Here is a 576,716-nt window from a genome sequence, read left to right on the forward strand (position 1 = left end):
GCATGTATCCCAAGGTACTCAAAAACTCTTACCTAGAAAACCAATAGTGGAACTATGTGAATTGGAATATTTATTTTACCCAAATGGGTATCCAAAAATGAAAACATATTAAATAGAAACTAATACTAAGCATATTTTTGGGTGATACAGGATTTCCCTTACACCACTAGATGCTCTTGCATCAAAACCCTTCTTAAATAGATAATTGGATAAGGTTCTAGATCAAGATCAACGATCCAAAATCCTCCCCTTTTCCACTTAATCCTTCTAATTTTCTAATTGATTTCTCTTCCTATCTAGGGATTGATGTCCTCTATAAAAAAAAATGTAATTATCTCCTTATTTATCTCTACAATCCATAAATATGACATAGAAGTCAGGTAAAATGATTTACATAAGTGTTTATGGCATTATAAACACATATGGAAAAATTGGTTTAGTTAGCACTTGAAGATCATGATGCTTGGTCATAATTGATATTCATGTTGTCCCTAAGCTTTTATGCTCAATATCTACTCACTCACTCAACATAAACTATCTTCACATTGTTTGACTTTTATTGTCCTTTACTTGACATATATTTTGACTTAGTCTATATTGGGGTGCTAAAAAACCTTAGACTTTATTTTCATGTAATGAAAATATTAAAAAGTCCATATCATTAGGTGACTCGGTCACAATGATTACTAACCAACACTACCTATAAATTGACTAAGTGTTGGAAACTAATAGGCAATAAGGCTTAGAGATCAACAACATGTTCTTCTAATCAATTAAAACTTAGGATAAGGTGGTCAAACAATAGGATAAAACTAAAAAATAATTACATGATGGTGTACTCAAATATTAATGATTAAATAATTATGAAAAATTGATTAAGTACATAATTGTGGTCCAACAAAAAAGATTTAAAATGTTTAAAATGGGGCTTAAATTTTACTAGACCACTTTTGGGTGATTACATTTCCCATCTGAGTCAATGTGCAAGTGATCTAAGTACACACATTGAGTCAAAGGATTAATATTTCAAGCTAATTGATAAGATATCTAACTCTGAACTAGCAGTGAATGAAGTGTAGTGAGACAAATAACCCTGAACTAGTAGTGAACAAAGGTTAGCAAGACAATTCCAATGCATGGTTTAAAATGAAAATTGAACACTAAAACAAAGATTAATAGATAAGAAAATATCATAATAGATATGATGTGATGAGAACTGATACATCCAAGAGCAAGTAGATTAGATCAAGTGTCTACCCCAAGAAAAGAAGATAGTATATCATAATTGATTTGTAGCATTGAAAACTAGGGTCTTCCTAGCCCCTTAGGATTGAAATAAAAATTATATGGAGGAGATGCATAAATAAGACATATTTGATTAAATCATGCAAAGATAAGGTCCATGATGATAGATAAGTGACTTCAAAAGAATAGAACCAAGTTTGACTATTAGGTGATGAGAATGTGCCCCGATTTGATTCGGTTTGACCAGAAAGATGTCACATTAAAATTAGATCAAAGAAAGAATACATCATGAAGACAAGAAGATGAAGAAGGATGAAATTAAAAATAAATGATGAAATCAAGCTTGACTTGAAATATGTGAATATTTTTCCCCAAACAGGTCAATCAACTACACAAAAAAGAAAAAAGGTTTTAAATCATGATTTAACTAGCAAGATGAATTTGGATTTCAATTTTGATCTTGAAAATTAATCCATGACATCAAGATTAGATTAAGGTACAATTTATCATTAAAATCTAAAAAAACAAAAAAATAAGGTCAAAATGCTATATAAGGGGTCGAAAAGGATAGATAGATGTGATGATAAGACTAACCCCTTGATTGTGGGATAAAGGAGAAATTAATAATGAGAAAAGGATCAAGAAATGATGAATACATGATCAAGAAGAGAAGATGAAGAATGGATAAGATGAGTGAGTGCAACTAACAACAAAATGATCAAGATGTGTCTGATAATGATGAAGAAGACTCCCTCCTCACCTAAAGTAGAATTCAAAGCCTTAAAATGCAATCTAGGATGAAAATGCAAAGTGCAGTTTGTAAGAGTAATTAAGTAGGTCCTTTTTATCATCAAGCCTTGTTAAGGGACATGGAATGACCATACAACTACAACTAGGGAAAACTATGAAGATATGAATTTTATCTATACTAGATAGAATGTATAAATGCAACATAAGAATCAAAGACATAGAGGTCAAAATGAGTCACTTTTAGATTCCCAATTAATGTAGAAAGATTATGCTCACATCAAGACAATAAATATCAAGATGGCCATAAGAACAATCTTGTAGAACAAACATAGTGTAATATTTAAAGATAGTTTTAAATTTCTTAAGTGACCAAGGGATCAAAGTAAGAGATGTGTGTAAGACACCTAAGATCAACAAAAATACATGTGTTATAGAAGATAAAGAAAATATGTTCATTCCCCAAGTCCTCTAGTTAAATGACATCATGGAGTAACTAAGGAGGGAACAAAAAAAGTTTTAAATAACAAGAAACACAAAGAAAATCATTAAGCATGTCTTAGTCATTTTTTTTAAGCATGGTATGAAAATGGAAGGATAGACAATCACTAAATTTCTAGGATTTATGGTTGCAATTGGGAATATATCACACAACTTGACTGATGGAAAGGTGAGACTACCTAGTAAGTGTTAGGAAACACTCAATGTTAAGGAGAAATAGTTGAGAAACATTTTTTGTGGTGTTACTAAACACTAGCACATCCTAGAGACCAAATATGACATAATGCATCCACCCTACACCCAAACAAATATCAATTCCAAATTAAGGAGACAAGTGTGAGATGAAGTGAAATAGTAAAGTCTCAAGGCTACGAGCTAATAGATAGAAGCACATAGGTCTCAAATAGTATGAAACAATTTTTTTATATTTGATTTTCTTGATGATACATAAAAGTGCATATTGTTAGGTTTTCACCACTGCAAATTGTTAGTTTGAATCTTCTCTGTAGTGCTCTAGAAAAGGGGAAGGGAAATTAAACAATAATTAAGGCAACATGTTAAAGATTTTAAAATGCATTATAATACACATCAGAATTTATAATAATAAAAAATCCCATAAATGAGCATGAAATGCCATAAAAAATTCATTGATGAGGAGAGAACATGATGACACAATTGTAGGCCAAAACATTCATATATTTTTGTGAGAAGCACCAAATAAGGCTCCTAAAAAATGTTCTTCTAAGTATTCTTGTATATAGAAAACAAAAGAATTCTCAAACATAATCCTAGATCTAACCAAAATCTCTTATTACAATATGTCTATAAACCTATATAGAAAATATCCTTGAACTAAATCTCAAAATGAAACTATAGTATGGCTCTAAAGTTATTCCATGTGGAATATCTCATCATGGCAGTTGTTGCAACCATGTTAGGCATATTGATTTTTGCATCATTTTCTCCTTTCACATGCACAACATGGGTAAGACCTATACCTTTTAAAACTATATTTCCATCTTGAGGGGATAAACTCTTGTTGTGGTCTCACAACACATGCCCCATTCCTCACTAGGAATGGGGACCCCCTACTTTTTTTTTCTGACTCCCAAACTCACAATTCAAGAATTGAGAGAAAATATTTAAGAGTCAAGAGTGTTAGAGTCAAAAAATTCATAAAAAATTAATAAATTGGAAAAACACAAAAAAATAGAAAATTAGAAAAATACAAAAAATCAAGAAATTGAAAAAATATATAAAAATTATTAAAAAAAAAAAAAATTTAAATCACCTGTGCAAGCATGCATGTGCAGGTGAGATGCATGTTGCACACCTCACCTAACGTGGGGGGTTATAAAACCCTACACCTCCTTCACTAACACTCATCATGGGCTTACCCACAGTAGGTCATCTCAGCACCTTTATGGTCAACTTCATTGAGACTATCAAATAGGCAAAGATACTATTGGACTGGGCCACCACACTGAGTGAAAACTTGTGTGAGCAACTGAGGATGGTGAAGGAGAAGAAGAAGTTTTACATGAATTCTTACATGGTATACCTACTTGCTTAGCTGGAGCTAATCAAGTCCAGGATGAACCTCAATTGCCTCCCATCATGTCTAGTCAACTGAAAGAGGGTGAGATTCCATAAGCTTCCATTCCTCTTGTGCAAGAAGAGCTAGCTTCTCCTTCTACCTCCAAGAAACAAAAGAAGAGGATTAAGATATGGATGAAAAAGAGGCAAAGGATCAACATAAGATTGGTGCCTTCCCCATATGTTCCTAAAAGTATTTTGAAGGGAGACGAAGAGAAGGAAGAAGAAGAATTAGATGAGGATGAGGAAAAATTGCCCCTACAAGGAAGAACTTGGCTAGCAAGAGCCACAGAGCTTCAAAGGAGAAACAGTGCCATGGGTACCTCGTCATCCACCCAAGTAGAACCCTTAGAACTCTCTTCCTTTGAAAATGAAGTAGAGTAGTGGGTGGATAAGCAAAGTAAAGAGGGTAATGATGTTTTCTCAATGTTAGGTTTTAATTTCATGCCCATAGGTATAGAGTTAATTGGGGATAAGATCAGGGACACCCCTATAGGTGAACCTCAATAGGAAGACTAGATGCAAATGCTACCAGATACACAGGGCTCTGATCTTACTCCTCCATCTCCACCATAAGTTACCTTGATAGAACAAGGCTCAGTGACTCCACCACCTTAGAGTTCAGAGGAAGAGTAGGTTCAAAAGGAACCATCATTAGAGGAGCGACTAGAAAAAATGACATTTGATGAAGTGTTGAAGGAGGGACAAATAGTGCAATATTCTCAATTTCCTTCCCAAGATACAAAGGTTCAGGCTATAGGGTCTATTGAGACTAAAGCTATAGAAGAGGAGCCCTCCCAATAGGAGACAACTCCAAGAAAGAGCGACAAAGGGAAGGAAGTTGTAGAACATACCCCTTCATCATCAAAAGCTAGGTCCTATGTAGGACACATTCCTAGATAGATCCAAAAGGAGATAATGAGGAGTACTAAGCCTCAATTTCATGCTTTAGAAGAAAAAATTTGTGACATTGCACAGATTATGAATAAACCTGAGTCTCCATCACATGAGGCAATGTCATTTGCATTTGTCACCAACACATGGAACCATGAATTGTTTGCACAAGTTGCTCTCCCTCCTAAACACATAGATGTAGAAGGCCTTAGCCTCAAAGATTATGAATTGAAAGATGTTATGTTGGGAAGGCCTACATAGGATTCAACCCAATTAATGATGACCTTGGGAGTCAAAGAGGTCCTCAAGCACATGGAACAGGATGAGGCTGAACTTCAAGCACTACGAAGGAAGGTCAAGATCCTAAAGGGATATCTAGCCAAGGTAGTTGGTCCTTTAGATCTTGAGCACCCTAAGCAGACTTTGAATACTATTCTCAAAGAAGGGGGAGTGGTATACATTGATCTATTGTTGCAACACTATCAGCAGTGGTAGGAAAGTTTTGAGGAGAAAGATCACAAGGAATTTGAAGTTACTACATGCTACGTAGGAGAATGTGAACAAAATCATAGCAATTTTGAGGTAGGACTTTAGTATTATGAATAAAGTACAAGCTTGGAGTAAGTATTTGCAAACTCTACAAGTCATAAAAGGCCAAAGATACCAAGTTTTGATTGATGTATATATCAAAGAAGAATTGGATATGATCGATAATTGGATAGAGAAGATAGCATATAGCAATAAGGTAATGGGAACATTACATGAGGAGATCCATCAGCTCAAGGACCAAGGCCAAGATAAAATTTTGGAAGTAGAGAGACATTACAGTGATGCATGCTTGGATATTTTTGAAGATGAGGAATGAGAAAAGTTGTTGCCTATAGAGAAAGTAGTGGAGAATTTCAGGAAGATTTTTATGGAGGTTTTTGATGATGAGAACATCTGACAAGCCTTCAAGACAGAAGAAGCCTTGTTAGAATTGGATACTGAACTTAGGGATTTTGCAGATACCCAAATTGAGGTAGACAATTATAGATAGAAGGACAAGGATAAATATGAGGCCTTAGATCTTCTAGATGCAACTAAAATTACTGAGATGATAGATACATTCAAGGGCAAACAAACAAACATAGCTTTGGGATAAATAAGAACAAAACCCAAATGCCAAAATTTCAATTTTGACACTCAGTAAAATTTTGAAATTCCAACCCTATTGAGGTTTGCAGGTCCATAGGTGTGTAGCTCCGTGATTTAGAGGTGCGCTGATAGTTAACTTCTTGTTCAAAAAATAGCACTTTCCATGCATTGAAAATGCATTTTGACGGTAGTTTAACTTTGACACATGCCTAGTAAAGGACCAACTTCTATTTTTGGCACCTCCAGATGCTCCTACTTCGACTAAAGGCTTCCTCCTATTTCTTCTCTCATATTTTCTTTTTTTTTTTGACATGTAAAGGGCTCGTGCATCCAATTAATGAACAAAATATGGATGGAGTCCCTCTAAGCACCAGATTAACTTTGAGATTGTATATATTTAGATTTTTTTAATGTTTTAAAAGCATTTTATTGCATGAAGAATATCTCTCTATCAACATAAATTGAGGAGATGATTTCTTATAAATACCCCATTGTAATATGTAACAAGGGCCACCATTATTATGCAATAAAATTATGCTTTTGGTGCTCGTATTTGGAGTGTAGTGATTCTTACCTGAATGTGTCATTGTTTTGTGAATTTTGTTCATGAGATTGTGATTGAGCCAAAGGTTTATTGCATTGTTTTTGGTTGTGTGATCTTTTAGTTTTGGTGTTCACTACAAATTTATGAATTTTGTTCATGTAACAAGCTAGAGAAGAAATCATCAAATTGTGTCTACATAGCTTTTCATCTTGCATGTGGGCACTTTCTATTGCCTTTTGATTTGATGAAAGGTGAAATATCATATGATTGTTAAAGTTTCTCATCGATGATTGCATCAGTGGATTCTAAGAAGCATTGCTCCTGTTTTCATTAGTTTCCTACCGATTTATTTGAAAGCTTAACTCACAACATGTTTTTTTCTATAGCTTATATCTGTTAGGTTTTCAATTTCATGTTATTTCAATTTTATATTATTTTCTTTTAGTTTCATTATTTTCTTTGCTAACCCCTTTTTAGAATAGGAACTCATATTAGTTGCACTATTAGATTGCATTCATTTAAAAATAGAAAATACAAAAACATAGTTCTTTTGTGTGTTATTTTGAGATAATAGATAGATTTTACTTCATTTTGAGATAAAAAATAGAACCAACAAAGGCCTCCTCATGAACAATCACATTTATCTTCAACTGAGTAAATTCTAGTACATCGCAAGACAAATATAAAACCTTGGAGTTGATCCCAAAAGATTAGCTTTTCAAGAGAGGAATTGCGTGAAGGATTCCTACCGTTGGCCTCATGCAGAATGAATGCCCAAAAAAAATGGCACTAGAAGGAGGGCCACACTTTTAGATCTTGGAGAAAAGTGGGAAATTTGCCAAAGTCTCAAAATTCTGCACTTTGTATAAAAATCTATGCTTCACACAAGTTCATAAATTTTTTTGATTTTTTGAGAAATTCAAGTCCATAGCTCCACAGGTACGCAAGTCCACAAATCCATAGGTATGTAGGTCTATAGATCTACAACTTCTCAGGTGTTCAGGTGCACAAAACTCTGTGATACAAAAAATTCAGAGAGGTTAGAAAGTGTACTTCTGCAAAGGTGCACTTTTTTCTAGAATTGATGCAAACTAGAGGATATTGATCCAAAATCCCCATTTCAGTTAGCATTAAGGTCTGTGCCAAGTGCACAGAAGTTTCTTGAGCTTACCCACTTCCACAAACCATGTAGTAACAAGGGAATACCCTAAATTCAACCACTTCCATTCAGACTTTCATCATCTTCCTCAACTCCACCTCCACTCCAAGCACCTAGTGGACCACCACATATTCCAATAGCTACTCCTCAACAACCACCATTAGGTCCGCCAAACCCACCAATGACCTTTTTCACAAAAGCCATAGACTCACCAATAAACTTAAGAGGTGCACTCCTTGACCTCCCCAAGAATCCCGAGAAGTTTTGCAAAAGATTCATCTATGGTGAGACATGAACTGCCAAAAATCATGTCAAGGTATTCAAGGAAATTTTCAACCGCAAGTAGGTTGCTAATGAGGATGTGGTTCTTCATTTATTCCCCTACTCTTTGGGGGAAGTCACCTTTAATTGGTACATTAATTTTCCACCTAGATGCATTGGAGATTGGGACAATTTTGAAAAATTGTTCTTGGAACAATTCAAAACATTCATTAACCCAATTGTGATACATCAACAATTCATATTAATCAAAAGGGACCTAGCTAAGACAGTTTCCCACTTCAACCATCACTTTCATATGGCATATCACAAGCTAGAGATTTGATACTAGTTGAAGCCGCCATTCAGATTTATCTATATGCTATGGACCATCTTACTGCAATTTTTCTAAGAAGACTTCTTGCAAAAAATATTGACACATTGGATAAAGTCTTGGCATAGGAAATTACCTTTACTAAGCAAGCTAATCCTAACGGAGGAGGATTAATGCTTCTAGCTCCAGCTATCATAGGAATGCCAACATACCCTACCAAAGTACCCATGATGCCTAGTTAGTTCATACCTATGAATTCAGTTCCATTGTAATAGGCACCTACTCCACAAAATCTTGCTCTAACATACCTAGGGTTTGAACCTCTGAAAGATGCTTTCTTTGAGAAAAAGGCAATAGCACCAACTGAAGCAAACAATGGTTTTGTTACTGAATTTGGTTAGATGAAAAAGACTATGTCCCAAATGAATAATGAATTGACTTGTCTTAGGTTGTCTCAACGACAAAAAAAAAACTTCCAAAGAACAATGTTGGCCCTTACAACAACAATTATGGCCAAAATTATAATAGGAACTTCAGTGGGAACAACAACAATAATGTAGGAAACAAGAATGGGGGAAACAACTTCAATCCTCCTGATTGTAATAATGGCTTCCAAAGAGAGCACTAATAGTGGAACACTCATCCAAATAATGGAAGTATTCCTACTAACAACAACAATAACAATGTTCAGTATGTAGACATCAATTAGTATGATGATGGTCAAAATGCACCCAATAATGATGGTTCGTACTACAATGGAAATCAAGAGATGACTCAAATTTCACAAGTAAATGATAATGTTCCTCCTATGAAGTTTAACACTATGTTACTAGAATCCTATGATTCTACATAGAATGTGCAAGTAGAACAACCCACTAGCAAAGAGTTCTCTTTCCCATTTAGTCAAGAACTCGATCTTCAACATGATGAGATGTTTGCTTTTCGCAATGATAAATGAAATACATATAATATGAGAAATAGAAAGGAACCTTTGACAGATGGGATTCCTCTAGGTTTATAACCAACTCCACCCAATCTGAGAGCGAGTAACAATCTGGCACCAGTTAGGCCACCATATGGAGGAAAAAAAAATCAGAATCAAGCAAACATACCAACAATATTGAAGAATCCTACTTGGTCAATTGAGAAGTATAGTGTTGTCAAAGACTTGAAAAGAGCCAAAGAAAATATGTCTATGTTTGACATGTTGCAAAATTATCCACAATAGAGAGAAGCACTCATGAAGACCTTGGTTCACACAAAGGTACCCCATAACATGAATACAGTTTGTCAAAGATAGTATCTCAACAAGTCAATGTTGCAGAAGCAATGCCTACTATGTTTAAAGACAAGGTTGAAGTACCCCCATTTTTGCTCAGCATTAGGATATATGGAAAGAATCTCCAAAATTTCTTAATTGATTCAAGAGCCTCATGTAATGCCATTCCACTATCAATAGCACAAAGGTTAGGGGTAAGTCCTCAACCTTCCAATCGAATAGTGATACAATTAGACAAGACTGAGGTGAAAGTCATTGATGTATTGAAAGATGTTCAGATATAGTTGACAATCAATCCTCAGATTCAAGATGTCATTGATATACATGTGGTAGATGTTCCAAAGACATATGGGTTACTCCTAATTAGAGAATGGACACAATGCCTAAGAGGATGGTTTTCTACATATTTCACTCAGTTATGGTTACCATGGAAAGGATTAAATAATCAAATCAAGATAGATGCAGAACCCAAATTGAAAATGATGATTATAGATTACAATGCCCTAAATGAGATAGTGTTCCTACAATTAGATTTGGGTTCATACAAGATGATGGTATTGGATACAACTCCAACAATTGCATCTCAAGATCAAGATAAAGAACCGAAAGTGCCAGTACCCAAAAGCGAAACTGTGACACAATTCATAGATAGTATGGTGACTAATTTACAATGTTTAGGAGAGGAAGCTGATCCTAGTATCCTCCTTCTCCCAGGATTTTTCCAATTACACAAAGTTAGTCACTTATAATTTGAATTCTCATCATGTGAAGAAGCAGTAGCCTACTAACACACATAATGGAAAACAAGGATAAAAGGACCTCAATAGATGAACTCACAGAAAGTCAAAATCTGGTGAACTCATCCAACCTTGTTGAAAAGATTGAAGAGGTTCAAATGAAGATCTAAATGCATCATACAGTGATCCCTCTTCAGACGGTGGAGGTTTTTCTTCTCCATCCCCTAAGATGGTTAAATTTCAAAGGAGAAGACAATATGTGAAAGGTAAAGGATGGACTTCAGTAGTCATCCATCTTGAACCTAAGGTTAAGGAAATCAAAGAACTAATATGGGAAATTCAAGATAAATAAGAAAAATACATACTTCCTCTATCCACCAATTACAAAGGGGAATCATCGAGTCCTACACAAGGAAAATTACAATGGATTCCTAAGAAATAGTCATTCAAGGTTCAGGTGAAAGAGAAGTTAAGGATGAATAAGCATAAAGTTAGAAAACCCAAAGAGAATTCAATTTGGACACTCTAATTCAATGGTTTTAGGTGCAAGTTGGGAGCTAGTACAGGTATCAAATTGGTCAACCCAAAAGGTAGGTCTTTCTATGCTACATATTTATTACAATTTAGATGTACTAACAATGTTTTAGAATACGAGGCATTAATTCAAGGACTTCTCTTTGCATTGGAGAAAGGAGTCACAGCTCTCATAATCCAAGGGGATTCTCAATTGATCATATGAAAAGTAAAATCGATATACTCTCTTAACAATAAGAGGTTACTGGCTTATAGAAAAATGGTATGGGATATATTGGATTACTTTAAAGCTTTGAACATAAGATCCATTTCAAGAAGTAAAAACATGGTAATAGATGCTCTCACCATTTCAGCAAGTGCTTTGCAACCAGTTGAAAGAACCAAGTTGAAAAGATTCTAAGTAGAATTGGTTGTTGTGCTGTCCATTCCTGATAATATCACCAATTTTTAGGTCTTTCAGGATGATCAACATATACTTGAGTTTATCATGTGCAGCCACGATTTTGACGGATAAGAGATTAATGATACACCAGATAACAAACCTAAAGATGATGAACTTAAGGATGAAGATGTGATTCTTAATCTAAAAACCAACACTTTTCCAAAAGGAATGGTTGAACTAGAACACATCTTTGATTGTGATGAATCAACACTCAATAGAAGGGTAACCCAAGAAAAGAGAATAGAAGAATGTGACTTGTACAATTTGGGTATTGATGAAGAACCAAGAATGGTAGATATAGGAAAAGCATCCAACTCATAGGAAAGGGAAGACATGCTCAAATTACTCATCAAGTATAAGGATGTCATTGCTTGGAGCTATGAAGAGCTAAAGACTTATGATTCTAAGATTATCACACATGACATCCCACTGAAACCAAACACCAAACCATTCTAACAAAGAAAAAGATTGGTAAATCCTATCATTGAACCATTGATCATGAAAGAAGTAAAGAACTTGCTGGATGAAAAGATCATATTTCCCATTTGCCATTCTACATGGGTGGCTAATTTGGTCCCCGTTTGAAAGAAGACTAGAGAGATTCATCTCTATGTTGATTTCTGTAACTTAAATATAGCATCCTAGAAAGAAAATTATCCTTTTCCCTCACGAGATGAGGTCTTGCAAATTGTAAATGGTTCAAAAATGATGTCTTTCTTGGATGGTTACTTAAGGTACAATCAAGTGATGGTCGATGAAGAAGATATGCTAAAATTGGCCTTCACAACAAAGTGGGGAACTTTTTCCTACAAAAGAATGCCCTTTGGAATAATTGACATGGGAGCTACATTTCAACGAGTGATGTATGAAGCTTTCAAAGGATTGATTAGCAAATGTATAGTCATCTACATGGATGACTTGATTTTCTTTTCAAAAGATTGAAGTACCCACATTGCTGAGTTGAGACAAGTATTCAATAGATGTCATAAATATGGCATATCTCTTAATCCCAAGAAATCTTCATTTGGCATTACTAAAGGAAAGCTAAAGGGACATGTCATTTTTGAAGCCAGAATCTCCATTGATCTTGATAGAGTTGAAGCTATTTTGAAATTATCACCTCTACACAGTCGAAAGGAATTGAAGTCTTTCTTCAAGAAGATAAATTTTGTACAAAAATTCATAAGTGAATTTGTAGAGATAGTTCATCCCCTTGTTGATTTACTTAAAAAGGGGGCTAATATAGAATGGGTTCCAGAAATAGAAAAAGTGATTTGAAGATATCAAGGTGGCCATTTCTACAGCCCCAATTTCGGTGAGTTCAGATTACGAGTTGCATTTTAAGATCTATTCCTTTGCTTCTGAACATTCATGTGTAGGGATCTTGACATAGAAGAAGGAAAAGGAGGATGAAAGACCAATTTCTTTTATGAGTTGCCCCTTGAAGAACATAGAGTTGAATTATTCAAACCTTGATAAACAATCCTTTGCATTAATCAAGGCAATAAAGAAGTTTTGTTACTACATACTAAGAAGTAAGGTGTATGTAGTTGTACCTGATTTGGCAGTAAAGAGTCTTTTGATGCAAAATGAACTTGGTGAAAGGAGAGGAAAGTGGATGGCCATACTTTAAGAATTTGATCTTGAAATTCAATCTATGAGATTAGTTAGAGGTCAAGGCTATCAAAAATGATAGCTGATAACCAAGATGGAAATGAAAAGGAATTCAAGTTTGATAATGAAACAAATGAAGATAATCAAAAGAAGATGGTCGTATCACAAGTTGACATTAATTAGGGAGTGGTGATAGACATTTGGTATCAAGATATTGTTTACTATCTCTGACATGACCAATGTCCTAGTTGGATGAATAGTTTTCAATGTAGGGGACTTAAAATGAAATCTGAGTCCTACATGTTATGTGACAATAAGTTGTATGAAAGGAACTATGAAGGGATTTATCTAAAATGTTTAGGATGAGAAGAATACAAGGAAGTCTTAGAACATTTCCATGACAAGTATGGTATAGGACATGGTTTAGCAAAAGCAACAACTCACATGATTTTAAGATTGGGTTATTTTTGGCCCTCGATATTCAAAGACACTTTCGAACATGTACGCTCTTTCCATATCTATCAAATTGGTGCTAATAAAGAGAGGCACCCAAAAATGCCATTACAACTAGTGTACAAGGTGCACCCCTTCACAAAGTCGGGGCTAGATCTTATTGGTCTAGTCAACCCACCATCATCAACTAGACATGCATTTATTCTTACAGGTACAAATTATTGCACACGATGGACGGAAGTAGAAACATTCAAAAATTGCACTGCTATGGTGGTAATAGTCTTCTTGGAAGAACACATTGTTACTAGGTTTGGAATGTCATTCACCCTTGTGTGTGATAATGGGTTTTCTTTTGCATCATCATTCCTAACCTAGTGGGCATTTGAAAGTCAAGTCATTATCAAGTTCTCTTCGAATTACTACCCACAAGGAAATCAAGTAACAAAATCTATAAATAAGAACTTGATCATAGTAATAAGATGACTGTTGAAGGAGAACCCTAGGGATTGGCATACGTAGCTCAAATATGCCTTATGGATAGATTGAGTGAGACTCAAAAACACTTTGGGGGCTTCTTTGTATTTTCTTGTCTATGGACAAGAACCAATGTTCCTGCTTAATCTCAAAACTCCTATTTTGAAATTCATGAGTGGGTATGTTGAGGATGTTGACAACGTACAAATCAGATTGATGAATCTTTTACAGATGGATGAGAAGTAGATAGTTGTGTTGGAGCACATGGCTAAACATCAAGCTGTTGTGAAAAGATGGTTCAACAAGAGAGCCATGATAAAGTCATTTAAGATTTTTGACCTTGTTCTACTCTAGGATAAGGCAAAGAAAATTCGGGCAGCCATACCCAGTTTTAATGCTTGTGGAAGGGTCCTTATTAGATCGCAATTTTTTTTGGAGAAAACACTTTTAGGCTCAGTTCCTTACAAGGGGAATTTCTTCCCTTACCCATAAATGGGCAATTTTTGAAGAATTATTTTGAAACCTAGAAGACACACAAAAAGAAAAAAAGTTAAATTTCATTTTTGCATTTAGCTTAGATTTTTATTCCTACAAGTGTGTTTTCTTTCATGTTGCGTGTTTTCTTTCAATCATGTGCTTCCTTTTAAAGTTGTGGCAGTCCTGGGGGGTAAGGTGTACTTGATATTTTTCTCAAGATTTTACTAACCACTCTTTGGTTCCAATTTTAGGAAGAGGTATTTCTTTGTCAAAATAGTTGGACAATTGTTTGTCTTATACCAACTGAGTGACTGACATTTCTTGTGCAAATAGGGGACTTTCAATCTAGAAATCAAAAGTCTAGACCTACAAACTCTCAACACTTTGCAAATTTAAAATTTGATTGTTTTATTTGATGTTGAATTGAAGCCAAAGATGGTGATGGAAGATCAATACTTTTACTAGTTCAAATAGGAGGGGTCTCCTTGAAAGGTTGCGAAGATCATTGTTTGGCGTGAGAGTTTCTAAAAATTTCTAAAAGAGGAACGCAAGGGGTGTTCATAAGAGATCAAATCCAAGAAACAACACTAATGTCCTAACTACATATTCTAAGCATAGTCAGGATACAGGAAAAAAAAGGAAAAAGAAAAAAAGAAAAAGAAGATAAAGAAAAATATAGTGTTAAGACTGAAGGATTATAAAGATCTGAAATGGCAAAAGATACATTTTCAAACAAAGTATTTAGTATCCAAAATATTGCTTCATCAAAAGTAACATTTTGAATGACATGGAGTGACTATTCAAATTTGTCAAAAAATTAAAAGAATGTGGCACCCCACAAAGAGCCCTCGAACTGATTCTCTCATCTGGTCAAGTAATTGATTGATAAATAGCCTTCACAGATATTCTGAATGAATGAGTTGGGCAGAGTGGAAGATTGTTTCGAGTTCTCATAAAAATTTAATAGACTGCATCCTGAGACATCAAAGAGAATGAATAGACAAATCACAAACTGAGCTTGAAGGTTTTGAATTTTGGGATTTTGATTGCAAAGTCATCTAAAAGACGCTTGAGATGTTCAAAGATCAATTGGTGTTTGACAAGCATTGAAAGAATGTTTGCTGATGAAGAAATGCCTTAGTCATTACTTCCTCTTTTCGGGGCTATTTGTTGTGGTCTCACAACACACGCCCCATTCCTCACTAGGAATGGGGACCCCCTATTTTTTAATTCTAACTCTTGAACTCACAGTTTGAGAGTCGAGAGAAAATATTTAAGAGTCAAGAGTGTTAGAGTCAAAAAACACAAAAAAATCAATAAATTAGAAAAACACAAAAAAAATAGAAAATTAGAAAAATACAAGAAACCAAGAAATTGAGAAAATATATAAAAATTATAAAAAGTCAAAAATTAATAAAAAATTAATTAATTAATTAATTTTAAATCACCTACGCAAGCATGCGTGAGGGCGAGATGTGCACCGCGAACCCATGTGCCCACACAGGGGCTCGTCGCACACCTTGCTTGGAACAGGGAGTTATAAAACCCCCCACCCCTCTTCACTAACACTCATCATTTTTTCATTCTCATTTTGTTGGGGTGTTTCACAAACATGCAAAGGTAAACCCTCCATGCAACGGCACTGAAACTTGTGCTCACACCGACGCTAAACCATGTGTGATTGCGCTGAAACTTGGACCCACACTGGTGCTAAACCCTCCATGGTGATGCCTGGTACTTTCCACCTACATGACACTCTATACCCATGACACCACCATAAACATTGGCCCTGTGAGGTGCCCGCACGACGTTCATTCGGTGCACCCTGTGCTATGCCCCCAATGTACACCACGTGACGCAACCCACACCCCCCCTTTTTTGCTTCACACTTAACACTTTTTTTTTGGGGGGGCTTCAAGTGCACAAGGTATGCACATCAAACACCTATGGTGCCAAACATAACCCTAACACTACCTGTGGTGCCTCCCACACACTCATTTTTTAAAATAAAATAATATATATAAGATTTTTTTAAAAAATTAAAATTTAAAAATATATATTATTATTTTTTAAATAAATTAATTAATTAATTAAAAAATAATAATAAATAAATAAAATGCCCAAATTGGGCATTTTATTTTCCTATCTATTTATTTAAATTTAGAGCTTTTATGTTTTATTATTTTGAACTAATAAACATTTTCTCTCATAATGTGTAGGTGATCAAATGGCATCTACATCTGTAGTAGCACTCAAACCCGTCATTTCAAATTCCAAGGCATTCCCTCAAAGTCAAGATTCTATGATGATTATGTAGAAATCAGAGATACTGACCTGGGACACACAGATCTAGGGGAATTCCTAAGAATCTATAATAAGCCCATAGAGAGATCAGCTCTCGTATCTTCACAAATTTGTTTTAGGTTGGTGAACGCAGCTTCGCATCCTATGTCAATACAATCAACTGAACTAATCATGGCCCTGGCAGATCATTTCATCCGTGAAGAGAGAGTGGTTAAGAGTGTCACTGGAGAGGTTGTGTTGGACCTACAACCCAACAATATTGAGAGGGTCTTCCATCTTCTGAGATCAGACCAATTTATTAGGCTCCCATATGAAATAGCTAAGAGATAGTACAGGGAGCACCAATAGGAGGCAGTTGACATCATACAATCCTCCTATCTCATCAAAAAGCCTCCTCATGAAAGGATAATGGGCAAAGTGGATATGACTCAAGGATACATAAAGGAAGACATTGGATGCTCTATCATTCTCTTGAGCAGAGTCATGGGCTTACTCGTAGTAGGTCACCTCAACACCTTTATGGTCAACTTCATTGAGACTATCAAATAGGCAAAGATACCATTAGACTGGCCCACCACACTAAGTGAAAAATTGTGTAAGCAACTAAGGATGGGGAAGGACAAGAAGAAGTTTTACATGACTTCTTACATGGTATACCTGCTTGCAGCAAGGGTGACAAACTACCCTAGTTTTTATAGAAGGGGCAGTATGTAGGATCCCAATGCTTGGCCATACATAGTCTACCCTCAGTTGGTGAAGAAGAACCTCTAAGCACAGAGAAAGAAGTAGAAAATCATCAATGATGTGTTCATTTTTGTAATCATTCGATTCACTGAGGGAGATTATGGAAAAAGGTTACCCAATGAAGAAAAATCACAAATAACAGCTCTCGAAGCCTACTTCATCCAGTTCAAGATGTTCACATATCTTTATGTAGTTGATGCCTCCATCAATCCTAAGAAGCTCCTAAGATATCCTAGTGACAAACTGGTGCTATTGGAGATTTTCCAGTGAATTGAGTCAGCATAAGAGAAAATAAAGAGACAATGGAGACCTTGTTGGGCATGGGCATTGGTCATTGGACCATATCATGTGAAGAGGAAGCAAGACATTCCATCCTTTGAGTGGGAATGGGAGAATTATCCTCTTAAAGAGTACAAATCTCCCTAGCCCTATTTTGACAATGTTGGGAGAGTGGAGAGTCTGATAAGAAAGGACTTCCATCATGAGGATGTTGTTTAAGATCACTAGATGAATGCCACAAATGACTATGATGTCTACATTAGGGACTATTGTAGGATGACTTTGTATCTAGCAGAAAAGGCTCTCCAGTTGAAAATCCTAGAGGAGATAAAGCAACAAGATTCTAAGGAGTTACTGGACCCCCTATTCAACGTAGACAAAATTGGTGAAAGACCCATTATGAATGTTGAGGTTGATAAGGAAGAGGCCGATGATATTAATCATCGAGTAAGGCATGTCATCAGAATGACGAAGGATTGGATCAAGAAACCTTTTCCACTTGATCCAATACCTGATATAGTGATCTTTCACACACATGCCCACCCAAAAAGAGGTAGAGGGAAGAAAGTAACAATTCCTACCTTTGTGGCCTAGTCTCCTGTTAGGCTAGAGACGGTATACCAACTTGATTGCCCAATTGGATACTATTACCCTCTAGAGAGGAAGGGAAAGAATAAAAGAAAGAGGACCTCCCCTTAGAGGATTCAAATAGAACAAGCCAAAGAACAAGAACCTCCTGAATAGCAAGAACAAAGTGCAAAATGGTCTAAGGATGCTGGAACTACTCAAGTCCAGGATGAACCTCAATTTCATCTCGTTGTGTCTATTCAACTAGAAGAGGGTGAGATTCCATAGGCCTCCATTTGTCCTATGTAAGAAGAGCCAGCTTCTCCTTCTACCTCCAAGAAACAAAAGAAGAGGATTAAGATTCGGATGAAAAAGAGGCAAAGGATCAATAGAAGATTGGTGTCTTCCCCATCTATTCCTAAAATTATTTTGGAGGGAGATGAAGAGGAGGAAGAAGAAGAATTAGAAGAGGAAGAGGAACAAGTGCCCCTACAATGAAGAACTCAGCTAGCAAGAGCCACATAGCTACAAAGGAGAAAGAGTGTCATGGGTAACTCACCATCCACCCAAGCAGAACCCTTAGAACTCTCATCCTCAAAATATGAAATAAAATAGTGGGTGGATGAGCAAAGTGAAAAGGGCGATAATGTTTTCTCAATGTTAGATTTTGATTTCATGCTCATAAGTACAAAGTTAATTGGGGATAAGATCAAGGACACCCCTATAGGTGAACCTCAATAGGAAGATTAGATGCAAATGCCACCAAATACATAGGGTCCTAATCTTACTCCTCCATCTCCACCACAAGTTATAGTGGTAGAATAGGGCATGGTGACTCCTCCACCTCAGAGTTCAAAGGAAGAGTAGGTTTAGAAGGAACCATCATCAGAGGAGCAACTAGAAAAAATGATGACTGAGGAAGTGTTGAAGGATGGACAAATAGTGCAATATTCTCAATTCAGCTTCCCAAGATATTGAGGTTTAGGCTACAAGGTCTACTTAGACTAAAGCTATAGAAGCGGAGCCCTCCCAACAGGAGACAACTCCAAGTAAGAGTGAAAAAGAAAAGGAAGTTGTAGAACATACCCCTTCATCATCAAAAGCTAGGTCCTTAGTAGGACACATTCCTAGATGGATCCTAAAGGAGATAATGAGGAGTACTAAGCCTCAATTTTGTGCTTCAAAAGAAGAAATTTGTGACATTGTAGATATTTTTAATAAACTTGAGTCTCCATCACACGAGGCAACATTGTTGGCATTTGTCACCAACACATGGAATCATGAATTGTTTGCACAAGTGGCTCTCCCTCCTAAAGACACAGATGCGGAAGGCCTTGGCCTCAAAGATTATGAATTGAAGGAGTTTATGTTGGGAAGGCCTACATGGGATTTAGCCTGATTAATGATGAACCTGGGATTCAAAGAGGTCCTCAAGCACATGGAATAGGATGAGGTTGAATTTCAAGAACTTCAAAGGTAGGTCAAGATCCAAAGGGATATCCAACCGAGTTAGTTGGTCCTCTAGATCCTGAGCACCTTGTGTGCACTTTGAATATTATTCTTATAGAAGGGGGAGTGGTGCACATTGATCCATTTTTGAAAGCCTGTCAACAGTGGAAAGAAATTTTTGAGGAGAAAGGCATTACGATCATCATAGGGAATTTGAAGTTATTGCATGCTACATAGGAGAATGTGAATAAAATTGTAGCAATTTTGAGGTAGGACTTTAGTATTATGAATGAAGTACAGGTTTGTAGTAAGGATTTGCAAACTCTACATGCCATAAAAGGCCAAAGATATCAAGTTTTGATTGATGTATATACCAGAGAAGAATTGGATATGATCAATGATTAGATAGAGAAGATAGCAGATAGTAATAAGATAACTGGAACATTACATGAGGAGATCCATCGGCTCAAGCACCAAGCCCAAGAGTGAATTTTTGAAGTAGAGAGACATTACAGTGATGCATGCTTGGATATTTTTGAAGATGAGGAACGAGAAAAGTTGTTACCTATAGAGACAATAGTGGATAATTTCAAGAAGATTTTTGTGGAGGTTATTGATGATGAGGACATCTGAAAAGCCTTCAGGACAGAAGAAGCCTTGTTAGAATTGGATACCAAACTTGGGGATTTTGTAGATACCTGAATTGAGGTAGACAATTATAGACAAAAGGTCAAGGATAAATATGAGGCCTTAGATCTTTTAGATGTAGCTAAAATTACTAAGATGATAGAGAAATTCAATGGCAAACATCCCAACATAGCTTTGGGATAAAGAAGAACAAAACCCATATGCCAAAATTTCAATGTTGACACTCGGTAAAATGTTGAGATTTTGACCCTATCAAGGTCTACAGCTCCATAGCTACATAGTTCCATAGACATGCAGGTTCACATCTCTACAATTTAGAGGTGCACCAATAGTTAATTGCTTGTTCCAAAAATAACACTTTCCATGCATTAGAAATGCATTTTGATGACAGTTTAACTTTGACACATGTCTACTAAAGGACCAGCTTCTATTTTTGGCACCTCTAGATGCTCCTACTTTGACTAAAGGCTTCCTCCTATTTATTCTCTCATATTTTCTTTTTTCTTGACATGTAAAGTACTCATGCATCCAATTAATGAATAAAATATGGATGGAGTCCTTCTAAGCACCAGATTAACTGTTAGATTGTAAATATTTAGATTGTTTTAATGTTTTAAAAGTATTTTATTGCATGAAGAATATCTTTGACTCTCAACACAAATTAAGGAGAAAATTTCTTATAAATACCCCATTGTAATACATAACAAGGGCCACCATTATTATGTAATAAAATTATGCTTTTGGTGCTCACATTTGGAGTGTAGTGACTCTTGCCTGAATGTGTCATTGTTTTGTGAATTTTTTTCATGAGCTAAAGGTTTATTGTATTGTTTCTAGTTGTGTGATCTTTTAGTTCTGGTGTTTGCTACAGATTTATGAATTCCACTGATGTAACGAGCTTGAGAAGAAATCATCAAATTGTGTCTACATAGCTTTTCATCTCACATGAGTGCACTTGTCATGGCCTTGTGATATGATGAAAGGTGAAATATCATATGATTGTTAAAGCTTCTCACCGAAGATTGCATTAGTGGATTCTAGGAAGTGTCGCTCCTATTTTCATTGGTTTCCTACTGATTTATTCAAAAGCTTAACTCTTAGTGTGTTATTTTCTGTAGCTCATGTCCATTAGGTTTTCAATTTCATGTTATTTTCTTTTAGTTTCATTATTTTCTTTGCTAACCCCTTTTTAGAATAGGAACTCATATTAGTTGCACTGTTAGATTGCATTCTTTTAAAAATAGAAAATACAAAAACACAGTTCTTTTTTGTGTTATTTTGAGATAGCAGACAATTTTTTCTTCATTCTGAGATCAAAAATAGAACCAGCAAAGGCCTCCTCATGAACAATCACATTTATCTTCAACTAAGTGAATTTTGGTACGTTGCAAGACAAATATGGAACCTTGGAGTTGATCCCAAAATATTAGCTTTTCAAGAGAGTAATTGCGCAAAGGATTCCTATCGTTGGCCTCGTGTAGAATGACTGCCCAACAACTTTCAACTCCACTCATAATGGTTTCTCATTTGTTGTGCATAGGGACAATCTCAGTTTTGGATCAAATCTTCCTTGGGATTTCTCATTAACTAAAAAGTGGCCCTTTTCTCTAAAGGATGGGAGTCTCACTACCTTTTAAATGTTGTGACCTTGGGCTAGACATATGACACTCTAGGAAACTTAAATAGGGGAAAGCCTATGTGGAGGCATTTGAAACTCCATGTTACAAATAAATGGTGCCCTAGTGGGCTTTCTTTAGAATATTCTTCCCATTTTCCCTTCAAAAACTTTATGGCTCTAGTACTTGGTGTTCTTTGCAGTGAGTGCACTTTGGAAGATGATGTATTTGAAGGAAAGAGGCTTATGAGCCTAGTAAAAATTGTCCCATTTTGGAATTTTTTTATTCTATCTTTGTAATGTCATAAATGTTCACACATTGCTCATAATCCATAATGGCACACATCATTTAAAATATTTTCAAGAGGTCTAATTTTAATCCCTTGGCATCACGCATCCAAAAAAATGTGCCAAGGGAGTATATGTTGATTCCAACCTCAAATTCCACTATGAAGGCATCCAAAATGCACTATCATGTAACATAGAAAAATATTGAAAAACTACATTTGGGATTTTTCTCAATTCTTCTCAATCCACCAATTTTGCACTACCAAAAATGTATAAGTTTCCTTAAGAATGTTTTGGATGAACATTGTGGTAGATAAAATTTATCCTCATGTCACCAAAGCTCCAAGGAATTGTATACATGAGAACATCTAAGTGATTCATTGATACTTTTTAACTCTTCTAATTTTGAAAGAAACATATTAACTTCAAATGGTGTCTTCCCTAAAAGACCGATAAACTCAAACCTTACCCAAGTTTTAAAATGATCAATATTGTGTGGAAATAAATAAAAAATACATACAAGAGCTTTTTTTTTCTTCAGGAGTAATAGAAACTTCATAGTTCTCTAATTAATAATCTTTTTCATCTTTTAATAAATGCTTTCTTTTGCAATTCTCAAAAATGCTATACATGTTGAGTCTATTTTTACATCTTGTTTGCATATATCCCATGCTTGTGGTATTTAGTGAGACCACACAATAATGCACATGCCTCAATTATTCTTTCATAGTTTGTAAGAATAGTATTTCTACAATTTCATGTTTATTGCATCCTATGTGTGCCAATCTAATATTATGAAGGGTTTTAGTAATGGTAGTTGTATTTATTATTTCGTATATAAAAAAAATGAATTACTTCAAAAGTTTATGAAGCTTAGTTAACAAATTATTTTATGCATATCTTTAATCACATCATTAAATGGTATTGGAATATTCTTAAATCATTTCCCCAAAATAGTTTTCTTTCCTTAACTATGCCTCCATATTTTGTATGCTTTTCTTGTTAACAACTATAGATACACAATTTGACAAAATAACTCGCCTTTGATGGATTATCATAGGTTGTTCTAAAAATTCCCTTTTTAACACATAAATATATATTCTAAAACTATTAAAGGCTTTTTTTTTTGGGATGGAGTATTCCCTTGAAGATGGTGTAATTTAGACTACACTTGCAAATGACAAGTGATCAACTCTTCAACAAGTTTTGTGAAAATGTTAGAATTATTGCTTCATTTGATAACATTTATTTTAGTGATATTTTCTTTAGATATATTGTTTCCTTTTAATGTAGTTGTGGCTCAACATCTAATCAAATTTTATAAACTATTTCATAGTATGAGCCATGAGGAAGTTGGTAACTACCACGATCTTTAGAAAATCTTTTCTATTAACCCATTTTCTACATATATCATAATCATCACTTTAAGATTGTGTTGTGAGAGAAGTTATAGGACTCTATTTGTATTTTGATGGATTCTCTTATGATTCAACATTTGAGACCCCTATTTTATAGGATCATCCATTTTGACCTTGTTGAGTAGGTCAATTGTACCTTGTCTTATGTCACTATGTTTTAGACATTTTTTACACATAATTTTTGTAATTTTCTTGATATTCTGATTCTATGATAATAATTTTATGTTATTTTTTTATTTGGAGAATTTTATAACAATGTTGTATTTTATGATGATATTTTTTAATAAGAATAAAATGCATATGGCCTATTTAAATATAATGATATAAAAGGGAAATTACATAAATAATTAATGAGGAAAAATATGGCTCTAACCCAATCATATATTCTATGTTGTGTAATAACAAAATTGCTAATATAAATGAACAACATCATTACATTTTGCACCAGCTAAATGGGCATAAGACTCCTCCAAATTTGGCATAAGAGGCTAATCTTCCTAGATAAAACTTTCTAAAAATAGTACAAGCTAAAAAGTACTAGATGAGGGCAACTATCTTGACCTATTCCTAAGACTAAGTCATCTAGATTAACCTCATCCTCCCAAAAATTAGTGAAACTCTTAAGATAGTCAGCTATAGGTCCAAAACTATTGGATATGATGTTACAACCAATTCTAAGATTCCACCTGTCAAAAATTCAAACCCAAAGTGAAATTTTCCATATGCTTTTCAAAGTGCATTGGTCTCTATTTTATTGTATTTACTTTCATAGATCAGATTTTTCATTCACATTTACATATTAATGATCAATCTATCCTTAGAATCAACCAAATGCCACCCAACAAAACAAAGATTTCGTGTCAACATCCTTTTCTTAGTTGTGCTTACTATATCCATCTTGTAGGTTAGGTTTACCATTTTATAATATAGATTTTGTTTTACCTCCCTCATCTAAATATATTCTATGCAAAACAATGGCACCCTAGGTGAACAAGTAATTATCCCTTTGATAAAATAAATAAATTCTTTCCATTTATAAAATAATTAATCTTCATCATGCCTCATCACTTTTTTTATGTAATAATTCAAACATTTTTATCAAATGTTTATCAATATTCATATTCAAGCATGATCCAACCATCTTGCTATGTTTAATATAATATCTCTATTTAAATGGAAATAACATTTCCATCAATTTTCTTATTTCACCATTATGTAAAAAAAAAAAAAAAAATAGTAAAAATACTTGCACAATCTTTACAAATTTTACCAATTGTGAAAAATTCATTAATTTTGATTTTGTAATTTGTAATGCCCCACCAAGGGATCCAAAGAATTAACCTAAAATTTCACTAAGTTTGCCAAACAATTTTTTTTTTACACATGAAAGTAAAATCATTCATAACATTCGCGGAAGCAATAATAACAATTCAAATAAACATAACATACATAACAAGCTACATTCTTTAAAGATCCCTTAACATTGAATCACATCTAATCATAACTTATTCATCTAACATCACATCCTTATGAAATAACAATGATACATCCAACATTCATAAATTGCATTTTCAATTGCTCAATCATCCATTGCACATGTCACAAGGTATGAAAGGCTTAAAAGAATATACATCCATGTAAATAAAATACATCATCATACTAACTCTAATCCATGATGAAATAACATAATGAAACCATAAAAAATACATGATACATCATCATCATAAAGATATAAATATCCTTCATAAAAGATAACCATATATCACAAACATAAATAACTAAGTGCATAGTTCCTCCCAATCGTAAATAGCATCATTAGACCATCATGGATCCTAGCCATCCCTCCGTGCGTAACATTCCAAATCACCAAAGAGATCATTGGTATTAACATAGTAGGAATGTGACTCCTAAAACATCCTACATCAAATACAGAAAGTAGTCTAACATGCAAAGTAAAGCATAATATATCATCATATAACATATGCAAATCATCAATGCAAGAAGCATACCAGTAAGTACATCCATCATAGGGTATATCATCTATCATAATATTCAAGGAACATAATGAAGATAAATACCAACCAAGGATGCTCTAGCCATGGTGTCTCAGACAGATCTCAAATAATAAGAGTGGATAAACAGTACCACCCGACCGCATGGAACCTAAGTGGTCCACTCCCACTGTGCTGAGGAGATAATCTCAAGTCCCAAATAGGCTATCAAAACCACAAAGTATAAATACTCTCTAAGTCTAGGAATCCTAAAAGTATACTAACTCAAAGGCTCCAATCACAAAATTGACATTTAATTCCCAGAGGCACAACAACGACATGTAGGAACGTACTATGCAAGCGGGAATGTGTCATCGCATATATCATGTACAAGTTACCCTGGCAGTTAGTTAAACTCCACGGGTCCATACTGATCCTCATGCGGCCACTAGTATCATCTCATACTGACGAGGCATACTATATTGCTCCTTTTTAGAATATTTAGGAGATCAATTTCAGTAGTTCTTAAAAAGAATGATTGTTGGATCAATGTGGTTTTCGATTTACCATTAAACTAGAATCGTATTTCTCTAAGTGTATTGCAATATCCTCAGTGGAATCATGTTTCCCTATAGGGGAAAGGGTTCAATAGGACCCACATAGTGAGTATCTTAGCTTTTCATTCTTGTAGGCTTCCAGGAGTAAGCCTAATTCTAGGTGGGGTGGATGTAGTGCCTGCCCCTAGGTCGCATTTTTGCTATCATTGTCGAGCTCTTTTAGGGCTAGTGTTATGTTGACAGTTAGCAGCATTGTTTTGAGACTATCGGATATTGTGCTATGGATTCAGTTGATATGTGATGAGATTACTTGGTACTTTACATTTCATGTATGCATGATGATTATTTTTAGTGTTTGCAATTATTAATGATGATTAGTAAGATGGTTTATCATCATATGTGTTTTCTTATGGATACTTACCCCATACTTGCATGTGTATGGTGTGCGTGTTTGTTCTTATATATGGTGTGTCTGATGTGGTTAATGAAGGGAGTCATAGTCACCTGCTAGTCGGGATCTACATGATGCACCACTTCATGCCATTTCCTATTTAGCTTAGAATACATATATTGTATGTACATGCATGGTTTTTATGCAGGTTGCAGGTACCGGGTATCGACTTTCCTGAATTGCCAAGATGAGCGTACCCTATCGCATTATCTCAATGATAAGAGAGGGGAGATAAATTCTCAAGTCCAAATCCCAACCCTTTAAGCCATTTTTCCTAATTGGAAATTAGGACAAGTATTTGAGTTGAGTACCCTCTGAATACTTCAGATAACGTAATTCGTGATATTAACCCTTGGTTTGATTTTGTATGTATTTTGGCTATGATGGGTTTTCGTATTTTATTTTATGAGTTCTTGATGTATTTTCTATTAATTAAGCATAATTAAAAGATTTAATTAATGGTTTAATTTAATGGAAAATTAATATGATATTTTAATATTTATTTTATTTAATTAATTGAAAAATTAATATGGTATTTTAATATTTATTTTATTCAATTAATTGGGGAATTAATTAAAATAAAATAATTAAATTTGAAGATAAAAGTTATAATTTTAAAAAAATTGGAATGTGATAATATTTATTTAATTTAATAAATATTTTAGCAATTAAGTTTTGAAAATGAATGTAAAAGTGAAAAATATATTTAAAATTATTAAAAGATTCTAGATTTCATGTGCTTAAAATATAAATATATTAAGATAAAAACAAGTGGAATTATTAAAGTTAGTGCATGAGATTTAATAAATAAATAAATAAAATTTGAAAGAGTAAATTAAATATTATATTAATTAATATGCATTATTTTAATATTTTCTCACATAGGAGTTTGTGAATTCTCAGGAGTTGTCATGTAGACAACACAAGAGTTTGCACTCTAAGAATGCACAAGTTGTCTACACTTAGGAGTTAGCATATTATTTGAGCACATGGTGTCTACAACCTTATGACTCATCTAGAAGGTTGGAGAAGACTCATGCTTAGTTGTCATGCTTATCTTCTAGTTGTTTCTAGAGACATTCTAGATGCATCTTAGAGGCCTTTAAATAGAGGCTTTCCTAGTGTGTTTGGACAAGCTTCAAGCTTACATGCATTTGAGAAGCTCATATGCTTCTACATGCTCATGTGCTTCTACATGCTCATATGTTTCTACATGCTCCTATGCTTCTTCAAGCACTTCTAGTCACGTGGGAATTTTGGTTGGCTTGGATCTTGGAGGAATTGCGAATGTTGGAGAAAGAAGGGATTTTTCTATGGACTTCTGAGGCATGGCAAATTAGCATCAATGTCCAAGTGCACTTGTGGTAATCACTTATTCTATTTGCACTCTTTCTCTTCCTATCTTCATTGTGTCTGTTATATGTGTCTGATTATATCCCATGAATGAATCTTGAATTTTGAAATTGGAATCTAGATATTTTATTTGGTTGAGAAGAAAACAATAGAAAACCCTAGATCCAATTAAGGAATAAATTAGATCTAAATCGGGTTTGGGTTCAAGTTAGAATCGAATTGTTAATAGATTTGAAAAGGGTTTCAAAATCTACAGTCAAACCTATTAGAAAAATTAATGGATAATTTATAGAACAATTACCTTTAAAAGAGAAAATTCTTAGTTCACCAAATTAAAAGACCTTTTTGGTTTAAACATTATGAATATGTTCTCTTTGAAAATACTAATTTGTATATATGTGTGTGTGTGTGTGTGTGTGAATGTTTATAATAAAACACTAAGATGCTTATTTACAACCTACGTATATTATATATACATATATACATATATATACACATATATATATATATATACATACGTATACATATATATATATACATATACATATATATACATATATATATATATATATATGTATATATGTATACATATATATATATATATATATATATGTATATATATATATATATATGTATACGTATGTATATATATATATATGTATACGTATGTATATATATATATATGTATACGTATGTATATATATATATATGTATACGTATGTATATATATATATGTATACGTATGTATATGTATATATATGTATACGTATGTATATATATATATATATGTATACATATGTATATACATATGTATACATATACATATGTATATATATATATATATACATATGTATATACATATGTATACATATACATATGTATATACATATATATATATATACACATATGTATACATATATATATATATATATACATATGTATACATATGTATATATATATATACATATGTATACATATGTATATATATATATACATATATATATATGTAAATGTATTAGCTTGATGGAATTATCGATATTAAAAAACGTGATGGAAAAACTTTTATTTAAAAATAAATCGAATTGCATAGTTGATCAATTTGAAAGGAAATATATATTATATTAGTGGAGGTGGGTGGGTGGGGGGGGGAATCGTGTGCCTCACCCTACATACCCTAGGGTCTGTGAGATCGCAAAGTACCTGCAGCCCGCAGTGTACCTGCAATCTGCTTTTATTAATGGCCAGCACAATTTTATAAATCGTCTTTTTTGTTGTTTTGTTATAAAGTTTGTTATAAAACGTTTTATGAAATCCACTTTTTATAATTCAATTTTCATAAATAATAATATTTTTTATTAGTAAACTATAATATTAAATAGTATATATATTATTAATAATTAATAATTATTATATTATAAATTATAATTATGTTATATAAATTGTTATGAAGTTTTAAAATTATTGTTTATTACTATTGTTTGGTGACTAAGTTTTATATTGTTATTTTAATATCTAGTAATGGTATTTTAATAATATATATAGTTATCAATGATAATTATGTATATAAAGTCATGACTTAACATTAATATTTGTTAAGTTACAAATATTAAATGTTAAGGTCAAAGTGTTACTTTGGCTAATATTATAATTACAATAATGTTAAAGATGGATTGATTGGAAAAGATAAATGATTTAAAAGTATTAATAATAATTTGTGAATTATTAATATAGTTCTATATAGTTGACTTTTAATATTAATTTTATTTCCATAGTATGTCTTGTCAGTATGAGAGGATACTAGTGGCCACATGAGGATCAGTATGGACCCGTGGAGTTTAGCTAACTGCCAGGGTAACTTGTACATGATATATGTGATGACACTTTCCTGCTTGCATAGTAAGTTCCTACATGTCATTGTTGTGCCTCTAGGAATTAGATGTCAGTTTTGTGATTGGAACCTTTGAGTTAGTATACTTTTAGGATTCCTGGACTTAGAGAGTATTTATACTTTGTGGTTTTGATAGCCTGTTTAGGACTTGAGATTATCTCCTCAGCACAGTGGGAGTGGACCACTTAGGTTCCATGCAGTCGGGTGGTAGTGTTTATCCACTCTTATCATTTGAGATCCATCCGAGACACCGTGGCTGGAGCATCCTTTGTTGGTATTTATCTTCATTATGTTCTTGGAGCATTATGATAGATGATATACCCTATGATGGATGTATTTACTGGTATGCTTCTTGCATTGATGATTTGCATATGTTAGATGATGATATATTATGCTTTACTTTGCATGTTAGATTACTTTCTGTATTTGATGTAGGATTTTTTAGGAGTCACATTCCTACTATGTTAATACCAATGATCTCTTCAGTGATTTGGAATGTTACGCACAAAGGGATGGCTAGGATCCATGATGGTCTAATGATGTTATTTACAGTTGGGAGGAACCATGCACTTAGTTATTTATGTTTGTGATATATGGTTATCTTTTATGAAGGATATTTATATCTTTATGATGATGATGTATCATGTATTGTTTATGGTTTCATTATGTTATTTCATCATGGATTAGAGTTAGTATGATGATGTATTTTATTTACACGGATGTATATTCTTTTAAGCCTTTCATACCTTGTGACATGTGCAATGAATGATTGAGCAATTGAAAATGCAATTTATGAATGTTGGATGTATCATTGTTATTTCATAAGGATGTGATGTTAGATGAATAAGTTATGATTAGATGTGATTCAATGTTAAGGGATCTTTAAAGAATGTAGCTTGTTATGTATGTTATGTTTATTTGAATTGTTACTATTGCTTCCGCGAATGTTATGAATGATTTTACTTTCATGTGTAAAAAAAAATTTGTTTGGCAAACTTAGTGAAATTTTAGGTTAATTCTTTTGATCCCTTGGCGGGGCATTACATAATTTTATTCATCCTTTAGTAGTGCTAACATCATCCATGAAAAATTTTCCCATACCATAATGGATTTAATATTTACAACAATATGTTTCTTGGCATTAACAAAATATCTTTACATACTTATTGAACCCATGTTGCCTTCTATTTTTTTTTCATGTTAATTTTTCAACAACATTGTGGTTTTCTCCATATGGTAATCAAATATTTCAAACTAATGATTTTTTTTTAGATTCATAATACTTTTCCTAGCACAATATTTTATTTTATTTTGACATCCATGTGAGAAATTTTTCACCGTTCATTTTTTCAATCACTGCATTTTTATTATATGTCTACAATCTTTTTTTTCCTCCATTCATGTTAAAGGTTTTGAGATTTTTCTAATTAATCAAGTTAATACCAAAATAGCCAATTCATGAGATAAAATTGTAGTCAATTAAGTATAAATGGTGTACATTCAAATTTCAAATATGATACATGCAAAGGCGAGGATGGTGCTAATGATGAATACTTGACAAAACATATGAACATTGTCAATGACTAACATTTTAGTAGAAAATAATGTTAATGACCAAGATTTCTAAATTTTAAAAATGATTTGCAATCCATGTTTAAAAAATTATGATTTCTATGGCCTAAACTATAAAAGATTCAACAATATATTTGTGTCAACAAAAATTATCTATTTCAATATCCTTAAATTTTTCAACCTTTGGTATCAATTGTTGCCAAAAAAAATAGCATTACTTAGATGCTCCTTCTGTTCATTTTGTATGAGAATAGGTCGATCAAGACACACAAGTTAATGAAATATTAATGCATGCAACTCACAATTATTTAAACAAGAAACTTTGTTAAATAAACATTGTGATTACATACTAATGTCGCTAAAAATTTTCTTTAATAAACTAAATACTAGAAATTACTCTAAAGTTCTAACCCCTTGAGAAAGTGTATCTCAACATTGTTTATAGAAAGAAAAATCCAAACAAATCCTAACTAACAAAAAGTAAACACCCAAGATAATAGGAGGATAAAATTTACTACAACATAAGAAAAGGAGGGGGAGTTATGCTTTGAATAATAATAAATCAAACTATTATTTCTACAAAGGAAATCTAGCATAACTAACCCCCCTAGAGATAATGTACTCCAAGAATGAAAATTAAATTTGCATTATTGCACTTCATGAGTTGTAGTTAGTTGGTTAATGCATCTTTCAAGGTTCATCTTGGTGGAATTTTTCTCCAATAGGTTATCTTTTATGAACTTCCTCATTGAAAAGACTTTTACCCTCACAATTTATTCCACCATTATGACATTAGGGTGTACAAAACATAGGCATGACCATTTAACTTTAGGATAGCCATTTATCTAACAACAATAGTCATTTGACTACCATTTAGTTCTAAATATGCATTCTTTCAATAAAAATATTTATATGAATAATTCAAATGTAAAAAGTCACGCCATCTTTCGTTATTTAGCCAAAAAGGATGTATACATTAAAGTTCATAACCACTTAAACAAGTTTAGGAAGACAACACAAAGTCCAACATATGCATTTCACTTTGGATTAACCATTTATGTAACTACATGTAATATTTATATGAATAGCTCATATAGAAAAGATCATATTTTTTTCATTATTTAGCCAAAAAGGAAGTATGAGGATAAGTTCATAATAACTTGACAAGTTAGGAAGAGAACAAATGTTAACATAGAAACATCATAAACAAGATCTTTAAACCTTATAGTATCTTAAAACCCATGATAAAGCTAGTAAAAGCATGAAAGACATACAAAATAGTATCTTTGGGGAACAGGGGCCATTGACGATGAAAGTGTACACCTTACACTTCACCACCTCATGCCATGTATTGCATTTATTTCAATAAGAAATCATTTCATCTTTTGATATATTTATCATACTCTTGATCAAGAACATCTATGTTTGACTTGTTGAATCTTATAATTAAATAATATAGCTCATAAAATATGTTTAACTCACCAAAAAAAATTATTTGTATATTATCCACATTGTGGATGGATTTATCAAGTACTAGAAACATAATAAAACTATCCAAGTTTTCCTTCCATTCTTCCTCTAACTTTTCTTCACCATTATCCTTAATAAAAAGAGGGGGATTTAAATTCCTAATGTGATGTTGCAATAAGAATTCACCTATCTTGAGGATTTTGTCATTAGCCTCCTTGAAGAGCTCAACCCATTGATCATTGCCTAGATGATTTTCAGTAGTAGGTTGTGTCACTACTATATTTGGCCCTATTTTTTGATGAAAATTTCCAATGAAGTGGTCACATTTTGTAAAATTGGTGTTTTTTTTCCAATTGACCCCAACAACGTCAAAATTTCAATTACCTATTTTGAGACCATCATGATTTTGATGGCCACAAACAATACATAAAAAAGAAGACAAACACCAAATCATTTTCATGATAAACTACACATGAAATAAATGATTCTAGTGTGAGGTTTGAGCATGAAACTCCCATGCAACTAACTCAATGGTTTAAGCCAACATATCATTGACATTACCTGGGTAAGGACATGTACTGCTTCAATTTTATGTGATTTGAAAATGAAATTGATTGAAACTTAATTTATGTGATTTCAAAATGAAATTTTGTAGTTTTAAAATTGATTTTATTTAAAAATTAAAATTCTTGAAACCACAACAAATCTATGCAAAAACACCATCAATCGTGCCCTAAGAACATTGTAACCCTTATCACTTATGAGTGACACAATTTAAGCAACCAATCTTTTTAGAATGAATTCTCCTTAGCACTAAGTTGAAACACAAATGTAACCGTTTCGCTCAACTCTACAACACACCCATTCTCATGGCACTAATATTTTCATTTAGTATATCTGTATGCTGAATACATTTGTGAGTTGACCTTGAGTCACATACATGCCATGTAAATATGTACATGCACAATGCATATATACAAGAAAAACACATATACATACCCTAACCTATAGCCCTTTTTTGTACATAGTTTTGATGTGGTCAACTGACCACATGCTCTTCACTATCTCCTTATTACATACACAAAAATAAATGATAAAGAGAAACCAGGGAGCTACACAATGGAAGCTTTTTTTGAGTTGGGGGAATGGAAGGGAAACTAAAATTTATTAACTTTTGATTGATTGTGTTATATCTTATGCCCCTCGTTTAGCTTTTCCATTCATTCATCCATTCATTTAAGATTCAAGAGTGAATATATATTTTGTCTCTTGTTGTGCCCTTGCAATTTATGTCTCTACAATGATATTTTTAGTGGAGAAGGAAGAAATGGAAAAGGAAAAGGAAGGATCTTGTATACATAGTGTTGTACAAGTGGCTTACTCACAATCACTTTAGTGGCTAGTAGGAGCAACGTGATACCCAACAAAACCAAAACCTCCCCTCCCCCTCCTTTAATGATGTAAATATATAAAAATACTCTTTCAACATAAGGAAATCCTATATATGGCTATTTATTTCTTACACAAGTATACAATAGGGTAAGGGAATCCATTTAAGACTAGCAATAAGATTCATTTGTATTCATCTTTGATTTGTGCCTCTACACATCCCATCCCATCCCATTTTTCCAGCTCTCCTAGAACCCATATAAGAAATCAACACAACATCTCCCCACAACCCACATATCATATTTTGCAAAAGGATAAGTGGACATCTAAAAAATTGGGCAGGATTGCCTTAGCCACTATAGTGGAGGACAATTGAAAAAATCTATTTATTTTCTTCTATTTTTGTGAGTGGATTGGGAAGATAATTCAATAATGGAGGCTCTTAAATTTGGTTACAGTCATGATAAGGATGGTGCACAATTGTCTCCTATAATTAGTTCCATTCCACTGATGAAGGACTCATATCACATTATCTCATGAGAAAGGTTTTAGACAATAGTTTCATAGGAGGGGCCATTGTTTTTTATTAGATAAATAGGTTTTACAGGGACCCTAAAACCCAAGAGTTAAAACATTAACAAGGCTCATAATAAGTTTGAAAAGCCTAGCCAAAAGAGTTCAAGTTCAAAGGCTGATAATAAGCCCAAGGCCCAGCCGAAAAACAAAGATCATAGAAAAGACCAGGAATAGATACAACAAGAAATGACAAAGGCAAAAGCCCTGACAAAAAGACAAAAAAATAGATTGAGACAAAAGAACAGGTAGTGGATTAGTCCTCATTCTTTCTCTCCAGGTCTCGCATGGCCTAAGTAGCCTCATAGGCCATCTGGTTCTCCTCAACCTCTTGTTGGTGCGCCCTTTGATCCTCTTGGTCCTAGGAGGGACCATTGTTGAATTGTTATTATCATTGCATTATAAGATGTCTAAATATATTTTTAGTATCAATAATACTTGGCCTTTTATTGAGAATGTGTAATTCCCATGTGAGAAAAATCTTATCGTTGGGGTTAAATTGTGACCCTATGTAAATTTTCCAACCTATGGGTTTAGTATCTTTATTATTGATAGAATTATAAAAAACAAAGGTTGAACTAATAGTGTACCACATGAATATCATTATTGTTGCCTCTTGCATCAATGTCTTCCTCTTTTTAAAATTATTGTGCTTATTTCTTGATGTAGTGCAAGGTTGAGTGAACCCCTAGTGGAGATGACCAAGCCCCTAACAAACAACCAAACAATAGAATTACAAAAGAAAGGTACAAGATTTGATAGAAAATCCAACTCTTTATTCATCATAAAATTTATTACATGTATTCTTTCGGGTTGTAAGGCCTTCCCAGTTGTGACCAAATACAAAGAAATTACAGTAATAGTTCTATAAGACCTCACAAGATCAAAATAACTCCTAGCTAGCCCAGATTTATAACACTACAAAAAATTGGTAGAAACACCAAGCAAGATCTAAACTTGTGCTCACAAGCCACCAAAAAGCCTTCTTGTTTTCTAAGCTCACACTCGTCTACTTGCTTTTCTCATAATTCAAAACTCTAAATTCCTTCCTCAATCCTTGTTTCTCCATGAATTGACTCCACTTCCTAAAATACTACCCATACTCCTTTGTTATACTTGTATAACTACAAGTCAACCTATTACAAATAGAAACATCTAGAACCCAAATAAAAAGAATACATCATAATTGGCTTACAAAAATCATTAAATGTACATAGGATTAAGAATCAAGACTAAAAATAGGTCCTCACATATCCTAAAATTAATCCACATCATGATCATGTGCTACGCATATTAAATGCACCAATTTCATCAATCAAATTTCCAAGAACAACTAGTTAGTGGGCTGAACCACTGAGCATCAACAATAACGACCAAGCACATCGACTAAGCCCCCACAAGAAACATTGAAATCAAGTTCCACCCAGAATATCATCAATCGAGAACCACAAGCATCACTGAGTGCCTTCATTCACTGAGCTTGTTGTGGAAAACCATACCCAAGAACTACCCTAGTAATGATTAAGCATGACCTCCTTCAATCAATTCCACCAAATCCAAGGTCAAATCCACGCAAACATACAATATTTACAACTACCCTAGGATGCTCCTACATTAGACACCCCAAGAGAGAAAATACCATCTTAGTAACAAGAAGCACACCTTCTAGGACTATACACATAAACCTCGAACATGATCCTCTCATACATCTCAACTTGTACATTCTTTCCTTTGTTCCACTTATGCAAATCCTTTTCATCATCCAATAAAAACTTACTCTTCTTATTATCATCCTTCCTCAATGTGCCACAAATCTATTTCCCACATTGGTCTCTAACCCCTTAAGAATCCTTCAACTCCACTCACCCACTAAAACTTAGGTTTCTCCTAGGGAGTTATATATTCTAAAATGAAATTAGGGAAAAATTCATGTCACCCTTCTCAATAGTAAATACATTCTTGACACAATCATGCACTACCATGAAATCATATTCCCAAGGCCTACCAAGTACTATGTGAAAACTACTCATGTCCACAATATTACACATCACTTGATCCACATACTATCAAATATGAAAATTGAGAAGACACTATTCATTTTCCTCTAAACCATGTTCATCTTACAACAAAATGATCCTTTGCGGATAATGATGTCTCACTCTCTTCAAACGAAGTTTCCAAACCATCTCCTTAGCAACTAGTTATCAATACTACCAATATCAACAATCACATTCCAACAATTACCTCCAAAATTTCATCGAGTTCTAAAAAAAAATCTTCTTTGACAAAGTTCCAACATATTCTTACCAAACAACACTTTCCAAGCCAACAAGTTGTCTTCCACCTTAGGCTCATTCTCATTCACCACAACAACTCTTACATCATGTACATTCCTATCAACATTGAGACATTCAAAATATCTATATCCTTTACCACATATGAACCATGTACCTTTAAATGCACCTCTGTCCATTCTTCTCCTCTATTCAATAGGTTTTGGTTCATCTTAAGTAATCATTTTATCCTTCACTAAGAGATCCTATTTCTCCTTCCCTTGGGATTTACCTTGATTTCTTTTCTTCAACTTATCTTCTTCTTTCAAAGCATATTGATAAGTATCCTCAAATGAATCAATCTTCAACATACCAATCTTATCTTGAATATTGAATCTCAAACCATAATATACCTAGCCACCTTTTCTTTAGAAATTTCTCTATGTCTAGACTGAATAGTCAACTTGTAAAACTCCTTGGTATAATCCTTTACAGTCATATCCTTCTATTTTAGATTATGTAATCTCTTAACAAATCGATTTTACAATCAATAGGAATGAACTTACCCTTTAATTTTGTCACCATCAATCTCCACCTAGTGATTTTTATTTCACCTTCCTCTTCTCTATCTCTCTAAAATTCTTTCCACCATAAAGCAACATGTCCTTTCAACTTAGTCTATGCCAACCTCAATCTGATAGGCTCACCAATATTCTCTAACTCAAAGTAATATTTTAATTCACCAATCTAATCAATCAGGTCTTTAGGATTCAAAGTACATAAGAAAATAGAAACATTTATATAATGTTCTAGCTTTAATCGAGTACCAGATCTATGTAAATGAAAAGTTCTATCTTCAAAAAATATCCACATGCAATTGATTCTATTTTCTCACCTAGATCCAATAACCTCTAAGTTTTTAGTAGATTCCTCATAACCATCTTTTGAACCCATGTTCCTTGGTACACTAGCTATAGCTATCATCATCTCACTGACTATATCATTCTTCATCAACTCCACCTTAGATTTGGAATCTGATCTAACCTTCTCTAAAATCTTAGTCTCTACCACATCACACAGATCTACAATCACCCTAGGGTCCAATCTTCTTAGAGGCATCCTTTAGGATCTTTGAAAAAAAAAAAAAAAAATCACCTACCAAATCCAACCATCACTCTGATACCACTTAGTGCAACACAAGGTCATGTGAACCCCTAGTAGAGGTGACCAAGCCCCAAAAACAACCACACAACACAAGATACATGATCTGATAGAAAATACAACTCTTTATGTTAGAGTAATAAAGTATTTTCTAATTAATTAATTCATATTGATTTAATTATTAAGTCACTTATTATCTCTAGTTTACTTAAGCTAAAATTTGGGCATATAATAATTAATTCTTTTATTAATTATTATCATGCAACCTAGGTTAGATTCATATTGGGTTTTGATCTCCTCTTTTAAGGATTGATCTCTTTTTAATTTATTCATTCACTTTTGATAATAGCAATTTCTTTTTTTGGTCATCTAGTATGTTTCCTCTTCTGTGGATCTATGAATTCAAGCCTCCATAGATTTTGTCCTCTCTTTCTGTGACATGTGTTTGCACACAAGTGATTCTTAGTAGTTGTGGGGTTGAGCTTTCATCAACCTCAATATGGTATCAAGACTCCAAATCTTCATGCCCCTATTCTGTTTATGAGAATTTTGGCTTGGCTTTTAGATCTATATTTTTTCTTTCAGAGGGTTTCATTTTTTAGAGCTTTTTTGCATTGGATCTATGGGGTCACTAATTTTTAGGTCACATTGAGCCAAAATTTATTTGATTTGGACATATGTGAAATTTGAGACAAAAAAGCATTGCACCCAGATTAGGCACATTTTTGAAGGCAATTATTTTATGGTTCTGGCATAAAAATCAAGATTTTTGGTATGGAAATCAAGATTAATCAATACAAAAATTGAGTTTTTTAAGTACACAAATCGAGATTTTTTTGGGCATGGAAATCAAGATTTTTATAGTTCGCATATCGAGATTTTTTAGCAAGAAAATTGAGAATTTTTGACAAGTAAATTGATATTTTTTTGGCATTCATCCTGAGATTTTTTGGCTATAAGAATTGAGGTTTTTTGTACGTAAATTGAAATAGTTATGTACAAAACTAGCATACTTCCTAAGGTATTTTCTGGTGCTTGTGGGCACACTTTTTGATGTTTTTTGTCATAGATCCAGAGGCAATAAATTTTTTTGGGCCCTTCCCTCTCTATTTTGACACACATGTGGTTTTTTGGCCCTAACTTGTTCATCCAGACTCTATTTTTCAAAAATGAAATATCATCGAAAAGTTGGTTCCAAGCCCATTGTGATGATGCAATTTATTTGGACTTTTGATGTTGTTTGGTTGCCAATTTATGCAGTCAAAGTCAAAAGTTCAATTTTGCACTTCAGGAGACATATCTTGAGACATTCTATTTTTCAAATTCTGCTCTAGGCACATTTCATTGAGCTTTTTTCTTTTTTTGCATTCTAATGGATATCTTGGTTGTTTCAGGTCTAGGGATCGATTTTGTTTCTTTAGATGATTTTTCATGGGTTGTATTGTCTCTTGTATTAGCCTTATGTCTCTTTTGATCTCTATTGACATCCTTTTGTAGTATTTTTGCAATGCATTGAGATTAAGTGCAACTCTATTACATGCCAGGATCTTGCACATCTTTTTGTTTTATTGTACTCACACTATATTATAAAGTTCCTTGGTGGGTTTCATGTTGGCCATATTTTCCATCTTCCTTTCTCAAGTGAGTGTTCCTTTCATGACATTAGCCTCATGATGTTTTGATGACACATGTCATTATAGGTGTTTGTACTTCTTTTGCACTTTTGATGCTCCTAGTTCTTCTTTCTGCAAGAGATATTGCATTCAATTTCATTTTTCATGTCTTACCTCTCAGCATTATAGTGGGGTTATGTTGGTTCTATTTCTTTCTTGGTCTAATGGAGTGAGCTATGTATTCAATATTTGATCCTATGTACTAGGTGATTACAATAGCTAGATACCTATGCATTTTGGTGAGATGGATCATTTACCATATAAACATTCTTTCATTCCTATTTTTGGAGGCCATGAAGATACCTTCCATTTTCAATTGATAAACTCTTTAGACTTATTCTTCTTTACCTAGTCATGTTCTATACAGTGGAGGTTCTTCAGATCAACAGTTTGATAGTGTTTGCAGCTTCATGCTTTAGTGGTGTTCTTCATGATCATCTTTTATTCCTATCTTCTATGACATTCCCTAGTTTGGAGGATTCTTAAGTTCTTAACTAGTTCTTTCAACATTCTTTCCATCTCTTTTTGGAGTAGGATTTTTCCCATATGATTTTCTCTATTTCTCCTATTTTCAGAGATTTGGTTGTGCTTGGGTACCTCATTAGGCCTTATTGTTGGGACCCAAATTTACTTATAGTAGTAGTTTCTAGGTATTTGCTACTCCCTAAGTTTATCTTAAGGAGAATTTTTGGAGTAATAAAGTATTTTCTTATTAATTAAATCATATTAATTTTTATTAAGTCACTTATTATCTCTAGTTTACTTAAGTTAAACTTTGGACATATAATAATTAATTTTTTATTAATTATTATCATGCAACCTAGGTTAGATTCTTGTTAGGGTTTTGATCTCCTTTTATAAGAATTGATCTCTTTGTAATTTATTCAGTCACTTTAGATAATAACAATTTCTCTTTCTTCTCATCAAGAATGTTTCCTCTTCTATGGATCTATGAATTCAAGCCTCCATATATTTTCTCCTCTCTTTCTGTGGTAGGTAGTACTTGCATACAAGTGATTCTTAGTAGCTGTGGGGTTGATATTTCATCAACTTAAACACTTTATCCATTAAATAACTAATTACATGCAATGTTTTGGGTTGTAAGGCCTTCTTGGTTGTAGCCAAATACAAAGCAATTATAGTGAAAATTATGCAAGACCTCACAAGATCAAAATAACTCCTACCTAGACTAGATTTGTAAAATCATAAAAATATAGTAGAAACTCCAAGAAAGATCTAAATTTTTGCTTAGAAGTTGACAAGAAACTTTCTTGTTTCCTAATCCTACACTTAGCTACTAGATTTGCTCAGAATTTACAACTCTATATTCCTTCTAGAATCTCTACTTCTCCATGCATTGACTCTACTACCTAAAATACTACCCTTATCCCTATTTTATACTTGCATGGACACAAGTTAGATTGTTACAAATGGAAACATTTAGAACCCAAATAAATAGAATATGCCATAGTTGGCTTACAACAATCATATATGCACATAGGATAAAGTATCAAGACTCTGAATAGGTCCTCGCATATCCCATGATTGATCCACATTAGGATCACACATTACACATATTAAATACACCAAGTTGACTAATCAAATCTCTAAGAATACCCAATCGATGAGCCAAACCTTTAAGCATTAGAAATAACCATCGAGCATGCCAAGTGTCGCCAAGCACATTGAGAAAGAACATCCAACAAGTCCCCACAAGCATCACCAAGCACACATTCTATCAAGAAGATCATCAACTGAGCACTATTACAAAAAAAGGTTAATTTAATTTCATTTATTAAATTACCTTTTCTCCCTTCTTCAGATTTCACTTTATGCACCTTTTGCTTTCTCATTTAATAATTAATTAGAAATTATTAAATAGCATTTACCTTTTAGGTTACCCTTTTTGGATTTCAATCTCCATCTATAAGGATAGATCATTTGTAATTATCTCCAAGGTATATTTTAGTGGCCAATATTATAAAATTGGCTAACTTTAGAATTTTTTGGCTAGTAATTTGGCTAATAACTTAAGATTTGCTAAACTTAAATCGCCATAGTTATATAAATTGTAGTTCAATAATATTTAAAATCACTCAATAATTAATTTTATTAAAAAATTTTAATTCAAATATTCACCACAACATTTGTTACATGATTAGATTTGAGTCACCTGAATTGTATGTGCAAGATCATAGTGTGTCAAAAAGTGGCGATGTGAAAAAAATAGAGTTTGAAATTTTCTAAAAGCATTTCAAAATCCACTCTGACTTTCTTCCACCCATCCTAATACCAAAGCTAAAAAGTTAGCACCAAGCCTAATTAGGTATTCAATATGAATTTAGATACCCAAAACCTGTAACATTGATTTAGGAAAAAAAATCTAAGAGCTCTTTTTACATTACATTTTTTTTTTGTTTGAGAATTGACCTCTATTCACATATCGAATTTTAGAACAGGTATACAATAAGGGTAATTTTTTTAGTTTTTTAATATTTTGAATGAATATTATTATAAATTAGTTATTTTTAATTGAATTTGTTAAAAATTAGGTTTTTTTAATATAAATTGTTGAAATTTAGGTTATTTTTAATAGAAATTATGTTTTGCAAATTAATAGGTATAGCTGACCCAAATGATGATACTGCGGCAAGAATCAATGTTCCTCGTAACCATCCATCAAACAATCTAGTACCCCCTCAAAATTATCCACCAAACGATCCCCTACCTGTAGGATTTGAGCAAAAGCACATAACAAATCCACAAAGCCCAAGAAAACATGCATGCAAAAAACCTGTCACAGAGAAAAAAAAAAAGAAGAGGCAAGGGTTTGATATGAAAAACTAAGACAAAGAAGAGAAATATTATTCAACAGATTCTTGATAAAAAAATACAAAGAGATCAATCCTTATAAAAGGAGATTGAAACCTGAAAAGGGTTACCTAAAAGCCTAAAAAAGCTAGGTTGCACAATATAATTAATAAAATATTAATTATATGTACCTATGACATAGCTTAAGCAAACTAGAGCAATAGGCAACTTAATTAATTAAATCAAAGTGATTTAATAAATAAGTGAAAACAACTAATTACTCTAACACCACCCCTTAAGCGAAGCTCAGGAGGAAAGCTAACCTATCATAGCTATGAAAGCAAAAAAGTTGGTCCCGGCAACAAGGCCTAATCAGGTACCCAATACAAAGAAATCTCTATAAACCAGAGAAATGGAGAAAACCACATGGGAAAAACCCTACTCCAAAAAGAGATAGAAAAGAATGTTCTAGAAGAAGGAACAAAGAGAGATCATGAAGAGAACCACTGAAGCATGAAAAACCACAAAACTCTGTCAAAAGGTGTTGATCTAAAGAACCTCCATGGAAATAGAAGGCACAAACTGAGCCTATCTAAATGGTAGATGATCCATCTCACCGAAATGCATAGGTAGCCAGCTACTGGAATCACCTAGTATGTAGGATCAGGTACTAAATACATAGCTCACACTAAGGAACCATCGAACCAAGGAAGCATTAGAACCAAAAATATAACCCCTCCTTAATACAGATAGGGTGAGGTGATAGGCAACTGAAAAGATGGGCCAAAAATCTCCTACAACACAAGAACCAAACACATCAAGAGTGAGGTATAGATACCTATAAAAGCACATGTCATCAACACATCATGGGGCTAATGTCATGGAAGGGACACTCACTTGACAAAGGAAGAGGGCCTAAATGACAATCAACTATCCCCCCCATGGCACTTTATAAAATAGTGTGAGTACAACAAATCACAATGATGAAAAAGATCTCGAAACACAAGAAGTGGCACTTTATCTCAATGTGTTTGCACAAAGATTCTTACAATGAATATCAACAATGATCAGAAAAAATATAAGACTGATACAATAGAAAGTATAGTCCAAAATGAAGCATATGAAGTACCAAAATCAATCCCCTGACCTGAAATAGCTAGGATATCCACCAGAATTCAAAAATGCATAATACTAAATAAAAATTTCTTGGAGCATAATCTAGAACAACAACTAGCATCACTACAAAGATCACAAAAATAGCTTTCCAATGATATAAAGAAGTCCAAAATTGGAGATCAGATGCTCAAGATATGCCTCTCGGAGTGCAAAATAGAACATTCAGCTTTGACTGCCAAAATAGGCAACCAAACTACATCAAAACTCAAAAAAACCTACAAAAATATCTCCATCTCAGAACCAACTTTCTGGCGCATTTATTGGATCGAAAAAATACGTCTGTATGCTCAAGTTACAGAGAAAAAATTGACAAAGCACCTAAAATGCATGAATTTTCTTTTTTTAATAAAAAATAGTTTAAAAAATCAAAGTCAATATAAACACTCCACTGCCAGCAGAGCGGCGACCTAGTAGTGGGTTGGTGGAGTGCCACCACCACAGTGGAGGTGGAGTGCAAAAGGGCGACTGAGCTGCTAGCAGTCTGCGGGACCACTGGCAGTAACAGCCGGCAGTTTACCGTAGCTGCTAGTGGTTTTGGTGATCACCAGTGGTTTTCCTAACCGCCGCAGCCAAAAACCACATTTTTTTCAATTTTTTTTGCAGTTTTTTAATATTTTCTACTTCAAACTGCATGGCAGGGGTCGTACGGGCCTGCCAGGCAAACAAATTTTGCCTCCCAGATCAATGTTGTCCAAATTAGACAAATTTTATATCAAAATGGGGGTTTTGATGCCTTCTAAATCCATCCGTGATGTCCGTTTGGCCTCAAACTACTCTAAAAATTGGTGACCCCCCTATTTTCTAAATTTTTTTTGAAAAAACACCAGATCTGATCCACCAAACCCTTGCTCTCCCTTTTTCTTGAAACATCGAACAAGCTATAGCAGATCTGGCTCTAATACCATGTAGGATTTGAGCAAAAGTGCATAAAAAATCCATGAAGCCCAAGAAAACCTACATGCAAAAAACCTATCATGGAGAAGGAAAAAACAAGAAGAGGCAAGGGTTTGATCTAAAAAACTCATACGAAGAAGAAAAATATTATTCAATGAATTCTTGATAAAAAATACAAAGAGATCAATCCTTATAAAAGGAGATCAAAACTTAAAAAGGGTTACCTAAAAGCCTAAAAAAGCTAGGTTGCACAATATAATTAATAAAATATTAATTATATGTACCTATGAGATAGCTTAAGAAAACTAGAGTAATAGGCAACTTAATTAATTAAATCAAAGTGATTTAATTAATAAGTGAAAAAAACTAATTACTCTAACACTACCCACTCAAAACCCTTCTCAAATTTAAGATTTGATATTTGAAAATCTTGTTGAATTAAGGGTTTTGTGAACCACATATAATACTATACTCACATTGGCTCCCATGTTATCCATGTTAAACACCATAGTGGATAATATTGAGTCATTTACCAATGAACAAAATACTATTCTTCGCTAGCATGACCAAATGCATGCCATGTTTGATGATGGGTTGGACTATGATGAGGTTACGACCCTAGATATAACTAAAGATGATATGGTTATCCTTTTTGCAAACCCAAAAACCAATAAACAAGTAAAACACACAAAACCCAAACTATGAATTAAATGGTGCACAAATAAGGCTATGCATGTGAACTTTTGGGATCGTTGGTGGATGGTTTTTAACATCCCTCCACACAAAAATTTATAGGTGCCATTTTATTTCATTAAAAATATGTATGCTGAATTTGTGTTGGGCCTCAAGGTGAACTATTGGAGCATGAAGCCCAACATGGGTGTAGGAGGAGGAGCTCCTCAGCATAGACCGTTTTCCCAGCAAAAGAAAGTTGAAACTTTTGTCCCCCATACTAATTTCTCCCCCCTCCTCAAGTGTAGCACATTGATATCATTATAAAGGCTAGCTCTCAGACTATTAGAGCCATCCATATATTGAGTAGCCTATAGATATCCTAGGCCAGGTTAGTGTTACCTCCCCGTGTTGATGATGTTGGCGTGAGTTCATCATTCGCGAGCTCATCACATGTTTGTGTGCCCCATACTTGCATAATGTGGAAGAATATTTGTCTAGGTCCCATAGGTGATCTTTCTAAGTAACAATTTATATTTGAGGAGAATACACCAAACGTGCATATAGAGGCTACACACCCTGATGTGAGAGAGGAGGGGCATGCAAAGGCATGGAGTCCTTCTATGTCAGTACATGTATACATTTTTTTGTTATGACATATGCAATTTAAAGTTAATCTTTATAATAGAGTAATTTTAATTTTTAATCCATATTGACTTATACATGTATGTGATCTTCATTCATGTTTAGTTGATGACTGAGGAGGAGCTTAGATAGGTTGATAATGTCATGCTATCGGCTATTTCATTTTGCCTTGAGACATCTACAGTACATTATGTTGTGTTCTCATTATTTTTTCTATTTGATATTGGAGCATATATGGTTTCTAATCTTTCTTTTCTCTTGCAAGTATCACTTGTCAATGGGAGGTAGACTATGAGGGATGAGACATGACCCATTGACAAGAGAAAGGTAATTAGGTTCTTTTAAAGTGATTAAATATCAATACATTCTTATAAAATGTTTGTGGTAATGAAATTTAAATACATTCTTTATTGCATAGGCATAGCTATTGGTGAGGACTCTAAGAAGATTCCACATCGTAGACCCTCTGGAATTTCCTTTTGCAATGAGTGCCCCATAATATGTATAAGTATCATTTATTTTTTATTTTCCTTATTTTCATAAATAAATTCAAAACCAATTTCTATGATATTAACAACCAATATTTTGTATCTCATAGGAAACACCTAGTGCATAGGAGGTTGGATGGTAGATTTTTGTATCTTTGCTAACACAACCATTATATCCAGAGGAGAAGTTGACATAGGTAAGTTGTAGTTTGAATTCTTGATTATATGTTATAAATTTAGCATGCTATGAATTATAATGTTATTATTTAAGTTGTAGATTCATCTAACAAACATACTTGAACATATATAGGTCACAATCAATGACATTCAAGCATTGCCAAGGACATATGAGAGGACTCCTGACTGGCATAGGAGGTCAAAAAGAGAGGTATTTATGATGAAAGTTTAATACTATAAATCTTCGTTAACAAAAGGATCATTATGCATTTGAGTAATTCAATGTTAGATAAATAGAATCATATAAATTTAGTAGTCTAACTTTGGGTTTTTCTTTTTTGTTTATGTAGGAGGCATCCAATCCACCTAGTATAGCGAAGAGGCTACATTTTGATCATCCACCAGAACCCTATAGTTGTCATGGGATGTATTATAAGACATTTTGATATGGCATATGCCACATTGTATATAGAAACATTGATATTATACACATTCTGATGGCATGATCAGCCACATTTTGTATATGGATATATGTATTTTGATATATATTTGCATAATTTGTCTATGGATACATGAACTTTGATATATATATATATTTGTGTAATTTGCCTATGGATACATGTTTTTTGATATATATTTTTTTCATTTCTGTGCACAATGACATACATGTTAATCTAGTATAGTATTGTTCAATTTATTGTGGATCATGTGCATTGTTCATGTTTATGGAATATCATTCATTTTGATCATGTTTTTTTATATTCGATTCAAATGCAATAATTTTTTAATAACATATTAACAACCTTTATTATCAAATTTTGATTTAATTTTTAATTTGAAATGCCACCATATATGTTTAATTTGAAATAATCTCTACAATCCCTTGAGATGTCACTATGGTTCACCCACCCAAACACACTTAGAGCACCTTGGAAATGAGATACATTATTTTAGGCCTCAACATGAACATCATTTGACATTTCATCGATAGCCCCCATGAGCTCTATGTTACAACCCTTGGAAGATCGACCTCGAGATGCACTTAAAGAACCTTGGAGACTCTTTGGTACAAGGTGGCCACGAATGATGGAGGATCTCCATGGCTAGAACAAGGGTGTCACTAGGGTTCACCCACCCATCCATTGCTAATGGCACTAACAATTTGATGCCAAGATCAATATTTCAAAGTTATGCTGTAGTGCACCTATGAACTAAGGCACACTACGAGTTTTGGCATCGAGTGAGATCACTATGCTGAATCCAAACAAAATGTGATCTCTCAAAAATGAGATAGATTATTGTAGGCCTTGACATGACCGTCCTGTAGCATTCAACATTTCATTGATAACCCCCATGAACTCCAAGTTATTTCCCTCAAAAGATCAACCTCAAGACACACTTAGAGCACCTTGAAGACTCTTCAGTATAGGGTGTGATGTACTACAAGGATTTTTCACACTGACTAATCCTTCTTAGGACTTCCAAAGGTCAAATTCAAGACTTTTCTATTTTTTTCTTGCTTCTTCCACTTTGGATCCAACTAAGATCCACCTCCTCCACCTTGGTACATCAACTTTAAAAAGAAAAATGAGAACAAGTGTTATTATGAGGCTTTACTACACATTTGACTTACCAAGCCCACATGATATTTTGGTAATGCAAGAAAGATTCAAGGCTTCCATCAATATCATGACATTGATATGTATGAGTTTGGATTAACCAAAAACTCTAAAATAACTAAAAATCAATATCTCAAACAAATTTCAACTAGTTTCTGCTTTTAGCACATTATAATGATAGTCATAGCAAGGTCATTTCACACCTAGTTTTTTCCCAAACTCAAGAACAAGTTCCAAATGAAGTTCTTACTAGTTTTTTTCCAACCTCTATCATTAATGTTGTTGCAAGTGCATTTTAAGAATGTCAAAACAAGAAATTTAGCATGCCACGACTCCTACAAAGGCATAGTTAATCTTTCAACTATCTAAACATGTCCAAAATTTCATGATTCAACTTGAAACAATCCACCAAAGAACATTCTTGGAACCAAATGCACTAATTTTGTAAAGTGTTGCTGCTACAAACTAAGAAAAGAGGGTTTTAACTTTTGGAGATGTGTGTTTCTCACAAAAACCACATAAAATGCCTAAAAAAATTAGGGATATGAATACCCTTTTCAAATATACTAAACACCCAAAGCACAAAAAGGCTAAAAACCAAAGCTAGAAGGGGGTATTAAACCCGATTTTGCAAAATCTTGCATAACTTTCTTCTAGAGCACACAATCACCTCCAATTGCACCAAGACTACTATAGGAACATTTCCTACCACTTCCCATACTTTGTTTCATGTTTTTAATCACCCAACACATGGTATATTGTTGGTTACAGCTATATTTCGACTAGCCAAGACACTTTTCTTGCCTAGGGCATCACCATAAAAATGGTTGCCTTCATTTTCTTGAGCCCTACTTTTGGAAAAATAATTTATAGTGAGTAACCTCCAATTTTTCATGTTTTCAAGCCATTTCTATGGTGGAAATAGGAGGAAAACTCCAAGAAACAAAAATGCTACAATTTTTTACAAGAAACTAGTCTAAAACAAGAAATTTATGTACAGAACTTAGAAAAATTAAAAAAACCATGATTGAAGACTTAAAAAACAAGAAGAAATATTAAATTAACTACTCAAAGAAAAATATCTATGTTCTCAATCCAAAACAACACCAAAAACTTTCATTTACATAGTGGCTCCGGTGCATTTCAATGCCCAACCCATACACTGTATGACCCAAATACTTCCATCCCCTGAAACTGATCAAGAATGCACTTATATAGGTGCTTCCAACCTTTTTTGATCATGCTCAAACCCCTAACTAACTCTTTGTACTCATTTTCAATTTTGCAAGAAAAAGTTGCAAAATTGCAATTTTGTAACTTTTACAATTTTGAGCAATTTTTGCTATAACTTAAAATTCTTAAATAGATGGATTAACCAAACTTGGTAAGGGATCCTATTAGGTTTATTTATACATTCCAATATGGTTTTTGACCCTTGGTCAACTTTTCTACCACTTTGGTCAACTTAGCCCCTGTTGAGCAACTTATAGGCATAATAGCAACTTAGGGGCAAAAGCCCACTTAGCAACTAAGTTAACCTTACCTAAAGACCTAATAGGTCTTATTAAACCACTAGTGATGTGGCTAGCATCACTACAAGCCAAAATGACAAGAAAGAAGCACTAGGTACAAACTAGCCTACCTAGGTGCTCCTACACCAAGGTGGCCATAAACAATAGAGGCTCTCCATGGCCAGAACAAGGGTGTCACTAGGGTTCACCTGCCCATCTAGAGTTAATAGCATTGATGATTTGATGCCAAGATTAGCTATTTCAAAGTTGCATTATGATGCACCTATGAACTGGGGCACATTGTGAGCTCTTACATCAAGCGAGAACACTATGCTAAATCTAAACAAAATATGATCTCTCAAAATTGAGATAGATTATTTTATGCCTCAACATTACCATCATGTATCATTCAACATTTTATCAATATCCCTCACGAGCTATGAGTTACAACCCTCATAAGATTGACCTCGACATGCACTTAGAGCACCTTGGAGACTCTTTAGTACAGGGTAGTCGAAAGAAGGGTGTCACTATGGTTCACCCACCCATCTGGAGCTAATGGAACTGAAAATTTGATGTCAAGATCAGAAATTTCAAAGTTATGCTATGATGCACCTATGAACTAAGGCACACTATGAGTTTTGGCATCAAGTGAGATTGTTGTGCCAAATCCAAATGGAATGTGTTCTCTCAAAAATGAGATAGGTTATTTTAGGCATCGGCATGACAATCTTTAAGCATTCAATGTTTCATCGATAGCCCTCACAAGCTCTAAGTTATGACCCTCAAAAGATCGACCTCGACACACACTTAGAGCACCTTGGAGACTCTTTGGTACAAGATGGCCAAGAATGATGGAGGCTCTCCACGACTAGAACAAGGGTGTCACTAGGATTCACTTGCCTAATGACACTAACAATTTGATGACAAGATCAACGGTTTCAAACTTACATTGTGATGCACCTATGAACTGAGGTACACTGCAAGTTTTGGCATCAAGTGAGATCGTTGTACTGAATCCAAATAGAATGTGATCTCTCAAAAATGAGATAGGTTATTTTAGGCCTTGGCATGACCATCTTATAGAATTCAACATTTCATCCATAGCCCTCATGAGCTCTAAGTTATGACCCTTGAAAGATCAACCTTCACATGCACTTAGAGCACCTTGGAAACTCTTCAATACAGAGTGGACGTGAATGATGGTGGCTCTCCGCAACTAGAACAAGGGTGTCACTAGTGTTAGTATTAAGTAAAAACATAATTTTTTACCTCTCTTAGATTTTTGGGATTGGGTACAGTGCAAGTTTGGTGTTAGTATGTATTAAAATCATCATTTTTTAGGTCCCTGACATTAATTACATTAAGTAAAATTATCTTTGTTTCTTACATTAAAGCAACAAGTTTACATTTACAATATCTCAAGCATTTCATCATTATTACATCAATACACAACTACCAAAAATTGTAGTGTCAAAAATCGCAATGTCAAAAAAAGTAGTGTCAAAAATAGAATAGATTTTTTTTCATTTTGCTCCTTATTTAGTTTTTAATCTTCATGCATGGCTATTCTTCATGATGTGCCTACATTCCAATATCATAAAAAAAATTAGTAACTTATTGTATGAAACAAGATAATCATAAGTTCACCAAATCATTATGAACAAAATAACATAAGAAGTAAATATACCTAGTCGAGTATTCCAATAGGGTCCTCTCTCTATTTTAGGGTCTCCAATAGGGCTTCATGATCAGCATTAGTAATAGTAAAAAGTTCTTTTACTTTTGGTCTTCCTTGATGCTTCAACAACTTTATATTTGTTGCTATAATAAGATGTGAATATATGAGAATGTTTTTGTGCTTGACTTTCATTCCTTCTAAGCATGTATGTCTACAACCATGTTCTAGCAACAACTACTGAACCAGTAGGATATGTGAATCCATCATCATCTGTGATTGGTTGTACAAGCTTTCAACATGCTAACCAATAATTTCATTTCTCATCACTCCCATGTGGTGCAACTAATGCAAAGACATGTCCTAGCTAACAAAGATTTGATAGACGGTTATGCTCACATAAACTTTCCATGTCATCATTTCTAATAGAGGGCATGATAAACAATGGAGTAAGATAATGTGGAGCCCATGTGTCCACCCACTCACTCAACTCATAGTAATCCCAATCACACTAAAAACAACTAGGACAAAAGAAAGCTAGTTGTCGTGTCCAAATGGTCCATGTACTAGAATTAGAGCTCCAGAATGAATGCATTTTTTATGAGTCTCTTACTGTATCACAATCTAATCTATCACCTATGGACCCTTCCTCAACCAACCAAAAGAACTTGCATACTACTGAATCAAGAATCCCCCTAGTGATAATTTTGAACTACACCAATCAACAATGCTATGAGCATCAAGAAGCTCTACTCCTAAAATCTTCAATTGCTCCTTAACTAGAGCTCTCTTCACACATGCCCCTGCTCTATCATGTTCCCCTTTCCCATGGCCGAACTTTAAAAAATCCTGAATATGAGGTACCCCCCTCTCTACATGCATCCTAAACAACCAATAAAACATGCGAGCATTTTTGAATTGACCTATGCAATTATCTAACTAAATGATATGTCTACCCATAGCAATTGCATGCTCCTGTAAGAAATCAAAAAAATTCTTGAAACAATGTTGCACAAACTTGTGAGAGTGAGATCTATCAACACTCATATAAAAAATGGTACTCTCAATAATTTTTTGATTATCTTCCACACTATTAGGGGCATGTCTATATGTTATGTAGACAAAAATAGCAATATGAATGGAGTTGTAATAATGAGATTGGCTACGATGTGTAGTTCTAAGAAAAGTTAGCAACTGATATAATAGTGTCAATGAGAAAAGTCTCTTTACACATTCTAAATTTTTGATCCAACCACTGAGACCTATGACTATGTCTTGCATACTTGTAGAAAAGTTTTGTCTTGAAATCTAAAATAAAACTATCCACACTGATTTTTTTTAAACCAATTCTAGAGCCCTCACCCCCCACTCTTTAATGTTTATTTCACCATTTCATATACCATTTTTTTTTATTGTCTTCCCAAGATCTTGTTTGCACCCATCATGGAAACATGTGACAGACTTGGATAAGCCACCACATTTTGAACACTTCTCATTTAAGCAAGCATTTCTATAAAATAAACAACCATCAACTCTATGACATAAAAATTGATCTAGCAAGTCTCTTGATGATTTTGGAAGACCACTAGCACCATAATTATCCAACATATATTTACTATGCAAAGTAGAATGGATGAAGCATAATAGTTCATGGTGCATAGAAAACTTGACATGATATTTACAACAACATGTATTTTGAATTTTAAGTGGCACACAATAAAATGGCTTCAAATTTTTAAAAGCCCTTTGTGATATATGAAATCTTGGATGACTCTCTCTAAATTGTTTGAACAACATAATTTGACTTATCTCCAAATAATGTTTAGGATGTGTTGTGCAATTTTTGATCTCAATCCTCAACTTTAATGCATCTTTAACATTGGGTGATACTCTTGAGCTAGAGTGTCAAAACTGTGTAATTTCTTCATTCACATCATTGGATAGCTTCTTATCAAAACATGGAAGTCTTCCACCAAAAGCCCATGTTTCATTTTGAAGAGGATCATCAATTCTCTCTTGTCTACTAAGTGCTCTTCTCAAAGTAGTATGATTTAGGTTCAATTCAATATAAGTTTGTCTCATATATCTACCCTTTCTCAAATGATGACTTACCAAAGAAGTTTTAATAATCCCTCGAGCAGTTCTCTTATCCTTCTCCTTGCTATTTTTTCCAATGCTATTGAGAGCACTGAAAAGATTCTTCACAATAATGGCATTTCTTTCCAATTTTTTATTGAGACAAATCTTCAATTTGGAAAGCAGAGGTCTCATCTTTTGCATCTTTAATAAGTGCATAAAAAGTTGACATTGCTCCACCACTGTCTTGTTGTCGAAAAACATCTTATATAGTCTTGAAGCCCATAACCAAATGGTTCTTTTTGATTTTTTCCTTTCCAAATTGGTAATAATCATTTCTTCAATTTCAATTATCCATTTTGGTGTTCTATAACCTTCATGTCAATTATAATTAGGAGATATGTAACGTTCTTGTGCATTATCATTTTCAACATGGTCAATCATGCAATTTACATTATGAACTAGTAAAAATTTTCATTCCCCAAATTTTCATTCCCAACATTATTATTATCAACTGGTACATTTTTATTTCCCAACTACACATATTCATTATCTAACTCTATGATTTCACCTTCAATCAATACATCATCAACTTGACTCACATTTAACATACCTCATCTCGACCTTCAATGATTTACCTTGTCCCTTTCCCTATATGTTGCAATGTCTTCATTCAATACCTTCCTTTTGTGTTTAGCCTTTTGATGACTACTACTCCCCATTTAGAAAACAATATCGAACACCTAATCATACATTATAGAACCTTTTTCGATCCTATGGGCCCCAAAAAATTAGTTTTTTCCAAATCCATGAAAATGGCCCACAAAAATCATGATTGTCGGGTCTACAGTGATAGGGAATATGTTGGAAAAAGCTTGCAAGTATTTTGGGTTCCCAATCCCATATCGGGTATCCAATCCCATATTAGACACCCAATTTAATATTGAGTACCTAAAATGGATGACCACATTTTGGAGGGAAACCAAAATTTGAAAAATGTGGGCAATGTGAACAAATTTGATTATTATATATGATTATTATATTATATTATTATGATTTTTACTATTATTATAAAATATAATATAATAATAATAATATATTATTATTATTATTATTATTATTATGACCTATCAATACAATATATATATATATATATATATATATATATGATTACTATATTATATTATTATGATTTTTACTATTATTATTATGAACTATACATATAATATATTAATATATATATATATATATATATATATGAGATTATTATATTATATTATTATGATTTTTACTATAATTATTAAATATAGTATAGTAATATATATTATTGTTATTATTATTATGACCTATAAATATTATATATATATATATATATAATTATGATTTTTACTATTATTATTAAATATAATATAGTAATCTATATTATTATTGTTATTATTATTATGACCTATAAATATAATATATTAATATATAGGGACCCATTTGGTTGGTTCGAATGTGTCAAAACTTTCAACGCATTTCATGACAACATATGTCCCTAGGGAATCTAGGACCCTTAGGGACTCATTTGTTTGGTTCAAATGCATTGAAAAGGGTCATTGGTTAACCTATGACCCCTTTCGATGCATTTCATGACAACATATGTCTCTAGGGGCCCTAGGACCCCTAGTGACCCATTTGGTTGGTTTGAATGTGTTTCGACACATTTAATGGCAACATTTGTCCTTAGGGGCCCTAGGACCCCTAGGGACCCATTTGGTAAGTTCAAATGCCTCAAAAGGGGTCATAGGTTAACCTATCATCTCTTTCAATGCATTTCATGACAACATATGTCCCTAGGGGCCCTAAATCCCCTAAGGACATCAAAAGAGGTCATAGGTTAACCTATGACTACTCTCAATGCATTTCATGACAACATATGTCCCCAAGGGCCCTAAGACCCCTAGGGACCTATTTGGTTTGTTCAAAGGTGTCAAAAGGGGTCATAGGTTAACCTATGACCCCTTTCAATGCATTTCATGACAACATATGTCCCTAGGGGCCCTAGGACACTTAGGGACCTATTTGGTTGGTTCCAATACATCAAATGGGATCATAGGTTAACCTATGACCCCTTTTGATGTATTTCATGACAATATATGTCTCTAGGAGCCTCAAAACCCCTAGGGACCTATTTGGTTGGTTTGAATGCATCAAAAGGGGTCATAGGTTAACCTATGACCTCTTTTGACATATTTCATCATAACATATGTCCCTAGGGACCCATTTGGTTGGTTCAAATGCATCAAAAGAGGTCATAGGTTAACCTATGACCCCTTTTGATGCATTTAATGACAACATATATATCTAGGGGCCCTAGGACCCCTAGGAACCTATTTGGTTGGTTCCAATGCGTCAAAAGGGGTCATAGGTTTAACCTATGACCCCTTTCAATGTATTTCATGATAACATATGTCCCTAAGGGCCCTAGGACTCCTAGGGACATACTAAAATATAATATATTATTGGAGAAATTAAATTGAACTAGCCAATAATTATCATAATTATTAATTACTTTAGGGATATATCACTAATATTTAGTTTTCACTATTGATTTAAAGTATATGTAATGATCCTCCTAATATTCCACGAGGTAAAAAAATGTTCAATTTTGATTTGTAATATTCTACAGTGATTAATGAACTTCCTATTATTATTGAGATTCATCAATATTTTAAACAAAAAAATATGTGATTAAAAATAATTGCCAATATTAATCATATTTAGAATAAAAATTTGAGAATTATTCGCTAATAGAAATAATTTTATTTTTTCAAATTAATGAAAGATTCACCAATATTTTATATCATTTTTTTGAGGCAACTTTCTTAAAGTTGACCCTAATTATCTCATATCTTTTTCATTTCTAAGAATAGAATTTTGTTATTTTCAAAGTAAAACCCTTGCCTCCTGTTGTTTTTTTCTTCTCTATGATAAGTTTTTACATGCAAGTATTCTTCGAGCTTTGTGGATTTGTATTGATCAAATCCTTCATGGTATCAGAGCCAAATTTGTTGTAACTTGTTTAATATTTGGAGAAAAAGGAGAACAAGGGTTTGATAGAACAGATCTGACATTTTTTGAGCATTTTTGGAGGTACAAAAGCGGTGATTAAGAAACAATAATTATAGAGGTGATTTTCAAACAACGATATATCACTCATATAGACTCCTTTTTTTGAATAGTTTTTCTTTGTTTTGGGGTGGAATTTCATGATCTACACATTAGTGTAGGTTGTTTGTGATCTCTGTTTCTAAAAATAACAAATCTCAATTTTTGCAACTTCAAAGGCTTCATTTAGACTCATATGGACACATTCAGGTGCTATTTTTTTTAAAAAGTGCACGATTTATTATCTACTTTCCAGATCTAGTATCAGTTTGGAGTAATACTGAGTGGATATGGCACTTTCAGCATTTGGTCATTTTTTGGCCTACAAAAAATAGGTATTTGTGATTCATATCTAAAGCTTTTGTTCTCTTATCTCATTTATGCATTCCTACTAGTAGCTGGGGTTCAATTTTTTACATTATGGGGGCTATTTTGTCATATTGTTAATGTCATTTACTTATGTAAACTAGAACTACATTCAAAAAAAATTCAACACCTTCTAAAATATTGGATGAGACCTCTTCTTGTCTAGAACTTTTGTCCCCTCATAATTATCACACATGGAAGACCTTGATGACATAGCCTCTCCAGTAAAAAGGGTTGTGGTCTTGTTTAGATGCAATGCAACCAATTTTATAGAGGCCTATTAAGGTCACACAACAAAAGAATGAGATGGATGAGGCAATAGGATTGATTTCCTCATAGGTCTCCAATAGTCTACACTTTCATCTTGATGGGTGCAATACCCCTCTAGCTATGTGGACCAAGCTTGAAGTCTTGTTTGGTACAATGAATGAGTTCAGTGCACTTCAGATTGAGGTAAAGCTTACCTCTCTTGTACCAGACTCTTTTCCTTCCACTAAGGACTTCTTCATGAAGTTCAATCAATAGAGATCCTTATTGCAGGGTTTTGGGAAGACCAAGACTGTCACTAAGTGTATCTACCTGATTCTTTCTAAGCTTCATGGAAACTTTCAAATTTTTTCTTCTACCTTCTATTCCACCAAGATACTTTGAGTAATAGATTTTCCATGCCATCCTTTGAGGTCTTTTGTGATCGTTTGACTTGAGAGCAAGCCAAGCTCTCTCAATTTGATTCTCTCATAGGCTTTCAGACTCGCGCATTGGTAGCTCAACCATTTTCAAGAATGAAAGAGAATACTCAAAAATCTCATTCTATAGAGTCTTAGATTGATTCTAGCACTTACAATTCATTAGGGCCACCTCCTCCTAAAGGGAGTAAATCAAAGCCAGAAAGACCAAAATATGCTTATTATAATAAGCCTAATAATGATGAGTCATGCTACTAAGAGAAGAGGTTAGATGGCTATGCCAAACAGGTTTCACATTTGAAAACTCTCCTTTAGAAGAGCAACATTAATATTCCTTCTACTTCTCATAGAGCTTGTTCATCATCATCATTCCAGTCTAATGGTAAAGACATAGGAAAGGGTCATGCACTATGTGCAACTACTATTCCTCATTCTTCTAGATGGTTACTAGATTTAGGTACTTCACACCATATGTCATCTTCTCAAGATTTGTTCTCCTACTCCACACATTTTGGTAGAGAAAAACATTGTTATGACTATATGTGGGAAAGGTTTTATTGACATTGATAATGGTATATTTCATGATGTACTTTTTGTTCCATCTTTGTCCTCTATACTTCTCTCTATTTATCATATTACACACAGTGGGACATGGAAGATAGTTGAGCTTATACAAGATTCAATGCACATCAGAGATAGTGAGATAGACAATATTATTACTATACGGATTTTTGATCATTCTTCCTACCTATATTCCTTCTCACATTTTGGTCAACTATCTCCACTATTGAACACTCGCTCTCTTTTTTCACGAGAATCTACTAAAGTAAAGTCAGGTTGCTTGAACTTATGTGTTGTTCCTAAGACTAGTGTTGTGACTTCTACACCTCCACCTCCTATTTAGATTTCAACTCTTGCATAGGATTACTCTTTAGAATTGCCTACTATTGTAGCTCCTATCATTAAGCCATCTACTATAGTTTTTAAGGATATATTAGAGGACACATGACATCTCCTCTCAAATGAAAGATTCAACACACCTATTATTCCACCTCTATTGGAGATTTCATTTCACGATTCTCATTATTTCTCCTTTCAATATCAACTAGGACTTCGAGCCACACATTACATACATGGGTTTTATCATCCTTTCCCACTACCTATGTTTCCTTCGGATTGGAGACACATTGGTATGTTCATTGACACAAGATTTTTTCCATTTTGGGGGGCTATGGAGTCTCAAGCTTCTATCATGGAGGCTATCATTGTACTTATGGTCTTGAGAGATTTCATTTGTGCATTTGTTTTTAGCTCCTTTTGGAGTAGATATTTTCCCACTAGGTTTTCTCTATTTATTTATTTCACAGACATTTGATTGTTATTGGGTACCTCATCAAGCCTTGTTGTCAGGAACCAAGTTTTCTTTCTGTATTGCATTATAGTTTCCTTTCTCTTTCTGCATCGTTGCTTATCTTAAGGGGGGTGTTAGAGAAAAAGGTTAATTTCATTTCATTTATTAAATTACCTTTTCTCCCTTCTTAATATTTCACTTTATGCACCTTTTGCATTGTCATTTAATAATTAATTCATAATTATTAAATAGCATTTTTCTTTTAGGTTACCCTTTTTGGGTTTCAGTCTCCTTCTATAATGATAGATCATTTGTAATTATCTCATCTCTTTTTCATTTTTGAGAATATAATTTGCATATTTTTAGAGAAAAACCCTTGCCTCCTCTTGTCTTTTTCTTCTTTGTGAAAGGTTTTACATGCAAGTATTCTTTAGGTTTTATGGATTTGTATTGATCAAATGCTTCAAGTATGAAAAGCATCATTGAGTTCCTCCAATCACCAAGCTAGTTGAGAAAAATCCCACAAGTGAGCTAGCATCACCTCCTTCAATTGATTCCACCAACTCCAAGGTTAAAACCACTCCAAGATACATGATTGCCAACTACCCCAGGATGCTTCTGTATCATTTCCATATCAACATCCTTTTTAAGATATTATAGAAATTGTGTCACATTGGCCAATGTGATCTCTCTAAGTGTACTTATAAGTTGTTTTCATTAATGTTTATGCAAAAAGACCCTAAATTCTAATATTTTTCACAAAAACATAATCTCAAATAAAAAAATTGCAAGCAACATCTGTTGCATCATCACTTATGTTGTCTAATGGTTGGCCTATTATTATCATTATTTATAGTGTGGTATAGTATAACCTAAATTATAGTTAAGGTATTTGATTAGTTTGAACATTGAAAAGACCATCTTCATCATGTATAATAGATTCTTCTATAGAGAAACTAGCACTTAATGAGGGTTGGGGGGAAATGTGGTGAATAGGGTTGAAGGGTATGTATTAACTAATTTGATGTTTGAAAAGGTTCCCAATGGTTTGTAAAGAAGATAATTAGTAGAATCCTTCTAGATTGTATAATAAATGATTTCATAAATAGATCAAACTCTAATCACAAGTATTTTAGATAGGTAGTAGATTGTTATTAAATTGAAATCAAAATCCTTCTCTTGATATTTGTTCAATACTTGAACAATCCTATAGTGTATATAGTTACATGTGAAAAAATGGAGGGGAATAAGGATGTCAATGGGTTTTGGACATGGATGTATTTTGATCTGGGAGCTTTACTAGAATCTAGCCTTCCTATGTTAAAATGGGAACTTTGAAAAAGGTTATAGACATCCATCAAGTATTAAGTACAGAGTAATTTTTTGAGACGTTCTAGTTGCAAATGCTCATGTAAACAAATGATGCAAATTATGGAAGCATAGACAAGACATATAAATAACTTGAGGCACACACTCACATGTACAAAAATATACATATCAAACTAAAGCCAAATTGTAGATGAAAATATATTTTTTACATACATGCTTTTGGATATATATGCACATGTATTTATAAGGGAAAACAAAGCACTTGCATAAAATACAAATATTTAGGATAATGAAATAAATAATAAATAAATAAAATTTTTTATAGGGTAATTAAATAATAAATCATTTAATAAATAACTAAAATTGATATACAAACTTTGAATTAATACTAAATTAATTGTAGAACGTATACAGACACCTAATCTCTAGCTCATTTTAATTTGTGTTTGCATGTATCAATGCATGTATGTATGGGAAAATATACCTATTTTAGAAATATGTTAGGTCTATCATAATTAAATATATAATATTTATTAAATAAATCCCCTTCGAAAAATGAGCAATGAATGTATTATTCACAAAATGAGATTTTTATTGCTTGTTTAGAATTTCTTAGAGCCTTTTGAATGACTAAAATTTTCTTGAGTTCACCTACATGAGGGCATAACAAATCTCATCAAAGTGTGAAAATGAAAATGATGTATTAATTTGAACTTGAAGCTATAATAGGGATAATTTAGATATTTTTGAGATCCTTTAAACTGGTCAAACTTTTTTGAAATTCACCTACATGATCTCGTAATTGATCTTCATAATTGTGAAACTGAATTTGATGCATTGATATGAATTGTATGTCACAAGAATGATTTGACATAAAATTGACTACTAGAATTTGATCACTTTTATCATTTTATGTTCTATAGTAAGGAAAATGAGTGTTTACAATCACATTTGGAGCATTTAATTTATGCAGAGTAATCTTAGGGCTTGCTAAGTTTCAATGACAAAATTGCATAAAGTAGTGTGATATCGCTAGTATTCTCAATACAATCTCAAGGCTTACATAGCTTGAATCAAATAGCCAACCTTCTCATTGTCTTATAGGGATTTTAAGGGACTTAACTAAACTACCCTAACCCAATTGAATAGGTAACAAAGTCTCAAGTGCCTATCTCCAAGGAAAACACAACTAATTCTTCTTACTAGGTCTATTAACCAATTAGGTCTATAGTATGTGAATGCAATTATTTTATCAAAATTTCCCCATGGATTTTTTAAAAAAAAAATACATATCCTAATACCCATTTAGATCTTCTTTGACATACTAAAAGGTTTTTACTTGGTATTTTGGACCAAACTCCACAACTAAATAGTTGTGCCTATTTTTGGCCTAAAATGAGGGTGCATTTGCAAATGAAACCCTCTTGAATCTTATCCCCAAAACTTACCACTTTGGAAAAAATGTTAAATAGTATTCAGTTCCATGATTCTCCAATCAATTTGTCTCTATGATCTAGCTAGAGGCAAAAGCCCCAAATTGCTCCTTAGAACCCTACAAAACTAGGGCCTAGTCAAGGTAGGCCTTCCATTCTCAATCCTGACCAAAAAAAACTTTTTTCTCCATCCTCTTAGCATTTACTAATGGTTTCAAACATAATATGGTTCCCTCCAATGGCTAAAGTATCTTCTGCTATATCTTAGCCATGAATTAATGTTCCTTTAAGCATGTAAATAATGATCACCAATAACTTCTCCACTTTATCTATATATTAGATGGTTAGTTTACCATTTTATAGGTTAGGAGATAATAATCTCATAGGAATTAGAGTCTTACATCCATGAGATGGTCATATTACTTGTGAAAAGAGGCAAAACTAATTAGAAATCAAGCAATTTCCCAAGCCCTGTCAACACTTTTTGTGTGAATACAAAAAAATGAATTTAGGACATCCAAAAATGATTCAAAAAGGATTATTATATGTTCCTAGATCATTAAAGAAATAAAAGGAATAGGAGACAATCAAAAGTTCATAAGAAATTAGTTTAAAAAAAAACTTCTATTGTTTTTCCTAGAACAATTTATACCATATGTTGTCTAATCCACACTCCTTGCAACCCCTATGCCTTGACTAGGCCATATAGGGTGGAAAAAAGCTTCCCACAACCATTCCAAGTTGGTTGGAAGATATTAAAAACATCTTTAAGGGTCTAACTCAACTTTCCCTTCAAAAACCTACTAATTGTTAGAGTTCAAAAAATTAAATTTTTAACTTACACTTCTTTGCTTTAATGGATTTTAAAGTTATTCAAATTTCTTCCAAATATACCTTGAGGCTAATATACCCTATCTAAATACCCTTACAACTTATATTCTCATGTGAGCACTATTGGCCCCCCTTACATTTATTTGATCCTAAGGTTCTTGTCAAGACCTTTAGGATTCATATACATTTCCTTAGTTCAACCGTTACAATAGGCCATGATGGGACTTAAGACATTCTAATCAATATTTATTGATTCCTTTGGACCTCCTTGCATGCTTGGTGTCCTCATGTGACCAATTTCTTCCTTGTGTATCGTTGCACCACTAATAAATCATGAAGGTCATGTTCTCCTAAATTATCCCCCTAGTTAGATTGCTTCAATGCCTTTGAAATAATGCATTAGGACAAGAAAAAAGTGTGCACTCAATGATGTAGGCTGATTTCATGATCTATTAATTATTTATGATAAATTTTCTTCAAATGTTCTTAAATGATTCCTAGGTGCCAAGTGAAAACAAGTCTTGGAGAAGTGACAAGTTTGACTCATTGACATGGTGCAAGAAAGGAAAATCCTTAAAGGAGATGCCCTAACCCTCAAAAAATGAAGAAACAATGGAATATATTAAAAAAATAGCACAAATATTTAGATCTAGACAAAACCAATTATCATAATAAAATCATCAAATTTAGATCCAACATGCCTGACTATAAGGCCTTCCAGGTTATGGCCAAATATATCAACAACCACAATATTAGTTCTACAAGACCTTGCAAGATCCAAGCCCTAGCTAGTCTAGATGCACAATCTAGTAGAAAACCCAAAGAATAATCTAAAATTGTGCTCATAAACCACAAAAAAAACCCTCTTATTTGCTTAGCCCACACTTAGCTACTAGCTCTTCTCATCTTCACTCCTCTTAGCTACTCCATGTCGAACTCCATCATGACCTTAGACAAGACAAGACCCTCTACTTATACTAAACTGAGCCATAGGTTGGCCTAACAAGTTACATTAAACAAACCCTTACATCAAATAAAGCCTCAAGCCTCAATTCTGTTTACAATAGACATTAAATACATGAAAGAACTAAATACTTAGGGCAAGCCCCAAGTTTACAATGAATACTTAAACCATAAGACTAAATAAGAGTACATGTGCTAAAACATAGGTCCACATGCCATCCAAATATCTAAATCCAAGAGCATATAAGACAACACCCATAGATCGAAGCTCGTGGATAAAATCTCCAAGGTTTTCTAGTAAATCAAGGACACGTGACCAACAACCACTAAAACAGTTGTAACTTCAAGATGATTAATCTAATCATTATGTGCACTTAGGCCAAGGTTCCCCAATATGCCTTGAACACATGCCCTATTGCGTGAACCATAAGTCTATAAATTAGAGCTTAATGCTCCCTCATATAAGATTGCTAACTACCCTAGGATGCTCTTGCATCAAACACCCAAGGTGCAAAGAAAAGATGGTCTCAATAGCTGGAAGAACATCTTTTATGATTCAACACATAAAACCTGGATTAGTTCTCCACATACATTTCTTCCACAACATCAACTTGCACTCTCCTGCCCTTGTTCCACTTCCAAAAATCCTTTCCTACAACTATCATCTTCACAAATGTCTCTAGTGTACAACATGTTTTTTTGCCATGTTGATCTCTAACCTTTTTGGAATACTTCAACTCAACTCAGCTACCAAAATCTATGTTCCTCTTAACTAGTTTTGCATCCTACAAATGAATCAAGGACTTCTTGCCACCCTTCTCAACCATAAACATATTCTTCACACAATCATGCATAATCTTATAATCATACTGGCAAGATCTACCAAGTAATATTTAACAACTAATCATGTCCACAATATCACATAACACTTGATCAACATACCATCCAATCTAAAAATTAACAAGACACTACTCCTGCACTTCCAAAGCATTCTCATCTTGAAACAACCAATCCTATAAGGACAAGGATGCCTCACTCTCTTTAAACCAAGTTTTTGAACCATCTCATCAAAAACTAGGTTATCAGTACAACAATCATCCATAATCACATTCTAGCATTTACCTCCAAACTTGCAATGAGTCTTGAACAATTTCCTCCTTTAACAAGGTTTCAATACCTTCTTACAACACAATAGTTGTTGAATCAAAAAACTATCTCCATCTACCTCAGGCTCATTCATTGAGTGATCAACCTTGTTCACCACAACAACTCTTCTATCTTCAACCTTTCCATCAGCATTGAGACATTCAAAAGATCTATGTCATTCTTCTTCACATTTGTAGCACATACCTTTAAATGCAACCTTACCTATCCTTTTCTTTTTCTCAAAAAAATTTAATCCTCAAAAATCTATTTATCCTTCTTAAAGTGTTCCTTCTTCTCTTTCCCTCAAGAATTACCTTGATGTATTCTCTTCAACTTCTCCCCTACCTTGAGATCATACATACAAGCATCCTCAACTGAATCAATCTTCAACATTCCAATCTCATATTGAATATTGAATCTCAAAATGTTAATATATTTAGCCACTTTTTTCTTCGAAAATTCTCTATGCTTGAACTGAATAGCCAATTTCTAAAACTCCTTAGTATAATCCTTCATAGTCATATCCTTCTATTTCAAATCCTGAAACTTCTTAAACAACTCAAGTTTGTAATCAAGAGGAATGAACTTAGCCTTTAATTTAGTTACCATCAATCTCCATCTTGCGATCTTCATTTCACCTTCTTCTTTTCTTTATCTTTACAATTCTTTCCACTATAAGGAAACATTTCCTTTCAACTTAGTTTTTATGAACCTCACTTTAAGTGAATCTCCAATATCATTTAACTCAAAATAGTCTTCTAGCTCACCAATCCAGTCAATCAGTTCTTCAGGATTCAAAGTGCCTAAGAAACTAGAAATATTGATCTTATGCTTCATCTTTAAGTGAGTGCCAGATCTATCCAACTGACCAATTTTGTCTTCCATAGGTCTCTCCATCCAATCAACTCTCTTGACCACTAGATCTAATAACTTCAAAGTCTTCAACAACTTCCTCATAACCATCTTTTGTACCCACATTCCTAGGTATAGTAGCTATAGCTCTCATGATCTCAACTGTTGGCATTATGATACATTTTTGTCATTAGTTACAACACTTATTGGATTCTAAATGCTTACCGAGCTCTCACCGGACATTCCTTTGTAAGCCAAGCTTTACCTAGTTCTCAGTATTTACCGAGTGATCGAGGTGAACAAAGCAGCCAATGTTTACCGAGTGTTCGAGGTAAAGAAAGGAATCATTTTTGACCAAGTGAAGATGTACTTAGTATTGACCGAAAACTTCGTGATAACCGAGCTCCTGAGGTTATCAAGGAAATTAATTTTGCTGAGCTCAGACGGTTATCAAGGAAACTAACTATCACCGAGTCACAAGGTTCTATCGAGTGTTTCCTTTGATCACTGAGCTACAGTTCAGATAGAAGTGTTCACCGAGTGACATCTCTTCTACCGAGTCTCCAGTGGTTACCGAGTTCAGAACTACTAGAAGTGTTTAGTATGGACCGTGCCTTCACTTCTACCGAGTGCACGACGATGCTGAGTAACGCAGTGGACGTCGAGTATTAGAAGGACACCGAGTCAGTTCAGTGAACCCGAGTTTTTAGCTTGGGCCGACTTTGTATAGAGATTTGCACTTGTTGTTTTGGCCGACCTTGCATGTATTGTTTATTTGGATGGTATATATATGCAATGTATTGTATCATTCAAATGTAATGGTAATATATGAAAATGTGAAAGTGTGAAAGAAATACATGTGTGCGAAAGTATGTGTGCTGAGTTGTGAAGGTATTCAGCAAGGTCAAGTTTTGGAGCAAAAAAGTTTTATCTATCACATCAAGGTGAATCAGAGCATAGCGGATCTTATCAGCAATCAGTTGTAATCAGATCCACTGTTTCATTCTAACAGGTGAATAAGTTTTTGTAAATCCTTTAACAAGGTAGACTTAACAGTCTTTTGTAAATCTCCTAACAGAGTGCATACTTTATTGTATGTTTGTAAATCCTCTAACAAGGTGGATCTAGCAATCCTTTGTGCTCCTAACAGAGCAGATCACCAGAAGTGGTCATTGTAAGCCTTAACCGGCCAACTTCATACTGTAGTAACAAAGCTTTGTGGGTTTCATCCCCACCCCAGTTTTACTTTCTATTTGGAAGGTTTCTGGGTCACCAAATCTGTGTGTTCAAGTGTTGCAAATGATTTTGTTTCATGCTTACAGTAGGTTACTTGGATGAATGGTGAATATATCAGTATGCAGTTTTATTGTTTGAAATTTTAAAAGTTACTGATTCACCCCTCCCCTCTCAGTAACTTGTCATATCTTGAATATTTCCAACAATTGGTATCAGAGCAATAAGGTTCTCAAGATAAAAGTTTCACAGCTTGAGCAAAGATCAAGGACAATGGAGATATTTAGACTTGACAAATCTATTGAGAATGAAAAGCTAGATCTGAAAATGGCCATGGCTCAACTCAATGAAGCAAAAGAGCATCTTTCACAATCCTTGAAAAGAAGAAAAGAACTTGCAAGGCAAATGAATGACCATCAGTCTGTTGAAGAAAAAATTGAAGATCTCTCACCATCAAGTAGTTCAGATGAAGCTGACAAAGCAATCAAAGAACTTTTAGAAAAGAATGGATCTCTGCAGGAAGAAGTAAGAAAGCTCAAAAGGGAACAAGAAATCCAGTTCATCAGGCTATATGAAATCTTGGAACAAAGGAACAAGGCAGCTGAAGACTTAGAGGTAAGGAATAATCAATCCTCTCAGCTTGAAAATCTTGTAACTCAATTATCTAATGCAAATGAAGAAATTATGAATCTAAGATCTGAGAATGAGAATTTGAGAAATGACTTAATTACTGAAAGGCAAATCAATGCAAGCTTACAAAGTGATCTAATCTCTGAAAAACAAGTCAATGAGAGAATGGTAAAATCTCAAAAGGACATGGATCAATTGAATCTGCAAAATGAAGAAAACTTTCATAAACAAAATGATAAAGCAGGCCTTGGATACAAGGAAGAAGGTGAATCCTCCAAACAGGGTACTCAAAAGAATCAAAGACCTACTTGCAGCCACTGTGGTAAGTTAGGTCATACATCTAACAGATGTTGGAGCAATGGAAAAGGAAAATTTAATGGAAAGTGCTACAATTGCAATCAGCATGGACACAAAGCCAATGAATGCAAAGAGAAACCGAAATTTGAAGGTAAATGTCACAAATGCCAAAAGCAAGGTCATAAGGCATCACAATGCAAATCCAAATCATTTAATCCAGCTAAACAACTTGTCAAAGCAATATTTGGTTGGGACTACAACACTTGGTGCAGATGTCATTATTGTGGAGAATATGGTCATACTGGCATAAACTGTGCAAGGCATCACCTAAGAAAAAGGGATACCACTGTAAGATGTTATACATGTACAGAACTTGGTCATATATCTAAAAATTGCATGAACATAAAGAAAGTCGAGGATGAGAAGAAAATCAAAGTAGACAATATTCGGAAGCAAATGAAGCAGCAATGGATTCCTAAGTCTACCGAGCCAGATAATTCAAGTAATGGAATGGTCACTCAAGAAGTGAGTGACTCTACCATTTCCAATTAAGACTCATCAAGATAAGACCAGGACTGTATCTACAAAGCAATATCCTAAGCAGTCCTAGAATGAAAATATGATCAAATCAGTATTTCAGATACATCAGGATCATGGTCGGTACATGACCTTACCGAGCTCAGTCGGGTGCAATAAGGCTTCTTTCACCAAGTTGCACTTACCGAGCATGGTTGGTTCTTCTCTTACTGAGTTAAGGTCGGTTTAACCTATTTTCTTTTGGTCATCGAATTGCGAAGTTTAAGCCGAGCTAGTGGATGACAGTCTGTCGATCACAGCTACCTCCGTACTGAACATTAATGGCAAATTTTTCATCAAAAGGGCAGATTTCGACCTCATTTTTCACCGCGAATTCGAGATTTACACAGAAAAAAAAAAAGGCTTTCAAGCGAGTTCAAGCGATTTGAAGAGATTTTCCAGCAAAGTATTCTTACGAAACCTTTTCACTCACCGAGCAGCAATGGCATCCGCAAGCACCAGCAGCAGCAAGGCAAAGAAGAAAGGCAAGGTAATCATTACCAAGCCCAAGAAGCAGCCTACTGCAGTATTTACTCGGAGGACAAGAAAAGGTATTCAGGAACCTGTATTGGTCAAGCCTACACCTACATTCGAGAAAAGGATCAAATCATTGGAAGAAGGAGCTGGCATCACAAATTTCAAGGCATTGAAATTTGAGACAAGGACTGATGCAAAGAAAATGCAGATTGAGGAACTGGTACTTAACAAAATGGGAAAATGGAAATACTCCCCGGACCAGATTGCTCCTCATATCTCTAAAGAACTACTGGAGAGAGTACAGTCAAGATGGGAGTTAGCCACCAAGACGGTAAAAGATATATATGAGCAATCGCTGAAGAATCTTCGGCCTAGTCTCACTGGAGCAGAGGTAAAATCTGAATTGAAAACCTATGAAGGTAAAATGATGATCATATTCCACACTTGTTTGATTTTGATCAAAGATATAGAGCATGTTGTAAATGATGCTACAAACATGTGAAAAAACATCTATCATCTACATAAGCCCAGTGTAGACCCAGTAGAAATAAAGGATGATGACAGCAGCAACAGCAGTGATGAATCAGATAGCGCTCCATCCATCACAGTTACACCAGGAGAGTTGCATGCAATGATGGAAGAGAAAGAGGAAGAAGCTGAAGAGGAAGATAAGGATGATGATCCGGTAAAAATTGCAGCAGCAGTTATTGCATCCCTTCCTCACTCCCCAGCTAAACCTGTGACATCATCAAGGTTGGAGTCAGCTTCAGCAGGTTCACCTACACCAGATTTACCATCTACACCTGCCATATCTCAGCTCCAGGTATCATCAGTGGAAGTGACTACCACTTCATCTACCGAGCTGCACCCCTCTTCATCTACCGAGTTGGCCTCCTCGACTCCATCATCATCAGTTGGTATTGCTGTGAGTTCTCCAATTTTGACTACTCCAATTTGTTCTACAATTTTGTCACCATCTACTTCAGGCACAGTGAGCTCAGATACTATATTACCGAGTGTATCACCATTTTTGGCCAGTACTCAAATTTTTGACCCTGTACATACTCCTATTGACACTCAACCCTCAAGCATCCCAGTTTTTACTGCTAGTCCTTCTGTCTCTACTATTGTGTCTATTCCAAAGGTCAAACCAGTCATCTCAGAAGTCAAACAAAAGCAGCCATTAAGACTTATGATCACTGGAAAGGAAATTCCTGAAGACATTGACTTGGACACAGAGATAGTAATTCCAAAGATTGACTTTGATAATACTACCATTGAAGAAATGAGGTATGCTAATCAACTTATTGACAAAAAGGCTACTCAGATGCAGTTAAGATCGGAAAGGGATAAGGAATACAGGATAATTGAGGATGCCCGAAACATAATTACTGAGGCTATAGGTGTTGATGTTGATACTTCTCAACACATTTTGATTCAATTGGAAGAGGCAGTTAATAAATTCAATGAAGGTGCCTCCGAACAAGAAAAGCTGATTGAGCGTGCAGCAAAGAAATTTGATAATAAGGTGTTGGGGCACATTGCCCAGAACATTGCAATAAATCAGGTTGCATTAACCTCATTTTTGGCAAATATGGAAAATTCTTTTAATAATGTAACATCTCTTTTTGCTAAGCTTTGTGATGTTACCGAGTACACTAAGGGAATAAGAGAGAAACTAAATAAAATTGATGAGGATCTGAAGGTGAGCGCACAGAACTTGAAGCTTGACCCCAGTTCAAGCTCATCTCATCACCTCAGGATCAAATTTTTGTTAGAGAAGCAAGCAGAGCTGTTGAGAGAAGAGGCAAGGATCCGATCTACATTGATAGATATCCAAAACATGATCCTTCCCATCATGGATTCAATGCAGAAGCACATTGCACATTCAAAGACATTAATCCATGATAATAACTTCTCCATTGCAGACCATGTGATTGAACTTTCGGCTGAAGTTCAAGTAGCTCTTTCCACCTGCAAAATTTTGCAAGAGAATTGGGATAAGATTCTCCAGCTTATTCTTCATGTACATTCAGAGTTCATCTCTCATTTTGGTGTTTCTATATAAGTATATATATTCTTTTATTCTTTGGCATTATTGTCAAAAAGGGGGAGATTATTGTTGGATATGTATACTATGGGTGAATAAGTGTTTTCGAAAAAATTGTACAAAGGAAGAGATATACAGCTCATGTAAATACTGTATGTACATTCTATGGGGGAGTTGTATATAACGAAGCTATGTATATTCAGAATCAGTCATCAACATGTCAGATAAATTTTGTCTCATAAGTGTTTTTGTCACTAATGCCAAAGGGGGAGATTGTTGGCATTATGATACATTTTTGTCATTAGTTACAACACTTATTGGATTCTGAATGCTTACCAAGCTCTCACCGGACATTCCTTTGTAAGCCAAGCTTCACCTAGTTCTCAGTATTTATCGAGTGATCGAGGTGAACAAAGCAGCCAGTGTTTACCGAGTGTTTGAGGTAAAGAAAGGAATTAGTTTTGACCGAGTGAAGATGTAATTAGTATTGACCGAGAACTTCGTGATAACCGAGCTCCTGAGGTTATCAAGGAAATTAATTTTACCGAGCTCAGACGGTTATCAAGGAAACTAACTATCACCGAGTCACAAGGTTCTATCGAGTGTTTCCTTTGATCACTGAGCTACAGTTCAGATAGAAGTGTTCACCGAGTGACATCTCTTCTACCGAGTCTCCAGTGGTTACCGAGTTCAGAACTACTCAAAGTGTTTAGTATGGACCGTGCCTTCACTTCTACCGAGTGCATGACGATGCCGAGTAACGCAGTGGACGCCGAGTATTAGAAGGACACCGAGTCAGTTCAGTGAACCCGAGTTTTTACCTTGGGCCGACTTTGTATAGAGATTTGCACTTGTTGTTTTGGCCGACCTTGCATGTATTGTTTATTTGGATGGTATATATATGCAATGTATTGTATCATTCAAATGTAATGGTAATGAATGAAAATGTGAAAGTGTGAAAGAAATACATGTGTGCGAAAGTATGTGTGCTGAGTTGTGAAGGTATTCAGCAAGGTCAAGTTTCGGAGCAGAAAAGTTTTATCTATCACATCAAGGTGAATCAGAGCATAGCGGATCTTATCAGCAATCAGTTGTAATCAGATCCACTGTTTCATTCTAACAGGTGAATCAGTTTTTGTAAATCCTTTAACAAGGTAGACTTAGCAGTCTTTTGTAAATCTCCTAACAGAGTGCATACTTTATTGTATGTTTGTAAATCCTCTAACAAGGTGGATCTAGCAATCCTTTATGCTCCTAACAGGGCAGATCACCAGAAGTGGTCATTGTAAGCCTTAACCGGCCAACTTCATACTGCAGTAACGAAGCTTTGTGGGTTTCATCCCCACCCCAGTTTTACTTTCTATTTGGAAGGTTTCTGGGTCACCAAATTTGTGTGTTCAAGTGTTGCAAATGATTTTGTTTCATGCTTACAGTAGGTTACTTGGATGAATGGTGAATATATCAGTATGCAATTTTATTGTTTGAAATTTTAAAATTTACTGATTCACCCCTCCCCTCTCAGTAACTTGTCATATCTTGAATATTTTCAACACTCAACGACCATCACATTCTTCATCAACTCCGTCTCAAATCTGAAATCCACTTTAACCCTCTCTGTAATGTTAGTCTCCATAGCATCATAGAGATTTTCATTTTCCCTAGGATCCAATCTTCTTGGAGGCATCTTCCAATATCTTCACAAACCCAAAGTAAATAATCCACAAGATCAACCATCTCTATAAGATCAACTTCACTTTGATACAACTTGATGCAGTGCAAGGAAGGATAAACCCCAAAGGAGATGTCCTAGCCCCTAAAAAATAACCACACAATGAAATATATAACAATAATACAAAGATTTAGATGCAAACAACACAAATTATCATAATAGAATCATCATATTTACATCCAACATGATTGGTTGTAAGGTCTTCTAGGTTATGGCCAAATACATCAGTAATTACAATAACAGTTATGCAAGACCTCACAAGATCCAACCTCTAGCTAGTCCAAACCCACAATCTGGTAGAAAATTTGAAGAATAATCTAAACTTGTGCTCACAAGCCATCAAATGACACTCTTGTTTCCCAAGCCCACACTAACTACTAGCTCTACTCAACTTTTCTCCTCTTAGCTACTCCATGCTAAAATCCATCATGACTCTAGACAAGACAAGATCCTCTACTTATACTTAACTAATCCCAAGTTTTTCCTAGCAAGTTACATTAAATAATCCCTTAAATTAAATAAACCCTCAAGTTGTAAGTCAGCTTGCAAAAGATACTAAATACATGAAATAACTAAATAGGTAGGAAAAATCCCAAGTTTACGATGCATAAACTAACTCATAAGACCTAATAAGAGTAAGATGGTATTCTTTCTTGGGGAGTCAAGAGGGATCACCAAGTACTCTAGAAGTTATCTACTATAAAAAGCCTTAAACCAAATTTAAAGCTAAGGAATAGGTATACCCACCTAGGTCCTATAGGGGAATATGATGTTTTTAAATCATTCTTGTCAATTGGCCAAATTGAGTTGGAAGATGCCAACATTGAGTAAAAAAGCTCATAGGATTTCCAAATAGTCAAATTGGGCACCAACAAATTGGAGGCTTTGTTAGGGAGAATCGTCACAATCAATATTGTGAAGTTACCCAAAGATTCTTATTTTGTAAGTCAAAATCATAAGATATTTGTATTAATTTTTTTGAAATCAAAACACACTTTGCTAGAGGGAAGAGCCCAAAAGACCTAGAAAAAAATATTTTCCTTGAAAGAGGTAGCAACTTTATTTAGATAATGATAAGTGACTCTACTAAGGGAGGAAACTCATAAAGAGATGATAATTTTCCTTTTATGTAAAGGGAGATTACTTTATTTTAGGATGTCTTAGCTATTTCAAAGAAAACCTTTTATTCAATATGGTATCAAGCCATTGGATCTTAGAAGATTTGATTCTATACCTAATAGGTTGTTCCCAAAGCTTTCAAAGCTTGTATAGAGAATGAGATGAATCCACACTTTAACTTTTGGTTGCATTTTATAAGTTTATAAATGACTATGATATTTTTACAAAAGATTATGTGATGAAACATTTTGTTAGGACATTAAAAGATTATGGAAGAGAAGAAAATGAAATGTTACATATAGAAGTATCTCAACATGCAGACAATTTGACAATGGCTCCTTGACATATTTCAATACGCATACAATGAAGAGGAAAATATGTGCTATTAATCAAAAGTAGATCAAGAAGATACCATGGGAGTAGAATCTTATACGTCTCCTTTGGATAAGCTTATGGATGTAAAAAGATGAGAAGACAAATCTCCAATTCAGTTTTTCATGAGGATATGTAACATTTATCAAGAGATACCATTAGAGGTCAAGCCTCCATTCTACGAAGTATGCAATTGATTGTATGGATTAGGGATTTATCATGGCTCTCAGGTGTGCTAGCTAATCAAATAATTGCAGCAGAAAATGAATGCATAGTGAAATCCAAAGAAGAGCCTAATGAAATTCAATCAAGAAGACAATTTGGATAAGAATAAAGAAGAATCCATTCAAGGTAAAATTGTGCAAAAATGGCCATCACTGAAGATCATGATCAAGAAGAAAATCTTCTCAATTTAGAAGAAATTTCAGATTTATTGGATATTGAATATCAGAGAAATGTTTTTAAAATGGTCATAATTTTTTCACAAACTTCTAGAGTAAATGATCAAATCACATACAGACATTATTTGATGAAAAGGGAAATAAAGTTGAAGACCATGGAATATTTGATTATGTTGAAGGAAATATGCTTCAAAATAATTTTGAGATTCTTTCATATGGTTTGGACAAGACCATTCTTTAAAACTATGAAAAATATCTTCTAGACCATTTCTTAATCCATGTTGTGAGATGAATGCAATCCATCTAGATCATAAGGAGGAAATAGAAATACCTACAATGTACCAACAAGAGAAAATATTAAGGGATAACCTTGATGAAGATATCGACCTTGTTGATGAATCATATGATTTTTCTTAGAAGGATGAATTTAGTAAAGTTATGTAATTTTCTGATATCATACGTAGTGGAACACTTGAGGAGCTACCTGAAGTCTCTCATGGAGGTATGTATAAATTTCCTATATTTTTTAATTCATTATTTGAAGAGGAAGAAAAAGGAAAGTATATTTGAAAATGAACTAATTCTTTCAAAAATATTATATGATGGGATCTTAGAAGAAAATGAAAAACATATGAGGAGGTGGATAAAATATGTTTACAAAATACTTTAGGAGAAAGCCTTGTGATGCATTCAAACGTACTATGTGGATAAAGTTCAATATTTACAAAACAAAAGGAGATAAAAAATATGATATTTTTGAATTCACCAAAGATAAGGAGATACTTGGTCTGCTTCTCCAAAGATAATCGGGATCTTTCTATGCTCACAGGGAGCATACGTCCCCCAAAAGAGTCATGGATGGGACCTTAAATTTTTTTAAATTAAAAGTTTGAGATTAGATCATTTTGAAGATCAAGAATACTTAAAATCGAGAAGTTACACATTTGATGACTTATGACTCTTTTTTGAATATGGCTAAGATAGAGGATTTAAAGGACTTGTGAATATGTATGCTGAATTGATTTCTCTCGCCAAGATATAGGAAGAAGCCTTGATGAAGATTATTAATTTCAAAGCAATTGTAAAAGAATAATATGAGAAGACTCCTATTATTTTTTACTGTGATGAGGCAAAAAAAAATTATATTCAAGTGACTATATACAAGATAGAACACATTTATAAAAATGATTATAGATAGGATTGTAAGAAGCCTAAGCATAATCATAATGAGATCATTTGACTTAAGAAAATGAGAATAAGTGGTCTAAAGGTTTTTAATAAGAAAACAATATATTTTGATATATCGTGTAGAACATTATTTCTAACATTATTTCTTCAATAATTTTTTTAGATAAAGCTAGTAAGATTATAGGAGGCTCCTATCAATTACAATGTGAATGTTCAATTTAGGATAACTTGAATTTGAGCAGAGAGAAGTTTTGCAAAATTAGACTCTTTTTGATCTTAAAGAAATTGTATGAAGGCATTAGTGCAATGAAAAAGGTGACAACATAGTACTTATTTGTTAAAAGTATGGTAAATTGAGACTCTTCTTTTCTTCACTTTGAACTTTAATATTTGTAGCAACTTGACATGGTTTGAAAAAATTGTTATTAAGGATATTAATGATTGGTGTCATGATAGGCTTTTGTCCTCCTCTTTGATGTAGGAACTTTTAGTGGCTTTGTGAGAAGGAGCTTCTAGTAGTTTTTTTTTAAAGCTTTTAATGATTTTCTTAGTTTTTAGAAAGTTGATTTTTATTAATAACCTTGAAATATTACTTCCAATTTTGAATGTTAGTTGGTAGTTCATCTTATCTCAATTTTAGGAAGCTTCACGAAAAAAAAGCCTTTTATGAATTGTTTTAAAAATTACAAAAAATGGCAAAAAAAAAAATTATTAAAAAACTACCAAAATGGTAATTTTAGATTTATATTTAAAATTGTAATTTATCTCATTGTAGGAGAAGGATTTGGAAGAATAATAAAGAAGAATTTGCAATTCTAATATTTATTTTTGTGTTCTTTCTCTCTTATGTTTATGTTAAGTATTTGAGGAATTTTGGGTGCATCATCTAGTATCACATCACAAAAGTTCTGGGAAAAGGAGATTCTTGTGGTTGTGTAGTTTTGAGTTTATGTTTATGCAGGCTGAGGAGAGGAACTAGTTTCCTAAAGACTAGGTAGAGAAGATAAAATACCTAGGTTGAGACAAAGGCAAAACAAAAGCAAATTTAATGGACTCATTTGAAGAACTAGAATTATTAATGAAATATTTGCATAAGAGAAAAGAAGAAAATAAAATAAAAGAGAAAGAGAGGAAGAGGAAGGAGAAAGAGATGAGGTGATTAGAGTTGAAAGAAATGTTTTAAAAATTACAAGAAAGTTGACAACAATTAAAAAAAACTAATGGAATTAGAAATGCAAAAATGGTACCTACCAATCAATAAGAAGATAACTAGCCTATTCAGAAGATTATTCAAAAGAAGAAAAGGAAAGAAGAGACGCAAAAAATGAAATGGTGAGTATACCAATGAATGTTTTGACATCAAGAATTGAAGAAGTCAAGATAAACATAGCCACAAAAGAGTCTTTTTGTCATTTTCAGCATTATGTTTAGAATGAGAAAACATAAATGGTTGTTTATAATGAGATTTCTAATGAAGATGATTCATATTTTTTAATGAGGTATATGAATGTTCCCAAAGGTATTATGTTAATTGTGGTCATGGTGAATATGTTGATATATTATTTGTTGAAGACATAAATGATTATGGTACAGAGGTTTATACAAAAGAAATGGAATTTTGAATTTTAAAGGCTGAGAAGATGTTGAGTAGAATATGGGTTAAGAAAAAAAGAGGAATAGGGCTCCAGTGATAGTTGCAAAGATGAATGATAACATGTTAAAAAATTGGAAGACTAGGAAGAAGGAACAAATTTGCAATCCTTTGAGTCAATAAAATCAATGTTTGATACAATGGAAGAAAAAGTTCTAGAAAAGAAACTATACACATTCAAAACCCAACTTGCAGGAGCTGTGTTCTTTCAACCAGAGGAGAATGATGCAAGAGAATTTAGTGTCTTTCTAAGAAGGAGCTTTTAGTAGTTTTTTTTAGAGCTTTTAATGATTTTCTTAGTTTTTAGAAAGTTGATTTTTATTAATAACCTCGAAATATTACTTCAATTTTGAATATTAGTTGACAGTTCATCTTATCTCAGTTTTAGGAAGCTTCACAAAAAAAATCATCTTTTTTCGAGTTGTTTTAAAAATTACCAAAAATGACAAAAAAATAGTTTTATTTAAAAACTGCCAAAAATGGTAATTTTGGATTTGTATTTAAAATTTTAATTTATCTCATTGTAGTAGGAGGAGGATTTGTAAGAATAATAAAGAAGAATTTGGAGTTCTATTATTTATTTTTGTGTTCTTTCTCTCTTATGTTTATGTTAATTATTTGAGGATTTTTGGCTACATCACTCTTTAAAACTTATTAGGCATGATGGTATTTTAATGAAACTTTGAAATTCAAATAAGGTAGATAAGGAAGAAGTGGAGTAGATGACATTGATGACCATGGACCGCTAAAGTATGAGAAAGCAGGATAATTATCAAAATCTTGTTCTTGGCAATTTGGTTTTGAAATTTGAAATTGATAATTGGATATTGAGAATGTTTGTATGAAATGTGCTTCTTCATTAATGATAGTCAGAGCATTAATTGTAGAGAGTAAGGAGTAAAAGATATGCAACAAAATAAATAGAATAGCTATTTATTTTTTTAAATAGAGGTGCAAGGACAATATTGATTAAACTAGCTTACAAACTTAAGGAATAATGGAGTGATTGTAACATCAAATAGATGATATCCTAAATCTTTAAAGGTAAGTTATTGAAACTACTCTATCTTTATCAACCAATGATAAAGCAAGAGGAATGAGGAAAAATTTCAAGAGAAGGTGGTAGTGTATTGCTAAGAGCTATTTATTGCCACAATAAGTTTTTTTGAGAATAATGAAAGTTGACATAACAAAGGTTATACATGAAAATAGAAAAAGACCATTTTGGCAAGTTCCTAACATTTCATCCCCATCCAAATTTAGAGGAAGAGACAGGAATAGGAAAAAAGGGGAGAATCTTGAAAAAACAACTACAAGCCATAGGAAATGATGGCTATTGGCATTAATTGCCACTTTTTTATAGGAAAATTTGTTTTAATATTTCATTTTTGCTTCCTAACTTTATCTCACTTCAGCATTGAAAGCATCATCCAAGTTTGAATCCTCTTCGTTAACCTATAGCAAGTTAAACTGTGGATTTGCTTGGTTTTTTTGAAGGCATAACAAAAAGGCTAATATTTTTTTGTAGATTCAATGCTATGTCAATGGAATCTCCATTACTTCTCAAGGTTAAAAAACTTACAAGGTAAATGATTTTCTTGGGAGATATCACAAAGCACCGTATGCAAGAGGTTTTGGAAAATTCACACATACTTTTGGTAAGAAGAATCTTTGGGATTCTTGGAGATGAATTCATTAGAGAAGATCATAGGTGTAGAGAAAAAAATGAAACATACTATTCACTTTGTTGCCACTCTAGTGCATTGGGAATAAAAAAGATTATAGTTGAGAAGCTTTGTAGGAAAAATATAGAAAGGAATTCCTTAAAGATTTAACAGTGGTGTTGGGACCTATACACAATAATTTGACCATCCTAGAAATTACAAAGTGGCCATTATTAATCGACCACCACCCAAAAGTGCAAAGCCCCCACTATTAGGGTTAGTTCAGGACTATAATGACTATACAAAAATTGGTTCATAAAAAAATTGATAAAATTGAAATAATTAACATTCATAATGAAAGTTCTCCATCAAGTCATACTTGGATTATTTCATAAAATTCACAACAAATGCCCTCCACCAAGTCATAGTTGAATTATTCTATGACATTCATATTGAATGCCCTCCAGCAAGTGCACTTTGGATCATAATACAACATTCATAATGAATGTCCTCCACCAAGTTATACTTGGATCATTTTATGATATTCACTATAAATGTTGTACACCAAGACGTTCTTAGACCATATATTTATTGATTATTCTCTTTGAGTTCAATTCATAAATAATTATTTAGAATACACACACACACACACACACACACACACACACACACACACACACACACACACACACACACACACACACACACTTAATAATGTAGAGGGAGTTTGCATAATATAGTACTTTAGTTAATATTATGAGTGTGGTCCCAAATTTATACCTCCTATTGGAGTCTTGGTCCACATTGATGATCTTAGCCTTCACAGATCTTTTACTATTCAAATATTATAGTGCTCCATACTTCGTACATGTTATGTTGCTACCTCGATGGGCAAATTAGTATCAAATGTGTCTTGTATCATTTACTACCACATGCACCAATTGTTGCGTCACTGGCGTCTCTATTGCTTTTGATGGGTATGTCCCTTCCTTAGTTTACATGTCAACCTCTTCAAATGGTGTTTCAATTTTCCCATCTCAATCTCTATGTGTCTTTTTTATAATATCTCTTGTAAGCTTTTTGTTTTGTCCACCTAGGGTGACACTTTTATTTTGATGTCCCTCCTCTACTTTATAAGCTTAATTCATGGTCATGGGATCATGACACTTGACTCATTATTATGAGTAAGTAACTTATAAGTGTGGAAATCAAATAATTACTATAGTAATTATGTAACATGATTATTATTTTCTTGTTATATTACATACATTTGTTATTATAAGTATGCCACTATTATCAAGTATTGACACTAATTCAATACAATATCATATTGTAAATACTTGACAATATAATTATTAATGGGTCACACTAATTTATATAGAATGAATTGAATATATTTATATTTAAAATAGTATCTATATTATTGTTAATTTCTAGGATCGTTTTAGCAAATGTAGAAGCATAGCCTTTGTTATTGATGATGTCCAATGTAGATTTGGATCTTATATAAATATGAGAGGAGGCATGTCTATGGTGTAATCATCATTTAAATAATATTATATTAACATGAATAATAATGTATAACAATATATATATATATATATATATATATATATATATATATATATATATATATATATATATATATATATATATATATATATAACATGGATAAGTATATATAAGAAATGATGATTACCAATAACAATAATGTATATCAGATCAAATTAATCTGAAGAAGCTACAACTTTAACACTCTGTCTTAGGGAGGATTGATATAAAACACATTATGCTCTCAAGTATATGAAAAGATATCATTCACCTTTTATAACACACAATTGAAATAAATTTCATAACTTTAACATAAGCTTAAACACCACCTTAAGTGTGGTCTATAATAGTAACTATGTCATGGTGTTCGATGGTCCAAAGAACCATAACAAGTTGGTTATTATGGCATCCGACAAAATCCAACCCAAAGAACCATGATGAGTTGGTTATCATACTGTTCAAAAAAATCTAGTCCAAAGAACCATGATAACAAGTCTACCATTTATAAGATCACCACCTTACAATGGTTACCTTTTGTCTATTTGTTATCATGACTTCCAACATTCTGGGATAACAATTTAATGAAGTCTGTCATGATAAAAATTCTACCATTTATGGGTGAAGAAAGATCCCTCTAAGGGGGTGGAGGCAGATGCAGTTGAATCTGCTCCCCCAAAGGACCATTCTAAGTGCTTTGAAGGTAATATGGTGAATAGCATCCCGGTGGCAGATTCTAGTGCTCCTGATCTTGGTGTAGTTTCACCTTTGGAGAAGGAGACTGGTGTTCCCACCTCTATTGTTTCACCATTGGTGAGGGAATCTAGTGAACCCACCCCTACCCAAGTCCTTTTGGAGAATCCTATCATTGCAACAGGCAGAGCAATCAGGAAGATATGGCGACCATATCAAAGGAGGGAAGAGCTTCTGGTGAAGCTGAACCTCAAAAGGTGATGGACTTGCCTTTACCTTTGGTTCCAAAATCCATGGATCCTATGTCAAAGGAAGGTAACTTTGTGAGTGGTGTGGTTGAGGACATTCTCACTATATCTCATGTTGAGGAAGCAATTTGGGTAGAGGAAAGTTCTAAGGCTAACTGAATTGCAGCTGGGAGACAATCTAAAGGTAGGAGGAAAGGTAATAAAAAAGACGAGGACTTTGTTCCTATGAAAAATATCAAGAAAGGATCGAAAGTTGATTCCAAAAATGGGGTTTCTAAACCTGTTAAGGGTAATCATGGTTCTTCATCTAAGAATGGTGGAGCTTCTTTTAAGAATGGTGATGTAGGATCTCCTCCATCTTCGACTGGAAGACCCTCCGATCTACACAAAAGAATACCTGAGGCTAATAGGAGCATTGTTGATGGTAGTCAGAGGACCATCCTTGAATCTAAACATTTCATTAAATTATGAAAATTATTTCATGGAATATTCGAGGGTTAAATATTCCTCATAAACATGATATTTTGAATGATATGATAGGGATAATAGGCCAGACATTTTTGTTATTCAAGAAACTAAGATGTTAAAGGATAAGGTGGAATGTCTTTCTATTTTTAAGGGAGGAAAGATTATTGGTAGCGATTTTGAAGGAGCTTTAGGTGGTATGGCAGTTTTTTGGACTAACAAATGGATTCAGTGGGAACTTTTGTATTAGAGCAGAAATATGATGAATGTTCATTTTGTTAATACAAAAGACAATTTTAGTTGGGTCCTTACTAATGTTTATGCCCCCAATACCAAATGAGGGAGGAAGGCTTTGTGGGAGGAAATTTCAAATTAGAGGAAACTTTTTGTTGAGGATAATTGGTTGGTTATAGGGAACTTCAATGCCCCTTTGAAGGAATCTAAAAAATGGGGAGGCAATCTGACCAACCTGGATAATAGATTAGATCTTATGAACTTTATTGATATTCATCTTCTCCATGATCTTGATTTACATGGGATTGAGTATACTTGGACGAACAAAAGAGCTGGTAAGGATCTTATTCAAGTTAGGTTGGACCATGCTCTTATTATTAATGAGTGGATTTTGAATTATAAATGTTCACTCAATGCTCAAGTCAAGTTGGGATCTGATCACTACCCTATCTTCTTTGCTATTGACAAAATTAACTTTCATAAGAATTTTCCTTTTAGATTTGAAAAAATGTGGACTCTTCATCCAAATTTTGAAAGCCTCATAAAGGAGTGGTGGAACATTAGAGTTGAGGGTATAGCTATGTTTAGAGTGGCTACTAAACTAAAAAATATCAAGAAGAATATAAAAATTTGGAATAAAAATACCTTTGGCAACATTTTTTAGAAAAAAAAAAAGTTGTGGAGGAGCTTAAAGACATTCAAGACAGGATTTAGGCTGAAGGTTATGAGATGGTCTCTAGGGAAGAGGAGAGTAACAAATTAGTTGAACTTCATGATATTATTACTAAGGAGGAAATGTTTTAGAGACAACACTCCTGAAAGGTCTTTTTGAAGGAAGGAGATAGGAACACCAAGTTCTTTCATTTGACTACCATGAAACATAGGGTGGCTAACAAAATTTCCAAACTCAACACAGAGGAAGGTTTGATTGGTAATGAAGAGATTTTTAAAAGGGAGGCTATGGAGTTCTTTGGTAGCTTGTTGCAATGTGACCCAGATTTGAATTTAGACAAGCAACAAATGTTCCTAGAGAGCATTCCTTCTTGCATCTCAGAGGCCCAGAATTTATCCCTTACCTCCATTCCTTCTATGGATGAGATTTCTAAGGCTATTCTCTCTTTCGAGGGTGATAAAGCCCCTGGTCCTGATGGGTTTCCTCTTTTGTTCTTTCATAAATATTGGAATATCATTGGGGCCAATGTTTGTAATGGTGTGAAGGAATTTTTTGGTACTAGAAACCTTCTCAAAGAATTAAATGGGACCTTTATTGCCCTTATTCTTAAGAAGTCGAGCACTAATAGCATGGATCAGTTTAGGCCTATCAGTTTGCATAATTCTTTTTATAAGATCATTTCTAAAGTTCTCACTCTTAGAATTCTTTCCCTTCTTCCGGTTATCATTTCTAGGCAGCAAAATGGTTTTGTTTTGGGTAGACAGATCTTGGACTCCATCATATCTATTCATGAAAATATGCATTCTCTTGTGGTGTCTAAGAAGGAAGGGTTTCTTCTCAAGCTTGATCTTTCTAAAGCCGATGACAGAGTGGATTGGAACTTCCTTCTTAGGGGGTTGGAAGCATTTGGCTTTAATAAAAGATTCAAGAATCTTATACTTATGTTAATTTCTTCAACTTCTTTCTCAATGCTTGTTAATGGTTCACCTACCCCCTTTAAGGCTTCAAGGGGCCTAAGACAGGGAGACCCGATCTCTCCAATTCTTTTTATTATCTTGGCTGAATGCCTATGAAGATTTGTGAATAATATGGTGATTAAGGGGGATTTTGTGGGTCTCAACACTTCTTCCTCTACTCTTGCGTGCTCGCACCAACAATTTGTGGATGACTCTATTGTCATGGGGGAGGCTTTAGTGTGAAATGTTAGGAACATTAATAAGGCGTTGATTGATTATGGTGAAGCAACTGGTCAAAACATCAATTGGAGTAAAAGTGTGATTTACTTTATCAATGTTAGTGAGGTAAGACAATTAAAGATTCAAAGGATTATTGGTTGTGAGAGTGGCTCTTTGCCAGGAACCTATTTGGGGTTACCATTGGGATTAACACCTCTTGACAATTTTTGGAATTCTTTGATAGATAAAATACACTTGAAACTTGTTGGTTGGAAGGGATCTCTCCTTAGTCAGGCTGGGAAGGTTATTGTTTTGAAATATATCCTTCAAAGTGTCTGCTTTATGCTTTTAGTGTTTTTAAAATTATGAGAAAGTTTGCACTTGCTATTGAGAAAATAGAGAGGACTTTCTTGTGGACTGGTATGGAGACTAAAAAGAGACTTCCTCTTATTGCTTGGGAGAATGTACGTATTCCCAGGGGGAAGGGTGGGCTTGGCCTGCAAAGGATTTCTCCTATGAATGAACTCTTACTAGCTAAACTACTTTGGAGATGGCACAAGGAAGAGGAGGAATGGAGGAACAACTGGGCTGATAAATATAATAGGGATCACTTTGATTTTCAACATTTACTTTATTCTGATGTTGATCAAGGGGGTTCTCTGATCTAGAAGAATGCTCAGAATTTTAAACATATCTTAAGGAGAGGGATAAAATGAAAGGTGGGAAATGGAACAAGAGTCCCTTTTTGGGAAGATATATGGATCTTGGATCACCCCCTTTGTGATGACCCAAGGTGGAATGGGTATATGGAACAATGCAAGAATCAATTTGGTACTTTGGTTATTAGAAGGATAATTTGTGGGTAATCTTCTTAGGGTGGACCTAAATTTGGCAGAGCTTGTTAAATGCTTGAATGCTTGTTGTCTGAAAAATGAAGAGGATGCTCTAATTTGGAAAGCTGATCCCAATGGTATGTACTCTATTGCTTCAGCCTTTGCTAATTCTTTTGAGGATCATAATGAACCTTGCTGGGCTAAGGCTTGGGTGAAAGGTATGATTCCCAAAGTTAATATCTTCTTTTGGATTCTTTTGCAAAATAAAATATTAACTCTTGACAATCTTAAGAAGAGAGGTTTCATCATTGTTAATCGATGTGTTCTCTGCAAGAATGACAGGGAATTGGTGGATCATATTATGCTACATTGCCCCTTTACAAAAAAGGTTTGGGATAAAATTTGGAGTTTAATGAATGTGGATTGGGTTTCCCATGCTACCATCTAGCTATTCTTTTCTAGTTGGAAGGCTCCTTCCAAGAATTCTTTGATTATCAAATTGTGGGATTTTATTCTTCCTTATCTGTGTTGGGGCATATGGAAGGAACGTAATGACAAGATCTTTAGAGGGGTAGAATCCAATCCTGCTCAGATTTTCCATAAAGCCAACGTCCTTTTGATTGAAAACATTAAAATTTGTGGTACTGGACAACAACCTTGTAATGAGTGGGAAGTTGGGGTACTTAACAATTGGAATATAAGGAGTTTGAATATGAATACAAAGGATCCTAACCCAAGGGATAATGCAAGATGGGATTGTCCTCCGATAAATTGGTTTAAGATGAACTTTGATGGGGCCTTGAAAGGGAACTTGGGTACTGCTAGATGTGGAGTTGTGATTAGAAATTCTAATGGTGACTTTATTGGTGGTATGGCCATACCATTAGGGAGCCAAACTAATCACATTGTTGAAGGCTCTACTGCTCTTCACAATCTTATTCACGCCAAAGGTTTGAATTTGAAGAATATATGGATTGAAGGTGATTCCCTCAACATCAATAATTGTTTAAATAAAATCAATCCACCTTCATGGACTATTAGCAATATTATATCTAAGTCTTTTAACATTATTAATTCGTTCCAAAATTGCATAATATCCCATAGCTATAGGGAAGCCAATGGTTTTGCAGATTGGGCTTCGAAGGTGGTGTGTTGTAATGATCATAAAATCATATGGGAGTCATATGATACATTACCTCCAGATGGCCACGACCATGTTAAGCATGATAAATGGAGATCTTAGCAAAATTCCTTTAATTACGATGTTGTCAGTGAATTATGAGATTAACTCCTTTGGAGTGAGGTGGGTTATAATTTTTAAGAATGTGGGCAATTCACACAAATTCTGGGTTGTTTCTTCCTCTCCTCGTTTCAGTAGTGGTGTTCACAGAGTGATTTGGGGTTTTCAGAGGAAGCAAACCAATGTATTAGACATAGAGATTATGGGGAGAAAGAGGTAACAAGTGGAACCGCCTAGCTGTGTAGAGTGGAAGAATAAGCCGGAGGTGTGGGACATTCTTAGGCGTGGCAATTTCACTGGTTATATGGAGAGACTCAGAGGAAATAACCCTGCAATTACACACCAATTTGTTAAATCATGGAAGGATGACTCAGTGTTGGTCAGGAACCAGCGGACAAATGTCATAGAAGAGGTCATTGCGAAGGCTATAGGGCTGGATATGGATGGGATAAAATTTTATAGAGAGAGGAAGCTCTCAGATAAGGTGATTGATGACTTTGTGGAGACAAAACAGGAGAGAAATTGTTTGGTTAAAATAGGTAACTCTTATTATAACCCGACCTTTGTTTCTCATCCTTGGCATTTTGTGCTCTTTGTGATTATGGAATACTTGACTCTGGATGGAAGATTTACAAAATTGTATGGATACCACTTTATGTTGGCAAACCATTTTCGACATGGTGTTAGGGTAGATTTTCCTTTCTATCTTTTGCAATCTCTTACCATATCTACCCAGGCCATCCAGAAAGACCCGACTGGCGAGCATGCCTGCCATGAGGGTCTCATGGTTTTGATTATGAACTTGCTGAAATCCAAAAAAAAACTGAAACCTAGAACCTTGAAAGGGGTTGATTAGGATACAGAAGGGAGTATTCAGGATAAGGGCTATGACTCTGAGACGCAAGATGAAGCTGAAGGGGGTAGGTTAGTTTGAAAAAAAAGGCTCGAGTGGCAGCTTAAAAAAGAAGAAAAAGAATGTTGTGGAGGAAGATTCTGATCGGGATTGGGAAAGCAACTTTGTGGAGGAAATTGTTAGAGATCATTATAAAAAGAGGAGTGGAAGCAAAGGAAAGGGTAAAGGATATTAAGATTGGTGAGTCTCTCCTCCTTCTGATGATGAGCCTCTGGCTCAACAGTTGAAGAAGAAAAAATATTCCTTGCAGCGATATAAGGATAAGTATGATACTAAGAAAAGTGGGAAATCTGGCTATGGAGATGATGGTGAACAGGGGTCCATGTTAGATTTGGGTGATAAAGTCGAAGGTGGGCGAGGGTCTTCTAAGGGCATATTTGGCAACCCTAGCTCTATTCAAAAGGAGATGGGTATCCTCAAGCATAAAATGTTGTTGCTGAGCAAGGAAATGGAACAACTTAGTAAAACATCCAGAGGGGAAAGAACTCTAGGACAACACATTGATAAGCTTTCGAAAGTCATAGGGAATGCTGAAGAAGTGAAAAATCTCATGCATAAGATTCTAGTGATGGAAGCTAAACAAATGGGTCATGGATAAGGATATCAGTAGCATTTAGGGAAAGGTGTCCAAACTTGAAACTATGATGGGTAATATGGATAAACAGGTTAAACAATTGGTGGACAATGTGAGTAATTTCTTGAAGAAGAATGAGGTGTTAAGAGCCAGGATTCCCCTTCGGGTGCTGATACTCAGGGACCAAGTAAACATACCTGTACCCACTCAAAGAAGATTGAGGAAACTAGTAAGAAAGACGAGGTGAAGGCTATTGTTGAAACCATGCACACTCTGGTGGATCAAGTTGTTGACCTGATAAATACGTCTTAGCTGGTCGATTGTTGTTCATTTGTTGTTCTTTTGCTGTCTTTTCTAGCTTTGTCTTGTATGACCTCTTGTTTTTTTTTGGGGTCTGTTTCATGTTGTTTTTGGAATCTTTTCTCCGTTGTTCTTCTCTTATGTTTATCTCTAGAACTTTGTTGATGTAAAGGTTTTGAGTCCTTTAAAACCTATTTTTACTTAATCAAAACAATTCTACCATTTATAAGATCATCATCTTACAATGATTACCTTCTATTTATATATGTCAATGAAAGATCGTCACCTTTCATTACATATCATATGTGAAATAGTAACCACCATGAACCTAGTCAGAGGGTGGTGCAAAGGCTTACACCTTAATTTTCTCTCAAAGAGAAGAATGCATTACAAGGAGTTTCACTTAGAATTTCCTCATAGAGAAGATATCATTCACAAAGGATTACACCTAAAAAAATTCCCCCTCTAAACAATGATCTTGGGAAGTCAAGCCCAGTAGTTACTCTCTTCCCCAAGGATTCTTGTTAGACTCACTCTGAATAGATATATAATTTTCTAGTGATAAGTCATTACTTCCTCATGATATACATAGGAGTGGGCCCATCAAAATCATGCAGTTACACACGTGTATTTCTAGACTCCCTCTGAGTATCAATCTTCTAAGCTCTTGCATTGCCTTAGAAGAAGTGTCATACTCCCTCTTAATGTAGAAGAATATCATAATCTCAATAACCAAAGATGTTTTCTTCCTGAGCCTCACTTTATCCATCTTGATCATCAGGGTCTTTGGAGCTACTATCATTAGATTGAGTCTGCGCAATATTTGGTAGCATATGTAAACTACCAACCTTATTTTCTTGTAAGAATATCCTCAAACATAAAGGAAAAGATTAAGGAAAATAACCCTTATAATATGTATAGAAATACAAATAAGAGAGAGAAAGAGTAGATAAATGTAAAAGATAAAAATACTTATATGCACAATAGGATTCAAAATTTGTCTTCTCAAGTTATTTGAGAATGTAACACCTCCCCTCTAAATAAGGTTCAAGTGGGAATGGAACATTGACTATTATTCCCCCCACAATGTAAAATTTTCACTCATTCTTATATTGTTGAACATTTTTTAATGAAATATGAAAACTCCTTTCTAAGTTCCAATTTGCTCTTTTCATACATTGAAGGTCTAAACATTTATTTAGTTTAACAGTAGAAGCGAACATGTCCTTCCATTTTATCAAACTCGTCCATAATATACCAATATCTTGATTAAGTATGATTGTACCACATGAATGACTCTACAACTCATACATCAAGTTTCATTCATCAAGGAGAGACTCATAGATGGTTCAATTGAATTCTTAAATTTCATTAATGTCTCACAACAACTCAAATTTCCTTATAGTAACTTCTGCAAATACAAGTGACATCATTTATAAGTCATCACTTCCTCATGATGTATATAGGGGTTAAGCCCATTAAAATCCATATGGTGACGATGTATGAATGATAGTCCTCTTGACAACGACAATTTATTGATCATTAGAAAAATCTGTCTCAACATTGTTTGCTCCCTCTTAATCAATAAGACTGAGATCACTGAAGGTTGATTGAATCATTTCCTCTATCTATTCCCTCTCTTTCAAAGATGCCTGTAATGAAATGTCACTCCTTTTTTTTCTTTTTACAAGAACATTCTCAAATGAAAAAAATATCAAAGCACGACTCTTATAGTATATATAAAATACAAATAAGATAGAGACTTCATTGATTAAACAAAATAATCAAGGATAATAAATAATTCTATAATTTATATAAGACCAATACAATGCAATATAGATAAATAGATAAATATCTAATTTAAAGATATACTTTAATCTATATTCACTTATATTCATAAGAGATTATATTACTAGCCTATTGCACATTGAAAATCATGTAGCTTCGATCTGACAATGACTATGATCATATCTATATATACATATGTATATATGTATACCAATATGATGTACATACATATATTATTTGAGATCACATCTTAACCATGATCGAAACTTTTTTTGATTCCTTTGATTTAAAGATCATTATCGATCTATATAAATATCGGGCTACATAAGGATTGAGTTCATTATGATCAATTATACATGTTTAAGACTTGTGTTAAGTCTAACTATAATCGGGTATGATAAATAAACATTGAACTGGTGTGACGGTGAATGGTTGTCTCCATTCGGAGACATGCCCATTCACCCTTAGAGCCCTTTGTGTAATATGTATACTTGATCTGTCTGACATAACAAGGCATCAAAATCAATTAATGCAAGTATATCAAAGGATCAATAACATCTCAAGTTAAAGAACATCTTTATTATAAATTCTAGGGCAATTCAAATTCATTGGCATCAGTGCTTAAATCTGCAATCAAAACTATGCATCAGTTAGCCTCACATCAAAATTTGTAAGAAACTTTACATGGTATCAAAGCCTTATTAATGAGAGATCTCATTAAGTTTAAGAGATCATCTTTCACATTAAGTTGCAGTCTCTTATTACTTTTCAAGATGAAAAACATGTAAGATTCGAACACCACCTTACAAGTGTTGATAACTTCATATAATAATGCTATTAAAAGAGAACAAATTAGATTCCTTTGTAAAAGAAGAAAATGAAGAATGTAAAGATGATCTAGAGAAAACTCTATGGATCGAGAATAATGAGAAGCCCATGAAGATAATCGTGGATGTCGTTCAAGATCACATAGTGCCTATAGTGGCAAAACATGCAACAACATATCACATGTTTAAAGCTCTTGGAAATGCATTCATAGTAAATAACATTGGTAGAAAATTTTCTTAAAAGACAAATGAATAATATCAACATGAATAAAGGAGAAATAGTAAGTGTCTTCTTTATGAGAATCACAGAATTGAGAGACCAATTATCTGCAGTCAGTTATGAGATTGACAACCAAGAATTATCCCTAATAGTGATAGGAGGACTACCAAATTCTTGGGAGTCCTTTGTACAAGGTATAAGTGCAAGATCTAAAATCCCAAAACTAAATCGATTAATATATGATTGTCTTCAAGAAGAGTCAAGATTAACGATTAGAGGAAAACATAAAACCTTAGATGAAGACATTCACGTTCTTAACACCAACTCTCATAAGGTTAAGAAGAAGAATACCAATAGGAAAAGAAACTTTCATGGAAAAGGAGAGTCAAAATAGAAGAAAGACTTGTCTAAAATTCAATGTTTTAGATGTGATCAATATGGACATTATGTTCTAAATTGTCCTGATCGATCAAAACTTCAAGTATCATTTGCTAAAACTGATAAATCAATCGAAGGTCAAGATTATAAGAAATATACCTTCTACTCAGCCTTGTCTAGTCAAATATCAACCAAGTCCAACACTTGGATAATTGACAATGGATCTTCAAGACACATCATTGGATATCAAGACAACCTAGAACACATGCAAATAGAAACAAATGAAGAAGTTACAATTGGGGATGATTTTGCACATTTTGTAAAAGGAGTTGGGACCTGCACCATCAAATTAAAATCCAGAAAATCTATTCAGCTTTCTGGAGTTCTATATGTACTAGGTATTAAAAGGAATTTAATATCTATATCAGCACTTGAAGATGATGGTTATCGAATTACTTTCATGGAAGGCAAAGTGCTAGCATGGGCTAAGAATTCAACTATCAAGAAGATTGAAACAATAAGTGCTTGACAAAGACTATCATATGAGCTTTGCACTAAGACAAATCTTGCACTTGTTCATGAGACTTGAGATTCAAATGAAATCTGGCATAGAACATAAGGTCATATTAACTTTCGTACTCTAACATCTAAGGAGAAGTTGGTAGTTGGAATCCCTGAATTAAGTCAAATTCATAGTGAATCCTGCAAAGGTTATGCCTTGGGGAAAAACACTAAAACACCATTTCCTCGTAGTTTGAGTAAAACTAAAGATGTGTCAGAACTAGTACACTTTGACCTATGTGGACCCATGTCTAGACCATCCATAGGAGGGTTCTCATACTATGTGATATATGTTGATGATTTTTCAAGGAAGACATGGATATACTTCCTTAAGCGCAAAGAATCTGAAGAGATTCTTTCTAAATTTAAAGAATTCAAAACTATAACTGAAAACTCCTCAAAAAAGGAAATTAAAGTTCTAAGAACAAATAATGGAAAGAATACACTTCTAAAATATTTAAAGAATTCTGCAAACTTGCTGTGATTAAGAGGGAGTTTATCTTTCCCTACAATCCTCAACAAAATGGAGTTGCTGAAAGGAAAAATAGAACCATTGTAGAAGCTGCTAAGGCTATGCTATATGATCAAAACTTGAGCATGTCATTTTGGGTCGAAACATCTCATACAATAGTCTATTTTTAGAATAGATGTCCTCACTCGCATTTGGGCAATAAAACTCCCCATGAAGCATTTTCAGGAATGAAACCAGACATTAGCCATTTAAGGATATGTAGATGTCCTATGTATGTTCATGTACCTAAGGAGAAAAGAACAAAGTTAGAACCTACTGAAAGAAAAGGAATTCTTATTGGTTTTAGAGAAACAATAAAAGGGTACATAATCTACATACCTAGATAGAAACATATAGAACTCAATAGAGATGTCATCCTTGAAGAAGATATTGCTTCCAAAAGAGCCAAAACAGATGAACTAGCTATAGATGACTTCTCTTGTTCCCTAGAAGAGGCTCTTGCTCCTGAGATTCAAAGGGAGTACCCTAAAGAGACTTCAAATGAAAATGAGATCCTTCCAAAGACTCAAGAAGAGAGTCTTGATAATAATTCTAAAAGGCCACTTTGGCAAGGAAAATTATAGAGGAAGGAGATGAATTTGCAACACCTTCAAGGACATTCAAAGAAAGCAAAAGACCTCAAAAATTAACATATAATACATTCATATGTAAGATTCCAAACTTTGAACCTTCTAATGCTTTAGAAGAACTTAAACATAAAGTTTGGAAAGATGCAATAGTGGAAGATTATCAATCTATACTAAAAAATGATGTTTGAGATATAGTTCCTAGACCTAAAGGAAAATATGTTGTTTCATCCAAATGACTCTTCAAAGTTAAGTATGTTTTAGATAGTAGCATTGAAAAACATAAAGCTCATTTTGTGGCTAGAGGATTCTCTCAAAAGGAAGGAATCAACTTTGAAGAAACTTTTGCACCAGTTGCCAAGTATACCTTAGTTTGAGCTGTAATAGCCATTGCAACAACTAAAGGTTGGAAAATTCATCAAATGGATGTAAAAATTGCTTTTTTAAATTGAACAATTGAGGAAGAAGTATACTTGGAACAACCAAAAGGATTTGTGACTCATGATGTTGCCTCCTATGTATGTAAATTGAAAAGGGCTCTATATGGACTCAAATAGGCTCCCCGAGCTTGGTATGAAAGGATTGATAAATATCTTGTAAGTCTTGGATTCACCAAGAACGATGTTGATCCAAATCTTTACTTTAAAGTAACTAAAAGTGATATGTTGATTCTAATATTTTATGTTGATGACCTTCTGATTACAGGAGAAGACCATGTCATTAATCAGTGTAAAAAAGATTTGACTTCTAAATTTGACATGAAGTACTTAGGGATTCTTCATTAATTACTTGGATTGGAAGTTCAACACAAGTTTGGGAATACCTTCCTACATCAAAAGAAGTATGTTGTCGATATTCTAAAAAGATTTGGAATGTGGAACTATCAACCTGTGTCAAGACCTATGGAAACCAACTTACACAAGCTAAAGGAAGCAAGTGTTGAATCCAAACTAGTTGATCCCACTTTATACAGACAAATAATTTGGTCACTAATGTAACTTGTGAATACTTGACCTAATATCTGCTATGTTGTGAATGCATTAAGTCAATTCATGTGCAAATCTTGTCAAATACATCTCTTTGCTTTGAAGCATATATTAAGGTACCTTCACGACACCATTGGGTATTAACTTAAATATGAGAATACCAGCTTGGAGTTACATGGATATACTGATTCTGATTGGGCTAAAAGTGTAAAAGACCGAAAGAGCACATCAGGATATTGTTTTAGCTTAGGATCATCTCTGATCTCATGGATCTGCAAGAAGCAAGCTCTAGTTGCTTAGAGTTCTACTGAGGCAAAGTATATTGCAACAACTATGGGAGCTACAGAAGTAGTGTGGCTTTGAAAATTGCTTTCTAGCTTATTCTATGAGCCTTTGAAACCTAACACTATTCACTGTGACAACCAAAGTTGCATTAAGTTATCCATGAATCTGATATTTCATGATAGATCCAAGCATATAGAAATTCCTTACCATTACATAAGAGACATGGTGGAAAGAAGAGCTATTCAATTGGAATATATTAATACAGGTGATCAAACAACTAAGATTCTCACCAAGGCTCTTCCTAAAGTAAAGGTTGATCATTTCAAAAAGAAACTTGGTATGGTTAAAATGTAAGTTTATGAGATTAAGTCTCAACTTCGTAAATTTGTATTATTTTTAATAAAGATGTTTAAAGTGTAAACTCTTTTGTCATATGTGTGACTCTATGACTTATGAGTTTACCTCTGTACATTATTAAAAGGTGACAATCTTTAATAAAGAAATGTTGACTCTAATATTATAAGGTGACGACTTTATAATTATTAGATTACTATCATGATGAATATCACGCGACTTGATATTCATTGACAAGTCATGATAGTTAAACGAACATGTTGATAGATATCATGTGATGTGATATTTGTAGAAGATCAATATCTTGATTTTTATCATGGTGGATATTATGTGACATAATATCTATGGATATACCATGATCTCTTATGGTAGATATCACGAGACTTGATATCTGTGTACACAACATAGCTAGAAAGAATATTATGAGACTTGATTTTGTATATCACCATCTAGGTGATATTACTTTTCAAATAAGGAGAACTTATATATATGCACTTTGTCTTCCCTAGCTAAGAGGTAGTGTTAAAGCATGTAGCTTCAGTCTAACAATGATTGTGATTGTGATTAGCTCTATATATACATATGTATACTAGTATGATGTACATATTGTTATATATACATACATATATATAATGGCAGTATATGTAATTCTACATATGATCGATACAATTGAACCGATGAACATATATATTATTTGAGATCACATCTCAACCATGATTGAAACTTATTATGATTCTTTTGATTTAAAGATGATTATCGATCTATATAAATATCAAGCTCCATATGAATTGAGTTCATTATGATCAATTATACATGTTTAAGACTTGTGTTAAGTCTAACTATAATTGGGTATGATAAAAAAAGATTGAACTAGTATGATAGTGAATGGTCATGTCTCCATTTAGAGACATGCCCATTCACCCTCATGCCCCTCCATGTAATTTGTATACCCGATCTGCCCGACATAATAAGGCATCAAAATCAATTAATGCAAGTATATCAAAGGATCAATATCATTTCAAGTTAAAGAACATCTTTGTTATCTTTTTTATTTCTGTACTAACTTATACAAATTTTGGAGCAATTCAAATTCATTGACATCAGAGTTCAAATCTGTTATGAAAATTGTGCATCAATCAGCCTCACATTGAAATATGGTAAGAAACTTTACACACATCAACTAATCGTCCTACATTTAATAATGTCAAATTATTAAATTAAAGGATTTTATAATTTTTAATATTTTCATTTATTGAAATAAGATAACATAATACATCTTACATAATAACTTAGAAAACTTAGAAAACTAGAGTCCCAAGATGCCTCCCGCTACTGCTTCTCCTGCTCCCACTTTTGTCTCTAACAGCATGTCCTTGTTGGGTTTGAACAACAGTCTTCTCCTGCCCATTCTCTAGCGGTCAATGGGGTAAGACATGGTGGTGAATGACCCCTCTGCTGCATTTAGAGGTGGGGCTTCTACTCCTGTGGCTCCTGTTGGGGTTGCACTCTAATCTCCTGATGCTCTTCCTCGAGGTGTTGTGGGAAGATCCACCATCTCTTACGTTGATGTGGCTACCTATGAGGCAAGTATTGGAGGTCAAGTTGTGTGTTTGGGGCTTTGTGTTGTTGTGCCTATTATTGTAAGTAACCCGATTATGATTGATCTAGAGTTTGATATTGTTGATGAGATTTGCACATATGTGGAGGACTTCTCTTCTACAACTGCTATTTTTCGTTTTAGGGGATTTTGGCCCTCCCTGTCGAATCTACATGCTTGGATATCCAAATATTGAGAACTTATCATTTTAGATTTAGTTCAAATTTACCCTATGGCAAGGGGCTTTTTTATTGTGAAATTTGCTACCATTGGAGATAGAAATGCCATCCTACACCATGGTTTCTCTTGCAGGGAGAGGTTCCCCTTGGTGGCTAAACCTTGATATAAGGATTTTGACCCATCGACCAAATCCTTTAATAAGATCCCTCTGTGGGTAAGGTTGTCAAATTTTCCCCTTCGCTTATGGTTGGATTATGTCTTGGAGGCTGTGGGGGAGGCCCTCAGAGACTTCTTGTTGGTTGATACCACGTCTTCCAATGAGTTTCAAATGACGTATGCTTGCATTCTTGTGGAGATCGATGTCTTCAAGGGGCTCCTTGAAATGATTAAGTTGACCTCTCCTAATGGCTCTTGGATTCAACTTCTTGATTATGACAGTATTCCCTTTAAATGCAAGAAATGCTATAAGACCGACCACCTCACTGTGAATAATCCTCTGAAAAGGTTAGATCGAAGAAGTCACCTTCTTGGTGGATAGGGGTTTTAGATGATCACTGCATGGATCAAAAAGTTTCCTCTATTGGGGATAAGTTGGTTGACTTTTCTCAAGATTCTTTAGTGGCGAATTTTGTTGTTGTCTCTAATGGTTTAAATGTTGCCCCTACGATGGTGACCAATACAGTTGTCCCTCCTTTGAATGCTGTAACTATTGATTTGATTGTTGCCCCTCTTACGGCTCTATCTCAGGAGGGTGCTACTATCCTTTCTACTGCTGTGGTCCAGAATTCGTGTGGTGGTGGTTTTTCTTCTCTTGCCACAAGGTGTTGGGGGTTGGTTGTGGTGTTGTTGACTTTGCATGGCAGAAGGCTGCTGGGAAGGTGGAGGATGGATGGACAATAGTAAAAAGAAAAAAGGTTAAGCCCTCCAATCCTTCGTTTGATATGTCTTTACGTTCTCAAAAGACAGGACCAAAATGTAAATCTTGAGGCTTATTTTTCATAACCTGTTGCTCGCTTGTTCTTTTTGACGCTGTCCCTTTTTGTTTGGATCTTCTGGCCCTTTTGGCCTATTGTTTCTTTGTAATTTGGCATGGTTCAGGACTAATTGTCTATTTCTTTTGTAACCATGGGGTTTTAAGCTCCCATTCAAAAACTGTTTTGGTGGTAAAAGTGTATTGTGTTATCTGTGAGGCCACCCTGGTCACCTTGTTTTGGTTGGTGACTTGTTTCACCCTTAGGCTATTGTATTTTTTGTTCGAGCTTCATTGAAAATATTTTGTTTTCTAAAGGGTTTCAGGCACCTTTCAAAACTTGTTTTCCTTAATAAAAAACACAATACATCTTACCATTCGTACTCTCATAATGAATCTCTTTATATTTGTCAAATTATTAAATATCATTTTTGAATGAATATGTATACATCCATGAGTCCTTATTATAATATCTCTCCCAAACTTTTTCTTTTGTCCACCGAGGGTGATGCTTTTAATTCAATGCCCCTCATTTACTTTATTATTATAAGTAAATAGTTTATAAGTGAAAATTAAATGATTACTATAATAATTATGTAACGTTTTTAATTAGTTTCTTGTTATATTAAATATATTTGTTATTATGTCTCTATTATCAAGTATCTATAGCTATTCAATACAATATCATATTGTGTAAATAGTTGACACTAAAATTATTAATGGGTCACACTAATTTATTTAGAACGAATTGAATATATTTATTTTTAAAATGAATTCTGTATTCACATTAGCCACATGTCATTATGGATCCGTGACAAAAAGATGCCCTATTCTAGTCATAGCAGAAAATCAAATCTTCAAAGCAAAGAGTTTTTTCGTTAGGGAGAAAGTTGATTTTCCCACGAAATTATATAGATCGCAGAAGAATGAGGGATTGTTTTGGGGTAGAAACTTTCTAAGAGCAGAGAATCTGGTGACTAAGGAACAAGGGGAGGCTATTATGATTAAGATAGTATATGATCTAGTTAGAACCATGGTCAAGCAGGGAGCACAACTGCTAAACATTGAATAATAACTCGGGGGCAGGAGAAATGACTCTTTGTTGAGTTGCAGAGATGAGGAGAGTAAGTGTTCAGGACATCCATGCTGCTCAACAGATTAGAGGACAATCGTCAACCCAAGGGAGCCTGGAAGCTAAGCCTTCCACTAGGCTATAGCGTTATCTTCCTTACCAGTTTTGGATCGGGTTCTTCTAGGTTCAATGAAGCCCCATTGCTTTTTTAATAGTTGATTTATAACATTATTGGCATTTCTGTTGGATAGTTGGAGCAGCTTTTGTGATAAGAAACCTTTCTGTTTTTAGCAGTCATAAACTGATCGATAGTAGTGAATGTTTTTTTGGCTGAATGGCTAGTAGGTTTGCTTCTGAAGGATTTAGCTAACAAGATATAATGGTGGATATTTTAAGATTGTAATGAAGTTTTCTGAGCATCTTTTTGGGGCTATACGGTGCTCCTGTAGCTATGGATGAAATAGGCATTGGACACTATAATGACGGTAGATCTGTTCTATTCCTAGATTTGTTCTTCGTTTTGATGGACTTGATTACAGGTCTGAATGTAATTATTCTTTATTATTAAAATATCTCTTATCAGCTAAGGCATTTTATTGATCAAAAAAAAAAAAATCGGAATACCCCCCATGAGGTCCCTTTCTTATTTGAAGTTGACAGTAGTCACCCATGCACTCTGACATGATGCCAAATTTGGCAGGAATAAAGACGTGTTTGTAATGCACAGGCAATGTACTTCCTAATTCAATCATTTTCCTAATTTTCTCAATGATGATGAAACTACAGCGACCAATCCTAAAGTGAATGTTTGATTAGACAGTGTTTTGACAATGCTTTTTCTTTTTGAATCCTTGATTTATAGTTGAACTTTGTTTTCCAGTGTGAGTGAAACTAATTATATATTTAAAAGATAGGTGCTAGCCATCTCTAAGAATGTTATTTTCTGTAAGTTCAATCTTTGGGCTTAATAAATAATACAAACGTTACAAATACACTACAAATGGAAGTTTGTCTTGACTGAAAATAAATTGATTGGAATATTTTGATTATTTTCATGTGCTTGTTCACAACCCTGACTATATACAAGTCTAATAAAATCTAATGCAGAAACTTCTTTTTATACAGGAGTGCTGAACATAAGTGGTGGTAAGCATGAATCAAGAAAATCATGAGAAATTTTCATGTATTTGCAAAAATAGAGCAGCCAGAAAACAGCTTTAGAAACCTGAAAATATAACAGAAAAGAAATCAATTTCATCATTATATATAGAATAAGCATAAATTTATCTACTTGATGCATTTGTATTCAATTCCTATTAGATAAAACACTGTTAAGTTCCTGTTTTACTACAGACCTCTGATGTTGCATCTGTTCCATTTTTTGCGAGTTGAGTGAAATTGGTTGAGGCTGTTGTGCTCTCAATTTTTGTTCGCACATATTGGCTCATATACTGCAAGGATGAATATTAGGTCAATGCATTTTAATATAGAAAGGAATCTTCCAAAATATAATGCATACCTGTATGTAGAGAGTTGTTTGTGAAGGATGAAACTGCTTTAGAAATGTACCAATGCCTATAACCTGAGACAGTGCAACGAGTCATTAGCCCACATGACAAAAAGACGCTGAATATAATGACAAAAGTCAGCAACTACAATGTAATTCATTTCAAAAGTACCCAGTACTATCTTTACTGAGAGAAGTTTGAAAAATATGATAGCACTTTTTAAAAAAAAGAATTTGGACCTTTTGGTGCAGGAGCACCTATTCATTGGATGTATCATGGAAAAATTCATATTTTTCATTGTCTTTAATATGGGTTAAATGTTATGTAAGGACCTAAATACCATTTGGAGTTCATTCAAATTATTTTGTAAGGTTATAAAAGCCATTTAAAGCATAGTGACTATAAGGCCTTGGAAAATACTGTGATAAAACCAATCAAATGTATCAAAATAGAGTGGAAATATCTTAATTGGAGTCTTAAAATCATATATATACAGTGTAACACGGAGACTCGCACCCACCTCCAAAACCTTGAAGTACCTATCCCTGAGATGTCCCCACACTGTGTACTTGCACACCCAAGTACCCCCACCTCCGTCATTCAATAACCATGCTTCCACTGGAATGGACACTTGGATTTCTATTTGAATTTTGTTTTTCAAATGTTACTATTGGGTATGTAATATGTTACTATGTTGAATGTTCAATTGTTCTAGTTCATGTTGTAATTTTGATATGTTCAAGTGTTTTAATTTGGTATCTTTTATTGAAACATCATTTCATAACAAGCATTTCAAATTCTATATGTATACTATACAACACCCCTCCCTACCCTGTCCTCCCCTTGCCACTGTCCCCTGGCCGTCCCCCTGCCGTCCTGAAAATGAGACCCATTTTCTTCCCATCTTGAAAACTCGTCCCAACGTCCCCTCATCTCGACATACCCTAGTACTAGGGTTACATTGTATATATAATATTTAAGGGTTTACGGAAAGTTTGATGTCATTTGGATAATAATTGTAAAAGTTGTTCAAAAGTTGACAAAATTATAATGAAAACTTTTACAACTTGGTGACAACTTTTTAAAAGTAATGCGTAGTTGTAGGTTGGTTGGAGAGTTTAATGTGATTCCAAATAATATATATTTGGTCTCCAAATCACGAAATTGTAAGTGGGGTAAGTTGGAGAAGTTAGAGGAAGGATTTGGAATGGAAGAAAACTTATTTTGATGTAGTAAATTTTAGTAATCTGGTTTTTTTTTCCTGCAATTTCTCTGATGTTTTGGTTGATGCGAACTCATTGTGAATGATACAGACCTGAAATTTATATTTTCAGAAGGGTAAATGAGTTAGCTTTGATTTGGTTTTGGTTTGCATAATTACATTTGGAAGAAGTTATGACCGTTTTGGTCAACACTAGTCAGATTCTGTCATAATATGAACAATCTTGGGGAAATTGCAATAACTTTTATTTCCTTGCTTGGATTTGGCTATAACTTGGAGAAAATGTTTTTAAATCACTGTTATTGAATATCACACATAGCATTTGTTTAATTCTTTCATTTATGCAAGTTTTTAATGACTGATTGAGGGTTCTAAATTCTGCACTTGTTTAGAAATTGTTCTTAAAAGTTGCAACATTCTTGTATTCATTTGAATGGATGGAAATAATTATAGATGTGAAACCCTACCTAAGAATTAAGTTGAATAATATATTTGAAGTTTTGGATTGATTCTATGTACCCATTCCTTGGTACTTGCTCTGTAATCCAAGCCTAATTAGGCTTAATAGGTCTATGAACATAGTAAGGGTTAAGGACTATTGGAGTAAAGTTGGTTCTATAACTTTGAATTTTTGTGGAAGGCCCATAAACCACACTTTTGTTGTGCTCTCTGTATCACCTTTCAAGGTCATGTTTGAGGTTGTTCCTAGGTGGAGTTGGCTAGGTTCAATCCACTCTAAGTGGTTTGATTTTCTTGCTTTAGGTTGTTTGTCTTTTGAGTTAGGGGTTGTGGGTCTTATGCCCTAGCAACCTAAGAAAGGTGTGGTTTTTAGTTATGTTGTCCTCTATGATGTTTCTACATCCTTGTGTATAGGTTGGAGACTAGACCTTGTCATTTGGCAAAAGTTGAGAAAAGATGTCAAATGTGGAAATGTTGTCAAATAGGCAAAAAAGGTCTAAATCATGTGAATTGATGTTCTAAAGGCTAAATCATGCCTAGACATCATAAGTAAGTCATAATGGACAAATTTGGAAGTTCGCAAACGAAGGAAATCAAAGTTGCTCAAAAATGCAAAAAGTTGTGAAAATTGTCAACAATTTTGAAAAGTTGCTTGACAACTTTTTGACAGGAAAGTTGCATAACACAAGAAAGAGGTTGATGGTTATCCTAACTATCTTCTGGTCTAGCTGTGATAGTTTTTACAAATATGGTTCCTCCATGAGTTCCTACCATGGGTTCATCATGGCCTTAAGGAGAATGGAGTGGGAGCTAGTCTACATTATGTATATAGATGCTTGGGCCCTTGAGAGTTGGTTAGCCATTTTTAATATGATGCCCTAGACAAGTCACAGTCACTTGGTTAGGCAATCACAAAGTTAGCAAGAAGGTTTTGGAGGTTTGGATGCGATAGATATTTCAAACCATGACATGCAGAATGGAGAGGTGGTAGTAATGTTGCTATTTACAAGAGGAAGAAGTTTCAAATCATGTTTTGATAAGACTTTGATTAGACCCTAGTCAATACTATCATTCATAATTTGAAACCCTTGATTATAGGCATAAAAGTTGCTTTCAGATGTACGGATGGCTTGGGAACTTCATACCCACTTTCCAAAAGGGTACTCGAATCCGTGATTTGTTTGCCACCTTGTTCAGAGTAATTTGAGGTTATAGTCCAAAAACCCAATGAGGGCTAATTCAATTAGGCCTATTTTTTTATAGTTTTGGAGTAAATGCAAAGAAATTGAGGAAAGCTTGTAGGATTTGAGTTCACCAGCATAGGTGAGGTCTAACACCTCATATATGAGCCCATCACTCAATGTAGTTGAGGAAATTAACAAGATGGGTCATGGAATTGTAGTTGGCAAGTTAGCTTGTAGAGGCATTTGGTGTATGAAAAAGCTAAAATCCTTGGTGTACCTAGGTAGTGAGAAGTTGGAGGTTAGGATAAAGATCCTCTAGAGATTAGGGTACTAAACTAAACCCTAATAGGCTAAGAGAAAGCCTGAACAAGTCTTGGAGAAGATAAGGACTAAGCAAGCAAACTACCTAGTCTTACATTAGATTGGTGTCAGAGCCACAAAGATTGGGCTTGTGGTTAAATGCTTCAAACTACAAAATCAATAGGTGAATCAAGAATGGTGATTAATGCAGAGCCAGCTAAGGAAATGGGTAAGCAAAAGGAGAGAAACAAAATCCTTAAAGAAGCCCTAGAATAAATGAAAACAAAATTAGAAGAAGTTGCAGAGGCAACTAAAAAGAAAGACCAAGAAGGTGAAAGAAGCAGTAAGGGTAAAGAGAAGATTGAAGAAGATCTTATCCTTGATCCAAACGCTCCAATAAATGAAGAGCCATTCCTAAAGGCCATTAAGGCACTACGTGGAAAGCCCTAGAAGGGATTCCCTTATTTAGTGGGAAGATAGACACTGAACTTTTGTAAAATGAATTGTGGGGATGGAAAATATCTTTGAGTGTAAAGACGTGACAGAAGCACAAAAGGTTAAAGTGGGCAAATCTAGGCTAAGAGGATCAGCCCTGAAATGGTGGAAGTACCTCCAAGAAGAGGGAGAAAGTGGGAAAGAAGCCGATTGCAACTTGAAAAGCCATGGTAATAAACGTGAAAGAGAAATACTTACCAGAAGACTTTGAAATTCAATTACACAAGAAGAGGCAAAGTTTAAAACAAAAAGACATGGATGTGGCAACCTACACTGAAGAGTTTTAGAAGTTGTGTTTGCGGTCAAGAGTACAAGAAGATGAAACTATCAAAGTGACTAGGGATCTAGGAGGCCTGAAGTGGAACACACGAGAAGAGATCAACCTATGGACTCCTAAAACAATCCATAAATGCTTCTAACTTGCTCTGAAAGTGGAAGAGAAGAACAAGCAGAGGGAAGACACAAACTTTAGAGGTAGAGGTAGAGGTAGAGATGGAAGAGGTCAGAGAGGCTATGATGGAAGAGGATTAGATTCTAGGCCACAAGGAGACAACAGGTTGACTGAACAACAAGAAGGAAGTTTAGGAAGAGGAAGTTTCAACAAAGGTAAGAGGTTCTAACACTAGTTGGAGAGGAAGGAGCAGCAACTAGGGGAGAGGATCCTACTTTGCCACCATGAAGTGCTACCATTGCAATCAGTTAGGACACGCTACATATAGGTTCCTTGAAAAAGGCTCAACCTCTCAAGGAAGCACAAAAAGAGTCAAATATGTGTAAGAAGAGTCTGACAACAGAAGCAAACAATCTGAAGTACCTTTAGAATCAGAGGAAGGGGAAAACTCGATGACAAGGAGAACATTGATCAAGGAGTCAATCAAAGAAGAACCAAGTCAAAGAAGGGCACTCTTTAGAATCAGATGCAAAATCATGGGGAAGGTGTGTAGAGTCATCATTGATTCCAACTTAATAGATAACATAATCAATGAAGAGACAGTTAGCAAGCTGAAGCTAAAAAGAATTCCACATGCCAACCCATATAAGGTCATTGGCTCAACAAAGGACAACATATTCTTGTGGGAGAGCAAGCGCGGGTAGAGTTCACCATAGGAGATACAAGGATAGAGTGCTCTATGAAATTCTTCCTATGGATGCATGCCACCTTCTACTTGGAAGGCCATGGCAATTTGATAACCAAGCCATACATGATGGAACCAAAAATGCCTACTCATTTAAGAAGGATGGTGTGACTTTCAAGATTCAGTCCTTGATAGAAGGAAAGATGAAGACCTCTGTTAGATTGTGGTGATTGATCAGGAAGGTACTGTACATACTTCATAAATTCATAAAAAAAATTTGGGCCATGGCCGGCGTTGTAGCGGACATATGGCCGACATGTTGTAACCCTAAAACGACATAAAATACTTGTATAAAAGGGCTTAGGGTTAGGTATTTTTCATTATGTTGTGATACAAAATTAGTTCTTGTGGCGGTATTGAGCTGTAAGGGATTACGGATTGTAATCAGGTTGTATTCACTGGATCGTAATAATATTGGACTGGCTATTTGGTGGACGTAGCCCAGGGATTGGGTGAACCGCATTAAATCTTGGTGCCTTGTGTTCTTTTTCTGTGTGATCTATTATTTTCTGTTATTGGTTCTATTTGCATGTAGTTTTTATTTCTGTCTGTGGTTTTATCCTAAAAACCTCAAGTCCAAGTGTGCTCATGGTTAACGAGAAAGAGTTCTTAAAGACCCTTGAGGAAGGAGATGGAGTTGGGTTTGAATTAGTTTTGAAATCCAAAGATGAAGCTGCTGCCAAGAAAGCAGAGATACGAAATGAAGTACAAGAATTACTCAAACAATATCATGAAATTGTTAGTGATGGACAACCTACCACCCTACCTCCTAAGAGACTTGTTAGCCACCAAATAGACTTTCTTCCAGGAGCTACCCTTCCCAACAAAGCTGCCTATAAGATGACCCCTCAACAAAATGAGGAAATTGCCAAACAAATTCAAGAGCTCCTAGACCAAGGCCTAATTAGGAAAAACATTAGCCCATGTGCAGTCCCTACTGTTTTAGAACCCAAGAAAGGAGGAACTTGGAGTCTTTGTACTGATTCTAGAGCCATTAATAGGATCACCATTAGGTATAGGTTTCCATACCTAGAATTGAAGACCTAATGGACTGTTTAGGGGAAGCAAAATATTTCACCAAGATAAACCTAAAGAGTGGCTACCATCAAATCAGAATAAATGAAGGAAATGAATGGAAGACAACCTTCAAAACTACAAAAGATTTGTATGAATGGCTTGTAATGCCATTTGGTTTGTCTAATGCTCCATCTACTTTTATGAGGCTTATGAATGAGGTATTGGCAGATTATATTGGTAAGTTTGTTGTTGTCTATTTAAACATCTTAATTTTTAGCAAAACTAAAGAGGAGTGTATCAAGCAATTACAAATTGTTTTTAAGAAATTACATGAAGAAAAGCTAATGATTAACTTGGACAAGTGAGACTTCATGAAACAGGAGCTAGTTTATCTTGGCTTTGTTTTGTCTCAAGGTAATCTCAAAATGGATCAAGACAAGGTGGATGCCATTCTAAGTTGGCCTACTCCAAAGACTGCCAGTGTCAAAATTTCCATGGTTTGGCCCAATATTATAGGAAGTTTATTAAGCATTTCAATGGCATATGTGCTCCTATGTTGGATATAAAACAAAGGAGTGAAGAAAAAGTTTCACTGAACCCCACAAGCTGATCATTGTTTTGAAACACTAAAGAAGAAGATAGCAGAACTGCCTACTCTAGTGCTTCCTAGTTTTGAGAAACTTTTCCAAGTGGAATGTGATGCCAATAATGTGGCTATTGGGGCTGTTCTAAGCCAAGAAGGAAGGCTAGTGGCTTTTCATAGTGAGAAGCTCAATGATGCAAAGAGGAAGCACTCTTCCTATGACCTAGAGTTGTATGTTGTAGTCCAAGCTCTAAGGAAATGGAGGCACTATTTGCTTCCAAAAGAATTTGATGTATACTCGGACAACCAAGCCCTTAGTTTCCTTAACTCCCAAGATAAGCTCAACAACAAGCATATGAAATGGGTGGAGTACCTACAAGCCCACACATTTACCATAAAACATAAGAAGGGGGTGCAGAATAAAGTAGCTGACGCATTGAGTAGAAGACTCCTCATAGTCTAAGAGATTCAACTACAAAGCATAGGCATTGAAAGCTTCGACGACCTATATGCTGATGATGAAGATTTTGCCCAATCTACAAGGTATGCAAGGAGTTCCAAAAAAGATTTCATGGTGAGTTTTTTGATTATAAATTGTAGAATGATTTGTTGTTTAGAGGGAGTCAACTTTGTGTTCCTAAAGGATCCATGAGGGAGAATATGATCCAAGAAAAGCATAATGGGGCACTTAGTGGACATTTTGGGGTGAACAAGACTCAAGAGTTGGTTACTAGGTTCTATTTTTGGCCTAAGATAAATAGAGATATTAGGCAATATGTGGAAAGTTGTATAACGTGTCAAAAGGCAAAGGGCACATCCACCAATGCTGGTCTTTATCAACCACTTCCAATTCCTAGCAGGCCATGTGAGTGCCTAAGTATGGATTTTGTAGTTGGCTTACCAAAGACAAGGCAAGGTTATGATAGCATTTATGTGATTGTGGATAGATTTTGTAAGATGGCCCATTTTGTACCTTGCAAGCCCATACATGATGCTTGTCAGATTGCTCACTTGTTTTTCAAAGAGATAGTTAGGATCCATGGGCTACCTATGAACATTGTTATAGGCAGGGACACCAAATTCATGAGTGACTTTTGGAAGACACTATGGAAAATGCTTGGAACTAACTTGTCCTTTGGATCTGTCTATCACCCACAGACAGATGGCCAAACAGAGGTGATTAATAGGAGTCTTGGCAACTTGCTGAGGTGTCTCACAAAGGAGTATGGTCAGACTTGGGACCAACCCATTGGGCAAGCTGAATATGCATATAATGACTCAGTGAATAGATCAACCGGTAAGAGTCCTTTTGAAAGAGTTTATGATTTGCATCCTAGGAGGGGTCTCTGAGTTAAGGGAGTTAAAGGATGGAGCACAAGGTAGTGGCTATGGTAAGGACTTTGCCCAATCCATGAGGGAAGTCCATGAAACTGTAAGGAAGACACTGAAAATACTGACAAACTGAAGCAAAAGGTGGATGTATCAAAAATGTATGTTTAGTTTCAAGCAGGGGATCTTGTGATGGTGTATTTGAGCAAAGCAAGGCTGCTAAAGGGGGTGCCACACATGCTACATATGCAAAGATTGGGTTCTTACAAAATACTTGCAAAATATGTTAACAATGCTTATAAGGTTTAGCTACTTGAAGACCTAGGGTTGTCACCAATCTTCAATATTGTAGATCTGAGTTCATACAAAGGACCTATTCAGGATGTTGACCCGAATCTTCAAGAGGTCACCCAAGATGTAGCAGACCTACACTTAACTCCCACTCCTCTGCCAATAGCTAAGATACTAGATTCAAGGGTCTACAAGAAGACTAGGAAGGACTACATGGAACACCTTGTCAAATGGGTTGGCAAGGATGATGTCGATGCTACATGGATTAGAGAAACAAACTTCAAGAGGTTAGGTATTGACTCCACCTTACTTAATCTAAGGATTGATTAACGTTTTTTTGTTTGGAGGAGTATGGTGCAAGAGCACCTAGTCAAAGCTCCTTGTTTTGATTTCTAGTTTTGACTTTGGCATGTACTGACTCCAGTCAGGAGTGTGAGTTTGGACCTTTCAAAGTCATGGTTGAGTTTGTTGCTAGGTGGAGTTGGTTAGGTTCAATCCACTCTAGCTGATTTGGTTTTCTTGCTTTAGGTTGTTTGTCTTTTGAGTTAGAGGTTGCTTGAGAAAGGTGTGGTTTTGAGTTATGTTGTCTTCTATAATGTTTCTACATCCTTGTGCATATTTTGGAGACTAGACCTCATCATTTGGCAAAAGTTGAGGAAAGATGTCAAATGTGGAAAAATTGTAAAATAGGCAAAAATGGTCTATATCATGTGAATTGATGTTCTAAAGGCTAAATCATACCTAGACATCATAAGTAAGTCATAATGGACAAATTTGGAAGTTCCCAACTGAAGGAAATCAAAGTTGCTCAAAAATGCAAAAAGTTGTTAAAATTGTCAACAATTTTGAAAAGTTGCATAATGCAAGAAAGAGGTTGATGGTTATCCTAATTGTCTGCAACCTCTTGAGGAGCTTATAAAAACCACAAAATGACCCATTCCAAGGGTTGGGCATTGTAGGAAGGAAGTTTTGTTATTGAAAACCACAAATTCTGCCCCAGTTTTCAGAGTTTTCCGGTTTTGGATTGCATGTTCACAATAATGGATTGAAGCTTGAAGTTTTGCATTGGATTATTGAAGTTCATGCTTGTACAATTCTTTTTGTTTCAGATCACTAGTTTGTAGGGTTTCATTTGCATGTGTTTTGAAAATCCTTTGTATATACTCTATGTACTGGTCCAATTGTGACAGTTTTTACAAACATGGCTTCTCCATGAGTTCATACTGTGGGTTCATCACAGCCTTAAGGAGAATGGAGTGGGAGCTAGTGTACATTATGTATATAGATGCTCGTGCCTTGGAGAGTTGGTTAGCCATTTTTAATGTGATGCCGTAGGCAAGTCATAGTCACTTGGTTAGGCAATCATAGCATTAGCAACAAGGTTTTGGAGGTTTGAACTTTGAATGTGATAGATACTTCAAACCAAGAGATGCAGAATGGAAAGGGGTTAGTAATGTTGCTATTTACAAAAGGAAGAGTTTCCAACCATGTTGTGATAAGACTTTAATTAAACCCTAGTCAATATTGTCATTCATTATTTGAAACCATTGATTATAGGCATAAAAGTTGCTTTTACTGGCTTGGGAACCTGAGACCCACAAAATCCTTTAGGTTTTCCAAAAGGGTATTCGAATCTATGATTTCTTTGCCACCTTGTTTAGAGTAATTTGAGGTTAATAGTCCAAAAACCCAAGTAGGAGGACTAATTCAATTAGGCCTGTTTTTGACAGATTTGGAGTAAATGCAAAGAATTTGAGGAAAACTTGTGGGATTTGAGTCCAGAAGCCTAGGTGAGGTCTAAGACCTCATATATGAGCCCCTCACTCCATGTAGTTGAGGAAATGAACAAGATGGGTCATGGAATTGTAGTAGGCAAGTTAGCTTGTAGAGGAATTTAGTGTATGAAGAAGCTAAAATCCTTGGTGTAGCTAGGTAGTGAGAAGTTGGAGGATAGGATAAAGATCCTCTAGAGGTCAAGTTACTAGGGTAAACCCTAATAGGCTAAGAGAAAGCCTAAACAACTCCTGGGAAAGATAAGGACTAAGCAAGCAAACTACCTAGTCTTACATCAAAGACACACCACAGGAAGGTAATTTTGGCTTTCCCAAGAATGAGCATGAATCACAAAAGATAAGTTGCAAGTCTTTAACCATAACTACAGGTTGGTAAATGTAAACGCAGGCCCAAAATGAATATTCCAGAACCTCATAGGATGTTTGCAGATATAAAAGAAAACCAATCACTGCCACAAGATGAGACGGCAGCCACGTAGATGTCCAATAGATTCATCATAACAAAACACTGGTCTCGTAGTTGCTCAATAAATCCCCTCCAAACTCAGCTAATTATCACTAGTGTTAATCCACCTCTCAGGCACAGTAATGACAGTCAAGATGTGATGAACAAAAGTTCACAACTGCAAGAATGATCTCTATACTTCCAAGATTGATTGCAAACAGTTTCATAGCACCAGATAACAAAGAGCATACATAATTCCAAAATTCTCAGCTACAAAGATATCTCCCAGCCACAAACAAATTCAGAATTAAACCACTATAGCTCAGCAATGATTCAAATGCCTCTCAGCTTCAAACCCTTATATTTCAGCAATGGCATAAAATCAACCCTAGGAAAAAATGTCACAAAGACAACAAGAGCAATAATCAATAAGCTAATCGGATATTTTTTCTTCATAATGAGTTCATATCTATAATCTCCAAAGGACCTTTTGTTTCCAAAATCAACTTCACTTACAAAGCTTCTCCAACATATAATCACTTTATAACATTTCATAATAATGAAGTGTCATTATAATAAAGTAAACTTTTAATAACTAATTAATAAATATGAGCTCACGCAATAAATAGCCCCATCCACTGCAAGTGATGACCAATTGCTAGTGCTACCATTTGCACTGCCAAATATGACAACTACCTGAATTGGATTTACTAAAAATAGTAAAATCCACCACTAGGATCCTCAAACCACCCTGTTAGCTCACAAGGGTCACTATGATGAATTGACTCAATCAATCGTAAAGACTTAACAAAAATGGGGACATCAGAGTCCTCCCTCTCCAAGATTGTGTGTCCTCAAGCAATCTCGGCAACACACCGAACACCAACCTTTGCCTGGATCCCAAATGAAGAAGTACGTAACATCCTTATCAACACTAAACCAAATGCACACTACTAGCATCATTAGGACCAACAATATAGCTTGCAACGAAGCACTGAGAACCTGTGCTAATGATGTAGAAGTTAGGATATCACTAGAAGACAACTCCATAGGAGTTCTAAAAATACTCTTTTTCCCTATATCCACCCACATAATATATACTGGACTACAATCTTGATCATTACGAACACTTCATACAAAAGACGTAGCTATAGGATACCCTGGTGCAACATGTGATTCTCTACAAATGTCAGTGAAGGTGCTCATACCAACAACACCCGTAACTGCAATTGGTGTAGCTATGTCATAATTTATAGATATAAGAACATCACTGTATAGGATAAAATATGGTTGATGAACAAGCTTTAAAATAATGCACATGAAAGAGATTTACACATACATATGAATTGTTATGATATGGAAAGTAAATCTAGATGACTAATATTGAAATGAAGAAATGAAGGTATTCACCTCTGAAAAAGAATTGGCTAAAAACCCTATCAAACGATCTCAAAAATTGTCGATTTCCACACCCCTGAACTGAAACTACCAGTTCTACAAAACCTAGAAATCTCTTTCTTTTGTGAGGGTAGGTCGACCTTGACCCAAATAATGGGACACAATTGTACCCAAGTTGACCTTGACTTGCACTGCTCCGGCAAAATTTTTGTTCATGGATCCTGCAAGTTCAACGAAAAGGGTATCCAAATCTGCACCGATATTTGCTATTCCACACTTGTACCTGCAAGAAAAATGGTTTTGTTTTTTGGATGGGAGGTTTGCCTTGGTCAAACCCAAGTTTGGAATCAACTTTGAAATGTAATTGAAATTGCAAAATTTATAAACAAAGTAAATGGAATTATTCACCTTATGTAGAAATCCTTGAATCCACATGTATGGATGCTCTAAATGGATGTAGAAATGAATGTAAGATGTCTCAAATCAATGGCATTAGATCTTTAACACCAATCTTGAATGGATTTTGGATTAGGAAGAGGCTTGAATGGAAATGGATGAATTTTCAACAAGAGGGGTCCATAGAACTTGAATCCTTTAATGGCTACTAATAGATCTCCATGATGAATTGAATGCTTGAAGATGGATGCTTGCTTGAACTTGATAATGTTTGAATGCTTGATCATGAAAGAATATAACTTCATCTCATCTCCTTATGCTTTTGTTATGGTTTGCAACATATGTTCTTGTCTTAGACAAAATGAGAGGAGGCTTCCTTGTATAGAGATCTAGGGCACAACCTTCTAGAAAAGGCCGACATGGGAGCATTAAATCCCAATTAACCTTAACCCCTTAGAAATGGACTTAGATTAAATGTAATTTAAGAGTGCACCATTCTGAAACCCGAAACAACCGACCCAGAAGTGGGAAAATAACTCTTTCTGAAACTCGACATCTGAAAATCATGGAACCTTGAAATTTGAACCTTGGGTCAAGGTCGAGGTCAACCTTGACCTAGGTCGAGGTCGACTTGATCGTCCCTGACCCTCAGGTCATACTTGACCCAAAAGTCAAGAACCTCAGGATTTCAGTCCAAAATGCCAGAAAAGTGTAGAAAGAAAGTGGAAATGGGGGCAAAATAGGGGAAAAAGCCAAATCCAAGTAAAAGACCCATTCAAGGTGCTTGATATGACCCCAAACCACTTACTTGGAGGTCTCAACACTCTTAACATGAAATTCCTTCCATTTTAAGACGATACAATCACTAACTGCAGCCATAGGACTCTGAACTGTATCTGCAGATGGTGAGAACTGAGTCCAACTCCACTCAGGGGATTGATCAACGTCAACCTCAAACAACTCATTGGCATATGACAATGTTGCATCCATGTCAATCATAGGGTTGTCCACAAAGTGAATCTCACCATTGTGCTGATCTTAATTATAATATCACTATGCCTATACATCACTTACCTTATCATCAATGGCATGCATACTATCATCAAATTACACATCTAGAACCACTTTTTATACTGCTTCCTCAATAGATGGCTCAACTAGCACAAAAGTAGTTGCTGATATGACAATATTATCACATGCTTTGTTATGTCCCCTTTTTGGAGGTAATTTGATTTCACTAATTTAATTAATTAAGTTCTCCAAAATAATGAATATTTTATGAGGATGACTAATTAATTATTTTAATTAAATAAATAAGTGGTATTAAGTTAATTATTTATAAAGTTCTCAAATAAACAAATATTAAAAGGTAACTTTATATTTAATTAATTTATTAAAGTGACTTGAATTATAAAATATTTTATAAAGTCACTTAATAAATAAAATAATGTTCTAAAAGTTTCTAGAGAAAGTGGAGAAAAAAAGAATAAATAGGCATCCTAGGTTTCATTCTCGGAAGGAGATTTGTTGTTGTTGATGTTGATGTTTGATGGTTGTAGAGCCTAGGGTTTCTGCAGTAGTCACAATTGGCCATTGAGAACGAAAATTCTCAATTGGTAGACAATTTTGAGGGTGTGAAATATCACTCGAATTATTGCAGCTGGGGAGAAAGTTACTTCAGACTTTCACTTGTACTTCATTGGTTAAAACTTTGGGGCCTTTGGCCAAGTTTTGTATGATATTGATTGGTGTTTGCTTTGGAGACTTTTTTGGAGTTCATAGTCTTCAACGAATTTGCATTGAGGAGGTGAGTTGCAGCATCTACAATTTATTTAGAAGTCTGATATACTGCTGCTGGGGCATCATTGGAAACATATTTTTGTTCATATCTTCTCTTAGAGGTATCCGATGGTTCTGGGTATTGTTGTATTCAATTGCTATCATCGAGACAATCATTTCAAGGACAAATTCGAGGAGCTTAGACGCTGCATTTATTTTTCTAAAGTATTGCCAGGCAAGAACAGGGGCAGCTGGGTGAAAGCATCGATTAGGCCTAAGAGAAGTTCATTTTGCTTGAAACTTGATTCTTTCATCAGCTCTTTTCTAAGACATCATCATTTCTCCAGGTTGCTTTGTTTATCATTCATGTTAGCATTGCATTTTAGATGTTATAAGTTTCAGCTGTAGGTGTGCATTATACCAATATTATCATATTTTGTAATCCATGTAAATGCCAAGAGTCTTGGCCCTATTTCATGAGCATTGTATTAGAAAATTTCATTGCAAATAAAGAGATAATAGTTGCTGGTGTCATTTAAGCAATTCAATATCATTTATTATCAGCTAGTTAGTTTGCATACCAACTGTTTGTAAAAATGCAAGTTGGCTATAGGTGTTCATTTCTCATGCTTAGATCATATATATGCATTGAATATTGCCAAAATTAGTTGCACATTCATGTTAGGTCATTGTTTAGAAAATCTGGAGTCTTCTTGCAAGCATTCTTATTGATGCAAATTGAAGAAAAGAGTCTAGCAAACTGAAAAGTTATATCAGTCATATGACCCTTGTATGCAAAGTGTTTGACAAAATTTCTTGAGCCTTCAATCAGAAGTTTTCAATCAGATTTGAGCAGGGTCATTACAGTGGTATAAGAGCTATTGACTTGCCATGTTGTTGGGTAGATTGGACATTGAATCAGTTAGTTAATCAAGTTTACTTCAAGTACCCAGAAGCAGTGGGACAAGGATATGAAGAAGCTTACACAAAATTTGAAAAAGTTGGATGAAAGTCAGAAAAGGATGAATGAATTGATGGTTTCCATGTTTAAGAGGACTACATCACAGAACAAAGAGAGAGGAACAAGAGGTCTCTACAAGTGAGGTATCTAGAAACCTCTACAAAGAGTTTGCAGCAGTTGGTGACCAACATATAGCCGAATCTAGGGAGGACAAAAATCAGACCAGCTTGGAGGAAGATGTTGGGCACACAATACTTCAAGAGGACTTCAAGGATGAAGCTAGAGATACTCCGCATGGTTTACACAGTTTGAGGAACCAACTAAGGATAAAGGAGGATGAGGTAGAGTTTGAGTGGCAGGAGTTTGTTTCAACCAGGGCTACCTTGTCAGTTGAGGGAGTTACTTTGTCAGTGACCCCTGATGATATTTGTCAGAATCTGGACTCTTAGTTAGTTGCAGAGGACGAGGGATTTGGAGATTGTGATGATGAGATAGTTTTAGCAGTAGCTTCTTCAGAGTTAGATGAGGATGAGTTCGATGCTTACGTTCAGAGTGTGGAGGTGTACTCAGATATAAGTACACTGAGCATTGGTGATCTTGAGGGGAGTTCGTTTGATTAAGCTTTCTCTCATAGTGTGGACAGCATATTCGAGACAGTTAATAGGAGGCCCGTAGTGCAGAGTTACCATGTGACCGGCCAGTTGAGAGTTGACAAGAGAGATATCACTACTGCTCTTTTGCATTTTGATTCCGCTCATCAGTTGTTGGCCGTTATTGGTTGGGGTGCTTCTATGACAGATGAGTCCAGCGGTGGTTACCTTTCTTTGGTAGAGGTCCATGCCTTGCATGAAGCTGACAAGGTTTTGAGATAGGATTACTTATAGTTGGTAGCCGACCATGATCACCTGGTTGAGTGGGGGAGAATAGCCTATGAGGCACTCTTGGATCGTGAGGAGGTGAGTGAGCTTACCCAAGAGCTCACAACGACTACTAAGGCTTTGGAGGTCACACAGCGAGATCTATAAGAGTCGCAGTTTCAGTCAGAGGAGGTGACCGTGGAGTTGGAGCATTTGCGGTCTACACTAGCCCCAGACCCAATTCACTTGTATATTGAGGTGGTTGATGGTGAGTACGCTCCTGCAATTGTTACTGAGGAACATGATGTTGGGCTGACACACATGTTCAGGATTTGGGAGTACCTGGTCCTGATGAATTTGGAATACCAGTGGAGTCGAGTCTCCAGATTGATTCTTCTCACACAGATGGCAATGTGGTACAGTTGGCCATGCCAACTTTACAGAGGGATCAGTTGTAGTGTGCAGGGGAGTATGTTGATGCTTCCTTGTATAATTTTTACTGCACTAAACCGTTCATGAAGTATTTGCTGGATAGTGCAGGTGTTCGTCTGGACTCGCATAAAGTGTTAGAAGGTGTTCTCATTTGAGGTACTAGTGCTATTCGCAAATTGGTTGAGGAGATTATAGTGATCCTTTCTACTATGCTACCTCACAGGGATTTTGAGGTGGGGTTTGTTGAGCTGATTGCACAGGGTCCTATCCAGCCTACAACCACTCGGAGTCAGAGATTAGGACCATCTGTTGATTCCTAGTTTAGTGATGGTGAGCTAGTAGCGGAGTTTAGGGGTTCCTACCGGCATTATACGGTGGGGTATGCTCATCATTTTTCTTTTGACCCAGAGATAGAAGATTTGATTTTACGCAGGTGTAGATCGGCTCTAGTTTCTTATCATCCATTATGGGATGGATTGGCACCATCTTTTGCAAATGGAATTGGCAGTTGCAAGTTACACAGCCTACAATATCGACACACCCAGGACAGTTTATCAAAAATTGGATTTGGTGGCAGTGACTCAGGTACCTATGGCTATTGTCATATCCATAGTGCAGTTGGGTGCAAGTGTCAGTTAGACAGGGACTTGAGTTTTGACAGAGTCGATGTTTCAGTTGGCTTGAGTTTCACAGAGTGGTTTCTTCTATCGGCATCTACAGTTGGTCTTCAGATGATTTTGTCAGTGATGTCAGTTGTTTGGGTGTTGAGTGCAGTTTCTCAGTTGCTAATTTTTGTATTGTTGATGCTGATGATTTCTTTACAAGAGTATGGTGAGGATTGGGATATTACATAGGTTTTCACTTGGGATCTAGGTGTAGGAGAATGGTACTTGTTGCTGAGATTGCTTGGGGACAAGCAATTTCAAGGGGCGCGGACTGTCATGTCCCCTTTTTGGAGGTAATTTGATTTAAGTAATTTAATTAATTAAGTTCTTCAAAATGATGAATATTTTATGAGGATGACTAATTAATTATTTTAATTAAATAAATAAGTGGTATTAAGTTAATTATTTATAAAGTTCTCAAATAAACAAATATTAAAAGGTAGCTTTATATTTAATTAATTTAATAAAGTGACTTGAATTATAAAATATTTTATAAAGTCAATAAATAAAATAATGTTCTAGAAGTTTCTGGAGAAAGTGGAGAAAAAAAGAATAAATAGGCATCTTGGGCTTCATTCTCAGTAGGCAGATTTGTTGTTGTTGATGTTGATGTTTGATGGTTGTGGAGCCAAGGGTTTCTGCAGTAGTCACAATTGGCCATTGAGAACGAAAGCTCTCAATTGGTAGGCAATTTTGAGAGTGTGAAATATCACTTGAATTATTGCAGCTGGGGAGAAAGTTACTTCAGACTTTCACTTGTGCTTCATTGGTTAAAACTTTGGGGCCTTTGGCCAAGTTTTGTATGATATTGATTGGTGTTTGCTTTGGAGACTTTTTGGAGTTCATAGACTTCAACGAATTTGCATTGAGGAGGTGATTTGCAGCATCTACAATTTATTTAGAAGTCTGATATACTGTTGTTGGGGCATCATTGGAAACATATTTTTGTTCATATCTTCACTTAGAGGTATCTAATGGTTCTGGATATTGTTGCATTCAATTGCTATCGTCGAGACAATCGTTTCTAGGACAAATTTGAGGAGCTTAGAGGCTGCATTTATTTTTCTAAAGTATTGTCAGGCAAGAATAGGAGCGGCTGGGTGAAAGCATCGATTGGGCCTAAGAGAAGTTCATTTTGCTTGAAACTTGATTCTTTCATCAGCTCTTTTCTAAGACATCATCATTTCTCCAGGTTGCTTTGTTTATCATTCATGTTAGCATTGCATTTTAGGTGTTATAAGTTTCATCTATAGGTGTGCATTATACCAACATTATCATATTTTGTAATCCATGTAAATGCCAAGAGTCTTGGCCATATTTCATGAGCATTGTATTAGAAATTTCATTGCAATTAAGGAGATAATAGTTGCTGGTGTCATTTGAGCAATTCAATATCATCTATTATCGGCTAGTTAATTTGCATACCAACTATTTGTAAAAACGCCAGTTGGCTGTAGGTGTTCATTTCTCATGCTTAGATCATATATATGTATTGAATATTGCCAAAATTAGTTGCAAATTCATGTTAAGTCATTGTTTAAACAATCTGGAGTCTTCTTACAAGCATTCTTATTGATGCAAATTGAAGAAAAGAGTCATTTTAGCAAACTGAAAAGTTATATCAGTCATATGACCCTTGTATGCAAAGTGTTTGACAAAATTTCTTGAGCCTTCAATCAGAAGTTTTCAATCAGATTTGAGCAGGGTCATTACATGCTCCTACTCCCACTATCACTGCATCGCCATCAAATGCACAATCCTAGGAAACTTGTGTCCTGCAAATTTGTGTTAGAATCTGAAAAGATTAATAACCCAGAAAACTAGTGCAAAGAGTAAATATCTAAACTATGAATGCAAATGATACAAAATCAAAATAGCATCATAGAGTTAGTCTCCAAGAGAGTAATGCAAATGGTGGAAGCAAAATAGCATTAAGAGGATGCAAAAATAAGAGATGCAAATACAAGCCAGGTAGCATGCTTATATAGGCTAGGAAGAGGGAGGAGGTGGCAACACCAACCAATGAGGAGCAACCATCTATCAGACTAAAGATAGCAAAGTATCTTCCCAAGATAGCTAATGGATGCTCACATGTAGGAAGATGACACCTCACAACCATTCACCTAATAAGACATGCTTTATTAACCTAAGCGAGATTATTAAAAGTGTAAGAAAAACCTAGCAAAATAGGAAAAATAAAAAACTACACTAACACCCCCCCATAAGCGAAGCTTAGGTGGATGTAGAAATGGGTCCCGGCAAGTCAAGCCTGATGAGGTACCCATGTACATAAAATTCCCCCAAAAGAGAGAGAAAAGAGACTCCCCAAAGAAAATTAGGACTCCAAGTGAGAGGAAGAGGCCCCCCCAAAAGATGTAGCATCTCGCACCTCCAGCAAAGCTTGCAAATTTTGTCCGGTAGATCCACTTGCATCGAACAAGTTTTCTTCCCTTAGGAAAAAGGACAAGATCCCAAGTCTGGTTCCTCATCAAGGAACTATACTCTTCCTGCATAGCTGTATCCCACTCAAAAATACCAGAAGCCTCATGAAAGGACTGTGGATTTGAGGCAGTAGCAATGAAGATATGTAGAGCATCCTGGAATTGTGAACGAGTCTGCTTGGTGTCTGATGGATCCCCAACCCAATCACCTGTAAACTGCAAGGTCTGTCTAGCCCAAAGTGGACCGGAAGATGGAGAATCTAGAGGAGAATCATCAACCTGTAAATGATGACTAGGAGAGGAAGGAGGTGAGTCCTCTAAATCACTCTCTGCATCAGAAGTGGAGGTAGAAGACTGCTCAAGTGAATCTGACCCATTAGAAGATCTATCATGTATTCCAAGTGACTCCAATGTCAAAGTAGAAGGCAACCCTATGACCATGCTCTGCTGGTTAAGCTGATGCAAGTAGTGGAAGTTAAGATGGCCAAACTGCTCATGCCATAATCTGCTCACATCATTAGAGTGAGTGAGTGAAACAGTCAAAGGAGGGTCAGGAACAAAGTGAGAAAACATATAGAGTCGTGACTGATGATCTGCTCTACCAACTGCAACTGTAGAATCATTGTGCAACTCACTTATCTCCACTGAACTAGGAGTGAACTCAACCCGCTTGCCTAAACCTGTGTGAGTGATCTGGTGTATCGATTGGAGATTAGTTGATAATGAGGGTACATAAGGAACATCATGGAATGTACCATCCCCCACATCAACAGACCCTCTCCCACACACCTCAACAAGAGTGTTATCACCCATCAAAATAGAAGGCATAGTACACGGCTCCAAGGATGCAAGTTCTTCCTTAGATGAAGCCATTTGGTGTGAAGCACCCGAATCAAGAACCCAAGTGGATGGTGAGGAAGCAACTGCAAAAAGGGCCTTGCCCTTTCCTTTCCCCTTGCTTTTTTCTTTTTCCTTGTTAGACCCTTCATTAGAACTTTGTTTGATAGACTCAGGAACACTGATATTATTCTTCTCAAGAATGTATGTCAAGTGATCAAGTTGTTTCTGCAAACATTTATGTTCATCATGACCAGGTCTTTTACAATAAGCACATTTGACCTTTTCTTTCTTAGGCTTATTGCCCTTGGAAGATGGTGTATCAATAGTTGCTTTTGAAGAAACCGGCATCTGATCCTTCTTCTCCTCGCTATTCTTTTGTTTCTTGTCCTTACTATTGTTGTTACTACTTTGTCCTTGTTGTTCTTTTGTGCCTTGGTTGGCAACCAAGGCATGTGACTTAGAGGACTTAAGAATGCCCATCTGGATTAGCTTGTCCTGTTCTCGAGTGAGATTGACAGCAAAATCATCTAAAGATGGCATGGTGAATTGAGTACCAAGTGCACCCTTAGTAGCATAGAAGGTAGAGACAAACACAGAATATTCTGAACTTAGCTTAGAGAGAATACTAAGAATCAGTTGTTCATCTTTCTTTTCAATTCCACATTGTTTTAACTGTAGCCTTAGTGATTTCAATTTGGTGAAAAAATCTTGGATTGTGTTGAAATTGCCTGGACTCAAACTAATTAATTCATTTTCCAACATATGACCCCTCATTGAATCTTGTGTGCCAAATAGTGTTTCTAGCTTTGTCCATACTTCATTTGGTGTATCCAAAGACTCAATGTGAAATAGCAAGTCAGGAGAAACAGACAAACACAATGTTCCAAATGCCTCATCACATTTGTTAAACCACTTAGGCTTATCTTCATCTTTAGCAGGTTCTGTTTCAAGTCCCATAGTTATCCTATTTAATCCAACTTTCCTTAAGTGAATTATCATGTATGATTTCCACTCAAAGTAATTGTATGGAGTTAGGATGGGCATATTTGTTTGATCCATGATGAAGAAATGCTAGAAAGAAGAGAATCCAGCCACAATAATGCCCCCCCTCTTTACTCAATCAAAGAACCCCCCCTCAAAGAAATATGATTTGGCACTTTATTTTAGTGCGTTTACAACTACCACTAGAAAGAATTACTTAGTGGTCTTGATTTCAATGCATTACAAACCCTCATGAAGAGCATATGCTAGAAGTGAAACTTGGGCACAATAATCAAGGAAACAAATAGCACCAATGTGATCTACTCGAAAAATCATGCACTTTCAAAAAAAGAATCACCTCGATACGAGGTCTTATGAGAAAGTTATGATCCTCCGAAGTTTCCAAAACGAGAACTATGCACAGTCACGACTGAGAATCTGCAATTTTTGAAGAATTCATGCATGAAAATCAAAAAACAAATCCACTAGTGGATAGAGCACAAAAAATTAGCCAAGTTCATAACAAGAATCATCAAAATCGAAGTCCGTGTGAGCAAGAACGAGACATTTGAAAACTGCATTCAAATCTGCGACTGCCAACGGAGAGGGGTATGGCTGTAGCTTTGCATGCTCGATTCTGAAAAATATATAGCTTGCATGCAAAATCTAAAAGATACCCAGATAGTTTTTCGAGGCTGCGAACAAAACCCAGAAAGCGTTTTTCTTGCTAATGAACAGAAGATGTTGTTATAATGTAAATCAGACGCCTTTAACAGTAAAAAACGGCTCTAAAAATTAGAAAACGACTCCAGTAACCAAAATTTGACATGCAAATGCTGAATCAGCTTCTTAAGTCCATCAATGGCATGCTGGAACCTGCAAAACTGATTGAAAACTCTAAATATGCAAGTTGGTTGTCAAATTTGAGATTGAAACCCGAGAGAAAAACTGTTTTTGTCAAAACTTTTCTGATTCTCAGGATCATCCAAAGATGCAAGAGAAGAGCATATTTCGTTTTTCAAAAAACTACAATAAAGTTTATTTTCCCCCCCCCGAATCTCTCAAATAAGGAAACTAAAATCTACTCTTGCACATAGAAAAGCTCTGATACCATGTTAGAATCTGAAAAGATTAATAACTCAGAAAACTAGTGCAAAGAGTAAATATCTAAACTATGAATGCAAATGATACAAAATCAAAATAGCATCATAGAGTTAGTCTCCAAGAGAGTAATGCAAATGCTGGAAGCAAAATAGCATTAAGAGGATGCAAAAATAAGAGATGCAAATACAAGCTAGGTAGCATGCTTATATAGGCTAGGAAGAGGGAGGAGGTGGCAACACCAACCAATGAGGAGCAACCATCTATCAGACTAAAGATAGCAAAGTATCTTCCCAAGATAGCTAATGGATGCTCACATGTAGGAAGATGACACCTCACAACCATTCACCTAATAAGACATGCTTTATTAACCTAAGCGAGATTATTAAAAGTGTAAGAAAAACCTAGCAAAATAGGAAAAATAAAAAACTACACTAACAATTTGTAGTCACCACTATCATCACATTTTGCTCTTTTAAAAAGCGATGTCTCTGCTCAAATCTTGGATTAGAGATCAGATTTGTGATTTTGATTCAACTCATTCACTAACATATTCAACCATTTCACAATACTAAACTGTATCTCAGATTCTCTAACCCCAGGTGGAGAAGTGCACCCTCTGCGGGTAACATGTCTACCTAGAATGAATCTCCTGTCACCATGCATGTCACTGAAGACCAACCACAAAGTCAATTTGATAATCTCAAAATTAAGCATTGACTAAAATATTAATTGAGCCCAATTCCTACAGGCTGTCAAGATATCACTCTGATACCAACATAAAGTCCATGACTTGGCTATAGCTTGAATAACACCAACATCATCAATTTTCCCACTAATAATTTTTTTGTCATTTTGTCGAACACTTCACAAGCAATGCTAATAAAAATTGAGCTAGGGGTGTTAGTCTCAAAACATAGAATCTTCAGATCTTCTAATGAATTAATGCATCTAATCAGATCTATTGCCAATTTTCTCAATTCACTCCATGTTATACTTCACATACACATCTTAGCTAAGTGCTAAGCTAGGAAACAATTCACACATGCACTGAGCAGCACCTTGCTAAACAATTTATTGTTTACATTATTGAAGTCAGAAAATAAACCTAGATTTTGTACATCGATTTTCGTTCGGGCATCCACAACACTAACAAATCAAATGATAATATTGCCTAGCAGAGAGATTGCAGCCTCCAAGATGATGTGCGCTTGCAGCAATGGATAATATAGGCTTTTGGACAAGATTGCAGCTCATAGGAAATATGGCGCAAGCTTCCAACTAGGCTTTTAGCTCCTAAAAATGCAAAGATCCTGGCCTTAACTCCCAATGCAACTCTCCAATCTTAGGTTGCAGACCCTCCAGCTTAGACACAGACCACAGGAAGGTAATTTTGGCTTTCCAAGAATGAGTGCCGGCCACAAAAGATAAGTTGCACGTCTTTAACCCTACTAGCAACTTGGTAGATGTAAATGCCAGCCCAAAATGAAGATCACAAACCCTCATAGAATGTTTGCAGATATAAAAGAAAACCTATTGCTGCCATAGGATGAGATGTCATCCACCTAGATGTCCAATAGCTTTATCAAAACACAACGTTGGTCTGGTAGTTGCACAAACAGGAAATGAAGCCCCTCCAAACTCAGCTAATTATCACTAGCCGCAGCTTGGTAGATGTAAATGCTGGCCCAAAATGAAGATCACAAACCCTCATAGAATGTTTGCAAATATAAAAGAAAACCTATCACTGCCACAGGATGAGACGACATCCACCTAGATGTCCAATAGATTTATCAAAACACAACGTTGGTCTGGTAGTTGCACAAATAGGAAATGAATCCCCTTCCAAACTCAGCTAATTATCACTAGTGTCAATCTACTTCTCAAGCACAATAATGATAGTCAAGAAGTAGAGACCACAAGTTCACACACATGCAAGAATGATCTCTATGCTTGCAAGATAGATTGCAAACAATTTCACAACACTAGATAATCATGAGCGTACATAATTCTAGAATTCTCAGCTACAATGATATCTCCCAGCAATAGACAAATACAGTAAGGAGATTCAACCAAATTCAGATATAAATAACTATGCCTTAGCAATGATTCAAATACTTCTCAGCTTCAAACCCTTATACTTCAGCAAGGGCATAAAATCAAAAATAGGAAAAAATGTCACAAAGACAACAAGTGTAATAATCAATCAAATGCTTTTAGTTTTTCTTTATAATGAGCTCATATTTACAATCTCCAAATGACCTTTTGTTTTCAAAACATAACTTTGCTTACGAAGCTTTTCCAACACAACATCACATTATAACATTTAATAATTATAAAGTGTCATTATAATAAAGTAAACTTTTAATAATTAATTAATTAATATGAGCTCACACTGTAAATAGCACCATCCGTTGTAGGTGATGACCATCTGCCAACACCACCATCTGCACTGCCAAATATTGTAACTCCCTGAATTGGTCTTACTAAAAATAGTAAATCCACTACAGAGACCCTCAAACCACCTTGTCAACCCACGAGGATTGCTATGATGATCTAACTCAATCAATCACAAAGACTTGCCAAAAATGGGGAAATTGCATACACTTACTGTGTATTGGATTCTTTGTACACTAATTTTTTGCATAAGAAAAAAGGGAGCATATTTTCTTGAACAATCTTTACATAAAGCATGGTGTACTTGATTTATTATGTTTTGTGTTTAATACATATTGGAGTTGGAGGACAAAAATGCAAACCTCACGAGGAAGTTAATCCAAATTGAATTCAATACTAGAAAACATGTAAATGGTCAACATGAATTTAGATGATCACAATTCATTAACTGGCAAGAGAATAATAATTATGTGGCACCACATATAAGCTATTTCAACTCCCATTTATTTTAAAGTAGCATTGAACACATGGGCTTTTACCAAATGCAATGATTGGCATTGATCAAATTCAAGGTTGCACAGAGATGAGGGTACTTAGGGTACGGGTATCAATATTTCTCAAAATATGGGCTGGGGTTAGTTGGGTATGATTTTTTTATTTCTAATATTATTGATTATTATAGCAAATCTGAAAATCTGAAAATATGAGTCATGACAATGGTTTCAAAACAAGAACAGTGATATAGTTTGCAGATGTAATGCATTGTTTTCAATTTCATTTTTGCAATAAGTTTGCATTAATTATAAATGCTAAATGTTTAGGTGCATAAAAGATAAGGCAGACTTTAAACATGAAAAAGAAGAGCATAAATCATATAACAATGACATATTGCAAATGATGAACTTGTGACTTGAACAGTGATAAAGTTTACAGTCAATCAGTATTATATCAAAGTTTCAAACTGATTATGTAATGATTTGAGCTTGATAAACAATAAGCTGACACACAAACAAAAATAAGAAATCTTAATCAAGGTCTTTGATGCTGTCTATAGGGTACCCGGTACTAGGGTGCATGGGTATGCACCCCAGGGGTGTGGGTACGCGTACCAGCACAACATAGATCAAATTCCTTTTGCTTAACTATTTTTAATGTTTGAAAACAACTAAAACATTGCCTACCCCTATGAAGCAATGGGTTGCTATCTTTGGTTATATGTAGAGTAGAAGGTGAATAGGTAGATTACATACATCTTTATGGAAAAATGATTCTGGTGTACCTTTAAAATAATAAAATATATTGAAATTGAGCAACTTACAGATTACTCAAAACTATTTTGAACAGAAGCTCAAATTCTGTTGGGTATGTGGGAGGATTGCATCTTGAATCTGTCATTTTTTGAACAAGGCATGCTTTTCATGTATCGTGATGAGCCTGCATGTTGAAACTACTAATGGTAAACCTAGAGAATGGTGTGATAACACATGGCATAGTTCAAATGGATCTAGGAGGACCCATTATGCAGCATAAAAGGATGCTCAAAGTAAATCTTCATCCTTCAAACATTACACCTAATCAATGGCAATTAACTACTGATAATCATATGCCACAGTTTGATTCCCTTGCTAAGAGAAATGAATAATTTCCATTGCTAAGGAAGCCACATGTTATGGTGAATCTTATTATAACTAAAGCAAATAGGAAAACAAAGAATTATTCATTTGAGGTTGGAACACTGAGGAAAAAACAAATCTTTAACATTTTATGTTTCAAAGAAAGGAGGCTTCTTGTTAAAAAAATCTTACTAGAGGAGAGAAATCCAGCACACTTTTCTTCATCCGGCTTGTCAGCGTACCCAAATGTGCATCCAATACGTATCGTGACAGCTGCACTCAATTACAATTCTATCCATCAATGCCAATGACCCCATTTAATGACCAATTTAAGTATATTGTAGAAATTGTCTTTGTTGAATTACAGTTTGGATAAATATAGTGGAAACTTAACCTACCCCGTGCTAACTAGAGAATTGGCAACCTTGAAAGCAACTAACAAAACAAGTACGTTTCAATTTATGCACTTAAATTCACAGTCATTTTTTCAAAAGCTGTATAAGCTTTTTCCTAATGAAGATTCCATTTAGACTTTGGACCAAGAGATGTTATATACTTCATAAACATAGTTTCAGTAAGAAAAACTGCCTTTACGTTTGTTTTGTTAGATTTTGAAGTAATATTAACCACTTGGACATGATATAAAAAGGAATACAACAAGAGTTCAAGGCAGATGTCATTTTTGAAAATGTGAATTATAACTGATTATATTTACCTTTAGAAAAATAAGGAAAAGGAAATATACAATCACATTTGGATTTATATATGCTATTTGTGTGTATGCCAACTAGGAGCTTCCTTCAATTAAAATGGGAAACAATGGCCATAAACGGTACCAATCAACAAATTAAGGTAATACAAGGTTTGAACTGTGGACACCATATTTCATTCAGAAAAAGTGTGAGTTGATCTGGAGGAAATCTAGAGATGAACCATCAGCCTCCCCCAATTGAACAAGTATATTTGTACATTAAAATTGTTGTAAACTATAATGTCTCCGTAGATTTTAAGGTTTGAGAAAACAATTTTCATGGTATTGACATCTAATGTCTATGATAAAAATCAATTGGTAATGAAAAATGTATGAATCATTTATAATTAATTTAATAAAATTTGGTATTGTGCTCTGTGTCTAATTATGTTTTCATGTGTACTGTTGGACTCAAGTAATAAAATTTAAAATCAAGGCTTGGATAGAATTTACAGGGGTATTCATCTTCGAACAAATTGATGGCATAATAGAGTATGTGTGAGACATAATTTTTAGATGACATACGATGACAGCATCTGGTTTGCTCATCTTGATAAGTATCAGCAGGCAGAAGAATTTGTGTAACTTGAAGGTTATAACTTATAGGAACCCCAATGGATAGTATCTACACATGAATTATTCATAGATTTTATCTAGTAGCAGGATATTTGGATAGTCAAATATTGATCAACACAATGGATTCTTCAATCTACAGGCTATTCTTAAAACATTTCACAAAGCCCATTTATACCGCATGTTCAATTAGTAGACAGCAGTACCAGAACATAGTAGGCACAGATTTCACTGTGTGAGTTGGTGTGTTCTAGGCAGGTGACATAATCATTGAAAGTAAGCACTAATCATGCCATTACATCAACATAACATCTTCCTTGTTGTAAAGATGTTTTTTTAAAGAAATTACTGTGACTTGTAAGGAAATGAGTAACTACGATGATGCAAAACCTTCAAAATAGAGGATCCCTTATGCCTGGGGCTAGTATACCATTTTTCTAGTTCAGATACTGAGCAAACTATAAAATGTTAAAAGAAAGTATACCTGTTTTGTGATAGAAGTATGATCCTTATTATCAGTATGTTCCTTCAATTTCTCATTAATCATGCATAAATCTTACCTGTGAGATTGTGACAAGGAAAAGGAAAAGAGCTACATAATCTGGTGAATCAGCAGTAATATATATATCCTGAAGGGATGCATATAAACCACATAGTTGAACACGTTTGCTCAATTCTCCAAGCCATCTCTTTATCTTCTCTGAATTCTCATCCAGTGCTAACCTCGAGGTTCCATTCTAGAGAAAGATGATTTATGAGAACGTGCTTTTGCACTGCTAAACTGGAGCTTGTTTCACTTGAATATATTCTATCACAATGCAACATACCTCATCAACCCCTTTAATTTCAGAGACAACTGCCTTATTTAACCCTTCTACAGAAAATGCAACAGTGCTCGCATGTACCTGCACTTACAATAAATGAATGAATGTTTTATTTTCACTGTTTTCCAAGCCAATTATATATCTAAAATTACTGGTTAAGATTCCATCATCCTTGAACTTGAACTTCAAAAGAAAACTGCTGAACATTTTGAGTATATAAAAACTAACTTAAAGAAAGTTTCCATAATATTTGAATCTACCTTGCTACTTGGTCTAGTAAACTGACATCTTCCTCCATTTAACAAAGGACCCTTTATTTATTACTTGTCTCACTTCTCTATTAAATCTAAATTATGTGCATATCTTATGCTCATTGCTACTCCTAATGTTTATGATTGACTTCATATGTTCATGTTTAAACTCACCATGCCAAAGACGAAAATATATCAATTTATTTAGTATTTTCTTATAATATTTGTATGAGAAGCAAGAAGGGATTCATTACCTTAGAAGATGAACATAAATGTGAAGCAATGAAGCACCGCAACAACTGTAGCTGCCCAACGTGTGCCAAACATTCAACCCAGGGTTCCCATGCTGAATTCACTATTTCAACCTGAAAATAAAAGGTCATCTCAAATAAATTAAGTATTATTAACTCCAAACCAAATACTTTTGTAAGGAAATCAAACATGAAAACAAATTATATAGACAATTTGATTACATAATTGCTACATTCTTGAAAAGGTACTTAAGAAGAAGAAATAGTATTTAAACTTTTTCCTAAAGAAAGAGAAACTGAAACTTGTTTTAAATGTTCCAAGTTGGTGGTCATCAAGACACCAAATTTGATCAATCAGATAAAAATTAATGCAAGTATTTGTAAAGATAATAGCAACATAAATACAACTTAAAAGACACTTTTGTCATTCCCCCTCAAGAGTAAAACAATTAGTTGATGACACACATGCTATTTTATTTGCATTTGCTAAGGGATGACAATAGGCATAGACCGAACCTGAGACTGAGGGTGGTGGTGGAACACAGTGTATAAGGCAATATTTTACTTGTTTAAAACTTAACAATCACAAATCAACAATAACGTCAAAAATTGCACTAAGAAAATATCCACACAACAAAGAACACAAATTTACATGGAAACATTTTTGCGAGAAAACCTCACAAGACTATTTAGATATATTGTCTAAATCCAGTTTCACAAAAATATTCAAATGAGATTACAATATTCGTAAGCAATAACCCACTAGACACAAATCTTCACTTACAAAATTTGCAGGCACAAACCTACTAGAGACACCAATCCTCAACTGAGCATCAACTCAACAAGAGACACTAATATCTTTTAATAGAAGGAACCAATCTTTTCTACAAGAAATCACCTTCAAATGAACATAATCTTTTGATGGCTTGCTCCAATTTAGATTATCCCCGCTCTTCTCTACTTCACATTAATTCTAATTTGTAATACATTTGCTTTGTTATGGTTGACTACGAATGTTGGAAAGTTTTGTACACTACAGAGAATACGTAGAAAGACAAATATCTCCAATTCCTAAAAAAATTTCCAGTAAACATCTATCCGCACTATTTTGTTCCATAGAGAAGTCAGCCTCAAAATGATTAAGCTCGTCACAGATAAGTACTTCAAGTCGAACAAAAGATTATGTAGGAACAACCATTAATTCGTTCACTTAGCCATATTTTGCATTTGAATATCAATCATTGATCATGATTTTAATTGGAAAAATCAACGATAACCCAATTATTGACTAGCTTTTAATGTTTTGACTTCAAGGACATGTTACACAAGTAGTCATTGATCAATCAAGAAGAACCACAAAGAAGTGAAATAGAAAACTCACTTGTGAGGCCCACATAGTGGTTTAATCCCTAAATTGAGCTGGACAAACATGTATGTCCATGTGGAACTAACACAAACACATCACCCCATCACTTAATTGTATCAAGACTTTGCCCATCTACTTTCCATCTATGCACTAATGTGCTAGCCTGACACATGGAAAGTCTCTTCAAATAGATATAAGCACCTCAATATGCTCGAGATACAAAATAACATCTCGCTCCATCTCGTTCCACATTGGGATCGTCCTTTGTTCTCTCATGCTCTTACATTAGGGGGACACCTAACAACAATATGTTCCATTGTGGTCCTAACAAGTTTAGACATTTGGACTTTAATGCTATTGCATGACCAATCGGGATTGAGCATATGGAATTGAGCTAGAGAAAATATTCCACCCACATTTTGCTTAGACTTGGTCTCACTCTAACAATAGGATAGGTGGCATGATCACACAACATTTTAACATTTACAAGGCTCTAGCTTCTAAAGTATGTGCTCATGTGACAATCCATCATGTGCATGATCCTATTGGCAAAATTTTTTGTAAGTCACTAAGACTACAACTTATAAAATGGTAACTTTAGGAAACGGTGTAGTGCAACAAATCTCTCCTCTCAACAATGAGGGGGCTCCCTTCCTACCATACGTGGCTACAATAGAAATGTAACTGAAATTGACAAATTGGGGGGTTCTCTAAATCAACTCCTATCTTTTTAGGAATAATTTTATGATAACTACTACTTGCAAATTAACAAAAGGTACCTACTGCTATGGTAATACTGGTGACTTAGCAGTTGACATAAGAACAACTCTTAAGAAAATAGTTATAACTATATTAAGTTGATTGATAATAAGAACACAGAGTCTCTTACGATCAATCTTTTTTGATGAGTAAAGCGAATAGATGACAAGGTGCAAAGTCTCTTGCCAACTATCCAAATTGAAATAACATACTTGAAATCAAAGCAAAAAGTCTTTATTCTCAAGTATTTGCAGCCACTCTCAAACTATAAAACTTGATGAAGCTCAAAGTCTTCAAGAAACAAAACCGAACACTCAAATGCTTCACACAGATAGATAATAAACTGTACCAGAGATAAATTGATTTATACAACTTAATAAAACAATATGCAACTTCAAGTTCAACAACAAAAAGTTTGAGAAAACTTGCTTCTTTATCCAATTTAGAATACAAGCACTTTAGCATAGCCTCCTTGTATAAAGCAAAAGATAACTAATTACTACAAGCTCTCTCCTTTATATAGGAGAAGAAGAGAGAGAAAGGTGGAGAAGGAAGGGGAAACCCTTAACCACCTTGACTTATTCTACCAACAAACTCCTAACTAACTTCGTCAAAGTTGCATGCCTAATGCTGTTAAAACTCCATTACATGAAGCATGTATGCTTCCTATATTTACAAAGTCCATTGCTTCTACATGCAATCTGCCAAAACTTTTTCTACTTCTAAAAGACATAAGAAAAAAGTGCCCAAGGCACTTAGAAAGATTTTCACAATGTATACATGAACTCTCTAAATTTGTGCAACGATTCCTGTAGAACTGTTATATCCAGTTCACCTTTGCTTTGTGCAACAACTGATAACTTATAGGTAATGTTTTCTTTTTCTAAAGTAATACTGCAACATTATTTTATCTTGCTGAGGAGATTGTGAATTGAGAATCTGTAGCTTGTGAGAGTATCAATCTCTCCAAAGTCAAAGTCTTCCATCCCAAGCTATAGGTGAACTACTTCTATGAACTCTGTTAGGAGAAATCCCTCATCAACGAGTTCTCCATTTTTAATAATAATTGCACATATTAGATGCTAAAAACCATTGCTGATCATGGGCTCTTGGTCTTGTAAGCATTGTATTGTTTCTTCAACTTCAACCACTAGACTTGGAGTACCTTTACCCCAATGCCCATTAGATGCAAAGTATTGTAGTACATCTCTATTGAAGAGAACATACCATAATCACGCAAAACATTTAGGACAACTTTTCTCATAGTCTTCCACACATTCAAGTCCACCTCGAGAGACTTAAGTTGTGATCAAACAAAGAAAGAAGCCCCTTTAACTTGGCTGAAATATCTGTCCTATGCCTTAGTATCCTAAAGCTATCCCTGATCGCATCCACTTTTTGGGACACCATATGATCACATGAATTGTCTACGACTTTGGCTTTCTTTGCAATCTGCACTATGTGTTTTGAAGGCTCATCTGTCAGAGAAGCTTTCATCTTCTCAATAATATCTTGTAGTCTAGCATTCTCCTCCTTATGCCTGCTCTTCCTTTCCCACAACTTTTGGTTCTATTGTGTGAGCATGTTGAGGGTATCATGTGCATCTTATTGACATGCCAAGGAAGATTGTTTATCGGGTTCAATTATGATGAACTTGTAATCACTGATTTCCATTTTTTCTGTTGGCTTTTCAACAGGAGGCTCAACCACTTTTGCATATTTGGTGTTATAAGCACCCACCACAATCCTTGATACCACCTTAGCCTTCTTGGCCTTTGCAGCCACATTGGAATCATGGTCTTTAGGTGGAAGTTCTTCCTTCTTCCTCTTTTGTGTAATTGAGATGAGCCAAGGAGGAAATGTAAAGGAAGAGGATCCTATAGAAGTAGTAATAAAAGTGGACAATTGATCAGCTTGTGCAACTGTAGCTAAAATAGTTGGGACATTAGACATAATCGCCATTGGAGCTGGGATGCTATTTGACCTCTACCATGAATTGCTCAAATTGTGTTGATGAAGTATCCATCAATGCCATGGATAAAACTACAATATTTGGGATAGACATGGTGTATGCATCAAACACACTCTTAAAGTTGTGATATTGCTCCATTGTCTGGACCGCAGAAGCAACTGAAGAGATAGGCATACCCGATGTAATTAGAGTTGGATCCACGTGGAATGGTGTCTGCTCAAAAGGAGAGGTGTCCATAGTAGCATGCAAAGGTGAATCAACTGACTCATTTGAGATACTTGGGATGAATAATATGGATAGGAAACATGCAACCTATTAAGATGATGCTCAATGTACTCTGCATGCAAGACTTCATCATCATCTTCAACCCCAGAAGGAATCACTACAAGATTGAAGTCCACACTTTGCTTAAGGGTTAACAGACAATATTCCATCTAGTGGATATCAATCATTGTGCGCAAATCAACCCAAAGGTATTCAAGGCAATTAACAAGAATGTAAGTTTTTTTGATTTTATCATTCTTTCCTCACCGATCAAAGCAAGCAAGCCCCATGAACTTCTTCAAAATGATCCTTTATATTTCATTTTCTTGGGCTTTGGCACCATTCTAGTGAATAGTCGGTAATCCTCAAAGGGTTCTTTGGTGAAATATCAATGTCTGGTCTATGGAAAGAAAGGAGATTGGTATGATTGTACCATCGTCAACTAACTACCTTGCTAACTCCATGAGAATGATCTTGTTGGCAGGATACAGTGGAATGAGTATATGGTTTGGCTCTGATTGAACTAACTCTCATGTAAGTAAATTTGGGAAACTAGAGGAACAAACAACCATATTCATTCACTTTTTCCCATGTTACATCAAACATACACTTCTTTGGCAGTTCCTCATTGAATAAGCATATATAATACCCAAAGACGGCGTCTGGCACCCTCCTATAGTTCATGCGACTAGATCTCAAGGTGAGCTCATCAAAATACTCCATACTGGCACTATCATGTGGTCAACCTTGATATATACGCCTGAAAATGCATCCAGGGAAGAAACAATGTATACCAAATAAGTGTTCATATTGAAAGTCCCAGTCAAAGAGAGTTGGGACAGCTACTCCAATAGCATATCGCTTATCATCTCTTCCCATAAGATCTTTTGTTTTGAATGGACTATGAAAGAGGAGTATAGTCAAAGCTTAAAGACATTGAATTCTTTAAGTTGAGTGATAAGACTAAGCAGAGTGACGAAATCATTGATTCCTACTTTGAAGTCGGAATGATGCACCCCCTTTGGCCATCGAACAAGATTTGGCCTCTTGTTTATCAACTAGTTGATGTTCACATATATATTCTACCATATCATTATTCCATCTTTCCAAAGTCTTTTGTTTAATAATGTTAGTCACCAACAGAGCAACTGGAACTCGGAAGATTCGATCAAGAGTTTCTAGATCCAAACTCATGATGGTCTTCCCATCTTGATTTCTAAATGTTCTTGATGGAACATCAAGATTCTTGGTGCAAACAACAATGAACTCAGGCTCATGAGAAGCCAAAGCGAAAGTGGAAACTAGAGGAATGCTACTTTGTTTGATATACAAGATATCACTTGTAGATGCATCTCTCTATAAAAAACCCACCATGTGCATTAACATATCAAAAACCTTTAATTGAAGAACTAAAGATGCGTTTTTAGGAAGGAATAACAAATGCTTTTCAAATGCACGTGTTTTTAGGTTAAAATTCCCCACCTATATGCATTTTAATCCTAACTCAAGTCAATAAACATATCAATTAACTTTTAAAGTGCAACATGTGCTTTTGGGTTGAAAATTCCCCACTTAAAAGAGCTTAAGTAATAAAATAACATGTTATTGCCTATAAAAAGTCCATTTATATGCAACTAGGACTTATATTTATTGGAAGTGGGTTTTTTTATTGGTGTTTTGCAAGTTAATAAATGCTGAGTGATAAGAATCCTAACCTTTATGGATTTTAAATGTCTCATGCAATTAAATTTAATAAATAGCTATAATTTCCAATAAAGTAACATGAAAATGGACTTAAAAAGGCCAATTTCCATAAAACTTTAAAACCTAGGGTCAAATCAACTCAAAATGAGCTAAAAATTCAAAATGGATGCCAAAATCCACTTTAAATATTAAATATAATTTTATTTTGTGCAATTGCAAATAAAAAACTCGCTTTTCAAAGTTTTTTAATCACGTCTTGTCACCTTGAAAAACCCCACCATTTCCTTCAGAACATGAGCTAGACAACTTCGTTTAAGGCCTACATTAGCTTAAAATGAGTGGGATCACAAGGGCTATCATCTTAAGTAAAAAACAAGACTCAAAATCATGTATGACAAACTGAAAACAAACACAAAAAGGCATGAAAGTTTACCTAAAATCAAGCGCCTGCACTAAGAGAAGAAAAACTCCTCCTTACAAACATTTGGGGATTAAACTTGATGGAATCCTTCAAAAGAAACATGTGAATAAAGTTACATAGAGTACAATTAAGGGAAAAAAAATTGCCCTAATGATGCTTTACAAATACATTAAAACAAAGAGGCTATACCTACGAATTCATGAGAAAACTACATAGGGTTGCCTCAATTTTGACATTTTAAAATTGAGGACAACAAACCCTGATCAGCCGAACCTAGAAAGGACTAGACTAAGACCTCAAACCTAGTTTAAGTCAAACCATGACCCAAGGGTGCAGGGCAAGACTTGATATCATAGCATCTAATTATAGAATAAACCTTTGAGTAAAAAATTTAGGTGAGTTGTATTAAGAAATGATAAGAATTTATATTTATTTTTAGTTCCGTGAAGCATAGTTTAAGGACTCAAACTTAAGATCAACTCGACAATCAAAAAAATTGATTCCAACTCAAGACTCGGCGAAAACCTTGACATTGACTTCGGAAAAGAAAAAACCTCATAATTACACAAAAGAAAAAGAAACTAATGCATTTAGAAATCATTGAAATCTAATTTGACTAGTAGTTTTTCATAAATTAAACATTACATGTACAATGATCCTCAAACTCTCAAAATTTGTAATTTCATAGCATTAAAGTAGAACGATACTCCTTGATACAACAAAGCTATAAATAGTAAATGTATAACATTGTTATACTTCTATATGTATAATGATATGTCAAAATTAAAAAACAATCAAATATAATCTACGCCTTAATCTTTTCCATCTAGTGGAAAATTTTCAAGCCTTGAACAACAAATTAAGTATCAAAAAGATGATAGATTGTTTCATCCAAAACATCTTTGTTTTCCTCCATTGCATCTAAAATACCTACTTTGGTTTGATGATTTGATCAACTCCAAATGATTAAAAATTATCCTCTTGCTATGTTGATGCTTCTGAATAAGAGCAAAAAATGACCAAAAGAAGCTGAGTTTTCACTTTAAAATGCATCGCTATTATGTCTAAATGCTAGACAAAAGAGTCTAACTCAAGAATTAGGAGTCAAAAAATGAGACTTGAGGAGTCTTCGAGTATGACTTGATCGAGTATACTCCAAGACTGAATATGAGCAAAAAATGGCCAAAAGAAGCTGAGTTTTCACTTTAAAATGCATGGCTATTATGTCTAAATGCTACACAAAAGAGCCTGACTCAAGAATTAGGAGTCCAAAAATGAGACTCAAGGACTCTTGAAGTGTGACTTGATGTGAGTTTGGTTGATTCGGCTCAAAAAAAATCAAAAACTTAAGTTTGCTGAGATGAGTAGAGTGCTTAAACAGTCTTCAAACTATGGTGATTGTGAGCTATAGTTCTTAATTTTTTTTAAAAATTACAAGATGTCACAAAATTAACCACTAAACCAAAGGAAGTGAGATTGTTTCTTCATCACATAGAGAAAAGACACAAGAAATAAACAATCATGTATTTTGGCATTCCAAATTGCAAATGGAAGGTTCCAATGCATCAGAAAATCATCAATCACATTACTTATAAGAGAATCATATGGACGAGATTCAAAGGTCCAAGCATTCAATTGTATGCAATTTCATCAAGGAATGTGTTTTTACCACTTGGATGTAGATTAATCTTGTTTTGTACAATCAAACTCACTTTTAGGATGGTGAATCACTTGTTCTAATAAAAGCAAGCGGTAAAATGCTACAAATTTCCAACAACAATTTTGATGAAATTTTGAATCAAGTAGTCTTTGACTACATAGCTTGGTCAATCCAAGTGCTTCACCCTTATGAACATCACAAAGATGGAATGAGCAACAAGTGGACTATCCTTGGTCATTAGAGATGGATTCTTATCAAACACTACTCATCTAATGGGTCTATGAATATTAGTTTAGACCTACATGATAAAATCCCAAAAAATCATCAAAAAAGAAAAGCATTTCAAACATGAGAATTGGAAGTGAAAACCAATGAAAATATTGGCATTTGGAACAATTACTAATTCCTAGGGGTATGGAAATGCTTGCTATCAAATGGAGTAGAGTAATAAGTATTAAGGCATGTTAACATAACCTTTACAAAAAAATTTATCAAAGAAGCATACAAATTAAGGAAAAGAACATACTTTACAAAAATATTTAGTAAGATATATAAATGAAGATAAAATTTTATTAATGCCCAAAGAATGATCACAAATAGTTCAAAGGGATTGAAGAGCTAAATAGGAGAGAAAACAACGACAAGAATAGGAAATGATGGTCAGAGAACAAAAACATAAGAAAGAACAAGAACCAAGGCTCCAAAGAGCATGGGGAGAGTGGGAGGGGCAAAAAAGGCAGCTCCAAGCCACCAAACAACTATGGAACTGAGGTGGTAGAGAAAAACCCCAAAACCAAAGGCTAATCTATAAAAGTGGTAAAGGGCAGTGCCAACAATGTTGTCTTTAGAGGTGACCCACCTAACTTGAAGGAATGGATCGCTAGGAGTAGGATTTGCAAGACCTCATGGACTTGGAATGTAGAGGTGAGGAGAGGTGCCTTTTGGGGCCACACACCATCACGGGAAAGAAGCATGTAATGATAAGGTTAGCAAGATGGTACAAGGAGTGCTTAAAGAAGTGATCCAGCAAATGGATGGCCTCATGCATATAAGAAGCAACACATATCTGATTCATGCACTTGGAGGATAGAGACGCCTCCCTAGAAAGACAATAAAGCCTACCTCTGATCTCAATAGTAAATAGGAGGGAGAGGGAGGGAGAGAGAGAGAGAGAGAGAGAGAGAGAGAGAGAGAGAGAGAGAGTTTGTTTTCTTTTGACTCAATCTCACTAATAGTACAAAGATGACAAATCCCATCACACCTATTTAACTAATGGTTTGTCTCAACATGGAAATGGTGGGAACCCACTCTAAACGAACCCAAGAGAATTCTAAGGGAGTGTTGCTAGTGATGGGAAGTATATAAAGGGCGAACAATGATGCCATCCTAAATCTCCAGAAACTACTCAAAATAGAAAGCCATCTTTGATGAAGCCCCTTGTGAGGGCTGACCCAGGTGATGTAAATGTACTTTCTGTAAATAACATTTCTAATACACATGTTCAATCTTTGTCTGGTGGGAGGGGCATCCAAAGACTACTAGATTGCGGGCAGACAATAAATCTCAACCCTGATAGTATTAAGAAGGGTCATGACACTTGCAAGCTAGCAGCGAGTCGATTGTAAGTAGTAGCTGAATGAACAAGAGACTTTGAAAAGCGATAGGCGAGGTAGGGGTATTATAGACATCCCTTACAGGAGTTGGAAAAACAACAAAGACGGTGCAAGAACCAACAAGATCAAACATGGTCTCAAGCTTGAAAGGGCAAGCATCAAACTCTGCAAGAACAATGTTGTCAGGGGTAAATTGTCTACACTTAATGAACCACCAAAACAGAATTTGAACCTACTCAATAGAAGCCCAGACATACTTTAGAAGAGAAAGCCCCCAAACCACAAAGCCATAAACAATAGTAGATCGAACAAGAGTGTCAAGAAGGGTCATCTTGGATGAGATATCCTAGAAGTGATATTAGAAACATTGTCTCTCGAGAAGAGCAAGGGACCTAAATCCCTTGTTGATACACAATTCAATTGCAAGTCTCAAGCTAAAGTGAGGTCCCAAAAACACCCCTAAAAATGTGTAGGATGAAGCAATCTCAAGCTCAAAGTCGTTGAAAATAAAACAAAGATGAAAGGTTTTAAGGTGATTGAAGACCATAACCTTAGTTTTACTTAGGTTCACAATCACCCTCCTCTTATCACAAAATGAGACCAAGTAGTCGTCTCTGAAGGCCCTCGGAGGAGGAGACCAAAAGAACCACATAATATGGAAAAAGCAAGATACAAATCAACACTTGGTGGAGAAGGCAACCATCATCAATCAGAAGGTGCTCGTTAAGAAATTCCTTAAGCTCATCAATGTAAATCCCCAATAGAGTAGGAGACAGAGCACCATTGCTTCACTGCAATAGTGCTAGTAATGGGTCTAGATAAGCCAATAGGAGTCCTAAGACAACCTAGATTTGCCTCACATAATCTCATAATAGCAATGAGGATAATAGGAGAGATGCTGACATCATCAAGTCTGTAAAAGAGTGCCTATCATGGAAACATGTCAAAGGCTTTGGGAAAGCCAAAAAAGCAACATAAAAACATTTAAGCAAGAGAGTGTTAGTGTAATTAAACTAGCAACATTTGTTTTCTCAATCCCTACTTTCAAGAAAAGACATTTATTGCAACTTGTTTTATCCTTGATTTATGGATAAACTTGCACTTGCTTAGTTTGTAAGCTAACGAAGGAATATTTCTAGTTTTTCAATTTTATTTTGCTTTTCCTTTACTTTTTGCTTTAAGGAAGTCTATATGTTGTAACTATATTCATATGTAAACCAATAAGGAAGAGTTTTTTGTTCTTATTATTGTTCTATTTTTTCTTCATTTACTACACGTTTTCTTTTTCTAGCTAGATCTAATGTTTAAAAGTTAGCTAAAATTCTACATGCTAATAGAGGACAAAATTTTATTGAAAGCACCTCCTAAATGATAGTGCATAGAGTCAATATGTGGTCCATAGTTTGATAGTCTTTCTTGAAACCCACCTAACCTCTAGCCCTAATATGTTGCAGATCAAGCTCCCTAGAAAGGAGGATATCAAGAATCATGGCATACAGTTTTGGAAAAGCGTGACCAAACATAGTAGTCCTGTAATTATTGGGGTTAGAGGTCAAGCACATCTTGTGGATTCGGTGAATGATATGATGATACCATTTGGGTGAAAATCCCAAACAGACCACCTGGCTGAAGAGCTCATAAAGGTAGGAACACAAGATGAAGGCCCTGAGATTGAAGGAATCAGCTTGAAAGCCCTCCTCATTAGTGACCCTACTAGCACGCATATATCTAATAGCCTCTAAAATAACCAAACAAGTGGAGAGATGGCACATGTAGTGGGAGCGATGATCTAAAGTGAGGGTTGAGTATAAATATTGTACAAAGCAGAGATATGGAAAAGCAACAAATTATGCTCAAGCCCATGGGGAGTGTGGAATGACAAGGGAAAGAGTGTGTCAGAGGGACTTGGGCAAACAAAAGAGGGAGGAACAAAGGGCAACACTACATTGGAAAATGAAGAGGACTTTCTTGTGACAGAGGAGGCAGTTGGACAACTTCAAGAAGGGGAAGAAGGGGTCATGGTCGGTGAAAGAATGACAGAGGCATGAGTGAAATGGCTTACAATCATCATCATTCTAGTGGTTCATAGAATAAAATGCATTTCAGCTTGGATAGGGAGCCCAAAAGGGTAATGGAGTGGGGAAAGGATAATAGAGAATCTCCCCAATGGAAATGGAAAGGCAAGACAACAAGTTGGAGACATTGACAAAGGGAGGTGGGTGAAATGATCCACCTAAGAAGAGAGTGAAAGAGAATTGGGTCACCCTTATCAAAGTAAAGGAAGGTGCGGGGATGGGGATGAGCAAAAGGGGACAGGGGGGGCACATGCGATAGGGGAGGTGGCAAGGGAAAGCGGGTACAAAAGATGGTAATATATGGGAGGAAATGGTTAGCTAGGGAGAGGAAAGTGATGGAGAAATAATGGAAAAAAGGGGTGAACAACTAAGAAGAGAGGACATAATCAATGATACTAGCCCCACCACCATGAAGTGTGCAAGTGAAGAAATGGGAGCCAAGGAAATGGTGAAGCTCACTGAAACCCGGAATATCAGGTGACTCGCACAATTAAAGATGGTTGTCGTACTTTGTGAGGGGACCCATAGAATCATTGGAGGACCTATAGAGGACTAACAAATTTGGATTGATGTTGTCAGTACACAAAGAATCAATAAATCTGTCATTAAGAGGACTTTGCATAGTATGAGTACGAGCATTGAAATCTTAAGAATGAGAATGTCACCAATAGAAATTGTGAAATGTTGTTAAAAAGATCAGATCATATGGGATCCCATCAGTGCAATCTAGAATGACATAAACATAGGAGGTTGGGAGAAGTACCATACCGCAATGAACAAATCTCTAAGATGAAGGGTAGAGCAGCAAAGTTGGATCCACAAGAACCTTGCCCAAGCATAAAAGAAAGCCATTGAAACTTGGATCTCAAACAAGTCAGAAAACCCCACAAATACCAAGAACACCACCAAAATATCTAGTCTCCACCCGACAAAATGACAACCACTTACAACCTAAAATATTTAGAGGGTGAGTAGGGCTTGTTAGAAAGTAAAGTCCACTAAGATAACTAAGCAGGGGGGTATCAATTATCCAATCAAAACAACATTTATCAACCTTATTAAATCTGAAACATGTAATTTGCAATTGCAATAACCACAAGAAGATAACCATACACAATAACACCAAATTTGTTAACTAGCAAAACCCTTAATCAAAGGGAAAACCCTTGTGGGGATGGTACCCACAAAATGATGTACTAATATATAAATTCCTTGCAAGAGGATTGATCCTGTTAGGAGCCAATGAAATATATTTAGTAAATATTAGTCTCTGTTAGGAGACTTGGAATCCCTGTGAGGAGATTCCAACCTTGTTAGGAGTTGTGCCAACCCTATTAGGAGTTGTGGAAGGTAGAAGGACCCATTGTCCAAACAGCTTCAATAGCAAGACCACAGAACTAATTGTCCAACTGGGCTCTGTATTATTCCTTAAAGGCCAAAAGATCAACTGTCCACTAGCACTCTCTGCCAAATATAATCACTTTGCTCTTTCACTATGCCTCTATTGCTCCAATTACTTCTCAGATCTCAATACTAGATCCGCAAACTTGCATCACATAAATCCCTTAGACTGCTTACTCGCATGTAATTCATGATTTCAATTCACTTACTTTCACGTACTTCCTTTTTACACTTAATCACAAGGAAAATAACTTTTCTTTATACCAAGTCCTCAAATTAATTTGTTGAGTCAACTTTGAGGCTTTCTCAATTTACAATTACAATAGGACCACATTAAGATAAAACAATACATGCTATATTACATCCATTCATAATTACATAATACTGTCAATTCGCAAATCTTCACACGCGCAACCTCGGACTTTGCACGCTCAATCACATCATCAATGTGATGTCTTCTACCTATGTTTAACTACGCTTAATTAGATTCTATTCCTGTTAGGAGATATAATTCAATTACCATAAACCACTTCCCAAGAACTTTGTCTATATGCTGTCTTTAGTAAATTTCAAATAACTATCACCACTCTTCGACTTTCTCCATGCGCTCATAGACAAGTTATCAAGACACTCTGTAGAACATATCCTCAATTGCGCTTGACCTCATCTTCAATCCTTTAATCATATGATCTCAATCTTTGTCTGTTGTTATGTTAGTCTTCATAGAATAACTAGTATGTTGACATAAATGATAAATACTGCCATGAATGCAACATATGATCATACTAACAATCTCCCAATTGCTCCAATGCTAGGATACTCCCCCATAGGACTATCATCAACATTCATGCTAATAGGGCTATCATGGGTCTAATGAGACAAATAATATTTGAAGAACACAGGGCATTCAACAACATAATTGGACAAGACAAAAATGAATAGTCTGTGTTCCAATAATTGACCTTTAGATCAAGAGCCACACCACCTCTAGACACCTCTAGGTTGTAAGACGTTATTTGGCAACTTAAGGATGATTCTTCACCCAATCGGTTAGGAAAGATTTACTCAAATCCTCATTAAGGAATACCTTGGAGGGAAGCAAAAAGAATTTTCACCTTGCCTTGAGGATGCAAAGGCAATCAACAATAGATTTAAACTAAACAAATAATGTAGGGTTAAAACCAAACCAAGCATGATGAAGGATGATCCTGCTAAGGACAAAAAAATCACCCAAAAATGAATTGGTAAGAAATAAAGAGTCCTGAGATAACTGTGGTAGGCCACGTACTCTGAGATTGAGCTCTCTAAATATTTATAGTATGCTCTTTACAAATTTTAGACTGAATTAGAACCTAAATGCATGACAATGGCTGATCACCACCATGATTTAAGGCATTTCACAGTCTCAGACTTGAAGTTACCTTGTGAAGTGTCCAACATGGTATGCAAGGTTTTGAGCTCTAAGATATCAGAATCATGGGCGTATATGTTCGGAATTGGCATTGATTATGAAGTGCAACTCAGAGTTTTCAGCAACAAGAACATAAACTTTCTCTAGGAGTTCAAGCATAGAAGTCTTCAAAGTATATTTTCCTTCATCAACCTTTGCATATGATCAAGCAAATAGCGTCTAAAGAAAAGTTGTACAAAGAAGGTCCAAGGAGGTTGTAACAACCTTCAATTCCATGATAAACAATGTGAAATAAGCACCAAGTGAGAGACGGTCCTAGAATCATTGTGGAAATAGAATGCAAATACACGTCAATAACTCCTATAGGAACTATTGTGAAAGGAGGAAGCAATGTAGTGCAAAATGACTAAGAAGAATCAAGCACAGAGATAGTCAAGTAGCCCAACCATGATAGAAGAGATTAACATGATTCGAAATCCAAGAGATGATGATAAAGACCTAAAGTAGTGCAAGCAAAAAGTCCTGACAAGACAAAGGTAGGAACCACAACACCTCGTGACAAAGAAAAAAGACCGCAAGTGAAACAACTGCAAGTAAGCATTGACAATGCTAAAGAGCACAAGTAGTGAGATGTGGTGAGCATACCACTCAAGCTTAGCAGAAATGCCCAAGCTCGGAAAACAATAATGTGTGCAGATAACCTAAGCTTGCATAACTCAAAACACACGAAAGACGAGCCCAAGATCACAAGCTCAGGAAGACAAAGCCAAGAGGAAATGATAAGCATTGAACAAGCAATGAACATGAGAAAAGACGGTAAGCAAACAGAGTCAAAACAACGAACCACACGAAGAGAACATGAGCAAAGCAAAGAAATACAAATAATCAACTAGATGGATGGATAGGCTAAGGGTGTAATCAACGGAAGTCATGGCAAGAACAAAAACCACAAGTGCCATGAGAGACAACAATGAAAAAACAGAAACAAAACCGAAATCAATGTAGAAGGGTCGCAATTAGGAGACATTGTTAGGAAGGCACAAATAATATTTCAAACATTTTTTTCTCTTGGTATTAAATTTATAACAAATCCCAGTTTATGAGATTTTGTGGATGACAATATGCCACTTTGTAGTTAGCTACTGCCCCATTAACAACTAGAAGATACTTCACTTTATTTTGTTCCATCTTTCAAGGAAAAAAACCTTTTTAAGAGTAGTATGTGGAAGTAGGAAAAAGGACTTCTAAAGAATGGTATGTAATGTACAAACTAAGAATCGCCTAAAACTTAGAAAGCTGATTTTTGGCTTCAACCCGGACTCATTTGGACTCTGCAAAAACTCGACAAGGACTGAACAAATTGAAAAAGTCAAGAAAATCAAAGATTTTAAAGGATTTAAAACTTTCTTCATGCATTATTTAATAAATTAACATCAAAGACAATAATTAAGATAAATAGAAGATACTTTTCACACAGACACACACACAAGTTATATTGATCACATATGTATAAATGCAAAATTATAAAGGAAATAAGTTAAACTAAATAACACATTAGAAATATAGTGTCATTGTCAAATGTCTATAATATTCATGGAATATGAAATCCACGGAACTGAAAGTTTAAAACATGTATCAAAATAAAAGCTAAAGTCTAGAAGCATAAGGCTTAGAGTAGCCTATATCAATGACCAATCGACCCCATAACATTCCTACATGTATGCCTAAGATATTTCATTGAAGATTTCAAACCATCTTCTCTCCTTGCATTTGAGGTTCAATCTAAATGACATCCACATCCTCATCCTCACTATCCTCACTCTTAACCTCAATGTCCTCCAATGGGTCTCCTTGCGCTCTAGCCTCCTCTATCATTGCTAATGCCTCTGCCTTTCAATCAATCTTATGAACCCATTCCAACTCTTCATCAATGATGAAAACATCATAAACTTTAGTGCTCCATGCTCCCTTTACATCAACCTCCTCTAAAATACTGCCCAAGATTTGTTTGTGACGAAGGCAAAGGTTGAAATGAACAAACACAAAATCATTCACCCTTTTCACTGCAAACTTGTGTTTTTTCGAGTTTATATACTTGCATTCTAAAGCACTACATAATTGGCTCATGATATGAAGTGCAATCCTCTACAAATTTGGCACCTGAGTACAAAGCATCTCCCGCCATGCATCTAACACAAAAAAATTAAAATCAATTCTATAAACTATTCTATAAATTTGACTTTATCAACGTAAAATGGGAATAGAATTAGAAAAATAGATAGAAAATTTCACGATTTAAATTTTAAATTATGCCCTGAATAGATTATTGTTGACATCAATAGCATATGCTATTTCTTGCATAAGTCTTGTGAGAAGTCTCCTTGTGAATTTCTATAAATTTCTATCTCCCCTTCCATAACCCAATTGAGGCTCACTTACTACAATTTCCTCTATCAAAAGAAGCAGTTGTTCATCACTTTGCAGTATAGATCCCTTTCTGCCTCTCTCCTATAGTCTTTGAAGCTCTTCTAGGATACCCTGTTCCCTCACTATCCTCCCCCTCCCTCCACTTTGAGTCATTGCTCCCTTGTCTCTCACACCTCACTCTCTATGAGATCCCCGACCAATCCCCTCTCCACCTTACCCCCCTCGCCTCGCCGACACCTTTTCATAGTCTCCAACATCAGTGAGGAGATCAGATGCATGTGTTGTAGTAGAGTTGCTAATGAGGAACGATTTTAAGTAGAGCTCTTCAAGCTTGGTATTTATGTTTTGGGTTTCGCTCTCACTGTACTCTTTAACTAAGTGGGGTGCATTGACTTTCCCGACTCTTGATCACGCCACATTATCTATCCAATCCATAAGACCTAGTCAGTATTAGACCTCACTAACTACACAACTATCATTATCAGCCATACATTTTCCAAACACTATGTCAACGTGTTGAAAACCATCTTTTCTAGGGAGCTTGATTGATGACATAGTGATCAAGCTAGAGGTTAGGTCGATTTTCGGAGAGACTTTTAGACCATGGACCATCTTTTGACTCTACAAACTATCATTGAGGGGGCTTGGCAGCGTTTGATGAAAGTCTATTGTTACTTCATAGACTTTCGCAAATCTTTTGATTTTGTTCCAAAGACAACTCTCTTCCAGAGACTTAGGGATATCAGGATTTCTGAGCATATATTGACGATGAGAATCATGAGGTTATATGAAAGAGTTGTGGGTAGACTTTGGGTAGACTTAGGACTCCGCATTGTTTTCTGGACCCTATTCAAAGCACTTTTGGTCTCAAGTAGGTCTTTTCTCTCTCCCCTACTTTATTTGGCATTAACATTGACAAGCTTGAAGGTTTTCTCCAAGATGTCTTACTACCTGGATTGTTTTACACTAGTTCTTGATCTCTATTTTACCATTTCATGATGATATGGTTCTCTTGGCTTCTTCTTCAAAGGGGCTTCAGCAGTTGCTTGATGGTTTGACCTCCTTTTGTGGCTTGTGTTAGCTTGTTGTTAGAATGGGTAAGACCTAGGTTGTGGTCTTCAATTGCTTGAAGCCCTCACACCTACACTTCTTTCAAAGCAATGAGATTGAGGTCACTTCCTCCTATACATACCTTGGGATTAAGTTCTTTGGCCCCCCATTTCAACAAGAAACCTGTCATGTAGCCGCAGGTTAATAAGGGGCTCAAATCCCTCATTGCACTCGACAGACACCACTTCCACGATACCATGACCAAGTTGTCCCTATTGGACTCCTTGGTTAGGTTAACTGTCCTCTATAGGTCAAGTTTGGGGATCATCCTTTCAAACTGGAGACCATCCTCAATTTAGATCGGTTTCTTCATCAGCTTCAATGCTTTGTGAATTTTGTTGAGAGCCATTACGGGTACTCTTATCTAGCATACTATTTCTCTAAGGCGATGGCAGGTTAAAATCCTTCTGACAAAGCTTGTTGCTGGTTCATTTAGGCCTCCACTCTTCTTGGCTTGATTGAGATTTTGATGGACCACCTTCCCCCCCTTCAAGTTTTCTCTCGATGCCCTGCTCCCCTCCTCCTGTTTTGACATGAGTTAATGAGCGTGTTAGTCTTGAGATATATAAGCAATACAGTATCATGACTTGGAGGAATCTGTAATGTCCCCAATTAAGCAGGATCTTGGAGTTTGAGTTTGTCAGCTCATCATTGCGACCCTTGAGAGTTGACATTTGGTTTTGGGTGTCTTTGTTGCGAATTTGCTATTTTTGTACTTACTATTTTTAGTAAGTGACTTTTGGGCAATTTCTAATTTTGGCAAGGCGAAGGCAATGGTGATTCTCTTTCATTTTGCTCTTGGACCCAAGATGAAATATTTTGGTGAAGTCATACTTATTTCAATTATAATGAGACTTTATGATTATTTATTGGACCTTATATTATAAAGCAATCTCTAAGTGAAAAGTGTCATGGTAAAGCTAGGTTGCACAAAAAGTATAAAAAATATTGCTTTAGTTGAAAGGAAAAAGCATCTTAATTATTAAATTGAATTTATTGAGCATTCAGCTGAGGGTTAGAGTAATTCTAAGAATTCTGAGTTTGTTGTATGCAAATAACGCTCAGGTATATAATTTGCATTTCTTTCCAACTGTGATTTTATGTCCAAGGAGAAGCTGCTTTTGGTGATATCATTTGAATTAGTGGAAAGATTAATTGAGATTTTCATTTCAATTCTGAGTTTGCTTCTTGGAGGTACGAATTGTGTGATTCAAAATTCATTGACCACATTGGGAGCCATGTGGAAAATTAGAGGCTGCATTTCCTGTTGTGACATCTAGATGCCAATATATTTTTTCTGCAAGTTTGCAGATCATAAATTACCATCATTTGGTGACCTGCAATATCAGTTTGCTTCTCTTGCGTCTATCTTTCTTGGCCTGCAGCTAGACTATATACCCAACAAGGGTGGTAGTTGTAATGGTGATGGCTGGCAGTCAGAATTTGTGAGGATTTGTTCATTCTAAGGGTTGGCGTAGCTACATTGGATGTGTCAAATTAAAATGACAAGTTCCCATTTGTCAATCATAATTTCCTTTATGGAATTAGGCAAATCAGATGTCTTTGCTATTTGTATTTATTGTAGAAATTTATATTTATTTTCTAGATCTTTGAGGAATTCGATCATTTCAAAAATTTCAAAAAAAAATTCAAAAAGAAATCATAAAAACACAAAAAAATACAGAACTCAATTTTTAGTATCAACATTCCAGTTATAGATTAGTGAGGGTCTCTACAATGGTACCAGAACAATTTCCTGCTAGCCTTCAGGAATTGGGCTCAATTATCAGTGCATTTCTTTCAAGAGTTGTCTCTAGATTATAGTTCCAGTATCATGGATGACGCAATAGAATTATGTCAGGTATGCATTATACCTGTACAGGTTGTACGTCTCCTCCCAAAGAAGAAGAGCCTAAGATTCAATTTGGTTATGTTGGCAGTCTGAATGGCTTAGGTGGGGCTGGATTGAGAGGTGTTGATGTAGAGATCGAAAGAGAGGCCATGCAGACATTCAGGAATTAGACAGTCGAACAACAGTAGATGCCAAGTGTACTGCAACAACAATTTGACACACTGTAGCAGTTACCTCTCCCATTCAGAGTAGAGAGAGAACTCATGATGCTTCAATTGGTTCCCATAGATCACAAGTGGATGATGAGTCCAAGGTTGGTGATAGAGACAAGGTCGAGGATTGTGTTACGATTGTTGTTTGGTGGACAGGACAAGTTATATTGGGGCCCATGACAGGCCACAAAGAACCACTTTCTTGAGACCAGAGTTGGATGCAAACAGTACTACTTTTGTGGCTACACCGTTTATGGATGATGTTGCTCACATCGCTGAGTGAAACGCTCTACCTCAGGCAATGAAGAATAATTTGAATTTTGATAGGTACTTGACATAGAAGCCTAAGCATTCTAGAGGTAGGCCAGCTCCTAACAAATAGAAACCTGGGTAGAATAAGCTACAGCGAGTGGCTGGTAAGATGACACTAGCTCATTTTGATGGGAGTGGACAACACCTAGGAGATAGGAGAAATCTGAAACTAAGCGACATGTGGCAGCTCCTCTGGATCAAATACAATTAATGATTTGAGGAAGAAATTGTCTTTCTACTACAGGGGTCCCTATAATGTTGATAATGCTCATCCTATGAAGCCTAACGGCAAAAATGGGATGATGTGATGGTTTTATGATGATGAGGACAGTGTTGATTCCCCAGGGCAGCTAGCAGATTATGAGCAGGATGACAACATGACAATTGATGACGAGGTTGAGATGGATGATTCCAACCTCAACGTGGCTTATCTTTTCAGCCTGAGGAAAGAGGGAGCGTTCAAGATCCATGGACTCATAGTCAAACAGCATGTGATTGCATTGTTAGATACCAGAGCTACTCATTAATTTATTGATGCTCGTTTGGTTACTAGGAGGGGTATGCAGACAGAGGATTTTGAGGGCTTCCGTGTACAGGTGGATGATGGTTACACCTTAAGGTGTAAAAAGATGATTTCAAATCTTCCAATGAGGCTTAATACATATGCCTTTCGTGTAGATTTCACTGGTAGACATAGGTGGTACTGATATAGTCTTGGGCATGGCATGACTACATACTCTTATGGACATAAACTTGAGCACCAAAAACATGGAGGTAAGATTCATCAAGGTTGGGCAGCCACAAATCCTTAAGGCTGTCAAAATTGAAGAGCTTAAGAAGATATCACTTAGATGCATGCAAAATCTAGTACGCCATGAGGATGTTATAGATTGGGTAGTTGAGTGCAGAAATATGCCTGCCTTGAAGAGTATTGATGACCCAAATTATCACCTAGATATTCAGCAGTTGAGAACTAAACAATCTTAGGTGTTTAGTGATTTACCTCTTACTAGACCCTCGAATAGAGTGATTAGGCATATCATAGAGTTAGAGGAGGGCACTTAGCCAACCATCATGATTACGCCCTATCGGCATCTGAAGTGGCTCAAAGATGAGATTGAGAGGACCATATAGGATTTGCTTAATATGGGGCATATTAGGCCTATTAAGTCTCCATTTTCTTTTTCAGTTGTATTGGCAAAGAAGAAGGATAATACCCTACGGGTGTGTATAGATTACCGGATGTTAAATAAAAAGACTATTAAGAACCAGTATCCTATTCCATAGACAAATGCGCCTGCAACTTTCCAGTCTATTATGAACAAGGTGTTTCACAGTCATCGTCGAAGATTTGTGTTGGTATTCTTTGAGGAGATCATGATTTATAAAAAGACTTGTGATAATCATGTTGGTCATTTGGACATAGTTTTGGGTATACTAGATAGGGCTTCCTTGAAAACCAAGGAATCTAAGTGTGCTCTAGCCATGACAGAGTTATACTTGGGACAGATCATTAGTATTGATGGAGTTCACATGGATCTTGATAAGATTCATGCTATTGTGGAGTGGCCCACACCTGAGAACCTGAAACAACTGAGAAGGTTCATAGGTCTTTGCGCCTTTTACTGCAGATTTGTGAAAAGTTTCTCTTGACATGCGGCTCCCCTTACAGATCTGACTTGTAAGGGTGCCTTCCAATGGACTACTTAGGCACAGAATTGTTTTGAAAGGTATAAAACTATCATGACATCATGCCTAGTGTTAGCTCTATATGATATGAAACCCTTCGATTTGCACTGTGGTGCTTTTGGCTAGGGTATTGGTGTAGTCTTATCCCAAGATTGACATCCCATAGCCTTTGAGAGAAGGAAGTTGCAGCGACCTGAGAGATCGTTCAGTGTTTACGATAAGGAGATGTCGGCCATCATGCATCATTTGGTCCAGTTCATGCAGTATACAGTGGGCATCAAGTTTTGCATTAAGACTTACCATAATAGCCTGAGACATTTTCTTGGACAAAGGGACTTAAACAAGAGGCAACAAAAGTGGGTCAGCAAGTCACTGTCATATGATTTTGACATCACCTATATCAAGGGGATTCTGAATGTTGTTAAATATGCTCTTTTGGGGAGGCCTCACTAATGTGTAGTTACTAAAATTTTAGATGACTAGAGGCACTTCATTATCACTAAATATGTTAGGGACTAGTAGGCTTCAGGTATTATTGCTGGTAGTATTCAAAATAGTAGTTATTCTCTTGCAAATGACTTGATCATCTACAAAGGGAGGATATATTCGATTCCAAGGTCAAGTGCCTATCAAATTATCCTACGAGCATTCCATGACTCTTATGGCTGGTCATCCAGTGTTCTTCAAGACATATAGACAAGTATGGGAGAGATTCACTTGGAAGGGGTTGAAGGCTGATGTTCATCGCTATGTTCGAGAGTGTTCTATTTGTTAGCAGAGCAAACAAGAGCACACTTATCCTACTAATTTGTTGCAGCCACTTATTATTCCAAAGAGGAAGTGGGAAAGTATTTCCATGGACTTTATTGTAGGCTTACCCAAAGCTGAAGGCAAGGACTGCATTTATGTGGTAGTGGACAGGCTTACGACATATGCTATTTTTTTTCCTATTACCACTACCTATTTGGTCGTGCAACTAGCTGAGTTGTTCTTCCAAGAGATATTCAGGTTGCATGATCTATCCCAGACTATAGTGAGTGATCGTTATAGCATGTTTGTGAGTCACTTTTGGCAGGATATTTTCATATTATGCTAGACTAAGTTGACTCTTATTACCAGTTATCACCCGCAGACAAACAACCAAACCTAAATTATGAATAAATGGGTTGAAGGTTATCTACGGAATTATGTTTCTTCTCAACAGAGGGCATGTCCAAATGTCTCCTTTCAAAGCTCTATATGAATATGATCCTGCTATCTTTTTGAATTTGTTGTGCAATGATAGCAGAGTGCTGAGTGTAGGGTATTTGTTACAGGATAGTCAGAATATTGTGAGATCTTTGAGGGATAATATACAAAGAGCACAAAATCAATAGGAGTATGCCGATCAGCGGAGGACAACTCATTCTTTTCAGATGGCTGACATGGTTTGCTTGATGTTGCAGCCATATCAATAGTCTTCTATTAAGAATAGTGGATCAAAGAAAATTAAGCCACATTATTATGTTCCTTTCCATATAGTGAGGCATGTTGGTGAGGTGGCATATAACTTGGATTTTCCTGAGGTAGCAGGGTTCATAATGTGTTTCATGTTTTGTGCCTCAAGAAGGCTTTCAGAATACATGTGGTGCCATCTCCTGTGTTGCCTCCCTTAGATGATAAGGGAGGATTTAAGTTGATTCCAAGGATGATTTTTGATACTAGAGAGACAATTTTGAAGGAGGACAATTAGAGAGTTTCTAGTTAAGTGGCAAGACATACGAGATGAGGATGCTACTTGGGAGCTTGAGGATATTCTTCAACACCCCATATTGCGATTGTTTGGGGACAAACAATCCTGGGGAGGCAAGACCGTGATGTCCCCAATTTAGCATAATCCTGGAGTTATGGTTTGTCACCTCATCATTGAAAACCTTGTGAGTTGGCATTTGGTTTTGGGGGTTTTTGTTGCAGCTTTCTTATTTTGGACTAACTAGTTTTAGTAAGTCATCTTTGGTCAGCTTCTATTTTTGGCAAGGCAGTTCTAGCAATGGTGGTTGTCTGTCATTTTGCTCTCGGACTCTGGGTGAAAGTGAAATCATAATTATTTCAATTATAATGAGACTTTATGATTATTTGATGCACTTGTAATTATTATTGTGCTTTATACTATAAAGTAATTAGACCTACCATTATAAAGCAATCTCTAGGTGAAAAGTGTCATGGCGAAGCTAGGTTGCCCAAAAAGCATTATAAATATGGCTTCATTTGAAAGAGAAAAAATATCTTGATTATTACATTGAATTTATTGAGCATTCAGCTGAGGGTTTGAGTAATTCTGAGAATTTTTTAGTTTGGTGTTGCAAATTATGCTATAAGGTAAATAATTTGCATTTCTCTCCTACTGTGATTTTCTGTGTCTAAGGAGAAGCTTCTTTTCGTGACTGCATTTGAATTAGTGGAAAGATTAATTAAGATTTTCCTTTTAATTCTGAGTTTTCTTTCTGGAGGTATGAATTGTGTGATTCAAAATTCATTGACCACATTGGAAGCTATATGGGAAATTAGAGGTTGTGCTTGTTGTTGTGAGATCTGGATGCCAATATATTTTTGCTGCCAGTTTGCAGATCAGAAATTACCATCATTTGGTGACCTGTGATATCAGTTCCTGCTCTTGCATCTATCTTTCTTGGTCTGCGGCTAGCCTATATACCTTGTGAATTCCTTATTAGAGGTTGCGCATACATTTGTGAGGATCTGTCCATTCTAAGGGCTAGTGTAGCTACATTGGATGTGTCAAATTAAAATAACAAGTTCCCATTTGTCAATTGTAATTTCCTTTATGCAATTAGGAAAATCAGATGTCTTTACTATTAGTGTTTATTGTGGATATTTATATTTATTTTCTAGTTCTTCTTTGAGCAATTCAACCATTTCAAAAAATCATAAAATAAAAATATTCCAAACTTTTTTTAAAAAACCAGAAAAACACAAAAAAATACAAAAAAACAGTTTTTAGCATCAACATTCTAGTTAGAGATTAGTGTCGGTCTTTACAGTGGTATCACAACAATTTCCTGCCATCCTGTAGGAATTGGGCTCAATTATAAATGCATTTCTTTCTAGAGTTGTTTCTAGATTGTGGTTCCAATATCATGGATGATAACAAGAGATTTGTGTCAGGTATGCATTATACCGATAGAGGTCGTACTTCTCCCCCAGAGACGGATAGCCTAAGGTTTGCTTTGGTTATGTTGGTAGTCCAACTGGTTCAGGTGTGGTTGGATACAAAGGTATTGACATAGACATTGATAGAGAAGCCATGCAGAAATTCAAGAATTTGGCAGCTGGAGAGTAGGAGATGACAGGGATACTGCAGCAGATATCTGACACACTGCAGCAGTTAGCTCTCCCATGGCTACAGATTAGAGATAGAACCTGTGATGCTTTAGTTGGTTCCCATAGATCACAAGAGGATGATAAGTCCAGGGCTAGTGATAGAGATAGGGTTGAGGGCCGTGTCAGGATTGATGATAGAGTGGACAGGAATGGTTATATTGGACCCCATGACAGGCCACAAAGACCCAATTTCTTGAGACTAGAGTTGGATGCAGTTAGTACTACTTCTGAGGCTGCACCTTTTGTGGATGATGTTGCTCACTTTGCTAAGTGGAACGCTCTACCTTAGGCACTAAAGGATAATTTGAATTTTGACAGGTACTTGACACAAAAGCATGAACATTCTAGAGGTAGGCCAGCTCCTGATAGACAACAGCGTAGGCAAAATGAGCTACATCGAGTGGCTAGTAAGATGACACTGGGTCATATTTATTTCAATTATAATGAGATTTTATGATTATTTAATTTACATGTAATTATCATTGTGCTTTATATTAAAAAGTAATTGGACTCTATATTACAAAGCAATCTCTAAGTGAAAAGTGTCATGGTGAAGCTAGGTTGCACAAAAAGCATCATAAATATGGCTTCATTTGAAAGGAAAAAGCATCTTAATTATTATATTGAATTTATTGAGCATTCAGCTAAGGGTTTGAGTAATTCTGAGAATTTTTGAGTTTAGTGTATTTAAATTAGGCTAAGGTATATAATTTGCATTTCTCTCCTACTGTAATTTTTTGTGTCTAAGTAGAAGCTTCCTTCGGTGATTGCATTTGAATTAGTGGAAAGATTAACTGAGATTTTCATTCCAATTCCAAGTTTGCTTCCTAGAGGTATGAATTGTGTGATTCAAAATTCATTAACCACATTGGAAGCCATGTGGGAAATTAGAGGGTACGTTTCTTTTTGTGAGATCTAGATGCCAATATATTTTTGCTGCGAGTTTGCAGATCAGAAATTACCATCATTTGGTGACCTGCGATATCAATTTGTTGGTCTTGCGTCTATCTTTCTTGGCCCGCAGCTAGTCTATATACCTTGTGGCTTCCCTATTAGAGGTAGCACATACATTGTTTAGGGAAGAGAATAAATCACACAAAGGCGGAAGTTGTAATGGTGATAGTTGGCGATTGGAATTTGTGAGGATCTATTCATTCTCAAGGGCGGTGTAGCAAAATTGTGTGTCAAATTAAAATAACAGGTTCCCATTTGTCAATTGCAATTTCCTTTATGCATTTAGTCAAATCAGATCTCTTTGCTATTAGTATTTATTATGGAGATTTATATTTATTTTCTAGTTCTTCTTTGAGCAATTCAATCATTTCAAAAATTCAAAAAAAAAAACATATATTACAAATAATTTTTTAAAATATCAAAAAAACACAAAAAAATACAAAAACTTGCTTTTAGCATCAACATTCCAGCTAGAGATTAGTGTGGGTCTTTACATAACCCTCTGGGGGTGCTCAGACCAAGGATGGTCTTATATGTCGAGCACTACATCGATATCCAACATGGGGCAATTTTGCACCTGTGGTACCTCCCCCATTGTTGGACCTACACCCTCAGCATATATTTGGAATCCACACCCTCAGCATATATCTGGGATCCTTTAGAGTGGATTGCCATCGGTTCTGCACATAGACTGATCACCAGGTTTATCGGGAGTACAATATTTGTCATCTTTAACCCCTAGGGGTGAGTGATTTTGAGACTCATTTTCTATTTTGCTGCCCTATTTACTATGAGATTAGAGAAAGGTTATACAACTTGCTCAGAGAGTGCAAGTCTCTCTCCTAGTTTTTCAGGTACACTAATCAGCAGTGTCTTGCCCTCTATCTACAAGATGCCACATAGCTTCATGATCACACTATGTAGCTTATGTTCCTGACAACACAACCTTTAGATCTACTCATCACCTTCTTCAATCTTGGGTCTCCTGCTTGGGTTGTGAAGCGACCTCTTGGTCTTTCATCACATCACACTTGATCTACGAAACCTCATAGTGGTCTTACTCAGCAACCCTACCCACTCTCAAGTGGCTCCTTTATAAGATCTAGGGTACAGGCTTTCCCTAAATGGTATCCTTCAGTGTTGGATTACTTCTCGCCTATGAGGAGTATTTAGTTGTTGTCTTCTCTAGTTCTGTTCTCTCCTCTCTTTCCTTTCTCATTGGTTCTTTCCACGGATACTATTTAGAGCTCCTATTGTCGCCTATGGCCTTGTTGAATGTTTTCAATCCCTTAAAGCCTTGGTGGTCCCTAGTTCGACAATAATAAATTTATCTTATCTCATGGACTAGGTTTTCATTAATTGATGAAACAAGTGACATTCTTTATACAACATTGTAAAGCCCACTCTACACCTCATCATCAACCTTGATATTTGGGTGAAATTGAAATGTCAGATCAAGGTAGTCGACAACTGCATGCATAGGCTTGTAAAGCAGATTGTGCCATCTTCAATTAATGACATCCCATATAGGACCATATTTAGCTTGATTTCTTGTATAAATAGATCTAGTGGCCTCTTTCATATGTTCATGCCCTCATAAAATGTATTCCATTCTAGGATTCTCTAAATCAACAATTCATAGAAGAACAATAAGAAGCTCTATAAATTGCAATCATTGTGAAAGTTGAAACATTAAGCTTCCAGTTTTACATTTAAAAATGAACAATGAACATAAAAAAGTGTGAACAACAATCATAAAATGAAACAAAAATGAGCGCAAAAAGAAAAATTACTTCAACAATCTCCTTGTTCAGTTTCCAAAAACCACTCATTAAAAACCCAATTGTTATCTCAGTCCCTGTATTGCTCTTTGCATATATGATGTGGTTAACTCCTCACTTACAAACATGCATTTCAAACCTAGCTTAGATTGAAGAAAGGATTGCTAAGTGATAAAATTTGTTGCAAATCAAGTGACTCCTTGATGAGCCAACTCTTTCTTATTTGTGAAATTCCTCATGAGGTTGGGAACCAAGTATATTATATATGAATATACAAATATTACTTGCTTCCTCCATACATGTTTTTATCTAGGGAAATTTGTCAAGATCCTTCAACATGAGGTCAAGCCAATGAGCAACACAAGTGATCCTAAACAAGGTGGGGTGCCTCTCTATAAGAATTTTACCTTCAACAACAGAATTTTTCTACATTATCCATCAGGCTATTTGTACCACATTCTCCTCACCCACCTTATTCAACCCTTCCTCCATGACCTTACAAAGATACTCAAACATTTTTCAAAAACACAATGGAACCTACGAGAAAGAAACCAATTCAGAACAATTAATATTTTAAAAATTTAATCACTAAATCAATATTGATTATTGAATATAGTTTACAAAGTAGTAAGTACAAGGTCTACAATTACCTAATGAAAAGGCAAGAATATTCAGCAGTGTTCCATTTCTATTAGTCTTACAATCAATCATGATGGTGTAACACTTCCTCCCAGGGTATTTTTTAGTGGATAATATTCGCCAAATGGCTAATTTTAGAAAAATTTGGCTAATAATTTAGTTCTTAAAAATATTTAAAATCGCCACAATTTTTATAAAACTTAGTTCTAAAAATATTTAAATATTGTAAAATCCGCCATTGAAATAATATAAAATTATGTTATTTTTCAGAATAATGTAAGATTCACCAATATTTTTATATCATTTTCTAGAGGGGGGTTGCTTAAAGTTTACCCTGAGTTCCTCCATACCTCATGCTGCTCGACAATTGTGACTTTGGCATCAGCCACCTTTTGCGTCAAAATATGAGCTTTTAGCTCCTCACCATTAGATGCTTTGAACCCCAAACCAGAAATAATAACATTTACCACAATTTTCCAATAAGGAGACCTAGACGAAATTAAATAAACAAAATAAGTATACTATCACGTTTTATTTTCATGTTTAAAAATTAAAATAATTATTGTGGCATACTTGAGTCTTGAAAGCAAGAAAATAAGGACCCAAAAATTAAAATGGTAACAAGCAGATTGCAGCATGAAATGAAAATGTTCTTGTAGAACCAAAAATCTCCAAGTGTAGTTTTCATAGCCTCATACTTCTCCTTATTCCAACCCATGCTCTCAAGAGATGGTTGGGCACTCAGGATTATGCATGGAACAATAAGGGAATCTAATGTGGATTTCTTCTTATGAATCCAAGGTCCAATGTTCATGCTCACAGTAATATGTTGCTGTTTTAATTATTTAATGAGGTTGCTTTTCATGTAGAACATTGTGGGGTGCTACTCTACATGATATTTCAATAGGTTAATACCTCCCCCACTATACTTTAACATTGCAATGCCAACATGTCACCTATCTTTTTTGATTTGGGAATGGCATGTTTCCAAGCCTTACGTCTTTGACATCTAATAGGGTTTGCATTTGGGTTACACTAAGGCCTAGATGCACTCCTCCAAGGCTCAGACATTATTCTGCTACTACAATATATCATAAATGAAAATAATAAGCATCTACAATTTCTACACTTTCTAATTAAATAGAAATAAAGAAAATAAAGAAAAAAAAACCAAAAAAAGTGTAAACAAAATGGAAATATGAATGTAAAAAATTTAGAAGACAACGCAAAAAGTGTAACTCCCTTCTTCAAATTTGCTCCAAAAATGAAGAAAAGCACTTCAAATTTGTAGAGGCCTCCTTCAAATGCTTATTTTAGCTACCCTCAATGCGTGAATGCAAGTTACAAACTTACACAAACAATCAGCATTCAATATTTCAGAGCCAATCAATCTGCTGGTCTATTCTCTAAAAACTCAATATTCTTCTCCAATCCCTTTTTTCACTCATTCTTGTGTTTACAGATAAATGAATGCTCTTTTAAGGTTCAAAAGAAGGGAATAAACATAAAAATGTCAAAGGAAATCTTTTAATATATTGTTATTTTTCACTTTATGCCACTGATTGCTGCGGTTGAGTCCTGAGCTTGGAACTTGGCAAGTCAGCCCAGACTTGGTCTGACTCGGCTGAATCTGAGTCTAAGGGCCTAAAGACCATTTTGACCAACTTCGTAGAGACCTGCCAGGAATTGCAGGGTCTTGTAACTATAGTATATAAAAGTTGTTGGAGCCTCTAGAGAGAGAGAGGTAAAAAGGAATCATGAAAGATCAAATCCATGAATAGATCAAACAACAAATCCCAAAAGCGTTTTTATCACTCAGTGAGCCCTTGCCAAACAATTATACCATCTAAGAGTTCAATTATATCTTGTACTTCCAACAAAAAGTAAAATTGTGTAAATATCTTATGTTCATTTAATTATATCCTTATGATGATTAATGATATCTAAGAGAATAAAATGGGAACACTGCAACTCATATTAAATCACTTTTGGATTAGACTTTTAGGCAAGTTCAGCATAGACTCAAAGCCTAGTTAAAGTAGTAAACAGAAGATATATGATGGATCTCTTGTAAGTAACACAAACAGGTTTACAATATTTATAATCAGGAACATAACGTTTTCTAATTGAGAACACCGTAAAGAAGATTTCAGGATTTCAACATTGTTAATAACCTTTGATAAGGTCCACTTTTTCAAAAAAGGTTCCTCTAGTTTTCTGTGAGGAAAATTACTTTCTTATATACAGACATGAATAAAGGTTACTCTAGTTTTGTGTGGAAAGTTACCTTCTTATATACAGACACACCCAAGGAAGGAATTGAAGCAGGAGGAGATAACACAGTACATAGATTTTCAAGTTGCTCCATGTAGCTTTTGTTCAGCTGCAGCATAGGAATAAAATCTGTTAAGGTTGCAATAATTTTGTGTTACACATTAATTAAAACCATATTTCTATCATCTGCAATCAATATTCAATCATAGCTACATTTTCAAGGACAATAATACATAATCCTTTAATCAAGCAATGGTGCTCCAACATTTCTCATAACTCTGTTAAGTTTCAAAAGTAAGAATTAAAGTTACTGTTCCTTTCAAAAAAGCACTCAGCATTTAAAACTGATAGCATATTGTCATATAGACATTTAAGCAAGTATTCCTTTTATGTTGTCCTCTCACAAAAAATATAGATATTGGACTTTGTAATTTTCAATGCAGGACTGTCATAAAGCACAAAGCTTGAAGTTACTAGAAAGTCATTAAATTTTGAAATTTGCGGAATACAAGGGTTGTTTAGTAGGGCTACCTGGATATGCAGATTTGATACTGCACGCTGAAGACTTCTTGTGATCACAAAACTTAAAAGGCGATCAATTCCAAGCATACCTGTAGGCCCTAAGCTGTCCAACAGAGCAGTAATAATTCAAAAACCAATTTAGATATATTTAACAAGTTGACATTTGTTTCATATTACTTGGACAACTGAAATGGTCAAAGACAATATTATCCTAAAGGAACTCTTCAATCTTTATAAAACACTATGAATTAATATGAAAGTAGATTAAAAATATATCTTTGTTTATACAACCTTTTGTAAACAATAAGAAGCAAAGCCAATCTTTGGAAAAGAAAAAGCTGTCATTATTTGGCTCAGAAACTTGAATACTTTTAAAATTATCATTAAGGCACTTCTTACCTGAGAAAAAAACTATGCCAATAGTTTAGTAGATGTAGAAACAAGTTACCTGAAGTATGGGAGCTCAAGAAAACTCTCTCCTAAGAAAAATGCATGGGGATAGCCTTTTACCTAGCTGAGTGTTAGAAAGCCTTTTAAAGACATTTACTCAAGGATTTCAATGTAATGTTTCCGGTTGGAAGAGTAAACATCTAAGCCTTGCCAGTTATATTATTATCACTGAAAACAGTCCTCCAAGAACTACTCATGTACCATCTTTCAATTTTAATAGCCAATAAAAAAACAATCAGTCAGGTAGAAAAGATGATGTGAGTTTCCTAATCAAAATGTAACCTTGATGGGAAGGAATGCCCTTCAATACAATGGGAGAAGGTTTACAAGCCCAAAGAAGAAGGTTTCGACTTCCGAGGGAAGAAATACACCCTGCTGAAAGGATACTCTGTAGAGAAGAGCTTCTCTCTAAAGTTACCAAGAACTTCAGCACATCAAGAACCTTGCAATCCTAATTCTTGGCTCATAAGTTTTATGTGGCTAGGTGTAACACAATCTGTAAAGTAGAAAGAAGAGAAATTGGAGAGATCTGAAGGGTATCCGTATTATCACTATAATTGGGCACAAAATGATCTTTTGATTAAACTAGATTTCAGAATGATATGAATTGCTCCAGATATATCATTTGCACCAGTATTAATATTTGTAAATCTGTTCAGTAGTTTTATTGTAAGAAAGCTAAGCCACATGTTCGGGTTCAGGGACAAGTTCAGATAGGAAAACCTGGTATGTGGGTCCGTGATTATTTTTTCATTATGGTTCATATGGGTTCACGTGTTCTTGTGTGTACAGATGTGTGCATTATATACCTTGCTTCAAACATGCAAGATACAGAGAGAAAATGTGAAATGAAATGTGTTTGGAGGCTTCAAATGGGGGCCATTTTAGGGTTAGAAAGAAATAAAATAACATTAAAAAAATGTGTTTTTACTATTATTGTGGACCACAGGTCTGATCACGGACCCTGCCTGGACCCAGCAATAACCCCCACGCAATCCCAAATCCAGTTTGCACCCAGATTTGGTTCGAGGGTCCAAGATGCGAACCTAGTGACTAAGTAAGAAAGTAAACAGTCAGCATAAGTTATCTATGTTCCAAACATCAGAAACATGATAGATTTTGCTAATGGATCTAACTCATAAACCAAAGACCAGAAAGCTAGTTGACACAATCACTCAGATGAAAAATTTGAGAAAATTTTAGTTGTGGGATTTTATGTACAGCTTGTTGGTGCAATGATCAGAGATGACCCAAATTGACTAATGCCCATTTTATATAGAGGTTAAAGGTCTAGCATATATTTACTCGTGCTAAAAGTCATTTAAAAATCTTGTGCCATTTTACATTAAAAATTGGATTTATCAATGGTATCCCTAGTCAACCTTGATGATCAGCAAGTTCTTGTTTGAACAACAAGGTTCCATCAAAGAGCATACCGAAAGGTGAGAATTCAGAATTTAGATCGCTGCAGACTTTTAGCACAAAGCTTCTTCCAAAGCAACAGATCATACAGACATGGAAGATGCAATAAATTCTCTTCTCAGCCACAGTAGATACAATAGAGAAATAATGACAATTTTGCTATACTTCAGCAACAAACTTGCAAACACATCACTTAGAAATCAAACCCTTATACTTCAACAACGGCACAAAAATCAGAACTTAGAAAAAACCACAAAAGCATCAAAAAGAAATAAAATATCCAAGCATGTTTTTCTCAACAAATGGGCTTGTATTTATAACCTCCAGATGCCCTTTTTGTTGCCAAAATGTAACTTCACCTAAGAAGCTTCACCACACAACATTAATTAGAAGCTTGCATTAGATTCTTTCACTTGACTTGGCTTAACTAATTAATAAATGGCTCTTTCTAATGATAACTCAATTCTCAACTTAAGTGAATTATAAAGTTAAATTATAACTTTATTACAAGTCATTTAATAAATTAATAATAATTTGGCCACTAAAAATATAATAACTCCCAAAACACTCATGATTTAAATATGAAATTTGAAATAGGAGTCATACTTATTATTTCTCCATGTGACCAAATGCACTTTGCAAAAATAGAAAGGGTCCATCTCAATCAACACCCAACTTACCACAAATAGTAAGTACACAAAACTAAGCCCAAACAAAATCCAATCTGAGCCAAATGAAGACCAACCCGTAGCTTACTGAATTGTGGAGAAGACAAGACCCTCCCAAGCCAAGCCACTGCCTCAAAAGGCCCTCTATCCGCAATAATTAGCCTACGAGGATCTCAATAATAAGTTAATCCCTGAAACTCCAATGCTGCCAAAAAAGGGGACATTACAAGAAAATTGAGTACAAAATACTCTTGAGGTCTAACGCCAAGAATTTGGGGAGTACATGAGGCTGGAGGATATAATACTACAAGGATCCAAGAATTTGCATACTAGAAGGATGCAATTATTGTAGGGGGTGGGAGATTCTGAATTTGACAATATTAAGCGCATAGTGAAGCAAAAGTATGTGATTCCACAAACAAAAAGAGAGCACAGGGTTTGGGACTGGCACATGACAATATACAATATGAGCAAGGAACAAAGGAATGGAAGAAACGTATAATAGTATGAAAAAGTTTGAAATCCCATTCAAAGATGGAAAGTGACCAAAGAACTCAAACTTATATAAAATAGAAAGGGGCTCATTACAATTTTTTTCAGCATAGGAGCATTGGATGAATTGTGTTACTTATGAGTCCCCTTCTTGGTTCATAGGTACACAATTATACCTAACATTAAGAATTCGTATGAATGTATGTTAATTCCTACAAGATTGGGGTGTCATTACATACTTCATATAAGTGATCTACCATATATATATCATTAACATTGTTGGATGAATATTTTGTGACTAACAGTTAATGCAAATTCAGTCGCAAAATAGGGTTAGCAGCCACAATGTGTGAGACAGAGTCTCTCCTACCTTAAAAGAAAGGCTCCCCCTTCTCATTGTTCCTTGGATCAACTCAAGGTAAGCAAGAAGTTAAGAGATATTGTAAAGGGGTGTTACCAATTTTGTTTCCTCTTATTTCAGGAAAGAGATCCACTCGCAGAGCAAGTAACGGCCAAGCTTGATATCTTTAACTACACTTCTATCTAACAGTAGGAAATAGTGATACTGATACCAAAAACCAACTCAAAGGCTGATTGAAAGTGTACCATCTTAGATCTATCTCTAGTTTTTCTAATCTATAAGAATGGCTATAAACCTCACAAACCTCTATGCAATTCTTTTAAAGGTAAATATCTACCATTCCAGTGCACAAACTTCCAGAAGTAGAAGATTTCTAATCTATAATACTAATAAATTGCATGAATATAAGATAGTGATACAAAATACAGTCACAACTTCTAGTTTGCATCACAACAATTGCTTCCCGTCACAACTTCTAATTCAATTGCTTCTCATACTCACTTTGTTATAATACACATACAAGATTAACTTCAATAAAAGACACTAAAAGCAAATTGCAGTCATAGCTTCCAATTTGATTCACAACAAGTGCTTCTAGTCATAGCTTCGGATTCAATTGCTTCTTCATATTCACTTTGCTTTTCAAAATTGCACTACACAATCATAGCTAAGCTTGCATGAGTTTGGCAGAGCTCTCTTCCATATAAAAAAGATGATTATTTATAAATGAAGGGCACTCCTTTATATAGGCAAAGGAATGAGAGAAAATTAGAGAAAAGTGTGGGAAGAACTCAACCACCTTGACTAAGTCAAATAAGAAAGAAGATTTATTAGATTACATGACTGAAATTTCGTGTAATTGAATACATGCACATGGATTACATACAACTTATCTTTGGAATCAATCCTCTAGATTATCGGCAAAGCCCCTTGTACTTGACGATGCAATCGCAGATGATCACAATATCAAGATTTCATGTATTTTGTGCTACTACATTCACGTTGATAACCATGGTGTTGCATCTTTTAATAGCCTCTGATTCTCTTTGATGAACTGTTAGTTGTCATTTTGAAAACATGATGTAATCAAGCTTTTCTAACTCCATAGTTCTTGTGGATTCTCCTTTACCAGATTTGAATATTTTGGAGTTTCTAGCACTTTGAACACCTTCTCAACGATATCCAAATGTAAACTTGGAACAACTTCCCATTAGCATCTTTAACTGATTTTTTTTTTTTTTTAATCAAAATGTTTGTCGCACTCCCACACGAACTCGGGTTCTAGTGCAGTCATTGGGAAAGTGGAGACCAAATGAATATTGCTTCTTTTATTTGAAGCATATCTTCTTGACAGGATGTCTCAATTCTTTGAATAAATTCTGACATATCATGACTTGAAGAGTTCCTTACAACATGAGAATTCCGAGGAGGGAAAAAATCTTTCAATGGGATTGAATCCATGAGGAATTCAAGATTCAAACAATTCATGGCAGATCCATGGAGTATAAGTGTTCTAGGTATGATGTAGATACTTTTTGAACACTTAGGAAGGCTGGAATGTAATGTCCCCATTTTTAGCATGTTCCTGTAGTTGGCTAGGTCAGTTTACCATCGCAACCCTCATGTGCTGACAATGGGATTTGAGGATCTCAGTTCTATAATTATAGGCTTTCCAGTAGCCTAGGTGTGTTTTGGCTCCATTTGAGGGACTTATTATTTATAGTAAGTCAAACTATTGGTTCCGATGTGCTTAGTTGAGTTAGAGGAGTTGTGTGATGTTCTCAGTTTTTATTTCAAGCTTCCAATTTGGGCTCCAAGAATCTTGGAGGGAGCGTCTATTTATAATAAGTTACCCTGCTAGGTTCATTCATCGTCTTTCATCATTTGGATCACTTTGGTGTTGTCAGATTTTGATTCTGATACCTCTTCAATTGTTTTTGCAAGACGGGTGAATTATTATTATTATTATTCATCTAAATATGTTGAGTTTGTTATTTTTGTGAGTGTTGTTGGTTGGTCACCTCTGTATCATAGCTCGTTGGAACCGGGAGGAAAAGTTTTAAATTGTGGGAACAAAAACAGTGGCTTTGCGTGTCAAAATATTAAATTACGATGAAAAAGGTCATTTTTGGAGCCAAAAGCAATTAATACATTATATTAATGGCACTTTACTATATTTTAAATGTTGTGTAGAGGAAGCTTCTTAAGTGGAGTTCTTTTGGGAAACTATTGTCATTTGGAGATTATAAATATGAGGGCATTTGATGAGAAAAGCATCAAATCATTTGATTATCTTATTTTGCTTTGTTGTCATTGTGACATTTCCTGAAGTTCTGATTGTATGTGCTCTTGCTGAAGTATAAGGGTTTGCGACTGACTTTGTGCATCAATCCACTACTGAGGTAAAGTGGTATTAATTTAATTTTCAATCTAAATTGAAGAGACTTCTCATACTGTGTCTATTGTGGCTGAGAAGTGATTGTCTTGCTGAAGAATTTAGTTTAAATCATAGTAACGAGATTCGCCCAAAAATCGCCTGAATCAGCGATTCTGCGACCCGATTCATCCTGGGCGATTTTTTTTGAATCGTGAATCGGTATCGCCAATTTCTGGGCCATGAATCGCTTGAATCGCCGATTCAGGCGATTCATGTAAAAATTGCCAAAATCGGCTATGAATCGGCCGCGGCATGTAAAAAGGGAAGTTGAAATTTAAAAAAAAATCACTTGTTTTTTTTCACTTTGTTTTTGACCTATTCTCTTTGTTATAACCCTAAAGGGCCTTCTATTTGTGAAGCATGAGTAGAAGAGAGGAAAAGTGAGAGAGAAGAAGAGAAAAGAAAAGCCATAGGTTTCCAACCGGCAAGAAAGAGGAGCACCAAAGAGATCAGCAGGCCATTTGCGAAGCCCATCAATTGCTTTGGGAGCATTAAGGAGCCAATATCAACACTCCTCAACTCATTTGCAAGAGGTAAGTGCTTATTTTTTTTCTTGCATGTTAGTGTATTATGCATTTTTTGTTAAATTTTTAGTGTATTATGCGTTTTTAGTTAAATTTCTATAGTTTTCAAGAATTTTAGTGTAAATCTTGAATGCTCTTTATTTTTACTAAGTTGCAAGCTAGGGTTTGTTGTTTTCTAATTTTTATTAGCTTCAAACTTTGATATTTTACATTAAAAAAATTATTTCAGCAGCCTTTCCTCTCATTTTTCGCAAATTCCAATGGGTAAAAAAGATGAATGTTGGAAATATAATGAAGAGTTTTCTGGAAGAACCAAATATCAAACAAAATGCATGTTTTGTAAAGAAAAAATAACTTCCGGGGGTATTTATAGATTGAAATTCCACATTGCTGCTATACCTGGACATGATGTTACAGTTTGCACTCACCAAACTCCTGAGGCAAAACGCACTTGCTTAATGGCATTAGAAAAAATTGAAAAAGACAAAGCAAATAGGAAAATGCAAGTTGAAGGGTTAAGGGGTATTGGCTCCCATGTTCCCGCATCCGCAGCTGCATCCACATCTGCATCTGCATCAACTTCCGCATCCGTAGGTTGTGTTGGAGAGGGTTCTTCTAAGCCTCCTTTTTATCCTAGTTCTTTTGCTCGTGCTAGTGCTAGTGCTAGTCGGTCACATACTGAGACGGAGTCCCACACCAACCTATTGCAGCCTAGAGTGCGGAAAAACAGAATGGATAGTTACTTTGTGCCCCGCACTACTCCTGGTTCCCAACCCACGCTTGAGGGCATGGGTTTGAACAAGGAGATTCACGATGCTGCCAGAAAGGAGATATGCAAATTTTGGTACTTTTGCAACATTCCATTTATTGCAGCCAGGTAATTGATTCTTTTTTCTTTGTTTTCTTTAAAGCTAAAATTAAAAGTAAAAGTAAAACTTTAATTATATCTACTTGTTTTATAATTTGAGTCTTTGACATCTAAACTTTTATTTGTGACAGGGCTCCTTATTGGCAGAATATGATAGATGCGGTTGCTATTTGTGGTCCGGTGTTTAAAGCCCCAACTGAGGCTGAGTTGAGCGGATACCTCCTGGATGAGATGGTAGAGGACATGAGGGTTGACCTCGAGGAGAACCGAAAGGAATGGATTGCAAAGGGTTGCACCATCATGACTGATGGTTGGACCGATAGGAGGAATAGAACACTCCTCAATTTTCTTGTATCCTGTGGAGGTGATTGATCATTCTACTTTCCTACATACATTGTAAATTTTGATTTGTTGAATGCTAATTCGTTAATGATCCATTTAATATTATAATTCGTTGTTTTGTTACTTGTAGGATATACCATGTTCATAAAATCCATTGATGCTTCCGCACATGTGAAAAATGCCACATATTTATGTGAGGCTATTGAGGAAGTTATAGCAGAGGTGGGAGAACAAAATGTGATCCAGGTGGTGACGGATAATGCAGCAAATTATGTTGCAGCAGGTAAACTTTTAACTTTGCAAGTTTTGAAAATAAATTTATTTGAATTTTGAAATTTGAGTTTCTAATTGACTTAAAATTGTTGTAGGTAAACTTTTGATGAAGAGGCACCCCACCATATTTTGGTCCCCTTGTGCGGCACACTGCATTGACCTCATGTTGGAGGAAATTGGCAAACTTGAGTTTGTCAAGTCATGTGTGGAAAGGGCAAAAAATATATGCAAATTCATTTATAATCATGCATTTGTCCTTAGCACAATGAGGAAGTACACAAAAGGCAAGGAGTTAGCTCGCCCAGGTATCACGAGGTTTGCCTCGAATTTCATCACCTTGCAGTCCTTGTTGACATCAAGGGATGGATTGAGGAGCATGTTTGTTGGGCAGGAGTGGATTTGCTCTTCTTATGCTACGACCACTGTAGGGTTAGATGTGGCGGATTGCATATTTGATGAGGATGGTTTTTGGAAACCCGCCAGAGAAATCCTTAACGTAAATTTATTGCAATTTAACATTTAGTATTTTGCTTTTACTTTAAGTTATATTATTTTATATTTAAGTTTTGACTCAAATTTTTTGTTTTACTTTATATGTAGGTCACTGAGCCCCTTGTAGCTTTGCTACGAACTGCTGATGGGGAGAAGCCCTCTATGGGCTACATTTATGAGGGCATGGATAGGGCCAAGGAGGCCATCAGAGCCCGATATGCAGGAGTGCAGGAGAGGTATGGCCCTATTTGGGACATCATCGATAGGAAATGGCAGAATCAGCTCCATCGACCCATCCACACAGCAGCTTACTATCTGAATCCGGCATTTCGTTTCCGTCCTGAGTTCAAGGCGGATGCGGAGGTTCTCACTGGCTTATACACAATGATTCAGAGATTGAGTAGCAATGAAAATAGTGCTGCTGCGATTGTTGAGCTAGACCAGTTCAACAATAAGGAGGGGCCACTTTTCTCTGGCAGGATGGCCATAAATGCTCAGACAACACTACAGCCAGGTAAAAATTAAATAATATATCCAATGTTCATGAATCTAGATTCTAAACTTAAAGTTGATTATATAATGCATTAATTTTAGAGTTGTAATTTGTAAATGAGACTAATTGTTTTTATTTTTTCCTTATTTCAGATAGATGGTGGCAAATGTTTGGGGCCACAACCCCAAACCTTCAAAAAATTGCCATCCGCATTCTGAGTCAACCGAGCAGCGCTTCTGGATGTGAGAGCAGTTGGTCCATGTTCGAGCACATCCACTCGAAGAGGAGAAACAGGTTGACAGTGCAGAAGTTGAATGATCTTGTCTTTGTTCATTACAACCTTCGTCTTCGGATTAGACAGATTTTGGGCGCTGACTCCTCTCCGATCATTCTAGAGGAGATTGATCCAGAATCAGAGTGGATCACAGAGACCGTGGACCCAGTCTTCACTGAGGAAGACCGCGCGTGGGTTGACCAGGTGGATGTAGAGGCTGAGGCTATGGCTAGGGCAGAGGAGGCAGCTAGAGCACGTTCAGGCATTGGTAGACGCACAGACGCAGGCCCTAGCGACGTTATGCATGAGCCCATTGCCCATGCAGGGGACATGGCTCGGCGGTCCTCTAGGACCTACCTTACACGCCTTTCTTAAAGGCAAACTGGATACTCAAAGGCTGAGGTTGAGGCTGCAGCAGAGCTAGAGAATGATGATGAGGATGATGAGGCTTGAGCTGGAGCCTTGTTTTTATATTTTGTTTACACTGTATAGATATTGATAGTGATACTGAATCACTGATAGACATATGTTTCAAACTTTCATGGATCTTCATCTTAGATTTATACATACATTTATGATTTGATGTCTTATAGATCTTCATGATTTCATCTTACTGATTCTATGATTTGAATCATTATGATCATTTGATTTTTATTTACTTCAGCTAGCATACAATTTACATTTTAGTACATAATGATAACATAGTTACGTATGTGATGGATTTTATGTTTCATGTTTATGTATGTTAGATTCTATTTGATGATGTTATAGTGTTTTTAAGTTATATTCAATAAAGGGTGCATGAAATAAGTCTTAAATTGTTAAAATCTTTACATTTATAGGGTTTTTTCAAATTTGCCGATTCATCGTCGATTCACCGGCGATTCACCCCCGATTCACGATTCGATTCGGCCGTGCCGATTCCGATACGATTCCGATTCACGTTACTATGGTTTAAATTCATTTTCAATTATCTCTATTGTTGGGTGAGGGTTTAGTCTGCAAGTTGGAGTTTGGTAGTTTTGGATATCCCAATTTGTTCGATTTGCATCAGAATTAGTGTGTTTCATTTACAGCTTGAATGCCAAGGCTTCTTGTATTGGCATGATTTTTATATCAGTTTTGGGGAGCATTTGACGAGGTAGGTAGACTGTAAATGCTAGATTGAAATTGGACCACTTTCAATTTGACTTTGCAATTACATTCTATGGCAAGGACCAAGTTCTTAATTTGTAAAATTCAATTTATATTAATAAATAGTTTGAAAGTATAACAGGCTGGCTTCAAATTCTAATTTATAGCAATCAATAAACAATCAAATTCCCTTTACATTATATTGCTGTATGGTTTGTCTATGAATGAATTTAGAGGTTGGTGTGAATCATTTCAGAATTGTTAATTGGAGTTTGGTATTTATTTAAGCAAAACTTAGAAGGCCAAAATTAAATAAATTTGTAATCAGTTTGTTGTACATCCTGATATTGTGTTTGAAAATTTAAGACATCATATCTAGTGATTGCGTTGCTTGCCAAGTGTTTGACAAAATGTCAAACCATTGAAATGTGAAAGAAATTGATGCTTTATTTAGCTATAACCAGACAGAGTTATCGCATGGAACTAGTTGGGACATCTTGTATTTTGGGCAATAATGGCCAAAATCAGGTTTTGGAAAGTGGATTGAATGTAGGCAAAAATGGGGCTTTTGTTTTGAATGGACAAGAATGCAAGTTGGAAGTATATGGACATTTGTAGGATCAGAGTTTTTATATTCAAAAATGTGTTTTTACCAAAACCGGATTTTGGAGATGCAATTACATGTGATGAAAAACTCATCATTTTACCTTGTCTAAATAAGCAATCGGGTTTTGGAATTCCTATTAAATATTTGGCAATGTGGAGTTTGAATGAAATTTGATAATGCACTGGATATGAATGATAGAAACATGAAGGATACTTGCAATCATTGAAAGATAGCTCCAACTTTTCTCCACAAAAACAAGCAGACAAAGTATATACAATAACTAAAAAAAAAAGGAAGAACATACTTCTTTCTTTGACTCACTTGATAAGTTCCAAAACATTATTTTTGCATGCAGTTTCATTTTTTAGTTAAGAGGGCTTTTGAATTTGCAAAAAAAAAAGTTTCAAACTTATTTGATAACTTGAAGCAAAAAACTAGGGCTGTATTGAAACAAATGAAAGAGACAGCTAAAGAATGACACAAACAAGCAAAATGATAAAGAAATGCAAGCAGAACCAAAATCTTACACTAAGTTGGAGGACATAGAGTAAAACTTGGAGCAAGAATAAGTTGAAGTTATCACGTTCTCTTAAAAATTGGGTTTCACAAGTGTGTTTGCATGTAAAGATCATATGCTTTGAAAAATTTGAACTCCAGCTCCAAATTATGGTTTGTTGATGCAAATGCATGTGCAAGATGATGCAATTGACGTCGCAAATGGATTCTTAAGTGCAGATCGCACTTCTCCAAATGATTTGCGTGTTTGAAAATTTCTTCTCAAGCCAAATCATGGTTTGAAAGTTAGAATACATGTGCAGAAAATGATGCAAATGTTTACTTCAAAAGCATTTCCTTTCCAACACTTTGGCAAATTGGGGTTTGAAAGATGTGTTGCATATTTAAAATGGAGTTTGCTGCAAAAAGTGGTTCCCCGGCCCAATTGCATGTAATGTTTTTCCATCAAATGTCCAAAATCGGGTTTCAAGAGGCCCCCTTTACATGCAATGTTTTTCCTTTAAGACTCAAATCAGGGTTTGCAAATTGAAACACATTTAAAATGTGCATTCCAAGTGCATGAAACCAAGTCTAAGCTCAAATTGGGGTTTAGGAGATGCATTACAGGTGACGTTTCCTTCAAATGCTTAAGACATGGTTTAGAAAGGTCATTACACGTAATGCAACTGCATGCCTTCCAATGCCAAGGTGAAACCAGGCTTTTGATAGGGCCATTACGTGTTTTAAATACAATGTATTTGCATAAACTCTGCTCCAATGAACTTGAAAGCCAAAATAGAGAGAGAAAAAACATGTGAAAAACAAGCCTTTTATTGCAAATCAAGGTTTGGAAACCCATTTACATATTTTAAATAGACTCTTTCTATGCAAATCAGGGTTTGGAAGTGTCATTACATGTCATGTTTCGGGCCTTTAGAAGCAAATCATGGCTGTTGGAGGCTTTTAAATATTTTGAAATACATGCATTTGGAAAATTGCAGTTCACCAATGCATTTACATGTTTTATTTTTTGCACAAAACTTCTTTTCCATGCAAATCATGATTCTTAGATGCAAATGCATGTTTACCTTTTGCATGCAAATAGCAAATCAAGGCTTAGAAGGTAAAATGCATGTAAAACAACCCAGCTAGTTCTTTTGCTAAGAAACAAGTGGTTCGCAAGCTAAGAATGTGGTCTGGAAGGACAATTACATGCATTTCATTCAAAAAGTAACATGTAGTTGACTTCTATCACTCAAGTTTCTATTTAGCACATGTCTAATTGATTCACTTGAGTGATTCTAACTTTAAAGGGTCCATTACATATTTACACTAACATATTTTTACACCTTTATGTGTAAATAGGTTCAAAAAGTAAAATTTCCCTTAAATGTTGAAGTTAAAACATTAAAGTAAAACTCAACATCAAAAAAGACTATATAGTGCACTTTAATAACTTAAATCACTTAATTTATAAATTAAAGCGAAACTCTACATCAAAATATAACATAAAGTGCAATATAATGACTTAAATCACTTAAGTTATGAATTTAAAATTAAAAGTAACTTGAAAGCATAACATAAAGTGATTTTAAGTCATATTTAAAAATGTTAAACTCAACATTAAAATATTAAGGTCAATATTTTAAATATGCAATGGAGGTTCTAAACCCCATCTTTTGTACACTAAAACCTTAATATCTTTTGACTGACAACTCCAATTAAGCCCCAATATATCTCAAAATGAGGGTGAGACTAAGAGCAAGAGATTTAAGGAAACAAAAAGGTAAAAACAATCCAAACAAACACTCAAAAACATAAAAAGGACTTTGAAGGCTTCAAAAATCAAGTTTAGGCTAACAAACTAAAAACAAAAAGGACTTGATGAGAATCTTTTGTAATGTCCCTCCAGTATTGTCTTTTTGAAGATGATATATAATTGTTCAATAAAATAAAATGATAATTATTTAATATTTGTTTAGTATTTTTGTGAGCTTACATTAAATAACTACTTCATAAATTGAAATATTAATTATTTCACAATTAACTATTAATTAAAAAAGTAGTTCCCATATCCAGTTGCACACAGGAACAAGAGAGGACTTTTAAATTGTCAGTTTGAACTCGTTGGCGGTAGACTTGATTTGGAAATTACTTCATAAGTTGTTGACAAAGGGATGCATTTAGAATTCCCTTCATCAAGAATTACCTAACCTAGTGGAACCAGTTCGTAGGCTCAATTTATGCAGTGGAACACACGCGGTAATCTATGTTCAAAATTCAATTGTGAAGAGGAATATCGGGCATTGAGTAGCAAGTAACCGTTAAATAAAATAAACATAATTTACCAAAGTCATATTGTGGGAGATTGGTGCACATAACCTGGTTCAACAAAAATTGCCCAAACCTATTCCATAGCGGAAGGAAGGCATCATTCTATATGGAAGACCAGTCACGTGTTTCCAAAGAAGACAAGGAGAACTATTTTGTCTTCACTGGCGGCAGAGGTACCTAGTAATAGACAAAAAAATTTGTCTTGTACTTATTTGTTAGCTCTTTCAATTGTTTTAGCGCAAGAAGAAAAATTGGGTGCAACCAACATCTAATTCCGTATGATGGCAAAAGAAATATTTGGCTAACATGGAACTTGGTGGCAAAGTTTATATCATAGTTATACAACTATTTGCAGGTTTTGCAAGGTGGAGAGGTTGATGTGTTTGTAGACAGAGCCTGGAGAAGGACAAGACTTAGGCAGGAATGCCAGGTGCATCCTTCTAAATCTGTGATATTCCAATCTCAATGCTATGAATAAATCCGTTGTGTAGATGAATTCAAATACTGTATTCAGAATTAAGTTATTACATAGGATGTTGGTTATTACATCCTATGTTAAGATTGTGAACTTCAACTGAGATTTACATTAAAAATAGATTCTAGAAACCTGGAATCTTACACCTTCAGTAAAAAGACTCAATATATGAATTGGGAATGACTGATTGATCAATCTTTGCCTATCAAATAGTGAGTTACCTAAGAGAAATATGAAACTTAATTGGAGATTTTTTGTAGTGTTGCCTCCATTTTGCAATGACAAAATGAAGGACAACAAACATTAACCCCATTATTAAAATCTATGATAGATTTAATCTACAAGTTTCTTTTAATTTTGCGCATGCCTATGTAATAACCCCGGTCTGGTTATGGCTTAACCGAATTAATTTTTTCGACATCAATCTCCTTACCCATTCGTAAGGTTGTCATTTTAACAAACACTTGGCAGGCAAAGCTAATTGATACTATATAATTTATATAATGCCAAAGTCTTGATCATATTGCAAATAGATCTTGCCCAATTAAATATGTAGTATGAACAATCCCGCCTCGACAACTATGATGAATAAATGCACTGGAGAAAACTGATTATTAACAGGACTACTGTAATTTTGAAATTCTGACAGCTCCAAATGAGTGCCTGTTTGTACACTCAATGGCCCAACATTGGTTGTATCAGAATTTTCAGCTTGATTGACAATTTTAATTGCAAACATGCCAATTTATTAGATAACTGCAGAATCATAACAGTGAATACTGGGCCCTGAATCTTGATCACAGACCTTAGCGAAGGCCTCTAAATCCTCCCAATATGTAGACGCAGCCCTGTGACTTATCCGCAGTCCCTGGAAATAGAAATCCGACCTCTAGAAATGAAATGTGGGTCCTGTAGAAGTAATGTCCAGCAACTAATTATGCCTCAGCCTTTGGAACAACGATTGGTGCTTGTAACATCGAAATGTTGCCTTCCCAGGTAATGATCAGCAGTCACAAATGCCCAGGTCAAACTCTAATAATGCAAACACTGATTGGTATAACAATTCCAATAGATCCAACAATTTTCAGACAATCTCCAGCATTAAGCTCCTCCTTAGCCACAGCAACAACAGTAGGAGGAATTCCTAGTAAATAACAAATCCACTATACTCCAGCAGTGGAATAAAAATACTTCTCAGCTACAGTGATGAACAGTAGAGAAGTTGGGCAAACTTAGCTATACCTCAGCAGCTAAATTGCAAATGCAATTCTGAGAATTTATAACCCTTATACTTCAGCAAGGGCCACAAAATATCAGACTTAGAAAAAACCACAAAGGCAACAAAAGAAAATATATCTTCAAGCATGTCTTTCCCAATGAAATCAGCTTGTATTTATAACCTCCAGATTCCCTTTTGTTGTCAAAATGTAACTTCACTCAAAAAGCTCCACCACACAACAATAGCTAGAAGCTTCTATTAGATTCTCTCACTTGACTTGGCTTAACTAATTAATAAATAGCACTTTTCAATGATAACTCTCAAATTAAATGAAATTATAAAGTTAAATTATAACTTTATAATAAGCCATTTGGTAATTAATAATAATGTGGCCACTAAAAATATAATAACTCCCAAAATACTCTTCATTTAAATGTCATCTGAAATAGGAGTCATACCTATTATTTCTCCATGTGACCAAATGCACTTTCCAAAAATGAAAAGCGTGCATCTCGATCAACACCAACTTACCAAAAATAGTAAGTACACAAAACTAAGCGCAAACAAAGTCCGATTGGAGCCAAACAAAGACCAACCTGTAGCTTACTGAGATGTGGAGAAGATAAGACCCTCCCAAGCCAAGCCACTACCACAATAGACCCTCTATCCACAATAATTAGCATACGACGATCAAAATAATAGGCTAATCCCCGAAACTCTGATGTCGACAAAATTGGGGACATTACAGCCTATGGACTAGCAAGGACCGTCTTAAGTAGCACAAATCATCTATATCCCCTTGTGCCTAAACAAAAGAAGAGTGTTAGCCTTGCCATATCAAAAAGTTTGCTAAATTAGTGGCTACTCCATAAAAAGTCTCTATTGCTCATTTATAAGATGTTATCATGCATTAGTTGAGAGAAGCATGTACATCAATGTAGCTTGGTTTAGTTGTGTACTATTTGGCTGATTGATTATCACGTCCTATGATTTTTGTTTACAAGTCATTAAGAGAGCTCTTGGCCAGTCTTTGGGATACAAACAAATATATCCAACATGTAGAAATTATAATTATGGGAAGCAAAGAGAATCTTGAATGAGTATAAAATGCAATTCTCAACTTCTACCCATACTTGACACACATAAGGCACAAAATGGTATGCCATGATGACTAGCTTGATGGTCTTTCCTCTAGGGAACTCAGGTCGTTGCATGGTCTAGCTAGGGCTTAAGGTTTGGGTCTAATCCTTTGCTCTACGGCCAAGGATTGGGATTCAACCAACGGATTCCACTTGGAAAAATTTGTGAGTCCCCTTTCTAACAAACCCTAGAATTTTCCCTAAAACCACAGTTACAACAAATTAGGATCAGGGTCACTTTTCACCAATTAAATATCCTTCTCGTAATGCAGCGTGAGACTTGAAGCTTGCAATCAAGAGGAATATACACAAATATCCACACAAACAACCATACATGTATAAATGCCATTAGGGTTCGACATTATGTTGTTTTCAGAGATTACCAATAATACTCCACAAACATATTAGAGGGAAGGAGAGACATGAGAGGTCTGCCTAAGCCATTTCTACAAGTCCAAGAGCAATGCCAATGACAACCATAACCCTCTCACTTGGCAACTTGTACCAATGTTCCCCATCTTGCCCCATCTTTTGGGAAACACAAGCCATCTTGAAGTTTGGTAGAGGTTGTAAGTGGGTCCTCAATTCTTTGGCATAGAGGCTCTCTAGTCCAATTTAGGACAACATACTATGTAGCTTGTGCAACACTACTTGCTTACACCTTAGGCCCTTCCTTTCAAGATGGGACTCAAACAATTGAGCACATTCACAAGATTGTTAACATAAGCACTTCAGTTGTTCATTATGATAATCACATAGTTGTAACATTACTCATTTATATATTGATCTTTGTAGATTTCGTGCTTGGTGTAAGTTGTCTTTGAGGACATTCATGATGTCCATACTCTATCATATGAAACCTATTGCCCCTCATACTTGGCTTTCTCGTGAAATCAAACTTTAGAAAGTGGTTGTTTGTATCCATACAATGCTTTGAAGGTAATCATCTTGATTGACATGTAGTGAGTGGTATTGTATCAATACTCACTAAGGTGTAACCGTTTTATACACTTGTTGTGGTGGACAATAACATAATTTCTCAAATACCCTCCATTCCACTTGTTAGCATATTCAGCTTGCCCATCTCTTTGAACATAGTAACTTGTGTTAGAGGTGAATTCAAAACCCGCTAACTAGAAGAGATCTTGCCCAAAAAATGAAAAAAGAATCAATTGGTTCAATCACTTACCATGTTCCTCGGAAAATCACGTAATTGAAAGATTTCTTTGAAGGATATCTTTGCTATTATTGAATATCAATGTTTAGTAGATATTACTATGAAATCTGCATAATTAGAAAGATGACCTACCACCACAAGGATGCAATCTTTCCCTTTAACTTTTGGTAACCTTGTCATAAATTCCATGGATATACTCTCCCATTTTTTATTTCATAGGTAAGGCTGCAAAAAAATGCATTGAGTGGCTTCGCTTGGTTGTGTTTATTTGATGGGTCATGCATTCTTGGACATGCTTCACGACACCCCTCTTGAGGCCTTTCCAAGACTATATATCCTATATTTACTTGTTGGATATACAATACCCTTGGCCGCCTATGAAAGGATTGTCATGGCATTCTATTATGATTTTATCCTTCACTCTTGAGTTGGACATCAAGAAATATCCTATTGTTACAAAGGATAATCTCTTTTACAACTTTGTACTCTTCATTTGGTGAATTCCCTTCTACTATCTTATTAGTCTATGTGTTCTTAGCAAACTCTACCAATTGTTAGAAATATTAATCTTTCCTTGGATGTATCTAATTTGGGATATTCCAAGGATCCCTACTTATAGTTTGTCCTCTAGTCCACATGTGAAGGACATGTCATTTACTTGTCCTCTTGTCCATTTGTGAGGATAACTCATCTTTGTAAATCATTTTATAAAGTAAATTAGTTTATCCTCCTTAAAAGGATCTTGACACTTTACACACACTTATTATGAATGTGGCATTCATAGAAGTTGGAGATACAAATGCAACTCCTTTCTCATCTCTATGAAAGAGGTGCTTCTCTCATATTCTTCTCTATCCATTGATGTTATTCTCATGAGCTATTTTGCTCCAAATCTCTCTCTGTCATGTCCCCATTTCCAACAATAATTAAATAATAAATATTATTAAATAAGTATAAAGCTAAATTAAATTAAATGGAATTCAAGCCATGTTAATAATACAAAACTAACTATATTATTAATATAATAATATAGTATTTACAATTAAATAAATAAACGAATAAATCAATAGATTAACTAAATAGATAATAATAAATATTAAAATAGAAATAAGTCTATTATGAATATGACATAGTTGATAATTTTAAAAAAATTTAAAAGATCAATAACAAAGTGAAAGGTATATTTTAAATAACAAATGATTTAAACAATCATAAATACCATATTACTTCTATTGGTCATTCAAGGCTACACATTCTTAATATTGGCCAAAAGCATTAAAGAGAAAATGATGTCATTAAAGGATACAAGTGATGCGACTCCTGCAATGCATCTCAATGTTTCGAATGAAGAAGACATATTAAAAAGGGCCATCGAATAAGGATTTGGGATTTAAAGAAGAGGCATTCTTCTATCAAGGGAGGCACATCAACATTGGATACCAAACTCTGTGCAGAAGTTGCCAAACACAGTTGCATAATACTCGAACAAAACCAGTGTGAGGGCAGATAATCATCAAACATGGTCTTACTACCATCACTGGAAAAAGGAGCAGACATAATTACAATGTCTTCTTACATGTTTAAAGTTGGAGCTAAGTTTCAAACACATCCAAGCATAAGCACTCGGAGCTCTATATCTGCAAGGTAGCCAAGTTGATACACCCAAACATTCCATCATTCCAAGGATAAAGAAGGATTTTGCGTGAAGAAATAAGTAGAAGTCCACGATACTTGCCTTATTGTTGACTATACGGAGAAGACCTATTTCTCTAACAAGATATGCAATATCATACTTGAACCACAAGAAGGTAAGACGTAGATCATCATACTAGTGATAGGGGAAGACACTGACAAATTTTATCTAATCTGTGACACCCGAACAGTGAAAGCAAATAGCTCCTAAGAAAATAACTATTGACGTTATCAATACCTGTGTATAGTGCAAATAAGAGACATCTATGTGTAACATAGACAACGAAATATAAGTCAAATACAACATTCACTCTTGAGGGAAAACATTTTTTAAAAGTACATATTGTTTCTAAACAATACTATGCAAGTTACATATAACTTGTTATATTAATAATCTCAGCCCTTGTTGCAAACATTTTTATCTAAAACATATATTTAAAGCCATAGTTCAAAGAAATATAATTTTTACATAAGATTGTCAACCATAACTAATACATCTTCACATTCTTATCAACCAATTCATAAGCATGTAATGCCCGTACACTAGATAATTCCCGACAACATATTCTATAATATCTAGAAATCAACTTCTAATAATTTTTTTTTTAATTATAATTGATTGGCATCGTATAAAGTGTAGTGGAGATAACCACCTAGAATACTTTATTGCCTCAAGAGGGGACATTACACTCCCCAATAGGCCTTTGCCTTCATTCATAATATTCAAAAGGGGTTTTATTTGCTTTCCCCTTTCAGAATCTTGTCTCCTTTTTTGCTTTCTAAACTGTACAAGAGACAAAACTTGGACAGCAAAGACCCATTTGCTTCATTTAAAAAGGACATATCTCTATTCAACAACTCAGGGGCAATTACGCTTGTCGGAGACTTCAATGCTAGGACAGAAAATAACCAATCGTTGCAATTGAACATAAAAGGAGGAGAAGATAACCCTTTATGGTTAGAAGAAAATGATGAACACTCTTGGATGAGAACCTCTCAAGACTACAAAGGGGGCATCCACATTTCGGGACACAACTTTTGGGGATGTGTAGTCTTTTTGGCATGGTTATTTGCAATGGCATGAGCAGCTAGCCAACATCGAGGGATATCATGTGCAAAACATACAATGGTCAGAGCGTGGTCGACTATGTGATTTGTTCTCAAAACTGGATTTCTAGCATGATAGATTTCAATGTTGGGGATGCTCCTATATAAATGAAATCTGATCACATGCCTCTTTATTTTAATTTGGACTTGGTTCCATATAACTTGCATAATGAACGTGACTTCCACATGGAAAAGGAAGGCACTAGTAGTGGGAGAATACTCATTAATTAAAACAAACAACGACATATTCAGGGCTGCTCTCAAACAACAATTTCTTGAGACAAATAGCACGAATGAATGGATCAACATTGATCGAGAACATGTACACAGCAGCTTGGTTATCCCTATTCTTCACAAAGCACTAAAAGAATGTAAAAAGATCTCGCAGTAAAAAGAGGGCTACAAATACTTGTCCTGCTAACCCGTGGTATGACGAGGAGTGCAAGGCAGCCAAGAGATCTTTGAAATGCAAGTATACAAACAAAGAGGACAACAAAAAATATGTGGGGTTGGTTCAGTCAAAAAAAAGAGATTATGTAAATGCTAGATGGGAGGAGTTATTAGCCCATAGCAAACACAATCCCAAAGACTTTTGGAAAGAATTGAAGCAAAGAAAAGAACAAAACGAAAACAATATCACTGCTGCCCATTGGTTAGAATATGAGAAGTTAGTTTATGAGTGCATGGAGGGGAAAGAACCATCTCTCGTGGTGACATCTTCTTCTGAGCTCTTCACAGTAGAGCACATCAAACTTGGAATAAACAAGTAAGGAAATGACAAGGCAAGTGACATAGAGGGATTGCAAGCTGAATTTTTGAAATGGGGAGTTGATCTTTTAGCTCCTCCCATAATGAGGATCTTTAACAGGGTCATTCAGGATGGCTTTCTGGATGATTGGACCACTAGTGTGGTTATACCTTTATTTAAGAGTGGGGATGTTAACAACCCATCTAATTACTGCACTATAATGGTCAACCCTCTATTTGGAAAACTTTTTGGGAGCATGGTGGAACACAGGATCAGAAAATGGGCAGAAATGGAAGGAAAAAGAGAAAAAGGACAAGCAAGTTTCAGACCAAGACATTCTACTATTGATCATTGCGTCACTCTTAGGCATTTGATCGAGAATGGGACAGCGAGGGAGGAGAAGCTTTTTGTTGCTTCATAGAATTCAAGAAAGCCTTTGATATGGTGCCTAGAGACAAGCTATGGAAAAGAAGAATTAGGCATCCCGAATGTATACAAAGCAGCAGTGCATAGACATTATGATAAAGTTAGAGCAAAAATCAGAGCTAAAGAGGGAATGTCTAAGTGTTTTGGGAGTGACATTGGAGTGAAGAAAAGGATGTCCGTTATCCCCCACTTTGTTTGGCTTATATGTTGATAAATTAGAAGCTTGGCTAAATGAAATTTATGGGGAAGAGGTCCAGTTAGCTGGCTATGTGGTGAAACTTCTTATTTACGCAGATGATCTAATCTTCATATTAAAAATTTCTTAGGGATTAAAAGATCACTTAAAGGCATTAGAGCACTTCTATCAGGAAGTGGGGATGCAAGTGAACAATTCCAAGATGAAAATCATGATTTTCTCTTTGAAAAGAAAGGAGGAACATTCAGATTTTCTTTTTGAAGTCAGGCCATTAGAAAAGGTGAAAGAATACAAATATTTAGGGATTGACTTCAACCAGAAGCTTAGCTGGGAGACTCGTAGAGTTAAAAGGATACAGGGGGATGGAAAGCGCTATATCTATTGCAAAACAAATGTAGAAATATCGAGCTATGGGATTGGAAGACCAAGAAAACTCTATTTGGTTTGATGGTCACTCCAGTTGTTCTTTATGGTTGCGAGGTTTGGGAGAAACTGTTAATTCTGTAACTTGTTAAGCATACTAATCTGATAACAGATCGATCTGATCTAATATAGCATGATAAGTATAGGACTAAGTCATTGCATTGTTTCCTTTATAAGATCAGCACCTATCCTTATGATTTTGGTTTAAGACTAATCTAAACATCATTGTTTATGTTTGTGGTTAAACTTAATTATTCTTGGAAAGTCATTGACTTCTAGAGGTTAGGCAAATAAACTTTTGAAGAGACATGTCCTTTCTAAGGACATGTCTCTTGATTCCTATACTTATAGAGGGTAAGGATGAAGTCTAAGGGCACACAAGAACAAAGACAAATCTGCTCCTTAGTCATTACTGCCCACATATGAATTGCAGAATTAAAAGACAGAATTCTGAATTACATTTCTAATTCAATTGAAGGCAATACTTTGAAGTTATTCTCAGCAATCACAAGGAGAAGAAGAAGATCGAATCTAGTCTATATTCAGTCATAGAATTCGCTGAAACTTTACAAAAACAACATGACAAAGTGTGGGTGGAGACAACTAGAGAGAACCCAAAAACACCTAATCACTACTAATATCAAAGTCAAGGCTTCTGTATCTTATGAAATCTTGTTAGCAGAAACTGGCATGTACCTATTGGAGGTGGCTGCCATAGCTCGGCTCATAAGTTATTTAAGGAAACTTGACAACATGGATAGCAAATGTTGGCCCAAAATTGCAATGAAAGAGGACTTGGCTCATAAGAAGAAGACTTGGATGAAACAAAACATAAAATCATTAAACACATGGAATATCAAGTTGCAAGAGTGTCCTACCACCAACACAGAAATAAAGAAGTCTGTCATGGGAAAATTCCAAACTGCCATGTGGCCTCTTAACATGGATCACAAAAAAAACACATTATATCAATGTTTTCAATCCTTTCATGGGGCATGGGGATCAATGATATCTGGGGTCAGCTATTAATAGTAAGGCTAGGATGTTAATTGCTCAGTTGAGGACTGGATCACATCATCTCAAATGCGAGACCGGTAGATGGGAGAAGCCTAAAGAGAAGTGGGAGGAGAGAATCTGTAAGTTCTGCGAGAAAGGTGTGGTTGAGATGGAATGTCACTTTCTTACTGAGTGCAAGGCATATGAGAATATTCAGGCCCAATACAAGGTCATCTTATAAGCTTACACAATTTGTTCAATGATAATAAGATAGGACAAACTGCTGACTCGATTGTCAAGATTCATAGCAAGTGGTTGGATCTAGAAAAGAATTAGAATTAATGCTTCTAATCTATGGTCCCTTAGACCGATGGTCTTGTGGACGTCATTAAAATCCTTCATTCATTCATTCATTTGGTGTATGCTCTTGGAACTTGGTTGTTTCATGGTAACACCTCTTCTCACTTCACTCACTTGGGTTGATTTAGTTTCCTTGCTCTTCTTTATCTTTTTCTTACATGGTATCGGATCATAAGTGCTAATCCCTGCTTTGAGTTCTTGTGTTGAAGGAAGCCATTCATTGGAGCTCACCGTATTTGGAGACATTTTTTGAGATAAGAGTTTTTTGTAGTTTTTAAGCTTATTCTAACATCTTTTGTGTGCAGGTTTTATATATTATAATTACTTTTTCATCTAACTCCCTTTTAAAGGCTTGCCGCCAAAACAAGAGGCACTTAGCACTAATATTCTTATTGCAAGTTGAATATCTCTTTTTGGTTTGAATATCTATAGAATATTACTAATCAATTCATTCAAGTTTCATTGAAAAATCCTTTTAAAATATTATTCTCCTCTTATCATTGAGCTTACAGCTTTTTTTTCAAGATGTTATTTTACTAATAGTGTTCTTGCAAGGAATTTTAAAACTTTGCGCTTGTTTATCATTTGTCATTTTCAGTTGATATTGCCCACAGTTCTTTCATTAAATCTAATCTATAATTTTTTTTTTACTTGACTTTCAGTTTGGCCATTCCCTCCATAGTCGGTGGCCTTATTTGTTTTTTATTCTTGGATTGGGCATGCCTGCATACCCCAGCTCGGTCATTGTCATATTTATTTACCCCTTTTTCAAAGTTTTTTATCTCAAATTTCTAACCAAGCATTCCAAGTGTCTTATATCCTCTCAATACTGCTATATGCTCCCAGTTTTCTGTACAGACCACTGTGGGTTTGTGTTTCTTTTCTCCTGTCTCTCATGCATGTCATTCCACAAATGAGGGATTGCCAATATATATCCCTTAAGAGGGACGAATGGACATGTCCCTTAATGTAACTATGCTGAAGAGATGTGTCTTTTCATTGCTTTTGCAATATTTACGGACTGCAGTTACATTATTTAATAACAGTGATTTCTTAATATAAACAGCAATTACTCTTAATGTAAACAGTCAATAGAGTCCTAATGTAAACAGTGGTCTCAAAGTTCTTTACCTTCCAGCACATCATCCTTAATGCAGTTTTTATGGTTCACATTAAGCATTGAATTGACTATTGCAGGGACATGGCAGTTTTCAGGAGAACCCGTGACAAATTTTGCATATTTTTCTTCATTACCCAGGATTCTCTCTCAAATTATTTGGTTTCGGCAAAGTTAATAAATGGTTTCCATCTTTATTCATTGGCTAAAGTTTATTCGCTCCCATGCCCTTAAATCCACATTTATCCCTTGCACTCAGTCTATTCCTGGGCACAACTATACAGTGACAATATAAATTTGCTATTGATATCATTTTAATATGAATACCCAATTTCATGTAAATTCAACAGAGTTTGATATTAAACTATCTATGAATATATTATATATCAATATAATTCAATTAATTACTGGTATGAAGATAATTTTGAAAGATAATACATATCATATAGTTATATATGTACATGTATACACATATATATTGTTTAGATATTAATATATGTATATATGTATGTAAGCATATGCATGTGTGTGTGTAATGATCCTGAACCCAGAGCAGTAAGCTAGCTTGTTGAAGGAGGTGGGTTTCTAGAGGCATCAAGTGTGCCGGTCAGTGACAATCAATTATTCCCATAGAAGAAATTATGTTTCTCCTTAAGAATATTAACATGAGAGGCTTATAGATGATATTACTCATCTCTTAATAGCGTACTTGGGGCCAACTGTACGGGAAATGATATTTTCATTAGTATTATCTCTTAATCATAGTGAATCCACTAGATTAAGCTTGCTTATTTTTCAGATTTCTTGTGGCGCTTTCACAGTTCTCATGTGGAATAGTTGCACCATCTTTAGTTCCTTTATTTTTTGTTCACTCATGTTAATTTTCTAATTCCCGAAGCTCATGAGTTCAGTATTTGCTTATGTTCTTCCATTCTTTCATTTTCTTCCAGTTTAATTAGATTGTAAATTACAAATCGATGCTTGTTGGTCAATTATGCACTTCTTATTCCCTGCAATATTTTAAAACTAACATCAATGCCATCAAATATGTTTTCATTATAGATAGACATTCTACTGCCTTGTTTAGAATTTGACATTAACTCCACAGGATTGTCACTAAATATGTATCTCAAATTAGATATGATCAGAGCATACCAGGACTGGAGCATTGTAAAAGATCGTAAACCAACCAATTCTTGGCCCACTGCATCAAACCTAAAGAGAAGCTGTGATGGTTAGAGAATCCATGCATGATGGGATTTAATAAATGATCTTTCTAACAGTAAAAAATGTTACACTTAGTACAGTCCATGAATTTCTTGTAACATCCCAAGGATCCATGATAAGAAAAAAGGAAACTAAACCAAAATATTGAAGACAAACATCAATAAAATCCTAATATTCTTTTGTGTATGCCAGAGGAAATGGAGATTCTATACTTGTTAGCTAAACCTCTCTCTCTTCTCTCTCTCTCTCTCTCTCTCTCTCTCTCTCTCTCTCTCTCTCTCTCTCTGTCTCTCCATGGTTATTTGTTTTAATTTAGGAATATCTAAATCGTAAACTCAAGGATAGCATACATCAGTTAAATTGCAATAATCAATATGGACAACATTTTCTCTCTCAATATGAATTAAAGCTTTTCTCATATCAAATTCTACAGAAGCTGGCTATCAATATAGTCATTATACTCTGATCTCTAAATCTATGTTTTCCATGTATCAGTCTAATTTTATGAATTCATTACTAATCTATAATTATCTTAAGTAGCTTGTCTGAGTTCGAAACCTGAGCAACAACTAGGTACACAGCATATCAACGCAAAACAAGCACAGTAAGAGTTAGAAGAATAAATTCTTACCACCCACTCATAGGAGCAAGATACATAGACCGGGAAGGATCAGTTAAACGGACAATTTGTTGTACTAATCTCCCTGCATCAATAAAGTAGACGTAATATAATCATTAACGAAAGGTTAACAAGTTGAAGCCAAAAGTTAAAGTCCTTTTTATTTTATAAAAAATTAGATAATATTTCAGATCTGTCATTATGGAATATTAACAAATCTTGGATCATAATTAGTTTATACTTGATAGCATTAAATGATATAGGAATGCCTTAAGTGACTCCAATCACCAGAGTTCCATTGTTTTTTGACATTCTAGTTTTTAAATAAATTGGAACAAAAAAAATGTAAACATGTAAAAATAATGGGCAAAGAGTTAACATTATCGTTAGTGTCGAACACTTTAAAAGGTTAGAGCATACTAGCATATCAATTGCACATTTTTATACAACACAAAACAGAACATATGTGGAGTAGAGCTTTTTACATTAGAAGAGGAAGCTTGTCGTGTCCCCTTTTCCAGCTGTAAGACATCAAAAGGCTCTTAATCTACTATTTTATTTTCCCATAGCCTATTGGGATTACGCAAGGCAACAACTCTGAAGTTGTCGATTTAGGTTTGTGGATGGATTTAGGTTCACATGCGGGTCCATGGGTTTGGGTAAATTTATTTTTTTCCATTTGGTCATGTGACTCTCTCTCTCTCTCTCTAGATATATATACAAACAAAAGAGAAACGTGCAAAATTGCAAAACTATGTCATTTCATAGTAGGAATATATCTTGCTTGAGCATTGATCAATGCCAAATGTCAAAGATAAACATTAAATAGTTGCTCATTAATCTATGTTCACTGATCAGTTACTCTCTGTGGAGTTGGTCTTTAAGTCTTCGGAGACATTTTGTCTAATATTGCTTGAACAAATACATTGCTTGCTTAGTCGTCAAGATCATCTTCTACATAATCAAGGATTGTCAAGTTTCTAGCAATCTCCTCCCACTCATACCACATACGTTGTGTTGTGCCTTACTGTGTGGTTCTTGCTTCTCCCTAATTTGAGTTCAGCTAACACTTTGACTTTTTCTTTCTAGTGGACTTTAAGATTCTTTGTAATCATCATCACGTTTCACTTGTTCCTCAATCCAGATAGATCTTCTCCTTGATATTTGTCCCTCTTCCTGAGTATGCACAATGCGTCTTCTTCTATCTTTGTTTAGTAAAATGGGCATTAATTGACAGATGTACGATGCCGGCTTGTTGCCTACTCTTCCTCATCCCTTTGGTTCCCTTCTTTGTATTGTAGTATTTGAGAAATTATATGTAGAAAATTTTGGTGGCCTAAGCAAGAGATGCTCAACTTTGTTGTTCACTCTTAACCCTATTCCAATGTCACTCTCACGGACCCCTTAGTGGAGGCTTCCCTTTGAACATATGAGTTGATAGATACTTCCCATAGATATATAAGGATTTCTGTCAACTCCACCTCTGTGTTCTCTTCTTCAAATTTGTGAACTTTTATTCGTTCATAGGGCTGGCCCCTTACACTATCATACTACTTGCCACCATTCTCTTGGGCAGTTTAGATCTCCATGCTTTGTATGTCAACAATGCCAAAATGTTGATTCTCAGAGGGAACTAAGTCAATTACTTAAAGTAAACATTGTAGTAGAGCATACCATATCACAATACCAGGTATAAAGTAATAATAACAAAAACATAGCAGAAGGATACGATCTTTCTTTCCAAATGTGATGTTTACAATTAAGACAGTGCTACCTTCTGAGAGAGGATAAGTAGATATATGGAATTAGGTAGTTGGTTAAGAGTAACAACTATCAGCAACCACCCGCAACCATTTGGAAGTAATTGAAATTACCCCGCCAAATAATTATTCTTAACTAATATGTTCATTCCATATTGCAGAAAGAATTCCATCTACACTACGTACAGACGGGAATGAGTGTGGGTTCTATCTTCAGCCAAGAGGAAGCTGTAGCAGCCATGAAGGAGACATAATTGTGTGTGGCCATGTGCCAAGAGAGGGAATTTGATGTGGAAGAAGAGGAAGAATGCATGAGAGAAACAACAGAAAAAAATATTTGTAAATTTCAAGGCTGACTAATATATTTTCAGAGAAATAGAGAGTGTTCCTGCAATTTTTGCACCCCAAAGAAAACAAGCTTTGTATGCTGCAACAAGAACTCCTGGCATTTATCTTCTCCAGTACAAACTACTAATTTTAGCTTTATCTTTCAGGCATGTGGAAGGCACCACGTTTTATACAATGTCTATTTGATATACTAGCTATAATAATCACATCTTGATTGCATCTAACAATTAAATTAAATGAAAAAAGTATGTCATATCTCGCAATCTCAATGAATTTTCATTTTTATTTTACTTTAAGATCTTTTCTATTTTACAACAGAGAAATTTGTACACTTCATTTCATGGTTCCTTTTTCATGAAGAGAGTTATAGGATATATCTATTTTTTTTTAAAATAGGACATTCAATTAGATTACACAAATAGGTTTATATATGTTATGCTTTATATTGAATGGATAGAAAAAAGTGTAAGACTTGGATTACATTTTAACATTTTAATAGGAAGCCTCAAAATAGAAAATTCAAACAAAGTGAAATGTAACATTCTTTGTGGTGTAAATAGAGCTTACCCCTTACTGCCTTTTCTCTTTGGCAGACACGGGGTGCTTGAATTTTACCTATCTTTTATCAATATTTGATATGAGCAATTAAGGACAGAGGGACTTCTAATAATTACCCATGAATGTTGATACTGTTGAAAGATACTTGATGTCAAGGCTTGCACTCTGTGGTTCTAGTGTTCTCTTGAGATAGGCATTGCATTCCTATTGATGACCAGACAAATAGCTCATAGATGAATTGAACTATTAAATTTCATAGCATGACCAGCAGAAATCAGGAAACAATATTCTGCAGTATTTAGTATGCTGACCTGCTCTGTATTATTTGTGACTACTCGAGAGAACTCTTCTTGCCATAGATGGTGTCCATGAGCATGAACATAATCCTGCATTGCTATGGCATAAGATGTTACATGGTTTGAAATAATTGGCATGGCTTAGTTAGAGACAAAATCATTTAGTCCCTCTAGAATCAATCACTTTTTTATAGAAATTTTAAATTCTATTTCCAATTTTATCAATAAGTATCACTTGAATCTGTGAAGCATCAACATTAACAATCCTAAAAATCATTAAAAAAAATCTAAAAAATGATGTCCAAAGTAACAGAAAGAATACTTGATTAAAAATAAACTCATAGAACAGATGCAGAGTGTTTGATCTTAATTGAGTCTCAAAGATATAAAGTCATTCGTTTGATGTGATTAATTATTACAAAATATAAGATAAGACACTCACATAAGTAACCAAGCATGCAGAATAATTCAAGGGGGTAACCTATAGCTTTGAATCTTATTGTTCCAACTAATATTAAATGGTTCGTCCAGAGAAATTGGACCTCTAATAATGGAATATTCTTTCAGCAATTCAGAGAAGATATCACATCTGTGATAAAGAATCATTTGCCATTGTGACAATAAGAATTGCAGAATCTGCCTAAAGAATGACAGAGGAACTTCAAAGTACATGCATCCATGTTACCCTTTCCACCTAGGAGGAAATTAGAGCACAGGAAATATTTATGTGCTTCTGTATTTGAAGACATTCATCCCAAGCTTACTTTCTAGACCAGACAAAAGAATCTACAAAAAATGCCATGACCTTTGGAAAATGATGTGTCTTTGAAGGGGATTTGCATTAAAGAAGTATAAAAAGCATGTACAAAAGACCCTTGTATAAGGCATTATTACTAAATCATTGCATTGAGGTGATATCCTTCAAAAAAACTTGTCTTAGTCTCTTCGCTATATGGGAATAGTAATTTTCAAACACAATCTAATTTGAGAGGAGCAAAAGGCTATCCATGTAAAAATCAAGGTTACCAGACATGTAAGACACTAAAGATTCTCTCTAGAAAGGATGTTCAAACCAAAATATGTACGTATTCAGACCTTTCAACAAGGTAAAGTCAAGGACACAAGGAAAGCAACCAATAACTTTAAGCATGCATATCTATTGAGTTACAAGCGTGGCATATTCATACTGTACCATATAAGTTGCAAGGCTATGAACAATATATAACCAATACAATCTGTGAAAGTAAACTAGTTCCCAAAGCTACTATTGGTGACAGGCAATTTGTTTATAGGCTGTATATGTAAACATGGACATTCTTAAGTTCAGTGGCAGAAACTGACAATTGGCAAAACGATATACAAGTCAAAGGAAAAAAGAGATGTTGAGAAGTCAGAACTGCTTCACTGAAAACTAAACATTGCTCTGTTGGATTTAAATAAATTAGTAAAACTTCCTTTTGCCATAAAGAAGGAGCCTTCAGTAGTCATGTTTGATTATGACTCAAAGTTGATTTAAGTTGTTGCTATCACTCGGGGCAAAGCTTATCTCATATTAGCTACTGGCATTCAAATCGACATGTTTTGGCAACTTACCTACATATGCATTGGACCAAAGAACAGTTAGATCAAGATCTACATTATAGTTACCTCCTCAGACTTCATTTTACTTCTTCTTTTCTATTATAATTCAATTGGCTTAGGATGTCTGCAGGTTTCTTCATTTTGGCTTCCTCATCAACCTTTGATGGGAATATTTCAATTCCAAGCAGGGACCCATCAGCCCAACACATTGTCTACATACTGCTTTTCAGCAAGTGCTTTGTATGGCTTCACCAATCTTTCTTCAGAAGTCAAGGACCTCCATTTCTTCTTGCGATTCTTATTTTCATTGTTAGTAATGAAGAATTTCTACAGTGAATTATTGCACACATTTGGATGAAGGCACAAGTGGAATTGATTAGAATAGCCTGCCCCTTCCAGACCACCCACTATTCAAATCCCAGAGATATCAATTTTAAAGAAGGTATTTCCGCCATTGATCTAGGATGGTATGTCCCTCTCATAGTAAATCAAATAAGATGTGGATAACTGTGTCCACAAACACTTCTCAGCCTTTCTATGGCTTTGCCAATCTTTCTTAGGAAGACAAGGACCTCCATATCTTCTAGTGAATTTCTTTTGTTGTTACTAGTGAATAATTTCTGTAGTTAATTATTGCAGAGATTCAGTTGAAGGGATAAATTGAATTGGTTAAAAATGGCCCACTTTTTCCAGAGCACCTAATATACAAATCCCAGATACATCGATTATAAAGATGGTATTTCCCCCACTGATCTAGAATGGTTTGTCCCACTCATTGTAAGTCAAATAAGATGTCGATGCTTGCGTCGATAAACACTTCTCATCCTTTGAACCACTGATTAAAAATTAGCTGTAGTGGTTCCATTTCTATTAAAATGATAATAATTTAAAGTAAGCCATATATTGAAAAATCAATACATATAATCATCACCAAATTTAAGTTAGAACACGATAAAAAATTCAGTTGTAATTTTCTTAAAGGTTTAGTTATTAAGAGGCACCAGATCCTGTTTTCTTATAAGATTTAGTTATTAAAGGGAGTCAAGGGGATCCATAAACCATCACCAGCCACTCCAAAAATTACCTTCAACTCATCAACAAAAAACCTTCCCACCTCAATAGGGAAGGGCATCACCTCTATAGGCATAGTCAAGAGGAATAACACCAAATGAGAGACCACTACCAGTTTCAATAAGGAAAACTTGGGTCTCTCACTCCAAGCATTCCCAACTCTCCAGAACTGCTCTCTAGCTCAATAGAAGAAAGACCCACCTCTATAGGGATAGCAAAGAAGTGAAAAGAAAGGAATGGATCCACGATTTAAAAGCATACTAGAAGTTGAGTAAACATAACCAGGAGAAGCCAAAAACAAACACATTCTCCAACTATCGCATGCCTTAATCCACCTAAATAGGATGAGTAATCACCCCTACAAGGCAAAAGAGAGAGGAAAAAATGAATGTGAATGAGCCACCACCTAGTTGAGGACACATAAAAACAGCCCACCTCAATAGGAGCAAGTTCCAACTCTAGATGATCCCTACTAAGTTGAATCCATTTGCTAGCAAAACAAGCCATCTAAGACACACCACTCCACCCAAAATACCACTAGTGAAAGGCCAGTACAACAACATCCATTGCAGAATCTTCAATAAAAAGAACCCACAGCTCCCAAGACACAAATCACAAAAACCAAGGAAAGTTAACCTCAAAAAGAATCTAGTCTCAAACACTGAAAACATCTAACCAAAAGGCACAAATGAACCACAAAGGAATCAAGGATCACCAAAAGTGCCTCACAAGGGGAACCAACAAAAGTCACACCCAAAAACTTTCTCAAAAGTGAAAATGGAGAAGAAACAAGAGCGGAGCCAAAGAAGCTTCAGCATTAAGTGAAAGCCCTCAAACACACAAAGGGGAATCACAAACTATTGAAGCAACAAAGAACCCATGCATTCGCAAAGAATGCCAACAAAAGATAAGAAAACCAAAAAGGACCCAAAAATCTTTGTCTTTAAACATGTAGATTCAAAGTCAATGGAGACCACTCGCCAACCAAGAAGGGGCACCAAATGCCAGGAAGGTGACGACACTCAAATGATACCAAACAAACACAAACACGAAGATCTTACTACAAAGCGACCAAAAATCTCCAAAAGACAAAGATAAACAAAGCCTCATCTCCAACACGCGCAACTCCAAAGACAAAGCCACAAATTTCAAAGGAAACAAAAACATCGAAGCAATCTAGCAAAGAGCCTTCAAGTCCCATGGAGGGACAGAGAGAGGACAATCAACATCTTTTCCACAAGCGAGCACCACTACAAAAACTCTGGCTGAAAACAGAATCAAGACCTCACACTCAAACACAACAGGAAAGGCGCCAAACTTTGAACTGCCCAAGCTAGGAAAAGTCGGAAGCCCAGAAACCACCGATGTAGAAATCACAACCCAACCAAAAAAGATAACAAAGCAGCTCTCCAAATCATCATAGCCATCGTCTGCTAATGAAGAGGTGTCATTTGTTAACCAGTGCTAGTAGAAACCCTAGAATAAAACTGCTACCTCTCCAACCTCAACATATTTCAATTTTTTTTTATTTGTTAATTTTATTATTATATTGTACCAACATAATGTAGTGGTTTTAGATCTATTTAGTATAATATAAGATTTTGTGAAATATATGCATGTTTATGAACCCAATTTATAATTTGCAAAGTAACACAAGTATGCGTCCCCCCCTCTTTTTGCCCCATGCACTGGGGAACCAAGCACTTAGGAACTATGTTCCCCCATCCACAACAACGCCACCAGATTCCACCACCTCCACCGAGGATAGGGGAACATCCTGGTGTTAACTATTTGCTGATTTGACTATTTATGTTCGATGTTTGATGTTCCGATTCAATGCAATGTTCAAAAATTTACTCTTTTGCATATATCTTATATTGCAATACGTCTTTTCATAACTAGCATTTTAAGTACCATATGTATAGTATATACAACCCCGGTCCCCCACCGCCATCCCCTTATCATCCCCAAATTAAGGCCCCTTTGTTCCCCCATCTTAGAAACTTGTCCCCCTATTCCCTTGTCCCCCCATCGCCCAAGGCGGTGTAACTATGCTAATTTGGGTGTGGATATTACTATAGAATGTGAGGAGATGTGAATTAGATGTGAATTATTAACATAAATATGTAAATGTTGAAGAGATTTATAGGTCTTCATCAAACTTGAGTAAAATATATACATCTAAATCTAATTGATGGGATTGTTAGACATGGTTAAAATAGTTAAATCAATGTTGTTGTGTACGCAATTTTAAGATCTAGGGTTTAAAAAAAATCCATCAATCTGAAGTTATCTTCTATTTGTGAATCCATTTAAGAATTGGGTATTAAGGTTAGTATTTGGATGCACGAAAACTTTGGCGTTTTGCATGATTGGATTAAAGATATTAATCCAAACAATATTTGCAGAGATTTTGCATAGTATTTACATTAATATTTGGTAGGTACATTGTTGAGTGCTATATCTGACAAATTAAATTCATGAAGTAATAGTTAAGATAACAGCACATATCAGATATAGGAGTAAAACATGTCTTTAATCACTCATGGAATTATTACAGAGAAGAAGATCAGGGATAGTCAACCAAGGATTACAATTCATCTGACTACAAGTCTACAACATACTCCCTTCCTTGACAGTACAGGTCTCATGTAAAGGAATCAATGGTTGCCAAGAGGAACACAACAATCAACCAACCAACATTACAACTACCAGAGAATGACAAAAGCTTAATACAAACATCCAATACATTGTCAGATAACAAATATTATTGAACATAACAATAGACATTGTATGCTGACTATAGACATTACAAGATAAGTTCATATTATTGATGTACAATAGTGTTCAATAAATATACATGGAATGTGTAATAATGCAAAAGTTATTTTCCATAACTATTATGATCTTTTCTACAAATTTGTTGATGGAAAGGTGTGTAGGTTGAATTATAATCATTTTGCCACTCATCAATAACAACAAATACATGATTGAAATCCACTACTCTTCTCAATACATCTAGAACAAAAAAACTCGTTGTCAACAATAGTTTCTAACAAACTATTGCAAGTATGTTACCAACAAGTAAATTTAAAACATAACAACAAGTGTAAACCTGTTATAGCATTTTGTCTACTTTTAGATCTGAAAAGGAAAATTGAGAAATTGTATATGAATCTCTTGTTTGATAATACATGGCCAGAAAAATACTTGTTGTAAGGTGAGAAAATATTAAAGACGTACAACTTGGATTTTCATCTGAAGTATGATGAAAATGCATTATTTACTCTTTCATAACATTGAATCTGAATATATTTAGGCACATCATGCTCAGGCTACTTGTTATCGTGCAAATTTTAAAATTTCAGGGTGCTGGAAGTGACTAAGAATGAAACAAGATAAAATACAATTTCATTCAGTCATGGAGGGACAATCAATCATATAGGAGCAATTATGCACTAGGTGAATAGTTGCCCAAAAGACAACAAATAGTCATACTTGCAAGCTATACAGCATATGAAAATGGAATAACTCTTTTATTGAGTGTCCTCTAATCTACTTCTCAATTACCACAGGATGTTCACCCACATAATTATACAGTGAAAGTTAAATATAGTAGCTCTTTGTATAAGTGAAATCATTCGATAAAAAACACCACACAATGCGAATCTGAGCAAATGATCTCCGCAATATCCTAGAAAATCATATTGTCTAGAATATTTATTTATTTGTTGCTATCGTATCTTCCCAAATGACATTACAACATCAGTTTATTATCATTTAAATACAATAAACTCACTTTCCTATAAACTATAACAAGCATAAATTGAAAATACTTCAATGCAGCTAATGACATTTTCCGTTTATCCTCAACATAGTCAAAGCAATTAAGAATTTTTCACTGCAACTGTACCTGAAAATACTCCATTGATTGCCACTGGGACTTTATTGAAAGTGATAAATTCTGCAATGTGTTTTCAAATTCTTCTGCATCAGCTATACAAACAACAAAAAATTAGATGACATAACCATAGGCTATGCTAACATGCTAAAATATGGAAGCACACAGAACATAAGAAATTCAAAACGAAGTTAATGCATTTCAATGGAAGAAACTAGCTATATGATGAAAGACAACTGAAACTGCAGATGAGAACTACGTTTTTATGTTGTCAGAGTTTAAATCTTGTAAACGTGAATACATCACAAATAGGGATGATTATTTAGAATAAACTTTATGTCTGACCCATTTTGTCTGCACACTTGTCAATTTATTTAAAAATTTCTTGCGCATTTTAATTTTGGCATTACTTTTGAATTGTTATTAAGAAAAATGCCAACATTTTATCACCTATTATGCAGTTACATTATATAACAGTCATCAAGCCTTGAATCAAAATGTCATTGCAAATCATTAGGCCTTTCAAATTCCCAATTTGATGACTACTCATTATATGGTTTCTTCCTAGAAATTCTACAGAATCACTTGATCTTCATCATCTATTCCACCAAGTACCTACAGCTTTCTATTCTCAATTTAACTTCCTCAGTTTTGAAAGATCACGATTCATATCTTGGACAGGCTCCTTGTTGGATTCCTTCAAACTTTCCTTTTTAGAAAATCTTTCTGAATATTCTGCATCAATATATTCTAACTTTTTATACTATGTTTTCCTTGATCAACTCCAAGATAAAGGTTCTTTAGTGCATGTTTGGGCTTTGTGCTAGTGCAATTACAATCTTAGTTTTACAATTCACACCATCTACTTTCAAATGTATTTACACAAACAAAAAGGGGAATACTTTGAGAAGTCAAATATAAATACACACAAACTATGCTAAGGCCTCTTCCAGCAACAGAACTATTGAAGAATGGTTTGTCATTTGCCCCAGTTAAGTTATTATAACTATAACCATACAAGCTAGAGAGATTTTACATCCTACTTTCTAAGTGTGATGTTTCTAGAGTCATTTTCTGAATTCAAAGATATAAATAATGGTTTCAAGAAGGTTACATGGAACTAGAGCACTTGTAGGAATTGATGACTCAGCTTTGTCAATAGACTTAGTGTAATTAATTAATTTGAATTACACTTTATTTCAGTTTATGTAGGATAATGTTTTGCATAATAGTTGTCATGTAGACTGTTGATACATAGTAGCTTCGGTCAGATACAAGATGATTGCGTGTATTGATTATATATGTGCATGTGTGTATGCATGTCAGTTCATTATGTGAACTGAGATAAATGCACATATACACAGTTCTCGGAGACAAAGCAATCATTCTTGCATTAATTTGAAACTCTATATATCAAAGTAAGTATACTGAAATCTGAATTGCAGATTATATTATTCTCTTGATACAGATTGAGTAATGATCTGATATACATGCATAGAATCAATCAAGCAATCATCAAGCATACTAATATTGGAACATGATTTGGATCGAGCAAGTGATCCATTCACTTCCTATGAAGATTGTTGGTTTGTAATAATAATAAAATTGGTTAAGTACTAAACAACCCGATCTGGGTTATGATTAAGTTTGTTTGTTTAAATGAAGAGACATGCCATGAACAGACATGGCTCCACATTGTGGAGACATTTCCTTTCATGACTTTTCTGTTAGAGACAATACTTATACCAATATCAAATGGCCAAAAGATATATCAAAATCAATAAATATTCTCTCTTTGGAGTTCAGCACTTGCAGACTTGGAGATAAATTACATTCTCAGATTTAAATTAGTATTCCATAGTTTCTGATATACATATTCCTTCAAGGATAAAGTCTGATTATAACCTGCAAGAAATTAGCGCATTCAAATCTGTAAACTGTTAAACATATAGCAGTCTGATAAGAAATTTAATTACATTCAAATGGTATCAGAGCCTTGTTAACAAAGATACCATTAGATTTGAGATAGAATATTGGTTAGTGAATTGTTTGTTTCTTGGAGGCTACACTGTCATGCCCTAAAATATAGGGCAAAAACACACAATTTTTTTTTTAAAAAATTAGCAATAATAATTAAATTTACTAAGTTCGATAGGATTATTCTCTCATAAATTTAAGAGTAGGTAGAAACAGGTTCTTCAATCAAGACCCTTGATATTCCATTTAGTTTGAAAATCAAAGTGTGGGACAAGATCATTAAATTAAAATTTTGTTATCAAATCGATTTAGACACTTGCTTCATTTTATATTAATTTTAAAACAATGGATTTAAAATTATTCAAATAACAATATAATTAAAGATAAATTTAACTTTTATTACATAGTATGTTTCATCTCATACTAAATTAATATAATTAAAATAAATTTATAATCCTTTTACTAACTACTAATCTTTATCTTAAATTTCATAACAAATTTAAACTCTATTTCTAAACAACAATATCAATTAACTCTATAATCTATTAAAGTCAACACATATTAATTTTATTACTAACAAAAAAAACCATTAAAACTAATTAATATTTAAAACTATGACTAACACTTAAAAAAAAACATTAAAACTAACTTAACATAAAGAAAACTAAAACAAAACATACTAAAATATATATATATATATATATATATATATATATATATATATATATATATATATATATATTTTAAATATAATTCATTATTAAAACAATTCAACACTAAATGATAATGATATTAACATATAATATTATAAGAATAAAACTAATTAAGATGTAATAACTCTACTTATACAAAAATCTAAAATTATTAAGTACTAATACACATTAATTAAATTTCCAACAAACTAAAACTAACAACCATTTTATTAATACTAACTTCCATTAACTAATTAACTAACATAATAACACTATTTAAAAAAACTAATATTTAAAAACATTATTTAAAAAAAATACTAATTGAAACACACTAACTAAAACTAATTTTAAATAAAACTGAAAATGAAACTTTAAATAAAATATTACTACCCTAAAACCCACAACCAAGCGCTTTAAAGAAGTATGCCGTGCTGTCCAAGGGAAGAAGGTACGCCAGTGAAGAGTTTTAAAAAACAAAATTTAAATCACAAACTTTTAACATGCCACCCTCCATATTTAATATGCCACTTTGACTTTAATGCCTCTCCCAAATTTTCAACTCAAATGACAAGTCACGTGGTGTAAGGAAGATGGAAAGGAATTTATAATTTTAAAAACAAATGTGTGCAAGTTTGCCCAGCCGCCCAACTTTCTCCATTTAATATGGAAGGGAGAAAAAGTTAGTTAGGTAGAAACTTAGGATAGTAGATATTTAGGATATTTATTTTATGAATTAATTACTTCTTTTTGCGTTGTTTATTTAATTTTTTTATGATTTAAATAAAAATTTCAAAGAGCATTTTAGAGGGAATATTCTTTGTTATCTTAGGGACTTTTTTATTTTTTTTTTTCTCATACAAAAACCAGTGAGCATTTTTGCTCTAGGAATACATTTTATTTTTTGAAAGTCTTTTTTTTTTGTCTAAGTATGGATTTTTTTTAATGTAAATTTTTTTCTAAGTGTGGTTTTTTTCTAACTTGTTTAATTTATCAAAGTGAGATAATTTTTCTAAGTTCATTTTAGGACTAAAAGTAAAACATAATTATTTGAGATGAGCATTTAAACTTCCTACTAATGAAAAATAACTAAATGAGATCTAAATTACACAAGGAATATTTTTTTTTATCATATTTGATTATAGAATGCAAAACTATATATCATTCTTTTTTTCTAATCAATCATAATCAAATTAGTAAAATTTCGAAAACATAAGATTACCATAGGAAGAGTAAACATCATTTTATCTCATTTTTGATACACACGTACATATAACTGAAAATACGAAAATCTCAAAAGCAAGGATATTACTCAATCTATTTTTTACTTATTAAACCACCTAGTTCAAGGCTCCGTCGGGAAAGAACCAGTAAGAAAACCCGACATCCTTGCCATTTCAACAATAACTTGAAAAATACATTTTTACACAAGATTTCAATCTCGAACATAATTGAATTTCAATAACAATTTGAATTTTCTTCTAGGCCCTTAACAAGGGATCCATTTCGAATTATGCAAAGCATCATGGAGATTGTGGAGAGAACAAAAATTGACCAGGTGACAAACAAACATATCATGAAGACAGAATTGAACATTCACTCTCATCCCGATTTGCACAACAGGTTCAACATTGAACCAGACAAGGGAGAAGGTGGATTGTTCCAATAGGAGATGTCAAATGCAACACCAAAATAGGGGCCCAATCGGGGCTATATACTCAAAAACTTCTGTTCTTCCATTCTTACATTCCAAAACTCATACGTGGTTTGTGCTGACGAATAGGGGCCCATAACACCCTACCCTCTCTCCCTCTTCTCGTTCTGAGAAGAGACTCTACACTGTTGGAGTCCAACTAAAAACCTTCTCCCATACATAGCCACTTCTGCCCTATCTGAAGGTGAGTAATGTCAAAACAACCCATACAATTCCCTTCGAAAAACAAGCAAAAACACAAAGGAAAGACATTCAAGAAAACCTATTTCAATCCCTCCCAAAACATACTTAACACAGATACAAACATACAAATGCAAGCACAATATCTTAAGCATGAACAAAACATAAACAACATAAGGTGAAGTATTCCTACCTTCAAAATTGGGTTATGGAAAATGAACAAGTTTGAGATGAGCAATCCCTTCTTTCTCCTTCTCCTTCAATCCTCAATTCCACTCTAAAACTAGAGGTTGGGTGAACACCACAACCCCCTCAAAAATGCCTCTAAAATAAGGTCATAAACTCAACTACCTCTAAAATGCAATAACTCCCCCCACTTGCCTAAAATTCTAGAGGCTTCTAACTCAACTAAACCAAAGGCTAACCTCAAGGTGGAGTTAAAGTCATTCAACCCATGGTGAAATCATTCAATTTTCGCACTAAAGCAAAAATGGACTTTTTGAGTGACCATAAAAGTCAACAAAAGGGGCTAAGGGGGTGGAAAATGTCCCCAACCCATACCCATTACCCTTTGGGTACTTAGATTTCATGATTTTAGGCCTTTAGGATTAATTAGGGACCTATCAAAAGTTAGAAAAATTTTAGGACTTACTAACAACCTTCTAAAATGCAGATTACTTACTAATCAAAATTAAAGTAATTAACCTCGATTACTCACTGATTAGCAAAAATGTCACTAATCTAGTCCAACTTAGATCTTTAGGTTACTCGGTTAACCCTAACTATCATGTTGGAATGCATATACAATTCACGAGTGTCAAGCGACACTATAAAAACACTATTACGAAACATTAACATTTAAAGATTACAGAATGATACATTCATTCAATCCACGATACAAATAAAACACGAACAACGGGGTTTGCATCCTTTATTGGATTCAACCCTGGTTTCCACAATCGATACATAGGGTTTAATTTTGTTTCTCCATTAGATTTCTCGGCTAAATATTCCTACACACATCAGTAGCTCAAGAAAATCACATCTATATATGTATATAAATGTATCAGGGAAATCACGTAAATTAAAACATCCATCTTTCAATTAATTAACTATTTATCTCGTTTCTGTTCATATTCTTAATCATTAAATTTGCATAATCAAAGTGTTAATTCAGCATTCACTTACTTCATCAGTATACATGTTCATAAAGCATTAAATAACAAAATCAAATATCTAAAAGTAAAACATCACACAACATGAAATAACATAATATGTTCAGTGTATCTGGTAGTGTCTCGACATATCGAGTCATGAGTATCAAAATAATAATGTATCAACTATGCTATGATGGATCGGGGCAAGGCCTCCCATACAGTTATTGGATTCTTTGGAGATTTGTAGTTCTTGAAGATAGATTTTGACTGAACCTAAAGACCATCAGATATCATCCTCCAGAAAAGTTAACTACCTTGCAGTAGATGTTGGTAGTCTGTCCTGCACCGACGGTAATCCATAGCATCATGTACAATGTTTTACAGCAGTGAACTAAAAATCACTCCAACATCATCCCCTACCATCCACAACATGGCTATACAGAGGCTGCCACAATGGTTAATATCGATAATTCTAAAAGAGAAGTTATTGCAGAGTTTGTGGTTGTGATGCTGTGATAAAGACAACCAATTGTTGTTTAGAGAAATTACTGCATCTGCTGGAAAAGTATCAAGGGTGGTTGTAGTGTGACGCTAATAAATATAGGGTAATGCTTAGTCTATAACATATCTGGAGAACCATATTAACAGCCTATACCTGCTGTCCACATATTGACCCACATACTTATCTTATGGAAGGTGCATGCAATATAATGGTGTGAACTATATAACTGCAGATTGACAAAGTCAACCATTACAAGCAAAACTGTTGTCAGTTTTAGTCCTAGCCAAACAGAGGGTGGTCCATTTCAGTATATCAAGATTTCTTCAGTAGTAATTTTTGAAGATACAGGCTTTGTATTCTAAAGTGCTTGCAAATCAGTTGACACTTGGTTCAGTTTTAATTTACAACAGAACAACCATAATTTGATAGCATCAGTTTTTTTTAAGGAACAACAATCACTTCAAACACGTCTATTAGGTTGAACTTTAACAAGAGCTAGACGGTGATTTGATAGAGACATATTATCATAGTTACATCGCCCTGGGGGACAAAGCGACAGTGGAACGGGGGGACAAGTTTCCAGGATGGGGGTGTTGGAATATTTAATGCAGATGTCCGTTTGTCCCTGGAGCCAAACGCCCACCTACCACCCTGAACGTTCAGAAAATTTATTACGAGCAGGTGAGATTTTGAAATTGAAAAATGAGAGGGAAAATAATTTTGCTAAAGACAAAAGCAATGTTGTATCATTCATTCGATAAGTAAGTTGAGACAGAGAGAGTTCTGTAGAGCAAAAAAAGTTGCAGAGCAGAGAAAGAAAGCAAAAGGTGATCAGCAGATCAGTTGTCGCAGAGACAGAAGGAATCGTTGTCGTGCTTGCAGATGCACGTGCTTCTTCCTGCCGCTTTGTAAGTCAGTAGTTTATTGCTTTCAACCTGTTGAAGCAGTGATTGCTCCAGGAATTATTGTATGCAGCCATTAAAGCTACAAGTTTGAAGTTTAAAGTTTAGGGTTACTTTTTAGGTTTTTTTCTGGTTGAAGCCGAATGCTCCCAGATTTGTAATAGTTTTAATCAGAGTTGAATAGAAAGTAAGCAGGCATATTTGAATCCATTATTGTCCTTCTATTCATTGCATTTTGGAAAGTTCATTTGAAAGTTTGAAGCTTTGAGTCTCTGATTTTTTATGGTGGAAACATTCACGTTATAAGTTTACACTCGGTGCCCTCATCTATCGAGTTCACTCGGTAATCTCTTTGTCTACCGAGTTCACTCGGTAATCTCTTTGTCTACCGAGCTCACTCGGTATCCTTTGGTTACCGAGTTATGTATCTTTCATTTACCGAGCCAACTCGGTAAACTCTCCTGCCGCCTATTCTCTTTGGTTATCGAGCAAAATTTTTGCTCGGTAATAGTTGCTCAGAAGCAAGTTTTAGGGTTAGGTTGTTTTTTGTGATTGAATTTTTTTTTAATATTTCTCACATGGTATCAGATCTTTGAGGCCCCACATCCACAGTGAGTTAGGGCATTTGTTTTCTTGGGATATTTATCATGGCAGGAGATGCAGGAAAGATATGGCAGCAGCCAGCATCCTTTAATGGGCATAACTATGATACATGGGCAAAGAAGATGAAAACCATTATGGTAGCAAATGATTTGTGGGAGTTTGTGGTCAATGGATTCAATGATGTGCCTGATCCAACTCAGTATGTTGCCCTCACAAATGCACAGAAGACTCATTTGAAAGAGTCAAGGAGGAAGGATGCTAAGGCATTAAGTTTGATTGAAGCAGCAATGACAGAGACAATATTCCCAAAGATTGCAGCAACAAATTATGCAAAAGAAGCATGGGATATCCTTGAGACGAACTTCAAGGGGACTGATAAAGTCTGTACTGTAAAGCTATAGAATATAAGGAGGGAGTTTGAAAACCTTCAGATGAAGGAGAATGAATCAGTTGCAGACTTCAGTTCAAGGACCTCCAATATGATTAACCAGCTAAAGTCAAATGTAGAAGACTATCAAGAGCAGAGGATAGTGGAGAAGATATTGAGGAGTTTACCTCATAAATATGACCATTTGGTCATGACCATAGAAGAGGCAAAAGACCTCACTACTCTGACAATGGATGAGTTGATGGGTTCTCTTCAAACCCATGAGTATAGGATCAATAGATCCACATCTTCTACCCAAGAGCAAGCATTCAAGGCTCAATCAAATCCAAGAGGAAGGGGGAGAGGAAGAAATGGCTCAGGCAGAAACTCCAGAGGCAGAGGCCAAGGTAATGGAGGACAAAGAAATGTTGCAGTAGAAAGCTCAGGAAGAGCAGATGGAGCAAGTACCTCACACACTACCTCAAGAGGAGGTAAGAAAAACTACAACTCAAATAAGAGTAATGTAGAATGTTACTACTGTCATAAATATGGGCATTATGCAAATGAATGCTGGAAGAAGCAGAAAGATCAGTCAGGACAAGCAAATGTGGCTGATGTGAATATGGTAGGTGAAAACACTGCCTTCATCATGTGTAATGTTGGTGAAGAAGGAAGCCCTGAGGTTTGGTACCTCGACAGTGGATGTAGCAACCACATGAGTGGTAATAAAACCTTGTTTTCATTCATTGACAAGAGTTTCAAATCAGAAATTAAGATGGGTAACAATGGAACCCTACCAGTTGTGGGCAAAGGATCTATTATGGTCCGCACCAAGAAAGGTGAAAAGAAAGAAATACAAAATGTGTATTTCGCCCCTGGTATGAAGCACAATTTGATGAGCATTAGTCAGCTCATTCAAAATGGATACAAAGTGCTGATGGAGAATGACATGTGTGTCATTCAAGAAAAGGATGGGAGCAAGAACCTACTTGCAGCAGTTCAAATGACAAAGAACAGAATGTTTCCCTTGAGGATACAGACATGTTTCTCATCTCAAGTTTGTGCTGCACCTCCCACACAATCAGCTCTAAGGAGTGTGATTGAAGACCCCTCACGGCTATGGCACCTCAGGTATGGTCATCTTGGCTATGCTGGTTTAAATTTATTGTCAAATAAAAGAATGGTAGAAGGTTTGCCACGTGTAGAAAATTCTTGTGACAAGTGTGAGGCTTGTATTTTGGGTAAGCAACATAGGCTTCCCTTTCTTTCTGGAAATTCTAGGAGGGTTAGATATCCATTAGAGTTAGTGCATACCGACCTAGTCGGTCCTATGCAAGTTACTTCCATTGGGGGGAGTACTTATTTCATGACATTCATTGATGATTTCAGTCGTAGGACATGGGTGTATTTCTTAAAGAACAAATCTGAAGAATTTGATAAATTTGTAGAATTTAAAGCCCAGGCTGAAAGAGAATGTGAACATTATATCAAGGTCCTCAGATCAGATAGAGGAGGGGAGTATACCTCCAATTCTTTTGTAAATTTTTGCAGGAAACAAGGCATAAAGAAAGAGTTCACAGCCAGCTATACACCACAGCAGAATGGAGTGGCTGAAAGAAAGAACAGGACCATTGTTGAAATGGCAAGGAGCATGATGAAAGAGAAAGGTCTCCCAACTGAATTTTGGGGAGAGGCTGTGGCAACAACAGTTTACCTAATTAATAGGTGTCCTACAAAGGCGGTCCGTGACAGAATTCCAATGGAAGCATGGTCACGAAGAAGATGGACAGTTGAACACCTAAGGGTGTTTGGATGTGTAGCATATGCACATGTGCCTAAAGAGCAAAGGCAGAAATTTGATGACAAAGGTGTGAAATGCATTTTCACAGGGTACAGCCCAGAATCAAAGGCATACAGATTGTATGACCCATTGAACAACAAGATGATGCTTTCAAGAGATGTGGAATTTCTTGAAAATCAATCTTGGTATGGACAAATTGATGAATCACCAAGCACTTCAAGTAAAGTGTCAATTATGACTGAAGAGGATGCTGATGAACAGCAAGAAGAAGGAGCAGATAGAAGAAAAGGCAAGCAGCCTCAGTCATTACCGAGCTCCTCTAGGCATGACCGAGTGTCAGGGCCAAGCAGCAGCAGCGAAGATTCTAATCCCACACTCTCCTCCCTATTACCAAGAAAGACCAAGAGTCTTAGGGAGATATACCAAGATGAAAGGTATGAAGATTATGATGAGAGTGTTAATTTTGCATTATTTTCTCATAGTGATCCAATATATTTTGAGGAAGCTATTAAGGAGAGGAAATGGTGTAATGCCATGGATGAGGAAATAGATGTCATAGAAAGAAATGAGACATGGGAGCTAACTAAATTGCCTCCCAAGAAGCAAGTGATTGGAGTGAAATGGGTCTATAAGACCAAATGTAATGTTGAAGGCAAGATTGATAGGCATAAGGCAAGGCTGGTAGTCAAGGGCTACAAACAGCAGTATGGCAGAGATTATGATGAGACTTATGCCCCTGTTGCAAGAATGGAAATAGTGCATGCTGTCATAGCAATTGCATCTCAGCACAAATGGAAGGTATATCAAATGGATGTGAAATCCGCCTTCCTTAATGGTGTATTGAAAGAAGAAGTCTATGTGGAGCAGCCACCTGGTTATGAAGTTGCAGGTGAAGAGAACAAGGTATATAGATTGAAGAGAGCTCTTTATGGGCTCAAACAAGCTCCAAGAGCATGGTACAGTAGGATTGACTCATATTTGATGAGCAATGGCTTTAGCAAAAGCAATGGTGAGCCCACTCTCTACATCAAGGCAGCAAATGGAAATGTTTTGATTGTTGTTTTGTACGTAGATGATTTGATTTTTACTGGAAATGACAAGGCTCTAATTGGTGAGTTCAAAGAGGTCATGAAAAGTGAATTTGAAATGACAGACCTAGGTCTCTTGACGTAGTTTCTAGGCATAGAAGTAAAACAAATGCATGATGGCATCTTCATCTCTCAAGAAAAATATGCAAGGCAGATCTTGGAGAGATTTAAAATGCAGAACAGCAAGGCAGCCTCCACACCAACAGCAGTAGGTCTGAAGTTGAGCAAAGAAGACTCTAGCAAGAGAGTGGATCCAACACTATACAAGAGTATGGTTGGAAGTCTTATGTATTTGACTGCAACTCGGCCATACCTAATGCATACAGTAAGTCTAATTTCCAAATTTATGGAAACACCAAAGGATTCCCATTGGCAAGCAAGAAAAAGGATCCTAAGGTATGTGAAAGGTACCAAGGGATTTGGAATCTTGTATACTGCAAATGATGATTTTAAGTTGGTGGTTTACACAGATAGTGATTGGGCTGGAAGTTTAGATGATAGGAAGAGCACTTCTGGATATATGTTTCATATGGGATCGGGTGCAATTTCATGGGCATCCAAGAAGCAACCCATTGTTGCTCAATCTACAGCAGAGGCTGAATATATAGCAGCAAATGCAGCAGCATGTCAGGCTATTTGGCTAAGGAGGATCTTGACAGATTTGAATGAAAAGCAAGAGGATGGAACCACAATTTATTGTAACAACATCTCATCTATTGCATTGTCCAAGAATCCAGTCTTTCATGGGAGAAGCAAACACATAGAGATCAGATATCACTTCATCAGAGAGTTGGTGGAGAATGGGGATATCAAAATAGAATTTTGTAAGTCTAAGTAGCAGCTAGCAGACATTTTTACCAAGCCATTAGCCATTGGAAGTTTTGTACACCTAAGAGAGAGTCTTGGTGTAGTTGATTTGGATCAGCAGTGATCCTTGTTTGTTTGGCTCAAGACAAAGGGGGAGTATTGGAATATTTAATGCAGATGTCTGTTTGTCCCTGGAGCCAAACGCCCACCTACCACCCTGAACGTTCAGAAAATTTATTATGGGCAGGTGAGATTTTGAAATTGAAAAATGAGGGAAAATAATTTTGCTAAAGACAAAAGGAATGTTTTATCATTCATTCGATAAGTAAGTTGAGACAGAGAGAGTTCTGTAGAGCAAAAAAAAGTTGCAGAGCAGAGAAAGAAAGCAAAAGGTGATCAGCAGATCAGTTGTCGCAGAGACAGAAGGAATCGTTGTCGTGCTTGCAGATGCACGTGCTTCTTCCTGCCGCTTTGTAAGTCAGTAGTTTATTGCTTTCAACCTGTTGAAGCAGTGATTGCTCCAGTTATTATTGTATGCAGCCATTAAAGCTACAAGTTTGAAGTTTAAAGTTTAGGGTTACTTTTTAGGGTTTTTTCTGGTTGAAGCCGAATGCTCCCAGATTTGTAATAGTTTGAATCAGAGTTGAATAGAAAGTAAGCAGGCATATTTGAATCCATTATTGTCCTTCTTCTATTCATTGCATTTTGGAAAGTTCATTTGAAAGTTTAAAGCTTTGAGTCTCTAATTTTTAATGGTGGAAACTTTCACGTTATAAGTTTACACTCGGTGCCCTCATCTACCGAGTTCACTCGGTAATCTCTTTGTCTACCGAGCTCACTCGGTATCCTTTGGTTACCGAGTTATGTATCTTTCATTTACCGAGCCAACTCAGTAAACTCTCCTGCCGCCTATTCTCTTTGGTTACCGAGCAAAATTTTTGCTCGGTAATAGTTGCTCCCGAGCAAGTTTTAGGGTTAGGTTGTTTTTTGTGATTGAAATTTTTTTAATATTTCTCACAGGGGGAACAGTGGGGTCTTAGTTTGGGGATGGTTCGGGGACAGCAGAGGAACGGTGATTGGGGACCGGGAGGGGGCTGTGTATACTATACATATGATACTTAAAATGCTAGTTATGAAAATATGTATTGCAGTATAAGACAAAGATGTGAAAGAGTAAATACTTGAACATTGCATTGAATTTGAACATCGAACATTGAACATAAATATTCAAATCAGCAAATAGTCAACATCAAGACATCCCCCATCCTTGGCGGAGGTGGCTGAATTTGGTGGTGCCACTGGGAATAAGGGAATGGAGTCCCCAAGTCCTTGGTGCATCCAAGTCTTCGGGAAGTGGGGCAAAAAGAGCGAGGACGCATCCCCCTGTTACTATGCATATTATCATCCTTGATGTTTTTCAGAAATTGAAGGTATTTAGTGCACCTATCACATGTCTATCTTTATTGGGTTGTACATGATAAAACAAAGTGTCGTTCTATTATTATTGGGACTTTGTCGACTGTTTATACAAATTTAAATGCCCAGCACCCTCATTGGTAACAACGAGGGCAAAGATAGTAATCGCAAGGTTAACACCTTGCAGAACGAATCTTGCCTCCTCTAATTGTTGGAGAATCTGCTGTTAACAGAATATAATAGGTTATCATCACTTCCAAACAAGTTTAGTAATTTGGAAAATTTGCATCATCTATCTTTGATTGATTGCAAATATGTAAGTATCGAAGGCAACTAATAGTGGGTTGTTAGTCTTGAAACCAACTTCAGTAGTTTCTACTCACTCAAATGATAGGACTCTATTATTTCAAACGATAGAACGTATACATGCATCACGGAAATTTGGTGAAGGATTTATTTTTGACAACATGATTAGAAATGCTCCAGTAAATAGGCATGTGTCATAAATGATGTTCTTGAAAAGTGTGATTGGATGCTACGAACAAGTTCTAATAGAATACCACACCGACAAGATTTACACAAAATAGATTTCATGAAATGTTTGAAATTTTAAAGTATACGTTTTGTAGATGTGCAAGCCAACAACATCATGCTGAAGCGAACAACATAATTAAATTGGAAATATCATACATATACATGCATATTTTTTGGAAATATAGACATGCAATAAAACATCTTATCAAGTGCCTTGAAGGCAATTCTTTTACATCTATTACAAGCTAAGTTACCGAGTCATCAGCCTGGCTTTTTCATACGGAAGCTGATGCAAGTGGATTTCACAAGCTTGTGGTTGGCTTCCGTGAAGCCTCCAAAGGGCATCCAAACACATCCGATGGCACCCGCAGGTCCAAAGCCCAAAAAACAATAAAAAAAGCCAAACAAAATAATTTTCTAATTTGCATGTTCTCTAATTCATTTTTTAGGTCTTTTTTTGTAAGGAAACCCTAAAACAACCCTAAAGGTGAACGTTGAAGCATTCAAAAGTCATTTTGTAACTTAGTTTGCAGCTACTCATCAGTCTCCATTTTGCATTGTGAAGGCAAGTTAAGCATTTTCGTAGAGGATCGATTGGAGGGTAAGAGATAGCTTCTTCAAATGTGTCTTAAGCATTTAAGGTAAGCGTTTGATCCCATTCTAGAGTATTTTGATGAATATTTTCATGTTTTTGAAGAAATTTTTCAACTTTTTTTAAAAAGAAATAAATAAGCAAGTTTGGGTATCTATTTTAGTAGTTTTTTTTCCACTTTTTTGTACTTGTATGCTTGATGTTTATAGTTGGTTTCCTAATAAAAATTTATTTATTTTCTTATTATAGGTTGCAAAAAACTAGATTTTATTTTGCAAGAATGGCCACCAGTGGTAATCAAAGTTCAGTTGGGGGCGCAAGAAGGGCAAGGGACTGATAATTTCAAAATTGATATAGGATCTCCTTTGTGGAGACATACAACAAGGGTATCACAGATTTCAGGAGGTAGCTCATACTATTGAAGTGCAATTATTGTGAAAGTAACAAAGGAAAACCTTTCAATAGCTCATATTCCCTCATTAAACTTCATTTTATGGGCCCTACCGGCAGAAGATTTGGAATGTGCAAAGGCAAAAATAGTATTGGGATGACTAGTGTAAAAATAGTTTCATTTGTAAGAGAACAAGAAGTTAATGATGCAATGGCCAAAAGATCAAAAAAAAAGATACTATCAACCTCCATCCCCAAAGACTAAGTTCAAGATGCATGAACCCACTTAACCAATTGTATCCTCCCAACACCCATTCTTGCAAGTACCTATACCAAGAGATGATGAGGAAGAAGTGGGAATTTTAACTAGCAAAAGAGGCCCATTACAAACTACACTTAAAATGGAGTTAAGAGACCATGTTGATGAAGTTATTGCAGGATGCCTCTATGCAAATGGGCTTCCTTTCAACTTAGTGAGATCACCATACTAGAAGTAAATGGTGGCAGCAACCAAAGAAGCACCAGCTGATTACACAAGCCCAGGGTATGAAAAGGAGCATATGACTCTATTGCAACAAGAGAAGATGCGTAAAGAGGAAAACCTTCTACAAATCAAAAAATCTTGGAAAACTTTGGATGTAACTATTGTGTCAGATGGTTGGAAAGGTACAAAAATCTAGCCACTAATTAATGTGATTGCAGCATCCCCCAAAGGGGCAACATTTTTTAAAGCAGTTGATTGAGACGGGGAAGTGAGGATTCCCAATTAATTTCTAGAATTCTCATCGAGGCTATCAAGATGGTGGGTAGTGAGAATGTGATATTTTTGGACCCCGTGCACCTTACAATCCCCTAACTTGCTCATACAGAAGATAGGCACTAAAATAGATTGGGTGAAGAAAATATACAAAGAGGGGGAGGAGATACAAATGTTTGTTATGAACCACCACATTTCACAATCCATTACATACTCCAAATTGGAGTTTCTGAAGGTAAATTAATTTTTCAAAATTACTAAATTTCATGGATTTGTAATTTCGTTGAAATTTATAATTCTCTTATCAGTTGACATATTAACTTGCTTTGCTGAGACCCATTTTGCATCTCATACAATTGTTATGAGATGGCTCCTCAAGGTGCAAGATGCATTGTGCCAAATGGTCATCTCTAATCATTGGAGCATATTGAAGGCCTCAACTTTAGAAAGAATGAAAAGGATCAAGACTTTCGGCTTGGATCGTAGTTGGTGGGCTCGTGTCGCATATGTATTGGATTTCACCGAGCCCATCATGACTATGCTCTGCTTTTCTAATACAAATACACCTTAGTTGGGGGATGTGTATGATGGCATGGACACTATAACACACCTAAAGTTAAACTTGAGAATTCAGAGCTACAGTGACCCCACACAAAGCAAAGCCTTATGCAATCAAGTGCAAGCAATCATCAAAAATTTTTGGGAGGGGATGACTACCTCACTGCACCTCCTTGCATCTTATTTCCTAGGTACTAAGTTACCAAATTCTATCCATCAACCCTCAAACTCTAGTTCAATTCTGTCCAAAGTCTGGTTCTTGTCAAATTTTTCCCAAATTCGCTTACAGAGCAACAGATTCACTACAAATTTTGTCAGAGGGATTTGGACAAAATTTGGAGCAAATTGTGAAGAATTTTTTGCGCAATAGCCAAACCCGAGCTGAATTTGGTGTCAAATCAAATTGTTTTTACTTTTTTAAAGTGCTTTTTGCCTAATTTGGTTTCTTCAATGCTCCCAACCCTAAAAGTGACTGCTAAAAAGGCCAAAAAAGATGGCTTATATGTCATTTATACATTTGCGAGTGAAAATGAAAACTTTCTTATTGAGGAAATCCAAATTGACAATTGGTGAAGTCCAAATTGACAATTATAGAGGAATTTCTTTAAAAAAATTATGATATATTCTTTGAATCCAAGGCTTAAAATTTGAAATCTCAACTTTTGATTTAGCTTGGTTAGAAATCCTCTTACCAATATAAAAAAAAAAAAAAGATAACTGCACTTATCTTTTGATGATTCCTTTCATTCTCAAACTATCCCTTGATATGGAACTATTACCCGTGCATGTAACCAAGAAAGTGTGTGATGTTGTATGTGTGGCTAAATGATGCAATTAATATCCTATTATATTGAAACACAGATATGGTGGTGTATTTTTCAGTGTAACCCAGACAATCGCACCCCCCTCGCAAACCTTAAAGTACCCGTCCCCGAGACGTCCCCGCACTAGGTACTTGAGTACCCAAGCACCCCCACCTCCACCATTCTGCAACCATGCCGCATCTAGGATGTGTACTTAAATTTCTATTTGATTTTTGATTTTTGAATGTTCCTATTGGGTATGTAATACGCTACTATGTCGAATGTCAATGGTTCTAGTTCATGTTGCCATTTTGCTATGTTCAAGTATTTTAATTTGGTATGTTCTAGTGAATTACTGAAATATCATTTCATAACTAGCATTTCAAGTTCTATATGTATACTATACAACACCCCTCTCTAGCCCGCCCTCACCTTGCCATTGTCCCCTGGCCATCCCCCCATGTCCTGAAAATGAGGCCCATGTTCCCCACGTCCCAAAAACTCGCCTCGGCATCTTGACATCCCGAAGTACCCCTGTACTAGTGTAACACTAGTATTTTTCTATGTTGCTTTACTATTAGCAGAGTGGTGTATAGACTCGTTGTTGCATACACACACACATTTTTTTTTTTTAAACATATGTGTTGGTACGGATGACCCCAAAACAAATCCAAACCCAACACAAAAAATATTTGGACGAATTTTGAACCTAAATCTCGAGCCCGCATCCGAACTGACAACTTAGCCTAGGGACTATAGTGAGGAGGTACTTGGTATGTTGGATAGAGTTGCACTATTTTCAAATCAGGAGGTTGAAGAGGAGTGCCATAAAGCTCTTACAAGACTCTTCCCACAGGAAGAAATGCATGAAAAGGTGAGGCTAGAATTTGGGTTGTTTTCTTCAGGAATAATGCATTCTCCATTTGTAGTAAAGGGCCAAAATAGAATGGGAGTTGTCACATCGAGGTACATGTACGGTCAAGCTTTCGAGCATCTTCAATCTCTTGCAATCAAGGTCCTATCACAAGTAAGTTTTTATTTATTTTTTCTATCTTCCAAGTCAGTGAGTCTGGTTACTCTAGACGGGTCAAAATGACCTATAACCCTGGCCCGGTGGGTCACCATGGGTGACCCATGTGACACTCTTGACCCACGAGTCAACCACGTAACTCGCAGGTCATGTGTATATGTTGTAGCTGGACAACTCCAGACGCCAAAAAAATAGAAAAAAATGCTTGTTTGTTTTTTATTGCAGCAGAGGAGCAAAGAGCTACAGTTGATCCTAGTGGCACCTCACAAGTAGAGGCTATGGCTAATTAGTCATCTAGGACCTACCTTAGACGCCTTACTAGGAGGCATATTACAAATTATTTTGAGGTTGAGGATGAGGATGAGTACTAGGAGTCATAGCTATAGACTTGTTTTAACTTTTTTTTATCTTAACATATGTTTGGAACATTTGAAGATGACTATTGATGTGATGGATTTCATGGATTTTTTATATCTATGTTTGTTATTTCCTTCAGCTACAATTAGTATTTACCTTTGTATTTATCATTTATGTAATCAATGTATGTTCATGTATGTGATCAAATTACCTTCAATTTCATGATGTTATTGTGTTTTTAAGCTTTATTCAAAAATGGGTGCACTACATGTTCTTTAAATCCTCAAAAACCACTAAACTTCAAGGGTTTTGTCACTTTGTCGAGTCACAGGCGCATTCAAGCTGGGTCACAACTCAAGCTACCCTTGCCAAGTCAGGGCCAAGTCTGAGTCTCATTACTTTGCCTGTGAAGACTCAGTGTGAGACGATGATTTCGTATGAAATTCACAACTGCTCTTCCTCTATGAATTGTTCACATATCAAAGGGAATTTAGCTAAGTAATGAAGCAACAAGTCCAAACAATGAGTTGTACATGGACTACAAAAAATTTGCAAGTACTTCTCTACAATCAGCTTCCCAACTCCCACACAATTTGTTGCACGATCGGTAACCACTTGAACCACATTTATAACCCCTACATCAAGAATCACTTTCTCTAATATCTAGAATTTATATTCAAAAGATTTTTTTTTATTCATAGTGTCAATAACATTCAAGAATACAACACCTTCAGGACAAGCCACTAAAACATTGATCAATGGTCTTTGACATGTATCCAACCATCCATCACTCAATATAGTGTAGCTTGTTGCCTTCGACAAGGCTTTGACAACAACTAATTTCTCAGTCACTATCTTTTGAACTCTCCAATAGAGTTGTTCTAAAAGCCCCAAAAGAGGGAGGTATGTACCCTTTGCCAAATTCTACAACCTTTTAAAATATAGTACAAAAAAGTAGATCTCTAGCTACATTGAATGGAATTGCAATTGTATAAAATAAATCAGCTAGTAAATCATCCATTTGTTGTTTCTCACTTGGTTTCCAAAAGCTGCTCAATGTTTCAATCCTTTTTGACGCCTTTATGGTTTGACATGGACATCTAGAGGGAGATATAGTAGATGTGAATCTAGAGACATTGTATTCAATTCTTTGTCTCTTTTGTGCCTTCTGCATCATTTCAGCAATAGAAGATGAATGCTTTCTCTAAAATAGTTCCGATCTCTTGAGTCACACCAAGACATGCAGTAACCCCTCCACCTTTACACCTTGTAATACCAACCAAGTGATGCATGACCCTTGTTAAACTTCCAATAAGAACTCTTTGACACCGGTTACAATGAACTTAACTCCATTACGAGTCATATGTTGATCATGCTAGAAGATGTAAGTCTATTGAAGAAAATTATCTTCTATGGTTGGAATTATGTAAGAGGGATATCCATCTATGACAAGAGGGAGAAGCTAGAGGATTTGATTAAATTGTGTAAAAACCCCAACCTAGCTTCTAATTTGAATATTGATGCACAACTTATATTTTTGTAATTTTTAATGAGTTTTCTTATTTTTTTGAATGTTTTCCCTTGCAGAAATGAATCAACAATTTCATGAGATTTGAAATGGACATATGGTAAATCAAACTGTAATTGGAAATTAAAACCACGTTGCACTTTATTTGTATAATCATTAATCACAAATACATATTATTTAAATGGCACCTGGATTGCACAATTATTTGGCAAGCCATTCCATCAAATCTGCCCTCTTGTTGTCTACATTGGCTCCTTAATGCCAATTCCCAGCCAAAAACAATGATTGTCTTCTAACCTTAAGTCATCCCTCTCTCCCACCACCAATTTGCAGGCTGGCCACATGTACAAATATTTATTGCAAATTTGTGGACCCTTGAAATTGCAGCCGTAGGTACTAATATCAATTCCGGGAGTTTAGAATAGTGGACACAAGTCTTTAGAGGAAGACGCCTGTTGTTCCCAGGTGCAACGCTGCCTTCAAACATACAATGCCAAAGCTCACAAATTGCTACTAGTAAATATTCACATTTAAAAATTTAATAACGTCCTCCACCACTCAAAATTCGTAGACCTCAATTAAACTCTGATCACCACGATGGGAGACGTTCACAATCAATCTCTCCTTAGCCATAGGGATACAGTAGGGAGACTCAACAAATTGTATACAACAACACAACTTGCAATGAAATTATAAAAACAAATTCCAACACTCAGAATTCTCAAAATTATAAATCCAATCTCCTAGTCGCAAATAATCACAGATAGGAGATTTAACCAATGAAACCACTATACATCAACAGTGACTTCAAACAATCTTCAGAAACTCGAAAACCCTTATACTTCAGCAAGGGCTCACAATTCAAAACTCAAGAAAAGCCACAAAGGCAACAAAAGCAAATATATATTCAAGCATCCTTTTCCCAATAAAATGACCTCTCATTTATAATATTTCGTTGGCCAAAGTTTCCTAAAAAACACCACTTCAGAAATTGTGGAAGTTTCCCAAAAGAACTCAACACTTGAAACTTTCCAACATACTTTTTAAAAATATCTCTTAAAGTCATTATTATAATAATATAAATATCATTATAATAATGCAACTTAATAATTATTTAATAAATAAGAGCTCATGCAATTATTAACCATATTTTATAAGTTTTCTACTCTCATTTATGAACTTATTTTTTGTGCTTGTCATTGTCAAGGAAAATATTAAATGCATTAAGATCATTGTAAGGTTTTTTTGTTTCTTAGAATTTGTTTCTATGTTTCTTAATATGAATTGTGAATTTGGTTATCTTTATAGCAGAGAGAATAAAATCTCAAGCATTTTAATTGACAAGAAAGTGTTTTTTTTTAATATGTGCAGCAAAGAGGTTGTATTATGAATAGGTATAGATCTGGTGGAGCAATACTTACAATATATAACTTTGTTTGAAGTTTGAGATTTGGGAAATTTATTTGTAGGTATATTAATTCAAGTTAAAGGATAAAGCTCTATTGCTACTACATTGGTAAGGTTGTAATGTTACTTGATTTAGTGAAGTATCCCTTACTGAATATTGCTCTTCATTCTTGCTATTTAGAAATTCTTAAAATATAGAAAATGATACATCTATGTACTAAAAAAAAAATTAAAAAGAAATATGGAATAAAATTTGGTTTTGGATTTCACCGAATTTTCATATTGAATGAAGGTCTCTTCTTGATTTTTTTCCTTATCAAAGGGTTTGCATGTGCATGCATAATTTATTTATTTCTCAATATATTTATATTTAATAAGTTATATGCCATTAGATTGAAGAAAATACAAGTATCTCAACACCCTATTTGTTTGTACACTGGATATTAGAGAAAAAATATTAAGAGTAGATTTATGCTTGCATTTGACTCATGCAAAAAATAGTAATATTACATATCAAATTAGATATAAAGATAATAATATAATTTATATCATAGTAACATGGAGACACGTCACCCCCCTTTTTGCCTCACGTCCCAAAGACTTAGACACGCCAGGGACTTGGGGACTTCGTCCCCCCATCCCCAATGGCTCTACCAGATTCTACCACCTCTATCGAGGATGGGGGACGTCCCAATGTTGACTATTTTCTGATTCGACTATTTATGTTCGATGTTCGATGTTCCAATTCCATCCAATGTTCAAGTATTTACTCTTTTTCATCTTTATATCTTATATTGCAATGAATCTTTTCACAACTAGCATATAAAGTACCATATGTATATATACACACCCCTTCCTATCCCTCACCACCATCCCCCCACCGTCCCCAAATTAAAGCCCCTTTGTCCCCTCGTCTCGGAAACTTGTTCCCCCATTCTGCCGTCCCCCAGGGTGGTGTAACTATGATTTATACAAAATTTATTTTTAAAGGTCTATTTATATTGGGAATTAGTAACATTCCACAAAATTGAAGAAGGTAAAATTTATAAATCATTATATCCAATATAAAATCAAACAAAAGCTACAAACAAGGTTTAATATTAACAATAATCTTTTCATTACTTGTTCCTAAAAATATTCAATTTAAAGTTACAGCATAACTATGAATATGATATATGTTGAATTGAAATTTATTTAAGGTTTTCTCAAATAGTTCATCTTACATTGTGTGATGAGTGTTTATTGATTATTTTGGATGCATCCAAGCCATATCTTAAATTTTTGGTATGGTATAAAGATTATTTGTATTTCCATTTTACTTTCAAAATAATTAAAGCTTAGGGAATTTCATTTTTTTATTTTAATTTGGCAAAGCTCTCTTTCAATAAAAAATCTTAATACATTATATTAATATTACAATAATATTATATTACTAAAATTCAATAGTATTATTTTATATTAATTATAGTATAACTCTTCCTATAAATTTTTAATAATACTATTATAATCCTAATTCTAAACTAACATTATTTTATCAATAATGTTATTTTTAAGATTATATTAAACTACTATACAGATATTGTTTTTAGAAGACTAAATATTTTATTTTAAATTTATTTATATTTTATTAAACTAGAATAGAGATATCATTTTTAGAAGATTAAATATCGTATTTTAATTAAATTTATTTATAATTCTCACCCTTACAAAAGGATTATTATTTTTACAAAGTAAATATATATAGATTGCTATTGTTTTAAATGACATTAATGAGTCTCATGCATTACAAATGAAGGTGTAATCAATATCCCCTCAGTTGAGATTTTTCATAAGTAATGGAAAAGATAAGTATCATTAATAATTTATCTTTTCAATGATAATTTCTTTCCTCAAATTTAAAGATCCTCTTTAATTGTTCTCAATCTTATCTCCATCTTACACATCTTCAAAAAAAAAATAAGATCCTTAATGTTGACATATATTAGCATTTTTTTAATAACTTCTATATATCATTAATAACTTAAAAATCAAAATTCTTATCGGCTCACTATTGCACATACAAAATCATGCAACTACGAGTATAACTTGTATTCAACATTGTAGGGTTATGACTTTACAATGTTCACTATCATGATGAATATCATGTGACTTGATATTCATAAACTTATCATGACAGTTTGTATCTCTTGGACATTTTCATAGATATCATGAAATGTGATATCAGTTGTGGATCATATGTTCTTCATGAGATAATCATGATGGATGTTATGTGACATAATATCCGTGGACATGCCATGACATGTTATGTTAGACATCATGAGACTTGTTGTCAATGCACATATCATAACTAGGATATAAGAAGAATGTCACATGACTCGATGTTCCTTATACGATTTGATATCACGAGTAAGATGATATATTCATTGATTTATACTTAGCTATCTTCCCTAGCTACGATGGAGTGTCAATACATAATAGCTTCAGTCAAATACAAGGATGATTGCTTGCATATATTATATGTGTGCATGTGTGTATATATGTGAGTTCAATATGTGAACTAACATACATGCACACATACACAGTTCTTGTGCTATTGTCCTCAATTTTGACATCACAAAATTGACGCAACCCTATGAAATTTTCTCATAGATTCATAAACACATCCTCTTTGTTGCAACCATTGATGAGGCGTCATGATACAATTCATCATCTTCGAATTTTTCTTTGTGTAGTCTTGTTTATGTGTTCTTTTGAAGTCTTTTCATCGACATTTTTCTCAATTGTTTGTGAGTAAGAGTTTTTCTTCTCTGACTACAAACACTCAATTTTTAGTGAACTTTCACATCCGTTCATTCTTTTTCTTTATGTTGTAAATAGTTTTTGGTTTTTTTTTTGCCTTAGGTGAATAGCCCTTGGAATTCCACTCGATTCAAGCTAACTTAGATCCAAATTGAAATTGTCTAGCTCAAGTTATCGGGGAAATAGTGGGGTTTATCAAGTCAACTGCATATTTTTTATTAGGAACCTCATAAAAGTGGGTCTTTTAATGGCAATTGCACGATACAAAATTATATTTAATATTTAAAGTGAATTTTGTGATCCATTTTAAAATTTCAACTTTTTCTGAGTAGTTTTAACCATAGTTTTTATGTTTTATGAAAATAGTCTATTTGAAGACTATTGTTCATGTTACTTTATTAAATACTATAGTTAGATATTAAATATTATTACATGAATCAACTTAAGTCTGTAAAGTGAGATTTTTATTTCATATTACATATATCCACATGCAAAATACTTAATGAAAATCCACTCTTAATAAATTTTAAGTCCCAGGATCATTAGAAGTGTTCTTTTTTAATGTGATTACATATGTTATTATATTTAAAGTTCATTTTTACTAAACAAATGCATATGTATTATTAATCACCATTTAAACTGGGCTTTTGTAATACACTTGCATGTCATTTGGACATGTAAATGTAAATTGAAAATGAGTTATTTACTCACATTAAGCTTCGGTGGGGATTCTAGACGCAAATACATATGTTTTTGTTATTAAAGAACATTGTTCCCTTTTGAGTAAGGCAAAAGTCATGATTTTAAGGCCAATTACATATGTTATAAACACATGTAAATGTCTATAAGAAATGTGTATGTATTTGTTTGTATGTTCTTGCAAATCTTTGTCATTTCCATTTTCAGATTTGGATTGCTTCTAATGTTCATGAAGTTGCCCTTTCTATCTTTCGTCTTCTTCTCCAAGTTGCATATGCAAGGTCTCATCTTACTTGTATATGCAGTCGGGTGTAAAATCACGTTCTTACAAGAAAGACAAGTTTGTTTTCCCTCACATACAAATGCAAGTTAAAACCCCACCATTATGCATTCTATATACCTCCATGTGGCTGCCCTATAGTTGAAGTTTCTCCTACATGCTTACCGGATAGAGTTTCACATTTTGCACTTCTTAAAACATGAGATGTTCAATGTGTTATTCATTTTTCCCCTTGCTCACTTAATTCCAAGCTTGCTTGTCGCATATGTAATTCACTCCAAAAAAAACTTGTTTTTGGCTATTTTACTCATATTTTATCCATTCTGAGCATGACCCATTTGTTCATTCTCTATCTTTAATCATCCCATCCATTTTCCCCATCCATATCTTGTCCAAAACTCAATAAAATCTTGTTATGAACCCCTCATATGAAGTTCTCATTTTATGGGATTTTCATGTGGCAATTGTGGAGGCATACCATTTTGCAATGTCAAGAGAATCTACTCCAACAAAAGGCAAAGCAAAAAAGAAGATGAAGTACAAATACGATCGGTATCATAATTCTATTCCATCGTAACTAGTAACTTCATATTGTGATGAAGTGTGGGATATTGATATATCTCACATGAACATTGAAGATTTCTTGGGAACGGCTGATGTAGAAGCCACCGACGATATGACATGGATCAAGCGAAATCACATTCATTTTCTGTCCACTTTCCTCTTGGCAACTCTTGAACTAGAATTCATCCTTGCATGAGACATTTTGATGCAACCTTTCGAACCATCAAAGACCAAGATAGTAATACTATCATTACTCAATCCTGAGACTGTTGATCATATTTTTCATGTTCCTCATGCTCCAATTATTACAAATATCACAAGGAAGAAGGCTATGGAGCGGTGGAATGAGGATACTCCCTATTGTACCAAATTCGTCAATGACAACTCGCTAATCACCAAGAGGCCAAATCTTGTTAGATGGCCAGTCAAGGGAGTGCACGGATGTGATTTCAAGGAAGAAATCAATGACCTCATCACACTACTTAGTCTCTTGGCAGGGCTCAAGAATTCAAACACCTTTGAACCTTGGATGTATAAGTACATCTCAATCATAATTAGGTCAGAAAAGAATGTGTTTTAGGTTGACTTAGTGAGTGATTCAATGTGTAAGCAGTTAGTGAACGCACAATCTATTGTTGTGCTCAACATGAACTCCTACATGGTATATATTTATGCTGCCTTAGGTGCCCTTTTTGGTTTGTCAACAAAACATGACAGGTCTATAGTTCATGTGTAGGAGTACTATGACCAATTGCCTTTGAAGCAAGGTCGAATACACTTCAAAAGGGTTCAAGATGCCTTCTTTGGGCATTTCATGTGCTTATTTGATAAAGAAATTCCAAATAGGTGAGTACTTGATGAAGCATGGACCAAAGTAAATGAGTATGTTTGTATGTTCTTATAGTTTTGCAACTTCACATATCTACAAGTTAGAGGCTTCAAGGGAGAGCCATACACTTTGCCAAGGTACTCTACTGATAAAATTATACTCATAGAATTAGCAAGGCAATTTATGGAGGTACATGCTTATCAATCTAGTTTGCATCGGCCAAGAGTGGGGATCTCATCACATAACCCATTAAAGATTGGTGGATACTCATTGGATATTGTACCTAAAGCAAAGAACATGGAGTTTGAACTCCAAAGGATTACACTAAAAAGATTTGCAGCCAGGAGTTCTTTTGACTGAAGAGGCTTACATGATAAGATGAGAAAGCAATTTTTATGCATACATCGGCAAAAAAATCTCTAGATTGATGTACATACTAAGGTGGATATACGGCGCATAGACTATACTTAGTTGACTATGAAGCAAATTGTGGATCTCAACTTGACATCAATCCCTCCTAGATTTGAGGATGATGATCAAATCCTAGATCTTGAATATTTTCAACATGATGTGGAGAAGTCACCCATTCTTCCTCCTACATGGTCATGCAAAGAACATTCGTCAATTTGGGATACATTCCCATCTATTCTTGCTAATTCCAACACTTGCATGAAAAGAAGGGGTCTCAAATGCATCAAAATAAAGTCTGGCAAAGACTTTGATCCCGCTGGTCCTATTGGTTTAAGATCAGAAATAAAGGGTAAAGGTAAAGATGGGGCATCCTTGTCTACAATTGAACCTCATGTTCAAAGTTTGTCCAAGTTGTTTATCAAAGGAGGAAAGGATTCAAGAGTACTTGAGGTAAAATGGATTTAAAATCAATCAATTCAAGTTGACTCAAATAATGATTAATCGAGGTAACCAAAGGAGTCTCCACCACTTGTTTCATGTCCTCTTGAGGTTCTTGCTGCAACTTCTCTTCCAGATTCGGCTCCACTATCAGATGAATTTCATGATTCGCCTTTTGTTATTGCTATGGATGCATTCTCTACGGACCATCCATCTCTTAGAGATCATACCATTACTCCAGCATTGCATGTGTCCTCAGTTGCGCCAGCATTAGAAACAAAAGGAGGTCAATAATATTATGAGAAAGTATTTGATACATACTCATTATCAATTCCTTTTGTCACTATTCGGTCTATGGCATTGTTTGATGTAACTTCAGCTCAATTTGAGCAATTCGTGACTGAGGTTACACATAGCAGTCCTACTCCTATGGCCATTAAAAATGAGACGCCAACTATAGTTACTACCATCATGCAGAGTGATCAAGAGTTAAATATAGTAACTACTACTTCAGCCAATGCATCTTCCTTTAGCCTTCCTCCATGGTTGAGCATTGTCACACAGAAGAGAGAAGAAATCGCACCTGAGGAATTTGATAGGCAAGTGACTAAGCCAAAGATTTCAAAGAATAAAAAAGCCAAGACAATTTCTCAAGTTGTGCTTGATGAAAATCTTATTAAGTATGCTGAAGTAGTTGAAGCACTTGTGGAGAAATAAACCGAAGACATGCAACCTGCTGATTATAGAATTACAAGAGTTGAACTTGGTCAACAAACCAAGTTGAGTTATCAACAAGATGCACATGAGGTCGTCAACTTTTTAACTCGGAAGAATGATGAACTATGGGATATGAAAAACAAACTCAAAGAGGAGTGTGCACGTCTCCTAGGAATCATTGAAAAAATGAAGAAGTCTTCGTCAAGTACTAAATCTGTTTCAAATACTTGTATTAAGATTATTAAAAGAAAGGCACAAATTGTAGATGAGTGGGCAAGTGATATTGAATTGTAAGGCTATCAACTCCTTCGTGATGTTTACAAGGCGTTGAGGAAAGGAAAGGAAGCTACTACTAAAATAAGTAGCATTCAAGGGTCACTTAAACGACAATTACAATTGCTAGATGGGGACCTTGGTGCTTGGAAAAGTAAGATGGAACTTGATTTCGATTCTTTATGCGATTATAAAGTCATCTCATCTGTTGAGATGTATCATGATTACAAGTGTCTGATGATTAATAAGGAGCAAATCCTACAACAACTCATAAAGGATGAGGAAGCGGCAATAATGAAGATTGGTGAGCACAAACACATGATCAGCGAGTGCTATGACAAGCTGTCATGTGGAGGTATAATTGAGAATGGCGAATTCAAGAAAGAAGAAGATTTTCTCACAGGGTTCATTGAAACAATTCGCTTGCAACTTGAAGCAGATTTTAATTTTAGTACAATGAATACATTTGCAAGCTATAAGGGTTCATTAGATGAACTACAAAGAAAGAACGGGATTTTTGTCAAGGAGATTTCAGAGGTAGCCATCGAAGGATTATAACGGTTGCTCAATATACCGATGAACCTGATGCTGAAGTTGTGCATAATTCACTACAGAAATTTGCAAAGATAAAAGTCATTATGAACATTTCAATTTTTCATATGCTTTAAGTAGAATAGTAGTAGATGGGCTACATGTAAAGAGCATTCATGTTGTAAACATAGGAAAACATGTACCTTTATAATCAGCTCATGCAGTTTAGTTGCAATCGCATTAGGTGTGCAACTTTTAATAAAGTCAATATAGTTAGTTAGAGATAAGTCAAGGTGGTTAAGGTTGTTCCACTTCTTCCTCCACCTTTCTCTATTCATTTTTCCTATATAAAGGAGAGGGTTCATCGTAAATAATCATCTTTTGCTTTATAGGAGAAGGTTGGGATTGTGACTAGAAGGCTTTGTATTTCTTGTTGCAAATCGCTGAAGTGAATAAGGAAATAAGTTGTTTCGAGACTTTGTGTTGAGATACTTGGAATTGATCTTTGTCTATTATGTTTCATAGAGTAATTCATCTTTGTTACTTCTCTCTTTGAAAGCATTTGAGTGTATGGTGTTGCTCTTGAAAGACTCTGAGCTTTCATAAACAAGATTATTATAGTTTGATAGTGGCTGCAAGTACTAGGAATTAAAGACTTTGAGCTTTATTTCTTGGTATATGATTCATATTTGGATAGTTGAGCAAAGACATTCAGCTTTGTTGGTTGTTCGCCCCTTTGTTTCAAGAAGGTCGCTCGTAGGAGACTTTGGGTTCTTACTATCAACCACACAAAATTTATAAATGCTGTCTTAAGGTAGTTCTTACGTCAATTCCTAAGCCATTGGTATTACCCTAGCAATAGATTCTTTTCTTTTTATTCCTAGTAATTAGTAATGTAAGATCATTCTTGAAAGAAGAGGAACTGATTCGATGAACCACCCTTTTTGTTAATTCCAGTTAGGTCTTTGTTGTAGACACCTACAGTAAGAAGGAAGCCTTCTCTATTGCTGAGAGGAGAGATTTATCTCACTACACCATTGCCTAAAGTTCCTATTTTGTAAGTTGTGGTTACAATGGCTTACAAAATATTTAGCCAACATGTGCTTACTAAGAATTATCATTTCATATACCTTGAAGACAAAGCAATCATTCTTGCATTAAATTGAAACTCTATTAAGTATAATGAAATCTGGATTTGCAGATTATTTTATTCTCTTGGTACAAAATGAGCAATGATCAAGCATACTAATATTGAAACATGATTTAGATCAAGCAAGTGATCCATCCACTTTCCCTGCTGATCGACGATTTGCAATAATAATAAAATTGGTTAACTACTAACTAAACTGATCTAGGTTATGATTAAATTTGTTTGTTTTAATGAAGAGCCATGCCATGAACCTGCAACAAATTAGAAGAAATTAGCACATTCAAATCTGCAAACTGTTAAACATATACCAGTCTGGTAAGAAATTTAATGACATTCACATAGACACATTAGGAGTTTACATTTTATTTTAGCATATGTTGTAAGAGAAATCCAATTGCGGCAAAGTTAGTTATTATTTCATACCTCTTTATATGTGAGATCCACCTTTAGTACTCTTATCACACTCTCATCCTCTCATTGAAGAACTTGTTGCACATACTTTTTTGTACAACGAAGGCTAATCCAACTTTGGTGGATATGTGGTTCCACCTTGTGTGAATAGGTTATTACTTACATATATCCTTGATATCATGCATTCTCTATATATTCAGGCACATCGACTTCGCAAGTGAATTGACTTTTTATGCATTATTGATCATCATTGAATCGACACAGGTAAGGATCATATCGTTTGCGTATCTTGTGCTATACATTGAGCTCCTAGATCTAGGCATTTTACTCTTTGCCTTGGGCAAATTCTAGCATGGTATCAGAGCCATAGAAGGTTCATTGCATAGCCATTGGAGAGTCATTTGCCTCAATTTTTTGAGAGCTACGATTCCCATCTGATATCAATAGTTTGTGACAACATCTAGACCGGGATTTAACCTCACAATTGAGTTTGAGTGGTCATTCCGGTGAATTTTGACTATAAATTTGCCTATATTGGCTAAAACTTAAAATATGTCAATATCGTTGCACATGTTTGCACATACTTTATTTTGCATTGACAGGTGTAGACCATCAAATTTCTGCCACTATATTGCTAACATCAGTGCACTTTGAAAATCTGAACACTCTCATTAACAGCTTTCATTTTGAAAAAATTTGAACTCTCTCAATAGCAGCTTTCATTTTGAACACGAACTTCAAACCACAAATTCTCAGTAAACTTGAGGTTCTTTTTGGCACAATTTTATATTTTTAGGCTAAAATGTTGCACTCTTTAGTGTTGTGCAGGCATTTTTTCATTATGACAGATAAATGTTTCATACTCGGCAGTTTTTGATGATTGTTCTTGTCCAATCCTTTATTTAACAACTTCAGAGCTTTCGTTTGGGCTCATACAAACACATTTTTTCAGGTGCAATGTTTTATAAAAGTGCATTATTTCTCAAGAACTTTACATATTGGTATCAAATCATAGACTTATTTGGTTGAAAATATCACTTTCAGCATTTAGTCCATTTTGGCCTGTTTTGGCACTTGGGATTGATTACATCCTTGGGTGATCTTATGTATGATTTGTTGAGTTTTCTATAGTGTTATATTTCTGCTTCAAATTGTAATTATCAAAATCAAAGGTCAACTTTGGCCAATTTTGGCAAGTGGCAATTGTACATGCACTACATATAAAGGACCAAAATAAACTATTTTGGGAGATTTCTTTGATTGAGTGAATTTGGGGGTCTGTCTTGAGTGTTTGTTCTTCTCTTCTTCTCTTGTGTTCTTTCATTTTACATCATGGGTTCTCCAAGATTTAACTAAATATGTTGATGGAGCCAAAGTTACATCCTCTAATTCTAATGCTCTAGCAGATTGGATTGATAAGAATAAAATTGCTCTTGGAACTTTGAGAAAGTATGTAACAAATGACCTTATCTTCCATATTGAAAATTGTACTATAGTCAAGGAAAGTTGGGATAATTTCACTACATTGTATGGTCAAGTTGACCAAGCAAGAGTATGTGAGCTTGACGGTAATATCAGAAAATTGGATCCTAAGGATTTTGTGACAATCCAAGACTATATCACTAAGACATATAGCCTAAGGACAATGATAAAGGATTCTAGAATTGACCTGGAGGATAGAACTTCCACCAGAGTCTATAATGTTTATTTAAATCAATACCCACAAATTGACTATGGATTCTACATAAACCATACCTTTATTTGATGCCTTCCGGAAGACATTGATCGATGACAATCAAACTTGATGAGCATGGGGATTCTCAAGTCTTCAAAGTCTGTGGCATTGGTGGCTAATCAAGTGAATCAAGGAGAAAGTTCATACAAGAAGTAGAAACAATGGTAACAAAAGACACGATAAGAGAAAGAGCAATTCACCTCCTCATCCCAAGGCAATTTCGTGGGGAAAGCATAGGAGGAGTTTCTTCATTATGCACATTGCAAGAAGGATGGACATGAAGAGCATCGCATTACAAGAAGAATATTGATGAACTCAAGAATCTTCTTCTTAAGAAGAATCAAATCAGTCTATCTTCAAGAATGACTACTTCAGCATCTTCTTCACATTCAGATCTTGATAAAGGAAAGGATCGGAAAAAGGATAAGAGCAAAGGAAAAGCCTTGGTTGCTCCTTCAATTCATGATACAGGGAGATGGCTTCTAGATTCAGTGGCTTCTCATATGTTTCCTTCATTTGAGCCTTGTCATGTTGCCAATTTTGATGAGCAATCATACATACATGAATGTGATGTGAAAGGAACCATTGGTCTGGAGGGAACATTTGATAATGCTCTGTGTGTACCTCACTTAATCCATAATCTCCTTTGTGTCTATCAACTTACTAATGAGGCAATAAGGAGGACTGCAGAATTCACTTCAAGTTCCGTTATTATCAGAGACTTGGCGAGTAGAGATATCATTGCTACTGGGGTGGTTGATCATGCATTTTGGTTATACTGCTTAGCAGATTTTGCTCCTGATGAGGACAATTATTCTTCAGCAAATTTTGTTCACACATGCAATGCCAATTCACACTTTGAGGAGAACTTTGGCTAATTGAACTTGGGAAGTGGTGCTGCCACAACAACATTTGAAAAATGTCAGGCAGCAGAAGGAATAATTCAGGCCCCACCTTAAACTGTGACATGAAACTTTGTTTTGCTAACACTGTCAATCACCAATTGCTGTAGTTAATCAATTCTGTATTGAGATTATCCAATTTTCTGGCAGAATCTGTAGGTTGTACCACTAATTACCCTGCCTTGATTCACCCAGTCATCCATGCTATAAACCATGCCCTGTTTCCAAATATGTGGCTCTTTTAGGCAGTCAGATACCTTATGCTAACTCCAGTTGCTATTTTGAATTGAACTTCTGGAATCTATGAAGGTTTGCGATGAGATTTTCCTGCCTGTATTTGGCCACAACTATGCAACCTGTCTCATCTGATCACTAATTCATTAGCTGAGCTTACCATCTCAGCTACTAGCTATAAAGGGAACATCCTTGAGCCACAAAAGCAGTTTTCTCTATTAAGCCACCAGCTGCAAAAATGAAAAATCTCCAAAACCAAAAGCTGCTGAAAAATGGCATCTCATTTCAATTATCCCATGTGATTCCAAATTGTGGCCCAAACACTGCAGTTAGCACACGGCATCTACTGAAGTTTTCTCTCCAATCAAGGCATCCACTCATGCCAAAAATTTAAGTTTTTTCAATAGTTTTTGTGACCAAAAAGTCAAATCCACTTCAGCATAATCTGCATTCACAGGATTAATAAACTATTTGCCCTTTAATTTTAAAATTGAAAGCCTCCTCCTTTTAATTAAACCATGCTCCATGCCCCCTTCATCTTTAATATCAATGTGACCTTAATATATTTGTAAAAGTCATTTATTTATTATAAATTATTTAAGTGAATCATTCACGTAAAAAAATTTATTTAATAAGGTGGATTTAAGTTATTCAACTTTCGTCATTATTTAATAAAGTGAATTACATATTTACTTATTAGCATTTACTTTGAAGGGTCACTTAGGAAATTTAATTATTTCCTAATTAAATAATAAAATAAGACCCAGCATTCCAAATTGGCTCCCAGAGCCTCCATAATTCACATTGAATCACCTGCTGGGTTCCCTATCCAACCTGTTGGCCTGCGGAAACTTGATGATAGGCCAACCCTCCAAAACCCACTAACTCATCTAGCAAGGGGCCATGACAAAATAGTAGAAAAGATAAAACCATTTTATGGGCCCAAATGTTAATTATTTTAAATAATGTGAACTTCAAATTATAACTTCTTGAAAGTTCCTGGGGAAATTATTACAGAGGATTGAGGAGCATAGGTTCATATCTTGGACGGTTAATTTTCTCTTTGCAAAGTTTGGACCAAGAGTTCAGCTTCAAAACCAAGGATGAAAACCGTGGTGGACTATAGCTTAGGAGATAAAAGATTTGTTCTTGGATTGAAGGTATATTTACAAAAAATCACATTTAGACTTAATTTGGCTAACAAGGGTTTATTTTCAGTTGTCATCTCAGTATTGGAAGCACTAATTTATTAAGGTTTGCAAGAAAAGAAATATTTTGTGTGTCCAAGGTGGGTTTGAACAAAGAAATTTGTACTGTGTTTGTTTTTTGAAAAGAAGAAATTGATTCAAAGAGTTTCATCCAGAAATACATATTTTAGCCCTCCTAGAGCCATACCACATCGTCTATGTCATGAAATGAAGTCAATGCATTGAGTAAGATGTTTTCAGCTTCCCAAGTCTCCAACATGGCACCCAAACTTCCAACATAGCTACATTTTGGAAATAAAAGTTGTTAATATAGAGTTTCCAAACAAAGCGTCAAATCATTTTTGGCAACCGTACCACTTCATATTGAATGGGAAGAAAGGATCTATGCAAAGGAGGAAAGACTAAACTTATCACATCTGTTTTTGAAGACTTGATATTCTACAACGAACAGATGACTTCATATTGTACAAGGAACACATATGGGTAATGAGGCATCAAAGAAGTATTTAACTCATCAAATCAGCCCATGCTAGAGGAAAGGGAAAATCACTGCTTAAGAGATCAATAGACTATCCATAACATTTAAATACAAAAGCAATTGATACTCCTGTTGCAGCTTCTGTACAATGGGAAGCATGGACATGAGGAATGCAGATCAATTGCCAATGAAGGATTTCCGAACATTCCAGGTCAGCATTGGTATTTATGTATATAAAAAATCTTTATTAGTACAATCTGAAATGCAATTTCTGATTTGACTTTTCCATATCAGCAGACCTTTGCAATCACAAAAATATCATCTATTTTTGAAATTATGCATTCAATTGTATGGAATGAAATCATTAATTAACTCAAGCATTGTAAAGTGTTGTTACAATGAACATATAGTGTATGCTATCAAACAACTTGAAACAAGAAATCAGACCAGAAGCATAGAAACCTAAGTCACAAGGTTCAAGATCGACTTCATGTTCGGCAATTGTAAAATTCGGATAAAATTTGACAACCCAAAAAAATTTGAAAAAATTTGACATTAAATTCACATATAAAATTAAGTTTAAAAATATAAAAATAATAAATTGAAATTAAAGAAATATTATATATATTAAAGAATAATATTGTAACTTTAAAATGTTTAATATCTTACTTTATATATTAATATATAATTTTTTTAATTGGTATTATTAATATTAATTGATAAATGCATTATAATTTTATATTTTAAATTTTAAATTTTAAAATGACTATAAAATTAAATTAAATATAAATAATAGATTGAAAAATAAATAAACATTATAGAATTATAGAATAATATTATAATTTAAATATGTATAAATCTTATTGTATATATTAATATATAGTTTTTTTATCGGTATTACTAATATTAATTGATAAATGCATTATAATTTTATATTTAACATAGTAAAATATTAAATTTTTAAAATCGAATATAAACTAAAATTAATAGAAGCCCGTCGTTTTTATATAATATGTTTAATATCATTTACATAATAACTCAAAGAAATTAATCTAAAACATTTCAAAGGTTCTGTTTAAAATTTTTGGTAAGAAAATAATTGAGTACACACAGAGTGCAGTCGCAATAGGGAACTCAAACACATCTAGTCAATCTGGACGCATCTGGTCAATCTTGGCACGAGATTGGATCATGTCTGAAACAGCATCGCAACTGCTTGTGTATCGTGTCTAAAACATCACAGCTACACTTGTATCCTGTTTGAAACCACATTGCAGCAATAACCAAACCTGTGTGATTAACATCTTTTGTGGCAATATCCACATTGATCATTCAAGATAGGAATTTTGTTTCAACCCTAAATCAAAACAATGCGAATTTATTGAAGAATAATAACAATTTTTAAGAATTTTTTTATGTTCGCCGAATTTTGAAACTCGTGGCCGAAATTCAGCAAACCCTGTGACTTAGACAAAAACTATTTGACGAAATGCGTAAGTTTATAATTCTATGAGAATTTTAATATTTTGTTTTATAATTTATTCAAGAATACTACATAAATTAACTCTAATAAACATTAATAATTAAACCAGCAACTTCTTACCTATTGTGGACCACCAATTCACATCATGGATTCTTTGTTCTACACTTTTTTCCTAAGTTACCGATTATGGTTCTGATGTTGATGCGGATGTGGGGTTCTAATGTGCAAATGCGTCAATTTTTTTCTGAAGATTTTGGATGCGTTTGGGTGTGTGCGCGCACACACACACACACACACACACACACCCACCATTCCATAATAACATGTCCTACTGAAACTGATGGTTTGGAAATTGTCTACAATTTTTTAAGTTGCAACTGCAGATGACAATTTATTTTTTGAAATTTCCTATGCCATTTTTTTTGAGTATTAATTGTATGAAATATGCTAAAAACAGCAAATAAAACCAAACACAAATTGGTTGACTAAATGTATAACCATGTATGAAAGAGGAAGATTGCTCTTAAAAAGTGAGAAGAGACAAACTGCAATAATGTGTCAGGAGCTGACAGAACTGTTACAATAGACCACCAGTGCAGCACCCAAAAGCATCGGCATATCTAGAAGCATCAAAAACCGCACCTAGACATTTCTTAGATGCATCCGTAACTTAGCTTTTTTCTTTAGGTGTTCTTACCTCTAACCATCTACCCCACCCTGAAATCAACCATCATTCTTGTAAACCTTCCTATGCCTCACTTATGCCCTCTAACAAAATGAAGTAGCTAGCATATTTTAAATCTATAGACTTAAAAAATTCCTTCATAGAAAAAATCATAAACAAAGCAAGTCAAATGTAATGGTTGCAAATAAACATCTACATATCTATTGCATCAAACATCACTACCTTCACCCAATCTATTTTTCTCATTGTCCTTCAACTTGTTGTTCAACACATCCACACATGGGGTCTAGAAAATATGCTTGTAAGCACTCTCCACCATCAATCCAACTAGCTTAAACACATGGGCTGAATTGATTGTTACTCATACAGTGTTAAAAGCTCTAGCCTATTCTAGAGCATCCTTCAAAATCTCACACTGAAAGAACGAATTCTTCTTCCTAATATAACAATCAATAGCTCTAAGAAAATAAGAACTAGTTGATCATGTGACAATGATATTGATGACTGGTCTATGTTTTATATGCATTGATGCATCCATGATAATTTAGAAACTGTTTCTTATCCATGTTACTCTATTCCATTCATCAAGAAACTCACCTTGAAATATTTTCTATCAAGGAGGGTGATGTGTAGATTATCTTCTCTGAGTGGCACATATAATATCATATCTCAACGAATGTTTAAAGTAGGGAGAATCTGCTAATTAAAATGCTATGGCATGAGCATAAAAAAATTTGCAAAAAATGGCTCAACTACCTCTTATAATTGTATATCAAAAAAGCAACACTAGCAGTTCTTTTCTTTCCCTTAGCAAAAGTACAAACAACTCCCTTTGAATTCCCTCCAATAAGCTATGACACATTTGGTTGTACACTCCTCAATGGAATTTCCTTCTTTCTGCACCCTCCCTCCCCCCCCACCCCAAATGTGCAACCTGGTTATTTCAGCCTTCTCAACCAGAATTATTTTCTCACAGCTTTTTACTTCTTATCCACCTATGCATACAAGATCTGAATAAACCTTTGTTTAGAAGCCCTTATAATCTTTCCTATCATTAGTATGAGATAATCATACTATACTTCCCCCTGAATTTTATTGTCATTGTATATTTGTGTTGAAGATTGTATGAGAGATTTTTCGGAGCTAAATGGTCTTTTGCATTTTGGGGGGGGAGATTGGAACAACATTTACATGACTTAATTGATATTGAACAAATAGTAGATGGTAAGCCTCACTCAAATGTGCTGTATTTGTGACCTATTGACTACATCACTTTTCACAGCTGCTTCTCTTGCTGCACTACTTCACAAGATGGAAAAATGATCAAAATTAGATTTTTTTAAGTTGTTTTTCAGGTTGTTTTAGGTATAGTTTAGAAGGGAGCTCCCTATGAACCCACCCATCACCCTTTCTTAATTCTGTTTTTATTTTTTAGCATCTTCTATTCTTTTTTAGATGTCTCAAATTCCTTAGGAAAAAAGAGGGGGAAGCGAACATCTCCTAACCATCCCTATGTCCTTCCAATGTCCCTTACAAGGGGCAAGGGTATTTAGGGCTGGACATGAATCTTTATGGGGCATAGGTAATAACACATCTTAATTGTATGCTTAACTTACACAGTGTAACTTACAACCAACAACATAGTTTTCTCATATAATAATGAATAAGCATGAACGTATTACATTTTAGTTTTTCCCAGCTGCATTCTTCAAACTTTGAAGTGGACAACTCTTATAAATAGTATTCATTTCCCATTTTTAGAAGACTAAAAATATCATCCAAGTAAACAAAAAATATTCAAACAAATTAAAAATTTAATCATTTTGTGGCATACATACTAGAATTAAATACAAGGGTGGTATTCAGTGTCTCGTCGATTTCTTTTGCAAGCTCTTTTCGGATTCCATCCTCCAATAGTTGCTTAGGATCCTACAAACCAAAGAGATTTATGTTAGATCTCTTATTGAATATAGGTTGCACAGTCCATTGAATAAAGAAGATTAGTATAATCCATTTTATACTAAGATGGATTCATTAACTTGATATTATGTAATCCAATCCAGACAAACTCAATGGGTTATTTATCTACCAAACTCGTTGCTTCCTAACATTGGATCATTGAAAAAATAGCTTATTTATTTATCTGAGTTTTATTTATTTCTCCATATATTTGTACTCTTGGCCTCATTTACTTATTTGCTTCTCAAACATTGAAACTGTCTCAAAACTATTCACATTGAAGCTGTAGCCTCTCTTGCCACTTGTTCTTGTCTAGTACCAATTATGTGAAAAGAGATAAGTCAAGCTCTACAAGCTTATTTATAATTTTTTTGATTATTCAACAGCATCAACAATTATTCAAACCAAGCACATCAACATTTTTTTTTCTTTACGGAAGCCACAACTACATGCTTTCTTTCTATTCTAGATGGCCAAACATGGAGGATATCATCACTCCTCTCAACCTAGCACTATGATTTTGAGGCAATATCACATTCTACAGATGTCTATGACTTGTTATCTAAGTTTCTACCCACCAGGGCAGATTCTGTATCATTTTATATATGCTATAACTTATTAGTTCAATGTTTACTGGTTTGTTGAGTTCTAACAATTTTGGTAGAAATCATATAATTATTTCAACTACAGCTGTCCCTTACCTGAAAGGTTTCTACAAAACCCATTACTGGTTATATCTTAGCATCTTCTACTTTGCAGCATCATTTATTAGCTACAATTATTCTAGGCTGTTAATAAAATATCTACGTATCTTTATAGGTCTATATATTCACAAAATCTTTTTCCATATGGAACAGAAGAAATTTAAGCAACTTGTGAAATTTAACTATACAATTATAAATATGTGAAGCTTTTAAGGCAACTATAACAGGAAAAACAAGTGTTCTATGGTCAAAATGTTAAAAACCCCAGCCGGGTATAACTTCAACAAACACCAATTATCTCTTATAGTTTAATCGTTAGACATTTCGTCAAACACTTTGTGTGCATTCTTATGTCCTATATGCTCAGATTGACAACAGTTTTGAACAAATGTAAATGTGGAGGAAAAAAATACTGAGCAATGCTAAAAAAAATCTCACTGGAATTGTAATTTATTATTGTATGAGCAAATTTATTATTGTATGAGCAGCTACAGCTTATTCGAAACAATGGCATGGACAGGCTTCATTAGAAACTGGTCTGATTCAATTGCATCAAAGATAATTAAATTCAAAACAGATTTCAAGACAGTAAGGAACTTGTAGGTTGTATTAATCTGGTCTCAGAATGCTCTAAATTGATTGCAGCTCATACCCCCAGAATAAAAATAACTGTCAATCAACCCAAATATGACTTGAAGATTGAAGGTGTATGATCTTGCCCTGCTGTCCCAACCAGTAATTTTGTACCAACTTCGATCTTGCTGGTTCACTAAGAACGTTGATTGATTGCCCTTTTTCTGCCTTACACTTGATGTACAAACTCCAGCAGTGGTGTCCAATAAAAACGCATATAAGAGATTGATCTCTGATCAATATAAATGAATTACTTCACCCAGAATGCAGATCGCAAGTTCAGAAAATTAATCGCAGACCTCCTCCACACACCCACGGCTCAAATTCAGACTCACGCATGGGTTAAGATTAATAGCAAATCCAGTATTCATAGCCTTCCAACCTCAATGTGAAAGATGAATCCCAGTTATGCTGATCGTACCTCCTTCCAGTAAAACGTTGCTTCCCAGACACCAATCGGCAGCTCTCAATCTCATCAAAAACGGCTCCCTTCAATGCTGAATTAAATCGATAGCAATTTGTCCTCTTCTTTCAGCCACATACAATTTTCCCAACACGTGCACCTCCTTAGATACAGATTAAACAGTAGGAAGAATGCAACAGATTGCTATACCACAGCAGCATTGTTTCAGAATTGATTCTCAAAATTTCACAAACCCTCAGCCAGTTATTCAATTAAGAGATATGATAATCAAGATCCTTCTCCTTAGCCACAGAAATACAGTAGGAGTATGTTGGCCAATTGTATACTTCAGCACAATCGCCGAGAACTTCTCAAACGAGACCCTTATACTTCAACAAGGGCTCACAGATCAGAAATCAGGAAAAGCCACAAAGGCACAAAAGCAAATATATTTTCAAGTGTGCTTTTCCCAATGAAATGAGCTCTTATTTATAAGTTTTTCGTTGGCCAAGGTTTCCTTAAAACCCCACTTAAAAAATTGTGGAAGTTTCGCAAAAGAACTCAACACTAGAAACTTTCCAACTCGCTTTTTTAGAAACATCTCCTAAGTCATTATTATAATAATTCAACTCAATGATTAATAAAAATAAAAGCTCACGCAATTATTACTTTATTAACTGCAAGTGACAACCAACTGCTGAAGCCATCCACTGCACTACCAAAAATAGCAACTGCCAAAAATAGACTTACTAAAAACAGTAAGTCTACAACTGAGACCCCCAAAACACCATGTTAACTCATGAGAGTCACTATGATGAGCTAACTCCGTCCATTATGTTGACCTTCCAAAATCAGGGACATTACACAAAACATCTTAACATCTAGCAATTGCCTGCAGTTCATTTCTAAGGTGGCAACATAAGGTCAAGTACTAATTTATGTAAAAATCTCAAGGTTTGTATGATTTAAAATTTGTTTTTCTGGACTACTTAAAATAAAAATAAAAACTGATTACACAATACTGATTCTGGAAAAGAAATAGTGAACACTTCCTATGCAGTTTCAGAGCATCAAATAACAAGTTTTACCCAAAACTGCAAATTCAGGAATATACTTATTATTGAAACTGACAAGAATTTCTTAATAACAGTAATTTAAGCTTTCAGATTACACAGAACTAAATATAGACTTTGAATAGCAACACACAGAAAAGAATAACTCTTGAGGGTTTTGTCTCAAGATCATGCAAAGCTCGAACAAAACACAACAATAGAAATTGAAATCTTGGTTCAAGGAAGGATGTTAGGCCCCACATTTTCTGTTAATGCTTTAGAGATTATTTCAATGTTCCTAGATTTCTAGTCTCCTTCCTCAATTTGCTTGCATTCCATCTAAGCTTGATCTCAAGTCTGACTTACATTTTGTCATGGCAGGAAGAAGGATGACTGGAAATAGGAAAAGCGCAAGGCAGGTCCAAGCAAGGAAGGACACCAAGGATATGGCACCGTCACCCTTCATTCCAAAACACAAGAAGATTGGAGATGCCAATCTTGGTCCTCTTGATTTGGTTCAAGTAAGGCAAAGGATGACAAGGGTGCCCAACTCAAAGATGGCGAAAATGATAGTGAAAAGTGGGATCGTTGATGCTCCTGCTTTTCCTCCTACAATGCAATGTCCAAAGTTGTGGTTGTGCTACCAATGAGGACTATAGCCATGGCATTCAACATACCTTCTCAAGGAGGCAAGGTTTATATCACCCAAGAGCAAGCCAAAGAACACTACTCTAACCAAGAGGATGTTTGTATGAAAAAGATGAATGAGGAGTGGATGGCTCAACCATGACAGCACTACTCTAAGAACTAGGACTGAGCAAGTTAACCATATCGAACTTCAAGTGCGAGATTAGAGACCTTATTGTGGTGTTAAATCTGGTAATGGGCAAACCAGAGGGCAGCAAATTTCAAGCATGGATGTACCACTTCATACACACATTTTTATCAGAGGTAAGATTCGCCTGGGCAAAGATTATCAGCATAAACATCGACCTTCAATTAGACGCATTAAAGGATTCTAAGAATGCAAAGGACACTAGGGCATTCTACATGACCTCTTGCCTGGTCTACAATATAGCTCAATTATTCAAGTTTCATGGCCTAAGATTGTTGGGAACGTGAGGGTCTGAAAAGGGAGAGTATTTAGTATAGCATGCTATCCACGGCTCCACCTCCATAACTGTAAGGAGTTCAAAGTCTTCAATGATGTATTTGATATGAAGATTGTGAGGCAGTTGCAAGGGGCTCCAGAGATGAGACTTTCTGAAGGGGCAAAGAAATTAATCAAGAAATATGGGTCATGGTATATTCAGTATAACAAGTTCACATACATTCACATGTATGCAAATATGGTGTGCTCTAGTGTGCACAGTGTGTCGACTTGGTGAGCAATATGAAAGTCAAACAAAATTAGTCTACCATTAAATATCAAACCCTTTGTCATATCAAGTGGGAAGGTGGACGTATTTGCGAATTGCGCTTGGAGAAGACTAGGTACAGACAGAAATGTCGAGTGCTTTTCCTTAATTTGTATTATTTAATTTTTACTACTGTGGTAAATCAATTGCATAGAAAAATTCAATATAGTTGTTACATTCAAAATCTAGTTTTCAATAAGATTTGGCCATCAGTATCGATACAAATAGTGTGAAACTCAATTGAACCAATAAGAGGAACCATTTTAATGGTCAAAGGTTACAATTATATTCAGAATATTCATTATAGTCCACTGAGTTTATTTCCAGAATAGTTCCAATAAGTCAGGAATTTTGCAGTGGCATCAGAGCTTTTAGTCCTGCCAACCTATGGGTAAAAATACACATATGCCAAAAGGAAATTATAATTTCCATAATACCAGGGTCACACAACATAGAGTGTTAGAATCAAGGTCACCGGGAGACGGGGAGACTTTGAGGTCTCCGGTACTGGTACTGGTACTGGTACGGCAATTTTTCAAATAGGAGATGGGGGTACTTGGAGACGGCATTTTTTTTTTTAATAATTTTTTTTAATAGTTTAAAGAGTCTAATATTAAAGTAAATACAAAATTTGAAAATAGTAATACTATAAGACTAAAGTAAATAATAACAGTAATGTCACATTAAAAATTAAAATAGACTCATAGAGTCAAAGATTTCAAAACTCACATGATCACAATATTGTATCTCATGGATATATTTGTTTTTTGAATATTGCATATGATCACCATCATATCAAATTGATAATCGCTGAGATTATCATTACATATTCAAATTTTAAATTCAAAAAAGTATAGTTTGATGCTGAATTGCTGATATGCAAACAAAAATGAACACTTTGTACAATAAACAAAAAACATAAATATATCTAGTATTAGTATGTCGATGGTACTATTATCTACTCCACAAGGTTGTGATCATCCATCTCAAGGTCTTCAGCTATCATGCTCTCCAAAAAATCATCTCTCCAAAAATATTTTAAATGATTTAATCATTTAAATTCTTGAATAAAAATAAATTTTTAAAAGTGTTTCTAATGTTTTCAAAGTTATTAATTTATTAAATAAAATATTTTAAATGATTTAATCATTTGATTTAAATTGTCGGTGGTCTTAATTTTTGTATTAAAAACATTAAAATGAGGGCTAAAATATATAAAATTATTTAATATTATATTTTACATTTATATTTTACCAGGAGACTTCGGGGAGACTTCACTTTTTGGATTAGGAGACGGGGAGACTTCAGGAGACTTCGTCGTGAAGTCTCCAACCTTTTTTGAGGTCTCTGGAGACGCGAAAAGTCTCCAAGACGCGTCTCGGTCTCCGAGACGCGACTTTTAGGGGGGAGAAGGGTCTCCTGGTAACCATAGTTAGAATCATCTAGTTTCTCTATACCCGTCAATATTGAAGATAGTCATATCAAGTCAAACGAGGTGATTATTTTTGAAAATAATATGGGTGATGCAGATGATAGTAGGGATCTCATAACTGCCTTACTCAGGAGTCAACAGGAGATGCAAAATAATGTAAATCCTATGGCAAACTTGATGGCACAATTCATGAACAATAATAGGAATCAAAATCAGAATAATGCGAGGGAAATGGGTGAACAAGAGAATCAATTAGTAAATGGACAAACTGAAAGTTCAACTTCAGCAAGACCTTTTATGTCAATCTTCACTCCTAGAAATCCACTGCCTGAAAGAGAATCTACTATTAGGAAACTCTAGGAAGAAGCATGAGCACCTAGTCGTAGATGTTTGGGAAAAGCAAAAATTCACTACATTGAAGTAGAAACAGATAGTGAAGATGAGGAAAACATAGAGACAAATCAAGAACAAGATCCTAAAACTATAGGACGGCTTAGGAAAATCCAGGGAAGGGTGAAATAGCAACAATGACAGGAACTCCGCATTTTAATATTTTCAAAGTAAGAGGGATTTTACAGGGGCAACGAGTCATTGTTATTGATAGACAGCAGTGCCACACATAATTTCATTGATACTGCTTTTGTTAAAAAAGTGGCTTACATACATTGAAACATGAAGGGATTGGTGTTAGAGTACCAAGTGGTACAACTTTAGTAAGCGCACATAAGGTTACTCACTTAAGTATTACAGTAATAGATGATATTTATGTAGTTGATTTGGCTAACTCTAGTGTTACGTTAGGCATTCAATGGTTGATAACTTTGGATAAACATTCGTAAGGCTTCAAAACGCTAGAATTTTCTTTCAAAATTAATGGAAAAAAGGCAATTCTCAAAGGAATATCAAATGAAATCCCCAATTTGTATATGCTAACAAAATGGAGGCCATTTACCACCATGGAGATGTAGCTTGGTCAACACAATGCCTTGTCTCCACTAAGGTAACAAGTTTTGAATCTAAACTTTATCAAGATGATTTGTTGCATATCTTAGATTCACATAGTGGGGTTTTTAGTGACAAACCTACAAGAGTATCTCCAGATAGAGGTTTTCAACAGACTATTGAGTTGGAAGAAGGGGCAAAACCAGTTATTACTACTCCTTACAAACATCTTAAGGCATTCAGAGATGAAATAGAAAAGGCCATTAAGGAGTTGTTGGATAGAGGACATATCAGGCCCAGTTCAAGTCTATTTGCTTCTTCAGTAGTGCTGGTCAAAAAGAAAGATGAGACACTTCGCATGTGTATAGATTACCATGCTCTCAATAAAAGATCATAAAAAATAGGTATCTAATTCCCCACATTGATGAACTGTTAGATGAATTAAATGATGTTCTTTAATTTTCTAAAATTGATTTAAGATTCTAATACCATCAGATAAAATTACAGGAATAGGATACTCATAAAACTTCCTTCCATTGCCAGTATGGTCATTATGAATTTTTAGTTATGTCATTTGGACTAACAAATGCTCCAGCAACATTTCAGTCTTGCATGAATCATATTTTTAACAAACAACTGAGGAAGTTTTTGCTAGTTTTCTTTGATGATATACTAATTTACAGCAAGACTTGGAAGGAACATTTGCGTCATATTGATGAGATTTTGAGTATAATGGAATCACAGTCCCTTTATGCAAAAGCATCAAAATGTGAATTCGGTATGATAGAAATTTTATATTTGGGTCACATGATCAATGCCAAAGGTGTGCAGGTTCATCAGGAGAAGATTAGAGCTATTTTGGATTGGCCACCTCCACGGAATCTTTCAGATCTGAGGGGTTTCTTTGGTCTTTGCAGTTAATACAGGAGATTTGTTAAGGGATTTTCACAACTGGGATCACCATTGACAGATCTTACAAAAAAGGGGGTGTTTAGGTGGACTGAAGAAGCACAAGTATTTGACAAACTCAAGAAGGTAATGAGTTCTTGTCCAATTCTTGCACTCCCTGATTTCAATCAGTCTTTTGTACTAGAATGTGATGCTTCAAGTGAAGGATTAGGGGCAGTTCTAATGCAAAATAAACACCCTATAGCAGATGAAAGAAGAAAACTCACTAGTGTCGAAAGGTTGCATTCAATATATGATAAGGAAATGTTGGCAATTATGCATGCATTGGCTAAATTTCGACAATGTTTAGTTGGTGGCAGATTTGTAGTTAGAACTGACCATAACAGCTTGAAATATTTCTTGAGCTAGAAAGATTTGAATGACAGGCAGCAAAAGTGTATCAATAACATCCAAGCTTATGATTTTGAAATTGAAAATGTTAAAGGTAAGAACAATGTGGTTGTTGATGCATTATCTAGAAAACCTAAAATAAATGTTATTTCCAAAGTAACTGCTGATTGGAAATCTTTGCTATCAGTAGAATATTCTACAAATACATTTGCAAGTGACATTTTGGATGGGAACATTCAGGATGAAAGATACAAGGATATAAATGATATCATTTATTATAAAGATAGAATTTTCCTCATACTAGGATCTAAATTGAAATTCAAGATTATGCAGGCACTCCATGACTTACCTTTGGCAGGACATCCTAGTTATTTCAAGACTTACAGGCAAATCTGTGAATGGTTCAGATGGAAAGGGCTAAAAAATGTTGTCTTACAATATGTAAAGGAATGTATCACATGCCATGAAAATAAAGCTGAGCATTCCTACCCAGCAGGATTACTTCAGCGGCTCAGACTTTACCCGTTCCATCACAAAAATGGGAAAGTATATCAATGGATTTCATTACTGGATTACCTCGTGTGCAAGGCAAAGACTGTATTTTTGTTGTAGTTGATAGACTGACAAAATTTGCACATTTCTTTGCTATCACCACAGAATTCACAGCCGTTCAAGTTGCTGAATTATTTTTCAAGAAAGTATTATGCTTACATGGTTTGCCACAGAATATCATCAACAACAGGGATAGCAGATTTTTGAGTATATTCTCGGAAGAATTATTTAGATTAACAGGTACAACTTTGAACCACAGCACTAATTACCATGCACAAACAGATGGTCAAACAAAAAATGTGAACAAGTGGTTTAAAACCTATCTTCACAATTATGTAGTTGGGCATCAAAAGGCTTGGATCAGGTGGTTGTATTTAGGGGAATATTATTACAACACAACCTATCATATGTTGACTCCATTCAAGGAATTATATGGATATGATGTATCTTCTATTGATCCTACTTTTGTCCATTGTAATGTATCCAAAGCTCAAAATTGGCTTCAAGAAACTCAAGACATCTTAAACGCACTCAAGGAAAACTTACAAGCTGCCTAGAAACAACAAAAAAATTATACAGATAAGAAATGGACCGAGAGCAAATTTGATGTAGGAGAATTGGTGTATCTCAAACGCAGTGGAATTAAAAAATTGAAGCCACGTTTCTATGGACCTTATCAAATTGTTAGAAAAATTGGTGCACTTGCTTATGAGTTGGACTTACCAGTAGGCAATCACATACATAATGTTTTTCACGTTTCTTGCCTCAAGAAGGCATTGGGCAAACAGGTGACAGTCTCTAAAAATTTGCCACCTTTAGATTTAGAACGCAAATTGGAAATAATCCCCGAAATGATTCTAGATACACGTGAAAGGCATATGTGAAATCGATCTATCAAGGAATATCTAATACAATGGAAAAATTTGCCACTAGATGATGCTACATGGGAAGGAGAACATGTGTTACAACATCCTAATTTACAATTTCTTGTGAGCAAGCACCATGGGGAAGGGCAGATTTGTAAAGTGTCGAACTCTCCTCCAAGATAGTCTTTTTAAAGACAATATTATATTTAATAACTAGTAATTATTTAATATTTGTTTTCAAAAGCTTATATTAAATAAATACTAAATCAAAATTATTATTACATAACTTAATATTTATTAAGCCAAGATAGACTTTGTTAATAAATCTGGTATTTAGTTGCACCACGGGAATGAGAAAGATGGTAATAAATTGTGAATTTGAGAGCCTTGGACGGGGGAAGAAAATTAAGATTATTGATCAGAATTTGATTGTAAGAATGATACTTGGATTCTTAACTCCTTTCATCAGAGACGGTGCTGGTCTAGTGGAGATATCACAAAGAAGAAAGCATATGAAGTAGATTTGCTTGTTATATCCTATCGTAACCTCATTGATAATAATGTTTTAATTCAAAAGAATTAATATGTTGCTCCATGAAATATGTCGAGGAAGAAGAATCGGAAATTCTGTTAGCGATTTGTTTCTTCAAGGTTTGAAGGTGGATATTATCCTATACAACGGCACTCCTTTTTGGTTGAAGACAAGAGTTTTCATTCTATATTGTTTGACGTTGGTGCCAAAGGAAGAATACTCATCAGGTAGATAGAATTGTCAGTTAGCAAGAACATCAATATCGTGGCAATATGAATGTCAGATAGAATTGTTCTACCATTAAATATCAAACCCTTTGTCATATCAAGTAGGAAGGTGGACGTGTTTGCAGATTGTGCTTGGAGAAGACTAGGTACAGACAGAAATGACAAGTGCTTTTCCTTAATTTGTATTAACTAATTTCTACTACTATGGTAAATCAGTTGCATAGAAAATTTCAATATAGTTTTTACATTCAAAATCCAATTTTGAATAAGATTTGGCCATTAGTATCAATATAAATAGTGTGAAACTCAATTGAACCAATAAAAGGAACAATTTTAATTGTCAAAGGTTACAATTATATTTAGAATATTCATTATATTCCACTAAGTTTATTTTTAGAATAGTTCAAATAAGTCAAGAATTTTACACACTACAAGGGCAACACCGGGTGCAAATTCGAGGGAGGAGGAGGCTACAATCAATAAGTCGCCATCTAGGATAAAGGCACGGACGTCTCCCCCATCCAAGGAAAGCGCCACTTGAAAGAGACTAAAGGACACATCCCCCAGGGGGAAGGTGGTACACCAAGAGATCTCCTTAGAATCAGAGCGCAGTAAAAGTGAGAGTTCTTCAGGATATTCACCATTGAGTGTATCTTAGGCAAGGGTAACCTCTACACCAAATGGTGACAATGATGAGATGATTGATATTGAAAGCTCCTCTTTGCAAGGATGGATCTAGCCTATAGACGAAGACCACAATGCAGAGGTAGCAATACTTCCATTTCAGAAACAAAAGAGGACAATTCCTAACCTAGGCTTGGGAGAATGCACTGCACCTGAATGGTTATGGGATACATTGTAGGACTAACAAGACATCATGCAGGCAAGAGCAATTGATAATATTGAAGATCATGTAGATCGGAAGGAGGAAGAGACTTACCTAGCGGGAAGATTGGCTAAGGTGATCCGGGATGACTCTAGGAATTACAAAGTTCAAATTGCCATCCCTAAGGTGAACAAGACAAAAGATGATATCCAAGTTCAAGACTGTGAGGTAGTGGAGCATGAGTTGGGAGCCACCACTAAAGATATAGAGTATGATGAGGCTAAAGAAGGTCTTGATGCCCTAAAAAGAAGGGTGGAAAAACGAGACCGAAAAAAAAAAACAAGTACAAGGTGGAGTCTCAAAGGTTACTAGAATTCTATAGAAACGCATGCAAGCCTATTCAATAAGTGACACTTGACAAAGGGGATATAGAGGGGATAGAAAGTGTTATGGCCTCGTTGAAGGAGACTCGAACCTGGATGAAAGAAACAACACAGGGGGTATCAGCATTCTTTCTCAGATTCGTGGAAGTGTTCCAAACCCTTGCATTGCTTAGAGACAAATCACGTACATGTGGACCTTTGGGAGAAATTTTTTCCTATCAAGAAAGAACCATACCCCAACTGTGTGCAATGATGAAGGTTCCTAAGCAGTTATTCGTAAAACCGAAGGTAATTAAAGTGGGAGGGCGTGATATAGAGTAATGGTACTTTTCTAGTTCATAGACGGGATCTCTTGGAAGGGATAAAAGAGGATAGTGCCTAGCTCTGTCTCTCTCTACATGATGCGATTGAGGAGGTTTTTGGAACCACAAAATTTGCCTTCAACTTCAATGAAAAGAGTGAAAAGAACATGAATTTGGAAGTTTTGAGGAAAAGATTGGTGACCTATGCCATGAAGGAGGGCGACGTCATCAAGCAGGAATGTCTCAATGGCCTTTCGTCCCTCAGGGCTCTCATTGCTTCAGTTGGGGACAGTGCAACCAAATGGAGGAAGACGATCGTCACAGCTAAGTCTGAGATGAATTTGGCAAAATTGGAGGATTCAGAGCATACCCATGCCTCTAATGGATAATCTTAACGGCATGTGTCTAGATATTGAACTAGCAAAGAAGGAAAGAGACAAAGGAAATGTGACTTTGGATAATGATTTGATGTAAGCCCATGTGGCATCTATTCTCTCATTGGTTAGTTGTCTAGGTGTCTAATTTTGATTGGCCTCACAGTTATGGCGTCTTTTGATTGGGTGCTACTCTCATAGATTTTTTCTATACACCTATTTCAGGGTACTCAAATCTCAATGGTTGATGGGGGTGGTAACCCTAATTAGGGTTTGCAGGATTTAATCTTGGCCATTGATTTTAGTATAATCTTGGTCATTCATTGGAATTGAGCTTCGTATATAAGGATTGCTCCCTCATTTGTAAAGGGGATGTTGGAGAATTGTTACAAGAATAATGCCAAAATTGCTCTACTTGTCATCATTGTGTTTTGCATGGTAATAGTTGTGATCAAGTTGGTGTTATTGCATGGTTACCTTCATCCTCACTTAGAGTAGATTTTCATTTCAAGGTTGCTTTTCATTTCAAGTTTTGAGATAAAGTAGAGTAGTATTTCTTTCGAGTATTTAATTTAATTGAATGAGAGTAATTGTGTATGTTTACTTGTATGACTCGAACAAGTCCGGGTCACTAGCTTCTTATGGATTGTAAGAGTGCCTTGTGTGCTTAGCCGATGAATATTAGTACTTAACTTCTATTGATATTGAGTTTTCTATTTGTATCACTTTGATGGGATCAAAGAGGGGATATCAAAATGAAAACAATTTGATTATACCTTAGAAGCTTGCACTAGGGGAGTCAAGTCGTTGATTAGCCTCCATCTAGTAGAGTTTAAGTCATCCATAAGCCCTCACATTCAAAGTAGGAATAGAGGTGATAGTTAGGAGTAAGGAAGTTTAAAAAGCGAGTGTCGAAAGCAAAGAAGCAATATTTTCATTGCACATTGTGAAACTTCATCTTTAGTTGTGCATTGTCGAGGCTTGAGAAACAACGTATGTCCCCAAGTATTACCAGCAAATCACATCATTTCTGCTAACGAATATCCACAATAAAAGGAACCTTGAAGTCGCCTTGTGATCTTATGTTGCAAGCTTAGCATGATAAGTGACTTAATACCAAGAGAGAATTGAACATTTGGTGTTTCGCTTAGAAACATTGTGTCTGATTATAAATGTTGTAGTGGAATAAAACTCACATCAACAAGTACCTAAGAACAAGCTCTCAGAGATTCCTCCAACCACTTTTAACAATAGTTTTTGACAAAACTATGAAGCCAGAGTTTCAACATTGAGTCACTCAACACTTCGCATGAGAACCCAAAATGTGTTCCAACAAAGCTACAAAGGTCATAGGAGATAATATTCAAATGATACTCATTCTATTTGTTCTTGACGTACATCTGATGGAATATTATTCAAATAACAAGTGTCTACATAAAATATCTTTTCCTGCAACACACATTTTATTCTTCCATCCATTCATACATCTGAGTCCATTATCCAGATTTTCAATAAGGTGTTTTAACTTGACTCCTTATCTGAAATTATTTGAAATCATGTTCAAGATATTTTCAAATGCTAAAACATGGAGGATACATTTAACATGATGAAAGAAAAATATTCATAGAATAATTATGTGGAAAGCAAAATTTACAATATTCACATTAGTGAAATAGAAAATACCAACTCTATAACTCCAATGAAAGTTTTCGACATTGCCAATATTCCCTGCACATTCATTGTATAAGAAAAAGTCATTATCTAAGAAGAAATCCAAAATCAAGATAAAAAGTCATTAGAAAGAACAGAAATAAACAAAGAGTTTATGGATATTAAATTCACAATGAAATCTATATGGATTTGGAAGTTTAAAATTGAAACAGAGTTTAAGAATGGATATCTTCACCCTTTTAAGTCTAAATTTTCATTGACTCGTTTTAAAAATCGAAAATGTCACATATCAATGTTAACAGGATAACATGTATTTTACATTCCCTTCTGAAACCGAGAAGCATATGATGCACAAACAGATTTGTCTGCTTCAAGACTCTAGAAGGGCATTCTTATCTCATGCTAATTTTACCAAAAGTTGTGAGACAATAAATAATTGTTAGAAACAAGAGGAAAACATGAGACTTAGTATTCTGTTGAATCATAAACATATTTTTTTAATTCCCAACTTTGGCTTATCTTGGCCAATAACTAATTGAGACTGCTATACTCAACCTTAGCAAAATGATAACTAAAATTTTCAAAATAAAAAGGGTAGTTGGCTTTAGTGATGTATGTTTGCATACCTAGTAAAAACTCAAGAACAACAATATGGGGCTTTAATTTGCAACTAATTGAAGAATACAGTCTAGTAATGAGAAGTAGAGGTGAATCATAAATATAATAGCTAAAAACTTTTAGTCCTTATTCAAATTTAAACCTGTTAAACTTTAAACCGAAATCTCAAAGGGGTTTGAAATTGAATGTTGAAATAGATGCAACCACACAATGCACAATGCAAAAGATTTAATGTCAAAACTGAGGATGAGAAATACCATGGCGATAGATGCTGCTAGGGTCTACCGTACTAATTCAGCCTCACAAATTATAATCCAATTACAAAGTTTAAAGTCACCAAATCCCTATTCTAAGAGCACCCACTTTTTCAATTTCAGCACCCACTCAATAGTCTGAGTACCAACCCATCATAAATAAAAATTATAAATTACAATTCATACAAGCTTTGAAATTTCTCCTTTACAACATATAAAACATTTAAACAATCAATAATAACTGGAAAATTGACAGACTTCACATATTTGTTGGAATTTTTCTGCCAAATGAATAACCCTTCACATCAATTAAAAAACAATTCCAAAACTAATCATGTATGAGTCTATGAACAAAAAAAACATTTTATGATACGCATTTCGGTAATGCCAACCCTTTAAACTAGGTTAAATTTAACTTCAAATAGAAGAAGGTATGGTAAAGACTAACGAGCATGAATCTAGCTTTGAAAATCTCTTGTTCTCAATGTCATTAGAAATCAATAATTTTGTGATTTGTACTGATAAATACTTAATGACAATGTAAACAATAGGCTTTGATCATATGAAGTGAAAATGCTAAAGGGAGACGGCTTAACTCATTTGAAACTATAGCAATTTGCTTATACTATAAAGTGCATAAATTAAAGAATAAAAAGTAAAATGTGTAAGACTTTCATATTCCAGTTTAAAATAGTGAGATTTGTACAATGATCAATTTGTAACTTGCTCTAAAAGAATAAATACACAAATGTACTAATAAATTATTAACTCCCATTCAAGAAGGCAAAAAGGTTTTCCCAGGAGAATCATAAATCTAAAATAAGATACAACTAGAATTCTACTTGATTTATACCCAAAGTAACAATTCCACAATAATTTTGTTTACAAATAATAGTATTCTATAATTAAAAATATAATAGCTGTTGAAACATGAAGTGGATAACCAATAAAATAAAATTAATAACATTTCAAACTAGATCAAATTATTTGTTTTATTTACGATAAGTAAACATAATAGGGATTGAAGAGGAGAACAAAAATGGGTGCCCTGAAACATTTGCCACAACTAAGCCCAATGGTGTGATACAACACCCATTGGCCCACAATGTAATGTCCCTATTATTGCCTTACAAAATACAATAATAAATTCTACATAGGATATAGTCAGAGAAATAAAAGGAAAATCATGGTCTTACAAATAAGATGTAATGAGCCCTACTGTCTCACTCTGAAACAATGCTGAGAAGTGAGATAGGAAAAACTTGGAATGCAAAGTAACATCCAGATTCAAATGTCAACTTTATTTACTATCATTTATTGAGCAAGTGATTACAATTCAGCTAAGTGCATTGATTTATTGCAATTAAAAAACCTGGCAATAATGTTGCTCAACACTGGAGCCTTATGACCGCTGGAAATCGAATAATTTCACACCCAGATATATGAATGCAGCTTTGCTACTTGTCTCCAAGCCAAACACTGCCTTCCACAATGCAAGACACCACTTTAAATTGTGATTGCAGCCCAGCATGAAGTGACATTAATTGTAATATGGGATGCAGCTGATGGCATTTCCATGCTGCCTCTAATATTCTGATCACAGCCTCCTAAATTGTGCTCTAAATGTGATAAATGCCTTTCTTAGTGCAGACCTTCAATACCCTATGATATTTGTCCTTCATCTTATTTGCAATAGAATTCAAATGTTCTTTGACCCCAGAATGTGTGAACAAAACCCCAGTCCAATTGCATAACAATAATCAGATTGCAAAAGCACAATTCATTGGTACAAATAACCAATTCGAAGTGCAAGAAGAGTTGTAGAAATCATTAATTTCAACAACAATGTCAAACCCTTAGAGAACTCACCAAATTTCATAAACAAAATGCAAATAATGGAATGGTTCAATCCTTGCAAGGCATTTTATTTATAACATTTAATGTGAAGGCTTCTTCTTCCCACTCAATGCCAAGAGTCCCCAGTGAGCACACATTTCCCTTAAATGACCTTTGCTTAATACTTAGGCACATATTTGAATAACATAATTGATTACCTGCCACTGGCTCCAAAAATGACATTTTCAAAAATCATGATATTCTAAGATACAAGGTCATTGTTTCTAGTTCCCAAGTCATTGTTTCTATTGCCCTGGATTTAAAAAAAATCAACTTAATTCCAATGAGCTGACACTAAGATGACCAAGATACAATACCAGCAAAAATAGCAACCTTAGCATATTTAATTAAATAATAGTCATAATTCATTGGTCTTGGGAAAATGACTGAAGAAGCTTCAAAATAAAAAAACTAGCAGCACATGAGTGATCTTGATGAAAAAGGATGATGAATGAACTGAATAGGGTAACTTATTAAAAAAAGATGCTCCTTCCAAGGTTTTTGGAACCTAGACTAGAAGCCAAAAATAAAAACTAAGAGCATCATTCAACTCTTCTAACTCATTTGAGCTCATCAGAACCATCCATTGACTTACCATAAATAATAAGTCCCCCCAAATGGAGCCATAACCCTCAACAAGGTCGTCTAATCCAATAATAGGTTAAATCAATCCACTATCATGGTCATCCACTACAAGGACCTCGAGTAATCATAGAAATAAAAGAAAGGCAATGATCCACCTTGATCCCAAGGATAACTATGTATAATGTCCCTGGTGTCACCTACAAACTTGTGTGATAAATACACTATCCACAAAGCTATCCTAAATATACTGTCTCCATACCAACAATGGTGACTCACCCAATCTGCAATGCCAATCATGTCACCAATTGGATCCCAGAAGAGATGAAAATCATATTCATCCATAACAAGGAAAAATGGAACTCCAATATCATCTACTAGATCAAATCTCCTTGCACACCTTACCAATCTGCCATGAGTATAAAGTCTATCTATGCAACAACAACCAATACTCTCAAAGGCATCTAAACCATAACCCAAATATACATCCTCTGCAAAACTCTCATGAATATGCTAACTATGCATGTAGCCTCCTACTAACTTGCAACTACTAACCCTATAAACTGTAGATGGTGCAAACTTGTCCCTTAAAGGATGGTATAAACCTAGAGCCAATCTACACCTGCGCAAAACTAATTGCTCTACCTGTGGGTCAACAAAAAAAAGATGAGCACTCCTCACTATGTAGCAGCGATAGAATGCTCCAATCTTTGTAAGTGGCTCATCAATACCAGACTGGGAATCAAGAGATGTCTTTGAGCTTTGACTCCGAACAACTAGGCAGGCAAGATCCTAGGTAACCTCTCAGCAAAACCAGTCACCAAATCCCTATGGGGAAGCATTATAGCCAAGGTCTATACAATCTTTCCCACCAAACATCAAATGCCACGAGAACCTTGGATGAGAGTACCCTTAGAAGCTTTGTCTAGTCCTTTTTGTAGTTCCGAACTCTCAAGAAAATACTCTATAAATGACTTTGTGCAATAGAAATTATATGAAGCATCAACCTCTTCCCCTACAATCCACAGTTGATCCCTCTAAAACTATGGCACTACCAATTGCCTATCACTATCAATTGTATGAGATGAAGTAATAGATTTCCTTCCAAGAAAAGGAAACAAATCCCCATGAGATCTCATCTCCAAATCAGATGATACCCTTCCCAAATCTTGTGAAGAAGTGAAAGTAATGTCAAGAACTGGCACACAACTCTCTAAAGAATCCACTATTGTCACATCAAGACTCGATAACTTGTTTCGCATCATTTGTTGATGTGTTAACTTCTGGGGGACCTGGTACAACAGGAAGCTCTCTGTAGTCCTCCACTGATGCACTTATCTCATTTGCAGCTACTGCACTCATATCAAGGATGGATGTAACTACATCCTCATTACATCTATATCCCTATGCATGGAAGTCAACTCACCACACCACCACTATGTGTGTTTGAACTAGATTTAGGGTAGGCATAGACTGTACACATGCCATCTCCATAGACGCCTTTCTCAATCACATGCATTTTTTGAAGAGCCAACCGAGTGCTCTCCAACAACTCGAAAGTTGCCTTAAGCTCATGGTGAGCTCAACTACCTCCTCTTTCCCTAACAATGCGTCATAACAAGTACTACCCACTCAAGTAGGTAATCCCTGTCAACTACAAGCTATAAATAAATATGCTTCAAGATCCTAACAACCTTTCAAAGTGAGTGAATCTCTGCTAGGGAAAAGTGACTATCACTGTGTTCATCCAATATAGGAACACCCCAACCAAATACAACTAACATTTGTCGAATAGCATTATAATGCTCAAGAGATGAAAAGATATCACTATCACTTATCTTCAACAATATGGTCACATGATGGCTCTGCATATCTTGGCTCTTACATAAGCTCTCTGACTCACTAACTGCATTGTGATAAGAAATTGTATCCTTACTGCTCACCACATGATCACAAACATCATGTGGGCTGACAATCCCACACATGTCCATCAACAAGATTGTGCTACTGGATACCTCAACCAATACCTCCTCTGAAGAAGTGGAAGCCACTATTGTATCAAACTACTTGCATGTCACTGCTTCCCCCTCATCTATAGATCCTTGTAAATTATGATCTTGGGACCTATCCTCATCCAATAACCACTTTGAGTCATCCACAAACATTTGATATGACATACTAGACTCGTTGCAACATGAATCATCAACATGTGAAACATTAGAGCTCCCCACATCACTAGTATCAATATCATCTAGCTGAGACCCCTCTACTATCAACTACTGCTGCATACTTGACTCAATGTCATCATGTGAACCAACAATATCTGGGCATAAATCTACATCACCCAACTCCTCTATAACACTCAAATCATTAGTCATAACTGGGTAGCTACATGCCCTCATCCTTCCCATCCCACCTGAGAAGATTGTTGTCTCCTATACTGACTCAACATTATGACATCTTCCATAAATATTATAGTGCTAATATCCTCCTCGTAGTCTTAAAAAACAGCACTCTTATCAAGAGATTCTAAACTTACGGTGGTATCAATAGCCTCTTCCACACTTGCCCTATCAGCAACATTATCAACATGATCAAATAAGAGTTTGTTGTCCTGAACATCAGACCATGTGTCACTAACATTTTCATAATCACATATAGGAAAGAGGCTGCCATCAATGGTAGTACACATCATCATTATTCTATTGTTCACTAACTCTGGTCTCATCAGCTTAAGTGACTACATAAACTATATAGTTTGATTTAATTTTTTATTTTTAAATCAAATGCTCTAGTAAATATTACTTTTAAAATAATATTTGGACATTATATTTTAAATATAATAGTGTAAATATTATTTATGACCCATTTAAGTAATATTTCATAAAAAATTAAATTGACATGTGCTTAATTAAATAACATAAGTTGTGCAAATTAACCTTTAGCTCCATTTGCATATTTATAAAAAAATATGCAACTACATCTTGAGAGTAAGCTTTTGAATTAAAAGCATGTAAATGCCTTCAACGCCTTCAACTTAAAATATGCAATCACTCTCCTAGAGTGAGCAATGCATATTTGAGTTTTTAAAATGTGCAATGACCCTCCTAGAGTGAGTTTTGCATGTTTTTAAAATATGTAATGGCACTTCTAGAGTGCGTTTTTCATGAAAAGATCAATTACATGCATTTTAAAACATGAAATGGCATTTGGAGAATGCGTTTTGCATATGTTTTATGCATTTGCAAATGATGAACCCGAATTTCAAGAAAGAAGGGCAAAAAAATTCATGTTTTTCCTCTCCAAGAACACGTGCAATTTTGAGTGCACTTTGCATGAAAAGATCAATTACATGCATTTTAAAACATGTAATGGCATTTGGAGGAAGCGTTTTGCATATTTTTCATGCATTTCCAAATGATGAACCCGAATTTGAAGAAAGAAGGGCAAAAAACTTCATGTTTTTCCTCTCCAAGAACACGTTTTTCACTAAAAAGAGCAGATCTGCCCATGATATGGCTTGAAATCCCCAAGAAGAGGGTTATTTTTGCATCTCTTGTCATTATATTGCCCTAGGTGTTAAATCTCATGGAAAAAAAGGGTTCATTTCAAGGCATCTTTTAGCCACGTTTTTGTTAAAAACACCAAGATTTGGGGCAATTTTGATCATTTTTTGGCTTAAATATAAGTCGTTTTGAAGTTTTGATCCATATATATGCTATTGAAGAACACATTTTTGCCTTCATATGTCAAAAAAGCTTCATTTCATGCCTTTTGAATCACGTTTTTGCTAAAAACACACAGAAAATTGGGATTTTTATTCAATTTTATGCATTTTGAAGTCACATTTTTTGCATTTGGATCCATGTATTAGCATTTAGGGAAGTCGTTTTAGCATTCACGAGTCAAAAACAATCAATTTATATGCATTTGTGAGCCACATTTTTTGCAAAAATGACCCAGATTTTTGCATGAAAAAGTCACGTTTTTATTAAAAAAACTCAAAATGGCATTTTTAGCCCATACGTTTGAGTTAATAGGGGTTGTTTTTGAGTTTTAATGCATGCTATTGCCTTTGGAGACCACATTTTTGGCATTCTCGTGTCAAATTTGACCATTGAATGTCTATTACTTGCAAGTTTGGAGAGAGTCAAAAAGTTGTTTAAAAATCAGGATTTGAGGGAGAATTGTCTCTATAGAACTTGCTATTTTGGCTCTTTGATCTCCAAGTAAGTAGAGATTTTCATACTTGCTCATCAATTCATTCTTATCTTGCTCTTTCCATGCATATTATGGCTTGTTATTGCACATTTGTCCAAATGTATGCCATGAAAAGTGCATTTTTTCTTTAAAAATGATGAAAAATCTCATTTTCATACTTTTGAGTTTTTTCCCAAAATCCAAATTCGAGTTTGCATGTTGAAGTAACTTGCTTGTTGGACATGTTTGAGTGTCAAACCAAAGGTATCTATTTTTTTTGTGCTTGTTTTCTTTGCATTTTTGTTTGCTCTCTTGTTTCTCTTCATTTTGGAAGAAATTGCAAGTTCTTTCCCAAGAACTTGAGCATGTTTCACTTCACTCCACCTTCCACCATTTCATGCAAGTGCAACATTTCATTCTACATCCATCATTACATACCATAGCACATTGTATCTCATTCCCCATTCGCGATTACATGTAATCTCATTCTTCATCCACAATTACATGTAGTATCATTCTCCATCTACGACTACATCTAATCTCATTCTCCATCCACATTTACATGTAATTTCATCCTTCATATGCATTTACATATAAACCTATTTTTTCCAAACCCGTTTACATGTCATCTCATCCTTTGAACCTAATTTCATGTTTGTATCAAGTCATGATTACATGCAAATCACTTTACATGTGATTGCATCTTGAGAACCCAATTTTGGTAAAGGTCACTCTTTTAAACACTAAAGTCGTCATTTGCACACATCCATATGCATCCTAACTTACATTCTTGGCCATACCCACGAAAGCCCATCATTGCCCACATGCAATCCATCTTTCCAAATCCGACTTTGGCCCTTTCAAACCAAATACATATGCTTTCTGGTTCATTTCCAGCCATCATATGTGTTCCATAAGTGTCTAATCCATACTTTGAATACCCAACCCTCATGGATTCGTGTAACAAATGGATTTTCATAACAAAATAAAGAACTAATATCTGGTTTCACATAGGAATGAAACAGTTTTCCTCAACTAACTATTGAAACAAAATATCTTCAATCCTTTTCATGAGACATTAACTGATTCAACTACTAACGATTAACTGAGATAATAAAACAACTGAAATAACGATCAACTGAAATAACTATAATAACGATCAACTAAAATAACTATAATAACAATCAATTGAAATAACAGTAATAATGATCAACTAAAATAACTGAAATAACAATTATCTTTCCTTGCATACAAGTGTAGTAAATGCATAACATGAAATAGAAAGAGGAACATACAAGAAGTAGCTGATGAATCTTTAGTTGTGCAAGTATCGGCTTTCGGTAAGAGGAGAAGCATTGATTTAGGCTTAACCTCTCAACCGCGGACCATATTTATCCCCACACAAGCTTTTGAAAAAAAAGGCCCTCCCTACCCCGGAATCGAGCCTGAGGTACTACTAGTCCAGCCATCCTGCATTTCCAGTGTTTGAATGTCTGCTCAGTTATGGATGGACCTGTCTGAATAACTAGCACTACCGACTTCATGTGATCTTAAGTTGGCAAACATGCCTTTACCAACCTTGGCCAAGGTTTTTGGATAGGTTTAATTACCCGATCACCACCACTCGACTTGACAATAGGAGAAAACAATAAACATTAACATGCATGAACTATTAAATGATTTTCCCTTTTTAAAAATATTTGTGTTTGTTATGTCACATCTGATTTTGCTTCCATGGTACTTGCAAATTTCTTCCTCACCTCTTCCATGGCCATCCAGCCAAGTGAGTCCTAGGAGTTTAATTCTCAAAGTTTAACCAACTCATTTTGTTGATTCCACAGTTGGTGTAATACTGTTTCATATTTCAATACATCACAGCTTATATCACTTGAGGAAAACAAAATTAAGGCTTGCAAAAGAATATCATTTGATTCCGGTGTACATCAGTAAAATAAAGATGTAAAATATATCATGATCAATGTTTTTGACTTGGTTTGAAAAGTTTTGACTCGATAAGGAACTATTCAATAACAGATAACAATGATGATGTACGGCATCCTATGAAAAGAATCCTTACTGCTATAAATACACACATAGGTAATATAGAAAAGAATACAATGTTTCAATCGGAAATGGTATGCCGATCACGTAACATGATTATCTTTCGAGAAGGATGATTTTTTGCTGGACACTATCAACCACTCCCTGCTCATGACATATCTTGAGCACAATCTCGGAGGGAATAACAATCTTGACCTCCAGCAGAGGTAAAGAGAGGGAAAAACATGGCCAAAAGTTCAGGAAAATAAAATCGTGAAGGATACAATTTGTAAAAAAAACATATATCTGGTTTCTCATGGCTTCCAAATATTTAAAGAGGTATTCGATAAACTTCATGGCTTCCAAGAAGCCGTAACTCACAAAGAAATGACTTGGTTTCTTGAATGCCAATATTATATGCCAAGTGTGAATTTTGACTTCTAGCAAGAAATTGAATAAATATGGGAAAAGATTTGAAGGTTATAAATCAAGGATAATTTACAATATATTTATCTACTTGCACATAGATGTATTTATGAGATGGCATCATATTATATATTTTATCAAAGGTCGTATCTATTATTATGTATATTTAAATACATGCTTTATTTGGAAGATTATTTCATCTTCTTGTACATGTATTTAAATGTACGTATTAGATAGAATCTTGTATAAAAATAATATTATGTTTTCACCTTTATTTCTATCTCTATGTGCACGTACATAAATATACATTAAAATGATATGGTGGAAAAGTCAATCAAAAGCCATTTGAGGTATGCATTATTTTTAATTAAAAAATAACTAATATTTTAAACGTTTATTTAATAGCTCATACGTGTCCATCGATTGTATCCAGATGTTCAAGTCGCTAGGTCCTTACCAAGATAGTTAAAGGTCGTATCTATCAACCTGATAATTGGACTAAGTTAGTACCCCATTCCGTTGATTCTGTTAAGCAATGCTTCTGCCCTTCGTCTTCTCTTGCAATCACACGTGCAACATTTTCCACGATAATAACAAGTTCCATAATAAAATCAAAAATAACATTTTAATGTAGATTTTAGCAAGGAATTCAATTATTAACCATAATTTCAAAACCAAGCTACTACTAACATCATCATATGAAAAATAATGGATAACGACCATCATCAATAAACAATTAGACAAACTTTTCCATAGAGTACAACAGCTATATTTAACTACCTCTTTCACATGACTGTGAAGAAAATCCATTTCATTCAACGCCTATAATAAATTTAAATTAGGTCAAAATTTGGGATGTAACAATTCGTCATTGTAACTCAAATCCCAAAACTTCTCAAGGATTCAATCTCATTGGAAGATGTTCTCATCTTCGTGTTGCAGCAAGTCAAGATATGCTAGAATTTCTATAAAGGACGAAGACACTCAGTAAAGAAGGCATGCTTCAAATCAAAGACATGGTAATTCATTTGAACTTCATTTTCCCAATGGTTGTCTGAGAACCTCAATTCGTGATGGAATGCGCCAAGCACTTTGCTTCACAAAAAAAAAAGGCGTTAATGGAAAGTTATTTTGAGTTTACATCCGGACACCATCAAGAAGGTTTTCGAAGTGTCAGACATTCCAAAATGTGTTAATCTACAAAGGAGAATTCACGACAACTTGAGAGAGAAACGCTTGATCACATCAAGTTTTCAAATGACAACTGATAATTCATCAAAGAGAGTCAGAGGCTATCAAAAGATGCAATGCCAGTGTTATCAAGCTGAAGGCAGTGGCACAAAATATAAGAACTCCCAATCCTATTATCACCTGGATTGCATCGCAAACTACAAGGTCCTTCACAACAATCCCTAGGATTGTTTTCCTTCTCTTTTGTCTTCTTTATTCTCTATTTCATGTTTGTAGATTAGAGAGGACGTATTACATGAAAATGTGTAATTACATGTAATATGATTTACATGTGTAATGATATGTAATCCAATAATTTCTCTTGTTAGTTAGACAAGGTCAGAGTTGGTTCAATTGCTCCCACTTTTTTTACCTTCTTCTCAACTCTTTTGCCTATATAAAGGAGTGTCCTCTCATTCTTTTGTAGTATGCAAGAAAGCTCTGCTAGACTTGTGCAAGAATAACTCTGATTGTGTAGTGCAGATTTGGGAGAAAAGTGAATAAAAGAAGAAATTGGATTCGAAGCTTTAACTGGAAGCAATTGTGATAGAAAAAATTAAAAGCTTTGACTATAATTTGTGCCTATTGTCTTTGATTCATGTTGTTATTTTGTGGTCAATAATAGAGCATCGTGATTTAAGAAGCAATCAGCGTCGAAGCTTTAACTCAGAGCGATTGTAGCAATATATAGACTAGGAGCTTTGACTGTAGCTTGTATTACCATTTCAAATTCACGAAACATAGTTAGAATTCCCTACCTCTAGAAGTCTTTGTGCCCCAATTGTAGAGGTTATTCTTATAGAATAGGTTAAAATAGGACTTACAGCCAAACTTGTACGCTTTTAGCTAGCCTTTGAGTTAGTGTTTGTTTATCGGTATCACCGCTTACAACTTTAAGATAGAAGTGTAGTTTGAGGTTTCATCTTGCCCATTACTTGCTTTGCAGGTAAGTGGATTCTTTCCTGAAAGCTAAGAGGAAAGAATATTGGTAACACCCCTTACAAAATCTCTCAACTTCTCGCTTACCTTGAGTTGATCCAAGGAACAGTGAGAAGGGGGAGCGTTCCCTTTAAGGTAGGAGAGACTTTGTCTCACACATCATGGCTCGTCATCCTTTTTTGTGACAAGATTTTACCCAAAACTGGCAATTGCAAAATATCCACCCAACATTATTGTTGTTTTCATTCAAAACAAATGTCCTCACTCTCACCTTGACCTCAAAACTCATTAAGAAGCTTTTTTCGGGAAGAAACCTGATCTTAAGGAGAAAATTTGGGTGCCCCGTCTTCATTCACATTCTTAAGGAGAAAAGAACAAAGCTTATCATATCTACATCCCTAGTCAGAGGTTCATTGAATTAAGTCGAGACGTAATATTTGATGAAGACACTGCCTTCAAAAGGTCCAAAGATGAACATGTTTCAAACTCAGATGAGACACTAGAAGAACCAAGCCCTGATATTAAGAGGGAGACACTAATGAATGAAGATAACTATACTGAACCTATGGATTTTATTCACATTTCTGAGGAAAAGAAAAGACCACTATGGGCTAGAAAGCTAATTGAAGAAAATAGTTCCATCCCACCTGAATCCACTAGAGAAAGAAAATGACCAAATATATTTTCTAGTTACATTGGATTGATGAGTGAACTATCTAAGCCTGAACCTCCTAATGTAAAAGAAGCCATGAAACAACAAAACTAGAAAGATGCTATGACGGAAGAATATAATTCCATACTTAACAATGACACTTGGGATATTGTTCCTAGACCTAAAAATAAATTGGTTGTCTCCTCCAAATGGTTATTTAAGATCAAACATGTTGCAGATGGAAGTATTGACAAATACAAAGCTAGGTTTGTTGCAAGAGGTTTTTTCTCAAAAGGAAGGAATAGACTATGAGGAGACTTTTTCTCCAGTAGCCAAAGATACTTGAGTTAGAACTATTATAACCATTGTTGCATCCAAGGGATGGAAAATTCATCAAATGGATGTCAAGACTGCATTTTTCAATAGTGTAATAGAAGAGGAAATTTATCTTGAACAACTCAAAGGATTTGTAGTGAACAATAAATAGTCACATTATGTAAATTAAAGAAGGAAGTATATGGACAAAAATAAGTGAATGAATAGATCATCACTTAACTAAACTTGGTTTCACTAAAAATAATGTAAACCCTAATCTGTACTTCAAAGTACTACAAGGGGAAATGTTGATTATGGTTTTATATGTTGATGACCTTTTGATTATAGAAGATCAACCGATTGACAAATGTAAACAAGATTTTGCATTTGAATTTGACATGAAGGATTTTGGATTACTGCACTACTTCTTGGGACTAGAAGTATGGCAACCTGACAATGAGGTCTTCTTAAATGAAGGGAAGTACACACTAGACATACTCAAAAGATTTGGCATGGTGGATAGCAAGCCAATGAAGACCCCTATGGAATCAAACCTACTGAAACTAAAAGAAGCAACTGAAGATTTTGAGAATGTTCCTACACTCTATCGACAAATCATTGGATCTTTAATGTATTTAGTATATACAAGACCAAATGTATGTTATGCAGTAAATGCTCTTAGTCAGTTCATGTGTGAACTCAAACAAATTCATTTAGTAGCAATAAAACACATTCTCAGATATCTTTGTGGTGCAATTGAATATGGTCTAAGATACACTCATACTGAATGAATCTGAGTGGATTCACAGACTCTAACTAGATAGGAAATTCTACCGATTGAAAGAGCACATTAGGATGTTGTTTTACCTTGGGATCAGCAATGATATCATGGTTCGGTAAAAATAGTCATCAGTTGCTCAGAGTTTCACAGAGCCAAATACATAGCTGCATCCATAGGAGCACGGGAAGCCGTATAGTTAAGGAAGCTTCTAGTTGGATTGTTTGGGAAGCCTCTACCACCTACTATTATCTATTGTGATAACCAAAGCTGCATCAAACTCTCCCTAATTCCAATATTTCATAACAAATCAAAACACATTGAGATACCATATCACTATATTTGAGACATGGTTAGGAAGAATGTGATTGAGTTTAGATATATCAGTAGAAAGAATCAAATTGCAAACACTTAACAAACCGCTTGCTAAGACAAAGGTGAAACATTTTCATAAGGAACTTGCTATGATTGTAAATTCTGAGAAAATATTTGACAATAATTGATTATTGTACATTATATATATTATTAATGTTGTGAACTTATGAAACCTATGTCTATCATTAGGAAGTGACGATTTTTCACTTGTACTTGGAGAAGTTATTGAAAGGTTAGACCTTACAAAAACTTGTATCATGATATACATTTTGTGTAAATGTTGAGATAAATCATTAAAAGGCCTTATCTTATAAATCAACAACTAGGAGTTAGATGTCAATCAACTAACTATCTACAAGTTGTTTGTATACATATATTTTTCAGTACTGCATGACTATCCTGCCTTCATATTCTTATAGGCCATTACCACATTGAGTACTTGGTGAATATCATTCAGTTGATGGTGTGAAAGGCCATTACTCAGAGTACTTGGTGAATACTATTAAATTAATCTTCTAATAGGCCAATGCTCTAATTTATCCATATAATATCATAATTGTAGTTGGTGATTGACTAATGCCCACATGTTATTATATATGCAGGAAATCGTCTGATCAAAGATTTTCTTGTTGTGTGATTTCTAATATTACATATTGTGTTCTATCTTAACATATGTTTGTCCTTCTTAACTAAGAGGGATTGTTAATGATTTAGTTTAATCAAAGATCAAATCTATATTGAAAATATATATATGATTGTCATAATATTTAACATAATAAATTGTTGCTTTTGAAATATGTGTATACATTAGATTATAATATATATACATATATATAAATATATATAGATACATATATATACATATATATAAACAATGATAAATTATTATGGCAAACCTTTCAATATTACTGATTGAAAAATGCAATACAAGTTGACCAACATGGTCAGCGATTAGATTAGCAAACAAACTGCCTATTTGTTATCGGTGATATGTGACTTGGAGAATCACGTTCCCGATGGGAAGTGACTCCTTCAAGGGGTCACTCGCCATCGGGGACATGACTCCCCCGATGGTTATTTATATGTATTGATTGTTGATGAAATGACATCGAACACACAAATAAATACAGTTTTCTCTCATTAATCAGCGACAATATATATATTTCAATCATTCTGCTATTCATTGCTATCAGTTCACTTTGTTTTGAACAACAGTTACTCTCTGTTATATTGAAGAATATACAAGCTTCTATTGTAAAATAATCCAATGATCTTATTGAATAGATAGTTATCTTATTAGCTTTTTCTAAATTTAGCTTTTTCTTATGACCTCTTCCCACGATGACCTCTTCCCACAGCATGGTCGTCCATCTTCCAGTCGTATCACATCCACGGCTAAACCTCACTTCCTCTCGCTCGACCAATAATGGCTTCTGAACGCGTGAAGACAAGTTGTTACGGGTGTTGCTCTGTCATCATCATTTTCTTCCACCATTTGCATTGGAATTTGTCCTGGGATACAGGTTACGGGTCACGATTTTCGCAAGGTTTCTGGTGGATTTTTTGCAATATTTTTCTTCCCTTATTTCCACGGCATCTAAGGGTTACGACTCACATTTTTGGACCAATGTCGACATCGAGATTATTTCTGATATTGCATGTCAAGTTTGGTACTGGATATTATCTGCGTGGGGGATCCTGGTTTCTCTCTTTCCCGTGCTACTGGTGTTGTTTTCTTGGACACTGCTATTTGTGTGGGTCTTTACACCTGCAGCTTCCTGTGACTTCTGCAACTTTTTTATCTACCATAACTGCAATTTCTCCTGCATTTTCCTCTGATCTCTGCAACTCTACCATAGTGCCCACCACTAGTAGAGTGTAGGACTCCTTTTTCGTCTTTCATAGCTGCTGCAATGACTACAGGAGACATCTGCCTTCCCCAAGTTCAAACTCCGACCTATCAGAGATTATGCGATAAAGTGATCAAGCTGGAGGCTGACAACACCATATTGAGAGAACAGATTGGCACTTTGACAGCTAAACTTTCAAACCTCAAGTAGTCAACTGAATCAAACATCAAACGTTTCTCAAACACCATCTTTGAAACAGCAGGGCTGAAATCCAATCTCGAGGTGGTTATTGAACAACTTGATGGGCTAGATAACATCCGTGAACAACAAACCGAAAGGGCTACAATATACTCTTCTCTAATTGCGTAAACCTAACAAAAATTGAAATAATGGGCTTCGATTTGCACTAACACAGATACTACTGCACCCAGGCTAAGTATAGACAAGATCGTTCAAGGTAAGATTGATGATGAGCTTGTACAGCATGCACGAGGGCTCAACTTGCATGTTCGTGGTCTTACACCAACTACTCATCCTATTGCTGCTGCACATTCCTTTCTCTCTGATAAACTTGGTATCTCGGACATTACCTTGCATAGATGTTGGTTTGGTACGGGGGACACCCTTTTTATCAAATTCTTCTCTTTTTCAGATAGGCTTCGTGCCCTTAGAGCTAAGAGAAAGTTGTTTTCTCTTCACTCTAAAATTTATCTGGATGAAAATCTTACGAAGGCACAGGTTACAGAACTCAAACATGCCCAGGAAATTGTGGTAGATGCTAGGCGTGTTGGGAAATGGGCTGTTATTAGGATTCTTAGAGCAGAGGTTCATGATTCTCCTCATACTAGTTGGGTAGAGAGGACAACCTCCAAACCGGCATGACGATCCTGACAACAGTATAACAAGAGAAAGCCCCCTTCTCTTCTTGTCAACTGCTGGAATGGTAATGGCTCTTTATGGTCATTACTGGGTCTTTTTCAGGATGCGGTACGGTCCTCAGATATTTTGGTCATTACTAAGACTTGCGAGAGCCCATGCACCCTCTTCTAGGTTATCCTGGTTATCAGTGGCTATTAGTTTGCAGAGATGAGGTTTGGACTTTTGGTGGGGTTCGTGGGTCTGAGGGTGTTGCTTGCTTGGTTCGGGATGATATTTTAAGTTTCACTTTAGTTCTTCACTCTAACACCTTTGCCAGATTTATGTGCGTCTGGATTGGTCAACGGAAATACCAACAGAGAGATATTTTTATTGTTGTTTGTTATTTTCCTTCGACCTCCTCTCCTTATGCCATTGATGACTTGGAGAATGGAGATCCTTTCTGTGAACTTCAGGAGAGCATTTCACAATTTGAGGCTATGGATGACATTATTATTCTTGGTGACTTCAACGCTCGAACCAAGGATCTTCAGACTCCATTGCATGATCGTGGTTCTGATTCGCACTACACTTCTGAGTTAGACCCGACTAGTATGGGACTTCAGTGCACCTCAAAGGATGTTCTTGGACCACTCTCAGGTTATGGTCGTCACCTCGTTCAGCTTTGTGAGTCTTCTAAGTAGTTGATTCTGAATGGCTTATCCTTCCTTCCTGGATAGGACCTCTTTACCTGTTGGTCGCACTGTGGTGGTGCGAGTGTTGTTGACTGTCATTTCCTCTCATTCATTGATTCCTTCCATTCACAGTTTCACCATTTTGCGTCTTCCCTTGGCTAAGCATGCTCTTCTTAGCATTTCTATTTGTGTTTCACCCCACCCGTTGCACTCCTTCCAACCCTCTCACTACCCTGCTGATACCATCTCCTTTCCTACTTGCTTCCATTACCCTGAGAGCAATTGTGAGCTTTTTATCCACCACCTTAGGAGACTTCTGACACCTAATAGGTCTTGTGAGTTGCTTGTTGCCTCTGACATGTTTGATTCACTTGCCTCTGCCATCTGGGATTCTGCTCTCCTTTCTATTCCTCACCGTTCCCCTACCTCTCTCAGAGCTAAGCGTTGGAATACTTGTCCTATGAATAAATGGTTTAATACAAATTGCAAAACTTTCCACCACTCTGTTTGTGTCACCTTTGAGACTCAATCTCCTACCTTCACCCATTTCCTACACTCTTCAACAAAGTTGTTTGCATTGGGTTTCCTGAGTCCTCGTCTATACATGTGGTTTACCCTATTTACAAGTGTGGGCCTACTTTTGATTCGGGTAACTATAGAACTATTATGATCGGACATACTTTTGCCAAACTTTATGCCACTACTCTAAACACCATGTTATTTAGTGAGCTTGATAGAATAGGTTGTAGAGATAAATGGCAAGTTGGTTTTGGAGCAAACTATCAAACTATGGATCATGTTTTCACACTATGGGCTATCATTGAGGAGGCTAGACACCGCTCTCAAAAGGTCTATTGTTGCTTTGTGGACTTCCATAAGGCTTTTGATTCTGTCCCTAGTTTGGCCTTATTTCTGAGACTTCAAACTGCTATTATGAGGGCTTTATGAGAGGGTTTTCTATTCCGATTCAGAGCACCATTGGGGTGAAGCAGGGTTGTCCTCTTTCTCCTACTCTGTTTGGTTTGTATATTGATGAGTTGGAGGATTTCCTTGTGAACTCCTCTCAACCTAGGGATGGGTGCTATTTGCATCAAGTTTTGATCCCATTCACCCTTTTGCTGATGATGTGGTTCTCTTAACCTCTTCTCTCGACAGCTTGTAGAGACTTCTAGATTGTCTGGTGTCTTTTTGTGATCAGCGACAACTTGTGGTCAATTTATCAAAGACTCGGGTTATGGTCTTTAACTGTTTAAAGACCTCTCATCTTCATTTCTTCTTTCAAGGTCATGAGGTTGAGATGGCTTCCTCTTATATGTATCTCGGTGTGAAGTTTTCAAAGCCACGCTTTAGCTTGAGACCAGATATTCAGTCTAGAGTTAATAAGGGCATGGGTTCTCTAGCTTTGCTGGAAAGACAGTGCTTCAGGCATCATTTCCAGGATATTTCGTCCAAGTTCTCCCTTTTTGATTCCTTGGTTCGTCCGACAGTTTTCTATGGCTCGGTGGTTTAGGGGCCTTCTCTTATTGCTTCTGATTGGGCTTCTATAGAGAGGGTTCAAACGTTGATGTTACAGCATATCATAAGAGGCCACAAACTCACTCCTCACAGCATTGTTTTAGCTGAGTTTGGAGCTCATCCTCTCACACTTGTCATCATTTTTTACTTGATTTGGTTCCTTCATCGGCTTTGTGGTTTTATGGAGTCAGGTGTTGACCGGCACAGATACTCTCATCTGACATACTATTCTTTTGTTGAGATTTTGAGATCTGACACCTCTACTAGGTCTCATTGTTGTTACACCTAAGCCAACTCTTTGTTGAGTTCAATTGGTATTGATATAGATCATCTTCCTCCATACTAGTTTTCACTTGATGCTCCTGCTCATCTTCTCTCCTCACGTCAGGAGTTGAATGAGCATATTAGATAAGATATCTACAAACATTACATTACCACTACCTAGAGTAATCCCCCAAGAGGTCTGCGACCTAGGATGGCCTTCTATGCTAAGCATTTTCTTGTGATTCGGGATGGTATTATTGTTCGCCCCGCTTATCTCTATTGACGCAGGAATCATGCCTTACGATTTTCTTTAGGCTCATTCAGAGTTGGTTCTCACCACCTCAGGGCTCGGACTAATCACCATATGGATCGGGCTGATAGGGTTTGTCAATTGGGTACTTTGGCAGAGGTTGAGACTAAGATCCACTTCTTATTTCTATGTCCTCTTTACTATGAGATTTAGAGGGAGATTTTACTATTTTTTTAGAGACCGTTCTTCTCTTTCGATGTTCTTCAACTATATTGATCAACGGTGTCTTGCACTTTATCTTCAAGAGGCCACCCATCTTCGAGAGATTACCCTGTAGTCTTTTATACCTCAAGGGCGTACTTTGAACCAGCTCATTATTGCCTTTTTCTCTCCCTTGTCTCCTCCACGGGGTTTGAAAAGGCCTTCCAGTACTTCTCATTCTAGATCGGTTAGACACTGCACCAGTCTCTTCAGGTAGCGACAGTTCTACTGTGGCTATACACAGTATTCTAAGACTATGGATAGTTCACAGGTTTACCCCTCTATTACTGATTTCTTTGTGACAAGGAAGGACCATTAGTCCTTACCTTGTCTTCTGTTTTATGTATTGCTTTTGTTTCTTCTTTGACACCGTTTGGTGCTTCTGTTGTGGCCGGCTCTTCTATTTGGATGCTCAAACCCATAAACCTTGTTGGTTTTTCGTCGACATTAATATTATCTTATCTTATCTTATCATTGTATTCATATATAAATAATTATATATGTAATTGTGAGATTCAGAATAAAATAAGTATTTTTGACATCAAGTCTGAAAAATTTAGCAATTATTCTAATCCTTTGGTCACATCAAGATCTTAGTGATTAAAAATTGTTAAAGCTTCATGTTTTCTTTATTGTTAGACTAATTACAACATAAGAAAATTCAATCTATAGCTTGCCACCAACTACTTAGCTAAAAGATATACATCAGCAAAAACATCTTTTCTGCCAACTTATCTGTTCAGTACCATAAACAAACTAATGTGCTGCGAAAAATGCAAAAACACCCAAAAAAATCCAAACAAATTAAAAACAACTGATGTAAGCTCTATTACCAAGACCAATAAAAGGTCCAAATGCCAATGTGAATAGGTTTAAAGAAAATTTAGAATATTATACGATATAGAATATTACAAATGATATCCAAAATATTCAAGTAGGCAAGAATTCAGAAGATGTTCCAAAACCAAATGTAAATAAAGATTGAACTTCAACAAATATAGCAATCCACGAAAGTAGACCATTGATATATTCAACACAAATTTCAAATCAAAACAAGTTGTTTAATTTATTTACTGTAAACTATTTATGAAACGCAATAAGATTGGCATTAGTCCACATAATAAATATTACAATTCCATAATGCTGAAATCCATGAAACTTTGTATTTGGTGGAATGTTGCATATCTACTTAATTAAGGAATTTATAATATTTTCACATAGTCTATCACTAAGCATAGTTCAAAACAATGTGTTTATGAGCATTCCAAATATATTTAAATTTTGCTCAAGAGATGTACCTTGGAGAAAACAGCTAATCGATGGGTAGCCTTTGCTAAACCATATCGCTCATCCGGCTGCGGCAAACACAAATGATGAAAATATTTAGAAGTTGGTTTCACTCATTTTGTCCAAACTTTTATATATATATATATATATATATCAACACTTCAAAATGTGACTTCTTGTGAAGATAACAAGTCATGTTAGAGTGCCAAAGATGAAAATGTAAACAAGAAAATGTTTCATCCCTGATTGACACAAATAATTCTAACCAAATAAAAAAAATTCAAACAAATAGTGTTCACCACTAGAACTAGAAAACAAGTCACAAAATTGCCTAAATACTAGAGAAAGAAATAAAAAATGTATATGGTATATCTATAAAACTTATTTAATTAATTCATGATTTAATCTAAATTAGTACAAATGAGAAATCAATTAATGAGCAACACAACAACAAAGTTTACATGGAAACCCTTGCAGAAGAAAACCATGACAAAAATATCACTAGTATTGATCATTTTGTTATAAATTTGTAGGCACCAACTCTTCATTCGCTTTGTGATTGCTTACCCACTCAAAGCACCACTTATTCAAATTATCCTCCCAAATTCTGCTATAATTATCTTCTTAAATCTGCAATACGCTGATCATTAATTATCACAATCTCCACATAAAACTTCTTATAATTTACCATACAACTTTTCACTATCTACTTTACTGTTGAATAATCTTCTCAAATTTTGCTCTACATGTGCTAGTGTATCTGATGTATTTATAAACCTCTCTCCTCAAAACACACTTAACTATTATCTCTCTATATACCTTCACATTTGATGAAGGGAGACACATCTTAAGATTAGATATCTCTAAAAGAGATATGTCTTTTTGTAAACATCTCTTCATTAATACAAATCATCTTCTATTTAATATTTTGCTTGATAAAATATCCTAAGAGAGAACTGCACCCATTACAACTATAAACAAATCTGTTTTCATTAGTAAATCTATGTATTATTAATCAACATAATGATGATAGAGTCCGCCACAAAAGCAGATAATGATTCTTTCTTGATGAAACAATGAAAATGCTTACTTCTGTTTTGCAAATATGAATCGCTACCCATAGTCGTCAATCAAGAATAGTCATGTATCATAGAAATTCACTGCTTTGTTTATAATCAAATAAAACAATGTGAATTTCTGTCTAAACAAATTGCCACTACTCACTACTGATCGCTGCTAATAACTGCTTAAGGAATCACTGCATAATATATTATAATCGTTTTTCAAACCATTCCTTTGTGTTGTTAGATTTATTTCGATCACTTAGTATGTAATCAATGTGCTGATCTCCACCTCCTTGATCCTAAATTGTTGTATGTAATCAATGCATTCTTCAATATTAATTTCTGCCACTATACTTGTTTTCTTTGATCTCGAATGATGCATTGAAACATAGTCGCAAAAGAGTTAACATCAAAGCTTTATTTATTTGAGACTTTTTTATTGTGTCTAAATCTTCAAAATAATCAGCTCCTTACATGGAAAATTTACTTTTAAATTTAATCAAGTCATAAATAAATCGATCACAAGTTTTCAAATATCTCCCCCTTCATCATTGATGGTAACCTCTCAAGGAGATGACCTTGATTATAAAGTGTTCCTCACTACTCCAATGCAGATATATTCTTTTTTACACGTGCTCCCCCTTGCTCCAATACTCCCCATCTAACATCAATGGCAAAGGCATCCATAAAGCTGTAAGATAGCGCAATTAAGAGTCCCCCCTTATGAATAGATCTCCTTAATGGTTGGAAGGAGAGGATATCATCCCTAACTTTTGCCTTAGAAACTACAATGTCTCTTTGCAAAGAGGCTGCGTAAATATGTTCACCCATTCTCTGGTGGTAGCATACTTCAATCTCACTTGTTGATCTAATATATGTACCCACAAGAAATGGTATTCGATGGGAATGTGTTTAATCCTTGAGTGCATCACTGGAATCTTGAAAACAAAATTTTCGTTTGTATTCACAAAATATAGATATTGGGTGCTTTTATTCCACTCAAATAAACCTCAAATTTTGTTGCATCCAATGACTTTAGTACAACATGAAGTAGCTGCTATGTATTCTACTTCAGCACTGGATAGGGAGACCAAAGCTTGTTTTTTTTCAAAACCATGAAACAAGATTGTTTCCCAAAATGAATGCACTGCCAATAGTACTCTATCAACCAAGCTACTTGCTCAAACAGCATTAGTATAGGATTTTGAGGTGAAGTCATCACCTCTTAGATACCATAAACCAAAACCCAATGCTCCTCTTAGGTATTCTAATACTCTCTTCACTGCATGTACATGTGTCTCTTTAGAAGCTACTTAAAACCTTGCAACCATTTCAACTACCTACATAATATAGGTCTTGAGGCTGTCATATAAAGTAAACTTCCTATCATAAATCTGTAGGAAGTTTGGTTTGCTTTGTGAGATTTGTCGTTCTTGCTTAACTGCAGTACGCTACGTAAGCCATTTATTGTGCCCAGTGACATTGGCACAACACATCCTCTAGTAATACATGGGCTGGGGAGAGTAAACCTTGTGACCTCACACTTTACCACCAAAAGATCTCAGCAATCAAGTTAGGCCCCCAGCCATTCTCTTTATCATACTTAGTTTGTGAAAACAATTTCAATTACTAAGATAAGAAACTTGTCCTCCAACAAAGAGAAAGAGTTCACCTCAAATGGACATTGAAAATTCCTTTTTGCATTTTCTAGGCAAATTCTTGGCCAATTTTATTTTGTTGTCTGCAAACATGATATAGTCTACATGTGCTATAACAATCAATTAATGGCCATCTTCAATTTTGAACTGAAGATTGTTGTCTGCTACACTTATTGTGAACACTTGTTCTTGCAAGCATTTATCCAATCTACAATACCAAGCACCAGGACTTTCTTTAATCCTTTAACAGCTTCTTTTAGTTTGCATACATAATCTTTGTTTACTGAGAAGATGAATCTGTCAGCTTTTTGAATATAAACTTTGATGGTATTTTGGATTCTTTTTTTTTCTGTTATCAATTTTTAATTTTCAACTTCTTCTGCTTCTTCTTTGCAACTTTCTTCTTCTTCATGACCAATTTCTTACTTCTCCATGTAATATTCCAAACAAGGACTTGATTAGCCAGAAATTTCCCAACTAGGTTTTGATAGTGCTGGAGACTGAAAATATAAGTTAGCCTATGTAGTGTTCCCAATGATTAACATTCATCACTATGCATTTAATCAGATTAACATAATATCATTGATACATAATACATACTTAACCCCTGATTCCTTACTTCTCTTTTAATCACTAACCTTAAAAAGGATATTAGAGTTATTGAGCAAGGTCACCGAAACAGCCATTTCCCTCAAGGCTCTTACCCATATTGGACCCTCTTGTCATGTGACCAAATTACTCCGCCTCTTCCAACAAAATCTCCCTATACATTTAACAGTAATTAGCGAGTGAAAAAAGGAATGGAATAAGTATATATAACTATCTTCTTTATATCAATAATATAACATAACTGATATATACAATTATGAATTCATCATAATTAACAGATTAAACATAATATATATTTAAATATATAGATCATATAAAGGTCCTTATCCCTAACAGAATTCAGATATAATCTTCTGTGAATCAATATCTGATTCATAGATGCATTAGAGCATAATTCACTGTCACACTGCTTGCCAGCAACGTAAAGATTGATTTCCTTTCTTATCTCTTCCTTGCAATAAACATTTTATATTCCTTCTTCCCCATTCAATGATTTTCTGATTCAATATCAAATATTAAATAATGATGTTTGGTGGAGTGAATGAGAACCTGCTATTATAACTCAGATTCCCCAATGTTGACATCTCTTGAGTTTGATGGGTCGTGTGTTCCTTGATCGATCTTTTCATGACAATCATTTCTGATTAATCTTCATTGCTCACTTCCTTTGATATCCACCCCTTCAGATTATTGTACATAACTATTTGTTGTCTTAAATCATTATCAATTGCCAACAGTTTTATCATTATCGAGTCTTTAAAAATAAATTTGATTTATTAAATGTCTTCCCTAATTGTTAATTGGATAGCCCACTTAAGAAAGGGTGTAATTTAGTATGAGTATTTTATTAAATTATACAACAACGTGGCTTGTAAAAAATCACATTTCTTTCAGAAATTTGTTTTTTCTTAATTGCTGACCATTATAATTAGTCGTCATGCTAAGAAATGTAATCGCTTGACTGCTCTTGACGTTTTATCAATTTTGGAATAAGATATTGCAGATTATATATTAGCATTGACTGTTTATAATTCCATTGTATTAATATTGTTACCCTTGTCACTCATGAATCATTAACTTGTTGATAGTTATTCGTGAGTCCATTCTTGACGGAACCTTGAGGGATAATCATAGCAATACCTGATCCTTCTTAATTGGTGGATGTGCCTGGGTTTTATTAGTCATGTATTACAACTACTTCTGATCTCAATGTTATGTTTCTTGATTGTGTTGCTCGATATAGAGACTATGCATCAATTATAAGTATTTCTATGCAAAGTATCTTTCTTGGACAATAATTAATCATGCATATTAGTACCGTATTCACTGATCATAGGCTTCATACTACCTTCAATGCCAAGGCTGTCCCAAGAAAATTGATGACAGTTGCTATGAAGTATTAATGATTGGTTCTCTTATTGATTTCAGCAAGTATTAATGTTTTTCTTGAAAAGGTATTCTCTGCATCACATTAGGAAATGCTGATTTAAGATAGAGATGTTCCACCATGAAACGTTAAATATTTTTAAGACTATCCAACAATACCGGTCACAATAGGATATGCTGATGAAATATCAAGCTCCTGATATATATGTGCAGAATATTACGGAAACAGATTATTGCTCAATATTTTAGTCACTAGGCTCTCTTTGTGCAACTCTGTACAGCTTATTTGTTAGTACCCATCGCTGTGCATATTTGGGGTGCAAAACTCTCACATCTTTCTTTCTAATAATCATTATAGTTGACATCATGCACGTTATCATATAAAGTGTAACCACTACTTATCAATGTCCTTGAGTATGATCTTAGTTGTCAACCTCATTAGCAATCCTGCAAGTTATTTCCTCACTATATAATAATGATAAGCTTAATTTGTGTCTATTCCAAGACATACAGCAGCTGAAAGACAAGTTTCAATATTTAATTTGAACTTATTAATCTTATATCAACTCTTGTTTCCTTAAGGTCCTGAATAATATGATTTTATATCATTAAAATTCTTGGCCTATTGATTACTCTTTCCTTTCACTATAGCTGGTTTGGTGTATGCTACTACATATGCTCCCTTTGTTAATCAAGAAGGTTTATTTCATACTACAAATGAGGGACATGACAGTCCTCCCCTCCCCATTTTTTGCATTTTCACAAGCAAGGACAGTTTTATACGAGTTTTTACTCTGTGTAGCTTTTGCTGCACAACTATGACATCAACCAATGAATTTTCAATTTGCAAGGTTTCCAAGTTTAAGATCAATTTTCTCTTACCTTCTACAGACAAGAATCAAGGCCATCTGAATTGAACCTGACCATCTTTTGCCAATCAATTCATTTCTATTCTAGATCAACCCAAGTAGAACAACACATGGAGCATACATTTCGAAAATATGAAGAATACACATGAATGAATGAAGACAAAGCGTATATGAAATATACAAATAAATGCATAAAAAGTTTAAAACAGGGAGCATATGTAATGTCACTTAATTGGCTACCTCAGAGAAAGAGGACAAATATCATAAATTTTCTCCCTTTACTAAGACATTGTTGTATCTGATCTTACTTGTAGACTTATGTTATTGATAATCAAGAGATTATGACGGTGATAGCTCTAAGAACGAAATGTAATGAATTGCTAACTGCTCTCTCAAACTGTACAATTTCCGTATATGCCCAATCGACTCCCATTAAAAAGATATATAAATTTGATGTAATAATATGACCTTTCCCATGAATGTGTGATTTGATCTTATGTATATAACTATTTTGGTATTGATTGGCATTTTTGTATTGATAGTAAATACTATTAATACTAATTGACAACTTCTGATAACAAATAGCTTGTGTGTGCACCATATGATCCCTAATGATTTACAACATTGAATTGGCAATTCTGCCCCTAAGGTGGTTTTCTATGTGTTGGGTGGATATTTTACAACCGACAGTTTTGTGTAAAATCAAGTTGCAAAATAAGATGACCAGCCACAGCACGTGAGACAGAATCTCTCTTACCTTAAAGGGAAGGCTCCCCCTTCTCACTGTTCCTTGGATCAGCTCAAGGTAAGCAAGAAGTTGGAAGATTTTGAAAGGGTGTTACTATTACCCGTGGAATGAGTAATGGGCAAGATGAAATCTCTAACTACACTTCTATCTAACAGCTAGAAATGGTGATATTGATTAACCAACACCAACTACAAGGCTCATTGAAACCGTACCAGTTTGGCTCTATGTCTTGTTTTAAACTATTCTATAAGAATAACCTCTACCATTAGGGCACAAAGACTTCTAGAAGTAGGGAATTCTAACTATTTTTCTTGAATTTGAGATGGTAATACAAGCTACAGTCAAAGTTCCTAGTCTATGTATCACCACAATCACTCCCAGTCAAAGCTTCAACTCGGATTGCTTCTTAACTCACTATGCTCTATTATTGAACACATAATATAACATGAATCAAAGATAATAGGCAAAAACTATAGTCAAAGCTTCTAATTTGCTCTATCACAATTGCTTCCAGTCAAAGCTTCAAATCCAATTGCTTCTTTTATTCTTTTTTCTCCCAAAGTCATACTACACAATCAAAGTTATGCTTGCATAAGTTTGATAGAGCTTTCTTGCATACAACAAAAGATGATTTTTACAATGAGAGGGCACTCCTTTATATAGGCAAAGGAGTTGAGAAAAAGATGGAGGAAAAAGTGGGAGCAACTCACCCAACTTTGACCCAGTCAAACTAAAAAGAGAAATTATTAGATTATATGTCATAATGACATGTAAATCGTATTATACGTAATTACACATTTTTATGTAATACATCCTCTTCAACCTACAAACATGAAATAGAGAAGAACGAAGACAAAAAAGAATCAAAACAATCCTAGGAATTGTTCTTAAGGGCGTTACGATGCAATCCCAAATGATCACAGGATCGAGAGTTCTTGTATTCCATGCCACTCCATTCACCTTAATAATCATGGTGTTGCATCTTTTGATAGCCTCTGACTATCTTTGATTCTGTTGTCATTTGAAAACTTGATGTGATCAAAAAAAATTTCGTTCAAGTTGTAGTGAACTCTCCTTTGTAGATTGGCACATTCTGGAGTTTCTGACACTTCGAACACCTTCTATCTGATGTCTGGATGTAAATTTGGAACAACTTTCCCACCAGCATCTACAACTTCTTTTTTTCGAAGCACAGTGCTTGGCGCATTCTCACACAAACTCAAGTTCTAAAGCTGCCACTGGGAAAATGGAGACCAAATGAATTATCGCTTCTTTGATTCGAAGCATGCCTTCTTTACTGTATGTCTTCATTCTTTATAGAAATTTTGGCATATCTTGACTTGGTGCATCATGAAAATTTTAATGGGACTGAATCCATCATTGGAAGATATGAAGTCTAACTCCATGAGAATATTGGCAAAATGGATCTCTAAGAAATAGTATATTCGAAGTATTGATTAGATAATCATGGAACATATGCAATTAATTGGATGTGATATAGAAAGTACATGCAGAGGGCTAAATAGGACTTAGGAAGATGGATGGCATGTAAATACGTATAGATAAAGGATGAGTTCTTATAAAGATGCCTTCAAGAATGAAGGCTAGGCGCATAGGAATGCGTGTAAATGATAACTTTTGACTTCAAAAGTGTGACCTTTAGTCAAAAACAGGTCCTCTAGATGTCATTACATGTAAACTGAATTACATATAAAACGAACATGCATTTAGGTTAATGGGAACAAAGGATTAGATTGCATGTAAATGTGGATGCAAGGTGAGATCACATGTAATTGCATGTGGAGAATGAGATGCAATGTGCTATGGCATGTAATGATGGAGGTGGAATGAAACGATGCACTTGCATGAAAAGGGTGAAGAGATGGAATGGAGGTAAAGACTCTTAAGTTCTTGGGAAAGAACTTGCAATTTCTTCAACAACATGAAAAATGAAAAAAGAAAACAAACAACCAACGAAAACAAGCACAAAGAAAACACTTACCTTTGCTCTTAGACTCAAAAATGCCAACAAGCAACTTACTTTCAAGTGCGAATTCGAATTTGGAGTTTGCGGAAAATCCAAAAGTGTGAAAATAAGAGTTTTCATCTTATTTTGTAAGATAAGCATAAATTAGTATGAAAGATTGAAAATGTCCACTTACTAGGAGATCAAAGAGCCAAAATAGCAAGTTTTATAGACTTGAAGACCAAATTCTCCCTCAAATCCGAATTTACAAACAACTATTTTACTTCCTCCACACTTGCAAATAATGAATGATTAATGACCATTCAATGGTTGAATTTCACATGAGAATGCCAAACACGTGGTCTCCAAAGGCAATAGCATGCATTAAAACTCAAAAATGACCTCTATTGATCCAAACGTGTAGGCTGGAAATGCCACTTTTTGGGTGTTTTTAACAAAAATGTGCCCTTTTCATGCAAAAACCTAGGTCGCTTTTGCAAAAACGTGGCCAAAACATGCATGTATTTGAGTTGCTTTTGATTTGGCAATACAAAAACATCTTCCCCAAATGCAAAAACATGACTCCAAAATGCAAAAAAGTGGATAAAAACCCAAATTTTTGGGCGTTTTTAGCAAAAACGTGATTCATAAAAGGCATGATATGAAGCATTTTTGACATCGTAAGGCAAAAAGGTGTTCTTCAATAGCAAAAATATGTATCAAAACCTCAAAATGACTTCTATTTGAACCAAAATGTGATCAAAATTATCCCAAATCTGGGCGGCTTCAATAAACTTTCTCTCCTTGGATGTTTGAGACATAACAACAACACTTTAAAAAGATTGTTGTCAAATGACCTCGTTCAGATGAGAAACCTCCTGTTTCGGCTAGTTTTTCTTCTCCCATAGCTCATGATTGTTTTTTGATACACTGGCCAATGCATCCTGAGCATCTATAAACAACTCAAACGTGATTGCTTCCCGATTTCAACCTTAGTAAACTTGTAATCAAAAGGAGTAAGTTCTTCAATGGGTTTGTCCACCAAGGGCTCAGCAACTTCAACAAATTTGGTTTTATTTGAATCAACCAAAATCCTTGAAACAATCATATCTTTCAAAGACTTGGATTTAGTCTTCTTAACAGAGAGATTGTCCAGCAGTACAACCACTTTTCTTCTCTTTGCAGTTATTTTGCTCAACCATGCAGGCAAACCGAAACCTTCATCCGTAGAAGTAGATACAATAGAGACCATTGGCATTGATCCAAACTATATTTCCGTGGTGACTAAGCAAAATTCAGTCTGCACAACTAAAGGCATAGGAACATGCTGACAGGACTCTGTCATGAAAAGCTCAAATCTCGTCAAAGAGGTATCAAGTTGGGAAACTTGACCACTTGTGAGAGTTGGAAAATCATCAAACACATTTTCCAAATGCTCATATTGTTCATTTGTGGGAATGAGAGGAGCAGCAGAAGAAATAGGAAGGGCCATTGTATTAACTTCTTAGACAGGAATAGGAGAGAAAACCATGGAGAATGAATCTACATCGTCATCTACCTCATCCAGGAAAGGTGCTTCATGTATAGATCGTGCATGAGTTGGTGAAGGTCTTGGGGGTGATATGATCATGACATCCCCTTCTTCGTCTGTATCTTTATCAGATTTTGTCTCCAGTTCCTCTTCTGATTCTTCCTCTAATTCTTGAACTAGTTCAGAGATCTAAGGTGACTTAGAGCCTTTTCCACCTTTTAATTTGAACTTGAGAGAACCCTTAGCATTAGAAGACAAGGCACCATCTTTCCCTATAATCTCTAGTTGTGACAAGATGCCAAGAGGGCCAAAGCTTCCACAATCTAAGCCCATCTTAGGATTTACTCTTTTTAGGCTTTTATTTTTCAGCCATTTGTTAGTGTATACCAAGATGGATTGAAATCTATCCATGATAGATGTAACCTCCCATTGCCACTTAATAGGAAAAGGGCACTTCTTATCAGAGTCAGCTTGATGAAACTCCGGATCAACAATGTTGTTTTCATCTTCAACTTGGAAATTTGAAGGAATCTCCAACATGTTGAGATCGATTATCTGCTTCAGGGGTAATCTACAGTAGTCCAACTTCATGATGCCAAGCTCTATTCTCATGTCAATCTAGATCTCCTCAATGCGATGAACATGTGTATAAGCTCTTTTGATTTGAGAATTCATCACTCGATAATCAAAGTGGAATCTAGCTTTGAACTTCTTCAAGGTGACCAACTGTAACTTTGCTTCCATGTTCTTTGCTTTGGGCACAGAATTGATTGAATAGTTGCCAATAGCCAAGGATTTGGCTGAAGTAATGTTGAATTCAGGTCTATGCATAGCACGCTGATCACTTTGCATGTCTCTGAGCTATCTAGCTAGCTCCATCAAGATGATTTGATTGGTAGCATACCTAGGTAAATTATACGGCTCGCCTTTGAAATACCCAACTCTTAAGTATGTAAAAGTTAAAAACTAGATGAAAATACAGCAGTATTGATTCACCTTTTCCCATGCTGCATTAGATACCCTCTTGACGGATAACTGTCTATTAAATAAGCACTAAAAATGCCCAAACAAGGCATCTTGGACTCTTCTATAATAAAAATAATTGTTTGCTGGAGTGATTTTCTCATAGTAATCCCAAACAGTTCCTGAAGACAATCACCCTTGGTTTAGAGACCAGAGAAAGATCCCATGCCAACAGCAATGTAGACAAGGTAGGAGTTCATGTACAAGGGTGTTGAAGTTCCCACATTGAGTATATGCTCGCAAAGTGCAGTGCTAATCAGCTCTCCCCAAAAAAAGTGTTCTCTATTTTCCATGATTTGAAAGATAAACTTGTGCATCCATGGCTCGAAATCAGTGGAATCTTTAAGACCACAAACTCTGCTGAGAAGGATGATGAGATCCTTGTACTCTTGTTTAAAGTTAGACCAATGAACAGTCTTTGGCCATCTTGAGAAGTTGTTTCTTTTATTGTCTAACCAATATTGGTTTACATATTTTTGATAATCACCTTTCTTCTCATTCCAACATACCAAAGATGATTCCTTGGTTAGATTTGCACATTCTACCTTATGTGGTAGCTTGAAGATCTATTCAATGACCTCTAGATCAAAGCTAATGACAACCTTGTCATCAGCGTCCTTGATAGTCTTTGATTTTGGAGTAAAACACTGTGCACATCCAAGAACAAAATCAAGTTTTATGGCTGCCATAGGAAATGCAGATACCAAGTGAATGTTACTTCTTTTGATGCGCTTCATCTCGTGACCAACTGGATTTTCAACTCTCTATAGAAAATCAGCCATGTCCACATGACCAATCATTGTGTCCCTTACATTATCAAAAACAAATGCAACTGATGATGGAGTTGCATGAGCCAACTCTTTATCATATTGATAATTCATCTTTCTTTTGAATTTTGATGATGCGAGTATTTCTTGCGTTTGCGCTACAACACAAAAATCCCAAAACATAAACACATCATTAAAAAGAATCACCATACAAGTTGATTTGCGATCAGCAAAAAATGTTCAGAAACGAATTGGAGACTTTGTAGATCCAATAAAATGATCTCAAAAAGAAATCATCATACATATGTAGTGAATGAAGATGAAATGAACAGAATATGGAATGAAGCGTTATGAAGGTGGAAAATCGAAGATGGAATGGAATGAAATAAAATGAAATGAAAATGTGTAAAGGTGGAACACATGGGAATGCGTGCAAATGAAGACTGTTGATTTCGGACGTGACTTAGGGTCTTCAAGACATTGTAGCATGAAAAATGAGTACATGTAAGTGCAACATTTACTGGGAGATGAAAGGTGAGATAAGATGTGAATGCAGATGGAGGATGGACTTTACATGCAAGTGCGAAAACATGTATTTGCTCATGAAGGCGCAAATGCATATGGAGAGATGGAAATGGAAAATGGAACAAGGATGATGAACGCTATAGTCATCTTTGGTGAAAAGGTGAAGTCAAAGTACATGGAAGATGAAAATGACATCTTTTTGACTTTTCAAAAAAGTGACTTTTTGTGCTTTTCGTGTAATCATGTCGTGCGAATAGATGCGTAAAGTGAGATGAGTGAAAATGGATGCGGAAAATGGGATTACATGCATGTGCAGATGGTGAATGAGATAGAAAACATGTAATCGCATTTGTCAGATGAGATACGAAGTGTTGTGACATGGAAGATGGAAGTGAAACGTGATGATGCTTTCACATGAAGTGAAACAAGTTCTTGGGAAATAACTTGTAACTTCTCCAAAGTGGAGAAAACTGGCAAGCAAGCACAAAACCCAAAAACTCAAAAGAAAAACGTACCTTTGGAAAGTGACTCAAACATGTCAAGATGCAATGCACTTCAACACACATTCGAATTTGGAAATTGGGAAAAACCAAAAACAAGAAAGTGAACAATTTCTTCATTTTTAAAGGAAAAATGCACTTTCCATGGCATTGATTCCAACAAGTGGCAATCATCACACAATAATGTGCATAAAATCAACAAGATAAGCACAAATTAAATAACAAGAAAGAAAAAGTCCACTTACATGAAGATTAAGGGCCAAGAATGAAGGAAAAAGATGCTCCAATGTTGAAAATGTCTTCCAAAACACTTGAATCTTTCAAACTCTTGTGAATTTGAATTAAAGAGGGAACCAAACAAGGCGTTCTTCGAAGAAGATGCCAAAATGTGCCATAAAAAATGCTCCATGATCCAACGTTTTAGCATGCTGAAGCTATGGGACGTTTTTCGTGAACAACGTTTTTCACCAAGGCAAGAGACCAAATCGATTTGGTGTTTAAACAACAAAACATGCACCAATATGCAATGTAATCACCAAATAAGACCAAATCGATTCTTCTTGGAGCAAAAATGTTGATCAAAAATGGTGTTTTTTGAAGTTTTTCTCAAAATCATGCCCTGGGTTAGAGCTTAAGAAAATGATTTTCAGCAAGATGAATCCATTTTTTGGTGCTAGAAAATCCATTGCCAAGAAAAAACAAGCCTATTGGAGAAAATCTCATGCAAAACCATCAAGTAAATCTCTCACAATGAGCAGAATCGAGTTCTTGGAGAGCAAATGCATGTGTTCTTCCAAAATCAGACCTTTTGGGAGGCACAACATGTTTTAAAATATGCTTTTAGTTAAAATCGGACCTTTTGGGGTGACATGCATATTTTAAAAACTCTCAAGAAGGTGAATCGGACCTTTTAGGGTGCATGACACATTTTAAAACATGCACTTGATTAAAATCGGACCTTTTGGGAAGGACTACATATCTTAAGTGAAATCTCGTGTTTTTTATGCAATGACATATAAAACTCACCTTTTGATGTAATGACACCAAAAAGGTCCACTTTTGATAGTCTCATGCTTTTAAGTTGAACTTTATATGCAATGAGATGTAAAATGTCCACTTTTGATGGATTTTACATGTAATTACATATAAAATCTCCACTTTTGCTGACTTAAAGTCATTTAACAAACATATATCAATTTAATTTCATTAAAATGTTACTTTAATGGGACATAAACAATATCTATATATCATATAAAAAATATAACACATAAATATCATTTAAGAAGTAACATTTAAATGAGCATTTGATTTAAAAATCAAAAATTAAGCTGAAACTATATAGTTTATATAGTGAGTTTAAGTGAAAAATCAAAAAGTAACTCAACTTAAAATTATAACATAAAGTGCACTATAGTTACTTTAAGTGAAAATTTAAATAATAAAGTAACTTAAAAACATAACATTAAGTGAATTTAAGTTATATTTTTCCAAAAATGAATGTTAAATTAAAAATATAACATAATATTTTTAATTCGTGTTGTTGCATCAAAAAAGTCCACTTTTGAGGCACTAAAACGGCCATAACTCTTGACTGACAACTCCAATTACGCTCTAGGTTAGAAAAAATTGAAGGGGAAAATGAAAACCATGACATAAGCAAAACCAAAGGACTAAAAATAAACAAACGCACACTCAAAAGAAAAGAAAAGGACGATGAAAGCCTTCAATAAAAGAAGTTGATATACAAATTGGAGTTAATTGATCAATCAATATTAAACAATTGAATATCAAATTCAACTTAGAGAAACACGAAACTAGCTTGAAAAAGTTTTGTGCTGTTACCAACATTTTGTGGTGACAAAATGCAGGACAACATTTCTCATATTTAGTTTCTTGTTTCTAGAATAGAATGTTTTTATTCTTTATGATTGTTTCCTAAGGAAACCTTATCAAGCTCTTGTATAAATTGATCTCTTGATTACTATTAATATTAAGCAAATATTTTCCAATTATCTTGTAATATGGTATCAGAACCAATACTCTAAAAGAGTTCACAAATAATTATAATTTCTTGGTCAAAATTATTTCCATTTTATTTTTGAAATTATTTTATGCATATCTGCTTCCAAAACCTTTGGCTTGACTAGGGTTTTCTGCCAAAAAATCGCACCATTTGGTCCGTAACTTACGCGATTTTTTCTGGTTTGCAAACTCACACCCTTCTATCTGCAACTAGTGCCACTGAATCCTCTGACAATCGAGGGTTATTCTTTGTTGTTCACGTGGAGATCTGTTGGGCAGCATTTCTTTGCAACTCATGCCTAGATTTTTTTGCCACTCAGGTCCAAATTTCTCCAAAGTGTGTGCGTTTCTTTTGTGGCATGTTTTTACCATTAAAAAAATGTAATGTGGTCATTTTTTGCAATGTTAGGACTAGTCTAGGATTTTTACAATCCTCTAATCTTGATTTGCACCCAGAATCTGCAATTTTCTCTATAAATCCACCATTTTTCTAAGCTTTTCTGAAGCTTTTTTTTGCAGCCGACAAGGGTTTTGCTCGAAACCCTAATTTATTGAGAGCTCATTTGAATTGTCGTCAGATTTTTCAAGGTGTCTCAATTTTTTAGCCAGGGGATCTAGAATCCAACAGCATATTTTTTTTGGGTTTTTTGAGCTCTCTTTTGGGTACCTCTTCATTTTTCAAGGTCTTCTGTTTTTTTGCCTTGAAGCACGTACCTTCATAGATTTTTGCATTTTTCACTGAAAAATGTGCTATGGCATCTCTGACTAATATTTTCTCAAGGGAAACCAAAAGTTCAAAGGTCGCAATTATGGCACCTGGAAATAGCAGATGCTAACAATCTTCAAATATCGCGACAGAAATCAAGTGGTTTTGGGTACTACAACTCGACTTAATCAAGCTGGTCCTAATTAGATTACATGTGATCAGCATAATCGGGAAGCGGTGATGCTTCTCAAATTATCCATGGCTAATGATCAGCTTAGATTCCATCCAGCAAGACAACAGCCGAGATATGGGAGCATCTCAAGACACTTCATGAGACCTCAGACAAAAGTAGAGCCTTCTTTCTCAAGAACACTTTGTTTCCTTTTGTCACGGATGAGCACAAATCGCTCCAAGATCACCTGAATAAGATTCAGGAAATCCGTGATTAGTTACTTACCATTGAATGCAAAATGGAGGAAGAAGACATTGCGGTCATAACCCTCAGGAGTTTACCCAAGACCTACGAGCATTTTATTGAGACTCTCAACATCACTTCTATTGGTGTTGATCTAAAGTTCACAAATCTCTACACACTTCTACTTCAGTAAGATCAATGGAAACAACAGTTCGGTAGTAGTTCTAGCTATCCCTCCACAAAGAAAGTCTTTGTTGTCAAATTCTTTTAGAAGGATATGGGTAAGTCTCATTCACAGTAGTCTTCTCTGTAGAAGTCCTCTACTCTAGCTTTAGAAAGCTCCAGGAAAAGAGCATTCAATGCAACTATTGCCACAACCATGAGCACATGAAGGTTGAATGTCTGAAGCGCTTAGCTGCCCTATCTAAGCAATTTGGTTCATAGCCCACTAGGAACAATGCGGAGTACACTGAGTAAACAAAATCTTCCTGTAACATCTTTTGGCAGCTTCATGCTCTGGATAGATTAACCATTGAGGGAGGGTATTACAATAATAGATAGTTCTCCTGTAAATATTAGAATGTTTCTAATATTTAGTTTCTTGTTTCTAGAATAGAATGTTTTTGTTCTTTACTATTGTTTCCTAAGGAAACATAATTCAATCTCTTGTATAAATTGATCTCCTGATCACTATTAATATTAAGCAAATATTTTCCAAAAACTTTGTAATACAAACACATAGTAGTTTGTAGTTCTTTCCTAGCTAATGTTGTTGGAGGAATCCACTTGAGGAGTTTTGTTATCTCACACCTCTTTATTTGTGAGATCTACCTTTTGTGTTCTTGTCACATTATTATTCTCTCATTTTTGCACATACTTTGTTGCACAATGGAGGATGATCCACCTTGTGTAATTGATACATTATCACTTGCATATCTCTTACTTATCATGCAGTGCCTATATATTAAGGCATGTCTATGATGTATTCATCCATTATTATTGATCATTACTGAATTATTCATTTGATCATATCATTTTGCCTCTCTTATTAGTGTTATCTATTGAGCTTCTATATCTTGGCATTGAACTCATTGCCTTTGGCAAATTCTCACACCAAAGCTTTGCCACAAGGAAGAATATTACATCTCCATCATTAGTCTAAAAAAACCATTGTTTACTCCGATGAACAATGGAGCTCTGATTGAAGAGAATCCTTCTTCTCCACCCATGCTTCCTCTTTAGATCTAACTTGTAGTTTGTCAGAGAAATTTGAAGAACCTCTGCAATGTCCCCTATTTTGAAGTAGGATTTTATTAAATTAAATAATGGATTTAATGAATATAAATAATAATACAATACAAAAATAACTACATAAATAATATAATTACAAATTAATTATAACAATATCAAAATATTAAAGTACTACAACAAAATTATTAGAGGAGACAATATTGTAAAAGACACCAATGACATGACACATAACACCGTCGACTTGGAACATCAACCTTGACAAAGTCCACACAAGCCTATTATTTGAGTTGGATGTAACAGTATTGCACATCAGACATGAATACAAGTGAAGGAACAACAACGAAATTCTGAAGGAGAGTGCAAAAAGATAAAATGGATATGGAGCAATGGTTAACAATAGGGCATCAAATAATATCTATCAAAAAGACCAATATGTATATAAATTCAGAAGGTTCACATGCATTCCACATTGTGCATGGTGAATAACATAAGGACCATCAACTTTAGACAATTGATACAAGTTAATGGAAAATACATAATCCATGAATGATCGAGAAAACAAACAAAGTTAAGGGTTATCAAACTAATGAAAAGACACAATGATGGGGGGAAAAGGTATTAAATGGATCATAACAAAAATATGTGATTTATTTAAAAATTAATTTAAAGCAGTGCAACCCTTCGCCCTCATATCCCTTTGGTGCATATTAAGAGGCATCAATAATCATTTGAAGAGGACATTGGGAAGAAACAAAAACTGTAAACCAGCATATATATATAAACACAAATTATGATCATCAAATCATTCCATTCAATAAGAAATAGATAGGAACAAGCAAGAAATGAAATGCAAACAGCAACACACATTTACAACAATCTGCAGGAGGCGTCCAGCATTGGGGAGTAATTCATGTGCGAATTGCATTGTGATACTTGTTACCACCATAGCTTGAAAACAGTTATACAATGAAACAATACATCCAGAGAAGCAATAATACAAGAACCGAGTTCTTTTTGGAACACGTGTATAATTCACACAACCGATTCACCATTTTCACCAAGAAATCAGTGGCTATGATACAGCGTAAAACACATAATAATTTGAGCTTTCTCCTGCAACAGCCTATCTATAACACAGTCATCTTATCTTTTATCAGCGAATCAATGGTTTTGGTTGGAATGAAGAAAAAAATTATTCATTGGATGTATACCGAGTCATAACCTGTGATTCCACTCTTTCTAATACTTGAGTAATTGTGAGACCAATTTATATGTTAAAATAGGATTATATCGTACTAACTGAAGGACTCATATTGTCCACTATTTGGCGGCTGGCCACCATTTTGACAAAGACTTATCAAGCTACATGGTGAAATAATAATTCCAAAGGAAAGATAAACAACTAAACATAGCCCTCCACCTTTGCCACCAAACTGTTTGTCTACATGCAGAGACATCCGTGTAGAATTTGATAATTTATTAATGGGGATATGACAGTGGAGACATGTACAGATATGAATTGAAAGACATATAACGATGATATATAAGAGAAGTTTATACAGACATAGAAGAAGACTGCACGTATAAAGATCTCACAGATATAGAAGGAATGGATCATGCACATATAGAAGAGAGAATTATGACAATCTTCTAAGGACAAATATGTAAAGGAGAGTGTATGCAACTGTGAAAAGAATGTTTGCACATTTAAAAATATCATTTCCATCATTTTGTTATCATTGTACTATAAGAAAGGAGGCTGGTATGTTCAAATAATATATTGTTATCATCCAAACTCGTTTAAGTAAGAGACTTAATAGAAGAAGTCTCTTGCAATTGAATTCAGAAAACTCAGTCACAAACCAATTACAACCTAGTTCTAATACTGGGAGGGGGTGGGCAAAGAATCACTATAACAATTTTCAATTTAACATCCTAAAACTTATTCAATTACTACAAGTTCTAATCTAAATATGAAAAAAACAGAAAAATGAACAACACAATAACAAGAAGGTTTACATGGAAACCTTTGCGGGAGAAAACCACGGCAAAAATATTGCTTGTATTGATCTTCTTTTTACAAATTTTGTGGACACCAACCCACTAGAGGCACCAAACCCTCATTCAAATAGTCTTCACAAATGTATGCTATAACTCTCTTCTTCAATCTGCTATAATTATATTCATAAACCTGCTATAAGATGATCATACATCTTCCATAAATGATTACAATCTCTACCACATGAAAATTCTTATGGACCTGCCATATAACTACTCATAATCTCCTCCTTTAATGTGCCAATAATCATCTCAAATTATTCTCTTCACATACTGGTGTGTATCTGGTTTATTTACCTATCTTTCTATAGTCAACAGACACTTGACTATAATCACCAGTTCCTATTTATACCATTGTATTCATTTAAGGGACATACCTTTAAGAATAGATATCTCTATATGAGACATACCTTTTTACAAACATCACTCTTCACTAACACAATTCAACTTTTATTAAATATTTTGCTTGACAAAATATCCTTAAAGTAAATTGCACCCAATAGAAATATATAAAATCACCACAATGTGGAGAGAGCTGACCGACAATACTAATAATTGATTGTTTCTTGATAAAGCAATGAATTCACATCCTTCTGTTTTGCAATTATTTGTTGCTGACCATAGCCTTTCTTCAAGAACAGTCCTATCTCCATATAGAACTTTGCTGCCCTGTTTATAATTAATAAAACAACGTCAATCGCCGCCTTTTCTTGGCAAATACTAATCACTGCTAATCCTTGCATACCAAATTACTGCATAGTATGTTTTCATCGATGCCCTAACATTTCTTTTTTTATTGTATTTATCTTAATCCCTTAGTAAGTAATTATTGTATGTATCTCCACCACTTTGGTCACAACCTGCTGAATGCAATTGATGCATTCTTAAATATTAATTCTACCATTAGAATTGTTGTTTTCAATATAAACCAATTCGTAGAAACTTAGGCGCTTAAGTAGTTTAATGGAAATATTGTCATTGATGTCAAAGGGTTTTTATAAGCATGGAGAGTTGTCAAAGGAACAAAAACACTCGTATACAGGAATTGTCAAGAATGATAGAATGACTAATAAATTAGTGTATTGTGTGACATCAACCATATGGTGTAAAGAAGATCGATTCTGTTATGTAGTTCAAGACAATGATATACAGGGAGCAATGACAAATCGTAGATGTAAATTGATTTAATAATTCATGAAATTAATCAGTATAAAAATGATGAGCACCAATCAAAGACAAAGTAACGGTGACCAAAATAGTATTTAACATAAAACTCACATGGTATCATGCTAAGTGTTATATGCTTCAGGAGCTGTGAACATTCATCCTATAAGGATATGAATTATGAAGTTTATATACAATGACTAAAACAAGCAGCAAAGGAAGTGTAGGAACTGACATAAACAATACTGATTATGGTGAGAGAAAGAAATAATTTAGATAAAACAATGATTGTAATTTAAGTGTCAAAGATAACAGTAATCCATGTTCAAGAGAATAATGAATACATTTCAGAACAGTGAGACCGCAGGTGCAAACATTCAGAAGGATTATGAGTCAGCATTTAATACTAGGTTACTGATTCTAGTTCTGATGCTGATGCAGGTGCAGGGTGCTGATGCGTGGATGCATGGATTTTTGGGGGGGGGGGATTTTAGATACGTTTGGGTGCATTCATACATAAGTATATATATTTAAAATATATAGATAGATAGATAGATAGATAGATAGATAAAGTTGTCAACTATAATTTATGACAATGTACGCAAAGAAATACAAGAAATATTAAATATAGAAAAATAAACCATTCATTGAATCATTATCAAAATCAAATTGAAATAACAGTAATGTCTAATTAGTAAATCACTCATGCTCAAGATTCCAATGCAATTTGAATTACAAAATCAAAACATAGTTCATGGTTCAATGTTGATCAATCAAGAGTTCAAGGCTTGAGATTCACAAATCACATTCAGTCATTCAGAATCATAAGGATTCTCAAGAAAATCCACATTCACATCATCTCCTCCTGCTGCAACACTTGCAAATTCATTTGAACCATGCATGGTTCCAATTGTGCTAGATGCATGTGCTACAATGTTATCAACATCATCATCTGTCATCACAATAAGATCCTAAAGTGTTGCATCCAAGTCTGCAGATTCAAGGGCTACATCCCAAAGCTTGGTTGACCCTTCCTTGTATCCATCCTCCTTATGTGACAAAAGACGCAAGTTGGTATGTATATAAACCAAGCCAATAGCTTTCTTTAAGCCCAACCGGTTGTGCTTCACTGAATGGATATAGGAATATGTACTCCAATTCCATTCACTAGAAGAAGAACTTGCAACCTTAATAGCGTTCATAAAAATTTAAATTTTAAAATTTTAAAATTAAACATACAAATGAAAAGAAAATTGGAGAATGTTAAACACTAAAGTGTAGAATACAATTGCTAAATAAATAAATAAATGAAAACTTACTTGTGAGAGGGTCTTGATTGCAAGAGGTTGTAGATGCTTGAATGGTTGACCATACATATACCACCAAGTGATAGCTCCCATGTCATTTTGGTCCTTTATTGCATATGGAGTAAGTTTTCATCTTGAAGCAAATAAGCCAAATTCTTGCCTTGCCTTTTTGTGCATTTTATCATCTGGGAAGAGTCTTGCAAATGCAATGTAGCGCCCAATAGCAACTTCTTCATCTACATATAGTGCAATTCTATCCGGCATAGCAAGTATTTCCTAGCTATAGTACCTTGGAGATAAGGCATATGCAAGGAGGTGTAATGGGGTAGTCATCCTCTCCCAACAACGATGAATGATATCCTCCACCTTTTTATACAAGGCTTTACAATCTGTGTGGTTAGTCTCATGTGCTTGTATGGAAAGCTTTACCTTTTCTACCATGTTGTCCATGCCATCGTACACATCCCCCAAGCAAGGTGCATTTGTATCGGCAAAGCGTAGCATAGTCATGATAGGCTCGGTGCAATCCAATACAAATTGCACACTAGCCCACCAATGCTCATCCAAGATCATACAACTAACCTTCAAGGCTCTCTCTGAATTTGAAGCCTTCCATATAGCCCACTGGTTACAAAGAACAATTTGGCCCAACACTGGTTTCACCTTGAGGAGTTGTTTAAGAACAACAATATGAGATGCAAATCTAGTCTCGGCAACCTATAGTATAAGCAAGTTGACAATATAACATCAAATATAAAATAAAGCTATAAACAAGAAATTTGATATTGAACATGAATGTAAAACTTATTCAAAATAAATAAATAAATGAAACTAAATAATTACAATTTTAAATCTAACTTCAACAACTCCACCTTAGAGAATGATCTGATTATAGATTGTGACATGTGGTGGTTTGTCACAAACATTTGTATCTCCTCTCTATCTCAGTATATTTGCTTCACCCAATCTATTTGGGTGCCAATTTATTGCATGACAAAGTTGAGAGAGTGTACGGTGCATGGTGTCCAAAAAATATGGTAGTATCAAGACTCAACCAAAGCACCTGCACCCTTACAATTCATGGCATTATCTGTGACCACCTGGACCACATTCTCACTACCCATCATCTCTATTGCTTCAATGAGAATTCTAGAAATGAATTGTGAATCCTTAACTTGTCCTTCACAATCAATAGCCCTCAAAAACATTGCCCCTTTGGGGGACATTGCAATCACATTTATCAATGGTCGATTTCTTGTGTCTTTCCATCCATCAGTTAAAATAGTTATGCCAGAAGTTGCCCAAGACATCCTAATTGGTTGAAGAGCTCTGTCTATAGAAATCTTTTCTTTTTGCAAAAGAGTAGTATGCACCTTTTCGTACCCGAGGCTAATGTAATCAGCTAGTGCTCTAAGGATGACTACAACCATTTCCCTCCAATATTGCGACCTTATCAAATTGAAAGGAAGACCATTGGCACAAAGACAATGTGCAATTGCTTCATCAGCAATCTCTCTTGCCTTCATTTTGAATGCTTGATCCAACGGACCTCTTTTGCAGGTAATAACTTGTACTTCGTCATCCTCCTCTACCACTTCCAAGAACAGATGTTTGGAGGATGCAACATGATCAGTGGGCACATTCACTTTGCTCTTTGTAGATGAAACTTTGTACAAACTTGTTTTTTATTTGCTCGCTAAACGATCAACAGCCTCGTGTTCTTTTATGAATCCAGCTAACTATGCATCGCTCAACCTTTTTCCCTCTTTACTTCCCTTGCACAATGCTATTCCTTTGCCAATAGGGCCCATAAAATGAGCTTTGACCCAAGAATATGAGTTGTTGAATGGTTTACTATGACATATATTGCATCTCCAAATGTATGACCCACCTCCAGAAACCTATGATGATCTTGTGGTGTATCTCCATAATGGAGATGCCACATCAATATTGAAGTTATCACTTTGTTCTTAGCCTGCTGCTGAACTTTGACTATCAGTAGTGGCCAAATAAGAAAATTGAAAAAATTAACTTAGAAATGTTTAAAAAAACTTACTCCTTCATTTCTTTACAAATATATATATATATATATATATATATATATATATATATATATATATATATATATATATATATATATATATCTTGCAAAATTTCTTCTAAAACTTAAAAAAATCATGAAGAACTAAAAAAGCTCATGAAATGGATCAAATGCTTACTTTAGATGCTTATTCATCCTTTGTGGAAGCTCAATAGACAACCTACGAATGATCCTCTTCAAAACTAATGACCTTGCGTTCAGAATTCCACAATGGAGAGCAAATGAGAAAAGAGCCCACCTGCAAACAAAATGGGAAGAACGGGCAATGAATGGCCTCTTTTATGGCCATTTTAGGGTTGTGAGGCAAATGGAAGGAAAAATAATAATAAAAATCATTTAGAGCACATGTTTTTTAAGTCACTTAAATTACTGGACGCTGGAAACAAGCGGATGCTCAAAGGATATGCCCGGATGTTCTCCGAAGCACCCCACATGCATCTGCAGGAGATAACACTGCTTCCTAGCAGCACCCACCATGCCTCCTCCTACATCCATGCACTAGTCCGCATCCGCATCTGCATCCACTCCCCCCTCCAGAACCAACGCATTGGTAACTTAGATTTAATATGACAAGAAAATGGTGCAATATACTTGAACAGTTCATTGGTAGATGGTAATGATAAGTGAGTGTTTCAATGTAGCAAGACTATCTGCAAAGATAAATTTATTTGTCTGAACTGAGTGATTAAATGGCAGAACGGCAGCATTATGTAAGAGCTTTTTGTTTTCTGTGAATAAATTGCCTGTGTGGTAGCCAGATGAATTTGTCTCATCTGAAAAGAAAAAGACAAACTTAAGCATCAGTAGCAGCTTTGTGTGAAAAGAAAATGAAAACTCTATACCCAATTCATATGGCAGTCAGACTTGCCTTATAAATTCCAATGCTGAAGTGGCAGTCAAGACAAAGTGTCAGAGATATGGACTTATACAACACACATCATATTCAGCGGCAGCATTAATTCAATCAGACACAAATTTATAAGCAGCGACTACTGGCAAGATTAATAATAACTCATACGAAGGTTGAGACAATGATGAAGACGAACAAGAATAAAGACAAAAATCAGAAAAAGAAAAAATGAGCAGCGATGTGTTTAAGGAAGCTATGAAATAAGACATTGGGAGCAGCTTGGAACTGTGGTATATAGAAATAATAAAATATGTTTTCATTAAAGAAAGAAAGAAACAAATTGCTGCCAGCACAAAATGCCATGTAACTCAGAGACGGGTCTGCACTTAAAATAAATATCATATCGTGGTTATAAATAAACATCTCCAGCACACAAATAATCCAAGTCAGTATAGAATGATATGTCTGAAAAAGGACAAGGAAGTCATGACATCTTTCAGCAAGAACAAACAACAATAAATAACATGGTACACTTAGGGAGAACTTCTACAGAGATTGGTCACTATGATTATCACAACAAACTAGCGATTGATATTTTATTCAATATAAAATAAAAGATGTGAATTTGATTCAAGAAGATAATTAGTTATCAACCAAAAGATGAAAAGGTATGATCTAAATAAAATCCAATGCAAGGACCGGAGATATAATTAAGTTGGCTAATGAAATAACAAATCAGAATAAAAAGTATCGTCCCTATGTTGGCGCAAATACAGTTAAAGAAAAGTATAATTCTGAAGGCACATGACGGTTTGTATTTGAAAAAGAACACCTTATAGTGGTAAGATATAAATAAGAAGAAACTTCGTAAAAAAAAATGAGTGAAATATAATAAAAAAATAAAGGAATTAAGAATTGAATTGAGCGGTGAAAGGAGAGGTGTGTGTGGAATGAAGAATTCAAAATCTATATGAGAAAACAGGCAGAGCAATGAATAAAGTAGGAAGTGTTTGAAAGAAGATTCAGAGGAGTGTAATAAAATATTTGATATATATATATTCAGATTTCCAATCTGATATATATATATATATATATATGAGAATAAAATAGAGAAGTGTGCAGAAATGAACTGATTAAAGAAAGATTTAAAAAGGAGGTATGAATGTTGGATAAGAAAAGTGTGAACAGTAAACAGAGAAGTTAAAAGTGTACATATATATTCAGATATATATGCAAATATAGAAGGGTAAGTTCTTGAAGAAAAATTTAGAAGTGTATGTGTTTGAAGAAGATTAATTGTGCAATTAAAGTATCCATCACCAGTTGGGTAAGAAACAGTATCAAAGTGGAAAAGGAATATGTGTGCAGTGGGTTGGTGCTCACGAAGACAAGCTGTCAGGGTTGGTGCTTCTAGTAGGTTGGAGCCTGCAAAGTGTGGGAGTCAGAGCTTCCAATGAGTTGGTACTCATAAACATAGAGGTCATAACCTCTAGTAGGTTGAAGCCTGCTAAATATTGTAAAAGATCAAAGTTATATAAAAGCTATTAATTTGTTATGGTTTTCTCCCGCATTGGGTTTCCATGTAAAAATTGTGTTATTGTGTTCAAGTGCATAATTGTTGATTTAAGTATTTAAAGTAATTAATTGGATAAAAGTTTTAAATTGGCAAAAGTTGTTAATATACTGATTCACAACCCCCCTCCCCTCAGTATAATTGTTTGCTCTTCATAGTTAACATCAAAGTCCCATTTATATGAATCTGCTCTAATTTTTGTGTATGAGTCTTCATCATGATCAGCTCCTTACATGGCAAATACATCATTTAACTTTAATCAAGTCACATAACATCAATGACAACTTTTCAACAGAACAGGCATACAATGTAAGGAAAAACAAAATTGGAAAAAAAATTGAATATGGTTTATAAGCAATAACATAAAACCCATACCTGGACAAAGTCACGAAGATTGCTCTTTTCAATACGACTAGGAAACTCATGCAACTTTTTAACTGGCTCTGCTACAACATCCTTAAGGATTTTGAAAATATTTATCTGCAAACCAAAGAACATTTTATGAAAGAAAATAACATTAAGTCTCTTCTCCATTCACTCTCTCAACAAACAAATAATTCTCTCTAACATATTACATACCTTTAAAATTATTATTAAATACATTTCATTTAATATGTACTCAACTAATATGATACCAATGCAGAATAATATAAAAAGGTAAGAGGTGGAAAAACATATTTCTATGTTTGTGTATAAATCCAAACTTCTACATACAACTTGCAGTGTGATGCTTTATCAAATCAAGTTATATGGAGTGTATAATTACAAACACGGTTTGGGAATTAAGCTGTTAAAAGTATGAGAAAGGCAAACACTGAAAGATCACAAGTACCAAACTCAATGAAAAATAATTATATTATGCTAAAAGAGTAGACATGTAAGGCATATATAGAAGTTATTCTCCAAGGATTCTATTAAGCAAGATAAATGAAAAAAACAGAGCATCAATATGCATATTGGGCAAGTATATAGTATTTTGATGTTTGCAACTAAGAAGATATAGTGTCCCCATCCAAAGGTTGGCTCTTTGATAACGTCCAAGTTCGTGACATCTCCTATAGAGATGTACTTGGAAGAAAGACCCCAATCAACATGCAACAACATTGATGAAGTGATGACCAATAAATATGGCATAATGTCTGTGTCGAATACACAAGTTGATTGCGCGTGAAGATAAGAGGATATATGACTTAGATATAAATAACATATACAATGATTGGTGACAGCAATTAATATACATCATTAATGATATGGAGTGATAACCGGTCATCAATGTATAAAGAGAATTACCAATTTTGAATGTTCACATCATATGGTATGACCAGTCATCAAAAGTAATCTCTTAAGATAGCTACAAGTGACAAATGAGTTAAAGCATCATGTGATTGACACTGAGCTCATAGCTTGATGGTTTCGCATCTCGAACAATGACACTTAGTTATCAATAAATTATATAGTCATATTTCATTTACCACATAATGATAAACAACCTCGATAACACATAAGCAAGAAGGCTAAAAGAAATTAAGACAGAAAAACTATCCATATTATTGGAATTACTCACATCTATTCCTCCTATGCTAAAGGACAAAGTCAAAAATACTTCTATTAGTCAACACATTCACATATATGGTTATGAAATCACAAACTATTGACTGGTGATATCGACTTGAGTGGAATGCAACTAGACAAATGACTCATCATGGTTCACAGCAGTAATTTAAGACTGATAATATTGTCATAACAAAAAAGTCGTTATCAACATGATATTCTGACAGAGGCACTAAATGGAACTTGAAGTTTAGTTATCAAACCATTGCGTAGAAGAAGGATTATAGATATATTGATTCATTCTAGGAAATCAAACTTCTACAACTAGTCAAGCTCTATCACACTTTATTTAAGGATGTGAAACATAGCATTTAATTTATTATCAGTCTCAATAATATAAAGTTGGTAATGTTATTGTGGCTATGCTCGGATTCCTTGAGGCTGACATAGATAACGCAATGGTTGTGATAATATAATTATTGTGATATAATAATTATAATGATAAAATTGTTGTGATTTAATAACTATATTAATTATATAATTATTATATTATTAATATGAGATAATATAATTATTAGGTTATTATTGTGATAATATAATTGCATAATAAAATTACATTAATGAAAAAAAACTTGGCGAGTGAACTTTTGACGAGATTTTCCTCATGCTCAAAAGGCGAATAACACTAACCTAGGGTTTTATGCATATTCTTCAAAGCAAGGCAACCAATTTGCTGCCTTGGAAAACATTGGGATTCAACTAGAAGGAAAGATGGTTAGAATGTCCACCATGAAGAAGAACGACTTCTCACCCACAACAAAGGCATGTAGACATTTGGGAAAACATGGATACCCTAGCTCAAATTTTTGGTTTTATGCTCCAATTTACAGCGATTGGGCTCCCCCTCCAACAGCCAAGAATGGGTCCGATTGGGAATTGATAAACCCGAGGAATTCCGAGAGAGTAGAAATGTAGATTTTATATTCAAAGATGGCAGGAAGGGAATAGAATAGGGCACCTCAGATATGAGCAATCCTACTTGCTCTGAATAGTCTTGTCTTTACTTTAGGAGCTAACAGAGTATCCCTCGAAAGGAAAAACTATTAATCCTCCTATGCTCCAGTTAATCCTCAGATATTATCCAATCTAGAGCAATCTAAAGGAAGTCGATTTCATTCACAGCAAAAAATGGAAGGTTTTTTAATACCGATCTCTTACCATGAAATTTGCATTCCAAAAGTATCCCTTTGAACCCCTAGATGAAGGGATGATCCTACAAACTCCCAACACGAAGGTTTTATAGATAAATCTAAGGTTCCATCTACGTAGTCAAAAAATAGGAACCAAGCATCTCAATCTTATAAGGGTGTAAACTATTATCCTAGCCCTTAGGAAAAACATACAAACCCACATTCAAAGCAGCAGAACACAAAAATTATCATCAATATAAACAAAAAGTATACTGAAAGAATGCAAAGGTATTGTGAAGGCCATGCTCTTTTTGCTCAATGGCAAGGAATGGATTGCTTCATTGAGGATGTTGCAAAATGCTTCTAGGAAATCTTTCAAGGCTACGTAGGTATAATCATCCTCAAAGAAAAGTCTCATTTTGTTGATTGCATAGAAGCATCTCTTAAAAAAGAATTTTTAAATGGAATTTGCCAAGGTTTTAGAGGGCAAAACTTCTTGTTTTTAGAATGTTGCCCAAATTTTGATCCATATAAATTAGAGAAAATGGGTGTGGTTAGATGGATTGAACTACCTAGTTTACCCATTAAATTAATGCAAAGTGTTATTTTGAAAGATATTGGCAATCGAATGGGCAAATTTGTAAAATTAGAAGCGAATTTGTTAGCATATACATATGTCAAAATAGTAATAAGAATGGATAATTTGATTAAAATTCAATAAACTATTAACTTAAAAATAAAGGGAGTATCATACATAACTAAGCCAATTTTCTATAATAATCCTGAGTTGCTCAAGGATAGACCCAAGCCTGGCACTTCCCCCAAACTGAAACTTCTAGCACACCGCTTGAGGTTAACATCTGATTTAATGAAGAGCAAGGGGGATTTAATGTTGAGAATCAACACAAGGATAATCTCACCCAAGATCACACCCCGACAATGGCAATATCTCTGCCACGTGACACAACTAGCCTAGAGGATGACATCAATGGGACTAATAATGGGCTTCTTAAAAAAATTAAAAGACCAAATAATGAAAGAATGGATTCACAAGACTAGAGGAAGGCTTTGATTGAAGTATATCAGAAATATGATGAATAAAGAAGCAGCACTCTAGCCAATGCATGTATATTAAAAAAACCAAGAACCTAAGAAAGGTGAGATAGATGAGGTTAAAGATGGGAGGGACTCCCAAGATACTCAGGCCCCAACTCTAAATATTGGACATCCACAGGATAAGGAAAAGGGGGATAAGACGCCAACTAAGAACATAGGGGAGAAAATGGATACAAACATTGGAGAAAAAGGGAGAGGCAACGTAGTGGATGAATTGTGTGATGAAGTTCTTGAAGAAAATATTGACAATAGTGTTGCAGAAATGATTGATATGGTTGCTATAAATAAAGAAATGCAGCTACTAATAGATAAGACAATAGAACTTGATGAAGCAGAGAGATCTCAAGAAATATTGGAGGAACAAATGGTGGAGCTTGGAGAAAGAGAGAAAAATAAGACCAACCCCATTCTCGAGATTACATTTAATGATTTTGAAAAATGTATATCAAACTATACTAAGAATGCAAAGAAAAGGATAGCAAATCCCCTATTGAGTTAAGAGAAAAGGATGGTCTAGCAGAAATTAGCTCAAGATTGCATCACTACTTAATGCTAGGAAGCGGCAATACCTTCTTGCAGTGCCATGAAACTCATGTCATGGAATGTTAGGGGTCTGAACACCCCTAACAAGCAGTAAATATTGAAACGTTACATTTGCAATCTTAAACTTGATATTCTATTAATCCAAGAAACCAAATGAAACAAGAAAGAATTGAGTACTTCAAAGAAATAGTTAGCTATTTGGGAAATAACGGGTGCTTCAGCTAAAGGAGCATTAGAGATTTGGTATAGCTTGTGACACTGGATGGATTACCTTTTCCCAAGGAAACTATAACAGGTATTAGATAAGTGGTACATAGAGCAGCACCAAATTTAAGGTACCATCCACAATAGTTTATATCTTTGGCCACATTTAGAATAGAGATAAAAGAGAAGTATGGAAAGCGATTGAAACTCTCATGGAAACTACACCAGATCAGATCTGCATAATAGGAGACTTTAATGCTATTTCAGACCCAAAAAAGATATTTTTTAACTACTTAAATTTAATTTATAGCCATTGAAATGATCAGTCTAAAACCATCATTTCCCTGATCATGTGAAAAGGAAGTTATAATTAACTGTTTATTTCACGTGAACTTGATTGTTTACAGTTATGTTGTACAATTGTTTATTGATGATGGTAGTTAATTGTTGCTCGTCTTGTATTTGATAATGGTAAGTAACAGTTGCTTGTTATGTTTACTAGATCATGGTAGTTAGTCATTGTTACATTTATCTGTGTTACATTTTGGTACTGATTTAAAATGGAAGAACTTGTTATTATTGTGGAAATGTTGCACGGGTGGTTGTAGGAGCAGATGAAGGGGAGAAAGCGTTGCTAAACAAGATTTAAGGAATGAGGCGCTACTCTGCTACTCTAGTCCATTTGTCCGATAGTCAGGTATGGCCTCTAACCACCTTGGCAAGAATCTAGCAACTTCATAACAGGGTAGATACATTGGACAAGCATGAGCTACTTGGAAAACATATAAAACATTTATATATTTAAAACATAATCAAAACTTTTACCTTTGTTCTTCTATGTTCACGTCTTCATTTTCTTCATCATTCACATATGTGTGTGTGTGTGTGTGTGTGTGTGTGTGTGTGTATATATGTATATATATATATATATATATATAATATTTACATATATATATATATATAATATTTACATATATATATATATATAATATTTACATATATATATGCACATATGTATAAAGGTATGATGCCACAGTGATATTAAATCTCCAAGCTAGTCTCCATTAACATATGTATAAATATATACATGCATAAATATGCATAAGAAGGATATGAGGTTAAGATAAATCATAATCCTCCGAATTATGCACGTATATAGATATGCCTGTTTTAATAGGTATGACCTTGGACATAATGATAGTATGATGACATAGTTTTGAAAATTATATATATATATGCATATATATAAATATAATATTCGATTTCTCTACTTTTAATAACTCTTCAAAGGAGCTCGTTGATAATTGTTTTAAAATTATAAAATCTCTATGAGAGATGTTGAATACATTTGGTGCCTCTTCCTTTTAATTGGTGAATTCAAGAAAACAGAGGATCTTGCTCTTTTAAAACTGTCACGGCATTATAATTTAAACTTCTCTCATTGCTAAGAACGGCATTCATCCTTTCTTCCCTCTTGACTTTCTTTACATTAAAAGATTGAGCTTCATCTATCTCACAAATTTTACATACCAGATTGCTAGCATTGTTCTCTATAGTTCGGATGGCTTGAGCCGAGAATGGCAAGACTTCCTGAGTCTCACTGATCAACGATCAGGTTATGTTTACTTCCATTGCTTCTTATTCAGAGATTGATGCTAGTAACTATCTCGATAAATCTAAACCTTCCATTGTTCCTCAACCAATTATGTTCAACGTTACAAGTGAAGTATAAGTACTCGGTTCATGTCTGCCGACTTTTATTGTCTCTTTCTTCATGATTAAATGACAATTGTTTAGCATCTAAAATGAGTCGGAATGCACAAGTGTGACTCTCATAAAGAACAGTTCTATGTATATCTGTGAAACATCTTATTTTTAAGATTTCTAATTCATTAGAACGGCTTACTGCCAGAATGGTTTTATCTCATGTTTTCAACTGAGAGTCAGCAATACAATGCTAATGGAGGAACTCCATGCTTAGCAGCATAATCAATCACCAAGGATTCACCCTGGTCAGATGGACAAATGAAAGAGGGTGAAGAGGTGGAAGAAATCCCTGCATAAGGAAGAATAGAAATCAGAACTATCAAACATGATAAAACATATAATTAAACTCTAAAGAACATCCAAGTAAGCTCATGTTGTCCAATTCATATACTTTGTTGTCAAGTCGAGCGATGGTCATCAGGGATCTTATGACCCATCTAAATCCTTGGCCAAGCTCCCTAAAGGCATGCTTGCCTTCCATAGATCATATGATGTCGGTGGCGCCAGTTAATAAGGCATGTCTGTCTATTGACTGAGTGGACATTCTAAACACCAGTATTGCTCTGATGGTTGGACTGATAGCGCCCCAAGCCTAACCCTGGGGTAGGGAAGACCTTCCTTGTCAAAAGATTGTGTGAAGATTAAAAGGGTCTGTGGTTGGGAGGTTAAGCCTAAGCTAATGCTTCTCCTCTTTACTAAAAGTTGACGGTTGCACAACATCAACAAATTCCTTAGCCAGGATTGCATGTTTTCTTTTCAATTCTTGATCATGCAATATATTTCTTTCCTTCTCATAATTATTTCATGAAAATAATGGAAATGATTTAGTTTATGTTGTATAAATCAGTTAGTTAGTTCAGTTTTCAGTTATTTTCACATGAAATGGATTTTAAAATGTTATGAATGGTTACTTCGGTATTATGATTGCGTATGCTTCTTTCATTGTTGTTTTTATTTTCAGTAATTTAGTAATTTACTACAGCCTAGAAAATTCATATGTTACATATTGTATCAAAGTGTTGGGTTTGACACTGAACCTAGCAAGATTAGTAAACCTGAGATTTTCTTAGATTTAAATATAACAGGATGTATATACGAAAGACTCCTAGCAAGAAGGCGCGGCATCCCATCTTTCCATACTTGATTAAAAACATGCCAAACTATGATTATTCCTATTGTTTCATGCCTTAGGACAACGAAACTTTAAAACATGCTCTAGAACAAATGAGAACGGAAAGGGTCAAATGGACTCCTACCAAGAAGGCAACCTATAGAAACAAGCTCATTCACATTTGGAACGCACACCAAACTAACCTTGTTCTGCATTTCCATAGATCTTGGATGGTGCAAGATATGTATAAAACCAAAACCAAAACTAAACGAGAAGCTGAAAATAAAATTTCAGAGTGAGTGAATCTATATGTAACACCATTAGTAGAGGAAATTTTGTAAATAAAGTCTACTGTAAACGTAGCTAGAAAGTTTAGAGTTGAATAAATAAAGTCATTGAAAATTTTGTCTATTCATGTGTTCCTTCTCCTACTCGTAATTTTTAGTTTTGAATAAACGTGAAAAGAAAAAAACCAAAAAATTTGACGTAAAGAACTTGCAATTATTTTCAGGACAATAATTAAGAAACATGAAAAGCAACGAGAATGTTGCAGACCATGAAATAGTCCATGAGAACAACTCACTTCCTCATACTAATCTACTACTTCAAGTTTACAAAACACGCAACCGAAGTTAGACAATATGGAGAAGAGGATGAACCAATTGGCAGCCCAGATTGGGCAATGTCAAGAAGAAATGTAATGCTCACCCCCTCCCAGAATAGAACTAGGAATCTTTGAGCACAATGAAAAAAGCACTCGAGCCTCAACTACCCAAACTAAGAAACAGGAGAATCTTGAAATAGTGAACGAATTATCTGCGAACATTAAAAAGATCAAACCACCCAAGTTCTCTGGTTCCAAATCTAGAGAGGATGCAGAGGCTTGGTTAACAGAAATGGAGCAATATTTTGAGATTAGAAATTTTCCAGAAACTTCAAAGGCAGTTTGGGGAATATACCATTTTTCAGGAGGAGCTGCTACTTGGTGGGGAAACACGAAGGTTGAACTAAATATCAAAACAACTAAAATTACCTGGGAAAAATTTGTTGTCTTCTTTAAGAACCATTGGTTGCCCCAAACTTTCTATGACCAAAAGTTGTTGGATTTCCAAAACCTTAGACAAGGGGATATGTCTGTGCACAAGTATTGGGAGAAATTCACCCGACTGCTCAAATATGTACCTTTGTATCAATAGGATAGAAATATGAAAGTGAGAAAATTCATCATGGGACTAAATAATAGGATTGTGGGGCAGTTAATGTTCTATTCGAGATAACAATAGGAAAAAGAGTTGGTATTTAGAAGAGGCAGATATTGGATCCCACAAGAAACAATTTAAACACTACAAGTCCAACAAACCAGAACCAAAGGGAAACAGTAACAAGAATTTCAAAAGTAACCCCAGTACAAATAAGAATGGCAAGAGAAATGAGACGAAGGGACCACTAGTAGGATGCTCCAATTGTGGAGGGGATCACTACGCTAACAAATGCCCAGGTAAGACAAACACCAACCAACTACCTCGACCACCCCTTCCACCACAACAAGATGTTTACCAACAAAGGATTCATGCGGCACTTGATAATCGATAGGCACAACAACAAATAGGCCCGATCAAAACTCTAGGTAAGATCTACAGAAACCCTGTTTCTATATTAATTGATACTAGGTGTTGGGTAAAACTGAGATTCAACTTGATGGTATATGATCGAATCAACAATACCCTAAAAAATGTCAATCCGAGATTCGTAAACTTGTGAGAGATATAACAGCTGTTTGCACAAGGGGTGAAAATAATAAATCAAGAGGTTTATGAATGCAAATTACTACCTGCTAATAAATTGAACTATCCAAATCACCACACATCTCAGATTACTTCTGCAAATGGATTATAATCTAAAGTTCACACCTCTAAACAATTAAACACAATGTCTTTATGAATGCTATTAAAACACCTCTAAACAATTAAACACAATGTCTTTATGAATGCTATTAACACACCTCCAACTCCAAACAACTAAATACAATGTCTTTATGAATGCTATTGCAAAGTTTTGTCCGATCAAAAGTTGGTTTAATTAAGAGTTGTAATCTACTTAGATTGCGACAGAAGATTTAGTGGTGGTAGGAGGTTGTTTACAACAAACTGGTTCTAAATACAGAGTGCGGCAGGAAGTATGATAAGTGGTGACAGAGAGTATTACGAATAGTGACAGGAAGTTGTGAGTATTATGAGTATTATGGTTCAATAACTGAATGGATGCGGTAGGAAGAATGCAGCAAACAGTATTATGATTATTATGGGTCAATACATGGGTGGATGCGGTAGGAAGAATGCAACAAACAATATTCTGTAATAGCTTTATGCAGCAACAGAATAATGATATATAGCAGACAATTTCTTCATAAGACAGTCGCAACCAATTACTTCATCGGACAATTGAATCCTTGATCAATCAACAAGCTTTGTATAGATTTGATTAACAAATATATATACGGCAAACTTCTTATAAATGCACACAATCAATTCAATCTGAAAAGAACACACGAAATCGATTAATACTAAAATACTCACAAAACAAACTACAATAATCTCACCAAGTTTCCCGAGAGGGGCCCCTCCTCTGGTTCGCAAGGTGAGAGATATTCTAAAACCAGCTACTACTCAAACAGCGCGCTCTTAACATTAAAACTTCGGAGATAATATAAACAGAGTGTCTTCATACATCATGTCTGTCTTGTCTTTTGATTCACATTTGCTTATATAGTCTTAAAATGTTTAACCATATTGATAACTAAACTAGAATGGCCGATGGCCTGATCCCTAAACATAGATAATGATTTGTTTTGGCCACTGGCCACACATAACAGATTACAAAACAGCTTGGCCATGATAACATACGGCCCAAAACTGATCTGTTTAGACGTTCAGAACTACTTGCCCAAAATAGCATAGCAAAATTACAGCTTTCAAACTGCTCCTCCAACTAAAAGGCTGGCTCCATGCTTTCACATCCTTAGTTCCTGTAGCAAAATGAGTCAAGGTGTATCATTATTTATGCATTAACCATCCATTCTTCAAGAAATATTTCAAACCTTAAGACTTTATTAAATGCATTATATTCTTTAATAATTAATGGCATAATAGGGGTTAGGATAGGCTTAAGACAAGGCAAAAATGTATAAAGAATATACAAAAACAAAGCAATTTGCACACCCATCACTGGGGCCTTAGAATGTTTTATATCACCTAAGTTATTAAGTAAATTTCCAAAGAGATCTAGTTTTATGGCAAAACCATGGATGATCGAGTATGCAAACTAGTCAAGGTCTAAGGTAGAGTAGTGTCTGTTTGAGGCACGGGTTGACTTTCCAAAATTTTCCACGGAGTTGAACCTGTATGTAGCACCTCTTGGGTCCTACAACATTATTATAGGCATTAGTTGGCTTAGTGAGCACAGGGCCAAGGCTGATTGTCTTGCCAGAATTGTAGAATGTCTGGATGACCAAGGCAACCCTGTAAGCATCAAGGGAGTTGTACATGAAATCAAACCACGCTAGATATCCACCATGCAACTCAAGAAATGTGGAAGAAAAAGCTGCAAGATTTTTGCAAAAGGATTGAAGACTTGAGAAAACCTATGGATACCACATATGGGGATGACTACATCTTTAAGGATGCAGAAATTAGAGAAAAATTAAAGCAATCCTTTGAGAAGTATCCATGCTTCAAGAAATTTTAGGATGTGTTCACTGAAGAACTTCTCAGACTACCTCGATCCAGAGTTTTTTATTTTACAATAGATTTAGTACCCGGAGCAGAACCTATTTCTTGAGTTCGTTATCGGATGACCACAACTGAATTAATGGAACTACAATTGCGGATGTAGGATATGTTAGATAAGAAACTTATTCGACCCAGTGTTTCGCCTTGGGGAGCCCCGATATTGTTCGTCAGAAAGAAGGACAAAACTATGAGATTGTGCATAGACTACAGGATGCTCAATAAGGTCACCATCAAGAACCGATACCTACTTCCTAGAATTGATGATCTATTTGATCAAATGAAAGGTACCACAATATTTTCAAAAATTGACTTAAGGTTAGGATACCATCAGCTCCACATCAAGGATGACGACATCCACAAGACTGCATTTAAGACTAGACATGGGCATTATGAGTTCACAGTATTACCCTTCGGGTTAACTAATGCCCCGATAGCTTTTATGAATCTAATGAATAGTATTTTTCAAGATTGTTTGGATAAGTTTGTATTGGTCTTCATAGATGATATTCTGAAATAGTAACACAAGGACACGTCCCTCCCTTTTGCCCCACATCCCAAAGACTTCAACGCACCAAGGACTTGGGGACTCCATCCCCCTGTCCCCAGTGGCACCACCAAATTTTGCCACCTCCACCGAGGATGGGGGACATCCTCATGTTGACTATTTGCAGATTCGACTATTTATGTTTAATGTTCCATGTTCCAATTCAATGCAATGTTCAACAATTTACTCTTTTACATCTTTATATCTTATATTGCAATACATGTTTTCATAACTAGCATTTCAAGTACCATATGTATTTATATACCCACTCTCTTGTCCCCTACCGCCGTCCCCAAATTAAGGCTCCTCTGTCCCCCCGTCCTGAAAACTTGTCCCCCCCGTCCTGTCGTCCTCCCGTCCCCCAGAGCGGTGTAACTATGTATTCTAATCTACTCAAAAAAAGAAAAGGAACATCAAGAGAGTCTAGAAAAAATTCTACAGAGATTGAGAGAGCATAAGCTATATAGGAAGTTGTCTAACTGTGCCTTTTATTAAAAAGAGATCTAGTTTTTAGGACATATTATATCAGCCAAAGGAATAGTCGTAGATCCTTCAAACATCAAAGCAATTAAAGAATGGCCTATACCTAAGAATGTGACAAAAGTCAGAAGCTTCATGGTGTTGGTAGGGTTCTATAGGAAGTTTGTTAGAGATTTCTCCAAAATAGCTTATCCACTTCACTTTAGAAGAAGGGGAGGAAATTTACATGGACCGAAAAAATGTCAGTCAGCCTTTGAATATCTGAAGAAGAAGTTAACTACTACACCCATACTAAAAGTACCTGACCCTCAAAGGAAATTTGTCACTATAACTAATGCATCCAGAGAAGGATTGGGAGGTGTACTAATCAAAGAAGAACAAGTAATTGCATATGAGTCAAGGAAATTAAAGAGCTACGAGCGAAACTTTGCTCCTAATGATTTGGAGTTAGCATCCATTGTGCATGCCCTCAAAATGTGGAGGCACTATCTGATAGGGAAGCCTTTCGAACTTTGATCCGACCACTATGGCCTAAAGTCTATCTTTACTCAAGCCAACCTTAACACCAGGCAGAGAAGATGGTTGGAACTTCTAGCAAATTACGACTTTGACATCAACTACATTAAGGGTAAAGAAAACAAGGTAACAGATGGCTTAAGCTGGCGAAGACATATTTCTGCAATGGTCGTCATAAATTTTAGATTAAGGGATCAAGTATTGCAACATCTAAAGCAAGATGAATTTTATACAGAGGTCAATCATGCTCTTCTCAAGGACCCACAGGATCCTAGGTACACAAATTTCAGAATGGAAGAAGATGATTTATTAAGGTACCGTAGTAGGACGTAAATACCCAAGACACCATAACTCCGAAGAGTGATTTTAGAAGAACTCCACTCAGCTCCCTATTAAGGACATCTCGAAGTTACCAAAATGATGACAGATATAAAACCCCTATACTTTTGGAAGGGAATGAAAACAGAAAAAACAGATTATATGGCAGGATGTCTAGAATGACAAAAAGTCAAGGAAAAACACTATTATCCAATTGGTTTTCTTATACTAGAATGGGAGTGGCTAATAATTTCCATCGATTTTATACAGGGACTACCCTTGACCCAAAGTAAACACAACACCATTCTAGTAGTGGTAGACAAACTAACCAAGGTTGCTCACTTCATACCTAGTAACCTAACCGATGGAGCACCAGAAATTGCCCCCAAGTTCATAAAAGAGATTTTCATAATTCATGGAGTTCTGGAAAAGATTATCTCAGACAAGGATGTCAGAATAACCTCCAGATTTTGGAAAACACTATTCTCGGCCTTAGGGACTAAGTTAAATATTAGCTCCACTTATCATCTCGAGATTGATGGTTAGACAGAGAGAGTGAATCAAGTTTTAGAAGATCTTCTCAAAGTTTATTGTATGGACTGGCAATATCAATGAGAAATGTATTTAGCCTTAGTGGAATTTGCTTATAATAACTTTTATCAATCCACCATTAAGATGGCACCTTTTGAGGCTCTATATGGTCGTAAATGTCGGACACCAAAGTGAAACCATGTTGAGGATAGGATTATTATCGGGCCCGAAATGCCCATGGAGATCAAGGAACAAGTGGTCCAAATCCGTCAAAGACTAAAGGAAGCAAACGATAGAAATGTTATGCATGTGCAAAAAGGACACCCCAAGAATTCTCTGTAGGAGAAAAGGTACTATTAAAAGTGAAACCCCAAAAGAGCACCATCAAGTTCGGAAAGAATGCCAAGTCAGCCATGAGATATATGGGACCCTTTGAGGTGTTGGAAGTCGTGAAACCGGTAGCCTACAAAATTGCACTACCTCCAGCTCTTGCCAGGATACATGACGTCTTTCATGTGTCATATCTTAAGAAGTATATCACTCATCATGGTCATCTAACTGACTGGAACCTATTGCAGGTATGAGACCCAGGGGTAGTGGAAATAGAATCACATAGAATACCCGAGGTGCGTAAGCTCTGCTTACGAAACCGAGATGTGACTCAATATAAGGTCTAGTGGAACTAGTATGAAGAGGACAATGCTAATTGAGAAGACTACAATGAGATTTTTCAGAAATACCCTCATCTTTTCTCCAAGGCTAGAGCTTGATCTTTTACTTTCGTCTTTTTCTATTTTTGCAAGGTTTAAAAAAAACATTTGTTGTTGAGATACTACTTTTAAATTTTTAATTATAGAATTCATCAAGGATGATGGAACATAAGGGGGAGGGTATGTTACAACCCAAAAATTTTGACCTAATTAAATTTAATTTATAGCCATTGAAATGATTAAAGTCTAAAACTATCATTTCCTTGATCATGTGAAAATGAAGTTATAATTAACCATTTATTTCTCAACTTTCTTTACAATAAAAGATCGAGCTTCATCTAGCTCACAGATTTTACAAACCAAATTGCTACCATTGTTCTCTATAGTTCAGAAGGCTTGAGCCGAGAACGGCAAGACTTCCTGAGTCTCACTAATCAACAAGCAGGTTATGTTTACTTCAATTTCTTCTTATTCAGAAATCGATGCTAGTAAACTATCTCGATAAATCTAAACTTGCCATTGTTTCTCAACCATTTTATGTTCAACGTTACAAGTGAAGTATAAGTACTCAGCTCATGTATGCCAAACTTTATTGTTTCTTTCTTCATGATTAAATGCCAATTGTTTAGCATCTAAAATGAGTCAAAATGCACAAGCATGACTCTCATAAAGAACTATTCTATGTATGTCTATGAAACATCTTATTTTTATGATTTCTAATTCATTAGAACGGCTTATTGCCAGAATGGTTTTATCTCATGTTTTCACCTGAGTCAGTAATACACTGCTAATGGAGGAATTCCATGCTTACCAGCATAATCAATCACCAAGGATTCACCTTAGTTGGAAGGACCAATAAAAGTGGGTGAAGAGGTGGAAGAAATCCTTGCAAAAAGGAAGAATAGAAATCAGAACTATCAAACATTATAAAACATATAATTAAACACTAAAGAACGTCCAAGTAAGCTCATTCGGGTATCTTAAGCCCCATCTAAATCCTTGGCCAAGGTCGCTAAAGGCATACTTTCCTTCTATAGATCACATGTTGTCAGTGGCACCAGTTAATCAGGCATGTCCATTTATTAACTGAGCAGACATTCTAAACACCGGTATTGCTTGGATGGCTGGATTGATAGCACCCCAAGCCTAACCCCGAGGTAGGGAGGACCTTTTTTCTCAAAAGCTTGTGTGGGGATTAAAATGGGTCCATGGTTGGGAGGTTAAGCCTAAGCTAATGCTTCTCCTCTTTCCTAAAAGCTAACGCTTGCACAACATCAACAGATACCTCAGCCAGGATTGTATGCTTTCTTTTCAATTCTTGATCATGCAATATAATTCTTTCCTTCTCGTAATTAATTCATGAAAATAATGGAAATGATTTAGTTTATGTTGTAAAAATCAGTTAGTTCAGTTTTTAGTTATTTTCACATGAAATGGATTTTAAAATGTTATGAATGGTTACTTCAGTAGTATAATTATGTATGTTTCTTTCATTGCTGCTTTATTTTCAGTAACTTTGTAATTTACTCCAGCCTAGAAAATTCATATGTTACAGTGCTCATAGGGTGCACCCAAGGTGCGAACAGAGTGCGGCTAGCACAGTGACTTGAAAGTCAAAAAAAATTACTTTTTGCCATTTGTTTTAAATTTTGCTAGGGAACCCTATTTGGGTGTGGGTCCCATGTGGTCTATTTCAAGGCTTAATAAGGCCAATACACCTCATTTTCATTTCATTGTTTTGGAGCAGCAAGGAGCAGAAGCGGTTGGAGGAGTTTGTGAGAGCTTAGAAGGTGATTTTGCAAGGGATTGTAAGATCAAGAGGAGTAAGAGGAGCAAGAAGATTTGGTTTGGCAAGTTTCTCATCAAGTTCAAAGTAGGTTTTTATTATTTTACAACATTCTTTTATTTTAGAAATCAATTTATATTTACTTTTAGCTTTGAATTTTTGAATGTTCATTTTTGAATCTTGTTGATAGTAGATAGTTGATAATTTTTCAATTCTATGATTTTTATAATTTATATTAGTTTTTTGTTATTAAAATAGGCTGAAACATATTTTGCTTACTTTATTTTTATATTTTATTATTTCTAAATAGTAAAGTTTTAGGTAGGCTAAAACTAGTTTGTGAAATGTATCACGATTCATAATCATTTTTATTTTGTGAAATGTAGTTTTATAAATGGCATCTAGATCCAATCAAAGTGCATAAGACGTGGAAATTAATAAAGAAAGTGCATCTGATTATGAGCTTGAACCTGAGGGAAGTGATCATGAGGCTAATATTGCCCAATCTGAGGAAGAGCCTCCTTATGTTGCACCAAGGGTGTCTTCTATTGATTGCCCTTCATAGATTTTGGTGCAGTTTGCTAGGGGTCCATATGATCCAAAGTCCCCTCTTAGCCAATTTGCTACGAAAATTACAAGGTCTACGCCTATAGGTGGTGGCACACGTAAATGGAAGTGTAACAGATGTGGCACCGAATGGTTTGGCAGCATTACGAGAGTTTGGTGTGAACCCATGCATATTCTTGGCAAAACCTAAAAATGTGAAATACAAAATTGAAGTGAACAAACTATGGGGCATTTTTGATGATATTGAAGTCTTAGTGCCTAGATATTTGGTTGCTAGGCAACAGTTACAGAGTATACAGTAGTTATAAGGGCAGCGAGATACATCTACTCGTATCTTGCATCAAAGAGCAGGGACTATGTCACCTATACCATCATTTTCTCACCTACACACAATTCAGCACGAGATAGTAGTAGGGGGAAACGGAAAGCAACTACAAGTCGTAGTGGTAGTAACCCCATTGCTCATTTATTTAACATGCACGCAAGGGAGCAGTTAGATGATGTTGGTGATTTCTTTTTTTCTAATGGCATCTCTATGCATGTGGCTCAATCTCCCTATTTTGTGAGGATGGTGTCCATGGTAGTGAAAGAGGGAGAGCTATCATATGTGCCACCAGGTGACCACAAGTTGAAGACCACTGTGTTGGATAGAGCCTATGACAAGGTTGGGATCTTGATGGAGTAGATGAAGGTATTTTGGATGGATTTAGGCTGCAACATTATCATGGATGGGTGGACGGACATTAGTCATTATCCACTCATCGACATTATGGTCACATAAACTGAGGGCCCATAATTTTTTAAGGCAATTGGTTGTTCAGGTCATTGTAAAGATGTTGATTTTCAATTTCATGTGCTTAGGGAAGCCATTGAGGAGATTGGGCCACAATATGTGGTCCAAGTTGTGACTGATGCAACACATGTGCAAAGTTGTTGGGAGGCTTGTTGAGGCAGTCTATAAGCATATTTGTTGGACTCCATTTTGTGTACATACCACGAACAATGCGCTCAAAGACATGGGGAAAATTGACTGGATTAGACAGGTGGTTAATGATGGGAGAGAGGTACAGATGTTTATCTACAATCACCATATATCACATGCATTTTTCAGGAGCTTCACAAAGAAGCAATTCTTGAAACCACTAAGACTAGATATGCATCATATTATATTCTCTTGGAGAGAATGATTGAGTTGCAAGAGCCATTGCAACTCATGGTTATGACACAAGAATGGAATCGATGGCCTGAGTCCAAAACAAAGCAGGGGAAGAGGGTAAAGGAGATAGTGAAGAGTGATCAGTTTTGGAGTGATGTAGATTCACCTAGCCTTGGAGAGGCTTATGAGTGCATTGATTCCATGCTTGGGGAGATGAGGGTTGTTGTGCATGTCAAAGACCCCACTCTAGCACTCTATATGGAGCACATTGAGCCTATCATTCACCACAGGTGGGAGAAGTTGAATGCTCCTTTGCACATGGTTGTCTATGCATTGAGCCCGAAGTGGTACATACCTAGGCCTGGTAGAGTCACACCACTTCAGGATGATGAGGTGAAGAAATGGTTCTTTCGATGCATTGCAAGGATGTATGGTACTGAGACTGCTAGTAAGATTCGCACGGAGTGGTCCAAATTTGCTAGTCTTTCAGGTAATCCTTAAATCTTGATTCAGTGCTCTAAACTCTTTATATTATTATAATTATAAGTTATTTTAATTGTTACTTATAAGTTATAACTTCATAAGTTATTTTAATATTATGCTATAAACTTGTAACTTATAGGATGCTTGGATATTGCCAAGGTGGATCTCAAAACTATAACACAAAAGAATCCCATTTTGTGGTGGAAATGTCATGGGTCACAGAAGTCAAAGTTCACCTCACTAGCCATCTGATTACTTTCTCAAGTTTGTAGTTCCACCACTTTATAATCTTAACTTTATGAGTTTCACTTTACTAATTTATGATTCATTGATTCAATAATTTATCATTTATCATTTGTTACAAATTGTATGAATGTTTGTTTGTAAGTTGCAACTCTCAACTTTGTTATCTTAGGTTTCTAGCTCCTCAGCTGCAAAGAGCAACTGGTCCACCTATAGCTTCATCCACTATGATAAGAGGAACAGACAAACCTCTAAGAGAGCAGAGAAGTTTGTTGTTGTACATGGTTTCTTGTAGCTCAAAGATTGGAAAACACGCGAGTACAAGGAGAGCCCACTAGCACGATGGGGTGTGGAGCCAAAGGATCCAGCTCAGATTGATGAGGATGACGATAGAGCAAAAGCCAATGTAGGGCTAGTTGGTGTTCCTTTGGAGAATCAAGATCTTACCCACGAGGAGTCTAGTAGTTCTAGTGATGAGGACTTTGGTATAGGGGATGATTAGAGAGCACTTGAGATGATTTCATTCTCATTATTGACATTTTGTCATTTTGTTGATTGTACTCACTTTAATATGGCAATAATACATTATTTCATTTCGTTGTTTCATGTTACTCGGCTCATTGTCATCATGAGCATCTTTATGATATATGATATTTATATTTGAACAATGAATTTTGAATCTTTTATCTTTGTCATTTGATAAATTGATAGTCAATGGTTGACTTACATGGTACTATCTGTGGTTTATATTTTTCATTTACCATTGTCATTATTATGTTTTAAAAATTTAGTATTGTACTAAGTCTAATGGTCATTGATAATGGTTATGAAGTTTCAAGTTTCAAGTTTGAACTTATGGTTCATGAATCGCATTTCAATTTTCTATATTCAACTATATTTGCTATGTTATATTGAAGTATCATTTCAAAATTAGCATTTTCAATCATATATATACTATGTAACTCCCCCCCCCCTCCATACCCCTGCCGTTCCCAAATTGAGGCCATTTATTTCCTACACCTAAAACTTATCCCAATGTCCCCCCACACCGCCCCACCCCCACGTTGATGTAACACTGATAGAGAACAAACTTCAATCGTGAAATAAAAACTAATTTGGTAAATATCTTTGACACCAAATTCACATTAGAAGAACTAAAAAATTTTAATAGGCAAGTCATTGACAAGATTATGGATGAGGACTCATACCTCAAAGAGAAGGTTTAAATTGGAATATGAGGACATTCTGGCTAAAGAGAAGATCTTTTGGGGTCGTAAATCCAGAGAACCTTGATTAGAAGTCGGGGTTAGAAATACAAAAGAGATTGACAATAGCACTAAACTTCACAAAAATCTCAACAAAATTACTAAAATTGAGGAGAAGAGTGGCACTCTAACTAATGATCCACCGATTATAATAGATTCAATTGCAAACTCTTGAATAACTAGGAGGGCTCTAATATAACTTACTAGAAGCAAATACTTAGTAGCATTCCAAAAATAATATCTAGGGAACAGCGTAAAATGCTCATAGTAAAATTCTCACAGGAAGAGATTGAAATTGCATTAAAAAAGTTGGCATTTCATAGGGGATGAAGAGATTGAAAAATCAAAAGTGGTTAGGAACTCAGGTAACCTCTTAAAGGAGATTAATAACACATTGATTATGTTGATAGTAATCAAGGAAAAGGTAAAGAGTTTTGACGGCCTTCAAGCTATCTCACTCTACAACACAATCTACAAAATTCTCAAAAAAATTATGGCCAACAAATTTAAGAAAATCTTACCTTACATTATCATTGAGGAACAAAGTGGATTTGTTCCTGATAGATCTATCCATGGTGGAGCTATAATTGCCCAAGAGGCTATACACTTCATCCATCACAACAGAAATCCTAGCATGCTAATCAAACTACACATAAGCAAAGCCTATGACAAGGTTGATTGACGATTCCTTTGCAAGGCAATATAAGGATTTGGAATCACAAGAAAGTTGGCTAACTCGATATATTAATGAATTTCTAGGCCTAAGTTTTTTTCTCCTAATCTATGGAGCATCTTCGAATTTGAGCAAGAACCAAATGAGGAAAGAGGATCTTTGTTTCACTTGCAAGCTTGCTTAGTCTTTTGGTCACATTTATGAGAAGAACAAGGAAGAAGAGTCCGCTCAAGAAGTGTAGATCAACATTGAGGAAGTTGAGAACTCTATCGTTCAGCTTCAACATAATGAAATCCATGAGACGGAACTATGGATGATAGTAAGGAATATACTAACAATTTATTTGGTGACTTCAAAGTGGTTATTGACAAGTCATATTGTGAGATTGTCTATCTACAAGATATTTACAAAGATGATAATAAATCTCTGTGAGGATGAACCTTTAGGAAATGAGGACATAATAGTATGTGAGGCCATACACTTAGAGAAGGAAAATACTCATAATAAACCTAAAACTAGTGCAATAGATAATAAAATCTCTTCCAACCAAGAGGTTGTTCAAAATTGTAAACATGAGGTAGACTATGAGGATGACACTATAAGGGCTCATTTGAATGTTCAATCGGGAAAAAAATTGTTATGATGGGGAATTTGGAGCATACAATTTTGAGGATAAGTACAATGTCGCAAATGAAATGGTCATTGCAGCCTTAGTGCATTTTGAAAATACTCATAAAGACATTGAAAAGACCTTGTTAGGAAGTTCAAATTAAGGAAAAGAATAAAGGTATAGTTGGTAAAATCAATAGCACACACCTTCATACTCTTAAAAAGGCAATGGAAAGGATGAAATCAGATTATTTGAAGCTGCTCAAAGATAGAGATATAGTCATTAAACATGCAAAAGAAAAAGTGGAGGTAGATGAGCTTTGCCTAAAATTAAGTATGACGCACTAATTACACCAGGCAGAAAATCAGATTTCTATGACAGCCACTCACAAGGATGATGGTCATGATTCTAAGATGAAGGAGATCATACAAATTGTAGAAGGGATCCATAACTTCTGTGAGAATGATGATGAACATAGTAACCACACTTCACCTTATCTATTGAGATAATCTATGCAAAAGGAGGTCTAAGAAACCTGCAAGAGCACAACTTTGAGAGTTTGGAATTTTATATCAACATTTATTTACCTCCACAATGTCCTTGTAATGTCCCTTTTCAGGGTTAGTCATGATTGATACTTATTAATCAATCTTAATGTATATAAGTCTTAAGAATATATCCATAACAATAATTCAAGTTCCCAATCATAATATTATTTGGTTTATGAATGCAGTGTATAGATGCTATCAAAGTTGCCAAGAGTCTAGCTATGGATTCCTCAAAGTTTAGTCCAAGGCCACATCCCAAAGGCTTATGGGTCACTAACCCCTACCCTCTATTAGGATAAGATCCATTAGCTTAGATTTATGCAAGCCCCTCCTTGGTAACATCATTCTCCTAATGATTTTTTTAAGTTTAATAGGATGAGTTAAATTTATATAAGTGAGAAATATATCCCTACAAATAGGGATCGTATCATCTATAATTATCAAGTTGGTGTAATCCTGATTATTACCTTTGAGTTTAAGAAGGATGATTTGGGTGTAATCAAGTTGCTTAGACACCAATCCTCAATATGTGCTCCCTCAAAGTTTACACATCCAAGCCCTTAAGCCTTTCTTGGTACAATGCATGAAGGCGCTTGGAGTCGCTGATCCACACCCCATCTTTAACACATTCAATTGGTTGGAATTTACTTGAGCCTCTCTATGATTGCCTACTAGCCTCCTCTCCTTAAATACAAGGTAATAATATTGTAAACAAATATGTATTCATAATAATGATAATAATACTGAGAATAATGATAATATTGGAAACAAATAGATAAGATAATAATGATGATAATATTTAATAGATATTATTGATTATATTCTCAAATTAATAACATAAGGATTTTATTTTATTCTTAATATTTGATTATATTATTAATATGTTCCTCCTTTTATTACATTTGATACCCACATATTATTTTAATCCTCCTTTTGATACGATTCTCCTTCTTTGTTTCTAATTCAATGGTGATTTATAAAATTTAAAATAAAAAAATAAAAAATCATCTATCGCCTTTTGAAATGTCATAATCCTCCATAATCACAATCCTTTCAAAAAGTCACAACTCTTCATAACCACATTCCTTTCGAAAAGTCGCAACCATTCATAATTACAACCCTTTCGAAGAGTCATGTCCTTTCATCATTGCAATCATTTGGAAAAATCACTTACTTGTTTTCTTCTTATTCTTTTTTGTTAAAATTTTAATCAGATTTTTGATGATGAAAAACTTATCTAATTAATAAGTTGCTGATGGTATTCTTTTCAGAATTCTGTATACACACACACACACAATGTTTTCTGCAATGAATATTAATAATGCTTAAACAAGATTTATATATAAACTTCTGCTGTGAAAGCAGATTATATTATTATCAACAAGTCTGTTTAGATCTGACGATGCATGAGACTAAAGACTGATTAAAATGATGTGTTTGATGCCTCAACACCATTGATCTCTTGGCATATTTGTATGTGGGAGTATAAGAGAGGGAACATGTGCACAGGGAACATGACCCAACTTTATGTGGAGTCATGTCCCCTGTGGACATGCCTCCTCACTTGTCTAAACAAACTCACGTCGACCGATTAGAACAGTCACTTTATAATATATGACTTCAGTTCCATATAATTACTGTTTAGAATTATTTCAGTTTAAAATAGATTAATATGATTTATAATATATATAATCTCTGATTTATGATTTCATATTAATCTCGTTAAATCAGTTCCATATAATTACTGTTTAGAATTATTTCAGTTTAAAATAGATTAATATGATTTATAATATATATAATCTCTGATTTATGATTTCATATTAATCTCGTCATTAATTTAACTTTGATATATAGAATATCATAATATAGATACTTATATCTACAACTGAATTTGTAATATAATCAGTCATATTTGATTTTATCCAACTGAAGCTATAATACATCAACACTCCCTCTTAGCTGGGGAGGATAATAACTACATCAACCTCAATGTGATATTAGATTGTATGGCATGTCCACAGATATCTTACTACAAGATATCCACCATAAAAATATCATTAGATTGTATGGTATGTCCATGGATACCTTACTACAAGATATCCACCATAATATTATCTCATGATATCAAGAGTAAATGGCCAACAAATATCAAGTCTCATGATATTTACCAAGTACTCAAAGTAATGGCCTACGAATATCAAATCTCATGATATTCACCAAGTACTCAAAATGTCTATAGGTATGTGCACACATATCACTCATATGATACTTACCATAGGGACATCAAAATCATGGCTTGTCCACGAATATTAAATCCACCATGATATATCTATGCAATAAAACTCGTACATATCTATTTGACGATATCTATCCCTCAGTCTACAAAATACAATCCATCATGATCTACTTAGATGTTGATTATATCATATCCAACATTTCATCACTTGATTGTCAAATGACAAATTGTTGAAGTTAATAGGAATTCAGCTTCTTTTACTTGCGTCATTTACATACAAAATAAAATTCAGCTTTGTTTGCTATTTTTTGTGCATTTTTAATTTTCCAAATAACTTTCTATCTGTAATTTTAATTGTGATCCCCCCATCATTTGCAAAACACAAACGATTCTTTTTGTGACCAAAAACAAATCCCCAAGTCTTGAACGCTAAAACCAATAAGAATATTTACAAGACATGTACTAGAGTAGCAAGTACATTAGGAACCATTATTACATTACCATATCACCCAAAAGGTGCAATTGGCTTCTTTTAAGTGATACCAAATCGATGTAGGTTCCATGTGCTTGCCTTTCTAATACCCATTCTAGAAGTAACTTCACAAGCACACATTGTAATAGCTTCTAAGAAATATACTATCCAATAGCTACAATGTGAACTAAATTTATGCTCCTAAGAAATATACCATCCAATAGCTACAATGTGAACTAAACTTATGCTCATGCCTCTATAGATCTCAACAAGTAGATTTTCATCTTTTTCCAAAATTAAATATAAGATAATTTCATATCCTTGACATGGCACAAACTTACCAATAAGGAAACTTCGTCCACATACTACCACAAAGGATTTCCATCTAATATCCCTCAACCTAATCAAATCTAATGATTGCTACAGGAGAATCATTCCTCTCTAGCCGTTAAGGACCACTTTCCTTACATATATTTCTCCTCAAACTCCTTGATAGTAAAAAAAAAAAAATCATTGAAGGCCTTTAGACATGTAACCTATTCACTATAACAATGACACCTCAACATTTATCATGTCAATATTTGACTTTTACTTATGTATATAGTATTTTCATAATATTCCTTTGAAGTACTCTGATCATTACAATTAAAAATTTATTAATTACTTCATGAAATTCTCCACGGTATGCCCTTATTCATTGGTAAAAATTATTAAATGGTTCCTTTTTTACCATTATGGACCAATTTCCTTGCATATACTTCTCCTCAAATTCCTTGATAGTAAAAACACTAATAATTGAAAGCCTTTAGACATGTAACCTATTCACTATAACAATGACACCTCAACATTTATCAGGACAAATATTTAATTTTTACTTATGTATACAGTATTTTCATAATTTTTTTTTTGAATTATTACAACCATTACAACTAAAAAAAATATTAATTACTTCATGAAATTCTCCACTATGTACCGTTATTCATTGGTGGAAATCATTAACTTCCAGTGGACACCAACAAACTAGAAGTTACAAAAAAAGTTTTTGATGACAATTCAACATTTATCATGACAAATATTTACTTTTTATGTCTACAGTATTTTAACAATATTCCTGTGAAATACACTGAAATTCACAATTGAATATTAAATGTTTGCATTATGACATTCCCCAGTGCGCACTTTTATTCTATCATCTGCACCATTAAACTTTTAGCAGACATTACACCCAATTGCACTTTTCAATATATTATCATCAAACTAGATACTAAGAATAATATATCTTTTGTAAAAAAAAAAAAAAATTGTTGTGCAAGGTCACTTGAAATAATAAAAATGAAATGAAGAATGAAATAACTTGATATAATTCAACAAACACCAAAAGAGAAATAACCTCCCAAGCAAATAAATTATCTCTTCAATAAAAGGCTTGCATTCAATTAGCTGGAGAGAATCCGATGAAAACTCACAGGAACTATGTCCAGTACTGTTCGGACATAAGCTACAAGCTCTGATGAGTAATACTCAGAGACACAGAACAAATCTGCACTGAAGATGAACAGGAAAATGACTATTAACTTTTGCAATCTACAAACAAGTGCATCTTAATTGCATCCATCAGAGAAACCCAAGAATGATCAAGAGAAAGTTTTTGTCTGAATTGGAACATTGCAAGTAATGTCAATTAAACTACTAAACAGAGAAAATGCAATATAAAATGTGATAAGACTGCAGTGAAAAAACTTTCAACTTGCAATTTGTACTTTTAAACATCTAAATATCCAATCATAAAGAGAAACTATTTCCAGTTGTAATTCAGTATTCCAGAAAATTTACTAGAAAGCTAATTAATTCATTTATTAAAAAATAAAAAACCACTTCTATTCCAGTATTCCAAAAGGTGACTGGACTGCTCGATTTTTTTAATATAATAAAGATTGCTCCTGAGATGACTCTTACTATTAGAATAAGGCAAAGATAAAATAAAAAATAAACACATTAGAAAATTTTATAGAAAGAGTATTTTTGCATCCTCATTCTCCATACTCAACCTTCTAAACTTCTTAACTTGACCAAGTCTAATACATAACAAATTTCTATGGAACCCTTAATTTGCTAAATATTAATGTGATCTGTAATGGACACCCTAGAAATGCCCAAAAACTAAACAACTGCTGATAGGAATTTTGTCAAACACTTTGCATCCAACTCCTTATTCCTTTGTTTACTAATTTAACCCCTTATGACTTGGGAAATGAGACATTTCTATAGTTTGGTTGCATGGAATTAAAAATCACTCAACATGAACAAAAGAAAGTACAATGACATGCAAATTGGAAATTGTATTACAGCTGATAAGATGTCATTTTCAGAATTAAATAAAATCAAATACATGGCAGATTATCAACTCACTAATTGCTCCACTATTATTGACATAATGCTCTAGCCTCTAGCAAATGTTATTTACACCCACTGCTACAGTGACATGAATAGTGCTGCGTGAATAGTGCCATGTGAATAGTGTCACATGAACAGTACCCGTGTGACCAATGTTGCTACAGTATTTTGTCTTCCAAACATCCAATATCTTCATTAAATCATTCCCTCAAAGTAGCATAAGCCTCGGATGAGTAAAGAAGAAGATATGAGCAAAACATCAAATCTGCCTATAACTAGAAACACACACAATCTACCTAATAATGAAACTGATAACAATGGATTCCAAAGGCCAAACGCCAAGGGAATGACGTCTAGAATGTCACAAGACAGGATAGACGTCCTCTAATGCCAAGAACAGATTTACAACTCACATATCAATTTTCTTCTCATACTCAACCTGTTGAATGAAGCCACTAACGCTCCCTTTTATTCTTTCTCCAAGGGTCGATTCAACTCACATGAGCAAAGTGGAATAAAAGATGTGCAATATAAAACATATTAAAATAATCACTTATGTCTCCCTTAGGCGCCCCTTTTGATTTGCACACATTCCCATTGAATTTAATATTAAAGTACCACTTCAATGTTTTACAACTAAATTAAATGTTACTTTAATAATACTTCAAGCATAAAAATATATTAGCTATTGCACTTCGAACAGCACAAGTGATAGCTCGTCAAAAAGCTCTCACCAAGGAGTATCAAATCCAATAACCAAAACTAGCCTCCCTTGTGTCCAGTTGACTTACTAAAAATGGTAAGTCTGCTTGAGACTGAGTAAATCAACTCCATTTTGTCCCAAACTGGAGATGACTAGGCCAAAACACTCTAAGATCCATTTAAACCCTTTGTTAGCCCTCAATACCATGTAGAACTAGGCTATAACACACACTTGGTCGACAACTAAAGTGGGGACATTACAGTCCGCCCCCCTTGATATTGCTTGTCCTCAAGCCATCTCAATCCAACCTACTGAATAACCTGCTCACTCTCCCATATAGCATCCTCCTCTGGCAAGTCTTTTCATCTGACCAAATAAGTGGGGAGGGAGGAGTTTTTACATATGGTGAGCTAGAATTGTAGAGGTTTTCCGTGGACGAGAGGACCGGGTTTGGGGACCATAGCAAATGGGAAAGAGGTCAATATTCTCACATAGACACATGAACATGAGGGCTGCAAGATACCAAATTTTGAAAGCTACAATAACGTTTCGCTATGGAACAAGGGATCAGAAACAGGTAATGGTTATAGGGGGATTGCAATGTTAATCATAAAAGAATGGGAAGACACAATGAGAGTGGAGGAAAAAGATCCAAATTAGCAATTCATATGGTTCAAACTAGTAGAAAAAGGAGTTGCAATCTGGTTGGCTACGTGCTATTTTGCTCCAAAAAATTCTAAGTTCTACAAGAAAAATGGTCTTGACAACGAAGAACCCTATGCCATTTTAAAAAAAGACATCTTGAATTAAGGCTCCTCGAGGGAGATAGTTCCGATGGGCAATTTTAAAGACAACGAATAATCAGGCCATCTAGCTAGATGGCAAGGAGGGAGCAAACGACAATCCTATTTGGTTAGAGTAAAATGGGAATCATGTGTGGGAAAGGATCTCACAAGATGGGCATGGAAAATTGTCCCACTTTGCAGCTAAACTGCTAGAAGTCTACAGCTAGCGTGATTTGATCATATGTAATGGTATGGCAAAATGGCCAACTTTGCGAGGTTTCGCATGTAATTTAAAGACCCCAAGTTTACTTTTGGTGGTCATTGTTTGTCAAAGGGTGAATTTTCTTTCTCTATTGTTTTGTTTTGGAATGTTGAAGCTAGAGCCCAGAAAATCATGAAAATAACCAACAGAAAGAAAGAGATAAAACTGAAACAAAGAACACCAGAAATATCCTAGGAAAACCCTTCGAAAATGAAGGGAAAAACCTAGCCACACAACACAAAAATATCTTTATTGATAATGAAATGTTCAAGTGTACAATGCTTATCGCATGATGCGAATATATAACAATAGAAAAGACTTCATATTCTAACCAAAGATCTATTGAGTTTCTCATAACTCCTATGATTAAATATGACTTTTTGAATATTCATGCCTCAATGCATGTGAATGACACGTCATTTACATTTAAAATATTAAAAATTAAACTTTAAGTGTCCTTTTCAGCTGAAGATGACAATAACGATAATAACGTTCATATTTCCAAAGATAAAGATCTCTATCTCAGCTACCATCTTCAACACTCCCTCTTAGCCAGAGAGAGATCTTTAGTTCAACAATCACACAAGACTGCAACCAAAATGTTAATGATAAAATCTCATTCTATGAAAACACGAAACAATCAATTATATTCATGGAATCACTCAACATGAAAATGTAATGTTCCCTTTTTAGCATTCATAGCATGTTGTTGTCGTTGGCCTATTTCCCCTCTGTCCCGTAGGCTAACCAGGACATTAAAGGGACTTAGAGGCCATTTGGCCTAGATAGTTTCAATTGCAGGTCTTTCTGATGGGTTCTGAGGCAACTTTGGGCATACTTACTATTTATAGTAAGTCATCTTGGACATGGTTGGACATCCAGTGGCAGCGGTATGTCAATGGTAATTGTTTAAAATCGACAAGAAGACTTGTTTATCATTAATAAGATTTGTTATGCATTGATAAAGCTATTTTATAAAGTTAAATTTAAATATTTAACTTTATTAATGCATAGACTATAGTTTGTGGGAAATATTTAAATTAAAAGTCCCCTTTATTTTATAACACATTCGAAACATAAGTTACATAAAGGGAGTTATGTTTTATCCCACATTGAGAAAACGAAGAATGGAGCTCTTGTGAGAACACTATAAAAGAAATGGAAGAGCTTCTTTTACGCATGCTTGGAAATATCAAAAAAATTGGGTAATTTTCTGGAGATTATGTCTCAATAGTTTGACGGACGAAATCCCTTCAATCTGGAAATCTTGACGCCATTGAAAGATATGGTCTTGAGATTCAACATAGTAGCAGTCCGAAAAAGCGGAACCGAAAAAGCAGGTTGAAAAAGCGGGTACGAAAAAAGCGGAACCGAAAAAAGCAGGCTGAAAAAGCGGGTACAAAAAAGTAGGCCGAAAAAGCAGTTCGAAAAAAGCAAAGCAGAAGGGGCAGCATAGAAGGAAATTATTTCAGCCATCTACAACCAGGTTCTTTTGTTAGTATTGTTTTTTAGGGTGTTATAAGCTTTCAGCTGTAAGTGTGCATTATACCAGTATTATCATTTTGTAATCCATGTAAATGCCAAAGTCTTGGCCATATTTCATGAGCATTGTAATTTTCATTGCAATTAAGAAGATAATAGTTGCTGGTGTCATTTAAGCAATTTAATATCATTATTTATCAGCTAGTTAGTTTGCATACCAACTATTTGTAAAAATGTTAGTTGGTTGTAGGTGTTCATTTCTCATGCTTAGATCATATATATGCACTGAACATTGTCAAAATTAGTAGCACACTCATGTTAGGTCATTGTGTAGTCTATTGTAGTCTTCTAGCACAAGATTTTCATTGATGCAAATTGTAAAAAAGTCATTTGAAGCTAGCTGAAATACTATATCAGTCATACGTCCCTTGCATGTGAATTGTTTGATGAAATTCCTTGAGCTTTCATCAGCATTTTTGAGGGCAGATTTGAGGAGGGTCATTACAGTGGTATCAGAGCTTGCCTGCAAAGTGTTTGACGAAATGTCAAACAACTGAAGTGTAAAAAATTTTGGTGTTTGAAGAAATTATAACCTATTGGGGTTATTACAGTGGTATCAGAGTGGTTTCCTGCCATCCCATGGAGGTCTTATTGGGAATTTAGATTAGCCAGATAGAGAGAGAAAAATGTTTGACAAAATGAATGCCGATCCAGATCAGGGAAAGGAAAGATTCGTACAGTTATTAGACACCTTAGCACAGGGACAGCGATCAGCAGAGCAGAGAGCACAGGAACAGAGTCAGAGATTGGAGCTTATGATGCAGATGATGGCTCGTCAAATGGGGTTGAATGGTAATGTGGGTGGAGGAAATAATCAGAATGGTAATAACCAGAGTGGTAATAATCAGGATGGGACACATAATGGATGCAAACAAGTTGGGAACAATTTCGGTCATGCACCCCAGCAAACTAGGATAGTGAGTTCGAGGCCCATTATTCCCACATTTCCTCCTAGAGCTCCAGAGCAGCCCGTACCAGAGCCCCAGATCATTGATATATAGGACCAGCTGAGGAGAGATTGGGAAGCCGGAGGTCCAAATTTTATTGCTGCAATCACCTTTAGGGAGTATATAGATGTGCGGATAAAGCATATGCCATGTGGACATGACAGGAACCAGAGCTATGAGCTACGAAAGAAAGTAGGGAAACTTCAGTTACCATATTATGATGGCTCGGGGAAGTCTACAGCAAGAGCTTGGGTTCAAAAGCTTGACACATACTTACAATTGAACCTTATGCCTAAGGAAGAAGCTATTAAGTATGCAGCAATTCACCTGGATGGGTTAGCACACAAGTGGTGGCATCATGGTATGGTCACTATGGGTCATGCACACATTACCTCATATGTGGAGTTTACGGAGAGACTGATTGAATGCTTTGATAGGCCTAAGGATCATACCTTCCCTATGACAGGCAGAAACTTGTATGAGGAGTTTAACAGACATGCAGATTCGATACAGGGAGACTTCAGCACATCTTCAGGTAATGGTTTATCTGCATCATCTTCACAGGCAGAAGGGGTTACAGATGTTGTGCAGGTTGAGCCAGTTGCATCAGAAGGTGATATCACAGGCACACCGGATTGTGTGATTGACACAGATAGTGATTCCAGTAAAGTTGGGCTGGATGAAGTTACAACAGTTGGGGATACTGTCATGTTTGAGGATAGTACAGTTGATCAGAAAGTGAGCATTCAGGACTTTGCAGAAAGTGAGTATCAGGCACAGTTGGATGCTTCTTCACATGAGATAGAGGCTAGTAGCTCTTTACTTGGTTTGGCAAGCCAGCTGAAGACAAGGGACAAGAATATTGTCACGGCTTTAGCCCATCATGACAAGATACATGGATTGATTGAGAATCACATTTGGATGATTCAACTGCAAGAGAGACACAAAGGAGTCACAACAAGTTCTTCTTGTGACGACTTACAACAGATCAAGGAAGGCATGGAGGCAATGAAGTTGGCTCTCCAGAATTTTGAGGGACATGTGGACGAGCGTTGTCTTGAGGTGAGTTCAGTTCGGGAGTTAGCGCATATAGCAAGGACTCAGTTTCCTTTTACAGTCGGGTCACATGTTGATGATGATATGAGTACGTCTAGCATTCACACTCCGGATTCAGAGACTGTAGACAGGTTCGTGAAGTCGGTTGGTATTGTTCACATTACTCAGGTGAGAGGTTTACTTGAATTGCTAGTTGGTTTCCGTTCATGGATTAGATGTTGGGATCCTTATCTTAGTACTTGGGATCGTTTTGACCGGAGATATTTATCATTCTTTGGTAGTAGTATCTGTTGCACCATCATGGACTTGATTAGTAGTTTGCCAGGTGTAGTTCTCATCCATGCCAGCAGCTTGTTTGATGCTGGAATTAGTTTTTACACACCTTTGTTGGGCATTGTTCATGTATCCAGTCTACCATTCTTGTTGGAATGGGTTGATGATCTCTCAGATATGACAAAGTTTAAAGAAGAGTCCCAGGATCTGATTATTACAGATGACACCCAGGGGGATGTTGTGGACAGTTTTGAGGACTTAGTCTCCTCAACAGTTTCCTTTGATACGGAGGTTTATGTTGATGCTTCAGTCACTCCGTTTGATGATACAAGTTCAGCAGTTGGACTGCAGAATTTGGATGGCAGTATTACAGACGATAGCTATTATGAGGTTACTCCTTTGGACAGTGTACCAGGGGTAGAGTATAGGAGTTTGACCAGCCAGCACAATCATGTGTCTAGTCAGCTGAGAGTTAGTGAGCGCGACATTGCTATTGCGTGCGAACATTTTGATGCTGCTCGCCAGTTGTTAGCAGTTTATGGATGGGGTTCTCCTACTAGTGATGAGCAAGGAGGCAGTTATCTTTCCTTGACAGAGATCCACTCTTTATGGGAGGCTATTCGGATTCTGAGACAGAATTATATGCAGTTGGTAGCCGACAGAGATTATCTTATCGAGTGAGGCAGTACAGCATATGACGCATTATTGGTCAAGGAAGATGAGGTGAGTGAGCTTACTCAGCAGCTCGAGATGACTTGAGTTTCTTGAGAGTACACAGTTGGCTTTCGAGGAGTCACAGTTTCATTTAGCTGAGGTGACCGTGGAGTTGGAACGACTTCAATCTTTACTCGATTCTGTACAGTCACTGACCGTGGTGTCTGGTGATCCGAGGATGTCCATGGTCGAGGTTGATAGAGGCAATGGAGATGAGGATATATCTGTCCACGACACTAGTATTGGCATATTTGGTCTGTTTCCACTGGAGCTCGGTTCAGCTGAGTTAGGCACTGCAGCTAAGCATTGTGGTATGTTTGACTTGAAGGGCACAGAGACTAGTGATTTTGTTGATTCTGCGCCCTTGGCTATATCATCATCTGACTTAGCTGATGATCAGTCACAGTTGGTCATATCACGTCTACAAGATGAGTCTTTGACTGAGATTGGTTCTTTTTACCGGCATTATACTAAAGGATATGTTCATCGGTTTGCTTTTGATCCATGTGTTGAGGAGTTGGTGGTAGGCAGATTTGGTTTGGGTTCCATTTCTTGCTGTTTATCTTGTGATGTCTTTTCACCATCAGCGGTGCATGGGAGTTATGGTTATGAGACAGTGGTCAGTAATCTACAGAGTTGTGTTAACTGCAGTAGATGTACAGTGTGTGGATTCTTTGTATTTGGTGCAGTTTCATGTGGGAGTGGTCACCATTGTTGCAGAGTTGGATTGTATATTCCATATAGACCAGTGGGATACATTGATGGTATTTACTGTGTTGGCAGCTTGATTTGTCCACTTTACTTGGGTTCTGATGTTCTAAGAGTTTGTGTCGCATGGGTTTCTGACTGTGGTAGTTGTGATTTTGGAGTTTGGTTGAGCTGTAATTGTCAATTTGATTATGGATTCCTCTTGGTTAATTTTCAGAGGTTGTTGCAGGAGCCTATGTTGACTGACAACAGTATAGTTCATGACTACATTTGGGATCCAAGTGGATTGATTGGGTTGTTGTTCGACCATTGCTTGGGGACAAGCAATTTTGGGAAGGGCGGACTGTAATGTTCCCTTTTTAGCATTCATAGCATGTTGTTGTCGTTGGCCTATTTCCCCACTGTCCCGTAGGCTAATCAGAACATTAAAGGGACTTAGAAGCCATTTGGCCTAGATAGTTTCAGTTGCAGGTCTTTCTGATGGGTTCTGAGGCAACTTTGGGCATACTTACTATTTATAGTAAGTCATCTTGGACATGGTCGGACATCCAGTGGCAGCGGTATGTCAATGGTAATTGTTTAAAATCGACAAGAAGACTTGTTTATCATTAATAAGATTTGTTATGCATTGATAAAGCTATTTTATAAAGTTAAATTTAAATATTTAACTTTATTAATGCATAGACTATAGTTTGTGGGAAATATTTAAATTAAAAGAGTCCCCTTTATTTTATAACACATTGGAGACATAAGTTACATAAAGGGAGTTATGTTTTATCCCATATTGAGAAAACGAAGAATGGAGCTCTTGTGAGAACACTATAAAAGAAATGGAAGAGCTTCTTTTACGCATGCTTGGAAATATCAAAGAAATTGGGTAATTTTCTGGAGATTATGTCTCAATAGTTTGAAGGACGAAATCCCTTCAAGCTGGAAATCTTGACGCCATTAAAAGAAATGGTCTTGAGATTCAACATAGTAGTAGTCCGAAAAAGCGGAACAGAAAAAGCAAGCTGAAAAAGCGGGTACGAAAAAAGCAGTCCAAAAAAAGCGGAACCGAAAAAAGCAGTCTAAAAAAGCGGGTACGAAAAAGCAGGCCGAAAAAGCAATTCGAAAAAAGCAAAGCAGAAGGGGCAGCATAAAAGGAAATTATTTCAGCCATCTACAACCAGATTCTTTTGTTAGTATTGTTTTTTAGGGTGTTATAAGCTTTCAGCTGTAAGTGTGCATTATACCAGCATTATCATTTTGTAATCCATGTAAATGCCAAAGTCTTGGCCATATTTCATGAGCATTGTAATTTTCATTGCAATTAAGAAGATAATAGTTGCTGGTGTCATTTAAGCAATTTGATATCATTATTTATCAGCTAGTTAGTTTGCATACCAACTGTTTGTAAAAATGCCAATTGGCTGTAGGTGTTCATTTCTCATGCTTAGATCATATATATGCACTGAACATTGTCAAAATTAGTAGCACACTCATGTTAGGTCATTGTGTAGTCCATTGTAGTCTTCTAGCACAAGATTTTCATTGATGCAAATTGTAAAAAAGTCATTTGAAGCTAGCTGAAATACTATATTAGTCATACGTCCCTTGCATGTGAATTGTTTGATGAAATTCCTTGAGCTTTCATCAGCATTTTTGAGGGCAGATTTGAGGAGGGTCATTACAGTGGTATCAGAGCTTGCCTGCAAAGTGTTTGACGAAATGTCAAACAACTTAAGTATAAAGATTTTTGGTGTTTGAAGAAATTATAACCTATTGGGGTTATTACAGAAAACCTATAACAATCAATTATATCCATGGAATCACTCAACATGAAAACCTGTAACAATTAATCATATTCATAGAATTACTCAACATGAAAACCTGTAATAATCACTCATTCATGGAATCACTCAACGTGAAAAGATTTGCAAGACTCACAGCTAAGCCTTTATTCACGGACTCTCTCAATGTGAACCGTCTCCCATCATGAAATCTCTCAACGTGATGAAATCATGAACTCTCTCAACATGATGTTCACTATCGCATAGTGAAAGAGTTATCATAGCTGATCTTACAATCTTATTTATTCACATAAGAATAGAAATAGGCATAAAAACAAAATTTAGTTCCATTTAAGTCTCAAATTTTACAAATACCATAAGCATCACAATCATATATGAGAGTAAAGGGGATTTTGTAAATGCTCCCTCTTAATTATAAAGCCTCTGTCTGAAGCTAAAATCTTCCTTTAAAGTTCAATATCTCCCTCTGGAGCTATAATCCTTATCTTATTGCATTCTGCAACCAAGAGAGATTATTAAAATCAACTATCAATGCTAAAAATAATCTCTTTCAAGCTTCCTCATAAACTCATAAGCTTCCTCTGAGTCTTATATCTGCAAAAGATGTAAGTTCTAGTTGCTTCCATAGAACCACTGCATATAATGAGCATATAGCACCACAATCTGAAAAGACTCCCTTTGGAGCTGAAAATACTCTCTTTGATAAAGTTCGAGCAGGAGAGAGAAGCAATATTTTATGTCACAGTGACTTGCCCTCATCCCCTTTTACTGTCTGAACAATGATAAATTCCCTCATGCATGTGCGTACACATCACATTTCGAACATTCACCAACTCACATCAAAATAGCAATTAGTATCAAGAATAATAATTGCAATGAATCATAATAAAAAACAAACATGTAACATCTCGATAAATCGCACCAAAAATGATTAGAAATAAGTTCAATTAACAAATATATAAGGTTTGATTCAAACACAGAATATGCTTGTTCTATATTCATAAGGCAATAAAAAAATTGAATTGATTAAGAAATGGAATAATAAAAAATATTAGAGTGAGAGGCAAACCAAAATAATAATAAAAATGCAGAAGACTATGAAACGCATACCTCTTGTACCGCTGAATAAACACCTGTACCTCCAAATATACAAGATAATAAAAAAATGTAAATTAAACTTCATACCTTCATAGATGATATTAGAAAAAGACAACAGTGATGTTTCATATTTGACAGGCACCATTTGGGAAATAGTCAACTCATTATTTGATATTTCGCAGGCTTTTTATTCGCAGGCGACTTTATCAATGTTTCCAACAGACCTCACCTTAACTGGCGTATTAATATTTTCCTTGAACGACCAAGCCACCCGGCCGGCCCTTTCAAACACTGGCGTGTTCTCAAAGGCACACTCGTCAATGAAAATGTTTGCCCAAAAGACGAATATGAAAGACTTGGCTTCCCTTTTATGTTGACAGTTATGCAAATCTCTCCAAATGTAGCACGAGAGTAGGCAAATTTGTATCAGGCCTATTTTCTCCTTCCATTCTGAAGCGAATTCTCTGAGACGTGTATCCTTTGGATTCGTAATCCCATTGCAAACAACAGCAAGATCAATGTTCATGTCGTTCCTAACTTTCCAATACTTGTGCGCCAGCCGGTCCTCCCACGACCATTTCTTTGCCTCTTTTAACAATTTCCCATCCTCCGTAGACATTTATCAAAAAATAAACCTTAGCAATCCAGGCTAGTTTTTGAGAAAACCTCCTCCAACAACGCAATGTGACCTCCGACAGGGTTCAAAATGCAGGCTAAGAAAAGATTTAGGGGTTATAGCTTCCTGCCTCCCCTACCTTCTTCAGAGATCTTGCGATTCATTTTCCAATGTCTCTGGCAGAAAGGATGAGCTCAGTTTCTTGTGCAGGAGCTGCCATATTAGCCCATTGAAAACTTCAATCTTCAATGCTGATCGCAGAAATAAAAAAACAAACCACAAATCCCTCCGCACTGCACAGATCTTTCTTTGGACGGGAGTTGCCAAAAGATCCCTTAAAGCATTTGCCTCTCTTGGTCTTCTTATCTCATTGCCCACGTAGCATAGGAGGAGGAGCTGAAGCTAATGGTACTTCACTTGTCAGTGTAAATGCAAAGCACGGGCTTTGCGAAGCTCGCACCTCGATCGCGCTGCTGGTCCAACAATATTACGCACGTTCTGCCTCAAAGCCATCATTTTGTTTCCGAACCCTAACTGCACAACTGATCAAACATATTTTACCCACACTGGTACGATACTTCTGGTTCTTTTTCTTGGAGATCCTAACCTGCAGAGTTGCACTTGTACAGAATAATAAGGAGCATTAAGCGTCAGGAAGAAAAACTAAGGAAGTGCACTAGTTCTAGAATACCTAGCCATTTTGCAAACTTCATTAAATTTATAACTATTAAATGTGGCCCTTGATCTTTAAAATAGAGGGTGGTTTTAGCAAAAACCTTTGCTCCCTTCTGAACAAACAACACAAAAATTTATTCCAAATAGGCAACCGTCGGTTTTCAAAAGAGATCAACAAATCCAAAAGATCGCACTCAATCAACACATTACAAGATGAAATTCATGCACTAAATCCCACTCAAAACATCCAAAATCGAGACATTACCATATGAATAACAAACCCACCTGAAAACATCTAGAATCAAATTAAAATTAACCAACATACAGATCAAAAATGCATACTAAAATAACAATCACAAAACGATAATCAAAAACACTCAAAAGGGATTAAACCCTTATCGTAACACATTACATACATGCAATATTACATGCATGCAAAAGACAAAACTAGAGAGAATAACCAATACATAATTTTCTTTCATTGCACTGTTATCAAAACTAGGCTCTGATACCATGTTGAAACTAGAGCCCAGAAAATCATGAAAATAACCAACAGAAAGAAAGAGATAAAATTGAAACAAAGAACACTAGAAATATTCTGGGGAAACCCTTCGACAATGAAAGGAAAAACCTAGCCACACAACACAAAAATATCTTTATTGATAATGAAATGTTCAAGTGTACAATGCTTATCACATGATGCAAATATATAACAATAGAAAAAACTCTTCATATTCTAACCGAAGATCTATTGAGCTTTTCATAACTCCTATAATTAAAATGACTTTTCGAATATTCATGCCTCAATGCATGTGAATGACACATGTCATTTACATTTAAAATATGACAAATTAAACTTTAAGTGTCCTTTTCAGCTGAAGATGACAATAATGGTAATAACGTTCATATTTCTAGATATAAAGATCTATATCGCAGCTACCATCTTCAACATGGAATATATATTTTTTGATTCAATAAAGGATGTAACAACATTAAAGTTAAAGCAACTCTTGAAAAGAACTTGAATTAATTGATTAAGCAAGACGAGTTTTCTGATCAAATTCATAATGAAATTATTAATAAAGAACCTGATTTCAATATTCAACCTTGCCACAAAATGCACCAATGGCAGCTCCAACACAATGTATCGCCTTCCAACTGCAAACGCAATTTCCTAAACACCAATTGATTAACGCCGAACAGCTGATTCTGGCTCCATGGATAACTGGCAAGCAGGATGTGGACGCCCAATGAAAATCAGATAACGCAAGGGGGGTGTCACGTGATTTAACAAAGTGCAAAATGTCGTATGCTTGATTGCTGACCAACAGTGACACATTCGCCTCATATTTTCCAAAATTTTAGCCGCAGCAGGTAATCTAACCAATCAATTTCCCTCTCAAAGCATTAACGCTAGTAATCAGTTTCAAGGTGTCATCAAATACAGATCCGACTAGGACATATATCTTCAATCAATTTGTCTAAACTCACAACCTTGACGTCAAGCTAGTGGATATCTCAAACACAGAATCTCAGCAATGAAACAATAGTTACCAAATTCTCAAGCGATTTCCACTGTGTATCAATCAATTTCTTCAAAAGTCCAATTCTCCTTAGCCACAATGATTATAGTTGGAGAGCTGTGATAATTGTCTACTTCAGCTTAATTACCAATAATGATACTCAAAAATTCTCAAAAACCCTAAGGAAAACAACAACAAATAAAGATATATTATTCAAGATGCTTTTCTCCTCGAATGAAGTCATATTTATAAGATTTTGTGCAACCTAGCTTCACCTTGACACTTCTCACTTAAATATCCCTTTATAATATAAAGTCCAATTACTTTATAATATAAGGCACCATAATAAACCACCAATACATTAAATAATCATTAAGTCTTGAAATAATTGCAATAAATATGACTTCACCAGATTAATTTGCACAAAGCACAAAAGCAAAATGATAAATACCCAACAATGTCAGAACTACGTTGACCAGAATGGGAACTGGCCAAAAGTGACTTACTAAAAATAGTAAGTCCAAAAATAACAAATCCATATCAAAGACCCCTAAAACCAAACGTCAACTCATGGGGGTCACGCTGATGACCTGATAAATCCAAAATCTAGGAACTTGCTAAATCGGAGACATTACAGTCCCCCCACCCAAGATTGCTTGTCCTCAAGCAATAGCAATCCAGGATGTTGTAAGATATCCTCAGGCTCCCAAGTGGCGTCCTCATCTAGAAGATTTTGCCACTTAACCAAAAACTCATGAATGATCCTCAGTCGCAACTGTCTTTCTCTGGTATCAAGAATTGCTTCCGGAATCAACTCCAATCTTCCTTCATCATCCAATGGAGGCAATACAAGAGAAGGTATCACATGATGACCCAAAGCCCCCTTGAGATGTCAAACATGAAACACATTATGAACTTTGCTATCATCTGGCAATTGCAATTCATACGCCACCTCACCAACCGTCCGCACGATCCAAAAGGGTCCATAATATCGCGGCTTAAGTTTCTCAGCCCCACTTTTCTTGATCGAAGACTGTCGATACAACTGCTACATCAAATAGACCATGTCCCTTATCTGAAAAGTTTGAACTATTCTCTTTTGATCAGAATACTTCTTTTGTTGATTTTATGCTTTTTGTATATTATCTTTCAAGGTCCTCACTACATCCTGACTGTCTTGTAACAACTCCCCAGCACGTGGTACTCTGCTACCACCACATAACAGGTCTACAAAACTAGGTGGTTTATATCCGTATAGAGCTCTGAAAAGAAACATCTATATAGTCATGTGATGAGTGGAATTGTAACAATATTCACATAAGTGAATCCACTTTACCCATGCCTTCTGCTGAGAAGAGACATAATTCCGCAGATAACCTTCAACCCACTTGTTCACTATTTCCGTCTGGCCATTAGTCTGTGGATGGTAGCTGGTGCTAGGAGTCAACTCAATCCCACACAATCTAAAAATCTACTGCCAAAAATAACTCATAAATCTACTATCATGGTCACTGATAATGGTTTTAGGTAAACCATGTAACCTGAAGATCTCTCTGAAAAATAATTCAACCAACTGCACCGCTGAATAGGTAGTGGTAATAGGGAAGAAATGAGCATACTTTGTGAGCCTATCTACTACCACATATACAATCCTGCCCTTGGGCTTTAGGCAAGCCCACAATAAAGTCCATGGAGATTCCTTCCCACTTCCTTTCAGGGATAGGAAGTGGCTGTAATAAAACCACAAGATATGTGAGTCCATGTTTGTTCCTCTGACAAACCAAACACTCATGAACATAGTGATTAACATCAGTCTTCAATCCCTTCCATCTAAATCTCTCCCGAACTAGTCTATAAGTCTTAAAAAAACTAGGGTGACCAGCCATAGGAGAATCGTGAAATGCCCGTAGGATAACCTTATGCACATCTGACTCTAGAATCAAATATATCCTCCCTTTGTAGATAATCAACTCTCCTGAAAGCGCGTATCTCTCATCCTGAATAGTAACATCCACAATACGTGTTGCCCACTAATCTCTGGCATATTCAACTATAATCAAGTGTCTCCAATCCTCTAAAATATTAGAAACTATACAAAGGTGAGGTCTCCTTGAAAGAGCATCTACAACTACATTTTGAGTCCCATTGATATAAGAGATATCAAAATCATAAGACTGAAGCTTGCTAACCCATTTTTGTTGTCTCTCATTCAAATCCCTCTGCCCCAGAAAATTTGTCAGGCTATTATGATCAGTCTTAATACAAAACTTGTTGCCCACCAAATACTGCCTGAATTTAGCCAAAGCATACATGATAGCTAACATCTCCTTATCATAAATACTTAAAGTTCTCTCAAGACCTCACAATTTCCTACTCTCAAAAACTATGGGATGTCGATCCTGGGACAAGATGGCACCAATGCCCTTCGTGGAGGCATCACAATGCAAATCAAAAGGCCTAGAAAAATTAGGTAAAGTCAACACTCAACATGAAGTCATAATAGTCTTAAACTTCTCAAAACATTCTTATGCCTGGGTTGACCACTGGAAAGTACCCTTGCAGGTCAAGTCTATAAGGGGAGCAGCGTGTCGTGAGAAACCAACCACAAACCTACAGTAAAAGGTACAAAGACCAATAAACCCTCTTAACTGTGTCAGGCTCTCTGATGTAGGCCACTCCACAATAGCACAGATCTTATCCGAGTCCATACGAACTCCATCGGAACTGATAATGTCCCGGATAAAGTAACTCTATCATACCACGAGCACACTTGGACTCTTTGGCATACAAGGAGGCCTGATCCAAAATACCCAAGACTTTATCCAGATGAACCACATGATCATCCCAATTCTTACCATAAATCAGAATGTCGTCAAAGAAGACCAACACAAACCTGCGGAGCTGACTGTGGAACACCCGATTCATAATAGACTGAAAAGTGGTAGGAGCAATGGAGAGACCAAAAGGCATGACCAAGAATTCAAAATGCCCACAGTGACAGTTGAATGTTGTCTTTTCTATGTCCTTCTCTCTAACCCGGATTTGATGCTAGTTGGATCTTAGATCAATCTTCGAAAAATACTTTGCCCCATGCGATTCATCAATGAGCTCATCAATCCATGGAATGGGATACTAGTTTTTTATGGTCCTCTTATACAACATCTGTTAATCAATGCACATCCGGAGGGTACCATCCTTCTTCTTCACCAAAACAACTGAAGAAACGAATGGGGACTTGGACTAATATGCCCCTGATCAAGTAGCTCCTGTATGGTCTTCTCAATCTCATCTTTGAGCCTCTTCGTATGGCAATAAGGAGTAATCATAATAGGCTTAGTGCCTCCTCCAACTCAATAATATGCTCAATCACACAATCTGGTGACCTACCAGGGGGTAAATCATTAAACACTTTTGAGTGTTTAATCCTCAACTATTGGATATCAGGATGATATTTTGCCTCCTCAATATTCTTTTGAATTGGCATAATCCTACACTCCACTGCCCAATCAATAATATCCTCATGACAAACCAAGTGTTGCATACGCCTAAGTGGAATCTATTTCAGCTCATCATTACAGATTGCTTTAAGAACTTAGGGTTGCCCATCCTTAATGAACCTAATCTCCATCTTCTCTATGCTCAAGTAGATATCCTTAAGTGTGTAACCATGCCATACCAAGGACTATATGTGTCCCCCCCATGTAACTAAATGAGCATCAATGAAATTATGAGTAGCTCCGGTATCAAATAAAGCAACAATACCCTGTCCAGCTATGAGCCCATGCATCCGCAAAACTCCCTCCTTCCTCATACTAGATAAGTAAGCTACCTTGAGGTTGGAGTCATCCACCTCATCATCAACATCATCACTCCTATGCTGATCCTAATCACTATCCCCAAACGGCTCCTGTAAATCAGTACTGCCATCATCATCCTAGAACCACTCCATCATCTTATTTTTACCCTTAGGCTTCATGGGACAGTCATGGTTGACATCATAGGGACCCCTGCAATATAAACACAATTTCCTCCTCAAATCATTAATTGTTTCTCAGTCCAAGGGTGTTGCAGTGGGACGCTTACCCTTTATCGTCTCCTCTCTCCAAGGAGGTGTCCTATCATAGGAGGCCATAGCAGGCTTTGAGGCAAACTTGCCTCTAGGTGTAGAGGCCTCTAAATTTCAGGCCTTTTTCATTGCCTCCTATAATGATGGGGGATCTAATGACTTAACCCACCCTCTCGGTGGCTCAGCAAGGCCCTCAATGAAAAGCATAACCCTCCTCTGCTCAGATATGTCATACAACATCACTAACAACCTCTGGAACTAACTGATGAATGCCTCCAAACCACCTATTTGTCATAATTGAGCCAACTCCCTAAAATAAACCTCAGGATCATTCTTGTCAAAACGGTCTATCAATCTATCAACAAACTCCTAGTATGAAATGATCTAATCATGATGGAGAGATACTAAACCATGATACCACCAATCATGCGCAACTCCATCAAGGTGTAGCATAGCAAACCTAATGGCATCCTCCTTAGTCATAGGACACAAAGCAAGGTAGCTATCAAGCTTGTGGACCCAAGCTCTAGCATTTACTCTACCGCTCCCATCAAAATGAGCCAATGTCATCTTACCAATTTCCTACTAGAGGCAGTGTACCTGGGTTGTTGTCTATCAGTAGTAGGCCTACCCTTGGAATGCTCACGCTTCTATGTCAGATATCTGTCAAAACTCAAGTTATCATTTAATGCCTGAGGAAGAGCATCCCAAGCATCCCACTCATTAAAATGAATCAATATATCATCAACAAATGGAGCAGAGTCAAAAGTAGTGCTAATTATATCTAATTCAGGTCTCAAAAAAGTGGGTCTCTGTGGCCTATCTTGAGCACCAATATAACCTGTCTTGTCCACCCTATCATCCATCCTAACATGATCCTCAAACCTGTGCCTGTCATCAACCCTAGGCCCCACATCCACACATGACCGGTAGGAACCAACAGAAACATCTCTCTCGCTACCCTGATCCCGAGGCAAAGCTAACTGTTGCAAGGTGTTAGACAATTGTTGGAGAACACCCGTCATCTGTTGTTGCCCAGTTATGATATTTCGAAATGCTTGCAAGGCATCTCTATCACCCTGAGCATCAGTTGCACGTTGTCTAAAGCCACTAGAACCACCTAGACTACCCACTGAGCCAAATTGAATCTACGGCTCTCCCTCTCCAAGAGGTACATTCTATTCCCATTGGGTGTAGTGCATACCTAGCACAAACCTTCGATCACCATCCACACCTCAAAATGCAGAATAATCGAACTATGCCTCTGATAATTTCTGAGCCAAATTCCTACAAGATGACAGGAAACCATTCTGATACTACTGTAAAGACCCCAAGTCTACTTCTGATGGTCTTTGTCTGCCAGAGGGTGAATTTTCTTGCTTTGTTGTTTTGTTTTGGAATTTTTTTTGTTATTTATTTTTTGATTCAATAAAGGATTCAAGAACATTAAAGCTAAAGCAACTCTTGAAAAGAACTTGAATTAATTGATTAAGCAAGACAAGTTTTCTGATCAAATTAATAATGAAATTATTAATAAAGAACCTGATTTCAGTATTCAACCCCACCACAAAATGCATCAATGGCAGCTCCAACACAATCTATCACCTTCCAACAGCAAGCGCAATTTCCTAAACACCAATTGATTAACGCCGAACAGCCGATTCCGACTCCATGGATAACTAGTAAGCAGGATGTGGAAGCCCGATGAAAATCAAATAAAGCAAGGGGGGAGCCACGTAATTTAACTAAGTGTAAAATGTCATCTACTCGATTGCTGACCAACAATGACCCATTCGCCTCACGTGTTCCAGAATTTTAGCCATAGTAGGTAATCTGACCAATCAATTTCCCTCTCAATGCACCAACGCTGGTAATCAGTTTCAAGGTGCCATCAACTACAAATCCAACTGGGACATATATCTTCAATCAATTTGTCCAAACCCACAGCCTTGACGTCAAGCTAGTGGATATCTGAAACACAGAATCTCAGCAATGAAACAATAGTTACCAAAATGTATCAATCGATTTCTTCAAAAGTCCAATTCTCCGTAGCCACAATGATTACAGTCGAAGAGCTTTGATAATTGTCTACTTCAGCTTAATTACCAATAATGATACTCAAAAATTCTCAAAAACCCTCAAGCAAACAAAAGCAAATAAAGATATATTATTCAAGATGCTTTTCTCCTCAAAATGAAGTCATATTTATAAGATTTTGTGCAACCTAGCTTCATCTTGACACTTCTCACTTAAATATCCCTTTATAATATAAAGTCCAATTACTTTATAATATAAAGCACCATAATAAACCACCAATACATTAAATAATTATTAAGTCTCGAAATAATTGCAATAAATATGACTTCACTAGATTAATCGCGCAGAGCCCAAAAGCGGAATGATAAATACCCAACAATGTCAGAACTGCCTTGACCAGAATGGAAACTGGCCAAAAGTGACTTACTAAAAATAGTAGTCCAAAAATAGCAAATCCATATCAAAGACCCCCAAAACCAAACATCAACTCACAGAGGTCGTGCTAATGAGCTGAGAAATCCAAAATCCAGGAACCTGCTGAATTGGGGACGTTACATATAAGACTTACAATGGTCATAGTATGGCGGACTACGTTCTTTGTTCTCAAGCTTCTACATCTAGACTATTGGATTTTAATATTGTTGCATATCCTATTGAGTTGAGGTATGATCACATGCCACCTTTTGTGAGACTATATACTTACAATCATAAATCACAAGAAACAGATTATGGTCTCTTGTACAAGAACAATCATTCTCAAGGGAAAATCAGCTTGAATCAAGAAAATCAAGAGTTATGTGTGGATGCCTAGAGCACCATCTTCAAATCATTAAAGATGATCGTTCGCATAGGGAAACAAAAGAGAATAAGGAACATATTTGCAGCAGCCTGTTTATTCCTTTAATCCATAAAGCTCTAGAGGCATGTAAAAGATCTAGGTCTAAAAAGAGAATCAGCAGCACTTTCCCATCCAACCCATGGTATGACAAAGAGTGCGAGGCAGCGAAAAATGTGATCAAGGAGAATGAACTGAACAAGCAAAGAAAAATATTATATGAGAAGCTGATAAAATCTAAAAGTGAGAGACATGTCACCTCAAGAAGAGAAGGGCTAATCTCTTTGGGGAAACACAATCCTAAGAGATTTTGGAGAGAATTACAACAAAAGAAGCAGTAAATAGAAAATAATATCACGGACAGCCAATGGCTAGAGTATGCTAAACTCTTTTACGAGCAAACTCAAGACAAAAACACTCCTCCTAGAATCAGCACTTCTATTGAGCTTTTGTCGATGGAGGATAATAAACAAGGAATAAAGAATCTAGCAAGTAATAAAAGGAAAGGATCTTGATGGGCTTCAAGCTGAAATACTCACATCCAAAATATTTTCGACAAGGTTAATCAAAGTGGTTTTCCAACAAGTTCGACCACTAGCGTGATTATACCTCTCCACAAGAGTGGACATCTCAATAATCCCTCTAACTACTGCACAATTATGGTAAACCCACTCCTTGGCATATTGATAGAGCGCAAAATCAGTAGTTGGGTTGGGAAAGAAGAAAACAGATCAAAAGGGCAAGATGGGTTTAGACCAAAATATTGTACTATTGACCACTGCATCACTCTTGGATACCTTATTGAGAAGGTTTGGGATGTTTAGGGCAAAGAACCTTTCTGCTGTTTTGTTGAATTCAAGAAAGCTTTTGATAGGATTCCTAGAGACAGACTTTGGTAATGAATGGAGGAACTTAAAGTTCTAGATGAGCTTAGAGTGGTTGTTCATGGGCTCCATGAGAATGTTACAGCTAGAATCAAAACAAAAAATGGCATGTCCGAATGTTTTGGCAGCGATATTGGAGTTAAACAAGGCTGTCGTCTCACATCCACCCTATTTGGCTTATATGTTGATAAGTTGGAAGAACGGTTAAACAAAGCATTGTGGGGGACGGGGGGGCCAAGTCAAACTTGCTAAATATGTCGTAAAGATTCTGCTATGTGCGGATGATTTTATTCTAATTGCACAAACAGACAAGGACCTAAGAGAGAACTTGAGAACTTTGGAAAGTTGTCAAGAGGTTGGGATGCAAGTGAACACTACAAGGACTAAAATTATGATCTTCTCTCTACAAAAGAAACAACAGCAAGTTGACTTCCACTTTGAAGGAAACATTCTTGAGATCGTAGAAGAATATAAATACCTAGGCGTCATAGACTTTACCAACAAATTGAACTGGGAGACTTGTACAACTAAGCACATATAAGGGGGTTGGAAGGCTTCATTTTTGCTGCAAAACAGTTGTAGACAGGCAGAGCTTTGGAATTGGAAAACCAAAAGGATTCCTTTTGGCCTGCTGGTAATGCCAATCATGCTATTTGGGTGTGAGGTTTGGGGGAACAACCTATCTTGCCACAAATGGAAGCAGATAGAATGAATACAGACATACCTTATTGCTATTAACCTTAAAGTCAAAAAAACAATACCATATGAGATCTTCTTGGCTGAAGCACGGATGTTTGCAATTAAAGCCCCTACGGTTATTCATCTGTTAAGCTATTTAAACAAGGTTGAAAATATGGACACACTACGCCGGGCTGAGTTTGTGATTGTAGAGGGATTAGACCGAAGAAAAAATGTGGATGAAGCAGAATGAAAATGGCTAATTAAGTGGGGTATTGGCATATTAGAATGCCCCAACACCAATAAAGAGATAAAAAGGCTAATGTTGGAAAAATTAAAAGTTGTCATGTGGACAAAACAAATGGGGAAGAAAAAGGCTCATTATGTGAAAGAGTTCAACCCCACATGGTGTCATGAAGTTAAAGATTACTTACAGGTCGGCATGAAACGTAGAAATAGGCTATTAGTAAATAATGGTTAATAATGGGATCCCATCATGTACAGCGTGAGATGGCTAGATGGACAATACCCAAGGAGAATTGGGAAGAAAGAAAATGGATCTACTACAATAAAGGGTGCGTTGAAACATAATGACACTTTAGCACAAATGTTTGGAGAACACCCAAATCCTTTCCAAGGAGGAAAATATTTTCAATAGGAAGCTTAAGGAGCTATTGAAATCAACAACCATCCCATTAACCTCAACTGAGATGATGGGAGGTCCATTAGCCTGTCTTGGTAACCTCTGTTAAGTTCTCACGATAAACTCCATCATCCCTGATGCTTCCTTGGCAATCCCATCAGGCCTCTCGCCTTTGTTGTCTTCCTCAGTCTGGCACGCTCATTGGTACCTTCTCCCTTTTTTGTTTCCTCTAGGGCTTGTTCCCTGTCCTCTCTTATCTTTCTTTGCCAGCCCACCCTCCCTCTTGTAGACTCTCTCATTCTGGTGGCCCCCCTTTCTTGTTATTGCTCTTGGTGTGTCTTCTATGTTTTCTTGCACGTTCCCCCCCCTTCCCCCCTTCGTTGGGTTTATTTAGTTCTTGGGTTGGCTTGTCTTTTGTCGTATTCCTAGTCCTTCCGGCTTCTTAGTCCTATTTGTTTCCTCTCAATCTTTTATGTTCTTTCTTTCTTCCTCTTTCCTCCACCTATGGGTGTTGAGTAGCTTTCTTTTGTCTTGTTTGGTAGTTGTTTTTCTCTTCTATTTTCTCTCATTTATTTTGTATTCTTTTCACTTACCTCTATTGGTTTGTGTGTGTCTATTTCTTAGTTTATATATTTATTAGTTGGCTTATCTATTAGTTTGCATATTTTAATTAATAGATATACATATATTTATTGGTTCTTTTATTTTTAAGTTTTAATATATATATTAGTTTGCTTATTTATTAATTTGTTTATCCATATATTAACTAACTAATAGATATATGAACTTCCATACATAACTATTGGTTAATATATGGATACAAACTAATAAATAAGCAAACTAATATATGTTTATATATATATATAAAAACTAATATTTATATTTTATATTATATATTAGCAGATATATATTTATATGTATTTATTAGTTTAGTTGCATTTCGATCTTATTTATATTCTTATGTGTAGACTTGTTTATTAGCTAACTCTTATTAGTTAGGTGTTAGCTTTAGAGGTTTTGTTTGAGTTTGTTTTTTTTCTTTCATAGTCCTTTATTGAGTTTCCTGATTTAGTTTTTCGCTAATTTTTTATTTTTCTGTTTTTTTTTTGTGAATTTCTTGTTCTGTTTGATTTTTTCCTTCTTTGGTTTATGTCAATTAGATCCGTCTATAGATATATATTTTTCCTTCTTTTTCTATTTATATAGATTTATAGGTTTGGCGATATTAGTTTTATGATTACATATATATTTTATATTTATAGTTTTATTTATTAATTTTGTTTTTGTTTTTTTTAATCGATAAACAGTCGAAGCCTAGATTCATTATTGTTATTTGTCGTAATTAATTTTTTTAAGTGTTAAGTGAATTCAAACCCAAGACCTCCCACATGAGAGGTTCACAAGTTACCTTTCCGTTGTAGGCTCTTGCCTTGTTTTATTTATTAGTTTTATTGTGGTACTAGGTTTTTTCTTATATATATATATATATATATATATATATATATATATATATATATATATATATATATATATATATATATATATATATATATATATATATATATATATATATATATATATATATATATATATATATAATTATAATTCATTTTATTTCATTGGTTATTTATTTTTGGTGTTTTGTGCATTTGTCATTTATATTATGGCTATTTATAACCTATTTATTGTCTTTTTCTTATTCATTCTTTTCATTAGAATTGATTGCATATTTTTTTTTTTTTTTGACTTTTTTGTTCTTTGTGCCTCCTTTGTCCCTTTTTTTATGACTCTTGAGTGTGGCTCAGTTTGCATAATTTTATTATTGCATTCTCTCATCCTAATGATGGATCATGGAGTGTGATCTAAAACATTGATGCTAAAAAACTTACACAATTGAATATAGAAATAAATCTCATACATTTCAAAAGGGTTGTCGAAATCTGATAATGTTGACATTTAAGGTTCCTCGGTAAAAAAATAGATATAGAAAACTTTAACTTGAGATCACACTATTAAAAAAATTCCAACAGATTTCAACTTCAATAAAAAGCTCTCTTTTTGGAGAATTTTCAGGTGAGACGCATGGAAGCATATAAGGAGTAATATTAAACAATATTCAAGTGGAGCAAGATGACAAAGAAACAAATATACATGTATCACCCAATGACAGATCAATGTACACAAAAAGCCTGTCAGTATTACAATGACAGAGGACTATGCACCAAGAATAAGATTCGGTACCTGTCACTCTGAGAAATTCGTAGCAGTGGCATGTCTAACAAGGAGCGAAGTTTTACAAACAAACACTGCAACTTAAGTAATGTAAAAGGATCTTCTTCAATTCTTTTATGTATCCTCTCTGTAAACATTCCCATTATACCCCATGCATATGCTGCATCACTGACCTACAATAATAGGACACGCTTAGCTATAAATGCCGCATATATTTTACCAACAATAACATCCATCTTTGCAAGTAATTTCAACTTTCAAGCAATTGTATACATATCCAAGCAACATTTTAGTCAAGCACTTCTTCAGTCTAAATAAATAATGTTTGAACTAGTTAAATTATTTCGATTTTTTAGGCTAAGAAAAATAAGTCATTACAGTCAAACTGGACAAGAGGGTACTAATAAAAACATTAAATATTCAAAATGTACATGAAGGAACAAAAATATATATACATACACTCAAGGATATTATGGTCACTAATAAAGGTGGCCAGAATCAACAACTAATAAAACATCTGTCCTTAGCCAATGTTAAACATATGGCAACACATCCAAATCCTCAGTCATGTTGATCATGACATGTTCATGATCAAAGGTCAGGGAGATCAGTCCATCTAGACACCAAACTTGGTCACAGCCATTTGTAAGCAGACTCTTTCAATTAACATTTCCAGAATATAGAATCCAAGACCCATCTTTTCCACTCCTAGGTAAAATTCTTCAAAATGACTGGAAAGTCTGAATCTCATGTCTCAGGATTTTAAACCCAAAAATACATTAGGAAGCATTCCAGTTTCTACATTCTCCAAAAAAAAACATGCCAAAAGATTGGTTCCACACCATCATTTTGTTCAGTGTTCTCCCTCAATCTTCCTATATGATCTTGAATATGCTGCCAATACATTATAGGCTTTGATGCATGGATAGCTATCAATTCTAGTCATCATTCATATCTAGCTCTTAAATAAGCAGCTTTCTGACAGTATTACTCATATCAAAAATTTCGTCTTGTATCAAATTTCAAACTTTATCTTGTTTGTCTGTACCTTTTTGTTCTTTCTCAGTTATACCTTTGCCAAATACAGCTTCCAGGAGAATAAAGCAGCTGAATAACAGTCAATTAATCAATCCACGATAGAGAAAGTCATTAAAGCACATAAATGTATTTTCCAGGCATAAAACACAAACCAGATTAAGGAGAAGACCATGCTTGATTTTTTGATAAAAGTTTGCAAATACATCTAAGCTCGCAAGAACAAGTTTTTAGTTTGTGAATTTTGCAAAGGGATGGCTAGGTATGCACCATTGTTTGAGTCAGCCATTTTTATTTAGAGTGGATATCTGCAAGGTTTTTACTAAATGCGTGACTAAATTCCATTCAAAAAATAAGTTTCTAGTTTTAATGTTAAAATTCTCTTGGAACAGTTGGGGTATTGGAGTATCCAACAAACTCCAAATGCTCAGTACAAATCTTCAGCCAAACAATGCATATTTGGTCCCCCTTCAAGAAACAAGAAGCTCATCCCCACTGCTTGAACAATATAAAAAATTGGGGCAGAAAAAAAATCATCATGCAAACAAAAACAAATGATAAGATTGGTCCCATTTAGGTGCATGATCACTTACTAGGAAAAACTTGCCATTGGTAAAAAATCATTTCTACTTATCCATTGAAAAATCTTCTTTTGCAATTATAAATATCTACATTCCCCACAGAAGAATCACCGAATCAGATACCCAAATTAAAAACCAACATTGGCTGGACCTAACACAGATCAGCATGTCATTGCAATAGAGGTTATTCAATGTGATGTCCCCATTTTGAGGCATACTGATATATAAGCATTGCTGAATTTTTGGGTTTTCACAAAGACTTCGGGGCAAGCTAACAGAGTTCTAGGATTCTTGAAGAGCTCGGTTTAGGGCTCTCCTGGTATTCAATGATGGTTAGAATTTCAGTATGTGCTCTAGTTGGTGACAAGACTCTTTGTAGCATTCTCATTTTTTCTAAATTTGTTCTCCTCAATGCTTTGAGAATACTACCATATGTAATACTGCTTACTTTGGCACCAGCATTTTGGGATTTTCTGGGTTTGTTCTCCATAGTCCTTGCAGAACACTGATATTTATAATAATGTTCTCATTTTGAAACCAACAATATCAGTTTTCTGAGTTTGTGCTCCTCGGCCCTTAAAGAGCACTGCCATTTATAGGAAGTTCTCGTTTTTGCATCAATGTTCAGAAGTTTTCTGGATCCATCCTCAAATCTTGGAGAACAATACCATTTATGGTTAGTGTTTGCTAAAGATAAGGTAGCTGCGCTAGAGCTCCTTCATACTTGTGATTATCTGCATCGAGTTTCTCATAAAGCTATACTTGTAAATATGGATGGTGTTGATTCTTGTTCTATGTTTTGCTATGAGGCTGCAAAGATGTTGTACTTCTTTTACTGATTCGCTCTAGTTAGGTGCTCTTCATTCTGTTGTTATCATTGTCTTCGTGTGTCTCTTCTAAATGCTCATGTTTGTGCCATGACTCTATTCATGTCGGTGTCCCTTAGACCCTTCTGTGGTCTCCTATTGAATATTTAATAAATTTATGTTATCTTATCTATATCTCATGCAGAAGATATTTCCTTTATAATTATTTGTATCCTTCATGTTACCAAGTAAGCACAATGTGGCATCAAAGGTGTGCTGAGGTGTCTCCTATTGAATATTTAATAAATTTATCTTATCTTATTTATATCTCATGCAGGAGATATTTCTTTTATATTTATTTGTATCCTTCATGTTACCGAGTAAGCACAATGTGGCATCAAAGGTGTGCTGAGGTGTCTCATATCTAATGTGGTTCTTGTTGGATGCAAACTGTTCTCTCTTCCACGTATGAATTGAAGTTGACAGTTCTCTTGTTGGATTTTTTTTTATTTTTTACTTTTTATTTTTTGTAATGAGAATTGAATTTTATATTATTTTCTACGCAATTTTTTCTCTCGCGCGAATTCATCTACGCGAACAACGTTCTACACAAAAAAAAATTGCGCGAATACAATGTGAAAGGTTTAGATCTTTCTTTTGCACGTATTTTCTCCATTTTATGGTACCTGCACGAAATTTTGTGTTGTTCCTACACAAATTTGGGTAGATCTTGTGCGATATTTTTTGCGTAGATCCTGCAGGAAATTGTTGTGCACATCCTGGGTGGAAATTTTTTGTAGATCCTACGCAGAAATTGTTTTGTAGATCTTGTGCGAAATTTTTGTGTACATCCGGGGGAAATGTTTTGATCTTGCGAGAATTTTTCGGTGCAAATTTTGGCACATATTTTCGCTCGAAATTTTTATGATCTACACGAATTTATCCTATGCGACAAACATTTCCTACATGGCAATTTTTTCTGCATGACAAACTTGTCTAAACCCTAGACTTTCAAAATTCCATAGCTGATGACCCGTGCAATGTTTTTATTTTGGTGTGTTCTTTGCGATCTCTTCTAAGCAGCAAGCAATTAAGGGCTCCTGTCTATTGCTGGCTGGAACTGTATGCATGTGTGTCTCCTATTTTGGATGTGTCTTTCATTACGGTGGCTCAATCTTTCCTACCGAGCATTTATCTTTCCAAGTCCCTGCTTGTTTGTTTCAATCATTTTTGTTTAGGCTCTGTGGTTTACTATCTATTGCACCCACCATGTCAACTTTTGCTAAAGCTCCCCCTTCTCAACCACCTTCGTCCCTAACCTATCAGAGGTTGGTCAAACATTTGTTGAAGCTCAAAACAAGAAAACCTGACACTGAAAGATGTGGCAACTCTCACAGAGACAATCTCTATGCTCCAACTGCAAACACATTCCAATCAAGCTCATTTGAGTAGCTTCTCTACCACTTTCACCACTAAAACAACGGGTATTAAGTCTGACTTAGTCTCAGACATCGAATAGCTAGGAGAGTCAGGCACCATGAAGGATAAGCAAACTAAAATTGTGGCTCAACATTCCTCCCTATCTACCAAAACTGAGAAAAAAGTTAAAACTTGGATTTCTTTGTCTAACAATACTGGGGCTGCACCTCTTTTGGGTGTCAAGAAGTTGGTTCAAGGGAAGATTCATGATGAATAGGTGAGGCGTGCTTGTGAACTCAATGCATGTACGAGGGACCTTAAAACACCTCTTGATAATCGTAATACCAATCTTGAATGCATAATGGACACTGATCCTAGCAACTTGGGCTCGTAGCATGCTTCTGACGATTGTCATGGGCATCTCCCCAATTATGGCTGCCACCTCTTTCTGCTTTGTGAGTCTTCTGGGCTCGTGATTCTAAATGGCCTCTCGTGCTTCCTTAGTTCTAAGCTCTTTACCCTTTGACCTCTCTGTGGTGGTGCTAGAGTGCTGGACTACATGATTACCCGTGCCTCCTTCATTCCCTCTATCTATAATTTGACTACCTCCTACTAGTTGATCATGTCGTCCTCAGCCTCGTGACTCATTCTCCCCCATTCTTCATCCCCTCTCACCTCTTCATTCACTTTCGCCTACCCCTCACCCGCTATGCCCCGCCCCCATACCCTCTTCCTCTTCCTGGAGAATGATCAAGACCTCTTCATCCTCCATTTTAGTTGTCTCATCCCCCCTGACCACTTCACGGACTCTAGCAAGGTGTCTTTTGTGTTTGTCTTATTGGCCACAGCAATTTGGGTGTCAACACTCCTCTCCATCCCGCACCACACCACTCCTTCCTCCCTCAACCCCAAATTTCATATTACCTGCCCTATGAACTAGTGGTATGATGACAACTATAAAAACTTTCACCGTTCTTTGCACTCGGCCTTTGTTGCTTGCTCCCCCTCCTACACTCATCTACGTCTTTCTTACCACCGCTTTGCCATAAAAACGATTGTTCATTGTTTCCTAGTGTAGATGCTTTCGTGACAAGCTTATCCGCAACTCCCATCTTTTCTAGCGCACATTATTCCCCTGCGATCCCCTCCAAACCTACACCCTTGACCTCTACTCCCTCACCTCTCATACCTCCACGCTTTATGGTAGTCCTGGCCACCCCTCTATTCGCCTCATCTCCCTTTCCCATTGCCACATTTTCACCACCTCCAGTGTTTGTGAGGTTGTTAGATCCATGAGATGCAATAGAGTGGCGGATAAGGAATGGTTCTAGGCTAAGCTCTTCAAGCTAGGCATCCTATTCTTGAGCTCTTTCCTTCCCACGCTCTTTAGCAGAGTAGTGTGTGTTGGTTTCCCAGAGTCTTGGTTGAGGCACATGATCTATCCGATACATAAGCCCGGAGTGACATCTAACCCTAGCAAGTACAAGACCATCATGATTGGACACACCTTTGCCAAACTTTATGTCATTGCATTGAACACTATCTTATCCAAAGTGCTTGGTAGGAGAATTTGTCAAGCTATGGGCCAGGTTGGGTTTTGCACACACTATTAGATTACGAACATATTTTGACCATGTGTGCTCTTATTGAGGAGGCTCAACATCGCTTAGCGAAAGTCTATTGTTTTTTTGTGGACTTTTGTAAGGCCTTCAATTTCATCCCGCAGGTAGCCCTCTTCCAAATTGGGATTTCCAAGGTATTTTTGAAATCTATTGTGAGGCTCTATAAGATTGTTGAGGGCAAATTCAAGTCTCCAAAGGGTTTCTCCAATCCTATTCAAGCACCATTGGTGTGAAGAAGGGTTGCCCTCTCTTGCCCACCTTATTTGGCATTTATCTCGATGAGCTTGAGGCTTTTCTCAAGGACTCTTCACTCCTTGGTAATGGATGCTACTTGCATCAGGTCATGATCTCCATCCTTCTCTTCGTTAACGATGTGATTGTTATGGCCTCCTCTCTGGAGAGCCTTTATACGCTTCTTGATGGACTTGCATCCTTTTGTGACTTACATCAGCTTGGTGTGAACTTGAGAAAGACTCGGGTCATGTTCTTCAATTGCTTGAAGACTTCGCATCTACATTTTTACTATCAAGGGTAGGCGGTTGAGAATACATCCTCTTACACTTTACCTCAGGGTTAAGTCCTCTGGACCCTACTTCAGCTTGAGACCAGCAATTCAGCCTAGGATCGAGAAAGGGATGTGTTACCTTGCCATGCTAGAGAGACAGTGCTTCAAATATCATTTTTAGGACACTAGGTCTAAGTTGTCCCTTCTGGACTCCTTAGTTAGGTTGAATGTCCTCTTTGGCTCCGTGATGTGGGCCTCTCCCTCATCAATTCGGATTGGACATCTATCAAGCAAGTTCTAAAGCTTCTCCTCCGACATATTATCAGATGTCATCAGTCCACTCTGCACAACATTCTTCTTGTTGAGTTGGGGCCCACCCCTTTAGGCTAGGGGATATATTTGAATTGGTTTAGTTTCTTTGTCTCTGTGGCTTTCAGAACTCCACAGGGGGTCAACACCACTACTCTTATCTGGCCTATTGCTCTTCAGCTGCCATGGTCGACGCTGACTTTGCCACCAAGGCCTATTGCTAGTACACATGGGCCACTACTTTGTTGGGTTTGATTGGAATTGGGATTGACAACCTACCCCCTTCAAGTTCTCGCTGGATGCTCCCGCTCACCTCCTTCCTTCATAGTAAAGTTGAACAGGTATGTTAGACTGTACATCTATAGATGGTACATTGCCATGACATGGAGTAATCCCAAGGGGGGATTACATCCACGGATGGCATTCTACATTGAACAGTCTTTGGATATTCAGGATGGGTTTATTACATGCCCAAATTATTTGTCACGGCATTGGAGCCACACTGTGTGTAGCTCCCTGGGTTCCTTTTGGGTGTGTTCTCACAAACCGGATCCAAATCAATAAACATATTGATAGGGAGGACCTAATTTATCTACTATGTCCCTTGGTGGAAGAAGAGGCAAAGACCCACTTCATTTTCCGGTGCCCCACCTACTATAAGATTAGAGGGAGATATTACTGCCTATTTAGAGATTGTCAATCCCTCTCCACCTTCTTCAGTTATACAGACCAAAGATGTCTCACACTTTACCTTCAGAAGACAATGCAGCTCCATGACCATTATCTACAATTTCATTTTCCCTAGAGCTAGTCTTCGAATCAGATTATCATTGCCTTCTTCTCGCATCTGCCTCTTGCTAGACATGTGAAGCATACGATCGGCACTTCTACCATCAGTCATTCCAGATTTGTGAGACATTGCAATGGTCTTACTTGGTAATGTCACCTGTCTAGGAGTACTCAGAGACATACTAGGATTCTTGGTTGCCCTGGGTCTTACCCTTCTGTTCTGGACTTCTTTACACCAAGAAAGGTTCCCTAGTCCTTGCCTTGGTGGTGTTTTTGTTCCTGGTCTTGTTCTTGTTCTTGCTTCTCTTTCGCTTTCTTGTTTCCTTTTGCTCTACTCTTTGCAGACACCATGTGGTGATCTTGTTGTTATCCTCCTTGGTTGTATGCTTTCAATCCCTTAAACCCTTTTTGTGGTCTCTTGTTGGACACTAATACATTTATCTTAACTTATCTATTAAGCTCGATGATTCTCAAATAAAAGGTGTTGGTTCATACTTTATGTTGCCACGTGTTATTCATAACTACTATCATTTCAAATTTTGAGCAGCTCTTCATTTGAATGGCATTGTTTCTGTTAAAGGTAATTCTTAGACAAAAAACTCAAGTTGATTATTTAGCAAGGGCTATTATCACAATGTATTGTTAGTTCTACGATCATCGCACTAAGTGTATATGCACAGAGACTCATTTATTTTTGTATTGTCTAATTGCATACGATCTTTGTGTGATCATTTAGTTGTTTGTATGAATCATTACGTTTGTAATCAGCCATTTTAGAAGTCTATGACATTGTGAGACATTTGTTAGAATAAAAGGCAGGCTTATTTACTGTCTACTTGAAGACGTCAATCATAAGCAAGTATTCTGTAATGTTTTTGAGATCTAAATAAAGGCATTATCATTTTTGCAGGCTGGATTGTTTCCCTAAAGAGGAAGGTTTTTCTTACAATAACTCTGGTGTGTTATTTGTTATTTTGTGTTTTTGAATTCTATTTATTGCGATTTCTATACCCTGGTTCGAAATTTATGTAATAACCCCAACCGGTTATAACTTCAACAAACACCAAATTCTTTTATAATTCAGTTTTTTTACATTTCGTCAAATACTTTGCAAGCAAGCTCTAATAATACTGTAATAACTCTGTCTAGTTAGAGCTAAATCAAGCATCAATTTTTTTCACATTTGATGGTTTGATATTTTATCAAACACTTGACAAGAAGCCCAATTACCACTAAATCTATGATGTCTTAAATTTTCAAACACAATATCAGGATGTACAGCAAACTAATCACAAATTTACTTAATTTTGGCCTTATAAGTTTTGCATAAATAAATACCAAACACCAATAAACAATTCTGAAACGATTCACACCAGCCTCTGAATTCATTCATCAACAAACCATATAGCAATATAATGAAAAGCGAATTTAATTGTTGGCTGATTATAAATCAGAATTTGAAGCCAGCCTGTTTACTTTCAAACTATGTAATATAAACTAAATTTTACAAATTAAGAACATGGTCTTTGCCGTAGAATGTAATTGCAAAGTCAAACTAAAAGCTGCCTAGTACAATTTCAATCTAGCGTTCACAGTCTACCATTACAAATGCTGCCCAAAACAAACTCCAATCTGCAGACTAAACCCTCGTCCAACAACAGAGAAATTATAATATTCAATTGTATAAATGCTCCTTGGCCACAATTAATACAGAAAGAGGAGACGATAGTAAAACTCAAAAGTTTACAATACCTTAACTGCGGATTCTCAGAATTAAATCTATAATACTTCAGCTATAGATCCCAAACCCTTATGCTTCAGCAAGGGCACAAACATCAGACTCAGAAATGTCGCAAAGACAACAGAAGCAAAATAAGATAATCAAATAATTGGATGCTTTACTCATCAAATGGGCTCATATTTATATTCTCCAAATGGTACAAAGTTTCCCAAATGAACTTCACTTAAGAAGCTTCCCACATACAACATTAAAATATAGTAAAGTGCCATTAAAATCTGACTTATTAATTGTTTTTGGCTCTGAAAATGACCTTTTCCACCATAATTTAAAATTCTGAAAAGTAAGGCCACTATTTCTTGTTCCCACGATTTAAAACTTTTTGTCCCGGTTCTAACGAGCTATGATACTGAGGTGACCAACAAACAACACTATCAAAAATAGCAACCTCAGCATATTTATATGAAGAATAATTCATAATTCACCCATCTTGCGAAAACAACTGAAGAGGCATCAGAATCAAAATCTAACAACACGAAAGTGATCCTGATGATGAAAGATGATGAATGAACCTAACAAGGTGACTTACTATAAATAGACACTCCCTCCAAGATTCTTGAAGCTCAAACTGGAAGCCTGAAATAAAAACTGAGAGCATCCTCAAACTCCTCTAACTCAACTGAGCTCATCGGAACCAACAGATTGACTTAATATAAATACTAAGTCCCTCAAACAAAGCCAAAACACACCATAGGCTATTCAAAAGCCTATAACCACACAACTGAGACCTTCAAATCCCATTCTTAGCTCACGAGGGTCGCGATGGTGAACTGACCTGGCCAACTGCGGGAACCTGCTAAAAATGGGGACATTACAATTTAACATGGTAGGAGAGTGGGTCTAAGGAAATGATCTAGAACCAGAATCTTTAAATTATACATTTTCCTTTGCTATACTTTCAGTTTGTTAGTTTTAGCTCTTTACAATGGTCAACGGATTCAAAGTTGACAAGAGATTGGACAGATTATCAAATTTCTCTGAATGGACATTTAGAATTCTAATTGTGATCGAAGAGAATGATCTTGAATATGTGAATTTTGAAGTAGAAGAACCTTCTAAAGAAGCTGGAAAAACACAATGGAAAAAGAACAAGATCATGGCAAGGAAGATTCTAATCGATCATGTTAAGGATTATCTGGTACCTTTTATTTCAAATTTGATGTCAACCAAAGATATGTTTCTAACTCTAATGGACCCATATGAATTCAACAACAATAGTAGAGCTCTGGCCTTGAGATGTCAACTTGATTGGGAGGAACATAATGGAGGATGGACGAATGTTTCAAAGGCCATATAAAGGCACTCTTTTTGTCCATTTGATGAACTTTCTAGCTACATTAAGTTGTCATGCTAGGACTAATTTGAAGATGCTCATAGTTGTTGGAGCAAAGGTCTTCTAATAATCAATTGCTTCATGGTTAGAGAACCCTTTAACAAGAAGACAAAAATTGTACTTATTTAGAGCACCATCAGCCTTTGTATTTGACTTTGTAGACCCATTTGCATCTTATGGGTTTCTTTCCTAAACAACGATCTAATATAACCCAAGTGTAATTTTCCAACAAACTATGAAGCTCAATCTGCGTAGCTTCTTACCACTCAAGTATTCCTTTTGCCTTTGTGTACGTTTGAGGTTCATACACTGTGAATGCTGACCATAAGAGCAAAATTTATAGAGACTAGAGGTTTCTTCTTCTTTCGAGTAGTTCTACCCTCGATGAGCTCATTATTATGAAGATCATCAATCATCATAGCCTGCCATTTAGGTCAAAGTGTAAAGGTGCCAACATCAAAAACAGGGGGTGCAACAGAAACATCAACATCAAACAAATGATCAAATGAATCCTGAGGAACATTGGGTGATGTAATTGTACTAGGTGATCTTGCAAAAGAAAGAACTAGTGGAGAGATTGGAATAGGAATGGTAATAGGAACAGTTGGAGGCTTCCCAATGGGAGCCCTCCCATCACATGGACCTAGTGGAAGACATACATCTGATTCTTGAAATTTGAGAGACTAGTCCTCGGAATTCATAATTGGAGAAGAGAGTTGAAATGGCATGCCTTCCTCATCAAAGACCACATCTCTATAGAAGATGAGAAGATTAGTTTTGATGTCAACTAGGCAATATAATTTGTACTATCATTATAGACGGTAAGCATGAGTTCTTGGCTCTTGACATCCATCTTGGTGCGTTCAGCATCAGGGATCTAGATAAAACATGAGGCAAAAACTTTGAGATGATTGATTTTGGGCTTACGACCCGACCAAGCCTCTTTTGCAGTATGCTTCTTAACAGCCAGTGTCAGGGAGCGATTGAGAAGATAGGCAGCAGTGTGGATTGCTTCAGCCCAAGATTTTTTTAGTGCACTCTTGTATTCAAGCATAGACTAGGACATTTTGGTGCTCGTGCAGTTTCGTCGCTCAACAACACCATTTTGTTGAGGATTGTAGGGTGTTGTGGATTGGTTTCCATGTTGTTCATAGAAATGGAAGCTAGAGGAATAGAATTCTCCCCGTTGTCAATTCTAAGAGTAATAGTACATTGACCAAACTCTTTTTCTCAAATGCTTTGAACTTTTGAAATAAGAGACACACCTCTAATTTTTGAAGGAAGCACACCCACATTTTATAAGTAAATTTGTCAACGAAAAGTGAAAAATACCTGGAGCCAATAATAGGACAAGCCATAGGTCCACAAATAGTAGCATGGACCATTTGTAATACCTAAGAAGCTCTTCAAAAGTCATAATCGAAAAATGGAGTGCGATGTTGCCTCCTAGCCTAACATGCTCTACAAACTCCAAGATTCTGAGTTTGAGTCTCTAGTAATCCAATAACATCTTCCGAAACAAGTTGAGAAAGATAGTGCTAATATCGTAACTAGCATAGTTCACTTACAGAAGAGTGATGGGTTGTCACTGAAAGCTCCTGAGAATTTCTAGAGTCAACTAGTCTATATAGACCATGATCCTCAAGACCCACAACAATAGTAGACTAAGTCTCTCGATGAATGACACTAGATTGATGTGAACTAAATGTTACGTCTAGCCTAGGGGAATGTCTTAGAATTTGACAAACTGGGAGAAGGTTAAGTTCAATTCCTAGAACATAGCACACATCAAGGAAAATCAGTTTCCTTCCTCTAGACTATATCTTAATATTGCCTTTGCTGAAAACAGTGTACTCTTCCCCTTCTTCAAAAGTAACTAAATCTAATAATGGCTGAAAATATGTGCACCAATCTGAGCAATGAGTGAAGTGGTAGGAGATACTTGAATCAATATACTAGGTGGAGTATTTTACATGATCAACACATCTTTTAGCCATGAATGCGTAAAAGGCAAACTCACCCTTCTTAATGTTCTCCATAGCATGAGTTTGAGGTTGTAAACGAGATTGCTTGGCTTGAGTGGCTAAGCATTTACAACTCTCCAACTTCATATGACCAAACTTATGGTAATAGTTGTTAATGTTTTAGCATCAGTAGAATTAAAACATTGATTGTTTGATATACTAATTTGTGTTTATCTTTTCAAATAAATTGTTATTCATGATTCTTATATATATAATATATATTATATATTATGCATTATATATCTCATATATATAATATATACATATGATATATGTAATATAATATATATTATATATATTATGCATTAGATATTATTATATAATAATATAATAATATTATATTATATTACATATATGGTTAATATATTAATATTATATACATGTTAAAAATAAGTTATGCATATAGTTATTGATAATTTAAATGGTGATTAACTATAGAGACATGTCTCTTGAAGAGACATGTCTCCTCTCATATTATACATATATGAGATTCAAATCTGCATTTGGAAATCATCAATTACAATGGCAATGAAAATACATTTGCAAAAACGATCTCAGTTACTTCAACATGGTATCAGAGCCATGCTGCAAAAGTTGAAAAGAAAATAAAGATGATAGAAATAAGTTATATAAACAAATATGAAGGGTAGAAACCACTTGTTCAGGCTCAAAATTAGTTTGCATTTGGAGATCACTTCTATTGTCTAGCTGATTCATAGTTATCCGAGTGCCAATTATAATTCGTCAGCAATTAACTTTCACATCATGGGATCATATATCAAATATTAGAAATTGCCCAGAGATCAATATACTTTTACATTAATTACTGTGATTACATATTATAGTGTATGTCTTTGATTGTGGTCATTTTAGTGTAGCTATAATTATCGGGAGCTTAGCCATGGATAGTAGCTGGAGCATTCAACTATCAAATTTACTAGTAGTACAAGATCCATAAAGGGCTCGTTGAACTGCTGGAAGAAATTACTAGGAAGGGAACAGTAATCGCATGTAAGCTGAGGACACCGAAATCAAACAAGCGGAGGATGTATGCTCATGTGCAATTTGCAAGCCCCGATTTAGCAAAGTTAGTCCAGGGATTGGCAAGCGGGGGTCTTATTACAATTAGTCAGAATAAATTAACATCTGAGTATCTAGAGAGAGACATAGTAGCCAAGGCAAAATCCATATGCCAACTCATATTGAGGAAGGGAAGCTTTACTTAGGTAATTTAATATCGCAGAATGTATTCTCTTTTCTTTGGAATTCTGGTAATTTCGTTGCCGTGGAGTTTGGATTTGATATCAGGAAGCTAAGTATCTTTCTCAGTGAGTAGTATATTGATTACAAGTTGGAGCTTGCCTTTAGGGATATTCGTCATCTATATCTCTGTTATGCAAGTGGTTTGAAGATTCTTTTGATTCAGGGAACCACCAACGAGCAAGGATTATGGAGGATGACACTAAGGGCCCGTTTGGCTCGTGGATTAGAGCTGGAATTAGAATATGGAATTCTCAAGATTCTCATATCCACTATTTGGGTCCGCTGAATGGGAATGAGAATTAGAAAAAAGTGGGATCCGGTATCCTTATTTGCCCCCCAAAACAAGGATTCGGTCTTCCACCAAAATAGGTGGAATTGTCCACATTCCCATTTTAATTCCATTTTTACAAAACTGAGCATTACAAATTATTGCAAAAAAAATGTTTTGTCAGGTCCGCGATGGATATTTAGTGCTCGACCACATTTTTGGCCTTGCTCGTTCCCGCCTCTGCACATCTCGCCTGGCCTGGTCCACGCCTTGCTCGTTGCACATCTCCCCTGGTTCACACCTTGCTCGTCCCGGCCTCTACTCGTTCTCTACAGGTATGGACATTTCTTATCATCAATAGGCAAAATACTTTCAATCTGGGGTTTATCAGAACTAACGAATCTGGGGTTTATTAGGACTGGCCGAATGTGTATTTGCATTTTAGGGCCCCCACAGTAAAAAGAAATCTGCTTGTCTTTACTACTGAAAGGGAGCACCTGGCACTTACCCAAATCATCAACACATTCTCGTGGCTCGAAAAGCACATCGTAACCCGTGAAAACCACACACACCCTCTTTATTTCCTCTTTGCAGGAAATGAATGGCACACGATGTGTGTACCTAACAGTTTAAAAGATGCAAATCTCCACTGGCTAGCTGTCACAATCCAAAAGAGCCGTTGGGAGGGATGTAAACAAATATAACACGTCATGAGCACAGTGGACTGAAAAAGAAGGCCCAGTTTATTTAATTAGACTGCCCAACTGTTGGGGAAACGGCCATTAAAGGAACTCACCTTTCTTGTACTCCTCAACTTCCTCTAACCTCCCCATTCTTATCCATTTGATGCGTGCTGCTCAGCTAATCAGGGAAAAAATGGCTCATTCAGATCGATCCATGCGTACATAAACTTATGTGGGTCGCAGATTGTAACATTCTCTTGCTCCACTTGCTCCAACTCCATGGCTTCACTCATTATTGCATTAAAAGCACCGGTATGTGTTCCTGGCTCCAAATATTTGATAACAGAATTTTACTGTTTCTGTACAATCATCATAAAGATGGAAAATGATTCTTCACTTGGATCTTGTAGTTTGCTAAAGCACAAATCGATCCCGTTGTATGTATAGTTAGGTTTTTGTATGAAATCATTCTCTGGATGATATATTGTCATCTAGTGTCCGAGATATAATGACATCTTTTCTTCACATGATGCTTGCTGGCCTCTGTGTAGTTTTTAGGGGTTCCTCTGTTTTTTCGCATTTCAAGCTCAAAACTTCCCCATGTCTGATCACATAATAATCATAAACTGTATTTTAAGCTTGAAATGCATTGATAAAGTGAAGATGGACTAATTTGTATTGTAATTTTGGTCAAGTCGAACAATACCTATTGATGTAATGTTAGCAACATACCATTCTCTACACTCTTGTTCTTGGTATCTACCCCAATCACATCTTGCTTCTGCATTTCATTGTTTGAGGCTTTGCATGTATCTTCCTGTTCCTGAGGTGAATCCACTTTAATAGGACTAGAATTTTGTAAGGTCTGATCTGATTTATCTTCAGTTTGGTTGGAAGTAAGTTCACCGCTGGAGAGAGAATCTTTATACTCATTTAGCTTGTCAAACTCAGGTTCCACGATGTCTATTTCATCTTTTCCAGTCATCCCATTGTAGATTCTGGTTTCACATTCTTTTTCATAACCTCCACATCAATTATGTCTACTTCCTGTTTCTCTGGTTTACTTTTCTCCGAAGGCACAACAATAGGATTTACAGGTTCTCCCAGCTCTAATGTAAATATTTCCATTGCTCACCTCAGATCTATTTATTTTTGCATTCTCAGCACTGATATTTTCTTCCTTCATTTCATTTAGCAGCATTGGCATTCTTGGTTTTACTCGGTAAGAGCTATCAAATACTTTGATTGATCCATCAATCTGTGATATTGCGATCAGTAGTTAGTTTTATGAGTAGTTGTTTATTAGAATCTATTTTTAGTAAGAACGAATACAACACTTAACACTCATTGTATCTAAGTAATGTTCATAGTGATGAAGCATTGGATCCTCTAGTTAATCATTAGGGTTAATAATATTTTCAGCGTGAGAACAAAAAACGAATGTGTATTGCAGAAACTACCTAACTATGCTCGCTTGCGGCTACAATTCGAACCCTGTTCGTGATTGCAGAAGAATGCGATGTGCACTATCCTCTTACAAAAGAGATTTCCTCTTTTTTCCTCTCTATTATTCCCTGTGAATTAACAACCCATCTTATGAATCAAATGTCTCTTTTACTCTCAGTCCTCCATATCTTCAGAGATCTAACTGAACTAAATTGGAGGGCCAATCATGATTGGACTGGTCTTCTAGTGGTTCCCTACTGTCCGGACTTGCCAAATGGTTTTCTTGTTCCAATATTTGCTAATTTGTTTCAACTTTACCAGTACGTCATGTTGTCCTTCCATCTAAGGATCTCTTGTTCTGAAAAAATAGTTGTGTTGTTCCTTCTCTTTTCTCTATTAAAACTCCATTGTCCTCTTTGTTTGTTTTATTATTTGATCATGTTGTTTGGTGGGTTGGAACTGTTTCTTGTCTAATTGGCACTACCACATTTCTCTTTTTCTTTGATTTTGGTTTGATGGGCATTCCTCTTCTTTTGTGTTGTTATTGTTGGGAAAAATTTGTGTCTCTGCCGCATATAGCCACCAGTTGCTTACATCTATATCATGACAATCTCCACCACTCAAATATTCCCTTCTAATTGATTTCTCTGGCTCTGCAAACCCTAATCTATGGCATTCTAGCAGACGATGATGAGTCTTTTATTATGCATGGCAATTGAATTAACTTGAGAATCGTGTTTTGTGAAGGATATATTATATTCTTGTGAACTATTTATGCCTTAAAATCTTCATCATTTTTTTCAACAAGTTCATTCTGTATAAATGGCAATGATCAATGTTCATGGAATCCCTTATTTTGCATATCCTATAAGTATCATTGCCCCAGAATGATTTATTCACATTCGAAGCATAGCTTTAGTCCATTGGAAGATATTGCACATGATTTTTCGTTCTCATTGTAGTCTGAACATAATCTGATTCCTTATGTTCATGATTTCGATGACCTAGCCAAACCTGGGGACACTATGAAGCTCTAAAGCCTAACACTGGTAAAATTGACGCTTGGAATGGCCAAGCACTATATCCTCACTTTCCTACCCGTAACTTCAGTCCACTGTTGGACTTTGAATCTAAGTATGTGGTGAGCATACCTTGTATGAGGCTTCTTGCTCATATTGTTGTTAATGATATTTATCACAACGCTTGGAATGAGTTTCGAACAAACCTGAATGCTGCCGGTGCACCTGCAAAAAAATGGGGAACAAAATTGCCAGTCAAAAACTCTAGCCTTACTATTAATAGAGCCCACAGGCTGCACCAGTAGTTACTGCTGGCCCTCCAAAAACTAGGTTCTTGAAGATCAGTTGGCTGTTCACCATTAATAATTTCATATTTAAACTTTTTTTTAAAAATCATCTTGTACTTGTCAACTTTAACTTACATTACATATCATTATCTTGTCTTCTATACTATAATCAGTATCTTTTGTTATCATCGTTACATAACTTACCAATGAAGCATCATATAGCACATACTACACCCAAACCATTATATTCTAGAATAAAAAATTAAGTTAATGATTTGTAACTGCTCCCTCAGCCCTCAAAATATAACATGATTAATACAAATTGTGATTTAATTAATGATTTGTAACTGCTCCCTCCGCCCTCCAAATATAACATGATTAATACAAATTGTGATTTAATAAAAGCATCCATTAAAGGCAAAATCTTCGAGTCTGAATTCCACAAAACTCGTCTTTATAAACACAATATTTCAATTCCATTGCATTTGTTTAAAAGCCAAATCTTTATCATACGATCAGCCAAATCTTTATCATACAGACCTGAATAAAATCATCCAACACTCATAAGACGCATTCGAACAAGAGGCCGAGGTGTTTAAATGAAACAAACCAGGGTAAGGGTGTTTTGATGAAATTTTATTAAAGTTAATTAAATAAAAGTGCAAAAGTTAATTAATTTGAGGAGAGCTCCTGACATGTTTTCATCAGATTTTGATCTCAAGAATAATTAATATGTAGAGAAATAATCAGCATAAATAAAAATAAAGTAGACAGCGAAGATAGAATAATAGTACAGTAGATAAAAGGTATAATAGTAATAGGGAAAAAGTAAATTTATATAGAAGAAAAATATATAGGAGGAATCATTAGATAGTATAAGTAAAAATAATATTAAAAATAATCAGCATACAAGACTCATGAATGTGATAGAGTGATAGAGTTGCATTGTAATCAAATTGGTTAGCGCAAATGTATAGGTAAAAATAAAAAAGGTTAAGTGAAAAAAATAGGAGATGGAGAATGATAAGAGATAATAATAGATGAAGTAGTAGCATTTGCCTTGGGAGACATGCTTGCAAAATGAAAGCAAAGATAAGTCATGTGAACTGTTTGACAGGATGCCTGATCGTAATGTGGTATAGCAGGCTGTGTTTCCTGCAGCCAACTAGAATGCTACACTTGTCACATTGTCATGACTGCTGTTACTACAATCTTATAGGGCATTTTGGTGTATTGTATTATATTGCTGCAATATATTTTATATGCTTGAAGAATAGTAGATTTATTTCTTGAAAAGTTATTAGGTGCAATATATTTTAATCCCAGTTCTATTAAAATGTGCAATTGATATTTTCTCCTGCCATTAATCATTTCTTAACATAGGATTAGTTGTATTTTAGTAATTCCACAGATCTAATAAAAAGTTTCTCTACATTGGTTTTAGGGTGTTGATGGATGTACTCAAAGACAAACGTATTCTAGGGCACGTTGCTAAGAAGAGACGAGTCATTTGTGCTCTTATAGTTAGTCTTGCAGCCTTTGCCGCATCAATAGCAGCAATTGCACAAGAAAGTAGAAGATCAATATGCAAGCGCAAAAGAGGCAAGATTCTCTTTTATAAACATATTGTCTATTCAAATGAGACTGATTGTCATGATCAAATTCGAATGAGTAGACAAGCCTTCTTTCGTCTAGCAGATATTCTTAGGCAAAAAGGAAGCATCACAAATACCATGCACTTAACTCTAGAAGAACAACTGGTAATGTTTCTCCATACTCTTGGCCATAATCTGAGAAATTGTAAGATTGCTCACAACTTTGGTCACTCAAGAGAGACAACCAGTCGATATTTCCACAAGGTTTTGACGGCAGTGTTGGCACTCCATGAGAATTATCTTTTGCCCCCTGGTCCACACACTCCTCACGAAATTAGCGGGAAAGACTATTTTGATCCGTACTTCAAGGTACATACCCTATTGGTACACTTTTGTTTCCTCGACTCTAAATTCTATTATTGCATGTCCTTTTGATTATAAATTTTCCTAATGTAGGATTGTGTGGGAGCAATCGATGGAACTCATATTCCAGTCACTGTTGATGTCGACATGCAAGCTCCATATCGTGACAGAAAAGGAAACTTGTCACAAAATGTTATGGGTGTGTCTTCATTCGATTATAAGTTTCAGTACGTCCTTGCTGGATGGGAAGGGTCAGCTGCAAATAGTCGTGTTCTAGCTTCGGCCTTGTCAAGATCCGATCCATTGGTAGTCCCCCTTGGTATGTCAAATATACTTATATACTGATGCATATGACATTTTTTAATAAAATATATTAATATACGTCATTTTATGTAGGAAAATATTATTTAGTGGATGCTAGATATCCCAATGTACTTGGGTTTCTGGCGCCTTATCGTTGCACACGTTACCACCTAAAAGAGTTCTCAAGGGCAAACCCAATAAACACTCCACAAGAGTTGTTTAACCACCGGCACTCATCGCTCAGGAATGCCATAGAGCGCACATTTGGCATTTTGAAGCAGCGCTTTCCTATCCTAAGACATGCGACTTCATATCAAATCAGGACCCAAACAAAGATTGTTTTGGTGTGTTGCATACTGCACGACTTCATAACCATAGAAGACGGCATTACTTTTGAAGTTAACATTGAAGAGGAAGATGATAGTGAGGGGATAGATGTACCAATATTTGAGACATATGGGATGACTCAACATGATAGAGATGATTGGGGGAGGTTTCGAGATGAAATAGCAAAAAGGATGTGGGATGATTATAGAGCTCCATCTTAGTTGTGAAAGCGTAGTATTTAGTACTAGTTGTAAACTCCTTTTTTTGTTCGTGCATCTTGTTACAACAATCAAGACAATCTTATTGTAGCTCTAAATTTGAAAAATCATTTTGAATCATTTCTTCTTTTTTCACAAATTACATGTGCTCGTAATTCTTGTGTTGAGGATTTTGATACTTTCTCATCGAATTAAAACATGATAAAATTGCACTACATTTATCTTTAGACACTTCTATTTCACTCTCCAAATCAGGTGAACTAACAGGTGTATGAGAAGTCAAATACATATGAGGTGGGGGAACCACACATATCGATTTTTTTCCATATCTCAGTTCAGTACTCAATACCCTGCTCAGTTAGTATAAAGATAGGAGCAAGATAGAAGTTTAATATACAGATTACCTTGCAAAGGAATTAAAGTTTTTCATAAGACTGAATGAAACACTGTATTTGACAGCATAGTTCAAGTAGTTTTTCATGCAGCTGTAAGTTGTATTAGTTGTGGAGGTTTCCTTCTAAGTTTCTCAAGGGAATGAAATAGAGATGTCGAGGTGCAATTGTCTATTTATGTTTCTGTATCTTTTAAGTTTTGATTTTTGTGGGACTTATGCAATTTTATTTAGCATTCGGACATAATCACTGGTTATTTTGAAAATTCTCCCCTGAATCTCACTTTTTATTGTAGAATCCAAGCAAGTCTGATTCTGGTTGCTAAGCTGGTCAATTCAATTGCTACTTTTCATTCTAATTTTTGACTCACATGTTATTGAAATAGAAATAAGTTATGTACTTTCACTTTCAAAAGCATGAGTGATATTTGAAATTAAAAAAGTGGAAAACTAAAAACCTTTCTAATGCTTGACTTCTCTGGTGCATTAATGATTTTGTTTATGCCAAATATTATCTTGCAGCTACATGCACTCAAAAGAACAATTCTTAAGATTCACCTGACAATTCACAAAAATATATAACATTTATTAAAATGTGGGCTTATAACTGCTAGATGAGAAACATTCGTATTCTTCGGAACATTTCATCACTCCCATATGTGATCAGTAAATAATCATACCTTCAGGAAATGTGCTGAACTTGGAAACTTGTAGTGGACCATAATTTATATGTTCTCGTGCTATTCAATTGACAAATCGGTCCTCCTTTACTTTGGATAATACAGTTACCAGTTGGACTGACATGATCAATGAACCCTGTAATTTAAAGTTTAGGTCCTACTCATTTTCCGTAAAATGCACAGCCCATTTACCACCATGCATTACTGTTTGTTTTACTCTCTTATGACCAGAGATGCACATAGAGATGCCTTGTTTGTTGCTTGATAGTTGATGGGTTATTAGTTGTCCATTTTCGGGTGAGTGAAGGGTAAATCTGCCTGCTCTTTGCCTTTATGTTGCCTGTACATGCCTAATATCTTGGGTCAGTTTATGCAAAAGATTGTATCATCACCAGAGCAATTGGCACTGAAATGGAGACCAAAACTAAAGCCATCAGCCAATTGGCTCTTAAACCCCCTGCATTAATGATTTAACGTTAGTTCTTGCAAATGACCACCCATGCAAAAGTTCTCAAGGCAATATCACTGAAGATCATACACTGTCTGAAAATTTTCTTCATCGTCTACACTGCATCTCTGCGGCAGTTAACAAAATTTCAGCAGAAATTCACTGCCAAAGGCAATATAACAGACACACCTAAATCTGTCCAGCATCATATGATTTTGCTGCATTCGGGTCTGATGAAGGTTCTGTGGACATAGATGAAGGCATGAAAGCCCATATGTTAGTAGAACACCTTGTAGGCATAACATTTGTAGTCTTTCTGAATCCATGTATGCTCTTGAATAACATGGGGAGCAAAATTAATAGCAAAACATAGATGCTAAATACTAAAGAAAATGAGATTATCTGTTTTTCATTTTAGCTTAAGAAATTTCATTGAGGTAGGGATTTTTATTATGAATATTGCTGGGCACTCAGTGTCCAATACAGCAAGAACAACATATTTAAAAGATAAAAATGCAAGATGTGCATACACAAAAAGAAACCAGAAAGAATAGACACTTTCTATAATAGGCTACAAAATGCAACGGATTTAGCATCATTTCTCAGCCACCAACCATTTCCATCAAATATAAGAGGTTTTTTACAGAGATTCGCACAGGAATTGGTTTAACTCACAGACATCATTTATGTTATAGGGCATTTCTCCTGAGTTAAAAAAGGCTTACATTGCTAGGAGATGGCTGGTGGCTCAAACCTCCAAAACATGGAGGTTCAAATGTTTGAGATATTTCAAGTTTCAACTTTGCAATTAGATAGAGGTTTCTAAAAGGTACGTACTAGAATAGCCCCTGCTAATCCATTTTATAATTAGCAATTACAAAACGAAAAATTAAAAAAACCAAAATGTGTAATCTTCTGATTTAAACTAGACTATACTATTTTGGAGAGAAAATTACAAGCGGCTGCTAGACAGGGGTATTGATGGTATGCAACAGAAGCTTAGGGGTATTAATGGTATTGATAGTATTTAGTACTATCTTTATACTAACTGAGCTAAAAATCTAACTGAGCAGAATCTCTGTGATTAAATCAGTCAGATGAAGAAGGAAAATGATAAGCATGATAATATTTAATGAAATGGGTACTCTTAATTTTTGCAGAGATAATGAGCATAGATAATGATGACGTTCAAGTAGCTGAAACACCACCTTCTACGAAAAAGGTATTTTGGAAACCGTGTATGGAACGTAAGCTTTTGGACTTGCTACATGAACAAGTCATGCTTGGAAGGAAAGGAGAGGGAGGCTTCAAAAAAGAAGCCTGGACAGCTATTGAAAGAAAGTTTAATGCAGATATGAACATGAGCTTGTCTAAGGACAATTTCAAAAATAAACTAAAAACTTGGAAACAAGGTTACAGAATAATGAAGGAGCTGAAAAATACTAGTGGTTTTGCGTGGAATGAGTCTACGCAATCTATGGATGCTGACAAAACTGTTTGGGATGAGTTGCTTAAGGTAACATGTCCATTTGAATATTTTAATGTTATTTAATGACTAATTAAGTTATTATTGATAATCAAATGAATAATTCAATATCTTTGACAACATGCAGAGGAAGGAATTTAAAAGTGTTAAAGTGTTTAAAAGGCAATCTTTCCAATACTATAATGACCTTGCCTTGATTGTGGGCAATGATATCGTTGAGGGTGCCATTGCCGGCACTGCACAAGAAGCACAAGGTCACAATATGGATGAGACAGTAGATCTTAATGATGATAACGATGAAATTCATACACCTATTGGGGCTGCTGCTGATCTGGATGCGGAAGATACAAGTATTCCAATGTCCAATCAGTTTAGTACAGCAACTGGGAAACATACTCGTTCAGCATCATCCTTAAGGAGGGCCGAAGAGGATGAAGGCTAGTATGGCTAATTCTATGGATGGGATGTCTCATTCAATCGATAAGCTAAATGAGACCCTCCTCAAGTCCCAAGTTATTGAATTGAGTGAAGAGCGTAAGACAAAAGATTTGGAAAAGGTCTATGCTGCACTAAAAGCCACTGGTGAACTTAGTATGGGCACTTTGATTACGCCGTTTGACACCTTTGTGGCTGATTCTGATAGAGCAAAAGGGTTCTTGATTATGAATGATGATGAGAGAGCAGAATATGTTCGAATGAAGTTTTTAGGGCTTTAGTTAGTATGTTTGACATAGTTATGACAATCGTTTTATAACAGTTGGATGTTGCTTAATTTTGGTGGTTCACATCACATTCGATGGATATAATCGTATGGTTTTATTTCATATAGAACATATATTTATGTTGACATTTTAATTATGTTTTGATGATCTGAATATAATCGTATGGTTTTATATATCCATCTATATACCAGTTGGGTATGAGGCTTTATTTTGTGAGATATGGAGTGTGTGCTTCCTGTGCTTATTTAATTTAATTATCTTATAGATCTGATAAAAAAAGTTCTAATAAAGTTTTATAATTTTGTGAAGTCTGACATCTTCAAATAGTTCATTCGGAATAATCATATTACGTACAAATATCCTTATATATTTGGCATTCAATTTCCACCACGTCCTTATGGTAGAAAAGACAAACTATTTCTGCCATTCTTTCAAAGAACTGTCCATCTACCCATCTCACATCTAAGACGATTTGAACCTCAGTTCTGATCCATGCAACCAGCAGTCTAATTTTTTCTTTTTAGAATACAAAATTGCAGATGAATCTATCAATAATTAGCTCCCTACATCATCAAAAACCAATATATCTGAAATGAGACCGCAAGAGTTGAGCTGCAAATGCAAATGTTTGCAAACCAACATAGAAGAACAAGAAGTGGGATATTCTCAGAATCCCTGCTTATTAACAGATCTACCAAAGGACTTACTAGGACACATTTTATCAAGAACAATTGTTGATAATGTGATAAGAAGTAGTTCTGTCTGCAGAGATTGGGAGTTGTACATAACCTCCAAATCCTTCATAAAAGTATGGAGAAAATCTTGTGGGTCTCAGGGACCCCCTGGCTATTTGCATTGTCTACATACAACTGCAGGGGCTGCTACTCCGCTTATAATCCTATCTTGAATAAGTGGTACTCCATTCCACTACTTTTTTTGCCCAAGTCATTGAGAATCCCAGTGGCAACAACTGGGGGTTTCCTCCTTGTGAAGGGGAGTTCAATTGGGGGTTTCCAACATTTGATACAATGGAAACGAATGAGATACTTATGTGATGCCCTTAGTCTTTCTATCTTTTTGTAATCTCACTCTGGCGCTGAACTTTTTTTTGTTGTACTCGCAATTCTTTGTCGCTAATGTATGAATCACACTTCTTTTTCTATATCAATAGTATCGAAAATTCTATGCTCCATTGTATCATGTTGCTCGTATTGTTTGAGATGTGCTGGTTGGAGAGCTGCTGTTGACATGCTGGTCGGATATAACTGTTGTTAACATGCTGGTTGGATATTAACTATTTTGTTAACATGCTGGTTGGATATTAGATTTTAACTGCTGTTAACATGCTGCTGGTTGGATATCAACCGTTGTTAACTGCTGTAGGTTCAACACAACCATAGATCAAATTCATCTTAAAATTACGTGGAAGGGTGGTGTTCTGTTTGAATTTCACTGTATTGGACTTCATGAAGTTTGCCATAGTTGAACCAAGTAAAGCTGAAACAAGTTAAGGTCATCTTAGCCACTTGACAAACATTTTATCTAACTATTTATTACATAACATTTATACATTAGTACATATAACAATATAAATCCTCCTTGCAACTGATTTCCTGAATGTTTGTATGCTTGTTTGGCCTCTACACCAATTAAGACATGGTGCATTGTTTTTTGGTTAAGGATTCATGGATTCAAAAGTTGTGCCCATTTATAATTGCCCATGTGGTGTTGGGGCGTGCATATTAAAAGTGTCACACACAAGCAAAAATCCTGGGCGCGAATTTTGGTGCTGTCCTGATAGTAAAAAGGTTATTAATTTTGACGTGTTATGTATTGTATGTTTCAAACTAATGACATGTAATAATATTAGTATGAACTAATATTTTGTATTGCAAGGGAGCGGAGGTTGTGGACATTTCAAATGGTTTGACTCTACAACTACTCATAATGAAAAAAACCAGTGGAAAATGTGTAAGACACGAGAGGTGGCCAGGGCTAACATTGGTTCAATGACAAAAGATGAAATGTATGATGAAATGTGTAAAATGTTTAAGGCACGAGAGGCTCAAATAATCTTTTTACGCTACCTTCTATGTGTAATTATTGGCCTCTTATTCGGCCTTGTATTTTGGGCCCTTTTTCGACAATGAGCTTAATAAGTTAATACAGATAGAACTTTATTACATGTTTTGCGTTGCCTTTTGGCCTCTTACTCGACCTTGTATATTGAAACCTTATGCAAGAACGATTAAATAAAGATAGAACTTTGTTATATGTTTTATGAGTTGAGTTAAAAGAAAATTTGTAAATTTAATTTAGTTCCTAGTTTAAATTTTGAAATTATTTGACTTCCTTTTCCAAAATTAACAATCTCAAGAAAATTATATGAAAATTTGAAATATGAGAAATTATAAATAAAATGTATTTTATGTTGTGTCAAAAATATTTGAAAAATACAAATAATATAAAGATGTTCAACAATTCTTATATAGTCTAAATCATTTATAATATTATTTTGTTTAAATATTGTACAATATTTTTTATATTTGTTTCTTACTACTTAAATTGTTCTAGTTAAATTAAAAGATATTTTATATTTCACAAATGTTATATTATATTTATTTCTATTTTTTTGAACCTTACATTTTATATATTTGTATTATTAGAAGCATTCTTGCATTTTCTATTTTATATTAAATTTTACAATACAAAATTTAGATAAAATTTGAGATTTCGTTGGTTTTAGATTCTACAATTTTCTTCAAAATAAATAGTTATAAAGTTATTAGAAATTAGTAGTATTATTTATATTCTAAATTCACATATTATATAGACTACAAAAAAATTTTACTTTTGTATTTTACATAACTTAAAATTATCCATTTTAAATTAAATATTATCAACGCAAATTATATTATTAACACCTGGCAATATGTGTTGTGCAATGACAAGTACTACCTTTTCTGAGACGTGAATTGTTAACACCTCGTAATATGTGTTGTGCAATGACAAGTACCATCTGCCTTGGATACCTTCCACTCTTTGCATAAGGCAGGGACTCAAGCTCTCCAAGAGCTCTTGTTTTGTATACAAATATTCGACCATTTTTTAAGTAATATCACAACAAATTATAAATTAATGTAGTTTTATTTTGGTGGACTAAGTATTTTCCACAATTTTGATGACAATAAATAAAATTGCTTTAAAATCATATAATGTGTAATCATGCTAAAATGACGTATTAAAAATATATTTCATTCACATCTGTAAAAAAAAAACTTGTTCATGTCGGTATTCCAATTCCAATTCATAAATGTGCAACCAAACGAAGGAAATGCGTATTCTCATATTGAATTCTTGGTGAACCAAACAGGCCCAAATCGAATTCCCAAAACTGAAACATGGATTTCAAGTTCCAAAATCCCAAATCAAGGATTCCGGATGCCAATTCTGATTTCATATTCCTGCAACCAAACAGGCCCTAATAGCGACACTGCTTGAAATCCGGATGTGCACTGGATTAAAAGCATTCAAATTTTCTTGATGGTTAGCCCATTGCTCGAGGAGAGAATTTTAAGAAGTCTTGGGAAAACAGTAAATATTGAGAACCAAACTTTCCAATGTAAAGGATATAATATGAAAAGCATCTAATTCCATCAGGCTGGGAAAAAATCAAGGACACTATAATCCCAGTCGGCAACAGATAAGGCAAAGATCTGATGTGGGTGTTTCCATCAAATAAGCAACGTGGTGTTCCATCATAGACGCGACTTTCTCATTGTTTGACCATTTACATGATTTACATGAGATGAAGATAGTACAAAGGCATCAAATAAAAAGGTGGACCCTTATTGCCCAACACCTTCCATTATATGTATGAAATATGCAGAGATTGTCGGTTTAAAACTGTCAATTCCCAACCACCACAAATAGAAAGCTACTATTGGGAAAAGAGGAAGCATCGACACAAAAGGCCATGTCACCTCTGGACTGTCCACACCACAAGCATGTACCAAAGTCGACTTTAATTCTAGGCAAATGACTAATGCGGTGGATGATTATTTTAATTATATAGCACTTGATTTTTTTCCTCCCAAATAGCATCGAGTCCTATAGCAGATTGTATATGCAGCGGAATTTTATTTCTATGACAGGTATTGGAGTTGTTATATTATTAATCTTCTATTCAACAGAAGGACGAAATTATTTCCTTGGATAGAGAAAATCACCGTGAGATGCATTCAGTTGATTATTCCACCCAGACTATCAAAGGTTAATAGCCATTTGATTGCTGCGTAATCCCTTCTCCTGGGTGCAATACATAGGGAGTTATATGATGGTGGTCAATCATGATGAAGACTGACATTTAATCAAAATTTATGAGTTAAGGGAGTTCTACAAGTAAGAAATAGGGGTACATATAGAATATAATCAAATCACTGGTTGATTACTTGTTTAAAAAAAATGATTTTTTGGGAAAGCACAATTAGACAAGGGATATCACAACCAGTTTGAGAATATCCTGAATAAGTTATCGATGTATTTGAGAAGATTACATTGTAGTTAGTATGTCTTCACGGACTGATTGTTACTACTAAGTGCAACCTCCTATTAGCAATTTCATGGTGCCATTTCCAATTTGAATATCCACCCGCAGAGATAAGAATTAATAGAGAATTTCTTCTGAATTATACAATTTAGTATTTCACCCCCGATAATAGAGACAAGAATTAATAGGGCAGAAAATTCTTCAGGCTTAGATTGGGCTTAATAACATAATAGTGTGCACAACCATATTAGTTCAATAGATTCAACCCTTATTATCTAGTTCTCGTCAACATTCAAATATAGATACAGATGTTCATGTCTCAGAATTTTTGCTAGTACTCTATGATCATTCACGAGATCTGATTATTGGCGATGATAGGTTACCTCTTACCCTGGATCCATTTCTAGAGATACTGAGTGGAACTCAAGATAAGGAGGGAGGTAAGTATAAAAGGTGTATTACTATTTTAAGTCTTCTTTATACATCATTTCTATATAGATATAAATGAGAATATATCAGGAGAATATCTTAATGATATTTAATAATTTAATATTATTAATATTATATTTTGTTACATATGAATATGTTAAACAATATAAGTTATTAGTATTAATGTTAAGTACTAATATTATTATTGAAATATAAATGAAATGGGAGGAGAATATGTCATATGAGGGAAAGTCATATATATAGAGACCAAGTATTATGTTATCTTAATTCTATTATTGAAAATAAAGAGAGATGTTATAATCATTTATGTTGTTGTTAGTAATGGGCATGAGTTCAATTACTAACATTGCATGTTGACATTCTGATTTATACAACCAAGAGCTATATTCCTTGATTTTTTCCTCTGAGAATGTTCTTGCAAAAATAGAGGGAGATTAAGATTCAAAAGGAGGTTAATATTTCAAGCAACATTGAAAGAGAGGGAGAAGATAGAGAAAATGAATCTTCGGTGATCTCGATCATATTGATTCAGAGGGAGTAAATCGTGTTGTGATAGAATCTTCAATGATCAATAAAATGTAACAATCAAGAGGACTATAATTTCATGCAACTATGTGATTTAATGGGTCTACTCCTTGTGGACAAGTTTGTGTTCGCTTATACTACTAAGCTTAAGGTTTGGAACGTCTATGGATGAAAAGAGCAAGTTGTAACTTAGATGTGGAAGTATTCAAATTTGATGTGATGTAGAAGTATTCAAAGATATACGACTGGTAACTTTACATTGTGGGGGGAATAATAGGCAATGTTTCATTCCCACTTGAACCATGCTTAGAAAAGGAGATATTCCATGATCCTCATGGGCAGATAAGTACTTGTATCTTTTACATTTATCCATTCATTTATTTGTAATGAACTATACATACTTTAAGGGTTATTTGCTTGATCTTTTCCTTTATGTTTGAGGATATTCTTAAAGGAAAAGAAGGTTGGTACTTCAAATATGCTACCAAATAATGTGCAGACTAAATCTAATGATAGTAGTTCCAAAGACCCTAATGATAAAGATGGATCTTGAAGCAAGTATCTTTGATGATTGAGATTTTGAGATTCTTCTACATTAAGAGGGAGTCTGACACTTCTTCGAAGGCAATGCTGGAGCTTAAAAGATTGATACTCAGAGGGAGTATAGAAATACATGTCAGTGACTGCATGATGTTAATGGGCCTACTCCTATGTTTATCATGAGGGAATGATGAGTTTGTCAAGCATCCTTGGGAAAAGAGAGTTTTTTTTAGGAAGTAACAAGAGGACCTAACATCCCAGGATCAATATTTAGAGGGAGAAATTTTGAGGCACAATCCCTTATGGATGATATCTTCTCTATGAGGAGAAGTTCTAAAGGGAAATGTTAAATCAAAATAGTTCAAAGGTAAAACTTGATATGTTGATTTCAATCTATATCTGGTTATATAATTGTTGTTTCAGATATGTAATGAAAGGTGATAATCTTTCATTGACATATATAAATAGAAGGTAATCATTGTAAGGTGACGATCTTACATATGATAGGCCTGTTATCATGGTTCTTTGGGCCGGAATCTGCCGGACATCATGATAACAAACAAAAGGTAATCTTTGTAAGGTGACGATCTTACAAATGATAGTCCTATTATTATGGACATCTCTAGACATTGCTTAAGTGCAAGTAGAGATCATGAGTGTGTTATGGGCATCTCTAGACATTGCTTAAGTGCAAGTAGAGATCATATGTGTATCATGAACTTCTCTAAACATTGCTTAAGTGCAAGTAGAGATTTTTTTGGGCTTCTCTAGACATTGCTTAAGTGCAAGTAGAGATTATTTTTGGGCTTCTCCAAACATTGCTTTAGTGCAAGTAGAGATTATATGAGCTATCTCTAGACATTGCTTAAGTGGAAGTAGAGATTTTATGTGCTATCTCTAGACATTGCTTAAGTGCAAGTAGAGATCATTTACTGTTCATCTTGTGTTGCTTATATGACGATTCTGACTTAATTAATGTTTTACTTCTCCCTAGCTAAAGAGGGAGTGTTAATGTTTTAGCGTTAGTAGAAGTACAACATTGATTGTTTAATATACTAATATGTGTTTATCTTTTCAAATAAATTGTTTTTCATGATTCTTATATATATAATATATATTATATATGTAATATAATATATATTATATATTATGCATTATATATCTCATCTCATATATAATATATATATATATGATATAGGTAATATAATATATATTATATATATTATGCATTATATATTATTATATAATAATATAATTATATAATTTTATATTACATATATGGTTAATATATTAATATTATATATATGTTAAAGATAAGTTATGCATATATTTATTAATAATCTAAATGGTGATTAACTATAGAGACATGTCTCCTCTCATATTATACATATATGAGATCCAAATCTGCATTTGGAAATCATCAATTACAATGGCAATGAAAATACATTTGCAGAAACGATCTCAATTACTTCAACAATAGTTGTACTGAATATTTTTCTTCTTTGGATGTTCAAAAGACCAAGTAGGACACTGTTGAGAATACTGTGAGAATAATAGTTTATTGTGGATTTAGTTGAGAAAGCTTGTGCGACTGAAGATGAGCTAGTACCATTGCCAACTTGTTGTTTCCAACCATTTTGTCGTAGAAACATTATGTAGAGATCAGAAAACAAAACATTTGAATGAGTGTAAGAAACGTTGAGAGTTTGAACAAAGAACTCATACGAAGATAGTAGACTGTTTAGGGTGATCGCCACCATGCCTTCTTCCATTTTGAGTTCAATGGCTTCCAACTGATCTTGAATGTCCTTGTCTTTGTTGAGATGATCTTGCAAGGACCCATGTTCATCCATCATGATTGAGAAGAGCATGTTCTTCAAAAAAAAATATAGGACTCTTATTTGAGGTTTCATGCAGACTTTTTAGATGGTTCCAAATTTCAGCAGTTGTTTTGCCATAAGGAACCAGCAAGAGCTGATCATCAGTGACTAAAAGTTTGATGTGCATAACAGCTTCTTGTGTTTGCTCGTCAAATTTATCCAGCTCTTTGCCTTCTTCCTCAGGATGATTAGTCTTGCCCAAAACAATTTTGCCAAGACATTTGTATTCAAAAATCATCATCATGCATTGCTTTCAGGTATTGTGATGTAGTTGAACTTTTGATTCCCCTCGAGCACATTAGAGACTCCATTGAAGAAAGCTTAGGTTGAAAAATGTGGAGGTAGATTTGCAATCCTGCATTCGAAACCTATCAAGCAAACTTCTGGCATACTTGGACTGAGACAAAAAAATACTATTGTCAGTCTGCCAAACCTCAATACCTAAACAATAATGAAGCAATCCGAGATCTGTCATATCAAAAGTTCTGCATAGATCCTGTTTGATTTTTGAAATCAAATGTTTTAAATTTCCAGTAATGATCAAATCATCCACATAGACAACAAGAAAAAGAATATCATTACCAGAGTGTTTAATATACAGATTACTGTCTAACGGACTATGCTGAAATCCTTGAGCAACCAAGTAATGATCAATCTTTATGTACCAAGCCCTAGGGGCCTGTTTAAAACCATAGAGGGCCTTCTGGAGTCTACATACTTTGTGTTCTGAACCGGCAACCTTAAAACCTGGGGGCTGCGTCATGTAGACTTCTTCCTGTAATTCACCATTGAGAAAGGCGCTCTTCACATCCATCTGATGAACTTTCCAACCATACTGAGCTGCAATTGCAAGAAGAATGCAAATAGTGCTCATCTTGGCTGTCGGCGCAAATGTCTCCTCATAATCAATGCCTTCGAGCTGGGTGAATCCTCAAGCAACAAGTTTGCCTTTGTATTTGTCCAAGGTACCATCTACAGGTACTTGACCTTATAGACCCATTTACAGCTAATGGGTTTCTTCCCATGAGGGAGATCTGAAAGAACCCAAGTGTGGTTCTTTTGAAGACTCTGAAGCTTAGCATCCATTGCTTGTTCCCATTCTGGAATTCCTTTGGCCTCTGCATATATTTGGGGCTTAGGGATATTGTGGATGTTGGCCATAAGAGCTATACTAACTGTGTTGTGCTGAAGGCTCTTATTTCTAGAGGTTCTACCCTCAATGAGTTCATCAGGACGAAGATCACTAATCATTTGAGCCCACCATTTTGGCTAAAGAGTCGAGGAGCCAATATCAGATGCTGTCGAAATAGCTGGATGAGAAGCAGGAGCAGGAGTTGTATTATCTGGAAGTGATTGAGGTGGTGTATTAGTAGCATCAAATGACTCATAAAATAGAAGAACCCAAGTCAGAGATTGCTGAAGACTGAATCTTGGAATGTGGTGGGGAGTCAGAGAGCGAAAATGGTCCAAATTCCTCATCAAACACAACATCACGACTGAAGATTAAACGATCAGTATTTACATCAATCAGTCTGTAGGCCTTATGTGTGTGACTGTATCCTGTAAAATAAGTTTTTGGCTTTTGGAATCCAACTTAGTGCGTTTGGCATCAACAATCCATACACATGCCAAAGAGCCAAAAACTTTCAAATGGTTGATTCTAGGTTTGCGACCAGACAGGCTTCCTCAAGAGTCTTATGATTAACTGCAAGGGTGGGTGACCGATTAAGAAGGTAGACAATTGTGGATACTACTTCTGCTCAATATTTTCTGGGAACATTCCTATGTTCTAGCATAGCCCTGGCCATTTCTGTGATGGTACGGTTTCGACGCTCTACAACACCATTTTGCTGAGGGGTGTGAGGTGTAGTGAACTGACGTCTAATACCATGAGTAGTACCAAAGGCAGAGAAAGCAGAAGAACAGAATTCCCCCCCATTATCGGTCCTAAGAGTACGGATGGAGGAACCAGACTCTTTTTCTACTAGAGCTTTAAACTGCTGAAATACAAGAAAGGCATCTGATTTTTGCTTAAGAAAATATACCCACATTTTGCGACTGAAATCATCCACAAAGAGTAAAAAATACCTGTTCCTAGTAATAGAAGGAGTATTCATAGGACCACATACATCAGCATGGACTAGCCGGAGTACTCCGTATGCCCGCCATGATTCACCATTCTTAAATGGTGTCCTATGTTGCTTCCCTGCTTGGCAAGCTCCACAAACACGATGGTTCTGGGTTTGAATATTAAGTAGGCCATGGACTAAATTATCCCGAGCAAGTTGTGCTAGATATTGAATGTTCAGATGACCGTATTGTTGATGCCAGAGACTGTTGAGAGCAGACGATTCGGCGATGAAGGCATGCTCAAGGGAATCGCCTGAATCTACAAGCCTATAAATACCATGATCCTCAAGACCGAAAGCAAGGGTAGTGCGAGAAACACAATCAATAATCGAACACTTATTTCCACTGAAAACGACATCCAACTGAGGAGAGTGCTTCATAATCTAACTAACAGACAGAAGATTATGTTTCATGCCAAGAACATAACATACATTGAGAAACATGAGTTTTCTTCCTCCAGACTGAATCTGAACATTGCCCTTGCCGACAATATTGTATTCTTCGCCGCCTCCAAAGATTGCTGAGTCAGAATAGGGAGTGAATTCAACAAACCAATCACGCCTATGGGTGAAATGTCGGGAGGCACCAGAATCGATGTACCAGGCAGAAGATTTCACATGATTTGCAGGTATGCTGGCCATAAAGGCATGGTAGATAGATTCTTTCTGCTCTGAGTGTTGGGCAGCATTGGCTTGCTGTTTAGTTGAGTCCGACTTCTGATGCTGCTGATACAAATGCTTATAATATGTGAATATTTCAAATGGCACAAACTTCGAGGTAAGAAAATGAAAGACCCAAAAAAATTGGAGAAGTACCCAGAAAAAAGCTCGAAAAATCCAGAAATAAAATGTTGTCGGAATTCGGATCCACTAGCTCAAAAATTGAGGCACAAAAAATGAGGCACCCACAAAAATCTGATGAAGACCCATTTGAGATTTCAAAAAATCCACCAAGAATATGTGATCAAAATAATTTTCCGAAGTCAAAAAACTAGGGTTTTGAGCAGAATAACAGTCGGCAGCCAAAGAGGTCAAAAAAGGCAGAAAAATGATGTTTGCAGGTAAAACAATAAAACCCAGCAGCTGAAACGCGAGCAGAATATCCAACAGGGATAGACAGACCCGTTTTTGAAAAAAAACAACCAAAAAATCCCACTTTTTGAGATCTGGGTGTGAACAAATTTGAAAAAACGACCTTCAGATTTGTGATTTACAGACTAAGCCATGGGTTTCCAAGGAAAAAAATTGGCAGAAAACAAATCCACGATTTTTCAAGAACGCCAGTAGCTGAAGACACAATTTTTCAGTCGATTTGCACAGAGGGTTTAAACCCTAGCTCTGATACCATGTTACAAATGTAAATAGTAGAATACTTGAATGAATTAATCAGAGATCAAACTGATCTATATATACAATGAGGAGAGTCGAATAGAATAGAAACATTCTATTCTAGACTACACCTAAATATTAGAAACATTCTAATATTTACAGAGATATAATAAGATATAATAGTGAGCATTAAAAAGAAACATGAAGGTTATTTTAATAGTATCGTTGGTTGGAGTTTACAGAAAAACAGTTGAAAATCTCAGCAAAAGTATCATCAAAAATCATAGAAGAGCCTAGAAATTCTGTCAAAAACCGTCATCATGGCTCAGAAACATGAAAGAAGAAATCACGAGCAGTAAAGAAATGACCACAATCTGAGAAAAAAATGGGAACTCGTCATGGGTTCTGCAGAAAAAATGCCAACCAAACTGGACACAAAAACACTAGTTGGGTTTTGGTAAAACTAGAATTAATTCGAAAACTTATAGCAATTTCAATAAAGAAATTAATAATTTTCACAAACTGTTCAATGCCAAAGAAATTCGAAAAATTTAGAACTAATAATTTCCTAATAAATTATAAATTTTCAAAAAAATTACCTTAGCTCTAATACCATATTACGAAAGTAATTGGTAGAATAATTGAATGAGTAATGACAATCGGTACACTCATATATAGTTTATAAAGATTAAGTTATTAGAAACAATCTAATAACAAAAGAATAAAAAAATATTACAAACATTCTAATATTTACAAGATACATAATATTGACTGTTAAAAGAATAATAAGATATTCACTGATATTACTCTAGTATATACAAATCCATTTTGACTACAGAAATTTTGTACTTCGCCATCCAATTCTCTGCACAAGGAACACTAACAACTGATACATCAAAACATAGAAAAACATTCTACACACAAACAAATATTCCAGTTAGACATACCACAGATATTGTTGCCAAAGTATTCTCTTGCACACTAAATGCTTGAAGCATTTCTTGTAAGCTCATGCGTGTCTCAAACAAGTATTGCTTTGTCACCAAGCTTCCTTCAATCTATTTAAGCAGCAGCACAAAGTGGTATTCAATTAGTGCCAAACATCTTGCCATGCTTGAATAGATTATATGTACAAATTAACTAATTCTTGGATGAACATCTATGCTGAAGCACTAGTACTGAAAGTGACAACTGTTTGAAAACAACAGCAGAACAACTATAAATAATTAAGATAATGGTGCAGAGAAAAATATTGCAAAGATCTGTAAAGGAGAATTCAACCATAAAACATCTCTGAAATACATCAATACTTCAATTTACGTATCACTATCATAATTCCAAACTTAAAACCTGCTAGGAATGTCAGAATATTCCTCAAAATATTCTAGAAGCTATTTGAACTTCAAAACAGATATGCTAGGGAAGCACTTGTTTTATAGCAATGCTTACATAGCTATTCATATGTTCACAAAAACATAAGCCTGCAAAGAGTTTTTACAAAACATTATATTCCTTTGTCAAACAAACAAAAAAAGTTCATGTATAAACCTGTGATGATGTCTAATACGCTATCAAAGAGCAATATTACCTGTACCACCTGTATAGCGGAGACTGCCCCATTCACCTACAACCCAGACCCACAACAGGTGCCAAAAACATCAAAAAAAATTATTTGTCCCTTTTTCGGACAACACGAAAAAATGGCCATGTAATGATAAACTGTGCTTCAAATTAAAAGCCACAACTCTTTTATAATTAAAATGTGAACAAAACTCTAGAACATAAGGTAATGGACTCCAGTTTTCTACACAGTAGAAAAGTTAAATCTTTAAGTCTTGAGCATGCAATAAGTATGTGCAATATTAGCTTTCCCTTAATTCCCAATATTAGTCATGAACACAAGAAGTTCAGAAAATAATCTTTTAAGTATTGAACATGAGAAGTTAAGAAAATAATCTCAAGAATAAGTATGTGCAATATTAGTGTTCCCTTAAATAAGTGCCAGCAGCATTCTTTTTAAAGTTTTACAACATCTTGCATGTGATTTATTCAAGATAAATAAGTAGCGTAGAGAGGCTCCAATACTATACACAATTCAAAATGTCAAATTCTTTTAAGATACGTTGTCTAAGACAAGAAAGCCTGAAAATCACACCCCAAAATAAACCATGTAGAAGGTTATCTAAGAATCACTCTCCAGTAAGAGCAGTGGCTGAAAATAGTAGCTCTAGTATCATTTGATCTTTATTGATTTTGATGCAGCAAGAATGGTTTCTTCCTCCTCAAACTAATCAACCAAAAAAAGAATCTTAAAACCTTAGGCCAAGGAAGTTAACCTTTAGTTCTTGTTTGATTTTTCAAAAACAAAACAGACACAAGAAATCCACATAATCTCCTTTGATAATATATATCACACCACTGATTGTTCAGTGCCTTCAATGAAGAGTGGAGGAAATGATAACCTCCAATGTATTATCTACTTGGTATATACTAGCCGTGTTATCGCTAAAACACTGAGTTACCAATACAACCCCTTGGGCTTGTCGGTTGAGTCCAATCCAGCCCAGATATATGTCCAGTCACTCCAGCTTCAGTCTACCACACAAGTTCTCAGCATTATTTTTGTAAATTGCCATTTGACTTTGAAAATGTCCCTAAGAACATCTCCCAAACCTTAAATATTGATTCCAAGACATTTTGAAGACAAAAACAAATCATATTTCCCTTATTGTGAATGCAAAACAAAAGTAGCATTCATCATTGTTGAGCTTTCACTCTTCCTTTCCATTTCACAAACAGGATTGAAGATTGATTAGTAAAGGATCCAAACAGGTTCATTTGCTGTTCCTATGCATTTGGCAGAGTCCATTTGTTGCAAAGGAGATTGTAGAGGATGAATTTTGGACTAGAGGTAGGTTTTTTTTTTCCTTTCTTGGGTGTTTTATTTTCTATTTCCTTTTTTATTTACAAATGAACTCTTTTGTTTTATTTTCATTCCTATAAGAATCTATAGCATCTTCTTTTTTTAAATAAATTAAGTGTGTGTTCCCGTGTGTCTACTTATTTTTATTTGATCTGATTATTCGAATGTGTTTCTCATTGAACTTGTTGTCATAGGGAATACAAACCTAAATTCTCTCCTTTCAAAATATGTTAATATGGTACAACTTCCAGGTGGTGGGGGTTTATATTTGCCAATGATTTTTTAGTGGCAAATATTTGCCGATTGGCTAATAGTCGACATTGAGAAATAAAAAGTTTGCTAATAGTTTGTAAACCCTAATCTGAAAAGCCAGTTTGTGATTTTTTTCCTTAACTTTCTGAAAAAAAAAAATTGGGGCGGACGGCGGTGAGTGGGCTGGGTTCGAGGTTTTCCAATTATTGTGATATTGTTATCAGGATTCAACTGTGTAGTTCTCGAGTCAAACTCATTGATTTTCTAAATAGTTTTTATGTTTTACAATTTTCTGAAATTTTTGTAATGATGATTAAAAAAATAACGATAACATGCAGGAACTATAATGCAAACTAATGAACATACAAAAAACTCAGAACCTCTTTATCATGATCAATGTAATTGGAAACATACCAAACCTAGATACAACAGCAAAGTAATTGCAGCAGGTCTGATTATGATCATCAAAGTTCTGGGAATATTATAAGAAGCATAGATCTGTCAGCACAAAAAATCCCTGATTCCTCAATGTCTAGTGTTGCCAAGCAACCTAAAGCCCTAATGCCAAGCAAAGATTATAATTGATTGCTGATGAAATCCTTGCAAATCGGTAGATCTGTGCGATCTGGATGAAACATGACTTCCTCTGATTTGATTATTTTTCTATACCAAGCTCTACATCACCTCCTTGATCACTTTTTCTCATATGGAGATGGTACAGCTACTGTAGAAACTGACTGATACAAAATGTAACCTCTGAGATGTCTAGATCTGCTCCTTTGACTGTTAATTGATGTTAAAACCCCGATCTATCAGCTGATGCATCCTGATTATGGATTCCTTCTGCTGTTCCCACTGAGTTTTGTGAACAAAACAGCCCTTGGGAAATATTGCACTACTGTAGGCCTCCAAAATCATGAAGGTTTTTGTCTCCACAACCTTATATGTTGAATCCCTGTTCTCCAAAGCTCCAATCTACAACTTCACTTGTAATAAATGATCTCCAGAACAATTATTTTGCATCCCTCAATGTCCTTTTATCTGTTCCAAACCATAATCAATCCCTTTAAGGGTTTTCATTTTATCTTAATAGAGTTTAATTTGATTTTTAATTAAATTATTCCTCCTCTAAGTTGATCAGCCACTTCATGACTCCTTACTTAAAATTAATGTCCTTTTTAAGAACACCCAGTCTACCTAGGGACATGTGCTCCATTGAGGCCGCCTGCATTAGTCACTTCATTAAATTAATATAAAGTCACTCATTAAGTACTCTATTTATTGATTTTAAATATTAAAGTTTGAAACTTTAATATTTAACTTTTATTCTTGAAACTTCTCACCTAGCCTCTCCAATGTGAAATTGATGTTGCACCACGTCCCTTCGGTGATTTCCAAATATAGAGGATCACCTGACAGTCCCCTCCTCAAAACTAGGAAACTGTCTCAAACGAATTGCTCATAAAGCCCCCTAATACACTTCACGAGCCCTGGGTGGTCAACAGGTGAACGACAATCTTTTCTAAAAAATGGGAGATGGGCTCTAAGCTTTTAAAATGTCTCCAAGACCTCCCCAAAATGCCACAACACACTTGAATGTGTTCCCAATCCACTGTATTAGCCTACACAAACCCGATAATGGGCTTATTCTGTTGGTTGATACTAACACTAAGGGAGGTGTAAAAATGGGCACATTACATTGTACAAGCTCTATAGAAACCTGAATCAACACATTTTTAAAATACTTTATTTTAGTTCTCACTAGATCACCAGATCCTATATCTTATTAAACTTCTGAAATTAAAACTTTGGCACAATATACAACAACTAAGTAAATTAGATTTGTCTAAATTTTATAAGGACATTTCACTGCTTTAAGAAGGTCAAACAGTGGATGCTTGGTCAAATCCTCTCGATGCTTGGTCAACCATCACTGGGGGCCAACACATGACAGAGAATGTTGTGATTATCAAAAGCCCAATTAGATATCACAACAAAGTTTATTGTACTCTCACTATCATCAACATTCTTAATGATATACGTTGCAAGTTGTATCTGTATATAATGCTTCATACAGGCTATTTTTTTTGTGTCATTTCAGGAAGTTTATCTATTTCTCCGAATAAGATACAATTGTTAATGTGGTGAGCTGAACCGTGTCATAATTTTTAATGTAACTATCGACCATTTGCATAAATAAATAATAACTTCATTTCGCTTCAATTTGAAAAACAATGAAACATGGGCAATCGACACATTAGTATTTCATGGGAGGGTGTGAGAAATTTTAAGCATAATTGTAATGTCCCCTTATAGGATAACTACGAGTCTCCGAATTATTACTACAAATTCATCACCCTTGCTCTATCTAGTCTTTGTACTTGTGGTATATAATGGAGAAGACGAGTGCAATTGCTTGCAAATTTCAATTCATATACAAAACAACTTGGTTTATATAAATATCAAGATGCCGATGCCAAATGATAATAACTTCTTCAAGTTTGTTGAAGAAAGTGCACTATATTAACTAATAGCTGCTTCTATAATAATGAAATGGGGCATGCTATGGAAACCGCCTTTCTACCACTTAAAGCAATAAAGGGTATGCTGCTTCTGATTTGAATGTATCTAAATAAATGTAGTGATATACTGCGATCTCTGATATGACAATTTGGATATGCAATAGACAAGCTACAGCTTTGCAGTAAGATATTATTGCTGTCTCATTTAATAATACATATATTCAATTGTGAAGATGTCACCTATTGCGATTAGTGGTTGTTCCTTATCTGTATCTTAACACTTGTAATGATGGAGCTGTTTCTAAAGTCTTTGGTGTCTTGTGCAACCGGTTAATGTCTGCCAAGGTAAATGATACACTCCACAGATCAAATAAGGTTAATAAGTAATAAGAAATAGTCCACTTGGATTTGCAGACAGATTGAACAATCCCTCCCATGCCTTCAAGGTGACCTTCCAAAGATATGGAGCCTTCAAATCACATGCAGAGGTTTTGTTCATCTGCAGAATCCAGAGACAATGACTTTCCTGTGACTTCTGCCACTAACAATATGTGGTGTTTGCATCACCAATAAGCCTGATGGAATTGTTCCCTAATTCCCATAATAGATATTCAGCTCGCTGCCAGTTTCATGTATGGCGCACAACCATGGAAAAACTTCTGACAGAATACAACAAGCACCTGATCATAGATTCTTCGGTATACCATTGTTTTTTTGCCACAATATTAGAATGGAAGGTCGGTATGAATGGCAATTTTCAATTGATATGAGAGTAAGTAAATTCTATTTGATACCCCTTTCCCTTGCTTACAAGTTGTTTATTTATATCTCTACTTCCCAAAAATATTGTGTCTCGTCCATAAATTGTCATTTGAAACCACAGTTGGATTTCCTAAAGGCTGTGACTCTTATTTTACAAAATATTTTCATATGTTTATCCTTCTATTAATGTGTGTATCCGTTAAAATAACTCTATGCATTGATTAATATATGAAGACAATAATATGTAGAGCAGTTAATATGTGACATATGTGGATCGATTGATATAGGAGCCGAGCAATCTATGATTTAATATTTTAATCATAGTTGAAAAACTCGATCTCGGCAATATCTTGGACCTTGGTCGACCCAATAAAAATAAAATCTCAGTATCGCCAAAAACTCAGTGAAAGAATTGTAATATTCAGACCTGGAGGGCACAGGAGGTGACTGATCAAATGCCAAATAAAAGAAAAGAGTGGAACTAGCAGTGTGAACGTTGACAATAGAATTTAAAAGAATTCACAGGAAACTCACAAGATAAATATGATCATGAATTAAACTTCTTCCTGCATTAAATACAATGTGTGCATATAATCAAAGTACGTGCAACTACACACAATAAAATTATGAAGAGCGACAATATGTATAAATCTGCAGTATAACTAAGTGTGAATCAACACCGTAAAGGACCCTGGGCTCTGTGCATGAGGGGAAATTGCTGCCCACAGGACTCCTTCTGATGCCCTTGTTCCATCTGCACTTCTACCAGTGGCTGACCCGTCCTTCCTTTAGGAGTGTGTGATTTCTGTATACTGCTGCTGAGGGCTATATTCTACTTGTGATCAGGTGCCACCCAACCTGCAATTCAGTTACACTGCCTGCAGATTATGGTGAATTAACACCTCCACAAATGCTATTCCGTGCCACTCACACCCAATCCACGCATTCACATTGAAGGAGGTTAGCTGCTTGCTGCTGCTGGAGGTTATGATCCAAAATGGATTGATGTAGCAGATGTATAAACTCCCCAAAGCCCCCATATTGATTCAGCAGTAATTCGGTCGTCCTTGATGACTTAGGAAATGCAGACTGAAAGTCAACTGATCCTTGGTGTCCCAACATATGGTGAGAACAAAATTTTCCTTTCCAGTATAATTAAAGTTCCCAAATGCTAGAAATGTTAGCAGACTTACTTCAAAAATGGAACTGACTGAAACCTGATTCTTCTTGCTTGATTCTGAGCACAAATTTCACTAAGATGTTGTGGCTACGCCCAACTTCTCAAACATCTCGAGGGATTTCGTCCTCAAGAATAACCAGTCACATTTAAGCAACCTTTTGTTTGCATAATAATATATTTCATGGTGTAAATCTCAATGTAGCGCCTTGCTTTTATAACCTCGATGTGAGGGAAGATGCAAACAACTAGGCAATGTGGTATAAAAGACTATTTTGTCTTTTAGTCACTTAAGTTACCTTTGTCATAAAGTGACTTTAAATGATAAAGTAACTTTATAAATAAACTTTATAAAATAAAGTGACTTAACTTTAGGAAGTTCCCACTTAAATATCTCCCCAACGAAACCAAAAAGACTCCTATGACTAGCTGGCATCCTCAAAATAAATGCCGTTAGTCTATCCGGATGGAAAGATAGACCAACAAGGCACCATAAGGTCTAGCGCCGAGAAGGGGACATTACAAAAATCAACAATAAATTAGCATTTTTATCAAACATTTGAAAATATATACTTTCTTAAAATTATCTTAGAAACACACACATATACAGCAAAATGGAAAAAACAATGGAGCAGGCACAAACAATCTGCAATAAAATATGAGCAACCAAAAAATATAGCAGCCAAAAACAATCTGCAATAAACCATGACAATAATATCTGCCAAAAATGATATCCGCCAAAAACAATATCGATTCAGCTCTTCCGAAAATGAGAACCAAACATGATCTTGTTTCAGCTCTGCCAAAAATGCAGTTCTGCTAAGAATGAGCAGCCAAAATGGACAAAATGGAATAAGTCAAAGTCCCTAAAAAGTTCGATTTTTTTTTAGTAGAAACCTAAAAACGTCAATTAATTTAACTTCAATTAGCAGCAATATAATGAGGAAAAGTGCATGATCTTTGCGAGATTAAGAGGTTGATATTGTGGTGCAATAATGAATGTATCTGCACTTATATTCGGCTTCCTGGAGCACAATATATTGCACTATTTTCCAAATAGCGTAGAATACTTTCGACTATGATTTTAATGATGAAATCATTGGCAATGGATCCATTTGTGATGCTAGTAAATACATCAAGAAATAAAGGATTTACACCAATTGTTTCTGTTCTTATATGAACATATTTTAGTATAGTATTTAATTAATGTGTTTAATTAAATATTAAAATGATATTAAATTTAAGTATCGTTATATTCATTAAATTAGTAATATATAATATTATTATCTTTATGTATTATATTTAATAATGAATAATATTATGATATTCATTGATATATAATATTATAACATATTATATTATTATATTAATTATATAGTTAATTACGGCAAGAGCCTAAAACATAACAATAAGTTGTGATCCTCTTATCTCAGAGGTCTTGGGTTCAAGTGTACTCAAGCTTAGATAATAATAATTCACCTCAACAAATCATAACACTATCTCGGCTTTGGCCCATCACCCATCAAAATATATATATATATATATATAGTTAATTTAATAATAAACTATATTATAATTTGCTATTATTTATTCATTCATTTTCTTATATTTTATAATTTATCATTAAATCCTATTCTAGAAAGGGGACATTAAAATAATGTTAATGCTTCACGTTTCAAAGGTCATCGTATCAATCATCCAATGAAAAAAATTGCAGGCATACAAGGATAGTCTAATTTTTCTATTATGATAATTGCACAATCAACATTAATTAATTACGAAAACATACAAATAAATTTTAAATGGAATGAATACTTAAAAACAATAAGTCTAGGCAACAATCTCATTTTCGAAATACCTGATGAAATTGCTCGACCTCTTTCAATGCTGAAATCATGCGTTGAACTTTTCGGCCTGCATTTCTATCCATCATGTGATCTAGATAGCCTACCTGTATAGAAAATATTTATTTCATATCATGTGCTTACACCATTTTATAAGCCTTCTAATAATACATAGCATCTGTTTCAAAGTATTAAAGAATAAAATTGTTTCTGACATAAAACACAAACCAAATACTAAAGCAGAGAAACAAATAAATAAGAAACCAAGAGATGTATAGGCAAGTCTAAAAATGCAGCCTCAGAAAATTAAATCACAACCAAGTCTTTGATGAATGATTTACCAAAAGAAAGATGTGCAAAAAAAATATAACTACAAAACTGTTCCTTCAAATTAAAGTTCGGCTCCCTAAATCTACATTTTTTTCCATATATAGATTCAAAAAGGTTGTAAAGAGCATATTTAAATGGGAGTCTTGCACCACATTTAAAATTAATCATAAATCAGTAGAGTCTGTTCTACCAATAGCCTTGAAAGTTTATATTCTTCAGTTTGTGCCCTATATAAGAACATTCCTCCCTCTTCCCTTGATCGAAGACCCAACTTGCTCCCGCCTACTTGAGAGATAAAGCCACTATTTATTTCCAATGCAGTAAGTCGTGTGCAATATTTAAAGCCATAAAACAAGACCGTAACAGTGTAAAATTTAATAAGGTATAGTAGACCATGTGCCTCTGTCAGATAATTAAGTACTATAGCCTATGTAACTGCATTTGAAATAGCACAATTAATCATTATCTCCCATCCTTCATACCTTCTTAGAGGGACTATTTGAACACAAAACTTCTTGCTATTCTCCCCACTTATAAAGAGAAAGTATCAAGGCACTGAAACAAGAGAAGCCAAAACCAATGCTAGAGCTATGAAGAGTTGAACGCAATACTATGAGGAAGCTCATCAAAGTGAAGCTCATAGCTAAAAACTTGAACTCGGCAATAACTCGGTAGGACTAAAAAAATTTAAAACTGTGGACTTGACAAAAACTCAAGAAAAGCTCCACAATAACACTCTTTAACATACACACACACACTCTTCAAAAACACATCACTAAACTTGTTGATCATATTACTAGTTTCCATCATATATAAATCAAAATTACAATTTAATACATACCAAAGACCATAACACAAGTTCACCTATAAATGGATTATAATGCCAATTCCACTGTAATGTCCCCCATTCCCAATGAAACTCTAGTAAGTGAGAAATATTGAAGGTTTAATCTTATGTTTAAAATATAATATTATTAAACTAATATTAAATATTTAATAAAGGTGACTTTATAAAATTATTTTAAAAAGTCACAATTGTTGTATAGGATGCAACTGAATTTTATTGCTATATCAATGATTTGAGAACACCTACAAGGTATCGATTAAATAGTTAACACTTTCTTATAGTTTTGAGTAAACTCGAATCTATAGACTCAATCTGGAGCCAAGGAAGCATCTTCATCAGTGCAATACCTGACCTAGTTGGAACTTGGAAGAGATCCTCAAAGGATATACATACTACTTAGAAGACAAGGAATTATCAGGTGTTTTATTTTTGATATTGGAGAAGATTTGTATTAAGTTTTACATCCCAATTTTATATCAATAAATGAAGACTCAGAAGAGAAAAAAACTGAATCTTCATTTTAGTGGGAAATACTTTGGCCAAAACCAATATCAGGTATTGTTAAATTTGGAATGCAATGAAAGGATTGGAATACTACATTAGTAGTAATATTATGTTTTCCAACTCTATAACTATTATACCCAGTCAAAGGTTTAGCAAGCATTTCATCTTGTGTGTTGGTGTCGTTATACACATGAAAGACGTTTTGTCTATTGGCTCTATACCAGTCAAGTGTGAAAAGATACAACTTTTTTCTTTTACAATTTATATATACAAAGATGTTGTAGTGAATCTATTTGGTATCAATTTTTGACAAGTGTGTGCGTGTGTTAAATGACCTACATTGGTTCGTCCACATTATATTACGTAGTAATTGGTAAAGCACTAGATCCCAAACTAAACACATATCTAGAAGTTGACTTTTTACCGTCAACAGAGCCTGCTCAATCTGAATTTGTGAACCCACTGAGTCTAGGATTGGAACTCTGAGATTAAATAAGTCCATAGTCTGTAGTGCCCTTCACATAATGAAGCACACCCTTTGCTGCCATCCAATGATCAGCCTTGGGAGCTGTCATAAACCGTGACATCTAGCTGACTACGAAGATGATATCAAGCCTAGTAGCAAATAGGAAGATGAGGTTGCCTACTAGTTGCATGTATGCAGTATCATCAACAGGAGGAGAATCAAACTTGGTTAATAACTTGAGACCTTTCTCTATGGGAATAGATGCAGGCTTACAATCCTGCATACGGAGTTTGTCTAATAGAGCCCTGACATATTTGGACTGAGAGATGAATATACCAGAAGACTGTTGCCCAACGTCAACACCTAGGCAATAATGCATGAGCCCAAGGTCAGTCATATCAAAAGGCTAGTATAAACTCTATTTGATTTTCTGAATCAAAGATATCGAACTGCCAATGATGATCAAATCATTGACATAAATAACCAAAAGGATGATGTCATTGTCAGTAGTCTTGATGTACAAATTTGAGTCTGAAGAACTCCTCTGGAAGCCTTGATCACTGAGGTATTTATCAATTTTCATGTACCATACTCGAGGGGCTTGCTTCAAGCCATAGAGATCTTTTACTAATCTAAAAACCTAATGTTCTTTACCAGCAACCTTGAAACCAGGAGGTTGCTTCATGTAGACCTCTTCGTGGAGATCACCATTCAAGAAAGCACTATTGACGTCCATCTGATGGACCTTCCAGCCAAACTATGCTGCCAAGGGTAGGACTAATCTAATTGTGCTCATCTTTGCAGTAGGAGCAAAGGTCTCCTCATAATCAATGCCCTCGTGCTAAGAAAAGCCCTTTGCAACTATACAAGCTTTGTACTTATCCAAAGTACTGTCAGATTTGTATTGGATTTTCTAAACCCATTTGTAAGCAACGGGTTTCTTTCCTGGTGGAAGATCATAAAAGGCCTAGGTGTTATCTTCAGTAGGCTTTGGAGTTATAGATGCCACGACATGTTTTCACTATGGAATTCCTTTAGCCTCGGAATATGTTTGAGGTTCAAACACACTAGAATGTTGAGCCTGGTCTGCATCTTTGTACCTATCACCATCTCGGTTTTTATCCTCAACTCAAGATCTATGAGAACCAATAGAAACATCTGGAGCTCTCTCCCTACTCCATCCTCGAGGAAGTGTTATCTGCTACAGAGTGTTAGACAACTGTTGTAGTACACCTGTCATATGTTGTTGTCTGGCTGCCAGGTTCCTAAATATTTGCATAGCCTCTCTGTCAACATCAGCATCTCTAACTTATGACCCGCCTGAACCACCTAGACTACCAACAGAACCAAACTGTATCTTAGGTTCACCTTTCCTAGGTGGAGTGGTACATCCTCTTCGGGTAAAGTGCATACTAGGTACAAATCTCCTATCATCAGACATGATACTGAATAGAAAATAATGGATCAAATAGTGACTACAATTCTAACCAAGCACTGACCACTATCAATTGATTCAGAGCCCAATTCTTGCAGGCTCGTCGGAAACCACTCTGATACCACTGTAATAACCTTGTCCAATTATAGCTCATACAAACATTGATTTCTTTCATCAATCATCAATTAAGCATTATGTCAAACATTTGGCAACCATGCCCTAGTATGGTTGTAACAAGGATCTTATTTCAAGAATATTAAATCTCTTGATGGGTTAATTAGTATAACCAAAAGTGATGCCCTTTCTCTACTTATTTCAACTTAAAACTTCACATACATCACTTCAACATTTTTTTATATCAGAATGACGATAGACCACTAAAAAATAGTTCTTCCTTATTCATCGCATTTAGCCAAATTTACAAGCAATTAATGTATTAGAAGTTGTAAGAATCTGGACATGGAATCTATCATTATTATAATTGCAATAATCTTTGATATGCATGCTCAAATCACATAGTCTATAAACTATAGCAAAGAATCATAATGAATTTACCATCACAATCAGGTAGCTACTTCAGATTGTCTAAATGCCAATGTGCAAGATACTAACATCCTAGCTTGTAGCAGACAAATGCCTAGTGTGGTGTTGTAATCACAACCTTCAAACAATGGACATTTGTAGTCATTGTGACCTTCATACATGAAATGCAGATCTTCTTTTACTCCAGATAGCTCTTCCAACTTCAAATATAGGCCCTCAAATCTAGATCGCACACCTTCTAAAACGGTTTACAAGCCCAAAATAAAATCGCAGGCCCTAGAGGAACTCCCCTAGACTCTAGTTATTGATGTCTCAATTTTGAAAAGATTGGAAATATTTCTAAAACCAAAAACGCTCCTTGCAGACCACAACTTCTCAATCACAGTCAGATACAATAGAGAAATTGATGCAAATTGTTATACTCCAACAACAATTTTGTAAATCAATCTTTAGGACGAATCTCCAGATTTGAATCTATGATACTTCAGTTGTAGATCCAATGGAATAACTCAGAATTCAGACACTTATACTTTAGCAAGGGCACAAAAATCCAGAAACTTGAGAAAAGCCACAAAGGCAACAAAAACAAATAAATTATCCAAGCATGCTTTTCTCTACAAACGAGCATGTATTTATAACCTCCATATTCCCTTTTGTTGCCAAAATGTAAGTTCGCTCAAGAAGCTTCACCACACAACATTAATTAGAAGCTTCCAATAGATTCTTTCACTTGACTTGGCTTAACTAATTAATAAATGGCTCTTTCCAATGATAACTCAACCCTAAAAAATAAGTTAAATTATAACTTTATTATAAGTCATTTAATTATTTAATAATAATTCGGCCACTAAAAATATAATAACTCCAAAAATACTCATCATTTAAATGTCGTCTGAAATAGGAGTCATATTTATTATTTCTCCATGTGACCAAATGCATTTCTAAAAATAGAAAGGGTCCATCTTAATCAACACCAACTTACCAGAAATAGTAAGTACACAAAACAAAAGCCCAAACAAAGTCCAATCTGAGCCAAACGAAAACCAAACTATAGCTTACAGAATTGTGGAGAAGATAAGACCCTCCCAAGCCAAGCCACTGCCTCAGAAGACCCTCTATCCACAATAATTAGCCTACAAGGATCACAATAATAGGCTAATCCGTGAAACTGTGATGCTAGCAAAATGGGTAAATTACAGTATATCCCACTATTTAGATACTATCAACCACACTCTTGATCTTGAACTTGCTGGTCATCCTTGATGAATCCCAATGTGGTTGCTATATCATTGATCAATCTTTGTTTATCACAGTCAGATCTTTCTGCCCAGTTTGGGCTTATAACAAACTTTTATAAACACTTCATTGTATTTTCATAACAGGTTACTTATCTCTATAGGAGTGCCTTCTCTTATCTCAAAGACATGTAGAGGATGCCCTTGTATAAGTATCGCAAGCTATTGGAAATCTTCCCAAATTAAATCAAAGTATTTCTCAAAATAATCTCACAGCATGAATCTGATATTCAGATTCTTAAGCACATTTTTTACACATTCAGACTTAAGTAAATAAGATAGCCCACTCAGACTTGGCTCTATTTCTAATAGCAATGATTCTTCAATTATTCCAAGCTAAAGTTTCAGAGCCCTATCAAATAGCCAGTTAAAAATTGGAAGTGCAAAAAGAATGCACGACCTGGTAAAGGAGTTATCTCTTTCTTGATGTAAATCTGAAGCTGTAATTGTTGGCTCCTTGCCTGCAGTTTCCTAGCACTGGCTGGTAATTGGAAAGAAGACAAATAGTGTCTCACAACACTGTGGTGCAAGTGCAGAACATAGAGAGTGTGAATGAAAACTCCTAGTAATGACTTACGGCATTGCAGGTATGCAATCTCAAGGCAATTATTTACGGTACTGCATGTACCAATCACAAATAGAACAAATTGATGTAGGAAGCAATCTTAATATGACCCACAGTACTGTATATCCAGCGGTTGATGATAAATTGTATTTGCAGAAGGAAAAACAAATGCAAGGCTGCGATGGAAGCAAGTGCAAATGAAACATACAGAGAGAAAGTGCTAGAAGGGATCTTTTGGTAAGACTATGATCGTTGAGCGTCAAAAGCCATCGCATATAATGAGCTTGTCTTGTAACAATTGCATGCTCAATTATGAGCAAGAAAGAAAAGGTGGCATCAAAAGAGTTTTGTTCAAGAGCCTATAAGGTTCAAAGACACATATGGCAACACAAATATTATAAAGGTTCGATGAGAAAAATACAACCACTAGAATATAAGGCCGATGACATGAAATAATATTAATTTCATTGTCAAGGTTGGAAAATAATAATAATAAATTCATCTAAATGTGTTAATAAAAGGATACCATCCTATATATACCTATACTTGTATATGCATGTACACATGTACATATATATGCGCAATATTCTAAGCATACGTATTTAGTGTATACGTCATATTTAAAGTGGGTGTATACGTTCATGTACGTCTCATTTAAATTATGCATATATACATATATATGTATATACGTGTACAAGTATACGTAGATGCTATGGTATCGTTGTATTAAGACATGACAGTTATCACAGGAAGCTCTGAGATCAATCCAATATACATATATACATATATACATAAATATATATGTGTATATATATGTATATATATACATGTAATAATTTGTTTAATTACTTATCCTTTCATCTTATTAAATACGTACACCAATTTCACTCATGGTGATCACTTGGTATCCCCTTGTTGCTTGGTCTAGTTTATCCCTTGACCAAGGTGGTTTAGCACCAATACCTATTGGCTCAAGGATAGGTGGTGCCCTCACACCCTTCCTTTTCTGGCAATGCTTCCCCCCATTCATCGCGTTCCTACAAAAGAAATTTAGCATGGTAATAACATGTTTCTCATCATTTAATCAAATCAAAATTACTATAACAAGTATTCATATTAGCTGTCCATTTCCAATTTATATAACATCATAACAATAATCCATTATTCCAAATCCCACAAATTATGATGAATAAACAACACTTCCATTTCACATGAACCATAATGATTAACCAACTTAACTAAATTTATTCACTTCACATGAAGTTGTTAACGGCTATAAAGAATATTTTATTTTTAAGCAAATATAGGGATGTATCAAAATGGGAATGAAACATTGTTTATTATTCCCCCTTCAATGTAAAATTCCCACTCTTATATCATCGAACAATTTTGCATTACACCAAATATGGAAATTTCTTTCTATTCTTCATTTTCTTCTTTGCAAAGAATCATCCCAGGGGATCAAAGAAAAGAACAAGAGCATAATAAAGCAAATAAGTCTTATATTACATACAGGGATATAGTTAAGAGATTAAGGGATCGACTATGAAATAGACAAAATCCTACTCAAGAGAGAATAGTTGTCTCAATATTTTCCTGATCAACATCCTTCTTGATGTAATCTTCTTCTTTCTTCCTAACGAGGAGTTAAGGCCGATTTTCTCAAAAGTCTCTTTAATAGGGTTGTATGATGAAAGCTTCCTTTAGTTTTTTTTTTTGGTATCACTATGTTTCTCCTAGAAAGTTGTACACTGTTGCTAATTCTTTCTGATAAGATTAAGTCTTTAATTTTGCACTATTTAGCACCAAAGACGCCACAAAATCTCTAATTTCTCATATTATTGAGTGTTATTGAATGTGAAGCCTTCTTATGTGTATCACAGTATTGTACCAACATTCATGATATTAGCCATAAACCAATTAATAACCTTTATCAGTAGATTTAACTTTCATAGTGGCAATAAAAAGTTTAACTCAAGAAGAATATTGATATATTGCTATATTAACATTACCGTCCAGTTTGAGAAATGATTTCTTCTTCAAATGATTCCTTAGCATATATGCCCAAATTAAAGGGAAATCAACCACACTCAGTTTTCCCAAACTCTGTTAGCAATTATCATTGACGAATATTTATAATGTGAGCATTAGTATTTGGTCTTCGAAAATTGCTGCCAATATATTGCAAATATATATTTCTTATATGATTTTCCTTTATATAAAATCAACATGTGATGGGCACAAAGCCTGTTTCATCCAGCTACCTACCTGCTTTCTATACCATCTCATAAGTTTCTTCTGAAAATGGGGCATAAAGCAAGATTTGTACATGAGTCCCATGTCCATCATTTTCTTGTCTTTACTAGATCTGTCCACCTATTTTCTGCACCATATACTTGGTCTTTGTCATGGATCACTATGTTTAATCTGCAATTTGTATTTTGCTTCAATATGATTGTTGATTCCGATTATCACAATTGTATACCTGATCATTTTAAATTGTCAGAGAGCAAGCAATATGAATATGATCACTGTTGTAGAAATCAAGCAAGTTGTTTGCTCAGGTTTGCATGTAATCATCCATGTCATCCACAGAACTTCCTTAAAATGATGGTAAGATCTTGGGTTCATCAATGGTAATTTGTCACTCATTTCAATCTAAGGTACGCACTGAATGATTCAGTAACAATTACACAATCAGTCCTCAGGGTCCACAAAGGTCACCCAATCCATACATGCTCCTTTTCCTCATTCATTCCATCATGCAGCATGAAGCTTGTGTCCAGCACATACACTGCATTTTTCATCTGCAAAGCTAAGCTCTCCAGCATTGCATAGATTTTTGTTGTTAGCGGATATGATTTGTCCACAACAAAAATTCATTAACCTTAATCTTAACCTCAATCCAGCTGCATCTTGGCCTCTTTTTCAAACTTCTATCTTTCATATGTTTTCTCACCTTTGCAACATCATCCCACCTGACAGCTTCGGCATACATATTTGACAGTAATATATAAGGCCCAGAATTTTCAGGCTCCAAATCGAAAAGGTACTTCACAAAACTATCTGCTATGTCTACACTGCAGTGTGTTCTGCAGGCACCAAGCAGGGCTCCCCATACATCTGCACTAGGTTCAAGGCCATGCATTCCATAGCCAGCAGTCATTGCAGTCCATGAGATCGCTTTTTTTTCCAGTTATCTTATCAAAAACTTGTCGTGGCAAATAAATGTTTCCAAATTTAGCATACACATCTATAAGAGAGTTTACCACAATTCTACAGATTCAAATTCACTTCTGAGTGAGTAAGCATGATTTTCTTTAGCCTTACGCTCCGCACCTAAAAGTGCACAAGCTGGCAGAGAGCATGCAATGGTGACCGAACTTGGTATAACGTAATTGCCATATTGTCAATCAAAGTCTATATCAGCATTGGCTCCTTCAGAAAATATCCGCTATCAATAATTTTGTATATTAATGAGCAATCACAGCCTTTATAAAATGAGAAGTCTGATGCAAAAGTCCACATATATCGCACCAATAATAAGTTTCTTCTATCTTGTTCACAAATATCTTTATTTTCAAAAAACAAATCTCTGCAAATACTTTGTAGTATCTTGAGTGGCCACGATATTAGTTCTCTTTCCTCTAAAAACAAACCTGCTCCGGTACCATGTTAAAATGGGATAATCTTCATCTATGCCAAATGTATGTGATGCAGATTCAATATTCACAAATACTGAACATCAAAGCATAATTGCAGAACTCCAAATAAGGCAGACTATTTATTGATTTTGATGCTCTCTTGCCTGGCCAAGTATAAGTATATATATCTTAATAGAGAGACATATCTTGGATGGACGTCTCTCCTCAAAGTGGAGACATGTACACACTGTTAGCCCCTCTTTGAGGGCCATTGTTTTAAAAGGAATTTTGAAAATTCGAATTGCAAATGGTCTTGTTTTAATCGTTTAGGGCAGGAAGAGTTAGATTAAAACCCTAGTTATGATATAAGTGTTTTAAAACCCTTCTTTGCATTCTAAACCTTCGATTAGGGTCTTTTCCTTGCAACATGAGTTAACCCCTGTTATTTCTTTGGCCTTACCTTACCTACGGTTACGTCCTATTTGGTTTGTGTTTTTACTTATGTTTATTTAACCCAAGCGACTAGCTTTTTCTCAACCGTTTGATTCATCTCAGATCAATGGGTCTCACTTTGTCACTATTACAAGCTGTAGTCCTTTTGATTTTTGCGACAACGCGAGCTTCTAACACCTGCCCAGTGGGATCAAAGAAATACAACAACCCTCACAACCAATCTCAGCCTTCAGATACTATAAAAATCAACGCTTCTCGCTTTGTCGTTGTAAAAACTTGTGCATACTTTAACAATTGCGACATAGAGACATATTGACACGTGAACATAGAGGGACCAAGAAAAGGCTCTCAAAATGTCTCGTTATCATGGGCTAGCTGTCACGCCCTGACTATTTTGCAGCTCAGGCAAAGCATATTTTCTGGTAATTTCCTGATCATTGATCAAATTAAAGATCAACGAATGTCTTGTTCTCGCTATTGGGAGGTGCCCAAATTTTTAAGAAATGTGAGATTATGAAAGGCTACCATGTGTTCCTATGGGTCCCAAAAAGATGGAGAAATATGCAAAATTTTCAGCCATTGATCAGAAAAAAGATCAACGATCATTGTATTGTCATGATTTCAAGTTGCATGATATTTTAAAATGCAACAAAGCAAGCTTTTGACATGTGTCTAATGGGACCACCTAAGTACAATAATATTAATATAAAACATCAGCCATCACATGTAAGCCAAATCTAAGGTAGTCGCCAAATCGCTAAAAGGAAGCGGAAGGTATTTAACAAAAGCGATCATGCGACGTAATGACACATGGATATGGTGGGACCAAGTGGCTCGCAAGCTTCAAAAGAAATGATGTCATCATAAAACACCAAGTGGCACATCATGATTCATTCTTCATTTGCTTTATGCAGTATTCAAATGTTGTTCCCAGCCGTTGATTAAAATCAAGATCGACAATTGTCGCTTTGTCGCTAGGAAAACATGATCAAGTTTTAAATCTTGTAACATAGCGAGAAATTGGCACATGTCCTTGGTGGGCCAGCTTTGTAATGTCTCAACAAGCAGAATCTTGATTGTCCAGTTTGCAACAGATCAACAATTGTTGCATAATTGCAAAAGAGACATGAAGGTTTTTAACCAAAGGGAGACAGCAATAAGGTGACATGTGTCGCTAGTGGGGCCCGCTTTGTAAAGAAATACTGAAAGAGCCGCAATGTTTTCCTGAACGTCTAATGCATAGGTGATCAAGGGTTGTCACTATCTTGCTAGTTTAAGATGCACAGGTTTTAACGAAAGCGATAAAACAAGGAATTGCCACGTGTCCTAACAAGTGAAAAGATGACTCAGTACCAGTTTTAAATTACAACTGTCAGATTTCTTTCAGATCAACAACCAATTTTCAAATTCTATTGCATTACATGCACAGTTCGATTGTTGAAGACATTAATGGTAAATTAAGGCACCCCTTGTGCGAATGGTTTCAGCATAAAGTGTGTAGTCTATAACACATTTGGCACAACGCAATATAGGGCAAACGTGGCTTCTAATTTTTGAATTCTCAGATTGCAAATTGGTTGTGACAAAGGTGGTGTTTGTTGTAATCAGAACTGTCTAAGGTGCACTGGTAGGTACTTGAATATTGTTGTAGAAGTTCTGGTAAACATTTTAAGTTGGTAAAAATGCTGCCTCAAAGAGATTTCTCTAGGAAAACAGAGCATCAACATAGGAACATCCATGATGATTTTCTCGAATAACTGCTCGCCTCTACAAATGAAACTATTAAAGGGAGGGAATTGGTCCCGAAAAGCCCTAGGTCGAAAATTGAGTAAGGTTTTTTTGATAAAGGTAATTGGCTAAGAGATACAGAGACATCTACTGGTGGGTTAGAATTGTTTAAAAGATGGTTTTCACAAGGAAACAATGATACACCACTCAGCAACATATGGGAATTTGATGTTGGAAAATTGGTTATGCCAGGCATTTTCATGGATGTTGACTTATTGACTCCAATGGCCAAGAGATATGACCCTATATTGCGGATGGTAAAAAACCACTCTAGGGATAATTTGTTCAAGGTCACGTCAGAAGAGATCAGAGAAGCCTTTATGCTGAACCCCAACACCACCTTGCATGAGAAGATTGACTTTGATGATTTGCAGGCCAAGTATGATGCACAAAGGGGATACCTACGAGGAGGGTCATTGTAAGAGTATTTTGTTAAGGTAGGGCATCTGAAATTGGTAACACCATCTACCCCTAAGCCCCTTTTAAAGAAATATCTCAACCCTAGGACACAGGCTTTGTACATTTCCCTCTGTAAAAAATTTTGCATGGATGAACAAGAACATGTCCTAGCACCCCTAGTTTTCATGATAGCCCAAATATTGCAATATGGAATGAGGTCCATATTTGATTTTGCTTCCCATTTAGCTGAGGAGATACACAATGGTTCGATTGGCATCAACAAGGGTAAAGTAGACAAACCTTTTGGTTAGTACTCCTTCCTCATGTGCATGTGTTTGTTCAAAGGTGTTTTTGTATTTGGAAAAGACAAAAAATTGGAACGAGAGAGATGGAGAGAAGCTACCAACCCAATTATGGAGTCTGGATATGACTTGGGAAGCTACTGATGCCAGTTTTGTTTGGTTTGACCGGTATTTTGCATCGAAGATGAGGATGTTATTAGTCCAAGATAACCCTAGAATACCTAAACCTTTGTTGGAGCTGATTAGACCTAAAGATCATGCTAAAGAGTTGAAGGTCGGTCATAATTGGGGAAATATCATCCCGTATTCTGCCTCTACTGTTTTCAAAGTATATTGTTTCTAAGGGAAGCCTCATGTCTTGCCCAACCAAGTACCCTTAAAGGTAGGAATTGTGGAATTTTTTTGGCAAATTGGAGGTCTTAAAGAGATAGAATTGGTGGGAAGATCCAGAGGGACAATTTTCCCAAGCTTCAAAGTCACCCACCATTTTGTGATAACCAAGGGCAGATGGAGACACCAAGGTAAGTTTTTGAATAAATATCTGATGGATCAATCTCATTCTCGCTTTATAGATCCAAAGGGATTTTATTAAATGTTTAAGGAAAGAACTAAGGCTAAATCTTATAATCACATGTTCTACTATCCTGAGGATATAATCAGAAATGAGTTTTCTTTACAAGAATAGGAAGTAAAGAAGGAAAAATGGAGAGTTTTTAGTAGAGTTCTAGAATTTTTTGATGCTTTGGATAACAAATATGATCCTTAAGGGGATATAAAATTTTGGGAAGATAAGATAAATAAATTAATGACACATTTCATGGGAATAATGCAAACATTGAATGAGAAGGAGGTATTAATAAAGACATATCCAGATCAAGCCAAGGAGGTGGAAAGAAGAATGGTAAGTAAAGTTGTTATTAGTCCAGGACAATACACCCTCCAAAGAAAAATGTAGGATCACATCCAGTGCCAGTTTATCAAAGGGAGTATTCAGAAAGCCCATCTTCAGAACCAACAACTAAGAAGCAAAAGTTAGAAGTGGGATCTTCATCAAGGATGGAACTCACCCTCTCAAACCCCCATACATTTTGATAATGAGGACTCTCTAAGGGAGCAACAAAAACAAATGGGAGGCCAAGATGATGTTTTGATAACAACATCAAAAATAGATGAGGGAGTGCCTCAAGAACCTCCAATGTCATTAAGGAACCTTACAATAGAAGATTATAAGGGGAAAGAGATGGATCCTATTGTGGAACAGGTTGCTAAGAAGTTTTTGTCCAATGATGATTTTGTTAAATCTACGGCTTTCACTCGATTTTTGTGGAGTAATATTTCTGATTTTGAGGCAAAATGTAAGAAGATAAAGGCAAAGCAACCTAACAGACAAGACTCTGAGAATGAGGAAGAGATTGAGGCTGAACTGATGCATAATTTTGGTCAAATAACCCCTGAAGGGGGAAGACAGTTACTCAAGGATGCAGATGTTTTTATATTGCCTAAATGGGACATTGCTAATGCAATGATTTTTGATGCCATCAAAAAAGAAAATGATACCAAATTTAATACAAAAGAAGAAGTCAAGGAAGCCCATAAAGGGGTAAAATACAATGAGGATCACAAAGCCATGGTTATGTGGTCAATTTAGAAAAAAGATGAATCTAGACTTAGGAAATTCCAAATACAAAACATACAAGAAGCCTGGTCGTATATAGAGTAGCAGATGTAGGTAGTGAAAAACCTATGCTCATGAATAAGGAGGTGGCTAATTTCCATGTAGTAGTTACCAAAAAGGATAAGCAGAAGTGTATTGAGCTCAACACTAAGTTTGAAAAAGGGTTAAAGGCCTATGATGAAAGAGGAAGGAAGATAAATGAAATGGAGAAGAATTTCAAATTTGCAAAAGCAACAAGGAAAGAGGAAAATGGAGGGAGGGTCTAGCCAACTCATGATTGCAACATCCCCTGCTCCACCTCCGCTCAATAGACCTATTATTGATATCCCAAATTCACCTCAGCATCAAGAGCTCTATATTGCAAATGAGTTAAATGAAGAAAAGGCTAAACTCAGGGCAGCTCAAGTAGAGGTGCAATTGCAATATGAGGATAGAATTAGGGATGCAATCTTGTTTCTAGTTGATAGAATAAATATTGGCCCTTATTCCATTTGGAAATGTTAAATCTCGCAAGAATTTGGAGTGAGCTTGAGCATAATCAAGGTGCCTTGAAGACAAATTTTGGATAAATGGATTAGTAGAGAAGATGATATCACTACTCTATGTACCACTTTTATTGATAAGGTTGATGATCTGATTGAAAGAACATATGATCAAGCTACTAACTTGTTGGACTTTGATCTTAAGAGGGAATTACAACAGAAAAGGCTGAGAACATGCTTTTCCAAGTATCTCGGTTGGTGCTATAAGGCCTTGGTAACATTAAAGATAAAGAGAAATGGGGAAATGAATTGAAAGAAATAATGAGTATAAGGATGAATGATGTTGTCAACAAAGAAAACTATATCTGGTTTGCTAGAACTGTTGAAGAAGTAGTTAATGTCCAGATATTCTTTGATTCTTTCCACCGAGATTTTGAGAAAATAAAGAAGCTTGGAAAAGATAATTTGAAGAGAGAGAAAGAAATACTTAATTTTAACAAGCCAGATGACATAGTTTTCAATAAGTGGATGGCAGAATATTCTTCAGCTTCAAAGCTTTTATAGATGGCATCAAAGATTAAATCAATGGACAAATCCATAGCCACTGAAAAGAAAGAAGTGATTGACAAAGATATTCAGGTATAAATGGAAGAGATAGAAGGGGAAGTCCCATGGCCAGCTACCAAAAGCAGTTAGGGAAGGGAACATCCAATCACCAACTGAAGAAGCTAGAGAATCAGATAAAAGCAAAAAGGAGGAAAAGGTGACCCCACCATCTAAAGGGGAGCAAAAGGATGAAAGCAAATCATCAAAAATTGTTGAGAAAAAAGAAATAGACAAAACGGAAGAAGCCCCTGCCCCACCACAAAATATTTGATGAGAAACTACTTTGTTGTCAAGTAAAAAGTGTCATGAATGTTTTTCAGTTTGCTCGTGCTATGAGGATGGTGACATTTTGTCTTTAGTGTAACCTTTTTGTCAAAAGGACATATGTCCCCTATGCCTGAAGCTTGTTGCAACTCATGCTATATAAATGATTTCCCAAGGCAAGAAAAGGGGTCCAAAAATCATTTGGTTAAACTAGTTTTGTTCGTTTTCTGAGTCGGTCCATGTATATTGTATGGTGATTTTCCAAAGTGAGAATAAAATACATGGTTAACATTACTAAGTCTAGTTGAGTATCTCTACAAGAAATTTGACATTGAACTGTATATTTTTCAAGGAAAATAATACAAAGGCATTAATAGAATAGTTATTCAATCTGAATCTTGTCTCTTCTTTGTAACTTTTGATTTTTTGAGATTTGATAGTAAAGCTATTGAATCTTAGTTATGACTCTTTTTGGAATTGTATTTCAATTTATGTTTTGCTGATAATCCAATGGATTATGTAAATGCTCGATATGGGTTGAGTGAATTAGTGGTTATCATAAGAAGATTCTAATGAGAATGAGATTTCTAATTGAATATTGATTTCTTTTCACAAAGTGTTGAGACAGATTTGATAATAAAATGTTAAGTCTCTATGAGATAGCAGCCCAATGGATAAGGCACTGGTCATCAGCAAAGTTGATATAGCCAGGAAGTTCATACAGTGTATTCTTTTATAAATCAAATCTTTTAAAGTTTCTTTGTTGAAGATCTGAAAGTGAGCCTGTGCTTGATTCATGGAATCTTAGGGCTCGATAGATTAGCTATTTGTCATTCCTTTGATAATCCTAGAATTAGAAGAATATGAGGCAAATCATCTGTTATATTGGAATTCATATTGAAATTTGAAAATTGGAGAGAGAGAGAGAGAGAGAGAGAGAGAGAGAGAAAGTGAATTCTCAGATATACTTATCATGGTTTTTAGCCAACTCCTAGGTATTCTCTACTTTTAAAAGGTTATTAAAATTTTGTCAAATCAGAAGCCAACACACACAAGACATGTCTCTTCACAAACTGCGATTAGTTATGATGATAAACCAATCTCCAATCGGTGTCTATTATTTAGTTTCAATTTAATCAAACATCAACATAATGTCGCCGATGTCCATGGGAGATTAACTCAGACTTCGATCTGATTTTATATATACCTATGAGCAGATTATATACTCATGACTTGATCACATATAAGAACATGAAATGTCAAATAATAGATCTGTATGAACAGATCGAAGATATACTTGGAGAAGGATTACAGATTTCATGAATAACAATATAATGATCTGCATTCTAATATATATGTGTATGTAATAATATAACCATAGTGTATTATGTATGCATATATGTTACAAGCATATCAAGACTATATTATCATCTAATTTATCTGACCAATGCTAATTCTTAAAAATTTACATGTCTGTATTTTTTTTGGTTAAAAAACCTCTTACCTGAACAAAGTGATCACAAACAGCTTGCATGCTTAAAATCTAATTTACAAATCCGTGTCAGATGCATACGAAATCAGTCTGCTACATGCTGAGATATGAATTTGTTTCATACTTACACTCAGTGTCATAAAGGACAACCCACCTAACTTTTCCAAAGCTAAAAGTGCAAAGGAAAACACAAAAAACTGTTTCCTATTGATTGACCTAACTTTCAGCAGCTTTGAGCATAATAATTACGTAAATCTTTAGAGTTGGTGGAATACAAGTTAGAACCAACAGGGAAATAGGTGAAATTATGTCCACACACTAAAGAAAGTAATTCCTTGGAATAACTCATTAAATTCAATACCTCAATATTACATATTTAGCAGAGAGATAGCAGGAATTTTGACCTGTATGGACATTTGCCCAAACCACTGCTGCAAGTTTTCATCCTTTATCTTCTTGGACAATACCTGCACTCATAGCAACCATCATTATATCAAGAAGTAGGATGTTTGGTCAACGAAAACAGATATTTCTGAGCATAGATGAAAGAAGAACATTTTCAAATAACATGTTTACCATATTATCAACTCTGTTTGTCAGCTAACTAAAACTATATCAAAGTTCCCAAAGGAGTACCCAAGTGAGAAAGAACTACTAGTGAAAAACATAAAACATCAATCATTGAGTCTCCTGTGCATGGAAGTGGTTAGAAATCCTACCAAACCACATAAGAAAGAAAACTTTCCATGGAGGAAGGAAGCTAGCAACACATTACCTGTGTTTTTTATTCAAAACATGTCAAAAGAAAGATCCATAGCTGAAAATGTATCAAAAGCAGGCATAAATATATAGCCACGTCGACAAGCTATGTTAGGGGGAAAGAGAGACACATTAACTGCAATTGGGCCTCAAAAATATGTCAAAGCATATCCTATTCTAAAAAGGTTTCATAGGCACTAAAATATAACAGCAAGCAAGGGACAAAAGATACATTGAAGGAAAAGTCAGGATAAATAATCAAAGCTAGAGAAAACAGGTTAGTACAAGGTTAAAGAGGGATACAAATTAGTACTATATGGAGGAAACACTAAACACTGTGGATGCCCTATTGGTCTAGTTATGGAAATTCTATCTTGCAGAAAAAAGAATTTCCATAACCCTTTTGGTTACTCATGTTTAAAAAGGCCAGCAAAGGAACTGAACACCTATTTATCACTCGAGAATTTTCCACTGCTTTATGATGTAGGTTACCTCATGACTGTCAAATCCAATGGGCGATATCAGATGGCCCTTGAGCATTGTCTCAATTGAGTGTTTGTTTCTGAGGGAAGGCAACAACTAGCAATAAGATGCAAGTAGTGCTTTCTTTACTTGGACCCTACAGTTTTGATAAAAATTATAGGAATTTGAAAAAAGTAGATGGATCTTGGAAGTAATATTTAGGGCTGAGTATGGAAATATCAAACTACTAGTTGTAAATATCAAAGTTGCATTCAAAGTCAGTTGTTGCCACTGCAAATTGAGAAACAAGGAAGCTGCAAGAAAAGATAAGATACGATAAATAATTAAATTATTCATGTCCAACAAGATACCACAAAAGGGTCTAAGGGACTGAAAGCGTACAACCAAGGCAACTGCCAACAACAGGAGCACCAAACAGTGTCCAGGAAAAGAACAAGCAAGAAAGCAAAAGAACCAACAAGGGAAAGACTAGAGGTCCTTTCTAAGCAGGAAAAAGGCCAGCACCGAAGGATACAGTCCAGGGAAAGGGTGAGCCCTGGATCATCTCAAAGTACCACTAGAGGTGGGGTGCCACGACTGAGTGAACCCACTACAAGGTCTCACAATCCTGGTGTCACTGGAAGTAGGAGGATTGAGCAGCCGCTTCATGCCCCAGGCTAGAGACACCAGCAAGAAAAAGGAAGCGGTAAGCTGGTCCAAAGTCTGTCTCGAAGGGAATAGATCCTGCAAAGTGTGATCATGTAGTCGCATGGCCTCCTGGAGATGAAGAGCAAGACATCGTCGATTGATGTATCCAAAGAAGGATAAAAGGGATCTGCACTCTCAGAATAAGGAGTGAAACCTCCCCTGATCTCGTAATAGATGGAACAACAGCAGATGAAATGAGTCTCCATTTGGCCTCTGCCAAGCCACAAAGGCGGCAAATCTGGTCAGCTCTATCAATCTAATGGTTCATCTGGATGCAGAACTGGTGCAAACCAACTCTAAAAGAACCCAAGAGATGCGGAGAGCATGACTCCAGTGCCATGTCAAGTAGGAAAGGCGCACAATGACCCCATCCTGAATATCCATATAGTGATCAGCATAAAAGGCCACCCTCGAACAGAGACCTCCCAGACAATTGCTCATCTATATTATGAAACTCAGAACCACAATCATCATCTATAATTTAAAAGTAAAGAATTTTAGGACTTGAAGCTTCAAAAAAATCTAGATGAGATTATTCTACTAATATTTCTCCCACGTATGTTATTAGCATACCTTTCAATTAATATATAAATTAGAAAATACAGCAATTAACCTTTCTGTAGAGATTTAGAAAATAATAGACCATGTGTATGACAGTTGAAGAGATTCAAAACAAGTAATGCAAAGGATTAAAAAGTGAGTTAAAGTATGATTGTAATCATGAGGAAGGAATGGATAGTCACAAATCTTAAATCACCTCCATATTTACATCATCATCACATCCATATGACTTTTCAACAGTTTTTTTCTCTGTTTTGAATCTTGAGCCCCCATAATGCTATTTAATGATCATGAAATTCAATTGGTTATCACGATGCCTTGGCTATGCTAATGTGGCTTCCACGTTGACATATATCCCTTATTTCGAAAGAATCAACAAATATATTGCTATAATGGTTACCAGAACTTACCAAGATTTTTATTATTCAAGATTGATGACTCTTCATTCCTAAAGTTATTATTCTTGAATCTTCATAAAAAGACATCAAAAAGGTTGATAGAACCATTTGTGTTTCCCCCATTTCTTAGGGTCAACAGTTGGGGAGATTTGGCGTACATGCACACAGCCCACCAAATTTCCAAACTGGACTGTGGTGTTGTATGAAGGACCTTCAAAACATAATTAATCTGTGTATGGAAACTTAGCCCCAACTGATTTCATAGAGCATCAGATAAAACCTTTTTCTTGAAGAGGCTGCCCTTCACATCTTCAGTGACTATAAGTATGTTTTGCATGTGCAAAGACAGAGGGGCATTCCATATAAATGTAATAAGTTATAAGCTATAGCAGTCCAGATCTATTCAAGCCAGGCACATCCTGCCATGATGATAAACTTTGAAGAGATAGTAATTGGATGGATGCTCGAGATTGAAAATATTTTGAAGTCGACAGAGATAAACGCATTCCATATAAATATAGTATGCTAAGAGCTGTATGTTAAGATAATATCTTATACTTTCTATAATAGTCAACTACTTGTCCGTAGTCCGTCTTTCAGTCTAGATAGGAATGTTTCCTATCCCGTCTCTTTTTTCTTCAGTCCAGATAGGAATGTTTCCTATCCTGTCTCTAGTTTTGTTTCTAATTCCGTCTTCAGTCTACGTTGTTTCTTTTAGAAACAACGTCCTTGTAATTCTTTATAAGGAACACATTTGTTCCTCTGTTAATAAATCAATCATCTGGAAATCCGTCAATCTACCAACTCTTCTTGAATCTTGTAACATGGTATAAGAGCTATTACTTAAATTTTTTCGAAAAAATTTATAATTTCTTCGTGAAATTATTTGTTTAAATTTTTTCAAAATTATTTCTGTTGAATTCCTCTAAAACCCGCTTAGGGTTTTCAGCCTAGAGAAATTCCCGAACTCGGGTCTGCCTGTGTTTGTTCAACACACTCTAGCCCCATTCATCCATGCACATCGATCATTGAAGAAAAATCTGCCATTTTTTATCAAGAAATCTGAAGTTTTTTCAAGCCTTTTTCAGCCAGGGCCGTTTTTTTTCGAAACCCTAATTTTTGGGGTCGAAAAAATATTTTGTTTGCAGATTCTTGATGGGTTTTTGGAGAACTCAACTGGGTTGTCATCCGTTTTTTTTGGGTGCCTAGATTTTTGTGCCTCGATTTTCGAGCCAGCGGATCCAAAAAATGACAGAAGATTCCTTCTGGGTTTTTCGAGCTCTCTTCTGGCTCATTCTTTGATTCTTCTGGGTCTTTCGTATTTTTGCCTCGAAGAACGTGTCTTCACAGATTTTCACAGTTTTTCATTGAAAAACGTGCCATGGCATCTCTGACAAATATTTTGCTCGAGCATAATTCCAAATTCAATGGTCGCAATTATGGAACCTGGAAGCAGCGCATTATCGCAATCTTCGAATATCGAAACACTGATCAACTTGTTCTGGGTGTTAACACAACGTCCGACTTCTCCGGGTCCTGATCAAGGCGAAGCTGCATTTTTCACCTTCTGAATTTGTTTCTGAGATTTTGGGTTTGTTGATTTTCTCCTCAAAAATCATTTCAAGTTGTCTGTAATACGCAAGGTTGCGTGAGATTCTGGGTTTGTTGATTTTCTCCTCAAAAATCATTTCAAGTTGTCTGTAATACGCAAGGTTGTGTGAGATTTTGGGTTTGTTGATTTTCTCCTCAAAAATCATTTCAAGTTGTCTGTAATACGCAAGGTTGCGTGAGATTCTGGGTTTTACCGTTTTTTCCACAAAAACGAAGTTTTGTAATTGCAACTTATTTTGAGTCATAGCACTCTTCTGGCAAAGCTTCTTGGTTTCAGCATTCTGTAGATCCAAGGAGGGTCTCAGTTATCACAGAATGTTCCGACATCCGTACATTGACCATTAAGGGAGGGTATTAAGATAATATCTTATACTTTCTATAATAGTCAACTAATTGTCCGTAGTCCGTCTTTCAGTCTAGATAGGAATGTTTCCTATCCCGTCTCTTTTTTCTTCAGTCCAGATAGGAATGTTTCCTATCCTGTCTCTAGTTTTGTTTCTAATTCCGTCTTCAGTCTACGTTGTTTCTTTTAAAAACAACGTCCTTGTAATTCTTTATAAGGAACACATTTGTTCCTCTGTTAATAAATCAATCATCCGGAAATCCATTAATCTGCCAACTCTTCTTGAATCTTGTAACACTGTAGCAGTCCAAATCTATTCAAAGTCAATCCTCTTATTATGATAATCTTTGAACAGATAGCAATTGGTGGATGCTCAAGATTGAAAATATTTTGGAAGTCGACAAAGATGATTGGATATATCTAGCATTAACAACTTCCAAGAAAGAATCAAAGCAATGGAGAATATTTGCACATTGTTTGCGCCTAAAGCATGTAACATATATTTCTTCCTGAATAACTATTAATAAAATATCCAAATCAACATTGCAGAAGAAATAATATGGCATACTGAAGACCCACTTTGCCATAGAAATTTTGTTTATGCCATAACTGCAAGCCTTATAGATCATTAAATGCACTCCCTACGTTAAAGATGAACACCATGCATATCTTTTATACAGTGTGCCATAAAGCATGGGAGAAAACTGCAAAACTAGGAGAATAACATAGTACATAAACTTAAAAGCCAGGACCAAATGCATAAACATTATGACAAGCTTCATACTTTAGATCCAGAGAAGAAATCAGAAAGTTCCCGCATGCGCTCCCCAGCTTGAGACCTGCATTTCTGCCAGCGATCTTCCTTGTCTTCCAAAAGTTTGCTATACACCCGTTTCAACTCAAATTCTAGCTGCAAATCAAGTACAATATACTGCTAAATTTGTTATAAAAGATGTAGACCCAACTATTACCTCTCTGTGAGTCAGCAACCAATACATAAATAATTTCAAAATAGAAGAGAAATGGAAGAAATCTATGATATACAATCTTAATTCAATTATAAATTGCTCCAAAAAATCATTATTATTTCAGAATATCATAAGCTTTATAATCAAAGATAGGTCACACCTTGGCAGTTTCTAAGAGCAATGACAGCAATACATCTTCGTTCACATTATGACTATTTCCCACAGTAATGATTAAGTCTCGAATCTTTTTGCTAACCGTCTGCATTTACAAAAATGTGACATGAACCAGTCCAAATACATGAATACTTGCAAAAGCCATATCCAAAAAGTGAAAAACAATAAAACTCCTACAAATAGTTAATCAGAAAACAGAAATCCTTGAAAAAAAAAGTACTAATTAGTAGCATGGCTAACAATAATATTCTGAAGGCTAAGAAGCAAGGTTATTCTAAGTTAACATACATAAATAGATTTTTCATCAATTACAATAACAACGTCAGTATCTAAGACATCAGTAGAAATACGTTCATAAAAAGAACCAGGAAAAGGGGAGTTTGATAATGACTTACGCAACGATGTAATAGAAGCCAACGAAGAGTGATGTTACAGTTTCTGAGAGAAGACAGAAGATTTTGAGTGTTATTCATAACATATTCTGGGGTCAAAACACCATCTGACATAAGACCTCTCAAGTCGATTAAAAGATCCTTAACCTGAAAGAGAAAACAAAATAATTTTCTAATAATCATTTCCCTTTGACATTACAGTTTCTCAGAGAAGACAGAAGATTTTGAGTGATATTATGCATAACATATTCTGGGGTTAAAACACCATCTGACATAAGACCTCACAAGTCACTTGAAAGATTCTCAATCTGAAAGAGAAAACAAAATTCTTATCTGATAATCATGTTCCAATGGTGGTTTTAGTTATTCAAAAAACATTACTTTGCTTCATAAGTCTTCCAAGTAGTTAAATATGTAGATTTCAATCAAATTGATAGTCTCCAGACTTCTTTTCTCTAAAGAACCCTACGACATCTTTAAAATCATAAATTAGTTATCACAAATGTATTTCACTTCTAAACATTATTCCAAATTTTCAATATAGATTCAAGTTTCAACAAATCTAATATATATTCTATATGCAACAGAATGCATTTTGCTGTTTTGAACTCATTAATAATACCAGTGGTGTTAATATAAATACAAAATGAACCAGACAACACGCTACAAATGCAACATCCCCGGATAACATTTATAATGCTATTCATCTAGAAGCACACCATTTAGCTAAAAGTTCTTGCTTCCAATCATGGAAGCCTGATTGACATGATAAATATAAGATAGACACTAGTTAATCTAAAAATTTCTAAATAGACTGCAAAAGCTTGGTAAGAAATTGTTGATCAGCAAGCAGAGCCACTTGAGGATGTTCCATCACAAAAAGATAATGGTGTTCTCCCTCAGTCAATAAAATTGGACAAATGGTCATGCAAATTCCCAAGGATGATTTGGAATATCTTAAGTTAGCCTGGCAATTTTATAACATTGTAAACAGGTGACTTATGTATTATTATTATAAAGTGGGTCTAAAAAAAATTAAGTGTTTCTACAGGCTTTTGGAGGGATGTAGGCACAAAAGGGAATTTCAAAATAATAGTGTTTATAAACAGAAGAGTTGGGCTAAAAAGAAAAAAGCAATTTCTCTGAGTTTGAGCGCTTCTGTTCAGTTCCATGCTTAAAGATAAAAACCCTTCGTTGCAGAGAATTTGGAGGACAAAATCCTCTCAATTTCCATTGTTGGATTGAAGAATAAAAGCAGTTATTTTCTTTTTAAGCTAATTTCATCAAGGATTGTATTTGTGCTTAAATTTTGAAGATTATTTCCAGTTTGAGTTTACAGTTGAAGATTTAAAGAGGTATTGAATATGTTATATCAATTTGAGTTATGTGATTTCCTATGTATTGAAGGTATGTTGAGTACCAAATTTTGATACGAAGGATCCAGCGTTTTAATTCCAGTTCATTTGTTGCAAAGAAGCCATTCCTGTTTGATATAGGCCAGAATCTTGACGTTAGGATTTAGGTGACATCAACATTGTAAATCCTTGTATTAATTATTTTCCTAAATATTACTATAAATTAAATATAAGAGATGAAACCATTTTACCAACAGAGGTAAAAGAAGTCATGTAAAGACAGAACTACAATTACTTTTTGGACTTTGAGAAAAGGACAAAATAGCTAGGCATACCATTTGACACAAGTAAGGTGTTTTCAGTGCACGTTTGATAGTTGCAACATATGTCATAGGTTATTATGAATCACACTGAGTGCATTTATGACAGATGACTGCTGTATTGGTCCAGTCTTATGACAATCACAAGAGCATTTGTAAGTGGCTACTTGGGGCTACATGCATGATTCAAAAATTGTGGGTTATAACAATTTTTATCGTGACATTTCGGAACCTTATTTCGATCTAAGGTAATGTTCTAAAGTGGTATTTTGGAACTCCAATGGTCTGTATATTAAGGGCTTGAGATGGAAACATCATGGGAGTTTGTGTATACGTGTGTTGTTGGATTGAAGGTTAAAGAGAAGAAGGAAGCGTTTACGTAATATTTGTTTCATGAAGATAATGCAAAGTCAAGCATTGTCCTCCCTTCTTGGCTGAGATTTTTCCCAAAAGTTCTTCTCCACAAAAATCCTATGTTGTGAGATACTCTTATATTGCTAACTTATACTTCCTTATTGCTGCTATTTTTGTGTTCACCTAAGATGGGTTTGTTAAGCATGTTAAAGTGGTGGTTATTGGCACAACAAAGAACATGAAAATCTCCATGCTTTTCCATCATAAGACAGTTTAATTTTCAGATGTGCATACAATCACAGATTTTCACTTAGTATAGTCTAAACCATAGATGAAACACTCTAAACCATAGATGAAACACTTGCCAAGTAGTAAAAAACAAATAAGAGATTTTATGCTCGGGGAGTATTTACCACTTTTACTCACGGGAAATCACAGAGTTTTTTGCAAAGTTTTGCTTAAGAAACTTGCCAAGTTTCTAAAAAACTCAGTGATGGCTATATATGATGCGCAGCAGTGAAAAAGCAAAAGACTGTTGATTTTCTTTGGTTTTGATTGTTACTCAAGAGATTAAAAAGCCTCTCAAGCTTATGCAAGGTGATTTGCAAGCATTTTAGTTGATTTGAAGCACATTTGAAGTGGATTTTGAAGCAAAATTGGGTTCCCAAAACAGATTTCCTAATTTTTCTCATCATTTTTTAAATCATTTTATCAATACAACTAACAAAGTCACCAAACAAATCAGGTATTTCACTGGTCGCAAATAACTGTTAAAGTTGTAGCTTCAGTCGAATTGAAGCATGTGGTAAATCAGTATAATATATTTATTCATATGTTTTGCACATATACATACATACATATATATTTAATTCATGATTCACCAAAGTGAATATCATAATGTTTGCCTCATATTTATCGGGCTTCTTTTATATTGTTAAGATGTTAACATATCCACCGATATAATTACATAGCAATGCATTGCAAAACTCCCGATCAGATTATCGCTGATGGGCTGCGTTAAGTTGACTAATCAAAGTCCAAGTAGGGACATGACCCTACGTGGTACTTGTACCACATAGAGTCATGTCCATACGTGGCCATGACCCTTTACACTATATAAATATGCCATCGCTGCTATTGAAGGAAATACCATTGATCAAAGGCATGAGTAGTACTTCACAGCAGCAGATTAAATAATATTACTCTGCACTTGTTCAAACTACTGTTCATTGAATTACAGTCAATCTGAAGGCAAACTTCACATACTGTTCACTGTTCTAAAGAGCTTGCTCATCATAGTCGCAGGGCATAGCAGATTAATATATTGAAATTAAATATTCATCAGAATTACTACATACTGTAGTCTTCTGTCAGAGATCTTATTTACCTTTTCATGGTATCAGAGCCTAACTGATAGAGCAAAAATATTCAGTTATCATTCAGATTTCAAGATCTTCTTAGATAATCTCTAATTTGAAACCATGGTGAACCATGTAAGGCTGGTAAATAGACTTGAAGGTGCCTCAAACTTTGCATCATGGAAGATACGAATAATGACATCCTACAAGAACTTGAATTAGAAGGATACATGGAAGAAGATAAATCAATGTCTGAAAATGATCCAGATAAAACAATCTGGAAAAGACATAATAATAAAGCTATGAAGATCATTATAGATTCTGTTAAAGATCACATACTTCCATCTATATCAAATCTCAAATCTGCAAATGAGATGTTCATGACTATTAAAAATACATTTGAAATCAATGGCACCAATAGACTGCTCACGTTGAAACAACAACTACTATAAATCAAGATGAACAAAGGGGACACCATTACATTTTATTTCCTAAGAATTGCAGAATTAAAAGACCAACTTGCAACCATTGGTAATCAGGTAGATGACAAAGAACTCTCTCTAATAGCCCTTAAGGGGTTACCCATGTCTTGGGAATCTTTTAATTGTGGAATTAGCTCTAGACCTGAATTGCCAAATCAACTTAAGAATGATTGCTCACTAGAGGAGTCAAGACTAATCACAAGAGGAATCAGTCCAAATCAAGAGGGGGAATTCAAGCCCTTCAAACTAACACAAATAATAAAGAAAATAAGATTAATTTAAACGGAAAAGAGGAAAAGGTAATCAAACATTCAAGAATAGAGACTCGTCTAAAGTACAATGCTACAAATATGACAAATTTGGTCACACTCACAAATTCTGCCTAGAAAGGAAGAAAATTCAAGCTGCCCTAGCAAAAGCCAAGTATGAAAATTTAGCATTCTTTTTAGCCCTGTCAAGTGAGCTAAATACCAACAAAAATACATGGATTATAGACAGTGGAGCACCTCGACACATTCAAAGACAAATTCGGAACTTTGAAGGTTACTCTATTGAAGAAGTAACAATAGGGGATAACTCCACCTATCCAATAAAAGGAATCAGGACTTATTCAATACAACTAAAAAACAAAGTTACTCTTCAACTAAAAGATGTATTATTTGTACCTAGCATCAAAAGAAATTTGGTTTCAATTTCAGGCCTAGCAAATCAAGGGTATTGTACCACATTTAAAGAAGATAAAGTTCTATCTTGGCCCAAGAACTCCAATATTAAGAACGCAATCACCATTAGTTTCAGAGATGGAAGTTTGTATGAGCTTTGTAACCCTCAAAACCTAGCATTAAAACATGAAGTTTCAAACTCAAATGAAATATGGCATAGAAGACTTGGCCACCTTCATTTTTGTGCTCTGCCATCTATAGAAATGATTGCAACAAGTCTACCTAGTCTAAAATCTAATCATATTGGAACATGTAAGGGATGTGCCCTAGGAAAAAATACCAAAGGATCTTTTCCAAAAACTAAACATAAATCTAAAACTGTACTTGAACTTATTCACATTGACTTGTATGGTCCTATGCCAATCCCTTCACTAGGAGGGTTCTTGTATTATGTGATTTTTATAGATGATTTCTCTAGGAAAACCTGGATTTACTTTCTAAAACTTAAGAAATCAAATGAAGCGTTATCGAAGTTCAAAGAGTTTAAGGCATTAGTCAAAAATCAAATTGGGAAGAAAATGAAAACACTAAGATCTAACAATGGGGGTGTATATATTTTTGAGAACTTTAAAGAATTATTGCATCTCTGGTGGGATTGACAGGGAGTTTACAGAACCTTATACTCCTCAACAGAATGGAGTGGCAGAAAGGAAAAACAAAACTATCATTGAATCCGTTAAAGCCATGATGCATGATCAAAACCTCCACATCTCATTCTAGACTGAAGCCTCTAATACTGCAGTATACATTCAAAATAGATGTCCTAATTCAACCTTAGAGAATATTACCCCTGAAGAAGCCTTTACAAGAAATAAACCAGATTTAAGTCACCTAAGAATCTTTGGATGTATTGTATATATTCATATTCCGAAAGAAAAGAGAACCAAACTTGAACCCTCTAGGAAGAAAGGTATATTTGTAGGATATAGTGAATCCTCCAAAGGTTACAGGGTTTATATTCCAAGACAAAGAACTATTGAAATCAGCTGAGATGTAAAATTTGAAGAAGATATTGCTTATAACCTCTCTAAAAACATTGAAGAATCAAATGAGGAATCAACTACTAAATTAGATGAGAATCCCATAGTTGAGAGTCAGAAGGAGACTGGTTCAAACAATCATGAACTCCCATCTCTTAATATAGAAAATGTTGGAAACCCTAACAATAAGAAAAGCCCACTATGAGCAAAAAAGATGATTGAAGAAAACCATGTAGGACCTGATGAAATATTTAGAGAAAGCAAGAAAACTAGAAGCCATTCATGGTATGTTGCTCTAGCATCTGAACTCATCAAATTTGAACCATCAAGTGTTGAAGATGCATTATCATGTCAACCTTGGAAAGATGCAATGATTGAATAATATCAATCTATATTAAAAAAGGATGTTTGGGATGTCGTACCTAGACTTAAGGACAAATCAGTTGTCTCCTCTAAATGGTTATTCAAAATCAAAAATGCAGCAAATGGTAGCACTGAAAAATACAAAGCCAGATTCGTTGCCCGTGGATTTCTTAGAAGGCTAAAATTTATTATGAAGAGACATTTGCTCCCCTTGCTTGATATACCTCCATCAACCATTATTGCTGTTGCAGCATCTAAAGGATGGAAGATACATCAAATGGACAATAAGATTGCCTTCATGAATGGTGTTATCGATGAAGAAGTATATATAGAACAACCAAAAGGATTTGTCACTCATGACAAAAATTCCTATGTGTGCAAATTGAAGAAGGTACTCTAAGGCCTTAAACAAGCCCGCAGGCATGGTACAAAAGGACAGACAGTTATCTGACAAAATTAGGGTACCCCAAAAATGAAGTTGATCCTGATATATATTTCAAAATATCAGATGGTGATATTATTATTCTTTTTTTATATGTTGATGACTTATTAATAACAGGGGAAGACCATCTTATAACAAAATACAAACAAGATCTTGCAGTTGAGTTTGACACGAAAGATCTTGGACTCCTACACTTTTTTTTGGGCCTAAAAGTATGGCAAAAGGAGAACTACATTTTCTTAAATCAAGGAAAATACATTGTTGACATCTTGACCATATTTGGAATGATGGACTACAAGTCATTATCCACACAAATGGAAACAAATCTTCACAAACTTAAAAATGACGAAATTGAATCCGAACCTACAAATCCTACATACTACAGATAGATAATTGAATCACTAATGTACCTAGTGAAAATGAAAACTCAACCTAATATTTGTTATGCAACTAATACACTAAGTCAATTCATGTGTGAACCTAAGAAGATTCATCTTTTGGCTACCAAGCACATATTCGGATACCTGCATGGTACTATTGTACTTGGTCTAAAATATGATCATGTTGAGATTCAACTTCAAGGGTATTCTGATTCTGACTTGGCCAGAGCTCCATTGGCCGTAAAACTACTACAGGATGTTTTAGTCTTGGCTCTGCAATGATATATTGGTTCAGCAAGAAGTAATCAGCAGCTTCCCTAAGTTCCACTGAAGCAAAATACATAGCCACCTCTATGGGAGCCAAAGAAGCAGTGTGGTTAAGAAAGTTGCTAGTTGGATTATTTGGGAAACCTCTAAATCCTACACTCATGCATTGTGACAATCAGAGCTGCATAAAGTTATCAGCCAATCCAGTTTTCCACAACCAGTCAAAGCATATCGAAATTCCCTATCACTTTGTCAGAGATATGGTGGACATAGGTGTCCTCAAGCTAGAATACATCATCACTAATGAGCAAACTGTTGATATATTCACTAAAACTCTCTCTCAATTGGAGCATTTTAGAGGTAAATTTGGAATGTTTCAAATATGATTGTAACTCCTGCGATTGAATCTCAGTCATATTGTAAGATGTATATATATGTATATACAACATATAACGAACATATCATGATTAAACTACATTAAGTTGTTGTCCTAGAGCGTCGAAGATCATGATACTTGTCATGAGAGAGTTCATGACATTCTGATTCTTGTTATCTGATTGACTTCATTAATTTGTTGTCCCATAGTGTCGGATATCAGATAATTTATTCTCTTGATAGACATCACAAGCTGGATGTCAGTGCACATATCAAGTGAATATCACTATGGTGAGGAAACATTGATGATTCAATCCTCCCTCGCTAAGAGGGACGGTTAAAGTTGTAGCTTCAGTCGAATTGAAGCATGTGGTAAATCAGTATAATATATACATTCATATGCTTTGCATACATACATACATACATACATACATAGATATATATATATAATTCATGATTTACCAAACTGAATATCATAATGTTTGCCACATATTTATCGGGCTTCTTTTATATTGTTAAGATGTTAACATAATCCACCGATATAATTACAAAGCAATGCATTGCCAAACTCCCAATCAGATCATTGCTGATGGGCTGTGTTATGTTGACTAATCAAAGTCCACATAGGGACATGACCCTACGTTGTACTTGCACCACGTAGAGTCATGTCCATACATGGACATGACCCTTTACACTGTATAAATATGCCATCGCTGCTGTTGAAGGAAAAACCATCGATCAATGGCATGATTAGTACTTCACAGCAGCAGATTAAATAATATTACTCTGCACTTGTTCAAACTACTGTTCATTGAATTACAGTCAATCTAAAGGCAAACTTCACATACTGTTCAGTGTTCTCAAGAGCTTGCTCATCATAGTCACCGGGCATAGCAGATTAATACATTGAAATTACATATACATCAGAATTACTACATACTCTAGTGCTCTGTCAGAGATCTTATTTACCTTTTCAATTTTTAGCCTGTTCTCTTCACAACAGTTGGCTTGAGTTTATCTTTCATATGAAGAAAATGAACAAACAAATGAATACAAAAAATTAAGCTTATGTCATTTCATTAACACTGTCATGTTTAAAGCTATATATTATTATATTACTACCTCTTTTTATATGAAAAGGAAAGAAACATGAGAAGACAAAACAAAAAACTTAATATCACTTGGGTCTTTGGATCATAAACCATAACTGACCTTGGAATAATGTTTATCACAAAGATCACGAACTGATGCTGGAGCAAGAGTAGAAGACAATACAGACTTTGCAGATTTGTATCTTTCCCATGCAAATGATAGATCCACGGTAAAAGCCATAAAGATAGGAATGATCCAGTTATCCTTAAAAAATCTGTCAATTATTTCCTTCATAACATATCCACTGGCTAGAAGTTCTGGAGAATAATGTAGTAGTACATACACACAACCAGCTTGGGAAGCCAATGCTGTGCTCCGATGTTCAGGGATTGGATAGTGGCGAATTTGGTTGTACAAATCATCACCACGCAAGCGAGTAATAACTACATCAACAATTGGTTTTGGTATAGGGAACCTTCCAAGCAAGTCTTCTGGTCTTTGAACTAAAATCATAGTAGATGTAACTGGTGATGGTGAGGGTTGACGAAATGAGACAAATGTAGCTACTGATGACAAATGTGAGCCAGACCCGGGAGAATATGTTTGGCATAGCTTGCATAGATTATCAAGATTCAAAATTTCAGAAGAACGTTTGTTACGAACATGTGCCACAAGCAATTGTTCCCTAAAATTACCATTCAAACGGTGCTCTAACAAGAGTAGCATAACTCCATGAAGAACTAAAGCTTCAACTAATAATTGGCGCCCATCCCCATCTTCCATAACAGTTTCTACAGTGCTTTGCACATAGACTCCATCCTGTCAAAAGCATGTAACATTATAAAAGGTAATTCCCTGCTAAAGATGACATGAAGTAGATTTAAAAGGAAATCGACGAACACTATGAAGCTATATAATGAAAGAAAATAAGAGTGGCAAGTTTCAACTAGCTGAAATAGTATTCTTTGAATTTCTTTGCACACTTAAAGGAAAAGTTACATACAATGTAATAGACTAGACGCTATAATAGATTTTGAAGTACCCAAAAAACTGAAAGTCTGAGATTAACTTACTCAAACAATTACTTGTTCTATCCTAGAAGAACATCTTTCCGATGTAAGAAAATATGAGATTCCAGATTGCATAGATTAGATTAAAAATACAACAATTTCAAAACAATGATCTAATAAGGACTATTAGTAGCATTACTGTTCCAAACACTAAAGCATGACAAAAAAATTATATTATTTGGTTCCATAGCCAAACTCTTAAAAGCAGAAAAATTCCAAACAACGGGAGAAAAGAAGGATAAATTTTGCAAGCCTTTTTGGTAATTCAAGAATTCAGATTTACTACCTGACATGAAGCTATTCTTTTGCATTCATATCTTGCACACAGAAAGGAAAATTGTTTATCACCCAAAGAAAGATGGAATCAACTTATGCAATATTCACAAGGCAATGACTAAAAAAATATCTGACTTCATTACAGACTGATTTCGGGGAGAAAACTCAGAGGATCAGACTTCGTTTTGAAGGAGGGACACAACAATTGTCTACAGATTTGGAGTTGAAGGGCTTTGAATTCAATCTTTCTCAATTAGAGGCTAGCTGTACCCCCTTGGAGTTTACTGTCTAAGTCCCAGCTTGGACATGGTTAGCAGAGAATTGTAGATCAGACTTAGAAATCAGGCATCCGGGCAGAGAAAATCATCTTTGAATCTTGTACAGCCTATCAGCAGACCACCAGGTTTGTAATGCTTGTAAGGTACAATATAGTTATGTAAGGAACCATAAGCCGGACACTCCTATAACCACCTATGTTAAGCTAACTCCCTTATGCAAATGTGAACAGCAGCCATAGCCTGCGATGAAATTGCAATAAGAAGGTGGCTATTAAGTCATTAAGACAAGTCTTGTCGGTACTTTTTTAAGGTCACTTAAAATCCTTCTTATTGTATACCATAAGTGACCCCTTGTACCCAAAGGATGCAAGTCAGATAGGGATGACAACATGATAACATTTCAAATGCTAATTCTTGGCCAAGGTGCACTAACCACATGCTAGTGTTTGTCAGTTCTAAGATTCCAGATAGTCCTAGTCAGAAGTCAACCAAGATAACAATAGCTATATGGTGTGGCCGACTATGATTGTAGGGTCTTAAACCAGTTCCCACATGACTTGTAATAACACATTACATCCATTGTGGAAGGTTGGGCCCACTTCAAGTAGGAAGTGAGCAAGGGGTATCGATAACAATCCATGGTTAGGTGATTAAATGCCCCAGCGATACCATCTCCCCCATGATGCGGGAAGGACTTAAAGAAAGACTTGTAGATATCAAATGTTATATGTTGATAGTAAGAAACTTTCCTTTCTCAGTATTTTATATTTGACGATATTTATGTATTTTATAGTAAGAAACTCTTAGAACACATCTTTAGCTTTATATTGGAAAAAGATGTTGTCAATTGCTCTTTTGTTTTGTTTTTTTAAATTACTAGCATGTTAGAATAATTTACTTGCAAATCTTTATTTTCTACAAAACTAGTCGTCACTTCATTTTGTTATATAGTGCATGTTACATAGTGAGTCTTATTTCATCATAAGATTGTGAATTGTGTTCCCATGAGAGATTTTGAGGATTGCCCCTCAAAGTGGCTTATTACTTTCTGCATTATGCATCATTCTCAGCAGATTCCATATATTTTCCTCATTGGTGCAAGTGTCGGCATTAGATGCTGAGTGTTGTCATTTATGTCAGCTAACGGTTGCATTGATGCCAACTTGTTGTGGCTGGAAATTGTTGTGATTGAGAAGCCAGTAAAATGTAGTATGTTGTGTGTATTGATTACATCTGGAAGAGTTGTGCTATTGGGGAAAGAGTACCTGATATTTAATATGCAAGAAACAGTACTTGAAGGACAATAGATGTTTGGCATTGTGTGTTCAGATAATCTTCTGATGTTCTAATGGTAATAGTCAGTATGAGGTATATCCAAAAGATGGAAGTATGACGAGCAAGAATATGCAAGAAAGTGTATTTGAAGACCTTACAGAGAATGTTCTATGTTTGATCTGATTTTATGAGAAGAATTTCCCCTAAAAAGTTACTATTCCAGCTGTTAGATACATGGGCTTTAGAGTTTAAAATACATTGTGGTAATTTCAGCATAGCAGGTCAACAGGGCCATCCTACGCTGCAGGTCCTTTAAGGGCATTTAAGTACCATCATGGTGTGATATGGATGAAGTTACCATTGTAATCTTGGTTAAGAAAAGAAGTAATTGCTAAAGTACTGTAGCTGATGACAGACCCGCAGATTCTCAGATTTTTTTAAAATTTCCATCTCCAAATATCCCCATCCCCTATTTTTTTTAAATTAAGTGTATGGTACTGGTCTCTGGCATTTACAAGTATCCATCTCCTAGTGCCGATGGTCTAATGGAACCAAAGATGAACCACTATCATCTATCTTACATCATAAACTATTCAAAGAAGCCAGCTAACAATCCACGCAGACCAAGAGCCTTATTGCCTTTGAGGGCATGGACAGTGTCCTAAGTTCTAACTTCTTCCTTCCAGATAGTTGCCAATATTGGCTATCTTTCCAAGCAAGTAATCTTCCATACTTCACCATATCTTCAAGTTAACATTGTAAGGAATTTTAAGACATATCTTATTAGCATTTTAGTGCAAAAAATTGCCTATCTATAAGCAAATATTAGGTTATAAAAGAAAAATAAATGAGAGAAAATGAATTACAAAATCAAAATCCTCAAAATCTTATCCAAACTCCAGTATCCATGCATTTGCATCAAAGATAAAAATAAGAGAAGTCTGATAAAATGTAAGAATACTCAAACCTGCAAATCATCAAGGTATTGTAAAAGATCTTCATAGTATCGAACTATGCTATTAAAAAGTAGAAAAAACCTCTCCAATATGATTGAGAAACTTTCTCGAAACTCATCATCAACAGCGAGTAATTCAGGATTCTTTTCAATTTCCTCCTCAAACACCTCTGGAGATTTGAGATATCTAATACAATGCTTCAAAAAAATTAGTACCAAAACCCTAGAAAGTGAACAATTAAGGAAAAGGAAATGAACAATTACAGTAAACCCTAGAGAAAGATCAAATCATCTATAAAGAAACAGAATAAATTCATAGTTTAACATATTGAAAAAGATTCTCACACTATACCCACTTTCACATGATATTTTTCAATAAACAAATAATTTTGTATCCAATACATAATTTTAAACATTCTTAAAAATATAAAAGGATTGGATTTCCATAAAGAAAGTTGACCTCAAATTAGTTTACCTATGTTTGCAATAAGGCAAGACATGTGGATAGGACTGATTCCAAATCAATCAGATTAGATTTTACAAAGAATATCTAAATGGCCTCCTGCCTAGTTAAATTTGAGCTTTTATGTTTATTTAAATTATTTCCAACTCCCGTTCAAGTACATGTGGGTTAATTACTCCATAAAGGATTTATTGCATTTTATAAAAACAAACCTCTTCTTGAGCCCAACCTAGAGATATAAGTTAAACATTCCATGCCAATTCCCTTCAACCAGTAGTATATTAATATATTTTGTAATTAGTGCACGTTTTGTAGGTTTCAAGCTACCATGCAAGACTGTCTCACTTACAAAGCTTTCTCATTTTCCAAAATGTTAAAAATATCATAGACCTTGTATACTTCTGCAACATTTAAAGTGTTTCAAAGGCATCCATCAAATATATTAAATGCCAGTACTGTAGTTGTTGCAGTTACAAAAAGCAACTTCTTTACCATTATGGTTAGATTAAGATAATTATATTAAATTAATACCCTTTAAATGCTCTAAGCAGAGCTTATACAGATAGAATTAATCAATCTCTACTGGATGGCATCCACATCCAAAAACTTAATCTCATTTAAAACTATCTGTATACATGCATGCAACCAAAATGTGGGTAACACTATTGAAAGGAATTTCTTCAATATACCTAGAGGGATCAACTTGATCTTCTTCTATAGGCAATTTTTTTTGATAAAACATGTATTATATTACTTAAGGGAATAAAAGTGTATATTGATATAAACATGGCAATGTATGAATCTTGGCATTGCTACTCACACTGGAAGGACAGAAGTCTTCCCACCAATAAGTGTCCACTTCTTCCTTCAGTTAATCACAATCTGCTCACTCCAGAACTCATCTTTTGTGGTCACCTTATGCTAAAATCATAATTTCTTCAAAAACCTAAATTAGCCATAATCTATAAAGTAATATTTTAATCTAGAGATGGAACTTGGATTATTACATTATTCTTTCTAAAGTGCTTGCAAGGGACCAAGGAGCACACCTCCTTAGAAGCCCTACACTAATGCTTGGTTGCAATAAGCACTATTTTGAGTCCATTGTGAACAGGTAAGCACTTCTTGGTTTATGACTATTTGCTTATTTGGGGAATCCAAAAGCCCCTAGGATTCTTACACCATTATTCATGCCTTTCAAAATCTTAACCATTCCATCTACACCCCAATGGATCCTAGATTGTGAATATTAGTATGAATCAACAATGATGTTTTCTTGTTGATTTTAACCTTGCTCTTTGGTACAAGTTACATGAACTAGGAGGAAACCATTTTAAGGGTATGACAGCTAAGTTGACATCACCAAGTTTGTAAAACATCATACATCAATAACATTGAACTTACAAAGAATAATGGAATAACAAATATTTAACAAGAAAGATATAAAATTCTAAGAGATAAGATAAATTTATTAATGTCCAACAAGAGAACACAAAGGGTCTAAGGGACTGAAAGAAAACAACAAGGGCAACAAACACCACTAGGAGCACCAAACGATATTCGAAAAGGAGCAAAATGGTAAGCAAAGCAACAACAGACCACCCCAAAGGACTAAGGATCATTTTTAAGCAAGAAAAAGTCTAGCATCGAAGGATAGGGTCTATGGCAAGAAGGAGCCCTAGGCCACCATAGAGTACCGCTAGAAGTAGAGTGTGTTGGAAATATAAGAGGAGTAACTAAGAGGGGAGGGGTGAATTAGTTACCACTAAAACAATTCCAAATCCCTTAGATGTCAATACAAACTTTCTTTTAACTCACAACTCGGTTAGAACTAGATATTCACTGTAACTCGGTTAACAAGCAATCTTAAGATAATGATGTGTATCAACCTTAGTAACTTAGTTGCAGAAAGATAAAGCAATAAGAAAATAACATGAACACATGAGACATCAAGATTTAACGTGGAAACCCAATTTGGGAAAACCACCAATGCAACTAGTTACACCTTTTCACTCTTCTGGAGTGAGCCCTGTTAGGAGCCAACCCTCTTATAAGTTACAAAACACACTGTTAGGTGTGACCCTGTTAAAAGATTTATATCACCCTGTTAGGAGTGGCCTTGTTAGAGGTCTTAACACACTTCACTTTAGAAGTGCCACCTGATTACAGGATTTATAAAATGATTGTTAAGTCAACTCTGTTAAGAGATTTCTTCACTGCTACAATTGTTAGAGAGTAACAATGATTGACCTAATTGACGAAGCAACTGAATTGCAGATTCAGATCACTATTCTGAATTGTCCTCTGGATCCTCCCTGATAAGAATATTCTTTGCAGCTCCTTGGATACTCTGCTCTAAATCAGATATCCTTCTTTATTTGCATCTTATCTTCTTCTCCACTTTCTCATATTTCAATCCACGTCTTGACCTTTCATATATATGAAATCCAATGTCAAGTCGGCTTGAATACCCTTTCAAATAAACAAATAACATCCACTAAGTCAGCTTGCATAAACCAACTAATAAATAGAACTAATCTACGAAGAGCCACTGGAAACCAACGAAGTTGGGCAGAGGGGGAGCAAGGCTCTCATGGGTCTCAATAATAGCGAGAATATCAGCAAAACCAACGGCTTCTTGAAAAAGTGCTAACAATGACCAAAAGGATACCCTTTCAAATAAACAAATAACATCCACTGAGTCAGCTTGCATAAACCAACTAATAAATAGAACTAATCTACGAAGAGTCACTGGAAACCAACAAAGTTGGGCAGAGGGGGAGCAAGGCTCTCATGGGTCTCAATAATAGCGAGAATATCAGCAAAACCAACGGCTTCTTGAAAAAGTGCTAACAATGACCAAAAGGTGTCGTTGCCATACCAGCAGTTGACAAGAAGAGAGTCAGCAAGAGGCCTTGCTTCCTCTAACTATTGTGGGGGTTGTCACTTGGCCTTAAGGGCCGGTCTCAACTCCCAATCGGGGGGAGGAGAGTCACAAATAACAACTCTAAGATTTCGGATGACAAGCCACTTCCTATTACATCTAGCTTCTGCAACAAGGCCATAAGAGTGTTTCAACTTTGCAACCTATGATCTCGTGAGGTCTTTGTCAAGGTAAATCTTAGTAAGAAGAGACAAAAGCATCATCTTCGCTTTAAGAACTCGCATCCTATCAATCAACGAAAGGAACCTAATAAAAAGAGTGTCGTCCGGGCCAACCCATGCCTTGTCAAGGGTGGTGTCTATGATGCCTAGCCCGTCCCTTAGGAAGGAGTAAGTGGTCGAGTTGGGGTCATCTAAGGGGAGAGAAAGACCGCTGTGATGTCTAGTTGGTCCCTTAGGAAGGAGTAAGTAGTCGAGTTGGGGGCATCTGAGGGGAGAGAAAGACTGCAAACCCTCAAATTGAGCTCCCTTGACGCACCTAATACACTCATCATCAATCTTAGCCTACACAATTGACTCAACTCCTAAAAGAGGTGCATCGGTGGTGTTATTACAAATGGATGCCCAGGATTTGATTTGTTGTTCAATTTCCAAAATCAAAGAATAGCTTTTAAAGATAATATACAAATCATGTGACATACTATAAGATAAGTTAGCTCATAAAAGGAAATGAACTTTTGAAAGCATGTGAAAACCTTATAAAACACCATTCAAGTTAATATGTAGCACGTAGAAATACAATCATATTAATTTTAACTAAGTGTTAAATATTTTGAAACTTAACACAAACACGCCCCTCAAGGTTCAAGGATCATGATGGACATTTGAGCCATCTAAAATTTGCAGGAAAGGAAGGAAGCATCTTCTTCCCATTCCCTCTTTGGTACAAAAGACAGGGATTGGGGCAATTTTTTGGTACATCATAGACGCATAAATATGTCCCCACAAACAATAAAAAATTTACTTTTTCACATTAAAAGACATCAACACATAAGGTGGGGTCAGGGGCATGCCAAGGCTCTCCACTCTAATGTAACCTCTAAATCTTAAACCTGTGTAACTGGTTTGGATACAACAGTTGCTGATATTTATTTCCCAAGTTCAGTACATTGTGTGTGTGTGTATGTCTATTTCGTTTGCACAAAATGAACATAGTTAACTACATAACACATTTGATGATTGGTAATTGAACTCAATTGTCAAACGTTAAAGATATATCAAAATGATTTATATTGATGCATCTGCATTTGATTCATGATGCAAAGATGCACTGGTATACTTCTTAGTTAATAAAACTAAAGAAGAGCTTAAGCTGTGCTTTAAACTTCATTGGAACAGAATTGTGCAAGCCAAAGATGCGAAACAGAGAAAACGGGACCATTGGAGCTCAGAGATGATTAGAAGATCCTCGGGTCACGTCAACTGAGGAAAAAGTCCAATGTCACAATTGCGGCTAGACCAATTTCTCAGTTGCAATCGTAATGCAAAAATACCGCCACATGTATGACCCAACTTCAAGTACCCATCACCAGTATCGCTCTACTAATCAAGCCAATTTTGCATTGCAATTGCATCATTTCAGGTTTCAAATAACAAACGTATACTGTAAAACTAAATCCAAGGAAGTTTGGCATTACTATCGAGACTACTCCTACAGACAACAACCGGCTAAGGCAACTCATCAATTGACCGAACGAGTGGTAAGTTTGAGCTCTAAGAACAATGTTATACATTTACAGTTTAATACGAATTACAAATTTAAAGAAGAATATAGTCCATGTTTAACCTACGCGGCTTTAAAGGACACACAATTTCGCCCACTATTTCCAAAGAGAAAAATAAAATTGAAAAGTGCAAAGCACTGTTGTCGCTATCTAGTGTCCAATTGGAATTTATAGCTGGTATAATTTTCTGAGGAAGCGTGATAAGTAACCGTAAGTTTTAAAAATGATGAAGCTGATAGTTTCTTTGTACTTAGATAGGGTTTGGAAATTACTTGAGGTCGAAGAGAATGGGAGCATAGCGGGGCTGGTCCAAATCGGAAGGAAGGCGATCAGTCAATCTGAGGAGCTCTGAGATGATAGCTTGGGCAGTGCTCACCAGCTTCAGTAGTTCTGAAGTTGCTCCGTTTGCATCTCCACTCCCCAACTCAACCATTGTTATCTGCTATGCTTGGTAAATACCGCATGCGGTTCGCTCTGCAATCCTTCGGGACCTGTATTATCGCAAGGCGGGCTGAAATTTGCTTCTCGCTCCTGATTTGTTTTCCTTGTATTTTTATGTTTATAATTATGATTTATAAAATATTTTATTATATTGTAAAAATATCCTAAACAAAGCATACCTTAGTTTAAATATAAAGGATAGGATTGTTCTATGGTTAAGATATAATTGACTAAACAATCAATCAAATTAAAAATTAGGGTCAAATGTTATGGTTCTTAAAATGAGTTGAGAGTGTTTACTCATTGACTTAAGATTCAATAATTTTAACAATATTTTACCAATTGTTAGGACTTTAAAGTTGTTAATGGGAATTATGACTATTCATAATTGAATTAAATCTATTCTTTAGATCTAGAAAGCAACAAATCATGTGATGTCACGTGAGCACATTTATAAAATATTATTTTGTGAGAAGTATAGATCTCACTTTTTTGTGTCCTTTTGGTAGTTTTTGATAAAAAAGTATGTTGATGTGATATCATATTTAATGATGTGACCCTGATCAAGCAAGTGAAGAAAATGGAAGTTACTTGAAAGTGTTACGTAAGATTTTGAGAAGCTTGAAGTTAGGGTGCTCAACTAATGAATCTTACCTTACTAGAGGAATTTGCAACCTTTCTTCTTTGGCTCCTTCTAATTTAATTTGGATTATAAAGAGGAATCATATTTACAGATTATCTCTTTCCCTTTACACATCCTTTTGAATGCTCAAGTATCATAAAAGTGGAGGTCTACATCCTATTAAAGCATCTCTATCTTACCCCTAAAGAGTGCCTTTAAACAACAAGGTAATATTATATATTGTTGTCGTTGTTGTAGCTCCTAATATGAAGGGGGACATATTTTTTACTTCACTTACATAGAGTATAGAGGATAGAGAGGCACCAAGTCATGTATGTATGGGGTAGGAGTATGGTAGCCCACCTATACTACAAGCTTAGTGGTTACATATGACATCAAATAGATATTCTAGAAATATGCACATTACTACAAGTGTGTATGTTCAATTGTATTCCTTACAATAGGATAGTGGGGTTTCTAGTAGAGATAGATGCATTAGATCCATGGACATATGATTATCCTCTAAGATATGGTAGTTTGAAGACCTATTGTATTGGAGAGTCACCTTTGATTGGTTATAGGGCATTGATATTAGGTTGAGACCTTATAGACTCATTCCAACTAGGAGAAGGGGTGATGTCCAAATGAGGTACATTATATATATATATATATATATATATATATATATATATATATATATATATATATATATATATATATATGCACAACTATATAGTGATGCCATATTACTTTGATAAATTAATGTGGCAATTCAGTCTCCCATAGACTTTCTAGCATGAGTGTCACTATATAATCACAGATAGAAATGAATAAAGAGGCTAGGGACCATAGTGTGACCTACCAATAATAATGAAAAGGAGACATATATAGAAGGAGATTAGGATACTAAAGTAGTAGACATTATGAGATATGTTGGTGTGATACAAGACTACCTAAGATATATGAGTATTGAGGGGGTGATAATCATCTTACTGCATAATCATCTCCATCATTCTGCAAATGCAATCTAAGTAAAAATAGAAAACCATCATCACATGAGGTAAACAGGGAATTTTCAATTGAGTGGAGAAGTCACACCTTGGATTATATGTTGGCAGTAGCTTGAGGATAGATATCTTTATGAAAGAGTAAAAGACGAAGATTGTAGAAGGATGAAATTTGATTACTGTAGAGTCAGATGTTCCCCATTCATTGGGAATGAGACCCTAATTGTATTATGATTATGGATGGAACACAAAGAAGTTGATTAATTATTTACATCTAGCATATAATAGTCCAGGTGACAACAACAAAGATTATGATTATGGATGGAACACAAAGAAGTTGATTAATTATTTACATCTGGCATATAATAGTCCAGGTGACAGCAATCATATGTGTAGTGTCAAGGTGTAGTTTAGATATAATATAGCCACATGTAATCCTAATTAAAATTACCTCGTGAAGAATGTTATAGATATTAAAATAATTTTAACTTCAACAATCAAAACATTATGTGACTGCCCATAAAGGAATTATAAAATCTTCAAGATAAAATCAGAGGTTACAAGAGTAAGTTTTAGTAACTAAAAGGAGAGACCTATCGAATAGAGGAAAGATAAATATATGAGAGAAAGAGATATCAAGGTTTCTTCTTTTCTACAAAGGCCCTATGGTTGGAGGGGAGAAGAGAGAATGCATTTGTATTATTTTGTAGCAGAGAAGAAGGGGGAATTTAATATGTTTATTTTTTGATTAATTCAAATAGCTAGATAGGGTTGCAAGGACAAATAATCCAGTGGTTATTATGTTATGTGTTTGAAGTAAAGAGAAAGTTATTCATTCCATATCTTGTGGTTTAATTGCTTCTCTTTCTAATCAAAATCAATCTTATACTTATTCCTTTCTTATTCGAACACAGTTCTATTATCATGTCAAGTCAAGGAACTTATCAATTTGTGTATTCATGTTTTGTGAATTGAGATATTTAATCCTTCGATTTCTCTATAATAGGGAGGATTTAGTGAGTGATCTTGTGGTCATTTCTTAGTTCTTCCTCTGATTATCTAAGTCTGAAAAAAAATTCATTTCATAGTAATGACTGAATGTCAAAAGCCTTTGTATCTTCAGGTAAAAGATGTTATCTATATTTAATTTATTAAATATCTTTTAGGAGGGAGATGAGCCTTCGTATCAAAACTTAGAGAGCGTTTGCATATAACATTGTAAATGATTCAACTGTTAGTTCTATTTATCTTCTCATTTAGGAATTTAAGGGTCCTTCATGATGCATTTTTGAGAGGACAAATATGTTTAGTAACAAGTAAACTTCTATGTTATAACCTAGTTATGTTATATTTATTACCGACCATCAATTATTATCAACGAGTTACAGTAAGATCTAAAACATGTAGATTACTTGCAACACAAATAACATCCACATAATTTTAAGACCAAGATTTTTAACATGGAAACCCTATTGAGGGAAAAACAACCTAGGACTGGCAACCCAAAAATTTCACACTTATGAAGTTAACTTTGTTAGTAGCCAACCTTGTTACAAGTTACATACAATTTGTTAAAGTGACCTTCTTAGAGGATTTCACCAAAATAACATCTAGAGTTTATCCCTCCTTGTCCCTGACTAAAAAGAGTGACCTTGTTTGAAGGACTTACAAACACCACTAATCAATGTTACCGTATATGATTTCACATATTTATTAGGTCCACTCAGTGTTTCCAAGATTTTCTACTACAGTGTTTAGAAAGAAATAGTATAAAGTTGATATGTTACAATAGCAACTACCTTTGCTTGTTTATATCTTTTTTCCTTGCTCTTTTTTCTTCTTTATCACTTGGTTGATTCACTCTTTCTCCTTCCTTCAACTCTTTTATTTCCCAACTATTTTATGCTTGGTTACCTTACACTATCTTGATCATTAATCATCTTCAAACTTTGATTACTCGACCAATATATGCATCAACAACATACAATCAATCAGCAACTTTAATCAACATTAAAAAGAACCTAAAAATGTCTCCAACATCTCCTTAAATAATTTTCTTCATGCTTCCAGATTCTTCTATCTTTTGTTGCTTAATTGGACTCATTGATCTCAAATTCATATCAAAATTTGAGATTCAAAACTTTATACAATGTAACTAGACATTTTGAAAAAATAACATGCATAGAAACTTTGTGAACATCCTTATCCTTCTTTAATTTCCATTATTAGATCTTCATTGATTTTTCCTAGTCATCTATTTCATAACAAACTTTGACTTATGCCTTGGACCATCTTGAACTTTCCAATTTTCCATCAAAATTTGGCCTCAGATTCAAATTCTTCAAACTTTTTCTTCCAGCTATTACTCAATATTGACTCACTGGAGCAACACTGTCAACTTACTCTACTTGGTGACAACTACAATCACTCGATCTACACTGACTTCCTTTAGTAACCTTGTTACTTGGTTAGGCTTTGAATAGATCTTAACATTACAACTTTACATGATTGTAGAATCATCAAATAAACATTATATTATGATTGTCTAACTCATTCAAGTACCCACTGAATACCTTACATATCAACTCTTTGACTCAGCAATATACTTTCTTCAAATCCTCTTCATCAATCAAATAATGTGGCACTCTAATGAATTAGCATAATGTCTAATCAATTAAGACTTGACATCAATGGCCACATACCAATTGATATGACTCTTTTACATAACATTCATAACGGCATCAACTAACAATCTTCATAGACTAAAATTCCTCCACTTACTCTAGACTTAGTAACAATATCAGTTGAGGCTAACAATATTCCCCTTTGGCATTGATGACAACATATAACATATGATTTGAAATTACAATACATCACATAAGATAATCACAATCACGAACTAACAATGACAATACAACTTTGGAGTTTTCTCTCACTCAGTATGTATCTTCAGCAAAAATATTTCTTCAATTTAGCTCTAGTCTTCAGTTCATCTTTGATTGCTCTCCTCAATGCATTCTCCCCTAATCATTAATATTTCCTTCATGTATATACTTCCTCATATGCATCTCACTTGAGGGTGTATTCTCCTCCTTTTTAGTAGATTCTCCCCTTTGACAACAATGCCAAAGGTCATTATAAAATTTAATATGAGACTTATAAATTCTTGTAGTTATCCTTGTACCTTGCATGTATAGTTTACATTACATTGATCATAATCATTTTCACAACTTCATCAATGCTCCTAAAGTGTGAAGTTTTTGTATCAACTCCACAGAGATATTGCAATTCATCCATGAATTGATGCAACATGAATCTTCACCTTAGTGAATTTTGGATAGTGTTAGGAATGCTAGTTTACCTCTTAGATACCCAAAAGCATCCTTAGGCAGTAGATTGGTAAATATATCATCTATTTTTTCCTCTGACTTCACATATTCAAGTCTTACTAGTTTCTCTTGTACATGATCCCTCAAATAATGATACTTGATTGATATGTGCTTTGTTTTTGCATGCATCACCAAATTTTTGGATATGTTTATTACACTTGTATTATAGTTGTCAATAGTAATAGGTTTGGTTATCTCCCCTTGTATAACTTCTAACAATTTCTTAATCCATGCAATAGTTGAACAATTTATAGCAACATCAACATATTCAGCTTCAACAATAGATTGTGAAATACAAATTTGTTTCTTGCTTAGTCATGTTATCAACCTTTCTCTAAGAAAAAAATCTCCTCCAATTGTTTTTTTTGTCATCAACATTACCATCCCAATGAACATTTGTGTAGACTTTAAGACTAAATTCATCCTCTTGTTTATATCACAAGCCATAATCTTTAGTTCCTTTTAGATATTTGAAAAACCTTTTTCACAACAATCATGTAAGTTTCCTTAGGATTAGATGAAAACCTTGCAATAATTCTAACAACTAGTGTTATATTCGATCTACTATGTAGAACACAATGTAGTTTGTCAGTCATAGATCTATTTTCTGTTTGATCAACTTCACCAGTAGTGTCTTCATTAGATAGCTTCACTCCAATCACCGTAGCTGTACTGACTAGCTCACACTTATCCATACCAAATGTTTTCAAGATTTCTTTCACATACTTGGACTAAGTAACATATATACCTTTCTTTGTTTGATAGACTTGTAATCCAATTAAAAACTTTATCTCTCCACATATTGACATTTCAAATTCAGTACTCATTTGATCAACAAATGTCTTGCATAGCATGTCATTTCCTCCAAATATTTTATAATTGACAAATATTTCAATAATCAACACCATATTTTCAAATTGACTTTTCAAATATAGATTACTATTTTCACTTGTTCTAACAAATCCAATCTTAATCAGATAAGAGTATAACCTTTCATGCCATTCTCTTAGAGCTTGTTTCAATCTATACAATGCTTTGTTCAATTTGCAGACCATGTTCTTCTGATAAGGTTTAATAAATCCCTCAGTTTGTTCAATATATACTTCCTGCTCAAGTATTCCATTTAGAAATGTAGATTTAACATCCATTTGGTATACCTTGAACTTCTTATAAGTAGATTGATCTAATAGTGTTCTTACTCCTTCCAGTCTTGCCACAGGTGCAAAAGTCTCACCATAATCTATTCCTTCTTCTTGTGTATAACCTTTGCAAACCAATATTTCCTTATTCCTTACTGATAGGGAGGATCCTTCACTTAGTCCTAATCTCTTCTAGGACTCCTTGAGGCTCTTCTCCTAGCCCCTCCATGACCCTATACTAGAGGAATTCCTTCTATAACTCCTCTCTCTCTAAGGTCCTCTCTACCAATCTAACAAGTCACTATCCTTTCACCTTGCTTCTTGGAATCACTGCACTAAGTCATGTAGTAGATCACGATGGTCATGACCAACTCACATATGGATGGAGGGGCTTCTTTACTGGTTGTTTTTATTAGTTTTGGTTCCACTTTGTTCCTGTTTCGCATATTTTTTCTATTGATTTCTCCATACCCTTGGAAATAAGGCTAGTAGCCTCTTGGCCCTAATCAAGCCTCCATATGAGGTTTTTGGCATATAACTCTAAATTCACCTTAACAATCCATCAAATAAACCACCTTTCTATATACCTTTTTTATAGTGCTCATGGATTTTCCAGCTTTTGACCCTCCAAAGTGTTCGTACAATACTTTGCTAGGATCAAGCCCATTATTAGGGTTTTAAGCTTGGAATGACTACAGTACCCTTTGAGGGTTCAAACACTCATCAAATGCATTCACCATGACTTTTCCCTTGGTTTACAATATCTACACAAAGTTACCTACAAATTCATGAAGTTGGATTACCCTCATTGATCCATCAAACACTTCATCCATTCGTTATTATCACTATTATGCCTATTCTTTTATCACTGGATTTGCCTAGGGCTTAGTAGAAACAATATAAAACTTGCATATCCTAGTCCCAAATTGCATATTTACACTATTTACAAAGTTCCCTAGCATATTCCAAAAGGTTGTAAAAATTCCCACCATGGAATTTCATGCTAGGGTCATTTTTGTGCCTCCTACTTTGTATGTACCAGTGAACCAATCACAAAGAGGGGATTTTTTATTTCACCAGTCAAAAAAACTAAAATAAAGAATTTCACACCAAGAATGTTAAAAAGATGCTTTATCTACACATGCATAGGATTTACTCAAGTTAATACTTTAAAATATAGATGCTTGAGTTGCAAACAAATTGTGATAATTCTTGCAGGTAAATCAATATTGCTTCATTAATCAAATCCATATAAAATGACTTTGACCCTTTATCATGACCTTGAATGGTCTTATATAGCTCTTGGGCTTGTGCTCCAACTGTTCTACTAGATCCACAATTGATTCTTGGTTATTTTGTAAAATGTTGTATGTTGTCATGACAACATTGAAAAATTGCAATGTTGTCATTGACAAATTTTGCATCTTTTGCACTTTGACATATCTAACACCCACAATCACTTCAAATTGGTCTAGAATGATTACATTAGCATGAGTTATAACTCTTAACAAATTTTCACCTATTTCCACACATGTTGGAATCAATTTTACCATTTGACACATTATGACCTACATTGACAACTTTTGCATTTACATGACAACCTTGACCACTCCTAGGAAAACCTTTTGCCCATACCTAGTTTGATCTCCTAAAGAATCAAACACTCACTTGGGACTCTCTTTTAGTCCTTATTCATATGTGTCTTGGACAAAGTCACTTACAAGCCAAAACTAATTTATGGTTTGACCTAAGATCCTAGGTGCTCCTGCACCACTTACCACTTCTCCATTCTCATTCAGTTTGTTTTTGAAAATCCTTTTAGTTCCTATCACATTCTTATCAGTAGATCTCAATAAAAGTGTCCAAGTATTTTTTTCTTAATATGATTAATCTCCTTATTCATAGTATTTATCCAATTGTCATTTTCTGATACAACCTTAACTATTCTACATTCAAAATCATCTATTAGACATGTACCTTCTCTTATTTTGCTTCTTGTATTGCTCCAAAACTTTTATCTCCAATTATCTATTCAAGTGAATGATTCTTTCTCAAATATTTTTTTCCAAAACTTGTTCATCTCTTTCATTCTCAAAATTTTCTTCAGTCAATTTAGATGCATCTTCCTTCTTAGCTTACTCTATTTGGTGCTCGACTATAGTGTTCAATGACTTAGCTGCTACTGCTAGGTTCTCGGTAACTCTATGTTGTAACTTGGGTAGAGTATCAAGTGCCTCTTCATAGACATATACAAATTTATTTTAATATTCAAGTTCTTTCTTTCTCTCCACATCATTCCTCTTTACAAACTCATCAAATCTTACATTTGCACTTTCAATCATCTTATTAGTAGCTTTGTTCAAACATTTATAATCTTTTCTCTTAGATGAGTAACCAAGGAATATATCTTCATCTCCTTTAACATCACATTTACCATTCCTTGTATCTTGTGATATAACATCTACTACCAAATATTTTTAAGTAACTTACATTCAATTTGTGATTGTACCATATCTCATAGGGTGTCTTGCTTGTTCCTTTCTTTAATTTAACTTAGTTTAGAGTGTAAATAACAAAATTTATTACTTCTCTCTAGAATATTTGAGAAATATTATTTTCAATCATGAAAGTCCTTGCACAATCCACTATGGACCTATTCCTTCTTTTAGCAATACCATTCTATTGGGTGCCCTCGATGTAGATAACTATCTTTTAATACCATTCTCAGTACAAAACTTAGTGAATTCAACAAACATAAACTCACCACCTCTATCAGATCTTAGACCTTCCAAAGACTTACCAATTTCTTTCTCATCTCTAGCTTTATACCATTTGAACATATCAAACTCACGTGAATTTACTTTCGTAAACATAACAATCATCATCCTTGAATAGTCATTGACAAACAATATGAAATATCTATCATCGTAGTATCTGTCTACTCCACTTGGACTACATAAATTAGTATGTACCGGTTCTAAGATTTCATTTGAAATATGTATCTTACTAAGGAAACTAGACTTTATCATCTTACCTAGCTGACATTCCTTACACATAGCATTATCTAGTTTTAGTAGATTTGGTAATCCACTTACTTTTGTCTTTCTATTGATTTTCACCATGTTCTCAAAGTTTACATGACACAACCTTTTATGCCATAACCAGGGTATGTATAGGATCATGGTGTGTGGATCATGATGTACCAAAAAATGGTGATGTGAAAAAATTGGAGTTTTAAAACATCTAAAAGCGTTTCAAAATCTACTTTGACTTTTTTTCCACCCATCTTGATACCAAGGCAAAAAGGTTGGACCAAACCTTATCAAGTATTTGATCCATTATTGGGTAACTGATATCATATTGGGTATCTGATATGAAATTACTTGTCTTCAATTTTCACACTTATCACTATAGAAATAGTGATAATCCTATCGCTCATCGCTATATAGGAAATCCCCTTTCTACGACCTCTAATAGGTGTTTTCACTATAGAGTATAGCAATCACAAGTTTCAATCTTTTTTGCAAGTTTTCATCTTATCGCTTTAATGCATAGCAATACACAAGTGCCCATCACTCATTGCCATGTCCATTATTCTCCAAATGCAATTTGTAATCAACTCTGATCCATTGTTATAGGCAATAGTGACCCATTTTGAAAATCACACTACCTTATCATTGTAACACATGGCGATCAACTAATCTTATTGCTAATTTTTGCAACACAAATTTCCTTTTTTCAATCATTGAAAGCACTTATCGCCATATCTTATAGTGATACAACGCAGTTCATTGTTGATCATCCTAACCAAAACCTCATCTCCCTGCTTATCGATGATTTTTAAAGGTTATAGCGATACACCTTTCTTAATCGTTCATCGACATATTGACAATATGTCTTCTTTACATAGCGATAAGCTTGATCACTATATGTTATAGCAACATCTCATCCGACTTTGAAGATGACCCTGTTGCTATCACCACAATATACACCGATACTTGAACTTTCATCATTGTAGCTATAGCAATATATTAAAAACTCATATATCTCACAGAGTCTAAATTATGATTTCTTGCAAACAAAAAGAAATGTAGTAAGTAATTATTTTACTCGATCACAACCATATAATCAGCCTAGGCTATGAAGAATATTCTTGAAATGATAAATAATTTGCAACATGAAAATAAGTCAATAAGATCAACTATAAACAAAGCAATAATAGATGAAAAATATTTAAAATATTGAGTTCCACCAGGACATATGGTAATCAGTCAAATGGTTCAAATGGGTTCTAGGCTAACTTATGACCCCATTCAACCCATTAGATTGCAACATGTGTCCCTAGGGTTCCTAGGACCCCTAGGGACATATGGTAATTGATCATATGGGTCGAATGAGTTCGTAGGATAACCTACGACCCCATTTGACCCATTGCATTGCAACATGTGTCCTTAGGGGTCATAGGACCCCTAGGGACATATGGTAATCAATCATATGGGTCGAATGGAGTCATAGGCTAACCTACAACCCCATTTGACCCATTGCATCCTGACATGTGTCCCTAGGGTCCTAGGACCCCTAGGGACATATGGGTTAAATAGGATTGTAGGCAAACGTATGACCCCATTCGACCCATTGCATCATGACATGTGTCCTTAGGGGTCCTAGGACCCCTAGGGCCATATGGTATCAAAAATATGGGTCAAATGCCATTGTAGGCTAACCTATGACCCCATTCAACCCATTGCATTGCGACATGTGTCCTTAGGAGTCCTAGGACCCTTAGGGACATATGATAATCGATCATATGGGTTGAATGGGATCGTAGGCTAACCTACAATCCCCTTCAACCCATTTCATCATGACATGTATCCCTAGGGGTCCTAGGACCCTAAGGACATATGATAATTGATCATATGGGTTGAATGGGGTTGTAGGCTAACCTACGAACCCCTTTGACCCATTACATTATGACATGTGTCCCTAGGGGTCCCAGGACCCATAGGGACAAATTATAATTGATCATATGAGTCGAACGGGATTGGAGGCTAACCTATGACCTCCTTCATCCCATTGCATCGTGACATGTGTCCCTAGGGGTTCGAATGGGGTCATAGGCTAACCTACGACCCCATTCAACCCATTGCATCACATCATGTGTCCCTAGGGGTTCTACGACCCCTAGCAACACATGGTAATCAATAATATGGGTCAGATGGGATCTTGGGCTAATGTACAATCCTATTCAACCCATTTCATTGTGACATGTGTCCATAGGGGTCCTAGGACCCTTAGGGACATATGATAATTGATCATATGGATCCAATGGGCTTGTAGGCTAACCTATGCGCCCTTTTGACACATTGCATCGCGACATGGGACCCCTAGGGACATATGACAATCGATCATATGGGTCAAATAGAATCATAGGCTAACCTATGACCCCCTTCGACCCATTTCATTGCAACATATGTCCCTAGGAATATATGGTAATCGATCATATAGGTGGAATGGGGTTGTAGGCTAACCTAAAACCTCCTTTAATCCATTTCATCACAAAATGGGTCCCTAGGGGTCCCAGGACCCCAAGGGACATAATGTAATCAATCATATGGGTTGAATGGGGTCGTGGACTAACCTACGACCCCCTTTGACCCATTGTGTCATGACATGTAGGACCCCTAGGTACATATGGTAATCAATGTAATAACCCCAACATGTTATAACTTCTTCAAACACCAAAATCTTCTTTAGTTTAGTTGTTCGACATTTTGTCAAACACTTTTCAAACAAGCTATACTAATGTAATATCCTCTTACAAGGAACTAATATGCAAGTGCAATTATTTTGGTATTTTCAATGCAAATACATGGAAACTATATATGAAATGTATACCTACAACCAACTGACATTTTGACAAACAATTGACATACAATAATGACTATGGTAATGCCAAAATTTGATTCTGAATTATCACAATAAAATCATATGCTTATGAAGTACAATGATAACTACTAATAGTTACAAGAGGAACCTAATAATAGTGATGCCCAAGGATGGAAATGAATCAAACATAGATATTGCAGCGCGACATCGTGCATGCATACTGTAGGAACCAAAATCTATTCTCCAATTTAAGCATAAATAGAACTCCTGAATTGAAGCTCTCCTGAATGCCATATTCAATGGATATTTCACCACCTCAAATGGTTGCAACACTGGAGATTTGAGGTTCTCCAATGACTGATTGAAATTAGAAACCTTAGTTTCTTCTCCCAACTTAATATCAAATGCAATTCACAATAATTAGATGATAAACAATGAAGCTCTCACCTGTATTTATACTTATCCTTCACCCTTCTAGAAGGAAATAAAATATTAATTAATTGTATTTTTTAGAAGCTTCCTCCTTCCAATAATTAATGCACTCTCTAGAAGTTTCTCCCTTGCAATACAATAATTAATTGTGCCTCTAGAAAATTAAATCACTAGAAGCTTTCCTCTTCCAATAATTAATGCACTCTCTAAAAGCTTCTTCGTTGCAATACAATAATTAATTATGCTTCTAGAAAAATTAAATTACTAAAGGCTTCAGCCTTTACAATAATTAATACACTCTAATAAATTAAATTAATTAAATATAAAGTCACCCTTTTTTCAATTTAATGACTTTATAAGAAATTAATTTAATTAATTTCTCCTTATTTCTCCACTTAGCCTTCGGAGAACATAAAGGCTAACAACACCACTGAGATGTTAAAAAGATGGGGACATTACAATTTGCCCTCCCTGAAATTGCTTGTCCTCAAGCAATCTAGTAACACAATGAACTCCAACCTCCACCTGGATCCCAAATGAAGTAGTATGTGACATCCTTGTGGACACTAAACTAACTACAAGCCAACATCATCAAGACCAACCACATGTCTTGTAGCCTAGCACCCAAAACTTGTGTTGATGTAGAAGTTAGTATGTCACTAGAAGACAATTCTGTAGAAGATCTATGAAACCTCTCCTCCTCTGTATCCACCCACATAATATATATTAGACTAGAATCCTAATCATCACCAACATGTGTTGAAAAAGATGCAGTTGTATACTAGAAAATTTGACCTATTGGAAGCAAGAGTAAATAAACAAACATTAGCCAATATGCATGTTAAACAATGGAAAGAATCTAACTAAAATTTGTTTGAGTGAAGAACACCTCAAACAATGGCTATGGAGGAAGCCATGTTTGAGAGCACTCAAGTGGATGTGGAGGTGGAATGCAATAAAGAAACTAAGCTAATGTGCAAGCTAAACTAGTATCCAAGTGAAATGAAGATCTAAATGCATGAATAAGTTAAGTCTAACAATGCAAATGCAATCTAAAATCAGCTACCAAGGGTTAGTATGCAACATAAAATCACTATGAAAACTAGCATGATAATACTATGAAAGCTCAAACCTCCAACTATCATGATAACAATGCATATGGAGAAGATAAAAATGCTTGAGACAAGGGCTCTATTTATAGGCTTGAGGTAGACCCTAGGTGAGGTGGCATCTATGTGGCATCCACATAGTGCCACAAGGAGACACATAAGCAAGCCATGCAAGTGGTCAACATTTAAAGTTTGCTCACACATGTGTGAGAAAACTTGAAGAGAGGAGTGTGGGACAAAGTTGTAAGAGGTGTGGAAGGCATGAGGGGTGTGGAAAGTGTGAGTGGTCCTCACACATGTGTGAGCACACACTTAGGCTGAGAAGGGGTTTTAACAAGGTGATTAAGGGTAATTAAGTGGGATTGAAGGGTGGATAGGCTTAGGAGGATGAAAGTGATGGGTGTAGGCTAGGCTTTAGGCTAGGTTTAAGATTAAATTAAACAAGATTTAATTTAATCATAGGTTTAGAGGTATTAATGAGATGGAGGGATTTAAATAAATAGAATTTATTTAAAAGGGGGAATTATGGGGGATCGTATATTAAATAAATTTAACACATTAAGGCTAGAGGTATTTAAATTAAATTTAAATACCTTAGAAAAGTGAACCCACTTAATTAAATAGGTAGAATAATATGAAGAATATAATTAATTAATTATAATGTCAAGGGCAATATTAAATAAATTAATATAGTCTTTTGGGATGATTTTAAGGGTCTACATTTTGCCCCTCTTTGATGTGATGTCAGAACAACATCACATCAAAGAAAAGAAAATATAGGTTGCCCCAGAGAATGTAGGAGTCTTAAGAGCGACAACAAAGGAGGAGGGTGCCCCCTCAAGAAAATTGCGCAAAAAATAAATTTTGGGCAATTTTCACAAAAAGGTCTCTGGAAGAAAAGGAAAAAAGGAGAAAAAGGAAATAAATAAAGACATTGCATGACATGCAGGCAAACAGGAGACAAACACGGCTCAGGGAAGACACAAACTCAAAAGGGGGCCTTGGAGGGCCTATATAAGCTTGCAAGGGACTCAAAGAAGGTCATTTGCACACCTAAAGAGCAGAGCATCCAGAGTAGAGATGGACCCTATTGATCATTTGTAGCTTGGTAAGTGCATTCGAGAGTACCAACAAGCAGTCGAGATGGGTCAATCGGTGAGTCATCTGATCCTTTTTATCATTTTGGTAGATTAGGCTAGGATAGGGGCATTTATTATGCCCTAAAGGAGGCAAAAATGTGGTTAGGGCAGAGACAACAGTCTTCGCCTTGTCGTCTGCGCAAATGACAGACTAGAGACCATGTCATCCACAGAAATGATAGGATCTATCTTGTCATCTGTACAGATGACAGACTAGGGAAACGGGGTCTATGGAGATGATAGGGTTCAACTTGTCGTCTTTGCGGATGACAAAAAGGCTAAGGATAGCGGAGATGAAAATCCATTATTTATCGTCTCCGCAGATGACAAATTGCCTGGCATTGGCAAGAATGGTCATCTACATTAATCAGCATCTGCACCAATCAACATCTTCGTGAATTAGCATTTGTATCGATCATCATCTACACATATCAGCGTCTATGCTGATTGGGACAAATCGATGGAGGACAAGGTATAATGCCCCATTCTAGGAACATCTTAGGCTAAGAAAACTAACCCTCTACATGTCTATGTTGTAGGAGGAGATAGTGGTTTATAGGTCGAGGGAGAATTATCCTCCAACCATGGTGCTTGAGCAGAGGTTGACAGATGCAGATTGGGGACACATCTGACTATGTAGGTTGGAGCAAGTATACGAGTGGCCAGACCTGAGGGCACACTGAACATAGCTGTCAACTCTCATCAAGCGATGGCACACAACTATAAGGAGCTTCCATCTACCTACTGAAGAGGTGACAGTCACGCTGCTAGATGTGTGGCAGATTTTGTGAGTGCCCATCTAGGGGGCTCATCAGAGTATGTGTTGGAGGGCACAAACCCATATCTACGAGAGTGCTTTGGACAACAACTATAAAGACTATCGGTCCAGAGATCATGGCTATCGTGGAGAGGAGCCTTGGAGTAGAGATTGCCTCAATTGGCAGTGTTATTGGCATCACTTATCTAGAGGATACTACTAGACCATGTTGGGCATGGCTTTCCTATTGGTTGGGCATGGGTGTTGAGCACCCTTCTATAGGAGGACAGAGAGGTCTACTGTCGGGGCCAAACCATTCTAGGCGAGCTATATCATGATCTGCACATGTGTGCATATTAGACATAGAGGATGATGGGCCAAGGCTAACTCTATTGATGGTATGGTCCTGGGAGCATATCAGAGTCACACGACCCATTACTAAGTAGGAGACTAGACATCTTCGTGAGCCATTCGCTTGCAGATACTGGCCTTCGATCTAGTACACCTCCATCAAGTCTGTGAGATTTTGGCAGCGATGTTTAGATGAGATCATCATGTTCGATTGGACTCCATATGATGGGGTAGAGCGGTGGGGACAGTTTTGGCAACAGGCAGAGAGGATGACTCGGAGGATCAGATGTATCTCCATTTTACACAGATCGACTGCTGGATCATTAGATGCTCTATTCACGTGGTTATGTGCTATATGCCTTCGAGGGTGTGGTGGTAGTTTTGTAGGATCTAGGATGTTGTTTCGGATAGGTTTTTGTACCCTGTCGTGTCTCGAGAGTACGACAAACTCTAGGGTCATGGGACCACACTGCAGTTAGCACGAAGCTCATGGTTATTGGTGCATTGAGTGCGCTAGGTACATGGGCAGGATCACAGGGATGCAGGCATTACAACAACGTATGCATAGTGGTGGGCAGCTCATTAACCCATGAGAATGACAGTGCCTGGGGCACCTCCTCTAGTAGAGTAGGCACTAGGAGAGGGAGAGGGAGTAGGGGATGGTGGGCAGGTAGCTATGATGCCACCACCAACACAGGGAGCACAAGAGGGGCCACGAGGGTGTAAGGTCCATGCAAGGAGAGGCCCAAGGCTAGTACTAGCAGAGGTGCTAGTACAAGCAATAGGACGGGGGCCACAAGTACAAGTATAGGTTCTACCAGGTGGACAAAGATAGGGGCCAATAGAGGACCCAAACATGGTGAGGGCTGAGTGAGATAGCCTCCGTGTAGAGGTAGCCTGACTACAGGGGGTGGCAAAGGTGCAGCAGGCACGAGTAAATAGTCTAGAGCAGGCCATGGTAGCCATACAAGTAGAGCTATAGGCTTAGAGGGCTAGAGGGGACAGTGCACAGGAGGCTCTAGCAGCCCTATAGGCATGGGTGGATGTCGGGGAGTTCGCAGATATAGATGTCCATGCGGATGTTGAGGAGCTTGCAGAGCTAGAGAGATTTTGAGGAGAGGTGGCCACATTACTAGCGAGCAGGCTACTCATCAGGCACAGCTAGATGGATACCGCAGGCAGAGGGACATAGCGAGACAAATGCTACAACCTAGGGCAGCTGTCACAGTCATGCAGGAGGCCATTTCAGTCAGTCGAGTAGAGGCACAAGCCATATGAGGGGTGACTTATTATAGATCATTATATCACGAGGTTGTGTTTGTTGATCAACAACAGCCAGATTTTGAGAGGGGTACTAGCTTATTGACCATAAGGGTAGGGCCAGATGAAAGTAGTTAGTAGGACAATAGAGACCTCCCCATGGGAGGGGGATAGGGGGGTTGGGCCCTCACAGCGAGTGGCTTGATTTTTTATAGTGATTAATTTTTTGACAGATATGTGCAGATGCAGTGAGTTTTTGAGGATGCATTTGTACTACATGATACTACATGATTTTGTATACGGACTATATATATATGACATGATTCGATGGCCCTATGTGTATGTGGATTATGTGATGCATATGATATCTATGGTGAGGATACTGACACTTGTGATGTAGGATGTGTGTGATGTAATTTGTCCTATGATGTATATATATGATGCCTAACGTGTGGATGATGCAATTTTGCTGGCAATTATGAGATGTATGCATTGTTTTATTTTACATGTATGGATGCATTTATGAGATTTTTTATGATGTATATGCCCCTAGATGCATGTAACTAATGAACCAATGATGCAACCTAATAAAATGAACAAAATGCCTAATGAACACTAATGAACACAACCTAAAATGAAAATGGAGAACGAATGAACGTAATAAATAATTATCTATCAAAACTTTTCACTCATAGAAACCAAGTAGCGTAGCATGGGGGGTAATAAACAAAACCCTTGTCTCAAGCATGGCTCAATGGCACTCTGTACTACATGAACCCTAACTACATGATATCAAGAGATTCAGTTGTGTTTATATGAAAGAGCACACCTTAATTTGATTTTCTAAATGAGTTTATGCATTATATGTTATAGAAGCATAAATGACATGACTCTTTTGTGTAGACTTAGAGACTTTAGAACAATAGGTGTAGTTTACATAGTTATGATGGAACAAATGTCATATACGCGCTGGAGAGGTCTAGGTACACCCAAAGTCTTTTTAGGGATCTTTGGTGGAATGTATACTAACCCATTGCCCCCAATGTGCAATGCATTAACATAACTTGAAACTGACACATATGTAGTAAAGCCTCAAAAATAGTTCATACCACAAACAACACATGTAGTCAATGAGGGCCATTCAAGTACAACCAAAATATGGAAGATCAAGGCGCACCATAAATGGCTTCCACTAACACACAAAATGAAATTAACCAAAAAAAGAGACCTCATGACCAAGTAGTCATTCAATCCACAGTTCCTGCCAAGAACCTTAGGTTTAGAAGTGAATGTCATAATGCCACTTATAGGAAGGATTCATCCTATGAAAGTTTGTTTTGTGTGATGTCAAGTATCATAGATCATTTGTTTGTTTTTGGCAAATGCTGTGAAAAGAACAAGTTTCTCAAATCATTAAGTCTCAAATGGTGATGTTGTTCAAGTCCTGTGTGGTCATTATTGTGAAAAAGCTCAGTGTGATGGGATTGGAACAAACACTTGACAGGAAAAATGCCTCGTAGACTAGAGATCTTTCAAAAGATGGAGGTAAAATGAAGCCTCGTAGACAAGAGGTCTGTTTAATTAGATGCATGAAAAGCACAACCTAAATAAGACTGTGCACAATGGAAATGGAATGGTGGGATGGAGTGAAGGGAAATGAGCCTTATAGACAATGGATCAAAAATGCTTTTTTTAGGAACTTTTTCTTCTTTTTAATCTTTTTTTAGGAACATTTTACGATTTTTTTTTTAAAAGATTTTTCTGATTTTTTTGGATTTTTTACAGGACTATAAGAACACTGTACAGGAACTACAAAACTCAAGCATAGAACTGCTTAAGATGTTGGATATTTACAGGCTCAGGGAGTGGATCTCCCTTTGGAGTGGCAATGGCAATCTAATATGCCTCAGAACCATATTTGGTTGTAATGATAAATAGACCAAGTCAATTAGCCTCAAACTTTCCTTTCTTTTCACATTCTAGAGATTCTTCATGTTATGTTGCAAAACTAAGTCACCCACCTCAAATTCTCGTGGCTAGACTTTTTTGTGATACTGAAGCTGAAGGTGATTTTGATACATGCAGAGGTGGTTTAGAGCATTAAGGCATCTCTCATCAAGGAGTTGCAACTCTTGCAAGCGAGTAACTTTATATTCTTCTTCGGACATCAGATTCTTGAGAGAGATTCTGAGGGAAGGGAGCTCAATTTTGATGGGTAAGACTTCCTCAAAACCATAAACAAGGGAAAATGGGATGGCTCTTGTGGGGGTACAGATGGAGGTATAGTAGGCCCAAAGGGCAGGAGCAAGATGGAGATGCCAATCACGACCAACTGCATCAAAAGTTTTCTTTAGGATCTTCAAAATGGTTTTATTAGTAGCTTCAACTTGGCCATTGCCTTGGGGGTAGTGTTTGGTGGAAAAATGCTGGGTGATTCCAAATTTCCTACACAATGTGGCAACCTCCTAATTTTTGAAAGAGGTTCCATTATAAGTCATAATATCTTGAGGTATATTGAAATGACAAATACTGTAGTTCAAGATGAACTTCAAAATTTGTTTTCTGGTGGTGTAGGTTAATGGAATAGCCTTGACCCACTTTGTGAAGAACTTAGTGGTGACAATAATATACTTGTGGCCATTTGAGGAATTTGGGTATACTTGACCAACAAGATCAAATCCCTAGCGGAAAAAGGGCCATGGAGTGATGGTGGGTTGTAGGTCTTGAGCTGGAGCGTGTATCAAATCACCATGCTACTGAAAAGGGACACATCTCTTCACAAAATGATAGGCATCTGCTTCCATAGTAGGCCAATAGTAACTCGTTCTAAGAAGCTTATTTGCTAATGTAAGGCCACTAGAATGGGCACCAGAAATGCCTTGGTGGACCTCTTCTAATGTCATTCTAGCTTCATTTGAATTCAGACATCAAAGGAGGGTTCCATCAAAATGTTTTTGAAAAAGTGTGTCACCTAGGATGGTATATCGGGCAGTGTGACAGATGAAGGTTTTGCTTTGATTTGGGGTGAGGGTTATGGGAATGGTTTTGTGATGTAAATAGGCAAAAATTTTGGCATACCATGGAGACTCAGGACCAACAATCTCACACACCAACTCTCAATCAGTTTTCTCATAAGCAGGAGTAAAAAGATTTTCAACAAGAAACTCACATTTAGGACTATATTCTGGCATGGCAATCATGGAGGCAATAGTAGCCATAGCATCTGCTACATTGTTATTAGCCCTTGGGATCTATTAAAAAACTAGTTCTGTGAAGTGTTGTTTAAGATCCTCAACTATCTTGCGGTATGGCAACAATTTCTCATCCTTAGTGTGGTATTCATCTATAACTTGTTTAATGACCAATTGTGAGTCTCCAAAGACAAGAAGGCTTTTGATATTCCATCTGATAGCTTAACGCAACCCTACAACTAAGCCTTCATACTCAGCTATATTGTTTGTGCAAGGGAATGATATCTTATAAGACTTAGGAATGAGATATCCTTGTGGTGTAACAAAAAAAATTCCTACCCCTGATCCCTTTTGTGTGAATGAACCATCAAAAAATGGTTTCCATGGTGTAGTGGGGGTAAAAATCATAATGGTGTCATCTAGAAAATATGCTACTATGGGATGGTCTCCTAGAAGAGGAGCTTCAGTAAGTTGATCTGCAATTACTTTTCCCTTAATGGCCTTGCATTCTTTATAAACAATGTCAAATTCACTCAAAATCAAGACCCATTTTGCAGCTCGACCAGTAAGGGAGGCTTTTGATAAAAAATATTTGAGTGGATCTATCTTGGCAATGAGATGTGTAGTATGATTAAGCATGTAATGGTGTAGCTTTTGCATGCAAAAGACTACTGCCAAACAAGCTCTCTCAATAGTAGTGTAGTTCAACTCATAACCAACTAATATTTGACTGAGATAGTATATAGCTTGCTCATTACCATTGTCATCTAATTGTGCCAAAAGGGCACCTAAGGAAATTGAAGTGGCTGAAATGTATAGGATCAATGGTCGTCCTGCAATTGGAGGATTAGCCAAGTATGCCTTAATTTTTTCAAATGCTTTCTGACATAGACAATCCCACTGAAACTTAGTGTCCTTGCGAAGAAAATGTTGAAGAGGATGAACCTTATTTGGTAACTGGGCCACAAATCATCTGATGAATTGTAACTTTCCTTGAAAACTACAGAGTTGTTTCAATGTGGTAGGTGGAGACATTTCCATGATGGCTTTTACTTTAGCAGGATCTACCTCAATACCCGTTCTTGACACAATGTAGCCTAGCAACTTGCTTGATTTGACCCCAAACACACATTTCTTAGGATTTAGGCGCATTTTATATTTCTCCAACCTTTCAAGAATGGTGGTGAGTACATCAATGTGGGACTCACATGTCTTTGATTTTCCTAGGATGTCATCAACATAGTCCTCCATTATGATATGTAGAAGATCATGGAATATTGTGGTCATTGCATGTTGATAAGTGGCACCGGCATTTTTCAAGCCAAAAGGCATGAATTGATAACAAAAGGTTCCCCAAGGGGTGGTAAATGCCATTTTATGTTGATCTTCTTCTACAATTTTGATTTCATTGTAACCGGAGAAACCATCCATTAAAGACAACATCTCATGTCTAGTCGTCAAATCCACTATGATGTCTATGTTAGGAAGTGGAAAATCATCCTTAGGACATGCAAGGTTTAAATCTCAAAAATCTAAACAAACACAGATACCCCCAGATGCTTTCCCCCTACAGGAACAATGTTCGAGACCCACTCAAGATAATCAATAGGGTGGATGAACTTTGCCTCTAAATTTTTTTGCAACTCTGCTTTGACTAAGAGTGCTACCTTAGGATGCATTTTGCACAACTTTTGCTTCACTAGTTTAATCTTGGGATCTACTGTCAAGTGATGCACAACCAAATATGTGTCTAAACTAGGCATATCTCTATATGTCCATGCAAAATTGATTTTACACTTTTTCATGAATTCAATCATTGCCTTTTGTTCCTCAAGACTTAGGGTGGCTGCAATGTAGGTGATTTGTGGATTATCCTCTGTACCCAAGTTAACTAGAATTGTGTCCTCATTCAAAATAGATGACTTTTCTAGTGATAAAGATCTGAATGGAAAGTCAATATCTCCCTCTTCTGGTGCCTCTAGGAGGTTTTCACTAGAAGATGCATCCTTTATTTTATCTTTTTCTTCATCCAAAAGTGCCCTAAAAGAGTTTTCACTAGAGGATGTTTCTTTTATTTTTCCATTATTATTTTCTTTTTCACTTTTGCAAATAATAAAGTTGACTTGGCTACCAAAGTAGGCTTCCTCATTGTATTGGATCTCATGTTTATAATCTTGGAGATTCTCAAGGCCAAAGAGTGCCACCACTGCCTTATCAGACTTACAAATATCGAGAGCTGATGGTGTGTCTTGAAGGTCCTAGTCTATCATGTCAGGGTTGGTGACAGGCAGGTCGGTGGATGAAAGGTCAACTATGGTAATGGCATGGACATGGGTATCTAGGTCATCTTCAATGTATTGGAAGGGTATTTTGAATAATTCCTCCTCGTTAGTCTCAGAATCAGATTCAATCGTACAATAGTTGTCAGCAAAGGAGACATTAGGTTTAATGAAGCCCAAACCACATCCTTTAGGATAGCTATTAGCTTCTAGGGGTTATCTAATTCCATCTTCTTTAGGCCCAAGACCGGTACCATGATATCCCATGTTTTTGATAATGGGAGGGGCCTTAACATACTTATCCTTGGGGAACTCCATAGGTTCATCTTTTCCATCATAGTATAGCCAATCCAAGATATTAGATTCCATATGCTTGTCACTAAGTGAACCCCAATGTTCAAATGTGGTCTTGTTAATATGCATGGTTTCTTTGTTGGTAGGAGGTAGTAATTGTGAAGATTTTCTAAAGGAACGAGGGGAGAGTGGTAGTTGTCCAACACACAAGGAATTTTCAAACTTATACTCTCCCATTCCTAAATCAGTAAAAGTAACCTTCTTCCCTGTAGTATTGACCTTATTATCTTCCACCTTTTCTTTTCCTTTTCAGGAATTGGAATCATTATTGGCTAACTCTGGCACTGTTGTGGGAGGTGATTCTGTTATTGTGAGAGGCTTAGGTATAACTTTAGCAAACTCATTGATTGGGAAAATTTTTGTTGGTGCACCTTGCAATCTTTTGCATAAGGCAAAAGGTGTGGGATCTCTTGTAATTGTGACCTCTCTTACTTGGTGGGGAAATTTCAAGCATTGATGATAGGTAGATGGTATAGCCTTTAGTGTCTGTATCCAAGGTCGACCAAGAAAAATATTATATGGAAAATCCAAGTCTAGGACATGGCATTCAGTATTTATGATCGCTGGTCCAACCTTTAGTGGTAACATTATAACCCCTTTTGATTCTCTTTCCCTTTCATCATATGCTTTGATTGTTATCCTATTATTGACATCTAAGAGGTCCTCTAGAAGTCCTAAGAAATGAATCATCTTCAATGTACATAGGTTCAAACCAGATCCATTATCTGTAAGGACTCTCTTAATCTTATGTCGTTGTATAAGGACTTCAATATGGAGTGAGAAATTATGGTGGGGATTAGGACCTTGGAAATCTTTATTTGTGAAGACAAGTTGTTGTTGTGTGGCAAGGTTTCCAATCATGGCGGTGAATTGGGAGGCATTAACATTTTTAGGAACATGAGACTCTAAAAAAGCCTTCTCTAAAATTTCTTTGTGGATGGGTGATGTGGTTAGGAGCTCAAGAATGGATATTTGTGCAGGAGTCTTACCTAACTAGAACAACACATCATAGTGAGAAGTGGGTTTTTGTGAAGTGGATGGCATAGCAGGCACATGTGGAACTGATGGATTAGTGTGATTGGGAGTGGTAGCTTGCAAAGTAAGTCTTCCTCATCGAGTGGTTGCATCACAATCAGCTACTTGTAGGACAAGGGTATTCACATGAGTGTCTACCTCTTTAATGCAACCACACATGGAGTCAAATCCACATATATCATTGGTTTCTATTTTACCACACAAGTATTCAAACCTTGATATGTGATTAGTAGAATAGTCATATGGTAATACATTTGATGTAGAAGCTCGATTTGCATTATTCATATTGTTGGTCCCATTGTTGTTATTATCATTGTTGTGATAAGGAAATGGTTTTTGAAATATCTTCAACTTAGCATTTTTAGAGGATGGCCCTCCTTCTACCTCAATTTCCCCATCATCGACAAGATTTTGGATGAAGACTTTGAGTTGTATACACTTGTTTGTGTCATGTCCTTTGATGCAGTGGTATTTGCAATATTCATTTTCCCTATACCATTTCGATTTGGGTTGATTCTCATCAAAGGGTTGTGTGTTGGGAAATACCATTAGATTGTGATCCACTAATTTTTGGAATATGGCTTCCAAGGGTTCACGAAAGTTAGTGAACACCCTATTGCGATCATAATCTCGGTTGTAATTACTATTGGTATTGTTATTGTTGTGAGGGAAAAATTGTGTTTGATTGTGAGATTGCTGATTGTTTTGATTCTGATTGTCACGGTTTGAATTATTGTTGTTTTGGTTATGATAGTTGTTGTTGTTTCCTCTTTGAAGGTTTTCCACATTTTTAACATTAGTGATGCCATCGTGTATGACACCTTTGTTCTTGGACCAAAATTTGGGTTTGCTATTATTGTTTGTGTCATTGTTTGAGGATGATGAGCTATAATGTTTGATGGTACCTTTGCCTAAAAGCCCATTTTCAATGCTCTTTCCCATCTTGACTAATGTAGAAAAATCTTCAGGGCTAGCCATCTTCATGTGAAAAGACATCTTTGGTATCAAGTTTTTGATAAATATATCCATAAGGTGGGAATCCTCAATTTTGTAAGGCATGCGGTTAGCAAGATGCCTCCACCGTTGTAGAAAGTTGGCAAATGTTTCACTATTTTTTTGTTTTGTGTTGCACAAATCACTTAATTAGGCATGATGTTCAATGTTGTAAGAGTATTGTGCTACAAAATTTGCTGTTAAATCATTGAAAGAGGTAATGGAACCCTTGGGTAAGTTCATTAGCCACTCTAGTGTGGGGCCCCCAAGACTTCGTGTGAAGAGCCTCTTAAGATAATCTTAATTATAGACTACTTCTTGACACAAAACTGAAAATTCCTTGAGATGTGTAATAGGACATGTTTCTCCCATTTATTTGTCGAATTTAGAAATCTCAAAGTCTGGTGGGAATGGTATCATGCTAATGGATTTATCAAATGGGAAAAGACAAACTTCCTCAAAAGAAAAATCCGTCTCCCCTTTGTTGGTCATGGAATGTACCAAGTTTTGAAGTTCCTGTAATTGTTGGGCTAAATCTTGGTTTGGTTACACTTGTGATTGTTGAGAATTTGCAATCCCACCTCCCAAGCTATAGGGAGTTCCAAACATGTTATAGGGTGGTGGATATGCTCCACTTTGGCCAATGTATTTATATACAGTCATTGGAATTGGCATAGATGTTTTCACCACACTTGTTTGAATTTGAGAATAAGTGGAATACATAAGTTCTATTGGAATTGCCATCTGTTGAGTAGACATTTTCCCAATGTTTAAGCATCCCACAGTTGGACTTGTTAAGGTGGACTGCTGAATACTAGCGGGCATAGTAGTGTTGGGTATGGCACTAATGATTTGTTGGATATGTTCCACACTTAATTGGAATGTTGGTTGTGTGGTGGCACTTGATGTAGATGTAGCACTAGTTGTCACTGTTGGTCCTTGGCTAGATGCTTGGGTTGTGTTTGGCAATACGGGAGCACCACCCTTCGTAATCTGTCTAAACAAGGTGGTCTCATCAAAGCTTGTAGGGACATTAACACCATCTTTAACCAAGTTTAGGAAGATCTTAGTTTTGTTTTCCCTAATATATTTTTCCATCATTTCGACATCGTATGGATCTGCAAGAATGTTCAAACATCATTAGGGATATTGTTGTTGTCAATAGGGTTTTCTTCTTGGTATACCTCCTCATCATCATTTCCCAATGTTGTTTTGTGAAAAGGATCTTCTGGTTCTTGTGTGGATGCTAAGCTAGGCATGCCAAAGTTTGAACTAGAGGGAAATCCTCCCCGTAATGATGTTACATGTGGAGGAAAAGGATTCTCCATCTCTTTTTGTCTTAATGAGTCCAATAAGCAAGACATGGGATTAAATGTGAACCTGCCAGATCGTGTATGTACCATACAATAGTGACTAAACCAATGGGTGGAAGACTATGGAAGAAAGAGGGGAATGTGAGAGAGAACTATTGAACCTCACACAATGAAAGGGGCTAATAACCTAGATGTAAACAAAAGACCTTGGTTTAGAAAACAAAATGTGATTACTCACTATTTGGTGATGGACTTGTGATCCCAAATAAGTGATAGGTGTTTTCTTGTGGATAAAAGGTCTAGTGTTATAATCTCGGAAGGTGTTCTTATGCCACGGTCTTTAGGTTCAAATGATCAAGCTCTCTAGAGGAATTTTGCAAATGAAAGACTAGAAATGTGGAAAAAGAAAATGGTATGTGGAAAATGTAGGTGTGGTGGTCACTTATATGGTTAACTCAATCCTCAGCCACTGGGAACAAAAACCTAGGGTTTACTCCTAGGAATGTAGACCAATTTTAGAGTTTTGCATTGTTCTCAATTCTATCGTACTGACCTTCTTTAGCTTCTTCTTTTTGGATGTCTTTGATAGCGTATCAAAATTGTTTGTCACTGTGTGCTAGGTTCCTCCTTTCCTTGTAGAAAAAGGGTTTAGACCTAATGTTTGACTTTGTTGGTCATGGCAGGAACAAAACAAGACTCAGTTTTAAGCACAAATTATGACTAGATTCAACCAATTTCAAATACTAGACCAATATAAGACTTTTGAAAATACCCATGAGTCAAGAGGACCCACTTACCACTATTTCACACACTAAATTTTAGCTCACAATTTTCACTCATTTTGCACTTGTTTGATGTTTTGTGTTGGTTTTGAGTGTTTAAACAAACAGACATGTAGAACACGCCAACAACCCTAATAAGGTTGCATCTAGGATATACAAGGCTTATCTAAAGGGTGTTCTCGATATACACAAGGTACATGAGGCCCAAATCTATAGATGAAAGAAAATAATGCCACACAGCTGAGGGGAGACAGTAACCCAAATCTCCTCCTCCACTTCCCAAAGGTATAAAGTTCTTTGGGGCTTAGCCAAGAGTGCCAAGATTTTGCTTCCAAGAGAGGTGTCTTTCGATTCACCTCCCGATTCTTATACTCCACCAAAACACTAGAGTTGAGGTCATCCCAAGGGGTGATGAAATCCCCAAGTAGGCCTCCTAAAAAAGAAAAATAAGACCAATTATTTCTTGTGAAACCAAGATCACCCACAGGCATGAGGGGAGAGAATACGTAAGTGGCCTTGGGGTTTAAAAGACACGTGTTCTTTCCCAATGAAGCTTTAATTTTTGTAATCTACTTGAAAACACGTGTTTAAAGCATACAATGCTCTTTCCAATTTGAAATCGACATCAACATAAATGAAAAGTGTGGATTCGTCAACAAGAAAGTAAATTGAGCATGTGTATGAACAAAATGCTAAAAACAAAGTCAATTTCCTTTAAGGCATTCAAGAGTATGTGAATTCATTTTAAGCAGTAATTCCAAATGTTTGCTAGCTTAGACATTCATGTCGATTCTCTTAAGGCATTCAAGAGTGTGTGAATTTATTTTAAGCACCAAGCCCAAATGTTTTCTACCCTAAACATGCATGTCCATTCCCTTAAGACATTCAAGAGTGTATGAATTTATTTTAAGCACCAAATCCAAATGTTTTCTACCCTAAACATACATTCCAATGAAAAGATGGTTCATTCCTTAAGGGCATTCAAGATTGAGTTTTCATCCTAAACATCAATTCCAATGAAATATGAATAAATTCCTTTAAGGCATTCAAGATTGGATGAGAATTTTTCCTTTAGGCACTCAAGAGTATGTTTGGAGATTACTCATTAATTTGCAACATTCATTCAAAGGAAAAATGATTATAACATGCAAGTTAATTAACCTTTAATACTGAAGTGATAAAAATCACTACAAATTTTTTTAGTGATAAAAATCACTATTGGTTTATTTTAAGTCTTTCAAGGTCTGTTTCCTACATGACAATTCATTAGCAAGCTCTACATACAATTAGTTAGCAAATAATAATGTTTCAAAGTTTCACAATTCTATCAAAAAGCACAGATGACAGAGCACAGACACAGATGACAATATGCGGAGACACCGAAATGTGGAGACACTAAAAATTACAAATGCTTGAAGTGTATACAATAGAAGACAACAATGTATAGCTTTGCAGTCAGATGGTAGTGTTTGTCAGGCACAGACAATAATTCTAGGTGCAAAGATGTCGAAACATGCAGACAACAATTTGAAAATCACATACGAAAGATTGATTTTTGAAATTAAAAAAAAATACCACAAACACAGATGATAGAATAACCTATGTAGATGCTAAAACTATTGTTCCAAATGCAATGCAAAGACACTAAAATACGTAGATGCTAGTCTGTGCAGATGCTGATCTACGGAGATGACAGAACGCAGACGACACTGTGTTTGACATAGATGACAATGCGAGATTTTTTGCGACGGACTGCAAATTCTTGACAGATTTTTGAGATGAAAATAGGGATGTGGGTCCCACCAGGTGTGCAAAAATGTATACTAAAAAATTCAACCTGTTGGAAGCAAGAGTAAATAAACAAGCATTAGCTAATATGCATATTTCAAATGTTAAACAATAGAAAGAAGCTAACTAAAATTTGTTTGAGTTTTGCAACTCAAAACAACCAAAAAATCAAATCCTCAAGCAACCTCAAACAACTTAGCAAAGGCACCCATGAGAGGCCTTGTTGGTGTGTTGGATTGGAGGAATGTTTGGTGTGCTCTCCCCAAACACAACTATGGTGAATCTCTTGATGTGAAGGTGCAAGTGTGATTGATAAAATTATGAAACTATGCTATATGAAATGAAGAACACCTCAAACAATGGCTATGGAGGAAGCTATATTTGAGAGCACTCAAGTGGATATGGAGGTGGAATGCAATAAATAAACTAAGCTAATGTGCAAGCTAAACTAGTATGCAAGTGAAATGAAGATCTAAATGCATGAATAAGCTAAGTCTAAAAATGCAAATTCAATCTAAAATCAAGCTACCAAGGGTTAATATGCAACATGAAATCACTATGAAAACTAGCATGATAATACTATGAAAGTTCAAAACTCAAACTATCATGATAACAATGCATATGAAGGAGATAAAAATGCTTGAGACAAGGGCTCTATTTATAGGCTTGAGGGAGACCCTAAGTGTGGTGGCATCTATGTGGCATCCAAATAGTACCACAAGGAGACACATAAGCAAGCCATGCAAGTGTTCAACATTCAAAGTTTGCTCACACGTGTGAGCAAACTTGAAGAGAGGAGTTGGGGAGAAAGTTGTAAGAGGTGTGGAAGGCATGAGGGGTGTGAAAAGTGTGAGTAGTCCTCACACATGTGTGAGCACACACTTAGGCTAAGAAGGGATTTTAACAAGGTGATTAAGGGTAATTAAGTGGGATCAAAGGGTGGATAGGCTTAGGAGGATGAAAGTGATGGGTGTAGGCTAGGTTTAAGATTAAATTAAACAAGATTTAATTTAATCATAGGTTTAGAGGTATTAATAAGATGGAGGGATATAAATAAATATAATTTATTTAGAAGGAGAAATTATGAGGGATCATGTATTAAATAAATTTAACATATTAAGGTTGGAGGTATTTAAATTAGATTTAAATACCTTAGAAAAGTGAACCCACTTAATTAAATAAATTTAATTAAATAGGTAGAATGATATGAAAAATATAATTAATTAATTAAAAATTAATTATAATGTCAAGGGAAATATTAAATAAATTAATATAGTCTTTTGGGACAACAGGAAATTAATATATGGATACAAGAACAATACTAACTGCCACAACAAAAAATTGAACCGAATCTGTAGTTGATGAAAACTCATAATCATCAACATGTGCGCCATCATCAGAACACACATCAAAAATTGCATGCATGCTACTAAACTCCTTGTTGGATGGTTCAACTGACATAGAAGTGGCTGCTGATATGACAATATCCTCGCATGCTCCTATTCCCACTATTGCCACATCGCCATCAAATACCTAATTTGGGGAACTTATGCCAACAAATGCATCATCTGACTTAACCAGACATGAATTCTCATCACCTTCCACCTTAATTGTGCCCAACTCATGCAATATCTCATAAGAAATGTCTTGCAAATATGAAGCCACAACTGTATCATCACATTTCACTTTTTGAAAAAGCGATATCATGCTCTACTCAAATCTTGGTTTCAAAATTAGTTGTGTCATCCATTTGTGATTTTGATTCATCTCATTCACTAGCACATCCAACTATTTCACAATACCTTATATCTCAAAATATTCAACCCTTGGCAAAGAAGTACAGCCTTTGCTGGTATAGTCAAACCTTCTGTCACTATCCATAACGTTAAAAACCAAGTTCTCTAGTTGTGGGTCAAAAGAAAAATGATGAGCACTCCTCACAGTGTAATGCTGATAAAAAATTCCAATCTCATCATCATCAAATTAGGAATCAGAAGATGGCTCCACTCTCTAACTCCGAACTATTGGTTGAGAAAGATCCTACGTAACCCTCTCAACAAACCCAACCACAAAATCCTTATTGGGAAACATTGTAGCCAAGGTCTTTATAGTCTTTCTTACTAATCATCGTATAGCACGAGAGCCTCGAATGGGAGGACCCTCAGATATATTGTATGAAACCTCTAGCAAATCCAAACTCTCAAGTAAATACTCCATGAATGACTCAATACAATAAAAATTATATGTAGAAGCATCGATCTGCTACCCCGCAATCCATAGCTAATCCCTCTGAAAATGTGGCAATGCCAACTATCTAATGCTACGAACTGTATGAAAAGAAGAAATAGATTCACTTCCAGTAGAAGGAAGCAAATCACCACGAGAGCTTGTCTCCATTGACGCTCTCACCTCCTTTGTACATATTACACTCATATCCTAGACGAATGTGTTTGCCACATTATCACATCCCTTATCCTCAACCATAGAAGAAAACTCACCACCAACCACAATATGTAATTGAATATGATCTAGGGTTAGTGTCGACTGTACCCATTCTAACTCCATGGTAAACTTATCTAACTGTGACTGTGATTCCTGAAGAGCCAAATGAGTATACTGGAGAGAGAGTCCACAGTCACCTCAAGCTCTCATGTGAGCTCAACCACCTCCTCCTCTTTCCCTAACAACATATCATAGCACGTGCTACCCCACTCTAGAAGGTAATCCCTATCAACAACTAATTGAGAGTAACTATGCTTCAAGATCCTAACAGCCTCTCAAAGTGCATGAACCTCTGTTAGAGAAAGAGTACTATCACCATGCTCATCAAACATAGGAGCACCCCAACTAGATGTAGCTAACATATGATAGATAGCATCATAATTCTCAAGAGCTAAAGAAATAATACTATTACTCACCTTCAACTAACAAGTCACATGATGCCTTTGTAATCCCTGACTCCTATGCAAGCTCTTTGTCTCACTAACTGCACTGAGATAGAAAACTAAATCGAGCCTCTCCACCACAAGATTGCTTATACATGTGTTATCTTCCTTGCACAATTTTGCATCCAACATACAACTTCCATGTACCTCAACAAACTCCTCATTTGAAGAAATGGAAGCCCTTGTTGTATCAATCTTGTCGCATGTCTCAACTTCCACCTCAATAGTAAGATCCTATAAGCATTGATCCTGGGACCCATCCAAAACCTCCTTGGAGACATCACCCAATATTTGATAAGGGGTGTCATAACCCAGTACATCTTATAGTATCATCAAATATGTCCATACTATTGACATCTCCTGGCAAAGCCTCAACTCTGGACTCTTGACTTTGCACACATAACTTAGCCCCAGGCTGCGAATCAGTAATACTAGAGCATAAACCCACATCTACTAACTCTGTTGAAACATCCACATCACCAACATCACAATTGAGTGACTCTATACATGCCTCTATCCCACCTGAGGAAGCAACTGCCTCCTGTATTGTAGCAACACCATGAGATCTCACATACAAGTCTCCAATAATAACCCTATGCTTGAGAGAGCTAAAAGTATCAGTGGTAACAACTGCATCAATTATCTTTGCACTATTTATAGCAATAGCTCTAGGAGCCTCAACCTGCTAAAGCTTGGTGCTGTTAAGTCCATCATCAACTCTGTAGATAGGACTAGCAAGTGTCATACTACATATATGTACATCTGCATTAGGGACTCCTATTAGGAAAACTCAAGCTTCCTTTCCTACAACCTTGATGTTAGCCTTCTAAAGGAAAAAACCATACACCTCATTGCCCTTTCAATTATCTCTGGATCTAACAAGCTCTCCCTCAATCTCTATTAATGAAACTTAAGTTTCTCCATACTCTTCTGTAGAGCATTCATCTTTGCACTAACTTCCTCATTAGTTCACCTACTTCTAGAACTATTAGCCCTCCTATGTCTATCTTGTGAGTTCATGCGCTCAACTATGGTGGGGAGTGCCTGCAAAGCCTATGTCATTCGCTCCTATTGTCTCTTGGTTGGCTATGCTCTTGCCTATCACCCATGGTGTCTAGTTACCTAATAAAAATTTGTTCCCTATCAACAGAGCTTGCTTGATAGTGAAAAATCTGTGAGAGCCAACCCCATGTGGCTTTTGATTTCTAAACCCTCAGGATAGCCAAAATTTAGCTTTAATACCAATGTAATAACCCCAACAGGTTATAACTTAATCAAACACCAAAATCTTCTCTAGTTCAATTGTTTGACATTTTGTCAAACACTTTTCAAGCAAGCTCTGATACTAATGTAATATCCTCTTACAAGGAACTAATATGCAAGTTCATTTTTTTTGGTATTTTCATTGCAAACACATGGAAACTAGATATGAAATGCATACCTATAGCCAACTGACATTTTGACAAACAATTGACATGCAATAATGACTACAGTAATTCCAGAATTTGATTCTAAATTATCACAACAAAATCATATGCTTATGAAGTATGATGATAACTACTAATAGTTACAAGAGGAACCTGATAATAGTGATGCCCAAGAATGGAAATGAATCAAACATAGATATTATAGCGTGGCATTGTGCATGTGTACTTTAGTAGCCAAAATCTATTCTCCAATTTAAGCAAAAATAGAACTCTTGAATTGAAGCTCTCCTGAATACCAAATTCAATGGATATTTCACCACCTCAAATAGTTGCAACACTAAAGAGTTGACGTTCTCCAATGGCTAACTAAAAAAAAAAACCTTAGTTTCTTCTCCCAACTTAATATGAAATGCAATTCACAATAATTGGATATAATAATCGGATCATAAATAATGAAGCTCTCATCTCTATTTATATTTTTCCTTCACCCTTCTAGAAGGAAATAAAATATTAATTAATTGCATTTTCTAGAAGCTTCCCCTTCCCAATAATTAATGCACTCTCTAGAAGTTTATCCCTTGCAATACAATAATTAATTGTGCTTCTAGAAAATTAAATTACTAGAACCTTCCCTCTTCCAATAATTAATGCACTCTCTAGAAGCTTCTCCCTTACAATACAATAATTAATTGTGCTTCTAGAAAAAATAAATTACTAGAGGCTTCAACCTTTCCAATAATTAATGCACTCTCTAATAAATTAAATAAATTAAATATAAAGTCACCTTTTTTTTAGTATTTATTTAATAACTTTATAAGAAATTAATTTAATCAATTTCTCCTTATTTCTCCACTTAGCCTTCAGAGAACGTAAAGGCTAAAAACTCCATTGAGATGCTAAAAATATGGGGACATTACAATCAATCATATGGGTTGAATGAGGTCATAGGCTAACCTACGACCCCCTACAACCCATTTCATTGTGACATGTGTGCCTAGGGGTCCTAGGACCCCTAGGGACATATGGTAATCAATCATATGGGTCAAATGGGGCGATAGGCTAACCTATAACCCCCTTCAACCCATTGCATTGTGACACGTGTCCTCAAGGGTCCTAATACCCCCTAGGGACATATGGTAATTGAACATATGGTCATATGGTTTGAATAGGGTCGTAGGCTAACCTATGACCCCCTTCGACCCATTACATCATGACACGTGTCCCTAGGTGGTGCAGGGCACCAAGGAAAATGTATAAGGATCCTAGTTGTAAATTAGGAATATGGTTGCAAAATGATATAATAAGACCCAAATTGTAAGGTCAAGTGGACTCTAGGTGCCATTATAAGCCAGAGTGCCAAATTGAACCATGGGGTCAAAATTGAGTAAATTTGGTGATTTTTCATTTCAAATAGGATTTTTGTTTTTCATTAAGTTTTAATGATCCTTGAGGTCATTGGGTCAAGTCCTAGGTGTCTAGGAGGTCAAATGTCAAAAATTGCAAGCAAAATTGCAAAAATGCTAACAACTTTGCAATTTAGTTGCAAAAATAAGTAAATGTTGCAACCACCATTTTAAATGTGGTTATAACCATTGGAATGGAAGAATATATGTATGTAATGACCGTACAAGCTGGAGGGAGAGATGGTTGTACGGATTTGAGATCATTTGGAGCAATAAAAACCTGATTTTTAGTCATTTTAATTATTTTTTGGTATTGTACAGATGTGTACGGATTGGCACATGTAGAAAATTGACATGGTTGGATAGGTAATTGAAGTATCTTTCAATTTCATTTGGTTTGAGGGTTTTATCTATTCATTTGTGTGAGATATTGCAATTTTACTAAGGGCTACCTGGTTAAGTCTGAAATTTGACTAGTTTGCACATATGGGCCTCTAATTTGCAACCCAATAGTAGGACCTTGATGTCTTTTGGAGGGAAGAAAGTTAGAGGTGTAGTCTTTTAGATGGCAGAGTTTCAGGGGTAGAAAAGATGGTTTGCTATTTTTTCTTGTAGGCCCTAAGCTGAACATCCTCATGTGTTCAACCTAGTTTTGAAGAAGAATTGGTGTTAAACTCCCAAAATTGTTGTAATAACCAAGGTGAAAGGTGGAATGGAATTTTGGCATGGTGAGGAAGAGTCCCAAGTGGTTGTGCTAATTCTATGAACCCATTTCTTGGCACTTGCTTTGAGAAGCCAAACTAATTAGGTCTATTAGGTATGTGAACCTCGTTGGTGTTTGGACATGCTGGAGTAGGATCAGCCCATGAGACTTTGGAATCTTCAAGAAACTAGTAAAGGGTATTTGGAAAGGAGTTTATTTTGCCACATTGTGTGGGGAGTTTGGGAGTTAACCTTGAAAAAATAAAAATAGACCTACTAGGATTTCTAGGCCTAGATTTGGGAAATAGGTCTATTGAAGATGTTGGAACCTTGAAAGTGGATGAATCCTAGTGGGGCAGGAGTATGAATGACAAAAAAAGTCTTTGTTTGAACCCTTGAAAGCATTTTTCCTAATTTTCCCTATTTGGCCTAGTTGAGGGCTAGTGTCCCTAAAGCTTTAATTTGACCCAAGTTTGTTAGGAGCCCTATAGAGGGGGTAAGACCTTGGAGAAGTGGAGTCCTCTTGGAGAGATAGAGGTCAACATTGAGTAAAGGCTGGTAACCTTGCTTGACATCTTGAAGTGGGTTGGGTGCTACTAGGCACTTAAGAAGGTTTTGGGGGAATAAGGCTATATACTCTGCATCACTAGGGGTCCTAGGACCCCTAGGGACATATGATAATCAATCATATGGGTCATATGGGGTCTTAGGCTAACCTACGACCCCCTTCAACCCATTGCATCATGATGTGTGTCTGTAGGGGTCCTAGGACCCTTAGGGACATATGGTAATCGATCATATTGTAGTTTAATAAGCTATATAATACTATGTAATAATTTCTAATACTATGTTCAAATATATATTAGTATATGTAATACTATATATTTAATATAATAATAATAAGATAGATAATATTTATATTATTATAGAAATATATAATACTATATAAAAATATATAGTACTATGATCCTAATATACTATCTAATCATATTTAGTATCATATATAATATTATAACAATAATATTTGTTATATAATATATAATAAAATAATAATAATAATATTCAAATATTACTATATCTTATATGTGAAAAAGTATTATTAATATGTTTGTAAGCTTTTGGTTTAAAATGTACAATTGTTTCCCACCATCTCAATTTTTTAAATTTTGTGTTTTGCCACCATATTTCGGGTACTCAATTAGACAATTAGACATGGTATTTACCAAACCTCTTTGGTCAACTCAAAAAATGTGTTTGAGACATGTTTCCTTGACATTCAAACTTCGGCTAGCCATCTAACAATATCTTTTTCATCCAAATTCAATGAAATGAAATGGGCTTTTAGAATACTCTCAAGATTCCATCGATATAATTTTTGTCAAATTATGAGTTCGATAAGTATTTATTATTCAATTTCTAATGAAGATGTCAGTAAATTGTTGATTGCCATACTAATTGAAAAATAGCTATAACTTTCCGACAGTGTAACATTTTTGAAATCCAAAAGTTGCATCACATTTAGATGCTTTGCCTAGTATAAGAAAAAAAGAAAAAAATAAAATTTGTAAAGTTTTCAATTAGATAAGGTGGTTAGACATAGGAGTTTTTATTATTCTGAAAGAGTTATAGTAGAAAATTGAAATGTAATTATTTATTTGGAATAAAATACCCAAAAAATATGTGTCACGTTCTAGCATGAGTCTACTTTTTATATCTATAATTATATTTAAAAGTATTATCATTTGATTTTGATTGGGGTGGTAAAAAATACACCTACTTTTTATTTTGCGTTGAAATTTTTGTAATAGTGCATTAAAATCCAAAATTTCGACCAATAAAATAATTTTTTCTCTAGATAATTCCTAGTAGTTTAGAAACTAAATTCAATTTTCTACAAAGTTTTTGCTTACAACTTTTTGATATAAAACCCATAACTACTTTAAAATTACACATCATGTTTACATAACCCTGATTTGTTGGTTTTTCGCTGCTACTTAAGGCCATAGTTTGGTTGACCATAATCCTACAGATTCCCACCATATAGCCTCAATTCTAGAAAATAAGCATGTTTCAATAGTAGGATCAAGATAGAATAAGTTACCTTTCATTTGTACTCCTATTCCAATCATATTACCCTCATCATCATAGATTTTGACTTTCCTTTTCTCAAATTCCATCTTATGACATAAGTTATTCAATTGAGAAACACTCAACAAGTTATACTTTAGACCTTGAACCCAATATGCATCATCACATCTGATCTTATCATTAAACATTAGTTATACCTGGCATAGAACGTCATTGCCGAGCTTAACAATTCCACCATCATAAATCTCTTCAAATTTATCAAACTTACTTAGATCACCAGCCATGTAATGTGAGCATCCACTATCTATATGTTAGAATGATTTAGATTAACTAGGGGGGTAGCAGGGGGGTGGTGGTGAATAAGTTATCCTTAGGTCCAGATGTACCAATTGGACTCTTGAACACCTAAAATACTTTAGATCTAAGCATTTAATAGCTTAGTCCTTATAGTAGGTAATCAATAACATAAACTTGCATTCCACTATCTTAATAGTAACAAACTTGTAGAATGTAAACCATTAATAGTAAAACATCTTAAATGACATCCACACAAGTATGAAACTAGGATTTAATGTGGAAACCCAATTTGAGAAAAACCACTAGTAACATGTCATCAATCTTTTCTTCTTATGAAGTGCGCTCTTTTAGGAGTCAACCCTGTAAAAGGTTAAAAAAAACACACTGTTAAATGTGATCTTGTTAAAGGATTTCATCACCCTATTAAGAGTGCCCTTGTTAGAGAGCTTAAGAACATTCCATTAGAGTGCACCTTGATTAAAGGATTTACATATGACTATTAGGTCAACCTTGATTAAAGGATTTCAAAACTAATAGAATGGTTATAAAGTAATAGTAGGTTGGTCTGACAAATACAAATCACAATTTGGTCCAACAATTGAATCACTGACTGGCCTCCATTAACATCTCCATTACTAATTTGCTTGGCATCCCTTTAAGCAATCAATCTTCACCTCATAACTCTTCACCATTAAGCCTCCTACTCAAGTTTGTCAATCAAAGAAATCAACAAATGTTCTAAGCTTGTTAAGGTCTTCACCAGCTTCGCTAATCTCTGCTAACCTCTACTTGTTTAGCCCTTATACCTCCTTAAATAGGTAATTCTAATATTTTTCTACTTGAAAATAACTGTAGATATTAGGGTTTGATTAGATTCATTAAATCCTTCCACCATTTCATTTCCTCATTTCTCTTGTAGAAACTTCTCCAAACTTCTCCTTGAATTATTGCATAGAAATTCTCATAGTTTTCATTAAATTAAATTCTCTAGGTCATCCATCCTTATCTTCAACATGCTTTACATATTCCAAGAAATGAACTATGCTGGCTAGAAATCTCAACTCCCTCATAATCTGTCAAATGTTGTCTCTTGGCAAACACTATGTTGTGACACTTGATCATTACTGGATTACTCAGTTGCTACTAACTATTCTATTCATTACATTTATTGATACTCAATTAAAACTTATACTAGGTTGACACTATATTTCACTCATCTCATAGTGCCACTTGGTCAAGTCTAGCATCAGTCAGCAGAAAATTCAAGTTCCTTAATCTTTTTCTCTTTTTCTCGATCAAGCCTATATATTTCATCATTCTTTGATTACTTCTTCTAGGCTTTAGTACAATTATCTTCTTCTTTTGCATTATTATTAGAAAATCACTTCACAATGTCAATGTTGAATTGACAAAGTGCCCATTATACTTCCTCATAACTCAACCTTTCCTCTAGGTCCTTTTGTTATGTCCTTCTCAAATCCTTTTCATCAATCATCTTGATATGACAGTCTACTCAGATAGCAAACTATCTTACCAATAAGGTTTGACATCAATGAAAACATAATAATTGTTCCAATTGTAGTTTCCAACACTATAATATATGAATCATTCTTACTTACATGTGAAATAAGGGCTTTTTATTCTGCATACTTGTCTTCATTTGGATCTTCCTTCACTGCATCATATATCATCTCAACTATTTCCTTGTCATAATTAGAAGTTGACTCGGTATGTTCTTCCTCAACAATGTAACATGAATTATTTTCTTTGTCTTTGAAATCTCTATTCTTCCCATACTTATAATATTTCTTTTCATTTCTATCAGATTTTCTTCTATTAATACAATTAGCAGCAAAGTAACCAACCTCATTTTGAAATAGATCAAGGGCAGTTTGCCATTGTATTTACCTTTACCTTTTTACAACCTTCTTACAAGCAATGCTTCAAGCTCATCTAGATCATCTTCACATTTAGATTCACTTCCTTCTTTACCTTTCTTGTCTTTCTTTAAATTGCTTAAGGTTAGCGAAGACTCAAATGCATTTCCTATTGTAACCATAATGTTATCATAATTGCTCAACTCAAATGTAGTTAATCGACCGACTAGACCATAAAGTGATAGATCATTTCTAGGCTTAGTGTAATGTCCCCTTCTCTGCACTAGGCCTTTCTGGCACCTATCTTTCCATCAAAATAGGCTAACAACACTAATCTAGAGGATGCTAGCTAGTCACATGAATTTATTTGGTTTCATTTGGGGAAATATTAAAGTTTAAGGAGATTTTCTATAGTTAAATCACTTTATTTTATAAAGTGGATTTATAAAGTTACTTTACGATTTAAAGTCATTTTTATAACAAAAATAACTTAAGTGAGTAAAAGATAAAAATGGCTTTTATCCCACATTGCCTTGTTTTTTGTCCTTCCCCTCACATCGAGGTGATAAAAGCAATGAGCTTCATTGGGATTGACACCATGAAATATATCAATATATTGAAGGATGAATTTGGTTGCTTAAATGTGATTGAATTTCTTAAGGTCAAAACCCCTTAAGAAGAATTTGGGAGACTGGACATAGCCCTAATATCTCTTCTAAGAATTGCTAGATCAGGTGTGAATTTGTAGATTAATATATTGATTTAGTTGAAACCTACTTTCAAAGGTAAATTAGTTAATAGTGGATTCACTTGTCATTCCTTTTATATCAACTAGTTAGCCATAGGGTCAGACTCCATTTGGTTTGTGAATGTGGAAGTGTGCAACATCAATCACAATAGATGGTAATGTAAGAATAAAGACTAATCCAATGGTGATAGTGTGCGACATCAGTTACAGTGGATGATAGCAATAGAACATATCAAAGAGACTATTCCAAAGAAGGTCAAATCACCCTAGTCCAAGCTTAATAGTTCTATTCAGGCAACCTGTGCACAATATAATAGAGGTTGTGGAGGTAGTTAAAGTCAACACCAGACATGAGCCTTATAGTCATCCCCAGTAGCAGCTACAGTGGTATTGGGAGTCTCAAGCTTGGGTTGCTAAAGTCATATATGGAAAGGGAAGACCTAGCCAATATTGTAATTGCTTGACCACTATGAGCAAATGAGAGCCAATTGATACAAAGCCCACCCAGGCTAGGGTCACGTGAGTACTCAATTCCTACACGATAGTGCTAGGTTTCACTATTATTTTACTTGCACTTGTCTATGTAAAACTTTACAGGTAGTGTTTAGACTTGATTTAAAATATGGTTGAATGTGTTTTGGAGTGTATGATGATTTCTACATCCTCTCATTAGTATTCACATTGCTACATGTTACCATTGCCATAATGTGAAATAGTTATAATGTTGGATTAGAACTATCATTACCATTTCTCATTATATAGTGTATTTTGAGTTAATGTGTGTTATTACACCTCATGTTTGGATTATTATATTGGTATCAGAGCCACAAGACTTACAAAATTGTGGGTAAACCATTGGAATTAAAGGCTGAATAAAATGGGAAAAATGCTAGACTAGGCATGAATAAGGAACCATATAATTTTAGACACATCCAACCTTTAGACCACATTTATATTGAGGATAATTATATAGTTGATGAGGAGCTAACCCTTGAGATGAGCATACAGATTGAATAGGTTGAACAAGTACCGGTCAATTAAATGGCTCATGCTATTAATGACCAGGAATGAGAAGTGAGGGAAACCTTGTGCACTATTAGGGATGAACATAATAATATTGCTACTACACTTCAAAAACTTAAAAGTACTATGTAGTAGGTAGCCTCGATGCATAGGGGAACATCGAGTCATCACAGTGGAGTGGATAGTGTGGCAGGATCACCCTGAACTACTAGAGCCTCCACATAGAACATTAACGCACCCTTGATGCCCATTTTCATTGAGCATAATGTTGAGGAAGAGGTAGCCCAACTTACAATAGTAGGCTTACTTATGAATAATGTTATGGTTATGTATGATGAGTGAGATCTATTCCCTAATCTGGTAAAGAAGAATTTGGCATTTGTTCAAATACCTAAATCAAAAAAGGGATTTAGAGAGGACACAATAGGATAGGAGGCCTAGGGCACAAAATAGGGACTTGAAGCATGCCATGAACAAGTTATCCCTCCCCATTTTTGATGGTAGTAGTAAGACATCTGCTAGAGCTTGGATTCATAAGTTAGACACCTATCTAACACTTAAACCCATGTCAGAGAAAGAAGCCATTAGATTTTCTGCAATACATTTAGAGGGAGCAACATATGATTGGTTGCATCATTGGCTAGTCACCTAGGATCATGGTTTGATTACATCTTATGAGACTTTCAACACTAAGCTAATCACTCATTTTGACAGGAAGAACATTGAGGTTTACTATAGGGATTTGGTCCAGTTGCGACAAGGTGGATCTTTAGGTGACTTCATTGATGAGTTTCAACATATCTCTATTATGGTTCCAGATATGGCATAAAATTGTAAGGTAATATTGTTTACAGAGGGTTTATAGGACATATTTAGACGTTTGGTCAAGGTCTTTAAACTAGACACCTTGGATGATGTTATTAAGGTCACACATGATTTGGATTCACCTTGTTCGATACTACAACCTCGTAAGAAACCTTATAAGGGGTCCACTTCAATCTAGAAGAACAAGAATCATAATAAGACTTCACCCCAAGGTTGGACTTTGAGACACAAAATGAACTAAGGAGGAAGAAGCTATGCTTCACTCGTAGGTTCATTGACACTAGATCATAGGTGCCTTGGTAAGGGAAAAATACATTATGTTGAGGTTCTTTCAAAAGAGGAGGATGAGCAGCAAAGAGACATCGATGTTGATGATAGCGATGAGGAAGGGAGTGAGGAGCAACCTCCTAAAGAGATGAAGAAGGAATCCACTCGTAGATAATCCCTTATTATAGCTTCCCTTTCAGGTGATCCCACTAGTCACTCCTTTTGTTGGAAGAGCATGGTAGAGGACAACATATTGTGTACCTCTTAGATACAGTTGCATCACATAATTTCATAAGAACATGTTGGGTTTTGAAGATAAGGTTACAAGTTGATGATAGAGCCAAGTTCAAAGTTAATGTAGTAGGGGGTGATAGATTAAGGTGCATAGGTAAAGTGTCAGGGTTTTTGATTCACTTTGATGACTATCTTCTAGAGGCAGATTTTTATGTTGTTGATTTTGATGGGTTATACACCATGTTGGGTAGGTAGTGGTTAAAAACTATCAATAGGTATATAGTTGATCATGGTAAGACGCAACTGGAATTCTTATAGGAGGGTCAGTAGGTGATTCTCAAGGCCATGCTAGAAGGTGAACCCAAAGTGATTTCAGCTCATAGAATTGAGGAAATTATGAAGCATGATGACATGGAGTGGGCAACACATTGCGTCATCTCCTCTAAGGCTACATTAGGCTCTAGAAAATAGTTTCACTATGACATCCAACTGATGCTTGATAAGCACAAGAGGGTTTTTGAAGACATACCTCTAGGTATTCCCCTAGATAGAGGGGTTGAGCATATCATCAAGTTAGAGGAGGGTGCCAAGCTCATCATTACCACTCCTTATCATCATCCTAGGTACTATAAAGAGGAAATAGAAAGGATTATTAAGGAACCTTCAAACATGAGACACATCAAAACCAACTCCTGCCCTTTTGCTTCTTCAGTAGTTTTGGTGAAGAACAAGGATGGTACTCTTTGCATGTGTATTTATTACCGTGCTCTCAACAAGAGGACCATTAAGAATAGGTACCCTAAACCTCACATTGATGAGTTATTAGATGAACTCCATGGGGTAGTCTATTTCTTGAAGATAGATCTTCAATTTGGGTACCATCAAATAGGTGTTTGTAAGGAGGACATGGATAAGATAGCTTTTAGATGCCATTACAGATATTATGAGTTTTTGGTAATTCCATTTGGGCTCACTAATGCGCCTAACACATTTTAGTCATGTATGAACCATATTTTTAAAAAGTAGTTGCACAAGAGTGTGTTGGTATTCTTTGATGATATCTTAGTTTTTAGCAGGACTTGGGAGGAAAATTTACAATACCTAGATGAGGTACTTAGCATTATGGAGGAGCATTAATTATTTGTGAAGGAATAAAAGTGTGAGTTTGGATTGACTAAGATTCTTTACCTTGGACACATGATTAGTGCAGATGGGGTTAAGGTACACTAGGAAAAGATACAAGAAATCCTATATTGGCCACCTTGGAGGAACATATCAAATTTGAGAGGCTTCCTTAGTCTTTTCTCTTATTATAGGATGTTCACTAGAGGCTTCTCTCAGACAACAACTGCCCTTATCAATCTCACATGGAAATGGGCATTCAGGTAGGTGTATGATGCATCAGTAGTCTAAGAAAGGTGATGAACACATGTCCAATTTTGGCACTTCCTGACTTCTCTCGCCCTTTTCTCTTCGAGTGTGATGCTTTAGGGAATGAAATTAGCACAGTTCTAATGCATGATAGGCATCTGATAGCTTATGAGAATCAGAAGCTCAAGGATAGTGAAAGATTGTACTCCATCTATACAAGGAGATGCTAGCCATTATGTACCCTTTAATCAAGTTTAGATAGTACTTGGTGGGTGGAAAATTCATGGTTAAGAAAAACCACAACACCTACGATATTTCTTAGAATAGAAGAATCTAAATGAAAGAAAATAAAAGTGGATTAGAAAGATTTAGGCCTATGATTTTGATATCGAGTATTTTAAGGGTAAGAACAATATAGTTGCTGATGCTCTTTCCAGGAGACCTTTAGTATTCATGCCATTAGTTGAACACCTAGGTATTTTAAAAACCTATAGACATGTTAGAGAAAGGTTTTCATGAAAGGTTCTCAAGGACGATGTCCTTCAACATGTCAGAGAATGCTAGACATGTTAGAAAAACAAGTTAGAGCATGAGTTTCTAGCTAGATTATTACAATCCCTTCCTATTCTAGCACATAAATAGGAAGCTTACTCCATGGAATTTATTATAGGATTGTTCAGAGTTCAGGGAAGAGATTCCATTTTTGTGGTTGTGGAAAAATTGAGTAAGTTTTCTCATTTCTATGTTGTAGGGGCAGATTGGTCAGCCTCTCAGGTAGCCAAGTTGTTTTTTTGAGAAGTTTTTTGTCTATATGGTCTACCTCGAACCATTGTGAGTGACATAGATAGAAAATTTATTAGCACTTTTTGGAAGGACTTATTCAGGGAGGTACATAATTGACACCCACAAATGGATAGGCAAACTGAGATAGTAAATAAATGGGTGGAGGGTTATCTTCAAAACTATGTAGCAGGGAAATAGAGTGTTAGAATGAATGCTAATGGTATTCCTTTGGGGGAGTATCCTCATCATTGGAGAGCATTGACATGTTGCATTCAAGACTATGATTGTAATTGATGTCAACATAGCAATAATTCTGTGAAGACTAGTAGAGTAGACAGAGATCATACTTGTACGGATAGAGTTTTGATGTACAAGTGAAGCACGGTTAAGGAAATGTTTTACTCTATGTCTTGATGATGAGGTTAAATTTGCATAATCTAAGTTGAAGATGTACAAAAGCTACAAGTGATTTATAAAGAGTAGTGTAGAGGCAGAGTTCATGGAAAATAGTTTTTAATGATCCTGTTATATCTCCTAGTAGAGATATAATCTAGTGATGTGTAGTTATAGTGATTAAGGATAGTTTGATGGTGATGTTAGTGAGTGCACAAATCCTGAAGTTGCACATGTGAAGTTTTGTATCGACTGTGAGACAAAAATGCTATTGTAATTATCAATTAATTAATTATCTTATTATAATTAATTGGGAAGGCCTCAAGGTTGACTCAAGGAATTATTTTGAAGATAGGGTATAACAGAAAGATGTTTTCATTGTTTGTAGAGAGTGTGTTTTGTGAAGTGATCAAGGAAGTGTGAGCAAGAGTAGAGCATTTGGTAAATGTGAGTAAGTGATCTAAGGGATTATTGATGCGAGGTTTATGATCTAGTATCAAGATCATAAGAAGCATAGCTCTAGTTGATAGGAACAAGAAAGAGGAAGGAGCAATGCAGTTCAATTCTATTATTCTATAAGGAATAATACAAAGATCATTTCGACAGTGGGTTCATTGGTCTTTCTCTTGAAGCTATTTGGATAGTGGGTCTATCTACCTTCCAAAACTCCTAACAAGGTTGGAATCTCCTAATAGGGATTCAAAGTCTCCTAGTAGGGACTGATATGTACTGAATGTTGTTTAGAATCATAATAGGGTCCATCCTCTAATAAGGAATATTTATATTAGTACATCATCTTGTGGGTACCATCTCCACCAAGGTTTTCCCTCTAATCAAGGGTTTCCCTAGTTAACATATCTAGTGTTATTGTTCATGAGTATCTTGTTGTGGTTCATGATTATATTGCTCATATGGTTAAGATCTAATAACATTGATAATTGTGATAATATTTGTATACCTGATTCACCCCCGCCACCCCTCTTAGTTATATTGGTGGACTATATATTCTAACGTAGAGAGCCTAGGTTAAATGTTTGTATTTAAGGGAGTACTTATACAAATCCTCCTACCACTTGTCCATTTGAATGACACCATTTCAAGCTCTCTGTGGAAGTGAGTCACTACCATTCATAGATTTGGCCTTATAGAACAATAAAGCATCACTAGCTAGAGATTGGATACATGACCAACATGAAATTATAAGATCTCTTTAGGAGAACATCCTACAAGCGCAAAATTTGCAAAATATGTATGCTAATTACCATCAGATAAAGTGGATTTTTGAGTTAGGTGACATGGTTTATCTTCACCTCCAACCCTATAGGTAGAGCTCCTTGAAGAAGAGTGGATTTGAAAAGATTCAACCTAGATTTTATGGTCCCCATTGCATTACCAGGAGGGTTGGTGAGGTTGCTTATGAGCTAGAATTTCTAGGTGAAAGAAAAATCCATAATTTTTTTCAAGTGTCTTGCCTCAAGAAGGCAATTGGTCCGCATGTAGTGTCATCCATTACATTTCCCCCACTTGATGCAAAAGGGAAACTAGTTTTGGTTCTAGCCAAGGTGATTGAGATCAGAGAAAGGAAGCTGTGTAACATACCCATTAGGGAGTATTTAGTTCATTGGATAGATTTTCCATATAAGGATGCCACTTAGGAGGGAAAATCAATCCTGTAGCATCCAACACTAAGATTGCTTGAGGGCAAGAAATCCTGGGAAGGGGGGACTGTAATCTCCCCTTCTTCATGCTAGGCCTTTTTGGCGCCTTGTTGGTCCATCTTTCCATTTGGATAGGCTAACGACATTAATCTAGAGGATGCCAACTAATCATAGGAATTAATTTGGTTTCATTTGGGAAAATATTAAAGTTTAAGGAGCTTTTCTATAGTTAAGTCACTTTATTTTATAAAGTGGATTTACAAAGTTACTTTATGACTTAAAGTCATTTGTATAAAAAAGTAACTTAAGTGACTAAAAGATGAAAAATGGCTTTTATCCCACATTGCCTAGTTGTTTCTACTTTCCCTCATATCAAGGTGATGAAAGCAATGAGCTTCCTCAGGATTGACACCATGAAATGTATCAACATATTGAAGGACAAATTTGGTTGTTTAAATGTGTAAATGTGATTGGATTTCTCAATGATGAAACCCCTTAAGAAGAATTTGGGAGATTTGATGTAGACCCAATATCTCTTCTAAGAATTGCCAAGATCAGGTGTGAATTGTAGATTAACATATTGATTTAGTTGAAGCCTACTTTTAGAGGTAAATTAGTTACCAATGGAGCCACTTGTCATTCCTTTTATACCAACTAGTTAGCCATAGGGTCAGACTCCATTTAATTTTTGAGTGTAGAAGTGTGCAACATCACAATAGATGATAATTTCATAATAGAGACTAATCCAATGGTGGTATCAATCACAACAAATGGTAACAATAGAATAGATCATAGAGATAATACTAAAGGAGGTCGGATTACCCTAGGCCAAGGTTAATAGGTGTATTAAAGAAACCTATGCATAGTACAACAAAGGTTGTGGAGGTAGTTAAATTCAACACTAGATGGGCCTTACATCCATCCCCAGTATCAGTTGCAGTGTTATTGGGAGTTTTATGCTTAGGTTGTTGAAGTCATATCTGGGAAGGGCAGACCTTGCCAATATTGTAATTGCTTGACCACTATGAGAAAATAAGAGCCATTTGATATGGAGCCCTCCCATACTAGGGTCACATGAATAGTCAATTCCTACATGGTAGTGCTAGGTTTCAATAAATTTTCTTGCACTTGTTTGTGTAAAACTTTATACGTAGTGTTCAAACTTGAATTTAGAATATGGTTGAATGTGTTTTGAAGGGTATGATGATTTATCCATCCTCTCATTAGTATTTGCATTGCTACATGGTTCCACTGCCACAACATGAAAGAGTTATGTTGCTAGATCAGAACTATCATTAGCATTTCTCATATTATAGTGTATTTTGTGTTAATGTATGTTGTTACACGTTGGGTCTAGATTATTACACATAGCTCTTACTTCTTGAATAGAAACAAATTTAATATCATAGATAGATATAAGAGTCCTAAGAACTTTAATTACAATTTCAAATTCTAGGATTTTTCCTCTAGTTGCTCTGATTGCACTTACAACATCCTTGATTTGGTTCACATATTGTGCAACATTTTCACCTTCTTTCATTCTCATGTAATCATACTTACCTCTCAAGCTTTTAGCTTTGGCTCTCTTTATATTATCGTCATCACCATGTACAAGATTTATTTTTTCCCAAACTTGCTTAGCATTTGAAAAGTTCCTAATGTCATCAAACTCAACATCATTGAGAGAAGAAGCAATCTCAATAATCAAGCTATTATGGTTCCTTTTCTTAGTCATTTGATCTAGAGTCAAGGGACTAGTAGGTTTAGTGTACTCATTCTCCAACCAATGAGTAAGATTGACTCCAATGCCAAATATATGTATCTTTATTTGGTCTTGCCATGATGAGAAATTCTCCTTGTTCTTTTTTTGGTACCTCTTTCTTATATATCTTTTATCTTTTTCTTGAGTTCCTTTAAACTTATTTCTCCAAGCATTGTGCTCTAATACTAATTGTTACATAACTCGGGGGGGAGGTAGTGGGGGGATGAATTGTTTATGTCCAATTATCCTACAATCCCTTCAAGCAATTTTAGTACCAACCAATATTCATAAATTTTAAGAATTCTCACTTGGTGATATCATCTATCAACTCCTCCAATCAATTTTTAAAATTGTTATCTTACTATTCTTGCATTAATGGGTATCAATAAACTTCTCTCTTATAATCTAGTTATGCTATAGTTATTACCAACCATAAATTATTACTACCATGTTGCAATAAGATGTACAACATGTAGAATGCTTGCAACACAAATAACATCCACATAATTTTGATACCAAGATTTTTAATGTAGAAATCCTGTTAAGGGAAAAACCACTTGGGATTGGCAACCCAAAAAATTCACTCTTATGAAGTGAGCTCTATTAGGAGCCAACCTTGTTACATGTTACATACACTTTGCTAAAGTGACATTGTTAGAAGATTTCACCAAAAGATCATCTAGAACTTATCACTCCCCGTCCTTGACTAAAAAGAGTGGCCTCATTTAAAGGACTTAGAAACACTACTAATTGATGTTACCATATAGGATTTTATAGACTTGTTAGGTCCACTCAGTGTTTTTGAGATTTTGTGCTATAGTGGTTTGAAAGAAATAATATAAAGTTGATCTGTTAGAAAAATAACTACCTTTTCTTGTTTACATCTTTATTCCTTACTCTTTCTCCTTCCTTCAACTTGGCTATTTCCTTGCTATATTCTCCTCAGTTACCTTACACTATTTTCTCGTTGATCATCTTCAAACTTCACATTTACTTGACCAACATCTAAACTAGTAGCATACAATCAATCAATAAACTTTAATCAAAATAAACAATAACCTAAAACTATCTCTAAGATCTCCTTAAATAGTTTTCTTTAGGCTTCTAAATTCTTCCAGCTTTTGTCACTTAATCAGAATCATTGATCTCAAATTGATATCACATTTCTTGATTTGAAACTTCATACAATGTAAGTAGAAATTATAAAAATGTAACATACGTAGAACTTTGTGCACATCCTTATCCTTCTATAATTCCAATCATCAGATCTTTATTGAATTTTCCTAGCCATTGATTTTGTAACAAACTTTGACTCATACCTTGGACCATGTTGAACATTCCAATTTTTCATCAAAAGTCAGCCTCAAATTCAAATTCTTCAAACTTGTTCTTCCATCTATTAATTAGTAAACATAGTATTTATGTAGGTAATATAGTATTCAATTATTATTGTCTCACTTAGACAACATTGTTAACTTTCTCTGCTTGGAAACAACTATAGTCACCCAGTGTACATTGAATTCCTTCAGTAACCTTACCATTTGAAGTAATATTTGAATAGAGCTTTACATTACAACTTTAAATTATTATAGAATCATCAGATAAATATTACATTATCATTGTCATACTCTTTCAAGTACCCATTGAATACCTTGCATATCAATTCGTTGACTCAACAACATACTTTCTTCAAATCCTCTTCATCAATCAAATGATATAGTACTTTATTGAGTTAAAATAATGCCTAATCAATTAAGACTTGACATCAATGACAACATAGCAACTAATATGGTACTTTTACATTACATTCATAGTATCACTAATTAACAATCTTAGTAGACTAACAATCCCCCACTTACTCTTAGCAACAACATCAGCTGGGGCTAATAAAGCCCTACATGGTGACATATATACATATTAATCTATGGGGTGTGCACATAAATATTTCTTCATGGATAACAAAGGATAATACATTCATGGGAAGAGTACATACACATGCATGTAAAGCCACCAAAAGCTGCAAACATTTTGTAGGATTGACTACCAACAACACAAACCTAATAGACTATTAAATCCTATCTTTTTTGATTTACAATAAAACACATAAATCTTATTGGGTAAGGTAATAATCTCTCTCACTCACTCACTCACACACACGCGCGTGCACACACACACACACACACACACACACACACACACACACACACACACACACACACACACACACGCACGCACGCACGCACGCACGCACGCACGCACGCACGCACGCACACACGCATGCACTTATGCAAGCACACACATGCACACGCACCCACACACATGCACATGCACGCACGCACACACACATGCACGCATGCACACAGACACACAAACACACACACACAAACACACACAAGGTAGTAGATTAATTCATGGAGTTTATATCATCATTGGTGATTCTCTTCTGTTTACTATATGAACATTGACATTCTTCCAATATCTTTTCAAACACAATATTAGTGGATGAGGCCTTTTTTGCTAGTTTATTTGGACTATGTTTTAGTACTAACTCCCTTTTGTGTGTATCTCTAACATATTAAAATGGAAGCACCTTATTTTGAGACCTTTTAGTACTCCTTAGTGTGGTTTTGGTTTCCCTTTTTCCTCCTTGATCTAGCTCACATTTCTGGGTCATCTCTCACCTTCTAATGTGGTCACATAAGTGTTGCATTATCACCTTTTTGGCCATAACTTCTAGTGGATCCATTATTTCTACATTCTTTCCACATAATGTATCCTTCTTCCCTTGTTCAAATGCATCCAATATCCTTTATGAATTTTCATTCTCTTATAATTTGAGGTTCTCTCTTGCATGCATTTATTGTGTTATGTAGGGATACTTGAAAATACATCTTTTTTACAAAGAATCTATCATTTAGTGTATATATTGGATTTTTTTCCTCTTTTCTTTCAAGGATCCATGATCTCTTTGTTACTCCTGTCATTATGACTAAGTAGGAATAGCATGGTATCCTTTTCTCTTCGTCATTCATTTCTTTATAGATTTGTATAGTATCTTGGTACATTCTTATCTATGGGTATGTAATGTTTTGTTACATGCAGGATGTGATTGTCTTTGCATAGAAACCATCTTTTCATGCCTTGTACTTCAATGTTTTTAATTTTGTAATCATCTATATCTTACTTCATATGTGTTATTTTTGCTAGCATATTATATTGTTTAGAATTTCGTAAACTATAGCGTCTTTCTACTTTCTGGTGTTGCATTATCTTACATCTTGTTTGATATAGATTATTTTGTTTTATGCGTGGCTAGATTATGGTTGTTTCTTATAGTTCATCTCTATATATTATAAAATTTTATTTTTTAATCTTCCATAGACTTCTCTTTATTTCCTCATGCTTGGGGTGCAAGATTATTTGTACATTATTTATCTCTTGTTGTCTAAGGATCAACTTTCCTTAGTACAATGACAATTGTTTATCACACAACATTCTTTTCCTACAAGGGATTGTGTCTTGATTATGATTCTATCTTATATAAAAGAGGTACATGTATTTGATCATCACCTCTTCCTTATTTACAAAATTATTTTCACCATAAACATTTTCCCTTACAATGTGTTTTAAAGTTTGTCATCCTTCATTAAAGTATCCCTTTTCTACTTATACCTAGGGGACTAAATAAGTGCATTCTTCTTCTTCTTTCCCTCTTTTGTTGAATTTGTTATCGTTGTTCATGACCCTCCCCTTGAAGGTAGATTTGCATATAAGGTCTCTTCCTTTCAATTGTCTCTTCTCATAAGCTACATATCTTTTCACAATTTATCTATTTTTTACCTTACAAGATTCAATTCCATTCACTATATTTGTGACATATATTATTCTTAGAGGATATCTTTGTATTGGTAGAAGTGCTTGATTCTCTTCCTTATGATATCTGTGGCTACATTGTCAATATAAGGAGGGAGGAATACATACACCCTCCCTATGCGATAGTTTAATTTTAATGCACTATTTTACATTTACATTCCACTCCTCAATGGGTATTAGAGAAACTTCTCCATTCTAAGGAAATGCATTTTGTATTTTACATTTTTAAATTGCCAAATCTCGGGTATGAATGATACTTCTCCATCCCAGGGGAACACACACACATTTTCTCATGGATAATGGACCCTTGTCCATTCACTAAGAGCATAGATACATTTAAAATCTATGGTAATACCAAGGAATTGATCCATTGGTGGACACACATGCATGCAAAAGTTGTCGACAGGTTCATAGGATTGACTATCGAGCACACAAAATTGTTAGACCAATTGATCTTGCTTTTTTATTTTTAGGATTGACTATCAAGCATAAACACTTGCTAGATCATTTAGTCCTTCCTTTATGTGATTCATGATAAGGAAGAAACACCTTACTAGGAAAGATAATTACTCTCTCTCTATCTATCTACTTATGCCATCACATAGATGGGATAGAATCATGAGGGATGTAATCCTTTGAGGTGATTTTCCTTTCTATGTGATCTCTTAAGCTTTGTAATAGCCTTCCAAATATGATATTAGTGGATGAGACATTTCCTTAGCCAAAGTCTCTTTTATTAGTTTATTTGGGATTTAGTACTAACCCTTTATTTTTTTGTCTTTTGATTATTTTTCTTTGTTTTCATGCTCTTATGCATGGGAATGCAGTTAGGATCCTAGGTTTAAGAGCTTGTTTCTTTGAGCAAAGTGATGTTTTATCTTGTTGTTGCATTGTCTCTTCTCTCTTCTCTTCCTCCTTTACCAAGAGTATGACTTGATTCATACTACCACTAAAGTGGAGGCTAAATGTATCATCTTAAAACTAGTAAACAATACAAAGATCCATTTAATTATAAGGAAACATGACTACAAAAGAAATAATAAACAAAGTTATCTTGTAAATATAATCTCTTATTAAAATTGTATGTATACATTACATAGGGATAATATGGGATCCATCCCTTCGTTGACCTCCCAAATTCATAAAGTGGAGCTATTCCTCAAAATACATCACTATTTCCCCATTTCCTATAGAAACCTTTGCACAACAAGTTGAGGTGTCTTTGTTCTACTTCCATGTACACCTCCAACTGAATACCTATTCTTCTATTCAACTATGTACAACTTTTATAAGGTATTTGATAGTTTGTAACTATCCAACCAAATTTGGACTAGCTCAAAACATCATTTTTCCACTTTATAATATTTGATGAAACATTGCAACTTTGGAAAAGTTGTAAAGTTGTATTTTGCAACATTTGTGCATCTTTCAAACAAATATCGTTAGTAATTGGTGTTAACCTCTTAGACACCTTAATATGGATACTTTGCGATACATGGTTAATTTAGAATAACGTTCAAATCTTAATAGAATATGAAATTTTGGTTAGGAATAATTATTTGAAATGCACCAATAGACACACACATGCAAAACATGGAATCTTAGATATGAAACTGAAATTGATTCATGAAAAATATCAAATTATCTTTTTCAAGGAAATGCTAGTGCAACAAGTATGAAACAATGCACAATTGCATTTCAAGGGAGGAGATATACATTGAGGCATTCATCATCTTCTTCATTGATGCACACTTACACCCATGGTTTCATGATATGATTGTGGTAGATCCATTATGAGTTGTGGAGATAGACTACATTTGCATACCTAATTCAACATCTACAACATACAACATGACAAAATCCTTACAAACAAGGGTTTTTACAAGCAAGGTGAATATTTACATTTATCTTGTTTCAACCATTTAAATTTATATTTCTTAATTAAGGTTGATTCCTCAATCTAGGGATTGACCAAGGCATGCCCTTGTCCACCAAATAAAAAAAACCTTCACTTTCTATGTGCAGGAGCAGGATAGTAGAATTGTGATCATAGTTTTGAAAATAACTTCTTGAGAGATTTCTATAGATTTTGGTTTGACTTCATTACAATGTCCCTAAAACATGTTAACTCCATAGGAATTATTCTACAAAATTACCACTAGGTTGACCTATTCCTTGTTTCTTTTCCAGAAAATTAGTTTTTGGGTTTTTCATTCTATTTGGAGTTTCATAGTCAAATTTGCATGTGTAGATCCAAAGTCACACTTTTTTGAGTTAAAATACATCTTCTAGTATGCATTTGAAGGTGAGTCTTTCATTTCTCATTTTTCTCCATATCTTTAGCTTAGATCTATATCTTAATTGGGATGATTGTATACACTCAACATCCTAATCTACATTATTTAGCCAATAGGTTCAATTTTGCATACACAGTATCACCCATGGGCCAAATAGTATATTTCCTTATCTTGCATGCTCATTTACAATTCAAATTGAGCATTGGTGTACCTTTCCTTTAGGCCTTGCTAATATAATATGGGTTATAAAGATGAACCATATTTTAGGTTGATCTCTTTCTTTTACATATCCTTTAAATGTTTTAGTGGAAAATAGTAGAGAAATAAATCATATTAAAGCATCTCCCTTTTTCCCCTAAACATTTTAGTGAGCCCAACTTGTGCCCCTTTCTTTTTGAAGTCACATTTTCTCTTATTGTGGTGTTCTTTCCTTCTCTCTAGAGTTACATTTTGCTATATTTTGTGTGTGGTTAGATCTCTCTTTTATGATCTTTCTTAAATTTGTGTGGTTAAATCTAATTAATTTTTTCTTTTGTGATCTTCATTTTTGTGAAGTTAACTACACTAAGTCCAACAACAACATTACCTTTAGGAGAAGTCGTAGACTCATGGGTTCTTTTGATTATGAATACTCTTTTCTACCTAGGACTAATCACGACACTAACATCTTTCCTCATTATCTTAATTCTATAATGGAGCATAAATCTTCTCACTCATCCCATGATGAAGATGAAGCTTCAATAGTTCTTCCTTCACAAGTTAATAATATTTCTCATGAATTTGATAAATTGGAAACTTGGCTTGTGCAAGAATACCATAACCCCAATAGTGTTGTTGTTGTTTTTGGCTCTTAATAAACTTTTTAATAATAATGATAATAACATCTCTATTTTGTGTAGTATATATCACCTTATGAATACTCATGCCAAGTTTTTGATGGAATATGCTTAAGAGTTAAGATATTCTCCTCCTTCCACAACCATTGAACCTTCTATTCTTATTTCCACCACTCTTTCTAGAATACCTACATATGCTCCACCTCTTATGATGAATTCTACACAAGAGTCCACTCCTTTAAGTGTTGTTATTCCTATCCATTCACTTCCCATGAGTATTACTCCTGCTTCCATACCTTCTTCTTTACCTTCATTTAATGAAGTTCCTTTTACATATTCTAATCCTTTACCTATTCCTTCTAATCCTCCACTGGCATATTTACATCTTACTTCTCCTTATTATAATTTTCCTAATCCATGTAATACATTTATGCCTAGTATCACGTATTTTGATCCTATCGTTAGTAGCTTGATTCAAACTATCATTGTGTTGCAACAATAAGTGGCTAAATTCACTCAATCTAAGTATAAAATTCCTACATAGGACATTGATGACCCCCTTTACTTAGATATACTTCATGATGTTATACCAAAACATGTCGAGGTAACTTTATTTGGGACTTATAATGGTAAGGGAGATCCTATGATTCATGTTACAACTTTCTAGATGATATGTAGATTTTTTGCATACTTTTAGGGATAGAGACTTATAATGGTATTTCTCTCTACCTCCTTATTCTATTGATTCCTTTAAGACTCTCACTAATGATTTCATTCAGCAATTTTAGAATAATGTTGGCCCACAAGTTTCTTTAACTGATTTGATGCATTGTAACCAAATTGTTAAATAGAAAGTTACTAATTTTATTGATAGATTTAAATATTTGTATGCTCATTTATCTTATCATGTGCCTAATTATGATACTCAAAGCATCTTTATTTTTAATTTTCAATAAGACATTAGAAATAAGATTCTTATTACTAAGTATACCTCTATTTTTCTCATCTTTGTGCAATGCTTCACCATTACCAGTTACAAGTGAGTCAAATTGAGAGCTCTACTTTGATGGCTCTTATTTCTAGTGATAAGAGTGATACCACCATTAATTCAAACACATTTTCTAGACCTAATTTTTTAAAATCAAAATCAAGTCAACAAATATAATTACTGATCAAGTGGTTATTGCATCTAAAGGTACAACTACTTTTTCCTCTATATATCATCCTAATTATAAGTACACCCAATTATCTGAGTCTTTATCTGAGGTGATGAATAATTGATTCATGTTGGAATTCTCAAACTTCCTCTTATTTTTCTTGTTGACCTGAAACTTCCTCTTATTTTTCCTATTGACACTAGATAAACAATGCGTAAATCATTTGATTCAAATAATTTTTGTCAATACCATTGTCAACATGGCCATAATACTCAAAGATGTTATTCTTTGAAGAAAACTATTTAAAACCTTATTGATTCTAATGCTATATCTATCGATGCTCAAATTAATAATATAAATAAATATATTACACCTTCTAATCATAATTTGCAAATTTTTATTAACCTTTTGCCTTCACATTCAACAAATTTCATTAATCAACCTTCTTCATTAGACATTAGTTATGTTGATAAGATTGAAGAAGATAATCATGTAGTTAATAATGTTGAGTATCAACCTCAACTTCCAATTTATTCTCCACTCGAAAATAAAAAGGCACCTCTTATTATCTTTAGTCAATTAGATATGTTTAAAGCACCTAATGGTCCTCTTTAAATCACTACTAGAGTTTCTCATATTCCTTCTCATGGTGTTTTGATTGATCCTTCTTTTGTTGTGAATGTGATTACCAAAGAATATCTTATTTAACAAATAGATACATAAAGATACCTATCATAAAATTCCTATATGCATTCAAACTTGTGATGGTTTTCTTTATCATCCTCAACGTTTTATCGCTCTAGCTATTACTCTTGAAAAAAGGGTTATTTACACTATCTTTTTTGTTATTCCTACTCCCAATCAATTTTAGGTTAAGCTTGGTATTTTTTGGAATTTTTCCATATAAGTATAGCTTCTCCTATTCACATGTATTTTAAGATTTCCATATAATGGAGAAATGATCACCATTAATAATTCCTTTCGCATCCTCAAGATTATGCTCAGATTGATTCTATTGGTCATCTCTTCCTGAGAAACCACCTACTCACCTTAATCATCTTTATAGTTCTTATCAAAAGTATAAGGTAGACATGATTAGTGAGATTAACCTTCCTAAGGGTCATGCTCCTGCACCTATCTTGCCTACTTCATCTTTCTCTTCAACCACTACTTCAGAATGTATTTTCCCTTATACATCTATTCCTTCAGCTACTATTCTTGATCATGTCATCCTTCCTTCTTTAGAACCTATGGTAGTTGATCTTAATCCTTTGAGTTTATCTTGAAAAATTATTTGTAATGAACATTTTCATCAGTGTCACAAGAACTATCAAGCTAAAGATAAGGCTAGAGGTCATTCTCTTGCTTCTCAATCTATGTCTTGATGCCAATCCTTACCTTCCTTTGATCAAACCATATGTGATTCTTTAGAGGAAGTTAGCCAAGGTAACACTATGTAAATGGATAAAGACAACAATTCTATTTGTATTTTAGATTCTATTAATTTTGATATGGAAGATACACTTAATGATGAATATATTACTAGTGATGAAGAATGAATTGATATGGATTATGATTTTCTTTACATGCTTTCTATACACCTTAAAATCACTTCTAGTGATGGGCATAGTGAATCCTCATAGAGTTCTTTCTTGGAAATGGTTGTGATTCCTTGTATGGGATGTTGTTCTTCTCATGAGTCGCCATCCTTCCCCTAAGATTTTAGAATGAGATGGGGGGATGCATAATTCTTGAAGTAGAATTAATTTAACATGGTAGTCTTTGTGTTCTTTTTTTGTGTTTTCCACCATGTTGGGATTTTTGTTATATGTTTTGATGAGACTTCTTTAGATAGTCCTTGTTGCTTTTTTAAGCACAAGAGGATAATGCAATCAAACATGTCATATATATTATTATACTTGTATATCTCTTCTTCTATATGTTGTTATGTGTTATGATGTACCTATGCTATTATTCATACTAGTGATCTTTTACAGTCTTCTTGTTTGCTTATAATATGGTAGAACCGATTCTTTTTGGTGTCCATGTTATTGACCCAAAAATATTATTCTTTATAACTCTTGTTTGTAGACACCTAAATCTGACTACACCACTAGGTAATCTTCTTTAGTCATCTTCTAGGACATTATTGATTAAATATTTTATATTTAATTAATTAATCATCATCCCCTAGTTAATTAATCCAATTAATTAATTATAGTCCAATCAATAAAATCAAATGATAACCCAAAATAAATTTATCAATTAAATTCCCATTCCTCTATTAAATTTAATAAATATAAAAATCTATTTAATTTAATCCCATGTCCCCCTTCTATTAAATAAATCATTTAATAAATCAATCATAAACCCCTAACCATCCCTAAACCCTATCATTAGCCAAATCCAACCCATTCACCAATGTTAACCTCGCTTATCCAACTACTTAACCTACCTCATTAATCCCCAAGGCACTTACCTCCTAATCCCATCCTAAGCCAAGCCTAATCCCCCTCCTAAACATGTGCACAACTTTAAGAACGAGTTAGGGCTTTCTAACCAAGCCAAAGTCAAAAGCCTCCTCTATCCTCTTACATTCCTATCCAAGAGCATTAATGGCTCATACATGCCATAAATGCCTTTAAATGCCTCTTACAACCTTCTTCCACACTCCTCCCTCATAATTCCCTTTGACCCTCCATTTTGACCATTTAATCCCCTTGTGACACTTGTCACAAGGCTAGAGCTCTGAAGAAGCACAATCCATGTACTCCCCCTTCCTTAAATCCTAGTCCTTCCCCACCCTTTCTCCATCCTCAAATCATGACCCTCCATCTTAGCACCCACTAGCCTATAAATTGAGCCCTTCCCCTCTCACAAATCATCAACTTTGAATGCAAACTTATGATGCCCCATTAACCATTACAATATAGCCATTTATACCCTTACCATGTTAAAATCCTTCCACACTTCCATTGATAAATCCTTCATCCATCTCCATGCTTGATCACCTACCACTTGAAGCTTGAGCATATATGAGTATACATCCCTCATCACTAGACACATCAATGTCATCATAGGTTACACTTGATGAGCTTATTGTTTTTGGTCTTCTTTTCTCCGTAGTGTCTTCTTTCATCTTATCATAAAGTTTTTCTTTGTTATTTAATTGTGAATGATAATTTAATTCTTAATGTTCACAGAATACTAGATTTCGTAGCTGTACATTTTGGCATGCTCGATGGAACTGCATTTGGCTCATTTTGATCATATTTTGCACTTATTTTTGATACTTAACCAAACTAACATGATGTGCTTTCTCTTATGTGTGTTAGGTTTTCCAATATTTTTTATAGGTGCATAAATTTCAATCCAGGAAACACACTCCTAACCATACCACCAACTTTCCACCAACTCACTTTAAAAACACTTAATTATTACAAACCTGTGGCTGTGAGATCATGGGAAACAAACTTGCAAGATTGCAAACCCACAAATGCAAGATCACATTCATCATGACTTCCATCTACCATGTGGTAGTTATAAATTTCCCCATCATTCTTGCTGATAAAGTTTCTTTCAAGAATGCTTGTTATTGCTAATGGGTTTGCTAACATAAACTAGCGAGATAACTCTGTCAAAAACAACCAACCTAGAAAACCAATTTTTATTTTTTACCTTCAAACCCACTGATAAATTTGTTAGTGGGTATGCCTTCCATCTTTGTGGGATTGCTCATTCACAAGTATGCTCTATGAGTATTTTTCCTGCGACCCATTTTTCTTTGTTTTCACTAGTTTTTACACCATGATCCTACACTTTTTGTCTGCATTCCCATGCTACGGGACCAGAGGTTGACTCCCATGGGTTTGCTGGTTTTATTGACTAGTTCAATTTTCTTTTCTTTTTTAATAGGGGCATAGCTTGTAGGTACCTTGCTAGGATTCTGACTGTTGATTGTTTTTGCAGGGTTGCTTAGTTTAGTTGTCAAAAATAAAATCTTGAATGCCTAAGGATAAAATTTAAATATTTTAATAGAATGAAAGTTTAACTAATTAAAAAAATCAAATCTTGAATGCCTTAAGAATGAATTTAAAGTGTTTTTTATGGAATGCATGCTTAAATAGTTAAAACAAACAAACTTTTGAATGCCAAGGTGTTAAAATGAATGAATGTGATAAACTTTTCATTTTAAGCGTTAATGAACATTGTGGGCAAACACTTCAAATTTTGGGCTTAAATTTTTTTTCACATTTTCTCAAATGCCTTAAAGCAAAATCATCCTTATTCCCATCTCTTTCAAAGTTTTCACTCACTCAATTCCATTTGTTGACGTGATTTATTATGTTGATCATTAGTGTAAGTTGAAAATGAACCTTGTATGTTGAAATCATGAGTATTTTCAAAGTAGTCACTAAGGATACACTAAAATCTTCTAAAATAGAATGAATGAAGTGCCTTATGTGTCTTGAGATTGTGCCTTTTCACACATCTTTGACTTTTCTATTTTTGAAAATTAAGACCATTTAAATACGTGACACGTACCAAAAGTTGTTATCAAGATCATTCACAATAACCTAGGAGTACTTCTAGTGATTTTATCATCCTCTAGGAAGCACGTCCCCTTTTGATAGAAGCTCAAACTAAAAAATAGTCTAGCTGGTATATAAATGAGAGCAAGGGTAAACCTGCTTGCTCCATGAGGCAAGTTTAGGTGATGTGTTTTTGGGGGTAGCCTAAGGTGGGAAAACTTTCCCATAATTTTAGCATGTCCATAATAGATTCTTAATTGGATCACATACGTAACAACTGAGTGGATGGCTCCACAGACCTAATCATGAACCAATTTAGTAGCTACCATTTTATCCTTGGTGTATTACTCATATTGCAAGAGAATATAAAGCTTCTTTGAAGTTATCTGACATATGTGTTTTCCCTAGTAGAGGCATAAGGCTGCTTGGGTTTCATCTCTAAGAGTTGTTGTCCCCACAAAAGGGGGGCTTCTATTTTTCATACCTTGAAGGATCATTGACATGTAAGTTTTTCAATTGACTCTTGTATTGACTCACCTCTTTGATTAGAGGGAAATATCACAGTAGATCCAAAAAATATCAAGATGGGCTCCTCTCGATAGGCCTAATGAGTAATACAATGAAACCAAAGTGATCTTAGGGATAAAAAGTGTGCTTTAATTGTCTTACTTGTGCAAAAGACCCATGAATTTTTTTTTGTAGAACATACACATTTTTATGGTTAATATCAAAATATTTTTGCTAAAGAGATCATTTGTCTATCTCTCTCAAAATTGATTTGTCCTTTGAGAGATTGTTTTCTCACAGAACACCATATCTAGTTATAAAAAGAGTCATATCCTTGGTATTTCAAAAAGAGTTGTTAGCAAGTCTATTCAAAATAACTTTAGTCTAGTTGATTTTAATTAACCTTTTCCAAAATGAACATCATTACATCATCCTTTGGTAAAGATCACTTCATCTATATTCAAAACCATCCATCTTCAGACCAAATTTACCCTTACTATCTCAATGGATATTGTTAGCAAGTCTATTCGCAACAATCCTAGGCCTAGTTTGTTCTATTTTAATCCTTATAGTTAAAATAAAGCCAATTTAACATTTTATAAATACATTTTCTTAGACCTATTTTTTTATCCAAAAGATCTATGTTGTGCAACCTAAAGCAAAAGGTATACTTATTGTAGTCACTACCTTAACCCAGAGTTGCAATAAACCTATTAAGAATACCTTATGTTAGACCAACCCAAAATTAAGTTTAAAAAGGTCAAGCTTCCACAAATAATAGTTTATTGAGAGATTAAAAAAAAATGCAAAAAATATACACCTAATCCAAGAATTACCAAGTTAGATCAAATTGAGAGAGAAGGTGTTCAAGTTGCTTACAAATCGAGTGGGATCACAAAGTTTAGAACTTAACCCTAAGATGTAGAGTCAATCAAAGCCTTATCAACTATACTAGCTATACCCATTTTGATTAGGATCTTATTCTTCCATACACACTTCATACTTATCATACTGTAGATTAGGCATCTATCATAGATTTAGGTCTCCATATAGATCTTTATCCTAATTAGTCATTTTATAGATCCATCATCTTTGGGTCATGCTTTAGGAGTCCAACCCTATCCAAATAAAACATCATAGATCACAATCCTATATCCTCTCCATCATACTTAAGCATTCACTTTGTTGATAATTGTCTACCCTACATCCTACATCCATCACACTATCTCAATTATCCCTAAAACTAAGCATTGTTTAGGGTAAACTATCTTTGTCTCACATGTCCCTCATCACCTTGAGAAAAAGGTTGGGCTCCACACTTAATCATCATTTTTCTTCCAAAAGGTCACAAGTCTACCTTAGATTTGACATCACCATCATAATTCAAGCATAAACATAGGGAAAAATATCCTTTCTCTTAATATGTCATTGCATCACTCATCCTTAAGCTTCCTAGGTATCATATCAATAGACACAAGGTCCTTCCTGTACATCTATCATACATCTTTGTGCATCCTAGAGCTTTTTTGCAAAATCATTCATCCATCTACCATTGCATTCATTGTCTTACCATTGTGCACTTCATCCTTAGGAACATCATCATTTCATGCCACCTATCACATGTCTCGCCAAGAATAAAAGGAAGAAGAAAGACATGGATCCTAGTATTAGTGGTAATTCATCTAGTGCACAACCGTACCCACTAGTATCTACAATCACACATGATCCACCACTACAGAATATGAGGAATTTGGCCCTTCACTAGACATAGAGGACTTTATGAATCAACCTGTACATGCAACTATCATCAATGTCATCATAGATCAAAATAGGGAAACCATCATGGAAAACTTCTTAAGAGATAATGTTGGTGCCTTTGACTTTGGAAGACCACCACCTTTCGACATAACTAATCCTAGACATCCTTTGTTTGGATGATTACCAACACCTATCAGTCCATATGATCCCAATGACCCCCTTTTAATACCAAATAGAGGATATTAGTCAGTACAACCAAAACCCATGAATCCAAACATACCGTCAACCCATCTCGGTGCTCCAATCCCATAGAGTAATCAACCCACCATAGCACAATCTTTAGTCCACACCACATCCTAGCATACCACTACACCTGTCATGTCTATAAACAACACCACCTTCACTACTCCATCTACCTCTATCCTATTCAATAGCACTATACCTTACACTTCCACTTCATATGCATCTACTAGCGTTACAGTCTATGCCTCTCAACAACACAACCAATCAACATCTCATTATACAACAGGAATGGCATCCATGGGGTCTAGAAATCTGCCTTTTATATGCCCACTATCAGTAGTAACCCATTCACTACTAGTCATAACATCGCCACCTCATTTTCGCTAGGTCCTTGGAATTTCATGGAATCACAAGGTCAACCTACCAACCTTTTCACTAGCAATCCATTCATGCCTAAGTTTTAACCGTTGCCACCATTTTCTGTCAACCCTCCACTTACCATCACAAATTATTTTGCTATGCCACCTCTAGGAAGCAACTGAACCATATCATGCTAGTCAGTGCTAGTGCTAGGGATATTTCCTTACACTAACTATTTGGCTCCATACAACTCCTAGTTGTCACCTCATACAAGCACTCAATCCCATACTACAACACCATTTTATCAACCACCTCCACCCTCCCAAAAAATCCCAATGCAGTTATCACATGTTCAAACTCCCATATAGCATCCTCTGGCTAGACAACAATCCCATGGCTATCCTCTTCTACAACAACTAACCTATCAAAGATACATACAACAAAAAACAATAGTATGTCTAACTATAATTCCAACAACATATCACTCTCATCCCAATAGTAGTGCAATTCACATTTCATCCACTGCCATATACGAACCAAAGCCACCTACCTTCACCTGCATAATCAGATAAGGGCACCACCCATAACTCCTATCAAACCTAAATGGGAAGAGATAAAAAGTGCCCTAAAAGCACTCAAGGATGAAATCGAGTCTATGGCCTTCAAGTTTGAAAATGACTGTCCATATCCATTTAACAAGACTATAATAATGATGTCCTTCCCAAAACACTTTGAAATCCAAAAAATTGATTTAATTAGGGGGACAGGGGATCTGGTCATACATGTTAAAGAGCTTTATATTCACTTTCAAGAAGTGGCTTACAATGACAAATTCTTTGTGCAACTTTTTCCAAAAAGTCTAGGAGGCCTTGTTCTTGAATGGTTCTATCGCATACCCTAGGGTACAATTAGTACCTTTGCTGATCTATCAAAAGCCTTTGTGGCCTAGTATGCTCATTTAGTCAAGACTGAGTTATCTATAATAGATCTAGTTCATACCAACCAAAAAGAAGGGGTAAGCCTCACATATTAGTTGCAGTGATGGAAAAATCTCACAAGTCAGATTTCATGCACCATACCTGAATGCCACCTTGTCAAGATATTAATTAACACCACACATCCTAGTCTTGCACACCACATGGTTATGAATTGCTTGCAAACATACAAAGGCATCAAGGAAAAGGGAATGGGCCTAGAACAAGAACTCATTAAGGATGGTGTCATAAAAATTTATAAAGAAAACACCCAAGACCAAGGGGAATACAATGACAAACCATGATATTGGAACAAAAATAAAAACATAGTCATTGATGGCACCACTAATACACAACAAGTTCATGTGGTGGGGGTAGCACCCAGTGCACCTACTTCCCTTTATCCAAAAATCCTACAATAATGATAGTCCTCTTATCAATAGAGCATGTACCAACAATCATACCAAAAGCCCCCATCATAACACACTCAACACTATCGATACACACAAAATCCTCTAAATTAGACCAATGCCATTACTATCATAGCTAGCTCAAGGTCATGTGTACAGAGGCAAACCTAAGTATACACCCCTTTTGGGAAACCACTTGATGCCATCTTTGAAAAGTTGGCTAAAAATAATCTTATATGACACCCACAAACTCAACCACTAGAAAACAATTAGTCAAGGGCATCTTGGTATAAGGAAAATGAGTTCTACAAATTTAATCGCATTAAAGGGCACCCCACCCTCAAGTGCATACTCAAAGATTATGTGCAAGATCTCATTTATCAAAAGGAAGTCATAGTGGAGGCACAAACTTGCCCAAATATAGGATTATTGATATATCAAAACATATTTCCTCTACATAAAAAAAATGCAGACAAAGCCCCTCTGAATGATACTACCACTAACAACACCAACAAATCAAACATTGATCAAACCAAACAAGGTGATAACCACAAAAAATCATAGAACTATACCTCAACCTACTTGGACTATGGAAATCTGATCGACTGCATATCTTAGATAGAGTCTTTTGTAAATATCATCAATATCAAAGGCCTAGAAAATCAATGTCCGATCACCACTAGAAGAGCTTGCCTTAACATAGTCAAACCATCTATACCTACCCCATCAGGACCACCTCTATTAGGACCATAGTATAAAATCTTGGAACACCTTGGAATATGCCATATAAAATCTCCATTTTAGATCTCTTACGCATTAGTCCACTTTACAAAGAGATCCTTGACAATGCTCTTCATGTTTAACATGTCCCTACTGATATCAATGCCACAAAATTTTAGAACATAGTAGGCCATTTATTAGCATCATGCACATTTCCCTTCAAAACTTCATACATCCTAGCTATTGAGCTAGGTCATATAATTCCACTTTTCATAGCTCTCATGGTTTTTGATTTTGCTGTCAAAAGGGTCATGATAGATAATGGATCGACCTTAAATTTTTGTACATTAAAATTCATCAAGCAAGCAAGATACACTGAGGCAGATATTATAAATGAGGCCATCACTATCAAAGCTTATGACAACTTGGAGTGGATCACCAAATGAACTATCTTGCTACCCATCATAGTTGGCTCTGTCACTTAAGAAATAATTTGTCATGTAGTTGATCTTAACCTACCATTCAAAATTCTCCTTGGCCAACCATGGATCCATTCTATGAAGGTCATCCCCTCCACATATCATCAGTACATTAAATTTCTACATAATGATACTAAGATAACCATCCACGCCAATCTCGAACCCTTTTCTTATTGCAATGTGGTAGATGCCTCATATAATAACCATTGCCCTAGAATCAAGATTGGAAACACCATGACTAGCTCCTCTGATACTTTCCATGATCCAGATACCATACTAGCCTCCACTCTTTCCATGGTTAAGATCAATTACTAGGGTTGTGGAGAATGCAGTCTTTTAGATGCCTTTGTTGTTGGTGCTCTACCACTTGATCCACATACTCCAGGGTACCCAACCTATCAGGGGCCAAAGCCAAACATGAGTCCTTAGACCAAACAACTTGGACCCACCATGTATTTTGCAAATAGGATCCTCAATAGAGAGGAAACCACCCCTGATATTAGTACATGTCTATATAGAGAACCACCTCCAAAAGGTGAAAAGATCCTTGACCAATTTAAACAAAAATACCCATACTCACATCGCCTTGCTATTGAATAGTGGGATTATCAAGGAGGTGACCTAGGCCATGAAGAGTCAGGCATTAGATACCCTATAGAGGAATACAAGGATGAGAAAAAGAAAGGCCTAGGTTATGAACTCCCCACAACCAAGGGCACCAAAAAAGATGATCATGCCTTTAGAAATGTCCAAAACAGTCTTGTTAAGATTGAAGATATCCCTAAGGAAGTAAAAAAGATAGCCTAAAATGATATTTTCCTTGACAAAATTATCTTAGGAGCCTCTATGTTTTGTGAACTATTCATTAATCTCATAGCCTTACCACCCAATCATCTTGAACTCATTAATTGGGACCAACCAAGTGTTATCCATGTTGACCAATTCTCCATGGAGCATGTGCTCCTCAGATTCATAGGAGCTGAAACACCACACAAGAAAAAACCTCCATAGTCAGCTTATGTCTACAAGTTAAATCCAAAAGATTACTTCAGGGAAGAGGAAATCTCTAGTTGCAAAAGTGAATAGAGAAAAGAAAAGAAAAACCAAAAAATCAAAGCAAAAGTATCCCTTGGTGAAAACTCTTCTAGGGCACCATCAGATCATTTAAAAAATGAAATAAAAATAAAGAATGTATGCAATAGTGAAAACCTTTCTAAGGTACCTGAGGATGGATATTTCATCCTTCCACTGCAAGATCATAGGCCAACAGTGTCATCAATCCTAACATAGAAAACTAGACCAATTAATATCAGTCTAATAGAGACACAAAAAATCAGATGCATTGTAGCATCTCTACCACCAGATGAAGAGGATCTTCTCATTTAGGTGCCTTGAGAAAATATTGGTCACTTTGCATGGTCCTATCAAGACATGTCGAGGTTGGACCCTAAGTTGGTGGTACACAATTTGGCTGTAGATCCAAAGGTTAAACTAGTCAAGAAAAAACTCTAAAAGATGCATCCCAAAGTTGCTTTATTGGTGAAAGTGGAGTTAGAAAAATTGTTAGATGTGAAGATTATTCTCACTATTGACTATTAAGATGGGATATCTAACATGGTACCCATCATAAAGCCTTTTGGTGATATCAGGATTCACACAGACTTTAGAGACCTCAATAAGACTTGTCTAAAGGATGATTTCCCATTGCCAAATATAGACATGATTTTTGATCTCACCACAAGCCACGAGCTCTTATCACTCATGGATAGTTTCTCAATATATAATCAGATTCAAATAGAAGAAGAAGATCAACACAAGATAGCATTTACCACCCCTTGGGGGATCTTTTGTTATAGCATGATGCTATTTGGGTTGAAAAATGTTGGGGGAACCTATCAGCGATCCATGATGGTCATCTTCCATGACCTCATCCACAAAAATCTTGATTATTATGTGGATGATATTCTAGTCAAATCTATTAATTCCCTTGATCACTTATCTCACCTCAAAGAAGTGTTTGATCAGCTAGCCAAGTACCATCTTATGCTCAATGCCAAGAAATGTATCTTTGGCATCACATCCTGAAAGCTCCTAGGGTTCATCGTATCAAGGCATGGTATTGAGATCTACCCTAAAAAGGTCAAGGCCATCATGCATATGTCTCCTCCTAAGACACTTATACAACTTCACTCTCTCTAGGGGAAGCTACAATTAGTCATAAGATTCATCTCACAGCTAGTAGACAAGTGTCAACCATTTACACACTTGCTCAAAAAGGATCAAAATGTTAGGTGAGATCCTATTTGTCATCACATCTTTGAACTGATCAAGAAAAACTTGGCTATTCCACAAATTTGGTTCCACTAGTTGTAGGAAGAGCACTCATATTATACATCATAATTACCCCAATAGCACTAGGTGCGCTTCTAGCACAACTTGACAATGAAGGAAAAGAGAGGGCTATTTATTACATCAACCACACTCTAGTTGGGTATGAGATTAACTACAAACCCATGGAAAAATCTTTCTTAGCTATGATTTTTTCCACTGAGAAGCTCTGTCATTACATGCTAAGTCACATTGTGCAACAAATATCCAAGATTGATCCTTTGAAATATATGTTGTCACACATAGTACTCACAGGCTGACTAGCCAAATGGATCATGTTTCTTAGTGAGTTTGACATCCAATATGTCAATAGAAAAACCATCAAAGGTCAAGCTATAGTAGATCACTTGGCCAATGTGCCCTTGGTTGCTGATCACCCTCTCATTATGGAGTTCGTAGATGAGCATCTCTTCCTGATAGATGAACAACCATCCTAGAAACTATACTTTGATAGATCTTACACATCCCATGGTTTCAGAGCCAACATACTATTGGTCACTCCTCAAGGTGACTACATTCATATGTCTTTCAAACTCTAGTTCTAATGCACCAACAACATCTCAGAGTATGAAGCTCCTATTGCATCGCTCAAAATAACAATTGAGTGGAACATCATAGAGCTATAGGACTTTAGAGATTCATAGTTGATTATCAAGAAAGTCCTTGATGAGTATCAAACCAAGGATGATAAACTTTAGCCTCACAAAGAATTTTTAGATCAGTTGAAGTGACACCTTACACAAATCCAATTTACACAAGTGCCCATATTATAAAACAAGGCTATAGATGCCATGGCTACTATTGTTTCACTCTTAGAGATCCCTCAGGAAGCTACATACTATGAATTCTTAGTCAAGCAGCTACACAAGCCCTCATATGAGAATGATGAATCAACATGGATATGCATCTTGTTTGGTTCCCAATCCCCATGGTACCATGAAATTCATGCTTACCTACTAAATGGTTTCATATCTCCCCATCTCACAAGAACCCAATGCCATAACCTCATTCATAGAACATCCCACTACATTATCATAGTTAACACCCTATATCGTCATGGTTATCATGAAACTCTCTCTTGGTATTTAGACCAAAAAAAGGTTACAATAGCCCTCAAAGTGGTACACGTTGAACTTTGTGGTGCTTACATGAGTGGTATAGTCCTAGCTAAGAAAATACTTAGAGCTGGATATTATTGGCCTACTCTAGAGCATGATGCTTGCAAACTTGTCAACAATGTCTACCCTATCAGTAACATGCAAATTTAATATGAGCTCCAACTCAATATCTTCAACCCATTGCATTGCCATGGCCATTTGTATGCTGGGGGTTTGATCTTGTTGGTGTTATAGAACCTCTCTCTTTAGAAGGACACAAGTGGATAATCATTATGATTGATTATTTTACTAAGTGGGTAGAAGCAATCCCACTTGTCACTGCCATGGGAGTTCAAGTTTCCAAATTCATCTTGTATAATATCATATGTCACTTTGGTATCCTAGCTACCATTTTCACCTACCATGGAGGTAACTTTGAAAACCTTAATATGGAATAATTTTACACTTCCCTTCACATACATCACCATTTTTCTAGCCCCTACTTCCCACAAGGTAATGGTTGAGCTGAGGCAACAAAAAAAACCTTAGTCAAAATCATAAAGAAAATTGTCAACGATTCTAGCCATGATTGGTGCTTACAAAACAACCCCGCCTTATGGGCCTACCACACCATTTCATACATCCACAGAAACAACCCCATACTCTCTAGTCTATGGTGGTGAAGTAGTATTTCCTATTGAAGTTGAACTCCCATCCTTGTGCATTTCTTTTCAAGGAAAAATATTAGATGAGGATTATAGAGTAGCCAAACTCACCCAACTAGATCTACTTGATGAAAAAAGACAAAAGGCCAATGACCATCTGATGGTCTATCAAAATTGCCTAAAGCACAACTTCAATAGGAAGATTCACCCACAAAAATTCTAAGTAGGTGACATGGTACTCAAAGAAAAAATGAAGGTCCAATAAGACTAAGAAAAGAAGGGAAAGTTTGAGTCCACGTGGCTTGGTTTGTATGTTGTCACAACATCTTTTGGCTATGGAGCTTATCAACTATCAACACATGAGTGTGAAACTCTGAATGATCCCACCAACATCATTCACGTCAAGAAATTCTATGCCTAAGATCCTTAGTGTATCCTATTAATCCTATTAAAAGAATAAAAAAAAAGGTTCAAAAGAAAAAAGAAAAAAAGGAAAATAGTAAAGAAAAATAAGTGTCCAATGGTGAAAACTTGGCAATTAAAACTCCTTGGATAGCTACCTTGGTGATAACCTAGAAAATAGGTGCCATGTGTACTTGAAATTTTCATTATCTATTAGGGATCTACACCTCCCACACCATCCTCCACATCTCATCATCCATCTTCTCATTTTCCCAAGGTGTTCCAAAAATTCCATTACCACACTATCACTATCATAGCGTACTATCCCCATCCCTAAGCTTGGAAATGCAATTATAGTAATATATTATATCGTGGTTAGCACATATATCATACCCCTATAACCTACCATATGTATCATATCAGTTGTATTTTATCTCCTATACCATACCCTTGTAAAGCAATGTACTAAATTATATCACATCATGCTACCTCCTCATCCTAAGCTTTTTCCATTGTATATAGAACCGCTCACATGTCACACCAAATGTCCAAAATGTCCTAACAATTTGTATAGTAGTCCTTGTACATTCTCAATCCTTCTCAGTCTTGTCTCTTTGAACATATCTCATGTCCCCTTTTAGGTCATGATACACATTTCTCCTAAAGGAAAGTCATTCTTTGAAGCTTGTAGAAAAATCCCTTGTCATCAAAAAGTTGTCCTAAGAAAGGTTATTGTTTCCAAACTCATCATAAAACTTTGAATACTACTGAAAGATCCTTGTAGGATGTATCCGTCCTCTTGTCTAATCTTGGTCCATCAGTATTTATTCCTATCAATCTCTTTTGAAAAAGGTTACTTTTTAATGGATGTATTCTTGCTTTCAATATTGGATTTCAATTTTTGATTCTTGAAGCATCTTTTCCAAGCAATTTGGTTGTTCCCTCCTCAAGATTACCATGATATTTTATATTATAGTGTGCCGTGAATGGGGCAATTTGAGCGCAAGGTTTTGATCATGTCTTTTTTTGCTTGTGAGTTAGTTGGATGTGACCCTTGCATGTTCCAAACATGTGCTCATTCATGATCACATGGTGCGATTGGAAAATATCATTTTCTTGTCGGTTACCCAGTATCATTTCCACTTTGATTCCTCTAGGACTTATGTGTTAACTGGGGCAATCCTTGCGTGCTTGTTCAAGTCAATCCTATGCAATATTGGGAAACATGCCTTGATGTTCTTGGTAACCTTGGCATATCCCTAATATTCCTATATCAAATTAAGTGTTCAAACTACATGGTGATACTTCTTTATGAAGTACCCCACCCTTAAGCTTCAAGCATCATTCCATTATCACATCACTTTATTCTATAAACAAGAAAATCTCCTTCATCTCCCTTTTACCACACTCATACTACCAAATCCTTTCTTTCTAATCCCCTAACCCATCACATCTCCCTAGATCTCCTGTCCTACAAATATTATGTTCAAATTTGTGCACATTGTTTACCCCCAACTAAGGCTACGATCATTTAGTGATATGCTAAAAATCTATACTATCTGCCCTCCTACTCCCACACATGTTTCACTATCATTCTAAGTGCATTTCATCTCATGTCCACTCATCTCTCACCTCATTACCATGATCTTTTTCATTTTTAGTCATCATTTCCATTGTCATAATTCTTTAAGTCCCACATTACTTGTTGTTTCCATCATCATAATCTTTATGGTTCATTTTAACTCGTCATTTCATTATCATAGTTTTAGATCCATTTTTTATCATAGTTTTGAGATTTTAGATCTATTTTCATCATCATAGTTTTAGATCCATTTTCATTATCATAGTTTTAGATTCATTTTCATCATCATAGTTTTAGATTCATTTTTCTTATCATAGCTTTGATCCATTTTCTTTATCATAGTTTTAGTTGTCCACTTTCATTATCATAATCTTAGGTTCATTTTCATCATCATGCACTTTTAGGTTTATTTTTATTCTTTCTCATTATCATAGTTTTAAATTCATTTTTATCCTTATCCATTATCATAGTATTATGTTCATTTTTTTAATCCTTTTTCCATTATCATAATTTTAGGTTCATTTCATTATCATAATCTTAGGTTCATTGCCATTATCATAGTTCTAGGTTCATTTTTATCCTTTTCCATTACCATAGTTTTAGATTCTTTTTTTTCCTTTTCCATTATCATAGTTTTAGATTCTTTTTTATCCTTTTCTCATTATCATAGTTTAAATTTTTTTTTTATCCTTTTCCATTATCATAGTTTTAGGTCTATTTTTTTCATTTTTTTCATCCTAGTTTTAGGTTATTTTTAATCCTTTTCCATTATCATAGTTTGTCTATTTATTTTGGTTATCATTTGCATAATCATAGTTTAGGTTCATTTACTCATCCTTTTTCATCATCATAGTTTTTAGTTTCATTTTATGTTATCCATTTTACATCATCATAAATTATTTCATCTATTTTATTCCTTTTTGTCATACATCTCATAAAGAAAGCATCACATCTTGCATCACAAAGCATCAGTAACATCATGCCTATCTCATATAGAAAGCATCAAATCTTGCATCACAAAGTGTCAATATAATCATCCATATTATATATCTCACAAATCCACCATCACATCCTGCATAACTCATGTCAGTCCAGCTCATACATCTATCCACATGCATCCCATCAAAAATAAAAAAAGTACAGTAACAAATTACATGGCATAGTACTCAGTACATACATATCCCACCCTAAAGAATGCTCATATATTGCACATCATAAAAAATTCACTATATCACTAGTCCTACTCATCCTTGTCTAACACATCCTTACCATGAGACTCATAAGGGTCCCTCTCTACACCTGCACCGCTGATACTGCTAATGGTGGCCTCACCCACCCTTCTCGAGTACCTAAACTCTTTACCTCATCTCTCTTCCCACCTATCCCCCTATATTTCCTCTAGCTATGCCATAACCTATGGCTCTACCTTGTGCACTAAGACCTACCAGTCCTTTGTGAGCCCCAAGTGTTCCATCCACTCTCTCCCCCACCCTATATGCATGTTTGAGTGCTAGTTGCACCCAACCATGTAAGTAGTCTATAATGCTCAATATGGTCCACTAGCGCCACTGCATGGTATCTCCCATGGTAGAAACCTACTCTCTCTTGCAAATCCTCCATGTCCCCCTCAGATGCCTCAACTCCCCCAACCCTCCCCTGACTACCATATGTGCCTTTAGCATGACCACTGCCATCACCAGCCTATCCCTCTCCTCCTAAACTGTGTCCATCCTCCCCTAAAACCTTTGCCTCTCCAATTCTGTCAACTCCAACCTCCCCTCTAACTGACCTGACTCCATCTACAATGTCCCCAGATTAACCTCTACTCAGTCTGCCTGTCCCTATGCCACATCATGCTTATGATGGAACTAATACCACTAAGCTTGGAGTTGGTTCCTCTCCTACTATCTATCTCACAACATCTCACTCTTGGTATCACGTTCCTACTGTAGTGATGCATAGCTCCCTACCAACTTGACACCATCTCCTCCACTTGCGGATGATCCACCTCCTCCTCCTCCACCACCGGCTGGCCTCTCCCCCTATGACCTCACCTCCTCCTATTTTCCCTCTCCTCTCTTCAGATGTAACCTTGCATCCTCCTGTCTCCCCCCCTCTACCTCCTTATACCTCTTCCTTTATGGTGCCTCCCCTATACTAGAGCCTTAGCCCACTGTCTTAAGCCTCTAGCCTCATATCTCCCCACCTTGCTGCTTAGGCGATCTCCCTTGCCACTACAATTTCTCTAGTCACCTATGCCCAACCTACTAGCCTCGGGCACTAAAATCCATCTTTGTACTCTTGTGTCAAGGTAACATTGACCACCCCATTGAACCAATCCTGAGGTACTAAGTATCACCATGCCTATGGAAACCCCTCCCTCTATGAGCTGGCCCAAATAGGATACTAGATGGGCTCCCTACCAACTGCGGCCACTCAAACTATTGTAGCAATGTATCTGGCTGATATTTCTTTATAATGTACTCCCATCGACCAAAAATGAAGCAAGGTGAAATGGTATAAAGAAGCTACTACCTCTCTTTTATCCACAACTTGAGACCCATATATGGCCTCCATATCACGACCTATATCTCATCCAACTGGACTCGCCAATAGTCAACCTCCTCTATATGGTGATAGGTGAGAGGATCACCCTAGTTGTATACCATAGGCTCCTTTGGTTGCCTATCTCTCCACCTGATTAGCCTAAAAGCCACAAAGTTCTCCCACACCCACATCTCAAACAAGGTAGAGAAGCTCACACTCCTCCCTTGGTGGTGTCCTACACCCACATATACTATTTCATGAAGACCTCAATATAGGTCAACCAACATTAGTGAATCCCATACAACAAGAACTCCATCATCAATGATCTGCATAATCATCGGTATCAGTGCCAGAGTCTCTCATATATCACCTATGTCTGGGGCAATATACCATGACACTAGCCTACATACATAAAAATATATTCTTTGATCCATGGCCACCCAATCCAAATACTCATCTAATGCAAATTGGCCCCTCTAGATATGAAACTCAACTCTAGGCCCCACCAATCACTGTATAAATCTCTCTCCTATGACATCCTTGGTGGCCATCATTGGTGTACATCGCACCAATAGCTAGAAGATCTTGTATACATCCTCTAGAGTCGTTATCATCCAGTCTTGGCTTCACTGTGCTAGCACTTACATTACAATGTCACCTAGCTATATATGTATGTGTGTGAGGTAGTCTAGCAAGGTAACCAAGTCCAATGACATCAATCCTTGCCTAGTCCATTGTTGTAAACTACTCCCCAATGTAAAGAACTACAACATGTCACTCTCATGATAGCAAGACATCTAGTGACCACTACATCTAGTAAAGTGACACTCATGTCAGTTTTCTATTCCTCTTACCAAAATATCTACCTCTATTTCATCACCCTCCCTTTTCCACCCACTCAGTACTTTACATTGTTCCCACTTTCCCACAAGTGAGTTTGCATTCTTGTGACCTATCTTTCCCCTAACATTCTCACCATTGCATTTTTCAATGGGGTCACTCCTTAACCTTTTCTAATCCTGCCCAAACCCTAACCCTCGTTCCTACTACCAAAATTACACCCCACATTCTCATAGCTAAAAATTACCCTAGGAACATGTCTTCTTTAGTTACCCTCATGATCCAACTTAACAAATTCTTGCATTGACTCTATCTCTAACTCACCTTTATTTGTAGGATTGCATTCCTGCTAATAGGAAAGATTTTTTAAGGTCAAGATTGCTATCCCGCAGAAAATTCCAACCAAAATCATGTTCTCATGACACTTGTAAGCCAAAATCATGTTCTTGTGACAATGGCTTTCGAACCCTTTTTTAACCCTTCCCTCTAAACTTGTTTGTGGGATCCCTATCCTGCTTATCCTGACTGCGATCTCGTCAGACCCATGCCTACAGGAATGCATTTTCCAAATTTTGGGATCGCTATAAAATAAATGAAGAAATCACAAGGGAAAATTTTTAGTGCCTATTGATTGGTCTAGTGTCCACCATGCCCATACTCACTATACCAAATCCACCTGATGCTTTGGTCATCCCTGTTCATCCATTATGTGCTCCAAATGAGAGCTCAAAGAAACAATATATCACCATAGGTATGAGAGCAAGTAACCCTTTCTAATGCTCCAAGACCCCCTTATAAGCCCCTTTTAGTGCCCTATTTCCTTCTATGATCCCTCCAGTGACCCCCTTTTCATCTAACCCTATTATTTTTTGCAATTTAATTGTCATTTTAACACTTTTCTATTCCTTCTGCATCCTCCTACTCACCCTGGCTTGTTGTCCCTTTTCAAGAAGTTACTAAGTCTCATTTTCTCTTCTTGCTACCTTTTTGAGGGGGCATCACACAATCCATTCTCTCCTCTTCTACTCAAGACTAGGGAAACCATGTTTCTTTAAAAATCTTATTTCTGTCGTTTATATTCAAACTTCTTTGAAATAGCATTGTTCCAACACTATGTCAAAGAGGGGCAAAATCTAGACACCTAAATCTTATTACACCACTAGGTAATCTTATTTAGTCATCTTTTAGGACATTATTGATTAAATATTTTGTATTTAATTAATTAATCATCATCCCCTAGTTAATTAATCCATTGAATTAACTATAATCCAATCCATAAAATCAAATGATAACCAAAAACCAATTTATTAATTAAATCCCCATTCCTCTATTAAATTTAATAAATACACAAATCTATTTAATCTAATCCCACATCCCCCTTTATTAAATAAGTCATTTAATAAATCAATCCTAAACCCCTAACCATCCCTAAACCCTACCATTAGAAAAATCCAATCCATTTACTCATGCTAACCTCACTTAGCTAGCTAATTAACCTAGCTCATTAATCCCCAACCCACTTGCTTCCTAATCCCATCCTAAGCCAAAGAACACCTTTAAGCATGAGTTAAGACTTTCTAACCCAAGCCAAAGTCAAAAGTCTCCCCTATCCTCTTACATTCCTATCCAAGAGCATTAATGGCTCTTACATGCCATAAATTCCCTTAAATTCCTCTTACATCCTTCTTCAACATTCCTCCCTCCTAATTCCCTTTGACCCTCCATTTTGATCATCCAATCCCCTTGTGAAATTTATCACAAGGCTAGAGCTTTGAAGAAGCACACCCATGTACTCCCCCTTCCTTGCATCCTAGCCCTTCCTAACCCTTTCTCCATCCTCACATCATGACCCTCCATCTTACCACCCCTTAGCCTATAAATTGAGCCTTTCCCCTCTCAAAAATAATCAACTTTGGATGAAAACTTATGATGCCCCATTAACCACTACAACATAGCCATTTATACCCTTACCATGTTAAAATCCTTCCACACCTCCATTGATGAATCCTTCATCCATCTCCATGATTGATCACCTACCACTTGAAGCTTGAGCATATATGGGCATACATCCCTCATTGTTGGACACATCAATGTCATCATAGGTTACACTTGAGGAGCTTACCATTTTTGGCATGCTATCCTCCACAATGTCTCCTTTTGTCTTATCATAAAGTTTTACTTTTTTATTTAGTTGTGAATGTTAATTTAGTTCATAATGTTCGTAGCATACTAGATTTCTTAGCTCTACATTATGTTCCTTTTCCTTCATTGTGTTGTAGTTCTACTTCTTTTGGGGAACAATGATGTTTCATCCTGATAAATATTACATATTATCATATGATCATATTGACCCTATAGTTAGGAGATCCCTTTGTGTTCTCTTTTTTTTATGTATTCATTTCTCTTGATATGTTCTTCTTGGGGGCATCTCATAGTGGAAATGTTCTTAGGGGGTTGCATGTATGCTTTTGTTAAACCAAAATCTCCTATTAAGGTGTCTGTAATCACTTTAACTTGGGGAAATACACTCCACTCTTCCTTTTTGATCATAGAGTATCAAATATAGATTGTAAGTATAGCTTGGAGTAATTTAGCTTTGTATATTTCATATGATTTCTAAGTTATCCCAAATCTATCCATTGTCACTTCACATTCTCTCTCTCTCTCTCTCTCTCACACACACACACACACACACACACACACACACACACACACACACACACACACACAAAATTTATAGTGAAATCCTAGACAATGGATGAACCTATAGTTCGTGCTCCCTTTTCCCTATTTTCTTCTACCTTTTCCTCAAATATTTCTATCTTTCTCCTAAGATTTGTGTGGTTCTCCTTCTCCTGCCTTTGGGAATAGGTCAACCTAGAGTGGAGTAGGTTGTTAGATTACGAAGAAAGGGGGGGGGGGGGAGGGGAAAGACTGAGTCAATTACATCTAGTTATCCTTCATTCCCTTTAAACACTTTACTGCCAATTCAAACTTCCTAAACATCAATGATGATCACTTGGTGGTATCATCAATTAACTCTATTAATCAATTTACTCCTAACTATTTACTCATTATTCTTTTCTTCACTGAGTATTAGTAAAATAGCTTAGTTAAATCCAAGTTGCAGTAATATGTAAAACATGTAAAACAACTTGCAACACATATAAAATTCACACAATTGACAACAAGATTTTAATGTGGAAACCCTGTAAATGGAAAAACCACCTAAGACCAACAACCCAAAAATATTCACTCTTCTAAATTGAGCTTTGTTAGGATCTAAGCTTGTTATAGGTTACTTACCCATTCCTAATGTGACCTTGTTAGAAGATTTCACCAAAATATCATCTAGACCTTATCACTCCTTGTTCTTAACTAAAGAGTGGCTCTATTTAAAGGACTAAAAAATACTACTAATCGATGTTACCATATAGGATTTTATAGAATTGTTAGGTCCACTTTGTTCTTTTGAGATTTTCTACTACACTGATTAGAAAGTAATAGTATAAATGATATTTTAAGTATAACAACTACCTTTGCTTGTCCATATCTCTATTCTTTCTTTTTCTTCTTCTATTTACTCATTCAACCAATTCACTCTTTCACCAACTCCAACTCTTCTCTTTTCTTTACTTTGCTTAGTTTACCTTTCTCCATTCTTCTTCACAATCATCTTCAAAATTTGCATTCACACTAATAGTATCATTAGTGACATTCAATCAACCAACATACTCATTGACAACAAATCCATAATGATCAGTAGCCCAAAATTGTATCCAGCATCTCCTTAAATAATTTTCTCCATGCTTCCAGATTCTTCCATCTTTTGTAGATTTCACAATTGTCAATTTCATATTCATACCATATTTCTTGATTTAAAACTTCATACACTGAATATAAACACTCTTAAAATAGAACTTGCATATAAATTTGTGCTCATCCTTATCTTTCTTCAATATTTTTCATTAGATCTTCATTTAATTTTCCTAGCCATAGATCTTGTAACAAACTTTGACTCATTCCTTAGACCATCTTAAAGTTTCCAAATTTCCATCCAATGTCAACCTTAGATTCCAATTTTCCAAACTTTCCATTCCAATTATTACTTGGTAAACATAACATTCACTTGGGTAATATAGAACTCAGTTAGTATTAATTTGCTTGGGCAACATTATCTTGCCAATTTAATCGATGACAATTGTAGTCACTTGGTGTGTACTGTCTTCCAATAGTAACCTTATTAGCCAATTGAGCTTGTGTAGCTCATTACATTACATGTTTACATAATTATAAAATAATCAAAAGTTTACATAATAAAATTACAAAAATAAAAAGTGCTCACTTTTAAAAAAACTATGTAAATGATTATTTAAAAAAAAGTGTTTCCTTCCTAAAGTGTATGCTTTAAAAGATCAAAATGTGGGGCTTGTTCTTATGTCAATAGTTGTATATAAAGTACCGATGCATTGCGGGCCTATCACAAGTGCTAATGTCAACAATTTTGGAGCAAGAATTCAACAACCATTGAACCATCATTTCTTTGAATTATTTTTTCCTAAAGACCATTAATCGTTTTTTTGGTTGTATCTTGGGCATATAGAGTCAAAGCTAGGGGTTCTATTTTGTACTCCAAGAGACATATCAAAGAAAATTCTAAGGTCATGATTGCAATCCTAAACCTCATTCTCTAGGCATTGGTATCCCTTCCAAATTTAGATCCAAATGTATACCTCCTCCTTTACCCCTTCCATCCATTTTAGGTCCATATGTTCCTCCATCTACTAATTTTTTGAAATATTGATGGGAAAGTAAATTTTGGGTGTGGGGGGGTGGGGGGCGGAGGTGTGAAAAAACACTTTAAAACTTTAACCTTAAAAACAATTCACCATACATCCATCTCATAACTTTGCATGTAAACTGAAATAACCAACCATTCATCACATCCATAGTATAAAGTAAATCAACACGTAACACATAAGATTGTGGTTACCTAGAAACCCTCCAAGGAGAAGGTAAAATTGGGGTGGGGATGAAACCCACAAACCTTCACTACTGCAGTTGTTGTTGGAAACAATTGAAAAGATCATGAATGAAGAATGATGGAACTGGTAAAGAATTCTTTCAATCATTGTTTTTTCATTGATGTCAAACTTGCTACTTGCAGGAATGACAATTGCTTAAGTGATCCAAATACTATCAATTGGTTTATTGACAAGGAGGAGGCAATCAATTAGATGTAACTAGAGCACCTAAAGAAAGGTTGAAGTTATGATGTTGTAATGAAGTATAAAGATCAACTAAGCCATTGATGAAATAGTGTATTGATGACATACTTTAAGACATAGGGAATGGACACACTAAGACACATCAAAGATGTAAGGTTTAACTAAGTCATTTGTAGAACTTGACTGAGTTCATTTGTGAGTGCCAAGCAAACTAGTTGAAGCTGAGCAAGTTCAACCTCAGTGTGTGCCGATCAATCCTTCAAGTGCGGAGTAAAATAGAAGGTTCCAAGAAATCCTTCGGGTGCCAAGTAACACTAAATGTATTAGAAGCTGAGTAACTCAGGATCCAACAGGAGCCAAGCACTACAAAGTAAATAGAAGCTGAGTGATTCAAGAAAACAATAGAAGCCAAGCAATACAAGAAAGCTTCAGGTGTCGAGTAAAGCAAAAACTACAGAGGATGTCGAGCAATCCAAAACTAGATAGTGTCGAGCATCAATAAATAGTAGTAGAAGTCAAGCAACCTAGTTAATGTCGAGCATCAGTAAACCAATGATGCCGAGTTGCTGCATTATTTGTTAAGTCAAAAAGATTTGCCAAATCAGTAATGATAAGTTTGTTACACTAAATTTTATGAATTGGTTAGATGATACAGATGATGAGTAGATGTCACAAAATTTCATGTAAACCATTCAACCAATTTTGAGCGAATACTGATGGACTTATCATGAAGTTTCTGGAAGAAACAATTTGGAGGGAAAATAATATCGTTCTCTCAGATCAAATCAAATTGATGAGCGAGAAGATTTGAGTAGGAAATGAAGAATATAACTTCTTTATAAGGACTTACAGGTTAGAGATCGAAAGTGAGGAGTGAGTTGGTCATAAGTGTGGTCGTGCGAAGAAGCCAAGAGAAGGCTAGTGTGAAGTGTCAAAAGGAGGACACAGTGAGGAGTAAGCACAAAGCATCAAGACTCTGAGTTGATCAAGTGACCATAGAGTGCATTGGCATAATGAGTGAAAGAAATCAAGGAGATAGATCTTGAAGGGTGAACAAGCTGTCAGCACTACAAGGAAGAAAAGCCAAGCAACAAAAAGAACTGAAGAGTGATATGAAATCTGCAAGGTTAGAGTTGCAATCTTTATGAGGTCAAAACCTTTCTAATAATTTCTTACCATTTTATTAGACATTGAAATCCTACATTGCTAGGTTAGCTTAAAAACTAGGTGAATAAGCCTCAGGAAAAGGATAGAAGATCCCCAGGAGAAGGATAAGAGATCCTCAAGAGAAGGATACGAGATCCTTGGAGAGGGATAACAGATTCTTTTGAGAAGGTGACTATAAATCCCATAGACTTGGGTGGGCCTAACAGATCTATGTAAATCCTTTAACAGGGTAAAATTATAAGTTGAATTTTCTCAAGTCCTCTAACAAGGCACACTCCTAACAGGGTGTAGAAATCCTTTAATAGGGTCACATCTGATAGTGTGTAAAGCCTTTAACAGGGCAAACCATCAGAAGTGGTCAAAATCTATTGCACAGTAATTTTGTGGGTATCATCCCCACCCTAGTTTTACCTTCTTATTCCTGAAGGGTTTTTGGGTCACCAAAATCCTTTGTGTTATGTGGTGATGCATGTTTACTTTTTATGATTGTTTAATGTTTAATTGCATGCATGATAATTTCAATTATATGACATTAAGGATTTGACAAGAAAGTAAAAAGGCTAGAAAGAAAAATTTGTATTGGACATCATTGGACCTTGAATAACTGATTCACCCCCCTCTCATTTATTCTAAAAGAATTCTAACAATTGGTATCGGAGCACACTGCTGATTTGTTTCAAGGTACTAGCAGCAGGAAGATCAAGATGTCCAAGAGAGAAGTTCCCAAGCTAAACAAAGACAACTTTGTTGCATGGAAAAGTTTGATGAAGTTGCACCTTGGATCAATAGGTGACTATGCACAGACCTCAATCACAGTTGATCATGTAGACCCTACAGGACCCCTCATTACAAAAGACATTAGAAGAAGAAGAAGCACAATCAAGCGTTGTTAGATATTGCTTCATCACTAAGCTATGCTGAGTATGATGACATCAAAGAATGTGATACTGCACATCAGATGTGGAAAAAATTATCAAACATCTATGGAGGAGATGATAATATCAAGAGAGCCAAAAGAGAGAGCTTAAGAGGAAAGTTTGATGACATGAAAATGGAAGAAGGAGAGAATGCTACTCAATACAGTGCAAGAATGAAAGAAGTGGTAAGTGCCATAAGAAGCCTAGGAGGACAGTTAAATGAAGAAACGATATGTAGCAAATACTTAAGAACTTTGCTTCCTATATATGCTATAAGAGTATCAACCATCCAAGAGCTAAGGTGTGTACCAAGCAACACATTGTCATTTGAAGGAATAGTTGGAAGACTCACTGCCTTTGAGCTATCCAACTTTGACAACTACAAGCCAAAAAAATTTGAATTTTCATTCAAAGCCAAGATGACAATAAAAGACAATGAGGAGGTGCAAACAAAGAAAAAGAGTGGAAAAGGAAAGTATGTATCTATGACAGTAGCACTGATGAAGATGATGTAGATCAATTGGAGGCATTACTAGCAAGAAGATTTCATAAGGGAAGAGGAAAATTCAAAGGTAAGTTTCCAATCATTTGTTTCAATTGTAATGAAGTTGGTCACATTGTAGCCAGATGCACACAAAAGAAAAATTACAAGGATGGAGGCAACCTCAAGAACAAGAAAGAGGACAACAAGGACTAGAGAGGTAAAGGCAAAAGATGCTACATTGTTGAAGAAGACTTTGACGAGAATGATGATGAAATAGTCTATGTGGCTATGAAAGATGAATCAGATGAAGATGAAGCAACTACCTTGGTAAACTGCATGAACAAGAATAACAAATGGATCATAGATAATGGATGCTCTCATCACATGACTGGAGATAAAAGTAAGTTCATTACCTTTATTCAATATGAAGGAAATAGTGTTAGATTTGGTAATAATGCACCATGTCAGATAAAAGGGAAGGGTAGTATCAAGCTTACTGAAAAGATATCATGTGATAATGTGTACTATGTTGAAGGTCTAAATTATAACTTGTTAAGTGTCTCATAGTTAGGCAACATAGGATGCAAGTTTGAATTTGAAAATGGAGTTGCCAGGATTTATGACTCTCAAGGAAGTCTAATAGGAAAAGGTGACCAGACTAGGAGTAATTTGTTCTACCTAGACATGGATGATACTTCTTATCTGATTGTTCAAACTAATGATGTACGGTTATGGCACAAAAGGCTATGTCATGTAAATTTTGACAATTTGATAAGCATCAGCAAAATGAAGAAAGTTAGAGGTCTACCAAAGTTGAAGAAGCCTGATAACACCATGTGCAAAAAATGCCAACTGGGGAAGATGACCAAGTCAACTTTCAAAAGCAAGGCTTATACTTCTAATGAAGTATTAGAGCTAGTTCATACTAAATTGTGTGGTCCTATTGAAGTGTAAAGCTACAAAGGTGATAGATACATAATGCTATTTGTGGATGACTATTCAAGGATGATGACAATCATGTTCCTAAAACAAAAATTAGATGCGTTCCAAATGTTCAAATGGTACTTGGCCAGAGTTGAGAAAGAGACTGGGAAGAGCCTAAAATGTCTCATATTTTATAGAGGAGGTGAATTCACATCAAGAGAATTTGAAGAATTTTGCAATGAAAGAGGAATCAAAAGGCAGACATCAGCACCCAAGACTCCACCTCAGAATGGTATAGCAGAAGAAGGAATAGATTAGTTATTGACTATGCCAGAACCTTAATGATGGAGAAAAATGTTGCACTCAAGTACTAGAGAGAAGCTATAAGTACTATAGTTTACACACTCAATAGAGTTCAAGTCAAGAAAGGTACAAATGCAACACCTTTTGAATTATGGTATGGGCATTCTCCTAATGTAAAACATTTCAAAATATTTGGATGCAAATGCTATATATATAAAGAGTCTAGAAATGGAAAGTTTGATGCAAAGAGTGAGGAAGGTACATTTCTTGGTTATTCTACTCGAAGCAAAGCTTATAAGTGCTTGAATGTAAACACTAACAAAGTAGTAGAAAGCACAAACGTGAAATTTGATGAGCTTGCAAAAGTTCAAAGTGTTGAGAACACCAAGAAAGCAGAAGAATACAAGACCTTTGTATACTTTTATGAAGGTATACCTAATAATGGTGAAGTTGCAACTCAGAATGACAATCAACAACAAAATTCAATATCTGTCGAGTCACAGACAATGAATGCTGAGCAACAGACACATTCAGAAGCCAAGCTGTAGAATACAGAGAATGTTCATTCAAAATCTAAGAACTGTCAACATGAAGGAAATGAAGAAATATCTGATGAAAATACACATGAAGATTTAGATTCTGAAAGAGACAACATGCAAACAAGAAAATAACCAGTATTGGCAAAGTATGTAAGAAGACATTATCCTGCACATCAAATTATTGGAAACAAAGAGGCAAGACCAATGACAAGGAATAGAATCAGAAGTGAGACATGTTTTCTCAACAAAATGGAATCAAAAATAGTAAGTGAAGCCATAAAAGATGATGACTGGTACAATGCTATGAAAGAAGAAATAGCACAAATTGAAAAGAACAAGACATGGACCTTAGTCTCAAGACCAGTTGACAAGAATGTAATTGGAACCAAGTGGGTGTTTAGAAACAAGTTAGATGAGAATGGTGAAATCACAAGGAACAAGACAAGACTAGTCTGTAAAGGGTATGCACAAGAAGAAGGACTAGACTATGGAGAAACTTTTGCTCTAGTTGCCAGAATGGAAGGAGTAAGGACCTTACTGGCATATGCAACTTTCAAAGAATTTAAAGTCTATCAAATGGATGTTAAGTCCGCATTTCTGAATGGTATACTTGAAGAGGAAGTCTACATAGAGCAACTAGAAGGATTTGTTGATGAAAATAACAAAAACAAGGTATGCAAATTGCATAAGGCTCTATATGGATTAAAAAAAGCCCATAGAACTTGGTATGAGAGACTTCACAAGTATCTAGTGAAAATAGGATTTGAAAGAATTGATGATAACAACAACATAGACATCAAATTAGAAGAAGGTAAGGATGTCCTTGTATCTAAAATCTTTGTGGATGACATAATTTTTGGAGGAAAGGAAGTGCTTTGCAAAAGTTTTTCTGACAAAATGAAACATGAGTTTGAGATGTCTATGTTTGGAGAAATCAAGTTCTTTGTTGGATTGCAAGTACATCAACTAAAACATGGTATATTCGTGACACAATCAAAGTACATCAAAGAGATACTCAAGATGTTTGGATTGGAAGACTCCAAACCTATCAGCACACCAATGGCAATAAGACATAAGCTATCCAAAAATGATGAATTAGCTGAAGTCAATCAAACAATGTATAGATCCATGATTGGAAAACTACAATATGTTGTACATAGTAGACCAGACATAGTATTAGCAATTGGAATAGTGGTTAGATTATCTGCTAATCCTAGAGAAAATCATCTCATGGCAGTAAAAAGGATAATGATGTATCTCAAAGGAACTGATGATTTTGGCCTATACTAAAAAAAGAATGAGAAGTTTGAGCTCAATGCATACACAGATGCAGATTGGGGAGGCAACATTGATGATAGGAAAAGCACAAGTGGAGGAGCATTATTCTTAGGTAAAAGGCTAGTTACTTGGACTAGCAAGAAACAAATATGCACATCTCAGTCCACTGCAGAAGTAGAATATGTGGTAGCAACAATCAATTGCACAAACATTGTGTGGCTCAAACATCTATTGAAAGGAATAAAAGAAGAGGTAACCAAACTTGTGATATTGTATTGTGATAATACAAGTGCTATAAACATATCCAAGAATCTAGTAATGCATGCAAAAACCAAGCATATTGCAATCAAGTATCATTATGTCAGAGAATTGGTGGAAGAAAAATAAGTGAAGATGGAGTAAATTCACACAAAGGAACAAATTGTAGATATCTTCACCAAACCATTGCCCAAGGATACTTATGAATATCTTAGAGGCAAGTTGGGGGTAAAGCCCCTAACTCAAGTAGTCTAAAGCAACAAACAAGCTGCCCTGCATCAATAGGAGTAGATCATTGAAATATCAAAATAATGATGCAGAGGATGACAACAGGAACAAAAATTTTAGATCAGTCACAAGCATGGTGATAGAGGAAAAAGACATAAGATGCAAAGCTTACACCAAGCATGTTGAAGATGCTACACCTTTGGCATTTATGTCAAAGAGGGAGATTTATGAGAAATTGATCAATAAAAGGTAAGAAGGAGATGTATGAGATTAGTAGTAGACCAAAAAACAAAAGAAGAGAGATGAAAGAGGGAGATTCAGAAAAGATAAGAAACTGATCAACAAGCAACTATGAAGGATCAAGAATACAGAGTAAGGATACAACAGTCAAGAGGGAGAAGCAGAACAAAGAAAAGGAAGATATGTAATGACAACAAGTTTTCTGCTTGGTATATAATTTTGGTGGTAACTAAGTTGATCAGCTCAATCAATTGATCAGTTTGGGTTGCCATCAATGCCAAAGAGGGAGATTGTTGGAAATGATTGAAAAGATCATGAATGAAGAATGATGGAACTGGTAAAGAATGTTTTCAATCATTGTTTTTTCATTGATGTCAAACTTGCTACTTGCAGGAATGACAATTGCTGAAGTGATCCAAATACTATCAATTGGTTGATTGACAAGGAAGAGGTAATCAATTAGATATAACTAGAGCACCTAGAGAAAGGTTGAAGTTATGATTTTGTAATGAAGTATAAAGATGAGCTAAGCCATTGATGAAATAGTGTATTAATGACATACTTTAAGACATAGGGAATGGACACACTAAGACACATCAAAGATGTAAGGTTTAACTAAGTCATTTGTAGAACCTAACTGAGTTCATTTGTGAGTGCCGAGCAAACTAGTTGAAGCCAAGCAAGTTCAACCTCAGTGTGTGCCGAGAAATCCTTTAGGTGCCGAGTAACATAGAAGGTTCCAAGCAATCCTTCGGGTGCCGAGTAACACTAAATGTAGTAGAAGTTGAGTAACTTAGGATCCAACCAGAGCCGAGCACTACAAAGTAAATAGAAGCTGAGTGATTCAAGAAAACAATAGAAGCCAAGAAATATAGGAAAGCTTTAGGTGCCGAGTAAAGTAGAAACTATAGAGGATGCTGAGAAATCCAGAGCTAGATAGTGCCGAGCATCAATAAATAGTAGTAGAAGCTAAGCAACCCAGTTAATGCTGAGCATCAGTAAACCAATGATGCCGAGTTGCTGGATTATTTGTTAAGTCAAAAAGATTTTCCAGATCAGTAACGATAAGTTTGTTACATTAAATTTTATGAATTGGTTGGATGATAAGGATGATGAGTAGATGTCACAGAATTTCATGTAAACCATGCAAACTAGTTTTGAGCGAATACTGATGGACTTGTCATGAAGTTTTTGGAAGAAACAATTTAATATCATTCTCTCAAATCAAATAAAATTGATGAGTGAGAAGATTTGAGTGGGAAATGAAGAATATAACTTCTTTATAAGGAGTTATAGGACATAGATCAAAAGTGAGGAGTGAGTTGGTCATAAGTGTGGTCGTGCGAAGAAGCCAAGAGAAGGCTAGTATGAAGTGTCAAAAGGAGGATACAGTGAGGAGTAAGAACAGAGCATCAAGACTCTGAGTTGATCAAGTGACCATAGAGTGCATTGGCATAATGAGTGGAAGAACTCAAGGAGATAGATCTTGAAGGGTGAACAAGCTGTCAACACAACAAGGAAGAAAAGCCAAGCAACGAAAAGAACTGAAGAGTGATATGAAATCTGCAAGGTTAGAGTTGTAATCTTTATGAGGTCAAAACCTTTCTAATACTTTCTTACCATTGTATTAGACATTGAAATCCTACATTTCTAGGTTAGCTTAATAGCTAGGTGAATAAGCCTCAGGAAAAGGATAGAAGATCCCCAGGAGAAGGATAAGAGATCCTCAGGAGAAGGATAGGAGATCCTTAGAGAGGGATAAAAGATTCTTTTGAGAAGGTGACTATAAATCCCATAGAATTGGGTGAGTCTAACAGCTCTATGTAAATCCTTTAACAAGGTGACATTCTAAGTTGAATGTTCTCAAGTCCTCTAACAAGGCACACTCCTAACAGGGTGTAGAAATCCTTTAATAGGGTCACATCTGACAGTGTGTAAAGCCTTTAACAGTGCAGGCCTTTAATAGGGCAAACCATAAGAAGTGGTGAAAATCTATTGCGCAGTAATTTTGTGGGTATCATCCCCACCCCAGTTTTACCTTCTTATTCTTGGAGGGTTTCTAGGTCACCAAAATCCTTTGTGTTATGTGGTGATGCATGTTTACTTTTTATGATTGTTTAATGTTTAATTGCATGCATGATAATTTCAATTATATGCCATTAAGGATTTGACAAGAAAGTAAAAAGGCTAGAAAAAATATTTTTTATTGGACATTATTGGACCTTGAATAACTAATTCACCCCCCCTCTCAATTATTCTAAAAGAATTCTAACAGTTGTAATGTGTGGCCAATTATGGCTACGAAGTTTTGACCATAAACTATGATATATCTTGTGAGGGTTTTGCCCTATCAAAGGCTTACAAATAATGTTAGCTCTCACCTTGCTAAAGGATTTTAACTCACAATTAATTATGCACTCAGTTAAGAGATTTACAAAAACCTATTAGGACTACTCAATTAAGAGATTTACTCTGCATCACTTGTTAGAATGATTCAACACCTGATCTTTGGTTAGCATCTTTTTGCATGATATTAGGTCTCCTCTTTATTGATTGTTTCTTTACCCTTCTAATCAAATCTATCCTTTATAATCCTCTCACTGCTTGTCTCTGCTCCTCTAGACTAATTTTTCTTTGCATAACTCTATCACAACCATCATAACCACCATGAATGCCTTCTCAACTCTTAGCATTCGTCTACTCGGCATTGATAAACTTCTTAGGGTTTTCCTTTCTTAAATAAATATTGATGGAGATGGATTAGGTTAGAATAAAAAACTATGGTTGATCCTTATTACTACCTAATGCTTCCCTTAATCTATTTAATGCATTGCACAAGGATTCATAATATGACTCCATACTTATCTCTTATAATCATAAATTCATGATTATGCCAACCAAAAATGGTTTACATAGAAGTTTGTTCCATAACAAACATCGATGTCATAAACTATTCACTCGACATCAATAGGCTCTGATGCTCGACCTTCACTATGCTCTAAATGTTGCAACCCATCTTTTGTATAACTTGACACTTACTGTTATTCAGTACCTGAAACACTCAACATGTATAGATTGCTTGGCACTAGAGTGACTCGACACATGCTATCTACTTGACACATACATCTAGAAACTTATGCTCAACATGCTTTGATCACTCGGCTTGTATTGATTGCTTGGTTTGCTCTGGTCACTCGATATGCACTTTGCACTCAACTTGCACTATTCTTTGCTAAATATTGAAAATGTTTTGTCACTATAATATCAAAACTAAAATAAGATTAACAATCTCCCCCTTTGACATGAGTGCAAAAAAAACTTTTTCATGGCATACATATTCCTTTATTCATAATTCAGACAATGTCTCTTCTTTGCTTAGCGTCTATACAAAATATTCAAAACTTCAAAATTTGCAAAATTGCTGAAGTTACTTTTGTGTTTTACTCTCCCTGAGTAAATGATTTATTTTTGTTCTCTAACTCCTTTTGAGTAAATATCTTCCTTGACAAAAATTTCTTCAAAATTATATAATCCTCCTTTTTGACACTATTTCATGTGGGTTGTACACTTACAACGTGTTTGTCCAAAAATGGCTTGTGTAACTCCAAAATTATCTTCAATGCTAAATCCCAATCATCACTTGCTGCATCAAGTGAATGAATCTATTTTTCAAGATTAGTAGCGAGGTCAACTAAGCCTTCATGTGTAGAAAGATTGGAATATTTCTTCGTTAATGTTTCTACAGAGGCTATTTCCTTGTGTAATACTTCCATGTGAGGTGTCAACATAGACTAGATACTAATCATATTAGATCTAATATTGAAATCCTTTGCTTGTAGCTTGACAAGCCTACTCTGAGTCTTCAATAACTGCTGAAAATAAAATGACTATTACTAGGAGATTGTTTCAGTGTGGTACCTTTCAGTTGCAAATCTCCATGTAGTTGGTCAATAGCCTATTGTGTTTTCTTGTTGAATGTATCAATATTGCACAAATTAGTGTATAAAGAGAAAATTTTCTCTAATAGCTTCTTTACATTTTCCATCTTGGTTTCTAGATCAACCTATCTAAGTGCAATAGCACTAGATATCTTTTCCACATTTTTTTTTTGAAACTTTCTTTCAAACCATTCTAATAGTTTTACATTAGTTTCTATATATTCATCTTTAATCTTGTCCATTGACAAATTTCTCTATAATAGGCTTTTTTGCAGTTGAGTCTGGGAGAGTGAAAGCATCAATGAATATATTTTTGATTTCATGTAACACTTGCTTATGATTGTGCTATCCCCTTAGAATTTCTTACCTTTTCTTGCATTGTAGAGTGTCCTGGAGAATACTCATTTCATCAAGAGTGATTCATGATAGATCAAACTTGGATAATTCAATCACCTCATCTATGTTGGCATCCTCAAATGATGTAGCATCAACACTCTTTGGTGTGCTAGGACTCAAACTTGATATTTTCAATGGGGTGTCTTGTGTGTTGGACCTCTGAAGAGTGTGGCTATTGAGAGGAGATGTAGAAGATGGTAAAGTAATTAGTGTCTGTATAGCAATTTGTTCCTTAGTTACAACAATCAACTTGTGCTCTTTAGTCTTTTCTCTCTTTATCTATACTTCATCCTATGATGGTGGAATGGGTACAAGACTTGCTTCCTTACCCTTGTTTACTTTAGTTTCATCCTTGTCAATGATTACTGTAGCTAGCAAACCTAAACTATTTAGGCTTGACAATGATTTAACTATTGGTTGTGCCTCTACCTCTTTCATCTAGATGACTATAGTAGACATAGTAGATGATGTCTTTGTGATGTCATATTGTTGTTCAAGGTTTACACTTAGATCTTTCTATGGATCCTATGTCTCTTTCTTCTTTACCTTTATAGCTAATGGGGGCACATTTGGTTTAGCTTGTTGGTTCTCCCCTACAGATGTAATATATGCCTTCTTTATTTCATCTACTCTCACCAATACTGGGTTAATGCATGAAATAGATGCATTGGTAGAGTCTTACTTTAGCTTCTTTAGATGATCATTAGTCAAAGGATTAACATTTTGAGATGTTATATCAACAACATCCTTCATGAATACTGAGTCCCATTAACTCTCTTGGTTTACATGTGGGGGACTGGCACTCAACACTTGATCATCTTATGCATCCTATTGTTCATCCTCAATTGTCTCTTCTATCATCTCTACAATACCTTCCTTTGTTGATACATATTTTTTCATTTCTCCCTCTTCTTGCTCACCTTTCTCAATTAAAGCTTTTGTGGATAACCCATAAGTAGATTTCCAAATTAATGTGCTTTTGGTTACCACATCTTCTACTTGCCTTTTTAGTATTTGAAATGCTCTATATTTTGGAGAAAATTTCCTTTATGTTTCTCCATTGCTTCTGCACTAATCTTCTTGTCCAAAGTAGACATAACTTGGGCTAATGTAGCCTCTCTTATTTGTCTCTCAATGGTCAAACTAAATTTTCACTTTTGCTCAACTCTATCATATAAACTCTTTGGGGTAGAGTTAGTAATCTCTAGAGGAGTGGTCTTAAATGGTACCATCATGTCATATATGGCCTCTTCTATAGTATTTTTATCCACACTCCCTAGCTTATCAAAAGCTATATGTGAAAAGCCTAATAAATCTGCATTTGTTTTAACATTTTCACAGAGATTATCTATATCATATAAAGAGTTGTGGCTTACCACTTTGAATTGACTCAAGTCACCAAACTTTGTCTTCTCCTCATCTAAATCCTCTTGAGGCTTATACTTCCTCCTTGACTTCTTAGAAGGCTAGCTTGACTCTACTATGACACTTGCTCTCTTTCCTTTTGCCTTAGTAACTTTTGTTGCTTGTGCAGTGGCTGCCCTTGTGTTTGACCTTGTTAAAGGTACAACTAGCTTTTGTTGTGACTACTTCATAGTCTTCTTTGGTTTCTCCACTGCATGTTTCTTTGATTTCCTCTTCTTCTCAGTAACCTTAGGTGCTTCCTCAACTTCTTCTTCCTTGACACCTTCTGCATCATCATCTTCACCCAAACCTTGAGTAAGTTCTAAAGGTCTTTGACCTTCTTCTTCTTCTTCATCCCCTTCTTCTTCTACACCTTCTCCAAACTTCTCTTTCAATTTCTTTACCATCTTATTCTTTTTCCTTATGATAGAGGTAGTCTACAAGTTAATAGTTATTCTAGACTTTGACTCCTCATAATTCCCAAAGGATGTAGCATCCTTGTCAATCTCCTCTGCAATAGTGTAGTAATGGTTGCTAAAGACTCGTTAGCATTTATTTCATATGGCAAGGGTCTCATCCATCTAACCCTAGGAATTGTTGCTTGCACATGTGTAGTCGACATCCAGTAGAAAAAAAAATCATTGTAGTATTGTTCTACTAGGGATACCTTTATTTCATTAAATTCTAGAAATCATCAAAATAGCTTGTCATAACAAAATCAAAATTATCTCCTAATTGTTCAATGAACTCTATTACTTGCTGGGTACTGATCTGTTTGTCTTCCAAATAACTTTAACAAAAGTGGGAAAAGTGTTTTGTACATAAGAGAATATGTAAACAATCAATGAACCAAACTTACATGATGCACTTTTGGCCTTCCTAATGGCTTTCAAATTCTTTGAGAGTTGTTGAGGCTACAAATCAACTAGGTCATAAGAGTGATCATGTTTTACAATCTTGTAGCCAAGGTCAATTGCCATGTAGGAAATACTATTCAATCTGCTTAACTGAAAGAATTTGTGTGCTATAACTCTGACTATAAACACTATCAAGGGATCTAAAGTTATATCAATTGACATCCCTCTTTTGTTCCACATGACTCTAGTGTTCTTTTCAATAACCTCCTTAACATCCCTTCTCATACTTTTTGGTTGATCTAGAGTAGGGTACCCTAATACTCTATGAATAATCCTCTTTGAGATTCTAATTGGTCCATTCTCTAACCAAATCTGATTATCATGTATATGACTCAATATAATCTTAATCCATTTAGTTTTGAAACCCTGAGGAAAGTCTAGGGCACATGTCAACCCTTTTCACTCGATGATCTTATTTTCTTCCCTTAAAATACCATTATCACACAATTTCTAGTAGATTTCCCTAATTTCCATATTTCCAGCTTCTCTAATATTTCTAGCATAGCAACATTTAACATCTTTGATCATTAAGACCTTTGGTGGTATTATGGATAACACACCAGAAAGATCTCCCTTATATGCTATCTTAGGAATTTCTTGGAATGGGGGTTATCTTACATCATTACTAATTAACTTAATGTTGAAAACTTCATTCCCCTCTTTCTTAGCTATTATTGAAGAGCTAGCTGTCATATTGATTCACTAGGGTTTGCAAAATATGAAACAATTTAATTTGACACAAGCTAAATAACTCTCAAATTTGATGAATGATGTCTAGTAGTGATAAAATCTAGTTCACAAACACTTGAATAACCTTTTGCTAATCGCCTTCATGCTCTTCATGCTCTTTAAAATTTGGTAGGTGCAAATGAGTTAAAAATTGACTATATAACCCTTCAAATTTGACATCAATTGCTCAATGCTTATACAACTATAAACTTGACTATCATAGGACTTTCAACATGCTCGACTAACATAGTGAGCTCGACTATTACTAGCATATCTCCATTACTCAGCTATAACTACACTTTTATAAATGCTTGATAGCAACATAGAAAACAACATAACGATAGAATATCTCTTGCTTCTAACTTCTTCATTGCATCTTAATTCATGCATATATAATATTTTTAGATCATAGATATTTGGAACTAATGCATAATATTACATTTCAAATATTAGTTCCACACATATCTTTGATTACCTAGTTGGGGGTGATGTGATCACCTAATCCATTGGATGAAGTGACCTCATCTTGACTTGATGTGCTACAATCTTCCTCCTTTCCCCATGTCTTGTTCTTCTGCACCTTCACCTTTTCAACATGAACCTTTCCTTTGCCTTTGATATCTTCATTGCTTTGTGTAGGTGACCAAGTTGGACAATTTCTATTGATTGACCAATCTTTAGAAAACTAAAGAATACAATGTCATTCAACCATTTATTGTAATTCCCTCTAAATTGTGTTCTTATGAAATTTTTAGGGATATGACCATATTCTTGGCAATAGTGACAACTGTACCTTATGTTGTAATGCCAATTATATGAATTTCCATTGTGATGTCCCTTTGTCTATTTGTTTGATGTGCACTTAGATTTGGATTTTGATCTACATTCATATGCCTTGTGTCGACATTTCTGATAGTTGTAACAATAACATTCAAATCTCTAAGTGTTGGTGGTCTTGTCATACATTCATGTGCTTAATTTCCTTGCTTCTTACATTTATGACAATGTCCCTTGAATTTTTTCTAGGGTTTTGATTTCCACTATTGCTCCTGCAAACATTTACTGTGTGACCCAATTTTTCATAGTGATGAAAAGTGGGTTTTTTGTACTTTCCTTTATTGTTCCTTTTTTCACCACTCCTAGATGATTCTCCTTGCTCAGTAGTAGAATATCATAAACTAGCAGTGTCATTCTTTGGTCTTGGTGCTTCCATTAGTTTTTCAAAGTACTTGATGGCTTCACTAGGCTTGTTAAGCTTTTCCTTCTTAGCTTTCAACTCATTTTGCTATAGGGTATTCTGTGTTTCCAAAGTTGTAATCTCAATGTCTTTCCTAATCAGTTCTTGATTTGTAATCGTCAGTTGATTCATTGTATCCAATTGCATTTTTTCAAGCTTTTGTACATCTGTTGTCTTCTCCTCAAGTCTATTAGTTAGAAGTCTTTTTTTCAATCAATAGAAATTAAGGACCCACAAAAGAATGAAAAGTAAAAATACATGTGGATTCCCAAGAAGCTTCTTGAAGCACAAAGTTCTAAAGAAATATCAAAGATAACATCCAAAATTGCTATCCTCCCATTGAAAATTAATCTACCTTCCAAATCCATTTTGGGTCCTTGTGTCCCAAAAACCACATCCTTTCCTCCATCAAATCTATAATCCCTTTTTGCTCCATTATTCCACCACCCTTCAAGGTGCGTGCCAATGTTGTTCTTGCATCCATTTCCATCCACTAAACATCAAGCCTTCTTCCACTCCTTCCATCCTCCAAGAAATTTCTTTCATCCTTTCATTAGGCCTATCCAATTCCTATCCTAAATCTATTTCATACCATTTTTTCATTTCCCTACCAACGTCTTTGACCATGTTACCATAGTCTTTATCCATTATTACATGTCCTTTCAAGAGAACCATTCAAATAATAAAGAAATTGAGTCCTTCATCCATCTCATGTCATGTATCCATTATCTTATGAAAAAGTCAAAAAAAATAAAAGAAAAGGAATAAAGAGAAATCATTTTTTCCAATAGTGAAAACTTGGAAAACATGCACTTTAGGTAAGTACCATGATGAAAAACTATCAAACATGTGTCATGTGTAGTCTATGAATATCTTGCATTCCATACTTGGGGGCATGGTTCACTCATTTTATCCCCTATCGTTTCCTCAACCATCCTATTTCCATTGAACCCCTTATCCTATCAACATTCCACATTTCCCTTTTCAAATTTTTATCTTGATAAGGATACAAATCTCCCTAGAAGCCCTCATGTCCTATCTACTTTACACTATCTTAATCTCTTTGGTCCATACTTGCCTATCCTATTGTAACCTCTAGTCCATATTATCTTTTTCATTATTGATCTTTCTTATCCTATTCACATCCTATCATTTTTCTATCACAATCCCTATCTTGGTCTTGATGAAAATAAGGACACAAAATGCAAAGCATATTTTCAAAGGCCTCTTTACATGTCCATCCTCATGCATCACATGTCATACATTGTCCATAGTTTCTATAGTCTACAATTGTCATGTTCATTCCTCGAGCTTGCCTAAACATGTCCTCTCATTTTCTGGATAGTCCTTTATCCTTTATTATTTGTCCATCTACCTTTTCCACTAGCCCATCCATAATCCCCTTTCCTTGCTAGACATAGGGGGTAATTATTGCTTTGTACATACTTTATAGAATTGAAAAAATCCAAAAGAATCAAATATGATCCTGAAGAAATAAAAAATAAATCACATATGATCTTGAAGAAAACTCAAAAAAAAATGTCTTGAAAAACTCAATAAAAACCATAAAATGTCTTGAAAAAATCCCTAAAAATCATAAAATGTCTTGAATGAAACATTAAAAATTAAATATGAACATGAAACAAAACCCAAAAATTGTAAAAAGTCCTGAAAAAAACTACAACAAAAAAATAAAATTCAAATATCTTTGAAAACCCCAAAAAATTGAAAAACCACCAAAAACTTGCAATAAACCTTGTACATAATCATTGTAAATAATAACTCCTTTCATTAAACATGCACATGCAGACTCAAACTTAATAATTGCGCTTCAAAAAAATCATGCTTTGACAAAACACACACTAAACTACTTGTACCAATAATCAATATGATTCAAACTCTAATCACAAACACCTTGAACAATCACCCTATCAAAACATCAATCAAACAAAAAACCATCAATACCACCAAAACTTAATAAAGAAAGTAATAATATATCATAATGGTTGTTGGCTCATGTTGTCTAGTGAGTCTTTTATTTTATTTTTATTTTATTTTGTTCATGTTCCTGTGTTACTCAATGATATAAACTGATTTATGAGAGTGGCTAGGATGGTTCATGATCATTTTTCTCTTTATTTTTCAAATTTTCTTTGATAGTTTGGGATATGATTCTATGGCTTAGGGTGGATAGGTCATCCTCTATCTACATTGTATTTGTTTATGCAAAGGGCTTGCTTTTGCTTTGGCTTTCTATGCTATGATGCATTGCTTTCTATTTGCCATATAAAAATAAAGCTCTTATTACATAAAGTGTACCTATGAAAGAAAGATTCAACTCTCTTCTTAGTCTCATTTCCATCTTCTACTAAATTTTCTTTCATTACTATTTCTCTTCATCATCTTTTCTTTTCAAAAAATCATCCACATTTTTTGCCCAATTTTTCGAGGGGGTATCCTACGTCCTTCTTTCAATTTAATTGAGGCATTGAAATTTTTCATTATTATTCTTTGACACAATGCTCATAATTGCATTGTATCAAAGAGGAGGCAAAATGTAGATGCTCAAAGATGGTTGCCGCCTACTCTTTCATCGGTTTAACATCCTAACTTTTCTAATTTTCTCATTTTACTAGCTTTGATCTTTTGGACAATTTGATCATCATTCAATCAAAATGTCAATCATCTTAGAAGAAATTAAAAACCCTTTTCATGTCATCTTATCATCATCAATCCTTTAGGCATTGTTACATCCTTCAGTGCCTTATCAATATTCTTTAATTCATGTCATGTGTCCTTGACATTTGATCCTTGGCATTGTCACATGCTTCAATTCCTTATCAGCATCATCAACTCTTGTCATGTGTCCTTGGAAAATCATCAATTTTTGCCATTAATCTAGTATCATTTATTTCATCAGTTTAATCATGTCCTTGATCCTTTCCAATATCATTGAATTTATTGACATTTTCATTATGATCCTTTAATAGGGTTATTCCTTGTATTTATTTTATCATTTGGTCAATCATTTTTATTAATTTCTCCTATAGGAATACATAACCCATGCTTCATTCCCATGTCTTAATCATTTAATCCATTTCATTTTATTAATTCATCATCTTCTATTAATTATCCCATTTAATTAATATTAATTAATTAATTATTCTATTTTCATGAATTTTGGGAATTTCCAATTTCCTAAATTCTAATTTTCATTTGTGACGGATTATGAGTTTTTGAATTAAAAAAGTCCAACTCTTACATTTTCCCACTAATTGTGCTTCCACTTCCTATTTTCTAGCTTCCACTCTTACACCTTCCTTTTTCCAACTCTTACACTTTCTTTTCCTTTTCTTACACCTTCCCTTTCATTTTTCACTTCATATGCTAAATGTTTTTGCATGTTTCTATGCATATGTCTTACAATTTGTCATATTTTATGACAAATTTTCTAATTTAAATGTCTTAATCATGACAATTTTCCAATTCGTGCAATTTAACTACGACAATTTCTAATTGCACACTTTCCTTCCAATTTTTACATTTGGCTCTCAAATCCTATAAATTGAGCCATTATGCACTTGTTTTGGCTAACTACATTCTTCCAACCACATTCTCCAAGTATTCTCATTATCTTGTCATTTTTCTATCATTTCATCATATCATTATCATCTTGCTATAATTTTGTAGTTGCATCTTGTTAAGATCAAGAGCTACACACAATTCAATATTTATGGAGAAGAAATGAGAGCATAGGAGCTACATTTGAAAGGGGGGGTTTCTTGTTTTAATCTCTTTTTATTTCAAATAGATTTTATGTTAGGATAAATCTTTTTTGCATATTCTTTTATGAGATTAGTGGTTCTCTTATTCATGTAAATTCGCTCTTTTTCTAGTTGTACAATCTTAAGCATCCAATCTCTAATTTGTGAATTCTTTATATCATTGGAAATACATTTTAGAGCTCTTTCCAGTGATGCTGCTTGTTTTCCTAGATTTTGTTCCAAGCACATTCTATTCAATTTTTTGCATTTATCCATTTGGTAGATATGTTGGTTGTTTCAAGTTTGGGGATCAATTTCATTGCTTTAGATGATTTTTTATGGGTTGTACTATCTATTATATCAATCTTATGGCTCTTCTAGTCTTTGTAGACATCATTTGTATACATTCTTGCAAACACATTGAGATAAAGTGTCACATTGCATCTGTATTTTCATTTTAGTTTTTGGCCTCTGTTTCAAGCAGTGTCATTTAAGGAAACTCATGTAGATTATTGTATTCTTGGGATTCACTATATCTTGTGTGTTATTGTACATGCACTACTATGATTCAAGTACCATGGGTGGTTGATGTTTTTCCTTTGTTTTCCATCTTCCCTTTTCTAGAGAGTTTTCCTTCCATGACATTATCCTCATGACATATCTAAGATTGATCATCTTACTACAAAATTCTATATTATTTTGTGTATCTTGATCATGGGTCCTTTACATGTAATTCTTTTGGATCAATTTTTCATTTGTTTGTCACCTCACCCTTGTTTGCACTAGGGGTGTTCTTCTATTTTTTCTCATGCTTCCTTGGTTTGTTGGAGTGAGCTATGCATTCAATATTTATTCCTATGTACTAGGAAGATGCAATGGCTAGGTACCTATGCATTTTGGTGAGATGGATCATTTACCTCATAGACACTCGTCTTTTCGTTCCTACTTTGGTTGTAGCCTTCCATGTTTGATTTATCAACTCTTTAGGCTTTGGTGTTTATGCCATCTGTATCTTCAAGTTCATTTGTTTTTCTTTGTGTGCCTCTTGATTTGAGTAGTGTATTCTAAGAGCACTCATGCAGATTATAGTCTTCTCTACCTAATTAGGTTATATTTCAGTGGAGATTCTTGAGAAAAATGTGGGATGCTCTACACACTATCTATGGTAGTGACAAAAATGTTCTAAGAGCCAAAGCTGAGAGTCTCAGAGGTAAGTTTGATGATATGAGAACACAAAAAGGTGAAAATATTCCTCAATATTGGTTGAGGATAAAATATGTTGTTAATGCAATAAGAGGAGCTACTGGTACAATAGATGATGATATGGTACTAAGCAAAGTCTTGAGAACACTGCTACCTATATATGCTATTAGAGTTTCTATAATACAAGAATTGAGATGTATACTAGGGAATACTCTAAGTCTTGAAGGTTTGATAGGTAGGATCTATCTAACTTTGATAATTATAAATATGAAAATTTGGAATCTGCTTTCAAAGCTAAGTTGTCATTAAAGGAACCTAATGAGAAGAAGAAGAACAAGTCAAAATATGTGTCTACTGGCAGTGATACAGATGAGGAAGATGTAGATCAACTTGAAGCACTATTAACAAGGAGATTTCATAGAGGTAAAGGCAAGTTTAAAGGTAAGTTACCTATCATGTGTTTCAATTGCATTGAGGTTGGTTATATTGCTACTAAATGTCCAGAGAAAAATAATTATAGAGGTGGTGACAAGTACAAAAGTAAAAGAGATGAAGACATAAAAGATTACAAAAGAAAAGGCAAGAAGTCTTGCTACTTTGTTGAAGAGGAAACAAAATATAGATCTAAAGATCATGATGATGAAGTGGTGTATGTAGCAATGAAGGATGAATCTAATGAGGATGAGGCAACTACACTAGTGTCTTGTGTGAACAAGAATGATAGATGGATCATTGACAATGGGTGTTCACATCACATGACTGGAGATAAAAGTAAGTTCATTACATTGAATTATTATGATGGAAATAGTGTAAGGTTTGGTAATGATGCACCATTTTTGATTAAAGTAAAAGGTTCAATCAAGCTCACATAAAAGATTTTATGTGACAATGCTTACTATGTTGAAGGACTTAACTATAATCTATTGAGTATGTCACAACTAAATAATTTGGGATGTAGGGTTGAGATTGAGAATAAAATTTCTAAGATATATGATACTAATGGAAAATTGATTGGAAAAGGTGATCAAACTAGAGGTAATCTATTCTACCTTGGCATAGAGGATGCTACTCATTTACTTGTAGAATTTGATGATGTGTGGCTGTGGCACAAGAAGTTATGTCATGTTAATTTTGATAACCTAGTTGTGATCAGTAAAATTAGAATATTTTGAGGTTTTCCTAAGTTGAAGAAGCTTGACAATATAATGTGCAAATAATTTTTTATTTTCTCCTCCAACTCTTCACATTTTGATGATGGATCACTGAGTGTGAGCCGAAACATTGATGCAAAAATATGGCACACAATGAATCCAAAATATGCATCTCTCTACCAAAATGAAAAAGTGAAGTTTTAAGAGCAAGACACACACATCTAAAGGGATATTAGAGATTATTCATACTGACTTGTGTGAACCAAATGGAGTACAAAGCTACTAAGGAGAGAAGTACATTATGCTACTTGTAGATGATTATTATAGAATGATGATTGTTATGTTTTTGAAACATAAATCTATTACTTTCCAAATCTTTAAGTGGTACTTAGCAAGTATTAAGAAGGAAACAGGTAAAAGTCTAAAATATTTAAGATTTGACAGAGGAGGAGAATTTACATTGAATGAGTTTGAGGTGTTTTGTAATGACAAAGGAATCAAAAGATAGACAAATGCTCCTAGAACCCCTCCACAAAATGGAATTTTTGAAAGGAGGAACATGTCTGTAATGGACTGTGCTAGGAGTCAACTAAGGTACTCATTCAACACATTTTAAAATATGGTATGGATACTCACCCGATGTAAAATATTTTAAGTTATTTGGAAGCAAAATCTATATTCTCAAAGTTATTAGGAACAGTAAACTAGATGCAAAAAATGAAGAAGGTATATTTCTTGATTATTCCACAAGAAGTAAAGCCTATAAGTGTTTAAATACTAACACTAACAAAGTTGTGGAAAGTGCAAATGTGAAATTTGATGAATATATAGAAGTATATATGGCAAAACCTATGAAAGAAACATAAGAATACAAATCATTTTTATAATTTTATGAAGGCATGCTCACTGATGAAAATGTTGTAAATCATGTTACAAACAAGGTATACTTTAAGAAACCCCTCCTTTAGAAAAGGTGTAAAAAATTGGCCAAAGGTTTAAAACACCTGACAAAAAAATTTATTTTTTGTGGTGAAAAAAATAGTTTACAAAGAAAAAATAATAATCTCCATTTGCGAATCATTCATAGTCTCTCAAACAATGTGTAAAATCTGGGCAAATTGTGTTATTTTAAAACCACAAAAAATTTATACATTGGCAAACAAAAAATAATAATCACAGTAAAATTTTATTTTTTTGGGTGAATCATTTCATTGTATTCAAGGTTAAAAAAAAATATGCGAAATCGATGGCATCGAAGGTTCGCAAAGGGTTTCATCAGTTTGAAGTTGGCAATTGTGAAACTGCAAGAAAGGCTTTAATAGGTCTATCACAATGTCACTGTCAAAGTGAAAGTTAATAGTTTGTGTGTTGCAAAACTACAAGGAGGGCAGAGATCGCATCATCGCCGGTTGAAAAGATAAATGAGTTAACTTTGTGACTTTGTGAAAAGGAGATTTCGTGGCATCGACAGTAGCAATTAAATGACGGTGATTCAGTGAACTTTTATGTTAGGAAGTTGTGAAAAGGGAGATTGCATCATCGAAGGTTTTATTTAGACAGTTAGTCTGTTGGTTGCAAGACTACGAAATGTTAATTCAGGCAGTTTTTGCATGTTCGTAGCAGTTAAAGGGAAATGACTTTCGAAAATCATGAAAAGGGAGATCACATCATCAGAGGTTTTATGCATGCAGTTAGTCTATTGGTTGCGAGACTGCGAAATGTTAATTCAGGTAGTTTTTGCATGTTTGCAGCGATTAAGGGAAAGTTCTTCTGGTAGTCATGAAATGGGAGATTGCATCATCAGAGGTTTTATGCAGGCAGTTAGTCTGTTGGTTGCAAGACTGTGAAATGTTAATTCAGGTAGTTTTTACATGTTCGCAGCAGTTAAAAGAAAAGTTCTTCTGGTAGTCGCAAAATGGGAGATCGCATCATCAGAGGTTTTATGTAGGTAGTTAGTCTGTTGGTTGCGAGACCATGAAATGTTAAGTTAGGCCATTTTTGCATGTTCGAAGTGGTTAAAGGGAAAAGATATGTCATCTTGCGAAGTTGCAAAAAGTTAAGATGAAGCAATCTTCGCCACTTTGCACCGGTTAGAAGGAAATGGGTTTTCACAACTGCGACAACGCGATGTGAAATGCTTAAGTTTTGAAGCTGCGACAAAAGGGGAATCTCATTAGAAGAGGATATAAGCATTATCCTAGGGTCACAAGGATAAAGCGAATATTTGATTTAACAGTTGTGATAGCTTGAGAAAAGAAAAAGAAGGGTTTCACAGTTTTGCGAAAAGATTTCAAGGTTAAGTTGAACCGATTGTGACAAAGCGTAGAAAGAAGGGTTTCAAAACTCATAAGATTGTACAATGATAGATACAATGTATTTTTAAAGCTTGAAACTTTGAAAATACAAAAGAACAGGTTTTCAAATCTATTATCTGATTCCAGACAGCTGATGAGTTGACATTCTAAGGAAAATGAAATAAAGGTAGTAGTTACTACTGGTAGTGGTCGATAATAGATATCCATGCATGTGCAAGCTTTTAAACTTTAAAGCGATTAAAATTTAACAATTTAATGTTGTGGCCCATCACGAAGTTGCAAAAAACTAGAATTCTCAGATATCTAGAGCTAAAAGAGCAAAAAGATTCAAGAATTTGCAGTAAGATCAGAATGGCAGAAGCAAAATCATCAGTAAAGAAGGGCACTGGAGAGGGCAGCAAGGTTTCATTATTTGCCAAATTTGCAGAAGAATCATTGAAGATTCTCCCTAAATCTTCCAATGTTCAAAGTGCTAATGTCCACACGTTTAGAGACACTTACAACTTCTATAGAGAAGCTCAAGTACCGTACACCAATGGAACTGAATTGTTCTAGTACTTTTACAAGAATAGGGTGCAGAAGGTTCCCATCTCAAATTCATGGACGAGGAACCTAGGAAAGTTGATAATGCCGGAGGTGTACATGGATGTTGACCTTATTAAGGCACTGGTAAATGCATATAATCCAACCACTCGGTCCTTTCATAGAAAGGATATGAGCATTCTTTGTACGTTAAGTAAGGATGTTTTTGTTGAAACATTTAATTTGCAGGGTCCCATGTCAGTTCCTATTAACCTGGAAAAATTGGAAGTAGCATTTGAGAAACAGAGAGATTTCTATACAACACATGCAATGTTGCAACATATCCTGAGGGAAAATCAAAACAAGATGAAAGGAAAATTCCCAAAAATGGTTATTGATTTTATACCCTTGTCATATTTGTGTGCATACTTTTAGAAAATAGTTTTCGGATTGAACAAAATATTGGGAGTAGATGGATCCATGGATGCCTCCCCAGCATTGTATGTGATAGCTCTAGACATTCAAGACCCACATACTAATGTGGGGTAGATTTTGGAACATTCATTGCTGATAGTATTTATCAACAGATGGTGATAGCTCAGCAAGGTGATCTTGGCAATTTCAAATTTCTACATTACTCGTTATGCATCTCATCCTCTTCTACAACGTGGGCCATGTGGATTCCAGTTTCATTGAAGGTTTGGAAAATTTCAGAGAGGCATTTCCTATTCAAAGATGGACAAGATTATGGCAAAGGTTCTACTCTTTTTCTAATTCCCTCTCTTTTTATAATGATTTTGTTGCAACTATTCATAGGATGTTAGGTTCAAAATTGGAAAGATTGCCTAGTTTAATTAGGAAGATTGTTAAACCAACTATGTGTTTTGATGATGAGGGACCAATTGATCATGATTGGGGCAGTGCCTTTTTGTTAGAAAAATGTACAATGATTAGAATTTTTGGTTGTTCCCAACCCCCTCATTTCTTGCCAAGATATGTACCGGAGAGGGTGGGTGTAGTGGAATTTTTTTGGCAGTTATTATCCATGAATAGAGAATATCTAGGGCCAACCATTAAAAAGGGGTCTTTTGTGTGTAGAAATTTCAAAGTAAGGGATTTTGAAATTGGTAAAGAGGCCATTGATGAAGTTGATGCCTTCCTAAGAGAGTTAAATTTCCCCACTGCCCCCACTAGGGTTTATGACCCATATAACATTGTTACAAGTGCTCTTAAACAAATGAGGGGTTATAATGTCATCATTGGAAGGAAAATTTGGGAAGAGGATGTCATTAGGGATGTATTGTATGAAGATGTTTGTGCTGATAGGATGCATAAGTGGAGACAAATCCTCTCAGTAGAGGAAGAAATGAAGAAAGTAGATCCTAATTTCTAGGGCTTCTATTCTGATTAACCCTATTTTAAACAAATTGATAAGTGTATTGAGGAGTTTGATAACATTACGGCTCAAGTTCCTCAAAGTTCTAGAGATAGGGTAAACCCTTCTTCTCCAAAGGCAGATGTTGTATTGGAAATTAATGATGAAGAAGATCAGCCTGGCCCTTTAGACTGGGATAAAGGGGGCAAGAAGAAACACAAATTGATTGAGGTTCTGGAAAATGCTAGAGAGAAAGCCTTACAAGTTCTTCCAAAAGGAACTAGGTACTTTGATGATGGTAGAAAAAAGTTCTTAATTGATCAAGCTACTGAAAAGGAGAGGAGACCCAACAGTTTAGAATTGCAGTCCATGATGTTGGATGAAAGAATTATACAGGCTCAAGAATTCATGAAGGATGATGATTTTATCAAGAGTGAAGAATTCAAAAGTTTTCTATATAAACTCAAAAATAATGAACTTTCTTTGCATGTAAAACCTGGAGACACAGATGAAAAAGTGACTAAAATGGTGGAGAAGCTCCAAGCCTATGATCCTAATAGTGAAAGCCTCACTGTAGAGGAGGCTAGGGAATTGGTACAAAGGAGTGGTATGATAGGTTTCCTAGGATGGGATATTAGTTCATCATTCCTGCTTGATCAAATGAGGAGAAAATAAAAATCAATCTCTTATGAGGAGATTAATCCATTTGGTGAATTGCAGGGGGCAAGATTTAATATAGATACTAAGACAATGGCTATTTGGAGTGTAGCTCCAGAATCAGAGAAGCCTACCCTGATGGAAATTAAAGAGACACCGTCAGGTAATGCAATTTTTTGGAATGCACATTCAACTTCTTCAGATCAAATTTACAACCTCCAAAACACTGTTGCTATGCTAGGCAAGAACAAGATTGATGTTCTTCAAGAACAACTGGTGCAGACATATGAAAAGTACCTTGAAGCTAGGAAGAAGTATGAAGAGGAAATGAGAAGAACATATGTTCTGCAACACGCTTTGGAGGAATAAAAAAAGGAGAATGAAGATTTCAAAAGAGAAGAAAGGTCACTAAGAGTAAGGGAGGTACAAGACCAGAATATTCAAACTGACCAGATAGCAGAAGAACCACATCCAGTAACACATATGGATGTGGATGAGTTTGAGATTAGCAAGGATGCAAAGATTAGGACAATGAAATAGTTTTTGATTCATAGAATCACTGCTTTAAAGAGAGCCTTTGTAAATGTACATAGTATGTACATTACTCTGCAGAGTAATGAATACCAATGCTCTGAGGCTTTATCACTATTATCTCCATTGTTTTCCCAGTGGGGGCCATACATTCAATTATTTGATAGGTTAGTTCCTTTACTCACACAGAAAAAGGAACTACCTAAGGAGATCATTTTTCCTCTAAGGAAAATGATACATCAAGTTAAAGAATTGAATTCATTCTTCATTGGTAAGATCGAAGTAGTAAGGGGAAAATTGAAAAGCATAGCATTGGGTACCCCAAATTTCATTCCAACAATTTTGAACAATGAAGGGTATGTCAAATCTTGGCAAGAGTGGTTTGAATATTTTGATCTAATATTAGACCATCCAAGATTTATAGCATTTTCAAGAGGTGAATCAAGTGATCAAGTTGTATATGATATGATTGATATGACATACAAAATTGAAGCAGATATGAACAAAATTACTAGAGAGGGTAAAGCCATCACAGATGCAAAATGGACTAAAAACATTAGTGAATTAGAGGTAGTTAGAAATACAATGTGGCCTGTTGTGGATACAGATATTGCCATCTGGGAGGTTATAGCAGATATCAAAGAAATCCCTTCAGTAGAAGATGATTAGCACAAAAGATGGTGGCCCCAGGGAATCAATTGGAGGACAAGTGTTGTAGAAGAATATCAAAGAGAAGCTGTTCATCATAATAGATTACCTTACCTTTGCAGTACATCCGCTGTGGGTAATGCTGCAGTTAGAATTGGAAGACAGGCTTAATGATCACTTGCCACTTGTCACATTTTGTAATTGTTTCCCCTTTTTCTGTTAAAATATATCACAAAAGGTTTCAAAAAATTGTAATAATTATCTTAATTATTGTTATCTTTTGTCTTTTGTAATGAATCATGATGTAACCTTTGTAAGCCTAAAGCTTGTTGCAACTCAAGTGATATAAATATGAGTTCCCAAGGCTTAGAAATGGTCCGATCTGTTGTTATTTTTCAGATTAAGTATAATTTTCTTTAAGAGTAGATATTGTTCCAACTCTATGTATTTCAATTTTCCATTATGTTTTGTAGTCAGTAGTTCTCTGTAATGTTATGGGCTTTGCACATGTCTTTATTATCTCTTTTTTTATTATCAAACAACTAAATCAAGAGAAAGATACAAAAATAACATTGTGTCAACAATATGAATAGAGTAACAACTAACAAAAATCTTGAACTCAAATCAAGAGAAAGGTACAAAAATAACATTATGTCAACAATAGAGTAACAAAAATCTTGAACTCAATTTTTGTAAATTGTAATTGCAATATGACTGAATAATGAATATGGAAGAACTGAAGTAGAGTATAATGTATACCTATAAATTCCTTAGAACTGAATGCTACATTACTAAATCACAATTCACTTCATTGACTCAGTCTCAAATGTGATGCTTCTATATCCCATATGGAATCCAAAATCTAGATCCTGAAATTGAAGTCTAACTAGTACTAATAGATTCCTCTTCATTCTGAATTGGGTTTTCAAAATCTGCAAAATCTTCATCTTCATTTTGACTTTGAGACCTAAATTCATTCATTATGTTCGAGTCAACAGTAGAAGTAGAACCACCATCTATTAAAGTGTTGCAAAGGCCTCGTCTTTCACGTGTGGAATTCCAAATGGCCAATGACCTATCATAAGGAAAATCTCTAACACTGTATTGAGTTACAAACAACCTCAAACAAGTTTCCAAATTTTTGTCTAGTTTGTTTCTGACATTTGATTTCAAAAACCCCAATGCACTGAAAACTCTCTCATCTTCCACCGACCCTAATATCATTGTTTGACATAAATCAGCAAGTTTGAAATATTCTGATATTGAAGTATGTAATACTTCACTCTGACTTATCCTTTTCCAGAGCCTTGTTATTGCACCAGGATCAAATGGATTCTCAAAGTTTTCCATCTAGTTTTTCATACACAATGCAAAAAGTTTACATTGATTTTTAAGATTATTTGAATCTAAGTTTCCTTGTATTAGTTGTCCATTGCAATCTATATGCTTTGAAAATTGTGTTATCAATTCGTCAAGTTTCTTATGAAATAAATTTACATCAGTTGGATTATGTCCAAAGTGTTTCCAAAATTGAGGAAACACACAACTCATGGCTTCAAGAATTTCTTCTCGAGGGAATCGTTCACGAATCTCACTTGAAAGTTGGTAGGAAATAGACTTCACATTTTCACTAACAAATTTAACAATCTTGTCAAAATCATCCTTTCTAACTGGTAGTACTCTGCCTCTCTTGGTTTTTTTAGATTGGTACAGTGGTATTTCAAATAGCTCATTTTTCCCATTGAATTGTAAAAAATTCTCAGCATGATTCAAATCTAAAATTATCTCCCACCTTGAAAAAATTGGGCTATGACTTGAGAGATCTGAATACAAAGAATCTAGAGCCATGCATGTCATTTTATGTAAATCAGAATACTCATGAATATGCATAGTTCTGTCTTGGGCTTTCTTAACAAGTTTGTTCATTAAATCCAGCATGGGGAGAAGACTAGCTAAAGTTAATAGGTTCTCTATATCACTTAACTTATTTAACAAATTAGGAGCTCTGTCCATTGTAAGGTGTTGCTCATATAGAACTCCAATCAAGGATTGATATTTTGCTAGAACTCATTCTGCTAGTCCATGCAAAGATATCCATCTGGTCTCAACATCCTTGAGAATCTTATTTCTTGCTATTACTCCCTCAAAAAAAATCTTAAATTTTGCAAAGCGTTTAGGACTTCTACAAAAGTGTGAGTGGAACTCACAGATTAGATCTTCAACTTTTGACACTGTAGGAAAAGTACTTACAATCTTATATGCTAAATTCATCCGGTGGGCCATGCAGTGTATGCCAAACATGTAAGGTGCAATACTAGTTTGTAATCTTGCACAAAGACTAGTCCTTTGCCCTTGCATTACCGGAGCTCCATCAGCTTCGACACACACTAACTTCTTTGCAATTGTCAAGTCATCCATACCATCAATTTCATTCAAAGCTTTCTTAACTTCTAAATATAAATTTTTTGCAGTTGAATTGGCCCTCATTTTACGAACACAAAGTAGATTAGCTTGACGGACATGATCTTTTACAATATATACATGTATACAGACCCAAGTAGTGTTATCTACTGCATTGACTTCATCTAAGGATAATGAAATGAACTTGGATTCTTTTACTCTCTCCTGTACATTTTGCTTTTCCACCTTAGCAAGACAACTTGCCATTTCCCATCTAGTGTATATTGACCAATGTGACATAGGATAGTGAGGAACTCTCAAAAAAGATAATAAATTACCATATTCTGAAAAGGCTCTCATAGGACGCCCTCTAGATAGAATATGAAAAATAACACTCATCTGAATGGTCTTTGCCAAGTTTGCATCATTAGCTGCATGTTGAAGCCCATCCTTGATTGGATTGCCACTACTACAACTACCAATTACTGCTATTTTCTTGAAATGCTCTTCATATTCTATGGCATACTTAACATGAAGGCATTCTTCCTTTGATTTCCATCTCACTGCCGCTACTTCCTTTCCATCTATGATTTGTTTTTCATAAACCTTACCAATATATTTTTCTATAGTGTCGAGCTTTAACTGCAACTTTATCTCTCTTTTAGTTTTCCAAGTACAAATCGTACACTTGCATTCTGTTGGTGGTTCATCATTGTTTGTGACTGGTTCAATAAACTAGTACTTTGCTACCCAATCAACCTGGAAAGTCCTTTTCATTTCCCACTCCCGCCCCATTTTTACATTCCTTTTTCTTTTCTTCCTACCAAAATTGATATTATCTTCTATTACAACATATTTTGTTGTTGGAACATTGTTATCCTCATTTGATGCATTTTGATTTAATTGAATAACAACTTGCCCTTCTAGTGGTAGTGAGATATTGTGATTTCCTTCTACACTTGTACTTGCCAAAGTTGGTGGACCAGAAACATTATCAATTCCAAAGAAAGCCTTTATGGTAGTATCTATAAGTTTTTGGCATTTTGATGTAAGATTAATCCCTTCACTACCCTTGGGGGTCTTACCCTTGTCACTTCCCTGAGACTGAGCAATATTAGTTATAGACTCACCCTCCCCTGACATCTCAATCCACTGATAATCCGTTTAAACTTTACTTCCCTGAGAATAAGCAGTATTACTTTTAGACTAGGAATTGAAACTTAAAGAAAAAAGTTAAATTTCAAATCTGATTTTTGACAGTTAGTGAATCAACATTCCATGGAAAAGGAAATAGGATATTGACCTTAGGTGGTCAATATCCATGCATGCAAGCTAAATAAAAACCATTAACATCTACTTTTTGAAAAATTTCTAATGAAAATGAGATAAGAAAGGAAACTGTAGATAAGCTTCTGATTAAATTAAACTACATAAGCTCAAGGAGAGTATTTTATAGCACAGCTACACATACCAGTGTACCACCACTTATGGAAGCTATCTCTGGAGTCTAAGTCTTGCCCACGATGTGTCCTGCACTGCTAGAAATTTGATGTAGTGTTAGTGGTATTTAGTAAATGTCTCATTGCTGGGGCGAATTCAAATTTATATACAAATCAATACAATTACCAATTTACCACACCAAACGAGCCGACTCCTCCATGACAAAATGAAAGTGTGTTGGCGAAACAAGCCGACTCCTCCACTTCCCATAATGTGAAACGAGTCAACTCCTCCACGGTAAAATGAAACTGGGATGACAAATTCTCCCATATTGCATTAAAGAGAAACTTGAAACTCGGTGAACATTTCACAATAAGCGTTACCTAGTCGGCTGTGTGAAAGGCGAATATCGCCAGGGAAAATCTCAAACGTACCATTTGCCTTGGCAATTACAATGCTAGGCAACCAGGTAAACCCAACAAAGCTTGGTGACTAGGAAACCATGGAAGGGCTCAGAAATCACCAAAAATAACACTGGCAAAACATCAAATTCACCAAAATATGAAAATTTGCCACTATATTATACCCTGATTACAAACTAATAGCAATTTTCAGTGACTGTTGAGTCATATACCATGAATGTCGAGTTGCATTCAAGAACTGAGCTACATTTAGGTATCGAGTTACATAATGAATTTGAGGCACATTTTGATTATGAAATTAGCGTACACGTAAGAGATGTTGAACTACTTGATAGAGAGGTACATAGTGATTTAGAATTTGAGAAACCAAATGTAGAAGCCAGAGTTGAACCAAGATTGTCTAAGCATGTCAAGAGACATCACCTTGTTGCACAAATCATTGAAGATAAAGATGCTAGACCAATGACAAGGAAAATGTTGAGAAATGATACATGTTTACTAAGCATGAAAGAATCTAAAATAGTAAAATATGCCTTAGACGAAGTGGACTAGAGTAAAGCCATGGAATAAGAGATTGAACAAATTGAGAAAAATAAGGCATGGACTCTAGTTCCTAGACCAGAAGAAAAAAAATGTGATTGGTACCATGCGAGTATTCAGAAACAAGTTAGATAAAAATGGTTGCTCCTATTGCAAAATTGGAAGGAGTACGAACCCTATTGGCTTACTTTGCATACAAAGGTTTCAAAGTTTATCAAATGAATTTTACATTAGTATTTATGAATGATATATTGGAGGAAGAGGTTTATATAGAACAAATAGAAGCACTTGTTGATGCTAACAAAAAAAACATGGTATGTAGACTACACAAAGCTTTATATGGTTTGAAGCAAGCACAAGGAGGATGGTATGAGAGACAACACAATTATCTAGTGAATATTGGATTTGAGAGGATTGATGATAACACCAATTTGTACTTGAAGATAGAGAAAGGAAAAATGTATTTCATTATCTGAAATTTTTGTTGATGATATCATATTTGGAGGTCAAGATACTTTATGTAATGGTTTTGTAAATAAAATGAAGAAAGAATTTGAGATGTCTATGCTTGGAGAGATCAATTTCTTTGTGGGTTTGTAAGTAAATTAGACAAAATATGGTATATACATCACCCAATCAAAGTATGTCAAGGAGATACTAAAAACTTTTGGATTAGAAGATTCCAAGCTAGTAAGTACACCTGCAGTGATAGGACATAAATTGTCAAAGAATGATGATTTAGCTAAGGTGAATCAAATATATATAGGTCTATGATTGGTAAATTACAATATGTAGTACATAGCAGACCTGATATTGCATTATCTATAGGGATAGTTGCAAGATTCCTTGCTAATTCTAGTGAGAAACACTTGATGGAAATAAAGACAATAACGAGATATCTTAAAGCAACAGAGGACTAAGGTCTATACTACAAGAAGAATGAGATATTTGAATTGAAAGCCTATACTAATGTTGATTGGGCTGGAAATATTGATGATAGAAAGAGCACCAGTGGAGGATCATTTTTCTCAGTCAAGAGACTGGTTACATGGACTAGAAAGAAACAAAACTACATTTCTCAGTCTACAACTGAACCTGAATATGTTGTTGCTATAGTAAATTGTACATTGTATGAATCAAACAACTACTCAAAGGTATGAAGGAGGAAATCACTAAACTTGTGATAATTTATTCTAATAATAAAAGTACTATAAATATATCAAAGAATCATGTGGTGTATAGAATGACTAAGCACATTGCAATTAGGTGTCATTACTTGAGAGAATTAGTTCAAGATAAATAGGTGAAGATTGAATATATTAACACAAAAGAAAAATTAATAATATCTTTAAAAAAACATTACCAAAGGATGCTCATGAGTACCTAAGAGCTAAACTAGGGATGATACCCCTATCCAAGGCAATTTAATGAGCATGAGGAGTACCTTGCATCAAACAAGTTGATTGGCATATGTTACACACTGATGCAATGGATCTTACTTTAGGATCTTCCTAAAGTAATCAAAGAGCTAGAGCTATAAACTAGTCACAAGCAAGGTGACAGAGGGAGAAATTGAAAAATATTCATATCTACATATAAAGATGACATGTCTTTGGCATTGTTGTCAAAAAGGGAGAAATAGTTTAGTTGTCAAGAAAGGTATACTAATTTCAGGAAATTATAGAGGGAGAAATCTAGATATAGAAAATACAAAATTATGGAATATCTACTCAGAGGGAGAAAGTGTACAAGTGTACTTTCTGATTACATCTACCTAGTAAGAAGGAGATAATGTGTAGGGAGATATAAGAAGTGATCAAGAGGAAGTCATAAGGATGAGTTGATTGATTGTCTATTGATCAGAATAGAATTTTGTAACCTATTTAGAAGATGGAAGTTGTTGATAGAGGGAGAGATTTCAATACAAAGAATTATCTTCTTTTTGGTATTTTGTTGGTCTTACTGATTAAGTCTAGTTAGTTTGGTTTGCCATCAATGCCAAATAGGAATATTGTTGAAAACATATTGATAACTTACTACTTGCTAGTAAGACAATTGCTTATATGAGTTAAGTACTATAATTTATTTGAGTGATGAAGAGGATTTGATCAAATGAGGTAAGAATAGCATGTAGAGGAAAGGTTGAGTTATTATATGAAAAGGAGTACAAGACTTAATTAAGGCAATGATAATCTACTTAAGGTTGCAAATGTTGGATACACTAATTAAGTTTAGAAGAACAAGATAAATATAGTTTTATTCTACCAAGCTTGACCAAGAGGATAGTAGTTGCCAAGAAAAGTTAGTGCAAGACAAGAAGAAAATTAGTTGGAGCCAAGAAAAGTCAATTTCAATGTAAGCTGAGTGAAATAGTTTAAGCCAAGTAAAGTTAAGTTGATGCCGAGCACCAGTAAACTTTAGTTCATGTTGATTGTTTTGACAATAGATGTCAAGCAATACAATATGTATTAAGCATTAGAAGTCAATTAATATTGAGTGTTAGCATTATGAGAAAGATCAAGAATTTGATGAATTTGAGCTAAAAAGCTTGATTTCATGGATTGTGTGAACCATGTGGAAGATAAAATTTATGAGCTAGAGCACATAATTCAAGATAAATTGTTTTGAGGTGAATTCAAAGAGAATTGAAGGAGAAGTTTCTATAAGGGAATGAAATGAAATGAGGGGTAGATTCATTGAATCCTACCTAATCTAACATAACCCTAAAATGGATGATGGAGGATGAATGACAAAATATCTTAATTCTCTATTTATAGAGATGGTTGGTCAGAAGAAAGGGTTTTAATATGTGAGAACCTAAAGAAGCAATGGAGTCTAGGGTATTGCTTAATTTAGTGACCTAAGAGAAGAGACTACATTGGCAAAAAAAGCAAGAAGGCTTAAGGGTATGGATGCTTGAAGGGTGAACAAGCTATCAAAGTTGAAGAGTGTGAAAGCCAAGTAGAGTGGAGGATTAAAATAGAGATCTATAATCTACAAATGGAGTTATAAGTTGTTATCAGATCAAGCCTTACTATTACCTTCTAATCATTGTATTAGTTTGGGGTAAATCCTTTGGATTAAGGTTGACCTAATAATCATTTGAAAATCCTTTAATCGGGTGAAATTCCAACTGAATGATCTAAAGTCCTCTAACAAGGCTTGCTCCTAATAAGGTGATTAAAATCCTTTCCCCTGGTCACATTTAACAATGTGCATTATAACTTTTAACAGGATTGGCCTTTCATAGGGCAACACTTTAGAAGAGTGAGAATGAGTAACAATTACAAAAAACTTAGTCAAAGGGAGATCCACATCTCTATATTGTAGATAGTTTAGTAGATCTAGCAACCCAACTAGAAATCCATATTTAGGTACTGGAATCAACAAAATCAATATGGAATCATGGATTAGAGGTAAATCACAAAATATTTTTGGATAAGTACCAATTGACCCTTAGAAACTTGACATAGAGAGGGATCTAAAGAGCTAGGGCCAAAGGCACACCCAACTATAAAATCACCTTGTTGAGTTAAGCAATGAAAGAAAACAAGATAGAGAACAATACCAAAGAGATTAGAACAATAATGCTTTATTGATTCATCAAGGTATCATCATACATGCCTAGTTGTAAGGCCTTTTGGGTTACAACTAGATATAAATACAAGTTCAAGATTCATGATCCAACTTCAAATTCAGTTTTCCAGAAACATTTTCTCTAAACACTCTCATTTCTATTAACCTAAACCTAAACACCCCTATATATACTTTCCAAAATGGCTTAAAAAATACTCTAGATCATTACATAATAGAAAGGTCAACCTTAAAATGGTCTATACAAATCCCAGGACAAGATCTGAACATTAAATTTGTGATCCAAATTAATTACATAAGTCGACTCAAACTAAGATCCAATCACAAACAAACTTGATAAAAAAAGGAACTAAGCATCAATAAATATCAGGTTGACTTGGCACATGAAGGAACACTTGGCCAATATTGAATAGCTCAATCAATACTAGATAGCTCGACCAATATTGGAAAGCTACACTAACTCGACCATCACTAGCTATAGTAACTCAGCTATCATTAAAAAACTTGGAAACCTTTGGCACTTGACTCTAATAAGGTAGAGTGAATAAAGATGCACAAGAAAACAAGAAAACTTAGGATGCTCTTGCATCAGACAACCATGGTTGAAAGAATGATTTTCCTAAATTGTTGAGATCTCACAAATTGAGCTAAATCTAACTCAGATTGAGAAATCCATGTAGCATCTTCAATTGGTTTGTTCTTCCATTTCACCAAATATTCATGGTAATCCTTTCCTCTCATCCTTTTACCAACTCTCTAATCCATAATCTATTCAATCTCTTTAATTTGATTATTAGGATAATCACCAGGTACAACTACTTCATTATTTGACTCATGATACTCATAGAAATCAATAACATTGAATATAGGAGATATATCCATGTCATTAGCTAACTCAACTTCATAAGCATAACCAATGTCAAAATTCCTCAAGATCTTACAAGGTCCAAACTTCTTCATTTTCAACCTACTATATGTTCCAATAGGAAATATGCCTCTCTTTTTATGAACCATCACCTCATCACCAAATTCAAAAACATGATGTCTTCTAGACTTATCAACATTCTCCTTATACTTCCAATTACTTTGTTTGAACTTTAACTTCACTTCCTTATGCAAAGAGTTCATAAAACCAGATTTTTTCCCCCCTTCAACACTTCTCTTCTCCTCACTAGAAACATGCCTCAAATCTAATACTACTCAAGGTTGAATTCCAGTAACAATCTCAAAAGGTGTTTTTCCTGTACTCCTATTTATAGAGTTATTATATGCAAACTTAGTTTGTACCAATATCATATCCTAATTATTTGACTTATCTCCAACTAATCATCTCAAAAAATCCCCTAAGCTTCTATTTACAACTTTTATCAATTCATCTATTTGTGAATGGAATGTAGAACTAAACTTCAACTCAGTGTCCATCTTCTTCCACAAAGTCCTCCAAAAGTAACTAACAAACTTACTGTCTCTATCAGAAATAATAATTTTTTGATAATCCATGTAATCTGACAATGTCTTTGAAGAAAATATTAGTAACATGAACAACATTTGATGTCTTCTTACATGGTATGAAATGTTCCACTTTAGAAAATCTATCCACAACAACAAGTATAGCATCATACCCTCTTGTTTTCTTAGGTAATCCAAGAACAAGATCCATATTGATGTCATTCCAAGGTTTTTTTAGGAACATAAATAGGTGTATATAATCTAGTATTCTGACTTACTCCTTTTACAACTTGAAAAATTCAAAAACTCCTTACAAAATTCCAAACATCCTTATACATCCATGGAAAATAATACTCATCCTTACGTAAACTCAATATCTTATCAATTCCAAAATGTCCAGCCAAACCATCACAATGTTTTTCCTTAATCAAGTTAACTCTCATATAACTTCTTGGTCTACAACACTAAATTCCTTTGAAAAACATGCCTTCTTGAATGCAATACTCATCAAACTTACTCATTTGATTTGATAGATTTGGTGCTATACACTCTCTACACGACTTCAAAAAATCAGGGTTAGTATCATACAATTCCTTCATTTCATCATGACCAAGAACTTCAATCTTCATCTTAGTCAACAAAGAACATCTTCTTTTCAATGTATCAACAACCCAGTTAGTAACTCCACCCTTATCCTTGATCACAAATATCAAACTCTACAAGTACTCAACCCACTTCATATGTCTCTAATTCAACTTATGTTGACTTCCCAAATACTATAAATCTTTAAGATTAGTATACAATACAAATTCCTTAGGAATCAAATAATGTCTCCATTCCTTCAAGGCTTGAACAATATCATAAAACTCTTGCTCATACATTGAATACTTCCTTTTAGCATCATTTAAATTCTCACTAAAGAAAGTAACATGTTTACCTTCTTTACTCAACACAACTCCTATTACACTACCACTTGCATCACATTCAACTTAAAATACCTTATTGAAATTAGGCCAAGCCAATACAAGTAGCTCAACAAAATATTGTTTCAAAGTATCAAAACTCTTATCAGCCCCATGTGTCCACTTAAAATCATTTTTATCTCCTCTCATTGTCTCAGTCATAGCATTACAAATAGAACTAAAATTCTCTATAAACTTTTCATACAAACTAGCCTAACCATGAAATGATCTTACCTCACTCACATTCTCAAGTGTAGGCCATTCCAAAATTGCTTTAACCTTCTCAAGTTCCACTTTAAAACCATCAAATAAAATCACAAATCTCAAATACACAATCTCCTCTTGCATAAAGGAACATTGTTCAAGTTAATCAACAACTTCTCCTCTTTCAATCTCTACAATCCTTTTCTAACATGCTCAATATGTTCTTCCTTAGTCTTACTGAATATCATAATATCATGAAAGTACTAGGTGCATTAGTCAAACCAAAAGGTATAACCAACTATTTATGCAAAACATATATTGTCTTGAAAGTTGTCTTCCATTCATCACTTTCTCTGATGTGGATTTGATGATAAGCACTCTTCAAATCAATCTCGGTAAAATACTTTGCTCCACTCAAAAAATCCATTATATCATCCATCCTTGGCATAGGAAACCTGTATTTCACTATGATCTTGTTAATATATCTCAAATCAATACACATTATCCATTCTTCATTCTTATTAGGTGCTAATACATCAGGTACAAAACATAAACTCAACCTTTCTCTAATCAAACCTTTCTACAACAACTCCTGCACTTTTTTGTTAAGTTATTCATTCTGTCATGACCCCTCCTAAAGAGAATCCTATAATTATAATTGGATAAGATTTAATAATAATTCATATACTATTATCAATTATTTCCATAAGAAATAATATTGATATAGATAAATATTTATGATCTATTTATTTTACTTAATTTATATTATTCATAATAACATAAATAATTATTATTCATAAAGATATAAGAATAAACAAATGTTATAATTACATTATAAATTAATATAATGATAATATATATAACTAGTATCACAATTGAATATAAATACTATTAATAATAAATTGATTACTAAATTTAAATATATTAATCAATTATATCTATTAATAAATATTGTACAATAGTGATAATAAAATACGAGTATAAGAGTAAATACTTAAATATCATATAACAATAATAGCAACATAAATATATAATAATATATAACCATAATGGCAACATAGATATACATAATATCTTATATATATATATATATATATATATATATATTAACATAACCATAACCAGTTGATTAATGAGTGTCCACAGGATGTGACTATCAACCTCTTTCAACACGTATAAGGTATAGACATGGAAGACAAGATAGGAGAGAAGGGAGAAAAGTTTATACACCAAACTACATGGAGGATAGATCAAATTCATAATTGCCATTAAGAAGGAAAGGATGCATTGTATTTGCTGATTAATGCATGGAGCAAGGTGAGCAGTAAGGATATGAAGGAAGCTGTAACACATTCTGGCCATAGTGAGGACTTGGACAAGATCTGAATATCCCATCAAGATCCATATCGAAGGAAATAAAAGGATAAATAAAAAATTAATAAACAACATATCCTATGAGTCTGGTGTATAACAAACAATATTTCAATTATAGTATATAAAGGTGAGGGATAGCAACAATGGAAAAGACTAGAGTATATATAATGAAGATAATATTAAGAAGGCATCACCCCTATATGATTTAGTATTTACCTATAGATATCAGAGTTGTATATCTTTTGTCATCATATCTGATACAATATAGAGTGATATAATCAAGGAAACCATTTCTTGTTCCATGGGCATCATGGAGGAATAATATGAATGGCATAAATAACTTTGACATTGCTTGATTTCCTACTAAGGAGTGTTGTAGTGCATAGCCAATTTTGGTGGTCCTTGAGGAGCCCAATCCATATCTAAGGGATATTGACACTTGGATAAATTGCTATAAATCAATAACTTGATCAACCAATGACATTATAATCGAAAATCAACAAACAATATTAGAATGCAAAGGTATGCCACTATACCATGCTTACAATCATTGTGACGAGGAGTTATCAGTCAATGAATATAAAATAATGAAATGGAAGCTATAAAAAAGGATTGTGATAAGAATGGCATCAACTTATTATAATTAGCTTGAGCAATAAGGAGCAATCAAAAGGAGTAGAAATCAACCCAAAGAAAAGAATAAAGCAATAAGAAAGGTAGTCATACTTACAACACTAACAATATATATTATGGACTTATAGTGTTAATTACATGCTGTGGTATAGATTTCCATACATAATTGTGTGTAAATCTGCATACCTCTAATTTAATATGCATTTTGTGATTATCTATCATATTATCAGAGAAACAATCTTCACCAAATGTTTTAACTAGAGGAAAATATGCATGAAAATGAAATGTGGGAACCCTTGGCAATATTTTTGATAGTATGACTCCATAGCATTGCCCTGAACTAACGAAAGTTGGAACAACTGATAAGCAGGATAATATAGAACCAAAAAACAAGGGGCTCGAACATAAGATTGTGAGATACATAGCAATATTTGAATTAAATCATTGAGCGATGGCTACCACAAAGACACCAAAGCTGCAAACTGGTATGTAGAACACATGAATCGTTTGAGAGCCTAATGGAGTATTGGTATGGAAATGCAAGCATTGTGTGATTATGACATCGAATGAACATTAGAGAATCCCCGCATGTAATGTTTGAAAGATGATTGATATTGGCTTTGTCCACATTGGGAATCATCAACAACAAACCCAGGTACAATTGAATCCTTCAACATCGTGAAAGATGGAGAGTCATCAATGCCAACTTAGTAATTATGAAGATGATGTGAGAGAGAATTAGTATAGGGATTTAATCATAAAGGAGAGAAAAAATTGAAATCAATTTTTAAATGTCAGGGAAACATCTTTATTCGAGGAGGTTGAGAAATAGTAGAGGAAGGAATAACTAAAGAGTTCCAAGAAATGATTATGGGAATTGAGACACAATCTAGAAACATGAAGATTAGATGAATATTAAATTAAGTGGATACATGTATTATATATATATATGCTATAAGCTATTGAATATGTATATAATATATGATGATATATACATCAGAAAAGATATAAATATATGACACACACACACACACACACATATATGCTATAAGCTATTGAATATGTATATAATATATGATGATATATACATTAGAAAAGATATAAATATATGAAATATAAACAAATTTACAATAAATGAATACATGTATATTACATCAAAATATATATCCCTTAAAATTTAAATACAACCAGGAATGCATTTCAAATTATAGTACAGAAAGTCTTATCCTCACCCGAGTTATGAAATCCTGAGATAGGGAGTTGGTGGAGGGAAAGGTGGAGTAATTTTGAGCACTTGTTGGAACTGCTTGGAGCTTGTTTCATGTGCCCTCTGCACTATCATTCTACCGTCTCGAGATGGTCATAACCAAGATGAGAGAAAATGATCTGGTACTATGAGGAAAAATCTTCCAAACAAACTGATAAACTAATCTAAATGCTTAACTCCTCAATTATCTTAATAGCAGTAAGGCTAATAGGCTTGTTTAAGTTGGATGATTTCCTGATTTATATCTAAATTTGAATAGCATATTAAAGGATTAAAAAAGGGGTAATTACACATTCTTTTTAGGTATCAATCTATATGGTGCTTTGTTCAGTAAACTAGCTCAAGGAATCAAGTCCATACAATGACTTATACTTCTTACTGGTGGTAAACCATTAGGTATATCTTTAGCAACAATCTCCTTGTACCCATTTAGAAACCTTCCAATTTACAATGACACTTGGTCATCACTTTTGGTTGTCACTTAGTTGCTACAACTCAGACCCTTAGGAATTACATAAAAACACACGTGGTTCTTCTTCAGCCCCCTTTCAATTTTTTTATCCATTGAGTACACAAACTCAAAAAATAGGGCAATTAACCTCATTTGGACTTCAATCAAAGGCAATAATACTTTCTTTATTCCATTCACCCAAAGAGTCCATTGATTCAATCTTCCATCATGCATAGCATATCTATCATATTGCCAAGGTCTACCCAACAGAATATGACAATAATCCATAAGAATAACATCAAATAGAATTTCATCAAAGTAATTTTCAATCTTGAACTTCACAACACATTATTAACTTACCAATATCTTATGCTCATCCTTGATCCATGAAACATAATAGGGTTTAGCACACTTTAGTCTCTACAACTACAACTTTGTAACCAACTCCTTTGATGCCAAATTTGTTGAACTTCCATTGTCATTGATCACTTTGCAGTATTTTCTAGCCATCTTACATTTGGTCTTGAAAAGACTTTTCCTTAGGAAACATGGTAAACTTTAAGAAACCCCCCTCTAGAAAAATATATAAATTATTGGTGAATATTTCATTATTTTGAAAAACCAAATTATTTTTATCAACGAATCTCTTAATTTTTTAATTTTAAATATTATTCACATTGATGATTATTTTGGAATCATAATTTTTGAGCATAAAATATTGGCAAATCTCAATAGTAAGAGGAAGTTTGCTAATCATCATGGAATATTACAAATCAAATTTGCACATGTTTTATCTCATGGAAATTATGAGGATAATTACATAATATTTTAAATCTATATTGAAAATTAAATCTTGGTAATATATCCCTTAAGTAACTAATAATTATGATAATTATTGGTGAATTAATGTAATTTCTTTGATAATATTTAATATTTAGGTGAATCAAATCTAATCATGTATAAAATATCATGGTAAATCTTTGAGTTAAATTTTTTTAATAAAATAAATTATTGAGTGATTTGAAATATTTAGAACTAAATTTAATAAAAATGCGACGATTTAGGCTACATTAAAATTGAATTATTAGCCAAATTACAAGCAAAAAAATTCTAAAATTACAAATATTCGCCACTAAAAAACACCCTATTAGGAAAGGTCCCTCATTAGTTCTCTTATTACACAAAGTTCTTCTCACCATCACATTTTCTCCAACCTTAGGTCCACTTGGTGAACCCTCAAGGTCTCCTTGAATCACAACATTTTTATTGCCTTGTTCATTCTCACCAAAGTATCTACACTCAAAGGATCCATGCCCTTCTTTGCCACATCTAAAATAATTACCATGAAAACCACTTCTAGAATAAGAATTACCTCTTCCTCGATAAGAACTAGTACCTCCTTGATAAGAATTACCACTTTTCCATTTGGTCTTTCCTTTTTCATCATTCTTTCATTCAAACTTTTCCTTATCTTGCATAGGATTGTTAGATCTGTCACCTTCTTTGTAAGATCTACCTCTTCCTTTATGGAATCTACCACCTCTACCTCTTTGTCTTTGATCATGCTTTTTTGTCAAGATCTCCTTGGCTTTTAAGGCATGTTGATATGATCCTTCCACACTTTCCAATTTCATATAACTTATCTCATCTTGAATTCCAAATCTCAATCCATTTATATACCTTGCAACCTTCTTAACCTCATCATCTACATGTCCATATCTGATGTCCAATATATAGAGTTTCTTAGTATACTCCTTCATAGTCATGTCCTTTCATCTCAAATTCTACATCTTTTTGAACAAGCTAACTTGGTAATCAGTAAGAAGGAACTTTTTCACTTTGTTCACCATTTTCAACCAAGTCCTAATCTTCTCCTTTCCTCTCATTTGTCTATCAGTTTACAAATCCTCCCACCATAGTGAGTCGTGACCTTTCAACCTATTGAATGTAATTTTCACCTTCCTATTATCAGGAGTTCCTTCAAAATAAAATAACTTCTCCATATTAGAGATCCAATGCAACACAACGTTGGTGTCCAATTTTCCATCATAAGGAACAAGTTCTACAATAGGATTTGAATGTGCCCTAGACAATACTCTCGACAATCTTTCCTCATCATGATCTTCCTCAGGTTTTGGATTAGGGTTTGGTGTCATTGCTTTATCATCACTCACATCATCAGGATGTGGTCCTCTCCTATGGGCTACCTTCATAACATCTAATCTGGCTACAATTTGTCTCAATATGTTCATAATAGTAGTATCATCATTTCCTATACCTTGAACCATCTTTACAAATAGGTTCCTGCAAGATCATAACCCTTTGCAAGTTATAGGTCTAATCTACATATCTGTAACCCTACAACCAAATTTAACTTAGGGTTTTATATGATCTAATCTCCACAAGGATGAACCTCAAGCTCTGATACCACCTAACACAAAGAGGGATCTAAAGAGCTAGGGTTAGAGGCACACCTAACTATTCAATCTCCTTGTTGAGTTACACAATGCAAGAAAACAATATAGGAAAAGACACCAGAGAGAGAAGAAAAAAATGTTTTATTGATTCATCAAGCTATCAGTACACATGCCTAGCTATGAGGCCTTCTAGGTTACAATCATATACAAATACAACTTCAAGATTCACGATCCAACTTCAAATTCACTTTTCCAAAAATATCTGCTCTGAACACTCTCAATTATATTAACTTAAACCTAAACACTCCTATATATCACTACTACATTTGGGCCCAAATTGTGATGGAAGGCCATCATTATTATGATGGTAACCTATCACTCAACTAACACCAGTCAAAATTGGCCCCCCTCAGATGGGCGTCAGACTTTTATGGTCACAAGGTATGATAGCAAGGGTTAAAGTTGCGATTGTGATGGCTACAACTATCATAAATTGGGCTATCATTCTAAAAAATCATTCATTTTCATTGTAAGCAATGTGATAGAAATTTGTCAAAGTTGTCATTGCAGTTGTGACGTCTGTGTGAGACAAATTCTATGGGTCCCATGGAAAGCCATTAGAAACTTCCATCACAATTGGGATGGGCATGTCATTGGAATGTTGTGGGAATGATGGCCAACTATCACAATTGTGATGATGTGTTATATTAACTAAAAAAATATTGGTGACAAATGTTGAATAGCTATGATGCAATCATAGGTTAATATTGAGCTTCACTTGGTTTTGAGAATAGTTTAATATTCTCTACTAATTAGGGCCAACCGCATGAAGGTGGAAGCTCGTTTGGCCCCACCCCACCTAACATCTAAGTTGTTAACATCTAAAATCTTTAAGAAATGATCGATGTTTAAGCACAAAAAAAATTTGAAACCTACAAAACTGACATCATTTTCCCATCTTCTGGTGCATGTCATTTTTTTGTCACATCCAAAATAAGACTTTGCCACTCTGAATCGAGAATGCACATGCAACTATGTTCACATGCATGTACAATAGGTGTAGTTGATAAAACACAACACAATTACATTTATTTAATAGGTCAATTAAGTTTTTAAAATTATAGACCATCATCATAAACAATGCTTGTGATGGTCTATAACTTAAAATACCTAATTAAAGACCTCTAACAAAAATAGAAACCTATTGCATTTTTTTAAATCCACCTGATGTCGTATGCATATGAATTGACATTGCATATTGAACTATGGTGTCCTTCTAATTTTCTTGAAACCAAGAGATTCACACAATTAGTTGTCATACAAGCATAGGTTATTGTTGAGCTTCACTTGGTTATAAGAATAGTTTAATATTCTTTATTAATTAGGGCCAACCACACGAAGATGGAAGCTCATTTGACCCCCCTCCCCCCCAAAAAAGCTAAATTCCCTGTTAACATATAAAATATTTAAGAAAGGATCAATCTATAAAGTACCTGGAATATCCTCATTACCTCCTACTACTCTCAAGGTAAGTCCATCTTCATTCTCATGGGCAATTCATCACATGGGTACATCAAGGAATGTCCTCATCGCATTGTGCATAAAATGAATCCAATATTAGAAAATGCCCCCTAAGAAATAATAGTTCAAGTAAAATAAACACATGAAAAATGAGAGAGAGAAAGAGGAATCTACTTACCAATAGGCGTTGCCATCGCATATGTGGTCATGCTACCTATTGAGTGAGTTTTATTATTTTTTGTTGGGCCAAGATCTCTCTGTTTATATACATATATACATACATACATACATATACATATATATATATATATATATATATATATATATACACACATATACACATGTATATATATGTATATACATACATACATACATACATATACAGAGATCACAAGGGCACAACAACCTATTGAGTGAGTTTTATTTTTTTTATATTGTGCCAAGATCTATCTGTTTAGCAATATATGAATGGGGAATGACTAATATCATATTTTTTTTCTTTTTTCTTTATAATGAATAATCCAAAATCTACAAGATCTCTATAATGATCCCCAAATTAACTTCAATGCCCAACTAATCAGCAACTAGACCAATTTAATTGGGTTATGGCTTGGGCATGTCCTATTCCCATTTATCATATGGTTGCAATGTTGGAGGCAACATTATTTCAAAAGTGGCAACATGTTTTGTATCATTGGTTTGATTTTAATGAAGTAACAAAGGGGTTTTTAGGGTGGAAAGGACTATTTTCCCTTGAGCTTATTGCTAATGAGATGATAAGAGTTTAGCTAAATGTAGCCTTTGAAATGATAAATCAAGATGTAGAGGGTACGACTATTGAACAACATGGGGCTAGAGAGAGTGCAAGCTATCTTAGGGTGATAGAATTTGAGGCACTTCAAATCCAACAAGCAACAAAAAAATATGCTCAACAATAAGCCTCAGCTTCCATGGGTAGTGGGATTCACTTGAATAATTTCAAGTGTGCATCTTAGTTGAGTTTAAAGGAAGTGATTATAATATATGCACAAGAACATGAAATCCAAGATGCAACCATGACAGTCTTCAGGTTTATGGCATTGGAACTCTTAGTATCTATCTAGATTCTATAAATCAAAAAGTGCTTGCTTACTCTGGAGGTAGATGGGTGATTGCATCATTACAACAGCTAGTTGAGATGCACTGTAATCAAACTGGAAGAAATCATTGATAAAACAAACATATCATGAAGAGGAAACTTGAAACCCTAAATGTTAAAATGTTGAAATAAAAGCTATCAAGGATCAAATACCTATGCCAGAGTTACAACACAATGTGAAGTTGATTTTAGATATAAAAAAGAAAAAAGAAAACATGACATAAATCATTCCCAATTTTATGTTCACAAATCAAATGCTCTCCCATGGATTGAGCTAAAACCCTCATTACTACATCCAAAATTAAGGAATAAAATATGATTATGTCCCCAATGAAAAATTGAAATGCTATTTTTTTGGATTCCACTTAGCACTGTGTCGATAAAGTCAAGAAATTCTACTACCATGCAAATTAGCTTACATTGATTCCAAAAATTAGGCCCCTAACAATAGTTGAAAGGAAAACATAGATATTGGAAACAATGAAGAAACATATAATCCTCCTATATTTTACATATTTAGAATGAACATAGATATTTGTAACAATTAAGAAACATATAATCCTCTTATACATAATCAAAATTCTATTAGAGATGAACTCAAGAAATTGAGAAATATAGGATGTTCTTAGCCATATATTCTAGCCATCTTGGGTGATTTAGCGAGAGGCTTTTGCAAGGAAATGAGCCTTGTGAGTTAACATATAATGTCTTAAAATTGTTAAGTGCTACCTAACTATGTCAAAGGCATATGCACACTGGGGGCATACTTCACCTACTAGGCTGCCTACATACCTATATCCACAAGATCAAGATCCTTGAACTACTCATTCTAATAAATATGTAGTTCTAGTTTCTAATTATTTTGATGTAGTTGTATTCCTATAAGCACTGGTGAGCTTTACTTACCTAATACAACTCTTTGCCATCATACACCCACTCAGGCAAATCAGCCAATTTTCTATAATTACAATACTATAATATCCTAGTGCAACCTTTGTGTTGTAGTTTACAATTAATGTATGGTTAACCTATATACATCTTAACTCACTCCTTATATAGTTCAGGTGAAATAAACACATGAAAAATGTGAGCAAAAAAGAGGAATCTACTTACCAATAGGTGTTGCTATTGCATCTATGGCCATGCTACCTGTTGAGTGAGTTTTATTATTATTTTGTTGTGCCAAGATCTCTCTGTTTATATACATACATACATACATACATACATACATACATACATACATACATACATACATACATACATACATACATACATACATACATACATACATACATACATATATATATATATATATATATATATATATATATATATATATATATATACATGCATACATACATATTTACATACATACATATATATACATATAGATATATATATACATATACATACACACACACATGCATACATACATATATGCATGTATGTATGTATGTATGTATGTATATATATACAAAGAGATATTTTTTAAAGTGCTAAGTGAGTTACCTCAAGATCTTCCACAAAAATAATGCAAACTAAGAAAAATGGGTAGAGTTCGCAATAAATTTTACAAAAAAATATCATAGCAGATATTTTTAGAAAGAAACAAGTCATAACCAAGTTAAATGAGTCTAGTTGTTGATTAGATGGGTTGATATATAACATATATTTAACTAGGTTATGGCTTCTGCAAGGGAATGAGCCTTGTGATTATGACATTTACGCAAAAGCAAAACTTGCTTCTTTAACTCCTTACATTCAACTCTTCACTAAAGCTATTCTTGCAACAGTAAGAATAGCTACTACAAATTCCTAGCCAAAGCCAAGGGATCCTAAACCTATGCTACTTTCTTTAGAGACATGGGAGAAGTTACTACCAACTTTAGTACTTCATAAAATTATGGATCATATAGTGATGCCCAAATTAATAATAATAGTAGATACTTGGGATGTAGAGATCACAAGGGCATATAAATGAAATCCTATATCTCCATGTGATACATACATACATACATACATACATACATGCATACACATACATACGTACATATACCTACATACACACACATACATACATACATATACATGTATGTATACAAAGAGATATTTTTTAAGGTGCTTATTGCATATTAGCTACACAACAGAAAAATTGATCTAGCTGCATATATATTCCAGAATCCAAATAATAAAACAATAAAACTCACTCAACCTATGCTAAGTGACTTAGCTCAAGATGTTGCACAAGAATAATGTTGATTGTTCCTTTTATTGTACCTAATCTAATGACAATTCTATAGGAATTTGTAATCAACCCAACTAATCAACAACTAGACCAAATTAACAGTAACAATAGATACTTGGGATCCTCACAGGGAGAGTGTGCCAATCAACTCAAAACCTGTAGAATTTAAATCAAGTTATTTATCTACAATTCTTTTGAACCTTTAATAAGATAGGCATAAAATACTAAGTCTGCTAGATCCAAATATTCCAGTTAAATTTACTAGAAAACATACAAAAAATAATAACACGGTCCACTAAGTTTCCCAAGATGTTCATACATTGTTAATACCCTATCTTAGCTAATTTTCTTGAATCTAATTGAAGTTAAATTGGAATTTCAAAAACTCGTATTTCTTGAGCACATAGAAACATAGTTATAATTAAGAGGTGTAGACAAGTAAACATATTTCAAACCCCATTGCAAAAGAAAGCAATCATTAAATACAAATACTCTTTAAAAAGATGAACAAATTTTTCTTTAACAAAATTAGATATACTCTATGATTCTATATGATATTGTAGCTAGATTTTCTTGTTAGAAATCATGGAATTTGGGAAAAAACATAAAATTGAAATAAAAGTTTGTATTAGTCAAAACCAAATAAAAATAAACTCAATTAGATTTATTCTAGGATTTCTATTAAATAAAGAAATGGGTCTTATCCCCTACTTGATTAGTTTGAAATTTTGTTGTCACCAAAAATTATAAAATGTAAGAACAATTGTGCCAAAATGAATGTAAAAAGATGATTATCGTACACAATCATTTTTTAAAGCTCTTTTGGCACAATCGTTCTTAAATTTTTTTGGCTCAATCTCCAACTAGTCAATATGTGTTTTGAAAAATTGTTCTTGGACTGTGAGTCAAGAAAAAGAGAAATATCAAACTTGAAAAAGATGTACATAAATGCAATTAATTTTTAAACTTCAATTTTATAAACTTACAAAGAGAACCATAGAATTATAAGAAACTATTGTGGTTTGTACTATTTGAAAATTATCATTACAAGTGATAAAGTTATATGGCTTTGATTGAGAGAGCTCAAATAATGGAAATGAGGTATTTCCGAAGGTGCAAGCTCAATTTGCCCCCCCCCCCCCCCCCCCCCCAACATGTGGATGGCACTATTAAGTAGAGAATAGTCACATACATACATGGTTAAGTGCTACCTAACTATGGTCAAAGTGTCTACAAACTGGAGGCATACTTTGCCTACCAAGCTTCCTACATACCCGTATTCACAAGATCAAGACCCTTGAACTACACACTCTAACAAATATATAGCTCTAGTTTTTAATTGTTTTGATGTAGCTATATTCCTATAACAACTGGTGAGCTATACTCATCTAATACAACTCTTTGCAATCACACCCACTCGAGCGAATCAGGTAGTTTTCTATAATATTGTAATACCCTAGTGCAACCTTTGTGTTGTAGTTTATAGTTAATGTATGGTTAGCCTATATATGTCCTAATTCACTCCTTATATAGTTATGTTTAAAAGCTTGTGAGAATACCCATGGCCATGCTACCTATTGAATGAGTTTTATTGTTTTTCTATTGTGCCAAGATCTCTCTATTTATATACATATACATATACATATACATACGTACATACATACATACATATACAGACCCCACAAGGGCACAAGAACAGGATGCAAAGATCACAAGGGCATGACAATGAAATACAGTGATCATGAGGGCATGACAAAAAAATCTTAGATCTCCTCTGATCTCAACAATCTATAAGATCTCTCTATATATGCATACATACATATACATATACAGATACATGTATATATACATACATCTGCATATTCAATTTTATTACCTTGGAAAATTGTATTTGATCCTCCTAGCTGGAAACAATTGATTGTTCATTTTATTGTACCTATTATGATGATAGTTCTATAGGAATTTATAATCAACCCAACTAATCAGCAAATAGACCAATTTAACTAGGTTATGGTTTTTTTTTTTCTAAAAATATATGCTATGATTTTTTAATCTAAAATCTCTTGCCCATTTTTCCTGGTCTGCATTATTTTTGCATGGGATCTTAAGCTAAGTCAATTAGCATAGGTTGAGTGAATTTTATTGTTTTATTATTTGGATTCTATTATATGGGCTTTGTTTTATCAATGGATTTATTCAAGCCCTAATTTTAATGAAGTAACAAAGTGGTTTTTAGGGTGGAAAGGACTATATAATGAAGAAGAAACTTGAAAACTTGAATGTTGAAATGCTGAAATGAAAGGTATCAAGGATCAAACACCTATGGTAGAGTTACTACATAATGTGAAGTTAATTTTAGATATAAAAAAAAGCACGAGATAAATAATTTCCCATTTGTTTTGATTATGGAGAGGTGCATGCGAAAGAGGGTGTTGAGCTTCAAACATTTGTGAAGATTTCATTGTCATGCCCTTGTGATTTCTGTATTTCATTGTCATGCTCTTATGATCTCTACATTTCATTGTCATCCCCTTGGTGGAGATTAGTGGAGATCTAAGATTTCATTTTTGTGCCCTTGTGATCTCTACATTTCATTGTCATGCCCTTGTGATCTACATGCCCTTGCTCTATGATTTCATTTTCATGTTGTACCCTTATGATTTCTCTACCCTTTGCATCACTACAACATTTGGGATTAAATTGTGACAATAGTTTGTGACGATGGTGTAATTTGTGGTGTTTGGGACCAAATGTAGTAGTGCTTGCTCTACAATTTTCTTCAAGGAAAGAAAAGGTACCTATGTAAATGTTCTTTTCTTTTCCTTCTAAACATGTATCTCTTTATATTCCCCCTAGCAAGTGATTAGAGAAGCTTCTCTTTATGTATATGAATGTGTATATATTCATACATACACACATATGTGTGTATATATACATATACATATACATATACAAAGATCACAAAGGTACAACAATGAGATGCAGAGATACATATATACATAAATACATATAGATATACATACCCACACACACACACACACACACACACACACACACACACACACACACACACACACACACACACATACATCTGCATATGCAATTTTATCACCTCAAAATTTTTTATTTGATCTTTACTCAATCACAAAGAGATAATATAATTTGTAAGTACAAATATCTACATACTTAGTTTGGTATGAATAGTTTCGATTGAATTTGTCTGAGGAGAGTGAGACTACTCATGATGATAATGGCTTCATGTATTGGGTATTTAGAGGAGACTTATAGAAGATTAGATGTTGTTTATGGATATGGGATGATTCATTTTGTGAATGGTTGATCAGGCAAGTGTTAAAAAAAATTAACTAATTATGTATTATCTTTGATGTTACACAAAATATCATACCATTGCCAGTCAGTGTATGCTGAGCTCACTCAAGAATTGAAGATAGTTTTCCTATGTCTTCGGTGCATTCTAGAGTTTGCCTATTTCATAAGATAATGTCTAGTGAGCTCACTCAGGCGACAAAGGAAAGTTTAAAGAAGTTGAGTGTTAACCAAACTTACTTGGTTAATGAAATAAATCTTGGATGGAACTAGTGTTAATCAAGCTTACTCAGTTACCAAAAGAACTTTATGAATAGTCAATGTTAACCAAGTTCACTTGGTTAGTATAGGAAAATCACTTTGAGTTAGTATCTACCAAGTAGGATTGAGTAATGAAAGATTTTCCTATTTTGGCATATTGAGTTCAATTGAATTGTCTATTGGTTCTAGCCAACTGAGAAGATTAATATTAATTATTCTAAATTGTACTCAAGCCAACTTGATAATATGTAAGATATAAATATAAGGTCAATTTTAGGATCGAGCATGAGTGGAACATAATTGAATATTTGATGATGCTAAGAGGAAGTGAATTAGAAGGGTAAGCTGTTGGAAATGATTGAAAAGATCATGAGGGAGATTGTTGGAAATGATCATATATAAAAAGTAGTGGAAGTAATGGAACTGGTAAAGAATGTTCTCAATCATTGTTTTGTCATTGATGTCAAATTTTCTACTTGCATGAATGAAAATTTCTTTAGTGATCCAAACACTATCAAATGGTTGATTGACAAGGAGGAGGCAATCAATAAGATGTAACCAGAACACCTAGAGAAAGGGTTAAGTTATGATGTTTTAATGAAGTACAAGGATCAGCTAATCCATTGATGAAAAAGTGTATTGATGACATACTCTAAGACATAGAAAATGGGCACACTGAAACATATCAAAGATGCAAGGTTTTAGCTAAGTCATTTGTAAAGCCTAACTAAGGTCATTAGAGAGAGAGAGAGCCGAGCAAGCTAGTAAGTGCCGAACAGATTCCTAGTTGAAGTCGAGCAAGTTCAACTTTAGTAAGTGTAGAGTGAACTTCAGATGTCAAGTAGATACAAGTGCCGAGCAAAAAAAAGTACTGAGAAAATATAAGTACCGAGTAGCTACAAGTGCCAAGCAGAAACAAGTGCCGAGTAGAAACAAGTGCCGAGCAGATACAAGTGCCGAGCAGAAACAAGTGCCGAGAAAAAAGAAGTGCAATACAAGTGCCGAGTAACACAGAGATGTCAAGCATCAGTAAACCAATAGTGCCGAGTTGCTACATTATTTCAAAGATCGAAGATTTGTCAGATTTGAGCCGATAAGGTTGTTATCTTGAATTTTGCAAATTAAATAGAAGATAAGAGTGATGAGCTGGTGGCATAGAACACCATGTAGAACATTTTTTTTTTTGGAGAATACAACTGGACTCTAGACAAAGTTTCTAGAAAAGAGCAAGATATGGGGTAGATACATTGTATCCTACCTAATCCATATGAAACCCTAAAGTTGGAGAGGGAGAATCGAGCGGCAAAGGCAATCCAGATTTCTATTTAAGAAATAACAAGGTCACGAAGCAAAGAGAGAGGAGAGGTCAAGCATGAAAGTATAAAGTGCCGAAGGAGGTGCTAAGGAGTAAGAAAGCACAGTTAATCTACTTCAACATATGACCACTAATATGATTGCATTGGTATGATGAGTAAGAAGACTCAAGGAGATGAAGCTTGAGATGACAAGCTGTCAGAGCTGAAGTGATTAAAGCCAAGAAAAGGATTGAGCTAAAGTGTGATCTGAAATCTGCAAGATATGTTGTAAGTTGTATCAGATCAAAAAGCCATTATTGTTACTTTCTAGCAATTATAATAGTAAGTTTAAATCCTATGGACTTAGGTTGGTTTAATAGCCATGTTGTAAATCCTTTAACAGGGTGACATTCCAAGTGAATGTTCTAAAGTCCTTTGATCAGGCCCATTCCTAATAGTATGGTGAAATCCTCTAACAAGGTCACATTTAACAGTGTGTTGTAAGCCTTTAACAAGGTAGACTTTTAACAGGGCATCACTTTAGAAGAGTGAAAATCAAGTAGCATGTTACTGGTGGTTTTTCCCAAATTGGGTTTCCACGTAAATCACTGTGTCATGTGTTGATCTTGCATGTTTATCTCAACATATTGATTTACTATAATTTTCTAAGATGATTGATTTAAGCTTGGGTAGATGAAAAGTTTATGGATTCACTATAATTTGAGAAAAAGTATTAATAGGGCATTCAGACCTTGGATAACTGATTCACCCCCCACTCTCAGTTATTCTAAAGAATTCTAACATAAGCATGATATTCTTGTTGAGATGCAAAGATACATTCAATCAAGAAGGATCAAGTATATAAGCCAAAATTGAGATCTGTAATCAAAAATTTAGTTGCATTAGAATTAAGTTCATTTCATTGTTACTATCTAGCCATTGTAGCAGTGATCTAAATCTCTTAATAAAGTTGGCTTAATAACTATTTGTAAATCCTCTAATAAGGTGACATTTCTATTGAATTGTCTAAAGACCTCTAACAAGGTGACTCCTAACAGGTGATTAAATCCTCTAACAGGGTCACACCTAACAATGTGTTTTGTAACTTTTAACAAGGTCGGCTCCTAACAAGGCTCACTTCAAAAGAGTGAAAATCAATAACTAGTTCCAATTGGTGGTTTTTCCAAAATTGGGTTTCCATGTTAAATCTTGGTGTCAATTGTATTCATGCTATTTATTTTATGTGTATGCAACCAAGTTAAAGTAATATTAACCAAAGATAATATCTTATGATTTTCATGTTAAGAATTTGCTAAGCTATTTCAGTGTTTTCTGAGTTAAGTCATTTTTTCTATTTGTTTGCCAAGTTTTAGTAGAATTCAGTTTTCACAAAGTTTGATTTGTATTGACATCTAAGGGATCTGGGATTTATTTTGTGGTAACTAATTCACCTCTCCCCTCTTATTTACTCCTCTTATATTTCCAAAAATTGGTATTAGAGCTTTTGATACTTGTAGAGAAGGTATTAAGGACCAAAGCTAAATATCAAGATATCTTAGAGAGATTCCAAGTTGAACCGAGACAACTTTGCAACATGCAAGGACTTATGAGGTTACGTTTGGAAATTATCAGTGATTTAGGTTGTAAATATCTTGATAGTGAATACAAGACTCCTATTAGAACATTATCAGTTGAAGATATTGCTGAAAAGAAAAATCATAACATCATGATGATTGACATTGCTTCTGCTCTTAATTATGTTGAACTTGTTGAAGTCAAAAGTTGCACTACAACTTATGATATGTGGATCAAATTGAAAGCCATCTATGGAGGAGATGATAATGTAAGAAGAGCTAAAGCCAAAAGTCTTAGAGAACAATTTGATCAGATGAAGATGAGAGAAGATGAAAACATTGTAAAATATGTTGAGAGAATTAAAGCAAGTGTGAGTGCAATCAAAGAATTTGGAGGAGACATTGATGAAAAAATAGTTGTAAGAAAGGTGCTCAGAATCCTTCTTCCTATCTATGCAATTAAAATTTCTAGTATTCAAGAGATGAGATATGATCTAAATAGAAAAATAACTTTGGATGCTCTAGTTGGAAGATTGACAACTTTTGAATTGGATAACTATGATAACTATGTCCCTACTTCCAAAGGTATTGAGTCTACATTTGAAGCCAAGATTTCACTCAAGAAAAAGGGTAAGAAATAAAAAGCCAATCAATCAAAAAGTGAATAAGAAGAAGAAAGTTCAAACGGTAATCTTGAAGTTGTTGAGGCCCTACTTGCAAGGAAATATCCCAAAGGCAAAGGAAAGTACAAAGGTAAGATTCTGTTGGAATACTTTAGAATAACTAAGATGGGGGGTGAATTAGTTATCAAAGGTATAGATGTATAAATAAAACTTTTCACAACTTAGTGAACACATAAAACATTCACACCCATGCATGCATCCTACTAGATTAAGCAATCACTAAAACTTGTATGTTACTGTAAAATCAATTTTTAGAAATGTAAAGTATGAAACATAATAGATTCATCAACACACTTGACACAATGATTTACGTGGAAAACCAATTTGGAAAAAACCACCAGTAACATGCTACTCCTTTTCACTCTTCTGAAATGATGCCCTGCGAAAGGCCAACCCTGTTAAAGGTTACAATACACACTATTAAATGTGACCCAGTTGAGGGATTTCAATCACCTTGTTAGAAGTGAGCCTTGTTAGAGGACTTTAGGCCATTGAATTGGAATGCCACCTAGTTAAAGGATTTACAAATGACTATTAGGTCAACCTTAATCCAAAGGATTTACTTTAGATTGATATAATTGTTAGAGAGTAGTAGTGTAGCTTTGATTTGATAAAACTTACAACTTCTCTTGCAAATTTCAGATCTTTATTCAATCCTCAATTCTACTTGGCCTTTATACTTTGTAGCCTTGATAGCTTATTAAGCCTTCTTTCTTAACATGTCATTGCATATTCTCCTCTTGGGTCACTTGACGAAGCAAAACCCTTAACTTCTTCTCTTTCTTAGGTTCTTGCACATGAAAACTTTGCTTCATGACCAAACATTCCTATAAATAGGAAATTAGGATATTTTCCTGCTCATTTTCCATCATCAAAATTTAGAGTTTGGATGGATTATGTAGGATACAATGCATCTACTCCATATCTTGTATTTCTTCTAGAAACTTCTCCTAGAATCCATTTGAATTTACCTCAAAAATGGTTTACATCAAATTCTATGCCACCAGCTCATCAACCTTATCTTCCTCCTAGTTCACAAGTTTCAAGAAAACAACCTTGTTAGCTTATATTACTTCATATTGATAATTTCTCATCGATACACAAACTAATATATGATGCAAGATTGAAATGAACTAGATTAGCCCATATATAGTTAGGAAATACATAAAAATGAATCTCAAATCTAATGCAAGAGGGAAGTTGAAGACTTCATCAAAACTATCAACACTTTCCATTTCAATAAATTTATTACACATCATAAAATATGAAAAACATAAAAAGGGTATAATTATTTAAATTGAAAAAATCTTTAACATAATGTAGTAGCTCAACATTATCAACCTTCTGATGCTTGGCACATACTGCATTGCTTGGCATCAACTGAAAAATCACTCAACATCAATTAAAGTTTGTTGATGCTCGACATCAACTAAACTTTACTCGACATCAACTATCTTGCTCTTACTCAAATCCAATTGACTTTCTACTCAGTTTGCATCGACTTTGCTCGACACCTACTATTCACTCAGTCAAGCTTGGTAGACAAACTTTGTGTAACTTGTTCTTCTAAACTTTCTAAGTGTAGCCAACATTTATAACCTTAAGTAGATTATCAATTCATCATGTCATCATTGTCTTAACTAATCCTTGTACTTCATTACATAATCATAACTCAACCATTCCTCTAGGTGATTTTGTTACATCTTATTGATCAAATCCTCTTCATCAATCAACTAAGTGATAGTACTTGAATCTTATAAGAAGTTATCTTACCAACAAATAGCAGGTTTGACATCACTGACAAAACAATGATTGAAACACATAGTCTTCCTCAATAATTTCCTTCTTTCAATAATCTCTCTCAACAATGATCTTTTCAATTATATCTCAATAATCTCCCTATTTGGCATTGATGGCAAACCAAACTGATCAACCAAGTCAATCAAATGATGAACATCTTGTTCAAGCAAATTGACTAGGTTAAAATAGTAGGACAATACCAAAAAGAAAATTTCTACCTCTATTAGCAACTTGCATCTTCTAATTAGGTTACAAAACTCTTTCTTAAAACTCCCTTTGAGTTCCTTCTTGTATCTCCCTCCTACTAGGTAGATTATGATTTTTCCTCTTTCTTACATCATTTATTTGTCCTCTTCTAATTAGCAACATTAGTAATTATCTAATCTCCCTCTAAGATCAGTAGCTTATCCAACTTCTTTGACAACAATCTCTTGCACTTTCTCCCTCAAAATTTATAAGGAATATCTCCTTATATGTTTTGACTCAACTCTTGATATCTTTCTCTGATATACTTTCTCCCTTTGATGTACTTTCTCTCTTTTTGATGTTGATCAGTATAATGTAGTTTCTCCCTCTTTGAAAACAATGCCAAAGACATATATCAAAAACTCGTCATCTTAAAATATGCATATATAAGCTTTTGCAATTTATTTAGTTTCTCTCTCTGTCACTTGCTTGTGATTGTTTTGAAGTTTCAGCTCTGTGATTACTTTAGGTAGCTCCTAAAGTAAGATCCTCTACATCAATGTGTAACATATGAATATCAACTTGTTTGATGCAGGGCACTTCTCTTGTTTCTTAGATAGCCTTTGATAGGGGTATCACCCCTAATTTACCTCTTAACTACTCATGAGCATCCTTAGGTAATGGTTTTGTAAAGATATCAGCAATTTTCTCCTTTAAGTTAACATATTCCATCTTCACCTCTTTATTTTGAACTAGCTCTCTTAAGTAATGACACTTGATTGCAATGTGCTTTATCTTTCTGTGCATCACTAGATTCTTTGATATATTGATAACACTTGTATTGTTGCAACAAAGTATAATTGGTTTTGTGATTTCTTCCTTCATTCCTTTCAATAGCTATTTGATCCATACATTGTTTGTGTAGTTTACAAGAGCAACAACATATTCAACTTCAGCAATAGATTGTGAAGTACAACTTCATTTCTTGCAAGACCATGTAACTAGTCTCTTGCCTAATAAAAATGCTCCTCCACTGGTGCTCTTTCTGTCATCAATGTTTCCAACCCAATCAACATCAATGTAGGCACTCAATTTAAACTTTTTATTTTCCTTGTAGTATAGACCAAACTCTTTCGATCCTTTTAGATATCTCATTATTCTCTTCATAGCCATTAAGTGATTCTCCCTAGGATTAGTAGAGAATCTTGACACTATGTCTATAGATAATGAAATATTAGGTTTGCTATGTACTACATATTAAAATTTTCCAATCATAGACCTATATAATGTTTGATTTGCCTTAGCAGAATCATCATTCTTTGACAACTTGTGTCTTGTTACCATAGGTGTACTTACTAGTTTGGAATCCTCTAATCCAAAAGTCTTCAATATTTCTTTCACATACTTTGACTAAGTGATTTATATACCATATTTCATCTAATATACTTGCAATCCCACAAAAAAATTGATTTCTCCAAACATAGACATTTTAAACTCTTGCTTCATCTGATTTGCAAAATCCTTACATAAAGCATCTTCACCTCCAAATATGATATCATCAAAAAATATTTCAGATAACAAAATACCTTTTCTTTTCTCTACCTTTATGTATAGATTATAGTTATCATCAGTCCTTTCAAATCCAATCTTCACAAGATAAGTATGAAATCTCTCATACCATGCTCTAGGTACTTGTTTCAAACCATATAGAGCTTTGTGTAGTCTATATACCATGTTCATATTGTTATTATCAACAAAACCTTCTAGTTTTTCTATGTAAACTTCTTCCTCTAATATGCCATTCAAAAATGTAGATTTAACATCCATCTAATAAAATTTGAAACCTTTGTATGCAAAATCAGTAAGCAAAGTTCTTACTCATTCCATTCAAGCAACAAGGGAAAATGTCTCCTCATAGTCAATTCTTTCTTCTTGTGCATATCCCTCACAGACTAATCATGCTTTTTTTCTTGTGACTTCACCATTTTCATCTACCTTATTTTTGAATACCCACTTGGTACCAATCAAATTTTTGTCTTCTAGTCTAGGAACCAAACTCCATGTTTTGTTCTTCTCTATCTATTCAATGTCTTCTTCCATGGCTCTATACCAGTCCACATCTTCTAATGCATCTTTCACTATTTTGGGCTCCTTCATGATCAACAAACACAATTCACTTCTCAATTTGTTTCTTAGCATTGGACTAACATCTTTGTCTCTAATGATTTGATCAGTAGGATGATGACTTTTGACATATTTTGACAATCTTGGCTCAATTCTTTTTTCTTCATTATGTCTTTTAGCTTCAAAATCACTATGTACATCTTTATCAGGTATCTTAGCATCTCTTTCATGTGTACTAATCTCATAATTAGAATGTACATCTTCTTCATTCTGTAACTCAACATCTGAATGTAGCTTGGTTTTTGAATGTAACTTGGTATTCATAGGATGTGACTGAATAGACATTCCCTCATAAAAGTATATAAATTATTTGTATTCTTCTGGTTCTTTCATCGATTCAGCCTCATGTATTTCTGTATATTCATCAAAATTCACATTTGCACTTTCCACAATTTTATTAGTGTTAGTATGTAAACACTTATAAGCTTTGCTTCTTATGAAGTAGCCAAGGAATATACTTTCTTCACTTTTTGCATCGAGCTTTCCATTCCTAACATCTTTAAGAATGTAACACTTACTTCCAAATACCCTAAAGTATTTTACATTGGGTGGATATCCATACCATAGTTCAAAAGGTGTTGAATGACTATCCTTTTTGATTTACACATGATTCAAGGTATATACAACATTACTTACATGTTCTCTCTAGTATTTTAGAGCAATATTATTCTCCATCATGAGTGTTCTAGCATAGTCCATTATAGATCTATTTCTCCTTTCAAAGATCCCATTTTGTGGAGGGGTCTTGGGGGGGAGATGTTTGTCTTTTGATTCCTCTGTCACTATAGAACATCTCAAACTCATTTGATGTGAATTCTTCTCCTCTTTTAGATCTCAAACATTTTAGACTTTTACCTGTTTCTTTCTCAACTCTTGTCAAGTATCACTTAAACATTTGAAAAGCATCAAATTTCTGTTTCAAAAACATAACTGTCATCAGCCTAGAGTGATCATCAACAAACAACATTATGTACTTATATCCTCTATAGATTTGCACTTCTATTGGTCCACACAAGTTAGTATGAACAATCTCTACTATTTCTTTAGAGGTATAAAATTTACTCTTAAAGTTTGACTTTATCATTTTGCCTAATTGACATTGTTTGCACATTGCATTGTTAGGTTTCTTCAACTTAGGAAAACCTCTAACTTTCTTCATGTTACTAATATTAATCAAGTTATCAAAATTAACATGAC

The 576,716-nt window shown here is 35.1% G+C and overlaps 3 protein-coding genes and 1 long non-coding RNA gene across 10 annotated transcripts; 2 read left to right on the forward strand and 2 right to left on the reverse strand.

The window, feature by feature from the left end:
• Positions 1–90,190: 90,190 nt before the first annotated feature.
• LOC149568453 (uncharacterized) lies at positions 90,191–91,916 on the reverse strand. Its single transcript, XR_016362563.1, has 2 exons — positions 91,598–91,916; positions 90,191–90,513 (listed from the first exon to the last, which is right to left on the reverse strand). It is a non-coding gene; the product is annotated as an uncharacterized LOC149568453 (long non-coding RNA).
• Positions 91,917–99,548: 7,632 nt separating this feature from the next.
• LOC149568454 (uncharacterized) lies at positions 99,549–433,607 on the reverse strand. 7 transcript variants are annotated; one of them, XM_089821377.1, is made up of 30 exons: positions 433,335–433,607; positions 427,945–428,119; positions 424,199–424,897; positions 415,592–415,735; positions 415,183–415,281; positions 414,839–414,964; positions 409,617–409,679; positions 392,137–392,229; positions 384,231–384,266; positions 383,590–383,700; positions 347,530–347,693; positions 322,523–322,601; positions 297,024–297,128; positions 270,567–270,623; positions 249,286–249,330; positions 235,537–235,627; positions 196,725–196,807; positions 190,175–190,249; positions 189,980–190,067; positions 187,210–187,282; positions 186,507–186,566; positions 160,620–160,713; positions 160,102–160,197; positions 128,818–128,928; positions 128,316–128,393; positions 128,049–128,225; positions 126,357–126,437; positions 100,061–100,123; positions 99,897–99,992; positions 99,549–99,766 (listed from the first exon to the last, which is right to left on the reverse strand). In XM_089821377.1, the coding sequence occupies exons 1-30, from the start codon at positions 433,493–433,495 to the stop codon at positions 99,659–99,661; spliced, it is 3,531 nt and encodes a 1,176-aa protein (XP_089677503.1). In that variant the 5' UTR covers positions 433,496–433,607; the 3' UTR covers positions 99,549–99,658. The 7 variants fall into 7 exon arrangements, with proteins under 7 accessions (XP_089677503.1, XP_089677502.1, XP_089677505.1 ...); XM_089821376.1 differs by having other exon boundaries at positions 414,839–414,985; XM_089821379.1 differs by lacking the exon at positions 384,231–384,266.
• LOC149568455 (uncharacterized) lies at positions 167,225–168,970 on the forward strand. The gene is made up of 4 exons (XM_089823409.1): positions 167,225–167,841; positions 167,964–168,196; positions 168,305–168,457; positions 168,543–168,970. The coding sequence occupies exons 1-4, from the start codon at positions 167,225–167,227 to the stop codon at positions 168,968–168,970; spliced, it is 1,431 nt and encodes a 476-aa protein (XP_089679535.1).
• Positions 169,382–170,314, forward strand: LOC149568456 (uncharacterized). The gene is made up of 2 exons (XM_089821384.1): positions 169,382–169,453; positions 169,585–170,314. Exons 1-2 carry the CDS (start codon positions 169,420–169,422, stop codon positions 170,079–170,081), a joined length of 531 nt encoding a protein of 176 aa, XP_089677510.1. The 5' UTR covers positions 169,382–169,419; the 3' UTR covers positions 170,082–170,314.
• Positions 433,608–576,716: the final 143,109 nt, after the last annotated feature.

This window comes from Cupressus sempervirens, chromosome 3, assembly GCF_028749045.1.
Source record: "Cupressus sempervirens isolate cs-2001-9-10 chromosome 3, ASM2874904v1, whole genome shotgun sequence".
Taxonomy (NCBI): Eukaryota; Viridiplantae; Streptophyta; class Pinopsida; order Cupressales; family Cupressaceae; genus Cupressus; species Cupressus sempervirens.

What these genes read in the sequence shown, in the direction of transcription:
- LOC149568455 (XM_089823409.1), top strand. Translation starts at nt 167,225, where the DNA reads ATGGGTAAAAAAGATGAATGTTGGAAATATAATGAAGAGTTTTCTGGA. An exon ending in TTTTCTTGTATCCTGTGGAG is followed by an intron (nt 168,197 to 168,304) that starts GTGATTGATCAT and finishes TGTTACTTGTAG; the next exon opens with GATATACCATGTTCATAAAA. An exon ending in AGCAAATTATGTTGCAGCAG is followed by an intron (nt 168,458 to 168,542) that starts GTAAACTTTTAA and finishes AAATTGTTGTAG; the next exon opens with GTAAACTTTTGATGAAGAGG.
- LOC149568456 (XM_089821384.1), top strand. Translation starts at nt 169,420, where the DNA reads ATGGCCATAAATGCTCAGACAACACTACAGCCAG. An exon ending in TCAGACAACACTACAGCCAG is followed by an intron (nt 169,454 to 169,584) that starts GTAAAAATTAAA and finishes TCCTTATTTCAG; the next exon opens with ATAGATGGTGGCAAATGTTT.
- LOC149568454 (XM_089821376.1), bottom strand. Translation starts at nt 433,495, where the DNA reads ATGGTTGAGTTGGGGAGTGGAGATGCAAACGGAGCAACTTCAGAACTA. An exon ending in AATACCTTGATGATTTGCAG is followed by an intron (nt 424,898 to 427,944) that starts GTTTGAGTATTC and finishes TGCTTTTGACAG; the next exon opens with GATGGAGTCTATGTGCAAAG. An exon ending in TGCTGGATTTCTCTCCTCTA is followed by an intron (nt 100,124 to 126,356) that starts GTAAGATTTTTT and finishes GCACTGTCTCAG; the next exon opens with GTTATAGGCATTGGTACATT.